A 479,075-nucleotide genomic window follows, 5' to 3' on the forward strand; every position below is an offset into this window, starting at 1 on the left:
CGTTACAAATTGAACATCAAGTTCTTCATCTCAGTTCTGAACATCAACATCAAGTTCTTGGGAATATTGACCTCAGAGTATATATAATATATTCTTTAATCTAAGGTATTAACTAATTTGCTCTTAAAGTCATCATCAAGACTAATTTAAAATGTGCGTTGGTTACCTACGCTTGTGAAACGTGTAAACGTATCATTACGTAAACAGCGAGAACAAACAGAATAAAAAAATGACACTTGTAATTGAAATGACTTTGACAAAGGTTGGCATTTTCACCTAAAGTCAAAAGTGCAAAACACACAAAAATAAACTCGTCATTTCAACTTAAAAAAATAGAATCTATAATTATATTGATAAAAAATGCAGAATTTATAGTTTATAATATTAAAGTATCAAATCATGGCCTTATTGCTCAGACCCTATTATGGTAAACATTTCTTACAAGTTGTAACCGAACCGGCGAAATATTCTCTTGGAAAGATTTGTGCCAATAGGGCTCTAGCCAGTGGAATTTGTTACCAGAATAATCAAGTTTATATTTATAGAGCTTTAACTTATGTTAAACCGATAGATCCAGTGTTGGGTTTAGTTAGACAATACTCTTCAGATTTCAAGAATGGTAACAAGCCATCTGGAGATGAAACTTCAAAACTTAACAAGAATCTGGAAGATAAAGTCCCAAAGCCTGGTCTTTTTCAACGATTTAAGACAATGTACAGGGATTACTGGTATGTCTTAGTACCTGTACATATGGCTACATCAGTCATTTGGTTTGGAGGATTCTACTATGCAGTGAGAAGGTATATTTTAATGATTAAATATTATGCAATTCAATCAATATCATTGTAAATAAGTATTTACTAACTCAGGCTTGCATTTATTTTAGCGGTGTAGATGTCCTGGCAATCTTAGAATGGATGGGAGTAAGTGAGACATTAATGGCACCTCTCAAAGATTCCAGTGCTGGATATGTAGCACTCACATTTGCTCTCTACAAAATCGCTACACCTCTTCGATATGCAGTGACAGTTGGTAATTGTTTTTGCATACTCTGCTCATTATTACTAGCCAGTGAGACAATCTTAATTAGTTTTATTACTTTTTGATTATTATTAATTACTTTTTATTTTCCAGGTGGTACAACAGTTGCTATTAATAAATTAACAGCAATTGGTTGGATAAAACCAGTTCCTTCTACTGAACGTATCAAAGAAATGTTGCAAGAAAAAAAGGATAACCTTCAGGATAAGTTCAATGAAAGCAAAGAACATTATGAACACTATAAGTGCCAAATGACTGAAAAACGCACACAAGTCATGGATGAAATGAGGAGATATAAAACTGAAATGCGCAGCTTAAAAAACAAAGTTAAAAAAATGTAAATGTGTAATTCAGCAACAATATAAAACAAATAATGTATTTTTTGTTATATGTAATGTGGTTTAACCAACTCCTTTTATATCATAGTTATTATCTGCTAAGGATGAAAACACAAAAAATTAACAAATCTATGACATGAATTATATATTATTTCTACTGTTACATGGTTATTTCATTTACAAATATCTATTAGGTATATCATAAATTAAAAAACCATAATTCAACTTTTGAATTCACCATATAGAAAGCAATGGTGGTCCAGCATATAAGGCCGTGAGCCTGTGATGGGAAGTTCCCAGGTTGTAATCCTACTCATGCCACACGAGTTTTTATATCAATCTTAATGACTCATAATACTAGTTTTCATAGACCACCACTTGCTTTCGGTAAAATAGGACACAAATGTTAATGTGTATAATGCAGAATAATAAGCTTATATGAAACCTTGTAACGTAAAAAGATTTTTTCATTGGATCATGTAATGACCTGTATTTTTATATTTTGCACTGGCAGTGCAAAAATTAGCCTATGTCATTCTCCAGCTTTCCAACTATCTCCAAAACAAAATCACGTCAATCGAATCATATGCTCTGATTATAATACAACTATTATTTCTTAATGTGGTACCGCTACAGAGCATTAACTAAAATGCCCTAAACTGCTAATTTAAATTATATTAATAGAATATTAATAATTTAACTAATGCACTTGCATTTTTAAGGCATTCAGGGGGTTAGGTGATTTGTGGACTGTATATATGGAAATCCATAGTTCTAGGGGTGATAGTCGTGCAATAAGTACATAAGAAAAAATTTTGAAATAGTTTATTGTTTAAAAATATTTAAATATAAAAGAAAGTAGCATGTAACTATTCTTAACAAATTTGTTTTTTGTTATATAAAGCATAATCATATGTTCATAATCAAAATGTACAAATATAAAAACAGCCTAATCTTAACATTAAGTACACAACAGGACAGCACATAACTGGAATGTTTAATGTTGCGCCATTCTTATTACCAATTTGTGACTATTATAATAAATAAATCTCGTAAAATCATCACACTACCTGCATCAGGTGTGCTGTCATATGCAGTGTTTAATGAAATAGTAAATGCATATAAAACCTTAATGATACTTCAATAGTATTTTATTGAACAACACATAACATTTGTCTTATTTTTGTACTGTAACACTGAACAATCACATTGGGGTTGGTTGCCATTTATATTAATTGAGCGAAGCCATGTATAGCAACTTGAATATCAAGTAACTAGCTGAAAAAAAATTTTAAAACTTACAATTACGGCAATTAAACAGACTATCGTGTGGAACTCTAAAATATGGTGCGATATCTCCACTGCAAACCTCTAGTGTGAAATTGCGATACAAATTTTATCAATTCCATCAAAAATTAACTTGTTCAGTAAGAATAAACCTAACAAATATCACATAACATCTCAGGGAAATAACAATGCTGACCTCAGCGATTTAATTATAATAATCTACCCTAAAATTACATAGCATATTTACTAGATATAGTAATATTGTAACCACAGAATTTCAGGATCATTTGATAAAAAATTGTTGGTTGTAGCTAATTTCTACTATAATTCATTCCAAGAGCTGTTAACTTGAGATTACATAATGCACATAGTGTCTAATTTGCTAAACAAAATATAGAGTTAACATTTGAATCAATTACAGCAACAATATCAATTCAGCATATCCATAGCAATTCCATAAAAAATTGGATGTTGCTATATTTGCTTCTATGTTTCTATTCTATGTATATAGATATATATATAACAATGAGCTAACAGTGATACCCACTGACATTCACTAGTGTACTTAAAGAACCACACATACAAACTAGAACTATATTATGACATGCAGTCATTATGCATACTTTTAGCTTATATCATAGACATAATATATAAGTACTAACATATAATACATGACTTCCATGCCTTAAATGTATTAAAAAATCGCTAATGCATATGGTATAACATGTACAGATTATATAATACTTCCAGTAAACATGTATAAGTCACAAGGAATTAAACACAATCAGATACTGTTATCAATCTCACAAAGTCCAATTTTTTGTCAGTTGTTATACAGAGAGCAATGTAGTGGCGTGGTGCACGCGTATAAGAGTTACAAAATGCAAATATTATATAAAAGCTTAAAAATGTTTTTATTTTGTCTAGTTGTACAAACATATTCTGTATTATACTATGACATTAAATAATTTCATGCAACTACTTTACTAAGATTTATAATAATTAGAGATCACGACATAATCATGTTAAAATGACAGTTCATTGTACATATTTAAAATGGGGTTCTTACACATTTAGGAAGTTGCTTTTTTGGAAAAATTATAACCTGGCAAAAAATATAGTTAATGAATCACATACAATATACAATACAGCATACTACTTAAATTATAATTACCTGATTAATTGCCTTGTCTTATATGGAGAGTGTAGCTACCAAAGTGCAGCGTCTAGGCCAGGGTCTTCCAGTTCGCTAGTCTCATGGACACTGACCGTCAAAATTTTATATTTTATCACACACTTTTCACAAAACTAAAACGGCACAGAGGGTGGCTTTCCCCTAGTTAATGCCTGATTTCATTGCTCCGTTGTGCTCTATAGGTTTTGACATTGACGTGCGTCGACATACGTCGAAAGTGCATACAATCCAGGGTTGATCCCTTGACGGACGTCAAAACGGAGGACGAAGGAGCAATAAAGAGCAGTAGGGCGTCTAGTGTGGTCCCTAGCCCATATACTGGTAGGAGGCGGGCGAGAGATGTGGCGCGGCGGGCTGGCCCGGCCCGGCCGCGCCGATGGTGGCGAGGTGGCACGCGCGGCACATCAGCCGACCTGGAACATTTGAATTTTTTTTAGCGAATAAATTCCTTTTGGTGTTTAGCATATAGTCTACACCTTCGGATAACTTCCGAAGGTGTAGACTATATGCTAATATAGTGTCTTTTATCTTGAATAAAAACGCGAACGAAGTCACGAAAGGCCTATTCATTGATGAAACAGTATTTAGCTTTCTGAGTGTATTATTTTATTTTTGTTTGATATCCAACTGTCATTTATAAGTGTCCACATCCATTATAAAGCATTGTTATCAAAACTGAAGAAAAAATAACATTTAAACTTTGTAAAACAATTGAAAGATTGTTAAATGAAACTTGCTGATTTGAACTGAGTGAAATACATTTTGGTACGTGTTTTATTTTTCTCAATATATCAATGAAAATAGATCAATAATTACAGGCAAAGTAGAATATTAGAGTTTCCTCCTTAGAATAGGACCACTCCTTTCCTGTTAGGTAACTAAGCCTAGGCAGCTGATATTCTATAATAGCTAGTATTCCCAAAGAGATTTGATATTAGGTAGGCGGTCGATTGTAAATTTGTAGCCAAATCTTCAAAATTTCATGGTTATTTTTTCCCTGACCCCGGGGTATCATAGCGTCCCAGCCCCATACATGTAGAGATGAGAGAAGGACGGGTGATAAGTGAAAAACATTAATAATATTCTCACCTGCCAGAGGATAGCATCTCTTGTCCGGCTCGTCGGTGAGCTGCATGCCGCACACGCAGCACATGTAGCAGTCCACGTGGAAGTCCCGGTCCATCGACACCACGCGCACCGTCTCGTCGGTGCCTTCCACTGGCGTTATACCTGAAAACATGCATTATATAGAGTTTAAAAGAATTTTTTAGCCAACCAAACCATTGCCGAAAACTGACAGGAATAAATAACATTGTAATCAGGCAAAAGCAAAATATTGTAATCTTTCAAAGTGAATGTCTTTGAAAATGTTTCCTCTACATTTCAGTGCTAACATGATCTATATATGGGGCTATTTGGTTAGGAATGTCAACACAACTAATACTCCACTTCGGAACTTGAAACTGATTTGCATTACAAATTCGTAGGTATGGCAAACTTGCAGCAGTAAAAAAACTGATATTTACTTTCAAAACTAAAAGGTTTTGCCCTAACAAAAATTAATCTTCGAAATCTTCTTCTAAGTAATAAAGCATACCTTTTCCACAGCTAGCGCACTTGGGGGCGAACATCCGGTGGTAGTCATTGACGCAGTAGATCTTGTTGTCCATGTCCACCGTGAACGGCACTCCGTCCAGACACTCGTTACACACGCAGCACCGGAAACAGCCCGGATGATACGACTTCCCCATGGCTTGTAATATCTGTAAAAAGAAAACTTTTATAACAGCTGTAGGCATGAGAATTTTTTCAATTTATTTTTGACTAAGCTTCGTAACTATGGATAAAATAAACAAAAGCCTTTACCCAGCAGTGGACACAACATCTAAAGATTAGATAAATAAAACTAGGTAGTTAGGTACATAAAATCATAAAATAATATATGTATATGATGTTACGGCCAATGCAAAGTGAAGATGAGAGTGAATACATATGCAGCATCTATTGTATGGGTTGCGTTGCGTAAGCGTGCAGGCATTGGATAAAATTCAATACAATCTTGCTGTATACATATTAGGTCTGTACCATATCCATACTATTATAAAGAGAAAAGATATGTACCTATGTTTGTAATTAATAAACTCAAAAGCTACAGGGCCGATTTTTATGAAATTTTGCACAGATATAGACATAATCTGCAGAAGTAATATAGGCTATATAGGTGGGACACTAGTATCAGACAATTTAAAGTAAATCTGACACAAGTAGGAAATTAAATATACAAGCATAAAAACTGCTAGCAATGTTTATTCAATAGAGATCCTCTTAAAATATATGTATGATATATACCATTTCCATGATGAGATGTCCACAGATAGCACATTTTTCAGCAGTTTGTTGGAATCCTGAGTACTGTGAACAATAACAATTGTTTGGTATACAATTTCCAATATGTAAAATAATTCCTGTCATCTTATTTGTTTGTCCAATATTATAGCAACATATTCTTACTAAACAGTACAAAAGAGATAGGAAAAATTTTAGACAAACAATTGGATTTGTTGGGAAACTTATAAAACACTGATAATTAAAAAAACAGACACTAACCAGGTAGTCCTCCTCACAGTAAACCTTGCCGTGCACATTGTAGAAGGCCTTGCCTCGCAGGGCTCTGCCGCAGGAGCAACAGATAAAGCAGTTTGTGTGGTACAGGTTACCCATTGCTTGGCACGCCTGCCCCGCGCCCGTCACCCCTGCCCCACAAGTATGGCAAATACCTGAAATAATTATTTGTTAAAATCACACCATCACACAGATTTTGTCTCATAAAGACCTAAGAAATACACATATATGTACATACTAGCTTTTTCCTGTGGCTTAGAACAATATCTAAATCATGTTAACCTGTAATGAATTATAGATGTAGTTGTAAATATTTTTTTTATCACATATTATTCAGAAATTTATTTAATTTGTATTGTCTCCCATTTTCAATTTCCCTTTCCCACTACGATTTCTGCTACTTCTTCGTGTTTCCATCAATTTGCAGGAAATGATACAGGAAATTTCCTGTAACGTCTTCCACTCCCATTTTCCACTTTCTACCATGTTGTCATCAAAAATGATAAAGTACCACAACAATTTAATTCATGTAAGCCTAGATTGTAATCTAAGATGTATGTCAATAAATACTTTGAAGTGAATTTAAATCTAAATTTCACATATCTCTGTTCAAAAATTAAACTCCTATTTCATCCCAATAAGCAGCATGTACCTACAATAATTCTTCTTATATATACTTATAATCTAATATGTACATTGCATAATATGGATCTCACCGAAGTACTCTCCCTCCTCATCTTGTCTTTCCATTTCTTCTTCCAGCTGTCGTGTGAGCTCCTCTATTTTTCTCTGTGCTTCACTGGGCCCTGGTGGCCGGGGTGGTGTGATACTGTATGGCAGCAGACTTTTACCTCGGCCTCCTGAACCCCTTGAACCTCCAGAGAGTTGGGACACAGAGCTTGGAGTGGGACTAGGCGCTGGAGACTGTGCTGGTGAACACAGAGATGTCATCCCAGACACCAGGTTCCAAGAACCAATTGACTCTGTGGCTATTGAAACATTATCTCTGCTGGTTGCTGCTAGCACAGATGGTGCAGCTCCCCCTGTCATACAAACATAATCAGAGCCATTTGTATCATCCACAATCTGCATCCTATTGACACCAGATGGTTTTGAATTGTATCCTCCACCATTACTCATCGGAGATTTTTCTTTTCCAATACTATTAGCAACACTAGGTTTAGGATGAAAGAATTTTGGACTAGCTGTTACTGTTTGCACCTCAGTGGCTATGTTAGCTTTCGGTCTCTGAGCACTGGGGGCTATAGATGCATATATTGCTGTTGAAGGAATAGTTACAACTTTATCATCAAAATTAATACTTGCATTACTTTTTAGAAGAGCACTCACATCTGTGTATTTAGGTGGAGCAGACTTCATAACAGTGTAATCACTGCTTGGGTTATCTTGTACTGCCGTGTAGGGTGGTGGGGGAGGAACCTTATCTGGTTTGCTCTTATCACCAATAACTTGTGGCACACTTCTATTTACACTAGTGATTGGAACCTGTGGCCCAGGAATGGACCCTTGTTGTATGTATCGTTGATCATGGCTTTGAGCAATTTTATATTCACCTTTCTTTTCACTATTGTCATTACAAAGCATATTTTCATAAACTGTTGGATTTAACTTCACTTTAGATGTAACAGGTACTTGTGGCTGAGCTTTGCTGTAACGTGTATCGTAATATCCGTCGGCGACGGCAGGAGTGCCCTGCTGGTACAGCTGGTGGTAGAAAGGCGCCGGGGGGGAGCGCTGTTCGCCGTAGTAGTCTATGTTTTCATATACTGGAGGCTGATATTGAGAGTTGGGGTTCGCCGGAATTTCGTACAAATCCTCGGTTTGATAACTAAGCGACCTTTGAGATATAGAATCAATTGAGCGCGTTGGACTTGAGGGTAATGCCGCAGTGTTTATATCACGTTTGCTGAGAGATGCAATCGTCTCTACGCGTTTAGGAGTAGCAAATTTAGAAGCAGCGATAACATTTGACCTCTCGTAAAAGCTATAATCCTGTCGATTGTTCTGTGAATTATCTAAAACAAAACTCTCTATCGCGCCGACGGGTCGGGGTTTGCCGAGAGAATTCGTATTGGTTGTCCCACCTCCGTGCGCTTGCTCAGTTCCATCCTCATCTTTGTTTGATAATTTCAAATCTTGTAAACCAAGTATACACCGCTGTTCGTCAGAGTTGTTTCTTCTTGAAGAATCCATGTTGTGCCAAAATAAACGTGTGAATTAAATATATATACCTAGGTAACAATTTTGATTTATCCACACCAGTGAATCATTTTTTCCTTCATAAACGCGACGCAAAGAGAAAATCACCAAAATCTTCAATCAAACAAAACATCGCTCTCTAGCTAGTGATGCACCTTTGCGTTCAGTATCCATAGAGTAGGTAGAGAAAGATAGAGAAAAGATCCGTACACACTTTGCAATTTGGCTTGCAATAGACACTTGCTATTGGTTAAAATGTTACATTCTCAGAACAATAAGTTAGGTACATTAGAAAACAATTAACTTCTAAAATTTCCGACATCAGAGATTTTCCTGCTGGTAGCCATGTCTATTGACGTTGACGTTGTTACAAGCTGTTACATGCTGTCAACGTCAAAACTATCAACCTACCACTCCGCGCGACTATCGAGTACCTACCTAGGTATCGTAATCGAGATGCAAGCAAGACGTACGAGCAATCAAGACCGACGCCATTTGTTAGTATTGTCGTGAGAACTTCAGAGCTTACCACGTATTCGTCGGCATTTTATATAATGAAATAAACATATTTCTATTCTATAAAGGTAACTTTATTTATTCATTATGTACGACACAGAAGATGACCAATATGAAGAAGAAGATGTCGAAGAAATTTCTACAGAACTTTGGCAAGAAGCCTGTTGGATAGTGATCAACGCGTACTTTGATGAAAAGGGTCTAGTGCGACAACAATTAGATAGTTTTGACGAGTTTATACAAATGTCTGTTCAACGCATCGTCGAAGATTCACCTCCAATAGAACTTCAAGCAGAAGCGCAACATTCATCAGGTGAAATAGAGACGCCTCCGAGGTATCTATTAAAATTTGATCAGATTTATCTCTCCAAACCTACTCATTGGGAGAAAGATGGTGCCCCTTCCCCTATGATGCCAAACGAAGCTCGACTTCGTAATCTTACCTATTCGGCGCCTTTGTACGTGGATATTACTAAAACTATTGTTAAGGAAAATGAAGATCCTATTGAAACACAACATCAGAAGACATTTATTGGTAAAATTCCCATTATGCTTCGCTCAACATATTGTCTATTGAGCCATCTCACTGACCGAGACTTGACCGAGTTGAATGAATGTCCACTTGATCCAGGCGGTTACTTCATCATCAATGGATCTGAAAAGGTTTTGATTGCCCAAGAAAAGATGGCCACAAATACTGTGTATGTATTTAGTATGAAAGATGGTAAATATGCATATAAAACAGAAATTAGATCTTGTCTGGAACATAGTTCAAGGCCCACTTCTACTCTGTGGGTTAATATGATGGCCAGAGGAGGTCAAAGTATTAAAAAATCAGCTATTGGACAAAGGATAATTGCTATTGTACCTTACATCAAACAAGAAATTCCAATCATGATTGTATTTAGAGCACTTGGATTTGTTGCTGATAGAGATATTCTGGAACATATCATTTATGATTTTGATGATCCTGAAATGATGGAAATGGTGAAACCATCCTTAGATGAAGCTTTTGTATTTCAAGAACAAAATGTTGCTCTCAATTTTATTGGTTCAAGAGGTGCCCGCCCTGGTGTTACTAAAGACAAACGTATTAAGTATGCAAGAGAAATTTTACAAAAAGAAATGTTACCACATGTTGGTGTGTCTGATTTTTGTGAAACCAAAAAGACTTATTTTTTGGGATACATGGTGCATAGATTGTTATTGGCTGCCTTGGGTCGTCGGGAGTTGGATGACAGAGATCACTATGGCAATAAGCGGTTAGATTTGGCAGGTCCCCTATTGGCTTTCTTATTCAGGGGATTATTTAAAAATTTGTTAAAGGAAGTAAGAATGTTTGCTCAGAAATTTATTGATAGAGGTAAAGATTTCAATCTGGAGCTTGCTATTAAAACAAGAATTATTACTGATGGTTTAAGATACTCCCTTGCTACTGGCAATTGGGGAGACCAGAAAAAAGCTCATCAGGCTAGAGCTGGAGTATCACAGGTGTTAAACAGATTGACTTTCGCATCAACATTATCCCACTTACGACGTGTTAACTCTCCAATAGGAAGAGATGGCAAGCTTGCTAAACCTCGCCAGTTGCACAATACCCTATGGGGCATGATTTGTCCTGCCGAAACTCCTGAAGGTGCTGCTGTAGGCCTTGTCAAGAACTTAGCTTTGATGGCTTACATTTCTGTGGGCAGTCAACCATCTCCTATATTGGAATTCTTGGAAGAATGGTCTATGGAGAATTTGGAAGAAATTGCTCCATCAGCTATTGCAGATGCAACAAAAATTTTTGTAAATGGTTGCTGGGTGGGTATTCATAGGGATCCAGAACAACTTATGGCTACCTTGCGAAAGCTAAGACGTCAAATGGACATCATTGTGTCAGAAGTCAGTATGATTCGCGATATAAGAGACAGAGAAATAAGAATTTATACAGATGCTGGCAGAATTTGCCGACCTTTACTCATAGTGGAAAATGGAACATTATTACTGAAGAAAAAACACATAGATAATCTCAAAGAAAGAGATTATAATAATTATGGGTGGCAAAATTTAGTAGCTAGTGGTGTAGTTGAATACATTGATACTTTGGAAGAGGAAACAGTGATGATAGCTATGAGTTCAGAGGATTTGGCTCAAATTAAAGAATATGCTTACTGCAATACTTACACTCACTGTGAAATTCATCCTGCTATGATACTGGGAGTTTGTGCTTCAATTATTCCATTCCCTGACCACAACCAAAGTCCCAGGAATACATATCAAAGTGCTATGGGTAAACAAGCTATGGGTGTGTACATAACAAACTTTCATGTTCGAATGGACACTCTTGCTCATGTTCTTTATTACCCACATAAACCACTGGTGACAACACGATCTATGGAATATCTACGTTTTCGAGAACTACCTGCAGGCATTAATTCAATAGTTGCTATCTTGTGTTACACAGGATATAATCAAGAAGACAGTGTCATCTTAAATGCGTCTGCTGTAGAGAGAGGATTTTTTAGATCTGTGTTCTACCGTTCCTATAAAGATTCAGAATCTAAGAGGATTGGCGACCAAGAGGAACAATTTGAAAAGCCCACTAGGCAGACGTGCCAGGGCATGAGGAATGCTTTATATGACAAATTGGACGATGATGGTATTATAGCCCCAGGAATTCGTGTTTCTGGAGATGATGTTGTTATTGGTAAAACAATTACTTTGCCTGAAAATGATGATGAATTGGAAGGCACTACAAAACGTTTCACAAAACGTGACGCATCCACGTTCTTACGTAACAGTGAAACTGGAATTGTCGATCAAGTCATGTTGACTCTCAACAGTGAAGGTTACAAATTTTGTAAAATTCGTGTAAGATCAGTTCGTATCCCTCAGATTGGCGATAAGTTTGCCTCTCGGCATGGACAGAAAGGAACTTGTGGTATACAATATCGTCAAGAAGACATGCCTTTTACCTGTGAAGGACTTACACCTGACATTATAATTAATCCTCATGCTATCCCATCTCGTATGACCATTGGCCATTTAATTGAATGTATTCAAGGGAAAGTATCATCAAATAAGGGTGAGATTGGTGACGCAACACCCTTCAATGATGCTGTAAATGTGCAAAAAATTTCTTCACTCTTGCAAGAATATGGCTATCATCTTCGTGGAAACGAAGTGATGTATAATGGGCATACAGGTCGAAAGATAAATGCCCAAGTATTTTTAGGTCCTACGTATTACCAACGCCTTAAGCATATGGTGGATGATAAAATTCATTCTAGGGCTAGAGGACCTGTACAAATTTTAGTAAGGCAACCTATGGAAGGAAGAGCTAGAGATGGTGGTTTGCGTTTTGGAGAAATGGAACGAGATTGCCAAATTGCTCATGGAGCAGCGCAATTCTTACGAGAGCGACTTTTCGAAGTATCTGATCCATATCGCATTCATGTCTGTAATTTCTGTGGTTTGATTGCCATAGCAAATCTGAGAAACAATACATTTGAATGTAAAGGATGCAAAAATAAGACACAAATTTCTCAAATTCGTTTACCTTATGCGGCAAAATTACTTTTCCAAGAACTTATGTCTATGAATATTGCACCAAGATTGATGGTGATAAATTGAAATATGATTTCCTCTAGTATGTAAGGAAAACTTACAAACCTATATATTGTAATAGGGATTGTATGAAATAAACATTTCTTAAATATTTACTAGCTTTTTATTATCACAAATTGATGACATTTAAATGCAGCTTATCCAATCACGATATAAAAGTGTACAATTATTCATACTTCATTATTTAAATATATCAAATGCAAAAAGACTGAGGTATAGATATAAAATCCAGTGTATAAATGGAAGTGCTTGATTTTATTCAACATTACATTACGTATTTACAGAAATTGGCGTGATAGCAAAACAAGCATATTATTTGAAAAGATAAATTATATTTTTATGCATTACACATAATTAAAAGACTAGTTCAATGAGTGCGTGGCATAAATTTGGCAATTACATTTGAATTCCGCCACTAATATTTATATTAAATAAATAATAAAATTATAAAACTACAACATTGTAAATATAAATATCTTAAGTATAATGATAAAAAGCTATTAATTACAAACACTGGAATTTAAAGACAATAAGCAAAACATTTTTTTTATGTTGATTCAGAGAGCTAATTTCCTTCTTTTCAGTCTGCATGGAGAATTTTAATATATAATAAACAACAGTAAATTTAAGACACCTGGTAATAAGTCTTCTGAAAATAATGGACAACTCCATTTCTGGCCGGATAGGATTGAGAAGCAAAACTAATAGCATGTACAGTCCAACACAAATGCTACTTTATGTAATACATATACAAAATTATTACAACATAAATCAACTTTGTTTTATTGGATATTAACATTTCAATATATTTTTCCCTTTTTTCATTAAAGTTAAAACAAATCAATACTTTTCAATATTGTTATCTGAATTTAAAGAATGACAATCATATTTCAACTAAAATCCGGCTTGAACAATGGGGTGATCTTTTTTTATGAATAAGGGGACTAATAAGAATACAGGAAGATTTCTACTCATTATTTGAACATTCCAGAACTCTTAATAAATAATAAGTAATTACCTAGTTCTAGAAATTGCTAATGGTAACTATGGTGTGCGTTCCATTACCTATATCCTATAATCTTTTTAACAAATAGAAGATAATTCAAATTTTAAGTAACAATTTCCCAATAGAGTAGGAGACATGCGGTTATTCTTAAATGTATTATATTTTATATTAATATTTTCTGTACAACTTATTACTTTTAAATGCATTCTCAAAATTGAAAAATATATTATGTCCACGTTGGATGTCCGTCCATGTTGTGAAGCAATCAAACAACAAATAAAGATGACCCTGGCCTTCAGTTCAGGTTTCATTCAGTCAATCAGCTCTGATACCAATAAAGTGTAGCTAACTACAGCAGTGTGTAGCATATAGTAGTGTAGCATTCGGGCATGCGTTACGTTCAGTGGGCGCACGCGGCCTAGCCTGTCTGCGTCATAAATCTTACCTGCAAGAGAAGGAACGAACGCGTCAGGGGTCGTCTATTTCTATCACACGCAAGATACTTAACGAACGAGACGGACGACTGAATAGCCGCGTGTGCTCACTTAACGCCTTAGATTTTTCATCCAAAAATATGCTAGTTTCAATCAATGCACAATATAATAATCAGTAATAAATAAATAAATCTGATATACTCTAAAAGCAAAATATATATAATATATAGCTGTAAAGTAGTTAGAATTACTGCTGATATATGGCGAAGGGCCAATTATTCAGAACTAGTAAAGATTTGACGTCACATGTCATTCGGGTAATCACTTAAAGTAAATGTAATATACATTTAATTGACGAGACATTTGTCAAGATTGCGAGTAATGATTAGACTTTTACCATTTGTAATAAACACTAAAACCTTGTTCAACGAGAGGGCGGCAGCGCCCTTTGTTCCTCTGTGTCCTCTTTCGGCCGGCTCCACTTTATCATAGTTTCTGGTGAGCGGTACAGGAACACCAGTTTTGCGAACAAATCTTCTTCTAACGCTAACTCCAGAGCTTCGCGTACCTGAAATTTAACATTGACCAGTTAGAAAGTTGAACATATATGTCATAAATCATATATTGATATATATGTAGTCTTATGTATATATGCTTTGCTATTTATATTTTATATATGTAGTTATTATTGATTTTAGTATGTGGTATTTAGTACTTATTTGTGTTTAAGATATTTTTGCGCCGCACAACTTTTCTCTGTTTCTCCTAATGGTTAGCTGGGAGAGAATGCTTATAGCATTAAGTTCGCCATTTGTTTATAAGTATGTTTTTACTTGGAACAATAGTTTTATAAATAAAATAAATATGTATATGCAATATTCGTATGTTAGAGGATTGTAATCCTTAAGTTTTGCATAACTTTTCTGCACTTCCGCTTTAGCTTCTGCTACGTTTGTGACACAACTCCATCGGTTGACCGGTAGAAAAAGCCATAATAAAAAAAAAATACTAACCAAATAAATGTCGAGGCACAACTGCAGAACTCTGTCAACGTTAGGCAAATCATCAAACATGATCTTAGTGTAGATGCCAGAGAAGAAGCCTCGCAGTATACGCGACGCCAAGAACACGAACGTTGTGTACAATCCTATGATCCTGCAAGTGACCAATAAGAGATATTGAACATTGTCTGCACAAGAATCATGTACTTATTCTAATTCCAGCTCAATTAGAATCTGAAAGTAGATCAAAAACAAAACAGACTTGGTCAGAAATTCCGCGACAAATGTACTAAATAAAAGCTAATAAAACATGCGATTCACATTGAATCACATCCACGCTATTTTATGGTGTGCAAAACAAAGAATAACAATATGTATGTTTTGGTACAGTATCTGTTAACCGTACAGCGGCAAAGGAACGTGCGCAAAAAATGAAACGGGGACAGGTTTCTTTTTCGTTGCAGCATTCACTGCAAAAGGCTGTATGTACGACGCTTTTTTAACTCACCCGCTTCCCGAGATGAAGTTGAGCGTCTCCGGGAACAGCTTGTCGTTGAAGGTGTACATGACCAGCAGGTCGCAGTTGTTCATCGGGACGGACTTCAGCTTGTCCTGCCGGATTACAATATCTCGTTAAAATTGGGACAAAACGTCAAATTCGCACATTAGCGCCACATTTTTATCAATTTATTTTAATAGCGAAATCTAAAAAAATATATACGACAGGATAGGAGATTATGCTACAATATACTTACACATATATGTACAATATTCATTTTACATATAATTGCTACAATATTGATTTTATTACTGTTATAGGTCGCGAAACGATAAGTTATGAGCAGACACACAAATTAACCCTCTCTACGCCACGGATTTTTCTCAAAAACGATCACCAGACGCCACGACCCAAAGATGTCTAATTTAAGTAGTGTTGAGAACATGAACTTATCGATATTTTTATGCATCACACTCGAATTTTTTTTTAAATAAAAGGACATATTAGTTTATTTGTTTTTATTGGTCACATTATTGATCCCTTGAAATATTTAAGACAATAAATTAATCAGTAAACTCGCGATTTTAATAAATCAGTATAACAAAAATAAAGTTACAAGCAAATTAATTTCGCATCACTAGTAGTCGGATATATGTGACTTTGGCGCATATTCATATCATTCGCGTTCAAGTCTATAGTGAAGTGACAATTTCCGGCCTTTAAAATCGACAATTAAAAAAGTTTTTTTATTATTATTATTTTATGTCAAACTACTAATGGAAAAATATGAGAAACAACCTAAATTGTGAATATTATTATTAATTTTGACAAATCAAATAACATTTCTTTTTTATGGTAAATACATATATTTAAAAAGACAAAAAAGACTAAGTGAATTAAATAAGTAACAATATTTCGAAGGTAGACTATTAAAACGGGTATCGATAATCTTTTTCAAACACTTACACAGAATAAGTTGTTCGAGAAATATCCATTGCCTCTGACGTCACTTCCTGTCGTATAAATTGGCGTACGAGATTAATTAATTTTAAGTTTGTAAAGTTACTGTTTTTAATGCACATCGATTTGTGGAAATGAAGGAAGTTATACTAAATTTACGAAATAGAATATAATAAATTGATAATATGCTTTGATGCCGTATACATATACAGCGTTTTGGTTTTGTTTTCATATTGATTTGAATACATAAAATCTTGGTATTGTTATTTTTTGTAAATTTACTGTTGTTCAATTGGCACATCACTAAAGTCTTATATATCTGACTTGGGCGCTCCACATTGAAATTTAATTAAAACTACTTATGAATATGCTGTCATATTACGCTTTTTATTATCTCTGATGTATATGCTATCTGGAGAACCAAAACTTGTATCGTTAATTGCATAAGTTTACATATAAATTCAGAGTTAATTTATCCCAATTTATTTGTCTGATATATATGACTGTGGCGGCCAAGGCACGACTTATTTTTGTCATCTAATATATGTATTAGACTGTGGCGTTGAAAGGGTTAAACGCGGGCAAAAAGCTAGTTGGCAATAAAGCATTCGATAAGAAAGAAATAAGGCTTTTGTTCAGTGTGATACAAAAATGAAAAAAGTTAGGTGACTGACCCTCAAAGAACATGACTCGTGCACGCGCCAGTACATCTTGTTGGTGATATCCTCGCGTTCCAAACGCATCTTCACGTCCCTGTACATTCTCTCAACGACCTCTGTAATTAGAGTTATCCATAACAATACCTACACTTGAATATAAATATGTAAGAGCCTTATGCGGTGCCAAAACATATGATAGATGTAGGACGTAATTTAAAAAGTTAAAAATATTGACATTATATGTATACTAGCTGCGCCCCGATTACAATATGGCGATAAAAATCTATAACCATTGAACTCTAAAAAACAAATATATTGAAGTCTAAAAAACAAATATCATACATTGCTGGTCACTAATTGCCTCTATGCTTCTACACAAATTGGGTGATCAACTGAGCGGACTTATCACAGACAATTTCTTTTGGAAGTTTTTGTATTCCATGTACTTGGTATATTGTAAAGTGAATTAAAAAATTAGTCTAGTATAGATACCAAACCATAATAACTCACCAATATCTGGATCCCACGATATAAGCTGATAGGCGGGTTTGGCTTCTCCCTTGTTGAATACTTTCACGAATTTAGGAAATAGCAATTTCACTGTCAACCTGTCGACAAAAATACCAACTCAATTTTTTTTCGAGGTAAGTAAAGTATCGTCACTTGTTAGAATGAAATGAAAAATACACATGTTCAGTTGTAGTCGCGGGCAGAAGCGCGCGTATGCTAGAGTTATATTTAACTACTAGCTGCGTTCCGGGCCTTCGCTTCTGTGGGAACTTACGCATTTACAGTACGGACATGGGTTTTTCGTCAGGCATCTCCGCATGTTCTCGGTTGCGTTTGGGGCTGTGACGCCGCAAAACATAGGCTCAGTGTACCTTAAAATTTTGAAGATTCGATAGTTATTTTACAACTGGCTCTGTCTGAGATCAAGCCTGATGTATGCGACAACTCACCAAGCGTTGGGGGGCGCAGTGCCCTGCAGCATCTGCACCAGCGTCTCCCGCTCGGGGTTCCGCTTGCCGTCCGGCTCGAGCGCCAGCATCTCGACCTCGCGGTGGTCCTCTATGGTCGGCGGGTTGGGCACCGCGTTCGTCGGGTGCGTTATCACGAATGTGAACTTCACCGTGATCGTTGCGTCTGCAAAATGTTTGTCAATAATGTGACCACTGGCTAATGGCAAACATTACAATATTACGCCCGCTTTATTAGCTTATTATTGTTATATTTATTAGCTTCTGCCCGCAGCTTCGCCCGCGTGAATTTCCACCGGGGAACAGTTATTTTTCCGGGATGAAAGGTATCCTATGTCCTTTACCATACTTCCAAATGTATTTAAAATTTCAAGAAGATTGGTTGAATAGATCATCATCGTGTAGAGGTAACAAACCAAATTACTTTCGCATTCATAATATTAGTTAGGATTACGTCATGTACATGTACAACTAATTTAAGGCAATATTACGAAGTTAGTGACTCACTGGACATAGCTTCGTTCTCGAGCCTGGCCAGCTCAGGCGGGGAGATGTCCCAGGTCATGGTGGAGTTGGGGTTGATGGAGACGACGGCCACGTCGTTGTACATGTAGTTGGAGAGGAACGTCTGCGCGGTGCGGTCGCGCCCGTACAAGTTGCCCAGCTGCGTGTAGTCTTGTTGCGAATAACTGCCAGGTCATTTTATTTGTTAAAATATTGTTAATTGCGAGATACGGGCATTAACCGGACGAGTATTCGCCCGATAAGGAGAAAGACTTACACATCTATATTGTGCGACTGCGCAGACATCTGATAAACAGGCAGGTACGGCCCGATGCGGATTTTTACAGTCACATCCGTTGGAGGATTCGGCTTACCAACCTGATGAACAAAAATATGTTAAACTAGATGTTGCCCGGGGCTTCGCTCACGTGGGATAAAATTTGAGCCTATAGCAATCTTGGATAATGTACCTTTCTAATGGTGAAATAATGTTAGAAATCGGTTCGGTAGTTTCGGAGATTACCCACCCCAAACGTATAAAGTCACAAACGCTTACCTCTTTATAATAATAATATAGATAGTATAGATAAATAGATAGTATAGATAAAAACTAAAAGGGAATTTTTTTATAGATAAGTACTTCAACACTTAGCAGTTCCGTAGGAAATCAAAAGGCTCTTAAAATCTCTCTTAGCGAGAGAGAGAACAAAGGCTTTGCGTTGATTTAAATATCGAATTCTCTGTGTAATTGAAATATATTTATAAATTTCGCTGTTAGTAAATTTTCTTTGGAACTAAATATATTTGATCCTGTAAATTATTATAAGTTTAGGCTTACGGTATTGCCAACGGCGAAGAAAACTAGTGGGAACCAGATGATAGCAATGACGAAGGCCAGTACTCCACCTCCGAGTAAATACTTGACGACGGTCGACTTCTTCTCGCCGCGCGGCTGCGGGAACTCGTCCTCCACGTATCGCGAACACTGGCCGAAAATAACAAAATAAAAAATTACATGTTGCAAACTAACATTTTATAAATAAGAAAATATTTCAAAGATCTTATTTAGAAAGAAAAGCTTAAATGGATCAATAGTCCACGATTGGATGATTATGCTGACATTTTTAATACTGACTGGTAAGAATTCTAAAATCAAATTAGGTTTGTATATTCCCAGTTACGTTATTATAAGTACCTTTTTGTTTCTACTACTTGTCTCTAATAATTTCTTAATAAGGTATATTTTCTATATAAAATGGGAAATTAAGAATTTCTTTAAAAATAATTAGTGTCTGCTCTGTTTAAATAATAAAATAGTAATAAACGAACTTTAAGCAGGAAGACGTTAGCGAATATGTCCTCCATTTTGAGCCAGTCCATGAGAGTCATCGAGGTGTCCGTCCAGATCCAGTCCATCAGAGTGCGCAGCTCGAACACAAACGGCACCGCCATGAACCTATCACGAGACGAGATAATAAAACAGCTTATTAAATAAAATAAACACATTACATTTTCAACTCTGAAAATCGTGAATCTGAAATTGTGCCTCACAAGTGTAGTGTCATAGAGCAACCTGGCAAATAGCATCAGGCAGATTTATCTAGTAGTGAGTTGTCACATTACAATACGATATTTTTTTAGAAAGTAGTGAAACAGGCGCAGTGTACAAACCCTCTGAAGAAGATCATGTTGAGGAAGCGGTAGGACTTGCAGAGGAAGTTGCCGATGATGCGGCGCGGGTACCCGCAGCGGATCTGGTACGCCGACAGCAGCAGGTACACGCACTTCAGCATGTACCAGATCGGCGGCGGCCATAGTGCGTTGAATGTTCTGTCACAATTGACTTTTTTTTTAATTTGGGTTGGCATATAGTATAGATATAGTACTATCGAATCGTCTAAATATATTTTACATGCGATTTGTTGGTATGGCTATGGATACGGTAATATCTGACTAAAAAAACAATTTGCAAACAAACTAAAAAAAATCAACAAACCTCTCTGTAATAAAAGGCAGCACGAAGAACATCCACACATGGACGCCCACAATGAGGGCATACTGGAAGAGTATCTTGCCCATCATGAATTTACGCAAATACAGGGCTCTGTCAATGACGATCAGACCAAATTGGAGTATGAGCATCACTAAGAACGGGATGGGCACTTTGTTCTCCTCTAAGTACGCTTGCACGCCACCATCGCCTTGATGAGTCTGTAATGAGATAATATTTTTTAAGCAAAAAATTCTAAGCACATTTAGTGTTTATTTTTTGTATTTAATGAGACCGCTCGACGTGTGACGACAAAAGGATCGCCTTGATAAAAACATTTGTCTTATGGTCTTTAAATTAAACCAATTAATGGAATTTGACAGTTAAAGCCGAACGGCAGCCTGCGAACTTCCAAAGCAAGGAACAACAATTTTCACAAATTATTAGGTAAATCAAGCCAGCAATTTACAAACTGTGTGTGATACTTTTCCGAGAGAAACACTATAACATTTCGTATTGTAACCTGCCGTCATCTGTTCATTGTATTAATAAATTAATAAGACATACGAACCCCAAACGCAGCGAATCCGAAGATGACGACGAGGAAGTTGAAGAAATCGCAGAGGAACATGTAAGCGTAGACGTCGGCGGTGACACGCGCTCCGGGCGCTAACATCCGCTTGAAAAACATCTTGGTTGGCCGCATGTAGCGCTGAATGCTGTCATACAAACATTACTATAAACATCTCTCAGCGGTTTAGTTACTTCCTCAGTTTCAACATTGGGGCTTTCAAGAAAAGATCGAGTCTATCGCTTTCTCAAAAAGGCAACGCCCGGTGGGTTTCGGGTTGCCGGTATTCATGGGTTGTGTTTGCTCGTTTTCGAGTAAAAAAAATACACCCTTTAGTGTATATTAAACAAAAGATACGGTACGTCTCATCGTTGTGATCAATTTCTTTCAAACAACCTTTTGGAGAGTACTTAGCAATAAAAAAGTAGAAGAAATTCATGAATAAACATTTCTATGGCTGAATTTATTTTCCCTATTGATTGTATACTAGTGTTGTTTCATTTTTATTTCAAGTACGAGTCAGAGTCATCTTGAGAATTATCTCCTAAGGAGATCGAAACTATTGTCTACTTCTCAAACGATAATTACAAGTATTTATTTTAAGTTATATTGCTTATAGCACTTACGATAGCAATATCACTTGCGGGTAGTGGTTATTATTGTTCTCTAATACAGTCGTCACAGCTATTATCGGTTCCTTGTCGTCGTTTACTCTGAAATAATTATTTATAGTTCACAAAAACACAATACAAAAATTCAAGTCACTTATTGCAGTAAAAGTGTCGGAAGCTAGGACCAGCTTTCTTATATATGTATACGTACATCTATCTATACTGAGTAAAAAAAAAGGATTTTACGGACTTTTCTCCATCAGATTGCGTTCCACGCTTAAACTTTTGAATTTGACAACTGACTGAGTAAAATCGTTGACCAATGGCAAGTTGACAGCGTTAGATCTTACGCTGTTGCTGACATATTGTGTATCAGGTGTTTATCATATATTTAATCTTTACGTACTTGTAATGGTCGTCATCAGGAAGCGGTGGTCCTATTGGTGGTTTGGAAGGACCGGCAGTATCTTGTTCATCTCTGGAATGGTCTCTGAATGACTGGCCATGCGCATTAGATATAGCGGGCGAGGATTTTTCTGCTTCAGGAGGACTCCTAAAATTTCATAATGAAATTATTGCTGCAGTTTAATGAGAGATGAACGGAATGTCGTCAGCGACTCAATCGCCCCGCACCTCTTACTTTCCACAAATGGCTCACGAGGAGCGTCTAATAGCTATATGAACAAAGTAGGTCAGTTGCCACAGCCAAGTGTAGGTCAGTAGCCAGCCATATGTCAAAAGTAAAAAGATATAATACTTTCTAAATACTACTACATTCGTTGTTAGACACGAACTACGATACCATGAATCTTTACCGCTTATTAGACTTACGTAATTAAATAATGGCTAACTGAAGGTCTTCGCTAATCTCGGAATTCGCTATTCTTTGAGCTAAATTTAAATTCTAAATGTATAATTACTTGCCAGCTTCTCAAACTGTAATTCTACATACGTTCTGTTAACTAAATTATAAAAATACTGGCCAGTTGGCCGACTACGCCATAAGGTACTACCGGCGGCGGCACCAGCACTGTCGGTAAACAAACCACCCGTTGCCGCGTTGCACTCTATGCCAGTTGTTGCCATAGAACACATCCGTCATTGTCAATGTCAAAATAAGCCGTCTACACCAAATGCTGGTGTTGCTCTCTGGCGATAACATCGCGATAATATTCCCTATTCTAATCTAAATACGCTGTCAACTTAGGTACCGGCCAGATCGGCGACTCATTCGTCGCTCGAGCAGTTTGCGATTGACGAGCGAAGCGACCCGCGGGTCCGATCTGTGAGTGTCCAGCTCACGCATGGCGGCCGCGATCGTCTTCTGCACGTGGTACATCCGGTCCACCAGCCGGTGACGACTGTCTGATGCCCACACCACAGTATAATAAACTATACCCATGTACTGAGTGCATATGATAACTACTCGAGTAATGGGCATATTAATTGCTACCTTCGCCCGCGTGAATTTTTCCCGGTAATTTCTTGGATGTAAGGGACCGTCATATATGTCCTTCGCCATAAACCTGACTAAATTTCAAGAAGATTAGTCGAATAGATAAACCCTGAAGAGGTAATAACCAACGAAAACGACAAATCAGTTTCGCATTTAAAATAAGGATTTAAAAAATCTTATTAAAATGTTCATTATTTCATGTCTGTCATGTCGATGTCAGTTACACTGGAATAAAAATTGTTTTCAATAAGTTTTCAAGTTTCAGAAACAAAAACTTGAAGATAAGTAGTCAGCATTACTCACGGGCCAGCCTGGTTGTGTCGCTGTAAGTACTTCCTGCCGACCTCGTACGTGCGGCCTTCGACCACATTCTGCGTGTCCTCATCCGTCAAGTGGTATATCATGTCTTCACGGAGCTCGATTTCGGGCGTGGACTCCTTCCACAAACCGAGAGATTTTAGCATGAACCTGCAGGATTCATATAGTGAGAATTTACTTATAAGGAAATTAAAAAACTGAAATCACTAAAGTCTCAGTAGTTTTTATGCCTCTTTACGGAAAAGATCGAGGTACACTATTTGTGAGCCCGTGAAGTTAGGGTTCAAATTCTAATACACGAGACTGACCTGTGTAGGAATATGATGAGCAAGAGCAGCAGGTCGTAGATTGCGTAGTTGTACTTGCGCTCGATGCCGATGATCCTCGGCGCTGTGAACGGCATATTGTTAGGGATCACGTTCTGGTTCCACGGCAGGATCTCGAATTGGAACATGCTTTTGATCAGCACGATCACCTGTAATGAGAATGTTACAGATTTTTACGCAATTTTCGTTCAGTTAAAACCGTCGTACCTAGATAATAGAACTCTATTATCTAGGTAGACTACAGCTAGCAGAGTTTACAATCTTACTACGACACGTCTAAAATACTCGTTTAAAACAAGATGAACACACTAAAGTTAACATGACAGCGTATTGTTTGGACAATTGTCAGGAATTTACCTCAGTATAGGCGATAAGTGTGACCCAAAATGTCTTCGTGGGCCGTGGTATCGTCAACGTCCCCCACATAAACACCATGAGCGGTAATGGAATCGATAGAATCGTCGCCGATTGAATCTGGAAGCAGATATGGATAGCATTAATGTTGCCAACTTATAAAATAAGTATGTTCCATTGTTAATCAGACCTAATTAAAATTACTTAAAATGATGATAATCAAGAATTTAATTTAAGAAAGTCTAAAACCAACTTTTTTCACTTCTAAACCATAACGTGATATTACCTGGTTAATAAACACCATAATATAACACACGACGTCCGTATGAGCGACCACAGAGTACCACAATGCGTACATAAGGTACACGAACGGCGTGTGCTCATGTTTGAACACCGAGTCGTCCTGTTCTTCCAGCGTGGTCACGTCCTTACTGCAAAACCGACGTGTGATGTAAATGGGATGAGAAATGTGGGTTATGTTGTTTGATAAATTGCTTGTGCTTCTAGCGGCACATGAACTGGCAACGAGAGGCGTATAAATTGTATTGCTGTATTATTGACTCGTATTCAACCGTTTGCTTCCCGCCAGTTCGTGTTACGATTGCAGTGACCACGACTCCGTGATTTAGAACGTTTTATCACAATAAGTTAAAGTAAATTGGTTGAACTAGCATAGAAATCTGAGTAAGACAGAAATGGCATCTGACAAATTTTACAGTTCCGAATGTAATTTTTTAAAATTATTATAATTGTGGCCAAAATTATAATAATTTTAAAATGTCACTAGGACTAGTATCCTTCTCATTCTGTAAACACATAATATAAGCTATATTAAGGATTTATCAATACGATACACATTTATTAAACGGAGATATTCCGAAGGTACAGAGAGCAGAATCAAATGCCATGAAATCGATCGAATCGATGAAATCGATGAAAATGATGATGAGAATCGATGAAAGTAAAATAAAAAGTCAAATTTAGACAAGGACTGAAAAGTTACGTGGCCAAGGCATTAGTATTATTTGATTGAGTTATTTACAGGATGCATATATAATATTTAATTATATAGATAATATGTACATTCAACCGCACACCAAATTATACAAACTCTATGCCACGGTTATAGCGACGAATTTTCAATAATATTGGGCAGACTGATGTGCTGATGACTTTACTAGATAAAATATAACTATTGATTTAATGAAAGTATCAGCAAAATAAATGATCATGATAAATATAGACAATGGGTAAATTATTCATAATACAAGTTGGTAATACAAAACAACATAGTACTTACCATATAATGTAAATACAAGGGACATATCGAAGCTGCGGTTACATGCGATAACGAGAATAATATGTAGTATACGAAATATAAGAAATTGGTAGATTCCATAAGTACATAGCGAAGCCCATCGCAAACGACGATGTCAGACAAAACTTGCACTGTTTTTTGTATATAAAATGTTGTTACAAAATAAAGAGAAAGTTTTTTATGCAGAACTCGGGCGTCACAGCCGAGAATGAACTGAGAATCAGGAGAGAAATGTGTTAGAAACAGTGCAAGTGATTCACATAAAACCACCTTTCGCTAGACTGAAGGCTAAACGCGCTCTCGTGTTCAGATGTGTCGTCGTCAATTTCTTGGCGCGTGGTCTCCGAGGTGGAATCCTTGCGGTGCGGCGGCGGCGAGGCGTCGAGGCCCCGCTCCATACTCGGCGCCAATATCCGAATCTCCGGCACGCTTATATCGCTTAACTTACGGCTGTAAACACCCACCCCCATGTGTTATGTCCACCACCACTCTAAACTTGAGGTTTGCCATGGATGATATGTCTAGTATAAGTTCAGTGATCAAATGGATATTAATTACACCATACTAATGAACTACAGGACTCAAAGCAATCTAAATTCTAGTTAACGAAAACAAATCTAATTAAATTTAAATTATTGATTTACTTCAAAGTAAAATATTGTTACAAACCCCATTTCCATTGGTACCACCAGAGTATTGTTATCGTTTTCCTCATGAGTACTACGCAGCATGCACAAATAAAATACTACTAACTAATAATCACTACATTCTAAAATGCATTTTATTTAGCATTCCTGAAGTCTTTTGGGCTAAATATATTAATTTGTTAGTTCTAAAATCGATATATTCTAATAATAGAAATTAAATTTATCTATTTACTTCAAAAATTAATACGACATGCAAGCGAGCTGAACTGAAGCGTTACTCGTTTTACTGTATAAAACCACTCAAAAGTTCGCCATTTCAATTAAAAACTACATTGGAACATGCACATTTTCAATTGCCAATACTTACGCTGACACCTGATGAGCAATGGTTTCTGGCAACGGTTCCCATATCATTTGAGAGCCCTCTCTTATTCCTATTCCGAAGCCTTCCTTCTCCTGTGAATCATTTTCATTTTGTTATTTTCTAATACACATGGCCATCACCATATTGTACGTTAACAAGATAAACTAATTTGCTAGATAAATCTGTCTGATGCAATTGGTCAGTTAGCCCTATCCAACAGCAGATTTTCTGCTATCAGAAATCGTACCTAAGAACTGACATTTGACAGATTCAGTTAACAATGCCAGCTTTTAAATTTAACCACGAATAAGGCGAAAAGTACGGTATTAACGCTCGACGACAAATTAAAAATGTGTATTCACCTTGAGAATTTTCTTCTCTACGGAAAGTGTTCGGGATACGTATCTGTAATCCCTAGAGTACTTCATGAGATGTCGTGTCAGCGACACCAGCAGACTGTTGATGAACATCCAGGACATGTTCGCGAGCCGCTTCACTTTCTCGAACCACGTCTCCGGTTCTGAGAAAATACAATGGCTGAATAATAAATTTATATAGAAACAATTGCAGTTTTTTATTTGTTACTTTTATATTTACAATCTTTGTACGTAAATTAATAAATAAGATGACGTTACCATTGCCATGAACATACGAAAAGTAAATGTTCCCGTCGAAAATTAACGCTAGCTAGGCAGCGGACATTAAGCCCTAGTCGCGGGAATCTGATAGATTCAGATCAGATTGCCGCAATAGAATGTTATCTTCATTATTATGTGTGTGTATACTTCTAGTAATGATGTTCTTGATTTTTTGATTTTTTTTAATAGAATAAAAGAAAATGAATTTACCTGGTTCTGGGGCGAATTCGTCGAGTTCGGAGACAGGGCCGGTGCGCTCTCTCTCCAGCCGCTGGCGGTCGTCCATGATAGATTTGTCTTCATCCTGCCTTTGAACCTGCTTACCCTATATATAAAAAGAGTGTAATTTTATTTTTTATTTAAACTTGTAAACGAGCCAAGGCTGTTCAATATAAATGTATTTTATGTATACTATACCGTTCTCATAAAGATTCTGGAGATAATAAAAAACGAATGAAACAATTTTTGTGTTTGATTTATGTACTCACATAAATTAAATTAATTAAGCAATTGGTTTGTGTGTCTATTTAAAATCACATAAACGATTTAAAAGTAATATAAAGACCTTTAAATAAAATCATTGGACTTTGATGCCATTAAACACGCTGGACAATATATACCCTATACAACTTCTATTCAGTTTTATATAGTAGAATCAAGTGTGTAGTTTTTTACAATCTAAATATAATATTGTTTATAATAGCTACAGAACAGATATTCGATAAATATATATACAAGAACAGTTCGTAGTAAATACTCACCACAAATATAATTTAGAAAAATAAAGATGAAGTTAAAATTATAAGCCAAAATTTTTGTTAAAATTTCAATTAAAAATACCCCAGAATTAATAAATACCTTTTAAAACATCCAAAAAGTTAAGGATAAGATTTAATACGTAATAACGGTTAGTAATAAAAAAAAGTGAACACCAAATAAAAATCCATAAAAAGCTAAGCATGCAACGCAACATATATGCAAAAAAGAAAGAGATACCTCTAATATTGAGTACACACCGAGCCATAGAAGCAACCAATGTAATTCTCTTTTCAGCATACCGGAAAGCAAGTAAGTCGCAGAATATCCTTAATTGGCGTTTGTTGTCTCGGTGTATACGCAGCATAAATAACATGCAGAATGCATGACGCCATGAAAATACGTAGTTACTAATAAAATATGAATAAGATTTTTTAATCGAAGAAAGTACCTCTGTTCTGCTTGAAGGCGTCTGTATAAACAAGACGGAATCGTTGATTGCACATTTAACCTAAAAGAAACTACCTAGGAACGATTCTCTAAAAAAAATTGTATAAATATAATAAAAAATTCTCAAAATTTGCAACTACATGAAATTAACGTGTAGAACGTTGGTTTCATTTTCAGACTGAACGTTAGTTTTGTTGATTGCGTTATGAATTAGAAATTGATACTCAATTTAATACCTACGTCGTAGTATTTGATTTATTAGCTAAGAGGTCCTAATATGTGCAATCAAGAATATCGCGGCTTATTACCTGCTCCGGGTAAGAGGACGGGTAGCTGTTGATGGATTGTTGGCGGGCGGAGCGCACGGCGGGGGCCGAGGCCCGCCGCATGTTCACCGCCGTCTTCACGTCGGTCTTGATCACCGTCGACAGCAGCTAACGTCCCAACACGGTCATTGCGACGCCCGACACACGGTACTTGCCCTACCACTTAACCACTGATCTCTTCGATAATGTATATGATATGGCATCCGTGATACTTGATGCACAACTTTGTGAAGTGGCTTTAGTACGATCATAAACGCTGGCCATCTCGATTTTTGTAGATGATAGGAGAAGCAACGTGTGTCTCAATAGCATTGGCTGTGCAATAGTTATCACTAGACATTAGGTTAGTCACCGCAAGCTGCGCTGAGGCGTTGTACGTCAACAGAAGCTTTGTCACTATTGCTGACCTATATATTATACTTAAACTGTTCACAAAATCTAGAATCAAGGGGATGGAACATGCGGGAGTACACCCAGACGGACACAAGGGTAGTTTAATCACCTTCCTACCTACATGCTAATACTAACTTTTAGCCCAAATAAAATAACTATTGCAACTATACTCTTTAACGGTTGCCAAAAAGTATATTTATATAAACATTAATTCCAATAAGAATTTAGATATCGAATAAAAATTCGATAATTTACGTTGCAAGAGTTCTCATTTTTACGACCCATGCTGTCCACGACCAATGACATGATCCCAATCAAATTCAAAAAGTTATCTCAAAATCTAACACGACATATAAATGAAGAAATCTATAAAAAATTCTATTAAAACATAAATTGAACCAAAATATGTTTCCGGAACCAGAACTAAGAGCAGCTTCGCACGAAATTGCTAACTACGAAAAAATATCTGGTGAAAATGCATTAATTGAAACTACAATTCAAAATATATTATGAGTTCATCGAGCGTCAAGTGCTTATGTGGCATCACTTCATAACTCACCTCATGATAGGTCTTAACACTCAAAGTTGCCAAACAAGCATGAATGTGCGTGTGCTGATCTTAATGCTGATTCTGAATTTCTGGATCAATTCCCAAAGGTATTGAGGCGTACCTTGCCGATACCCATTTCCTTAGGTGCGTCTTCGTCTTCACTTGATTCTTCATCTCCTTTCATAGGAACTTCAGTATCATCGAATTCGTCGAACATGTAGTAGTCGCCAGAACGGACCGCTGTTAAAAAGAAATGTTGTAAATGTTGTGGTAAAGTGACTAAGGCATAGCGCAATCATAGAGACAGATCAATGATTTTTTCAATATTTTCTTGTGACTATATAATTGCGCCATTGTAGACAGTAAAAGCGTGAGGAATATGCAAAATGTGAACCTATGAGCACCATTTAATTATATTCAATCATATGTTAACATCCAATATAAATTCATAAATAAAACGTTAAAAAAGTGTTACTAAAAATCCTGATAATATGGTAAACCCATTTTAATTTTGAAATAATAAACAAATAAATTAGAATAATGCATACTAACCAATACTATACTTTGATTTAAAGTTCGTAAATGTAATTACTAATCATATAATTAAAATAAAGTAAAAAAATAATAATGCCACACACACACAAAAACTGAAGTTACAGCTATATTTTTCATCGTAGTACCTTAAAGTGTTTGGTCGATGACAATATAGTTGCACTTTCAGACTACAAGCGACTTGCGATCCATTCACATTCTTAATGCAACAATCACATGCATATAAGCAAGCAGGTTTGCTCGTGCAAAAATTACAAGCAGTGTTTAGGCTGTTGAGGCGTTTTCTGTATCTCGATAACTTATTTATATCTTTTTACAAAATATACAAGTATTCGCCATTAATAAAAAAAAGGATTATCGCCAAAATGGGAGGTACAATCTATAAGCGTTGTTGCGTTTCGTATTTACCTGCGCAACTTCTGCGCTAAAACAAATGAGTACAATACGAAAAGCAGCCGCGCTACATCCGTGTCACCCCAAACGTTTCGCCTATATATACCACAACCGAAGCGTAAAGTTAGTATTGCATGACGTTATAATGAACGATAGGACGTTTCTAAACGTTACCCTTCTGATGGCTGGTCGGTGGCCTATATCGCTGTCTGCCGCCCGCTATAAAGAAATATAGAGCTCAACACCACAGACAGAAAGAAGCACAGAGAATTTATGCAGTTGGAAAATACACAAAGTCCACCCAACGCAGGTTATAAGAAAGTTATTGAAGCGCGCAGTATGGTCGCTTACACAGATTCAATTATTATGTCGTAAGCTAAAATAACTGTCAGTCACAATCATTTCTTGTTCCAACAGCAACATTTTAATCGCCATGTTCAAAATAGAAATAATATGAATTTCAAATGCTATCAAGTAGTTATTTTCATATTTTCCTGCATTTTTAAAAAGGACTGGAGATTAAAATTTGTTGTTTCATATAAACAGGTATATTGAAGAATGATATTCTATCGTAGTGTGGATCGACGAGCATTAGGATTAATGGTGTGAGGACATGGTAATACACATTCACCTCCCACACCAACTATATTTTATTTCTGTACCTTCATGTCTCTTCGTGAACACTCGCCTAGCTGGACCTGATTTACCTCCTAACGGATAAAAAACAATATTTGAATAAAAAATATAACAATAATCACATTATGCTTTACAATATGTACATAGTGAGACACCTAAATGTGCTAAATGTATCATTGGCAGACCAATATCATCGTCTTTGATTTTATTCTACATCTTCATAAAAAAAACACGAAAAAGGTATATATACAAAAAGGCCATATGCGACGCGTATGCACATAATGGAACGTGACAACTAAAATTGTGCGTCGAAATCCGTAATTACATGTATGGTGTGAGTTGGGCTCGGCGCGGCTAGAATGCGAGATGATGGACCGCTGGAGCACGCTGGGGCTGGCCAGCGTGTGGCGGCGGCGGACCGGCGGCGGCGAGAACACCGGGTACGACTCCTCGGGGCTCTGCGCCCGCGGCAGCAGCTCGGACGACGGCGGCGACCCGAACGATATCCGCCGCGGCTCTAGGTACGCTTCCAGCGACACCGTCATCAGGGCCGAGGAGGGCGAGGGCGGCCCGCCCTGGGAGCCGGGCGGGGGCGGCGCGCGCTCGGGCGGCGGGGAGGGCGGCGGGGAGGGCGCGGGCGTGGGCGGGGCGGAGGCTTCCGAGATGGGGGTGTGGAACCCGCGCGGGGAGGCGGCGCTGGGGCTGTCGGGGGTGTGGAACCCGCGCGACGTCTCGGAGTCCCCGCGCACGAGCGGTACGCGCTCCGATTGCTGCGTCTCTTCCTCCTCCTCTTGTTCTTCTTTTTTATGTGATAGCATTGAAATACCCAATAGTACAATCTAAATATGTCCTATATTTTTACACCTTACAATCTTCTTTTTAAAATGGTTTGTGTTATAATATATGAATTGTGTAAATAATACATTTTGTAAATAAACTAACAAACACTTCCATCATTCAAAACTTGGCACAATTTGTAAAGTTGGCATTTATAACTTTCGTGCTCTCTCTTTCTCTCATACACAATCAAACAACAGCTTATTTTTAAAAAAAATATCAATTTTGATTTGACGAGCATACCTCTGTCATGATGTGGTAAGTCCTTTATAAAGGCACCCTGAATCTTCTTCTGATTAGCTTTTATCCTTTCCATTTTCACTTTGATCTTCTCCAATATCTTCACCTCTTGGTCTTCTTGTATCTGCATCTGCTTTTGTCTCAATTCCTCGATCAACTCCGCTCCTCTATAAAAAACACATTTTGGATATTTGAGTAAATAAAGCAACATTTTGATTATGATCAGATCAATGAGAAAATTAATTTTCATTTGCCGATGTCGTTTTAAGAATGTACATTATTATGGGGCGTTTTGGTAAGTCCAAATAACGACCAAAAATGTGAATTGTTTTTTATTAGTCTTGAGAAATACTTTGGTTACTGATATAAATCTTTCGCTGGCGATTCGAAAATTGTGAGGTCCACCAGGGGTGTCATACACGCGTTGCAATAATTATACCACATTGTAATCTCTAGAGAATACCATGGCAAAGAGCTTCATTTCATAACCTACGTGGTGCCTATTACAAATGATAATTTCTGATACCTAGAAGCCAAGACGGTGGTAGCTTTGCTCTCGTCGATCACCCTGAAGAAGTAATAGCTGTTGAACAGCCGCCGCTGCAGTATCAGGAACGCAAAGCAAACGCCGTCCCACGCCAGCCCTATGTCCTCTTGGGGCACTGAACATGTTGCTTCCTGAAATGTTTTATTACTCGTTCCATTGAGATTTCTGAACTTTTGAGAAATCTACACCAATTATATCAATGTGAAAGTTTATGTGTCATGCTTTCACAGCTAAACAGCTCAGCCAATTTTAATGAAATTTTGAATAATATATAGTTAATGGACCAAGGACAAACATATGCTACCGCGGAATCTATTTGAATAAATGCTTTGATCTGGGGGCACGGCAGGGCAGTGCCCGCCCAAGTCGAGCAAAAAAAGTGGCGCGGCCGTTACCATCCTTTTCTCTTTCTCGAAGCAAAATGTCAACGAGACTGTTTGGGTCATCACCGATAGATGTCGTATTATTAATATTTCTATGGCTGTTAATTTAAGATGACATTTGGTTCAGCACTTTGGAAAGCTCTTTTACAGCTGGAGCAAATTGCCAAGTAAATAGTGTGGAGACTTAGACGGATAGCATTTTGATAGCAAATTTTCTAATCTTGTCTGCTTGTTGAGCGTCTGCATCAGCCAGCACACGAAGTACTGTATTCCAGCAGCATTCCGCTGAACATGCAATCCAAGATCTAAAGGCAGACTTACTAGGCGTAAGACGATCACATGTAGGGGCTGCCAATAATGACAAAAATATACAAAAGAAACGAAAGTGTTAAATAAAAAAATATTGAAGGATAATAAAATATGTGAGGATGTGAAGCAGCAGTTACACTATCATCACCTTGCTGTACTGCATCTTGATGAACTGCGCTATGTTCCCGCCCGCGAACTTGTCCACGCAGCCGATGCCGAGCAGCTGCACGAGCCAGCACGCGTGGTCCTGCAGCACGCCGCTGAATATGCAGCCCGGGATCTGCAGCAGCACCTTCACGGACACCACCGCTACGTTGTAGCGCAGCAACCACGACCACCTGCCAACGATAAACATAGTTATACTTTAGGATCTATAGATTCCCGATAACCCGTTGTACGAGCATTCGCATATTAATATTTCCATGTAGGTCAGGAGGGCGCCGATTTTAACGAAACGAGCTAAATAAAATTACAACATGAATAAAAAAGTTCCCTAATTTTCGCTTAAATTGAACTATAACGAAAAAACAGCCAAGGTAAAAAAACAAAACTTACCACAATAATATGACTTCCTTTGGCCTCAAATAGAAGTCGGTGCCTTGCCACAGAAATATGAAAGAACCGATCAGGTAGCCAATAGAGAAGAGATTGACTCTGTTGGTTCCCGTCATGAACATGATGGCTAGAGTCACCCACAGCATGCCTAGAAACACCATACGCTTCAAAACGTCTAGCCATGACCTGGAATAATAAAGGGATCTTATTAGTAATTATTAAGTCATGTCCGATGCCTTTAGGCGACTTGAGGAATTGTTATCAATATACACACAAATCACAACATAAGGTTGATTACACATCAATGAGCCAAATTAGCCATTCCTGGCCATATATTTATTATGTTGGCAATACCAGTATATAAGATACGTAAGAACATTGTTAAATTCGTAAGAACATTATTATAATAAAATACATGATTATATCTAGCAAAGATATATTTTTAATATAAATACCTAAATATAATTAGAATAGGGCTCTCTAGTCATAAGTTACAATATTATAATTTTACCCCACAAATCCGAGGAAATCAGGCACTGGGTTGACGAAATGGGCGGTCTCCCAGTCCTGGCCTATGTTCTCGTCGTTGGAGCCTCCCGGGTAACTGTCACCATATTTTTTCTCCGTCCTAAACACGATTAGCTGTCGCGTCGCGAACAACAGCAGGATGTAGTCGAACACGAGCTTCAATGCGTGCGGTGGCTCTTCGAGGTACGGGAGGAATAGCCATGTTCGAATATGCTTCATTTGCTGAAATTCACCATTATCTATCAATGCAATATAAAAAAATATAACGAAATACCTAATAACGAATAACAGCAGCGATATGGGTAGATGACATTACTAAAAAAGTAGCAAGTCGTACATGGGTTAGATTAGCACGGGATAGAGAAGGCGTTGACGTAAAAAAAGAGAGGTCTATGCTCAGCAGTGGGCAGAAAAGGGCTGAGATGATGATGATAAAAAAAATATTTATACGAAAAAGATGACAATGAAAACAAAAAAGAAAATATCCAAATATAGGGCAAGAATTCGAAGGCTACGATGTGAACGCTACGTTATCCAGAAGTTCGACGTATAAATTTATAGTATTGTGTAGTGACGTATTAATTTAAAGTAACATTATTTTACATGAGAATTGACAGATGTGTTATCCAGCATTTTGTCCCCTTAAATTGCTATAATTCAAAAATATATTATTTAATATAGCGGCCCCGACAAACGTTTTCCAAAATTATGTTTACCGTCTCAGACACTATATTGCTGACTCTCCAAGGGTAATCCACACAGAACTGCGGTAGGAAGCCCACACACAGCGCATATTGGAACGGCACCACTACGGCCACAAACACACAGAAGGCCGGCCAAACACGCGCCTGCTTGGGCCTCTTCAGGGACACCAGTATCGTCAGCCACAAGGAATATATCACGGCGTACACGTCCATTCGTGAGCCGATCACAGCAATCAAAGCCATCAGGGTTACCTAAAATATATTTAAAAAAAAAAACTGAATTTGACTAGATAAAAAACTGACGAAAATTTGATTACGACAATTTCCTTTTTTAAGTAACTATAAATAATGTTATTTTTTTATACTCATTCTACGAACTTAAAACATTTTATTATTTACATCGTCTTTCTTCGGCTTCTTCGATGTCTATAACAAAATTAAAAAGAAAAAGATGTCATAAAAAATTAAAAATAAACGTTACCTCCACACCGAATTTATAAAACCCGTAGTTGACCACGTATTTAAAACAATGTAGTAAGTCTATATCGGCCTCTTTGCGAGTTATCTTTGGGTAAATAAGTTCTCGAACTCGCGTCGAACCAATTTCACTAAAAAAATAAAATAAAGTGCTTGAGTATAGTTAGGTATGCTCGTGTATATAACAGTGATAGTTAAATCATATTGCATGAATTTAATCATGTCTAATTGACAGACAATTTTATGTTGTAATTGGAATGAAATTGGTCGAATTGTTACAATCACTCAAGAAAGTATCTTACGAGCATTCGCTACTATAACTGAAAATTCTTAGAGATTTACACACAAACTTATTATAATTGGAGGATTCTAAAATATAATAAATAGATACCCTTTACTTTGATGGCGGTAAGTGAGGAGCGAGTAGAAGGTGAAGGTACATATGATGCCAATGTACCCCTTGACCAGTGTCACGAGTGGTTTGTGCTTGCTCGTCTTGTGGAATCCGACCCAGTTTGCATTGCTGTATGTCGACGAGACCGCCGTGCCGTTGGCATCAAGCTATATCAAAATAAATTATATCGAGCATTTGTCAATAACAAGTTGTAAAGAAAGGCACAGAATATTTTCAGATCTACCTTTATCGACTTTTAATCCCCTCAAATCCCTATATTAAGAAAAAAGTCTTATTTAATACAGCTAACTAGACAAACGATAATGGAGTGCCGCTGGTATTTGTAGCTACCCGTATCCGATTAATGCCCCAATTTTAAGACCCTGCTTGTAGGTAAGCGTTAGGGAAATGCAAGCGCCGTGAATAAAAATCTTGATAATTTAATTTAATTCTCATATTGCAAACAACTACTGTGCTGCCTGTTCATATTGAAAACAATATATGAATCGATGCAGTAATAGGAAGTAATTCGAATTACAGAAAAAAGTCCACTTTGGACTAATATTACTTGGTCATTTCATGTCAACTCGTATACTGAACAAAATATTAACCATTAAAATACTTACAAAAGTACAGTTGACGTCGAAGAAGGAACTTTGTATGTAGTCTATCTGATAGACCATCAGCGCCATGAGGTAGATGCTGATGAGAGTGGATAAGAAGAGCAAGCAAAATCGCTGCTTTTTAGCGCTCAGCCAAAGGGCCGGAGATATTATAACCATAATGGGCATGTGCATCGCGCATACCTGTTAATGGAATATAGAATTAGTGGGCATTATATCTACAAATCAATTTTAGCGAGACTCTGTGTTGGATTAATAATACAAGGCACCAAATAAAGGCAGTAAGCCCGCGAACCAATCTAAGGATCCTATGACATTTATTACCAGCTGCGCCCCGGGGCTTCGCTCCCGTGGGAATTTCGGGATAAAAGTACCCTACGTGTCATTCCAGGTTATTTTCTACCCGTGTACCAAATTTCATAACAATCTGAAGTAGATAATGCGTGAGAGTAACAAACAAACATACTTTAACTTTACTAAGGATGGTTGACGTCAGTCAGGCGGCTGGTTGTAGAATCACAGACGAATCTCCAAAGGGTTAGGTAAAAAATAATTACGCAGACTTCGGGCCTTGAGGTGTCACAGCCCTGAATGCAACAAACGGTAGAGAGAGATTTTTACGTAACTACCCACAAGTCTATTGTATTGTGAATTCACTTACATTGCAGACACAAAGCAGCATGAGGGCGAAGAATACAATCTTGACGAGGTGTAGATGTAGGTACAGGAACAGCTTGTCCATAAAGGCATATACCTTGTGCCTGATCTGGCGGTAGTTGCTACACAGCCACTTATGGAACGCGGCCGTGCCTCGCATCAAGTCAGAATTTTGATATCCGTGCGACGTATTTCTTTACATGAAAAATAAATAGTATGTAATTTTAGGAAAGTATTCGTAGGAAAGCTAAGGGTTTACATAGATCAAATAAAGGAGAAGGCAAAAGCTGTGTCGTACAAGGAGCTCAAAAAGTTGGCTGAAGAACAATTATTTTTAAATTAAAATGAAATGAAAGAGTCAATGATGCGTTGCGGCTCAGATTGATTTCAAATTTTCGTGAAGTTTATGCATTTACTCTCCAACACAGATGACCGTGCAGATGGGACATAAATATACATTCATGAGAGAGAAATCAACAAATAGTAATGGACATTTATTTGTGACTGTATGAAGCTTGACATTGGATTACGTCAGAAAATATCGAATAATTTATCCTTCTTCGATAATACTCTTGAACAAAACATCGGGTTTACTTTTTTATTGTTACCAAAGACAATATGTACCGAAAAAATACCGAAAACAACATACATACCGATTGGATCTCTGTGTCCTTGAGTATGCCGACGATACGCCTAAAGAATGAGAGTCATCGGTATCCGATGTTTTCACGGCATTAGAGTTATCAGCTGCTCTGATATTGAGGTTTTGAGTGTTCATGGTCTTGGGATCTTGAGCTTTAATTCTGACATTTTGATCTTTATTATCTGTGGTATTCGGACTATTTGAACGTTGCTCAGTTCTAGCATTCGGGTCTGAAGTAGTTGGAACATTGGGATCTGGCGTACTTCTGGCATTGGGATCTTCGTTAATTGCTGCCATAACTGTGGTTTGCTGGTTCCACCTGACGTTGGGTTCACGACTCAGCTGTGGTTCCTCCTCTATAGGCAGAGGTGGAAGCTAAAACAAAACATTTATCAAAAAACATTCATCAAGTTAGCCGCAGGAACTTCACTGCTGGGCATGGGCTGTTCTCAAGAATTTCTAAAATAACTGAATTGAAAAAGGCCTATATTTATATGGCTCTTCCCTGCGTCCTTGGTCAAGTCGGTGACCAAGCCTGAGTTAGCCAGTGCGTGGTTTCCATTCGAGAACCTTCCTTCCTCATCAGCCAACAATTCTTAGCGCTAAGTGTGGCTTGAAAAAAGAAAATAATCTATATTACTTACGTCATCGTCTCTCATAGTAGATCCACCGGGACCTGGACTTTGTCTATTCGATTCTATATCTCTTGCAACGCTATTCGTTTGTCTGTGGGGAGAGAATTAATATTAAATCTAGCATTTTTGTAGAAACATTTCACTGACAAAATTTATAAAAAAATAAAAAAATAGTAATATTTTCCCTGGCACTGCTCATGTCGGAATTCAATATGTAGAGACAATACGAAAATTTACTACTCAGAAAGTTTGACAGTATTTTATAGAAGGTAAATAGCTACTTTCTCGTTACTTTATTGTCTCTTTAATTAGATTCACATCATAAGAGCAGTTTTAAAAGATCGTATAGAGTAGCTTGGCAGTAGTTAGTAAAATTTTTGGTAACCACAAAATGGTCCAACGTATGACAACAACGAGAAACTTCGAGCATACTCAAACTTCTATCGCCAAATTAAGGTTAAGAAATACGTAAGAAAAACTGCTTACGTCTTGGGATCAGAGAGCTCCATAAAGTCTTTGTGGAAGTAGTGGACTTGCATGATGGTGATGATGAGGAAGAGTGTGGGGGTCAGCAACTTGACGAACAAGTCCGCCGGGTCGTACGTGTCCAAGCCCAAGTCGTGTTGTCTAGAAATCACCAAATTGGCTGTTATAACAGCAAGAGGCAATAAATCTCCACACCCCACACCATAGTATGTTGGGTTTGTTTAATATTAAGTACTTACAATTTTTCGTTTATCATCAAATAAGTCTCTATTGTTTTGGAAAAGTTGTCGAACTGGTAGATATATATTAATATGAGATTTAACATCGAGTACATGATGAGTGTTATCCAAAACACATACATCAACCGACGCCAATAATACCAACTAATCTGAAACGAGGAAATGGATCTGTTATAAAATCAATGTGCGCATCTTTATAATAAAACGACGTGAAAAAATGCTATTTTTATAGGTCATCATATTTTATATGTATGTATATACGAGTTCTTATACATTCCATTTTTCCCTACGAGTCCTAAGATGTGAACTATCTTCACAGTACTTATTATTGAAATCCACTGAAAAGAAATTTGTTCAAAGCTATATATTCTAAAAAAAAAAACATTAAAAAGTGTATTTTAAAAGTTTTTTCTGTTCTATTAAGATCTTATTCAAATCGTCTAAAGGCGTTTGAAATAGTGACTACCGCCATTTCGCGGCTGCATTCAATAACACACTCTGATCAATCTATGGCTTTAATATAGGTACTTACTTGGAACATGAGGATGAAGACTAGAAACAGGAACATGTAGATAATGCGGAAGATAGTCATGCGGTCACCGGTGATTCCTATCACGAACAACATTATGACGACGACGTATATCCAATAGCGTGCGCAAAATCGACGGAAAGACACGCCTAGGACGCGCAGGAGTCGAGATTGGTATTCTGTATCGCGTTGCTCTTCTATCGCTGATACAAACAAATCACATTAAAAATGTACGAATAGGCTAATATATATACCTGTAAATTCAAATAAAATAAAATTATTGAAACACATTTGTGTTAAAAACATAACATCGTTATGTTTTTAAAGAAACAAGGAAGGAAATATTAGAGCAGTATTAAATGAGTTTGATCAATTGAGCTATTCCAAGAAAATGCAATCTTAAAAAAAATTCAGAACAAATTGCAGAAGCTAGGGGAAAGCTCCCGAAAAATATATGGTGCCCGTTTATTTAAATATTTATGTAATAGTAAGAACAAAGATAGTGGAGAAGGTTATCTAATGTTGTACGTGATGCGCATGCGTATTTCGTGAGTTTATTTCAGTAATTGAAATATGTTGTTATAGTATTACCAATTTTTGATTCAGCTGTAAGGAAATCTTTGTGTACGATTAAAGTGCAAACGAATAGACGTAATTAATATCCAGTAATTATATATTTACCATTTGCCAGACCTGTAGCAGTCATTCGATATAACATAGCACTCAGATAGTTATTTCGAACGTAATATATCATAAAATTTAATAATCTCGTCGTTACAGAACACATTTTTACACACGCACAAAAAAGTTTAAACCGCGTAACGTAAAATTATGAATTACTTAAAATGATGTAGGAAGGTGATCAAAGAAACTCAAGTAATGCAATATTTGGAATGAATCATATTACTCCTTTAATTATTTATCACTGGAGCATTTGCATATTAGCGGCATTCAAATTATGACACCACCTTGGCCAAGGTGAGAGCGGGACAGCTGCTGAATACATCATTTACATTCCATTCACAAGCAAAGTATGAATCTCCCGTTATTTGTGTTAAAGGTATCCTATATTTTCAGCACCACGTACTAAATATGCAAAATTTCTTACATTTGAATTAATCTTTCAAATAAAGGAAGTCACTTGAAATTTGTACTAAGTGAGACACGTGACAGAAAGAGACAGCTATATTTACCGCTGGCGCCTGTAGAGACAGTGAGCTGTAAAGGTGCGGCCAGATCGGTGGCAACGATAGACTGGCGCTTCTGGCGGATCTCTTGAACCCTTTGTCGCAGCGTTACCCAAAACATACATGTGAACAGCGTCTTAATCAAGATAGGCACGCACGGCTCACCTTCCGGCCGCATAACGCCAATTTGACGAAGATTAACTTCCTAAAAAAGATTTTTCAAAATATAATTGTAAATAATAATTGTAATTATCGGTAGACTCGTTTTTTAACTCGCTTTTTTTACAAGGAAAAATATATTTTTGTTACCTGAAATAAAATATGTAAGTGTCACTAAAAACTGTCCAGTAAATTTTGATTGCCTAATAGCATGTAAAATTTCATCATATAACTCTTATGTTAATTTTAGTAAAATATAACGTTTAAAATAGTATATTGTAAATAGCAAACGAAATGAGAATCTTCTCCTTTTTGAAATCAGTTTAATATACTAACCGGCACAGATGAAGGAAGCTCAAGTTCTGTTAGATTCATGCCATAAACATACTGTAAGATCAGCAACGACATTGCGTAAAGGACGAGTACGGGACTGGTTTTGAGCATGAAGGACCGTTGGTCCTGGCGCAGCCACACGATGTTCGCCCACATGAGGAACACGAACGTGAGCCACGAGTGGAACATGATACTCCACGCCATCATCGTGATCGTCGTAGCTATGTATGACGATCTGAAAAATAAAGTTTTGTTGGTTGTTTGGAATTGTTTTTCCGTAAGATGGCGGGATGACCTCAACAAATTTATTAAAGAATGGCCAGACTTTGCCTGGACTCGAAATAAGTGGAAAAATAAAGATCTCTCCTTGACCCAGCTGTGGGATATGCCATCAAATGGTAAAAAAAAATCGTGCTAGTTGATGGTCAGATCCAAACTACTGTCAGATAGTACAGCACTAAATCGATTTTGACATCTGCCCGCCCGATTCTATTAAATGTTTTTTTAATTTTGTACAGCATCAACCAAAATTATAATTTTGCTGCGAGGCTTGTGATCGAGTCACTTACACTTTTATACACTTACTTACATGGTTACAAAACTTTAAAAAGTTACTTGACTAAATGGACGATAGCGTAGAGAGATACCTTAATAGAGGAACCTCGCGATCTGAATCTGACAACAATGTCATACACATGATGGAGCATTGACATGATTAAACATTGCAAATTATGATTCACTTATGAAATTTGCTAACGAAAAATAAATACCTGACTACAATTTGGAAAAAATCTATAACAGCGGCTATGATTTCATCGACTACACTGGACTCTTCTATATCCGTCATTGTATCTGAAATAAATATTAATTTAATATTAAAACTTTTACGTTCGACGGTTTTTGCAAGCACGTAAAATCAAGACACAATCTGCTACCAGCCATTACGTCAGTTTATACGCATAATTACAGAAATCGGATTTTTTAAATCAGCTATACCAGCACAATATTAACACAGCTGATAGACTTATTTACTTGGTTCCTACAGCCGAATTACGAAAAGTAATCTGGGATGTGCGAAGTAATTTGGGATGATATTGGGAGCAGAATCAAGGGCTAGACTTTTAGAATATAACATTTATTAATACCGATACAGTATCACGTTTTTCATATTTTGTGGCAATCCTGAATGGATTGTCAACATTCAACGCTAGAGCTTCTGTAACGACTGTATTTCAGTGATATTACATTAAATACTCATTTCTAGCGCGGCCCGATCCTATTATTGTTCAATTCTCTCAATATTACTGTTTACATTAAATAAACATACCATCGCCAAGGGTGCCGACGACCACCGACCCGGTGGAGTCCTGCCGGAAGTGACGGGACCGGACACCAGACCAGCGCCGGCCGGTGCCGCTGTGGGCGCGGTTCATCAACTAAACCACCACAATGATACTTTTAATATAAAAAGAAAACGTTCACATCTAAATCAATCCATATTCGAGCAGTTAAAAAAAATAAAAATATCATATTAAAATTACTATTTAAAATTATCAAATTCACTGCAGCAAAAAAATATATTTTTACAGCCCAATCTCATCTAAGCGACTTTACTGATATAAAACGTCATAGCCACGATTTGGTCCTACTTTGTGTCTGGTCATTTCGATCAAGTAATATTAATGTTTTTTATTACAATGTGGCATATAGAAAATATCAAACACATTTTTGGCGTATTCAGCATTGAACGCTTTATTTGTATAATGTTAAATAAAAAAGCTATTGTACTTCAACATTGATCGAATAAGGATATAAGTATTTATAGTAGTTTGTACCATAAAAAATATTTATTAGGGTACAAACTACTATAAATTGTATTGTTAATATGTATTTTATTTATTATTTTTACTAAAATCTCTCCTATACATATAGTTAGGTATAATATAGTTAGGTATCATGTGTTTAGGTAAACTAAAAAAGGTATAAATAAGTGTATATAGGTATCTAATTAAATATAACTACGTAATATAACTATACGTCATACAGCATAAAATCCATGTGATCAGGCCTTACATAGTTACCTGCTTCCTGTGGCACGAAGAACAAATCAACATATAAGTAACATTTACACCAATTGAATGCACCACATCGAAGCTGCAGCATGCAATGCAAACTATGACGACACAAATGAACACGACGACACGCATGCAAAATGCGGACAATGTTTAAAGGACGAGCATGCAAAGACAAGCAGCGTATTAATGTAAATATTTGAAACATACAGCAATTTTTGACTCGATAAAAAACCACTTCACGTTTTAAAATTAATTTCTTTTCTGAACAGAACCGGATTCAATTGAGCTTTTTCTTATAAACGCTCGTCCGGAGTATTTTTCTCATGTGTCCATAAGGTTTCCATCTGAGACGTGCGAAGTAGACAAGCGTAAAGAAAATATTTACGAAAATCAATTATTTTAAACAAAAAATGGTAATCTTTTTAACATATCTTTAAATGAAAGTACAATGAACAAATAAGTGTAAACATTTGAGGCTGTAGTGCAAATTTGATGTATATTATGGCATTATAAGAAGAATGAATTTGGAAGACGACAATAACAACGCAATGAATTACTTTAACATCTATGAACGCAATGTAATTGGTCGCTGCAAAAGCAAAAAGTTTCATCTAAGTCGATATCGAATTACAAACTCGCACTATGGCACTTACTGCTATTAAAAAAGTCGCTTAAGCACTCTGATAGATTTAGAAACTTGTTACTTGTTCTCATGTTAAATCCATTACGATTCTGACTATACCAGATACAAGTGCTCAAGTGTTCTAAGAAAGCGATAAATATCTGATGGCAAACAAGTTTTGTTTGTAGACAATACTTCTTGTTCATTTAATCGAAAGTTTGCAATCAAATATTTTGCGTCCCAAACATTTTTCCATTATCCATCACCAATTAGCAATAAAAACATGAAATACCTACAGGAGTGGTCTCACTGGGGTTCCCGCTGAGTGCTTTTGAATTTATGTACTTAAATGCAACCTATAAAAGAATGAAAGCAGGTTGCAAAAATAATGTATAAAATTTGATGTCAAATGTAAAAGAAACCTAGTAGACGTCAGATTTTAATGAGGTGAAATGAAAATAGAAACTCTTGCTAAAATGCAACAAGATGACAAGAATAGGTATCGAACTATATTACTTTACTACCATGCAGTTAACATCGTCAAATCACAAAGTAAGTCACAACTATGTCTATTTACTAATTTAAACACACTTATAAATAAAATATAGAATTACATACACGGTGCAATATAAAAATAGTTAAGTAAAATAATAGTTTTATAAAACTCATTATACGATAAGTAGTTTATTACTAATTAATAGTTCTTATCTACAGTATCTCCAATCCGGGTCCATGGCCGCATCTAAATAAGAGTGTAAGCCCACTGAAAAATGTCGAAGAACGTCAGAGACTAATAACGAGGAAAGAGACTACATCTTCTGTGTATACAACATACGAATATCTATATACAATAAAGGTGCTGGCTTATAGGGCAGCTTACTCGTATCTTTTTAGTGGCCATCATCCATTTGTCGCGGTTGGCGCGGTAGCCCTCGCCGGAGAACCCGTGCAGGACGGACCCATTCTGCTTGCCCAACTCCAGGCCCGTCATCGTGTGCCTTCTTTTCGTCTAACATCCCCATTTGATAGCATAGGAGATAAAAATGTTCAGTAATTAGGCGTGAGAAATGGTTGACAAAAACAGTTACAAAAGTTTTACCAAGGTTTAAATGAAATATTTATCTCAAAATGGCGCAATCAATCGCCACATAAATAAGTAGTTTTCTCAAATACATTGTCGACCATCACTCACTAAGCATATTTTAAACGCAGATAAAAGTGTCGCAAAGACAGGCAATTGAGCATTAACCAATAAATGCGGCAAACTTCCAATCGAAACTTAGTTCAAGAAGCATTTCGCAAACCTAGGGTTAGTCAAGAGGATATGTCAATCTTATCACAATACAGTAAAGTGTTTTTTAGTTACATACCTTTGGTTTTAAGAGTTCCCGAGTTTCTATAGCAAGGATGCAATATGTAAAGAGTATGACTATAGGGCTTGCAAGTTGCATCCACTTTTGGTCATATTTCACTATGAATGAAAAATTGTGTGGGTCTGTATCGATGATAGCGACCACTTGCGTCAATCCAAAGTATCTGAAAAATAGTGCAAAATAATGAATATTGCGTTGAGTACATCAATCAATATATAAATATACTTTATGCACAGTAGCGCCATTTACTCCATAAAGCGTCATCAGACTTTTTGACCTAATCCTACGGGAATAGCGTACTTTCAGGATACATAGTACCCTATGTGTTAAACCAAGGTATCAGCTACCTCAATACCGAAATTCATAAAAATTGGCCGTTTAGCGTGACGAAGTAACATACTCACAAACTTTCACCTTTATAATATTAGTGGGATAGGTATAAACTCTTGACTACACTAGCTGACATACAATTCACAGCCGAAATTATTAGACGTTAGTAAGCCAGCTAAAAATTTATATCAAAAAGATAGTGTTTTTACACTAGCTACAACTACACTACAACACTAGCACCCATAGAGGCGAATGCACTAGCGTTAGCCCACATTCCCGTTTTTTTTCACTTAGTGATACCCATTGCTATTGATCTTATAATATGGAAATTATCAATGCACTCTCACGCGGTAATGAGTAGCGAAAATAAATATAAAGAGGATGCAGACCTGGCTATCCCCATATTAGGTGGGAACATCTCTATAATCCAATTGCATTGGTACACGAGCAACGTGATGATATTGAGGGCCATGACGAACATGACGAAGCGTCCGGCAATGGCGAACCCGCGATTCAGCGGCTGCCCCAACGACCACGCGGTCGCGGCGCCCATGAACACCAGAAAGTATATCCCTGACACCACATTTGGACGCAATATACCAGAGAACATTATCAGGATGAGACACAGGTACTTCCCTGAAATAATAAACCTTTCTGAATGTATCTTCTATGTTTTCTATGAGCCATGGACTAATTACAGTTACTAGTATATACTAGTAGCTAGTGGTATATTATACTAGTATAATTAGTCTATGCTATGAGTCCTATGCAGTTTAGGAAGTAAACTTTTAAACCGGTATTCGAAGCGTCTACACATTTTAGTTAAATAACAGGTTGCAAAGAGTGATCTTTTTATTAGATTTTACTAGAGAGATACATACTAATTATATTTGAACGAAAATAGATTTATCAAGAGTGATGATTAAGAAAAATTTAACAAGTAACGTGTCATGTGTATTAAAGTTTATACTGACCAGCACTCGTAAGCATGGGATATCGCTGATAATTCATGTCTTTCCTTACTAGTCCTTCCGAAGTTAGTACTGTCACTTTCTGTACTACCATATATACCACCACTGAAGTCACTGTCATTAATAACTGAAAAAATATATAAGTAATTACTATTATATAGAGTATAAAGAAAGTCTCGACTATTTCGAAACCCTGCGACAAGCGACAGCCTATCTACGATGAAAGTCTCCAGGATATCCCAGAATCAAAATCAACTAAAGCGAGTATAATGTATTCTATACATATAAACAGTACCTCTGGCGCCAGATAATGTACAGCCATCCACGGTTTTATGGTGTTGTAGCCGACGAGGCCGAGGTTGTGTCCGATCCGTTGCATTAGCGGATAGGTCTCCAGCAAGGAGCCGTAGGGGGGGAACATAACCAGCACCCCGTGCCATGCTGCGTGGGTCAGCAATAATGTGATCGACACCACTATGTTTAGATGCAGCAAGCGGCGGCAGGCAACTGTGAAGGAGGAATCTTTCATCTATATGCATTTTTTTCATCATTTATAAAACATATCGCTTTTCAAATATCCTTTTCCTTTTTTTATCATAAAGAATTAAACCCCATTTTTTAAACATTTCAAAAAGGTAAACAATATTTACATTAAATATGCGTTACACTTTAGAAATCTTTACACATAAGCGAGGTAGTCATTTTGAGTGTAACATATATCTAGTCTTGATTTTGAGTGTAACATATATCTAGTCTTACTAACAATCTTATTGACATGTAGTGATAAAGCTTCTAACCCCGATTATATTGTATAAACTGCCTGTACAGAATGTGCTTAGTTCAAACTATTTTTTCCTTGTCGTGTGGCGTCCACGTCCACTGCTGGGCAAAAGCCTCTTCCAATTCCTAGCATCCCTTTCTTTGGTGATATTGTATATTTCAATAAAAACATATGCAACGATCATGTGCCAACTTAAGCATCTAAACGCATTTGTTTACTAGGTACTTTGCGTGTAAATATTTTTTCGTAGTAAGAGTAAGGTGGAGCTTCAGAGTAAATTATGTAATTACTGTAAGATAAACAAAGCAAACTTCCTTAATGAATGCAGTTAGAACACCGCAAGCTGAGTATATTTTACTAACCCACATACTGGAATCACACAGACGTAAACAAGCGAACGTGATAAGCTTTACATTCGGCGATCTCAATAGCCCTCACACTATTGCCTTGCAAACATAAGATATTTTAGACTGGTGCAGCATTCACGTTAATTCAACCAAAATAGATTTAAGCGTCGTCGTCGGGTCGGTTATACATAGAATGTGATAGTGGCCAAATAGAATTGATTTGGTAGGATTTTTAATCTAAGCCAAATATTTTATTTTAAAAAATACCAGTTTATCTAATGGCATAAGGATTGAAGATTTGAAGTGATCCCAAAACAAAACTATTACGACCTCATAAAACGGGTAATGAACATAAACAAATAATAATTTTAAACTTAAAGCACAGTCCATAACTTACGTTTGCTATTGTCGTTGTTAAAAACTTGTATAAGAGGCGCTAACAGGTACAGTAGCAAGTATATGAGGGAGAGTCCGAATGGTCGCAATGCTATACCTGCAAAAAAAAAATATACGTAGTCAGGATAGATAGAAATAGGACATGTGCTTTTATTATTGTGTAAAATAAAATTCTGTGGGCAAAAATTAGTTTGTAATATCTATATAAAATTAGTGTAGATTTAGGTAGGGTCAGTAATTGTTTGAAACAATTACTTAACAATTTCGATGTTCCTATAGAAGTCGTTCTCCTTCGATAGGTACCTTCTAGTTTTTGTTAGTACGTGAAAAGTCGACATTGAATAAAAGTCACAGACACAATAAATCACAGGCGTCAAACCCATGAAGAGGGTTTCGTTTCATTGCGGGCGGGCATAGTCCACCACTGATTAACCTTCAACAAGGGTTCAATTAATATATACAATGCTAAACCAATTTCGGGAACTTCAGTATGGACTGAAGTAACTATATGAATGTGAAAAATATTTCCAGGAAATGAATGTAAGAAGTTTGTGTCAGGTATTTATTACAAAAGGTTATTATGTTGCTAGTCTTGAAGTTTACAATAATAGTTCAATAAATATAATAATCGGCCAAGTGCGTGTCGGCCCACGCACAGTGTAGGGTTCCGTAGTTTACTACAACAACCAGTAACATTATTAAAATTTGTTAATATAAATTTAATTTAAACTTTGATAAATTATGGACAAAAAGTAGTAAGTGTAAATATTTTCCATGGACTTGTTCGACTATTGCAGTAAACTTATAAAGCGAACTCAGGTGTGATATTTATGTATCCTTTTAATTTCGTTATATAATAAAATATAAGTGTTAATGTTGTAATGTTTGAATTCATTACAACAACTGTTTCGATGGCAGAGGGGCTTGACTCTAACGAAAATTGGCACATGGAAGCTTAATCATTTACGAGCTGTTTACTAAGTCTAAAAAGGGCCTACACACCTCTAATATTTTTAAAAGACCTATCCAACAACACCCTACACAATAGGAAAGATGAATATCATTTCCATTTTACGTGTAGGGTAGATAAGTTTTATTCAAGATTTTATTTAACCACTTTGTCGGTGTGATTAATGTGAATACCCATACTAAATCATATCAACGGACGGACAGACAGACATGGCGAAACTATATAGGTTCCTTGTTTGTAGGATTACGGAACCCTAAAAAAGAAAACGATGCCAACAAATATTAAAATCACACAGTTATAAACGAAGATTTTTTTTTCAATTATACTAAATGGAAACAACCAAGCTTTGGCCAACCCAAATGTCACAGTAACATTTAGATTTTGTTCCACTTCGTTTTATACCGCGCCCCATTTCTCCCCCTTCCCGCACCACACTCACAAAGACTTTCATACCGAGGTAATATTAAAAATAATTTCATGAAACAAAAGTAATTACTTTGATATTTGAGAAAATGGAAGGCATAAAAATCTTCATTGACGTCCTTCCAAGAAACGGCATGATGCCCAAAGGTCTTACATAAACAACGAGTAAACGACAAAGCATGTCAACATAATTTTATAGCTTGCAGATTCAATTAGACCCATCCATATAGTAAGTTTCATTGAGCGTGCACAAGTCAGTGACTTGTTAGTAAATAAAAAGTCTAGATTCGACAACATATTTTCATGCATTGTTTACATTGAGATCCTAATCCTGGACCTATGACAGTTTTAAAATTTGCTGACATTGAAGCTCGATGAAATCATCACGAGCTCAATGATGCATCGAAGAAAATAAAATAATTGAACAAATCAAGTAAATAATATTTCAAAATAGCAAACACTAGACACATTCTAGACAAAATGGAAATGATTCACATCCTGCGCGAGATGTGATAATGAAGGCACATCTCAAAAACTGTGAGACATGATATCACGTCCAGGTAGCAATGTATTGTTTGTATATCTGTATGTAACACTGTAATATTCCCATTAAAGAAGGTTGCACGTGTAATAATACTAACACAAGTATTGTTCTTACTGTGCATTTGTATGCCCGGTAATTAACATACAACTAAACCCATTATGACTAGCATTCATAATATAACTTAATTATGTGATTATTATCGATAATGTCTAGAGTAATATTAGTGAGCATACAAACATTATCATGATAAGGTAAACAACTGATGTCTATATTAGGTAACTAATCGAAGAGTGGTGTTGTATACCTGTACCTAACCTACTTTAAAAAATAAATATAGCTATATAACAAGTAAATACAAAACTTTCATTTTTGCTTCGTTCCAACTTAGCATTACGATAAATGTTATCCCGAGCAAAAATAATGAAAAATCGTCCAATGCAACAACATACAATCTGAGAAATACGTAAACTAATCCAGAAATCTTTATTTTGTTTACAAAATCTACCATGATCATTTCTAAACATAATAAATACAATGAACTCTCGTGAACATTGCGTAGGTGGCAGAGCCATTAGAAAAACCAAAAACAGCGCAGCGCAGCGGTCTGAAAGAATTTTACGTTGTGAAGTATTTGGTTTTATTGATTTCGTAGTTTAGGTATAACTATTAGAATATTGTTAATTTATGAACATGTGAATAGTCGAACATGAGAAGAGAAATCTTAAAGGTATTCTCTAACTTTGTAATCCTTTCTGGGTTATTCCAGAGCATGAGCATGAAGATGAAAAAATACTACTTTCCCGAAATCCCGACAGTCACAGTCACAGTCAACAAGTCTAAATACTGTGTTAAATAAAACTAAAATAAGCATGTTAAAGCAGAGTTAAAATTATAATTTAAATGTTAATTTTTGTATCATTATAGGTGTATTGCAAGCAAGTGGACGTGAAGGCCAGTAGGCAACAGGCGTCTAAAGCACGGTACTAATGTGTATGAACAATAAGGTAAACGTAAACATGAGTAAAGTATTCGTTTATTATTATGCTCACAGTGAAGCGATCCATAGAACTCGCGATGTTAACTAAGGGCCGAAATAAATATCTATTCTGCTAATAACTGATTCTGCTAACTTTATTTAATTTATATATTTATATAGTTATAATAATTCTACACGCGAAGAAGAAAAGCTTTTGCTTTCGAATTCTTATGCAGGTGAGAAGTTAATATATATCAATTCACACCATCGAATAATAGATTCTCACTAGCAAAAAAAGGAATTCAGTGCAAGCGCGCAAAACGGTACAAAATTGTAAAAATTACTGCGTGTACATATTTACACTGACACAAATACAAGTGAGCTAAAAATGGAACTGAACTTTCGTTCTAAAGACTGGATGGAATAGACTAGACAGAGCTAACAATAAAGTATAATTTATTTACTTAATCAATTTCCAATCAGTGTGTATATAAAATATTGTATTATCCTCAATATTTATAAAATTTTATAGTAGACATTCGTATGTATTATAACTACTTACTTTTGTATGTCTACTTCTATTTTTAGGTCGAGCACACACACCATATTTCAACGCGATACACGGTTTTCATCTCATCATTACTTTCCTTAAATGTGTTTAACATTTACTGAAAGGTATATTGAAGATGAGAAAAGATTGGAAACAAGGGAAGCAATCATAGAAGGAACGAGAAACACGAAGGAAACAAATGTGTTTTAGACTACTAGTATACATTAAATGAGACCGATAAAAAAGAAGAGACAAAATTAGCTGAAGTAAAAATATAATCTTTGCAGCGCCGCCGGTGTCAAGTGTCAAATAAGTTCTAATTGCTTATGTTCGTGAGATAATTTATAATTTAGGTTGGCAGAAGGCAGTTAACCAGTTGAACTGAGTAATGCGACCTTGTGACTCAGGCGACTGATAAGGCAATGCTACTGCCACTCGCATTTATTAGCCGACCTGCCAAATATTGCACTCAAAGACGTATTCAATATTGATATCCATGGGTTGATATGACTGATAAATGTTAACTTTATTTGGTTAATTTCTCGTGCTATATAAAAGCTGAGCACGGAAATTAAATCGAAAATAACTACAATAAGTGAAGTTCGGCGTAACGGTTCGATTAGCTAACCGTGTAAAAATAAGAACCGAAACACGATAACCCGAAAATGACATCATCGGTGATATCGACACCAATTCAAAAACAGAGCATACTACGAAAGTTTCAACGTACTGAATATTGACATGATAGGTACATAGGAACATAGTTAAAATTTTTTACAATCATATTTATATCGCTATACCTATTATAATGAATTTTATTATATAACCCTGCGATTGCGATCTATAATAATATTGCTATAGCATGTGTGAATCAAGGACGGGCTTAGAATAAAACAATATAAAACATTGTAAATTAATTAAATCAGATAACCAAAATTAGAGTAGCCGTAATGAAATAGTCATGATGTGATTAGAGGCAGATTTATACAAATGTCACGAGTGTTTTCCATTTAATTAAAAGAAACCCCCGCCTCTTGTGTCACTATTGTTTCGCGGAATAGATTTGCTTTTAATATACTGAGTGGTATATTTATGTGTAATTAAGCTGGTGGTTGATACGCTCGGCAGGCGGCAGTGTGGCGTGGCGTGCGTGTGATGTGCGATTACATCGCGAACATCTGGGAGTGTTCGCAATATCCTCTTTGGTGGACGATCAAACAAACACAAACCTCAATGGGGAGTATTCTTTCTGGTTTTCTATAATAATAAAAGACGTCCTCAACCTACAGTAAACCTTTCATTTTTCAATTCTGGTTTTCAATAGTTTCACCTAGAGGTAGGGCGTAGAGGAATTTTTAAAAGGTAACGTAATCTTACACAAGCACGTACTCTTCAAAAAAGGGCTCACCATATGATTACTGATGTACCTTGCTTCAAGGCAGTAACAAGCCTAATTCAATCCACCATTATCGGACAAACAGCAGAGTGGTCTACCACGAACTTAGGCGAATTTGGTGAAAAAATAATTTTTGTTAAACGCAACTTGAGGTTTAAGGAATTTAATGGCATTAATTTACCGGAGAATACTCATTTGAATTAAAAAAAAAACAAACTTATATTGGTAGCAGGATCTAGAACAGGTACATTACACAAAGCTCTTCGAAAAATTACTTAGCAGCAATATCGAAATGGCAGGAAATAAAAAAAATGGTACTTAAGATGTTTCGTCGAATCGAAAGGAAGGTTAAATCTTCCCAGACAGAATAAAAAATATTTGACAGAATATACGGGATACTCCGGATGATGCCACCCGGTACCTACAGTGCGACGTTGTTCAAAATAAAAGTACGGATAACCAGGTGTTCAGTGGCAGAGTGGACACGACGGCCAGCTTAATTAATGGCGCTTGTGGGTCGGGTGTGGTCCATTAGTTGGACAAACATCGATGCCTCACGACAATCTGCAATATACTCTTCCGTCTAGTTTGAAGTATCCTGCACTTAGCTGCTCAATATTTTTTTCAGGTGCTTTTATGCGACTCAAGTTTTCCTTTACGTAAGGTCTTTTAGTTGAAACTGCCACATGTTTCCAGATATTTATGATACGGGACGATGAAACGGCAGTGAATAAAATAATTTTGACTGACTTAATAGGTAACAAACATTTTTAATCTACCTAACCTTGAACCGTAAAGCAAGATCACGATAATCAGGTTTTTTTAAGTAACATTTAATTTCGTGCGTTTGGTAGACATTTAGTGATCGAGGACTTATTAATATAATGGTATTTTGTGTAAATTTATCAGCACCGTCTTTATCGCAATGATAATCTCACACTTTATGGGTAGGCTTTTATGGAAGGTAGAAATCAGTTTATAACTCGCTAACTGGTGTAAACAGAGGGATGTTCCGAATTGTCGGATTTATGGGCCGTGCTGAAAACCGGGTCAGAACGTTTGTCCTTTACGAGCATAGGTGAGCTGTGATTTCCGGCCGTGATTAATCATGAAAATTATTTTTTTAAAATATGGTAGTTATCTAACCCCTCCCCTCCCCCAGTTCTTCAATTTTTTAATCAGCTCGGGTATACTAAAACTCAGACAGGATTACCGGATTTTGATGACCTCTATAAATATATAATATCTGGTCATCATGCGAGACTACATCCGTGGTCCCGGGTTCGACATCGGGTCAGGTCAAAATGGATAAAGATCTTATCAAAAGGACCTGAGTCTTGATTGGTTATCTTACAAAATGTAAGTCTAGAATTTATTTTGGTGTTAACTGAATCTGTGTGATTAGTCTCTTATTATTTATACGGTGCATAGCAATAACTAATAAGGACAATATTTTTTCTTTTCAATATAACCTGCTGGAAATAATAATGAAAGAATAGCGGACATAAATAAATGCGAATGAAAACATTCACATTACTTTATACTTACCTACATGACTTCACTCAGGAGGCTAACTAGACGACCAACCATTTATACATAATTCCTTCACTTAACTTGAAACTGGTAGCCACGGTAGTAAACTATTATAGTCGGTGCTGGTAAGTACCTATCTATGTAGCTGTATGTATTTTTATGAATTGCGCCTGCGCTAGCGTCACTATATGTTATCTTTTAGGTCAGTTTCTCCATTACTCCTAAATAAATAAAAAATTAACCTCCTGTGTACAGGCGCAATCCAGACCACTAATCGCGTGTTAAAATGGCATGCAAATTTGGAGGTAACGCAATGAAAGGGCCGTAGGCAAGGCCATGGCAAGTCGGTCAACGGGTCATAGTACGAATCACGTGGACGCACCCACAATCACCGGCGCACCCAACAGGAGGATATATTACTCCTTCCCTGCATTGCGACGATGCGTGGGAGGAAACCACTACCTGTCAAAATGTCTACTCAAAAAGTTCGTCGTCCTGTCCTAATCGGAGCGGTACTGCGTGTGTAATTTATTTTCTGTCTGTATTCCTCATAGAAGCGAGTAATGTTTTATCAGTGATAAATTTGACTTAGTTGCTTTCTAATGATTTGTTTATATAGTTCGTCTTTAGAGACGCGAATTTGATTCCTTGTCCTAAACACGATTATTTCTATGCTTAAACAAGGTAAATCAACATACCATCGACATAGACGCAATTGAATTATTTCGCCTTTTGTAAGCCGAACACGTAGTAACGGCGATTAACACGACCGTTATAAAAAATCTTAGCCGCGTCTTGATTGCCGATGATGACGTAAGCTCTATTTCGGCAGTGTTGATGCAAAAGTGGCAGAAATATAATAAATAATATTATTATTAGGCAGCGCGGTGCGACCTGCAAGACAGCCATGCGGTGTTCCGCGGAGTCGCCGCGCCGGCCGGCTTCGGTCGATTGCGTCACGGAAATAACAAATATGTCGCGCTGCCATTAAACCAGATTCTTTCAACTGAAGTTTTACTATTTTTAAGGTACTTATAAACTGTGGTATAAACAACCTCATTTTCACATTGCAATGATTTGTATATTGTGTATTTGACATGACAATAATGCATTTCAGACGAATTAAACTCTGTGGAAATGAGTCCATATATTTAACTTTGCAGGGAATAGTCTTCACATTTAATTTAAATAGATAAGTACTCCAGTGATAATTTTAACAAACTTATTATGAACCCTACTATAAATATTAAAAAGTAAAACTATGTAGGTACTGATTGCATGTTTAACTTAAAACTTTGGGATAACTTAAATGATAATACTTACTGAGAAGAAGGCCCACTGGCAGCACCACACGGACCATCAATATTGTACAATAATTTGCAGCCATGATGGTATCTGAAAATTGTTGTTTCTATTACAATCAGTAACAATAGTAATACAATAAAAATACTGCACTAAGTAATTTGTATATATATATATATATATATATATATATTCAATGTCCCTTCCTGTCCTAGATTCCCTGTGTACAGGCCTGAGTAAAGTTATACATATGGGCATATTAGGTATATCTAAAATGAATTAGATAAATATTACAATAAGTCTGAAAAAATTTGCATATTAAATTGTAAATAATAAAAAGGCTCTTTAATTAGTTTTTCTATATAAGAAACTTATACAAAAATAATACATCTTTATTGAATACTTAGGTAAGACTAAAATATTTAATAACTAATTTTTAAGTGTATTTTTCTAATTAAGTTTCTTCATAATTTTAAATAAGTTTTAGTTTGATATTTTTTAAGTTATGACAAAGATTTTTAACATTTTTACTCTGGTTTCATGTTAGCAAGGACATAATAAAACATAGAAACACAAATTAAATTTAAAAATATATAAAATGTGTGATCTATGTAAGTAGCCAATACTTATTGCAACAAACTTTCAAATGGCACTAGTACTCGTATAGGTAACACTGTTTCAGAAATTATCTTTCCTTTTAACCTGTTTCGAGTAGGTACCTAGTATGGTTTGGGGTATTACTGTAGGTACTACTTCTTCCCAGATAAACTTTCAGAGATTGAAAGCAGTGCAATAATTTTGTAAGCTAGCAATTTAAATTTTTATTGTTCTTTATACCTTTATCATGATTTCGATCACAAGATCAGATTCCCGAAAAACCGGGTGTCAAAAATATAGCTTTGAATTGTTCAGTAAATATAAGTACCTAAATCTTATTCTTTTTTTCTAGTGTAAGGGTTAAATTAATCGCAAATTGGTGATTTTACTTCTGTTCGTTATGTAAACGCTGTATGTAAACATTTTACCCTACGTTAACATTTTCCACACTACATTTTAATTTTGGTTCAAAACAATCTCATTGCAACAAAATAAAAACTTGGTACTCACCTATATCATAAGTTTTGTCTATTCATTGGCACACAACCACTTCAAACTTATAATCATATTACGAGTACATTTTTATCAAATTATTCACATATTTTACAGTACGATAAAATTGCTTTTTCCACCAGAGAGTAATGGACGACCAACACCATTCCCATCTGAGATGACACTGACAATTTTGACAGCAACAAATCAGGTGACGGCAAAATTAAAATCAGACAGTGACAGCTGATAATGATTGAAATAAAATTTCACAGATTAAAATTAATTCCGATTGGTTTCCAGCTAGTGCTGTTTATTAATTTTACGATTGCAATAGATAATCACTTTATAAAATACGTATTGTTTTTCTAAACCATTATTTTCAAGCTCAATTTTAAATCATCATTTTAGTAAATGAGCTTGGTAAATAGATATAAAATTTGTAAGCAATTTAAAAAAATAAATAAATCAATGACAAGATCACATAGATAGAAAAATCGGAACCTATTCACAACACTCTCAAAATTTTATTTTTATTGCGAATTAATGGCGTAGCCAGGTGAGTTTTCTTGTTTATTTCTTATTTCATAGTGTTCTACGGTTTTCATTTGTTTTGCCCAAATGTTTTCATCTAGCAAATTATTTAATCTGTTATAAGTCAAAATTTTTTCAGCTAATCCGTTTTTATTACACGAGAAACAATTTTACGAGTAATGAACACGTATTGGATTTGTTCCGAATTTATTCGCTAGGATCATTGTCATCACTTTCACTTTTCACACGATTTGTTTTATTAGTGGTTCTAGTGTGCATTCGCTGCATTGAGGCGCAGTCGCCATGGATGAGTGAGTTTCCTGATAGTTTTCTTTGTTGGTTGTTTCGCTGAGAATAATTATGACAAGGTTACTCATATCCGAAATATTGTGCTTATTCACAGCGATTCACAATGTGTATGTTTGCGGCTAATTTAGGGGCGCAGACAGCGCAGAGCACACTATACAGTACTTGCTAACTTTTGTTATCATTTGTGCAGCACCATGTCGACCCTTACGAAAATGACCCGCACGGTAAAAAAATTGGAGGTTCCTAGGCCCCTGAAATCAACTACAAGTTCCGCTCACAACCGCAATTCAGTCTTGGACGTCAAAATAAACTCTGGTAAGAATCTTATTGGAATTTTATTGAATAAACTACAGAGGTAGTCGATTTTTAATAGGGAGTAATTTTGATAATAATAGAATAAAAGGTTTTATAGGTACATAGTAAAATTTTTGGCATAATGGAGTAATCCAAAATAAAAAAGATTTTTGCTAATAATTTTTTAAATGAACTAGTAGTAGGTAATTACAAATTCCTTTAAGTTGAAGAGCGTACAAGGCACAACATGAATAATCAATTAACTAATAAATCAAAGTAGAATATTAAGCATACATACCTATTAGCTGTTTATCTAGGAGAATGAGTCACATGTTTATATTTTCAGTTGATGACCTGATAGTTTTGACTGAGGCGGTAGCTTATCAAATGATGCAGGGAAATTATGACCGTGCGCTTCAAAGCAATGTAGCAACTATGTATTCTAACCTCAAGCTCTATGGCGCTCAGCTCGAAGCTCTTTACAAGGACTTTCTTGACAGGTTGGTGATGTGTTATAAGGTGTATTTACTTTATATTTCAGTCACATTTGCTTTTAGTAATCTAAAGATTTGTTTCCAATTTTACATGAACTTGGTGTCCAATTCTGCATGTAGTTTCAAGAGTTAATTGTTAATTTCAATAAATAATAGATAAAATAAATAAAAAATATTACAGGTATCTAGACCCACTCATAGGTTATACTCCACTCCAGAATAAAATACTACTCTACTGTTTATTATTGCAATTTAATATTAAATATACTTTTCCAATTTGCAGATATTTTGTTGTATTCCGTAACGGTTCTCAAGATGAGCGGCTGGACAAAAAGACGCGCCTTCATCTTCTTGAGTTGATTGAGCTGCGCGCCAAAACTTGGCAAGGCTCCGACTACATGAGTCAGTATTACAGGCACCGTGGCACACATGCAGAGGTAAAGTAATTTTTTTTTTCCCATACTTTTCACATGATCAAAACAATTAACATCAAATACTTAATTGTGAGGTGCATCTATTATATTGTATAATCTCTCTCTTCTGCCTTATTCTAAAGGAGCAACTATGACTGTGTGTCCTTATGTCCTAATATTATAATACAACAGTTTGTTACCTCTTCATATTTACATATTCATACATACATATCATATATACATATGCAGTTTGAAGTACGTACAAGAATACATATCACTTTCATCCTGTAGAAGGATACATATTTATTTTAAAAGTGAAATGAAATGACAAGGCCATCAGCGTCATTTCATTTCAGTTACTTTACCATAAGCTGGTCCGCTATATAAAACATGAACGTCTGCAGCCACTGTTGGTGCCGACGATGGAGGGGTCGGGCACGGGCGGCCCGGCGTCCCCGACGCTGGCTGCGCCCGCCGAGCCGCCGGCGCTGCTCGGCCCCGGCGAGGTCATCAAACCCTCCGGCAAGTTCCCCAAGCCGACCAAGATCCCCGGCAAGAACTACTCTAAGGACGAGGTCGTCATCAGGAACGCTGATTCCGGAAAAGGTAATCTATCCACAGCTGGCTAGGGTGCTTTTTCACAGAGGCTGTGTTTTCTCGGACGATTTATAAACACGTAAGAAGTTGTAAACTGACTGACGGAGTTAGAGCAGGGACTAGAACAAACTATTATGTGACGTCAGTTTTCTATGATTGCCCCGTGTACCGGCGAGGCTTTTGTGGGAAAGCACCCTTTGAAATAATATGCATGACTATTGAGTTTACCAAGGGAGCATGATATGTCAATAGTTCTGCTTATCTGTTCTGTCCTCAGATTTTAAATTCTGTGGTTTATAAAGATGCATGTTGATAAGAAGAGATAACTGTATATTATTTAGGTATATTGTTTATTTAACCAGATATAAATGCGAGGTATGCTTCTGGATCTACTATAATGGATCTATTAATGAATTTGTTGTAATGCTGACTAGTATAATATTGTGTGTAAAATGTAATTGGGATTTAATGTTATTTAGGGGCTAAGTCGACAATGCCTAATTCTAACGAATGCGAAAAGGGACCAATTCTTTCTTATCCCATTTTTCTCAAATTGGGTATTTGCATATTTGGTTCGTTTTCGAAGAAGGCTTTTTTGCGAATTTGTAATTTTGGCATTAACTGATTAGGCACTAATAAGGCATTAAATTGCGTATTGATAAGATAACCCTCGCGGTAGGCCATATGAGGAGTATGTGCGCGAGGCGGCTAGTCTGAAGTTGTCTTGTGGTGTTGCAGTGATGGGTATCAAGGGCAGGAGGGTGCACATGATCGAAGAGCTAAGTGACACGATTATATCGTTTCAGCGAGGTACGAACGCACGGTGCCGGCTAAATGGCGCTTTCGCATGGTGTGGCGGTCTATTTCCATTGTTGTCTCTTGATCTTATTCTATCCTAATATAAAATTACGTTTAACAAAACATCAATCGCAATCATTCATGACAAGTTTGAAAGTATTAAGATATTCTTAAGATTTATAAGAATGTGCTAAAAAAGAATGGGAATCGTGAGCAGTTTCCTTGGAATAATTTTTTTTCTCATAAAAAGTGTAAATAAATAAAACTAGCGTTGCGCTCACGCAGCTCACTCACACTATTAATACCTTCCAGTTCTGTGCTGATAATATAATCAAATCCATAACTTTCGATTGGCTGCTACTAAAATAACGAATCGTATGAATGTCGGAAATGGGTGTTACTTTTTGAATATATAATATCGATATTAACACACACATAAACATACAACTGCATTTAGCTTTGAGCTTCATGAATTTACTAACTTACTAAAACTGTGATTTAATTGGAAGTATTGTTTTTGTTTCAATAAATTTAAACATTCCAGTGAGTCCTGGAGCTAAGGAGAGGCTCGTCCAAATTACTGGACCCAATGAAGAAAATGTGAAGTGAGTATAACTATTTATTCAATTTGTAATAATAATAATTTTTGTTTTAGAAAATAAGTTACCTACACATTTTTTCTACTGTAAATGGGAAATTTCTAGGCTAATTCGGTGGTGTGAAATCTTTGCAAATATTTTTGCTAGTCGACGCTCGACGGGTTATTGCGTTTTCTGTCTCAGTCGCACACCTTACATACCTACGCAAGAAATAGTCGTTCATTTCTGTCAGACTCGAGGCGTATAAGTATGCACAAATTCATATAACGCGGTCGCCTTTGCCACAAAATTTAGCTGCATAATAGACTTAGTGGAAGACATTATCAATCTTAGCCATTTTCTATATCTCTTATTAACCTTTTCAATGTTGCTGATTATTTATTATATATATTCTTAAACAATTACAAGCCATGACATCTCCATTTGATGGAAAATGTGGTTCACCAATGCAATTTCTTTTGTCAAAGATTCCGCTCTAGTGGAGTTGGATTTGGATTAGTCCGAGTTTTGCGGGAAAATAACTATAATTCATAAACAGCTTGGCTCAAACTATTGGCGTCCTCGTAATAAATACTGCAAGACGTAGTCATACGGCATAGACAAGTGGAAAGGCGAATAGGAAATATTCAAAGCTGATGTGGCACCAGCATCTTCGGGAAATAATTCTGTTGCCACAGTTCACATGTTAGACCACTCAGAACTGACATTATCATTGCCAAAATACGCTCTTACATATTTTTTCAGTGTTGAATTCTAGCGTGATAACGCCGGTATCATCATAGTCATATCCTCATGGATGAGGGTCGTAACTAATATATAGGGCCCCTCCGTGCGATACGATCTTGTGCCTGCTTTGAGGGCTGTAATGTTATCTACATTGTAAAACGTAGTGTTGCGCGTTTGTAGCCACGCGAAGCACCTGATCGGCGACACGATCCGGCGCAACGCGTCGCCGGTGCGACTCGAGGGCGCGGACGCGGCGTTGCGGGCCTCGCGCGCCTCGCTCGATTCCAACGGCTCCGACGACGACCGCGCCAACAGGGAGGTGGGTCATCTCTTATAGACAGCACAGTACAGTACAGGCGCCGCGGCCAGACAGAATATAAACTTGTCAATCGCACCTGTCGCAAATCAACCACCCAAAAATCAAGCAAATCAAGCTGTGCGAAAACCACGCACGCAACCAACCTTTAGCTAGTTATTATTATTGGTGACATTGTAAAATGGTTATAGAGTGGAAATTAACGCTAATTTTTTGTTTCTACAGAAGTCCCCACACAACAATAGAGCTCTTCTTCATAGTTTCTCTACAAATGACGCCGCACTTGGAGAATACAAGTACACTGTGACTTTTGGGCAACATTCCATTAAGATCACGGGCAATAATCTGGATCTTGTCAAGGTAAAACCACCTTAAAATTCAATTGCTTGTAGACAGTTATTGTATAATACTCCTATGCTTGTATGTATTTGTGTATATCGCAATATATAGTTTTCTGTCTTCGTTTGTAATGTTTGTTTATTTATATATTTTTATTGTGTGATTTAATCTCTTAATCTCTTTCTTTTTTGTTTAGTACATAACAATATAGTCATGCTTATTTGAAATCGCTAGTTTACTGTACGAGTTCTCTTCATGGGCTAAGTACGCCATTGTACATTTATTTATTTTTATTAAATTATTGTATTATATTAAATTATTGTGCTTATTTTTCGTTCAATAAAGTTACAAATGAGTTCACTATTGTCACCTTATTTGTGATTTTAAATAATTATGTTAAATAGTTTTAGATTGAAGTTTACACTGTCGCATTAGGTGTAAACCTGTAATGATAGGTTGTGAGTAATAAAATAAAAATAAATAAACCGCAATGGTAGGGAGACTTTAAATGTAGGTACATTGTCATAAGCATAATAAGCAGAGGATTGATTGCTTGGATGACCGCCACCGTACACCGAAGATATATGAGCTACTGACCGTTTGTGGCGCAGACGGCCAAGCTGGTGCTGGACGAGTACTTCGAGAGCGCGGGCGCGCTGGAGGCGCTGGGCGCGGGCTCGGGCGACTTCTTCACGCTGTCGCAGCGGCCCGGCGCCGCGCTGCTGCTGCGCGACGACGCCGCGCTCAACGGCGCCGACGACGACGTCTTCAGGCCCACCAACGACGACAACGCTGGTAATTATGTGACACCTTATCCTCACAACACTACTCCTATTGTAACAGTTTCTACATAAAAAAATCCAATTCAACTAATTAATGGCTGTGATGGGAACAAACTGAAATCCTGGTGACGCTGACGATGAAAAATTTCAGTGCTTGAATATTTTTCTGTTCAAAGGAATTTTTCATAATATCTTTTCTATTGAATCTATAATTTAAATTTAAGATCAGCTTACTTTATTTTCAGATTTAGACTTTAGGCAACTAGTTTTTTAAATTCTTCATGACAGTGGTTTTATACCGACAATATTTTTACATTATTTACATAGGTCTAAAGACCTTATCACACACTTATTAATGAAATCCACAATAATATACTAAGGTAAACATTTCTTTCGAAACAATGTTACATATTATGTAAGCCGTGTTAGCAGTCGTATTTCTAGTGTTAAACTGCCCCAAATATATTTGGTAAAAGTAAAGTACCTTTGCTTACACCAAATGATAAGTTGCATGTCAAACCGAAAGAGCTTTTTGCAAGAGTTAACGGTTGAGGGCAGTGACTACTAACAGAATGTTAGTAAACTACTGTAACCAATATAAAGTGACTATGCTTTTAATGGCATGACCAGTAGTTAAGATATAGTGAAGCAAGTCTAAGCATGAAAATAAGCAATGCTAATAATAAAGTGTGCAATATCTTCCAAGGTTTTTGATGTTATCTTTCAACAATTCAATCTCAACGACTGACTGAAGCATGGTAAAGTTTATATTAAAAAAACAGTACATATCCAACATTTTCATGAACATATGTATACATATTCATTAATAAATTTGTGTTGCCAAATCACTAGCGTATATAGTTAAGTCCATCTGGTATTGAACATAACTTATGTATATGTATTTATTTCATTATTTCAATATTTTTTATGCCCGGAAACCACTATGACCACTTCAAACCACGGCAGTGTCATATTTTCCAAATTTTTACATGGTGCATTTCATTATGTAACATCTATTTTTAATTTCATAACTGCCATGACATTATAGATATTCATTACCATAACCATTCAGAAGCAACTCTTCGTTTAAATCGAGTCAATTTCTCATTATCAAGTTCCACTATCTTTAACAACAACCTCTAAATTCGAAGTTCGTATTGAGAATTTAGTAAATTTGAGAAATGCAGCATATTATGTATATTAAGAGAATGTAGTACGAACCTTTTTTTAAATATTGCTGATGATTCAACGACTTTGCTGGATGCGATCTCGGCGACTGGGTCGTTAAAACATGTTAAAACATTCGCAACATGAGCAAAAAAGTTCGTGCTAAGTCCCGTTGATATATATGTAGTTATGTGTTTCAATCGTGAAAGTTTAAAAAACACTCATACTATATTTGATACATATTTGTATTGTCTGGTACAAAAATGAGAGGTTTGTATTAATTATTTTTTAGGTCTGTTGAGTCCAGTTGGATCATTGAATGTCATGTCTTCAAACAGAAACTATAGCTGACAAATGTATACTTAATATTTTTCAAATCCAGGCTATAAAACTGAATACTTTTGTGATTAATATCAACCAAACATGACAGACCATACTTAATTGGAGCCTAGTCCGCATTTCTTGTTAGCCTTGCGTTATTCGTATGTTGCTTCTGTATGGGGTAATGCCGTGGTGTGGGGTGTGGCGTGTGTGGGTCGCGTAACGTGTGGGTGTGTGTGGCAGCGGACGGGGACGCCACGCCGCGCCGACCGCGCTTCTCGCGGGCCACCAGCACAGACAAGAATCAAGGTAAGATATCAGGTTACTATTACACGTCAGTAGTCTGTAGCCATCAACGTTGTGCACAGCAAAGACCTCGTCCGAATGAGCGCTTTTTTAAAGCACGTAAGAATATCTTGTAATTGACACTCATAATCTATTGTTACAAATATTTTTACCTCCCATGCGAATCAAAGGTCATCGCTCAAAGTACGGTGTTGTAAGTAACGGTACTGTACGGCACCAGCTTACATTTCTTAGTGCATACGATTTTTAATCATATTGATGTTATTATTACTTGTATTTTGGTATTTTTCAACGCTGTTCGTAATGTAAGAAAAAAGTTATGTCAATAAGGTTCCAAATCGTATTAACATCTCACATATCGCTTTGCAACCTCGCACGTGCACGAAGTTGACGTGCTTCTAAAATTTACCGGAACTAAAATGTGAACGCAGTATCTTTGCGTTCAGGAATATTTTTGTCATCAATAATATTGTAATATTACAGAATTTGTATAATTCACTCAAAAAAATGCGTTTAAATGAAAAAACAAAGATTGCGTTGTAACGTCGCATTTGAAGTTAAATTCGTTTCAAGTATCAAGTCGTAACCAATAATTCGCACAATAGTGTTCTCGTTTTAGTTCGGGCAAATATTTTACACCATTTACCCGAAGGTCGATTAATGTTTGTTCTATATCGTACGTTGGAAAGATGTATCGTTCTATTTATATTGGTGATATATAATCGTGTCTGTCTAACTTGCAGTTATTAACTTCGTTTTCACTCCAGGCATTAGTTTTAAATATCGTGTTGTAAAATATTACCTAACTGACGTTGTTAACAGACAAATGCTCTGTTGGGAAAATTTGCAAATATTCATCCAAGTTATTGTTGTCATTTAACAAACCATTTATTTCATGGATTAAATAGTTCTAAAAACACCGGCATTTTTTATGTATTTTTAGGTATTCTTTAGTTTACCATTATTTATCAAATATTTACGTACTGATGTTAGGGTATTATGTATGTATTTTATTTCCATATATACTCATAATAATTAGTCCCAAATGCAGAAGTCAGTCCGTATCGACTAAAACATTTTGCTTGTACCTACTGATTTGTCTCTTAACACACAGAATGAAAATTGAATTGAAATAATGTCTTTGCAGTTATTTCAAGTTTCATCTAATTAAATTATTTTCCTAATGCACGTTTCTACCGCTCTAGAGTGATTTTAATCAAGCAAATCAAAGCTATCTCGAACAAGGTTTGCATGGAAAGACCGATATCAGAGTCGGAGATTAACAATATATACAGGACAAAATCGGAGACCGTCGTGGTGACACTCACATCAACACTGCAAAAAGAGTCCCTGATATCGAATTGCAAAAAATACAATAGGGCACAAAGGCAGCAAAATGAGCCTACACTCAACACGGAGCAGCTTAACCTCCCCGGACCACGTCGCACAATATACATCTCGGAGTCCCTAACAGCCAGAAACAGATACCTATACTATCTAGCTAGAGAAGGTGTGAAGAATAAAAAACTAGCAGCGTCCTGGACAGCGTTCGGGACTGTTTACGTTAAAAAAGAAGAGGAAGGAAAACCAACTCCTATCAAGCAGGAATCTGATCTACAAGCTATGCTGTGACTAGTCCTTAATGCCCCTGTATTCCTTTTAATACAATTCTTGATATGTTCGGCGCAGTCAATAGGGCCGCCTCAGTATAACTGTTCGATTATAGAGCTGCATGTTAACTTTTATTATAAATTGCATGATTACCTTCATTATATGTACGCTAAGCATTACTTTTTCTTTAATTTATATAGGAGTATGGTATTACTCGGCTGTCTATCGCATAACACACACTGCTACATAAAATACACTATTTTAACACAAAAAAATCACACTTTACATACACAACACATAACTAAATCGGTTGGTACAAAGGTAACCCGGATCCAAGACTATTTTCACTCATCCATTCACTTCTATTGTTGTCACATGAGTTTCGTGACAACTGTAATAAAACATCATAACTATTACAATAATGGAAAATATTGAATCAATTGGCTTGGATCTGGACTCTTTACAATTAGCAAAAGTGGTCGAATGCAACATTGACGAAATCAAAAACAATATTACACACAACAATAGAACGTTGAATATAATTTCTCAAAATATTCGCAGCAGTAGCTGCAATATGGACGGCTTTACAGCGCTTTTACAAGACTCCCAAATCCCGTGGGACATAATCATCTTATCAGAATGTTGGCTCCCATCTAACAAATATATACACGAACTTGAAAATTACGCATATGCCTCTACTTCTCGAAACAATACACAGAACGAAGGTGTGATAATCTACTACAGAAAATCCCTCAATGTAAAAATAGAAGAACCCCAGATTATAGATGCAAACTGTCTAACACTTAAATTAAGCCAATCAACTTGCATTTTAGGCATATATAGACCACCAGCCGAGAGAGATATCACAAATTTTCTAAACACGCTGGATAATACCCTCTCTAAATTATCAAATTTCCAAAATATTATTCTTTGTGGAGATATTAATATAGATCTAGTCCCAAATAGCTCTAACAATCGCCAAAACGAGTACCTAAACATGCTAGCTAGACACGGAATGCTATCTTGCCATACTGTCCCCACTCATGGGCGCACATGCTACGACCATATGATTACCAAAACGAAATTGGACGCAACTTGTCTCGTTGTGGAGTCAACATTAACCGATCACTATACAGTTTGCTTTAGCTTAAATCTAAAACAAATTCTCCCCCTCCAAAACAAAACTATATTTAAAATTGATTACAGTGTCCTAGACCCATCAATCCAGCAACTTGACTTTAGCCCAGTTCTGGACAGCCCAGACCCGAATACAGCCACCGACGTATTTTTAAAGACAATCAAGGATGTCATTGATAAATGCTCCAAACCTATAAAAAAGTCCAAAAGAAACACTATTTACAAACCTTGGATAACAAAAGGATTACTACGCTGCATCAAAAATAGGGACAACCTACATAAAAAATTCAAGAAGAATCCAGGAAACGACGTTATTACTCTAACATACAAACGATATAGAAATTACTGTACACAAATATTAAAAAATGTTAAAAGAAATTACGAAAAATCACAAATTAATGACTCCAAAAACAATACTAAACATCTCTGGAAAGTAATAAAAGATATAAATGGCATTAAAAGCACTCAGGATCACTCACCAAACCTAGTAAATGAAAAATGCCCAGTTAGCAGTGTCAATAACATAAATACTGTACTAGCAAATGTGGGTAAGAACCTAGCCGACCAGATACCTCCCAGCGACCCTGAGCCTTGCTCATCTAACACAGACATCCCTCTGGCGCCTACGCCACCTCACAGTTTAATGATGGCCCCAGTCTTGGAAGAAGAAGTTCTACAGATCATAACTGGTCTTAAAACTAAATGTGCGGTTGGACTAGATCACATATCAAGTCAGATAGTAAAGAGGTATGCTATTGTACTGGTCAAACCTATAACCCACATTTGTAACCTGGCAATAGAAAAGGGCATCTTTCCAACGGCTTTTAAAAAAGCGCTTATCAAACCGATCCATAAGAATGGTGACAAAAATAATATTGATAACTATAGACCAATCTCTATTCTACCAACTTTGTCTAAGATCCTAGAGCGTATCATGAACAACCGTCTGGTCAAATTTCTAGAGCAAAACGAACTCCTATCCTCACGTCAGTACGGTTTTCGAGCAGGCAGGTCTACCAGCGATGCAGTGCAAGAGCTGATACACTCTATTATTTCCTCGTTAGATAAAAGGAAGAAATGTCTAGTCATATTCCTCGACCTGAAAAAGGCATTTGATACAGTCTCCATCCCTCGACTATTAATTAAACTTGAAAATATAGGAGTCAGAGGAGTGGTTCTTGCACTTTTCAGAGATTTCCTAACCCACAGAACACAGCGTACCAAAATAGGAGAGTGGACGAGTGAGGAAGCAGACATCACATGTGGCGTGCCACAGGGCAGCTGTGTCTCTCCCACCCTATTCTTGGTATACATTGATAGCCTGTGCCGACTTCAAATGGAAAATGGAAGAGCCATTACCTTTGCTGACGATACCGCTCTCTTCTTTAGTAGCGATAGATGGGAGGATACTTTTCGAGCGGCTCAAAAGGGTCTACAACTAACTAGCAAGTGGCTTACCACCAACATACTGACGCTAAATACTAACAAAACTAAATATATAACCTTTGCGCTTAAATCTAACCTAATTCCGATTACCACCCTTTCACTAACTGCACACTTGTGTAACCAAAGTACCAAAAATTGTACCTGCCCACAGCTCGAAAGAGTGGATAAGCTTAAATATCTAGGAGTCGTTATAGACCAAACACTCTCATTTAGACCTCATTTAGATTCCCTCTCTACCCGACTACGCAAACTTATCTACATCTTCAGATCACTTCGACACATCTCGGACAAAAAAGTTTTGAAAATGGTTTATAACGCACTGTGCCAGTCGCTTGTAAACTATTGCATCATTTCTTGGGGCGGGGTCGCCCAAACAAACCTACTAGTAGTTGAAAGAGCTCAAAGAGCCATTCTCAAAGTAGCGGCGGGACTCCCTTTTAGGTACCCGACGGTCGAGTTATATAAACACTGGGACGTACTTACTGTCAGACAGTCTTTCATACTGTACACTTCACTCAGACAACACTCCCAGCTCACATATGACCCGAACAAGTATAGAGGTAGGCGGACTACACCATCAGTTTGCCAAATCCCCCCCCTCAACACCGCTACTGCAAACTCTTTTTTCTGCTACCTAGGGCCATTCATCTATAATAAACTAAATAAATTAATAAACATATACCCCCTTCACAAATATAGTTGTAAAAAAGCTATAGTAGCTTACCTCAAAAAACTGGACTACAATGAGACAGAAACTTTTCTTCATCCAATCAGCTAAATCTAAACTAAAATTTAATTCACTTTGCAACTAACCTACCTCCCCATACCTATATTTTACCGTCTAAATCTACTCACCACTCAAATGCTATCTCCGACCGAAATAATACCTTCTACCATACACAATACCCACAATACACTCACACACCCATAAACACCTCTCACACACTCAACTACAACTTGACAGCCTATATACATTTAAATACTATGTAAATACTCCTAGGAATAAAATAGGATTATTTAGCTTGTTAGTTTATAATAAACAACACGTATTGGAACAATACACGACATCAAGTATGCCGAGGGCGGGGGCCTAGTTACCTGTAGCACAGGTCCTTAGGGACCAATTTCAGGAACTAGGCTCTTCACGAGAATACAATGTCAGTATCATATAAGTATATCCCAATAAGTGTTAATTAGTTTGTAAGGACATTTTTTTGTGAAGAGTAAATAAACGTTTTTATTATTATTATTTATTATTATTATTTTCGCTAGCATGATAACGTTTTGAAAGCGTGCGCCGCTCAACGTGTTCACGTTGAGCGGCTTATAAAGTGAGCTTCCGCTTTGTTGTCTCGTTTCAGCAATTATTTACCAAAGTTACAAATATCGAGTTTACTGCAATAAACTCAATTGAATACGGCGCGTGGGGGACGCTGGTGTAGAGTAAGGAAAGGTTTCAAGAAAAAGTTTGAACATGAGCGCTGGATTTTATGTCAGATATAGTGACAGGATCTCATTCGCCAGTGGCGCAGTGGCGCCAACTAGTGAGCGAAATGATATACCCGAACGCAATAAAACCGATACAGTAATGATCCGTAGCTGTAGTGTTGATCGATGTGGTGTTGTATAGGTGGGAGCGGCACGCGGCAGACGTACACGTACGAGACGCTGGTGCAGTACGCGGACTCGCCGCTGAGCAAGCTGCCGCCGGCCGGGCTGGCCGCCTTCCCGCCGGAGCTGGCGCGCAAGGTAACGTCGGGCGCGCGACGCCGCCCTCCGCCCCCCGCCCCCGCCGCCGCCGCCGCCCCGCTGTGCGCGCCGCGCGTGTTCCGCGTGTGGCCGCCGCTGCACCACCCCAACTACCTGGCGGCGCTGCTCTGCCGCAACTTCTACTGAGGCGGGGGCGGGCGGCGGCGCGCGTCACGGTCCCGCTTTGTTCCGCAGCCGGTGCGCGGGCGCGGCGACGCCGACGCCTAGAGCTGCGACGCGACCTCTCTCCTCTCCCGCTCTCCGCTGTCGCCGGCAGTCCCGACTCCTCCGCTCGCTGCGCGCGCCGGCGAACCTCTCGACCGCCGGCGACAAGTTATCCGGTTCTTGATACAGAATCGAGATTAACTTCCGCACCCCTTTGCGTTCGAGAGTTTCGCCGAAATTGACGCTGAAGCTTTTGCATTTTTACTAACCGGTGTGGTGTTTCTGTTTAGTGCATTTATGGTGTCATTGTAAATATGACTTCAAAATCACTCTGGTCTTTTGGTCACTACTTTTCCACTAATATCTATTTTTAGGAAACCACCGATTTTTTTTGGTTCTGATCTCATATAATGAAAAAAGAACCTTTTATAAGACTGATTACTGATTAGATACTCATAGATGATAGTATACGGTTGGAATTATCAAGACTTGATATAATTTAGAATCTGACATATCTGATGACAGTGAAAGCTTAGTTATTAATATTTCAGTATTATTACTATTAGTATATTCAAATTCTAATGGATCTGAAAGCGATCGTGATATATATAATTCTGATTACTTGAATGACAAAAATTTATGGTTGTTAGGTGAAATATATCCTCAATGTTAACTCGTGAAATATTTTTTTAGGATTGATATATATGTGATGTTGATTATTGATTAAATCTTTTACGCAGCTATTTACAGTTTAGAATTCTATGTTTATGACGTTTTTATTATGGTTATGCAATAATATATAAAATTTATAATGTCTGTTTGTTCATGCTGCTCGGACAGAATGGTTATTCGAGAGGGGTTCGCTACAGGTAGAAAGTGATAGGATGTGTCTCGAACAGATACTCCTAATTTTTATATTGACCTTCGAATGTGTGTTATTGTTTTGTTATATTGTTGTTTTTTGTTTGAGTAGATATAAAATTAACAGTACTGTTTCAATTTATCATTGTCAATTTCTGATTTTCAAATATAAAAATTTTAAAATGTCTCTGCCTTTCACTCATCTACTAACCGCTTACCTATCGCACTCGAACTCTTAGCTTGGACGCATTTAGTAACTAACCGCACATGCACTGGAATCTGCTTGGTTTGATGAACCTAAATTTCATTAGTAAACTAGTCGCAGGAAAATAGTTTCGCCGTGTTAGTGTTAGTTTCGTCAGCAATTTCAAGTGTAAACGTGTCAAGTGATTGTTACGAAATTAACGTTATTGAAACTGTTTCAAGCCATTGGCATCGTGAACCTCTATTCAGCGGGACCTGTCTGCGGATGTTAATGCCATGCAAGGACTGAAGCTTGATATTAGTTCTTATCGTAATGAAAATTCGGCTTTAGCGTTACAAAGTGCATAAAAATGATTGTCGTCGACAGAGCTGCCTGGAGTTCGACAGCGCGTCCTACCTGAAGAAGGTGCGCGCCGCCGCCGGCACCACCATGGCCGCTGACGACGTCCCCGACTCGCCAGAACCTGAATAAACCACACCACACACATATTCGCTCGCAACTCGGTTCGCACAAGTACACTGTTATTCTTTTCAAGGTAGCCTCAGTACTACTGTCATATTATTGCACGCAACGAGCGAACCGATCTAAGCAGCTTTTTAGGCAGCTGCGGACGCCTCCGATGTCTTTATTTGCATCGATAAAGGACCCGAGAGACGCTTCCACAAATTCGATGTCATTGCCGTCCGCCGTGCTTGTATTGCACACTTTCACTCACACTAATTTTAGTGAACTTTGAAAAGTATTAAGCACCAAAATTTTTATTTTTGTAGTGATGGTTTTAGCTTACCTCATTTTGTGAACGAATGTTTTGTAATATTAAACTGGGTAATTTTGGGTTTTTATACTCTAGCTAGCACACTCACATTATACAGCCGGAAAAAATATACTTAACGATTGATCTCCTGATATGGCTTCACTTTTGATCGATGTTTGCTGCGGGTCGCCCGTAGAGACAGATGCGTCCGTTCAGTCTAATACATAGGATTTTTATCCCATATAAGTGTATGCTGAAATCTATTTAATTAAACAACAGAAAACAAAGTGCAAGCAAATTATGCTCCCATTTAGTTTCTTTTGTTGTATATATTGAGGACTCTAGTTCGGATGTCATAGAGTGATTCCATTTATTTTAAGAAGAATGCATGCATTTCTTTGTGTGTTTGTTTACTCATTTTCAGATAGTGTCTAGTCCTGACGAGTAGTGTCGATTCTCATTGTAATCTTAAGCTTTTTAAATACAGGAAGCCTGTAAATCGATCGTTGCAAAATAAAATTAGGTACGAGTTATAATTGGGACTACCCAATAAAATTATGTTATAGATATATTCTACTCTGTTAATTGATTAAAAGCTTTTAATAGTTAAACTTGCTGTGCACTAAACCAAATAATTGTTATTTAAATTTTATATTTTATATGAAGTATAAAAAAAAAACTAACTTGTAGGGCTCTGTGGTAGTTGTGATTGCCAGGCTTCCTTTTGTCTTGATTTCGTAAGTAGTCTTATAAAAGTTTAATGATATTTAATGGATAATATACTGACACGAAAGACTGTTCTTTTCGTAAGAGCAACATTTTTCCTTTTTATACTTTTCTTCTTTTATTCAGGCATTCACACCTTTTTGTACTTATCAAAACGTGCATTATTATTAGTACTGATAAAGCGTTGAAATTTCGGTTTTTTTTCACTTTCACACATTTGGTGCTTTGGTAAAGTATTATCGTTGAATCATGAAAAAGTATTATCGTTGAATATTTAAAGATTTATGTTTACATTACACTTCTTTTGTTTTTATGTCAATTTAAGTATATTGTGAAAGTTGATGATACACTAAATTTTCTAATTGAGACGAGTTTTATTTTTGTCCTTGAGTTAATGCGTTCTTCTGTGTGGATAAACCCTTATGCTAGGTTTTGGAGATTATGTAAGACTATGGTAGAGCCATGTAGCTGAATTGTTTTCAAGCGGAAGAGTCATTCTGATAGAGGCACAGCTAATGGCTGTCCTTCTGTCCGTATAGTTCTATTAGTAGGACGAAACAGGGTTGACTTTGTGGTCCCACCATGCTGTAATTCATAACTCTAGATATGGTTCACCCTGCATGAATAATGTGAATATAAAAATACTGCTGTTAAATCATTAAATATATTTACAAAATAAATACATAATTAGGCTATACAACGATTTATGTAACTATTATTTATTGATCGTATTTAAAATTGAAATTACGGCTATAGTAAAAAAATACATTCTTGTACATATATTAAATCAAAATAGGTACGTACATTACCTATGCGAATTTAAAATGGAATGCAATTGCTTATTGGTTTAAAAATGTTTTCCAAGCATCACGAGTTCTATTTTTACGTACATACATTGGTTTATCGATTGGAATAATATTTCAGCTATCAATGTTTTTGAAATTTTAAATAGGCTTGGTTTTGCTTAATGTAGAACGAATAGAGGGAGACATCTATACTATACATATCGTTAGTTGTTCTAAGGCTTGCCGGGCAAATTGTGTATAGCTAAATACATATGCAATATAATATATAATACATGCAACTTTAATACTATCATAAAAACATACACCATGTTAGATTTCAAAACAATAAATATGCGTTCGGAATGTCTGCTCATTGTAAACGACAGCATTAATGGGTTATAAGTAACAATCATTAATTTTACTTTTTAGGTTGTAAAAGCTATATCTTACTTGGGCTCTGTGCTTCTAGAATCTTTCAGATTCGACACTGCATCAGTTTATTTGCGACGAAGTAAATTTCACTTAAGCTTAAAATAAATATGTTAATTTCTTTCGGCTAGTTTATCTGTTATGTTGGCAGCTCTAGATTTCGCATGTTGCATTATATCTACAGCGAGGTCTTCGACGTTCGTGTAACGGCACTTCTGGAAGCTGAACAGGTCTGTGATGAAGCCTACTATTTCTGCTTGGAAGGCTTGGCACACGTCTCGTAATCTCTCCCTGGGCCCGAGAAAGCCCCACACTAGAACTGGAAGCAAATGCTCCGATATCGAGTAGAAGTGCGCCATAAAACCGTCAGGATATTGGAGATATCTTCTTTTCGCTTTTATGACGGACCACACTGCCGTTGTGAGCGCCTGTTGAAAAATATTGTTTACTTTTAAATATCAGCTAAATTTCGCATAGTGAAATAGACCATGGTGTTGATTACGTTAGTTAAGTTAATACTGCGTACGTACAATCAACCGTAGGTTACCTACATGGAACTATGTGATAGCGATAGTGGCGAATTTGCAATTATTTAGGTAGGTTGATTTGACGTGTTGTTGACTGTACGTACTCTACTGAGTACCTAGTTAACTTCTAATGATTATATACTTGACTAAGTGCACCAATTATACGTCGCGAGGTTCCTCGAATTTGAATCTATAAGATATTTGTTTATGTACAGCACATCAAGTTACCCCGCATGAACATCTATAGTGCGGTAATAGGAACGAGTTTGCAATGAATTTGGGTAGGTTGATGTGCTGTTGATTGTACTAAGCACTACTCTATACTGTTGTTTGACTCCTAACAACTTTGTAGTACAGTAGTAAGATTAGTAAAAATGACAGGTCAAAAATGATAAAGGTGAACTTGAACCTACTGTATCGACTGTGACACAAATCTGAACTAATGGTATAAATGCGAAACTAAGTTTGTTTTTTACCACTTCGTGCTTTATCTATTCAATCTTGTTGAAATTTTACATACGTATAGTTTGAAATATGCAGGACATAGGGTACCTTTCATCACGGAAAAATAACTGCTCCTATGAGAAAATGAGAACCGCGGGTTTATGGCTAATGCTAGTGGTATAGTAAGTAGCATTAATCTATTGTCTGTAAAGATGTGCAATAAACATCTCTCTCTTTCTCATTTGAGCGTGTTCTCGGTTTCTTCCTCAGCCGTTGAGTGTCCGCTTTCCTACTTTGTCGCCTTCACTTCGGACGATCCCGAACCCGGTCATCGGCAACCCTAGTTGCCAGATCATTGTGACAACACACGTACGCTCTCCTTGAAGCCGTCGGAGAGCCAGCGGTTGCGCACGACGGCCAGCACGGAGGAGGGCGGCGCCGCGAGGTCCTCGAACGCGTCCAGCAGGATGTAGTCCAGCACCACGTCGTAGAACGTCAGCGCCTGCGACCACCACCACGACAACGACTGTTCATTTGATTGTTCTTTTTTTAAAAACCATTTTTATAGAATTCAATTGACGCAAGCATGTACTTGCTTTATTTAAAAATTATGAATTATGAATATTTTAATAGATCATTTGTGCAGGGGATAAAACTAACCTTAACACCTTTACTAAAGAGTTCTTTTTCGATTGTAGGCCAATTAGCGCCATCTGTCGTCCACGTTACCATTTCTTCGTAGGCCACTAAGAATTCCTTTGGTTCCTGTAAAAAAACGATAACACAGATTGTGTAAAATATACTTATGTATTGACGTAAAAATGGAGTAGTACATATCATTCTATTCTATTTTCTAATTGTATCCCCTGGGTGGGCAAAAACGACCCAAAACTTCCTCTATGCACCTTTTATCGTAAGAACCTTCTACAGTTTTATAAGACTGTTTTTCAATTTATAGCGACCAATGGAATTTCAGTAATTGTTGAGATAAGATGTCAATTAATTTGAAGCAAATAAGACTTTCATAATATTTTAGAGCGATAGATTGAGGCCTTTTTGTTTTGCAGTCTTCATATTGCCTAATTCCTATAAGTAGTAACAGAGAGTCCGCACCCGCGTAGGTACATTAAACTGTCAGAATGTATGAAGCTGTGAAAGACAGGGTCAGATTAACCTCGAGTAGCCTGAATTAAGAGACCTATTTTCAGCCTTAGTGCAGCTGTCACAGCAGCTGGATACTGTGCTGTATATATACCTTGTCAGCGAACAGGAGCAGGTCAGTGAGCACCTGGCGGCCCGCGTCCACGAACCAGCGCCAGGCGGCCGCGTCGAGGAACACGTGGCGCAGCGCCAGCCGCAGACAGTGCAATTTGCAAAGAAACTCGCTGTCTGACGAACATTGGACCACTTCTGTGCGGAGCGTTCTGTGATGCAATACCACAAAAGAATAAATCATCAATATGAAATACATAAGTATTTGTTTCGGGCAAATTATTATGTATTAGAAGTGGAGCAGAGGCCACGATTAAATCGATATAATCTGACCCAGTGTACTTCTTTGGGATCATTAAAAGGAACTAACGCATAGTGATGAAAATTGTTCCTCTGAAATAACTACCGTGACAGATCAGCGCCAGTTGTTGAAGGAACTACTTACTGTATCTGTGGAAGTCTATTGGAAAAAGGTTATTTCTAGCAGTAGACTTAAATGTTATAAGTATGAAACATTACTTTGACAACAACTATTTAAAGTTATCACCTGCAAGAAATACCGGATTCCAACTGTTTTACTGCCATTTGGTATAATTCTAAATTGTCTAATTCTGGAAGTATTTCTGTGAAGTCATCAAATTCCCTCAAATCTGCAACCTGAAATAAGTAGATAATTATTTATCATAAATATTGATAAGTAATGTTCTTCTCTATTCTAAGTGTCTTGTCTTTGTGTGTTTGAAAGTTTGTAAATTATATTCAGAAAATAGAATCTCGCAGTAAAATGCGATCATGAATCTAACGAATTAAGTAGGCGAGATATTTTATTAAATCTAATCTAATCTAGCCTCCAGTACATCTCCTAAATAATTAAATTTGTTGTGGAAAATAAATTAATTACATGTTAATTCCTAGTTTAAGTCGCCTGAAACAGACGCCTGTGGTTGTGGCGCAACGTTTAACGAAGCGATAAGCAGCTGCACCACTCCCACCCGGTAAGATGACGTTCATTTAAAAGTGAGCTTTAAATCGTCCTCTGTAAAAACACACTTTACATTAACAACTAATTAGAGAACTGCACGTTGTAAGCTCCAGTGAAGTACGTCTATATAGGACGTTTTATGTAGGTATTTATTTTTAGAGGAACCAATAGCTAAGTTTACAAAATATATAGGTAAAACTTTTAAGACAATTATACTTCCCGTCGGAAAGCCCATTAATTACTTATAGGTAGGTATAGGTTTCCACTAACAAAACTCGCTTGCAATGAATATTATTTTGCCGGGTGGGACTTGAGTGTGAGTGATGGCGTAGTATAGCAGTATGCAGTAATAACTTCCTACCTGGTCTTCAGCCGAGGCGAAGGACTCGGCGCTGGAGTGGTGGTCGCGGCGCGTGGGCTCGGAGCCGGTGTGCGTGGAGAGCAGGCGCGAGCGGCGGCCCGGCCTCGGCTCCGCGCCGCCGCTCTCCGACCGGAACAGCACCGACCGTTGGTCGAGGAATAGCAACTCGCAACGCTCCTGACGACATACATCATAAAATAACAAAACTGTCCCACAGTAGACGCCTAATCCTTACCGTGGAATCGAGAGCGGTATAACAGTAATGCCGCGCTTCGATTAGTCGATGGCACGACGCTTACAGACAAGTTATTATTTGATTATATCTCGACGACAGCTTCCTAATGAAAATATACATATTCTCATGCCTGTTTCCCATGGGATAGGCAAAGACTAGGAATTTCCACTTACCACGATCTTGACAAATCTCACTCGATTCCTCTATAACAACAACTATTTCCTGGCAAATATTTGTATTTCGGCATAACAAACACTACATAGGTAAGTATGTGTTTTCTCTCTTAACTGTGCATATTCCCGCTTACTTACTTCTTAACTTCGCACGGTCTTCGACATCCTATAGTCAGCCAGAACACAACATCAGCCCAAGCAGGACCAGTACCTACACTATGTTCTATTCCAAGCTATATGATTATACCTAGTTCGTGCCCAATTTAGTCGAAATCTGTCGATTACATTTTACATGATTAAAAACCTTTATTTCGTCTGAGCATTTTCCCGGTTTCTTCCCAGCTAAAGCATACCCTGGGCTCCGGGCGTAGCCCAGGGTACGCTTTCTTAATTTTTCGTCCTACGGTCGCCGGTATCTAATACAGCAACATCAACAAGCAGTTCAAAGGATGAATTAGTGAGATTTCTTCGTGTAACGTGACGAGAAAGTATGAAAGCGGACCTTGGGCTTTAATGTCCATGGCTGGGAAGGCTCTCAGTTGAGACAGAGGTCAAACATTATTAAATATTCTATAGCCTAATAACAATGATTACCTGTAACAAATACGCGTTTTGCAAGAGGTCCTGTATTTCACGACAGAACTCCGCTTCCTCAGGTGAAGTGAGCGCCAGCGTGCCCGACACGCCGCCGCGTGCGCCCAGCGAGAACGCGGCCAGCGCGTCCTCCCAATAGTTTATACTAGTTTCCAGTGCCTCCATACCTGAAACAGATACTCTACTGTTAGTCTTCTTGGGTGGTATAGTTCTTTGTTGACTTGAGTTCAGTTATAGTTAACCTGACATTTTTTAAAACAAAGCCTTCTGCCACGGCTGTCTATATGCAAGGATTTTCATGCGCTTTCACCTATAGATAGTGTGATTCCGGGGACGGGCTGCTATTTTCTAGTTTTATGTTGAATATGATTTGTCTCTGATATTGCCAAAAGGTATAGGAAATTTTAAAAACTTCCACCATATGGAAATGTGAAACCTATTTCAACAAATGTGAAGTATAATGAAACACCCAAGTATAAAATTATATGTTTATTTATTCAGGTTACATATTTTAGAACGAAATATTTATAAAAGTCTTTGATCTTTTTAAGACATTAACTCTTATTTCACCTATTTTATTACATAGATAGCTTACACATTAAAAATAAATAAGTTTACAGACTTACGAAAAAAGCAATATTGCTAATATTTACAGCATGTTTATCTTAAATTAATTTCATAAAATTCACTGCTACAAAAATTCATCTTTAATGTTCCTATCATTTGTTTTTATTGGATGAACTTGCTGTAAATGATGAACTGCTTCTTGCACACCGCTGTTCAGATCCTGCAGTGTACCAGCTATGGCAGTGAGTGCATCAGTCATCCGTTCTTCGAGAATACTCCTTCTCTCTTCTTGAGCTTTGATCAAGTTTGCTATTGTCTCTAAGGATGTAGCCATGCGTTCCTCAGCTGCTATCCTCCGTTTTTCGAGATCAAGGGCCCATTTTGGAGGTGGTGATGATGACTCACCATTATCTGAAAACAGATAAGATTATAAAGTACCTCAGTATAAGTACTGTCTATAATTATAAATAGTCCATTGCAACAAAAAATAATCAAATTACCTATCATATTTAAATATTGACATTTGTGATCTATCATTGGCATGTTATTTTGTCTGCAGTTGGGCAAAGGTCTCACATAGATTTTTACATTGGAATTTAATGAGAAATTTTAGTACCACTTTTAAAATATTAAATAACCACCTGTAGAAGTTCTGGAGTTCCTTATAGACCGCTTGACTTTCCCATTAGTGGTAGAAAATTGTAGCTTAACATTCTTCAAGGGTTCTGAATCTGAATCTTCGTTGTGCTTAACATTATCCAGGGGTTCTGAATCTGAGTCTTCACCAACAAAACTATCCATGTTTTCAGAAGATCCAGTTGTATTAACAATATAACTCTTCCCACTTAGTTCCAAGGCTCTAATTTCCACTTCATCAAGTGGAATTACTCTGTTTGAAGCTCCACCAGAGGCTGACCTTCGAGTATCAGCACCTTTTTTTCTACATTTATGGCGCCATTCAATCCAGTACTGAAAGTTAAAAAGTTTACTAATTGAACTTTTCTAAACCCAATCAGTCTCGATACATGTTCCATAAAATATAGTTACCCGTCTCCATAAATGAGGAGTTTTCAAAGTTCCAGATGGAACACTGTTCAGTTTCTTTGTCACATCTATCCATTTCTGCTTGATTTCCTCGCGTGTGCATCTGTGCAAATCTTTATTAGCTTCCAGAAAATCAAGGAGAATTTTTTGTTGCTGTCTTAAAATGCGTCGTGGGGGAGCCATATAAACTGAAATAAATAATATAAACTTGTAAGCATATAATTACACTAACCTTAAATTGACACATTTCAACTTTGTCTTTTTATAAGACAATTCGTTCTCAGAACTTAGCATAATTAATGTCCAACCGGCTCCAAACACTTCCCATGTCCCATACGTCAGTGATATAGATCAATGGTATTGATTATAATTTCCTTTCTTGCCATTCTTATATTCATCGGGAAGATATTCATAAATTTGAAATAAATTCACAAAACTAGATTTTACTACTAGGTATAGATAATATCTTTGTTTTGAATACAGAACGGTATACGGTCTGTACCTACTAAGGAGGTACCTACCTATATCCTATCCCATAACTATTTTTATTTGTTTGTCGCATTTGTCAAACAAAATCTGTTTGACGTTTGACAGTTTGACATGACATTTATTACTATGATTAAAAATAAAAACTAAAAAACCAAATAAACTTACCTAAAAATATAGACACAAATTTCAACAATTAAAATTTAAACTATGTATAAATAAATAAAATTGATTTGAATAAAACATTGAGCCTTTAAATAGTTATTATTATCACACTGAATTGTGTATTGTCATACCACGCCCTCTGCCATGGAGTAGCAGCCGTAATTGTCCTGATTAAGTTCACAGATGGCACTATTTTATGCTGGCTGTAGGTACATTATCACAACACAGTTTGCCAAATATTGGGGATTCGGCATATTGTGTAGCCGGAATTAGAAAAAAAGAAACCTATGTCGGCTATACACTATCGCCGAACTCAGACCGATGCCAACGCGAATGCATGAATATAGTTTGTATTCTCATTCAAATTTCATTTATTTGCCGCAATGAAAAACCAGCAATTAATACTGAACCATCAAAGTTATGCAAACTGTATTACGATAACAATCGAGTTCAGTAGGGGACATTAATTTTATTAGATACTAAATTGATTATAGGACAGATAATTTAAAATATAAAAGATAGAAAAAAAAGTACTCAGTTGTAAATAATGAATTATATATAGATGAGTAGGTAGGTTAGTGAGTGCTCAATCGAAACGTTATAAGTACGTAATAACTGTATTTTTAAGACATTAGAATTAAACTACAGACAGAGCAGTAGTTAAATCAAATTTATTAGTAGGAAACTTGCATTAACTCACCATATGTGTTTCAATTGACAGCACATTAAACATTTTTACGTTTGACCTGATGACAAACGGCATCCAAAGCGACCATACCCACCATGGTGTCGGCTTACATGGCAAAGTTAATTAATTTACCCGGAATTTAATATTCGCTTCACGGAACGTCTACGTGACAACTTTAAGCCTACTCAGTGCACGCGATTTGATATAACATCACTGAATTAGTTCTAAAAACTAAACGCAAAAATCAATTAAGTATAAATAAATATATATACACGGGTATAAAAAAAATCTATACACTTTAACCTTCCTCAAGAATCACCCTATATTTTGGTAAAAACTGCATGAAAATCAATGCCGTATTTTTTTAGTTTATCGCGAATAGACAGACGCCGCAGAGGATTTTGTTTTAGAATATGTGAGATAAGGATAAGAATATATTAATCGGCATAACTGGAAAAGAGGAAATTCGAAAAAAGGGCAAGGCCATAGAAAGTAAACATTGCAGTTTGAAGAATCCATTAATACACAGATACACCTTGACTATCTTTCTTAAACACAATTATCAGGTTCAATACAAAGCATTAGATTAGAACAACGCCATTAATTTCAGACACTCCTATCTATTTTCGTCGACCTGACGAAAGCTTTTTGTCATTTAACTATACTGCCACAGAATAGCTTTTTGTTGTAACATTTCGGTAAGTACATACTTTAATTTAAAAACTACTTTCGAATAAGTAACTTAACCCATTAAGTTTAAAGTTGGTTTTAGATCAAATTGTATACTGATTTTAAAAGGTTTTTTGTATGTAAAGGATTTTCCGCGGTCACGAGCGCGACTGTGACTGCGAATTTTAAACTTGCGAACCGGTTTTTGGAGCAACGTCATCTAACTCCACGAATACTTATATACTTAACTCCAAAGGTTCTTGGAAAGATGAATGATCTGGTAAGTGTAGCCAGTGAAGAGTGACTCAAGATACGATGATAAACAAATACTCCAATAATGTATATTCTCCAATCTCCATTACATTTCCCAATGCATCTCAATAATCATGGGTTGTCAGTCTCATAAATGCTAACACTAATTAGTTCCAAACTAAATAGCATTTATACATCTGTCAAAATCAACAGGTAGATAGAAACAGAGAAATTTTCTATAACTTAAACATAGGAAGAAGGAAGAAACCCATGCACCTCTTAACATAAACAATGTTACGAAAATAAAGGCAACGATTAAGAAAAGTCTTGAACTTTTCGGACAGAATATGTCCGCAGGGTCTCCTCACCTCCTCACCAAGCATACGCAAGCAAGACATACGTCGGCCGCCGACATCGTCCGCGGGCACACCACGCGCCGCGCCGACACGCCGCCGCTCCGCCAGTCCTACGGAAACTCCGCACTGCGGCGGTACCCTGTCATCTCATTTCTAACTGCGTCGCATCTACCCGTAGCGTCTCCTCGAGTGAACCACTCATTTGGATGCTAACAGTGATTCTACCAAACAGTTTAGTGTATGTGTAGTTCTAAAAAACATAGGCCTGTGATCTCCCAGGGGCTTTCTTCGATACTTACTGCGATCGTTGAGATTTAGGTAAGAACACCTGAGACTGAATTCCAATAAAACTAATTGCTATCGAGAGTTCTCTCCGGTATGTGAATATTGCAGAGATACAATTATTTAATTCAATAAATTAGAAGTTAATTAATAGCTTGAGAATACGTAGTAGAAATTCCGGTCGAGAATACAAACACCTATCTAATAACAAGAACATCTTTTATATCTGGCTTTGACCTTTGCCACCACTATGGAAGCATCTTCGAGCATGTTATTAAAAAGATCATTGTCAGTATTTCTACTAAGTACAAATATACAATAAGGTTTTTATTCCGATTTTTATTACTATTTTTTTAAAGTAATAGGTTAGAGGTAATATAAAAACTGAAAACGATACATAACAAATTTATCTGTTTTCCAAATGAAGTCCTAATTAAGTACTTAGTTTCTCTTGCACTTCAAATCTGTTTCATTTGAATCGATTTGAAGTGCAAGAGAAACTAAGTACTTTAGAAATAAGGTAAGTCAAAATCTGGTAAGTTTTTTTAATTTATTGTTTAGTCAGATTCAGAGCTTATTAAGTCAGAAGAACACTGCCACATTTTGAACACTAGGAGAGGACCTCCTAACACGTTTCTTTCGAACCGGTTCCTCGCTCGTTTCACCGGCAACTTATGCAACCGGAGGATGCTTAGTGCCTAAATCTTCATCATAATGTCAAATGACATCAATTAAACATATTGTTATGTGGTCCTTCTCTTCAGAAGCAAAGTAAAACGAGTCTAGCATTTAGTTGAACATATCTAGCACAATTCCATGAAGCATAATGCATTTTCTTCTGTTTCTTGTTCATGCAACTGTTTGGTACAGGACTCTTTCAGTTCCTGTCACATTTACGAATTTTGTGCAGTTTATATCATCCTTCCATCGTATTTGTGTCCACTCCAGCAGTCGTCTGCACTATAATTCTACTTTTGTGACTCCACTCAGCCTATTAATTCTTCTTCTTTTTTTTTATCATACAAGTAAGTTATTATTTCCGTCATGTTGCAATGAAGACATGTAAATAAACCAAAGGAATTTCACCGCCCTTGCACAATGAAATTAACAATTTTACCGATAAAACAAAAACTGCAGCCGTTACTAACATTATCGAAATAATTCACTGTTTACATTGGCATACGATTGCATTAAAATTCAATGCGCAACATTCCGTGAAAACATCTGCTTAAAAGTATAAACTAAATGATAGATATCTATGGTTTCACTGCAGACGGCAGCTGCGATTCCACGTGTCCCTGCGACAATTGTATTCATAGATAATCTCCAATAGTTGCGAAATAAGCATTGTGTCCCATACCGACATGAAAGGAAAGGAATGCCAAAACAGCTCTGGATTCTGCTGAATATGATGCTGCAATATTACTTATCGCAATTCTGGTAGTACCTACAATAACTTCTTTTTGTAGTCACGATAAAAAATATATATATTCTTGATATTCGAATCAAAAGTTTTGAGTTTGTTTTGATGGCTCGCGATACTGTTGCATTCGTATTGTCTTAGTTACACGATAAAATATTTTACTCTTGTTGATGATTACTACTGCCCACTGTTTGGCGTCGATGTATCGATCTGCTATGCCTCCTGTTACCTCATTGGGAATTTGTCCATTCATGTTATTGTATTTTAGTTCATGGTCATGATAATGTACTTTTAAATGAATTCGCATCTTTTATTTAATGCAAGTTAAAGTTGCAAGCATACCTAATGAATTGAATGTGACAGGCGACGCGCCGGCCACAATTGAAAAAGCAATTGAAGTAGGTACTAATACCAATTTACTACGATGCAGCGTGTGCTGGGAAGCCAATTAGTATTCAATTTCATAGATTTATCATAGTATTGGAGTAAGTAATTGTAACGGTGCAAACTGAAAAGTTATTAATAGATTAAGTCTAGTTTTATCCAGTTTGATCTTTACGTTTTAATCAAGCAAGAACACTAAAGCAAAGACATTATGTATGATTATGGTGGATTTGAAGATTGGCAACTAACCGATAGGGTCCGGGAGACACGCTGAATTGCCTCCTTCGTAGCATCTCGGTCTCGACTAATTGCTCATCTCCGTTTATAACAATACATGTTGAATATTTCAAGAGTAGCCAAACGTTGTAAATTTATCGGAAAAATTAAAATTTCAGGGAGTTTTGCTTGCATTTGATATTTAATCGAAATTTTAATTAAAATTTAATTAGACCTAGACTAATGCTTGAAATTAGCGCTTTCCGACCCGACCCCTGTTATAAAATTTACGCGCGTATAAATTCCCGAACCCTCAAGCTGGCCTACTTAAGAGCGCGGAGACATTTCGCGAGCAATAAGTAGGCGCGTTGTCGGCTGGAAAATTGCGTCAATTTTTGGAGCGGGCATCACCCTCAACATAATCAGATGAATAGCTTTTACAAGGAAAATTTTGTTCTTACACATACATTAAAAAGTAACCAGATGTATTTAAGTTGAAATATACTTGGAATATAGATAAAATAGAATCATTGTAATCAATATTAATTACTAATGTTTTTATGCTGTTTCAACTCCCAAAGTTTTTAAAAGATAAATTATTATTATCAAAAAATATTTCTAATTTGTTAAATGTATTTGTGTAAATTGTTTAATAATTAACACTAATAAAATCTAAGTACAATAAGCACTCATTACATTACATTACCTACACAAGAAGAGAGCTCGTTTGCTAGTATAATTCCGTGCTCAAACACGAGCACGGAATTATACTAGCAAACGATTTTCCATGGAATCTTGTTAAATTTTTATTGCTGGCCAAGGAGGGTTAACATGGTTCGCGTTTTATGGTCGTAGGTACTCTGAAAAGTTTAGGGGGAAGTAATCCCATAGCTTAGCCGTGAATAAGAATAAGAATAAGAATAAGAATAAGAATAAGAATAAGAATAAGAATAAGAATAAGAATATTTATTTGTGAGACATAGGTAAGTACATTATAAATACAGTTGAAATAAATTAGTGGGTAGTATCACTATGCTCTGTCTTTAAAGACTTACAAATATTATTAAATTGTCATAACGTGCATCACTAAAATGTATCCAAGGTAACAATGTCAACATCAATCATTCAAATTTATTTTAAACATTTTCGTGACCTCATTGGTCTAGGTCTAGGCAAATATACATCGTACTTCCACAGTACCAATCTCTGCTGAACGAGGTCGCATCCCTTGGGGTGCGAAAAAAGGGGAAAGGTTTTCGTAATTTATACTTGTGTTGTCGTCATAACCTCGCGACAGTGATATCATCTTCCCGTTGCGATGCGAAGCGAAGCACTTTGAATTCTAATATTGAAAATTAAATAATCTGACCTAATGATATTCAAATGAAGGTACTTGATGTTGACATAACAATCGGGGAGGTCACGACACTAACGAAGGGCTTAGAACTTAGTCTGGTGGAAGTGGTTGATAAGGGGCTGAACCGAGGGCGATTCTCGTATTCGTATGCAGGCCGCGCGGTTGGCGGCACGATCGATACGCGCCCGCGCGACGGCGACGCCACCCTCACCCGCAACACTTACAAGTCTGCTGCAAATACATTCACTAAATGTTATTTGAAGAGACGTATGTAACTTTAATTGGTATAAATAATAATATTAGTATATTTATCGGTTACGCGGTCTAAGAAAAGGTCGCTATTTGCAAACCGCTGATTTTGTAGTTACAACGAGATCTGGATCTCTGTTGCGAGAAAGCCCCCGTAAGATGTAATTTTCTGGTCATTATCTTATCCAACCGGCGAACCTACGTCCATCAGTTAAACTCGTATACAACAGAGTTAATATCACTATGGATTAGCCTTCCCGGGTGAATGCTTCACGTGTGCGTAGGACAAAGCGTAGTTGGGATCGAAATAATCTGTATTATTCTAATTGATAAAACGTTTTCGTGTACCTACTATATATGCAATACTAATATCGCAAATGGCGCGAACTTGTGAGATAAGACGATGACATCACTACTGGCTCCCGCGGTTACCGAGGAAAAAAAACCGTGACTGCCAACAAGTAGGCATTGAAAATACAAATCGGTGACCGTTTGGCCCTGATCTTGACGAAAAGTTAATGGCCTTCGAGCTCGGGCGAACACGAAGCAAAAGAGAAATAAACACATGGTTGACATGGTGACATTAACCTCGTTAAACCCTCTTGTAACATAATAATGCCACATAAACAAATGATAGCATTCATATTATGATGTCATAAATGTTAAATAGCTATTTATAAGATTCAGATTAATAAGCGTGGGTTGAGAATACCATAAACATAACAGAGTATTCATGAACATAGTTCCTACTCTTGTGTTATTTCGTCCAATATAATGCAACTGCAATCAACCCTAAGTTTCGTTCCGATGTTTACAGAGTGAAACTTACTATCTGTTTACTAATAGCTTAATGCACTACCGATGGCTGTCTGACGGACCTCAGGGGGAGCTACCGCAGACTTGGGGAGGAAACTTTCAATATGCGCAACAATTTATTCATAAATGGTTTATATAAGTATAATTATTATGTGCAAAATAGTTAAACCTAGATAAGCTAAGTATTATTATCGTCGATCGATTATATCATCTTTTACTTTTTCTTGACCACTGCCCGCGCAGGGTCGGCACGTCGGCACAATATGTCTATTTCGTTCCGTCATTCGCTATTGCAACCGATTTGATTTTTTTCCTATAACCTTACTTGATATACTATTTTCACCTCATTTTCTTTCATTGGTCTTCCTTTATTCCTACAGCCGGTCTATTTCCAACAGATAATTCCATAGAAATGCTAAACCAACAAAATCACGTAGCATATTAATAACATGAAAATGTATTCAGCCACGAGCGTCTATTTCATATGCAACCAAAGTACAAAACGAGTTACAAAATAATACGGCGGAACAAATACTATTGTCGAATTATTTATGACGCATTGTACTTGGAATACACATTACACTTTAAGATCGAAATTTAATTTACATAGAGAAGGAGATAATCCGGGATTTTAAGTTGATTAAATTTGGTTCAGCGCTTATGAAAAGATTATTTCACATCCCAATACCTACACCGATACGAATTCATAGGAGACTTAGCATAGGAATGTTCACAATGAATTTAATTCGATCGATTGAATATTGCCTCGACCGCGACCACCAGATATGCATGAATTGATGAATTTCAATTAACAGATATACACAGGAGACCGCGTAACGTACATAACTATAAAGATTGTTGGCAATGCACAAACATTGGATGCATTTGCGAGTCGTTAACAGGGCATTGTCTGCCCATGGACACGATATTGAGGGAAGGTATTCATGAAACCATTTTATGAACGTATTTATGAATTTTATTTTGTAAATAATCAGCAGATTTTAGGTCTAAATTAATGTACATTTAAAAAAATCAAATTATAATAAATAATAAATAAAAAAAACTTTGATGTTATTTCCGGCAGCGTTAGTTAGTATAGATCGATCAGAGGATAAAAATGAAATACAAAGGTTGTTCGTGCGTGGGTACCTGGATGCGTTCCCTTATTATATTTTTTTCTGGTCCGGCCATTGCTCCCCGTCTCGGACGACCCTTTGGACGAACGATGATTAGAGCGAGGGGAACGAGAATACGAGATGCAGCTGCTCTTTTTATTTTGTATTACAAATTCTTGTGATACTTATTCGCTGGAGGAAGTTAGTAGGTCGCGAAATTCAGCCATGGTAAAAATGTACACAGATCTCACGTTAATTTATTGTATTGTTTTATATTCCATATTTCATATAACATGTGTTCTCTTTAGTGTTATGCTCACAAAGCCTAAAGTATATCTACATTAACAATGTATAAGGAAAGTTGAACGAGACATTTCTCATGTGTAAAAAGTAGTAGAGATGTGTCGGTTGACGTGTGTGACGTAACGAGAAACGCAATGTGTTCTCAACTCTTTAAGAGCACAACTTTTTCTTGAGGCGCCAGACTATGGAGATATCTTGCTGTCACCACACCAACACTAGTTTTCTATCTCATGAATAGTGGTAATGTACTCGTTCATGTTACACGCCTTGAAATCTTAAGGAAAAAGTGCCATCGTCACAAAAGTGGAAGTCATTTGTGGTTCATTCTGTGCTTCGTGAGAGGTATAGTATATTGGCGAGAATCATAAAACTTTGTATGGTTCGTGAGATGTGGTTCATGTTGAGTTTAACCCATAGGCACATTTTGATTAAAGAATAGTATCGTATCTCGTGACTGGAAATAAAATATACTTATTAGGTTGTAGTAAGAAACATCCTAGGTAAAGAGAAGTGGGAATTGGATTAGTCTACAAAGTATTAGTTGAGATAGCTCCAGGGAAATTGCTTTGTGGAATTTCGCAGCTGCAGATATAACACTAAACAATAAGAACAAACGGCACTGTCAGAATTGTTTATGTCTCTCATAATTGATAGATAACCTAAAATAAAACTGATCTCAAACAGGATGAATGTATATATGAACGTGTGAATGTATATAATACTCATTCTATTACTAAATATTTTTGTAATTTTATTGAATACTTAGCCGAGAGGAGGTGATATTAAGCTGTCCGGGTTGGATTAACGAAGCTCGGTAAAATTAATTACTTACATTGGACCAACAAGTGGTTATCGCGGTCACTGTGAGGAAATTAAATGAACACGCGCGGACGCTTCTTCGTGGTCGTTTCTTATTAGAACATCGACTTATTCACGACTGCTAAAAGCCCAATGAGAAAAACATACAAGGATATCTTTGGTCAAAGATCGTAGATTAAGACGTCATCTGTTTTATTTATATTCAAATATATAGCATGACCGATTAGAATCAATTTAAAAAACCATTACTACAACGTAGGACAACACCATTAATCGAACGTAAGGGCCTTATTTTCTACTTCCATAAACACAAAATTAATTCGGAAGTACCTATCTCATTTAAATTCTTCGCATGATCGAACGTGCCTGGCAGGTGTTACATGAAAAACAGAGACAATGTCATGCAAGTATCGGCCGAGAGCTTCCGGCGCGAAGGTCGGCGCGTGCGCAACCACGTGCTTACGTTTGTATATTTAATACTCTATCGCTTTATTGCGTTATATTTACCATTACAATGGGAGTTAAAATACTATTTTAATGTAACCATAAACAAACATTACTATTTTATCACTGGCGTTTCCAAACACATTATTATGCCATGCAATGTGAATGTAAGTCCCACAGTTTATATCACGTTAATAGTGATTCATAAGACATATCGTAAAAGTCTATCAACAATAGTGCCCGCACCAGGATTCCGGCTCACACCACCGGCGATAATTTAATATCCGCTTGAAATAATCCTATTTCCTCGGTAATTCTGGCAATGCCCTTGACAATAAGGGCACTTGTATCGTGGTGCTATGCGCAAACGGGCATAACTATTTATACCAGTATAAGGCTATCTAATAGCAATTGCTTAAAATTCTGAGCAAAACTGGAAAATAAACTGTCACTTCTTGGAAGTGAATGAAAACTAAATTCAAAAGTCAGGGAGAGAATTAAGTTTATCTCTATGTTGATAGATCACCTGCTGATTATTAGAAAAAAAATGACCCAACGATATTTGGTAAACATTAAAAAATATATGGGAACCAGAGTGAAGAACTATTAATAACAGAAATCATGGATTAGAGAACCGATAGCCGCGATCAGATGTGTGCTAGATAATTATAGAAAGCACGACAACATGATGCATTTTAACAACAATATCAATATACAGTTTCCAGTCTATTATGAGGTTCACATTAGAAAAGCACTCTTAAACGTTAAAAACTGGCACGCAATGCTAAACTTCAAAAAATTGGTTATGTGAATATAATTGCTTTTTTGCAATAGAAAACTGATACAGAAAACACGTATTGCTACTTTATGTTTTGCAAATTAGAGTTGCGCAGTTTTCTGGCAAATAAAAACTTGCTCATACATACCGTAAATTACTTTTCACGCAATTCACAATGTTACATGAAATCTTGAATCAGGTAGTTAATGTAACATAAAGGCATCAAACCGTACACAATCCAAACTAGACATAGGTTATTTCTCTTCTTATATTCAAAATGGTATCGCAATTGCATTTAATTTTATATTCCAATATTCAGAGAATCCAAACCTTCGCTCCGTGTTCAAGGGCATTCATTTCCTTGTCAAAGGTTTCCGTGAAGGCCTTGGCCGGCCAAAGGGACTACGTCCTTGAAATTCCCTCGCCTGTTCCTATCTTTGCTCCAGATGTTATATTTATATCTGGTCAAAATTTGACGCCGCCGATCGATCAAAGAAAGGTTTCGTGCCAAGTTTTATCACACGGTTGATTTTATTTAATTGCAGGAAGTTTAAAAGGTGCAAAATTGTTGATAATAGTTACACACCACTATGTATTTGAAAAGAGTTTTGTTGTAATAATTCAGGAAGCATTTGCAAATCATGGTGATACACTTCCGGCAGAATACGTCCCTTTTTGAGGTCGCACCACTTTCTAACGGTTCTTCATTGTGTTATGATCTAATAAGTGTAGTGTATGAATGAGTCACTAATGGATATCTATTAAATATTTAATAGTATTTAATGGTGATATAGTTATGTTAATAAAAAAATGCTACAGTGAATTACTTAGGTAAACAAATTATTAACAATATCAATACCAAATATTATTTTACGCCGCTACTACTTATTTTCCTAACCTAAAGATATTGTCTAGTTTAGTCGTAGACGGAAACAATAGTGCAAGTGTAGAACTTGCACAGTCTTACTCAAATCTCAACTCAGACCTAATACATTATGGCAGTCAAAGCTTGATATTGACCGGAGATAAACGCGTTGGTTTCATTTCTCAAGCACCATATTCAAGCACTGTTCTTGTAAAATAATATGTTATCCTCAAGTTGCTTGAACAATACGCAATTCGCTGGTGAGACTGGTGCAACACCGAATGCAAAACAAACAACCTGAGAACCTTATATTACAAATGCACAAAGGAGTATAACTGACGGTGTATTGAAGCGGACAATGCGCCGGTAACGGGACAAGGCACTAATTGTGAACAGTGAACCGAGCTCTTCCGTTACCCGCCACATAGCTAGCGTCTCCCGGGGTTAAAATACCAGACAGAAGTCAGTTTAACACAAGCGAGCAATATAACATAGAGCTAAGGCAGAACGGCAATTTCCAAACACATATGTGTCAGGAAATTGCATTTCAGTGTCATATGACACTGTGAAATGCAGGACGAATGCAGTTCTACGAACTAAATAACACTTAGAAACGCGAGTTTAAAATGAAAGTATTTTTCTTCCTGCTCTCTTGTTTACTCAATACTGACACAGACCTTACAAATTAAAAAAATAAAATAAATTAGTCTGTTTTGTAAAACTTGTTTTAATAATATTTATTATTGATAATGCAAAATTTAGCATGTCTCTTTAGTATTTCAATTAAAAATCTAATGTATTCGAGTAATTAGGGAAGAAGTGATATGGCTGCCTATCGTATATACAAGACAAATTAGTGTAGACGATCGCAAGTGTTAGGCGTGCATTGAATACTAATTTAGCTGGTAGAAGCGATCAGTTTTCAAGTCACGAATTAATAATACTGATGAATGTATGAATACTCATCGATTTATTATCGGCGTTAATAAGGAATAAACAATAGGTCGATAAATCTGCCTAATCGATGATAATACATTTACACTGTTTCAAAAGAAAGCATTTATTGCAATATACGAAGCCTAAAAATTCTACATTAATATATAACTTGTAGTTCAGTTGGCTTTCTTACTGAAGCTAATGACAAAATAGTTTGCACTAATTGATCATCCCGATAAGACTGGCAAAGACGGCAAATTTATATTGAAATCCTGTTAATGAAGGATGTAGAATAAAATCAATTAGACATTGAGGGTAATACGAATAGACAGAGAAAATTATATCTTTAGCACGGCACGCTTTTGCTACGTTGTATTGATAAACGGTGGCTATAAATTTATATTTAAACTGGTTCGAAGCCTTATCTCACGATTCTCAGGGACTACCCATAGATATATGTATATGTAAATAAAGTCAACTCCAATCAATTGGTAGCACTCATTTATCACTAGCGCAATCCAAAGCTCTCTAAAAACTTGTCCAAACGGTGCTTAAGAATGTAAACAATCTGATATTTGTTCTAAACAAACAGAAGAGTGTGAGTTAAGTTATAAGACATCAGGTGTGTGTACTTTGTACATTTTACCAAAAAAATATCTAACATATGGATAGAATTGGATGTGAACTTAATAATTAACAGATATTAAATAAAAATAGTATAATACATTGATGATGATTTCATGAGAAGACAGCAAGCGAATAGAGCAAATTCCTGTCTAAAAAAATTTGATAAGGTTGAAGTCAGTTTTATGTGCAGTGCAAATATGTAGATATTACAAAATTCACTACTTACAAAAAAACATTCACATGATGTGAAATAGACGAAGAGGCATGGCATACGCTAATATTGCAACATCTCCACCGTAGACATGTTGAACAAGCACTCAGGTTTTACTTGACGCCACCGCAACGCACGTACTGTGACTTCAGAGGAGTGTACTCCAACCGGTGTAAACATTTCCTAAAAATGTTTCCAGACAAAGAAAACTATCTTTGAGATGTCGACTTGAGCTTGAGACTCTTCATGCGATTCAGTCGTTTAAACTTCAATGGCAAGTTTTATTAAGGAAGGTGTAATGATTTATTAGCACCATAAAACTGCCCCATTTGAGTTCTTGGGGCAAAGAGAATAAGCCGAGTACCTCGTCCAAAGCCATAAAAACTACAGTTATATTGTTATGTTTGGCAATAATACATGCTTATTATTACGTCAAGCGCTTTAAATTGACACATCTTAATAACTTAAATTGCGTTGAAAGAATAATTTTATTTTTTGTTGCAAAAAAAAAATTCAGTTTACATAGGAAGGTATGAGTATTTATAGTCTGTCGACGACTATCAGATATCCAATCCACTTGTTAATACTACCGTTAGTGCATGGTTCACCAATCATTCATCTCTTATTACATGTCAAAGAGATATCTCAAGTCACTGCAATGTAAACTTATAAAGTATCATATTTATAATATAATTCTTCGCTTCTTTACACGTTGAGAATGAGACAGACAGGTGTCTGAAGATCAAATCCCCGGTTCTAGGTACTTATAAAACTTGTCAGTAGATAGTAAGGAGGCGTGTGGTCACGGAAGCTTTCTCGATGATGTTTCAACTTTTAGATTAAGATCTTTAGATGATACGGAAAATCTATATTTTATCAGAGAACTTTGGACGGAAAAGAAATAAATTTCATCATTGAATTAGTAAACCACCACTAATTGATTCATTTGCAAAATAACCTGTACGTATATGGCTGTTACAAAGTTTGTGGAGCATGCAAGTTATGCATAATAATAGGCAATATCTACCAGACAAACATGTGTGTTACGTAATCTAGGTACTTAATTACAATCAATCATCATATCTATATATATATATATATATATATATATATATATATATATATATATATATATATATATATATATATATATATATATATATATATATATATATATATATATATATATATATATATATATATATATATATTCAACGAGATCAAGATCGAGATCAGACAACCAACGAGATCTTCATTTATTAAGTGTAAATTATGAAAATTGAAGTCGTAAAGAGTGTGGGTTATAGTTATAGTACACGTGAGCATCTACATTACGCTCATTATGTTTCATTTACTACTGCGAGTTATTTCGAGGCCAACATTCCGGTATTTTATCGAGCCCTCACGCCTGACCATTCTATGCGCGTACAACCAACGGTGTTAATAGACCTCACCACAGTATAGTACGCCTTGCCCTTAATCATTATATAGCGGTCAAATGAATATTCAATACCCTTTGTTCCCTTTTGAGCAGCGGAAGGATAAATCAAAATTAAAACTTTTTATGAAGGTCGTCCATCTTTCGGGATTAAATAATTCGGTGATACGGTATTAATAAAATGTGTGATCATAAAATTTTTTTTGTAACATTTTGGGCATACTAATGAGACTATTGCGTGTGAGCCACGTGTTTCTATATTTAATACGTGCCTACACGACGATGTAGTTCCAGCAACTTAATTTGCGCCTCGTCGACTGACTTTAAAAATTTCAAGATCGTGCGCATGTCGGATTGAAGATGCTGCAATGATAAATAATTGAAGCTTGATGACTCAACATAGCGTCCGCGTTCGTCGACCTGCCTTCGACTTGGCGCCGTTATCTCAGATACTGCACTTACGTCTGCATTTTTGCATGAGTTTATATGGATATCATGTGAATCGTGTTATATCTTTCCCTTTTAACACGTACTTTATCAAAACAAAGTTTAATTTTATTTGCCAAGATCCTTCAATAAGAATTAGTCATGATAATTACAAAATGTGATGACTCAAATGAATGAACTTCATTGAAATAAGTATAAATGACTGAGTCACCAAAAGATTGTAGACAGAGTAAACCGATGACGTCACTAGTTGTATTGTGACTAGTTAGATAGCGTTAGACTAGCGAGATATATTTCTTTTATAGAAACATTAATGTGTGCTACACTCAGCACACAGCATCTTTTAATCCACACGCCGCCGCCTTGGTCTACTAATGGCGTTTCATTTCACATGCAGATGGGGAAACTCTGTCCGCAGTCTGTCTGCTAAGCAAAAAACTTTTTTTACTGGGAAAGCAAAAACTTTGCATTCGCAATAGACGAAATCCGTGGTTTGAAAATAAACTTGTACCATTGGCGTATAACTTTTACAGATTTTATATTATCTCTTTCAAAGCAATCATCTCATAGAACGACCAAAGATATGCTTCCACAAAGCAGAATAATTCCCACAAGTTTGTTAACCTACTTACGGAAGTAAACTTGAGAAGGGAATAGGGGAACTTAATTAGTGAGATATTGCACAATGTTTATTGCTCGACAGTTTGTTCAAAGTTGGCGGAGTAGGTATAATTAATGCGCAGTTCGGAAGCCGCCGCCCCGGTCTCCAGGCCCATATAAACGGGAAGTTAGCAGACCCTGCGTATTATCCGTAATATTACCTCTACATCTTTATTCATGAGAATGAATTATTGACATATGCAAGCTTCACAAGCTAATTTCACTCATAATGTGACGACTCATTAGAACGAAAATGTATAAATGGCACCCAATGCGAAATTTAGTCATGTCATGAATGAGAGTGAGAGACCGCCATACTATAAGTAATTAAAATTCATAGAATACAAAGGTTGAGTAAATTTGCATAACCGGTCATATATATTATGTGTGCAAAACATCACTACTATTAATTTGAACCGTGGATACGTTCCACATAAGTACTAATAAATTTAGTAATTTTCACGAAATTTTCGCAATCTTGAAAACGATGAAAATTTCTTGTTTCTTGAAGCTTATAATTTTGTACAACAGTAGATGAACGAATTTACATTTTTCGTGAGTTCTCAGGACCCTATACCAATAAATATGTAATGGAGGTACCGATATCGATTGCATTAGGTAAGAGGGTGGCTTTTACTACTGAACAGATGACATCAGCACAAAATTCTGACGTTAGAACTGTTTTTAGTTTCATCAGATTTCATTTTGCATTAGGGTGTTGTAGTCTGACTAGACTCAGGAAATATGAATAGTTTACTACAAAAAATCCTTCATTGCGTTTTATTACTTGCAAATTCGAGTAACAGGTATCAAAAAGAGAACAAAAATTTTAGGATTTATAAGAAATTCTTAAATGATATTAGTAAGCGCGATACGCTAAAGTTTTTAACAAAATGAATTATATAATGTTTGTATTTGGTTATTTAACAGAGTCAGTGTAGAGTGAGGACTAATGAGCAGCAAGGGAAGTCTCCCCGGGCTTGTTCCGCATCCATCTGAGGGCACTAAAGGTCTTGAATAAATAAAATGCAATTAGACTAGGGCGCCATGCACTTCCCTGCGCCCTACGAGACGCATAAAGTACCTACAGTTATGAAATCTCCCGGTCGATTTGTATACAGCAAGGGGAGGTGTGATTATCAATTTATATGTAATTCATTTCGGTTTTCTATAAATGTAAGTAGTTTAAATTACTAACGCGTGCAAATGGATTGAAATAACCCAAATCGTTCAAGCGATTGGATGGGATGGAACATGAACGGCCGCTAAATGATAACCTATAAATCCCTATTAACATCACTTGCCTCAGTTTGCTAATTTGGAATTGGGAAAAGCATAGCCATGTGCGGGGCGTCGTCATGGCAACCGAGGAAACTACGCCGTCTTCCGTTTTGCACCCCCACCCCAACGGTCCATGTTTTCCGGTGCTTAGTATACAAAAAAGCTTTGCCCCCATATTTTACATCTTAAATTTCATTAATGATTTCAGGACTACAAGATATTGCTAAAAAGGCCTAATGAACACAGCTAGAAATTGTTCATTACTTGATTATGCAAAATGATGGTCAAAGAGAGCATTTTCTATTTACGAAAATATGTACGAGATAAAAAGCCCGGCTATAACATGTGTAATGCTTTGTCCGGGATCCTCATCAAACCAGCGACCCGTAATAATAACTCCATTGCAAAGGGCCACGATTTTGCCAGACAATTTAGGATTGGGACCGTGGGGCGGTGTGCATCAAGAGCCTTATCGCGAGTTAAATGGCATATACGACATATTGTTTGGTTTGGGAGGGACTACGCTTAGATTACGAGGGCCAGTGTCACAACGTTTCTAAAGGAATATAGAGGTATAAACTCTGAAGTGATTGCAAAATTGTTGAAAATCCTGTGTTAACTTTTCCTCGTATAAATAAACAAATACTTAAAGTGTGACGTGCTATCTCATAGAAAAATCTTTAAAAGTCTTAACCTCTTAGAAATGGTAAGCTCTTGCAAATTACTCTGGATACGTCAAACAATACTTGAATGCTGTTTATGTTCCTACGACTTGGAATAAATATATATCTTTAAAACTCACCGTAAACATTTTATTTTTTTCGTTGACGAACAAATTCAGAGTTTGTGACAAAACTTCCCTTTAGCTGTTTGACCCCTGTCTAAATGCAATCGCCCATCCATCGAAACCCTCGACTTTATTGGAATCTCCCTCTACGCACTTGTGGTTAACTGTGCAATTTCATTGAGATGAGATTGTAAACCACAAATCGTGTAGGATATTTTCTTTGGGTCCGACTCGTATATTTGTGATTTACATTTAGAAACATATAGCAAAGTTGCTTAACTGAAGGCGAATATGTATTTAATTGCATAAAAATTATCATCGATTTGAACTACATGATTAAACCAATAAAGCATATGATCTTTGCCGCGTCCGGTTTGAAGTTGACCAATTCCACTCATAAAAGGAGCTGAGCAATCGATTAGAATGTTAGTCGTCCCGCCGCTACTCCTTATTATTCGCTCGATAGTATGTACAGAAACGAACGTACTCTAAGTAAGAATTAGCCGTTTCCTGTGACTGTATAATGAGTCTACTGCACACGAGTTGAAGATGTTGTATCTAGTTTCCAAGTGTTCATTGTAACAGTCGCACACAATAGGACCGTTGCCGTGGCGAAGGCCGACCTACCACTGCATAACGATTGCATTAATGCACACGCTCTCGTATAAAACTGTGGTATCTGGTTCTAGCAAATGCCCGTTTTTGTAGAAATATAAGCTATTAGTATTTGTTATCAAATTTTAATGTTTTAACGAGTTTTAACAAATTCAACCATTAAAATTTGGAACAATAGCTAGGTTCTCAAACCGAGGTTTAAGAACGTAGCTATTGTTACACTTTGTGGTTATGCCATTCGAACAAAGGTTATGGTTACGTGGCATGAATCAAAATTGATTCATTTAGTGGTTTTTATTGCCAAGTTTATTACACTGCGATATGCAAAATCAATTGCTGTATGAGCAATGTGCATAGAAATCAAATCTGCTAAATAATAATAGGTTTACACACACACGGGATCCCTTTCATTGGCATAATGTGTTTTATCCCAAAATGGATTGGCATAATGAAATTGGCATAATATATTTAGCATAATATTAATTAGACCGAATTTGGTTTTAGCATAATATGTGTTTAGACCGAATTTGGTTTTAGCATAATATGTGTAGGTTTAGGTGCGGCGGGGGTGGCCCAGGGCCACCCGTAAGCCGCTTTATAATGACCTTACATGAATATGCTTATTGCATTTATGCTAAAAATTGTATGCTAAAAACTGTTGTGCTTATTAGTATTATGTGAAATTATAATTAGTAGTAATTACAATATGCTAACTTATTTTATGCTTAAAATTTTTATGCTTCTTGACAGTGAACCCATACACACACCTGTTGTTTGAACTCTTATAACAGCAAATTGTTTTATATGACTAACGCTAGATAGCAGCTGCTCGCTTGATATCCGTTGCACACAACACAACAATTAAAAAAAATAAACTTTATGAGACAGCTGCGTTAGGGACTTCACATAAACATTATCTTGCGAATTGTGATTTTATACGTAAGAAACTGTTACAATAAATAGTTAACTATTATTACGTTAGTCGATTTTGTGATAGTTTCACATAAAAGTGCAATAAACAATTGAAACAATGATCCGACAGAAGTTAAGGAACAATACAGTATAATAATCGTATAGGTACCATTTTTTCGCATTATTTGTCCTATTGTTCATTGGTATAAAATATTTTGGCATAATAGGTCTAAGGCATAATTGATTTTTGGCATACGGGTAAATGTAGCATAATTAACTTTTATGTAAGGTTAGGTTAGTTAAGCGTAAGCCCTCATGCGTAAGATCATTATGCTAAAAAATCATTATGCCATATTTTAAATATTTTATGTTAGATTTTATGTTATACGGGTCTCTACCCGATCATATATGATATGACTGTACTAACAGTGTTTTTATTTTTGTTACAGTTTTCAAAACCAAGCCATCCTGGACAGCTTATAGCCATACGCCTCAGGTAAATAAAAAACACAACAATAAAACTAAGATAAGTCCATAAGAACGTTTGGTTTAGACTGGAATTATTTGGTGATGTCGTCAACATTCTAAAAATAGGACGATTTCATAACAGGCACGTTCGAGAGTGTGTGCCCGCTATCATCCAGTTAGGAGTCAGGATGGACTGAACAATTGTCCTGTCATACTATAATAAGAAGTTTTATTCTAGTGCCACAAATACTAGTGCATTTTTCATTAGTTTTAAAGTATCATTCATTTTAGAGTTTGTCTTTTCATGAGCAGGAACAAAAATAAGTCAGCTAGAAAGATCGTTAACTTCTCCGTTCTTGTTATCCACTTTATTAAAAGGCGGGTAGGTAATTGGAAAGCAAATAAAACGAAAAATATAAATAATCCCAATTTAACCTGTACCTTAATCAGAACAAGAGAAACAATCAATGCAAGAATATAATATGCAATAAATATAATGTAAACATAAGAAGATGATAAGAAAAGATATAGGAAGAGACTAAATGGAGAATATGTCGATATAGCCGTAGTACGTATATCAAGTGCAATAAAATTGGGGCAGTATGTCGTCAGAATATGATAAGTGCTATTACCAGCAATCATTTGCGACCTTGTAGCTTGTTGTCTGCGTGTCACAAATCGTGGGGAGACGCTGATTGCCATCATCCTCGGGCATCCGCCTTTGCACTTCATTACATACGCAACAATACGCCGGATTGCAAATTTAAATGCAGGACGTTCTTGTTTTCTGGGGCTGGTTTTTCCGCAGGAATTTTAAATGGAACATCAGTTTAGTCTAGTGCGTTTTCATTTGTATTCTTGTACATATTTAAAATGAACATATTATTCATTTGTCTTAGCTTTTTTAACGATCGTTTTATAGACAGTTTACAGATGACTTTTAACGTATAAATTGCGAGCCTTTCGGCTAGTCCCCCAGTTTAGCCTGCCCGGTCAAGTAGACAAATTACTACAATCAATGTGATTTATGAAACCCAGTTGAGTGTTAGTTACAACAAGAGTTGTTTAACTGGCCTATGTACCAACAAGCTCCACTTATATTTCATGTCGCTTCCACTTAATTTTCAGTATTCTACAATAACCCTGTATTGACTTATTCGGGAGCTTAGCTGTATGAGAAAGAAATGGAACTAATAATATATCTTGTCGACTGTAATTTTAAAATCATTGACACAAAACAACTAAAGTGAAAGCTTAGAGCATTGGAATATGTGGACACAAAAACAACTAGACGAAGCAAAATATGCTAATTATGAATGTGTATTTGGAAAGACAAACGACGAGTTGTGTCGCCAAGAGCCTTTATTTCTAAAACGGCTTCATTTAGAGTTGGAAGAAAAGGTGTTAAAATAAACTTGTCACTCCTCAGTTTATTTAGTCTGGAACTCTAGACACACACCCCGCTTTATTTGGTTTTGCCGTCTACACCGATGACGAATGTTTGCGGTCGTGAGGCAAAATCGATACAGTCAATATTAGCCTCGAGGATGGTATAAGAAATTATGTGTCAAAGACTGCATAAGACGGTTAGGATAACCGTCATTTACTTTACATTTCCATGAAATGTTGTGTGGGACAAATTATACTGTAATCAATTTATTATTTTAAATAAACATATCAACAACTAAGACATAGAGAAACGAAATAGATATAGTATTAGATAAAGCTTATTTGAATTTTGCTGCTAAGAGAAAATCTCTTATCAAAATAGAATAGTTAAACATCGTTAATAACTAGTTTGCTCATAATGCTAGAACGACAGTACTGCCAGGTGCGATGATATCTACTGAACCGGGGATTGGGTTAATTAGACCCTTACTGTTTGATTTATAGCTTAACTTAGTGTGAAAATTTATTGCGCTTATTTATTACGTGAGCTAATCATAGCGCTTCTTGGCATTGATACTGATCATCGCCTTAACCAGACGCTTTTAAAGAAACTGTACAGATACTACGACAAATTCATTGCACATTCTATTTTTACAGAACTTCCACGCCATTTGAATTAAATGAATGAACGTTGCGACCGTGAAATTGTGTTTGTAATAAAATTTGTTATTTCAGAGTCGGAAATGAAATAGTGAGCAGAAACTTGTATAGCTTTTATCCTCGCCGTGACATCTCCCATCGTGTCACGGTACGCGAATATGGTGCTAGTTAATGAATGCGATTAACACACTCGGCCACTCGGAACCATTCATGAATTAGCCGACGGGAAGTTTACCGTTATAATATTAGTAATACAACTGGTAGAAAGAATTGCAATCCGACCATACAAAGATACCTTCGATGACCTCTATTACGTTAATGGAACCACAAGCGTCAATATCTAGGGCACAAGTAAACATTGCGTGACCAGTATAATCTCCAAGGAATACAAATAAATATCTGTTTAGTGCCAATTAAATGACCGTCTTGATACCTATTCATTATGTACATATAACAATAAACAAGAAGCTTCGTAACTTTATTGACAATACATGTATTACAGAAAGATAAGTCCTTTATACGTCTTGCCGCTAGAGATAAGGGAAATTAATGAAAGAAGAGGTCAGATAGCCGCGTGGCCCGCTTTCAATTTAATTAAAGTATTCCGGGAATGATTTGTTTCCTTTCTTCTTTTACTTCACGTAGTAGAAGCCACATTCTGTTGACTTTTATGTTCATCAGAGAGCTTGGAATACACATCGAAAATTTAGAGGAAGGCTGTTAACAATTTCTAATTCGCTAGAATGGTGCTCATTGAACAATGATTACTTAATTGTATTGTCAACGGAGTGTACACGAGCGCGTGCTGGAGTCGACAACAAGTTACAAGCTTCAGCGCGGGCCCGCATCCCATTGTTCTAAGGAGCTTTGAGGGTATGAGACATTCTATTGTGAGAATGACATGATATTGCTAAAGGCTTTGTTGACATCTAAATCATACTCGACAATGGAAACATTCGATATGATTAGAAGTGGAATAAGAATACAATGAGTTAAGAACAAATAAGAATAGGTCATGTTAGGTACAGTCAATAAAATAGTGTGTTTTGGTTGATGGACACCAATGAAAATGAAACAAACATACTCAAAGAAACAAAGAATATTTAAATGTAAAAGGGACGTCAATCCCGAGAAACGTATTGCGCATATTGATAAGATGTATGGCGCATAAAGCACGAGCGTTGCGGTTACGCCGGCATGGGCGGCTTGTTCGGGCTGGTCTTCATGCATGAGGTTATTCCCACGCTATCAGCTGGTTCACGCGTCGCCGCGCACTCGCCGGCCCGCGACTTCGCGCGTCACCAACCAGTCCGTCAGATAAAGCCGGAACAACATCATGAATATTCAGTGCAACTGAAAATTTACGTAAATCACCGATTGTCGAATGTGTAGTTGGGATGATTTTTTACATCCCAATGTTTGAGTTAATATAAGAAACTTAATTTTTAGGAACATATGTATAATTATCGTACACAGATGATGTACTAAACTGAAAGCAGTGGCCTGGACACTGGTAATTACAAGAAACATTACAGTATCAATCAAAAACACAACAAAATACATATCTAATTTTCAGTTGTCGAAGTTCTATAAATAGCTTATTAAACTTCGTCAACAACATTTATTACTAATTCCGAGTGGAACCGTAAAACAAGGCATGAAGAAGAACATCTAAATACATTGATAAGAAGGACAAAAATGCACGACTAAATACCAGAACGAAAACAGCTGCAACCTCGCGACGAGTCCAGTCCATTAAACAATAAATGAAGTGGAGAAAGTCTAGTAACATAGTTTAATTATATCTATCGAGACGGCGTTTGATAACAATACTATTACTTCGATAATCTACCAAAGAGCGCCCGCCCCTTCACGCTCGGCTTATGAAAGGCATCTATAATGATTATAAAATAAAAACCTTTTTTACATTATCATCGATATGATGTTAAAAAGGGTTTCTAGTCTGTTAGTAAGTAGGTAGATTTGTGCATTGGTATGTGCTATAGTTTTGTACAATGACATGCTGTAAAAGAATATAATAACAGAAGAAAGTATGTCAGTAACGGTTTAACTTTGTCGTGAGTTATCGATACTACAGAGAGATAACGAATGATGGAACATGACATTACGAGCGTGACTAAAGCACGTCGTTGTTGGGCGTGAATTTTCCGAATTCTCAGCATCAGGTTCAGGTGGGTACAATCTAACAAATATTAAAATAAAATAAACTAGCAACAATAAATCTGCCGTGAGATTGTGTTAGAACGACAGGTTTAGCGGGGTCAAATCTCAAGTATAATTCTGAGCAGGCACATAATTGTAAGCAACTGTTTTTTTTTTTTTCATTTACTTGATATATTTATCAGGTTAGGTTAGGTTAAAACCAACATCAGTTAGAGACAACTAGAAATCTAAGAATAAAATTATAACAAAAAAAAATCACCATTTTTTCTTAGAAATACCCAAAAATTTTAAATCATAGAAATGCTTTTTATAGTAATGTTTAACTTGGAACACTGTCTACACTAGAGACTCTTTTCCCTGACTTAAATTGAATATTTGCAATGCAAGCAAGTAGCATACAACTGGGTTAAAAGCTTAGCGCTGTTTTGCAAACAGTACAGACCTACAATACCGAATAGAGCTTATGTATTTAGAGCGGACGTATTGCATTTCGTATTTATAGGATTAACGTATAAAAATAGATGCTCAAGTGCTAGATGGCGTCAGTAATTCAGCTCTATATTAAGACAATCGACGAAATTGCTTCCTATTTCTTATTATATTTTGTCATAACTGGACATTGCGCAGTGGTTTTGCCATGTCTTTACGGGTACGAGTTTAGCCCCTTCACCTGCTCCAAGAAAACCGACATTGCGGTATATTATAAACTGTTCGTAGAATTTCACATTGCTAACATGCGCATAAAATAATCGATTATATAATTGAGGGGATTGCTTCGATTGTAAAATGATCAATTTTATGGTCATTATAGTTGAAAACTCGACGAATATGTCTCTAAAATGTATAACTATAGTATGCTTGGTCATTTCAATTTTTGTTAAGTCTAACTAAGCTAATAGGTACTTTGCAACACGACAGACAGTAATCCGGTGTACTTATTGATTGCATCATGAAGGTAATGCGATTATACCCGAAGCAATTGTCTGGGGAAGCTTTGCTGCGACGATCCGCCACATCTATATAAAGTATGTATTTGCCAATATCATGGTGAGATTCTGAATTCTTTAGAATACACACAAAGATGTATAAAAATGGCCTTAAATTAAAAAGTTCTATCGATCGATGCTTTCAATTACATTTTTTCGATTGTGATTGCAGAAACTAACTAAAAAAAGTGATGAAACATCGAATATCGATTGCATGTGACGGGCCTCTTTTCTTAGGTAAACACTGACATGCACATTGGTCTAATACATCATTGTCACATTGTACTTAACGATCCTAAAAAAAAGTCGTTAATCACAAAACGAAATCATTGTTACTGGTATCAAATTGCTGATCATTACAACTATCATCTCGTTCTCACGGGTCAGATGCCCAAAAAGAAATAGACGCGCCTGTGAAAGTATGACATGTTATAACCACTTCAAAACAAGACAAATTGCATTACCACAGACAAATTGATGACAATCATATAAAAGTATACGTTTGTGATTCCATTCACGGATGCGGTACTTTTACGAGTGCCTGCTCCCTTTACAATTTCATAAATCGAATTTTGCCCGCGGCTTCGCCCGCGTGAATTTCATAGCAAAATCTCATCACTATTTTATAGGTTTAAATTATTTCCAAGTCTTCTAAAAATTGAAATAAAAATAATATTCTTTTAGTACACTATTTATGATCCATTTATTCATTGATTAAAATTGACAAATATCGTTCTTGTCTACATGAAGATTGGATTTATGTAGAACCATTCAGACCTCCGAGCATTACAAACTGCATATTATCATAAAACATGACCTCATCGCAGTAGCCACAACATCACACACAACACCGTAAAGTTTTATTGTTGGCTGTCCACAAAATCATTGTTATTGCCAATACATAAAATGGTGAATATCTTACTTTGTTGGTATTTATGATGTCATAGGTTATATCATAATTACTAGGAAAAGTTTCCGTGACAACTTTAACAAGGACATTTTTATTAGTATCTAGATAATTGACCTAGTCTACTCCTGCCAAAAACAAGGTTAATATAATAATGGCGTATTATTTTTGTTCGAACATTTAAAAGCAACGTAAATATTTATTCAAATGCCAGACAGTGTGAGCTCATTACTTAAAATATTACAGAGTATGTTAATTGGAACTGTATTGACGAAGAAGCATGTCAGTTATATTGCAAGTTTTACTGAAAACAGCGTTTTCCCAACTTCAGAAGTCAAATAGACTAGGGTTGATTCGTAGAGTGAGGAAATTCTGACAAGAGATTTCCTCGTTTTGTTTGAAACCTCCCCTCGAGCTGGCATTGAGTGCTAGGAAAGTTAGACAAGAAAGGGGTTGTGTCGGGAGAAAATGTATGGGGCGTTTAAATCGACTCATTAAAGCCCACCGCTGAGTTATTGTTTGCGATATTGTTGCGTTATCACTTCTAATTTCTCCGGGGAGTAGAGAACAACAACACAAATTATCTACATAATTGGCTTTTGGACAAACTAGAGTGTTATTGTTTACAAACAATCGAAACTGACAGCTTGGCAAAAACCCTTGTGGTCAAATCTATCTTTGGGAAAGTTTGACGTGATTTGAATCACCGAAAATACTGCCACTAAAAGTGGTAAATCCACCTACTAATAAGAAAATATATGTAACACTGAAATTCGAATAACTGTTGAATAGTGCAGTCCAGAAAGGTAAATGAAGAGAAATCAGTTAATCGATTGTGTTAGGTGTCGTACATACGTATTGTATTGCACCTTCATGACCACAATCGTTATAGCCGACATGGTACATGCATCCACACAATGCCTGCCCTACATTCAGAACTCTCGAACCAAGGACTTATCGGGGCGTCGGCAATTTCAATATTATAGAACTCGCAGCTTCAACATCAATAAATGTTGTGGCCTTATTTATTAAATAAGTTTACATTATATAAACCGACAGACTGCAGACAAATTCCTACCTAAAACAAGTTAACTACATTGTTATCTATTCAGTTCTATAACTGCGATAAAACATTACAACACGAAATTTTAATCACATATAACGTCTCATCTTCCTATGTCGATTTTTAATTGTGACATAACATTTCAATTGTTAGATTACATGGCTGGATAACGCAAAATCACACCCAAACCATCGTTTAAACTAGTTTCTAATGTATTTTTAAAATAAAAATAATGAAATAAAGAGTCAAAGAGAAGCGATTAAATTAAAAAAATATATTTTTTTGGTAGGTTCGTGCCTTTACTTTTCATGTCTACCATTTGTAACGGTTAATAACACATTATAAACACATACATCTGATCTTAATTAAACAAATGAATATGATGTGCAGTCAAGCCAGATTTATATCGACTAAATGGCCCGTGTCAATCTCCAATTGAACTTATTAAATTAAGGTACTGGATCTGTTGCGGCAGTAATATCATGATTTATTATAATTCAACTACAGTCTACAATACTTGTACCTATTACTAGAGTCGTAAAAATAACGGTAACATATGGCGTATCATAACATAAATACATTTTATGATATCTAAATCCAATTATACGAGCGATATGTTCAGAATGGTTTATTCACACAATCGAATAACCGGATCCAACCGCAGGGATTTAGCCACGGCTAAATGCCTAATATTTATATGAAAATAATTAAAATTATATAAAATAACTTACCACTTTGCTATCATAAACAAATCACCAAAGCTCCAACTTACCTGTAAAAAAATATATATCTTTATAATTATTTTAAAATTTCAATTAGTTATTTTGATACTTCTATATACTAACGAGACTATTTTTGCCGGATCAGATTTATGAGAAAAAATAATCGAGTTAGAATGAAATAGATTAGTGTTTATTACTCAAGATTATAAGAGTCATGTTAGAAAGGTAGAATCGACAAACAAAACGTGCTTTCCGAATTCGTAAACATAAAATCGGTAGACAGACACCTAATCTTGATAAATTCTGCGACCCATCCCATTTTCATGAAATCCGCGCCCCTCCTTACTGGGCGTCTAAGTACAATCGACTGGAAAATTAGACGAAGGTACATTCCCTTCAACCTTTTTATCAGGTTTATCCTATCCTACTACACAGTTTGTTTTTAAACTTTGCCAGAATATTTCAAAATACCTTACTTATTTATCAATTTATGTACACATGAAACTTATAACTGAAATGATATAAGCGTATACTGAACAGATCTTTAAGTTTAACCTCTTTTGGTATTACATAAAGTTGATGATTTAAATTAATAAAAAGCATTTTCCTTTGTTACAGATTACATAATGAAGAAGTACAGAAATAGCGAGAGTAGGTGGTGCGTGATCTTGTTAACGGCTACGTTGGCATCTCAGGTGCTAGCTGAGGCAGGAGTAGGCCTCTACAATGACAGGCTGAAGCAAGTAGTCACCTCCAGCACCCTCAAATGGACTAATATGAACAAAGAATCCAAAGATACCTATATAGTGGGGACTCACTCTTCAAAAGGTAATTTTATTTATATAAGATCAATCATTCCTTTATTTTGCCCATTCAGAAAGTACACGTGATTTTTTATTTTGTCTGCATATAAACTGTCTAATTGTTTTAGTGTGTAAAAGTTTTTATAATTGTAATATGTTTCAGGTCCAATATATTTGTGCAGAGCAAGACATGAAGGAGAAATGCTTTTGGGACAACTAAGACCAGATTACACCACATGTGCAGTTTCAGGAAGTAAAAGCTACGATATATTTGAGGTCCTAGAAAACATAGAAAACGCTTCACTAATACAGTGGCAAAATTGGAAGAAGTTTACTCCCAAGCCACGTGGTGGTGTTTTGGTGGATTCTGCTGTAGATTCCGTTTTTATTGGTCGTACATCATCTGAAGGTGACTTTAAATATCATATAGGAAGGATAGATTTTGAAGGCGATATTGGAAAGTTGTTAACTTTTGATGAAAATAATAAAGATTTAGATCCAATAACAATTGGGGAAATTTTGATCGAAGTCGAACCTGTGAGTTACAAATTAGAGAACGTGGTACTAGATTTAGATACCCAGCATATCCGGCAATCAAATCCTGAAATAATAGCTGAACGCGTTTTAACAAATGATGGTGATGTCGCAGCAACGCGTGCTACAGAAATCGAATATGACTATAATTACAAATTATCTTGGGGCCACGGTCACGGTATTGCAATTGGACTGAACACAAGTATAACAATGGCTGACGGCAGTGAATCTCAAAAAATAGAGTGGGCTAATCCCTTCACAGCTAATGTAACTAAATTGTTTAAATTAGAAAAATGGTTAGAACCAGGTACAGCTTGTAATGTTACATTAAGAGGAAATCGTACAGAACGCGATGTCCAATATATTGGTCAGTTAACAACCTACTATGAAAACGAGTCCCGAATGAGGCAAATGCGAGGAGAAAGAATTGAGAACACATTAGAAGTAGAAGCAATATATGATGAAGTTTATTTTATTGGCAACAATAGTCTCGTTCCTACCACTACTACAACAACAACAACTACTACGACAACGACCACCACTACTACTACCACACCACCGCCTATACCTCCTGTGATAGATGAAGAAAATGACATTGCAAATCCGCTGAAGAAACCCGAACAGATGTCAGATGAGCATAAAATGTTGAATGATGATATTGGAAATGCACCTCCTGCTAATCAATTAAACAAAGCTGCCATAGGTGGGGTACATAGTAGCAATCCAAATAATGCCAATACAAGAGTGGCCTCTATTGGTCTAATTGTTTCATTGTTCTCGCTTTTTCTTTGAAGGTTTTGTAATACATAGTTTGTTCCTGTGTAAATAAACTGATCTTAAAGATTTAATATAGTTGCTTGAACGTTGATATGCTTACATACCTAAGCTTCATTGCTGTTGTTTAGAGACCGGAAGCAGTCTGTAAAAACATAAATTTTCCGGTCCCAGTTTGTTGTAAATAGGATTATTTTTTCTTAACATTCCCGGTATGTGATTAATTCCAATGTATAGAACGGAAAGCAAAACTTTATCACATAACTGTAAATAATTATGTATATAGTTACTGTATGAATATAGACGTCGCAGAGCGACATGTAACCTTGTCGTTACTATTATTTCGGAGATTTGTAACATCGTAGGTAGGGTATATAACAATTGATTGAAAAGCGACGCTGTTACCAATGAAAATTACTTAATGGCTAACCCAATATCCACACGTAACAGACAGCTTAAAGTTTTCAAACTGTAAAGGAGGTATTTAAAACTACATTGTATACAATGAAATAATATTTGTTTACCCAAGCATACTAGTATTATTAAAGTAATTAAAAATATTTCAACAAACGTACGAGTTACCCGGATTTACTGTTTTTACAAATCCTGTAAAATATTTTCTTACAAGCTCAATATATTTGTTTTTTCAGTATATAAAGGAATATAAACGAAATGATGTTACTTTAGGGATTATGCTAAGTATTTTTGTTATTTGTAGTTATAAGTTACAAGAGTTTAAAATCCAGAATTATGAGATATTATTATTTTAAAGCTTTAGTGTTTATAGACTTTAATTTATTTTGTTTTATCTTAATGTAAAAATTGAGTCCGGACGAAGTTGCCCGTCAGTGCCCTTGGAACTTTCTACTTCGAGATTCTCTGATACTCCGAGATTCATGCATGTTACGATTTTGTAAAATAAATAGTATGGTTATGTCGATTTTTATTAGTTGCCAAAGTTACAGGACAAAAATTGTATAATTTTCATATTTCTGATATAATTATACACAACCCATCCCTCCGTATTACTATATCACTAAACTCCACGTTAGAAAAATGTGTTAAGAATTAACTTTGTCGCTGTGCTTAGCGGCTTTGTCAAAGTGTAAAGAAAAAGGATAATATTTTTGTATGGGTAGATATCGAATATAAGTGTTTGCCTTAAGTATGTGAAGCCCCTCCGACCTTTCATCCATAGGTATATGAATATAGTCAAATAAATTTGTGTTTCTTTTACTGTAGTCAATTCTCGCATATTGCAAACACCTTAGTTCTATTAGTTGTAGTATCATTAAAAAATGTTTAATTTATAACATCAATGTCCCACCTAGCGTACCATTTATCGGATAAGTGATTGATATCATTATAGATTACACTTTCCTTTTATTGGCTATTATGGCTTAATGTTGTAAATTGATGTTAGTCCATAAATCTGAAGTTCATTATAATGTTTTAGAATGTTTTAGAGATTTGCTTTGTGTCTCTTGTTAGATAGTGAATCTGTTCGTAATCAATAAGGCATGTTCTATTGCTGTGTATACGCTCTAAAATGCGTGTGAAATCAATGAATCTCTCAACTTAACATCAAAATTGATTTGCGAAGCATAATTGTGATGTTCCATGTAAGGTTTTTTGTTTCAATTCATTAAAGTGTAATTGAGATCCTAGTTGTCTTTATTACTTATTAGCATGTCCTGAACTGATTTATTATTGACAGGAATATGAGAGGGAAAATATTTTTTCTATCCTTAATTGGTTTTTGTTCTTGACAAAATAATCAGAATCATCGAAAGTAGGTACGAATTAAATTAAGTGGTGCATTGAAAATCAATAACAATTTATAAAAAATGCTAGCTGCGTCGAAGGAGAATTACGGGATTAAAAGTACTAGTATAAGCTCAAATTTTAAAGGTTAAATTCATACTAAATGTACTAAAGCTAATGTACTAAATTTCATCCATTTAGTAGATTTTGCGAGATTAATATAGTAGGATTCATTGTGAATTTCCAATTGTATGATCTAATGACTACTTACAAAGACAATGAATTTAGATAAATGATCATGTATCGTTACTTAAGTAGTTAAAATCGTACAACAAAGAGAGGTTTGGGGTTTCAGCGACCCCAAACGTGGAGGCAAAAGGCAAGGCTTTAGGGTCTACTACACTTTGCAATCGAAACCTAATTGTGTCTGCAATTTGATAGACGGAGGGACTAAAACAGCGTGAAATCGTTTTAGAATTGAAACCTGTCTTTAAAAATTAACCTTTAGAGGTATTCAAAATATTTATAAATTATAAATATAAATATATTAGGACAAATCACACAGATTGAGCTAGCCCCAAAGTAAGTTCGAGACTTATGTTATGGGATACTAACTCAACGATACTATATTTTATAACAAATACACATATAGATAAACATCCAAGACCCGGGCCAATCAGAAAAAGATCATTTTCCATCATGACCCGACCGGGGATCGATCCCGGGACCTCTCGGTTCAGAGGCAGAGACTTTACCACTGCGCCACCGAGGTCGTCTCGAGGAATTTTCTGGAGTTTTACAAGAAAAAAATAAACTATTTTTAATAACTTGTTACTAATTAGTCTAGAAACTGCTAATCGCTTAGTCCTTACGAAGCACCATGGTCTCATAAATACAGAACTTAGAACACTATTATATAATAGTCTAGACACCTTTATTGATTTCGTAAATGATAATGACAAAATGAAGTTAGATCGTAGGAGCATATAGGCTGGTGAATCAGGAAGAAACAAAGATTTATTACATGCCATAACTTAGAGGTTGTTACGTCCCACACATGTACTTATACGACAGTAAACAGACATACGTGGATGATGAGTAGTTAATTTACTGTAAATATTGAACAACAGATAGGCTGGTAGGAACTTGGTTGATTTGTTTATACCAATGGAGAGTCATAGATTATAACTTACTAGACTAGCATTGATACTAGTGGCGTAACAATATACCACTGTGTCGCTACAAATAAATCAACTCGGGTTAACCATGAATTACCTATAACTGTATGTAAATAACTGGAACTATTGCAGCCATTCCCAGATCCTTGCTCATCGTCAGAGGCCAACAGTTATTCCACATTTAGTGAATCGTTTTCGTTCGTGAGTATAACTTCAAAGTATAACAATTATCATGTTCGGGTACTGCTAATTTGATTTAAAACTTTCAGATATGGCCAAGATGTTTGTAAGTTTTCCATAATATAACACCAATTTAAATAATGGAAGATGCCAATGTTTAACTAGTTAATGTTGACGATTTACGTAATATTTCAGCGTGGGTGTTTGTCAGCGTGGTCATTAGTTTGAGCCGGGGTGGGGCCCGTCCCGCTTACAATCAAGTTGAGAGACATCTGTATTTTCCCCATATTTTCCCAATCAAATTTTTTATAAACTTCGCTTTAGTTTTCCCTTTATTTTATTGTAAACATTTATATTTAACTGAAATAGTAAATTGTTTATATATAAAGGTATTTTTGACGCGTTGATGTCTTTTGGATTGATTTTCTTGTAGTAATACTATAATATCTACTACATAAATAAAAATCAACAAATATCGTAATAAAAAGTATAAAATACGCTATGTATACAGGAAATTTCAGGCAAAGGAAATATAAAGCAAATTTCAGGAACAAAATCATAGGAATTCTATATACTTACCTTTCATGGAAAAGTATATAAAATAGATACTCTAATTTAATGGAAAAATTTCATAAATCATTATATTACGCCTTAATCCTTATTTACATGAATAAGACCTATTCAACTAATTTGTAACAATGAATTCAGACTAGAAATTTAACAAAATTGCATCATTTTTATGGATTACATATACTCAATAGAATAGAATAAATGTTTGGTCGGATGGTAGGGCCTGGGGAGGTATTAAGCAGCGGGAGGTCGGTGATAATATAATCTATCTGGAAAACATAATTTATTTCGGATGTTATAGCCTTGGCCATGTAAAAATAATTACTAAATAATTGCTGGATGTTGGAATGACGAACTGAAAAAGCTCAACAAAGGATGGCGCGATATAGCACTGGACCGGCGTCGTGGAAGAAAGAGAGAGGCCTTTGTTCAATACTGGGACATAAATCTATACTATTATTATAAAGAGGTAAGCGTTTGTATGTTTGACGCGGGTAATCTCCGAAACTACCCAACCGATTTCAAAAATTCCAATATACCATTAGAATGGTATATTATCCAAGTTTGCTATAGGCTACATTATATCTCAAAATTCCCACGGGAGCGAAGCCCCAAGCAACATCTAGTAATAGTAATAAATTCAGTCAAGCTTTACTACAAGATTTGGTTCATAATTTCGGTATACTATATATATATAACCTATTTATAAATTGGACTAAATAATGAATTTTGAACATTAGCTAATGTTCTAGTATAGATATATATGCATTTCGCTCTTCTTCTCATTATTTTCTTATTTTTAATTAACATGCTGTTTTAATAGATTTAGACTTTTTATATGAGTCCAACTGAGTTGGGCAGTAGAGGAAGGGGGTTCACACTATATATCTTATTTTACAGGACTGGTACACAGCTCAATTTGGAGCAAGTAGGGGCGCACAATTAGTAAAAATAGTACAATAATTATAAATTGTGTTATTACTAAGTAAAGTATAAATGAATGAAGAAAACCCATTAAAACTGAACATATAGGTATAACTTATTCATTATTTTATTTCGTACAATACTTTTATATACTAATCCTTTGAGCACCTGCAAGGTGAGCTTGGACTTAATATCGTTTATTAATTCACAAACGTGCGACTAATTTGAAATCATGACACTGACATGTGTCTGCTCGTAGTTAATCCAGTTTCTGGTATGCAATTTACTGACCGACATGTACTATAGGCCCATTTGATTACACCACACTTTGACAGACACATTTACGTGTGTTAACATTTATCATTCTTAGCTTTTCTTATTCTGATCTCCAGTTTAAAGAATGACTTGGATTAATATACACAAAAAATTATAAAACTAACTATTAACTGCCAGCGGGAGATTTGATCTATTCAGGTATTGAAATGTGAAATGTACAGTCAACAGCATAACCTACACAATATTATATTGAATTCGCCCCTATTATCGTTACATAGAGTTCCATGCCAGTTGACATGTGTTTGAGTTACGTTTCATAACTCGGTAATTCAACAGATACTTGTAAACGTTTCAGAAATGGAAGCCCAGATTCTATAAAAATGACGGTAATTTAATTGACTAAAAAAGTGAAAAAAGTAACAAATGCCATGCAGAAGAATGTTGTGAAAAAGTGAAAAAATGAAATACTCATAACAGATACGTTGAAGGTTAGAAGTACCTCATTTACTTACTCGTGCCTATTCTAACAAGGGAAATAGTGTCACTGTAAAAGTTCACGGCAACATTGACATTTCATAGCTCTGGGGTGCGCCTTGCCTTGAGTCAAGTACACACGAGACGCATAAAAACCGACTGTTCCATAGCCATATAGCTGTTTGAGGAGTGAGAGCCTCGGCATGCGGCTGTAAAAACAAGGAATAGCCTTTAAAGGCCGAATTAAAAGCAGTGGACCATCCCGCTTGTAAATTATGTATTCCGATGTAGATTAAGTAGGTCATGTAGACTCTGTCTCAATTCTAATGTTACTAGCAAAACATATTACTTTGAATACATTTTTTGCATAACATGTAGTAAAATAATTATCACTATCTATGCCAACAGTAAAAATAAATACTTATGTAACTTCCACAAACATAACGCTGGCCTCCCAGCGTTGTTGGGAGTTAGCACGTGAACGTGTCTTATTCCGTCTAATGTAACCGATGCACGTGACAATGGTTCTATTGACCTTTCTTCTCAAGTCCATTACTTCGTCGGTGAATCGTGCTTCTTTAATTTATCGAGAAGTTAGTCGCGGGCCTTCGTCTGGGGCTCAAGAAGAAATTCCTTTTCCTCGAGGTTATTTATTCGATGGCAGATGGCGGCAACGACCGGCGCTATTGTAATATAAAAGTTGGGAGTTCAGGGGAAAGCAAGTACAAGTAACGAGAATAATGGCACATAAATCAGGCAAAGGGTTCAACAATTCGGTTCCACTGGCACAATGCGTTTCTGTAACTCTCGCTGAACCAACACAAAGGCATACGTTGCATTCTCTGATATGGTTGTGCACATGACCAAGTTATGTTTTATTTGCGGAGATTTCATCCGCGGAATATTTTTTATAGAAATTATATATCATTTCTAATAATGATAGGGGTCTTATGAAAACTTTCATGGGTTTTTACTTTTTATATTTGATATTAAAAATATGAATAAGTATTACACTACTTTTTTGTCAAATCGTTATAAATTTGGCAAGATACACTATACTTCTAAATAAGTTTTTTACAAAAATGACAATTTTGCATTCAATGTGTAAAAAAAAAAGTCCGTCAACCTTTGAGGGGTTTCCATGTCTGGAGCTGTTCCTGGGTGCACAATCAGGTCATGCTTAAGTATGATAATAATGTATTGTCATCCAAACTAAACGTGTGTACAAAATTTTAGCTCAATCGGTTTTTATGATATCTGCTTCAATCAAATTGAGTTGCAAGATTCCACTCGAATGTAAAATATAATCAGTAAAACGTAGGTAAGCATCAATATTTCGCTGCTAGGTACGTAAAAACAATACAAGCGCTTGAGGGAAAAATCGCTACATAAATAGTGCGCGTTCCTTTTCACCCGCGGCGCATTCAGGTCCCTTTGTGAAGATATTTCAGGCGACGTGCTCAAAGGTGGGCTGGAGGCACTGTAATTATTCGTGTGAGAACGAGACAACGCGAAAGGGGCATGAAGTCTTCCCCAGGGACACCCGTAGGGGGCTGTTCGAGGACTGGTACAAAGGTTTAGATGGGCGGGAACAACCGACTAAAAACACAAGTCTATAGGAGCTGGGCATAGTTATGTAAGAAATATTTTTTAGTTTCAAAAATAACTACATTACAATAAACATAACGAAAATAGAAAATCATAAGGAAATAATGAACCAATTCGATAAAATTTGGGATTCCCGCTGGGATTAAATTCTGTATATCTACATTGTTAATTTGAATGACGATATTTCGATACAAGAATGAATGTAAATATAAAAATCATATCAATCACATAATATAAAAAATATATCAAGAAAAATAAAAGTTAATTTGGGCTCGTCCGGGATTTGAACCCGGGACCTCTCGCACCCTAAGCGAAAATCATACCCCTAGACCAACGAGCCAACTACAAAACGGATTGAAATTTTGATAGACATTGCGTAATGATATTTTCAATACATTACAAAATTAATTGATTTATTGATCAATATAAACCATAAAAAGATTATTCGGACACACATCTAGTAGTATCTCAATACTAAATTACTATGAAAAAACAAACAATAAGTAACACAAAGCGCCATCTCATATGCAGTAACCAAAACAGTGATGCGTGCTTCATATTGGCTTTAGTGCCGACTATCGGCAAACAATTCGCCAAACGTTGGAAATTTTGACGTACGGTGCTATTTTTTCTTTGTCACTCACATATTGTCGACTCCACCCTGTCACGGAATAAATTAAAATACGAAACTCCTATGACTCCTTATTCCGTAGAGGGATGCTTACTATCGGCAAACTCAGACACATGCCGATGCGATTGCGTTCTTTTATTTACCGCAATTAAAAACCAGCAATGTATATCGAATTCGCCAAAATTAGGCTATTATTAAACTATTTGGCGACAGGGAGCTAGCATTAAATTACAAAAAGTACGTATATTTGCGCCAAAAATATACCTACCTATATTCCTAAATTCGGTCATTACATTTGTACCTAATTACACATCATCAAAAACCAAAAAAAAAAAACAAAGTAGGTATGCACATCTTTCATTCTTTCTTTTCCAGTGTGTTTTGCTAACACTGATGTCAGATTTTATTCAAGTTATAGGTATTACGACTATTTCAATTCGACTATACGTTATAGGTACGGGATTATGCAATAAAGGCAGCTAAAATAGATGTATATGCACGAATATAGGTCATTTTGTATCACGACCTGCTTTATAATCAAGTTGTCATCCCGATGCCCCCCCGCTGCTGCTGCCGTGTCAGTGGGTCGGTGCGTAGTCCGTACGTGCCTGGAACCCTAAACGTAATCCCGTGGGTGCCGGCCTATGCTCAGCTTCCATTGTTTCAAACCTTTGATTAATACAAAAATGTAAGAACCGTTAAACGTTTTGCAATAGCACTTTAGTGCAACTCTAGTGATTACAAGCTATTATAAGAAATTACTTCCTTGAATTTTGTGGGCCTACTGAAATAATAGGTGCCTACCTACCAGACATTGGTCATTGCATTAGACATCGTGAAATCAAATGAGGAAGAGTGAAAACCTATATTGCCTAACCTATTTACCTAATTGGATGCCATTTCAATAATTAAACAATTAGGTATTTTTTTCTACAAAATAAAAGGAAAAAAAAACAGGGCTCGTCCGGGATTTGAACCCGGGACCTCTCGCACCCAAAGCGAGAATCATACCCCTAGACCAACGAGCCGTACCATCAGTTGGCGAATGTAGCCATGGCGCGAGCTATGCATTTCGGCTCTGAAATACTAGAATAGGTAGGTAGGTACGTCACTTTCGCATGCAAAGTTTCATCCATATTTTACGCTTCATTTTGCTAGCCTAACAGAAATCACGGTGGCCATTAGATATGCCTGCAAAACATAAGTAAAACAAAATCAGTTTTACTTACATGTAGGTAGTATCTATCGATCTGATTAATTAAGTACCTACCTATGAGTGTGTTCTTGCTTAGAAATGCATAGAATTGTAGAATGGTCTAAGAAGTAATTACGCATGAAATTTTTCTTTGCGTGTCGACGGCAGATGACTGATGAATAGGTATAATCAAATCATGTTCTTAACTCCTAACGACAGGAAGGAGGGGTAAGGTTAAGTTTAACGTGGCTGTATTATGTATGTAACCTACTTAATAATACTTAGGTACCTAGTTATAGTGAGAGTTCACCAGAGTCAATGAAGCCTAATCAAATAAAGTCGCAAAGATAAGGTACCTAGGTATATACCTAAGTAAGTACATGTAAATATTGAATTAGAAATGAATTCACTCAGTATAGTATCAGGTATTTATTAATTTATAATTGGGGTAATTGTGAATTAAGCAAAAAACGTGCTTTTTTATAAAATAAACAATAAATAAAATAAAAGATAAATAATAATAAAAGTTTACTCAATAAATTAAATTTACTCAATATTCAAAAACCAGTTTACGTTTGCAATTAGGTAAGTACCTACAGATTTGAAACACTTAAATTTCTCATCACTAGAGCTAAACGGAACAAGATTGCGGATAAAAGTATAGGTAGGTCTATCTAAGCATTTGGGTCGAGGTGAGGCAGTTAGGAGTCGGGAGCTGACATCAGCTATCGTGTGGTGCAAGGATACAATCATATTACCTATTATTCAATGACTTCATTTTCATTGTTAAAGTTAGGTACCTATTGTAAGTGTGGTTTTTCAAATAAGTAATCGCAATTTACATCTATGTTCCAATGCTGTCTTGTCGCTGGTGCAATACTTATTTACACAGAAATAAAATAGCGGTAGTTTGTTCAGAGACTCAAAAAAAATGGTTTTCTTCCGTAAATAGGTACCTAAGTACTCAAGAATATTAAGATCACATAGTCTGCTTTGGCATCTGTCAGACATTCTGGTGATAGTGTGTAGACGGCATTAATTACACCATCTATGGTAAAATGATAAAATTAAAAGCTATGTTTTTAAATTAATACATTGTTTGACTACTCGACAATAGATGGCGCTGCAAAAAAAGTGATATAAACTATCCTTTATATATTTTTATTTTGCCCCTGTGACAAGCTTGAGATAAAAAGGCACAAATAATAAATCATACTCACCCCAATATAATCATTTTCTACACAGAGAGTCAGATGTAAACATAGATTAGGTTTAAACCCAAAATATTTCCAGTTTATTCCCAAATTGTGACTGGGGTATCTGGGGATAAAATTAGGAAAATACTAGGCCTAAATCTTTTTGTATGCAACTATCATGAGAATTACCAATCCATTGCAATGAAAAGTGATTTAAATACTTAGGTATTTCCTAAATAGGAAATAATAATTGTGTAAAAGTAACATCTGTGTGGCTATCTGATAATAGATGGCAGTAATGACAATATGATAAAGTATTTAGTCACTTACCCATGACACCAAGCTGCTGTGGTGACAATGGTGCTGCATCTCCTGCTCCAGACCCGAGTGATCCTGATGCTAATGACAGTCTTTCACTAAATCCAAGAGGACTGCTTCGACCTCCACTGCTAGCAACTGACCCCATACCTGAAAATACCATATTACTTCATAAATATTCTTTTCTAAATGAATGTAACATTTAAAGTTAATTTGCCCTAAGCCTATTAGATATTTATGTTTAAGCTACTCAAAAAGGATTCTAGGAAAAACTATCTGTGAGTAATTACTCTCACTTATACTGTACAATACTTTCTTATAGTACAGTTATAAATCTTTATTTTATGAAGTGAGACTAATCTTTAGCACTTTACAAAATAAAGTCTTTCAATAATTATGAACTTTTGTTTAAATTGTACCTAAAATTGTGAAATGACTATGAACCTCTTTTCAATCTCTTATTATTTTCAAAGCATATTATTTCACAGTAAAGTTGTTGTATGAAAACAGCCCAAAATGTATTACATACCTCCATTTGGACTTCTCATACGAGATATTCTTTTGTTGATAGCTCTTTGGATTCTGGGATTCAGCATTGGCTTTGCTCTGCGTCTGGCCAAATACCTCGACAGTACTCCCACCACAACAGCACTTGTACCCACAACTCCAATGCTCCATAACACAACCTGAAAGAGTAATGTGAATATATAAATAAAAATAGGATTTGCATAAAGGCATAATTATGCCAGACAAGTAAATACTAATTCTATTATCACTCTAGCAGTCCACCAATGCCTGGCCATGGGCTATCGTCAGGCTGTGGGTATAGAATGAGAGATCACTAGTTTGTTGTTTATCAGGATTAGTATAGTAATATCAATGTAACATGTGATATAGGATAAACAAACATACCTTTTGAGAAGTTGTCAAGTTAACTTCATTAAATGATATAGCTTGACGCCAATGCTTCAGTTTATCTAACAACGGACTTGCTTGAATTAATAGTTGCATATTCACTTAAAAAACTCGAGATACAATATAAATAATATTTACAGTATTGATGTAATTCTCGTTGTTAGGTTATCTGTCAAGCAATTGGTCACTTTATTTTATATAATGAGTGAGTGGAACAATAAAATAAATGTCTCTTTAAATAACTTATTTTTCATTTAATACATTTGTTATCTTCATAAAACAGTTAAATAATGCTAAAATTAATGCTCACAGAAAAAATAAATTGAAAATTCCCGGTCAAGTGACATGTACTATAGACATAAATTATGACATTTAATATTTTTAATTACAAATCATATAATGCAAATGTATGCAACTATTATAATACTGTAATAGTACAATAATAAAAAGTACGGTTTATATTGCATTATGGTGCTACGCGCGGCGTCAAACGGTTTCATAGTTCATGCATTGTAGCTGCACATGACGATGACGATGGATTTGGGTTGTTGGGTATTTATTTATTAGTAATACATAAAAATAGTTTATTCTAATTTAATATTATTGTTGTGAATAAATAAATTCAAATACCTATTCCATGTCAACTTGTCTGTATGTTGTGTATACGTATGACATAAATCGGAAAGTCGTATAGAAATGTTCATTTGAAAGCTTGATATTATACCCACGGAATAATAAACCTGTGTTTATTTTTCCGTGAATATATCTAACGACACGTTTTTGGCTTAAAATGTGTATTTAAAAACAAATGAATGACAGATGTCAAAAGCAAATCTAGATGTAAAAAATGTCAATTTCTGTTTTGTGTGTGTAGGTAGGTATATCTACTTACTCCTACTATCCGATCCACATTTTCATATCTATAGCACTATGAAAAAGATAGGATTTGATTTATAAAATTTCGGTTCACTAAATTGCTCCTAATATTATACAAATGAAATAAAAATGGAAGTTGTACCTCAGCCCCTGCTTCGGCAAACTTTGCGGAACACTGTTGAAGATCTTCCTGATGAGGTATTGGAGTTCATATTGGGATTTTTACCACCCTATATGGATCTTCAAAATTGTATGACCGTGTGTAGACGATGGTTTAATTGTGCCCAAAGTACGTATTATTTATTATACTGTTTTTCAAAGACAATATGTCTTCCCCCATATAAAATAATATTTTATTTGCTTATTTATATTTACAGATGTCTTGCGGAAAACCTCGATGAAATTGAATAAAGCTGTAGCAGAGTTCAATATATTATGGAAGAATATTGGTCCTGCTGATATGGTTCCAACAATAACAAAAAGATTTTCTCATGCAGCTTGTGTTCTGGAAAATAATATGTATATTTTTGGTGGTTGTACAACAAATGCTACAGCATTCAATGATCTCTGGAGGTTTGATTTGTCCCGGAGGCAGTGGATAAGACCACTAGCAACAGGAACATATCCAGTTCCTAAAGCATACACAACAATGGTTCACTATAAAGATTATTTAATAGTATTTGGTGGTTGGACTTATCCATCCCCTTCTCAATACTACCAGAGTGTTTACATGTTTAATGAAATTCACTTTTACTGCATTAACACTAACAGATGGATACTTATAAACTCAGTTAATAGTCCACCGCCCATGGCAGGTCACTCTGCTTGCATGAAAGGTGATGAAATGGTAATATTTGGAGGTTTGGTTGTGGTTTCTGCTCATAATCATGAAATACAGTGTTCCAATGATGTTTGGGTATTAGATATGCCCTCATTAACATGGAGAAAGCAGCCTACAACAAAACCAAGACCATCTCCGCGTTATGCTCAATCACTCATCCGATTAGATTCAGACAGAATACTAATAATAGGAGGTGTACAAACTTTGCAAAATCGATTTGTGTACAGTGATTGCTGGGTCTTGACTATGAAAGGCCCGACATGGACTTGGAAAGAACTTGCAGTAAAAAATAAAGAGTGGGCTTCATCCAATATATGGTGTAACCCTGCATGTCGTGTTGGAGACAAGGTTGTAAGCTTGAGCCGTAGCAGAAACGGTTGGAACTGTGCCAAACCTTTAGTGACATCAGCTGTCCGCTTGTCAGCCTTAAGCAGGCCTGAAGGGGCACCTGTGGCAGTTAGGGTGGAACAAAGTTTACAAAGGCCGTTAGATAGAGATCAAAATATAAATGGCAGAAGAGGTGTGCTACCTAGACATGCAGCTGCACGGCAAGCTCAAGATGCCTCTAATGAACCTATTGCAGGTCCAAGCAATGAACAAGTAGGAAGTCAAGATTCAATCCCTATGAATGAAAATGCTAGGCCTGATAACAGTCCTGCAGGGCCTAGTTCAGAAAATAAACAAGTGGAAGGATTGGATTTGGGTAAAAATTCTCCAAAAGATCCAGCTTTAAGGAGAAATAAAAATAAAGTAAGATAAATTTTGTCTTGTTATGTCAACATTTTCAAGAATAGTAATAAGTTATTGCTAGCTAAAACTTCATAGAATAGTTTAGAGGACTTTATCCAACTCGTGTCTATAGAAATAATATAAATTTTTAAATTCAGATTAAATGGGAAATGTTAAATGTACTTAATTTTTTTATTATTATTTCCAGAACAGAGGGATCAAGATAGTTCGACAGCTACAGGAAGCTAATAAATACAGAATGGCTGCATTTGCATGTGACTCCTCACCAAATATAACACCACCAGAAAATGATCTCATTAATCAAAGACAAATTGCTCACCTAGAAAACAGAAGAGACCCAGATCCTCCTCAACCAAACCCACAACAAAACAATGAAAGGCAGCCTGCAGCCAAGAAAATTAAAAGGAATACATTGACTATGCATGTAATGGATATCTCAAGTGTTATAGATGGAAATTCATACAATTATGTCACATGGTTATGTCCTCGGCTAGGAGAAATGACTGGAGCACCAGAAGAAATAGTTATGTATTCTTTAGTGAAAGGAAATGGAGAACTAATTATGTTTGGTGGTGTTCGAAACGACATTACTCTTTTTAATTACAGGCAAGACCAACAAAGTATGTATTCAAATTCCATATTCTTTATTACACCTCCAAGGGATGTTATATGAATCTTTTAGTCAACACAATATCTGATTGTGTTCCTTTGAAATATCTTTCTTTTTTCTTATGTTTTGTTACTGTTGATAGATTCTGATTGTATTATATATAATATAGTTAACATGTTACCTACAAAAGCTTTCTCAAAAAATCATGTTATGCAACATTAAAAAAGCAAAGTGTAATTGCTTAAAATATAATTCATTGTACACCTACATAATTAAAATATCTATTACATTATATAACGAAACAAAAATGTGTTCTGTGATTTCTGTTGTAAATAAAAGTCTATTGTGTATAGGGTGTGTAAGTAACTAAGCTTATAAAATAAACAGTTGATTTATTATTGAAAATATTAATACAGAGTTTTTATTTGGTTTCTGGTAGTAAACCACCAAACACAGCAGCTGGAATTTCTTTTTTCTGAACTGGGGCGACTTCCCCATCATCTTCTTCACTATTATCAGAGTCCTCATCAATGTCAATCTCATCAGGATTAACAACTTTTTCAGAGCTTTCTTTAAGACCTTGTGTTTCTCCTCGTACAAACATGATATTGCCTTTACTTTGGACTGCCATTTCTGCAGCTTTTGCTTCCAACATTCTCATACCATCCTTTATTCCTGGAGCAAGATCTGAAACTGTACCAGCAGCTTGGGCAGCAGAGCTCAACATCTGGGCTGACATCATATTGACTTGGGTGTTATATGTAGCTTGTACACTTCTCTTAATCCTAAGCATTTCACGCATTGTGTCTTCATTCCCATGTCTTACTTCAAACTCTTTCCAAGTATTCCAAAAATCTGCAGTAATTCTTGGATCACACATTTGGCTACAATGGGCATAGATAGCACGAGCTCGGTCAATTTCTCCTAGTTTAGTCTCCATCTCAGAAAATCTAATACACATTTCTCTAGCCTTTTCTTCTGGCAATGTTTCAATTGCTTTTTCATAAATTTGGCGAGTTTTCGGAACCCCATAAATTTCAGCAGCTTTTTTGATATAGATATTATACATTTCAAACATCTGCTCTGGCAAAACTGCAGTTGTCGCACGCTCATAAACTGACATAGCATGCCTGGCTAAACCATGATCTTCTTCCAATTTAGCATAAAGTAAAAAAATTGATTTTGCAAATTCAGGTGGACAGTGTTCAAGACATTGTTCAAACAAATCTCTTGCTCTTTCAAGTTTAGTGCCCCCATATCTTTTCAAAAACTTTGAGAGGTATGTATTCCAAATATCATATACATTTGGCCATTTGAATAATGCAATACCTTTCTCATAAGCTCTAAAAGCTTCTTCAAAGTAATTATTTTCTTCTAAAAATAATCCATAATTTATTATTATTTGTGGAGTGGCTATCTTCAAATCAATTATATGATCATAAACAGCTTTGCACGACTTGTATGTGCCAAAACTTTCTTCTAAATCTGCATACATTGACCAAACTTTTAGAGACTTGTATAGGCGCATTTGTACAGTTTCTGTATCATCATGGTAAGCCACTTTTCTGCTTGGTAGAACTGTAGCTTTTTGCATCAGTTTGAGAGCTTCTTCGTAATTTTCATGTCTTATTTCCATTTCAGCCCATTCACACCAAACAGAAGCCAAATCATCAACTTTAGCATACATTACCTGAGTCGCTTTCTCAAAAATGACTCTTGCATCTTCTATCTGTTCATTTTTCTCATAAAATTTAGCAAAACCAACCCATAAAGTATAAAGCTTTCCTACTGCAAGTTTAGGATCTACTGTTTGAACAGCTTCAGTATAAGTATCAATGATTTCATGAGGTTTTCCTTCATACAATTTTACCCTCTTGTGCCATTCAGCTACATTGTGTGGATTTTGTCTCAATAAAACAGAATTTAGGAGTAGGAGTCTCCTCTCCATGAGATATTCAAATCTGGCTAGTCTTAGCTCTAAATCAATATCATCATCTTCAGAAGGATTTGGCTTTTTAGCAACTTCTTCCATTTTCTTGCTTAAACTAAGTTCCTCGAACTGTGCATATGCATCAAATACTTGAGTAAAATCTCGAACAGTTGTTACTGTTTGTATAGCTTCTTCATAAATATCCCTGGCTCTTTCAAAAAGACCACTTCTTACATAATAATCTGCCAGAGAATTCCATAAATGTCCTAGTTGATCAGTGTATCTTCTGAGACCACCTCTTATAATTGCATCTACATTTAGAGAATGTATTTTGTCAGGATTTTTAGATATTAGTTCACATAATTCATTCCATAGCTGATGGTTTGATTTACCATGTTTGGATTGAAAATTTTCATTATTTACAATCTGAGCTAGTTTTAGAGCTGCTTCATCTAATTTGTTGATTGATATCAAATAGTCAATATATTCTTCAGTATCCTCTGGGCAAAGCTTCAAATATCGCCGAAATACTCTTATTGCAGTTTCAGGAATGTCATGTTTTTTCAAAAAAATTAGATATAATGGCCATATTCTGTGATGTTGAGTTATAGGTAATGCACGTAAAGCACTATCAAATGCTTTTCTTGTCACAGTTATTTTGCATTGATCTGTCAAAAAGGTACAGTAATCCATCCAAAGTCGAGGCATTTTGTGCATAAATACTAGAGACCTTTCAAAGCAATTGTTTACATCTTCATAACATGGGTCAGTAATACACCGGCCACGAATTTGACTTCTTCTAAGTTTAAGATAATTATACCATAATTTAAATGATCCCGGTAACTCCTTAAGGGCTCTCTCATATATCATATTGATTTCATTTTTAGGTGCTGCTTTCTTATGTTCTATGTAACGAAGCCAATGTTTGACAGAAAATGGATTCCTCAGTATTTCTTCTTCATAAGGCAAGTCTTCTTCACTCTGAAAATGTTTAATAAGTATATTACACAAATTATGTAAAAACAACCAATAGGTATTAACATACTTGCACTCCCAAGTATGTTATTACCAGACTGAGGTTGACAGGTATTTATCATAATTTAACAAAATATAAGGTACCAGGTAAGGCATCGTGGTGCATTACTTTTGTTAGTTATACTTACAAAAAATATATCAATTTCTTTTCCATCTAAAAGGGGCATTTTTATTGGTTCGCTTTCAAAACTGAAATAACTTAATGAGAAGAAAAAGTATTCCTCGCTAAGCTTCTTAACTTAAAAGTACATGTATTAAAATAATGAAATAATAAACACTGTATGAAACGCCGACACAGAAATAAGCGCGGCGCGTTAGGTTTTTTTGGTCTGGACTGGACTGGACTGGATGAGTCTGTATATTGACTTTGACAGTTACATTACTGAACATTAGTTGTTTTACATGCAAAGAAAGCTGTACTATATAATAATTAATTAAGCAGGCAGGACCAAAGATTTGGAAAGGGATCCGCGCGGGGCAGGACGTCAGGATATGAACACACTATATATTCACAATTGCGGGTTAAGCTTTCGACTAACAAAAAATCGAAATCAGTCATTCGGATATATATTCAGTGTGAGGGTTGCATCGTCAACTAATCGTGCGCAGAAAATCGCAATGAAGTATGCCATTTTGTCTAAACGTTAGTAGCAAACCGGCGCGGCGGTTAAAATCAACATAAAATGAATTGCTATTCTATTGTATTAACTATAAACATGTGAAAATAGAATAATTCATGGAGAGTAAATAAATAAATTTGACAGTGCAACTCACCTTTTTTTAATTTTTGTTTATCTATGCAAGCTATATATATATATATATCTAGTTTATGTAATTTTTTTGTCGAATAAAAATATTTTCTTTCATTCTATATTGTCGTCCGTGAATGCGCCTAATGCCGAATGTCGATAAATTCGATTGCATTGACAGCACAATGCATCGACATTATATCGACAACACTAGGTTTCGTTCATCATCAAATCAAACATTTCATTCATTCAATAAACAATGGCGGACTCAATGCCGGCTCAAATGTATTTTTTCAATCTATTCTAATTCGTACGTGAAACAAATGTATTTCTTTTATAATGTCAAAACAGGGAAAAAGAAAAATAACTGTTGAGCTTCCGAAAACGAAAGATCTATCCAATAGACCAAGTGTTTTTGAGCGTCTCGGTACCAAGAAAAGTTCCTCTGCTGCCAAAAAAACAACTGAACATTGCAGACAGTGGGCGCAGCACGGTAGTTGCGTTTACGGTAAAAGTTGTAAATTTGCATCTACGCATACGTTGATAAGTCCGTCGAAGCAGCGCGCAGCTAACAAGGACACTGAGCAAAAGCGTTTGGTAAAAGAAGATGGAAAAAATAGACTTCATTCAACAGTAGTTGTAAGGTCAGGCCGTAGCCCTGATGGTGAAATTGACAACTGGGACCAAAATGACCTAGAGTATGCGGATACAGACGTACTTGAGAAAAGAAGGCAGCAACTTCAACGTGAATTAGAGTTACAGTTGAAAATGGACTCTGGCAAAGACATGAGGAAGGATAAAAAGAAACCTGTGTCCAGCACTTCATCGTCTAGGAGTTCCAGTTCCTCAAGTGTTTCTTCGTCGTCTTCTGACGGCAGTTCATCATCTTCGTCCTCTGGCAGGTATCTATACTGTTTAATAATATTCAAAGTGACAGCATATTAAATACTCAAAATAGTTATAATTTCACTGATCTTGAAACACAAACTAAAAGTCGGCAAGGTTCAATTTGTGAATTTTGTTATATACAATACTTTTCAAGTGAGATCAGGTCAGGTGTTCCAGTTAACAAGTTTTATTTTCTTATTAAAAAAGCCCATTCGGTTGCATGTAATGTGTGCAATAAAACTGAAGATTTGCTTCATGTTTTGTTGGAATGTGACCAGTACTCAAGCTTAAGAGATAAACTCCTGTGTGATCTCTCTTGGGCAATGGTGAAATCAACATTATGTTGAACAAACTGTTAACTCGGGAGGCCAGATGTATTTATACATTCTGGAGAGGGGGATGACGCAAAGGCAGACTAGAGAATAGCAAATAAAATGGAATTTCCCCATGAGGCTGGCATAGTCGCACCAAGCAACTGAAGCCTCAACAAAAAATAGATTAAAAAAAAACAATACTTTGATTTATTTGTTAATTTTTTTTATAGGGATGCAAGGAGAAAAGTCAAAAAAGGTAAATTGAAGAGAAACTCCAGTTCCTCATCAGATGGAGATGTTCCAAGTAAAAAGAAATTTGTTAAAACAGACCAGCTTAAAAGGGACAAAGCTGATGGTAAAAAAGCTGCTTTGAAAAAAGATGACAGGTTACTTAAGAAACATGATATTGTGAAGAAAAAATCTGTCACCAAAACACCTATGGGAAAGAAGTCTTTGTCTCCAGGCAAGAAATCAGGTGGTACTCCTCCAATCACATCAAAAAGCCTATCAAAAACTGTGACAAAACATGGTAAATCTCCTCAGCGGAGAAATAGGAGTACTTCTCCCCATTCTAAAGATAGGGATAAAGACAGAGACCGCACTAAGGAAAAAGACAGAGAAAAGGACCGTGAAAAGGATAGGGATCGTACTAGAGGCCGCAGCCGGTCTCCGCGAAAAGGTAGGTCTAGATCACCACGGAAGGACCAAAAAAAGAAAGAGAGTTCTGATAGGAGTCGTCCTGTTTCACCTAAAAAGCAAGTAAGGAGAGATGCTAGTTCTGACAGACATAGGAAACGATCAGTAAGCAGGGACAGAGATAGAGGAAGGGATCATAAGGATAGATCTTTGGAAAGGAGAAAAGATAAGCATGAAGACAAGGACAGGCATGACAGGAAAGAGAGACGTGATAGAAATAAAGATAACAAGAGGGATGATAGCAAGCGAAGGGGGCGAGATCGCGGCTTGGGCAACAGGGGTGGTTCTGACAAAGGTTTAGAAAAACCAAATAAACCTATGGAAAGACTGCTTCCTAGGCCTGAAGAACGACTGGCAGCCCTTGCTGCTATCTCAAACAGAAATCTTGAAACTGATAAAAATTCTACTACATCTAAAGAGAGACAAGATACACAGTCTGAGAGGGGTGGCCGAAAACAAGACAGGGTGGAAAGGGACCGTTCCACTAAGAGAGATAGATTGGAAAGCATGGACAGGGAACAAGGTGATTATGAAATGGGTATAGACCGCCAGTATGACAATGATCGTAATATGGAACATTATGATAGGGGAGATGACAGATATGACAATGTAACTAGAGATGATGATAGGTCACCAGGTTATGGCATGCAGGGCAGGGAGAGACACTATGATGCCGGGTATGACATGGCTGGACCTCCTAGAGGATATCCCGAAGATGATGACAGGATGTATGGAGATCATATTGGAGATCATAGAGGAGTAGACATGGGTAGGTAATAAGAATTAATGCTGATAATAGTTGATTCATGTCAATTTGTCTCTTGGGTTATGAAGATTTAGTCATATTTTTTATATGTTTGACAATATTACACACAATTCTAATTTCATGAAATTAATTTTGCAATCTGTTTCTTTTTTATCTTTTATCAAATATGGGCACTTTCTGTTGCTGTCACAATTTGCAAAGGCGTATTGTAAGCGCTTTAGGGTACTTATACTACATATTTTACCCCCACTACCATTGATAAAAAAATTGTATGTTTTTAGGTTACGATGATCGCCATCCACGCCGTGATCGTTCGTGGGAAGGAAGATCTACTTCTATTGATCGCGAACGGGGTTATATGCATCCACATAAAGACTGGGATAACGAAGATTATCGCGCAGCAGATGATTGGGGCAGAGACCGACATTGGCCCATGCATGATCAGGTACTTGAAAGCTGAAAAATTTCACATTTATGCATTTATTCCAATAATTAATTTCATTGGATTACTTTGTTTTTGTCTGTTATTCTCCAAACTCCCTGTATTCCTGTGTGATTTATATTCAGTTTACATAGAGCTTCTATATCTCTCATGTACTATTTTATTATATGATTCGAGGAAAAGATATCAAAGTTTTTCAAAACTATCTGGTCATCTGACTTTATAATTTATTCATTCACTGCTTTTTCAACTTTTGCTCTAGGTGAGTTTGTACTATCAAGCATTGTACGGTTATGAACCAATTGATTACCGTAAAAGAAAATATAAAGACCCCTGTTTCATTCTCTCCCACATATTCCTTGGCTGTCCTTATCATCATTTTGGTATGTACTTTATTTATTAATATTATTTTAATTCTTGTGTCAGTAAAATATAAATGTTTGCTACATAATTATAGTATTTTTCAGATGAACGAGTGGGGTGAAAAGGAAGAAATGGAAGGCTGGCATCATCGAGGTCATCCTGGGCCACATCGAGGTCGGGGCCATGGTAAAAAAAAATCTTGTACTTTTTGTCAATAGTTGAGACAGATAAATACTGATGCAATACTTTCGTGAGACGCTCACTACTTTCGACTTTTAATGAATCAATATATACATATAAAACTTTTTCGTTACTGAGTGACTGACTGACTGACAGACAGATAACATACAGCTGAAACTACTGGGCGTAGAAAGCTGAAATTTGGCATGTAGGTTCCCTAGGGAGTGTAGGTGAGCACTAAGAGAGAATTTTTGGAAATTCCACCACGGGGGTGAAAATCTTTTATATTAAAGTTCTACACCGTTGAAGTTCACTAACTTGAAAATTTGGATTTTAGTTGTTTAAACAAATTAAAGAACACATGTTTCAAGTTTTTCTGAAAATTAACCCTCAACATCTTCAAAAGGGGGGTGAAAGGTTGTATGGGACTTAATACAATTTTCAAGATAAAAAGCTGAAAATTAGTAAAAATACTCTTCATCATTTTTAGGAATGACCAAGATATGAAGTTCAAAAGCTAGCTGTTTAGATAAAATTCTGTACTGATAAAAGTCGCTTAGTATTATAGAGTTGGTTAGTTTAGTTCTTCTCCACGCGATCCACGAAGCCAAACAAAACCCATTGCCAATTTTTGTAATGCGGGCTACAATCGTACTTTAACAGATGCCGACGTCAATGCATGAAAATTGCGTAGTTTATGTGATTTTATATGTGATCTCTGTGCATCTTTCTTTATGACTGCACAATGTCCAATCATTAGTCAATCAAACCAAACCCCCGGGTCCTCTTTTATTTGGTTCATGGGGAGATCAGTGTAAAATAAAAATCAAAGATTTTAAGGGACTCATTATTAGTATTCACATACTTATTTCTTATTTAATTGCATATGACTCTTATGCAGATGACTACAGTAGAATGAGAATGGATATGGGCAGAGGCGACGGTAAAAGAAGAATGGTGAGAAATGAACCAGAGGCTCCGGCGAAAAGCACACCTCCCCCCGCACAAGCGGCCCCCGCCGCCCCTCCCAGGCCGGATACCGAAGTCGAAGATAAACCAATACCAGACGATCTCAGCGAAATAAGCGATGACCCTGATGATATACTTGAAAGAGACGATGTTAGTATTCATGACGTATTATCACACCCTAGATTTTTAGTAAAATGTGTAAAACTAGTTGTTCGCCGCGAACTTACACCTCGCAAACACAATATTTTTTTACAAAATTATGAATATTTCAAAAACGACTAAACCGATTTTGATGACCCACGAACTTAAAAATTCTATTTACAGATCCTCCATACCTTTTAAATTTCATCAAAATCGGACCAACGGTTCGAAAGTTATCGCGTTACAAACATACATACAAAAAATGTATTTTTGCCCCAAGTATTATAGAACGTTAGACCTCAATAGGCCAATTATCTTTAAATACCTATTGGGTTGGATTTTGCCAGTGGATAGGTGAATGATGGGAAGGTTTGGGTATCCAATTCATGCAATACTTAGTAAAAACAAAATTAAAAATCCATTTTTCGAGGTCAGAAGAATTTTTCGTGATATATCACGTTATTCTAATTTTGCTCATCATCTTTTAGATGGGTGATCAGAATATGGACGAAGATAGCCAAACTGCGCAACTAGTGGATGAAAGCACTTCTAAAGTAGAAGGTTCCGAAAAAGAATCTACTCAGGTAAATTAGCAAAAATTAATTTCATTGATTTAGCAGTAATTTTTTCTTGAGCTCGCCTATGTTACAAACAGCTTGCCAAAAGGATATTCTATTGAATTGGATGGTTGATAACTAACTTCCAAATCATCACATTAAAATCACAATTATTTTTCAGGATACTAGTGGTGCTGGTGAAGAGAAGGACATCCAAGAAGTTAAAGATGAAGAAGATGTAACCAACTTAGATTTTGAAGAAATCTCAGATGGTGAATTGGAGGAAGAGAGGACTAGAGGTGATCACTATCACTACATATAGTATATACATACAGTATAAAATAAAGTCGCCTTTCGCCTTAAGGTTTCTTCTTGTTTTGATTCAGGTTTCTTTATTATTTAGACAATTTATTCTCAGGTCACACAAACAAAAACTTGTACAAAGGACTCCATACTCCATATGCGAAGGCGGGCCGGGTCATTAGTATGAGATAGATATAATATAGAGTAGGAATTGTGATAAATTACTTTATTTTATAAAATATCGCTGTTTATTTGAATTTGAAATATATTTCCTCATGAAGCAAATAGACAATGACCTCTGTCATAATATATTTTTCTTGTTTATTTTTGACTTTGATATTAAATAATACAACCCTTTTGTTACAGCTGGCTTGGGTGACGCTTTAGGTGTTGATTGGGCAAGTTTAGTGGCAGATGTGCACCGCCGTGAACATACAGCCCCTACAGGTGGAGCTAGGGATCGCTGGAGGCCTGAACGAGTGTTATCACGGCTTGGCTTGTCTTTTGATATGGCTGGCAAAGATGTTGTTGAGAAAATATTGCAAAAGAACGCAGAAACACTTGAATCCACAAAATCTGAAGATGGAAATACAAACGATACTGCTGAAGGGAATAAAAAGATGGAAAATGGTGAACAAAAAGAGGAAAAGAAAATAGAACCTCCTCCAGATGTCAATTCACTACATCCTGTAGCTGCTATTCAGGTAACATATTTGTTTCTTGAACTTTTTCTTATTTAAATTATATTATCCCACTATTAGGCAAGATTTTCTCCCAATTGTTTTTACTTTCTTCAAATAGACAATGAACCAATGTAATTGAAAGGCATTGCAATTGATAAGCCACAAATTGTAATCTGTGACATGAAAAATACGATGTTTGTGAATGTATTATATAATATGTGAAAAATGATTTATTTTTTCCATAACAATCAATTTGTATTTATTAAGGTATTGTAATTGCAATCTGAACAATGAGTTATAAATTTCTGGCATTCACAATATCGAATGTTAGGTTCACTTATTTCAATTTTGACTTTATAGGTAGCGATTCAAAAGCGAAAGCGGCAACGTGCGTTGTTATTTGGTTCCGGGTGTGAGATCACTCGCGGGTTGAGCGCGAGACGCGACTTGGCGCTGCGCCGGTACCTGTGCCAGCTGCCGGCGGCGGAGCGCTCGGGGCAGACGCGCGCCGCTCCGCAGCCGGCGCTGTTCCACGCCGCACGGGCGCTGCTCTTGCAGGCGCCGGTCACTGGCTGACGAAGATTCCAGGGTCTACCTGGGCCATAAAACAATGTGCAATACCACCATGAACATCCTTTTGGCGGATTCTAGTGTGACTGACTATCCATACAAACATTAAAAGTGGAAAAGGGTTGATTTTCCATGTCACCCACCACCTTGGACTGTATTATCTAAGTGATCTTCAATAGACTTAGCATGTTGATTATTTTTAATGTGACTTTGTTCATGTTCTTCCTTGTGTTATGTGATGTTTCTGCACCATGTTTTTCTATTACCAATTAATTTTTATTGAAAACATAATTTGCATATATTTGGCAATATATCTGCATAATACATTTTGTAAATCAATGGTTACATCGCTTAATTGAAGCAAAAAATATATAAACAATATATAAACTTTGAATCACACTATGTCTTTATCTTCATTTAGTAAAAAAGATACATCAGCTCCAACAGGATAATCAGTCTTCTTCTGGCCTCTGCAACAAGTTCATTATTATTCATGGTTATTAAAACTACAAAAATATGTATCTAAAAAGGGGCTATTTCTTTCAACTGACTTCAGTATAGAATAGGGTGGTTGAATTTTTTGTTTTGATGACTATACAGAGGCCCTAGTATTTATAGAAACACCAGTGAAAAGAATACTGTGATAACAACAATGCTTTTAAAGATATGATAAAAACATACTTTAGGGCTTGTCTTAATGCTCCATACTAAATGACACATAAAAGTGGTGTCACAATGGTAATATGTCCTCCAGCTGGTCACAGTCTATGAATAATCTTAAATACCTATTTATATTTTATCTAGATTATCATATCTTTTTTTAATTCTTTGACCTTTTCATCTACCCTATGTCCACTAAAATCCATCTTGGAGATACATTGATCTTTTTGCACTATGACAATGACTATTGCCCATAAAAGTTGTTTTAAAAATGTATTTATTTATTATATGTACCTACTAAGGAAATAATGAAGTAATAGACATGCTTATTTGACTAGAACCTTGATAACAATTGATTTAGAAAATATATTTCTTATGTGGTCTATACTTACTTCAAAAATAGTGTAGCACCAGCCACACCCTTGACAGCCAAAGTGTCTCCATCAAGCAGCAGCATTGATCCCTCTCTCAAACAGAGAACTGGAGAACAGTGATCCATTTCCATATATTCATAGATTCTTTGATCTCTTGTTTCACCTTTATGTTTGTCACTTTCAACTCTATCTATATAATGTGGATTGATGTTGAAAGGAACGATTTTGATTGCATCAAATGTGGGAGGATAGATTATGGGCATATCATTAGTCGTGTGTATGCTTTTTGTTGCCACATTTGTGCCTGCACTGCTGCCCATGTATGCTAAGTTGCCTTCATTGACTCTAGTTCTAATGAGTTCAACTAAATTATTTTCATACAATCTTTTTAGGAGCAAAAATGTGTTGCCCCCTCCCATGAAAATAGCTTTAGCAGAATTCACAGCATTTGCTGGGTCAGGGTAAGAATGTATACCTGTGACGTTAAAACCCCAAGGGTCGATTACTTCTTTAATTTTTGCTGTATATCCATGAAAGTCGTTTTGAGCATATGGTATAAAAATCAATTCTTTTACGTTGTTTCTGTAAAAATGTTAGTTTACAATATTGCGGTACTTCGCCGAATATAACAAAATGAATTTTTAGATTAATTTTGTAATCAAGATAATTCGCTAGATTATTTATACATGAAAAGCCACTAGGTATTAATAATTTACTACTTACTTTTCCAGAAAGGAGCATATTTCTTGTTTCGCAAATTCCAACATAGAATAACCGTGACAGTTCGAGGAAGACAGTAATAGGGCTTGACGAAGAGATGGCATTTTTATAAGACCAACAGTTATTATAGCGTTAACACCATATATTATTGTACACAATCGGAAAATAATAAAATATACTCGGTCAACTGCTTGATGTTGATAACAAAAAGTTGAAAAAATTACCCCCCGTTCCCCTCATGCCTATTTGCTGGTATGCTGTGATGACATGTGCGTGACATTGACAGTTAGTTTTTTAACATTTGCCTGATGCTGCATAGCCGCAACGCAGTTCGCACTGTGCACGTACATTATAGGTACACATCAACCTACCTAAAACTCGCCGCTATTATCGTTGACAATACTTAGTACTTCCGCCGGATAAAACGTTCGCAAGGATATTCATGGAACTACCGTTAAATCGTACATACAACTTTGTCCGCTTTTTATTTTTTTTACGAATTATAAAATCGTAAAAATACGTGAAATCTAAATAAACTAGCCTATCTTATCCATTGCTTCAAACAAGATTATTTAAAATAATTATAAGTACATTACATGACTGAAACACAAGAATCATCAATCAAGTCTACGTTCAAAGCCATTCTAAGCAAATCACACGAAGAGTTCCACTTGGGCAAATAAACCTATTTTGGTTTACACCATAAAAGCAAATAATTAGGTTCAGTCGCAAGCAGATAAACCTGATTTTTTTTGTATAAGTTATTATCTGCCCCCGTTTATATATTATAGCTTAGCACCCAACAACCTAAGTATAATCTCGTAATTTGAACGGACGGAAGCTCTACGCGCCTAAGGGAAACAGGCGTTAATTATGTCATACTTATATAATATGTACCTACATTGTATAATCAATGAAATTATGTGAAAATAAATGTGTACAAAATACAATTTATTTAATAAACTTTAAAAATACGTACATTCTTACACTCAAAACCTAATTAATAAAACACAATATTTTCGAAAATAGCAAAGTTCTTAAGTCTAAGAGGTGAGGATGAAGAATCTTTCTTCATGAGGTTTATCACAGCCGGGGCCGAGGTACCGACGGCGCAGTTCCAAGTCGGGCGGGGCGGATATGTCGTCCTGAAGGATCGTGTATGCTTGCTCTATTGTACTCTCGATTTCCGATTTTAGCTCCTGAAAAGAAAGTTTATTCTTCGAAGTTACGTACTCCACGCTAATATAATGGGGTTACTTACAGTAGATAGGTATCTAATGGTAATCCACACTGATTACATTTGGATAACCAATTACATACAACATATTCACTGTATGATAGGTATGCACCACGCCTCAATAATGTTCTATTTAGCAGTCAAAGTACACCATCAGGAATAAATCATTGTGCTGTATGGTATGGATGGTACCTACCTAAATATTTAGTGTCACTATACATTCAGAGTCGTCACCTAGGTAACTACATGAATAAAATGAGTGATAAATAGCATAACTTTTTTTTAACTCCTTCGAAAATTTCAGACGGCTTTTATGTTTTATCTAACTACCTACTTACATGAAAAAGAAAGAAAATGGATCTTCAACAGAAAAATCGGGTCATGATCGTTTATAATAGGAACGACCTTTCTATCGAATGTTTTTGCACAAATATATTTATCTTGACAACATCGTATCGTATCTTACGAGTATTACTGCCGTCGGAGTAGAATAAGACATATTTATATAAGTATATTCAGTTTATTTTAGGCCATATGGCGTATTAACATTTACGCAGTTAGGTAGGTATCTATCTTGTTTTGAAATTTTGGTGGGAAATTGTCTAACGACGGAGTGCTAGTGAGCTAGGTTACGAATTAAAGTGTTGCTTTGAAATAAAATTTTCCACACCGCACAATAACAAAAAGTAATCAAAATTTTTCTGGAGACACTGTGAAGACACAGCTTTCATATTTCGAAATCCGATGAAATTCGATGCAGTAGAAGGGGTACTTAAAAGCAGGCCTTACTTCAGGTCCTTCTAATCATACTTAGTCAATTAGATGCAGGTTTGATGTTTAGCATATGGAAATTTCTTGAAAGTACCAGCCTACCACCTCAAAGATCAGTGGAGCGTTGTTCGACTAAGGCGTGCATTTGTCGTGCTGGGGTTAGGATTTCAGGCAGTCCTTCACACAGGTTCGGCGATGGTCGCTCGTCGGGCGGGCGTACTAAGCTAGGTGGCGTTCAGGTGTAGCGGTGCGAACTTGTGTACCGGATCTCTCTTATAACTATGAACTGGCTATGGCCAGTTTGTCAGCTAGCGACTAGCGACTTTCTAGCAAATGACGGCATATGGTACCTTATACTAGTCTGGCGAGAGTAACGATGCCATCCTGTGCAGGGAGCCATCCACAGGATCTGTGTGATGACCAAGCAATGGTCATGGCTCTAAGCACACTAGCAATATGATGGTAGGCAGTACCTCATACAGATCTGGCGAGCGTCGGGCGCGCTCGGCCAAGGCGGCGTGCAGGTGGTACAGCAGCAGGCCGCGCAGGTGCGCGTCGCCCGCGTGCAGCGCCGCCACCGTGCGCAGGGTGCCGCGGCACAGGCTCTCTTTCAGCGCCAGCCGTACTTCCGACAGCTCTGGAAGTGTAGGTAATTTTGTGAAAAATAAGGTAATAACGAAGTTTTTTTTTTTGAGAATATTACAAATGCGAAAGTAAGTTTGATTGTTACTACTTCAAGTTGTATCTACTCAACCTATCTTCTTGAAATGTAGCATACAAGTACAGACTAGGTACATAAAAATGTCTGTTTAAAAATTTTAAGCAAAAATTTTAAGATACCCGTGGATAAGATCTAACTTCAGAGAACTTTTCTATATGCATTAGTTTATTTTTTAAGATCAGATACGAACTTAGGTAGATGCGTTTGCGTGCGTTTTCCGTTGTGCATTAGTGAAATAAAAAAGATGTCTTCTTTTCTTTCTTAATGTCGTTGGAATAATAGGTTTCTTTTCGTGAATCGCGATTCAATTATTATTCAAAACAAGTAGGTAGGTACAGAAAGACACGTGCAACATTATGCAAACTTACGTTATTACGTACCTACTTAAGATATATAAATTAGATCACTTTCATTTATGATTGAATTTCGCTTTACATTTGCCGCTTGTTTAGAAATAATTGGCACCACTGAAAATGTAGACCTTCATTGATCTTCCACGGCAAGAAGCCAAGTCGATCACTCGCGTCGATATGCACTAAATGTTTGTCAACAATTGATATATTTGAATTAGTCACATCACTATCTATATCATTGAATACTTTTATTACAGCTGTAAATTCGATTGAGAATAAATTAATTTTCGAATATAGAATACCGATGACACTGGTTGAAATCGAACGATATACTTAGTGTTGCGAACGTATTTTCAAAGAGATACTAACGGCACTGGGAGGCAGATCCACCTAGTCACAACGTGCGGTCTCGCGTTTCTCGCAGCAGCGCCCATGTCATTCGGCGTTCAATTGACCAACTGACCCTCTCGAAGTAAACGTCCCCGATTTTATTCTATTGCGTAGTAGTTACTCGTCGCATTCCGGGGGACGCTATTCTGAACGACCGATGCAATCCTAACTGCATAATTTAATACACGCCTCATTGTTATATCCATTTGCAACTTTATGGATTGACGCAGTTATTGCAAGACACAATACACAAGTGACTGGAAATTTCGTGAATGATAAAAGTATGAATATGATGGTTTTATTCGTTGTTATAGAAATAACGAAAGTAGTAACGGAGGCTATAAAATTCTTATAACTATAGTTTCGAGATTCTTAGCTCATCGGAAGCTTAATATATTATAGAATAGGTACCATAGGCTAGCCCCTTCCTCCACTCTTAATAATGATTTGGCAAATTTAAAAGTGTAGTATACAATCTGTGTGTACAATAAACAAATAGTCGATGTGTGGGTTGGATGATATAAATGTAGTGTTATCTCGGCCTGAATGTGCATCAACCGTGTCAAGCAAATTCAGTGTGCGTTTCCATTACATTGTGTTAAATACTACAATATAATGCAAAGGCAATATAAAAATATATATGTTCTATTAAAATAAATTAAAAAAATATATTATTTCATTCTTTGTCCGACATGATCCCGTTATAAATGAGGAACTTACTAAAAATCTCCGAGTGAGTATGCATAACACTGCATATAGTAAGTATAGTTACGTAAATATTAATTTTGGAGGAAGTTTATTTACAATACTGCCAAAAATACTGATTTTAGTCAACATCTGCGAGGGTGTTTATTATAGAACATTTACTAACCCTAACAGTGTGTTTTGTAACTATTTGCTAAAACTATTTTAAAGCGCAATAAAGACAATACAACATTTGGTTTAACTTTTTTATGAATAACGGGGCACCTAAGTTATAGCTTCACAATTAAATGTCTGATTTGGCGGTTGTGCCTAGAAGAGTAAAACTGAAATAAATATATTTCTCCTTCTCTCTTAGCCCGAGCTTATCCATTTTCGGGTGAAATTCAATTTGGTAGGCTATTTTATTAATTCCTAGTTTATTAGTAGTATTCTAACATATACATACTTATTAATGTAATGGAAACAGCATCAAAAGTGATGTAACCTGATCAGACATTGCGATGTTTGTATCATCATGTGGACACCTTTGATGCAATATCGAATGCCATTGTTTTCGCAGTGTCCATAAGGCACTTTATTCACTAATGAAACTTATTTGTCTCTCGACTTTATTTATATGAACCACTTTATTCATTAACGAAATTATATTGTCATTTTGATTTTGTTTGAGACAGTATACCTAGGGACAGTATACCTACAGGTGTCCGTCAAATATAACATTTATAAAAAGTAAGTAACGACTTCATAATAATAATTATAAAAATACTTTAACTAACTTGGCAGATACAATTAAGTAGGTAGCATTTACAATTGTCATTTTAGCTTGACTCTGCACTAAACACTGCTTGTATCATAGTATACCTAACTAGCACAGCTTACTAGTTATCAATGCGTGACCTATGTTGGTTTTGACATAAATTATTTTACATTAATTTCATCCCATTGAACCTTGACATGATAGAAACCACAACATGCCCCAGAAACACAACACTGACTTGTATAATTTATGAATATTAGGTACATCTTAACAAGAGGTAACCTAGTATTACCTATTTGATTTAGTGAAATAGGTATTTAGAGGTAGAAAGGATAATGCTGTTTCGATTGCACTCGCACATCCAGACGAGTGCGCGGTATACGATTCTTTCTTTTATATGCCAAGAAGGCAAACAGGCATGCGGCTTAAGCGATGGTAAGTGATAACCACAGCCTGTTAACGCCTGCAACTGCACTGCGGGTGTAACATACGCGTTACCTACTTTGTGGCCTAGGAACTTTTGCCATTTAGTGCCCTATAATTACACTGCTTCTCTCACCCTTTAAACTGGAACACAACAATGCAAGCCCCACTATTTGGCGACAGAAATACCGCACTTGTTTCAGTCCATCTTGTTCAGATTCGTGTCCCTTGGAAGATCTCATGAACGGCACAAATAATGCGCTGGCAGTGGCATATCTTTGCTCATAAAATGTTTAAATGTGTAGGTATCTGCAATTGAAGAGACAGAAGAAGAACTCTAGCTCTAATCAGTCCCGAATGGACTGTCCGTCAGAAATAAAAATCGTCGATGTGTGGAAAGCTTTGAGGAAGTTCCATAATGTCGTCACCGCATGTGCCAGTAACGCCTATTTGCTGATGTATGTAGTGGATTTATATCTTATAGTTTAGTATATATAACGTATACTAGCTTTTGTCCGCGGCTTCGCACGCCTTTATTTCAGTACTTAAAAGGAATCGAAACAAAATTTTAGTTATTCTTTTATCGCGTATTCTAAGACAGGTAAAATGTATTTATTACTATCATTCAAATTCGTACTTTTTGTCATCTTTGGATCAATTCCCCGTTTCTCGTTACGATTTCCGCTACGTGTCTCATTCCGAAACTTGTCCTGTCCGGTTCCTGCAAATTGTCCCATGTCGTTTCCCGCAACGTGACCCATCCCATTTCCCGCTACATGTCCCACTCCCGGTTCCCGTAACGCGTGCCGAACATTTCATGGACCTCTTTTCAAAAATAAAAGTTTCGCATAAATTTCCACCCCTATTACATAATTCCCCAAGAGATGCGATTTTCAAAATCTACTTATTGCATTGTTATATTTTTTTTACTAACCACCAGTTTTTACCTAAAATTTCAAGTTCTATTTACTTTAAAAATGATTCCATACAAACTTGTTCGAACCTATTTCACCCTCTTTGGAATGGAATTTCCAAAAAGTCGTCTACCTTCCTGCTAAATTTCACATTTCTAGGTACAGTCGTTTTTGAGCCGTATCAATGCTACAGGGCTATAGTGGGCCCCCAACCTGTGTAAGCAAAAAATAGAAAATGTTGTCCACTTGATCTTGCTTTAAAAATTAGGAAGTTTCCTTGAGTATGAAATTTTCAAAATCTAATAAATGCATTATATTATATTTTACTACCTATATATAGATTACTAACTACAAATTCCCATCAAAAGTTTCATGTGACTCACTTAAAAAATGACGATGCTTCATACAAACTTGCAACTTCTATTTTAAGTCTATGTAATTTTCTAAATCGAATTTTTTACCAACTACAAATTTAAATAAAAAAAATAATGTGTCTCACTTCAAAGTTTGACGATCTCGGTGGCGCAGTGGTAAGGTTCTTGCCACTGAACAGAGAGGTCCCGGGTTGGATCCCCAGTGGGGTCATGATGGAAAATGATCTTTTTCTGATTGGCCCGGGTCTTGGATGTTTATCTATATATGTATTTGTTATAAAATATAGTATCGTTGAGTTAGTATCCCATAACACAAGTCTCGAACTTACTTTGGGGCTAGCTCAATTTGTGTGATTTGTCCTAATATATTTATTTATTTTAAAAATGACGAAGTTTCATACAAACTGGCAACCCTATTTCACCCCCTTAGGGATGGAATTTCGAAATATCCTTTCTTAGCGGACGTCTCCTAATCACAATCTACCTTCCTGCCAAATTTCATCGTCATGGGGTCAGTAGTTTTCGAGATTTCGTGATACGTGAGTGAGTGTTTTTCTTTTTTATAAATATAGATTTATAAATGCACGCCTTGCCTATATCAATTTCACGTTCCTATGGATAGATTTTGAATTCTAGTAAATACATCTCAAAGTCTATCGCAATGTAATTTTCACGGTTAATATTTTTGGTTCATCATCATAACAAGTTGGTATGGTAAATTGTAACGTTAAAATAACGAAATGACAGCAATTCAGACGGATATGTTGGATTAACACGGATGTATAAATTAACGAAGCATATAGCTTCAAAATTATGCAATTTAAATTACCTTGCATAAGGTGAATCAAGGTCTAAGTTAATAAGTACATGTAGGTATATTTCTATGGGGTTTCAGTATTTATTTAGATTGCACGGCAGCAGGTAGTTGTAAAGTGATGTTATAGGCGATTTAAATAAATTTGGACACCAGTGTCAGAATTTATTCAAGTTATTTTAGTTAGCGATTTGAGGTGTTTGTTATGTATCTGTAAAGCTAAATGGAATTCTTTTTCTTTTTTCAATTTTATGCTAAAGTTATACTATCTAATGACTCTTAATTTTTCTTTTTGAACGGAGCATGATTGATAAGCGTATTGAAGTTTTGCCGATGTATTTTCTTTTGTTAAGAGTTATTATGAATGGTTTAAGGTCATAACTACGTATCTCTTATTTACTAAATCATATACATTCACACATAAGATCTAACCTGAACATATGATCTATGATCTAAGATACATAGTCACACCCAAAACCTCATAAGCATCAGTGTTAAAATTGAAAAGGTGTTAATTTTGAAAACTTCAATAAAATACCAGTCAGCTGCAGCCCTTCAGTAAATCCAATTTTGAAACTCAATCTTAATCGCAAATCAACGAAAATATGGTTCGAATATGGTACGAGCCTCGAGAGTCTTTCCAAAATTAGTGTCTCAAGTCGAAACTGGTTGTCTACATCCAAGGTCCCAACCAAACTTCCTAAAACACTTAGCACAGCTCCTATTTTTTGACACGACACTATTTTATTACAATTATCACAATTCCATGGAGTCTTAGGATCTGTCGGCGTTATTGGTAATAGGACTCCTACACATTCCCTGTTTAAACAATTTAGCGCTGATAATCTCGTCCCCAACTCAGTAGGATCTTTACAGCGCTCACATGAACACCAAAATTGCTTAGTCTTATATAATTGGCAGCGCCTTGCAGGCGTGCACCACAGAATTCCAGTGTAGCAGGTCAAGATCTCTTCTCCGATTTCAATGTCTTTACTCGCGTACACGAGCATTGTGTGATCCGTCTTGAAGACATTCCTTGTATTTGGCACACAGTTATGATTAAGAAACGAAGAAAATGGATATATACCTCGTAATGGTGTCTTTTTTCCGTTTGCATTCCAAGATATTCTGAAAGAGTTTACTATCATAATAGAAGTAATTATTTTGATAAGTTTCATATGTTCCTCGGGGATTATATATTCTGAACATAAAAGGTCCAAGTTTTTGGCACTAAAACTGTTTTTGCTTTTTTGCAATAAAGACAAGAGCTGTTTCTGTTCTTCATTCAACAATAGAAGACGAATATAAATAAGTATTTCAGCTTGCACTTTAGTGTTTATCTCACTATTCCGTTTCAATTTCCAATTCTGCACCACAAATGCGCATTCATTTGCATGTTGTTGGGAATTTGCGCAGTCCTCAGAACAAACGAACATCGCACATTTTTCACACGGGTAGCAGGAGTAGCTCGTGTCATAGCAGATGGAGCAGAAGGTCTTGCCGGCAAAATCTGCACGAGGGCCTACTGCTAGGGGTCTATTGGAGAATATAAGAGAGCCTCGTTTTATTGGCTTGCTTGCAAATATTCCACGACCACCAAGTTCCGATGTTTTGATGATCCAATTCCTGGTTATAGTTTCTTCAGACTTGTCCTCATAAATCTTTGCCTCCATGTTTTTCTAATTGGTGACTGATTGTCCAGGTCTGGTAGAACTGGAAGCGCGCCGCGGCTGACTGAAGCCGACCATCGATATACATGACCCGATATGAAAATAGCTCCTGGAATACTAAATTTCATGTTGTTTATGAATACGGCTTACGTGTCGAAACTGACGTAACATTTCCGTTTTACGATTTGTCGAGTTATTTACTACATACTTTTTCATTCAAAATTTCGTGATACCGACATTATAATTACTGTGCATATACGTAAACAGGTACATTGTACTAGATAATAGGTGTGGAATATAAACAACGATAAATGCTAGACTGGATGGTGATTGTATGTTTGTACTATGTATGTGGCACTCGTTATTATAGCTGGCAATACTCATAGACTTCTACTTGTGAGTTCTAATTCTTCTAAATTATTTAGATAACCTAAAAGTTATAGCACGAGGAACATTCTTAAACGAATACACACTCATGGAAAACGTTCAGACGTAAGGGAACTTCAGAACAGAAATCAAATAGCCATCCAAATCCATTATAGTAAACCATGGACATGCCAGATGGTTACTGCGCCACAAAACCCATTTGAATAAATCTAGAATCCATTAACTAATACCTAGTCTTAGCAAATTTTGTTCAAAAAATATGGAATCTAAGTATCTAGGTAACTAGATAAGGTTCGAACTTGCTGTGGTCGTTGTCGTAGCATCTAGTAAACCGGTGATATTTCGTGATTAAGTACGATACAGGGTAAAAAAGGAACCCACCCTATCAACATGCCTCGCTTCGGATCGGTCGGAAAACATCAAAAAGTTTGTGAGCCCAGAACAAAACAGTTCGCATTGAAAAAGCTCAGTGTCGGCCGAGCACTCGCTACTCTCCAATCTCGACCGTTCAATCTCTCGGTATAATTAATCTCGAATTAATTATATCGAGCGATGCTCTTTGTAGACGACAGAAAAATTTGCGCCGTCGAAGGATTGGTATGACAACAAACCTGCCAAATGTCACCATCCCAAACTCTATTTCGGTCACAACATAAATGTTACGGGCCATTGCTCTATCAAATGCACGGTTTATAGATTGGATTTACAGGAGGTCAAGGTCTATTTCGGTTTCACAGATGGTTGATGATAACTTCACGATACTCTCGGTGATAATTATTAACAAGCTGTTTATTGAAACCTGCGATTGCGCAGGATCGGATTTTAAAGCAGATGAAAGTTTTTCTATGTACAGATCTTTTTGTAGGGTTTTTATTCCTGATTCTTCATTATAACGATATTTTCAGAAAATAGGTATGTTGTTATATTTAATAATGACTGAATGATTTTCGGCACGTAACAAGTAATTGAAATTTAAACGAAAATAGACTACGAGAAAGTTATGTCCAATGTCAATTATAGAAGTTTTGGGAGGCTGTTGAATACGTACAGGGTCACATTGGTGCAAAAAATTTTAAATCTTTTTAAAATCAACCCGGTGGAGGGTTGGGAAGGGAAGGGATAAGTACATGTAAGTTTGAAAGGAAATTATTAATAAGTATTGAACTAATATTTAGAAATCAGATAAGTGCGTTTATTAGTTGGCTATGCAACGTGTACATGTCAACTTGGCAAAGGAATGGGCTTACCATTTGGAATAATTGTGAATGAAGACAATCCCGTGACTAGGTAATTGCAAGGTTGTCACATTCTGTAATAATTTTAGTACCTATTATTACCTATTAATTATAGTAATTAGTTTTAAAGTTTAGTGTAATATATTTTTACATAATTATTTGATTGCAACAAAATTTGTGTTTTGTAATGAAATGTAAATTTTCTTATTTAATATTTAATATGATATGTCAAGCGGGATTAGATAAGGAATTTCAAGATATGACGAGAAAATCAAGATTGTGATCATCTAACCTTATTCATATTATACAGATAATGAAAATACAAGATAGAACACAGTATTTATATAGGATTAGCTAGCTATTGTCCGTAGCTCAGCCCGTGGAAAAATGTATTGGGTGTGTTGTCACAGATATTTTCATACCACATTTCTGGTCTTTGGGGTAGAAACGATGTAGACTTTCTTATTTTAGCGGCCCATTCCGGCTTCGCTCGGAACCTCCTCAGGAACCAAACTAGTTATTGGTGAAAACCGCATGAAAATCCGTGCAGTAGTTTTAGAGTTTATCGCGAACAGACAGACGGATGCGGCAACACAGACAGACACGGCAGAGTTTGTTTTATAATATGTAAGGATAAGGATATTCATACTTCCATATCCATAGGTACTATATACTAATACATATTATAAAGAGAAAAAAAAATTGTTTATAATGAATAAACTAAAAACTATTGGACTGATATTGTTGAAATTTGGCATAGAGACAGACGAAACGTACAAGAGTAATATAGGATACTTCTTCGAAGCCGAGATGGACTCTGGTTATTAATATAGAAGTATAGTTTTTTGAACAAAAACTGATGTAGCTTTGCCAAAATATACAAATAACCTCTATTAATTAATCAGATTAAATAAAGTACTTTTGTATGTAATGATTTCACATCTTCGTTACAAACTTTCACCAATACATTTGAAAGTAGCTTTATTGCAAACATGGCCTAAAGTGTTTTAATATTTTAATAATTAGACATTTATACAAAACTAGTGTGTTGGTAAAGGTTATCGTAGCATAAGACGAACGGACGCTTATAACAATGGCATGTTGTGGCGGACGAGTTTGTTTTTGTTCGTTGATAACTATACCACCGGTTACAAATGTATTACGATTTATTATTTTCTGAGCTTTGAAGTAAACCTTTGTATAAAATTGAACTCTAGACGCTATCTAATTACATAGCATTGATCAAGTACCTCGTACGTAGATAAAATGTAATATATTACATTTGTAATAGGTATATTAGTTGTCATTAGATACGTGATGACTTTTGGCAATGTTTGCATTGCCAAGAAACATGTTAGTGGTTTTGCCATTAGTCTTGTTCATAGAATTAGTAGGTACTCCGTAAGAACTTACTAAATCCATAGTCTTGTTAAGAAACAAAAGGGTAGTATGAAGAAGATATATTATTTAAAAAGGTTGGTAAAATCTGTCATACATTACATAAAGCTAATATAAAATAGGACGCTGGCTGATTGTTAGTTTAGGTAATTATATAGTACATTTGGAAAGTCTTACCATGCCAACGATATCCATCAGTCTCGCCTAGTTCCCAAATCATTCGGCACTGCAGATCCAAGATGATTTGATTAGTTTTCGGAATAAATTTTATGACACGATGACTTAAAAAGAATTCTAGTTCTTTTATGTCCTCGAAATTTAGAGTTCCCATCAAACTTCCAAGAGCACTCTGCACTGCACAAATGTTTTGATATGGCACTCGGAGACCACAATCCAGGCATCGCCAGGCGGATGTCGGTTTCAGCGGTTCCAGAGGCAGAAGAGATCCGGAACATTCGGTCACAAAACACTTGAGAGCAGCCAAGAGCGTACCACGCTCAGTTGGATCTGCACAGCGCTCACACTTGCACCAAAAGTGTTTAGTTTTATAAAGATGAGCTCGGCGAGCAGGCGTTCCCCATAAGATACCAGAATAACAAGTAAATATTTCGGCTCCAGCACGTATAGGTTTTACTGTTTTAACAGTCATTTGTCCATCCCGGTTGAACGTATATCTAGTATTAGACGTGCAGCAGTGATTCATCAGTGACGAGACAGGATACAGCCCTCGCGTGCTCACCTCCTTTTTGCCATAAGGGGTAATTACTTGAAATGCATTAGCGTCCAGTGCGCGTGATGCTTGCACCATTAATTCTTCATCTTTTTTCGGAATTACGAAAAAGTTTTTGAGTACTCTAATTTCAGATCCATGTATTTCTTGCGTATGAGCTTCAAGTGATGCCATGAGCTGTTTTTGGTCTTCATTTAATAACAACGACCGTATCGATGTTAACGCACGCGATAGAAGCGTATGGTCGACCTCGTCAATCGGAACTTTAGTAGACCAACGGGAAATAATTTCACAATCATTGTAATGAATACTTGTATCTTGACACTCTTTTGAACACAATAATAATGCACAATTTGAACATTTAAAAAATGTGTCGGAGTCTAATTTGTCACACACTGAGCATCCTGCCTGCAGCGTGTTTCCTGCTCGGGGTCCACGGATAAGAGGATGATCTACGAAGAGTATTTCCCCTGACATGAGGTCTTCAGTGGCAAATATTCCTCGTCCACCTAATGGCGACTCTCCGATGGTCCATTTGCTGACGTGTTGAACGCCGTCCTCATGGCTATAGAGTCCGAGGTGTTCCTTTACCATTAGTGTCAATTGCTCCAACGACAACATCCTGCCGTGACTCGCTCGGTGACGGCACTGCACTGCGCACTCGATGCGAATATAATACAAATCAGCGGGTTTGATAACACTGACTAGGCTGCGTTCGGATGATATAATAAACACATAGCCAATTTGGTGTGCTTTGGTTAAAATACTATGCCCGATCGACGTTCGCCGGCCGTGTGAGGTAATTGTGGAGCGTAACCTGACGTATTTTTCCTGAGCGTTGCCAAACTAATATTTTAGATTAGGCCTGCTCACCGTCAGTTCCGTATTGGCGAAGATTTATTAGCGGCTCTTGGTCGGTATGAACGTTACCTGCCGTTCGCGGTGTGAAAGACGAGTCGTGACATCTGGGAAAATTAAAACCACGTTATATAACCTAGAGATAGTTTATTTTTAAAACCCTGAAGTAAGAGTATTAATAAATGAGTAGCCAATCTATTCTGGGTTTATTTACTAAAAATCTTAGGATCCCACGTTATTTCTGGAATTACTTTATATCATTACCGACGATTTCTGCAAGCATGTAGGTTATATTCTTTGTATCGGATACATATAAATAGGTAATTAAATACGTACGTCTACCTATAAGAGAACATAGTTTCAATACTTACCGAAATTGATAGGACTAGGTATGTCTAATTACTAAAATTACTTATTGTGATGGGTGGACTAAATTTACTTAATGCTATTTAATTAAATTTTATTGCACAAATTGAAAAAGTGATCAGTGGGTAAAAGCATTCCCTGCAACTCAAACCACATTTGTTTCGACCACATTCGAAATAGTTTCGAAAATAGAATGTTTTATCATTGCTCGAAATAAAGCTTTTTGGAGAATCATTTGTTTATTAAAACTTACCATATTTGAATTTGATACAAATTGAATCAGTTCCTTTTATGTATGTATTGATAGATTTGAAATTGTCATTGCTTCTTATTTTAATTTCTATATTTGTATTAGGTTTCAGTTGATTGGATTATTAATTGAGGTAGGAATTTTAAAAGCTTTCGTCCGGGGGTTCGCCTGCATAATTACCCAAGGGTACTTTTTTCGAAATGAAAAGTACAATAGATACTTAATTATTTGACTGCGTAATTTCAAGAAAGTTATGTAGATAAAACATGAAGAGGTGACAAACAACGAACCTTGTTCAATTTCGCTGTATTTGGAATTTATAATATGATCAAACAGTGAAAACTAATCCATTAATGGATTTATTCAATGGATTTGAGTAAATTCAGCTCCTTGGAGTTATTAATTTTTTTTTGGAAAATTTGTCGACGTTATTTTGGTTCTGTACAGTACTTAGACCACAAAACGAGAACGAATTACTAACTGCTTATGACTAAGTAGTATAAAAATATCCGGTCATATCAGCAACCATAACTTCACGCCCCCAATGCTCTGTACAAAGTGGTGTCAGTCCTGTAACCCGACACCTTCCTTTTGTAAGGGACCTGGCCCTGGTGGACAAGTTGTCCAGTCTCCACAATACCTTCACTAATGTGGACGTCACTATACAGCTAAATGCGCAAATTTCGGTAGCAAGTGTGGTGCACGGCGATTAGTCATTGGACGCTTGTGGTGACCATGCAATCTTTGTACGATTTTATGGAAGATGAGTGTCCTTGGTATTACTTCGATAGCTCTTACAAGATTCTGCTGGGCGTCTGTCTCTTTCTTTTTGGTGAGTTGTTCAAAGTCTAAGTGATTTGTTATCAAGATTTGAGATTTGAATTAGTGAATAGGTTGGTTTGTTTAGCGGTTTCAAATTCGAAGTACCTAACTTGGCACATGGATTTCAATTCAATTTCAATAAATCGTTGATGACTACGCTTTATGTCGGTTTACTTTATAACAGGTGTATTCGGGGTGCTGATAAACGGCTGGCTTTTTGCCACGTTCATCCACAGCCACCTACTCATTTTCAAGAGCCACATTCTAGTTCTCAATCTTTGCTCCGCTTCACTCGGCAGGAATCTATTAGGGTTCCCATTTTCTGGGGCCTCTGCTATAGCAAAGAGGTAAATCTATTTTACAATAATGAATTAGTAAATAATATAATTATGTATATCTAATCTGAAAATCGAATTTTACATGCTAGTTCTTATGCTGTATTTATTCTATTTGTATTGTGTTGACAAATTTTATCTACAACATTAACATGTAGGTATATAAAAAATCTTAAATATAATTAAATGTGAAATATTTGACTGTGTTCTAGATGGTTATTCGGAACTGCGTGCTGTCAGCTCTTTGGTTTTCTCAATCAATTCTTTGGTGTCTTTCAAATGATCGCAATCCTCGCTTTAGTATTGGAAAGATATATTCAAGCAAAGTTCTACAGACATGGTAAGATACTGATTTAACTCCTATACAATCATCATCACATTAAAGTATACAAAATCATGAATATTATATACCAATGAATAAACTAGAAAAATACTGAGCGCAAACTCATAAGGTAACTTCACTACCCGTTGACTGAAAATCTATATCCTTTTGATTTTATGATTATAAGTACATAATGCATTAATTTATGTTTCATAACACAATACATTGTTTTAGAAACATTGCTCTATCTACGGGTCTATTGGATTTTGACTGGAGCATGTTGGATAATTTCATTAGTTTTTGCTATTCCACCCCTTTTCGGATATGGGGTGTATTCTTGTGACGCTACAGGAACGATTTGCTCCCTACAGTGGCCTTCTTTATATTCAGGACCAAAACAAATTGGTTTCTGCTTACCTTATGTCGTTATCTGTGGAGTAGTACCAGTTGTAGCAATGTAAGTTCTTTTAAATATGCAATATTCTGATAAATATAGAAATGTATGGTTAAGGTCTTCATAATTTGCAGATTCTATTATATGGGCAAGGCACTAAGACTAGAACAGATATTTTATCGAAATGAAGTACAAAGAGAGCAGAAACGTCTTACAAGGGTACGATATTTTGATTTACTTATCTACTCCTACGGTTTTTTTCAAAATAATCTAAAGGAATCCTCTGATGTGTTTTTAATTGATCGTTATGTTGTTATTTTACAGAGCACCCACGCATTGACTGTGACTACTTTAGCTTTTTGGATTCCGTCGGCAGTTCTCACTGGCTGGCAGTGGGTTTCTCTGTTGATTTATGGATATCGACCTCATGTACCACCGGTTCTTGCTTTAATCGCACCTATTGCTTCAGAGGTAAAAATTATGCATGACATCTAAAGAATCGATGTCGCTGTATTTTCTTTCTACACATGTCATTCAATAAACCAAGTTCATAATAAATTTGGTCATCATAATTTCACGAATATGTTGATCATGCAGAATATTATATCAGGTATTTGATTTAAGTTTCTCGACTTGATCACTTCTATATTTATAATCTTGTAAAGTACAAAACGAAGAGAGATTATTTATTTTTATTTCTAAGTAGATTAGGTAGTTTCGTATCGTTATCTTTCTTTTATATTATTTTGAATGAATAAAACTTATTCTTCAACATTTTCAGGCAGCAACAAGCATACCAGTTCTCTGTTACTTGGTATCCGACGAGAGGCTCCGGGCCGCGTTGCTGGGTCGGATGCGCAAGAATTACTCACTTCTTCCTCCGAAGACAGCCTTGCGGTATAACAGAGCTTAGCACAATAGGAATAGCTTCAGTGGTTCATTATTATGAGGGTCGGCAGCATGTCGCTGCTTTAAGAAGAGCATGCAAAAGATCCTGGCGCAACGAGGTCTGACGAAGATGTAGACGGTGTTTTTGAAATGTGTCCTAAATAAAAATAAAATTTTAAGATTTTAACTTGTTTCAATTATTCATAAGTCATAGAATTATCATAATTCTTAATTAAAAAGTTAAATAAAGCTAGGTATAAAATGAAAACCTACATGAAAACCTGAAAACGACCGTTTTCGATTATAAGATCGTCATTGACTCCTAAAAGAATGATTCAACAATAAATTGCAATAAGCAATACTGCCCGAGGAGCTAAAGCTATGCATTTTCACGTATTATACTTTTAGTATGATTCAAAAAGGATTGATTTTAAAAAGAGAAATAAATTGATCTTATACTTTTATTAATTCAATAAATGGTAATATCTTTCTATTTTAGCGATGTTCATCCTTTTGTAATGAATTGTGTACTGCGCAATTGCAATTGCAGCGATCGTTATTGCAGGGTCCTGGAAGTGGGAGGGCATCACCTAGGTAGCTATAAACATCGTATACATTGTTAGTGTCTGAGTCGATAGAGCTAGGCCCAGCCCGGAAATAGCCCAGACTTTATTGATCGACGTCACATCCTCTACATATAATTTCAAAAGTTTGTTCCCGTGTTGTAAATTCACAACGTATGCTCATCAGCCCTTAAAACCCGTGTTCATTTGTTACTTTTCTTTCAGACGTGTTGGCATTGTTTAGAATAATAGAAAGTACTAGAGCGTGAAGGAGATGGTTAGGTCTATTCAGACTGCAATCTGAGATGTTTAACAGCGAACGAAGCTGAGTGACTAGGGCGAGTGCATCCAGGCAGGTGCGCGGTACGCAGGCGCGTGCATCTGCAACCGGGACCTCCGTTGTATTTCATTCCCAAGGCAATTCCAGTTCAAACACCATTCCTGCCTCTTTGTGGACATGGCTAGTTTTCTTATCACGCCCTTTCTGAGCCCCGACACAGTTAATATTGCAAACTGCTCTTGGATAAAAGTTTTTGATAACGATGAACGTAATTATTATCATCAAGGGCTTGTGGTCACAGGTAAGATTTTATTTTTAATTTTTGATACGTTTAAAAATATGCGTAAAGCTTTTTGCTCTTATCTTATTGAACATCAACAATAACATATATTTCATACTTATCTGATCATACTTGAATGTGGAATATGCGAATTATTAATGTAGGTAATTTTGCGAATTTGATATACTTGATTCGTCGATTAACTTAAATGTTTTATGTCCCCGATTGGATTATTTTAATATATATCTATTATATATATCTATTATGTATTTCAGGTGTCTTATCAGAAATCTTTCTACTTTGGTTGAATTTGACTCTAATGTGTACTCTGCTGTGGAAAGATGTGAACTACAGACATTTCGCACTTTTTACCGGCACGGCGTGTTTGCGCAGGTTGTCATGGGGGTTGATTAGTCTACCCACATTCCGGCATTTAGACAGGTGATTATGCATATTTAATTTATTTGTATAGATACTTACTTACGATTTTTAACAACACGACAAAAAATATTCAATATCTTTGTGAAAATTTTTGAGAATTTTGTTTTCTACATTAACACTAGGTGCTGCAAGATCGAACTAGCTTCTGATGGGTGATATCGTTTTGTTATGTGTTACACACTTCTGCCTTCAGATTGCAGAAAGCAAAAGGAAACATTAAATATGGATTAAATATCTTCTTACAATGACACAATCTCCATATCCCTTTTCTACTAATAAATACTTAGATACTGTCCTACTAATACATATAAATGTTTGTCAAGCTTTTACGCAAAACCTACTGAGCGGATTTGGATGACATTTGAAAAAAGGGTTGAATATAATCTAGATAAGCTTACATTTTGTCTCGATATTCTCACGGAAGCGAAGTTAATAATGACATGATTATAAAATAGCGTGTTCCGTTTCAGAATTACGAAGTCAAACCTGTTGCCCTGTGTTACGTTCGCGCAGCATGATTGCTTTTTCTCAGTTCTGGAGCTCGAAGGACTAACCCACGTGTGCATTGATAGATATGTGATGGCTCGCTACGCCGCTAACAGTAATTAACACCACTAATTAGTATTCATAATACTTACTTAAACTTTCTTCCTTAATTCGATAGAAGCTGATGATCTATGAACAAAATAAAAACCTTGAAATAAAGAACATACATAATCAAATCACAAAAATATTGTACAGGCGACGCCATGTAAAATTTACAATTTTTAACGCTCTTGAATTTTCGTTATCTTTGCTACTCGACTGGCGTAATGGTAATAATGAGTCTAATCGTATCAAAGGCGGCAATTAGTTATAGTCATAATTATTACAAATTATTTGTTGTTTTCAGAATGGCGTATGGATAAGCCATTTAGTTATTTATACATGGTCAGTACTTTGATGTTCGCTTTGGTCTACACATTCATACCGAGTTTCCGCTACGGCGGTTCCTTCAACTACGACTTATCATGCACCACCTGTGGCGTCAATATGTTACTGCCCAATAACTACCAGCGATTCATCGTTTTAACGCTGTTCTTCATGAGAAGCGTCAAGCCGGTGTTGGTGATGTAAGTAACTATTTACGTAAAGAGCAAAGAATTGTTACACTGTTTGTTCTTATATGTATTTCTTTGAGATATACTCGTAACTTCAGCTAGCACTGGCCGGGACAGTGTTGACTTATGATTGATCCAATAGTCTCTTCTTCCTCTTATACTTATATAACAAATGATTAGACATCACGAGTGGAATGAAAAGAAATAATCCTTCGATCAATCAGTGATCTAGAATAATGAATTAAAAAGCTATTAATGGTAAATAGTCCAACGATTTCAGATTCATATAATTACTTTCAGGACGAGTTCTCTAGCCAGGGCTTACTACTTGGACAGTAATGTATGCACTGACCCTGAAGCTGAACAACGAAAGAGATTCACTCGGGTAGGTGTTATAAATATGAGTAATTTACTTAAATTCTATACTACCTTAACTCTGCTAAACTACATTTTCATCACGCATACGCTTTTTCGACGAGTACGAGTCTTATGAGGCGAATTTAATAATTTTTTGTAATACCCGATTCGTCACCAACATAAAATAATGTTCTATTTATTGGTATTTCAGAACTTGATAATATTAACAGCCGTTACTCTGCTAAGTTGGCTACCGCTCGGCGTCATTAGGGGATACGTTATTTTTGGACAGCTGTTTTATGATAAACGATACATTATCGACTCAATGGCAGGGTTCGGCGAGACAATAAATTCTGCAATGTTCCTTTATTGGGTAAGGAAGTGCTTACTTATCAAACCCATGGTAGCTTGAGAACTTGGTAAAAAAGAAATGTTTTTTAATAATTTAATTAACATTTACAGGCCTCACCTGTTTTTATGGCTATCACGGCAATGTTGGTTGACAAAAACATTCGTTACAATATGATCAATCTCTTCGCATCTGCTAAATTGGCTGCTGAAATTGCCAACCAAGAGGACGAAAAAACAGAAAAGGAAAGGACAAATGAAATTGAAAAACCGAAGGAAAAGAAATCGCAGTAAATCAACATTTATTGAATACTTGTAAACTCAAGTTTATTTATCGCGCTCACGCTCTGTAGGAGCAAATATTAACAATATGAATGTAAAATTGTGTTTTATGTAGAAAGCTGACATAATTATTATTGCAGAATAAACATTTGGTAATGAGAAACCAAAGTTCCATTTGTCATCAACGAATATAATGTAACATTCGTAGAATGGAACATTTGAAGAACTGGAAGCGTCTTTGTGACATACTTAATTTATAGTGTTTAGATGATCTCAAAAATGAGACAAATAGAGATTTTTGGGTTTTTGTGCCACTTATATCCAAATTGTTTGTAGTGGTAAAAATGTGGTAGTTTATATGGAGGAGATTTTTTTAGAAAATCTTGACTAGTTTCCTTCCTCTGATAATTTTGCAATTCTGTAATATTCTGAGAGTACTTATCGTTTGTAATATCAAAACAGATTAATAGGTAAGTATAGAATAAAAGGATGAAGAAACATATGTAGACTTGCAAAATGAGTGTACGCGACAAGTTAACATTTTGTACCTAGTTGGGTGTAATTCTCAACTTACATAAAAATACATGATAAGCTATACATTGTAATTCTCTCCTCTATACAAAATATCCTACAAAACCAGGAAAGTGCTGTCGATTGTATATTATGTTAGCAAATAGATTAACTATGACACATTGATTTGCTTATTGCTTCTGTATTTTAGGGTATTTTTGTTTGACGTTTCCTTCTATTTGAGCATATTTTATGCTTCTAAAGGTAAACAGCAAGTCCCGCAGCCCTTGTATGCCTACAACTTGGCCCTGAATGGATCTTTTTTCCCTTTTCGAAGAGCACTAGGTAGTAGTGTCTAGCATAGCATGTTGATTTACTGTAATAAAATCCACCACGTAGGAGGTTGTGTCCGCAATATCGTAGACAATTATCACACATCTTCCTCTTGACAGGGTATTTTATAAACCCAAACAAATTTTGAAATTAGATTTTAAGGTACAAAGTCTGAACGCTGGATAAATCAGATATTTTTGATAATACTGGAGTTTGGCTAAATTTTAGACGCTTGAAGGTATACGGTAGTGGGACAGTTGCAACAAACCCTGAAGGAAAAACATCGACTTTCTAATTTTCATCACGTTCTTGTAGTCGTGTCATATCAATGTTACCTATCTATTTATATGTAAATTGGTGTTGTATGAATGTGAATAAACCTCGAAAATATAATTTCTTGTTTTAATGTAATTGCGCTTTAGTAATACTGCTGTCAGTAGTTCATCTGCTCACCCTGCATTCATGGTATATCGAGCCCACATAGGACCGAAGACGTGTGACCAGCCAAGATCATAGATTTAAAATATAGGTAGGTACTACTGTTGTTTAGATCGTCGGATTGTTTATTAGAACAAGTAGGATAGAAACGAGGTATATCACGGAAAGGTTCATCAAAGCAATCATGAGTTTCAGTGTAACTTTCATTCCGGATTAGGTACTGTTGTCCTATTATGATAGAAGACCGAGGCTAACATTTTAAATAAATACACGAAAGGTGTAGTTTCAATTCCAATATTTTTAATATTTAGTATACGCGTAATAACATCAATGTACAGCCGCATCAGATGCGTAAGAGTTCAACAATATAATAAAAGAGACATAGATTTGTACGAAGATATTAGCGATTCAGCACAGTCATTGTATAATGATATAGTATATACAATGTTTATCTACATCAGTCCAAGTATTTACATAATTAGATTAGATATAATCTACAGTTTTAATATAATCCCAGCAAAAAAAACATGTAAAAAATATACTACTGAACACAACGTGGAATATATTTACATCTAATTAACTGTAAAATTAAAGAGGATGTTTAATATGAAATGAAAAATATGTACTAATTATTATTCCTACAAAATCACATAGCATTAGATTATACTTTAGATAGATAGTTACGTTTGGACACTTTGGACCTCAAACGATCTACCTTTGATTGGTCCACATTAAGGCCATTAATAGAAAACCATACATTAATACAATACGCGCAATTTAATTATCAAGAAGTATTTTTATACACGATTGGTGTTGCAGTCGTAATAATATAAATATGGCACTTCATGAAAACAGTGTACAAAACTAGATTAGTGCGGCAAATGTAAATCACACAAATACCAAAATCACTTTAAATAACTTAGTTACCTATATGTTACAATAGAAATATCTTCATGTACAATAATTTAGCCCGACGAAATACTGCTCAAGAAGTGCGACAATATTCAAAGTCCGGTAGAGATAGTTCAATCTATAAATGCACACTCTTCCAATAGATTTCCTATATTTCTTCGTAAATGCAATGGAGGGACGTGCATTTTTACATTAAACAAAACAAGTCACAATAGGTTTGCATAGTATTTTATATAGATCAATATTTATAATATACTTACCTTAACTTATAAATATCTTATTTTTGAATATTTTTTGTAGTTCTTAGGGTAAAGTAGGACCATCGGCACTTTCCTTTAAAACTAGCCAATTGCACCATTTATCACTAACAATTGTATCTATATGCAACCTCACTTTCTTTGGAATGAGTTTGATGAATATCATCACAGAGTTCGCATTCACACTCCACATGATTATTTACAAGACCGCAACTATTATTTTCATTAATATAAAAATTATCTTCATCTATTATTGTTATATTTTTTACCCTGTTACTATATGTGTCCGACTCAAGGGAGAGACTCGGCGATGTTGAGGGACTGTTGAGTATAATGACCGGGTACTCTGCAGTCCCTCGGAATTCCTTTTGCTAAATTTGTTCCAAGGTTGTGTCGTCGGCCCATCTGTTATTCCGCCGTTCAATGCAGGGGACGAAGAACAGGATAATCCCGCTCAATGCGATAGTGCCCCCAGCTAGGTAGAATCCTGGAGCGTATGACTGAGTGGTATCGAACAGCCAACCTGAAATTCTTATGATTCTTAAAAATCCGTTACGTAACCACGTTTTTTAAACTTAAAAGAAAGCTTCCAAGCAGACAGGTGCGGATGGGACTTTCTTTTATATAATGTATTGATAATTTTTATTATTTTTTAGACTATTTCAAATAATAAATTTCAAGTTTCAAGTAATAAAAATGATATGATTATTATGTGAAGTCTTAATCTTAAAAATAATCTAAACTTTCATTCTTAACGCGGTAAAGGAATTTTATTTTCTATGAATAATTTATTTTTGATATTTTATCATAAGCAACTAATATACAAACGGAATAAAAATACCTGCAAGTGGTGGACCAATAAGTGATGATATGCCTTGGAACAGTAATAAAAGGCCGAATGCGTTGGTGAGTTTCTCCAAACCAAGCAGATCGACCAATACCACGGAAGTGAGACCGACGTATGCACCAATAGTGAATCCAAAAACTGTCGAGTATATTGCCAAGCCCCAGAACTCCCAGCACGCCATTGATAAAGCAGTGCCTACAACAAAGATTTCCAGTTAGGTCATATATTTCACATAGGATAAGATAATGGAAGTACTATAAAAATAATACTTACTTATGCCAGCTATGGCTAGGCATGAATTATATGCTGTTAATCTATTGACCCATGGCTTATCACTTATATATCCTAGAAAAATTCGTCCAATTAAATTTGCTGCTCCAATTATTGAAATCAAGTAAGCGGAATTTGACACACCCAGTTTCTCACTCATGGGTACTATGTAGACGAATGGAATATAAAAACCAATGCTGGTTAAGAAATTCGATAATGAGAAAAGAATAAAAATAGGATCTACAAGCAGTGAAAAATCAAGCATTTTAGACAATGCTTTCTTGAATTCAGCAGAACATGGTAACCAATCGCAGTGGCAGACGATTTTCTCTTGTTCAATATTTGGCAAAGAAGTGTATATCTGCCTTTCAGGAGATGCAGCCCTGTATTTTGTTAAACTGCTCATACTTCCTTGGTATAATACATCAGGTCTCTCCATGATGCCGCTACCGTATTTTCTAGGTTTATGTTCCGGTGGTTTATTAAGGGCTGGTTGGGAAAGTGTTAGTCTCGCTGTGTCAGTGTCTTTGCTATTACCGTTACTTCTTTTTATATTTTCAGAACTTTGGGATCTTATCAACGGCGTATTGTTTGATTGTGGAAGCATAGGGTCGGTTGCTGGGGTTGGGCGTCGTTCAGGTACAGGCCGAAACATCATGCCTAGTGGAACACAGTTTAGAATGAAGGCGCCAATGATTCCCATAGCTCCTCTCCATCCGTATGTTTCGATAAGAGCTTCAGTGATTGGGGGAAAAAGAAAAGTCCCTAGGCCAGATCCGCAAACCGCTATACCTGGAAGGGAATTTTTTAAAATTAATGTAATCTAGTTATAATCGAGTCGAGACCTCTAATAAGCAATGGGGCTCAAAAGTGTTTAATTGATATTGTTTTAATAGAATGACTACATACCAGTAGCGAGACTTCTTTTCTTATCGAACCAGACTGTAACGCTGACGATTGCGGGCAGATAGATGAGGCCGAAGCCGAAGCCGGTGAAGATTCCGATGGTGATGATGAGGGTGACCACGTTGCTAGCAAAGGCAGAGATGGCCACGAACGAAGCTGCCAGTATCGCCCCGGAGATCGTTACCACACGGCAACCCCAACGATTTACGAAGGAGCTTGAAATGGGCCCTGAAATGTTTTTGAATAAAATGATCAGCTGATCATCATCATAACATCTGTAGAATGTGAAGGTAAGTGAAATTTATTAGACAATTAAGTACTCAATAACATAAAATTAACATTCTGTTAACATTTTTCAGGTTCTATGGTAATTAATTGATAATTTTGATGTAATTTAACTAATGAATATGTGATATAGTTTAGTTAACTATAAATCCACAAATTAAACTGTTTTAAGCAATGTTGATACAACTCAGAGATGCTGTAATCCGAACTGTCTCAAACAATATAAATTATGCACACATGCGAGATGTTCCTTCCCAACAACGGAATTATAACTTGACAATTCAATAATAAGTTACCTGAACAGAGAGTCATCCCTACAAGGACGGAGACAATCCACGCGGTCTTGCCCTTTCCTTCTCCGAAGTAGGTCAGGAACTCTTTGTAGAATATGCCGAACGAATAGGTCATGCCATCGGCTGCAAAGAATGAAAAATATCGTTAATAACATAGGTTAATTGTGTTGATTACGAAATATAAGTAGGCACAGTCCTTTTTTGTTTATCTATGGTACGCATGTATTTGGATAATGTTTCCGTTTTGATCGACTGAAGCGACATTATTTTTAAAAAAGTTTTAGTACTTTAAATAAAGAAATAAGGCCCACAAAGATCTACCTTTCTATTTTATTATCTAGGTTGCGTTTGATAGGTGTTCTAGATTCATGTGACATCAATGTGCGGGAACATGTAAGAACAAAAGCTGTGGACGACAATAGCCCACACTCACTGTGTCAAAGACGTTTCCTATCATATTCAGCGATGGATGGTTATTTCCAATACATTGTTTTTTTTTTTCTAACAGTCTATGTTTTTGTATCAATTTAACTTCACAGTATAAAACTACGAATCGCAATTTTTATGCAGTTTTCACTGTTATTTAGACAATTTAATCTTGAAGGTTTATAGACTTCGTGAGAAGCCGGCCCAGGACGGTAGTATCAAATAAAAGAATCGTACATCATCAACATCGTGAAGATACTCTATTGAGTAGCATTGTATCCAATAAAGTGTATAGTAAAACAATGATAAAGAAGTTTGCTAGTCGATAAATTGAATGTGAATTGGCGAACTCACCATGACCTGGTTAAAATATTAATTATTCTCAAAATCAAATCATTTATTCAGAAATTAGGCCTTCACAGGCACTTTTTAACGTCATATTCTAAATTAAATGATGTTTACCAAAGCTACAAACTACTAGCATTTCGGAACGACCACTGCTGAGAAGAAATGCCGAAAGAAACTCATTCAAACTGTGTTGGTCCCTATTATACCAGAAGGGCTTATCATTTTTTAAATATAAATTTATGTATAATTTTTTATCAGTAATATAACAATGTAAGTACACAATAAAGTACATGGTCAAAAGGTATACTGAAACATATTATGATTGTGATCAAGTGCTGATGAAAGAAAAATATATATACTCTCAAGAATGCTCTTGCCATTTCGTCTCAATATGAAACGAGCAACATAAATTTTATCATTCCATTGAAGAAAATAGTACTTTGCTGGTTAGAAATTGTTCGAACACGATTATAAATGAAAAAAATTGGTTTATACATTTTCTAGTAGCAAAAGTTTTCTATTAGTGATGATGACCTGAGAAATGGTGTAATTAATTGTAAACGAGTTAACATTTCCAAGGAAGTCATTATAGTTAATGTGTTTTTATATCTCGCATTTAACTCAACAATAATGAGAATATAAGGGTTTACCTATCTATTAGGTAGTTATCTAAATTTTTCATAGATATAACTAGTGAGCAAATGGAAGTAGGATTTTATTTCTGATGAAATAATACTATTGCACCGATTTATTAGCTAACGAATGTATTATAGTGAACTCAATTTCTCTCATTTATCTTTTCACGTAAAAAGCTTTTCAGCGTCGAGGTTGTAGCAAGATTTAACGGTTGATTACATTACTTTCTTTGACTCGTTTTCCACTCGTTACTGACATAAGCCGATCAGTCTCTGGTCGTAAGGATGTGTTTCCTGTGTAGTTAATACGCGATAAGAAGTACGTAAGTAATTATGCTATTTCATGTCATATTATTCTACCAGTGTTAGGTACGAGTATAGCAAACAGCAAAAATCTTTAAGTAGATTTTGCGTGTGAGTAATGTAGGTACATACCTACTAATGTACATTTCGTGTATGTATGTATATGTTTTATAGATAAATGAATGAATATGAAATTTTTCTGTTTTTGTATAAAGCCATTTATAGCCTAGAAAGTAAGTAGATTTTTCAAACAATGTAAAAAAAGCTTGATTGAAACTATTTCATCTTGTTAATGAGTGTTCGCAACTACTATAAAGACATGATCGTTAAAAGAGCACGAGTGGCATTAATAGTTCGCGATTATATACACTCGTAAAGTATTCGGATAATTATAGAAAGCTAGGCGGCACGTGGCCGATTTTAAATATGAACTCGATGAGAATTGCGAGTCATCGCGTGGGTGAATCTTGTTATTTTAATCATATTTTTTTCGTATCGTGTAGTTTTAATTTCGTTAAAATTCATTAACAAAAAAAAATATATTTAATCTGTGCAAAAATAAACTATACCTACCCTAATGTATACTAAGTGGGTGCTCAGTAACCGAAGTAAATCAAATTCACGAAGCTGCGATATAACTGAGCGCGAGAGAACTTCTCTGATATAACTTATGATTGTGAAAGTTCTGGGGATAATCTGGATTTCCAAAAGTTACTAAATAAATCTACCTGTTTCTTGCCATGTGTAATCCTCTCGGGGCCTTTCCCACACAAGGGAAAATAGACGAAAAACGAAATACTTTGCCGGCATCGACTTCAATATCATCAATATACTGATGGGTTTTCCCAAATGATGTATTACCCGAGATTACTGGTAGCTATTTTTGTCTCATCAATTTTGCGAGATAAGTTTCCATGGTGGCTAGTTGGTTTTCTTTGTCCAATTTGGTTTAAAAAAATTTTCTTTGTCCAATTTGGCTCCTTTGGCTTGACTTTGAGAAATCTTGATTTTTAATCACCTAATTGCAACATCTGGCGCCCATTGCGTCGAACTGTTTATTTTCGCTTGTCAACACTTACTCTCCACAGACATTGCTGATACATTTAAAACCGATCTCTGTAGTTACTTATTTACTTGTGGCTTTAATTTTATATTGTTGTTTATTTATTAAACTCACCTGATTAATTTAGTTTCCAACATTTTAAGTAGTTTCGATTTTAGGGCGTTTGACCGTTTAATATGATCATCCGTGGAATACTTATTAGGTTAATCGTTATAGCTTTTATTTTTTCTTTCTTTGAAGAATATATTTACTATAGGATAGTACAAGGATCGTTGAATAGGTATATTTAAATGCCCGGATTACTATTTACTGTTAAATTAGATACATTGTATTAAACTGGAGATGGCATGATATAATGTCGCCCGGGACTTAAACAATTTATACTTGGCAAAAAATTATGGCTGTGTAGCTAACAGTTTTTATCGAGTATATTTTGTATGAGATAGGCCGGAAAGTTGTATGGAAATTTTATATCTCATTTGGCTACGCTAGCTCCATGAGCAGATTTCTTCGACTTTCAATCCAACTAACTAAAAACTAGTAGTTAAAAACATTTTTTACTTATTTAGTTAAGCTTTTTTTCACAAAAATACAAATCGTAAAAGAACAATAGCAGATTTAGGTACCTAGTGCTGATCAAGAAGCTTTTTTAACGGATCGTCAAAGTACAAATTAATAAAATATCGAGAGAGATTTCTATGGGAAACTAGTGTTAAAATATCTACTTGGTGTATGTCCGCAGTGTATGTCATTCATCCATAATATATATGTGCTACATGCGATTCTAATCTGTATATTTTATTTCGGGACGGCCGCGGAGTCATTTATCACGAAGGGTTCAGTCGTGCCGTGCCTCGTAGGTCTACCCCCACCCCACCCCTAATGACATGTCTGTCGTTAATTGACGGGTAGGATTTTTAAGGTATTTTAGGAATTTAATTCGCTTGTACCTTTGTTAATTTAAATTTCTACGAATAAAAGTTAATACTAGACGTCTGTTATGTCAGATGTCGTTAGGCGACTTGAATAGGATAAAAATATGATATCTTGTCCTAGGGTAAATAAAATTACCCGTGGGCTGTTCAATTGAACGGAACCACGAGCAATTATTATAGTTTCATATTTATATCTAAGTATATTTAAGTTTAAATTATACGTAATACTTAGCTGGTCGAATGTTTATGACATAAGTTTCAAAACAGTCCATGTAGATATTATTTGCATGAAACCAACAACAATATAACTTCATAGCTTTGCCCGGAAATCCGGTCCTGGGAGAATTTTGTATAATGGCCTTAATCACTATATGCGGATGTTAGCTTTGTGATTCAACATGACCACACATATTTCGTCGAATATACAGGGAGCAGCATGCATATCATACATACTTAATATATTGGTTGTTAGAAATTACCTTTGTTAATTTAAATTAATTTGACAACTTTACAAATACTAATTCATTGCAAATTGACTGATTTGCCATCAATTGTGGACTATGTGAGATGACTTCACTATACATGTACATGTTACTGCGGCCAAAAAGTATCAATCATAGAACTCCGCCATATTTTAAATCCATAATTCATATAAGTACTACAGATATTTGTCGATAGTTTGTCTTTCTGTCTGTATCGATTTCACTAAACAGCTGGAATTGTTATATAAAAATACAATATAATATATAGTTTAAAGTTAGAGGTTCTAAAATTTTCACGGTGGTTATGAATGTTGTTATGGTGTTATTGTTAGTACCTAAGTAATCTACCTAAATCACGAAAATTTACATTTCTAGTCATGAAATTCTGATTAGATTTTAGTCCATTGAAGTTTCTATTACCTATATATTACGACAAACAAGGGATAAGAGAATGGAGCACAGGGCTACGATCGGAGAAACGTGCCTGTTACAGCTTGGCCACGTGACGGGGCCCTCAATCCCTATCTTGTTTCTTACACAAACATTCCTATAATTTTATAATTATTTGAAATATAATTCAAGACTCCTACATACGAGTAGGAGGATGATGAGAGAGAAAATAACGAGTCAACAATTATCTTTTAAAATATCTAAAACTTTTTAAATATCTTTGTATGTATTTAAAAAGTTTATATAGCATTGGCAGTATCATAAAAATGATTGAAACGCTTCATCAACCCTTCAGACCAATAGCATCCCCATTGCTCCGTTGCGCTACGTCGCACTGCGTACCATCACTGGATCAACGCAGTATCGTAAGGCATAACTCCATTACGTCGATGTACCTTCGTCAATGTCAAGCTCTGCGTCGACGCCACGGAGTAATGTGGCCGCGCTAGTATTAGAAAACTGTAAATATGTATAATAAAAAATGTAGTCGGATTATAATATGGATAAGGATTTTGAAACTCACGGAAATGAAATCGCGGGCAGCAGCTAAATTAACATAAAAGAACAAGCCTCCAATCCATCAATCAGAAGATAATCAGATAATTTCGTCATTGATAATAATACCGGAAAAAATAGTGATGTACTTGTCAGTTTTATCAAATCACAGATATATAGTATTTTGATTTAAACCGATTGTGATACCGAAAGATAAACGTGAGTATTGATTTTATAATGTAAGATATGGTGTAATTAGTTTGATAAAACACCAGCTGCGCAACTAGTTGTTTTCTTGAATAAATGGTGAACGTTCATAGTCATTGTGGTAACTCAAACCAGCTCTTTTACAAAATCATTTTAAAAGAAGCATTTTTTTTTTCAAAGACTTTTTACGGTATCTACATCAGGTGCGCCGCATACCTGTTTGATTGCTCAGTAGAATGAAAAAAAAAACTTTATATTTGTATTTTCAAAGTCGCAACAGTAGTAGAATTATTGTTATTAAAAGGTGACTTTGAAATCATCAGACAGTATACAGGATAACCTCTGTATATTTTAATAAATTCAATTGAAATATCACAAATTTTAATCAAATTTAACGTCTATTAATTACGATGGCTGAATTTATTAATACGTTAAATAAACACGACAGTATTGTTAATTTTGTTACTAATGCATGATTTAATAAGTATCTACATGAATAATAAAATATTTTTTTTGACAATTTTTTTTTAGTCCAGAAATTACAGTAAAAAAATATTCCATTATACCATTGGAAGTTAGGAAGGTACTAACTGCCTAACTTTATATGTTAAATACTTTCTCGTTTGCGAAGGTTTAGATAGGAATTCTAATATGTCAAAGTTTTTATCTAAATATTTCATCAATCATCTAATCCTGTTCAGCCGTCAAAGCGGCGGCAAATATCAATCTTTTTGATTTATAATAGAAGTGGATATTGGCCATGGCCAGGCCAGTTCTCGATGTTTATGTTAAAGGCAATCGTTAGTCGATGTCGGTGATTGATAAGTTGTTTACATGTATATAACTGTGGATATTTATCTGTCAATACCAGATTCTTTAACGACCTAGATTGATGTCACTTTTACCTACGTAAAGAAATAAACTATCGTTAAAAACTTTCTAGGCGTTAATTATTATAGAAGCTACTAAAAGTTGCTCAACACGTGATGTAAGACAAGGACTATACCTACTCACTAGACAAAAACATGACACATACACTAATAAAACAGTTTAACCTAAGTATAAAAAATTACGTTTTATTTAATGATGACCTATCTATTTTATTTCTTTCAATATGTTTGTGAACCCTATAGTTTCTTTTAAGAATCGGATATACGTCAGACGTTAGTTTTCAATAGGACGATAAGAAATGGATAAAGTTCAATCTGCTAAAAGCATTACTGGGACCATTCGTCTACTTACGTTCGTCGGATACAGGTGGAGTTTTGTTTTACAAATGGTGTAATTTCCTCCACGGATGTTCCACGACACGCGAACGCAGCTTCAATCATTTCTGGGAAACTGTGTCAATTCCTGTGACAGAACTACTATCAGAGGAAGCAATTATCTCGAACGTAAGACCGCGAACGTTCTGACATATTAAACGACGTAATATCGCATCTCTGCTTAGATTTCTATTGAATATTGACATTGCTGTCCTCAATCTTCATATGAAGAGATATCTTGTTTATAATCGAAATATACCTACGTTCTTATTTATGAATGATGTGTTGTTTGAGTTGGTTGTAAATTGACGAATTATTAGAATTGTCTGCTTTACCTTGGAGATGGCGCAAAATATCTGTTCTTTCCAAAATCCCCTGCCACTACTCGTACTCTCATTTCTCTCATTTAATTCATATTCTCTTATCTAAAGCTTAGTTTTTCTTCCGCGAAAGTGGTAATAAATTTTAGTACTACATTTAAATACTAAATAAAACCGGGAATAATGTTGTCAGAAGTTGATACTTACGATTGTACTGCTGTACATTATAAAGAAAACACGAAGTTTCTTTAAAAACGTACCGCACGTTTTAAAAGAAACTTACTTGGAGAGGCATTGCTGCTTTTATATAACTTCTCTATTTTCAAGATCCTCTCCATTACTAGAGGTTGTCCTTCAGCTTCGCAAACTTCTTTGTCCATCGCCAAGCGAAACAGATCTTCAACTCCGTTGATTCTTGTATACTCTCTTATGTTTTTCATAATCATTTACGTCTGATAATCTTTTTGCTTTCTATTTTTCCTTGCATAGCTGTTGAGGCAGCTGATATCTGTCAGTTAATATAACTAATGACCTCTAATCGAATCCATCTCAATAGATATATATCTCAATATAATAAAGTACTAGGTATAGGTTCTCGATCGTAATTTAGTCGCATGACTTAATTACACTATCATTAATTGATAAAAGATGGTGCAAAGTTCATCGGTCAATGCCTGGCTCAAGTGCACACAGATAAGGCTATTATCAATACAACTCAGATTTTATGCAGCTTCGATGTTTGTTATTATTTCTTCTTAGTCCACATAATTTATATCCATAAGCTTTCATGTCATGGACATTCATTATTTTGTTATCTAGTTCTATGTTTTAGCAATTGTATTTGCTTTCAGGAAAGGAATACGTAACAAACATTTTTGAATACCTACACTTCAAAAATACCATTTTTATGTGCTTAAAGTATGCCTCATCAATCAATCATCACGTAAAATAGTGTAAGCTATCTGAAATACTTTTTCTGAAGCCGTCTCAAAGTTTTCTAACTTGTGACGTTTTCCGGGATCTGTGCAACAAAGAAAGTCACCTTATTTTGAGCCCCCGGGCTTCTGTAGCCGCCATGTTTTCTCAGGACTTATTGGACCCTTTACAGACTATTTTCAGGGAAATTCTAAATGAGAAGTCTCAAATGTATTAAATGTTAGTAAATGTTTATGTATTGAAATATTTTTATGTTACAAGTAGCTTCAATGTTACGATGATATTTACGTGGTAGACATCTATAGATCTTAGGTATTACCAACATGATACCTTATTTTAGAAAACAATAAATATATGTCTAGTCTTTTAGATGATGTAGTATTTTTTATTTGCATCATAAATAAGCAGTTCAAGGAGTGCTCTATACGACCGCTTAGCAGTCTTTATCTCCAGCACTAAAAGCAAGCGGAGAATGATAAAATGCCTGGATATAAGCTTCCGGGTCAGGTTACTTCCTACGATTGTACTTGAGTGGGTTGCACCGTCAACTTTGACGTTAACTTTAACCCACGCAGTTAAACACATTGTATGCCTTTTAGTGTAAACGACAGCGGCACCCAGGTTAAAGTCAACGTCACTGTTGACGATGCAACTCACCCTTATTTAACGAATTTAATTTAATGAGCATATTTTCTAAGCGTTATTGAACAGAGTTAAATTAAATAAGTGTAATTTATATTTCTGTAAATGTCAGGATTGTGTCTCTCAGGATTCCAATTGATAAAGTAGACTGAAAGATTCGAATGATCATTGTGTTGGCCTACTGCTCTATTGAGACATTTCACTTTCACGAAAACGAAAATAGAAGGGTATTTTTGTATTTGTTATGATTAATATTTGAAATATTACGGGACCTTACAAAGCTTATTTTGCAAATAAAGTGGTTAAAATTAGATGCGTCATATTGTAGATAACTTTGTACGATTGATGAAATATTTTATAGATGCTTAGTTTAATTTCCAACACATTACAAACAGTTACAATCACATTACAATCTATTTTTAACCCCGACGCAAAAAGAGGGGTGTTATAAGTTCAATGTGTCTATCTGTGGCATCGTAGCTCCCAAACGGATGAACCGATATTCGTTTAGTTTTTTTTTTGATTCATAGAAAATTTTATGCCGAGTATTCTTAGCCATGTTTCATGACAATCGGTTCAGCCGTTCAAAAGTTGTAGGGAAATGAATATTGAAAGTCGGGGTTTTTTTTAATTTGTCTAACAAATAATTATATTGTAAATGATGAAGAGATGTGGGAAAGTAAAAATAATTCTTAATATAATATAAATAATCAAAAGCGTGCGGCTTGATGTAGCAAAGATATAAATGTTCCGTTTTATAAGAAGACTAAATCCGGGTAGGTGTGAAATGACACCAATTGGCCCGTGTAAAAGTAACCTAGACGGTGGCTACCGGCTCGGTTGATGAAGAGATCACTGAAGCAGCAGACTGGATTCACTTGGCACGGTCAGATGAGTTGCTGTGTTATGATAGATTTATTTATAGTGTGATATTCCACTTATAGTGATTTAGTAAATGTTAAATTAGTAGTCTTAGCTTTCGTTTTCAACTATTTGCACTGAGTTCAGGCTGGTTAAAATAATTCTTATGGAATGATCAAAAACAGCTTTGTCAATAGCCAGCACTTAGTAAAATCAAAATAATAAGCATATCTAAAAAAAAGTTTGTGCCTTTGACAGATTATTACAATTTGACGCAAAAAGTGCCATTGAAGATCATGTTTCTTAAGACATACATACTTATTTTGACTTTATTACTTGACGTAGGTATAACTACTACTATCAGCTTTGTGTAGATTCGTCCTTCAGAGAGCGTCCTTTTAAATGTACAATATTAGTAGAAATTGTATAACCAAAGTCCCTGTTGTAAGTTAAATCTCAAACAAAGAGGCGCAAGACGACCCCAAAGTCATTTAAACACGTAACAGATAACTCTACTCTACTATGAATGAAACGATCTTATGTTGAACATACCGTGTCGTTTTCCAAACGGTTTTGTTTGTAAAAATATATAAACGAATCAAGGTTTATAAATTGATTCAAACTTTATTTACTAAAATGGTAGAAAGGGACAAATTCTTTACCGTTAGGAAAAACTGCTAATTAGGTACAAGTTCCTAACAATTTTGAAAAAATGATATTTATGCACATTTACAGAAAATAGATCTTGCTTATGTACGATGTGACCGTGCGGAGACGAAAAAGAAGGAAATCTGAGAAACTGCTCAGTTGAGATAGATCTTGCTATTACGTGTGTAGGGTGTAGACTCATATCAATCAATATCTATAATATATACGAGTACGAGAGTTTTATAATTGGCAGCAATTGATGATAAAACATGGATGAAAATGCAAAGTACAATGTTAGTAGATTATTATTATTATTATTGACTTGAAATGGTAATAGACTAATTGCTGATTAGATTAGAAAATCAAAATTGACGCTCGAGCTGGATCGTGGATCGCACGAGTGTAATGAAGATAAGCCACCGTACTATAATAAACCATTTTACACTTCGATACTGGCGGCTGGCCAGCAAAATGACAGTTTATTTACGCTTGCCATCGCCATGTAAATTATCTTTAAAGTTATATTAATGACACTGCAATTTGTGGTGAGTATGGTTTAACTACTGCATTAAAATTTCCACATGTTATTGAAAACAAAGAAAATGGTGACGGGCGGGCCAATATACAGAACATAAATTAAAATTTGATTACAAATCACCAGTGTGGCAATACTCAGGACAGCCATTGTAATAACCCTGCCATTCATAAATGGTCATAAACAAATATTTTCTAGATAATATATTTTTATCAACAATGGATAATTCCGAATATCGCGCAATCAACCCAACAGTGTTTGTTTTTATTTTACGATCGTTTTATCACATCTGATTTTAAATTATAAGATAGAGTAAGCTCGTGTAAATACTCTGCAATAAAGGATGGTAACATGTGTTAAGTAGAAATAGGCAAAATTAGTCATCAAAAGTCTTGCGTGGTTTATCAACTATATTGATAAACCACGCAACACTTTTGATGAACTGGATGGTGTAACATATGGATACATTTCAAAGATGTAGATATCAATTAGAGTCTGGTCTGGGTTTAGTTTTTTTTGGGTAACTTTACGATAAAGCAAACCGAGAAAATATTGAGCCTGTTCAGATTTCTTATATATATAGTATAATTTATTTCGGATACAACCGAGAAAAATATTGAGCCTGTTAAGATAATTACTACTCTTAAAACATTTAAAATTCACCAATATTTTGGTTTGAACACAGAATACAATAATTCTTTTATTGTATTTTTTTCCAATGTATGCATCTGATGTTGTTGATTTTAATAGCCTTTGTTTCAATGAAATCAAGTTGCTTATACAACCAAATGCTTCTACATAATAGGTAGTATTTCTAATAGCTGAGGGCCGTGACCATAATGCGATTATAACACAACGCCTTCTTGGGTAATAACAATAGAGTGATTTGTCATTGCCTTCATTTCACGAACTAGCTGTTAGATCCCAGAGAGAGTGCAAGCCTCTCATGATGTATTCTTTCACCGTAGTCAAATGGTAAAAAGTTATAAAATCATTGCTTATTTATTGTTCGCGACAAATATTCTGTTTTTGCAATGACAATCTACAGTTCCGAATCCGGTTCATTCCTCATTTTGATGATAACCACCGGGTTATTGGAGTCACGCAGATGACTGCCTGTCCAAAACATGTCAAGCTGACGTAATGACTTCAGTCACGATTAGTTTGTCGTCCGTCGATGATAATAATCGTATTATATCTAACTTGTTCCAGAAAAGTGGTACAAAACTAGGACATACTTACAAACATTTGTTAAATATTTTATATCATTTTGTAATACCAACGCAGAATTATCTTTTTAGTTCTTACTTAGTTTGTGAGCTAAACCGATAAGATATTTACACAAAGACATATTTTCGAATTCTTATAGAAGTAAAACGTAATTAACTTTATTGAATATTGTTGTTGACTGTATTTGCAGAATTTATTAATGATTTGGTTGGGAAGCGGATGGCACTGCTTGATACCATTATATCGATTGCTTGATGATTTGCAGTAGCGTAACCCTTGGAGCCCATGAACCAACAATTTGGTGGGCGCTCTCTGATCGGGCAACACAGCGTTCTAACTCGAGCTTTCTTCTCGGATTCAGTGCCAGATCACATCTTTCTTTTCTTACGCCGAAAAAGTCAAGAATAACAAATCTCGAAGGTCACGTAGATAGCGGGTTTATTTGTTGTTTTTCTTATTAAAATACTGAAATGCTGACAAGTTATATATAACAACATATATATAAGTGCACGGGGTAAGCAACTGGCGCTTCCTATATTTTTATAGTTAAAATTATTTATATTTGAAATCTCTTTAAAGGTGCATCTATTTGTGCTAACAAGGAAATTGACCTTTGTAAATCACATTTTAGGAAAATAAAACAATCTATATCCTCAAAGTAGATATGATGCAGTTCGATACGATTCAGATAGGATAAAACATGTAAGACATCCATGGTTCAACCAGATCTCAATTTTTGAAAATATAAATATAAAAGTAGAATATCGCCCGCTACATTTAACCTGTCACTCTCTGACAGATGATAAGAATATTTTCTTCTCGAAGACACCTTATCTCTTGGATTTCTTACGGATGGAATATTTCTGAGTTTACAATTGATACACATATAGATCATAATTGTGTGTGTTTTCTTAATTATTTTAGATTTTATTAACATTTAAACTTTTTAATTTTATTAACATTTTTGTATCTTCTTCAGTATCCATGAAAAAGGTTAACATTTTCTTATTGATTTTTTAACTAAGAAAGTAGCTCAGTGTCTCTTTGCCTTAATAGGTATCTGTTGTTCCTACAGAGATCCTCGAAAGGGTCGGGTTCGACTCGAAGGTTGTAAAAATGAAAAATAAAAACAAAACATAGAAATCAGAGTTATGTGATTTGAGAGATTTGTGTTAAGATAGACAAGAAAAGACAAGGCAACTGACATATCTCACGCAAATATCTTGTTTGCTTTCATCTTTTTGGGTTAGTTCCACCGTGATACACCATTGTTATCATATGATAACAATGTAAATAAGTCCCGAATTTTGTAAATACAAGAAGTAGTTTGATAGTTTGCTAATCAAATAAAACGATAACGTATCCATACAAACTCATGTTGACTTTGGTGCAGACGCAACGTGTCAAACTAAAGACTACTAAGTAAATCTTTTATTTAATCACGTCTCATAAATCGTGGTCACCTTTGACTTCATTAAAATGCATTCCGAAAAAGGTTAAAGTTGAAGGTGTTTAGCTACAATAAGGTATGCTTTTATCAATAAAAACAATTTGAAAAATATGAAAAAAATCCAATCGAACAATAATAATTATATAACCAGCTAAGTTACGAGTATATACTTACAGCGACCGCATCGTCACATCTCATTGCCATGACGTAAACCAGCCCATTAATGAATTTACCATGACGAGGGAGACTGTTGAACAGAGGACTTTGTAGCTTAGATTACTGTATGCTGAAAGTGGATTGTATTTCACAGTAGTAGAGTAGGTGGGTAGTATATATTTAAGTATACCTATATATTTATTTGTTTTAGGAAATAAATAAAACATATTATGTAACTAAAATTGTTTGAAACGTCACATGAGTATAGAGGACAGCCTCTTCAACTTTTGATTTTTATTTAACTAACTTTTGCCCGCGGCTTCGCTCGCGTTTATTTCGTGCTCATAAATTATTTTTGTCGTAGGTTTCTATTAGTCCCTTAAAGACTCCCCTAGAATTATTGTTCTGTATCTCCTATATACAGACATAATCCACTTACAGGTTTATTATATTTATAGATATAGATGAACGAAGAAAAGGGTACAATGGGTATTATAGTAAAATAGTAAGATTTACTGTTTACTCTACCACTGTGCTGACTAAGACGAGAATAGACTAAGCGTACTATGCAAGCGTATACATTACACACGGAGCAGAAAGATATCTCAGATGATGTTGAATGTGGTCACATTCACGAAACTGTCGTTTTTATTCATCCATACAAATATTACAAATGCGAAAGTCTATCTGTCCCGCTTTCACGGCTGAATCGCTAGACCGAGTTTGATGAAATTAGCTGGTAGTTAAATACCTTAGTTCAAACATAGGCTATTTTTTTCAAAAATCAACCCCCAAAATGGGGATGTAATGAGGGGTGATAGTTTGTATGAAAATTATGTTGACAAAGAGGCCTTGTTTGGCTATCACGCAAAAATGTTGGTCCTAGAAATTAGGAATCTGTCATGGGTAAACACATTAATCACAAATTAAATAACTATGCTGTCAGAAGTAACTTTTACGCTGACAAAGTCGCGGTAAAAACAGCTAGTATAATGTACGCTAACGCCAATGTTTTCAAAAATGTTTTTACCCAAGCAAAGCCGGGATGGGCCGCTAGTTGACAATAAAGCATTTTATACTCGCGTGTGTTGCATGAAGGGTTTGGTTCCTGAAAATTTGTGATTTACGCCAGAGGGCGCTTTGGCCGGCACTCCCTTTTTGCATGTTGCGGGCACACTTTGCACAGTCATTGCCGTCGGTTTGACGTTGGTAAATATGTCTTCAATGGCGCACAAAGCTTTATTTGACGAATATCTGATTACTCCTTGGAGAATAAACTTTGCTTATAACATGAGGGACGTGAGCGGAATAACAAGTTGTATTCGCAAAATAAAAAGGTTAATTCATATTTCTAGTTATTCAATGTGTCTTTCAATTTATTCAACAAAGAAATGTACTCGTAAAGTCTACCTAAAATCATTTCAGTGCTAGTAGTATTTATTCTCAAATTAGTAGCTTCGGTATAATGATCATGATCATAGAATTATTATTTTTGACAAATCACACAGATTGAGCTAGCCCCAAAGTAAGTTCGAGACTTGTATTATGGGATACTAACTCAACGATACTATATTTTATAATAAATACATATATAGATAAACATCCAAGACCCGGGCCAATCAGAAAAAGATCATTTTCCATCATGACCCGACCGGGGATCGAACCCGGGACCTCTCGGTTCAGAGGCAAGCACTTTACCACTGCGCCACCGAGGTTGTCAATATATTATATTATATTTGTTTTATTATACGTGAAATAATAGATAATAATAATATCTATACTAAGTATCCCTTGCGACTTATAAAAACTGCAATCATGGTAATATTAGATTGGAGCAAGTAAATAATGAATTGCATAATGCATGGTATGCATAATTTTAATTTTAGCTCAGTTTCTTATTACAACATTTTTAATTTGTAAATACATATATAACTTGCACGTGTCACCACGTTACCGTCCATCACAGTGCATATTGACACGAGTATTTGAAATCAAATTTTATTGTGTAGGTAGGTACTAAGATTGTAAAGTGACTTTTATATTATTTACATTTTAATGCCAAATGTATGCAGATAAAAAAATGCATTTGATAAAGCAACTTTTAGTAACAAATAACTTCTTTCAAAAGCATTTGATAATTTAGACGTTATTATTTGAAAAATAATAGTTTGGAATTTAATTATGCCCAGAAGGGGGACACATAAAACTGGCTATAAAAAGTTTTATAATGGCCACATAGGTAGTAGGTAACTAACTATAATGAGTCTAATGTTATGAAACATGTATCGGATGGAAAACAGTTTAATAAGGAATCGAATTCTCATGTTATCGATATATTGAAACGCATTTATCAATAAATGAATACGATACAAGAATAAATTTAAAGTTAGTCTACTTAATTTCGCATTTGCAATGATTCGGAATAAATAAAGTAAAAATTATTGGTTTTTTCTAATCTAAGGATTTTAGATAAATTAATCATGCTTGAATTCTTGTTACACGATTTACAGAACATTAAGATTGCCAGTGCTAATATTTAGGCTACCATAATCAACAACTTTATCTTAAGTGAATGTAGATAGACGTAATAGAAAATTAACAAGGATGTTCGTCTGTTTGCTGTTGTTTTAAGTTTTGATGTCTAGACGTTAATATAATATCGATAATGTTGAAGGAAGCGTTATATCCCGAGGCGATTTCAGGAAATTAAACCCTGAAGCACCTTTATTTGAAATATGTTATGCAAAACAAATACGGGTAGTTCCAATTTTGTTATATGTGAAGTGTATCTTAGGGATGCAATTATTTTTGTTTTATAAGTATTGCCAGCTTTCTTTTGAGGACACGTCAACAAAAGGTTGAAAATTAATTAAGTAGTAGGTATTAACTGTATCTATAAAGTTTTAACATCATGTTGCTGCATTAAAACTGTCTCTTCTCGCGGGTCCCACGTTACATTAGGGACTGTGAGGCCGTGAAGTATGGGGTCGGTGTAAAGTTTCAATTTTTAAAATTTGGCTATTATTTTGCAACCGGTCGCCTGATAACCCTCTTTGGGAATGTTATTGTTGCCTATCAGCTGTCAGGGAAGGATGGGGTGATGAGGCAATGAGTGGAGTGGTCTTAGGGCCGGACCACACTCTAAATATTGCTGATTACCTAACCCAAATCAGTGCAAGCATGGCGATAGTTATATTGTAGTGGTTAATAGAAAAGTTAGAAAAATAAATAGTACTCACTGATGATGTGGACCATAAAGGAGGCGAAGACCACCATCCAGCCCCAACCACCGTCGGGCGGCGCCGGCGTCTCCGAGCGCGGCGGGGTCTGCGCCTGCGCACCATTCCCGTTCTTCGAATTCTTCGCCACCACTCCGTGCGACATCTCTACTTAATATTATATCCTCTCTTTGGCACTAAGTTTAAAAATTTGTCACTTATAAGGCAGATCAATAGTTGATATGGCTTCTGAAGCGTTTTATATTACTAACTCTGTACTACTTTGTACAAATTTCCTGTTTTATATTGTCGATATGGTTCCTACTAATATGACGTTATAATTATTTTGTAAATATATTTTAATTGCACTAATGGTATTGCTATGGAAGGTCAAGCGGAAGAGCAACTTAGAGTAGAAGAAGATTTTGGAAACGACTCAATAAAAAGAGGAATAGCAGTAGCCTATCTATTGTTGCAGACCATTATTTTCACACCTATCTGCGGTTGAGTACAACTTTAGTTCTCGTAATGTGGCTTTTGGATCTGATTGCCGGCATTTTGTGTACCCGAATTTCAGTTCTGGAACAAACAGAATTATATTTAATCTGTAAATTTGGGAAGAAAATTAATGGGGCACATTTTCTAAGAAATCGCTTTCAGAATAAGAACTTTGTCACAACAAAGTTCTTGTATTCATTCTGGGCTAGAGGGAAAAGGTCGATTGCCAATTCTGGTTACTGTATATTTATGATGGCGGTAGAATTCAGTTGTTTAATAAACCCTCAATGCACTCTAGATGATAGCATCTAGGTACTGATCAAATATAGCACGTAATTATAGAATTACTTGCTATATTTGATGAGTCACTTTAGTACGATGTCTAAGTTGCGGAGCTATAAGTTGTTAAGACAGAGTTCGGGTGTAGTTTAAGGGTTAATGACCCTGATAACCCATTTATGAAGAAAGAATTAATAGAATTTGCATTACATACAATTAATTCAAATTGGTGGTCGTCGTATTTCGACGAAAATCACATAGTTAAAAAGCCCATGGTTTTCGATTTCACACACAACTCTTAATTTTAAGTAGGTATTGATTGATCTTATTATATGATATAACGATATATTTTCTTGTAATCATTACCTTAAAATACCGTTAGTAACAGTTCAAGTATCAAGTCCTTTAGGGCAGATATACTCACAATATATAGCCAAATATTCATGATATAGAGTGATGGATCGATATCGAAACATGTCAATAACTGCGATAAGCCACTCATAGAGACAAGTGATTTCTCGATAAGCCGATATATGATTTTTTGGGTTATCAATTGTTCAGATACGATTCTATAAATGTAGATTCTAACTTTACTACTCGATATTATATTGATAAGATAGAATATTTATTTAAGCATCTGATGATGACCTGAAGATGACAAGATATGTCATTGTCAATTTCTTTCACAATCGAGAAGGGAAATTAATTCACCACAGAGGATAAGATTGTTATAAACCGGAACTTTAACTACACCATTACCATAGTATATTATATACTATAAATTAACATATGTGCAAATCGCGCGCGGGGCCCTTTCTACATCTACAGCGTAAACAATAGAAAAAAATGTGCAATGTAAGGGACATTGCACATTTTTTTCTTTTTTGTTGATATATACAAACAATAACAATACAATAACAAACAAATAAACTACCTAATAAATAAAGCTAACATTTATTCATGTTCATCATATTCATGTTACATTGCAAAGAATATTGAGTTTACCACTTCGCAAAAACATGTAAATATTAATTGTCTTTATTTATTATTTTAGCTTTATTGTTTTGTTATCACTAGCTATTATCATATTGTACATTGTATTGTTAGAGGTTCACACTTTATTTTGTTGTTTTTTCGAATCAGTTTCTATCGCGTCATAATCCTTATAATTATTTAGAAAGACCTTCGTTTTTTAGTTTTTTTTTAACCGCAGAGAAAAGGGGTGAAAGATTGTATGACAAGACAAATATACTTGATACATTTTGCTGTATATCAATAAATCATCCTTTATTTAGGATTCGCCAGAGTATATACCGATTATCCCACAGTCTGTAGGAGTAACTAATATTAGTTACTTGTACTAGTGACCGTGGGTGAAATGTGTGAAAAGTATCTTGCATTCTTTGTACCACATGATCTAAGTACGATCGTGCTTATCGGAATGACGAAACAACACAAAAAGGTGTGTTTTGAGAGCAACAGGATTGCTATCAGCAACATTTTGTTGGCATAATTTTGCAAATGGGTAAACGTTTTAATGTTGATCAATGAATACATGGCCATACCTCATCTCTCTACCTACGGATGACTTGTTATTGCCTGTCGCGAGATAAGGGGTCAACTGTAATAGATGCCTTTTGCTTCGAATTACATCATAAAAAATTCCAATCGAATATCACTGTGTGGCAATATAAATACATATTGTCTATATATAATGTTACATGGAGTTATGTCATTTGTTCGTCGCGCTATCGTAAGTTTTGTTGATATCTCCTAATAACAGCTTTGCCCGTAACTTTACCCGTAATTACACTAGAACTTAGGAAAATTAAATTACTCCGGATATGTTTTGGTTACTATTCGGCCCCAGAGGTAGACCTCTGGGTTCGGTACTCGAAGGTGTTTATTTTTTTATATATTTCCCTAGACAAATAATTATAAAATACATTTACGAAAATTGCAAGATCTGCTTCGTTCACATACTAAAAAGTTAATAATTATAAAATAAGTTTATAAGTAATCATAAACTTTTGTTACTCTGTAATGAAATCTTGTAAGTAAAATTTCACCTACTTTCGCTTGTCCTACAGAGTCGAAATTTTCTACGTCACTTCAGTTTCCATAATTATATGACAAGCATGATCTGATCCATCCAAAATCGTCTCCCAAAAAGGGAACTTCTCTAAGGTTTACTGCCTGGACATAATATTTCTGTCACGCGTTGAATGCGCACTTTGCTGACAATAATAAAAGCTTGTGGCAAAAAGAATAATATTTTTGTGTAATGACTTGTTAATGTGTTATTTATTATCTTGTGGTGTTATTAACTTCTTATTAGTCATATAGAATTATGATTCTATATTTTTAGTGATCGATTTCACTAAAGTAATATACAAAGTGTAACAAAAATAAAGATTGATCCACAAAAGGCGTGTGTAATGCGTGAAAACTTGCTTTTGTGAACAATGCAAACGTCATAAACAATGCCCCCATTGTATCTGATTATGACGCTGATGTATGCAATTAAATGTGGAATTTTTCGTCAAATTTGTACTAGAAATTTTCCATTCTTGGCTTGATATTTAGAGTAAACAGTTTTCATAGATTTAACATCAAAGTTAATTAACTCGTGCATGCAGGTGACGGTAAGATTATGGTTACTAATTACACCAAATAAAAAATCGATGTCGAAGTGCCAATACATCAAGAAAATTTCGAGAACGTCGAGAGGATTATAATGTACGTTTCTTGAAAAATGCCACAGAATTTGTTAACGTTATCCGCCGCATCGAATTTATACTTTATTGTTAGTGTCTTTTTGACTAAATCAGTTTCTAAAACAAAGGAGCAAAAACCAAAATAAACGCAAACAAAAGTAAACTTCTTGAAAGTAAGTAAGATATTTTAATAGTACTAGTAACCTTTAAAACTATTGGAGATCACGAACATAATTTTGTTTATACAAACTCAAACGTTCATTGTCGCTGAGCTCTATTTTTGCAGGGGGTTAAAAATGCGCCTTTGTTTAAAAATGCAAGTCAAAGATCTTGCGCCAAAAATATCCATGTCTTTGCCTCGACCAGAAAGAGCGTTCGTAAATAAATAATATCACTATTTTCCGTTTATTAAGTTAATTTTTATATATTTTTTCGTATAATAAGTTCACTTACTACATGCCAAAGGTAATATTTACCTTATTTCACTAGTAAACAACAGTCAAATGGATATGTTATTTAGTTTTCACAATGCGCGTGTAAAAGGAACAAAACTCGAGAAAACGCGTCGACGGGCGTCCGTCCGCGCGCTGTGTCGCTTCGTCACTGGCTACGAAAATAGTTGATATCGGAAACACGCGCGATATGACCAGCCAGCTGAGAAACTAAAAACATCATTAAGTAATCTTGACAGAGGCATTTGCATGACAAAATTCGTCTTGTATCCATCAGCTCAATCTACGGCGGGAAATCATCATTTTTGCGGACGAAAAAGATCAAAAAATGTTTAAATGTTTTCCATTTTACAGCCTAAATATGTATAACAAACATATTATTTCTTAGAGCCTATAGGATAAGGGAAGGAGGAGACAGAATAAGAACGTGATAAGATTACATAGGTTTATGTGAAAATGTGTTGGGTGTTTTAATTTCTGTGTGTAATGTTTTAAAATTCAAGTACTCATCTACTTTTATAACTAGACCAGGAAGACCAAGATAGAGTTACATGAAGAAAATAAAATCAAAAGTGCGCGTCGCTCGTCGTGTGGTGTCGTATCAAGAAATGAAGCAATAGGTAGCTATTGAATTGAAACAGAGCAATGGAAGGTAATCTCCCCTTAAAACCTCGCTCGATGATAATACGATGAAAAATACTGCATTCGAACAACCATTTGCGTTGCGCTGACATCCAAAATGTCTATTACCTACTGGGTTTCAATTTAACAACCGCTATTAATTTCTTTTCCAGTTGTGATTGCGATGGATCGAATGCCCTTGCCCTATATATATATAGGGTGTATTCACACAAACTTGGAAAGCTGACGACGTGACATCGATGTGTCACGGCGACTTAACTGGTTTATAGTTAAGTAGAAACCTATGTGTTTTTTCTGTGAATGTTGGACGTGTCACCGACCGCCAAAGCTTTTCGAGTCGCCGCGAAAAATCTTACTGGTTTACTGTTAAGCATATATATTTAAAATTGAAACGGCAAAACTATCGCGTGATTGTGCACACAATACAGATTGCGCATAATTTTAAAACACAAACGTTGTTTGACTTTGCGCGCCAAGTTAATTTCAGTATTTGAGCAAATATATCACTGGTTGACGTTAGGCAAATTTATTAAACACTGCAAATTAGATTACACTGCTGGTGCGTAAACATGTGCTTTATGCGGCTGTTTTGATATAATGTCACTGATTAGGACCAATATAACACCTACCATACTGTTATAAATGTGATATAGATGTCTAAATATGGATACAATATACTTTTACGTTCCGTTGTAATATTGGAGTGCGCGATTATAAGCGAGCAAGGTAACAAGTTATCGGCGTTGGTCTCCGTCGTGACGCTTCTCGGCCGTAAAAAACAAATATCATTAAATGACATTATTAGGTGAATTGTAAAGTGATCCTTTTTATGTGAATATGAAATCGAGTTTGTTACATTTACAGCGGCCATATGGGCGACATGTTATTTCAATGCTGCTAGGTCAACTAGTCACACTGTGTTCGGAGGTTAACAGATTTGTAGAACTACATTCCATATATTTTTATATTTCTTTTCAATTGCTTTAAAGTAGGTACCTTAAATATGTAACATAAAATACCAATGTTTATTTACTGTGTCATGGAGATGTATATATTTGTTCCAGTTGATCTGATCCTTCACCACTAGTCCCTTATAGTGAAAAATCAGACGAATATATTCTGCTTAGAATTTCTGTGTTTTTATTTTTATTATATTCCTGAACACGAACAATTTCGTTTACGAGTGTATTTGGTGTCATTGCGGGTTTTATGCATCGTTCGCCGTTTGTAGGAAACGTTTTCTATTTATTGATATTACAGATCAGATTACCCATGTAATTTCAAGCATTGTTTTATTTTTTTTAATAAACCTAAAATATAATTTTATGAATTAACACTATTTTCGTTTTTCAGACTTTGGAGGAGTTGATGTGAGGAAATATTATTACAAGGTTTTCTGTTCATCTCATATTTTTGTTAGTTATGTGCTCAATGTGTGAGGGTCACAATAAAAATATACATTACATAGATTAAATCACTAAATTAAACTAAAAGCATGTAATATGGTCCGATTGTGAAGCATGAATAGGAAGCAGGTACTTATAAAAGGAATATTTCAAATATTATTCAGTGATTTACATGTGCCTAGTTTTATAATAATACGAGAATGTCATCTTAATAAACCTAATAGACAATTAGTTAGCACGGAACGAGCTGATTAAATAATATCAATATGCGCATACGCATTACCAGCTGGTCTCTGAATCACGCGGACTTTGTATCTGATTGTGCCATAATTATAGTATAGTCACAGAATTTAGAAACTACATAGAGGTCCACTGCGGCGATGACAACGGCGATTTTAAACTATATTTGGATACCCAAATATAGTTTAAAATCGATCGAAACTATATTTGGGTATTGTAATAAGATTGTACTCATATGGCATACCTAGTTGTCATACGGTTAAGATGAAATATAATAAAGTTGAAGAGGTTTGGAATAACCAAGCTCGGAAGTACTGATAATATTGGGGTTGAGAAAACCCAGTTTTCAGAATTTAGGTTAAACCACAGTAGGAGTAGTAGTAGGTACTTTAATTAGAACAAGAGATGTAGTAAACGACAGAGAGATCTTTGGCCTAATAAGGCCAAAATTATCCCTGTCATATCAACACTTTCCCGGTTGTTTCTATTTCTTCTTATAGTGTCGGAGCCCAAAATCCGCTCTGATACTTTGATCAATCTTGATCTCAACTATGTACTTAGTGAGGCAAATCACCTTCACCTTTTAGGTTTTCCGATGGTCTACCACAAAGTTGTTCGCACTGATGTCGGCCTTGGCGAGTGGAGATGATGGTCTACGATCAGTTTAGAGTTAATTTTATATGCGTGAGAAAAACAAAATCCGTTCTTCTCATGGCCAATAAGGATGTCGTTGCAAGCTTTGACAGTACATTAACTTATTCACAGTGAATGCGTTAATTGACCTTTGTGATGGTCAGTTAGAAGAAGAAAAAAGGTTACAACGAGTAAGGCCCTATAGTAATGGGTCTTTTATTCGTATACAAACAAAGCAATTGAATTGTTCCGACAATAGACGGGAGAAAGCCTGATGTTCATCGAAACCAATTTTGAACCAATTGAGCGCATTAACTAACGCATCTTCATTTAAACGGGTGTCATACTTCTTTATTTTGTAGGGTTGCCACAGTCGCAGCTGAGCTGTTCATAGTATAGACGTACAGCATGTCAAGCTACCCTAGATAGACCTCTATTCAGTGATAATAATGGCGAATTTGAAATTAATTTGGGTAAGTTAATGTAATGTCGACTGTACTACAAAAGTGTCGTAAATATTTTATTATCTTTGGCTTCGTTTTCTTCAATTCATAAAATAACTCTTAACAATTGTCTTAATTTTGCCAACAGGAGACAACGGGCAGCTATCGTGCAATTACTTATTTATTTTAATGTGTTTTCATTTTATTTTACTACACAAGTATCATGATCATATTCTAGATGAGTCAGAATTTGGCGCCAACTCATTTCCGGCTGATAAAATGATACTTCTACTTCAGTCAGACATTCCTTTATGAAAAGTTATATGCGTAAATAGATAAAACTTTATTCAAATACTCAATAAACACATTTACATAACAACGTCGATATATCGATACGGTACATATCTTTTACAGTAGAATATATCTAATCTAAAAAATATATTTGCAATTTGAATCTTAATTTTTGGTCAAAAAACATATAGTACATATAGTAACTTATAAAGTATGTTTTTACAAGGAACAATAAATAAATGGCGATCTTCTTTTGGAGAAATGAAGTCCTGCACACATTAATATATAATTTCATTCACCAGCCTACCTCCTATAACAGATAGAACATTAATATTGAACATAAAAACTTCGTTGAATGAAAAGTAAATTTTGAAAAAAGTTTTTGTTGTTGTAAATTCGGGTGCTGTAATTTTACAATACTTTTAACTTGATGTTTCAACTTCATTCGCGTTCATCCCTAACTTGCTAGGGGTGGATAGGCATGAAACAGGATTACTAGCGGGTGGCTGGTCACATTTCGTGTGGCAACAGCGGGCGAGGTAGGCGCGATGTTATATCAATTCAGTGACAAACGGCTATTTGAGTTATCTTTACTTTGACACTGATTTTTTTTATTTTTTATTTATGTTTTGACATTGTTTAATGCCTTCGCTTGAGTAAAACACCTACACATTCGGCAGGAATCACACGATCTTTTAAAAAACCCCGCGTCAAAATCCGTTGAGTAGTTTATCTAAAAGCCGGGTGAATTTCACGAGCGTGTATTATCAGTAGTGTTTATTAAATTGTACCATACACAATAACCAATTTAATTATCCTATTTTATAAATAAGTAACGTACTGGTATAATGTTAATTTTATAAATGTTTAATTTAATAAATCGATTCTTTATAAATAAAAAAAATATGCGACACTAATGAAAGGCTACACGCCGCATTCAAACAGTCGTGAAATTCACCCAGCGACAGACAGACAACGGGAAGCGAGATAATGATGTAGTTTATAATTTGTTTTCCAATTTTAATCTTTTCATCGGAAATTGAAACTAACATTTTCATACACACAAGTTTTAAATGTAATTCAAGGATTTCCATAACGAACCGTATCGTTGCCGTATCAAATTAATTAATTACAAGGCAAAGGCCACTTTGTAAAAAAGAGGCGGTAAAACACTTCCACAAACAAAGCCTATTTTAAAGGCGAAGAGACTGAGAATACTGAGCCACTGTGAAAAATAATACGCACTCTGAGTCCAAAGAAAGAAGCTTTACAAGTGATGCATATTGCAGACACAAAGGTGCATAATTTATATGACGCATTGCAAGTAGCGCAACACTACTCACTGCAGTCGATGTTTTATTTGAGAAATGGGTAAGGATCTTTTGTTGGTAATAAATATAAACATTACCAACAAAAGATCCTTACCCATTTCTTATTCATAATAAAATTAGTTTAGTTCGTACTCGTTCGTTATGTTTGTTAACACAAATAACGAATTGGTTTCGTTTTTCTTTTCCAATTACCATTTATTTAAATCATAAATAACCTACAACTACATCGTTATTAAAAAGGCAAACCGTTTCATTTCCCGTGTGCGTTCCATGGTTTTAGCCATCACTGGCACAAATTGGCGGTTAGCTATTTTTATTTCACTCGAAGGTCGCCTTTATTTTCTATCTCATCAATCACCGGATCGGGGTGGAGAATAAATTATTTCATGGAATATTTGGAATAAAGGAAAATCAAACAACTTATTGTAGTTTAGTCATATTTAGTTGTAAGATTATTAATTTCACATTAAAATTTCGGGTCGATGAGTTGGACACGTTATATATAATATGATCATTATATATAACGTGTCCTCACTTTTCAATATACAATCCATTATAAAAACAACACGTAGATAACTATCACAAGACATTTTCTATACAAAAGTTCCGCTCCATCCCACATCCTGACAAGAACCTTTGAATAGCGGGGGAGTGAAGCTGTAAGCAGTCTACGCGTCTAGACAGGGTTTACTATTTATTTATTGTTCAGAATATAATTTGTTATTGCGTAGGAGATTCTTTATCTTATTTCAATGATATAACAAAGTTACTTCATTTCTTTCTTTTTCTACTCTAAAGGTTGGCTGGAAGAAATTGCATTTGCGATACGTCCGCTTTTGTGCTCATTTATGTTTGAATACCTTGTTACTTTCGCCTTTGTAATATTTGTAGAAAGTACGTTGAGTCTTCAGTAAATGATGCAATAAAGAGTTCATCTATCTATCTAAGAAATCCTTAATTGAAGTTAGGGAGTTAATTTTAGTAAGTGTTAATAGAGAACAACGTAATTTAAATAGTTGGCCTATTAGTTGGATATATTTAAGTGGTTTAGCCCTTAAGTATGGTGTGGGCGTAATGATGCCTATATTCCTTGACCCTAAATTGTGAGGCTTTAGCGCTAGGTCAAGTCAGGACGGAAAATAATAGTTTTGTTTGAGAATAAATTAGATAATGCAACGAGGTTTGAATGTGTGATCTTCTAACAGTTAAATTATTCATATACATCCATGAAAAGCCAAGGTGGAAGTTGTTCCTCTCGCTTGCTCGTTCATTACCTATGCCAGATATGTTTTCCGATGTGGAGTGACTTAAAATAGAAAACATGTGGAGTGAATTAATGAGACTTCCGACTTCATATTCCTGTACATGTACATGTTTCCGGTAGTAAATTTTGTAAGTATTCTTGTTTTTTTTAGGCAAAAGTAAAAAATAAAAATAACTTCAAAGGCTAACTATTAAGTTAAACATTTTTATAATCACCATCATCATATCGGATGGTGTGTTATTGCTTACACTGGTGTCAGATGTTATATATTTTTTTTATAATACTTATTATAAAAAAATATAAGGTAAGTTTTTTTTATAATAGGCGGTTTTTTATGGAATAGGATGGCAAACTAGCAAGCGGATCACTTGTTGGTAAGTGATCACCACTGCTCATCAGTTACAACCGAAATACTAGAGGCATACTCTAAGAATTCGTAGTTTCGTTTCTTGAAGGTTCCAGTGTCGTAGGTATCGGATATTTAAAAAATTTATTTTACCAATAAAATTTTACCTACTGTGCCTATATGCTGAAAAAAAAAACTAAGTTCGTAACAAGAAAAAAAATATTTTTCTTATTTTTATAAGCGTACGTACTCAATCAAATATATTAATTCGACTTAATTTGAAACTATTTTCCGGTTTTCCTTATTATTTGGAGTGGTTGTTGTTTCCTTCATGTTTTCATATAACAAAGGAATTTATGTTTTGACTTTGAGGATATTTTGGTAACAAAAATATTCAAGCATTTTAATCTTATACGTAAATTCTTATAGAATGTAGGTCTATTTTAAAATGTAATCCGTGTGTCTTCCTAATGTTGAGTTTGCCACCGGGCCAAGGTGCTTCTAAAATTAAAGACGAGCAGCATCTTGGACGTCGGATCCGCTCGACTTGATTTTCTTTTCTTTCTTATTAACAAAAATATAATATACCCTAATATTGCGATTTCTTATTATCAGTAATACTTACCTTGTATCGGTGTCATTAAAGTACATACCTTGTATTCCTGATGTTTCAAAACCCTTGATTGCTATTAAACATCCAACCCGGAATCAATAAACACCTTTGTTTTGGTAACATTTGATTTACCTTTTCACGGCATTATTCTGTAGTTATTAGAATTGTGTGTTACGTAGGAGTTGCAGGTTTCACTGTCGTTTAAATGTTCATAAGGGGTCAGGGGGGTTTATTTTGTTTAGGTTCTGGATGAAGCTATAAAGGTTATGTTTAGTTGCGCGTGGCGGCCACGCGCGGCGCTCCCTTCGGCCGGCAGCGGGTGACTGAAGCCGGGTTTCAGTCCATTCAAAAGTGTACCCTAACAACATTCCCAAAATTTCCTTTTCACTCTCGCATGAAGAAATCTGTAAGAGCAAATGAGACGGCAACATCATGTCGATTCAGCCGAGATAGCTGCTTGCATTCACAGGTTATAGTTCTTGCGGATGTAATATTTCTTTATTTTATGTAGGTCATTGATCAGTTTGATGAAAGTGAAGGGTATAATTATGATAATTATGCAACGCAAAAAGTACAAAGTAGAGTTTGGTAGCCGCTTCTTAAATTACACTGCAAACATGACTGTTATGATGCATGAAAAAAGTCATAAAGTTATTCGTACTTAGAATTTTCTAATATTCTCCTCATATGTGGCTATTCTCCTCATAACATCTATGATGTTAACGACTCAAAACACATCAAGGCTGTTAAAAAAATAAAGACGTTTTCGTTTTCTCAAATAAAATCACCTTCTTCAAATATCAAACTCAGAAAGATAAGTATTTCTCGTATACTTTCATTGTATGTATAGCAGTTGTATGATATTTCCAATGGGTTTTTTGTTTTGGTTTATTGAATTCACACTAATAATCATAACTTTGTTAGTTGTTATTAAACTTATTAAAAATATTGTATAATAAAAATACGGTTCACACATGCTCATCGTCAGTCAGTTTCAAAATTGCATAAATTCTTATCCTCTTTGTTGTCTTGCTTTTGCAAATGACTGAAATGCTTTCTTTATCTTATGTGTTATTATATGAGATTTTGTTTAAATCGCCGAAAGGCGTCTGACTTATATATATAGTAGCAAGAAGCCGCACACACTATACCGAATACATAACAAGCATATATATACGAGTATAATATATCAAAATACTCTGACAAAACAACTATGTTATGAACCCAATTAAGTTTTTAGAGCAACATTTCTGATTTTCTCATTTTATAATGTTTCCTCTCGTGGTATATATTAGTGATTTTAAACTCGATTTCTATTTCCATTTTTATATCCATTCCAAACCTGCTTTATTCATTTCTTCTTCTTTCCTTAAGTCTTTCTTCTTTTCAAATGTTCTACTTACTTCTCTTGGAGACATTATCCTCAATAAAGCAATAATATAGTTATTTAATAATCCAGTGATATAATACTTAAAGGTATATATGGAATTCTGATAATTATATTATTACGTCGTGAGATCTTGGCTGTTGGTAGATATTATACAACATAAACCAATTTCAATAGGCATTCCGACATGAACGAGTACTTCAGTTGTAATTGCACAGCCAATCGCAGTTTCAAATTAATCGGAAAAAATGATCGTAGTTTTCACATTAATAATGGTTTTAAAATTGGAATTTGCGTACGCTCATTTAAAAAATTTGGGTCCGGTATATACAAACTGGACATCTGAAGAAGTTATGGTGTTTTCTATGGTTGCTGGCGGTAGTCGCACCAAGTTGTCTAAATATCCATTCAATGTGAAAGTCCTAAATTTCGGCAGTTTGTGTGGAGGTTCTATAATAACGGTCAAACATGTACTCACTGCGGCCCACTGCTTTGAGTACAATGATCACATCGGTGACATGCAGGTGATATCTAGTAAGTGTACTAATGTTAATTGATATTCTTATATTGACTTCGCTTTTAAACTTTCTAAAGCTTCAAAGCGAAGTCAATATATGGAAGACAATAATCTCCTAAAGTTTAGGAGATTATTGTCTTTCACCAAATACCGGCAAATTTACTTGGATCAATCCAACTTGAAATTGTATTAAGGCTAAAATTTGCCATGTTCCTCAATTTGTAGTTTACTTTAGTTTTTGTAATTAATTAAGATTGGTTGCACGTTCATGTCCTGCACTATGGAGGACTTGAACGAGGTCAACGCCAGAGCGATCAGCATGGGCATATACTGGTCGAACTATGTTTGTATAGTCGTTCAGGATCGACAAGATGAACATAATCATTCATTCCAAAAGTTGCTTCATTACAACTTACTGGGGACACAAACCATTTTCATCAAAAATATAATTATCATTATCATCTCAAGCCCACAGCTGATCACGTTGCATTACTTATTCTAATTAGTGTAGTACGTTTTACTTATTATGGAAAATTCAATAATGTCAAAAAACTGTTTTAAAATATCTGTATATATTTTTTTTAGATTCAGAAGGTGTATTTAGCGTTGGTGCAATTTTTCATGATATCTGGGATTTTAAGATCCACGAAGGATATGGTGTTGGGTCAACTTTCGCCAATGATGTTGCAGTGTTAATAATTCACGGGCAATTCACATATGGGCCAAAGGTCAAGAAAGCAATTTTGGTTCATCATCCTCACTGGATGACTGAAAATGAAACGACATTTATAGTGACTGGTTGGGGTGAAACTGAGGTAAGGCAAACCTAACTAATGAAATAGACGTTATTTCTCTTAATTATTACGTATAATTGCAATGATACTAACTTGAGGTTCATCGCGATAAATATGACTATATGTACATATATAATTTGACTATATGTATCATTGCTAGTATATCAAGGCTATGAGTATAATACGTGTGTGCTACACATCGCCCTTCCATGTAGTGAATTTTTAATGGTACTAGCGACATTAGCTACAGTTAAGACTATTCAATGGTTAGTACCATTGACATCTAGGTCTAGCTTAAGATTATTGTTTCTAAATATAGAAGAAGATGGGTACGGACTTTGGATGTGTAATCTTTGGATCTATTCTCAAAGATCTCTGTTTCAGGGTGGGTACCTCCCTGTCAACGATAAAGATGTAAAACTTTGTAAAAAAAAAACTACGTTGTGTGTGTTACTTGTGTAATAACCGATGATTAATACCGAAGGTTAATACACATATTTTTTTTATTGAAATGTTTTATAGAATGCAGGTGAAAATAACTACCAAATCATGAGGGAGGCTGAGCTGAGGTACATTTCCCGAGAGAACTGCGTCAAGATGATACATACGGAGCTGACGCCCGACATGTTCTGCTTGTTTGGCGACGGGATCAAGGACACGGGACGAGGCGATTCGGGGGGAGGCGTGCTTTGGAACGAGTATGACAATTTATATTCCTGTGTTCTTATTTTTTAATACAATAAAAATATTGAAGATAAGAAGTACGTTAGCGTTGACCTCGAGGGACGTAGCGCAATTGGACTTTGAATCTTTTTAAAAAAGGAAGATATTAGGAGAAGTAAACGGCGCATATGAAGAGAGTGATGTATGTAGAGGAAGCGATAGAAATAATACCTATATGGAATAAAAAGATAGCTCTGAACTAGAAGTTAACTTTGTGTTGAGTGAGAGTCAAATTCCCATAGCCCAAAAGTACAGTGAGAAAGTCGTCAACATATTGAGGAATGAGTATATTCAACGCATATTCGCTTCCTCTATATACATCACTCTCTTTCCACACAAGCCATTGTTGTGGTATGACTTTTGAACTTGCATTCGAAAAAAATATATTCATGGAGGTATTGGACAAAGTGTCATTTAATAAGTTAAACATTTTAATTCTTGCTTCATTAACGAAAATTATATTAATTTCAGCCAAATTGTCGGGATTACTTCTCATGGTAAGAACATTAACGTTCCGGGGGTATACGCCAATGTATTTTATTTATTACCGTGGATAAAGAATGCCACAATAGCCCTGCAGAACGCCTACTGTCGTTTCCATATCTACGACGACTATTCCCGTGGTCATGATAACCATCTAAATACTTCTTTCACTCATGTATTCCTTGTTGATAATACAACTAAGGCAACAAGAAGAAGACTAATTAAGAATAAGAATCGCCACACAAATAAGTAGATGATATCTTCGAATAATTTGTGCCATTACACGATAATATTCTGTTGTGATCTGCATTTTTCTATATTTATACTTTATGTATAAAATATATGTAAATAAACAAAATGTGAAAAGCAAGTGGAGTATTTGTTTTATTGTGTGGTTCTTAGTCATATACTATTTTCATCCAAATGGTTAAAAAACGAATCGAGGGAGGTTCAAGTGCGATCCAGTGAGAATTATCAGCGCTATTGGGGTGCGAGTTGAAAAAGATTATTTTTTACCATTATTTTACAACATAACTTGTGTAGTTGTACCAGAACTATACCTACATAACATTACAATAGAAGCTAGGATCATGTTTTAGTACATCAACCAGTGTGCTGCGGTTTCATCACGATGTATTCCTTTACCGGAAGCAAGTGGAGGTCGATGAAAATTACTATACATTAGTTAGATTGATATACAAACTCATCTGGCACCAGCAAGATTCGAACCTGGGACTTTTCGATCCACAGATCTTAACCATTATACCACCACAACTTCGAACGATTTGACTACTATTTTTGCTTCAATATCTTAGTTAGTAAAAGAACAAAAATGATTAAGTAGTTATGACTGAAGTTAATGGTTTAGAAAAGTCATAATTTCCTGCTATGTGGAATGATTACAGCTATTCATTTGCCGAAGTATAGGAACTATAGGCATGCCGTCGACTAATCACTTTTATACTTTCGGTCGAATAGAATTAATTTTCGAATTATGGAAAGACTTATACTCTATAATTGTATAATAGTAAATTTTTTTGGATATGCGGCAACTAACTTTCGCCACAGAGATCAAGCAAAGGTTGTCGGAGGACACCCGGTAGATTTGAAGAGATTTCCTCACACAGCCAGGTTCTACAACGACGCGGCTATGTGTGCAGGCGCCATCCTTAGCAGCTATAGTGTGCTGACTTCCGCTCACTGCCTGGATCACAATGATGACATTAATTTAATGGCAGTCGTCGTCGGTAAGTGCGAACTTTTATATACCTTTTTCAATATCTACAGGGTTCAAGCCGGTTATTCTTTTTCTAGCGATGGATAGTGTGGCGATGAAATGGTTTTTTTGTCAATTTTTTTTGGTTTAAATGCCGACGGTCTTTTATTGAGATTTCCTATAGAGCTATTTTATAGGGTCGCAGTCTCTGACGGACTATAGAGGTCAATGGGCCGGGATCGTAAAGTCCGTGGTTCACGAAGAATACAACATATCCGTTCAGTTTTCTTGTGACGTAGCAGTTCTGTTCTTGAGCCAGAAGTTGGAGTTCAGTAAGACCGTCCAGAGGGTCGTTATAGCTCACAACAACGACTGGATGAAGCATCAGCAAGATGACTTTCTTGTTTCTGGATGGGGCCGCACATCAGTTAGTATTTATGTATACCAATTTTCTTCAAATTGCAGTTTTATTAATATAACTATAAATCATAATTTGTGAAGATAGGGATATTGAAATTGATCAAATGTTTATATTGTAACATTAATTGAAAATACACAAATTATAGGCCATGTGAAATGAGAGGGACCAACACTGTTAAAATAAATATGGCAGTGTTTGTAGCTTTTTACAACTGACTACGTACTTAATATAATATTTCACATGGTATAATACACAAAGTATTAATTGAAAATACACAAATTATAGGTAGCATGGAGTATGCCCCTTGTTATAATTTATTGTTACAGTACTGTAGGACCATTTACAAGTAACTATTTAAAATTAAAATTTGATTTTCAGTATAACGGTGACGTGTCCCCGGTACTGCTTATGACCAAATTGCATTATATTGATCGCGAAAAGTGTGAAAGACTGAATGGAATCAAACTTTCTCCAGACATATTCTGTTTATATGGTTCTGGCAAGAGTGACGCATGCAAAGGAGATTCCGGGGGCGGCGTCATGTGGAAAGGGTGAGTTTTATGTTCATTTCATATAACAAAAAAATATTAAAGAAAGAACTTGGACAAGTTAGTATATACATAGGTCCTTACTTTTTATAGATGACTCTTCATTCAATAGAGAAAATATGCTTCAATCCATTGAAATAAACTTTTAAATGATTGCGCTTATAGTTAATTCATGCAAAATTTCAAAGTTAATTTTTATTTAATTATTATTAAAAACCCGGATACGACATTTTTCAATCTTTTTGTGATTCCCTTGTTGGAATAGGTCCATTCTAGTCGTTGTATTATAAGGGGAGTAAGTGAGAAACGGCCTTAATATGCAACTACAGTATTCCCAAAGAACGTTGACATCAGGCAGGCGGCCGGTTATTATTATTAGAGATACAGTTAAGTTTTGTGATTATGTAGTTGATTTTTCCAGGATGTTGGTTGGCCTAACATCTCATGGCAATGGTGGGTGCTCAGTAATAGATAAACCAACTATGTTTGCCAATATTTGGTATCTCAGAAATTGGATTGAAAAACAAGTTAATGAATTCGTACGAAGTGATTGTGTCAATACGTCCTCGGAAAAGCATATGAAATTAAAAATTAAAAAGTTGATAAGAATAAAAGGATTTTAGAATTAAAGAAATGAGCAAGTAACTTTTTATTTTAATTCTCTTTTTTTTCTCTTTTTTATTCGTGTGTTGTGTTCTATGACTATTTATTTATCAGCACTCTATCACAATCATATGATGTTTTTGTATACTTGTTGACCATGTATTTTATACACTTTGTTATATATTATTCGAAAAAAAATAAATAAAAATGATAAGCCCATGTGGAATGATAGGGACCAACACTGTTAAAATAAACTTCTTTTTGCATTACATATAACAACGGTCGTTCCGATATGGCAGTAAGTAGTTTGTAGCTTTTTACAACTGACTATGTACGTATTTCACATGATAATATTCGTACATAAGAACATAACGAATTTTGTTATGTGTGCATCGCATACGCAAGTGATTTATAACTATTCGTCACCTGTTATTTACCTAGATTAAAGGGCCTGATAGAAAATGAACATCCCATACAATAGTAATACTAAAATAATAATAGAACCTTGAACATTTCAGCATATACAATGCTGTTAATTGGATATTGGAATTAATCCCGCGTAGCCTCGTCTATACGTGCATACAGTAAAAATAATTTGGCCTTAAAATTGGACCAATATTTCATTGACACATATTTATTAACATTCATGCAGTTACTATATAGACATAGCTACAGTATACGATCAAATTGATAGTTATCATCATGTTCGGATATAGGTTACTAAAACTAAAGGTAAATATAAAAAAAACATTTATCAAACAAAGTTAGATTAAAACTCAATGAGGCCAATAATAAGACATTAAAACTGCAAAAGAAATATAAAGTCTATGTAGCTTTTTCTTGACTTTAAGCAAATGTAAGGTATCTATTGTTAAACATATTGTCGAACTTCATATTCATAGGAATCCATTTCGCTATCATTGTATTCGTAGGAGGAATACATTGTGTTTTCATCAATACAGTGCTTCATCAAAAGGCGTTGGCTGTTGAAGATGATCCACCTAAAATATAATAAAACAAATTGAAATCTTAGGGTGGGTTGCATTGTCAACTTTGACGTAATTTTAACTTGCGCCATGGATTTAGTAATTACTTCGTACAACCGGAGTACCTACTAATTCCATGATTTGAGCAGAAAAACGCAAGGTAGGTACGCCATTTTATCAAAACGTCAGCGGCGTTAAAAATTTACATGAAATTTGATGTTGAGTGTTTTCCGTTGTGTTCGATTTTCGATTCTCGGTAAACTCTTTACAGTGACAAAAATCTCAGCTGCAACTATCATTGGAGTAAATCTTTTGAAACTATAACAATGATAAAAATATTCATTGCTTCTGTGTTTTAATATTTGTATTTTGTACGATATATAGATAAAAATACTTGCCTGTGAAAGTAAGAGATATTCGTGAATAAAGCTAAACATTCATGTTCTTCAGTGAAGGAGCCTCCAAATGACAGCATACCAACCAATAAATCTATGTCATGGTCTTTGTACAGTGCTGAACCTCCGTTATCGCTTAGTCGTCGTTCCTGTATAGTTAATAATTAGTGTTTACTATAAACACTAATTATTTCAGCTTCATAGGAAAAAAATTCTAATGAAAAATTGAGATTTAGGGCGATAAAATTAATTTTTTCATTAAAAAATACGGAAAACCAAAATAAAACTATTAACATCTTACCGGTTGATATCTGGCACAAAAATTGGAATGTGTTTTCAGCTTTCCATACTTCTGTTCACATTCTTCATCAGTTGCTATTTTCATTTCGGATAACAACAGGCGGTGCACGTACTTCATGGGCAAATTCTGGAAACATTGCATTATGTGGCTGCTAGACATGTCGGCGAAGTTAGATGCACACAGCTCTGAATTGTTTCTAGATAGTGTTTTATAGTGACCTTTTCCGGTTTCGGATTCAGTATACATTGCTGATTTTTCATTGCGGTACATAAAAGCACTCATACAAACTACGCAATGTTCAAGCATTCGCGTCGGCATCTGTCTGAGTTCGGCGATAGTGTGCAGCCTACACTACACGCTATCGTCAGACTTAGATGCCGACATAAATGCATGAACATTGCATAGTTTGTAAGTTGTTTATTACCGCAAGGAAAAACCAACCATTTATGTAGTAACCGCCAAGTTCGGCGAAATGTTTGCCGATAGCACAGAATCTACATTCTGTGTTTTATTAGCGCCACCTACTGAGAAGCGGATATACTATTTATATAGCGGTAAGGTTTCGAGTCAGAATATTCTGAATGTCTTATTATTTTCACTGATATTAATAATACGCTAATTGGCTCACAGATGAATCTTTTTTGAAACTACAAAATTTTGTTTATTTTATTTTTCATGAGGTTTATTTTTATACTTACTGATCCACCCCATCCAGTCACATCTATTGTGGTACCCGTACGAATGATAATTTCAGGTTCAACTATGATAACTTTTCTAACGTTTAATCCGAAAACAACATTACGCTGAAAACAATTTTAAAATTTGAATTTATTTTGCAAATCTGCTGACGAAAACATCATAAAAATCTTAGTGCGTTTGACCTCTATCTAGCCTGATTGAAAGCAGAGATGAGGTCTAAGATGTTACACGCACATTCGCCTCTCACATTGGCCTTGAAGATTCCTAAATTGTAGGATTCGGAAAATATCGATTGCTCAGAGACCAACCAAAAAGAAAATAATACATTACCTCAAGTACCAACAAGGCAATATCGTTGTTTAGAGGCACTTCATGTTTATAATATTCATGAATTTTTTTTTCAATAACCGGAATTATTTGCCTAAAAAACAAAAAAAAATGTACTATCCAGAAAACTTTTTTATGGTACAAGACGACGAACGAGTAAGCAGGTGAGTGATCAGCATACTACAACATGATACAACATATTGGCATCACCGAAATGTTGATTTAAACATTATTGTTAAACATTCTGCCTCGTTCTGTCAATTAATATGGACTAAAATATATTTAAGAACAATAGGTTACAACTTTGTTAATAGTTTACCCAACACCAGTGACAGTGTTCGCGCCGAGTTTGACCGAGCACTTGATATCCACGTCCGCCTGCACGAAGCAGCTGGCTACCGTCAGCACTATCCTGCTGAAGATGAGACTCCCTGAGCAGTATTCGTTGTCGTAAACCACCAGCGCTTGATGGGGTACGTCCGTTATCTTCACTGGGTGTTTGTTCCGCGCGTTTACGTATGAGAACCGCTCTTCCGAGTGTGGGAGATACCGATAGCAGTTTGTCGATGTGGTGTAGAGGAGTAGAAGTAACCTGAAAATAAATATGTCGTTTTAGGAAAATTTCCATATCATAATATACTCGCGTACGACCCCATAGGTTACCTGCTGTTTATCTGCTATCGGGGATCATTCGAGATATAACGTACTAGAGGTACCATGGATAGAAAACATAGGCAATATAAAAATCCATATTACCTCTAGTTACAAATTGCTGAAAAGCTTGTTACTCTGTGAAGAGTTCTTTTATTAGTCTTTAGTATTGTTTCAATCTGTATGTCAATTTCAGCAGCTGGAACTGAAACTAAGAGGAGATGTATGTACCTTAGTCTAGTTTGGCGCGGTCGTCGGCATTTTCATAAAATACTTTTTCATTTATATTTATAAACACTCAAACTTACACAGACATCTTGAAAATGAATTTTGATTTGAGAGTTAATTCGCTTCCGACTGTGCATCAGAAACACAAGAGCGAAGGTTGTTGGTCTCAGACTGCGGCGGAGTAATAAAGTCGAGCACGATAAACAGCCCGTCAAACGATAAAAAGATCGTATTTTGTGAGCACAAAACAATTCACAAGTGCTCCTCCGGCTGCGCCACCGATATAAATTATTAAAATTTTCGAAGAGGCTTGTGCAACGGTCTACGATTCTCGTCAGAGAAATCGATTTTCGTGGGTTGTATGATACTTACTTACCTACCCGTCTAGTTTAACAGACTATTATTTACCTATAATGGTCTAAGAGGAATTTCTATATAGGCATTCTTACTTTTTTATTTTTCTGGTTCCGGTAAGTCAACAGGTTAAACGGAATCATTATAGGATGACTTCGTTGTCTGTCAAGACAGATACACGGAGACACTTTATTGCATTACACACATATTATTTATTTGTCATATTGGTTTTTAAAATACCCAATGAGGAACGTTCAATGATTGATGAAGCAAGTAGAAATACAGGTAGTTATAAAAGAAAACTGTATTAAGTCTGTGGGAACTACTTACGACCCTTGTGGCTTATGACAATGGCGCGGATTAATCTAAAGAGCATCAGCGTAGAATGGAACGCATGTCACGTATCTGCTCCACTTGTCACGCGCCGCTGTTGCGTTTTGTTTCCTTGAGAACCTCTTTTGCTGACTGTATTGGCGAACAGTACGGTTACTCCTTGTACCCCCATATAAAACTTACTGACTGTGCAACGCGCGTTTCCATTCCCACACACCGCATCATACGTTCCTTTTGGGAACTGCGATTTATTCGCATCTCACTTATTTTATAGGTTTCTACGAGTTCACCGCCGCTGTTATTATTCTATCATTACCATCGGTGAATTTTCATGAGGAATTAAACATAAAAAAATTACATTATAAATTAATTACTTTTTAATTTTTTTGGGTGACAGATAGATCATATGACATCATTATGAAAACAATACGGACTATGTAAAATAGTGTATAAATTCCCCTTAACAAAGAAAAATAATAATAGTATAGCAAACTATTATCTCTGTAATATAAAATAAGAGAAAAAAAAAATTTTATAATTTATTAATAAAACAGATGAGTACAAATAGATTAGACTCTAGATTCGACTTCATTATCAAGGTATTGTAACTTCATAAACTAGATTATGACGCCTAATCAGTGGCAGTGTTGAGTATTACGTTAGTAATAGCCGCCCTTTACTTAGCCTTAGAATGATTTACATAAATTAAAAATTCAATTTTGCCCTGAACTCTTAAAAACTTTTGTGGGCTCGTTAATTTTGATCCCAAGTGCTGGAGGGTTTCATTCTTATCTTTACTCCTCGGGCCCTCGCACAAGATATAAATTCCTCCACATTTTAAAACTTTTATTATATCCGTGAGAACGAAGTCTTTTCTATCTTTCAACAGTTTGTCAATGACAACGGTTGGTTCGTAAAATATATTGAAGATCGCAAAATAAATAAATTTATTTTTGATCTTATATCTTAACTATAACATAGAAGACGTAACGTATTTTTTAATAATGTAAGTACTTAAATTCTCAAATGAATTTATTTATTATTTTTAAAAAGACTTGCCGCTGTTTTCAAAAATTCATTTTAATTTCATTAATAAAAAATTTAGAGGTAAGTTTCGTGATAAAGCAGGATAAGTATTAAGGGCTATTCTCAAATAATGAGTCCCTAATAAATACCATAAGAAAGCTTGTACAGAAGTGGTTCCCTGAAGACCTTTCCTGAAATATCTGGTATCGTTGAACGTATTACACTTGTTAGCAAATCCCTCAAAATGAGGCCCTTTTTCACCGACAGGGTGAATACTAAACATTTGATTGTACAGCTATATAACTATTTGCTAGTGGAAACGTATTGGTTTATGTTTAGTGTACTTACTCTAAAATAAGCATTGAAGCGGTGGTGGTGTATAGTGAACCGAAAGTTCCCAGGTTCGAATCCTACTCGTGCCTCAAGAGTTTGTATACCAATCTGAAGCAAGTAGTTTTCGTCGACCAACACTTGCTTCCGGTGAAGGAAACATATTGTGAGGAACCTGCATTCTGGTTTATTATGTGTAATAGAAAAGGCAATGGCAAACCACTCCATTAACAGTGCCAAGAAAGTCGTCGTGTATCTTTCATTCCACAAAACGACAACAACCCCCAGGAATGAAGAAAACGACTATGAAGAAGAAGAAGAAAATAAGCATAAACAATGTGGTTATACTAATAAAATTAAATGGATTGCCTTTTCCTTTAAGAGCTTAGGCTTTTAGAGAGGTCTTTTATTTTTTATAATCATGACGGAAATAGTAGGGTTGCAATCTTCGAACTTTAATTTTCAAAGATTTTTCAAGAACTATTATTTATTTTTTTACCAGTGTGTTATTGCTAAAGCAGTAGTAAGATTTTATTCAAGTCACCTAAAAGCATCTGACATGATTTTTACGACTATCCACATAAATTGTCAACCAGCGTGCAGGTTTCTTCACGATGAACTCAAAAACAAATAAATTAAGTACCTATTAGTTATTGAATAAATGATATTATTTTAATGTGCACCCGTCTCATTGAAAACTGCATATGAATGGGAGGGACTGTGACTTAAAAATATTTTATTAATTTCAATGGCCATAATCATTAACGATGTCATTTATATTTATGAACGCAGCAAACTCACAAATATTTTGTGGACATATCGCATGAAATATTCTGTTTATTCAGAATAAACAGAAGAATTTGTTTCGCAGAACTTCTAGATTTCATGTTGACCGCTCTATAACGATGGTGTCAACTAGTCGGACGTGAACAAATTGCTTGCCATCAGCGATACGAATACGATATCATACGCATCTTGACGAGTCATTGTATATTTTCAAATATAAACATTGAAAATATACAACACTGTAGAGCATTTTTGTGTCTATATAAACTATTAACTTTTGTCCGCGGCTTCGCCAGTAATTTTCCTTTCAGTGAAATATTTAGTCTCTTTAACTAATCTGGTTTTCCCATACCAACTTTGAACCACAATTTTACTCATATTTTTATGAGGATGAATTTTGAAAAATCCTTTTTTTGTGCACCCCTAGACCTCAAAATTCATCTTACGTGCTAAATTTGAAGTTCCTGGATATTTGGGCTGTGCGTTGATATGTCAGCCATTCAATGTCTTCTTTTATACGTATATATATATAGATTTATTTTTAGTTCGTTTATTTTAATTACGATCATGATTTATTTGTTTGCAATATGTAAGATCACACATTGAATATAATAAGCATATTATAATAATATCTCCCTGATAACAATAAAAGTTTGAGTTAAAAATTACATTTTTGTAAAACCTTATTGTTAGTTTATGTATTAAGTATGTACACAGTCTGATGGATATGAAAACATGTTGATATAAACTTTACTATGCTTTGCAAATTTTTATTAACACAAATAAGTGATCATAATATGATCATAACAAACTGTTACGAATTTTATTTTTCCAACATACATAACATAACAACTCACCAAAAGAAGATATAAATATTTATTACTTTGAACATTTCATGCGCAATGAGGTATTCAACCAATTGTTAAATGTTTTTCAATGTACAGGGTAATCCTATTGGGTAATAAACAAAATATCGGCGGAACCCGCGGTAAACATCGCGTTCATGCGTCATTTAACTTGAATTTCTATGCCAGTGTGTTTCCAGTTCAATAGCCTCATTTATTTATATCTATTTGTTTGCCTGAATGTCTACTCTCATGAATCATTCCTTCCTTCAGTAGAATGATTTTTTTAGAATTGCTTAGATCTATTGTATTGTTAATATAGGTAATATATTTTATTTAAAAATAATAAAAGTATCTTTGATTTTTTTCTCTCATTGTCCCGGCCGGGTCCTGTTGTTGCCTATGTGTTGTCAAAGTTTTTTATCCTAGGTACGACATCCATGCGACGACATGGATTACTTTTATTCTAGGGTGGAACCACTCAACAACAGTCTTTTTGTACGCGAAACAAAAAATAAATTACATATGTTTCGATTCATAAACGTCACAGCTATAAATCCTTGCTGCTGCTCACCTACAAATCCTACAATAGTTATGGATTTATAAACCCTACGAGTTACAAGAGTTTTTTTTTTCGCAATTTCAAGGTTGCTTCCTTACGAAAAGTTGTTCAGTACCATCGAGCATGTAGATAAAATAACGCCAATGTGTAAGAAATGAACCTGTATATTCGAAAGCAAAAATTAAATTTGATAAATTATTATGCTTTTGCTTTATTTATACAGCAGATATAAATAAAAATAATGTTTCATAGAATACAAAGGTATTTTTCAATTTTAAATTCCTGGGAATTTAAAATTTAATTCAATCTGAAATGTCCGTTGGTAGAGCAAACAAGCCAGTGAGTTTGCATTATTGTATTTTTGTCTCTTTACTTTCATCCCCGCCAGGGACACGAAAGTGTGAATTCTCACTAGGGAAGTCGCTTTGTCCATATTTGAACTATATTCATTAATATCTTTCGAATCCGATTTAGATATGTAAAAACATTTTAACACATTTTAATTAATTTGTTTTTAAAAATTATGTTTGATTTCTTCCGGGGAAGAAATTGCGACTTAGATTAAATTTATTTTCTTTAGACAAAAATCTAACTATTATTACTGTCTTTTTATGGTTACTGAGACATATCGGAGTTTGAAATTTAAATTTATATCCACTGGAAATTAATAATAATCACATTACGTAATAGCTTAAGCATAGGTATATTCAAAAGTGGGTAATATACACGATATATGTGGGAACATTATTACAAGCTGAATATTCATGAGCAATATAGAGACATTTATTCTGTTCCACGCGATGACGTTAAAATTTTCGTGGCCTGAAGTTTCACAAGAGTTCCACCGCTCTCGATCGCCAAATAAATTTATTAGATACGGCGGCGACGCCCGGCATAATAGCCTCCCGTGATATATGGGGCGAAGCGTCTATCATCGTTCTCAGCTATCCTTGTGACCCCAAATTTCTCTCTAGAAGAATTTATTAGCCCAAAGCCCGAAACAAAAGTGGACCGTCTGGCCGTTACTTGAAATTGCATTCAAATAACCTTCTATATCCGCAGTAACGACCACAAATACCCATTAAACCTAGTTTAGGCTTAGTTTTCTCGACATAACTAAGTATAGACGAGCAGTCGTGAAACTTGGAAAGTTCCAAATTCAACTATTCCCAGAAAGACAATTGACCCTCGTAAAAGTCGGTCAACTGAGTATCATATAAAGCTCTTTCGTAAAGTTTCAATTTGACGAACTGTAATTATCAATAAATTTATAATTACTCCAAGTAATTAATACGATACGAATAATTTTAGAATAATTTAAAGGGACAAGACGAAGCCGGAGTGAGGTCGCCAGTTCGCCTTGACCTCTAATAACTAAATAGAAACAAAAAGGTCGATCGTTATTTTCATGTTATTGTCAAATACTTTGTTTACATAATGTGGACCACCGAGCGAGGGTAGGAGGCGATGGCGCGCGGCATGCGACCGCTCGCGCGGCAGTCACGCTATCGCGGCGAGTGAGCACAGCCGCTACGACCGCTACGTGTGCTACGACACGCGCTACGACGGCTAGGTTGGCTACGACGTCGTAATGTGGCCCACTCTAGTGCTTTTCGCACTTTTCGCCTCGGTCCAAGGACGAGCGGTAAGATGACTTTAGTTTTCAGTTTCTATTTATTGCGTCTCTGTCATGTTAAGACTTTCAAAGTTTGGTGTAGCTCAGACTACCGCATGCAGTATTTATGTCACTGACTTCGGCATAACTTTATGGAAGAAATATTTGGTCCAATATTTTAGTGAAGATTTACTTTATATTTTTTTTGCCAATGATATGATACCAAAGTTAGTTATAACTTTGTAAAAATTAGTACTTGAATGAATATCAAGTTACTATTATGACGGTGAACAATTTTTTTCTGTAATAGGTTTTGAAAACTTTTTTAATTTTTTCAAGGCGAACAAAATTCGTTTGATAAATGAAGCTATTGTTAAGTATCAAATAATTATAAGTTAAATTAAAAAAATATATATATAATATTAAATATATATATTTAAATTACCATTTCTTAGTAACTTCAGCTTACATTTACCAGGATATTAAATAAGCACACCAAAATTAATGTATATACGCGTATCAAAATCATTGAAGATTCCTAACATTTACATATGCAAATGCCCAAATGTACATCTATTAGTATTTGTACTCTACCACGTTTCAAATTAAACATTTACTAAATGGAGCACAATTTAAACATGCTATGTCATTAAAGTTTTATTTATTTGATTCGAAATTCAATCATTTTTAAATAGTGATGCGAGTACTAAAAAAGATTTTTTGGTTTCTTTTAATTACGTAAATAACATTGTTATTTATATACAAAGTCAATCACGTAGTTTTGACGATACAAATTACACTTATTTAGTTTCTAATTACAATTATAAATACTTAATTATATAGGGGTTTCTTTTATGAAAATATAAAAGAAAAAAAGATTTTTTTATAGTGACACGAGTAGTAAGTATGGTAGTAAATTGATAATGAAATTCTCCCAGTATGAAACTTTCGCAAATATTTTAAAACAAATTAAATCATAGAAAAAATACAACGTAGTACAAGGACTTGTTCTTATAGACACAGAGTTCTTGCTGTTGCGCCCGTCGGGAGTCGAGTGCCTGACTACTGATTGAACAAAAATCAAATTGCACTTGTATTTGCGTCTTCTTCTTCTTTTTCATGAAACATACAAAAACTTCCTTGGCACTATCCATGGAGTGGTTTGCCATTGTCTTTTCCATTTCACACACAATAATCAACCAGTGTGCAAGTTTCCTTATGATGTTTTCCTTCACCGGAAGCAAGTGGTTGTCGCGGGAGTCTTAACCATTACATTACACTACTGCTTCGCCGTATTTTCGTAATGATCTTCAACACATTTTAATTTGATTGTTTTAAACAAAGAGTAAATATAATTTCGATAAACTTAATCCCAGAAGATTTTCACGTCAGCGGCTTCAAAATCAAATAAATACTTTTTTTTACTTAGTGGTAATTTTAGATAGTTTAGGAAATTGCTTTTAAAATGAAGCACGAATAAAATCTACTCGTAAAGTAAACATGTGAAGCGGGAAATAAAATTCGGTCGGGCTTGAAAGTACTGTAAGCTCTCAATAGCTCGGGTGAAAGGAATTCTTACCAAAGGGATTGTATTGTATGTAGTGCGCGATTGCTCTCATAATACACTTTTAAAGAATATTAATAAAATAAGAGATACGCAAGTAATAAACTTAAAGTGATAACTGTATATTTGACGCAGCATTCTCGTCGTCCTACGAAACTTCCGCTAATATGTAAAAGGTTTGTGGTAAGTCCTCTCAATAAGTATGTATGTACTTATTTCGCTTAAACAAAAATGATTTAAGAAAAAACAATAGAAACACAAAAATTTGTCAATTCAGATCTCAGTTCGCTGAATCGAAAGAACTGAAATCGGAAATAAATCAAAAGTAAAACAGCTTTGAAATAAATCGGGCTAATTAAGATTACATCTCTCGGGAAGCTGGATTGATTTCATTGTTTATACTGGATCCCGTGATGAGGGCCGGGATAAGATGGTATTGTTTTTGTAAGACTTCTCCTTAAGGTTGATGTTTAGCGATAAATTAACTATATTAAATTAATACGATATGATTAAAGTGCGATTATGTTTGTACTTGTTGTTGAATACTCTTATAATTATGACGAAAACGTAAATTAAATGGAGGAGCTATAAGGTTACACTTCAATAGAACATTTGTTAATTTTTTTATGTAGCTATGAGGTCCCAGTGCTGGGCAATAATTTTCTGGTCGGGTTATCGAATCGCTCAACAGTATCTACTATCGGCTTGTTGAAGTACATTATTTAGTTTTAATGTGAGTTTTGTATCAAGATAAAGAAAATCTGGACAATGTATGCTAATTGGCCGCAATGATGTCTCGTAATGGAGAGTGGGTTTAAATTCCCGTCTATGGAGGTGCTGAAAAAGAATTTTATTCATAGAATTCTTACTATTTTTGTTAATTTGGTTTACTTTTTTGTGTCTATTACTTAGAATGTTATTAAATAAAGTTTTGGTATAAAATTAAACAAATTATAGTGTATTCATAGGCTCATAGCCTTAGGCGGAATGAAATCAGCTGTTTCGATCAAACCGAGCCGTAGTTACCAGCTGTTGCGGAAATTACTTTTAACCCTTCAAACGTTTGTAGTATGATCTGACAAACTATAGATATGTTTGGTGGCAACAGATATATAGAAACCATAGCTTTGATATTATATACGTGGAAACTATAATAAATACTAGCGACACACGCAGTGTTACCCGCGTAATTATTCATAAAACAAAATGTTTTACAGCACAGTAGTTGCATCTATTTTATAAGACGCCATTGACTATAAGGTTTTCTGATAAATTCTACTGGAATCGCGAACTTTCGAGATAAAAAGTATCCTAATCGTTAAGTTATCTTTTTCATAAAAATTGGCACAGCCATTTGAGTGTGAAGAAATAACAAACTTTCGCCCTTATAAGATTATTGGGTTTTAGCAGAGACACGATAAATTCCCTACTTATATCACATACTCATTTTTTGGATCTTTTATCGTAAAACTTCAAAAATAGTCAAATTCTTCAACAAAGTACATATATAAAAAAGCACCAGAAATCCGCACTTGAAAAATTAAATAGACAAATTGAAAGACATTGTTTCTTAAGTCTTTCAAATTTATGCATGCAATTTCAGATAGAAATGGTGAAGGGTCTCTTGTTTCGTCGACTTTTAAAAGTCTTTGTGGAGTTAGCTGCGAGTGTTCTGACGTCTCTCTAATGATAAACAAAGAGGAGCTTCTAAGAACTTCGTTTTGTATGGATTTATTGTTTACACTTCAAGAGGGCTTGGATTTTATATTATTTTACAGTTACATTCAGCTACAGCATAAACCATTAACTAATTATTAAGATAGCTTATTTATTATCCAAGTGGAAGCCGAAAACCAAATGAAAGAGGAGGGATGGATGGAGAGAGGCCATTGAACAGTAATTGGTCACTTCATAGCTTAAAATAATATAATAATAAAACTTGTTAATCGATGAAATAAAAAAAAATTACAGTGTTGACACGGATGTCACATATCAAAATCTGATAAAGTCACCACATTTGTGTTAGAAAGCGGGATACTAAAGATTCATTGTGTGATGGCAGGTGAATATCAGCAACACATGGGTCCTGCCCGAGGAAGGGTTCCCGGTATTCTATCGCTACTTCAGGGACCGCATCTCATGGTACGAGGCGGACGCTGTGTGCCAGTTCCACCACGCTAACCTGGTCACAGGTAAGATAGATTCTCTTTTAATCAGTAAAACATAGTGCTATTGGGGAAGGTTTACTTGGTACTTTAGAGGCTACATCTCGTGGTACGAGGTGGTCGTTGTTTGCCAGTTCCATCACGCTGACATGGTCACGGGTAAAATATACTCTACTCTTCACTAGCAACACATAGTGCTGCTAAGGAAGGTTCCCGTTTTCTACCGCTACCTTTGAGGTGGACGCTTCTTCGCTTCGTCTTTCTGGAACCAGAAACACTATTTTTTTAAAATATTTATTAATCTCAATCACTAATCAAGTAAGTGAACTAGATTATTCTACAAATTGCATTGGTTGCATGGTCTGCTACGAGCGCGGCGCGCTGTAGGTTAAGACGTAAGTTCTTTATTTTATTCTTGCAACAGTATTTGACATTATCTGAAAAATGAAACATTATAATTCGCAACATGCTTCGTCATAATATACTTATATTAAACTAAGAGTATTACACATTCATACCTCTAGAAAAAAATAAAAAGTACGAACATTTTGAACAAATTTCTTACAAAATATTGTCAGCCGAGATATCTTAAAGCACGATAGCGTTAATATAAGTACCCACTGAAAAGTTTAGAGACTCTCTTCATTGTGGGGAATTACGGGAGTATCTTAAGCTCTACTTTTTACTTAAAAGTTTATTTATCATAAACAATTCCGTAACGCCCCGCCTGGACTGTGATTACAAGAAGTTTAAATGGCTTTTTCAACTTAGTTATCTAAATAAGCCCCTGATAATGTTTCGTCTACTCAAGATAATTTTAGGCAAAGCAAAAGCCGTGGCAGGTGAATTAATATCAAGTTATATCAAAGTTAATCAACGTATTGATGAATATTACTTTGAAATTATCTACATTCCGTTCATTCTTTAGTGAAGATTGAGAAAGGAGTTTCAAGAGAAACACGTTGACCGTGAGCCGTGAGACCGTTCAATGGACCACTGCCATAGAACGGTCTCACGGCTCACAACTAAAAGTTCCTATTTTCTATAACTTCGATGTACTATGTGTATAACGTTGATGGTTATATTTAAGTTAATATATTGTTAACCTCACAAATTTTAAGATATTTAACCCAAATAAATAAATAAGACAACTTATTTCGCTGGATCAGCGACCCATGGAGGATTTTGGCTTTTTATAGCTCTAGTTGGCTCTTTGGATCAGGTACCGATGGAATGATGAAGTACTAGATACCTGGATGTTCCCCAAAGAAAACGAGTATTGCTGAAACGTGTGATAATTTTTTGAATTCAGGTCTCAGCAAAATATGAAATATAAGTGGAGAATTGTAATTTTTCCCTTTTATTTTCCACCAATTTCCCAAACGAGAGTGTGAGCACTGTACCGAAAAATTAAGGGGACGTCGCGTCAGAAAGTTAGCGGAAGTAGACGGATATGGAGAGATTTCAGAGGTACATGACATTGTTTGGACAAAAAGCCATCTGACTTGGAGCATGGAAAAGGAAAATGGTAATGGAGAGCTGTATGCAAAACGCCGGGCGTTTCGTGGATGAAATATATATTTTTGTCTTCAAAATGAGATAACTTGAATATGATTTTGATATTTTTGCACCAAATATAGTCATCTCACTCTTATTCTCATCAAATTAAAAAATGGCGCAGTTCAATCAAAATTATATTTTAACATCTTTACGTACCGACTGGACGGTATAAATACTAAAATTTTACGTTTGAAGTATAACATTAAGTTAATATGTATATTGTTGCGTTATCTGTTTAGTCGATAGTTTTCGAAACAAATAAAATAAAATTGCAATTCAACTATAATTTTATCCACGTGAAATTCTCCAGCGTGCTATATTTGCGCATCTGATCTTCTGGGCTCTCAGGCCTAGGCACATTTCAATATTCCCCGGGGCAGTTCGGTCTAATCGACAGCAATCCGCACAAGACCCCCATTACCCTTGATGGCGCTCCGCCCCGCCAGATAGCGCTATCACAAATAAAATGTACTTGCTGATAACGGAACGAAAATATGTATTTGATGCTACAAATGTATTTTAGATTGTTATGGTAAATGTTATGCGCAAGGTTCTTAAAAAACATAATAATGTAATTTGTTTACTTACTGAGAAAAGTCACTGTTTCATTAAATATATTCGACCAGAAACATGGAAGGCTTAGTTGTATAGGTATTTAAAAGTCATAGTAAATTAAAGAAGAACGGCCGACTTATACATTATATATATTAGTAGTTTTTGGTAAGTTACCAAAAACTACTAATATATATAACATATATAATTTTATATATTTACTATATAACATATTATACCTATAAGTTCTTGTATTTAGATAGACACAACCTTTAAATACCCATCATAAAGTATAGATATCATATCTATGAATTTAAGCGGTCCATCAGTCATTATGTGGCCGTAACCCGTAACCATAAGCAAAGGGCCCATTTGACCCATAACGACAACCCTTGGTATCGCAGCCCTGATTCCAACATCGATTATGTTCGGACCCTTCAATATGAGACCCTCGATTTTCACAACAAATATTTGATAATAAAATTTAAATAAGGAAATACCTATTTAAGTTTGTAATATCAATTCTATTTTATATAGATAGATAATGAACCCAGGATTCGTGGATGTGATTATATCCCTAGGGATATAACTATATTACAGCTTTACTGCGTCATATACGTATATAGACAAAGTTGGTGTCATATACGTATATAGATGCGTATTGCCGCTGTAGCAATTAAACACTTAAAGTATTTTCGCAAAAAGATTCAGAAAATATTTATTGATCATTTTGCAATTTATCATTCAATAGAAAACTGCAAACTTATTAACATCGGCTTGTTTTCTCTGCAGCATTCAAGAATCCATTTGCACAAAACATTGAACAAACCCTTTGTAACAGGAGGCACTCCTTACCTGATAATGAAAACTTAAATTAGTAGGGAATGTCGAAAGAATCCGACTCCGTTGGAATTTTCATCTAAAGATTTTACTTTATTGGGCATGTTCTCAGAATTTTATTGTAGATTTATCGTTTTTTTTTATTTGAAGTATACAAAAATTTCTAATTTCTATAAATGAATAAATAAATCGGATCTTTTTACAATTGACAATGTCTATAAATTTAATATACGCAATAAAATTCTCATAATAAGATGTATGAGAAAAATATTAACTCACGAAATTTAAATTCGAAACAATGGCAATAATATACCAAAAAATGTTTTTTAGTTTCTTCTTCTTCCTTGTCGTATTCCTCCTCATGGCTGAGGGTCGTGGTCATTACGTGAAATGAAACACACGCAACAAATTTCTTTGGAGTGGTTTGCCATTGTCTTCTCCATTTAACACAAGTTAATAATCAACCAGTGTGCAAGTTTTCTCACGATGTTTTTCTTCAGTCGGTATACAAACTCATGTAGCACGAGTAGGATTCGAACCTGGGACCTTTCGACCACAGGCGAACATCGTTGTAATCTGTTTAGTTTCAGATTTTCTTAAATGTACGAAAAGAAACGTAATAATATCATCCGTGATCCTGTGTTATACTGAGTAATAAAAACACCGTTCAGAATTCCGCATTGAAATAATATCCTCCGGCTCGCGTCAACTCAATTATCATAAAATACAGCATTGCGAGGAAAAACCCGTCGGAAATGTACATGGCTACTAACAAGTGACGGGTTTTGTAATTCCACTGCACAACTAGTAGGAACAACATGTTTCACTGAAAAATAATGAATGGCCAGCGTTCAACTATTATCACTTACACACTCTTAATATCACTTTTTAGGCTGAAATTTCGGAATGGCTTTCACGGTAGCGCTGTAAACAAAGTTTCCGTTGGACATTGACATGCCGTCTGTCATTTTGTGCCACCATACAACTTTGACGTTAACTTTAATCACCACCACTGTACTTTGCATTTTCATGCGCACAAGTATCGTGATTAGAGTAATATAAAATCATCCATCATGATGGTGGAACACAAATTTTCAATTATATTTATTTATATATTAGGACAAATCACACAGATTGAGCTAGCCTCAAAGTAAGTTCTAGACTTGTATATGGGATGCTAACCCAACGATACTATATTTTATAACAAATACATGTATAGATAAACATCCTCTTGGATGTTGATGTCCGGGCCAATAAGAAAAAGATCATTTTCCATCATGACCCAACCGGGGATCGAACCCGGGACCTCTTGATTCAGAGGCAAGCACTTTACCACTGCGCCACCGAGGTCGTATTTCAATTATATCAAGTTTAAAATAACGATATTATTTATATCTCGCATTTGTTGCAACGAGAAGGATCGTTATTAAAATGCAATACGATATTTATGTTGAAGCAATATTTTAATTATAGCGCTTTATAATAATGAAATACAGTAACAAACATTTTAAACCTAAAATACTTTCAATAGCTTCATTGCATCACAAACTAACTGCGCTTTGTCCGCATTCAAGTGGAAAACAAAAACAAAACATCAAATCCAACTTTTGCAATTCAAAAAATAGTATTTACATTTTTCTTTGCCCCGTCGTTAATGAAAGCGAGAGCTTGCAATCAATGAAACAGCATGCAATAATGATACTTACCGCCGATACCTATTTACAGTCTTTGAAACTCTTTGAATAGCATTTTCCTTACATTATTCAGGCGTCTACTTAGCAGTTCGCCTCAGATGGAATTCCAGTGTAAATTGCCACTCCAACTTGGAATATTAACTTTAAAAATCAACTCGACGATGAGGTTCCTCAAACTTTCGCCAATTCTTTTGGTTGCGGAAACCTTTTATGGAACAGAGCAGAACTCGGAGTTGGAAACGCGATTTTCCCGTTCTGTCTTGTGAACCCGTTGAAATAGTTCTGAAAATGAGTTAAGTCTTAATTGGCGGTACAAATATAGTAAAATATATGTAGTTACTTAACGTTTTAGATTGGATAAATTAAACCGTGGTTATCTTACGAGGCCGAATTAGATTTATTTTTTACGCGCAGCCTGAGCATTAGAGAGTCACAGCTGAGAATGAAACCGGGAACAAGCGTGGATAAAAGAGATTAAAAAAATCCTATCAGGTTTGTAATGCCAGCGTTTACAGTGGCGTGCGGTAGCGCCCTCTGATAGGAAACAATAGCATTCCATTAGTAGGGTTAACATTAGGCAGGTGGCCGACTTTAAAATAACAATTGAATTTTCCAAATTTTAAGTTTATATGCTGACCTCGGGCTTCGCAGTGTCACAGCCCCGAACGCAGTTGATAACATGCATATATAAGAGAAAGAGATAGTATTTACAGTTCTATGAAAGCGTTTCCAATAGACTAGTCTACAAATAGGCGTAGTATATCTGTGTCTAGACTGGCAACACTATATAATTCGTTGTACCGGCGCTCCACTGTGCCGTCTCTAACAACATTAGCGTGTTATAACGGTCCATTGCTGACCAAGGGACTCTTTGAAGTCCCAGATATAAATATTTTTGCTTAGTTATCGAGTTAGTACGCGTATATAGCAATCTCTGTCATAAATTTAAATTACTAATATGATGTCGCATTTTAAGTCAAAGAATTTGTGAAGATCCCAGATACTTATTACGTTTAAAGGTTCATCATTAATGAGCTATCAATATGCATTATCGTACTAATATTATAAATGCGAAAGATTGTGAAGATGTATGTGTGTATGTTTGTTACTCTTTCACGGAAAATATACTTGACGGATTGTTATGAAATTTCGTACATGGGTAGAGTATAACCTGGAATAACACAACTTTTTATCCCGAAATTCCCAGGGGAGCAAAGTCTCGGGGTGCAGCTAGTCATGACTAATTATTTTCGAAGTACACAGATAGTAAGAATATTAAAAGAAACTTGCAAATTAAAAAAATATTATTAAATTAATATAACGAAAATCGATTTACTAAATTCGAATATTCATCGAATCACTGGTTCTTTTTATTCACTTCGCTCACCTTATTCATTGGCAGTTCATATCACATCCACTACCATTTTCACTGAATTATTATTATTATTAATTTCAGTTTCCATAAATTCTATAGTTTGATATCCAACCAATAAAAATAAATGAAATAAAAATAATATCTGAACAAATTGCAACCATTTAAAATCGCGTGGAAGTGGAGCGTACTTCGTAGTATGTGAAATTGGAGCAACAGACAATGTCGTAGCGGGTGCTACGACTAGGCCACGCTACGAGCTACGAATTGCTACGAGGCGGGCTACGACAAAAGTAATAGTGTGGCTCTACCTGGATGATGAAATATTTTTGACCTTTGACTGGAAATCTGGAATAGAATGTTTTGGTAAATACCATTTTTAAATAGACAAATGAAATAATAATAACAAATATCAATTTATTCATTAAATCACTCAACAATCAGAGCGGATTGCACTTGTAAACTTTGACGCTAAATGTAACCTGCGCGCTGCTGTCGTTTGGATAAGATGGCGTTCTTTACGTTTTTCCGCGCGGGTTAAAGTTAACTTCATAGTTTACTTGTGCAACCCACCCCAAACTATCAATTGATTTAATTGATAAATTGATAGTTTTAGTTGCACTCTCGTTGATTAATTGAAATAACTTCTCCAATGAATGTATAAACTACTTGAATGAAATTGCCAAGAAAGTGTTGTAGCTATGGATTTAATTTGACAAAACGACCATGACCCTCCGCAATAAAAAAAAAACTAGCAATAAACACTAAATAACATCAGTATTTCATATTGTATTACGAAATAAATTCTAAAGAAAATGTGAGCAAGTTTTTTCTAAGCCAAAATAAAAAGAGCTATATTTTTTAGTGTTGAGTAGAATCATTAGATCTCGACGAGGGACATCTGACCCGACCATATATCACCGAATATCGGGCTCGGGCAGATTTTGGCCCTTGACGCCCTTCGTTTTTCTAATTCCGGCGTGTTATGAAAGGTTATCGAGAGGGTTCACCCAGTAATTCTCAATAAAAATATTAAAAAAATATTCTGATCATATAGAAGAGTTTGTTATGAGCAGTTTTTTCTCGGTTTTAATTTAAGATTATTAATTTAAAAGACTGCATTAGAGATACATAGTTTGCAATTTCTACTCCCTCACTCTCCCTCCCATCAACCTGGTTTTTCATATTTATTAGATAACATTTTTAAGATTAAAAATTATAGGTATATATTACCGCCCCTTCCACATATTTTGCTACGTAGCAAAATGAGTACAAAATAATCGATTTCTCTCACATTAAACAAATTTAATACTCGACATACAGCAAAAACGAATAATAAACAACACTTTTACTTTCATCGTGCTACAATATAAATAATGTTAATACGTGCCTTGACACTGTTTTCCAATATCGCCATAAATGTTTTACTAGTCCACGCGCGTTTAAAAATGTATATTAACATACTATAAACTCTCTGGCGTTTGGAATAAAGTTGATAAGTTTTTACAAAGAAAATATTAAGGAAACACATGTGTAAAATTATGAGTTGTGCGCCGCGTCACGTGCAACGGCAACGTTACGTTATATTTGAGGAAATTGCTGCTGCTGAGTTACAGGAGTCAATCACTATACACACAGGGTGTTATAAAATACCTATATCCATACGAAGTGTAGGTCCTTTATTAGACAAATATGTCGACTCAAAAATAAGCAAAACAAATAAGATTTTTATTGTAGAAATAGTCATATTTTATAAAAACTAGGTAAGCGAAGATGAGTACCATTGGATCTAAATGCGACGTCCAGTAAGATCTAAGTCTGTTTTAATCTGTGTTCAGAGACACCTCCTGTAACTTACAGGTATATCTCGAATCACATGTTATCTAGAACCCTGTGCTTCGCTGTGATACCGCTCTTACCGCTAATAGAGCTCGTTTTAAGCCAAGCCAGCCTGATACCGCGAAGGCTGCTTGAAGTCTTATCTAAACACGTGGAAATTCTATATACTATATACACACGTATATATGGAAAGCATTCATTATAGACCACACATGAACAAATATTTAAAAAAATATGATATTTCAAAACAAGGTAAGTTGATAACTAGAAAACTGATCAAAATTTATAAACAATATAGTTTGATCGAAGAATTTTGTTAAGTAGAACGAAAAAAAGCGCTAGGGGGCGCTTTTCCAACATCCGCATTCTTTGCACGCAACTTTTAACTATAAAATGAAAAAAACTTTTATTATACTTGTATGGAAGAAAAATCCAATGAATTATCAAAACTCGTGCAACAATCGTTGTAGTTTACGATTTCGGATATCTAGTCGTACTATTTTTGTATATGTTTTACGAGTACGTATAACGTATAATATAACACATGACCTATGATTGTAAATGAATTTGTAGCGATATATACATTTACTAAATGATTGATTTAATATTACAAGTCTTTTTATCTTGAGGGAAAATGAAATTACTTTTTCTTCGGAAAATTTCCAATTCTAATCGATTGCAAAATAAATGTAAGCCAAATTGGAACCATTCGAGTTTGTCGAACTGTTACGAGTATATTTTTATCTGTCTTTCAAGACAATTGGTCCTCTGTTTAGGATTACTGAGAAAATCCAATCCTAGAATGAACTAAAGGGTCGTACTGATTTTTATATTAAATTGATCTCTTTTAGCACAAATTATATAATACTTCTATTACTTTTAGTAAATAAATAAGTTTCTAATAACTACTCTTGCTTGCAAGTGATACAATTTAGATTACTTGCCACTAAACACTGTAGGTATAGTAGCTAAAGTCATGTCAAATGCCTTTAGGCGACTTTTATAAAATTTAACACTCTTGCTTGATTTTCGTCTCATATTGAAGGATTCATGGAAACAATATTTAATTTAACTAATTTTAAGCATCGATGCGTGGGTAAAATAAGGACGCAAAAAGTTATAGCAGTTGTTAAAAATACTTGGCAAACATCTCTATTAAATCGAAAGAAAAATTAGCCAAGGTATACGCCTCAAAATACACAGTCATGGTACGCGCTGTTTGAAGTCTTCGACCATTAATCATATTTTTTCCCAGCTTTCCATACAACTTTATCTTACGCCTTGTTACTTTACAGAGTATGTAATTTGAATCAAAATTCATCATATATTAAAGTGACATTTTGATACCAATAGTAAATCCGAGTGAGTGCACCAGTCAAATTTGGCGTTAACTTTAACCTGCGTACCGCCATCTTTTATTAAAAATAATAGTAATCCTCTAACTAAATCTCTTATACAGACCTCACTAAATCTTATAGATCCATCTGTAGGTAATTTCTCCTGAGATTCCTCTTCATTATTCCCTGAGTTTGGCCAGTTCCGAATAATAAAGCTTATTAGCTGCCAATCTCCTTAGGTTTGGAACAAATAACTTGATGAATCGACTTCGTTTGTTTCAATTAGGCCAATCTTCGCAATATTGTTACCACTCGACAAACAAATATAATTAGGAAAGGAAGAAATTACGTTTCTGTTTCATTAGATTTACTGTTTGTGAATACAGGTAAGAAGTACTAGCTATATAATATCAATTATATAGCTATATAATATCAATTATATAGCTCTTACCAGTATTCACAAACACTTCTTATTTTACGAGCTTACTTTACATGTTGTTTTAATAAATGAATATTAGGACAAATCACACAGATTGAGCTAGCCCCAAAGTAAGTTCGAGACTTGTGTTATGGGATACTAACTCAACGATACCATATTTTATAACAAATATAAAAAATAATAATAAATAAAAAGTCTCGAACTTACTATATATATATATATATAGATAAACACCCAAGACCTGGACCAATCAGAAAAAGATCATGCTCCATCATGACCCGACCGGGGCTCGAACCCGGGACCTTTCAGTTCAGGGGTAAGCACTTTACCACTGCGCCACCGAAGTCGTCTTTTGTTCCTATTCCAAGCTCCAATTTCACATACTTTGAAATTCTGCACGATCAAATCATGTTGGAGTGAAAATCTTGATTTTAATGAACAAAAAGAAACATTAACCGCATGTTAAGTTTGGTATAATTTATCACTGTTATCATCAAAAACATAAAGTCCGGAATCATATTGTCTGCTGAATTATCTGTTCATCTTGGTTGTTCTGATACTATTTGCTTTCTGTGTTTGATTGGGGTCATAATCTATTAATCTCGACGTAAAAGGCTCTCTAGGGCAAGTTGGATGTTAATAAATGGTGTCCCCGCGAGTCCTTTGTACAAACTTCAAAACTCGCCAAGTTGGAATCGCAACCATTCATTATTTAAATCTGGCTGGACTTAGACCGGGATCCGTTTATGTAAATTGATGCTAATACGGTCTGTATAGTGGAGGGGTTCACCTCTAGTGGTTGGCTTTACTTAGCCAGTTGTTGCAGTTATAATTTTAATTGAAACTGGAAACGAACGCCTGAATATAGTTCGTTAGTGTGAATCTCTACAGTGTAATATAGTTAGGGGTAAGGATTTATGGCACCCTTAATCCCGGAAAAAAGTTCTATTCCTGCTGGATTTTTTTATGGTCGAGTACCTACTTATGTTTCATTTATCTATTACTATAACGACATTAGGGTCACTATTTCGCTATTTAAACAAAATAAATAAAATAAATGTGTATGAAAACGTTACAATTGGTATCAGTTTGTGATGACAAACATAAGTTCTTACCAACTTTGAATTAGGTCGAGAGCGTTACATTGTGAGGTATTTAAGTGGGCCAAGGCACGTCCCAACATGACCGTAACGTATTATATGTTCAAGTTTCTTCGCATTATATTTCCGTAGAAATTGGCTTTCTACCAGCCCATTAATTCAGAACATCTATCAAAATCCTTAACATTACGTAATGCACTAAATTTGGCAGAAAAATCAAGGTCACCCTAACCTTGAATGAAAACCAGGCAATAAGCTTAGTAGCAGAAATACTAGCTTTTGCCTGTGACTTTGTTCGTCTGGATTTATGTGTGAAAACTATTAAAGAACCTCCTACGTGATGAAATGAATATTTTGCCAAAAATAGAAATCAGATTCACAAATTATCGCAGTTACATTATAAAGCTATAATCAGATATAAAATAATTTTTTATTCAAATCTAATTATGACTTTCTTAATCTGGTTTTACTATAATATTTTATTTTGGCTTTATTTATTTGTCATCATCTCACGTAAATTAACCATCCGACCAGAATAACGTGAAAGCACTTAGCAAATTCGGCAAACGGTTCGGTTCTTTACGACCTAATAAAATAATGTTTCCCTGCTTGCCCTCGTCAACAAATTTTACTTACCTTTAAATATTTGAAAAGGGTTTTACTCCTTGTTACATGCTTTGGAATAATTGGACATGGCATCTTTCACAATTTTAAAAACAACAAAAAAACTGTATATATTTTTGACATTTTGTTTGATAAAAAGCCGTATTAATATAAATTTTGAACAAATATCGAAAAATGAAAAAAATGCATTTAGAACAATAAAAAATAAAATTGAAATTCACAAATAAAAGTATAAAGTCTATCAAGCCATTTTCCCATTCGCACACTTGCCGAGCCGGAAGTGTACTCGAAAGAATATTTGCACAGGCTGCAAAATCGCAAAATCATTTCATTGATCTGTCTGTATGTATACTCGACTATATATCAAGTTAAACTACGAACATCTATGCGGTAGTAATAGCGGCGAATTTCCCATGAATTTGGTTAGGTGGATAGGCTGTTGTCAGTACGAACGTTACATATGTCGAGTATAGGCCTCGATAGGATTTCCAAAGGCTTTTTCAATTTAGCCCCGAGGCCGCGCTCTGATGTTTTGACAGATTCCGGCCCTGTCCATTGACAATGGGACTTTGAAATCTGTAACGTGAAAGAAATTACCGCTTATTGTGTCCATTGAAGAGTCTAAGGAAAGACAAATTGAATCAGCATTTTATTATTTTTATACTTACTTATTCTTATTATGTTGATGTAGAATGTGCTAATTTCTCGTCTTTGTTTTTTATTTAACATGGAACATCATAAGGCCTGAAATGTTACTTTTGTACCTAACTAATAAATTAACCGAAATCCTTTGAAAAAAACCTGAATTCCTAATTCAGTTAATCATTTATGTAATTATATCGAAAGAGATACTAGCTGCCTAATGCCTATATATATCGCACAAGAAAGAAGAAATGTTAATTTGGAACATTACAACTAAGTTAAAAATCAAATATGTACCATCTTGGTACTACATAATATATAAGTTGTAATATTAATCTCATCTCTCAAAAATACCTTGAGATTGTCTCAAGACAATATTACCAATATTAAAGTGAGTAATAAATTGCTAGTTACAGAGTTGTTACAGTCTTATTCAAGGTTTTATTCTAGCGCTAGCAAAACTATCCATGACCAAACCGTTAAACTTTCTTGGCAAAGTTTTATGACGTGAAGTTTTATCGATCCGATCCGAGCTCGGCTTAATATCTTTTACAGTTATTGTAATATCGCTGAAAGTTTTCATGAAGAAAGAATGTTGCATTACCTAAGGGATTCTTTTTAAAATTAGATTGTCCCTCCCATCTCTCCGCTTGCTTTCTGTTTCTACATGCTGTTTATTGCTACGGATATGGAGGATTTTTAATGTTATTATCGCTTCTACTTCTGATGATTCTTAAAATAATTTATTATCCTATCCTTATAGCTAGAAAACACCAGTAAGCGCTTAAGCCGTCTTATTGTTTTCTGTACCTAAATATTACTACATAATTATATTTGCATAATATAGGTAAAGTTATGTACCTGAATGCTATTTTAGTAATACATCATACAGATGTAGTACAGTTATACACTCGAAATCCCTTGTCACAATGTTTCCAACGTCTTGACGCCAAAAATTAGGGGAGCCGAACCCACTGAATATTGGAAAGGACAAAGAACAAGAAGGTAAAGTCCCATAGTTATTTCCTTCTTGTGTTCTAAAAACGATGTTATTTACGGATTTGTCCATACGTTGGCCGAATGCCTTCCGTTTGGTAATTTGGCCGGCAATAATCTAGTTTATTATGGTCGAGGTGTGGTTTTATTAGCATTATGTACTGACCGCTCCGCTCTGAGGTGTGGCGGTATCGATCCTCATCTATTTTGGTGCCCTTCTTTCATTTGCCGCTTCACATTATGTTGGCTTTTAAATAGAATTAATTGCACTACTTTGTGAAGAAATTAAAAAGTAATATTTTATTCCATTTTCTTGGAAACAATATTTCTTTTATAATATGTGAATTAAAAACCATTGATAGTAGGAACATGGAAATAAAAACTTGAAAATATTGTTTACGATTCCAAAAATTTGTTAAAATTATATTTTATTTTAACGAGAATATTTTAAGGTTTCGTTTGAGAAGCCTTTAAGGCTTAAAATATCATATATTCAGGACTATCAAGTTGATAGCTGTCCATTTATTGGACAATTTTAAAATAACTATAATTGCGTCCAAAAACAAAATACACTTAGGTACAGTAATGTTCCAAAGTATCAGGCCTTTACACGCAAAACCGCCTGATCTTACAATTAAACTAAGTTTTCAAAGGCCAAGTTTGGAGATGAACCCCATTTAACTACTGTTTGACTTTCGGAGAAATCTGATACAACAATAACGCTGATAAAGTACTGAAATATATTACTTACTATGTAGCTTTAAACTTGAATATAGTTAATATAAACCGATCAAATGTGTTACGATATGATTTAGATTACAAGTAACGTAATAACTTAAAACTATGTGAGTCAAATGGCTGTTTAAACGCAATATTACTTCGCAATATGAGATATGTACTATACGTACTCTCACTATTTAGTATTATTAGAAATGTTATGTTGTAAGTTTATGTTGTCAGTGAATCCATAAGAATATGAACAAATATTAGTGAGAAATGCATGGCTATGTAGGTAGGTCTTTGATCTTTATTATATTTTTTGATTGAATGAATTTCTTATTTTCTTTAGTGTAAGCCCAGTTTTCCTAATGTTGGTATTAAATATGTGTGAAGTGAAAAGGGATATCATGCTTAGGTACATACAGTGGTAACTATTGCATGTACCTCAGCATTATATATCTATATAAAAAGTATTCCTAAGTTCTACTTCATTTGGGCGTGTTCATCAGAGCAGTTTGAAGCACCTCACCATAAGGCTTATTACACCTCATTAATTCACAGGCATGGTTCGAGGAAAGCCCGGGCTCTTTTAACGACGGCACATAATGGAAGGCAATTTATAATCAAATGGAGTTTAAAAATCGCTAAAATATAGACCGTCTAATTGAACAACCAAATTAAAAGTATTAAGACCATTGGACCGTCAACGTTGACGTTGTTTACATTAAACTTGCGCAGAAAAAATGCAAAGTACACCAGTTTTTCTAAATATCAGCGGCACGCTGGTTAAAGTCAATGTTAAAGTTATATACTTATATTAAACGACGGGTATCTGTCCTGTCGTTCAATATATAATTATGCAACGAGACAGTTTAATAGTAGTTTAGACCAATTAAATTTTATAATATCCTAATAATTCCTAATAGTTGTCGCTAGCAATAATATTGTACGAAATTATAAGTAAATTAAAATCTCTTTATTTGCTATTTCTTCGAAGTAGTAGTACACGGTCATGATTATTTATGATTTTTGAATTATAAACACGTATATATATTTTTACGTTATTATATTTTTTTGCAATTGGTTGCGAAACTAATCGCCATATAACGGCCGTAAAGATGAATATATAGATACCTTTTATTAAAACATAAAGATAAATTAACTGAAACATACATAATAAAGATAAAATATGAAAGTTTTTTGCTGCTGAACCTTTCTCTACTGATCTCTAAACTTATCACACATTTTCGTAAGACCACAAGATTTTTATAAGCCATAATCCATCATGGCTGGCATTGTTACCGTGTTAGGGTTCATTTTATAGATAACACGAGCCGAAACAGCATAAACAGAACCATCAATCATAGGAGAATACGTTCGGCGTATAAAAAGTGGTATGTTTGGAAGGCACGGCTCTCTTTGATTAATATGAATTGCGGTTTCAGTACATACGAGTTGTTAGGACATGTTTCTATTATTAATAATAAATAATCGTTCCCTTTTTTCTGTTTTAATTGGACGTAGGGACATCACGTAACATCCGGAAAATGTTCACTTTAAAATTATCTGACGGACGGATTAATGACAATTTATTTAAAAAAAAATAAACTTCAAATTGAAAATATAAAGCAATTTATTTTCACAGCGCCCACAAAGGCTTTGATAAAAATAGGCTAGGCCACGCCATGCCATAATTGCCTGCCGACCCGACTGATCGCTAGTGTGAAATGAGCCGCTAAGCGCATCGAGATGCATGTCCGCTCTAGTGCGAAGTGAACACATCCTTCGAATCGTACAAAGTAAGTTCGAAACTTGTGTTATTCTTCGTATTTGACGATTTTAGAATTAGATTTTCCCGGACAAGTGTTACACTTTTCCTAAACTTGTGTTATGGGTAACATGTGCATTATGTATGTATATGGATAAAGATCTAGGTCAATCCAAATTAAAATATTGCAATATTGAATTGAATAAATTATAACAAAGCAGTGATAGTGGGATAAAATTCAATTATTCGAATTTGGTTGAAAAAGGAAAATATTGACAATCTACGACTTAGAAAAAAAAACATAAATTCGAATTTTGATTAAAAGTAAATAATTTCTAAATGTTGACTAAGCCATGGACTAAACCCAGCGCAGCCTTTGAGACGTTATGTAAATTGGTCGGATTACCTTTATCGTGTCGCCTTAAGTAAGATCACCTGGAGGCGATACCTTCAAAGAGTTTCTCCTTACGCATAGAATGCCGTATGTAGGGCATAAATAGCAATTTGATCACAGCTATATTCCAAAGAAATAAAAAAAACTTCGAGATTCTTCGATCCCCTTCTTTAAAACTGGCAAATAGGTTAAGTTTTTGTACACCTAGATAGTCATAACATGGACAACACTGATACTCGTACTTTAGTGACTGGATTCAATTTTCGCAAGTGTTCCGTTGACAACATGGCAATTAAGGAGGCATGTTGTATTCATCCGGCATTCCGAGTCAAGTGTCAGGCAACCGGACGCCGTACCGACACCGGGCCGTGTTGCACGCCCCGCCCCGGCTTTATTGCCGATCCCTAACGACATTTTTAACTGGCCTGAAAAATAAATGAATCGGACGCATGCAAATATTGGACGTCGAAATTGGACGATATTTTTTTACTTTTTTATTATGGCAAATAACAAGTATGTTTGTTTTTTTTATACCAGGCTAGACTAATCTGCTGGATTCTCGGTTGTTTTTATATTGGACGTAGTTTTGGCATTGTATTCTAGATAGTACGAGTACTTATTTTCGTAGTGGTTACAGGATTATTAATTTTACCTTATACATAATGAAGGGTGATATTGAATGAATATCTTAAGCAACTATATTGTAATTTAAATGATCCATTTAATCAAGTACCAATCTTAGACTTCCAGAATCAGTGTCTTCTAACCAATATTGAATCAACGCTGCAGCCTTTTGAACCGTTCGTGTGACGTTTTCTCACCACTGTTGTTTACTTTCAATCTTGCAGACTGTGAAACCAATAGCATATCCTACCCGTGTTGTTTGAGCTGAAATTGATTTTACCTTGCATAAAACTTGTTTTAGGTGGCAATTTTGATATTTATTATGAAAAACTATTAGGATGATAATGATATCGCATTTGAGGAGAGTATTCTTTGTCATATGATATATACGGTATATGATAGATAAAGCTAATATAAACTATAGAACCATTGGAGTCCTAATTGTCTTCTACGAAGGTCTCTTACATGTAATCTTCTTTTTGAGTATTTTTTCACTCATGTAGGGTCGGGACAATGTGTTCTACTACTTCCATTTAACTCTTACATAACTTACTTGTAATAAGTGTTAATTATACTCTTCTAAGACAAATTAATAAACATCCTGTAAAATATTGTATAATAAAAAAAAGACAACTATAAACTGATTTCTTTATAAACTCAGAAACTCATAAATTTTCAATGCATAATAATCTGCAAGTATCGTGCAGTTAATAGATTGGCACTAAAATTGAAAGCTTTGTAGGGATCTCTCTGTCATAGATCGACTATGTCGCCCCGAGTAATTGGAAGTCCAGATTGAGTTTTAATGGTTGAATTCATTTTGAATTTTATAAAAATGTGCTTATGGTTTTCTACAATATTTTCTCAACGACTTATAAAATGAATTATGTAATTTTAGCCTTTATCTAGGCCTCTCTTCTCTGTGATAAGATATTAACTATATGACTAGCATTATATTTCTTTTGTACACGGAAAATATATCTTTCTAATATATCTTTTTTTTATATTAGCCGGTAGTATTCCACCGCTGGGTAAAACCTCCTCTCTGATTCACCATTTATGCCTGGCCGTCGCGTACTCCCTCCAATTTTTACTTGTAGCATCTAGATCACTTATAAACAGAATGGTTAGTTTTACAAACATATTATTCTCGACACGAAATTGTATTATACTCATGTATTGTGCAAGCCAATCGTGTAGGTATATAAAATTTCGTCTCATCAGCTGAAGATGTCCAATCTGCAAGTATCGTGCAGTGTAATCTACTTCAAAAGTGAGTTGCATGACCCGCTTTATCAAACTTAAGTACATACATTGCTAATTAAATAAAAGCTCGTGAAATAAATCTTCTTCTTCATAGTCGTATTGCTCATGGCTGAGGGTCGTGGTTATTACGTGGAATGAAACACACACAACTTTCTTGGCATTATTAATGGAGTGGTTTGCCATTGCCTTCTCCATTTCACACACAAGTTAATAATAATCAACCAGTGTTCAGGTTTCCTCACGATGTTTTCCTTCACCGGAAGTGCAATAAATAAAGGTATTTTAAATGAGTAAAATCTATATAAGTGAAATATATAAATTAAAAGAGAGTTCACATAATCATTATACCTACTAGCTGCGCCCCGGGGCTTCGCTCCGTGGGAAATTCGAGATACAAATAGCCTATGTGTAGAAAAACACATAGGCTACTTTTTATCTCGCTAAATTTCATAACAATCGGTCCAGTAGATTTTGCGTGAAAGACATAGATACATACAACTTTGGCATTTATAATATTAGAAGGATAGGATTTTTAAAATTTTGTTTTTCTAAAATTCATCATAGGTAATGTTTTTATTTTACTCAATGTTTTCCATTCTCAGTTCGGCTATTTCCAGATAAACATGTATATATTTTTTACATTTATAATATTAGTATAGATGAAAGAATTCCTTTGAATTATTAACCAGGGTTTAAACGTAGTATAAGAAATAAATGGGGCAATCAAGGTATTAACAGGCCTCGAGAATAAAAAACGATCCAGCAACGAATTTCGTAAGAAAAGTTTATTTCGGATCTCCTTTAACCTGTCACTGTGATCAAACCAATATCGGTCTTACGACTTCAACTTAAACAACAAAATAGTCCGAGGACATATATATTTACGTTCACAGCGACATATTACTTCAAAGAAATATGCTAATAAAAATCATTTCAATGCTAGAATATGTGTTTAAGCTCCACTTAAATAATGTTTTTTTTTACTTCTTTATGTTTATTGTATCAAATGTACTGATAATGTAATGATAATTGTTTCTAGGACGTTGTGATTGACTGTCAAGGAAGTCAATTAAATTTTTTTGGAAAGGATGTACTTTTGTGTTTCATTGAGTACTGAAAGAAAGAAAAATTTTATTTGAATTTTAAAATAAACATTTTTATTTTTTTAAAGACTTTTAATAACATAGTGCCAAAACACGTACTGAAACATAGAGCGAAATGGATGTGCCATATGATTAAGAAACCCATGGCGCTGATTTTCAGCGTGTACCACAGAACATGAAAAACAAATTTGTAGTATGGTGAGTCTAGTTACGTCATCAATTTAAGAAAAACTTGTCTCAAGTCTATAAAGTTTCGAATTAGATTTATTCGGTTATTCAAACTAGTACCTTCTGAAAGTTAAATTACTAAACTAATGGTGATGAAGCTATCAACTGGCTAGTACAAAGTTACATTGAAGCTTTCAGGTTTTTCTCTATAGGACCACGAGTCCAACTTGGACATACTTGTGGTCATATGGTTAAAATGACATAATATGTTTCTTACAACAGTATTAAATAAATAAACATTTCTGAGTCATGATATAAATTTTATAGATACGTCATGTCAATTACGCAATTATATTATTAAAGTCTCGTGGGGAATGAAAAACTTTTAACCATTTGACCAAACGTATATCAGCTCCGTGTGGTCCTATAATGAACACACCAAGATGGGCGCCCATGGAAATTAAAATCTTACTAATGTTATAAATGCGAAATTTTGTACACTTTCATGCAAAATCTTCTGGACGGATTGTTATAAAATCAGATACACGGGTAGAATATAAACTGGAGTAATACATAGGATTTATCCCGAAATTCCCACGGGAGAGAAGTATCGGGCGCAGCTAGTAATAGTATATTTTCAGGTCTATTTTAAACTACGAGTAACATATCACTTGGCCTGCTCCGGATGGGTAAAGTGTACTAATAAACGTAATGGCGGCGCTACAATCTTTCAGATGAAAGGCTCAGTGAGGCGCTCTTAAGAAACAAGCCTTGATATATAGGGCCTACTTTTCAGGGCGGAACCTGTTGTCCTAGTTGAAAGACGAACGCAATAATGCGAAGAGAAAAAGTCAAATGCTTGTTGTTATTTGTGGCTTGTTGTATGACTATGACACAATGTTAGAAAGTGTTTGTGGCTTTCTGGCGCGTCGGTTTCTATCGCTGAAGTATCACAAAATGCCACTTTTGATTTGTAACATTTTTCTCAGTAATAGGTAAAGACAGACAGATCGTAAAATATCCAATCAATGTACGACACGACAACGTGTCTGATGAAACACAAAACATGAACACTGCTTCAGAAATTTCATCTTTGTGATGATTGCAGAAAGAATTATTTTTGGAGTACTGGGTTCAGAGTGAGGTTGATCTGGATTCGAAGCGATGCATCGATTTGCTTCGAGCTACGTGTCTCGATAGCTGCTGGAGTACTCCAAGTGGTACTAGAGTATTGATCGAGATGTGGTCTGAATCTTAAATTCATCATTATTGTCTGTGCGATTTTCGTCGTATTCAGTTTGGCTAACTGGCTTGATTCATCATTATAATCAGCTCGGCTCTTCACATTCCTCCTACAAAGTATGACGAAATTTTGAGAACCTATTGAATAAGGTAATTTTTCCTGTTGTACCGTTTGACCATCTGTACCAGAAAAGGTGCAATGAGACTAATTAGTTTCATTGGCACCATTTTGTAATAGAAAAGGGGAAATTACTTTCATTCAGAAATGTTTCCGAATGAAGGACATAGAAAATTGAATGCAAAGTAAAGGTGTATGTAGTAAAATAAATCTTTATTGAGTTGGCTATCCCTTCTCATAAGATATCACAAATTGATCTTCGATTACTTTTATTACCATTTTATAGCGCAGTTAGAAATCGAATTTATATTGAGGTGATTTAGACCGAATGAACGAGGGCTATATGTGGGTAATTTGGTTTAAGTAGGTATTTCATTATTTTCTAAAAATATTTTAAAAGATGCCACATCTTCTCTCTTGCAACTAATTTTTCAACTCCATTAGGTAATTTATAGTTACTGATCGAAATTCATATACAAAGCAAACCAAATATTTCACAGCCATACGTTTACATACGATTTTATACACCAAAATAACTGAGTAGCTCAATACAACACTATCCTTTAATAACATTGTGCAGTTACCACAGAGCTCCATAACTGTAGTTTAGTGTTGATAGTGCTACTAAAGCTAGCATAACGACTGTACACGGTAATATCGCTGGCTGGTGTCGGTGTGCCTACAAATGACACGAAATGTAGTCAGAGCCTGCGGCAAAATTGCGGCAGGTCCATTCCCGCCTATATCTAATATGAGTATCCTGATTGCGTATGTACCGCAATCTAGAACGTCGCCTGCGGAATTAGATACAATTTAACGGATTCTTGATGTCATGCTCACATTTATGACTTTGCAGATGTAGAAATAATTGTAATTATATTATATAGAGTTCGAGACTTAGTAAAAGATTAAGATTTATCAAGATTTTAATAAGAAAATTCAATGCAGTTTTTCACTTCAAACTATTTTCACCAATATTTGAGGTGTACCGAAAGCAGCAAAGTTAATGTCGAAGAGTGCAGCTATGACAAACGGAAAGCTGGTGTTTCAACACTTTAAAATATTTCTGTGGCAATTCCTATCACCTGTCACTTGTCACGTGTGTCACAGACATCTTTAATAATATTAATTACTTTTGAAAATGGGAGCGAGTAATTTAATGACGTAACGGGGACGTGGTAATTACTTAATTAACGTTAATATCTGAAGTGACTTTCATGTACAGAGGTAAACTCAGTAGTTTATAATAATTTAAAGAACGATATATTGATAGGAATGAAACCCGATATCCATTCATCAAATCCCCCAATCCCGCAGATTCTCGCACAACCGTCGTGATATATCTATCTCTAGGCAGTAAATGTAGTGTAATATGCGGAGAAACGAATGACAGAGCCACAATGGCACGAGTTGTAGTTATGGGGTCGCTCGGGCTAAACGAGGATTATGAATTTCCTTATTTACCTTAATATTAAGATGGCTTGGAACTCCTGGAAGTTGGTATTTCGGTATTGTAATACTAAATACACCAATATTCGAGGCTTACTTTAGATTATTTTCTACTTTAATATTATAAACGTGAAATTCTATGAAGATGTTTTGATAATTTGCATTACTAGACAAGCGATTGGATGATGGATCTATCTCTCATCAATATCTTTATTATGTTACTCGTAATGTTGAATAACAAGCGTGTGTCTGAGGGCCCACTTCTTGAAATTACATGATTATATGCTTAGGATTCAATGAACATTCCAAAAAAAGTGAGAAACTTAGAATTAGAATACGTTTACGCCAATGTCATTTTTAATCACAAGAATGTACCTATGTATGTATATGTATAGATAAAAAAGTCAATATGTGTAAAATGATTCAATAAATATTATTGTTTCATTCTAGAATCATAAACAAAAACAAAGGTTCGTACGAGTATGAAATCCTCTAGTTTACTGTAAACGAATCTGTTGTTTCGCGATATCTCATTACTGGAATCCCGGCAATTACCGGGGATCCCGCGGGAATGACACACGGCCCGCCCAATTACTGTATAATTAACGATCTCCTATCAGATTTGCTGGATGCTTTGCTAATTTAAATAAACCAGTTACATTTTAATTTTAAATAACTAAATTTCAATTTTATTTTAATTAAGTAAACCTAATTTTCAGTATGAAATTAGTGGTACGAAAATAGGTTTCTAATTTGAAACAAACTATATTATTACACTTTCATATACCCTATTCCCTCGAAACTTGAAGAGCCAGCAAAGCTCAATATAAAGGCGAAAGTCACGACGTAATTTCTTACAGCGAAAATAACCCATCTTTAAATATTTGATTTTCGTTAAAAATTTATCCTTATATTAAGCTCATTGTATACCTTTTCGTGATTGTATCTTCTTTGGCGAAGGAGATTCTACAATATCAGATAAGTCAAGTTAGATATAAGCAAGCAATAAAACAAGCGAGGGTGGGACAGTTAAATGGCATCACAAATATTGACTTGGCGGTTCTCTAGAAATTTCCCAAGCTCCGTGTGGTGCTTGGCTTGAAGCCAACGTTACTATCTGAGACGAAATATTTTTATAATTTTCATCTAGAACTTACCGAGTGAGCTGTTAACACAAAGCGCAATTGTTTTTGGCAAGTTTGGTAACTTTTGTTCGTGGGTGGTAACTTTATCGGCGTGTTGTGTTATAATTTACTATGCCGATGGTTAGATTTTCTTGACTACGCCACTTCACTAAATTTTGATTCACAAGAGAAAATGATAAAAATTGTATTTCGTCGTTCATTTGTTCGTATATGAGTATAAAGGACAACGTCGGGTTTCCTTCATTTTCTACACACCGCAACACAATGCGTTATTACAGACTCTGTTAATCCTTCTTTGTTATGAGTTCTAAAAGGATTTGTGTCTTATTCTCGCTCTCAATAGACTCCGGCCAATCAATACTGCTGGATATAATCTTGAGACATTTCCGGTAATGAAATTGAACCTGATCATTTTGAAAGCCAAATACCTTATACTACTTAGTTGATAACTTCGGAAATTAGGTACCTATTACTTTCTTAGGTTTACATTACAGCATTAAATAAATTGCATATTGTTATTTGGTTCGAGATTATAGGTGTTGTAGTTAAAGTAAATTTAAGTAGTTAAAGAATAACATTTTTTTTAAATTTAGATAATCTTTTACTACTTGACATCTGTAAGGTGACCAATTTGTATGTTGTCAGATAATTAAATATGACAATAAACATCATTTTCTTCTTCATCTCTTAATCCCTTTCACTTGAGATTGAGTCTCCATGTATGTACAGCTGTGCCAGAGAATTTCCTCCGAGTTGTCATTGGAGTTTATATTTTGCCTCTGATTATCTTTTTTTATATTTATATTTGCTGATAACGTTGTCCTGTTTCATTTATTTTATACCTGAATGAAATTAATTCTTATAAAAAGCACGTGCAACCTAAATTTCCACTCAACTATTCATTGTACTTTCGGAGTTGCGTGTATTATCAATCGTACGTGTATGTAGTCCCTAATCAAAGCTTCAGCCCCAGGGTTATACGTCAAAGTTTCACACGACTAGAAGTAAATAGGTGGGTATGTACCTACTCAAGGGCGTTCTTGCGGCGCAGCGTGCGCCTGACTTAATGACGTCAATTTGAATACGACCGACTTGTCGCCTTCCCGCCTCGCCGCGGTAACGCAAATTTCCCTCTTGTGCCAACCCTGAAAGCGTAGTTCTTGGTATTATTTGACACCTGAAAGGGGCTGTCAATCAGCCGCGATTGTAGCATGCCCGTTTGAATGGGAAATTTAGCGATTAGTGAACGTTAGCGGTAATAATTTATTGACAGTGTAGTTATGTGGGATCACGGGGTGGGATTGAACACGCCGAATTGCTTTATTATGTTTAAGTAACGATGGGAGAGAAGTAAAACGAATGAAAACTTAATCAAAACTAAATCGGTTTATATTATAAGTTTGCTCGTCCAACTAGATGTTTTAGTTTGTGAAACTTAATAGCCGTTAGGTTGCTATATTTATCGATATAATTATTGCATTTAATGTTGTTAAGTAGCAATGGTTTTGTTAGATCGTATTAAGAATAATAAATTAATATAGGAAATATAAACTAAGATTATAAATGACTTTCACCGAAGAACCCGCAAATATAATCTGTCATGAGCAAGCATATCCCGCGCTCCCATCATAAGCCACATGACGTAAACAGAAATATGTGATCGACCCACAACGGAAACTCTTTGTAGAATAATCGACAAAATTTAGCGAGTGTAAATATATATTTCACAAGTTTAAGGGCTGTGGAAGTAGGGGATGAAGATATATAGTAGGGAAAGACCTAAAAAGATGCTCGGTTGTAACGATAAATTGATTATGAAAGATTGTCGAATGAAATAGCAAGCATAAGATCAATATGAAAAGGATCAACATACTGTGCCAAATTCCACATGAAAGAAAGATGAAGAAGAAAAACATATGTATATGCAAGGTTTTCAGTCTGTGGATCTAAGTAAGTCTACAGCGTCCAACGGGTATGCTTTATCTAGTGTCTCTTTGTTAGATAGGATAACCACTATTCCACTCTTACATACTCTCTCCCTTTCTTCTACTCTATACAATAGATTCAACATGATCATTATTTTTTCTGATGCTGCATTTAAACGAACACTTTTCTCACATTATTTGCCGATCGATGCAGTACGGTTACGTAAGTAATTAAACACTTCCATGTTCATGATTTAATTGTCCTTCTTTATGTCAATGTAAGTCATAAAAGTACGTACATTGCGAAATGTTTACTGTTTATTTATATTTATGGTTCCGTAATACTACGTGAGCATTCACCGGACATGAATTGCGATTTTCCATTTACTCTGTTTATTTCGAAGCTGTATCGAGAAAACTGCAAAGAATTTCCACCATTTTTCTTTGAACCGTTATGGTCGATATCAAATAAATCTGCCGGAGATACATTTTATTCGACGCTTGAACGTAAAAGTATATTTGTATTATCGCAAGCTGTAGCACGTTCATACTTCAAGAAAATATTTTTCAGAATAGTATTAGGTAAGATTTTATTGTTGTTTTCTTATTCTTTGCCTCACATATTTTCGATATCAATGGGGCTTAGTAGCAGTTAAGCTTGCTATTGATATAAGAAATTTTAAAAAAGTATTAGTATTTTATTTTATATATGTTACGATAACTGATGGAGAAATGGATGTTTGTAAAAATTTTGCAAGAAAATAAAGATATGAAGTACTGAGCGATGTCAACTAAGTATCGATGCATACCTTATTGCATAGGTAACGACTTCCGATTATACACTTGGTATTGATATTGATAACTACTTTTTAATTCTGAACCGTTCTTTTAATTTGTGACTTCGACGTCGTATCATAGTTTTATGATACTCTCCGCGTTTCACAATAGAAGGAACTTTCATAACACAACATAAGAGCTGACGTATTGAGTTTGCTCTCTTTAAATATTAATTCGTTTGTTTCAGTGGACACGACAGCGCAGTACGACGCAGTCCGGGCGTACCTCAAGGAATTGGACATCTCTAGTGCGGTGTGGGTCGGTCTCATCCGTAGTAATCCCGACGGGGACTTCACTTGGACGTACGTACAGTACAGTCTGTTAATACATGAGCCAGGGCCAGATTTAGGAGATCTCCGCCTTGAGACAACAGAGGCCTTAAAAAACTTTACGAATAAAATTATCAGGAAGATCTCAACTTATTAGTATTATTATGTATTAAAAGTGACAGATTTCTATTTAAAAAATACTGTATTACTACGTCAAGACACTTCTGTGATGCCCCTCTATTGCAGATCACTTACTGTCAGCTGACCTGTTTTCTCGTTTGCGGCCTTTGCCATAAAAACAACTATGTGAGCTTTTTTTGGCGAAATGCGAAAAATACTCTTAGGAAAAACGAAAAAGATGTTGTGCATTATGTGCAGGCCCCAGGGCAGTATTTATAACTAAATCCATCCCTGTACAGCCTATGGTGTATATTACAGGCCCAACGCTATTGCGGTTAGTCTTGTCTTTCGTGATGCAGCTGGGGAATAGTTATGTAAATCTCATAATGACTGGGCTTGTGGTTCATACATATGCTACGATGGACTAGTTCTAGTATGTTTAATGTAGTTTTGCTAATAACATCCATATTTGGACGTCGCCATGATGGTGTTTTAGTTACTAAGACAAATCGCACATCCATTCATAATGTCGGTAATATGAAATAGGAATCAGAAACATTATTTCTTGATTGTATGTGGTTTGTTGTTAAACTTTTAGTTATCTATATGACACCTTGGTGTCATAGAACACCAATGACCTTATGGTTGTTTTTGGTTACCAGGGATTACCGAGGTCTAAGCGGGGATGGCTACTGGAGCTCTGCCCCAGACTCACGTGCTGCCCCTCTTTGTGCCGCTGCTGATCCTGCCGCAGACTACCGCTGGGAAGCCAGGGCCTGTGGAGGACCCATGGTCGCCTCCTTTATCTGTGAACTACCAGGTAACTCATGAGCCTTGTCGATGGGAATACATTAATGTCTGGATGTATTTATTATGTTTGTTAAGCTGTTCTGTTCAATACTTCCTACCTGTCCGTTCTGGTGGGACGAATGACCCTTTTTATTAAATCTTCTGCACCGACTTTGATGAAATTTGGTAACGCCAGTAGAATTTTTATCTCGATATACCTACGAGAGCGAAGCCCCGACACATCTAGTATTAAAACAAATTATCAATTGGTTCTTTCGCTTTTGACTACTCATAAAAATAAATATGGTGATCTTTCAATTGAAGGTTTATTTCAGTTCCTCAATGGGCACTTGGCAATGAAGGTTGCATGATTCGAGCGCTTCCGGCACTCACGGTACTATATTTGCCGGAGAGCGCAGCCGTTCAACTCACCGCAGACTGTGGACTGGCTGGTGTGAAGCGGGTGCAATGCACTGGAAATATGGTAAGATGACAATATATTACGAATAAACCAAAATATATTTTTTACTACCAGGCTAATCCTAATTATTTCCACAGAAACGCGTAAATCTACTAAAAGAACTGTCTTGTGCAGAAGAAGAAGAAGTTTCAAGCATCTCAAATATAATTTCTACAAGCGTCACATATTCAGCAGCTACTACAGATGCTCCAGCTATACAAGATACAACTAGTGACATGACTACCGATGATAATATTACAACAGAAAATGATGATAATATTAATCTATCACCTAAAGATCAAAATTTCATATCGACATCTTTGCCAAATATATTGAAAACGTTAACTCAAGACAATTCACTTTTACGTCCTATATTTAAAATACCAAATAAAAGCATAATGAATAAAAACATAAACTTAAATGTTATTCATAATAATAATTTGCAAAGCAATGAAATTCCTAAAATAGTAAACACTGACAATTTATTGAATAAGGAGCATTTAGATAAACTAGAAGATGAAAAGAATATGCAGCACAAGATGTTGCATGATGAGTTAGCAAGGCTTGGTAACTTTGAAACAATATTCACCCAACCAACTGACCATTTTGTGCCACCTTTGGTGATGGCTAGGTCTAAATTAAGTGATGATATGACCGTATTATCATTGGAAGAAAAACATGCACAACAGGTAGCTGAACAAGTACATCTAAAGGAGCATCTTGAGGATGTCTCTATTTCGCATGAAACAAACAATACACATATTGATACCACTACTGACAATTTAAGCTCTTCCGCACCTACCACTACTAATAAACCAGCAGTTACAAAAATACAAGCCATTGAAAATAAAGATATACTTAAAAAAGATAAACCAAAATCTAGCGTACCCAAAAAGTATAATGAAAAACAATTTGATCCAAAGAATAAGATTTCAAAATCGGAAATCAAAATTGTTAAAACTGATAAAGTGACTATTAGCAATATTACAGCAACTGATAAAATTACTACTGAATCAAGTTCAGACACAGAGACTGCCATAAAAAATAGGACTTATATTGATAATTATCAAAATAAATCAGAAGAAGAGCCATCAATTGATTTGACTGTAATTATTAAAAGCATGGAGACAAATAAAAATGAAAATATTTTTAAAGGAGATGTGCCTAAAATTGAGATTATAGAAAATGATACTACAATTACAGATCCTGAAATAAAACTAGTAAATACACAAAACAATGGTACTTTAGAATCACAACAAGAGATATCAGTAAAAATACCAGCCCAAATTCAGAATTTCACTATGACTCATGAAGTCATAAAAATAACTATCATAAACGAAGAAAATTTTAACGCCACTCCCACTGTTTTCGAAGTTACAACTAGAATGCCAGTTTTTAATACCGAATCAAAAGCTAGTAGTCCCATCACGATAGAAAAGGAATCGGATCAAACTACCGACTTACCTAATTTCAAAAGTACATTGCCACCCGATGTACTAACAACTACCACAGAAGTACCTACAAATTATACTGAACAGATAAATGATTTAAAATTAACTCCCATAACCCATGCAAACATTGAATCAAAACTATCTGACATTACAACAATATCGACTACTGAAAAAGATGTGGTGGTGACAGAATCAATATACACGACAACAACTGAAAGTGAAAAAATAACAAACTTTATGAATAATAGCACTGAAGTCGAAAGTAATGCAACTGCACCAAATATAACAACAAAGTTATCTGAAGAAATCACTATTATTGATGGTGATGAATTTGACAAAAACAGCACAGATATATCGGAAACTATTGACGATTCCAATTCACCTCTGTTATCCGGCGCTAACGAACCGATACATCGACCTAACCGGTCAAGGAGACCACAACAGATACCAAGTAGGAATAAATTTAATCCATTTCGTATTTTAGGTTAACCAGTTACCACAAGAAAACAATTAATGTAAATATATGGATGCCGTGGATTAAATTGATGGCAAGGGACTGAAAATTTAATTATCATCAAAAAAGTTATTGCCAATGGTGTCAAAGATTTAAAACATCGAGACGAGTGTAATATGAAGGGACATAATGTTTTAAGATTAAACTGTATCACAATATCGAATGTAATTGTGATGGCACGGTGCACTTAGAAAAGTATCCATAATTGATTTGTCATTTTTAAAATTAACACTCATTTATTTCAAGCACTAATACATATGGTTGAAATACATAAGCGTGTAGATTAATTTACGCAATAAGCTGTAGGAAGTATTTTAATTTGCAGTTACAATTTTCGTAGGATGAAATTATTTTATAAGAATTTGTATTCGCAAATTTGAATAGGTTAAGATAAATATATGTATTATGTAGCTAGCTGTTGATTTATATTATGCAAATTTTATATGCTTGTTTTAATTTCAAATAATTTCTTAGTAACAGAATAGAAAACATTGTAGTTATCAAGAGGAACTTAGTCAATTCGTACATCATCATAGCTTAGCTATACATTATTTTAGCTAAATTTAGATTTAATCAAAATTTAAGAATGATGTACCTACCCATCAAAGTCATTTACTATACTTGCCAAATCCATTATTATCGGGTATTAGATTAACTTAATACACATAATAATTGTAGTGAATATAATTAACGTTTCATCAACCATATCATTCTTTAATAAGTCTTATCCAAATGAAATTATTTTTATCTAATTTAATATATGAGTATGAAGAACATGCACAAGTGAATTAAATATTTAACACACTATCTAAGAGGAAGAAACATCAATAGAGAATAAGATAAATGTAGACGATATTATTTGTATTGATATTTTTAATGATTTGTCATTAATGTAGTGTTAGACACTAAGGATTTTATAAATAAAAAAAAACATAAAATGAAATCATGGTTAATTTTATTTTTGGAGGCAGTAACAATTTGCCTAGTAATCTCGCTTGGTAAGGGTTGGTTATTCCTATACTGGTACAATTTTTCAATAATGGCGTCAAGACTACGCACACAATATGAAACACGCCACTGGCCGTAATTTCGAATTTAAATTAAAAAACAACATAATCGAATAGATAATTAAATAAAAATGTACTCATTTGACGGAATCAAAATTTTAAACATTAGAAGGAAGGCTTAATCTCCATAGAATACCTCCATAAAACCTATATTTAATTGCTCGTGTTCCCGGCTATACGAGTATATCAGAGTATACGCGAAATTCATTGAATAAATCACGCCTTCATTGGGACTTTACACACTTATACACATTAAGTTGATTGAATACACCACGAGAATGTACGTTACCCAATACATTTTTTATAATTTAATTATCGTGTCATTTAAAATATATATATATATTCTATTAAAATTTTAAACTTATGGATTTATTGAAAACTAACTCATCATAGTAAAAATCATCACCACAAAAAATTGAAATCGCGTAACAGACAAAATTTCGTTGGTATCTTTTTATTTATCCAGTTAACAAATTAGTGGTGTTTGAGTAGACCCCTGTGGGGAAAACTTCAAGTTTCAAGACACTTAGCCGCAGTCAATATTGGTGGAGCTCTTCCCAGTCGCCTCTCAAGTTCTCTAACCGCCCAACTTCAACATAATTTATTTCTTGAGTGTTTATCAATATTCTGTAAGTCATTAAAATTTACTGCTATTAATAGATTACCATGTATTGAGGCGTTTGGTTCAGGAACCACAGTAACCACACAGGACCTACAATAGGACAACTCCTTATTCTCCCGTCATGACAGCTGGTAGGTAATAACAACATTACCAAAGAGGATTGATTGCAGGCAGGCGGTTGTAAAATCACAATCAAATCTTCAAAGTGTTTAGTTTTACAAGTACTCTTTGGGAACGGAACATCACATCCGAAAGTTGAATAGGAAACACTAGGATGAGAGAGATAGACTTAGAAGTCCATACAAGATAACTTAAAATTCTTCACGTTATATATACTACAATAATCAAGTAGAAGTAAGACGTCAAGCAAGTTATTTAGAGGTAGTTAGGACAATAGTACATTGTTCATCGAGAATAGAAAGTTTTTTTTGACGAATTTGTGACCCGAAACGTTTAGTCGAGGGTTGCAGAAACACGAGTTGTGAATCGTACTTTCTTTCGAGTGATACATATTGCTTTGACATACGACACCTGCCTATGAAGATAATAAAAATAGTAGAATAAGATACAATTTCTAATACATAAATAATTACAACAACATCCATCAAATATTTACATTAGTTCGTTTTTTTTTAATAGAACTATATTTTTTGTCAGTCTGCCCTTATACTTCTTTTAAAAAAAATACTCATTGCTGTCAATATTTATGAAACACGACGGAATTGTGTTTGGACCTGTCTAAATAACCTTTGTATAATGTTCACATTTATTTTGACCGGGTTATAAATAATTCCCAAGAGAAACAAAGGATTTTCATACAATTTTTCAGGTCGGTTTTTATTCGACTTCAATTACGTACTTTCACTTATAAGTTCAAACATGGAATTTGATTCGTTCAGATCAGGTGTCGTATAATTTTTACTACATAGAAAAAATAATTTTACATAATTCAGAGCGCATGGATACCGGAAAAGAGGAAGACAAGATGGTCAGATTACTTATCGGCATTTGACAAGACATGGAGTGAAAATGCCAAAGACAGGAGAATATGTGAAAGAAATTAGGGAAGCCTTTTATTCTGTAGTCTAAATTGAACAACTAAAAAATAAATACTACTATAACCCGTGGAAATATAAATAGCTGTGCCAGCAGCAATTCCACTTTCAGGAAATTCATACGGCCAGGAAATGAATGAAACAAAAACATGATCTGACATAATCTCGATATTATTGAGGCATGTTTCCATTGGTCGTGTTTGAACCGAAGTTGAGTTACCTATATGAATTATTTATTTATTTAAAAACATTATTGCACAATATTACACAAAATGGCGAACTTTGCAACGTAATTTTGCAACTTTATCGCTACATAAATCGTAATCACACTAGAAACAATTCAGGCGAATGTAGATTGAAAATGAATCAATTAGTAAAACTTGAAAGGATAAAAATAGTATTTTACATATCTCAGAACTTGTAGCCACACAGGCAAATTCTATTTTTCAATAACTTATTTGATAAGATGTAATGGAAACGCAGCGTAATAAATAATACATAAGTACAGGAATAATATTATATGTACATACGAGATCCTCTTGAACATAAATGATAAACAGAAGTCGTTCATCTACTTTACTCATAGATTAACAAAAAAGAAAAAATCCAGCAGTACTTCATGACTTTACTGCCTCTCATTTATTTATATTATGTAATTCAAATTGAGTAAAAAGTAATTTGATTATATTTAACAAACTATGGTTATACGTATGATGTAGGTATCCTTTGATAACCTTTTAGATCTCTTAGGGTGTGAATTTCACGAGCGTTTTGAACTCCGCAGTGGGCTATCATTAGTGTTTATTAAATTGTACCATACACAGTAATCAATTTAATTATCCTATTTTATAAATAAGTAAAGTACTGGTATAATGTAAATTTTATAAATGTTTAATTTAAAAAAATGATTCTTTATTGATAAAAAATATGCGACACTAATGAAACGCTCCACGTCGTATTCAAACAGTCGTGAAATTCACCCTAGGACGTTTTGTTTGTCCGGTTGTTTGCGACTGTCTGACTTTGTTCTGAGATGTACGAAACATTTCAAAACGTTAATCGATTTAGGCACTCGACTTTAGGGTGAGTTACACCGTCAAATTTGACTTTGCATTTAACCAGCGCGTCTCTGACATTTATACAATATGGCGTACGTTTTTCTGTGAACGTCAGAGTGAACGTCAACGTTGACGGGACAACCCACTCTTAGTCGTTAACCTATAATTATGATGGTTTGCCAACCATCATAATCAGATCAGACTTGTACGACTTCAGTACAACGTAATTTAGATCACCATACGTGTAATAAATGTACGTAGGTACTTATGTCTTTATAAACATCTACGATTTTTTTTATCCTGATAGTACCTATTCAATAAATTAGCAATGCGATATCAGTCAAAAGAAAGTACCTAATAAAATGAAAGTGCTTTTTTGCCGTCCGTCAAAATGAATATTGTCATCATAAAGTGAGGCCCATGTCAGTCCATTATCGTAAAATCTACAATAACAGAAGGATGGAATGGAAGACGCCGTTAATTTCCGATGGATCAAGCCTTATTCACACACGCCACATTTTATTTCATCTGCGAAAATCGTTGAATGACTGTACTTAGTTAGAAAGACAGTTGGGAATTATTGTTGTAGTTTTTAAAATCTAAGAATACGTACTTTTGTTTTTATACCATGTAATGATATCAATATCATGAATTATCATAAGAGATATGTTACTAGTATCAATATAAATAAATAAACCCCCTTTTTTTCCGATTTCGTCCCAAGTCGAAGGTAGCAAGTGACCTGAATAAGCTCTTAAAAGGAGGATTGTACACAACGATGGTTTAATGATAACGACCGGTGGACACACTGTCCGACCTACATTGAAGCAATCAACATTAATTGCTAATATTTCCTGACATTTCCACGATTCCAATTACTCTCCGAAACATAGTTTTGCCACTATCTAACAAAATCATTATTTCAGTTATTACTGAAAGTTATTTTGCCACTTTTATTATAATTATTCCTGTACATCCGATTTTGTTTTTATTAGTGTCTTGCAACTTGGATACAGTTTGGTTTGGTTGGTTTTGTCTGAATGTGTAATAAATTCAATGAATGATTAAAGGATTTTTGTGTATTTTTTTTATAAATAATATTTTACTAATAATTCGGTCTACACGATCAATAAAGAAATTTCTTGAAACGGTTCGTTTGTTTACAAAAAATACTTACAGAAATTAAAATTAATACCATATTATACAGATGTACATTTGTGACGAAGGTATAATTTACGCGGGTAATCTATGATTATTATACAGCCCTCAGACGAGAGTTTGTAAATAAAGCAAACAACTTTCAACGCTTCGAGCACTAACTAGTTTATATTTTTAAAGTTATGTTTTGAATAATATTATTAAGCATTGTTATTCATTTCGATATAGTCAACAGGGGAAGATTACCTATTAACCTATATAACCTGCAATAGGAACCTACTTTATATGCAAAATCTGATACAAGTTCGCTGTTAGCGCATACTAATTTTTCCCGTTCCCGTTGGCGTGTTCCCGTCTACATCCTTAGCTGTGATACCCCTGAGCACGGAATCCACGTAGCGTAGCTGCCCGTCAGATCGGCGGCAACTACATGTTAACAATCGGTATAGAAGAAAACGATTTGTCTAACAAATAAGGTTAATATTATTAATGTGTAGGAAATACGCAAGTCATAGTTTAATCTATCTATATATAGGTAACTATAACATTTTCAGGGTTTACTAAGCCTTCTCAGGTGTATACACCTACACGCTACCTTGACCCGATACTAAAATGTCCACAAACACAAGCGGGTAGACGTCGCCCATGTCATCCATTATTCAGAATTTTCGGCCCGATGTCCTCCTCAATTTCGTCGTGAGAAAGCGCCAGTAACTAACATTGACGTCAATTTGGTATGTAAAAGTTATTTAAAGACAAAATTGGTTGGAATATTTTTGGATGCGATTTTGTTACATTTTTTCATCATGTGTGACTTCACATTTTTATACCTCGTACATTAAACATCAGCTCAGTCTGCTGTTTTAATTCAATATCATTTTACGTTTTATTGACGAAATTTTATTCACATAATAATTCATAAAAAAATTGCTATACGATACGAATATTTCGTTAACAATCATTTCAATTGAAAAATTGTGCAACTAGATTGAATAAAAACATGTCAAACTACCGTTTTTATTTTGCATGGCAAATAAATTCAAATCGTTATTACAAGCGAGTTTCTTGTATGTAAAGAAATCTGAGCGGTTAAAATTATTATGTAAGTACCTATAAAAAATGGGCAAGCTATCGCGATTCCGATGTTCTCAAACACAGAACGTGCACAACACGGAACACACCCAGAACCGCAGAAAAATATTTCCTCCTCCACGTAACGGGCGGGAGTGTGACCACTACAACACCACTATGATACAATCATAAAGATACTAACGACACGAAAACAGTTTCAAGGCGTGATTTTCATTTTTAAAAAACATTTCCAAACGTCAAACTTCATCGTGCTGTTTAGAATTAGGCTTAAAAGACTCTTTAATCACGGGTCTCCGAACTGCGTAGTTTGATAACTATCTGTCCTCTATATTAGGATGGATGGCTGAGGGCTGCGGTGATCACTCTAATAGGCAGTTAATGAAAAGTTACTGTTTCCAACTTGCCGTGTTCCAAGTTTCCGAAGGGGCTCGTTAAGACATCTGATTTAGAACACATTAGATCAATATTGGGATGTACACTACCTACCTGTTATATATTTGAACTTTCTGGAAGGTAAATACGGTATAGTGTTTCTAATTGGTTTACAATAAATCTCAATAAACAAAAAATAGAAGAGAAAGAAAGTCTTGAAATTTTTTTAGAACATCCAATATAGCCTTAGTATACGTATGGTCTAATGGTTGACTGGTAAATAATGGCATATGGCGTTAGGTCTTTTTTGTACATAATTTTTATAATTTTGTGTAATAAACTTTTTAAATGAAATAAATAAATAAATAGCCAACTAAATAGAAAGATCCTAAATGAATATTGATTTAATTTTATAAACGGACATGAGCTCTCTAGATGTTCTTTTAAAATGTCTGAATTTAAAGGTATAGTCTACAAAATTTATGCCTTTGCATTAGTAGATTAAAAAAAAAACAAATCGACACATGAGTGTAATTAACTTTTGTTTCTGCTTATGCTGGCTATACATTATCGCAAAACAGTTCGCCGGACTTCGGCGGATTTGGCCTACATTGCTGGTTTTTCACTGCGGTAAATAAAAGCTCTCATACAAAATACGCAATGCTACTTCATTCGCGGCGGCATAGCTACTCGTATCTGAGTTCGGCGATGTGTGTAGCCGGCATTACATGTTTAGGGTCGGATGGCGGGCTGTAATCTGGCACAGCGGTAATCCCTGAGCTAACGCACTGTGATTTACGTCGGACATGGCCTGAGGTGCCCAGGTAATGGCTGACATTTACATAATGTGCTTTGCCGACAACAGTCACAAGTCACTGTCTTCTTAACAGGTCTGGGATGAACAAACTTTAAATATGTCTCTCTCTTGCTCATCTTAATGTTTTCCCAGGTGTTTCCCCGGCATCGAGCTTAGGAGCCCAAAGTCCGCTTTCCTACTTTTTCTCCTCTTCGCACGATCTTAGGCATTAAACTTAATATGTACGGTCAGCTGCATAGAGCATAGGAATAGCTAAATAGGAATAAGGATCAATAGTATGGCTGAATTTTTGCAGACGACCATACCTACCTGGGTCTTGTTCCTATCGTCCCGGGATCACTCATTATTGACCCACATCTACCCCTATGTAGTCTGAGAATAACTACTTTATTAATCAAGTTTATTTTGTATTTATCTAAGTATGCTTATGGTTGTTATACATCCCGTGAATACGGAACCCGTACCATATTTCATGTTTATGCCGTATTTTAACAGTGCAAACTAAAAATAAAATCTTACACAAAAACTAAACAGCACGGTTCTGCTGTGTGTCCTAAAATCAAAAGAAATTCCGCGGTCTTTGAAATATCCCGTATCAGCTATAATAAGTATGGCAACCCTAACGATCATTCCAGTGCAACGATGAGTGGCCAATAATTGGGTTGCCGTGCTTGATCACGCGTAGGTACTTACATTGTTAGAATTCTACGGCCAATAAATCGGAGCGGAGAAGAGATCGAATACAATTCAATCAATTTCTCAAAGCCTTGAGTGTTCAAGCCCTTCAATGAATTTTTTTGATGGATTTAGAGTATACAGTGAATGTATACCTCAATTTTTTCCTTTTATTGTCATAAACTGTGTATAAGTCAAATAGGCTAAAATTTAAAAATTAAAAACTCTTATTGCAATTTTCCTGACGCTTTGAATTATGGATCTCAGAATCATCGTATCACAATAACTAAGAGACTTCGAATGTATGTTATTGATTCCAACTAACAAGAATAACGAAAGAACTTATATAATTAATAACACAGCTCTTACATTTTAAGTAAGATGAATCAAATAATATTTAATAATATAAAATCTCAAGCGCCTGCTATTTATCAAGTGGAAGGTAATGAGCGAACTTGCGCAATTAGTATATATTGTTCACTTCGCAATCATTGCAATAACATTAGCACCCGCGCTGAACCACACAGCGATATAGGACAAACTTTGTTGCTGTTTTGCGGTTTTTACAGCTTGCAAAATTTCAAGATATTATTCTACGATTTCGTCATATATTATTTAAAAATTCCATTCTTTGGTAGACATTACTGACAATACTATTATATCGTGAATATAAACAAAGATAAGTAAATTAAAGTCTCAAATACTTATGTAGTGCATTTTTTAATAACTTAATAAAAAAATAATTACTCCCATATACATTTATTTCCCACGTTAACCTAATATTTAATAGATAGATAAAGTCAAAACTACAAGTTAGAAATGTTCACAATTCAGTTTTAACATGAAATTTCATTTGAATTACACTAAAGAACGTTTTTAAAATTAAAATGTTTCGCTCTGAATGGAATAAAGTGCAGTTTCCTGTAATCATGCCGGCTCGACGAGCCGCACAGTTTAAAAAGATGAACATTTTATACCGCCAGTCTTCTTTGAATAACTTATGAGAAATTCCTTGTTATCATTAAATATGCTTCCCCAAATAAAATGAAAATACAACGCGGTACATGAAAAGGGAAATTTTATTTCATAAAAATGCCTGTCTTCGCTTTGGATTGTGGCTTTGTTGGTAAAACTATTTATTATTCATACAAACATCGAAATTGAATGACTCTGGCGGTGACAGCCGTTACATTGGGCAAACGTTTTCTTTTTCTTCATCCTATAGTTAGTTTCTTCGTGTTTTTCAAATTTTCGTTTCGAATAGATCGAAAATTTAGATTATATAGTAATTTACAAAATAATTTTACTTTTATGGTACTATTCACCATATATATTCACCAATAGCTAATTCATAAACAAGAATTAAACATGGACATGGCAATTAGGTAATAGGTACGATATTACCTATTTTAGTAGGTTAATTTATTTTAATATTGATTTTAGTCCACTCAAATATAGACGAAAAAATAAACATCTAATAAAAACGAATGTCTTTCTCGAGAACTCTCCCGAAATTGAAACGAAATTGAAATTCTAATAAAATACGAAGTCAGCCACTGGAAGTAAAATTAAAGAAAAGTAGGAAGTTTAATTAGAAACGACGATCAAAAACAAAACAAGTAGGTATCGAGCAAAAACTCGAATAAATTATGTTCAGTTATTTAGCGAAAACAACAACAACAAAACTAAATAACGTTGTTGAAGAAAGTTATTTGTTTATAACGTGAGGGAAGCTGCAAAAAATCCAATAAAGCAGAACCGCCGTTACAACAATACAAGACGAAAAACTGAAAGAGACAAATTGAACGATTGTAAATGAGGCATGGCAATAAATATTTGAAACGTATTACAAATTTCCTTTGTCATTCTTTCACTTTAAATGTAAATGATTTCGTTTTTTCTTTTCTTCAGTTAAGTCTTTACACGAAATGCCTCTGTTATTGCATTCCATTTGTTTGCAGTATTTGAACATTGTTTGAATTACACATCAAAATGTTTGCCCTATTCATTATTTGGCTTCTATTTTATGAAGGTATCTTCAAAGTTCTTAAGAGTTAAGATTTTTGAATAATGAAAAGAAATTCTAATGAAGCTTAATAATTAATATATGAAATGAATAACATCCAACTTAACATGTGTACTTATCATAGTGGCACTTCATATACAGCGGCTTTTCCATTTTTCTTCCGTGGAAATTTCTGCCTAGATCTGTCTTCCTGATGTGCAATTTTGAATTACTATAGTTCGGTCTTATATATGGCTAAAATATATATGTACATATAGCTAAAAAAGAAGTATCAGATCGGTTAACATCAGACAGGAAGAAATGGAGGAGACTGGCATTCTGCCGACCCCACATAAAGAGAGATACCTAAAGGCAGTCTATACCCTCTATCTTATATGATGAGTTTGGTCTTACCTATAAAGATATGAGAAATGCAAAGTGATATCATTTCGGTTGAATTATATTTTGGGTTACCATCGAAGCAAACCGCACCCGTTAGGTATTACCCTAATCTAGGTATATCAAATTTCGTATATAAAGCAACGGTTTACAAAATATATCTCTCAGTTGATTCCATAAAGTCGAAGTTCGTTTGTTAAATTACGTTTTAAATCCGGCTGAAGAGGACCCTTGTCAGATCTTCCTGTCGGGGCTCAGAGGTGGTCTTTGAACTAGATACCGCCTCAAGGTAATTTATTTATGGAGCCGGTTAAGCAACGCAGGTTGTACGATAGCTGAATAATAATACACTTCCATAAATCATATTTGAGTAGTTGCGGCTATCTTAGACAAGTATGCTAGACCGGGATTATGTTGAGCTCTGACGTAATCTAGAATGCTAAGGTTTATTAATAACAATGAGAATTTTCCCCTAATTCACCTTCGGTGAAAAGTGTACGTGTGAGTAGGTTTTCAAAATTCATTCCGTAATGTTTTGTCACGATGTTTTGTATACTCGCTATTGTTACTCATATTATTTGTGTTATTATTGTATTTTCAATAAATATACAATATTTTCGTTATTAACTAATTATCCTCCATTTGATAATTTAATTTACGTGAGTGCCTCGTAAATTATATAGATAATAATCTATAGCCAGCAATTAAAATAATATTAACAAATATTGGGTATTAGTAAGGGTATTAGCAATTTATAAAGGGTTGTTTATTACAATCGAAATAACTACTTTGTATGTCCTACTCATTTCGATTTAGTAATTAGATTTCATGTGGTTTTCGTAGGTACTACTAAAACCATGTGAAAACTAAATAAATAAAGGTGATAAGACGAAGAACCATATAAAAAAACGAACCTTCTTATCGAAGGAACAAAAGTGTAACAGTGTGAGTTCCTTGAGCCGAAAAATATTAGGTACAAACTTAACCATGGACTTGCTCATTAAAAGTTGTATTCATACTGTCCGAAAAATTAACGTACAGAGACACCTACTAAGCCAGCTTTTTGCAGAAAGGCCGATTAGAACTTTTAGATTGATGAACTGCTTTAATGTGTTTTTCCGACAAAAAATAGAAAGTTTTTAAATTCCCGACTAAACGATCATTTGTCTGGCGAAGGGAAATGCTTTATCGTTAATTTTCAGTTTTAATTCCACACTGATTACGCATTTATTTCTCAAGATCGGTGATTCGTTTGTTTCATTGAATTTTGGCGGAAATTGTCGAGAAATATCTAATTTCTTTAGATTCCACAAAACGTTTTTATTTCTCTATTATAGCTATCATCACATCATTATTTCTTATTAATTCATTATTGATATAAGTATCAAACTATGATTGATAAATTAAGTATATATTAAGAAAAAAATAGCAGTAAGGAAAAAAATAACCAGCGAATATTTTTCGTCGTTTAAACTTCATAGTTGAATTAAAATTTAATCTCTTATCAATGGTTTATATGTTAACGACTGTACAATAATTTTATGCAGTTATGATGGAACACTAATTAGCAATGTACGCAGCGGTAATCGTGTAATGCTATGCAGATTTGATTACATTGTCAGTGGCAATGCGACACGTCCCAACCTATTGCTGAGAGTATACAGACAGACTTAATATTCAATAATAGACAGACTTAATATTAGGCTTGAATACAGTCCATTCCTTTATCGTAATTAATAAATGAAGGTAACTAATCAGATAGATATCTGTAGCTGTCAGGCAGGTAACAGTAGTCGGAATTTATCAATACCCAAGAACGTTACATACCGGTACGTTATAGAACGGTATGTAAGTATGAAAGATAATAATAAATTATTATTTTTACAAAGATTTGCAGCCTTTCTATATTTTTTTATGACATTATATACTTAATTGCTTACATACATATATAGTTACTTAATTTGGTCAACTAATCCAGTCTTGCAATAATACCCATGCATACATAGCTGAAGACACACTCGTTTTCAAAATCCAGCTCAAAAGTAGTAATGTTGTCGTTTAATCGTAAAAGAGCCATATTAGCGAGAGCCACAATATAAAAGAACAATATGACCTTATAAACAAAGGTATAAACCTCACAATATTTCTGTGTATATTAGGGCAATTCTGGAATTTCGAGAAAAGGTTTTTCTTACGCTTATGGTATTTTTATGGCACACGAGATGCAGCAAAAATATACCAAGGCGTACAATGTACACGGACAGGGCCAGCAAGGAACGGGCTATTTTGGAATCACAGAATACAGAAACTTACTCTAATTTTTAAAAGTTATAAAACATAGTTATAGTTATAAAATTTCTCTATTCAAAGTTTGGAACACAAGATCCGTGAGCACATGTCCCTTTCATCGACGCCTACTTGCAGAAGTTCTGAATGGTTCTTGGGCATGGTATGAAGTATATTAAGAATAAGAAGTTGCCTGCTCGTTTACCAAAAATGCGGACTTGTTACAAATAATGAATACTTATAACGATAATCCAAAAAGGCTCAGATATTTTGTGACAATTGATTTTAAGTTCTGACCAACGCTTACTATATAAATTGTAAACTCATATGCGAAAAATTGACAAATCTACAAATCTGTTGCGCGCTACAGGCTGCTACGGGTCCAAAATATCGTTACAATATTTCCCATTCAGAGCAGAATACAAATCGTGTATATATATAATAGAGTCATGCAGTAGTAGGTACCTACGATTTTAATACACATCGTAACACGTTTCCATACGAGCGTCTGTAATGTTATTTATTCCACAAAGGAGAAGTAATTGGCCAGAATATCCACTCCAGCAGCAGTCGTAGTACGCAGTAATCGTATTTTCATTCCACTACTATATGATACTCGAACACAAAGAGCGCTTTGTATGAAAATGTTTAGGACAAAGGCAACGTCGATACAGTTTTATGTGTTGCGGCAATTTACTTTATACCTTCAGAATGTTAGCGTACCGTACCGTATATATTTTTTTATTATCTGGTCGGGTCCATGTACCCTTGGACTCTGGATTAAGATATTGTGAGATTCGTGCTAAGTTCCGTTAGTGTATATAAATAGTTATAAGCCTAAACAAATTAGCAATCGAATAAATTACATGCAATTTTTCAAAGAAATTAATCGCAATTTTCGGGAAAAAATGTAGCTTAGTAGAAAAGTCACACTTTGGATTTTTCATTATACTGTCATACAAGTTACACGTTAGAGGTGAGTTGGCCTCTAACAAACTTGACAAGAGAGAGATAAAAATTACCGTTATCTACTTATATAAGAGTATAACATTGTACAAATCATAATTTTTTACAACACACAAACAACTCATTAATCTAAAGGGGCCGGCAGCCAACATGCAGCTTGGCTTCGCACATAGGTTTCACAGCTACACCGGCTTTCCGACTTGATCACATAACGATATGCCTTTCCACTTAATTTAATTAGCTGCGTATGGCTGATTAGTACTTCCAGTTACCTACTAACTGTACAACAGCAAGTTGGGAAAAGGTCTTACCAAAATAGACAATGGGTATCTTTTAGTCCAAGTTACACATATGATGAACTGGTTATATGTACATATATCGCGCTAAATGGCAGTAATTCACATAGCATATATTTTTTGACCTGTAAACAATTAGTTTTATACAGATACGTTTTTATCCCTTATACATAGGGTAGACAGAGAAGAGTTGAAAAATACGAAGACCACTTTTTTCGAATAGTTTAACATCTTTATTTTATCTTAAACGCAGTAAAGAGTAATAATTTTACGTTATATTTCTGTCACGTTATACTTTGACGTTAACTTTTATATGCGCAGAAAAACGCAAATAGTACGACATTATGTCTAAACGTCAGCGGTGCGCCGATGGAAATCAACGTCAAATTTGACGGTGCAACTCACTCTAATGCACTTGCCTGGCTTCCCGACTCACCTGTCACTCCGACAGCAATTAGAATTATAACCTCCACTCGAGATTGAATTAGTCTTGTAATTAATTAATCCTGATTGCTTAGTACCTGCTTAGGAAGCCAGTCAGTATGAACTACTACTAATGGTTTCTGTTTGCTTGGTAGTGCATAATATATGCATTTAGGCATGCAAAAACAAAAGTTCTTATTATAAAATTTAAAAAAATGTAGCACAATTGTGATATAGTTTTAATATTGTAAACTAAATATTTACAATATTAAATCTCTATATAAGTTATATCACTCCTTCCGTTTGTATGAAATACCAATTATCCCGAGTGGCTTATCTAATGTATTTGATATTCATATTCACGGTACAAGAACCATGTGCTAACGTGCCGTGACTTTGCTAAATTGCTCAAGTTTAAACTATCAAGTAAGTACCAAACCAACTAAACGAAAGCCAAATATTTCTAAAACTTTTAAGACAACTGAAACAACTTGAAGTTATATCATTTCTGAAATATCATTGTCTACTCTTCCAATATATAGATCACTTGTTTTTTTTTTACCCCAGTATTTTTTTTATATCAGCCGAGTATGGCTTTTGGCTTTGGTCTTTATCCTAATATTAAATGCGAAAGTAAGTTTGTTAGTTACCTCTTCAAGCTCTATCTATTCGACCAATTTTCTTGAAATTTGTATTTGTATGTACAGTCTGAAATATGAAGAAGGACATAGGGTACTTTTCATCCCAGATAAATAACTGTTTCCGTGGGAATTTATGCGGGCGAAGCCGCAGGCAAAAGCTAGTTCCTGATAATTGTTATTTTTTCCTAGCTATATGCATATACGTATTTATTTATTTCCTGGAATAATGTTGATTACTACCTCAATAGAAATACTACTAAAACGAAATACACGGAGCTAGGCGCATCAAGCGCGGCGCGCGGCGCGCGGCTTGATGACTGGAGTTAAGTGCTTTGCTAAATTACTCGCTACATTTGTACGTTCTATCTCCGTGCATCTCGAATTGTAGTTTTCTGAACCGGAAACTTTTAGTTCGAGACTACAAGATTTCCCATGTCTGGTACTAATAGTTGTAACATTTCTGTTCAATTGGAAATAATTAAATGGGTCTAAACCTGATATTAGAGGGATATTTTTCTTATTTTGTGACGATAGACCATAATGTTAGTTGATCAGTTGTTTAGGCTACAAACAAAGTACCTGACAATATTCTACTCATGTGTATCAAATACCCAATATATAGAATGTGTACAGTACAATGGCCTTTACTGTATGATCTCCGAGGCAGCATTCACGTTAGCAATTTAAAGATGCTCTCAGCTCGCACTCATCACGCGCGACAAGTCACGTCACGTGCTGCGCACTCTACCGTGGATATGAAACTTATACTTCGACGCGAATGCGCGGGAAAATATATGGTATTTAACTGAGAAAACCAGGGATTATGTTTCAATTGTATTTCGTATGTAAATGACATTATACCTCTCTCGTAGCTTCAAAAAGGCGAAGGTTGTTTGTGTGAGATTCTTAAATTTGAATTGCTAAATGAAATACTCGTTAACTACTATATACATATCGACTATATGTAACCATTATTTTATTTAAATTATATTGAGCGTTTTATTCAAATAAACATAAGTCCAGAAAAATAAACGAATTAAATTAATTAAATAATAAAGGAGTAAATATTTATTCCTGGATAAATTAGTTATTAATAATTTCATGAAATTCTCTAGGAAATAAATTAATTCCCAAAAGGAGAAATCAAGCACATTCGCAATCGTCACAGTCGTTGGAACTAGTGTCACGTTTCCGCACGAGCGAACCCCAAGGTGTTGCCGACACTAGCTATTGCTTGCCTATGTTTAATTTTGAGTCATTCGAAATTATAATTATGTGTTATTGAAAGTTTCTAATTGATGGATGGATGGATGAGGCGATGCATGTTTTTGAACAAAGAACGAGATAAAGATAGGTAGCCATATAATAGATTACATTAATGAGTGTCACATTAACAAGTGTAAGGCCTTTATTTGCCCCATATCTTACATTTAATCACATTTATGCTAATTTACATCTTTTCCGTTGGGTTTTGAAAATACTAAGCATAACGAAAATACGATCCGTTCCTTCCTCCAAGAAAACTGTAGAATTTTAGAATGATGAAAAGAATTGTCAAATAACTTGAGTTTACGAGTTTGTACCGTAAATGGCAAACGAAATTTTCCAGTCCATAGCAGTCGTAGGTTGGAGACGTCATCTGCAAAATCAGGTTTGTTTGCTTGATTGCGTTGTCTCTGCATTTATACATCTGATTTTTACTGTTTTCTTATTTCTTGTACATGTATGTAGTTAGATTTAATAAAAGGGAAGCCGTCTGGTCGTAACCTAATTGTGTTCGGAAGCGGGTGTTTGCCAGGCTGCCTGTTTGCCGTGGGCTGAGCACAAATATTGACTCGAGTGACTTGGTGACAACGAGCTATGTGCCACCAAACAAACTCCTTCAAAAGCCTAGACAGAGTTTTCCCTTTGCTTCAAACCTCAGTTTGAAAGTTGGAAAACCTCGTAAATTATATTTTCAGATATTAGGATAATTTTGTAGACAAAATTAGCTAGACTAATTTACATTAGAATATTTTTTGTTCTTTCTATCCACTTTCTATCCATTATTTCTTTCTTGATTTACACCAAGTAGGTCTTGAAGTAGATTGAAAGGCAACCAGAAAATTTGTTACCAGAAAATTATGTTTGTAGTAGTTAAGTACAAATTCCTTTTTTTTTTTCAAAGAAAAAGTATATTTCGAGTTTGTACTCGCTATATACTTTTTCTTCTAGTAAACATTAAATCATTGCAATGTAATTTCACTGAACTTCATGCGAAAACTTGGTTAGTCGAGCAAAAGTTGAACTCAAACTTTTTGAATGCAACCATGTTTTCTCTATCAACCAAATTGAGACGTTACTTTGTAACATTTCTTGATGAATTTTACCTGTTATAAAATAAGATATATGCTACTTGTATAAAATAAGATATAATATTATCTGTATAAAAGGTATCTACATTCCAAAATGGCCCCTTTTAGATTAAAATTATACATTGTAGGAAAGCATGCGTAATGAAGTCATTTTTACATTATCTCTATATACATTTAGGGTGGGTTGCGCCATTCAATTTTGACGTTAACTTCAACTGCGCAGAGAAACGCAAAATTAGAGATGTAACGGATAGCAGTTTGGCCGGATACCGGATACCGGATATTCGGCCTACCACCTGGCCGGATAGCCGGATATCTGGCCGCCGAATATCCGGCGGAACTTAGCCGTTTGGTGCAGCGCACACACACTTGGCGTAGGCGACGCGCGAACGATCGGGTGGCCTCGGTTTGATTCGGGTCTTTTCGTTGATGAGCGAAGTTAGCAATTCTTTTATTCATAAAGCTCATGACACGTTTTGGGATTGTTTTGATGAGGTAGCAAATGAAAACAATACTGGCCAGGTTCAACGCGAAGAAAGAAACGCGATAACCTGTGAGCTGGATTTTTATCTCAAGTCAGTGCGAATTGATCGCAATCGTGACCCTTATTCTTGGTGGGCAGCTAATGCCAAACAATACCCAAATTTATCAAAGTTTGCCAAAATCTATCTTTCAGCACCTTGCAGTAGTGTGTATAGCGAAAGACTTTTTTCTGAAGCTGGCCTTATTTATGAAAAGAAGCGAAACCGCCTGCTGCCTCTCAATGCAGAAAAATTGGTTTTTATTCACCATAATTTGCCCTTAGTACAGTATGAGTACTAATTAATTAATTTTCTACTTTAAACAATACCTAATTATGTTTCTTAAGTCTTACTAAATAAAGTAAATAATTACTAAACAATTTTTTTTTATCCAGATCTTTTTTTATTTCGGCCGGATGTCTATCCGGCCGAATAGTAGTTATCCGGTATTCGGCCGGATAGCATTAAGGCCGCCGGATAGGCCGGATACCGGATTGTTACCGGATATCCGTTTCATCTCTACGCAAAATACACCGTTTTGTCTAAACGACGGCGACGCGCAGGTTAAAGTTAACGTCAAAGTTGACTGCCACAAACTCTAAGTAATATACTTTCAACTTGGCTTATTACAAAAACATTTTCAGAAGAAAATGCCAGAGTCAGGTATAGTATCCATAATATGAAATTTCATCTCCACTAAGTCATAATGGATATTAAGTTCGCAAAGTGCCCGGCTGAGGCGCAGTTAGGTATATAAAACAGTAATGATATTTTAAAGTTACATAAAACTTCGTAAACGATTCAGTTTTTATGTATTATACGATATAATCCTATCCTACTAACATTTTCAATGTGAAAGTTTGTGCGGATGTATGTGTGCATGTTTGTTTTTTTTTTCTATCACGTAAAGTCTACAGGACTACTTACTAGTACATTTTATCGCGAAATTTGTAAAGCTTTGAATAAAACTTAATTGAAGTCCCTTCCAATACGGTTTCTAAATTATGTAGGTACTTATAAGAAATATAAATAACTATTACAAATTAAATTGTAAAGGTTATAAGATACAAAGCATTTGTTTAAAATATATAATAATATTATTCATGCGAAAATGCATTTTTTTCAATCCCCAAGACCAAATTACTCTAACACAAACATACATTATTTTCAAATAATGTATGATTATGTATTTTTAAATAATGTATGATTATGCTTTCACAGAGAAATTAACGCGGACGACGCCGCGGGCAAAAGCTAGTATATAAATATGTTTCTGGAACAAAGCACGTACAATTTAGAACTAGACTTTATTAAAAATAGTTTTTTTTTACAGAAATTAAATCTATATATCTGGAAAAAGGCACGTAATCAAATTTAGAACAAGGCATAACGTTCGATATTTTACATCATAATTTTATTTAAGTTCACAAGACCTCGCTCGGCGACGAGGCGGCACGAACATTGAGCGTCAAGACGGAAAAATTCCCCCACTTGACGCGCTCTGAATGCATCCTATTTTCTCATCTGTAAAACGAATGAAACTATTTTCTTTTCCTTTTCTGGTGAATTTTTAACAAACAAACAAGCCGAGGAAAATGTTGATGAAAAATATGCAGACGTTGCAATGTGATAATTTGTGTACGTTGAATTCCTTGTTGCTAAAAGTTTGAAATACCCATCGGAAATACCAAGCAAAGATTTGTGTAGAATAAAGTAATAAAGTATATTTTATATTGTACCTTAGTTTCTGTTTTCTTTATACAAATGCCATTAAAAAATAGTCGTTCCTGGAAAGTTGCTAGTTTAAATTTTATGTGACAGATTTTTAAATTAATTATTTTTGTATGTTACAAAAAATGACCATAACTTTTCCGTTATTTTATCATGTGATAGAAAATACTCACATTCTTTGGCATGCTCACATAATTAGCTATGCGTGAAATTAAAACGAGTACCTATCCCTTTTAACAGCTCCCAGATCGGTGAGGATGTGCCTGATGAGACACTCAAGTTCCCATTATAGCATTAATGAGATTAAAATTCGATTACAAGGCTTACAAAATTGTATCATCGGACCTGATGTTTTTACGTTGTGCGTGCTAAAACTAGATCTTGAGTTGTCTCTTACGTTATTATCATCATATATATTAAATAATAAAAAGAAAGTACCGACTTTAAAAATAAATAATTTCGTCTTGCCGTCGAAGTATCACGTATTTAACCCTTACAGGGTTGACAGAGCCAGGAATTGCATAAGTAACTCGTAATGTTTAGCTGTATGACGGACTTGTTCGTGTTAGGTTGCTGCCTATCGCCTATGAGTAGAATCAACAGTTTATTTTATAACCTTTTTCCTTGATTGATTTTGCTCTCTGCGCGGAAGGAAAAGCAGCTGGCACATTAATGTTTTAGTTCGCTTCCAGACCAGCATGGTAAAGTTTAAATAAAAATATAGTAACAAATTTCCAAATAGGTACCGATGCCCAAATATTTACTACGTTCGAATGATTTCCAAATAGGTACTAGCTACCTGTTTAAGATCGTCATTTATACATTTGTGAATCATTTTGTCACATAATAATATTCGTAAACAAATGAATTAATGACAATTTTGCCGACAATTGAATTACAATCTCTTTTGAATGATCGAGATTTAAATTCTAATCGTCTAAATACGAATACTTCCAACAAGGCGAGCTTTTCGTGAAAATCTCGTACTTACACCTATTTGGAGTCTCATAATTTGCAATTATACTCAGCAGTTTTAAAGTTGTACCCGTTATCAATTTTGATAAGAAATATTTTATTCAATTTTTGTTAGTTTTAACTTTATGTATGTATTGTGTATCATGGTAATTTTTTTTAAATTTATTGTAAAATAATTTCCATGGATATTGAAATTTTATATTTAGAAATTATAAACGAATTTTTATATCGTATATTTAGTTTGACTACAGCCTTCATATTAGTAGTTAGAAAATTAAATTTACCTGGTTATAAGAATACCGGTAATGAATGGGAGCGAAACCTTAGCGAGCTATTCAAAGTACTCAAGCCTCACATTGTCCCTGTTACAATGAGCATTATTATTCGTTAATAATTTTGAGCCATTTGTTACCAAAGTTGAACAATCAAACGTTAATCAAAATTAAATTCGCTTTTACCTAGCTGGGCTATTCATTTGTCAATTAATTATTCTGAACGTTTCGTGTGTTTTAATTAGTGTTTACCCAATTCATTATGTCATTTAAACGTAGCGTATGTAGTCTATAAAAATGTATTACAGCAAAATGATTACTAAAAGTTGCAGTAGTTTGCACTAAGGTACCTATTAGGTACTAAGGTATTCTTATTACTAAGGTATTTTGCATCCAAGCATGCAACCTAATTAATTTACTGCCATCGAAATAGTAGTAAGTATATGAAGAACTTACTGATCATATATTGTGATATTTACAATTATTATACCAACCGCATTTACAAAGATTGTAAGACTACTCGACCCTAAACTAAATCTGATATCCAAGTTCGGAAACTACTAAGTATTATAATACTCCCAAACCGCGAAGCCGAAGTTTCTGATACTAATGCTAATGTCAGATGTATTTCGATTTTAGCCGACCTTTGCAAAGCCACTTGCAGAACAATCAGTTCGGTGTTTGCCGCAATGCATCTGTTTCCAAATTATCTCAAAGTCTCGCTTTAGTACCTGTACCTGGACTGGAAAAAATGCACCTACTTAGGTAAATATTTTTATGAATCAGAAAATTGCAAGAAAAATTTGGCATCTTTACTTAATCAGAATATTATTGTGAGTGTGAAATCGTTGTAGTGTAAATAAATCTCAGTGTTGTGTGTCCAAATTATAATATTTAAGGCGAATTCAAGTGGAAATAATATTCGTATCCATTATCGAAACAAATGGATTTCAACAATTTTGTCTTCAAATTTGAGGACGATTACATTTTCGGAAATTGTTCTTTTTATTATATGTTTTTTAGTAAAAGAAATGGTATTCCAGCATTACTTCGGATGATCATCGTGTTTTGCTTGTGAGTTACTCTAAAATTGTTTCCTTGACCGAGAAACTATTCTATAATAAAACTTACATTGTAGAAAATTATGACTTTCTGTTAAACCTATCATGTTACGATACCAACACAAACGGCAATTTTTTCAGTACATACAATGTACATATTTGTATTTATAGGCTAAAAACTTGATACTCTGCCGTAGTGAAGCAGTCGCCCGTAAGCACTCGGCCACCGCGCTAACGATGCCCGTTGACCTTCATATGTCACTTTACTGCTCCGTGTAATCACGTATTTTACTTTGCTACGCCACCAGCACCAGGACTGTCACACGACGTCTATTTAGCTTAACGATTTTAGCATTGCTTTAAGGTTACTCTACTATTTTTGTTGCAATGTTAATTCATTTACTCAAATGATGATTATTCGTTCACAATTTGGAAATCTAATATAGCACACTTTACAAAGCAAGTTAATTACTTATCACAAGTCATACCTTTCCATAACTGTGTATTTTCTGAAACCTAACCCACCTAAAAAATGTATCTAGCGGAAAAGGATTTCAGCGATTTACAGAAGAAAAAGAAAATATTGTAATATCATTATAGGTAATGCTCCGAATATGCGAATGTTTAAAAACAATTGTTAATTCCAAGAATATCAAGCAAACCGGACGGTGTTACTAAAAGAACATGTTTGCTCTGGCTTTAAGAACATTACGTCCGCAATGGTCTGAGTGGCTACAAATGGACTTCATAAAGTACCTAACGTCTCTACTAGAATGCTCGTTTTGGACTAGACGTTCTATTTGAACTAGACGCTCAAATCCATATAAATTTATGAATTTTGTTCACCACTCAAAAACTAAATACTTTTGGCACGATATTCTTCGGTCACATGAAATTTTATCGATAATTTCCTATTACCTTTCGTATTGGTAATAGACAACTGTCATTTGTCTCGGATTTACGACGACGTAACTTTTATACGTTTCGGTATTAGCTGAGAAATGGATTGGCGGCTTGTAACTCTACACCAGAAATAAGTAACAATATATAAGAGTTGCTACCTACAAGACCTACATATTTACCTATATGGAACAAAATAGTTAAGTGCACAAATGTGTTAGAAATATTTTAGACGCAACGGAAGACGCCATAAGTTTTTAGTTGGTGTGGTGACGCAACTAATTTAATGGTTTCTTTCGTTAACTTGAACTTCGACCGGAATATCACATGTTGAATTCATTAGGACGGTAACCCTATTGACAAAAATCTATCTTGCATTTGGCCTCTGGAAATTCAAAAAGCAAATAAGCAGCACACCTCTTTTTGTAGAAGGTTAATAGTAACTGCGATAAAACTAAAAGGACCAACTCGGATGTGCATCGATTAGTTACTGTCGTGAATCCGTGAAGACGTGGTGTCATGAAGTAAATGAAAAGGAGCTATAAATTCACTCACTTCGTCAGTCTTGATTGTAATAAAGTAAAACTTAACCTCTTACCTTATTATTATTATTTGCAAATAGTTTATGCAACAAACAAAATTAATTATATTATTCATGGAAACGACATAATCTCAAATAATGCTTCGAAAGTTAAAAGCAAGCAATAACTTTATTTTTCTCATATGACTTCTTACAGGTTGAATATTCAGCGTAGCCAATTTTCAATCTGTTGTTCCCACTTTTAAAGGTATAATTTTGTTTTTACCTCAAAATGTAATATCGACAGCGCACGAAAGTATGTCATTTCATTTTCCCCATTTCAATACGGAATTCGTAAAAGCTATCCCATTTCAATCAAGAGCCAAATCAAACATCAATTTATTTCGTCTTTCTGTATCGGTATCGGGAAGTTAATTAATGTAACACCTCTAAATGTGATGTATTTTGAACATTTTCCTTAATAAGCGTCCTTTTTATTTTGACTGCTTTTTCAGCTCTCAATGTGAATTCGACAATTAATCTCTACAGACCCTTTTTCTTTCTCACAGCCCTGACGTTTACACACCGGAGAAGAAAAAGTTGAAGGTTTACCAACATATCTTATTAAAAGATAAAAACGTAATTTTTCAGCGTGTCGTACCTTTCTATTTTGAGGATTAAAGTGTGACCTTTGTCGGTCTGTGATTTTAATCAAATAGATTGCGAAGATTAATTTAGAGTTTCTGGTATGCATCACTTTTCCAAAATCCTAAACTAAAGAAACTCAATAGGTACGTGATTCAAATTGCACTTGTCCAGATTTGTTATTCCATTTGATATAAAGGTATTGGTAATCCAGCGCGGCGTGTTACACGTGCGACGTACGTGATGCGAATGCTAGTTTTAAGAAAAAAATACATAAATGAGTCCTGCGTCCGCCAGTCAAAGAAAAATGTAACCCACGAAATGGCCATACCCGGGAAAATTACAGCTAAGAAATGAGCAGATATAGTTTAAACTAGAGGCCAGTCACGGGTTCTTCGCTCAGAAATAACCATATTTCGACTTTATTTATTTTTATTACAATAAAACTTTTAGTAAAGACTGCAAATAGTTGCTAATTCATTATGTTATGATATGCTTTTAGACTGATCCATCCAATTCCATCCAATCAGGTTCATTTATGAAAGGGTCCAATCATCCACGTACCCTTTCGTTTGATTCATCTCGAATGGACCCGGGACCTTCTCTGATCAAAAAATTGATTAACTCAAATGAGATAATAAATTATTTATAAGCATGTTCATTATACAAGTTCAATGTGCGTGTCTCTATTTTCTATGGTATTTTCAGGATTCCGTACAAAAAAATAAAATACGGATCCCTTATAGGATCACTCGTGCGTATCGTCTGTCCGTCCGTCCTATGACCCAAACACATACATGCAGAGTCAATAAATAATAAAGGTGATGTTCGGGGGGTAAATTGAAAAAAAAAGTTCTACAAACTCTGTTATATCAGACATCAAATAAAAAAGAGCTCTTTATGAAGATCTCTTCATAAAATATAGTTTTGTTATCATTGTAAAATAAGAACTTTCGATATTATTCATGAAAAAAGAAGAAAATTGACCATTAAATATTAATTAATTCGAAAATACGAACGAAAGACGGCGCTAGTTTGAAAAATTTACAAATTATAGTTTATTTCTTGTGGATTACAGGAAAGTCTATAAGAAATTTAAAAATTGTACGTAACCCTCTTACCGCGAGTTGAACTTGCACTTAACTGATTTTATTTATTCGAGTATCGTTCAGGATATTCCACCTATGTACCTTACAATATTTTTAAAATCCATAGATAGTCCATAGTAGTAATCTAAGCTTTCTTACCTATTTATAATAACATAGAATTTTCCTAGATGATTTTATAATATAGAATAACCTAGCCGTTACTTTTTCAGAGCTACAGCACTGTTGGTTTGTGATGTATGAGTTTTTATGTTAATCTGGCGCATTTATATGAGAATCTACCACATGATTTAGATCTCATAGAAACCTGTTACTGTCGGCAAACATCAGTTGGTTTAATCCATATTTGCTCGACACTGTACATTCCCAAATATCCCACTTACTGCCAACAGACGAGGCAGGTTAAATTAACGTTACCTGAAGGCTTTCCACAAAACATACAAACACTTAACACGTTCTCATCCACATGCTGATACTTTTCCCATCTTCTTCATAGTCGTATTCCTCATAACTGAGAGTCGTGGTCATTACGTGGAATGAAACACACATAACAACTTTCTTGGCATTATTAATGGAGTGGTTTGCCATTGCCTTCTCCATTTCACACACAGGTTAATAATAAATCAACCAGTGTGCAGGTTTCTTCACGATGAATACTACCATATATGAGTCAGATTTGAATACAAACTCATATGGCACGAGTAGGATTCGAACCTGGACCTTTCGATCTACAGGCGGGCGTCTTAACAATTACACCACCACTTTTCCCACATCATCGTGTAAAAAAAGAGAACGTTTGGCCGCGATGACGTGCTACGTGTTTTATGTTTTATGGTAGCCCTCCTGTGGCTGAAGAAATTCGATATATTCGTTTATAAACACTGGTGGGGTTCACAAGCACTTGGCGTTAATGAAAAATAAATAAATATGTGCGTACTTAGTAGTGCTTAGACTCGCTTTGGCCTGTGTTAATCAGACATCGAACATACATTAAATACCTAATTTTCGTTAGTCATTTTCTGAACAAATTTAACAAAGTCAGCCTAACCCTAAGAGGAGGGACGTGATATTGTATCTATGTATTTATAATACATAGATACAATAACTAAACTAGCGACCCGCCCTGACTTCGCATGGGTGCAATATTATGCATGTTATATAGGTTCATCTAAACCTTCCTCTTGAATCACTCTTATATATTTAAAAAAACCCATATCAAAATCCGTTGCGTAGTTTTAAAAATATAACCATATATAGAGACAGACAGATAGCGGGAAGCGACTTTGTTTTATATACTATGTAATAACTATGTTATAATGATAATGATGGCGTTGAAAAGTAATAGATATTTAATCAACTAAGTGCAATAAATTAACGTTAACGGTACTTCACCTAATAACTTTCTACGCTACCTACCCCTAACATTATAGCCATATAACTTGTAAGCTCGTGAGTAGCAGCTCTGATCATAGATTTATTTATAAATATAGACTGGTTTATTTATTTATATCAGATATAAGTGGCTTTTATTACAGACTTATACTTATTAATGAACATGAATTGCCAGTAATTGGCCGTATATATTTTTTTCTTTTTGCTCGACATAATTTTATTAGCTGTAAGATTTCCAAAAAATACCTACTAAAATATAAAATTCACTGTAAAAATTAAAATATAACATGTTGCAAGTTGGTGTCGCTAAAGTAGGAGCGCTCTCACATAATTGTAAAACCAGCCAGAAAATTTATTTTGCCTCCACGCCACGTTCTGAATTTGTATGCATCTTTTCTTTTTTCATACATGTAATGTTAGAGGCCTTATGCATATTTTGCTTTTAAATGAATGTGAAAGCTGTCTAGACAGCGAAAAAGAGAAAAACTTTGAACATATCCTCGAAAGACACACGTAGATTAGTTTTTACATGTAAAATAAGCAATTAATTAGGTAAATGAAAACCGATCTCAAGTATAGTTTATGTAAGAACAATGTTCAAAATTAAGAATAACAATTTTTAATATGGAATCAAGACGAATAGAATAACTATTACACAAAAAAAATAATTTTCACATAAGATTTCACGATTTCATTATTTTCTTTGTCGTCTGGGAAATAAATCCTCTTGCATTCAACGCGTGACGAAAAATCTTGTCCGTGCAGTAAACCGTTGACAAGTTCCTTTATTAGAAGCTGTTTGCTTTTGGCTGTACCGTTAGATCATGATTTTCATAATATTGTTGCATTATTGCATTGTCACGAGAACTCAAACGAGGCGAAAAATGTCAACTTACAGAGACTATCGGAAGTGGGTCAAATTTAACTTGCAAAATTTGAACCACATTATAATAAACTAACAAACTACAGGGCAAGTTGAATAAAACCTTGTAATTATGCAACTTCGATTTTTATGAATCCAAGTACCGCCATCCTTCACCTGATATTATGCATAAAGATCGTATAAATCAAGTTAGGCAAACATTTGAGCCTTCCTAGGCAAAACCGAAGGGAAAAGTTATGATTTTGGCAGTCTATGTATTTGACAGGTCACAATTTTATGACCGCCCTTTGTTCGCCTGGAAGGGCCCAAAAAGAAAGAAAAAGGTCTTAGTAAATAGCTTAGACTAGGTATTATATTGGCATTTACGAAGTTTAGGTGATCTAAATAAAATTTCATACAAATTATGTGCAATTTTGATTGCATTCCGTTTACAATAAAATATTTAAACAGAATATAATTATCTTTAAGAAACCATAAAACAACATTTTTCTCTAAACCTGTGTTTAGTATAGACCACATTGAGTTCACCAAACTAATAGTGAATTATAGATTCTACTTTCAGTTATGATATGGACGTAGGTCGGAATACAAACAAAGCTGCGGTGGACGGCGACATTGATTTATTTTTCAAAGTGGATTTGGATTCACTGTTGTCGATGTTCTCTACAGTCTACACAAAATGCATGGTATTTCAGTTATAAAGTGGTTGCTTTGAGAAAGAATGTTCAATTAGAAATTAAAATTTTATACAACTTACAAAATGTGTATAAATAGACTTACTAGTTTGTTTACCATCACGAATAAATACATTATATATCTATGAAAGTGTACTAACTACGCCCCGGCCCAAAGGAATTTCGGCATGATAAGGTATCCTATGTGGTGTATATGTATATTATTCTATTTATGTACCAAAGTTTTAACAAAATCTATTCATTTTTGCATGATTGAGTTATAAATATCCACATCTTAGCTTTTTTTGTACTACATACTTAGTTACTACCACACGTTATATACTTAGTATAGAAATTCACCGCAAACTCGACTCGAACTTGCCCGGATTTTTATTGTGTAGTTGGCCGTGCATCTCTTGAATTTACCGATATTTCTTTCAAAGAAAAATTTCATAGACATTTTTATGCGACTTCCAAACGCATACAACCTCGTATGTACTTCAGGAATCTGCACGTGCTCTATGAGATTTTTGTTTGAAAACGCTTCTAATCCTCCCGGGGAATTTTGTCGTATCTTTTCCAAAGTAGGTACATATCGACACAATGGAATAGGTTTGTCGAGTCGGAGTGGGTAGGACATGTCAATTTGTCCACGTCAGTACAGGGCTGGCGCGAATTGATGCGGGGTGCTCTCGCGCCCCACATAACAAACACAATTATACAAACGAGACAAGGCCTGACCGACACCTGATGGCTCTGATGTGACATTATTGTGTCAAAGGGTAAAATAAAAATGCATGGAAATTCGATATTTCTTCGATCTATACATCCATCCATTCCATTTTTGCATTCGGATTTAATTATTGGATAAACACAGAAATAGCTCGTTTTCAAATTGCAACATTCTATAAAATCTAAGCAATAATTTTAATAAAAGCGATCTTTATAATACACATTTAAATGTATTATTTGATATCCATTGAATTTAAATTGAATGTCTTTTTTCCTTGTTAAGTAAGTTTAATACTTTGATTGCACTACTGCAATAATAATTAGATGGTTTCAGGGCAAGCAAGCCACACAGTTCAGCGGTGTACAATATCATTTGGTAATACGAAACACGCTGTGAATAATAATAGACCTCACGAAAAAATACGCGTACAACGGCTTTAATATTTGATAGCTCTTGAGTAAGTAAGGACATCGGGATGTGCGACTTTTGTGACGTCACATAGAACGTTATTCCCTGTGGTAGAGTAATAAATACGAATAATGAAGGAATTTTATAAAATACTAGCGACCCGTCCTGGCTTCGCTCGGGTAAAAACATAACAAATTATACCCCTAAAAACTGTCACAGGCCACGCGAAGTGGAGATCTGAAAGTAGGAAAGCGGACACTGGGCTCCGACGCGTTAAGACTGACACGGGGATAAGCGCAGATGTGCGATGTTGTTATTATTACTTTATAATTGAATGCAACGATCTAATAATAGGCATAGTGCTTATCATTTGACAGTACGGCTCCCAGGAAGTAAACAACTTCGAAAACTATCTTATTTTCGCGAAACCGTGGGACTTCGGCTCAAAGTGAATAATACATCGGCGCAGATGAAATACTGACTTATCTCGGCGGGCAGCCGTCGTAAAAGTCGACGAAAGCTCCCGACTACAGACTATAAAGATTCCATAGTATCTACCGAGACTGTACTTACAGTATATATAGTACTACATCTGGTTCCCTCTAAGGAATTAACCTGTTTCTCTGAAATTATGCTCGGAACCCTCAAAACACCTAGAATAATTTTACATTTCAGATTTTACTGTAAATATAAGCATACCGTTGAATACCGATCAAAATCCACCCAGGACCAAGTGTTTTCATGAACAATTTTCAGACGTTTGTGATCCAGATCCACGGATAAACAAAATTTTCTATTAATTTATTAAATTACCTATTATAACATAATAAATTATTTACTTTTTTACTAGATGTTTTTCAAAATGGCAGTTATATATATAATATTATATCTATCTAGAATTATTATATATAATATTATATCATAAATATAATGTATATGGGGACAAATCACACAGATTGAGTTTACCCAAAGTAAGTTCGAGACTTATGTTATGGGATACTAACTCAATGGTACTATAATTTATAATATATATACGTATGTAAATAAACTACCAAGACTTCCAAGCTTCCAAGACATCCAATAATAAAATAACACATTAACAATTAGCACTAAAAAGAAATCGGGCTCGTCCGGGATTTGAACCCGGGACCTCTCGCACCCTAAGCGAAAATCATACCCCTAGACCAACGAGCCAACTGATGCACCAGTTAAAAAAATAATTTATAACACGTATAAGTTGATGACGAAGTGAAAGTAGTTTGTCTCAATCCCCACCTACCTCATACCAAGTGTACCATAGACGTCACCAAATTGTGCAATGAACTAGTTAAGTGACGTGACGTAAAGTGAAATATCATTAAATATTAAATAAAAAATTGAGTTTGTATATTGTCGGAATCGAAAATATGATGGACTACTAAACCTGTCCAAAAGCTGTGCGTAATTACTGTCTGATTAAATTCGGAATAGTTTCTCATAAAATAGAAGCCTCAGCCTCAAATAGAAACATTGAATACTTGAATAGTACGACTTTTAAAACGATGTTTTCATAAAACAAAAATATTGGTTTTAAAAATTTTGGGCTCGTCCGGGATTTGAACCCGGGACCTCTCGCACCCAAAGCGAGAATCATACCCCTAGACCAACGAGCCGCCTGCCGGAAACGTCGAAACGTTGCATCCGCATAAAATTTTATGCACTTGCAGTTGCAAGAGAACTGTGAAATCGATTGGATAAGCTAGTGATTATGATAGTTGTAGTCGATTTGAAGCGTTAAAATCCTAAATATGGCGCGTCACTATTTCAATAATGTAGTTATCTGACGTTTATCAATCTATTATATAAATTAGCAATATACCATGTCATAGCCAAGTTTTGCATACAGTTGCTTGAATCACACGAGTGCAAAAAAATTATATATACAGCAAGACTTAGAAATGTACCTACTTATCTCTTAGTGATAACGAACTTTTGAATGTTTTATATAGTCGTATAACCATAAAACGCTTTTCATAAAAAATAAACTACCTACTTTTCCTTTACAAAATTTGACTCATTCTCGCGTAGCGGTAGAAAATTTTTATACATTGAACTACGGAAAATTTTAAATTTCTGATAACTTAATCCAGTACCGCGCCGCGCCGTCAAACGTCGACGTTGCCAATAAAACTTCCATTGCGGAGGTTATTCTAAAAACAAGTTTTTCTTACATTAAAAAAACTGCAACAATATATGTCTCAAATATATGCATTACTCTATGGGATCGCAATGTTTTTATTATTAAATCAGATTCCTATTAAAGTTACAGTTTTTAATTTTAAAAATTAATTAACCTTAATATTACCTGATAACATTTTTGTAATCTAAATTTCTGAATGAATACTGGAATTTCTTAGCCCTTACGAAGACTGTATCGAAATAATAACACTATCGACTAAAATTTTCATTGATTTAATATAATACTTAAATCATATCGGATGCGTAAATAAAGAAAACTACCTGCTACCTGTACGCCTGTCGGCATACTTCAGTGAACGCAATAAATGTTTTTCGCCATGTATATTTTTATTGAGTGATTTGAGAATATCGAGCACTCGTAAACTCTGTAAGATAGCGGGCATTCCCGCCAGAGCCGGTAATAAATGTATCGCGGCCCGATTTATACCGCAGCGTCCAACCACAACAAATCTCCGAGACGTATGTAGTCAGGAATCAACCTTTAGAAGTATATGGACAATAACATGGGGACACACGGCAATAAAATTTATTAATTCAAGGTTATACAGAACCTCCTTGAAAAAGCTGTACTGTTACTTACTTCTTGTTTTATTCATGGAAGATCTGTTAGTTCACTTTAGATTAGTTTAGTGCATAAATAATAATTATGTATATCGAGTGTTTTCGGTTAAAATCCATAGAATTTCACTAGAATTCAAAATTCCTGAAAATCTTATCTCACATACTTCAGTGATTATGGAGGAGTGCCTATCAAGGGTATTAGTTATGTAAATTATTTAAAGTATTTCTGATGCGAGACGTCCCTAACTTCGGTATTCGGTTATAATTTAATATCTAGGAGTCCGGAGGGGAATTATTCATATATATTTTGAATAATCATAGTTTTACTTACAAATCTTACTACGTGTGGTGTCGTAGCTAGTTATTCTTTAGACATCATACTCTTTCGGAATCTCTTTATTATTATGTTTATGAAATAAAACAATGCCGTAATACATCATGACATTTATGAAATACGCGACACCCCAGGAAAAGTGTCCATTACTTTGTTACTCCGCTATAAATCATCTGAAAATCTTGGCCATTACGCATTTTCCGCCCTAAGGCAAAAACAGCCAAATTTATTGTTGTCACAAGCCGCTAATAGGACTATCAAACGTTAAAATGGAGTAGTCATTACTCACGCCATCTGTTACAGAGTCATCGTCTAATGGTGGAACAGACAATATAATAAAAACTTATCTTACCAAGCCTTAATATCATTGCAATAGATACTGAATTACTTTAACTCGGTTGTCTTGCTTGTTTCGCTGTTTATGTAACAATGAATGCCTTCAACTATTGATTCTTATGATTATGGAGAAAGAATCCAACGAAAATGCTTTGCTTTTTTCCGAAAAATATATTTTTTGGAAAAAAAAATTCCATTGACCGTGTAAATATGAGTTTGAAATGAACTTACATATATGTATACTTATCTAGGTTGAAGCCTGTTGCAGCTCTAGACATGATATTAATATTATACCAATATTATATTATTACCCTATAACGCTTTACAATTCCGCAGAACCGAAAGGTAAAACTAGTAAGCAGGTAAGTATTTAAAAATAAAACAGGCTAACTACGAAATATTATATGATTTTATAAACAGTAGTCCATCATCCGTAGGTACTTTTATAGGTCCGCGCCATATAATTTTATTCCTTTAATTGTCCGCGTAAAAATCTCAATTCCATGATGAGTCGTCTTTTTATTGAGTTTCGAAGTGAAGTTATTTGAATAAATGCTTAACTGGTCGTTAAAATTCCGCCATCATTAATTTTTTATTCTTTGCAATTGCAGCAAGGATTCTTTAATAAATAACAGTATATTTTCTGGAGCTCTTCCAAAAGCAATCAACTCAACTTATATAGTACCTATATCTATTAATATTTTTTAGTATTTTTTTTCTTATAAAAACATTACACGTTTCTGAGTTTTAGTTAACACTTTCAAGGTAATCACAGAAAAAACTCTAGTGTTTTTTGTCTCATTTAACGAAAGAACGTACTCAAATAGGATTAGGCGCGTGCGCTTACAAGTGACTGAATTAAAACTTTTAATTACAATCCTTAGCCTACTTAAAAACTGAACCCTAAAAAGTTTTTATTAAATAAAAAGTTGGTAAAGAAAAGTCATAATGACGGGTAATTATTTCAAATCATATTTTAGGCGATGACACCGATGCTTCGTTCAACTCAAGAAATTCAAATCGTGTTGACGGAAACACGAAGATTCGATCAAAACTTTTAATTGGTTTCTGGGTATACATTTATTTTTGTAAGTTATGTTATGTATTGCAACTGCAATGATTGATTATAATTCACAAAAATATATCTTAATACATATACAGTTTATATGCTTTAGGATTGGTCTATATTATAAATATATTATAAAATAAAAAAAATTGTTTATTTCAGACAAACAGTCCATGTATCATTTATTAAATCCTCTTAAAAATAAACTTAAATTAATGATATTATCATATTATCTGTGAGCCCTAATTGAAATATTATTTGACTACTATTTTGTGTTTTATTATGTACAATGTGTGCATTCAATTTTTTTCTAACAAAAACATCAATATGTAATTCATTTGATGGGAATTATTGTAATCAAATTTGATATGTCGCATTCTCTGAACCCAAATACAAGAATGTTCATTCGAAAAACTTTACAATTCAGCAGAAACAAGTGAAAGCAATCCTATATATTCGAAACCAGTACTATAAAACCTTGCGAACTCAAATATTCCAACCACAATTTAATAGTGAAGTAGGCACCCGAGCAGCGCGGCCTCTCCGCTCCAAATGGACCAAAGGTCCGCCAGGATTGAAACTTTCAGCTATTGCTTCAGTTTTAAAAATAAATTAATAAATGCACTACGCTCAGCAATTTTATGAAAACCAACCAGTCTCTAAAATAAACTTGCTAATTCATTTCATGACAATGCAACCATAGTAATTTAATATTTATTATACCATTCCATAAAATTATTATTACCTTTTAGTACAACATTTTAATTTTCTTCTTAAGAATTTGAAAGGTTGCTTTTATAACTTCTGAACCTACTATCCCTTCACCGGATGAATCACTTCCATTTCCTTTACTAAGGCATAAATATGAAGATTATTGCATGGGTCCGAAGGGCTTTAAGGATTTGGTGTACCTTTGCCCGACCTCTGTATCATAATTTATTAGACTCGCTTATATTACAGTCTTCCTGTCTCTTGGGCATTTTAGGAATTCTGAACTATTTTTGTAAATTGTCCTTTTCAATTACTTACTAGTAAATTGTACTTACCATATCACACTTTAAATGGAGTCGGCGCATGATGTCATTTCCCTCCAAAAGTATGATTTAACAAGTCATGTGAGAATGGAAGATCTTTATTAATATTAAGATAATTTGTGCAATAAACGTTGGTCGAGTATCTGCTTACCATCAGGCGATTGGCATGCTCGTTTGTCCACTTCACCATAAAAAAAACAGACCGTATCCCTTTACGTATTGTGTGTGTTATATACCTACGTATTGTGTCTTTCAAATTGTCATTCATAATTTTTTATTCAACTTAGGAGGATATAAGTACATACAAACCATAGACTTATATATTAATCTCAGTACAAACTCATATGGCACGGGTAGTTTTCTGGCTTGGAACCTTTCAATCTCAGGTAAGCATTTAACCATTGAACCATTTCATAGCATTCGTTATAAGAATAAAAATCGGAAACAGACCATTAGCCAACAACTCTTCAGTAAACATTTAAAGGGCTGCATTTCTCGCTCAGTATTCATAAGCAATAAATTGCAGTGTTACTCCACTTTTAAAATAAACCGGTTTGCATTGCGGCGGGTAAACAGCAAATGATCCGGATCCGGATCGATTCGGATTCCACTTTCCGACCGGATTCGCTGGAGTGCCACTACGTTATTTATTGCCACCAGCAATATTTATGCGATTTCCTCTAGATCAGAACTGAATTATAGTTTCAATAATTATTTCTATTTCATTAGCTACTGAAAAACACCCCTAATAAGTGTTAATAATAATGACGGTATTTGAAATTAGTTATATTTTACAAATATTCGCAGATTCGATCGTAAATAATACAAAACACAGGTAGTACCTATGTATTTCAAAAAATCCCGCTTTAAGGACCAAAATGATGTGCGTTAACCGGAATAAAACTACCAAAATAACATTCCTCAAATACATCCGAATACAATAGGACCAGATATCGGTAAGATTAGATATCGGTAAAATAATTCATATTGATATAATATACCTAACACAGTCATCACGAACCCGAAAATAACTTCACGCCTACATTACCGAAATAGCAATTTATAAGCAACGACGACGATTCGAATTTCTGAATAACTGAGGCGTATTTTCTAAATGCAAAACTCGCATGATGTAATCCACGGCAAGCCATTATATCAGTCAGGAAATCTCATTTCCGGACGGAGAAAAACGGACCCAGGGAGATATAGGGCGCGAAGAAACGCGCGACTAAAATTTTCGCAAAATAAATACAGGACAGAGAGGCACCTTGTCCTATACCTTTTTACTAACTCCAAACTTATTATGACGCAAGCTACGTAATGTTCGTTAATTGCGTAGTAGTACCACAAAGGAAAATCTAATAATGCAGGTACGTCGAAACTGTTTGCTGTCGGGTAACAGTTTGCCGAACTTTGGTATTATATAACTGGCATAAGGGTATTAAAGTATTTGCAGTTGTGTTTGTCATTTTATATTTTATGGTTTATTTTATTCTCCACGTATAGAAATACGTGCTGCTAGAAAGCAGCATCGTCATATTATATAGCGTCTAGCGTTAACAGCTAACTATATCACTACCTAATGTCAAATATTTATGAAAATCTAGTAGGTCAGAGATCCATCATTATACGCATACTATCTTATAAAGGATATGCTAAGATATTATATATTTTTTATGCCAGAGTCCATTATTGTTGTCAAATATTTTTGTTCTTGCTTCTACTTATTTAGTTTTTATCTCTTCAACTGGCTTTGAGAAAATATCGTGTTCTACTATCATTTATAAGATACTTTTATATTATACTCATCTTATGTCGCATACCTGTTATCTTTTTAATTTGTGAATAAGAGGGAAGGCAATGTGAATATTTATTTACCCCACTTTAAAAGTTAAGTCCCGAAATTGATACCGTTTCATATAAACTATATTTTGCCAGTGAGTATAATTTTATTTAAATAAGGTCTAAGAAAATATTATGATGATGTCAATTATGTACACACTGGTGTGCTCACATGTGGCTTGTGTAGCCAATCTATTGGTGTAAGATGTAGGTAGGTTATTAATATAGGAAATAACTTTATTGTTTATAATAGTAATGTATCATATTATTGTGTATGTTCCTACACACACCAGGCTCATTCCAAGTCTGGGGTTGTATTTACCCGGCGAGGCATAGAATTAACAAATCACGTTATAATTAATTAAAGCAATTTATTACAGTGAGCCAATAAAAGCAAAATAATTATATAGGTAATGAAGTTTTATTCCAAAGGTAGATAACCAGCTCAGTCGGCCGAGTATCCTCTTGGGGACGCTCGTCAGCTCGCCGCTGCTCCAATTTATTCCTCGTCGAGTTTACTCGTTCTTTGGTTTATCCGGGCATATTTATTATTTAATTAATCTAACAACCCACCCCTGGATTCGCTCGGAGAAATCAAAACTCGTCGTTCATCTTACTTCCATAACCTAATCATAAATTCTGAGCTCTGATTTATATATGAAAACTTAAAATTTATTAGTTACTGTTATTTTGTTCGCTCGCTCTACAACCATAACGCCGTACTAAAATTTTCCACTCTTTCCTACTTTACGCCACTTCTTCCAGTCGGCTCTTTTCAGGATAGGGATATTTTAATATTAACTAGAACTTAACAATTTACGTTTTTAGATATACTTTTACTTCACCAAGTATCTATGTAGCTTGGACCTTTTTACGCAATGATAATTAAGAATTTAATTAACTTAATTAAATTTGCATGACATTAAAATCTTATTAACTATCTATTCATGGTAACTGAAAAGCAATTTTATTTCGTTAATGTCAACATAATGACTGACTGAGGATGACTTTAATGAAACAATACTTTTTATTTTAATAAATAGGTACTTAATTCTTATTCTTGACTGAAATCGGAAACCTTAGAAATTTGTAAAGCTAAAATATAGATAACTTTAAGGAACCCGAAATTCTCATAACTTTCGAATATACAAGCGGAAGTAGAAATGTTTCTTTGAAATTAATTTTGTTTGCGACTGGGAGATAGCATCAATCCAAAAAAAAGAATTACGATAATGAATGGAATCCTCGGGAATCGTTGGATTTCAAATAAGTTGATATTAATGTTGAGATGAAAGACTTAGCTGGAGCAAATAAGAAGTATAAAGTCTCCATGGAAGTTCATCGGACCGTGCCTACATCCAGAGTATCGGAGCTTTTCTGTTTTTTCTCCTCCATTTCTCACGTCATATCAGTCATACCTGTATGAGTATTCAAAGTTCTGTTACACTTATACTAAAACTATTGTAATAATACACTAATTATTCTTCATTATGTCTAATCTTTACAAAATTCACTGAAACCAAACAATGATTCGGCGCAAGTTAAATATATTCTTTGTAACAACGGGTCATGAAGCTAATTATGTCAGACTGCTTTATGTAAATGCTGGCTGAGCCGCTTATCTGGCTGTAACCCCCCGGGTCCAGTAATTATGGCGTAGACACAGATAATTGCCTGAAACTCGGCCTGCTTTCCACAATTTTTGCAACGATTTTCCTTGTTTCCTCTGCTTACATTTGCAATCATTAAAATACCCCGCCCTGAGGAGGCGATTATTATTATAGCAACTCAAGCTTGCTTTAATATTGCTTTCGAAGGAACATATATATTTTGGTAATTTTATTACCAAAATATATATGTTCCTTGATGATCTACTTTTATATTGAACTGTGTACCGTATCAAGTGATAAACAATCAAGCATATTTTTTATGTAAATCGGTGCTATTATTGTTATAATGACACGTTTTAATCAGAAAGCTAACAAATCACTTAAAAATAGAAAACTATTCATTGTGTAATCGACATGTATCTAAATATGAATTCGTTTTTGTTTGCTGCAGTTGACAGAAAATGTTTTTTTCCAAATTGATGTGTTATTTCAATGGCTTCAACGAAGCTTCAATGATAATGAAATATACAACTCGATATGACCATACTTCAAACTTAGATCGTGGCCTTGAACTAAATTAAATACCCTCATTGATATACCTACCTACCTATACTACACCAGTATTTTAACCATAGATCTTCCGTGCCTTATCCCTTTATTTGAGGTCGGCGAGTTGTCTGCGTGTCCAGTCGAGCCCGTTCGATCTCAATCGCAAATCTTTGGTGACGGCCGTCATACACGTCGCTGGCGGTCGTCCTCTGCCCCTTTTTGCGTCAAGAATGGCCGAGGCTATTTTAACCATAGATATTAAATATAAATAAAAAATTTAAAATTTAAAGTATAAATATAAATCGAACAGCTACAGACAATCGTAAGAGGCACTAGAACGTGCGGAACTGCCGATATTATGAGAACTTAAACGATAAATTCGAGTAACCAACATGCCTGTGAGAAGCTGAGAGGGCACGTGTTCAATTCATCGATTCAATAGAATCGAGTCAGCAGGAGTCGTTCGATATTTTCCGATGACGAACACTTTCCCGGCTGGCTCGGAGATGCTGACTCAGCGACGGGTATTACTCGCTTCAACATCTCCAACTGACTAGTACTTTTTGTATTTATTTTTCTCACAGATTTTTTGTTTCAAATATTTAGTATAGTAAAAGTATAGAATTGCATAGCAGAAACTTGTTCGATCAACCATATTGAAACTCCAATATAAAAAATATGTATTTGAATTATTTTTGTTGTTGCATCAGTTAATTTTGACCTGTGCAGAAAAATGAAAAGTGTGACATTTTATCTAAACACAGGGCGCAGGTTTTAGTTAACGCCAAGATCGGACTAAGGGTCAACTGGTAGGACTACATAAGGGTACAGATAACGCTAAAAAAACCCACCCACCATGTTATAATAAATATAATGAGACTATGGATCTCATAATCTATGAAGTCTTTATTATTTGTTCAATTTATTTAGTTCGTAATTGTAGTTTTTTTAAGTTATTTGTCATTGCGTTTGAAGTTTACATTGGAATGTCAAAATAAAATTTCATAAGGAATTCGTCGATTTTATTCAAGTCGATTGAGCAGGTTATATTTGATAGGATAAGAAGCATACGAGTACAATGCATACCATACATCCAACGCAAAGTCGTCTTTGCATTGGACGCTTAGAGGTCAATCAGCGTTTATGTGCGATATAAATTGTGTAGATAGAACTCACATATTTTGTGATTTATTATGTGTGTGTGATTGTGTTATTAATGGACATCATTATTATGCATTCATTTCAGCTGCCTGCCTCCGAAAGGCGTTAATTGAAATATTCCGGTTTATCACAGAAATATATTTATAGTAAAATAATTAATTCAACTTAGTAAATTAAGTTACAGAATCTCTTTTAAGTAGAGGGAGTTGCCGGAGTACCGGATTTTGGAATCTTAAACTACGGCAGCGGTGCGCAGGTTAAACTCCACTTTGACGATAACTTTAACCTGCGCGCTGATGCTGCTGATCAGATAAAATAGCATTACGTTGGTCTACGCAGGTTAAAATTAACGTCAAAGTTAACTGGTGTAACGCACTTAGTAATTTTTGAGTTCAATTTAAAGCCGCTCATTACTTTCAATCTTAAGCATGTCATAGCACTAGCTGGTTATAAGTGTTTACATTGCCACAATAATGGCAACCCACCACTGTAGCATATTGAATCAAAAATAACTCATCTGTCATAAGTGCTGTCAGAAGAGCAGATGCTACTCAGACTGACGAGATGGCAACTCCTGATGTAATCATTGAAGTGGTTCAGTTGTCCGGGCTCAGAACAAAAATAAACCAGTATTCGATTTGCCACCAGCACTCATAGGAGTAAATAATACAAATCTTGAAGGTCAAAATATCAGTCCTCAGATATTTTGACTGAGATCTGTATGAAATATGTATCAGAGATCTGTATGAAATTTTATATGTTCATCTCTAAATTAATTCGATCAGATGAATCTAAAGCCCATGTTACACTGTTGCATAAATAACAAACAAATAAAATCTATGTTTTCATAGTTAGATTTTCCTCGCTAAAAATTTTGTCTGTATTTTACTCAGACTTGTTAATTATTGAAATTTGTTACCTGAGGCTAAGATTTCTAATTAAGTTGCGCAATTATAATTATCGATCCTAAAATTAATTGCGTATGTTGTCGAGTCAAAATCTTTGGAAGCCATGGCGTGTATTCATTACATAGGTAACATGGCTTTGAAGCTTGCAGGAGACGACATGGATTTGAATTTTCTGTAATGGTTTTAAGTGTATATAAACGTAATAATAATATTTGTTTTTGTGTCTAGTTATATCCTCGTTATTCATATGTGGAAATGATTCACGCAAGCACGAAAAATAGAGAGGATAATATATTTTACTAAGGTAGGTTTTTTATAGGTAAGTTACTATCGTTTCGTTGCTTATAACGATGCACTTGTTACGCACGCAACCTCAAAAATTAGCAGAATGTTATCTGCTATTTCTCACCATAAGTATGTGTTGCTGATTTTGAAGTTGTCATAATTAATGTTAAGCTGCGCGTGAGCAACCTTAGCGAGTTTCAAAATGAAACAGCGCCATCTACATGTTCCTGTGAATTAATGTTCAATTATCAAATTGATTGTATTTTATTTGTGATTAATTTATTTCGTGATATCGTTTTAAGTCAAAGTTATGATTTTTTTACAAGCTTTCGTTTATTTTGACCAACATCTGTCTGTTTCATCTACCTGGGTGGATCTACCTACCGTTTCGAGCGCTGTGGCCGCTGTCATTACGATCTGTAAATTTTCTTGAGAAAGGAATAATTTGAAAAAAAAATAATGGCAGCGCGACCTTGGCGGTCAAAACGCTCTGAGGAACACCTTATGTCCACTGGTTCTACAGAGTTGAAAATTTCCTCACCGCTCCAGTGTCCACGACAATGCGTTATGATACGCATAGTGAACACTGAATCGCCTCCCAATCAAATCCCAATCAAAACAATCTCACTGAAGACAATAAAAACATGTGTCGAAAATCAAACTTTTGTACAAACTTATATACTTTAAAATTATTAATATTACTATCTAAGTAAGTGTCGGATAAAATCAGAAATGATCTGTACACAAGTAAGTGCAGTAAAGTAATGAAAAAACATTGTATTGATAAGTTAGATGTAGGGCTCAACACTAATCTATTTAAATGGCGGTCCGACTCATATAAATCCTGCTTAAATAACCGTAAAACTGTCCATGTGCGGATCCTTTTAATCCCTCTGATGTAGATCGGGACACGATCGAATTTCAGCGATGCTGTTTACTTATAAAATGAACTCTTAATTATGTAAAGGGCAAGGGTCTGATCCGATGTATTAACTTTTATGTAAATACGTTAAGTGGGAAATAAAATCAGATTATATCGTCCTAAATCAATCTATTTTTGGCATGGACGAAAGCACCTAATGCAAAAGAACGGCTCCAGGCGTGGGAATTCCTCCTGATTTTTTGTCACACATTGAATGCAGTACTATAATTATTGCTGTAAAAATATAACTTAGATGAAACATATACATTCTAAAGCAAACCACGAAAGTAATTTCCTAAAAAACTATTTTTATTATAATGCTGCAACATCTTATAAATACATTAGTAAGATTGTTTATAACCAATATGATTTGTAACAAAAAACGGAGTTTTATCTTCGTGTTCTAATTTTTCAACGATGTTATTAAAAAATAAAAGTGCCTGGAGAGATACAACACAAAAGGTTATCAAAGGTAATGGCGATAAAGTATTCACTGCTAAACTTTGCATCGCATCGTGCACATTTATGTAATAACAACGAGCATTTATAAGAGATAGTGTATTTCCCACCCTCTTGTCTCATTGTACGAACAAAGTTGAAATTCAGTTGAATGCACTGGAGGAACTAAGTTGGCATTAGATAGCAAGGGACGCCTCGAATGAATGAATGGAAACTTTCTGTTCAATACAATCTAAGTACCTGGTTACTACTTTCTTGGATGTGTGAATTTTGAGTAAAATATTATCCTAATGGGTATATATCAATCTTATTAAGGATGCATAAGAGGTATCTTATTTATATCTATCTTTATTGTTTGAAATTGTACGGTAAATATGGAGAGCAATATCAAACTACCTCACATAGAAATGGTAAAGTACTAACTAACTATCTAGTCGCTTACAAACTCACAATCACTAATTTTAAAACTATACTGTTTCAATTAACTTGGACCACACTCAACATACAGATAAACAACAAAATATTGCAGTAACTTTGCCCTGACATCGGAACCCAGCAAAGTGGCTTTTAGACTACATTGCAGCTCACAAAACTTCTGCTCTCAAATGCAACATCCTTAGTTACTTGGCAAGTTTCACATCATAATTTTAACCGTAAGTAACGTGCTTTGGTGTTATTATTATTCCACTGTAAGGAATGTTATTTAAATTTGCTAATCACAACCTAGTTACTTTTAAAAAAGAATTATCGGAAACACGCTATGCTGTGCCTATTCACACAGGTTATACAATACTTCCAGTACTATTCATTACCGAAAATTGGCCATCAGCTGTTTTTTTATTTTTTATTGCGAACTACACTAACACAAGTGTTCCAAAAAAATATTAGACTGTTTTGACTACAACCACGGTGAAACTTATTTTTGAGCCACGACAACACCTGTCCTCTCAACGCTTTTAGGCAATCTCTTTCCCAAGCCCATGTTCATGATAGCTAGCTAAAAATACCCCGAGCCTCCGCTCAGTTCCAATCTTGGATAAGTATATAACAAAGATATCTTAAAACAATATTAGGTACCTACACAACAAAAGTGTCTATTGATATTATGTGAGTTATAAACTCGTTAACTCATAGATTTAGAATATATCTAATATATATACGAAAAGAGGTCGTCATAAGTCTTCTGTCGTTGATAAGTACATACAATGCCGATAAGAATGGCTTTTATGCGATGTACTCGTGCTTGTATCGCTATTGACAGCTATAAATGAAGTATCAAATACGTCACACATGAGTGGAACCTGGAACATTGTGGAGAATATATTGCTATGTCGAGAAAGAGTGAACTCATAAATTCAGATCTTTTATATATTCGTGATACTTCAATGCAATACATATACAAGCATGATCGATCGATTTTTTTTTTAGCGCTACATCATACTCCCAAGTTAGGACAAGACGCAGGGCAGACCAAACAATATCCACACCTTATATAGAAGTAGGTAGGATATTTTAGATAAAGCTAATTGTATTACCAGCGGGGACCTATAATTGGCTTCTTGTAACCCATTGATTTATATCTAGTTTTTAAGAATGCAAGCTGTTGGTTCTCCTTGAATATGTTAAAATGAAAATGAAAAATGAAAACTTTTCCAACAATTTTATGCTCAAACGTTTATTTAACACGATTACATCTTACACAGTTTATTTTGTCATATTTATAATAATATAAAATAAATAATCTTTGACCGAGCGCAGTTGATTGGAAAACTAATTGTGTTGTAAGCACATACGGTGTTATGATACACTCATTAACAAAATGAGGTCGATAGGCCATGAGAGTGCGTCACCTCTTTACTCGACGTGACGGAGTGGAGAGGCTGCCTACATGCAGAGATGGTTTACACCCGGGCGTAAAGATTTTGCCCGACGTAAACCCATGCTTCGTGTAAATGGGATGTCGTTTGTGCATGATACTATTGTTGGCTTTAATAATCAAGGTCGATCTACAGTCATTTATGCAGGTAACATTACGGTGTATTGTAGGTAAAATTCGAGATTGTTTTCACGCATTTTTTATATATATTCTAATTCGCTAATACGTACTTCGAACAAAATTTTCATAAAGTTACCTAAGCATACAATATACAATACATGTATTATTACCAATAGAGTGACGCTAATACCTAGCGCCCACCAAACTTTTCGAAACGTAGAAAATATACATTTAAATATTGAAATTCTCACAGCTGAACATAAAAAGAGGGAAACAGGCAATTCATTAGAGTACCGATGGAAACATTGAAAAAGTTGTTCTCTTTACGAGCAAACCTACCTAATAAATTCACTTCCCCAAAGTTAAGGGCTGTTTAAATAGGGTCCTGCGGCAGTAGGTACGTAACGTAGTAGCATTGCTAATTAGTAAAATAAAACCCGAAAATCTCTTCCTCGGGGTAATTTATTTTTATTTAGATTTATTATTATTGTTCCAAACGGGTTTAACAATTTGAAAAGTAAACAATATAAAAAGTAAGTTATTTATTATGTCTTTTATCACTCTGTAGATCAGTCGTAACAACAAAATGGTGTAGCGGTTATATTTGATGAAGTAACTTTCAATGTTGTATACATGACAGACTGAATTTGGAAAGTTTCTCAGAATTAAATATGATTTGGGAGATTATTATAATAAGCACAAATTTTGTTTTCGATTTTTGATTAAACATAAGTTGTTTTTATTTCTCTACGGCGTACTATACTAATAGAGTATAGTACTCTAGTAGTAATATACTAATAGAGTACCTATTTTATACATACATACTCAAAAACGCCCTCACAACATCACTTCTAAATTAAAATACGGACTCGTAAATAAAGCCCAGGATAACAAAGCCTTTGTCATTGTTCATAATAGGTGCACTAAGCTCTAGCTAAGAGCATTAGCGAATATGAACTCTATTGCCGTGGACTTAATGGTCACCTACACATGGTGCAAACACTATAATGGATAAGTCGTCTTTGCATAGAGGTGCTAACACTGGTAACATTCTGCAATGAAATTACAATAATACAATAATTTAAATAAAATATTTTAAATTATTGATGTTCATTAGTATTGAGTATTAACGTGCTCATTAGTCCTATAGCAATCGTTTAGCATCCGGATTTTTTTTATTAATTCACTAGCTTTGCTCACGGCACAACCTGCGTGATTTTCCCTACGAGCACAATTGTTGTTTTTTTTTGGGATGAATGGCACTATATGTTCTTCTCCGTACTCGTAATTATTATGTATATATCATTTTCATTATTATGTATATATATTATGACGACCTCGGTGGCGCATTGGTAAAGTTCTTGCCACTGAACCGAGAGGTCCCGGGTTCGATCCCCAGTCGGATCATGATGGAAAATGATCTTTTTCTGATTGGCCCGGGTCTTGGATGTTTATCTATATATGTACTTGTTATAAAATATAGTATCGTTGAGTTAGTATCCCATAACACAATTCTCGAACTTACTTTGGGGCTAGCTCAATCTGTGTGATTTGTCCTAGTCGTCTTTGCATAGAGGTGCTAACACTGGTAACATTCTGCAATGAAATTACAATAATACAATAATTTAAATAAAATATTTTAAATTATTGATGTTCATTAGTATTGAGTATTAACGTGCTCATTAGTCCTATAGCAATCGTTTAGCATCCGGATTTTTTTTATTAATTCACTAGCTTTGCTCACGGCACAACCTGCGTGATTTTCCCTACGAGCACAATTGTTGTTTTTTTTTGGGATGAATGGCACTATATGTTCTTCTCCGTACTCGTAATTATTATGTATATATCATTTTCATTATTATGTATATATATTATGACGACCTCGGTGGCGCATTGGTAAAGTTCTTGCCACTGAACCGAGAGGTCCCGGGTTCGATCCCCAGTCGGATCATGATGGAAAATGATCTTTTTCTGATTGGCCCGGGTCTTGGATGTTTATCTATATATGTACTTGTTATAAAATATAGTATCGTTGAGTTAGTATCCCATAACACAATTCTCGAACTTACTTTGGGGCTAGCTCAATCTGTGTGATTTGTCCTAATATATATATATATATACAGGGTGTTACTTTGCATTCTTGCCATATTCACAGAGGTTGTTATATTACTGATTCTGAACACAAATCAATTAAAAAAACATGATCAAAAGTTAGGTATTTTTTTTAAGAATATTTTATTTAATCGACATTATGTTATGAACAACACTTATTATCGAAACATATGCACATCACTAGTCCGTCGGCAAACTTGAGTACATAAGTCGGCAAAAAAAGCTCCGCCCCTTTTCTTTGTGCGGCGTAAACGCCGACCGACGGCCAGCCATCCCCGCAACCCCGCAACGCACCACCACCCCGCCCCAGTCTATTCGCGACGCCGACGCACGGCGGATGTCAAGATTTCGCTCGCTCCGCTCGCTCTGCTCGGTCCGTGTTGTTTAAGTTGCGTATCACAATCAAATCAAGAAAATGACTGAAGCGTATACCAACCACGAGTTGGTGGAAATGGTGCGCTTGTATGCCATATGTGGTGACAGTTTGCGGCAAGCCGTGAATATGTTTGCGGAAATGTTTCCACATCAAAGGAGGCCGTCCCGCCAGGTTATGCTTGCGGCCACACAGCGATTGAGAGACTTTCGTCAGTTTGACGTCCCAAGACACGCGCAAGCTCGAGGCAGTGTAGGGCTTACTGTAGAGTTGCAGGAATTAATTCTAGACTACTTCGAAGTAGAGCCCCGTGCCAGTACCCGTGAGGCAGGACGACACTTCCATGTGAGCCACGTGACAGTGTGGAGACTATTGAAAAGTGAACAGAAACACCCGTTTCACTTTAGAAAAGTACAAGATCTGCTCCCACAGGATAATAATGCACGAATCACATTTTGTCGCTGGCTGCTAGACAACCGAAACGCCAACATTTTGTGGACAGACGAAAGTTTGTTCACAAGAGTTGGTGTATTCAATATCCATAATGAGCACTGGTGGAGTTATCGGGATGAAAACCCCAGAAAAATAAAAAGACACTCTTTTCAACACCGATTTGGTTTAAATGTCTGGGCTGGCATAATAGACGGACATTTACTCGGACCTTATTTTATTGAGGGCCGTCTTACCGGCTCAACGTACCTGGAGTTGCTGGATCACGTTATAAACGAGATGCTAGATGACGTTCCTCTCGCTTCCCTGCAAAACTTTTATTACCAACAGGATGGTGCTCCTCCACATTTTGCAATCCAAGTGCGTGAATACCTGACCCGCAAGTTCGGTAATAACTGGATCGGGCGTGAAGGTCCAGTAAACTGGCCAGCACGGTCCCCAGACCTAACTCCATTAGATTATTATTTGTGGGGTGATGTTAAACGTTTGGTGTACACTGAAGAAATCAACAGTGTTGAAGTGTTACGCGAACGAATCGTTTCAGCATTCGATAAACTGAAACAGGATTTGTACGTTTTACGAAAACTAAAACGAAATTCTTTACGCCGTGCAAGACTGTGCATTCGTGAAAATGGTGAGCACTTCGAACAATTACTTAGAAAGACTTAGATTTTTTTTACTTAGATTAATTTAGTGTTGTAAATAGACGAATCAATTGTAAATAGGATGATTTCAGCTTTTTAACTACGCCAAAAATACCTAATTTATAAAAACAAAAATAAGTTTTAACTTTTTGATCTCTGAAGAAATGAGGGATAATGTAATAAAAAAATAAAACTAATTAATTAAAAATAGGTATTTCTGTCGGTCCTAAGCCCGTAAAGTAGGAAGGGAAATCTGAAATTATTCATTTACATGCGCTGTTTCGGGTGATTTCGGCCGTGCCAGACGGCCACGCCCACTAGATTTATTCCTATTGCGACTTATGAATGCACTCGAAAAAATTGGTTTATTCCTCAGTGTCCTGTAAATTTAAGTTTATTGATTACTCAGCCTGCGTTATTCTAGGATGTCTCAAATTAAACTAAACTGATTGGTATTGGTTAGTACTATTAGCTGTGTGAATATGGCAAGAATGCAAATTAACACCCTGTATATATATATATATATATATATATATATATATATATATATATATATATATATATATATATATATATATACATATATATATATATATATATATATATTCGGAAGATTGGTTGTATGGATAAAGCGTGAAGAGGTACAAATAAACAAAACATACTTATAACTTTAGTAGTGTTAGAATTTCCATAAAAAACTTGGTATAAAAATCATTAAATTTGGTCAACTAGTTAGGTCGGAATGGCTATTTCAATTATTTATATGCCAGTACTCTGGCAGATTATTAATATAATTTGAATAACCTTGGAATCTCGCTGCAGATTATTAATATAATTTGAATAACCTTGGAAAATCCACTACTTAATTATCGGGCCACTATTACGTCATTGCTTGTACAAAGCAGCTACGAAGTACATCATTTTATATACTTAGGTTTTTATTTCGAAAAGTAGTATTTTCAGCACAATTGGAATAACTCCAATTGTGCTGATAATACTACTTATATATGCGTACCTAGTTATAGTTTTACAAAAATGCCAATCCCGCGAGAACGTTGTCTTGGTATAACGTACCCACCTTAGCTATAGAGCCATAATTTATAGGAATGCTGATTTTTGTCACAGGACACCATAATAATGATCACATTTATGAGTACCTCAATATAACAAATTTAAGGAAGTCCTGATATCTCCCCTAAGGGAGCCCAGAGACATGAAGCCGAAAGCCCTCAATCAGCTTCCCGGACATGGCTTCACAATTATAATTTAAGTATGATCCGAAAATAGGGTTCTCTATTTCTGCAGCTGGTCTATGATGCGCTATAATTACAGCTATTTGCACGCCTCATTGTTATTCACTGCACCCTGCAGAAAACTCAGCCATTTTCTCGCACATGGAGTTCTCAACTCTCATTATACTCGCGAGAAAATGTTTTCTGTACAAATATCGCTGATATCATTCTTGCAACAACATTTTTTTTACGTTTAAATAATTTAAAATTGGGAAAATATTTACTTTGGTGCTTACCTTTTCCTACTAGCGGTTAACGATTTTTTTTCCTACAGAGCTGAAGATTACGATGGCGCGTAGGCGTTGTGATAATTGTGATGCTTCAGAATTCCGCAGTTCAAATTGTAGTGCATAATAAATATTTTCCATTAACTTATGTACAGAAATAACGTTTAGTTTGCCTCTTAGCATAAATTACTTACATAGTAAATATTTTTCTCACAGTTTTTTGTCATAAGATTTAATCATTCCTATTATATAATTGAACAATTATAAACTATATAATCTAAGAATACATTGCGAGAATGCCTGCAGCCTTTAACACGGGTAACAAGAACTGTGTTCTTTTTATTCTTACTCCAGTCACGACAGTTAATAAGTACAAGAGCTAATCCAGATGGTGTCTTGCCGCTTCTTAGGAGACTGTCTCTTACAGAAAAACAACGCAGTATTTGCAACGATTTAAAAGTAAAAAATAAACACATCCAACAGAAATGATCACATCTTCTTAAATTTAAGAAATAATTGTAAATAAATTAATCCGTATGAGAAACCTTTTAACATCACATTTTTTTTAAATCACGTTGATTTAGAAGTTCAGTTATACATAAAGCATTTGTAGCAATTTTATTGAGAGTCTGAACAATTTGCCTGATCCGAGGCAGTGCGCAATATTGAATTGGCGGACTTTGTGTTCCAAAACAATGAACAAAATTTTTTTTAATGGAACGAACTACGGCTTGATGAAACAACTTGTTTGCCTGTTCTCTTTTTTGCTGTTTATGAATATAAAAAAAAAATAAAAGTATTTAGGTATTTCAGTACGGATTACATAATTTTCATTGTGGTGATCCTGTAAATTTATTAGTAGTGAGGACATTATACCATCCGCCCATAAGTCTTCTTAAATAAATGAAAACCAATAACAACTTGTCCTAGTAAACAATACATATAGGTACATTAAGGATAATTATACGTAAATAGGATTACGATTTTTAAACTAGTTTTGGAAAACCAGTTATGTAGAAACACAATAAAATGTAACTTAGATATTACAAACTAATCAAGTTTCCACTAATTATCTACTTTCTTCTTACTTCATCATTAACAGTTATACCGTTTCAATGTACCCGTGGTACAAATAATAATTATTTAATCTCCATTCAACATGTATCTTATATAATAACTGTTATAATTCATTTATGAAATATTTCTAGATTCGCATTCATCATCAACCTAGGACAGCCCCTCTGGGGATGGTCGGATGGCCCACTAAATAATTCAAGTAGTATATCTTATAAGTACGCTGCAAAAATGTAATAAAAATGGCATGGTGCTATAAAGTAACGAAAATGTGTAAAGACCAGTCACTTCAAAACTTCTGATCTCATGTTTTATTGAAAAAAATAGTAGATTCAAATTTTCCACATTTTATTTCCATTTTAATAAGAACAGCATCAACAACGGAAGTCCAAGCAATTTTTATTGAATTTTCTTCAAAAAGGGATTCTGGTGAACTGAGTTTATGGGATCCCCTGGTGTATGACAGGAGTAAATTAATCAATTGCGGTTTGACTATGCTTAACGCGACACGTGTTTGAGTTGAACTTTACGCGGATTGCACGTCGTGTCATGTCAGACGTTATTACGTTTAACAAAAGCTAGATGCCTATATCATGTTAATTCGTTCCGACAAAATTGTAAGGCCAAATATTAAAAATTCTTCCTCTTTAAAAGGCGTTTGCAAACAGCGAAAGTTAGCTATTCCAGTCCACTGTAGTATGTTCTGTAGCAAAGATTTTTCTTTCTAATCATTATTTATTAGTTAAAAACTGGTAAAAAAATAAGGCGTCATATCTTTCTACGCCAGTTTTTGTGCGGCGCGATGTGCGTGTGAAGCCAAAGCTATAAATTGCGCCCCGACCGTGATTCATGGAGCCCAGAAATACTAGGATTAATACAGCGCTGCGCTCGACTGCCCACTACTGGTCAGAGTTAACAGTTTTATACTGAGATATTATATTAAATTTTTTGTATACCACTACTGGCAAAGAATAAATAACTCAACATGCAGTTGATACATACATCCTTCTAGTTTATGTCAACAATACACTTTGATTTATTATACTAAATTATTTCCTTACTTAACGTAAATTAAATGACTAATCAATTATTATTAGTAGTACTCCGGTAGTACCAATGTCGGTTTATATTTTTTAGTAGGTATTTTAATAATATAACTTCGTTAATAAGTTTGTTACTGTTGTTTTGCTATTCACCTAATTCCAAAACTATATACCTATATAATCTTACCCTAAATACAATATTCCTTTTTTAATTTAAAAAACATTGAGCTTTTCTTTCTTATTAAAAATATATGTTGTTAGGATTAATTAGATTTCATAAATTAATTCTCTGTAGTTTTCTTATCAATCAATAAATCACCAATAAATGAGGCGTTACTGAATACAACGAATTAACGTCAGAAAATATCTTGATTAAATTCCGGTGAAATAAAACAAATATGTGTATGGACTTCACAAACATCTACATAAATATCCCCGACGGAAGTACAGAGGCACACTACGCAGTATCAGTTAACAAGCGGTCAAGCTTGTGTCATATTCGATTCAAGTAGTAAATGACTCGGTTGTGCGAATTGTGGAACGTAATCATGCACAGTGCTATCATTCCAATATTGTGTTTACTCGCTACAAAACAGTCAGTTAGTGCGCGATCGATAAACGATGATCTCCTCACAAGTGACTTCAAAGAAAAACTAATCGCAGAAGAATTACAACATTATACAGGCGTCAATCTAGAACTTAGTAATGAAGAACAAAAAGTTAACGATATCCTAATGAAGTACAAATTCAAAGAAATAGATGAAACGTTCATCCATCATTCGCCGTTGGACTTTTCCAAACATTATTTCACATATAAACACTATATCGAGAAATCTCCAGTGTTCCAAATCATAAAGAAGATGCCCAAAGGCGCGGCATTGCATATTCATAGTTCCACAATGCTTCGACCAAAAGATTTGCTTAAATTGACCTATGAAGACCACTTGTACGCCTGTTTTTCATATGACAAATATGTAGATCTTCAATTTTCTGAGAATATCCCAACGAGGCCTTGTGATATGCAGTGGGCGCTCCTCAGTGATCTTCGTAAAAACTCACCTGATAATGGCAAAGACATAGATCAAAAATTAAAATCATTCTTCACACTTTACACTAAAGAAGAAGAGCTTTTAAACTTAAATATAAATCAAATATGGGATAATTTTAATTACGTGCATAAATCTATCAAATCTCTAATAACATACAGGCCTGTGCGTGAAAAATATGTTTACATGACTATGGAGAGATTTTATGAGGACAACATCATGTATGTGGAGATCAGGACCGGGCTACATTCATTATATGAACTCAACGGAACGGAGCACCATGGAATGTACTTAGCCGAGTTGTACAAGCGAGTTTCAGACGAATTTATTAAAGAATATCCAGATTTCCTTGGTCTTAAGATAATTTTGGCTCGAGGAAGAATGTCAGACATAGATCGAATCCAAGAAGGTTTAATATTTGCTGAAAAACTTAAGAATGACATTCCAGAAATATTTGTTGGTTTTGATTTAGTCGGACAGGAAGACTTAGGAAGACCATTATCTGACTTTAAGCAAATTTTGTTTGAAGCAAAAGGCCTAGATTATTTTTTCCATGCTGGGGAAACAAAGTGGCTCGGTACAACGTCTGACGAAAATTTATTTGATGCATTCGAGTTAGGTTCGAAACGTATAGGACACGGATACGCCTTGATTAAACACCCTTCTTTGGTCGATCATGTTCTTAAAAATGACATTCCCATTGAAGTGAATGTGATATCAAACGTTGTGTTAAAATTAGTTAGTGATGTAAGGAATCATCCTTTAGCTACGTACCTAGCTATGGGTGTGCCTGTGGTGTTATCCAGTGATAATCCTGGTGCGTGGGAGTCTGATCCGTTGTCACATGATTTCTATGTGACTTTCATGGGTGTGGCCAGTAAAAAAGCGGATTTAAGATTACTTAAAACATTAGCTTTAAATTCCATAAAATATAGTGCTCTGAATAAAATAAAGAAACAACAATTATATGACATATTTGATAAGAAATGGAAAACATTTTTGTCAGACGTGATTAGAGCTAATTGTTCATCTTCATAGGTATGTATGTAATGTAAGTACTACCTTATTCATCAGCCTACCTTTATCCCACTTTATGTGGTAAGTAAGTAATAACTTATTATATCTAAATATAAGTAATTCAATTCAGTAATTAAATAAAAATTAATAATACGATCATTTATATATTTACTATATCTATTACTAGTTAATTTAGTTCCTGAAGAAATAAATAATAATAGAAGCTGATTGCTCTTATAGTATAATTAAAGCTGTATCTATATTAATGTCATCAATAAACCTATCAAACGACATGAATAGACTGCATGGTAGACACAATAAACTTTTTACATAGGTATCTCTTGCATCATTTAGTCTAAAAATATTAATGTACTCAGACTATTTTAAAAGGCTGTGACGCAATCAATTCAATATAAATTTATTTTTATATCATTATGTTTTATTTAATGGATTCAATATTTTAGACACCATGACAAAATAAAAGGTTTGTCGTTATTATCTAAATTCAATCTAAAAATGGATAGAAATGTCATACGTCAAATTATAATATTAGATATTTTCTTCAAGAGCTTCATGTTCTTATTTAATTTTATCTATTAATAATAATTGTCGTCAACACACAAAATTTATTTTGGGTGTTTACTTACTATCAGGTTTACTAACGGCTGTTTTAAATTATAATGATTAGACAAATCAAACGCCAAATTATACCTATATCAATACATATTCAATATTTTCCACGAAAAATCAACATAAAAGCTGGCGCCTGTCCTTTCCATCTCTTTATGACCTCTTTTGATCTCACCTGCGAAGTAGGTACATGCCTTTCACAAAAATCTATAGAACAGAAGTTTTGTTGTCTAGTCATAGTATTTTTCATATAAGTAGACTAATTGCAGCCAGCCCTCTCATTTTAGTATGTTCCTTGTCTCATTCGAAGTTATGAAATCCGACACCTCCTTAGAAATGCTGTCTATCAGTTGCCATGCTCTGTCATCTCGTACGACATCCATATAAAGATATGGAGTGGTCCATATATAATAAATAAGTGGTTTATATAATTAGTGGTTTATGTAACAAACAATCAAGCTACTTCCCGTCCGTCCGCTCCCGTGGGAAATTAGAATAAAAAGTTTTATTTCATCCAGGAATAATTTAGCAACCTATTTGCGAAATAATTTTTCAAATCGGTTTAGTAGTTCCAAAAATAACTTATTTTGTAAACACTTTCTCTTTGTATTATTGTAGATAGATTAGAAGTTACACTATCTATGAATTTTATATTTTAGCCCCATACGCTTATTCCGAATACGTTTTACCTTTGACCAATCATTTCTTTGTGTTAGGACTGCTATTATTGATGTTTCAAAGCGCGAATTCGAGACGATTTCTGAAGATTTGTTGTAAATATTTTTGGCAAAAAATGATCGTGGTGATTGATTGGTTAGGTATTTTATATTGGAACTGAATAAAGTAAATACCTGCAGTAGTATACTACAAACTAGTTGGTCGATGAATCATGGAGTACTCTGCATAATGCCATAATCTCCCATAGATCTTGTTCGAGGTATGCTTGCCAGCTCATAGGCATCAATAGCATTCCTGAGAAATGTTGAGCTTAGGCGTAAAGTCGATTGTAAAAGTAGAGCTGAATCTTTATAACTTTGAGGTTTACTTTTTGCGGTGTCACAGCACCAAATGTAACTGAGAACCCGTGACGATGACAGATTTGGTTCTATTTAAAATACAAAACCTATATTTTGTTTGGGTTGTATAATTTTATTTGTCTACATAACTATATAACTGCCACTCTCACACCCTCGCGATTCTTATCTATTGCAAGAACGTTACGGAGTTTTTCTAATTAATTACACATTAATTATTAAAAAGGACATTTTTCAAAATGAGATGTAAACCTGAGAACTTAAATAGTGCGGTCACGTGCTGCAAGCGTCCTCCAGCGGCGTGACTCTCTGACTTGGCCAATAACCATTTTGCACGCCGCCCGCCTCACCACGTACCGCCCGCCCAAGCCCATAAGTTTCTTGCTTAGTATAATGGATGCTAGCTTTTGGATCCCGTAGAGGTATAAGTATAACTGAAAAACTCTCACAATTTATTTCTTTCATTTTGACATTCGTGACTCTGTATTTTATGTAATTAGTAGATTTTTTTCTCGCTTAGTTTAACGTGTAAGGAAGCTACAAATATGTACTAAAACATTCGAGTTGTACTGGATACTATTTGTAAATGCGAAAATTTTGATTTTTTTATCTATTTAGACTAACTTAGCGATACAAAATATAAATATCTGTCTTTTCGGTCAAACCTATTGGAAAGCAAAAAGATATTTCAAAAAGCGGTAAAATCTAAGCGGTAATTTTCCTACATCGATATCAGGAAAATAATAGATATATTTTTTCTTTGATTAACCTCTTCATGGCTGGCTTTATTCTGGGCTGTGACACTCCGATCCTCCGAGCTTGGAATCCACAAATTTTCCATTAGGTACATAAAAAATCTTATTCCAACCTACGCTTGGCAGCGTTTTATTAAACTTTTTCTACAAAAACCTAAATAGTGTTATTAACTTAATGTGCTGCTTATGAAAATGGCGTCCTTGCGACTGACTTCTAAATGGATTTTTGAATTAATGGAAGAATTTATATAATCTGTCGTTGAATTTAACGTCTGAATTCTGTTACATTATTAAGCATCATGCGATTGTTAAAACTGAATATTGCAACCCGAGTACTTGCCATAATGGATAATGAGCTACCTGACAATGTATGTTCGCACCTGTTTCCGACATAAATCGGTATAAATGAAAACGTGAGTAAATTAATTTCACATTTATAATATTCATTATAGGGTTCTCTCCGTGTGTCACAACTAATTGGAGTTAATTTTCAGAGTATATAGGTATATACCGACATACATCACGATAGGTAGGTACCTATCGTGATGTATGTCGGCCGTAATGCATACCATATACCGTAATGCATATACCGACATACATCACGATAGGTAGGTACCTATCGTGATGTATGTCGGCCGTAATGCATATTAATTAGCCATAGAAATCCAATTTGATAGCAATACCACTTTCACAGATTATGCGTAGCTCTTTTGAGAGCTCTGGCTCAATTTACACCACTATACTTAATTATATATACATATCCATAGCCTACATGCCATAGCATAGCATAGTTATTGCAACTTATATTATCTGTAATCATAACCCTGGATTGTTCTTAACCATGGAAACAAAAAAAAAACTTTATTCCCTGTTAAAATCAAAATCAAAAATTGGTACATGTACAAAATGTAAACTTAAAATTAAAGATTAAAAAATAAATCCATAGGAAAAATGGGAAAGCCTTTGTTATTATATTATAAGGGCCTGTCATTGACAAAATGTTTTTTTATAATTGAGACAAATAAATGATATAATAAAAGTAGGGAAAGATAGCACGGTGAACAATTATAATTTTGAGGAAGATCAGATGCCCAGCTCACGCATATATTTAACTGCATGAAAAGGAATTAATATTGGGGAATATAACATCAAGCTATTCATTTCAACATGAAAAAATTTAACTGAACGACGGACGCCTGCCGCCCTCCCCGTATGAAAACAATACACGGCCTGTGAATAAAATTAAAAATATTACAATTTTCCTAATTTCACATAAAGGGTCGCCTCGGTCTCCGAAGGGCAAACCTTTGTTGAAACCCTTTTAAAATTATCTAAAAATACAAGACTACGCGAATGAAAGGCGCAATTATGTGGAGTATAATTTGAGCTATAGATTGTTACTTTTTACGTCTTTACGTTACTCAATTTTTTACTCCCATACATCCACTTAATCGAAGAACATTTTGGTCGTCTGTCTGTTATTGTACCTATTAAACGAATCTTCTTGTTTTCTTACGAACGATCAGTTTACCCCTTTAGATTTAAAAAAAAATCTGTTCTACTAAACAGTATGTTTCATCCCTTATCCCATTTCACTTAGAATCGAACATCTTGTCTGTGATGTCGTCGTACCTATGCCACAGAACTACACAACGAGTAAGTACATGAGTACTCCTCGTGCTCAGTAAAGTATTTGTAGGAAAAAATAACATTGCATTGTTTATGAAATTAAAGGTATCGGAGGTGAACGTACTCGTACTGTAAACGTAGATGAAAATCGCAATATCCGAGTACGCTGAATTTGAAACAAATGCTATTCGTATCTGGAACTGTCAGTAGAACATCAACATTTTTTCACTTCATTTACTCGTAAAGTTCATAATTAAGCGTGGAGGTGACATAAAATATAATATAATATAATAGGTTTCATGCTAAAAGAGTAAAATCTACGTCTTACACTACAATAAAAAATAAATAAAATGACATGAAGACAGGAAGTTTTTATGTTTTTATTATTAATTTATTTGTTACAATTGCCTTCTTTCTAACTAGTCAAATCAGATACGTTTTTCTAATGTCAAAACAAAATTTAATATGGAACTTGTATGTATAACAGTAATTTAAAGTGACGTCACGAATTTTAAATTGCCATGTGGCACGAGTAATCGAGTCATGTGGCACGAATAATATGAATCTGGGACCTTTCGATCTACTGGCGTCCGCTGTCTTTACGCCGTTTACGCCACCACCTCTTCAATGAGTGATAGTTGATATAATCATAACGAAAATATATAAGCAGGCTGAATAAATGACGGCTTTATAAATAGTTTGACAAAATTAGTCATTACGTTAGTTAAGTAAATCTAGAAGTACACCTTACCAGTTTTCGTTAAATTATCTCTGTGACATCACACCAATATATATATATGGAATAACGTTTTCTTTTAGCCAAATTACATAGCAAAATAAACATGGACATATCCAGTGTCAGTGAGGATAGCGATGAACTGGGAGATTGGATTGGACTGCCTGGCTAGCCTAACTTTATTAGCCGGATCTAGATAATGGGTGACAGGCTATTTTTGTTTGGGCTATAAATTCGTTTGGAGGTAAACAGATTTGTTGCAAATACGTTAGTATGTATCAAAATATTGCAGAACATTTTAAATCTTATTTTCAAATACAATGGATTAAGTCCGCCCTTGTACATCTACTATCTTTTTCTTGTATTCATTTTAATTGATATACTCATTTTCGTACAATAAAGTTATTACAAACAATCAAACTTTTATCTGAGTTACAAAATAATAAATAATATCAGGTAATGTTGCAGAAAGTAATGATTTAAAATAAGATATAAAAAATGTTTATTCTCTGACCCCAAGAAGTAGATTACACGGTCAACGTCCGATCTTATTTTGTCTTGATAAACTGGTATTAATTATCGCTAAGTATGTCTCCATGCAAAAACAAAGAAAATTATAGCAAGCTAACAAATCAAATCAATTTATCAATTGAAATAGAACATCCGGCCTATCTTGCCATTTTGTATTAAGTATTATAACAAATGGTAATATAGACGTAATAAAAATCAAACAAACGTTGAGAGAAAAGCTCTCTGTCCCATTTCTTTTCGATAAAGATACATCTAAAGATATTATCTTTAGACGTATTAGAAATACACGAATGTATATATCCCTATAGAATAAACTATAGACATTGTTATAATATAATTTTAAACTTTATACAATGTTTCAATGGTCAGTTTTGTATAAACAATATAAAAATATCAGCAACACAACTGTAAGTTATTCTCCCAAATCGATGCATTGTGTAAAATTTATCACCTGAACTGGATATTTTCTTCCCTCCTTTTATGGTATTCCCTTGGGATCCCTATAAAACTTATAAAGTTTTTAAATATTGTTAAATCTACTTAGTGGATACCCCTTTGCCACATGCCACAGAGACATGTGACTCCTCCATTACTTTTTAAGCAAGGTGTCATATCCGAGCGTCATCACCACTCACTACGATCCTTAGTGCGTATTTACTTAATTATGCATTTTAAACTATAACGAATACCATTATGCTTATTACATTTCTAGCAAAGAAAATATAGCAATAATAAATGTTAAAATAGCATATACCATTGTTTAATGTCAAAGCCTTGTAATGTTAAAATGTAAAGACTGCTATTGTATGTGACCTTGTATGGACTATCTGCACTGCGAAATTTCATTCTATTATAACACATGGATACATTAGGTACAGCAGCAAATTCTATTAATTAAAAATTCGCGCGGTATGAAAATCAGTGTTTTGCTTCGAATTGGCCACGGGATCATACAACTACGAATGACTCCATATAAAAAAATAATGCAATTTGCGGATTTATTTTTGGGATATATTCCACCGTACGGATATGTCCTTAATCATAAGCTTCAAAGATATCAGGAGGCATCCTGACCCGAGCCACCCTGCAGCAGACTTGGTCTTTCTCATGGTAATTGCATGTCTCCGACGAATCATCAATGATCTTTTTCCATTGGCATGCGTCCGATTCTATACAAATCCCTTTTCCTTTTCCGCAAGTGTGTACTATCAGCTCTGAAAAAAAAATGCCAAAAGTATTAAATCACGTAGTCGAAATGCAAACTCCGTAGGTATTAATATTATAAATGCGAAAGTCTTACACGGTAAATAGCTGGGAAGCGATTTGGATGAAATTTTTGGCAGATCGATGTTAAAAATAGGCTAACGCCGGCAGAGTTGCAGGCAATAGCTAGTGTAAAAATATTATTGTAAAACACTTAGGTAAATGATATAATTTAGACTTGAAATATTTTTCGGTATCTTTGTCTAAAGAAAACATAATTGACACATGTAATTATGTCAAACGATAAGATATATATATTAATTCAGTTCTATCAGTCTACCTACATATATTCCGAAGTTAAAATATAACCTTCGAATCTTTTAGCAGGGTCTAGTACATACTCGTACTGCATACCTAAAAATAACATAATTATAATTTAGAATTACAGAGTCCAATCGTGAATCGTAAGTTTCGACAACTATTTAAGTCATTCTAAGTTAGGATTGCGGAGCTGCGGTCGGGGCAGTTCTACTCCAACTGCAGTCCGGTTCAAATCCGACAACTATCTGATTCAGCGTAAGCGGGGCCTTTAACTTACAAAGAGAATTTCCAACATGACTTACGATACTAACCACATAGTTCTTTTGAAAATTTCTCACATTATTACATTGAAAGAGGGAGAGGCTTTGCCTAGTACTGAAATTTAAATTGCTATTAAATAAAATTATTACAGTGATAATATCACTAACTAGATTTTAGTCATACACATCTACGTGTCTACATAATTTAGATCAATTGGAAAAAATAATTTTGAACCTGCAAAATTATATCTGAATATAAAGTCGATGTATTTTAGGTAACTGTTCTAAATGCAAATAAAAATAAATGTTTCTTATTTATTTATAAATGTTACTTATTCAATAATAAAACATGAAAGTTACAACTGTGTTCTAATCGTATTGTTTGCTAGTTAGCATACTAGCTACTCAAGGCGGCATTAATAACACAATCTTATTTTTAAATTCACTTAGGTTGTTATATGAAATTTGTGCTATGCTGATAAGCATGCTATGCTGATGAGTATGTGCACCTGCCAAGCTAACATTAAATGGGTCGTTCTTCTTTTTAACCTACAATTTGAAAAAAAAATTGCATAGTTTTGAAAAAAAATATATATTGCATACACGTCTTCATATACATATATTTTATTAGACGACTTTCTACTCTATCAGAAAAAGTTATTGGCCGCGAAGATTACAGATTTTTGTAGGATTTTCATGACTTTTAAGAAAGAATCGACTCAAAAAGTTACACTTCCGTCACGAAATCTTTTATTTTATTCTATTAACTGCTCTTCGTTAAATAACTTTTACTTTTGTAAAACATAAATTAACCAAAATGAACTTTTAAAAAAGCATATTAATATTATATATTTGTATTTATAAATATATTTTATTGATTTTCAAATACCACTCTGTCACATTTACTGCTGATATAAAGTAAGTTTTTGTTGTAAATAAAATTTTAGTATTATTTACAAATAAATACGTATTGCACAGATGGCAATTTCATAAAATATTGTAAATAAAAAAACTCCAATGTTGCACTAGTTATAACTAAATATATATACGACCAAAACAATTTTCCTAACAGGAGACAACATTGTGACAGAGTAGTAACTTATGTGACGGAGTTGTTATTCTAGGGGATACCAAACTCTCTTTTGCAATAGTTTGCAATAAAATACATTTATTTTTATAGAATCATTTATTTTTATAAATCTTAATCAGTCTTCAACATTATCATATAATATAATAAGGTGAGATCAAACTTAAACAATTAATGAAATCACATTTGAGATGAGAGCTTCTTAGAGTCGTGAGAGCCTCTCAAAAGTAATTAGTAATTTGGTAAATTAAATGACTATCCACTCTAAACTAAATAAAAAATCCAGTCTAACTTGACAACAAATTTAAATTCGCAAAAAATAAAACATTCATCATAACAATAGCTTAATAATTAATCAGTCATTTTTCGAATACTGACAGTGGCTCTTCGAATTGGAAAAATTGTCTCTTCCCCTTTTTAATGATATTTGGAGCCGGTAAGACTTTAATCAAATCATCAAAAGGAACATCCGATATGTCATTCTCCACTAATTTAAACAGCCTTCCACTGTCATCAACTGATTTTAGGAACATTACCATGACTTCGCCTTCTTCATCGACAACACTTTTTGCTACTCCAGCGTAAGTGTACTGAATGTTCCGCGAGCTACGTACTTTAACCAATACATAAACTCCGTCTTTTATATTCATTGGATGAATATCTTCAGGCTGGAGCGTTTGATAAGAAGTACCACAGACGGCAGTTTGATCAGCTAGATCTTTTTTCGTTTTAAGCGTGGCTAAAGGTTGATCTTCATCGGATGATTCATCTGGGCCATATACAGTATCGAAAATACTTTTACGGGACATCCTAATTGTATTTGTAATATCTGCCAGCATCAAACCTTCCTTATAGTGAATTACAGCATCTTCTTTTTCATTAGATAAAAACTTGTCCACAGTATTTTGTTGTTCTTGGATTTCAGGCAGAGGTCGATAAGTTTTAGGAGCATGGCAAGAACAGAATTGATCACAAAAGCAGCTTAATACCCTATGATTTAAGATTCCACGATTTTCTGTGAACATTTGGTGGACCTGCATTGTTCCTTTTAGGGGCACAATGTTACTAGGAATCGTTGCTGCTACCTTTTCGATGTCTTCGCCTGTCACCATGAACAGTGTAATTTTGTTGGCATCTTTGAGCGCGGAAAAGAATTGGAACACATCTGCAATATCGTTTCCTCTAGCAACTATGGCATCAGCTTGCCGTTTGATTGTCCCTCCAATACCATCAGCAGCTCCTTTCCCATGCCCTGATTCAAAAAAGTTCCAGGATATTTTACGAAATCCGTATTCTTCGAAAAACCTATGTATCTCTTCCATCTACAGTAGGTGGCTTCACATAAAATGGCCTATGTTTAGTGAAGTAGCTGTAGTGGCATTTGAGGCCACTATTTTCTTTCAAGAACGTTTTATACAGGTTTTTCATGGAGTCCAATAAAAATCTTTTCTGTGCTTTCTTTTTTTTGTAAGTAACAGTTTCCTTCTTGCCAGCTGTAGCCCTCGTTACATCATCCCGCAAAAAGAACCGATGAATCTTTCGTACAAGATCAGTATGCTTTGGTAGAACGCTCTTGTATGTTAAAGGTCGGTCTACGCCTATTGCATCTCTTACTAATTCGATCTGCACTCGAGACTCTTTTACGATACGGGTTTGGAAAACCGATTGAATGAGGCGTTTTTCTCTTCGACTTTTGACAGTCTTGTATCGTTGTTTAATGGCATTAGATAGAACGTTGTACTTCTTTGTGTTCTGACTATTATTTTCCTCTTTTTTGCTGCTGTCTTTTTTTGATTTTCTCTGCAATCTTTTCTTATATTTTCGAATTTTTTTTCTGTAACTGTTTTATTTTTTCTTGAAACTTAACATTATCTCTGTATAACTTTGTTCTATCTCTTTTCATTTTTTTTCTTCCACTGGAACTGCGCATTGATACTTCAGAAAGAGTCGGTGTTGCACATGGAGTTACTCTTGGACATTCTGGTATTGGTGATGGAGCCGGTGTGTTCAAAAGTACCTCTTCAAGTATCTTTTTCTTCTCCCTTCTTTTTTTATTAGCTTCTTGCCATCTTCGCTTTTGAATTCGATGTTCTCGCTCGCTCGTATCAGCCACTAACTTTTTTCGAGCATGGTATCTTTCTAAATCTTTGCGCTTTACTTCAGCTACTTTCTCAGGGTCATTATTTCGTTTCGCGCGACAAATCCGTTGTCTTTCTGCTGCTGTTAATGGCTTTTGTTTCTTCATGATGTTATCTGGTAATAGAAAATAAGTAATTAGTATCTAAATGATAACAGAAGATTCCGTGGGAATAATTATTCTAATAACTACCAAAACGAATGAATCTTTTTTAGTATTTCTTGAATTAAGCATAAATATAACAAAAACAAAATTTATATTACCCCACCGTCACGTACTTACCACTCGGTCACAATAAATATGTGACAGAATTGTCGTGTGACGGAAGGGTAAATTTTTGTTAAAAAGTTGATAATATTTAAAAGTTAACATAGAATTTGATAATTTACATGTCGGGCATAAAATATTTTTTATTACGTAAGAGTAAACAACAAAAAGTAACAATGATCATTAGAATTTGAATCAATTACTTACGTAACGAAGCGGTAGCCGAATAAACACACGCGCGTCCTGACACTGCGTTTGGGCGACTGAGGCGCTGCCTTCTGTTTGCAGAGGGGAACACATACGGAGGAGGGGAAGGGGTAATATCCTTGGTTCGCATGCCACAAGGACGAGCGGCAACAGCGCGTATTTCGTTTGACAACCCACGTGACAGAATTTACCACGCAAAACATTAGGTAGAGGGAGACGAGTATTTGAAATTTTTTAATAATTTTATTGATAGTATTAAAAAATAACTATTACTGTTACACGATAGGTAATATATTAAAGAGATATAGGATATTTTTACATTTTGTGTCATAATATATTTTTTTCGTAATATTATAGATAACACGCACGCTCATGTAGCGGGAGACATAATGATTTTGTATGAATACATCTCAGTCACGCGGATTCACAACTCTGTAACTTACTTTTTACGGTGAAATTATTTAATTAATATGTTATTTAAATATGTGCGATCATTATATGTATAGTACAGTGTATGTCAAAATATAATTTTAAAAGAATATTGATAATTTACTTGTTTTTTTTTTTACTGTCTGGCGAAGACGCCTTTTTGTAGGTTAAAAAGAAGAACGACCCAAATATCTACCTAGCTAAAACTACTACTGATTCCAGATGGATAAAAACATGCATGACTATGGTCTGACAATCAGGGATGATGACGACTGTGCGAAGTGGTACGAAAAGGTAAGAAAGCCGGCTGAGAAGATATCGTGAAAACGCTCAGATGAGAGGGAAATATACTGGATAAAAACAAATGGATTAAGTTAATTACAATCGCTCTAGTGTGTGCATTAGCGTTTCGTAATTAGTAAAGTTAAAAACACGTCCTGGGAACTAGACTAGCTTTGTGTAATTAGCCAGCAGGCCAGCGCACGTCGGCTTTATGACCGATGTCAGTGTTTGCACGTTTAGCACACGGGAGCGAAATGAGAAATAAGTGACGCACTCTAGTTACTTTAGAATACAAACTTGCCATTATTATAGTACACTAGCAACTGGTCCCGGCTTCGCTCGGATGGACCAAAAATCGATAACAACCCATTCTCATATACATAACGATTTCATCTTAATCGGTCAAGTTTCGGAGGATTAATCATAACTATTAACATTACAAAACAAGATTAATCACGCACTATGCTGTCGGTCACATGTAAATAACCTGTGGTGTTAGCGATCCATTTGCAATAAATTGGTTAATGTGCTATAGACTTTATATGCATACAAATTTTATGTAGGTAAATGTAAAAGTACCTACCTACCTAAGTAACTATGTATGAATTAAATTAGGTAAATTAATGTCTTGCATTCACATTTTTGTTTTCATAAATTGGTTTTAATTTCTATTGCACAGTAAAACGTGGTATTACGAGAAGATTTTTTTTGATGGTTTTAAAAAACAAGGAAAAATACTTATTTTTCTAAGAATGATTTCCTGATCGATGACGGTAGGTAACAAATGTCGTGTTGTTGTTTAACAAATATACAACCACTTACTTCCTTGTTCGTCACTATTTTCTATTTCATGAAATATAGTCTGTAATCTTGAACACTGTATAGAAAATATTGCTAAACAAATGAACACAACTTCTAACCGGAACATGGCATCGTTATCAACAACAGGCACAATGGATTTCACGACACATAACAATCAAAATGGTAGAATAGGCTCTGAGTAAGACAAAAAGAAAACCACTTTTTCTTTTTATTGATCTCTATCAACATGCTTTTATTCACCGAAGAAAATATTCCATTCAATACATTCTGTTGTTTTATCTTATATGAACCTAGGGTATATTATGATATCTAAACTAAAATATTGTTTTCGCTCGTAAACTCGGCAGGTTTCAATTCAACCGCGTATCGGGTGAAAAATTCTGATTCCCGTCCTGGGTTGGAAAAGAGAGACAGTAAGTAATTAACTTCCTCTCTCTAGGGTTGAAATGAGTAAAATTTTCTAAATTTAAAAAATATATAATCTAATTAATCTTCGCAATTGTTAGGCTAAGATGACCATGATATAATTTAAAAATAAAATGTTGTGTTTTTATGTTCAAAAAATTGATATGTGTACGCAGACGATATTTCAGATCATGTGTAGGTACTGAGCTATTAAATTTTAATTGATGTCCGGGTTCGATTATCGCGCAACTCTAATTATTGTCTCTGATTAATATTGGAATTCCGTTTAATTCTGTAGCGTCGCATCCAACAATCCATTCCCGATACAAATTAATTACTAAATCATTCTGAACCTGAACGCGAAATTCGAAATATTTCTCGTTTTCATTTAGTGGATTTAAGCCCATTCGGCAAGTATTTTCGCCAATGTGTCAAAGAGATATATTATTTGTAATTATTGTACATTTGTCTGACTAACATATAAATATAATAATCTTGCCTTGGCCCGCGGCTCTGCCCGCAGGATTTTCCCACGGGAGCAGTTATTTTTATTTCAAGAAGATTGGTTGAGTAGATAAAGCGTGAAGAGGTCACAAACAAATTTAATTTCGCATTTATTATATTAGTTGGCATTTGGCATAGTTGAAATAAAAAAATCCAGTCCACTAACATCTGGCATTTCGTAAATCATGACTTTACTCTGTACTTTTTTTACTTCAAAATTTACTTACAGTGAAATTATTTATTTCGTTTAGGTATAGCACAGATTATTGTACACAATACTTCCCGTAGGTATAGTCAGTAGCACATAACCAACTACCATCTACCCAAAATCATTGTGAATTTCGCCGCTGTTACCGCAGTATGAAGGTTTTTGCAGGATAACTTGAAGTGCGGTCGACTGTATATTCACCTAACTTATTTCTGTTCCGTTCAACGCTTTACCACAAAAACAACACATCCTTTTTTTGCCACCCGAAACTTTGCCGTATAAAAATGTCATCGAATGGTCGACCGGATGCCATACAACGATATAAAATGTCCGACCCTGTTTCGAGCAAAGTTGGAATACAATTAAATTGGTGTTAGGTGAAATAAATATAGTGGAATTTGTTGTACCAAAAACAGGTTTTTCTCGGCCAACAACTATATCAGTTGGTTTTATATATATATATATAGTTACCAAAGCTAGTCAATATGTAAATAGCGAGCTTAATCCGCTTTTAGATTATCCTCAGCTTTAGATAATATGTACCTATGGTCTAAAACTTAGGTATGTGAAATTGTTGCTCTATTTTATTTTCCTACCAGAATTTTCTCTAATATTTAAAATAACAAAGTTCTTCAAGGATTAATTTTAGATCATCTAAAATGAGTTCAATAAATTTTAATTTTAAATGTGTCAGTAAAAATTAAAAAGTTTAATTATTCCGTACATACTTATTTTTAAAAAAACTTGAACTTTTAAAACGCTGCAGCTTTCTAAATTACGGTCTTGCATGACTTTTTAAGAGGCGTTCCAAGTAAAACCTGCGGCTGTAGAAGTAAGAGGGGGCAACGAACCGTTTCTCTGGAGCCGAGGACGTCGAGTTGGCGAAGCGGGTTAAACTGCGGGAAATTGCGCTATATTTTTTATATACTTACCTCCACATATAGGGCGATATGTAGGTACAAAGGTTTATAAATACCATGTTATTGGCTGCGCCCAGATGATATGCTTTTATGGAAGTTTTGTTAAACATAGCTTGGTTTTTATGTTTGTCGTGTGTACAACACTTTATGCCTAATACTACCTTTGGAGCCCTGATGAACATTTGTATAGAAGTATTAGGAATATACCTATACTGGGAACGGCATGTTATACTGTCATCCAGGGCTTAAACGAAGAAACAATGTCAATTCAGGTATACATTTTAGAAGTAAATAAAAACAAATACACAGAGTAAACGCAGTTCCATGCTCGCAAACAGTAAATTTTAAACGTATATATTTAATCTGATAAAATGTATAGCAAGGTAAAAATTTCATTAAAGTGGCATTGATTTTAAAATTCAGCCTGCGCTGCGCCATGAAACAAAATCAACCGTGAACTTTGTATTCCGGGCAGCTTCAAATTTGCATTTCACATAGCTACCATGTTTTCCATTGTTGAAAATAATTTTGAATACTTTTCATGAAACCGTCGACGTGGTGGAGCAAGGGAAATATCGAATGATTGCCCTGTCAATTTTTTCTGTCTTCTGTCGAAGTATCAATTTATTGGGACCAAAATCGCCTGATTGACCTTATGAAAGCATTGACTTTAAATGTAATTATTTCCAAATTTCCATACAAATCACGGCGAAGGTAGAAGGTAGGTATACACGTCATAAACATGTGAAGGTGGTGGTGGTGAACAAGGTGATATTTGTGTGTTCTTAAATGCAAAATTTGCTTGTAGCTTGATTTATACATACAGTCATGCTCTGACACCCTATAGTGCCAGCAAAACCGTGAAAAATTCACTTGAGTGGGCAGTCATGTATTATTTAAGACGTGCGCAGTGCGGTCTGCTCAAATATTTACTAACGACCATTGAGACTGTTACCTTTGCAGATAGGTACGGGCGACAGTCCCACCAGGGGCTATTTCCGACGCGGACACCCATAAGTTTCTTCCAAAGTTGTTATTTTTTTTTATATTGTTTATATTGTTATAATTAGCTTGTTCAAGACTTACATATGTTGTAATTTTAGATCTATTCAGGTATTTGTAAGATTAAATAAATAAGAAAATTTCGTTATAAAAATTTGCCTATTTGTATTCCAGGTTATAATTTAGCATTCTTAAGTACATAGACGAGATTAACAAATTTGAATTTGTTTTAAAAATATTCAAATAAACTAATAAACGAGTATCTCAATTAAATAACTCAATGATTGCGCAAGGAAATCACGCAGCGAGTACTTTGTAGACTAATGAATAAAACGTACCCACCCAATATGATTTTATAAGAATCGTCATTTAAAGCCATTTGCGTAGCGAGTAAAGGGTGTAAAGCGAATAATAAAACAACGTATTTTGTGGTCGCCGTTTGACTTTTATGGCAGTGGTATAAAACGCCAATGACAGAAACAAATGTGCCGTAAATCGAAATAATATTATTCTGTCACTCTCTTTAGGATGTAAACTAGTGTAGTGTACTGTAGACTAGACCATGTCAACTATAATGATGATAGACTGACAATCAACATAACTATATCAGCAAATACAAAATTAGGCATTGATGTAAAACCTTAATTATATAATACCGTACTACATCGTAGCGAGCTCATAGCACTACGGCAGTGTTGTAGCAATAAAATCTTAGAACCATAAAACATAACACTCCTTTATAGTACAGTCTTGTAACATTCATAAGTAAATAATATATAAGTAAATACCACATACTTAAACAAACAAAATATTACTTATATCGTTAAATGTTTCAGAAGTGATTAATCACGCCTCGTCCGCATCTGTCGAGTTAGGAACTTCGTGCCTGTTTGTAGGATTTGTCAAAACCCCAACTTGTTAAAGTCGTCCCGGAATTTCTATAAGCAGCTGCACTACTTACTTTGTCGTATTTGCTAACTTTTTATTTTCAGCCATCTGCAGTGTACCTGCCAGTTGAAATTTTAAATGTAATTTCAATTTCTATCGATGTTCTTGTCGATGGAGTATTTTCCATTCCACTCTGTTATCTGTCATCGATTTTACCTCCAAATACGACGTGACTTTACGAAACATTATGATAGAAGGTAAAGTTGAAGCTAGAAGAGGAAAAAAAGCCAAGAATAGATGAAATAAAAGACCCTTTGGAAACGGATCCCTAAATATGACCTTTTAATTTGATTTAATTTATAATGGGGTAAACTACTCAAATTTAAATTTTTTTTCAATCCAACATGAAAGTTTCGCTTAATAGATTCAACTATAATGTAAACAAAACTCAAAGTTTCCGTTCGGAAAGTTCTGGAAAGTTAGGCGGCGCGATTTTGTTTATTCTTTTGAGAGGCGAAAGTTGTTTCGGCTCGCGACCCGTAAGCTGCTTTGTGATACTTTACTTCCAAACCCGGGCTAACAAGACCACAATTCCATTGCGTAATAAAAAACAATTTAAATAATAAACTATATTTTAAGACGGTTTCTTAGCTTGGCTAATATGTAGTCAGTGGTGTATATACAGGGTTACTCTGTAGTTACTCTGTAATGTCACCCTATTTGTAGTGTAATAAAATAATTATATTAGTAATTTATATTACATAACTGTTAATTTTAAGACTCGCTAGTCTTGCTTGACACATACCTACATTTATAGTTGAGAGTACGGAGGACATGGAGAGATTCACGAGGGCGAAGCCGCGGGCGGACAAATAATATGTTCATTACTCTTTTAATTCCCTCTACCTATAACAAACAAATTTTGTGTTCGCCTGTATGTATAAATAGCAGTCAATGGATTTGCACCGTATTGCGGCCTATGCCAACTTGACCCGGGCTGATTTCAAATTCAGATTTTAAAATCCCCTCTGTTTAAAATATTGACGGTCGAACTATTTTAGAAATCGGTGCTGGCTAAATTCTGAAGTTTTCAAAGGAAGCATGTTAAACTAAGCCAGAATTTAATTTGAACATTCAGTAATTTTAGTTTTGTAGGTAGGTACCTATTTTATTTTTTGTACCTCTAGATATATACCTAAGTTGGTTTTGAAATTCTCGTTCTCATAACAGACCAAGTTGGTCTGTTCACATTGGTCTGCGACATTACCATCGAATCTGAGTAGGTAGGTAAGTATGTAATGAACAATCTGATCCTAAAAGAGCAAGAGGACAAAAAGCTTTGCTATTATTTTATAATGACATATTTTATTCACACTGTGCTATTCTATTAACTTCGTTACAGAAATCAAATAGATTAAGACCGCCCACTAAATTGATATGATTTCCTGCTAATACTATAAATGCGAAAGTTTATGAGGATGGAACTATGTGTGTACCTCTACAAACTACAACACTACAAAATCTACTGGAGAGATTGTGATGAAATTTGGTACACGGGTAGAATATAACCTGGAAAAACATATAGGGTAGGGTTAGGTACTTTTTGTTTATTTCGAAATTCCCACGGGAGAGCGATGACCTGCTACATACCTACGATGCGACACTACCGTCACAGGGCTAGGGAATCGACTACAGTAGAATGAAAATGGTATTACATAAGATCATATCATATCGATTCGATGCTATTTCTGTTAGTCTAAGAACGATTCATATCGGAAGACTAGCGGAACGTAGGTACCCATCTAAATTCGGAAACGTAAACATGTTGGAACGTTAGAGGGATCCAATCCAGTTATGGCTAACGTTAAACAAAGTTAGTTGAAGCTAGTCAATCGATCGATGAATTAGAACGGTTAAGTGGGCTTGCAGTTCGAAATTCCCGGTCGCGCTAAAATGCAATAAGCCGTGCAGGCAGCCGGCAGTACCGGATGCGGCGCCGGCAGCGACGGATTACCTGTACAGTTAGTAAGCCGGTGGACAGGGCAGCCTATGAGGATTTCTTAAAATTTACCTTTTAGACTGTTGTTGCCCTCGAAGATTCCCAAGGGAACCAATAGGAGATTTAAATGTACCTACCGATGGACCACGGGGGAGCTAAGAAACTTAGTCTAAGAAATATATGATTAAGTGGGTACCTAATTTATCCCGCCTGGTATCGCCGCGGATAAAATTTATGTACTAAGACTAGGTATGTATGTATAAGAATATGCTGATCAGTTTTCACCTAGGTTAATCATTCGGTCAAAAGAGAATGTAGGTAGATTTTTCAAAATGTCGGCAGGGGCGTCAACATTGGAAAGCCCTATAGTGGAAAACGTGAAAACCTGCCACGGCGCGCTGCCGCCGGCGCCTGAGGTCATCACAGCCCGAGCTGTTATTTAATCAAGGGATCGCACACGCTACGCTGCAGGCTCCATTCGGCCGGCAAATTTGAGAGACAACTAGAAATATGGGGACGAGCCGTCGCTCGTTGCGGTTAAAGTAAACTGAAAAGTACCTATAATTAAATAATATTATTAAAATAATTGTGTAATTAACGAGACAAAACATACTTTAGATCAATGCTTTATCTTATGAATAACAGGGGCTAAAAAATAAAGCAAATTTAAATAATGCTGACTCGATTACTATGTTGTCACGCTGGAAGACGAAATAGGTAGGTAGAGGAAGGTAATCGTGTAATAGTCGATTTTATTTCGGCCCACGATTTTATCGTGTAAGCAGTTTTTTAGGAGTAACCATTTATTTTCGAAACATACAAGGCTTGCGTAGGTACGATACATCACGTACGCATATTATGTAATTATAACTACTTCGTATTTTGTTGAATTTATTTTAATTTATCTTGTTAGTAGGAGACTATGGAAATCCCGGGCTGGGATAGTACCCTACTCTTAAAATAAAAAAATAATAATTATCCCCCGACTCCGAAGTTGTTGGCATCCTCACATTTGCTAGAAAAGAACTGACGATTTCCAAAGTAGGTCAAAATCGGTTCAGCTGTTTGGCTTGCTTGCTTCCCTCCTTCTGTCGTCGAAGGCGCGGCCACACACATTAGGTTTCGGAAACAGGACTCCGAATCAGAAACCCCGATTTAGCAAACCTCTGTGATTAATTAATATGTGGTTAAAAATGAAAAAATAAAAACATCACGTGATTAATGGACTATATACATTATAGGTACATTATTGTGGAATATATACATTATAGGTTCGTACTGTTTATATCTAAATACGGTGCAAGCGAGACTTAGGTCTGTGTCGAACATATTGTGTCGAACGTAAACGGCCGCTTTGTGACTTTGACAGTGTCACTAAGAAAAATGTCATATCTTTGTGAGCAGTTTATTTGTAGGTTATGTTGTTGTTTTCTTTTTACTTTTGTTAGTATTTTTTTTTAAATATTGGATTAATAAACTAAAATATTACCATTATGACCTATATTTAATTAAGGTATTTGAATTATACGAAAAAAAATAAAAACAATTTACTATGTTGTTATCTTGGGTAAGTTTGTGACCATCCGTGTGTGCTAGTTATCTCTGAATTTTATCAATAACATTTCACATATAAATCTAAATACCCTAAGCACGAGATTATGTCAGTTTATAGAATCCCTATTTGGACTGAAAAATATTTAACTTTTGCTTACAGGGTGCTAACTCTCATGGCCAACTTGGTCAGGGGATAGTTAATGAACAAGTTGAAAAACCAACCGAAATTGAAATAGACCCACTACATTGTGACAAAATTAGACAGATAGCATGTGGCGGAGGTCACACTTTACTGCTTGATGCTGAAGGGAAGTTGTACACTTGTGGCTGGAATAACAAAAGACAACTGGGCAAGGATGATGAAACATACAAGTTTGAAAGAGTATGGCAACTGAGTGGCATATCTTTTACAAACATTGCATGTGGTTGGGATTTCAGCTGTGGTGTAACAGACAGTAACTTCCTATTTGTTTGGGGCTCAAACAGCAATGGGCAACTAGGTTTACCTAAAGACCATTTTCCTGAATTTGTAAAACCTGTAAGATTGCAAGTCAACGCATGTGATGTTTCCATGGGCCTTAGGCATACAGCCATTGTCAACTCAAGAGGTGAAGTGTGGGTGACAGGGTGTGGGAAACATGGCCAGCTAGGTTTAGGAAATGAAAGGTTGTCTTCCGACAGATTCAAACAAGTACTGAAAGTTGGTAAAGTGTCACATTTAGCTTGTGGACAAAACCATACAGTGACATGGTCCTCAGAAGAGAAAGCTCTGTATGTGTGGGGTGACAACAAGCATGGACAATTGTTATTAAGCACAGAGAAGTACAAAAAAATATTCACTCCTCAAAAGATTGATATAGATGTTAAAAAAGAAGTTAATAAGTTGCTGAGTGGATGGACCAATGTACTTTTATGGTTAAAAAATGGTACCTTGTACACTTGGGGTCGGAATAACTATGGACAGCTTGGTACTGAAGATGCTTTTACAGGAAAAATAATACAGATAAGGCTTCCTGGTAAGGCTGCCACATACAATAATCATTTGAATAAAACTCATGATATAGGTACTTACAAACACAAAATTTAATTGTACAATCTTGTTTTCCAGATGGTAGACAAGTCAAGGATATTGCTCTGGGATCGGAACATACGGTGTGTATAGCAACAGATAATACTCTATGGGCGTGGGGGTGGAATGAGCATGCTAACACTGGGACTGGTGGTGGGGACAGTGTGAATATACCCACACTAGTGCCATTAGATTTAGGAACAAATAAAATATCAAAAGTTTATGCAGGAGGAGCTCAGAACTTTGTTGCTGTAGAATTCTACTCTATTGAACCTGAAATTGAACAAAGTAATGTTAAAGAAAATATAGAATGTGTAGAATGATAACATAATAATGCCGCCCAAATTTGGTGATGGTTTGGACTTTGCTGATTTTAATAGATCCATTTTGTAAAAAAAAATTGTAATTTTATCTCAAATAAGTATATCAAAATTAATAACTGAATTTTAATTTTTAAAGTTGTATTAATCTAGTCTTCATTGTGATACAGAATTATCTTATAAAAAAAACAATGAAAGCATTGGTACTCCTACTAACCTACTTAAGGTACTTCAAAAGGAAAAACAGAGTCTTTATAAAATCCAAAAACTTGTGTGTCTATCTGCTAAACCAATTGAGTTGAAATGTAGTACAGTATTTTGTTGTAATAATATACTCTGTATTTATACGTCCATGACTCAGTAATAAAACTGTTGAATATCTTTTTGTTTTTAATAATTATTGCTGAAGTTGTTGATTTATTTATTATGTGATTTAATTGTTACACATTACAATAAAACCAATTTACACATTTTAAAAATTGTTTTATTACATTATTAATACTAGTAAATAACTGATATTGACTGACATAGAAATCTGCATAGATAATATTTTGTCACATTTCTTTAATTTACATACATCTAAATATAGGTACCAGTTTATATCCAACTTTTATTTACTTGTGCTCCTGCTCATCCTGTTTATGATTTCATGAATAATGAGTTAAGTCTAGGATACGAACAAAATCGGTTACAGCTCCCAGCAGTTCCAGTCCTGTAGTGCCCTTGTGCAAAAAATACCCTCGGGCGCCTTTTTGTCTCAAAATGAAACAGCTACGACACCATCAGCTTAAAATCTACCCACATCAGATCTCTCTGAAAACCTGTGTCATGACTAAGGTAGACCTTTTTGTTTGCATACAATTTTGTGAAGGGTATTATACTATGTTTTATGCTCATATCATGGTCATTTCTATAAAAGAAATAACCATGCGAGCATGTCTCAGCGCCTGTGTGCATCGCACCCCATGCACTAATAAAGGAAACATAGGTGAAACTGATGTGGTTGGAACCTATAAACAGGATGAAATCTACAGCTGCTGCAACATACATATCTGCTATTTTGCTACTTACTTCATATCTATTGCCCAATTCACAATCCTGATTGACAGTTCCCCACTTTTAACTTGTTAAAATCTCAAGTTTAAAGACTTAACCAATATTATAACTACGCTAATAAAAGATTCTAAAACAAGTCGTAAAATTAGTAATTGAGTTCTGTCAATCAAGGTGGTGATAGAAATAATATACTCTGTACATTTTTACTGACAGCTTTGTATCAATACATAGCATCTTAAATTGAAAAACGAATCAACTTTTGGTAGTAATTTTTAAAATCCACCAAACAGATATGACTTAAAAAACAATAATACAATGTTAATAATTGCTTAAAAACTCAACAGCTACTTATTTTGATTTTATTTGAAATGTGAATAAAACAATTTAATAATTTTCTCTAACATCTACAAGTACAAAATTTCTCCAATTTGTAATTACCTCTCATCACATTTTAGAATCCCAAGTTTTTATTAATTTATATACTCTATAATTTTGGTCTTGCAGTAAGTTAGAAGCTGTGTTATATGGGTGAATATTTCATTCCTTGATTATTCATTCAAATTTATATGTACAGTCAACAGCAAATTAACCTATGTTGAATCTTTCACAATAAATGTATTAATGTTAATTTGTGCATTTCAAAAATAAATTGTATTAAAAGTATACTTTATTAACATCAACCATTTTCTCAGAATGAAATATAACATCACCCATATAAAATTATATTATATATAATACCAATTTCAAAATATTCATATAATTGCCCTTGAATAAAATATGTCACTGGTATGTAGCAAACAAAAATAATCGTAAATCTAAATATACTATTACTTTTTACTTTTGGTTTGCTACCTTTTGCGTTCACCCTTTTGTGTCTTTCGCTTTTCTTTCTTCTCTTCTTTCAGTTGTTTTTGTTTCTCTCTGAAAATCGAAGTAAATATTATTAGTAATAATGTAATGGTTAGGAAAATAAATGATATGCATAAGGCTTTCTTTAGATTTGTAAATTCTTCATTCTTTTCTCAATTTTTTTTACAAGTTTTATGAATTCTATAATAGGTTTTCATAGCAGGAAAGCCATAATTACCTGTCTTCCTTATCTTTTTCTTTCTTCCGCTGAGCTTCTTGACGAGCTTGCTCCCGACGCTCACGGGCTGCTGCGGCTACATCTGCAGCATTTGTATTTTTTACTAAATCTGAACTATCAGCTTCCTCATCTTGGGCATTATCTTCCTGTAATATTAGTGACACAATATTAAGATGTTAACAAAAAAAAATGTGCAGATTTGCTGATTAAAATTTTCTTTTATTTTCAACATTGCTTATTATAAGATTGGTACAATTCAAATTCTAGAAATAGTTTGAATTTTTACCAAATATTATGATATATCTTTAGTCGACCAAAAGATGTTGAAGTTATACTTTATAAAGTTGTACTTACCTCATTGTCAGAAAGTTGACTATACTGTGATAATATTGCTTCTCGTATTTTCTTTTCCTCGTCTGTATATTCTCGCCGAGTCGTGGTAGCAAGTGATTGAGATTCTAATAATTTTGCTAGTTGTATATCAACATCTGTAGCTGGTTTCGGATTATCTTCTTTAGGACGACATGTTTCCCATTTGTCTATTATCTCATTTACATGAAAAGCGATATCGGTTTCCTGAAATTATAGTAAATTATTAAAGTTATAGTGTGGCGCACGAAACTCATAAATCTGACAGGCAAAGAGTAACTCACCACGATCCCAGAAAGTATATCTTCCAAAGCATCTTTTTTATCATCAATAGAATCTTCGCTATCTAAAATACCAGTAATATATGACCCAAATACTCCTTCGTCGGTTTTTAAACATTTTAATTTATCAATGAGCCACGGCTCAAACTCATTTACCGCAGCCGCCATATTTGCCGCTTTGACAATGTGACAGTGACATTCAATTTCATAGAGGAGGAAAAAGAAACTAATGACGGAATAGAAAACACTAAACATAATTTGTGGTACCTACATACAAACACGCGCATATATGGGGCATATTACGCAAAGCTCAGCGCAGATGGCGCTACTGGTACAACTAGGGATGTCAAACATTGCCAATTGATTTGTCCTAATATATAATGGTGGGAAAAAGCGCCAATTTTCAATACTTTTAAAGATTTCCAACTAAAATAACTTCTTCGCAATCGTGGTGCGAGTTTAAAAGAAAAAAGAAGGATTTAATGGATTATTGAATAGGCTTCAGAACACAATGTGTCATATACAACACGAATTTGGTAAATGATTCAAGTCCATTGTAAAACACAATAACTTTACTATAAATTATTGAACACTATTGATATCACATTGCACTACTTATTTGTAGGATTGGGATATGTAGGTATACTATTTTCGACCACCACTTCTTCAACATAATCAATTAACCACTTCCACCCAAAAACTTTATATTGTGCATTATTTGGTCAACTGTGGTGATAACTGATAAAGTTGATTTTGACTGAAAGCCTTACCTGTATGAAGTCCATATTTTCATAAGTATATTTTTCCGAGTATATTTTTGACCAATTACTCGCTCGAAAATTGTGCAGCGTGTGGCGGTTTTTTATTTTTGTAAAATTTTGGTTTTTGGAAAACGAAGTTTCCCGATATTTCTATGATATGCGGATATTTCTATGATGGCGATGATAGGCGGCAATGCTTTTGTTTACCAACCATACAGTGCTACACTTTGGCGCGATAAATGTGCAGTAATACTCCCTATTAGTATTAGTAGGTACTCCGTCGAAGTACTTACTAAATCCATGCAAAATGTACCTATGAATTACGTTTGCCTGTTTGCATCATTGCCAGCGCAATAGCAAATCGTCTACGGCGCAGGTAATGGTAAGGCCACATGAGCCACATCTTAGCTTCGCGTGGCCATTTACGATGCATACCACGAACTGTCGTACCCTTTTGTTTTTATAGAAAGCGAAAGAGATACCTAGCAATAAATCAGCCTAGTATAAAGTATTTATTTACACAAAATCAAAACACTCCGCAAGTCGCAACGCAACTTCTCGTTACTATCATGGCATTGTAAATTAGGGCACCCAACAGAAAAGATATGAATTATTTTATTTACATTGTCTGAATCAAAAAATCGGAGACGCAATATAACTTATTTGATATGGTACAACACTATTGTAATTGTCAATGTCAAATAAAAAAAAAGTTAAAGTGAAGGAGGTGAACAAGCGGTTTTGAGTTAATTCTATTTTGTTAGATTTTGTCGAACTATATCAAAAAATAAGAAATGTCGGCTCGTTACGATAGAGCTATTACTGTATTTTCTCCAGATGGACATTTACTACAAGTAGAATATGCCCAAGAAGCCGTTCGCAAGGGATCTACAGCAGTAAGTAGTATCTCACATATATGATCATTTTGGTTAGAATACCTGTAATCATAGTATATTTTCGTTGTGTTTTTATTACAGGTTGGTGTAAGAGGTGCCGATGTCGTTGTTTTGGGTGTTGAAAAAAAGTCTGTTGCAAAATTGCAAGAAGAGAGAACTGTCCGAAAAATATGTCTACTTGACGATCATGTCGTGATGGCATTCGCCGGTTTAACAGCCGACGCTCGTATCTTGATAAACAGGGCCCAGATTGAGTGCCAGTCTCATAAGCTGACGGTAGAAGATCCTGTTACTTTAGAGTACATAACAAGATATATTGCCAGTCTCAAACAAAAGTACACTCAAAGTAATGGTCGACGTCCCTTTGGCATCTCATGTCTTATTGGAGGGTTTGATTATGATGGTTTGCCACACTTGTTCCAAACTGAACCATCTGGCATTTATTATGAGTGGAAAGCCAATGCTACTGGTAGATCTGCCAAGACGGTCCGTGAATTTTTGGAGAAGAATTACACTGCTGAAGAGGTTGCCAATGAAAAGGGTGCTGTAAAGGTAACATAATAAGATTGTATTCTACCAACACTTAACTAATTGTTGACCTTAAAAATTACTGTAGCCAGCCCCTAACAATGCCATATCTTATTTTGCATCTTGGAACCAGTCTTTAGATACAAACCAAACTTTAAATCAATACTGGGTATGCAGCATTGTTTAGGTGGGCCGTCACAATCAACATGTTAACACATTTACGGAATTGCAATTATAACAAAATTCTTTTGTCTCGTCGAACATCCAGGTAAGTGTTAAGCAGAAGAGGGTGTGTTCTCTTTCTTTGCAAGTCAATCAAGTGTTTTCTCTGCAAAACTTTTATTCCTCACAAAATGGTCTCCTGCTATGTTACAATGTACCTTACATAAGGATTTTTTTTTTAAATTACAGCTTGCTATTCGTGCCCTGCTAGAAGTAGTCCAATCAGGACAGAAGAACCTTGAGATTGCAGTAATGCGACGTGGGCAGCCCATGCAAATGCTTGATGCTGACACAATCAACTCTTATGTCTCTGTAATTGAGAAGGAAAAAGAAGAGGAGGCTGAGAAGAAGAAACAGAAAAAATAATAGTATTGTGTATTATATTTTATTTCTACACTTAAATAACATGGCATAAGGAATACATTTTTTTAAATAATATCAATTTCATTTTATTTAACATAACTAAGAATTGAGTAGGTCTATGGTTCTTGATATCTGAGAATAAAGTTCTTTCAAGTCTGACCCACATTCTTGATTAGGTTCCTTGTTAGTCATAAAGTCATTAAACATTTGATCCCATTCACCATGGTAGTGATCAGAATCATCATTCATCCTCTGAAAACAATAAGTCATGAAATAATGTTTTATTATACATTGTTAAGTTGAATGAATTCAATAGTTTTATATACAATATGACTTCTCCATAGACTGGACAGTGTCTTACCTCGTTAGTAGCAACATCATCATTTGGATCATTGCTTATAGAGGGAAGAACACAGTTCAAAGAGATGTGTTCATTCTGTTTCCCAGCTGCCTTTCTTACAATACCTTCATCCACATCATGGTCAATATCAAACTCTGCCAGCAATTCAACCCCAGGTTTGGTTTCTGGGGGCTCAGCATCTAATTCAGGCATGCTCAAAAACTGAATAGGAAAATTATCATTCTCCTGGCTTTGTTGACACGGCTCATCATTGAAGTTCATCATGGTTTCCTGTGCCGGATTCCTATATGGCAAAATTTAAAAGTTAATTATTGTCACCAAAGGAAAAGTTCATGTTTTTGAGACTCATACTTACTCATAGCTTTCATTGTTTACCATAGTGTTAGCAGTATATTCTTGAGAAGAGTCTTCATTGGCTGTACGGAGGAAAAGGAGAGTGAATAAATGAATTGGGAAATTAGAGGGATAATATTGAGAAGGAATTGGGGTGAACCTGTTTGTGGGAGAGGTTGATCAGGGTGTTTATTGGAATTGTTAGTACCAAACCAATCAAATTCAATTGTCTCTTCATCTTCACAGTAATCTTCTTGCCCGTCTGTAACATTGAAATTAATTGTATAAAGTAACTACTATAAAGGGTACTACAAAAAAGGTACTAAAACCATATTTGGTTATTAGCCAATCAGGCAACAACCTTCGGATTCCAGATTACAAAGTTGTTTTGAAGAGCTTTGCATGAACAAATCTTGAGTTGCTTTTTTCAGAGCTTCATGGAAAGCGCGTCGAGCTTTTTGAAGAGGTGTCAAAAACAGCATTTGATCTGCATTGCCCTAGGAAATATAATATTAGTATAAGTATGGTAATGAGTTGTATATTGGATTCGAACAATGATTAATTATAATGAACTACTTAAACCTGCCTTTGTTTTGTAAGTCTTTCTGATAGCCAAGGCTTTTCTAGTAATTTTATTCAACATTTCTGGTCTACCATACTGAAAATAATCATGTACATATTCGTGCATGTAAGGATTACTAGAGTTACAAAGAGGATCTTGAAGATGAGATGTTACTTTTCGAAATCCGTATAAATTCAATTGTCTCACGAAACTAGATATATTGGTAGTTTTGAATATAGAATGGTCACATTGCAGATAGTAATGAAGAATACGATAGTTCAATAAGATTGTGCGTCCGGTGCCTCCCCAGAGAATCGCTTCCGTATGCATGTTCAGCAAATACCATAACTTTTGAGGAAAACGCATCTGAAATATAGCGTTTTTATCGTCTTGCATTTTTATCGTAATAAAGTATTCGTGCAGATTTCTATTCACGAGGGAAATCAAATAATATTTGTTATAAACTGGAACACAGCGTAATTTTTAACGAAAATAGCGTTGAATAGCATAGAATAACAGATCATGCAGTCAAACAAATCAAAAACTGCGCCATTTCATTTCATGTACGCACGCAAGTGACGTTGACGCAAGCCTCTAGACCAGAAGGCAGCAGGCTGCTTTTTCATTCAATAAATCAAGCAAAGAAATAAAAAAACCTTAACTTCCATTATATACGCAAGCCAGCACGGTGTGGCTGCGGACTGCACTGCTATGCGTCCTGTGAATACAATTATTTATTTTCCTTCAATGTGATACCTATTGACAGTGAAAGTTGTCAACCAGTTCAATTGACAGGTGATTGTTTTGTTTACCGTTTGGTTTGTTTATTTTCTTGTTTATTTAGTAAAAATAAAAAGTTCTATTTATCCTAGGTTAGGTTATCATTTCATATTCTGTTTGTTCGATCGAACTCGATTATTCATGTTATTTCATTGTGGCTATGGAGCGACGAAAGGCAAGCCCAGAACAACTAAACATGCTTTTACATTTTCTGGAAGAAGACAAGGAACTAGCAATTGGTAAATTCACTGGTTTGGAAGGGCGAATTCGACAAACCAATGCTTGGATAAAAATTACAGAGAAGTTAAATGCAAATTCAGGATTTGGATCTGGTGCAATAAAGACTCCAATTAAATGGCAGCAGGTTATTACATCTCTAATTATTACACTGTTAGAATAAAAGGAACCAGCCCAAACGCGTATGGCGTCACAGTCGAGATGTCAAGCTTACTATGTGAATATTAAAGCCAAAACCCTACCCTAAGTTATATTTTGTTACACCAGTAATAAATACATTTTAATATGCCAAAAACTCTAGTCTTTAAAGTATTAAAGATTGTATATAACCTATATTAAAGATTATATACAATACAATTTAGTTAATTTCATTGTATAACTGGGTACTTTATGAAATAATTTCCAGACATGGAGAGATTGGAAATCAAATGTCAGAAAGAAAGCATTCAAAATTCGCAAGAACAGGTTTACACCTGGCTGTAATGGCAACACTCAGCTAACAGAAGCCGAGGAGAAGATTCTGAGACTAATTTGTACAAATACTTCAGTGTATGGTCTTGCAGGCGTACCAGAAACCTCTGCAGTTTCATCCAATTCAATGGTAGCTAGATATTTTTATATAGGAAATTATTAAACTACAAATAAAATTGTCATTGAAATTTTAAATCTCAAATCATATGATTAGAGGATGATAAGATAGCTAAGATTCTTTTTATCCTTGAATTCAGTACTATAGTGCTGAATTTTTTTATTTATTTAAAACTTTATTGCACAAATTACAAAAAACAATTAGTTACAAATTGTGGACTTTCAGCCATATGAAATTCTCGACCAGTCTACCATAAGACACATAAGATAGCACTGTGGTGCACTAAAGTATAATATATAAGTGTACATACTGCAATGACATTTATAAAAATTCTATGTTTTATAGGCTGCAGCAGTACAGAGCAGTGGCATCACTGAAGATTTATGTAATCCTGATCCAACCAGCAGTACTATGGTATTATTTATTAATATTACCAATAAATAGCTCTAAGGGAGAAGAAGGGAAATGTTTGTTGAAAAGTTGAAAGAAGATGAAGAACACAGCTGAGAGTGAGTGTTTCTAACAAATATTTATTATTATTTACAGAAGTGGCCAACAGATCCCTCCCAATACACCCAAGCTGATATTAGTATTAGTCTGCAGGACGGTATGGGTTCAGAAGGAGACATTGGAATGGGATCCAATGAAGTTTCTTCTGCACCTATACAAGGAAAGCCATTTTGGAAAAGGGGACGGCCAGTCAGTAAGTGCAAACATTTTATTCAAAGAATTACATGTCTAATACCTAAAATTAGTATTTTTTTTTTTTTTTAAAGGCTCCATCTTTATGATTTGAATACAGCTGGCATACCACATGCATACCTATAAATGTATTATGCATAAACAAAAGCAAGATACAAGCTTAAGTGAAATAAATTGGCAGCTGTTATTCTGAGGTTGTCTTGTGTGTGGTCGATTTTCGATTTGTATGTATCTGTGCATGCCAGAGGGCGTATGTGTGTTAACCCCACAAAATTTTCTGTCTCTCAATGTGGAATCTCGAGCGAATTGTGCGAAATCTGCATTGATCTATAAGCATTTGGTATTTTTTCCAGGACTAGTTCATGACAGGCTTCTTAACTTAGAAGAAGAAAAAATAAGAATTGAAAAGCAAAAGCTTCTGGAGAAAAAGAGATGCAATAACATACGTTTAAAAATAGAGAGAGACAGACTGGATATTGAAAGACAGAGGAATCAACTACTAGAAAAGTAAGTTTATAAGCATGTCGACTTTTCAATATGATAAGTTGTTGTTACTTCTGATGCTAAATTAATTTATCAAACCCTTATTTACGTTGTCAATTAGTTTTATTAGGGTTTTATTTTCCTATGATATGTGGAAACATATCATAGGAAAATAAAAATTGGAAATATTTATATCAAATCACTGTCTGTCTTTCCTTCACACCTAGTTTTATCCGAAACGACATACATAATGTATATACTTTCTACTAAAACTATGTACTGTGGCATAATCTGTTAAAATATTTTTAAATTTTCGCTAAAAAAAACGCTAGTGTGCGAAGAATAATCGCCTTGAGCTAAACATGTTTTGCCACTATCAACACTTTACAAACAACATTTGCCATTGACACAAGAGAAAAGCTTAAATGTTTTAACTTTTATATATATAACAGGACTAAGCTGTATCTTTGTATCTTTATTGTATTGAAATAAATATACTTTTTTATCATAGGTTGTTAGTTGCCGTGGAAGCAGTGGCCAATCGATAGCACGAAAGTCTGTTCCGTCTTGCCATAAAATAGTCACAAGTTGTCGTTAGTAAGTATGAAATGCCATATCATGTATTTGGAATAGAATATAAGTTTGTGATAATAACGATTCTACTATTTGTAACCACGGCCATACCGCCTCAATAAATCGATTTGTTAAAAATATACTGTTTTTATTTACTCTAACAACATAAGGAATAAAGACCAAATCCTGCATTTTTAAACTGTTTATATTACAGCCTGAAAAAAACGAATTTTAGTCGAACTCCTTTTTTTGTCATTGCAATACTAAATAGAACGTTCAAGATTGGTTGAAGTGTTGACAGGAAACAGGACACTCATTTATTTTCATCACTTTCTTGACAGATTGTACTGCCTTTGCCCTTGAGATAGCGTCTTATTACACTTGGTACACCTGGATGAATTCATATAATTAATTTTTCTGTTTTTAATTTTAAGGCTCCATCGTTCGCCAACGTCAAGGTTGAGATTGACATGGAATATAATATGTTATAATGATATATGAAATACGGATCAGTGTGTAACCGAAAATATAAAAGTATATATTATACATACAATCTAGCCGTCTGTAATCTCGACGGCACGTCACAATCACTATTTTCATGAATTCTTTTGCGTCTATAAACGACAGAAAAGTGTGGCAGCCGTCACTGTCTAATCGGCTGATTCGAAGATTTGGCTTGTATTCTGTCATTGTTCGTTCTGTCTCTCTGTTATTGTTTTAGGTTATGTTATATTATATGTTATAGGTTTATTACCGTAGCCTCGTAGCTACAATGTTTTGGTGTTGTTTTTTAATAGTCTTATATATTTGTTTCGTGTAATATCCAGTTTTTAAATCCTAGAAACAATTATGCAATCAAATCGACCTCTAGTGTGTGTTAAATTTCCAGGAGTAGTTAAAAATGAAGAAAAAGCAATACAGTGTTTAGGTGGAATCAGGAATATTTCAGAGGTACCTAAGTAAATATCAAAAATAGGACTTTCCGTAGCCTGACACCCTCGAGAAGAGGAGTTGTTATATACCACTTTCTGGAATTTAATGTGTTAATTAGAATATTTGTTACAAATGAGTTGAAAATAGAAACATTTTTTTTGCCTTTTCATCACCAGATTTATCATACAAATTTTTATCATTTTCAGGTCTATTCTGAAACCACCAAAAAGCGTTTAGAAATATCATTTCAACCGAAGAACCCATACATGAAAAAGATGTATGCAGATGCATTTAAGACTGCAGGAATCCTTATAAAAGTCAAAGTAAAGAGAACAAAAGTAAATAATGAGGAGAAGAGAGAAGTTATTTTTACATCTGTTATGGGGCGTGTGAGCCAGATGTACCAATTTGACTGTGAGTGAATATTTATTTATTTATTGAATAATAGATAAACAGCCTTTTCTGCTTTCATGCATCAGACAGTGTTGAGAATTCTATGTTAAGTAGTCAATTTTCACATTATTTAGTCACTTCACTGATATTAATTGATAACCATATTTTAATTTAATTTTTAAACAGTAATGAAATGGATGGCACATTGTTCATTATTTACATTAAAATAATATCCCCAATCACAAGCATTACAAGCAGCAGAGTAACATTTATTTTAACATAAAGTAATATATATAGCTATTCTATTGTATTATTCCCATTTGAGTGGGTATATTCAATTAGGTGGCTGACATTTGTGGCTATCTGTCTGTTTGTAACCTTTCTTCTTTCTTTTCATTCTAAAATTTCAGTGCAGTTTTCATTGTTATTAAGACAGGCTATTCCTTAAGTTTTATAGAAGATACAGTTGGTATCACTAACTGACCAAAACCAATTAAATTAGGTACCTTCTACTGATTTAAGGTTGCTGCAAATTTATTGTACTTTGTGGAAGATGTATGAATAATTAATATAATATATTTATTTACAGCCATGTGTGACTTCCAGTATTTGCCATTTGAAAATACAGGTGATTCAAACAGACAATGCATATTAGAAAAACTATTGCCCTCAGGATTGGAGCCGCATAGTTTTCTAAAGTAAGCATTTAACTATAGTGTTTTATAGTGATTTAATTATATTATATGGACTATAAATATTTATTCTATAATAATAAAATATTTACAGAATAAAATATTTACAAAAAGTTTGTCCCACTTTCTGTGTAAAATTTGACAATGAGACTTTATTTATCCCTTGATTAGGTAAGGTATATTTTCTCAAACAGCTAGTTCATTTTCAGTGAACCGGGTCCACTTTTCATCCTACCTCCAAACTTCACTCGGTCAGACAAGCCGATGCCCTATCTGTATACATTTAAGAAATATACAGGACGTAAGGATGACCAGGATCCTGACGATGTCCACCATCGCAAGCGAGGCAACCGTGGCTTACCCGAGAAATTGTTTAATTTCAACCTAGTGGATGAACTGGATACAGAGCCACACCCCTATTATGTAAAACAAAAAGAAGAGCGCCAGAGAGTTTATCCAACTCTAGAAAATGAGTATGCTGTTGTTGAAAAGGCAGGTTATAATTACCTGTATATCTTTTTTTATACTTAAATTGTTTTTAGTTAAGGGTACTGAATTTAAATTTGCTTAATGGACTCAGAGAATAGTTTGCACAGGGCAAAACTATTTATGCCTTTACGCCCATTATTCAACTCACCTCAGCCCGAATCTGATCTTGGACTTCAATATTTATAGTGATAGAAAAAAAAAACAAATGATAAAATGACAATTAAAAAAAAAAACATTTTTTTTAACTGTTTAAGCGTAATGTGAGCTGTGATATATTATTTGTTATTAATTTACAGCTTTTCAAAGAAAAACCAATTTGGACAATTGGCCTATTAAGATACGAAACAAAGATACGTAAGCCGTCATTGAGGATAATATTGCCATGCCTGGCGATACAGATGAAAGACGGCCCTTGGAAGATGTGCTGGGTGAGGTATGGGTATGACCCGCGGAAGAATCCGGAGGCTCGCATCTATCAAACACTGGACTTCAGGCTGCGGAATACACGTAGGTTTTCGCGCTGAACCGATATTTAAAAATAAATAAATTATAATTTGTCAGATAAATTAACTGCTAAATAAATCTGTCTGAAGTTACTTGTCAGATATAGCCCTATCCAGCACTTGTGAAAGAATATTGAACGCGATCTATTCGATATGTTACGACAAGCTATTACTAAATACTTTATCAGCAATTAGTGAGAGGCCCCAACAATATTATAAATACGATTGTCTGTCTGTCATGCTTTTACAGCTAAACCGCGGAGGCGACTTTGATGAAATTTGGTATGCATATTGTTAGGTACAGACTCGAGTTGAATATAAACTACTTTTTTTTCTCAAATTTCGACTTACAGGGACCAAAAGAGGGGTGAAAGAATGGCAAACGCACCTGATACATTTTATTGCGGCGGAGGCAAGCAGCATAGCATATAACACTTAGGATACATGATACATGACATAAAATATTGTATTAGTGTGTTAAAGTTTATGATTTAAAAAATGAAATGACATAAAGTTCACATTTCAGCTGGTATTCGCTCGTTGGTACTGACCCGGGACAGAGCGGTGCACAAGCTGAAGAAGGCAGAGAGGGCGCGGCCGCTGAAGAGGCGTGACAACCAAGACGAGCCCGCGCCGGACGATTTAGTGGTCGAAGGAGCCGTGTACTTCCGTCCGGGGATTGTCCCTTCGCAGCGGCAGATATATTATCAGGTATATTATTATTTACTACATTAGTTCGGGTAAAGCCATAATAACACACACATAAACCTTCATCAGGAATCACACTGATAAAAAAAAACCGTATCAAAATCTGTTGCGTAGTTTTAAAGATCTCAGCATATATGGTCTTCGATTTCTTTAGAGCGAGATGGCAATTTTAAAATGTGTTTTTGCGTATGTAGCCACCGTTTGCAGTAACTACATAAGTACCTACACAAAAATACTTTAAAAAATACCGTACCTAAATATAGCTACCGTGTATAGCTAGACATAGTAGACATTTTGTCATCGACTATTACGTATAACCACATGGTTCTGCGACAGAGTAAAGTCCTTTTTTTAGATACGTTGATTTTACTTACTGGAATGGTTAAAAGTATTTACGTAATTTAAGCCGCTTTGTGTCGCAAACTAGAGCCACTTCACCTTTTTATAAGCTGCAATGTATGTATATGTATGTCGCTATGTCTCGGGTGCAAAGCGTCTTAAAAGCTCACATTCCTACTGTCCCGATGTTTGCCTACTTCCGCTTGTCCTACAGAGTTGCATTATTATCGTAAACTATGCTATGACCTGATGGTGAAACCAGGATCGTCTGTAAATGAGGGAACTCTTCAACGGTTTACTGCACGGACATCATTTTTTGGATGCAACTTTTATGCAATGCAACTGTAAAAACTTTAAAAAAATAATCAACAGTACTGCAACATCAAACTGCCGGAAGTACAAGAGCTGCTGGCTGCGGAGCCCCCGCCCGGGTACCTATGCCACCCGAAGCGCGGCTGGCTGCCCCCGAACACTGACGAAGTTGTTCGCGATCATCTGTACAAATACGTGCAGGAGACATTGAAGTCGACCTACAATTCCGAGTTGAAGTTTGAGGTTCGTGTTGCATATTCTTTAATTGATACTTTATACTGATGTAATAAATTTGAAAGTCTAACGCTTTCACGGCTAAAACGCTGGACCGATTCTAATGAAATGTATACACAGTATACACAGTTAAAATGACCCAACGTCAATAAGCTAACGCGCGTGAAGCTGCGGATAACAGCTAGTAAATAATATATTTCGGCTATTTATTATTTTTTGATATTGCCGAGAGTTGACCACAGATAAGTAAGCTCGAGAGCAGTGTGTCGTGTGTGGTACTAATTCAACAATGCTATATTTTATTATATCATATACATGTATAGGTACATATAGATGAAATTAACTTGGAATCGAAAAAAAGTTAATTTTCCATATTGGTCTCGTCCCTGGTCAATCAATATGGGAAATTATCTTTTCCAGATTCAAACTAGCATGGAATTTTGAAAATATAAACGTGTTTTCATAATCTCCAATGTAGCAGTCTCATGACAACCATAAGGCTACACACGTTGTCAAACTTTTTTGTAATTTACAAAAGACAATTTGATGCTCCATCCGTTTCCATGCGCACGCACATATGTGACTCGGGTGACATTATCATTAAAACACGACTAACAAAAATGACTTGTATGTTTACAGCAAGAGAGCAGCGATGACGACAATTCTGATGACGACGCGAGCGCAGCAGCAGCGGACTACGCCGACGAAGCTGGCCGAAGTCAAACAAACTAACATGCCATTAACAACCTTATAATATTAAGAATTAAATGTGCGTTTCCGCTAATGAAACTGTTGTTGTGTTTATATAATAAAATATATAAAAAAATTTTTTTTTTCGTCATTTTGCTATTTTCAGAATCCATGGCGATGTTGTTCACGATAACGTTAAAAGGGCAAAATAAATATGTGTGAGTAAAGTCAAATACTTGTATACAATATAAGCAGGAAATTGGTTTTTGAGCAAATATTGTATTCTCGTCGTAGAGTCAAAATAAAAATACTAAATGTTACATTATGGACTGGAAGTGCTAAAGTAACAATATTAGGTATTTATTTTTTCTCTTAACAAGTGACGATCACAATGTAGATTTCACTTTTAACTTAAGATTTTGAAAGCACTTCACACACACACACGGGTATAAATCGGTCAAAAGATAATTAGGTGAGCATCCAAGGAAGTCAAGAAACAAAAAGAAACAACATTACTACACTATTTGTATAATATTTATTAGATTATGACGAAGGATCATGATTCACATTGATACAAATTAGAAAATGAAATTATTGTTAGTTTTGCTATTATCTAATCACCAAGCTACCTAAAACAGTCCGAGATAAGTTATTACATATTGACAATTGTGTATCAGCAGTCATTATTATTAGCTTTCTGATAGACTGAATGTCCACTGCATTGATAGTATGTTAGCACTTAGGTTGAAAGTAGTTAGTATATCATCGCGTTGGATGCAAGTTTATATTGACGACCGTTGCAGTCTAACAGTCACCATCTCGAACTACTGAACTGGAGGTCCCGGGTTTGATTCCAAGTCAAGACAAGATGGAAAATATATTGTTCAGATTGATCTCTGAGTCTTGTCATAGATGTTGATCATCATCATTCATTGGCGCTTTCCGACATTTACTTATAGCTATTTATATATGCTTTAATCAATGAGATAATTTTTTAAAACTACGCAACGGATTTTTATATTTTAATAGAGTGATTCAAAAGGAAGTTGTAGGTATGTTATAAACACAGGTTATAAAGTATGGTTGAGTTAGTATCCCACAACACAAGTCTCGAACTTTTGGGGATAACTCATATTACTAGTATAAATTCCTATCGCACACACACTAAACTTATGTAATTAATGAATAAACTTGCAGTAATATTAAACATTGGTCATTTAATTGCAAACGAACTTTGTCATTACTTAAGTATAGTACAGAGGTCAGATTTCTTAGTGCATTGTGCGTCATTTCTGTTAGACATGTCCATCTTACCTATAATCTCTGTGTGTAGTCCCTATCACACCACAACAAAGGCATGACTAATATAAAGAAATAAGTAAGTAGATATAAGTTATAAGCTTTGTGTACGATTTTGGAAACAATGGCATGTTTGGCTAGTGCTCGTGTTGAAACATAAAAATGCTAACATCCGAAAATATAAGTATATTTAATGGTGTTTAATGGTAAGATCTCTGTCTCGTTAGGTAAATTGTTAAAACAGCGTGAAAAAATATTGGTGTATTCAGAGCAGGAACAGTATAATAGGCAGTCTTGATCACTTCTATGGCCTATCTACGTCAACCCTCCACCACTAAAAAAAGTACCCTATGTGTTCCAAGTTATTTTCTACCCGTTTAGACCAGTATTAGACTAGGCTTGAAAATTAGGTACCTCAAATCAAAGTCATTTTTAGAATCTGTACTTATAGCGTTTATAGAATTCAATTTTCAGAATCTGGCATGCGGGGAATCTAGTTTTTTGAACTCGTCCGTTATGTATGTAGGTACGTGGTTATTTCCAGAATTTGTCTCTGATTACGTGGAATGAAACAGACAATCATCTAATACATATATTGCATGTAATATACTTATATAGATGTATAAAAATATTATATAAGTATTTATTTATATATTTTTCTATTATTTTTCCAATGGCTACGTGATAAGAAAAATGGACGCACATGATGATGAGCTATTGACTACTCACTAAATGCCTACTAAATGGAACTGTTCTTATCTCCGGGTGTCCATGTTCTTGTAAAAAAGCGAGCGCCTTTGTGTCAACACCACTTATCTGTGTTCGGTAATCATTGAGTGAGCGTAGTAAAAAGTTCCGTCACGTCAAGTTAAAATTCCATTTATCTATTTTATTTCAGTATTTTGTAAAAAAAATAATTTAAATTTTTGTAAATGTAACTATCGGCAATACTATACCTATATAATACTTATAATACCTAATTATTGGGCAATAATGGGCATCACTAGCGTTACACACTACCTCCTACATTACACGAAGTCTTTGTTTAACTGAACGGATTTAAATACGTTTTCTTACCTATTGTCTTATGTATAATTTAACACGTAGGTTCTTACTCTTCATGTAGAGACGAACCTATAGACTATGAAAATAAGGCACATACGTTTGGGTCTCGGGGACAACCCAGTGCAAGACGTTTATAATAAATATCTCACCGTCTGAAAACCAAGCTGGTGGCAAGAGGTTGCTTTTTCGCTCAATGTCCGCTATCCAATGCAGTAATGCAGCCAGGTTGTTTATATTTTTGATTAAAGGTACTTTATTGTAATTAAAAATAGTTCCTTATTAACTTGTGCATCTTTTTTTATAAATGTAGTTTTAAGCACTTTTAAACATTTTATCGCAAACCGTTCGTAATACCTAATAATAATATTTAATTTAATGTTAACGATATTTCGAATATTGATTCACAATTTTCAGTTCACGCATTTCCACCCTCCATAATTTCAGCAATCAACAATGACAGATGCAGTACTCGGAAAATCTGAACGGAACAAAGTGTGCGTGTTATCGTCTGTATAAAAACAGCTGTCGAGCTGCGCGCGCGCACACTCGCCCGCTCTCACTCGCCGTCACGCGCACGAATTTTCCCGCCCTTTATATTTCACCGACGCGTTGCGCGGGCTATGCGGGTGAAAAAATTTCAGTTTTCGCAAACTCTTTGTTAGTGGACGAATTGGAGCGACTCCGCTCGCGGATGTGACGTGTCTTAGTGCAAATATTTTTGTGTATCAACATCAGCTGTTTATCGATTTTTTTTAAGCAAACATTGAGGGTAGGTAAGAATCTTTATCTATTTATTATTTTCGGATGTGTTTAATTTACGCAAAAAATAAACTAATTTAGTATATCAAAAACAATGATGAAAATGCCTACTTATTTATTATACTTATTGGGCAATAAAAATAACAATTTCGCATTTTAAATTTAGACTGTGTAATATGATCGCTTGCATTTATAGAGTTGAGTGAACCATAGATAACTCTATAAAACAATGCAATGAGATGTGCAATCAAATAATTGCAATTGATTGCATTTCAATACTTCATAGACAACTAATTGCCGCAGTCGCCTTGGTTAATATCAGGAATGTAAACCGGTATGCAACAAGATCAAGATTCTATTAAATCAAACCTGTTATTTACTTACCTAGTACTATTTTAAAGTAAGTATGATTTTTAATTTTTAATCTAGTCCACAAATCTGATCTTAGTTTTTATATTCTTGAACTTTATCGCGAAAAGCTAGGTTTATTCAGAAATTACCTTCACATGCCCTTTTTACGTCAAATTTTATATTAAGTGGATACTAAATTTCTCAAAATGTTACAAACTACTGGAACGACCGCTGCTGAGAAAAAATAACGAAAGAAACGCATTTAAACAGTGTTTATTTTTATTAAACAAAGCGATATCTCGCGTGTAGTTTTAAGAAATGAATGAATTATAAAGTCAGATAAACAAATGGTTTGTCTATAGCGATAAGATAAAGCTTGAAGTAATAAATAAATAATAAAGAAAACGGGCCACTGGACCACCATCTATCTGCTCGAGAATTAGGAAGGTTATCTTACTCTGACCCGCGTATATATTTCTGGAAGAAAAAAGAGCGTTGGATAGACGCGCGTTATTTAAAAAGTTATTTAAAAGAGACAACACTACAATATCTGTTTGACATAATGTGATCGAACGATACGATATCAAAACATTATTCCGCGAAAAAACAAAATCAAAGTTTGCTTTTGATTGAGTATCGTAGAGATAGTGTTAGTCATAAAAATATAATTTCCTATGCACGTCCATTTTATAAATAAATAAGAGATGCAATTTAAAAAAAATCTTTTGCAGAGTAAAGAGTCAAGCCTAGGTACTTTCTTGGAATCTAAAATTTGAAGCGGTATGGTCCTGTGGTTAATACCATCCGCCTGTAATCAAAATATTCGGGTTTGAATCCTACTCGTGCCTCCTGAGTTTGTATACCAATATGACTCATGTACCTATAGTAGTTTTCATAAGCTACCACTTGCTTCCGATGGAAAACTCGTGGGAAATCTGCACACTGGTTGACAGTTTAATTCACTAATGTAAATGCGACTACTTGCCGGTCGAAGTCTGTAGATAGTTACAAAGTCATGTCAGATGCCTTCAGGCGACTTGAATAAAATATGACAGTTACGGTACGGAGTTAGCATTCGATAAGAAAGAAGAAATCTAAAATAGAAACGTGTAAAATATAGAATATTTAATGAATATTGTTGTTAACTAGTTACATTAGGAACATTGATAATCTACATAAAATAGAATATAAATCTCCACGAGAAGTCTGAGGGCACTTGACCCATGGACACGTGTTGTGGACGACCATAGAATTCACAATCAGTCCTCGCCTTGTAGGCACCCGGTCACCAGTGTCACTTCTGTAGTGTACTTTGCCGTGCACGTGTGGACTTATTAAGTATAATAGAAATGATCTGTGCTCGCAACTTGGGAAATAAAAAGAAATTTGAATACTTTCGTCTCATTTATTTTAATGGTTAGGTAAAGAAATAGAAGCATAAAACATAGTACAACAAAATACAATAATTTGATATTTTTTTTATCTAGCCTATGGTTGTGTCCCAGTGCTTTTGTCCCACTTTTTCTTTCATGCGTCCCTCTCTATTGCAAACTTTGACCGTTTTGTAGGAATTTGTAGATGTCGTCCCGTCATGTCCTTTTCGGTTTTTTCTTTTTCAAATAATTTTATACAACCAAGAAGTCCTCAAATAAACTCACGCTGCTCTATTTGTGAAGTTTAATTAATTAATCTACTAATTTTCATCGTTCACAACACCCTTCTGTTGAAGTACAATCTTGAAGAAATCTAAGTACGTATGTCATCTTTATGAACAAACATCTTTAAGAAATCTAGTATGTATCTACTTAATTTGGTCCAATGTTCACTATTTTAGTTAAAAGTGTAGTCTCGTAAAATAAACTGCTCATTTTTAAACAATCAATATATATGTAATTTAATGATCTTTAAAGTCAATATTATTGAAATTCTTACGGTAATTAGTAATCATTACTGTATTAACTACCTACCTGAGTAGGTATATAATGAGATACATTTTGTATTATTTATTTATTTTAATTTCGGTGTTCTTACAGCGAATTATAATGTAAAGTATACGTGTTTCAATAAAAGATTATGCTATTAACAAGACTCCGCCTATATATTTAAACTGTTGAAGAACAATATCTATACCTAACCTACACATCATACACATGATAATAATAATACTAGATTTAACACACAAAAAAAAACGACTAAATTCAGAACAAATACAGTTGGTGAAGCCATTCGCGAAACGTGTCATAATACATGCAATACTGGTACAGAACAGGTCGAAGTCAACTGAAAGATTATTAATTAAATTCATAGTTCATTTATTTATTTTATTTGCATACAATTTAAATCCTTGCCTTAACCGAGGGCTGCTGACTAGCAGGCTGATTTTAGATAGTAATTCACTGTATAATATACAGTCGAATGATGTGGTTTCACTCAATGGTTATTAATAGTCATATATACATAATTATACATATAATAAAACTGTAAGTGGGCTATGTTTTTTTCGACTGGATGGAATTCGATGCGGTTTTCTCAGTTGTATAGTGGATGATCTATCTTAAAATCTTATAGAAGTTTCATCGCGATATATTGCTTAGAACTCGAGATGCGCGAGCGAAGCCGCGGACAAAAGCTAGTTGGAAATAAAGATAAATATTATTGCACGGTGGTGGTATTACAGTAAATACTTAGTAGATACATTTGCCTAAACATCTATTGCTCTGAGCATAAAAAACAGAACATAAGATTCTCAAGAATGAAACGTAGGTACTTATCGAGATTTGATGACTTTTGATAAAATTGCGACTAAAATAAAACCACTCTTGACAATAGCGTTTCCAAACAAACGCTCACTAGTAATTAATGGTTTGTTTATTGAATGAATTACTCAATGAGAAATGATAAGGGTATGTATCTCATTACATACAAAATGACCCATGTTGTGCACTTTAGTGACTCATTAAACTTATCTAGTGATTTGCCTGTAACAATACAATTTTCAAAAGTAGGTAGGTAGGTACCTATTCAGTTGTATAGCAAATTGAGTTTCCTATTTGATGTCAACATCAATCATCTTATAATTTAAAAGGAAGTCCACTTCACATGATTTGATGGTTGTGTGACCGCGCTGTATATTGACAATACACAGCGCGAATCTGAAAAATATTTTGGAATAGTAAAGAGTTTCTTAAAGATACTATCTAATAATATCAGTCCGAAAAATTACAAAATTATGTAGGTACTTGCGTATATAAGTATTCAGATTTAAATTATAAAAACAATAAAGGAAAAATGTTATTATCCAGTCTTCGGCCAATGTCAGGTTTCTTTTGTGCTTTTTAGCTCGGCGTTTCATAACTTTTATAAAATTTATGCTAACACTGTGACATTACAAGGTATATATATAAAGTTTACCTCTTTTAATAATAAAGTTCTAACTTAAATATTTTATCTTCAGACAGAACGAGCGAAACATGAGTACCAAAGACTTCAAAATAGAGCGCGGAGCGGAACTGTCACCAGAGACGAAGGAGATAGCAGAGAGGGAGCTGAGGGAAACCCCCGAACGCGTCAGGGAGGCCTTGGAGCGCCTCCGGGAACTCCTCAAGGAGAACGACGACCTCTACTTCGCCGACGACGATGAAATACTCACAATATTCCTACGCCCCTGTAAGTGGTACCCCGAGAGCGCCATCGCACTGGTAAGCCATTATCTCTGCTGCTATAATTAATTAATTGATGTATTTAATATTTATTATATAATTTTTTACACAAACGGTAATTATTATTAATAAATGTATACTATAAATACACCTAATTAGTATCTACTAATGTACTAGCCATCCGAACAATTTAGCTGTACCACAGATTACATAATACCCCAGTAGCTGTACTAAGTAGAGTATAAATGTATTTATTCAATTTCTTACATTTGTTTTGGTCCTACACCCCTTAATGGTACTTAGTCGTAAGCAGATAGTCTATGTAGTTGTTGCAACAATTAAATTTTTTTGTGACTGCGATTACAGATTAAAAATATTAAACATTTTTTAAATATATTAAACATGTGTAGTTAAAATTATAGTTCCAGCTTTTTTATCTGTTGTTAAAATAATAATTAAGTTCTCGCTTACACACTAAGTACCATAGCAATCACGTACTAGATGTAGTTATACAAAATTATTCAGCCATTAAGTTAGTTACTACCTTTATTTGAGTTTCTGTGTCAACAAACCAACAAAAAATTTTAGGTCGTTTAAATAAAGTATACGTTTATCGTGCAGTAAGTTGCTATAATGCAGCATAATTATTTTAAAATTAAGTATTTATTAAGTACCAGACAATGCAGATGTAAAGATTAACGATGGTAAAGGGATTTCGTAAGAACACGGGTCATAGAGCGGAGGTAACCATGACACAATGTGATGTTACGAGTTACGAGCATCGTAAGACAGCGATGTGCTTTACATTATGCACACGTAATTTTTGTGGGAAAATATCGTTGCTTGCAATCTTTACGCATGTTTACGCATGAGATTTTTCCCATAAATTAATTTTGCAATTATTTCTTTATGCTTTTTATAAAAATATATTGAAACTTATGGGAGTTATAAAAATATATTTTTAAAAATAAAAGGTTACCTATGAAAGTTTTAATGAATTAAAAGTTTAATGCTTGACTAAGGTGTGCTTTGCCAATTGCTTTGTGATTTTATTATTAATAATAATAATAATCATGTTATTTCAGTTAACAACATAAGTATAGTAGATTTTGATCTTTTGATCGTAGGAACCAGATTAATACATATTTAGATTTCATTACACGGAGTTAAGTAACATTTTATTAAAGTCCAATGCACGGCAATTTAAGTGCAGTCTCGCGCTATTTCTGTTATGTTAAAATTTATTTTTAGAAGTCGTCAATAGAGGTGAAAGTTACGTGAGCTGATTGACATTTCGTTTCGTAAGGTGACCGATGTAACTATTTTGTAAACTACGAATAAGTTCTAGCTTGCTTCCGTCTGCGAATTTTCTTATTTGACTATTCCCTATATATCTCGATAGTAGCACAGATAATACAGGGGTTATATTAAAATAAACAGATATACATATGTTTATTTACCTTGTGGATTCTCATAACTTGCTTGTTTGTGTTTATCACATGAAAAAAAATATTATTACGCTTTTTACCTAAAAATTATAAAACACTAAGCTTAATTAATTGTACCTACAACATTTTTAAACCACAATTTTTAATCGTTTGATATTATTGCGACGCCAAAGCACTTATTTGTGATATTATGTTTTCACCCAAATGAGTTTAATGATGATCATAGGTTTTTTGCGTAAGTTATACAACGCGTATAAAAGAAATCAAGAGTTGCTTAGTAACCTTTCAAAGTGCAACCTAACAATATATAATTGTACATATATTTATGAAGTATCTTCAAATACGTTATCAATTATTTAGTTAGGTAATATAGTTGATCTTATCAAGATATTTATTATGTAAAGATTTTCGAATTATGTAGGTATGTTTTTGTTTGTTTCAAATCGACCTGTATGTCAAATAACGAGTTGATTGATTTTTTCCTAAGAAAACTGATGGGAAATTATGGGGATAAAAAGTGTGTGTGTAGGTACGTGTGCTTGTCCGATTTCCGCTTGCAAAAACTGTGATATATTAAAGCGTGATGCTGTGTGTGCATAATTTTGCGTAACTCGCTAATGACTTTATGTTTGTGCAACATGTCCAGAATGTATGATGGTTGTATGGCGACCTAGGCCTCGGTCTGTGGTTTCAATGCCGATATCCGATGCTTGGGGTCTTAGACACGAGAATTTGGTTGCGTAAATCCTTTTAATGGATTAAATGATTGAGCCATTTGTATTAATAGCTCAATTACATTAAAACGACTTAATCACATTACACCTGGAGAACTTAGTTTTATTGCTTGTTTCTTTTCTATTTTCCATAATAATAATTGACAATAAAAATGAAGACTATATATTCCAGGCCTAATCAAAAAACAGAATATTTTTAAGAACACGGGAACTCTACGGGTACAGACCCGTATAAATGATTAATTTGTTCACATTTTTAAGTATACAATTTATAGACGATTCTTGCTAAGTACTTATATGATTTGGATAAACTTAACCCGGATCTATAGGAGCATTAATGGAAATTACCATGTTAGCTTTTACTGTCACGATATGACTCACATTATTTAAATAAATAGCTACATGCCAGTGCATGTATTGTTTAAATGTTTTATGTTAATTACTAAAGACGTAATAACTACATCCATCGATAAAGAACTCGTGGAGTTTTCAAATAACATAAAAAAAATTGAATGAGATTTACAAATTTTAGTAATACAAATGTTCAAATGAAGGATTTTATGAAGTTAACCAAAATAAATTTGTATTTAAATTTTCTGCCTTAACCTCGGGCTAGTGTTTACAACAAGCTATTTACAAGAAATATAATAATATTTACAAGAAACCAATCATCTAGTCAATGAGAGAGAGCTAGAGCGAATGAAGAGTTTTAAAAATTACGTTAAATCTTTTGCGTCCATTTATATTGATTGAAATAATAAATATGGTACATGCTTTAAAACCAAATTTAAAATTTAATGAGTCAAGAAAATAGATCAGATATTTAATGTTCTAATTGAGTGCTATTTGGGGCCAGGTGAAGAAATCAGCTATTTACTTTTTCCAAAGAATTCTCTCCCAGACAAATAGGAAGAGTACTAAGCGTTTAATTATTATTTAGTAGATGATAATAAATCAAACGTATTGCATGAATATCTGCATAATATTTAGTAAGACATTATAAACAACTCTTTTAGTATTGCTAGCTGTAGTGATAGTAAATAACACGAATATTCATATCGTTAGATTAGATGTCGTATGTGCCCAATTCACAAGCCTTCTGGTGTCTCGTAAGCCATTGTTCCCCTTTGGATTAACACTTGGTTGAAAAGACCGAAACAGTAAATCAGAAACCAATTGATTTATACAAATAAATTCAAAATTAATTCATCTGATTCTTCTGATCGGTCTACTTTCCGTTTGTTATACCTATTTTAAATAAGATCCGACCGAGTAATAATATTCTTCTGCAACAATATTTAAGAAAATTGTATATATAATTACGTTGCGCTACCAGCTGCTTATAAATTTCGCTTTCTGTTTGAATTCTTACGCAATATAGATACTATTTCATATTTAACAACGAAAGGTAGTCACTTTTAAAACATTTTGTTCTAAATGTAACAGTGCGTTTGTAATTCCGATATGCACAGTTTGTTATCACTATCAATGCTACAATCACCGCCAACGAAACGCAGCAGACCATCCGGATACAGGATCGGCGTCATCCCATCCGCCTGTCATGATAATAAGAAATATTTTTTTCTAAATCGTAAAGCAAATTGTAGGATAAAATTGAATAACATGAAACATATGTGTTTTTGTTGTGATATTTTTTATAAAATGATATTAAAAGTAACTAATGTTTTTCCAAAACGTAAACCCAGAATAATCTTAATATGACATAGAACATTATAATATATTTATAAATAAATTCGTAAAATATACCGCACATGGTTTATGGCACCGCACATGGTCGATTTTATAAATAAAGAATGTCACTGCGCAATATTAGCTTTATTATATTGTTCATTACCGGCTATTTGTATAATATATTCATTGTGTATTGGCCATTGCACGTGTAGTGTAGTGACCTGACCACTGGCAGCGTTGGCAATCAGTCGTTAACTCGAGCCGGCGCTTGCGCATGTCGAAATCTTAACTGGGTCTTCGTACTCTTCATTCTCACTGCAGCAAAGGTGTAGTGAGACAGGTCAAGATCAACATAACGTAGTAGATACGATTTACAGAGAGATACATTTAATTCATCCCCAGGCGCTTATCGGAGCAATATCACAGTTTCTTTCTCCTGTCTCTCTCTTACTTCAGAATAATAGAGATGAATAACTCATCTCATTCGTCATTTTTTGGAATCAATATCTACTAGATTCCAACACAAATTTCAACAACAAATTGCGTATAACTATTGCTCGCGTCTTGGCCCACGTGATTTTCCCGCGGGAATAGTTATTTTTGATGAATAATATTTTTTGTCCTTCTCCGTATGAAATTTCAAGAAGATTTATTTAGCAGATAAAGTGTGAAGAATTAACAAACAAATAAACTTACTTTCGCATTTATAATATTAGTTAGGATTATGATGATATCCTGGAATAGCAAGCAATATAGCGGGAGTGAAGCCCCGGGGCGCAGCTTGTATAATAATATACACGTAAATACGTGCGTCACTTGATTTGATGAAGTGCTTAAAGGAAGTCTAAAGATCATACACCATTAAAATATTACTTAGAAGATTTTATCTACCGGTCTTACACCTCTTTACGTCATCAAAAATATATCTACCTATTCACTTTAAAACTCAACAAGTCTCACAAGAGACTCCTATTGTTCAGAGTTCATTACATGTCAACACATTTATTTGACCCTAGGTTTATTGACAAGACAAAAATGTTTGTCATAAACACATAAATGTGTCATGACTAACAAATATATATTTTATTGTACGTTGGGAAAAAATGTACGTCTTTCTTTTTGTATCATCTGATATTATCTGATATTATAATCATCTGATTAGCTAAATAAAGAAAAACTAAATTATCATATACTTAATGAAAAATTGCGTGTAAAATATAAAGTTGGTTTTGTAATTTGCAAGTGGCGCCACAGGGTTTCGCCCCCTTAGGAATTTCGGGATGTCCTATTACAATTTCGTTATTACAGTTTCGATACAATTATCGTGATTAAATAAAACATCGTGACTCACATCCAAATTTTCGCATTTATATGTTGTTTTAGTGGGATATCTTTCTAAAAAAGTCTGTATGAATGTGATAAACAAAAAAACTACCGGACAGAATTTTGTACGGTTTTCACTAATATATAGGTAGAGTGATTTCTAAGAAGATGAAGGTGTATAATTTATTAAGTTTTTACTCGAGTGAAGCCGGAACTTAAACAAATAAAAGATACTTTGCCTAACATACCTCTTTGTGATAGCGAAGAACACACTATTTGATGTGCTGTTGACTGTACGTGCAACATGATTGTGAAATGCGACTATTTACTCTCTCTCATGAAATTGTATAATCAAATCATGCATCACATGCCTCGTAATGTTGGTAATATTCCTTATTATTGAAAGCAGTGAGGAAGCAGAGGCCATTGTTTGTCAGATAATGTAAACTGTTCGATTATTATGATAACAACTTATGATTGCAAGTGCATACTGAATCGACGATATTTTTTACGTGGTCTGTCACATCTAAATGCGCAACAGGGAAGAAAATAAAGCTGTGTTTTTTTTTAATTTTTATGTATAGTAACAAAATAAACTCAGTCCTTTTTTACCTGGTAAACCTGTAGAAATTACTTAGTTTGAAATTAATAAATGACTATTTTGTAAAACTAGTTATTTCGTGCAACCAAGTATGGTACTTTCTAGGGAAATCGTTATCAATAATCTCCTTTAGGTCGTTAGGCTGTAAATCGAATTAGCTATAATAACATACATCAGACTTAGCGTCTGAACCTGTCTTTCCTTGCGAAAGTAGTTGAAAAACGTGTATCAAACTGCCCCTTATGGTGTTTTTAAATAGGCAGTAGGATCTGTAAATACTAGAGGTAGTCGAATTAATATGAAAGTTTTGCACCATATGCTCTTCATCATCATGGCAATGAAATAATTTAAATTATATTTCTTCAGACACGAAATTAACTTATAAATATGTTTTTTTTTTGTAATTTGTGAATATATTTGTTGAGAGGACTCCGATTCTTCATTATCTCGAAGGAACTTAATTTTTGACAACGACATCTAAATAAATTGTTAAATTAGTATCCTGTAGTTTGTAAAAGACTAGTAAATTAACCACTCTCCTTACTTTTCTCCAGATGCGACGTGTAGCACAATTCAAAAGAGAACACGCTCAACTATTAGATGGATTGATGCCGGAGCACGAAAAGGACACGTTCCTAAACCACAAAATTGCTAATGTATTAAAAACGCGCGACCACAAAGGCAGGAGAGTGCTTATCGTTAGTACCGGAAGTAAGTATCCATTATTAATATTATTATTTTTTCTGTGAATTTAAATGGCAGTCATAATTAGGTATATAGTTGTTGACGAATAAGTGGCGACTGCACCCGTCTTGCCATTGACTTCGTTGAGATCTTCTACTGTGCAGAATTTCGGACACGACATAAAAGTCCAGAGTTAAGTAAATGCAGTACATAAATGCTAAAAACGTATTAAAACTCGTTAAACAGAAGATACTTTAGCTGAGCAGCAATAGCTGAGCCGTATACCCACAATGTACCTATACTTACATACATTACAGACACTTGAACACCAGCCAAATTTTCGCGGTAATTTTATATGATGAAATTGAGCAACTTTCAAGAAATCTATACCTACTTAGAAATCGTGACGTACTCGTACTTCAGGAATGGTTTTTTGGATCTATTTAAAGACAAATGATTTTTCTGACAATTTCATTGGTGTTGTTTTACAGGTGCATGGGACCCTAAGCAAGTGACCATGGACCGTGTGTTCAGACTATTCTACCTTATACATCTGTGTGCGTTGTTGGAGCCCGAAACTCAGGTACGAGGCAGCGTCGTCATCATGGACTTCAACAATATGGGCTGGGCGCAGGTGAGATTTTCATATATCATTTTCTACAAACTGCAACTAGAAGATATTTTTCTGAGATAAGTCCGCCATTCTACGCGTCTTTGTATGTATGTATTTTTTGCAATAAAGAGTTTACAAACTAATAAATTACAATGCTGCAAGAAAAAGCATTGAATGTATTACGTTAGTACCTACATTGTACTCGTCCGAGCTGGTCTGGAAGTTAAAGAAAAACAGAAAGTACCAGCACTTCTCCTCTAACCAGTTTGTAAAATTTTATCCAGAAAGAAATTAGATTATTCTCATAGGCTAGCAAACTTTCAGGTTATCGATTCCACCAATAACTCCGATATACAACTAAAAGGTGATCCCGTATTTTTAATGTAGGTCTCAATCCAACGCATTCATAATGCCTCTTATTCATCAATCGCTTTTTCTGTCTTTCTATTTAGGAATGTTCTGTGTAAGGTACACTCCTATTTTTCGATCGATACTATGATCATAAAAAGTTAAATAAATTGATAACCGCATACTTAGTCTGCCAATAAAGGTGCCTTCGTGATAAACGTAATCGTAAAGATGTGTTGAGTAGATCTTATCGGTTATGTTTTTGTTAGATAAAATAGAGATTATAATTATATTTATCAGTATTATTGTTTGCATGCTCCTTTTGCCATGCCTTTTCAGTAAATAGAGTAAGGTTTTAAAGTAATCCAATGAATTCGATTTAAATAATTTTAAAATTCATTGAATTCAAATTGATTGGATCGATTAACTTAAAAATTCAGCGGAGTGCAAACAAAGTTCGACGGCAAGGTGACGGATTGTGATAAAATGTAGGTACCTATTTATATTCATGGTCAATTTGAAACAAGTGCTAATTACCGAGACAACATGTTTGCTAAATTCCATGATCATCGGTTAAGTATTAATGCCTTTTCAAACAAATAAAATACGAACTATGTGTATTTGCCTTCCCGTAATTCAATTGTGTCTTTCTTATCTCCGACGGGTTAAATATATAACAGATCATGCTGGTAGATAGATAAAGGAGATAATATTTTCGTAAGTACGATAAATTTCATGTTTTTGGCAAATTTTATCTTTAGTAGCCGCGTCTTTTTACACAAGTAGGTCACACTTAACAATTAAATTTATAAAAATGTTTGATACTATCATTTACGTAATTGCTAGTTGACACTTCCTTCAGTCGCATACTGACCACGATAATGCTAATTGTGACATAAATGTGTGTTGTGTATATACATGATTAAACTAGTTCCATCCTTATTACTTACTAGAATGTAAGGTAAGGGTTGTGATGATGGACAATAATTATATTTGCTGAGATATCGTGCGCAAAGATACGTGTAACATTTGGAAGTATAAATAAATAAATAATCTTCTATAATAAAATATATACCTATATCTATTAAAGATATTCCAAAGTGTTCCTAAAACCCCCAATCTAACAATTATCCTCCCATGGATGTCGTATGAGGCGACTAAGGGACACAGCCTAGGCAACAATAGCATTCTCATGGAGAATTGACGTGAAACAGGTGGCCGATTCACACACATATCACAATCACAGCCGAACCTTCAAAATTGTAAGGTTATTTATTTTTTGATAGAGAGTGAAGTATGGAGAATGAGTATCGTCCAGTTTGGAAAAACAACTGTATCCGTGGGAAATTCCCGCGGGTGAAGTCGCGGGCAAAAATATCGATTAGTAAAATAACATTTTGGATGAAACAGCTTGAATAAATAATTTAAAATGAAGATAATGTAACAATTATGGAATGATACATATAGAATGAAGTACGGAGCAGTTGAAAAATATTAATATCAGAAATGAATTCGAACCTCAAGAAATATGTACGATTGAAAAGAGTTATGCATGCGTGTGTAGTAGTTCTACTTGCACAAGCATTTTTTGCACGCATCACCTGATTTCAAGTGCTGTCCGCGTGTAGTGTTAAACAAAAGATGCGTCATTGACCCCTACGCCTTGTAACACAATTTATCGAACAATGGTTAAATCGTATTTCAGGAAGTCGAGCGTATTTCAGGTTATGTACCTACCCTAAACAGTGTCAAACAGCTTTTTTAAATGAATACAATACTTTGTTTTTGTGGTAATATCAACACACTTATTATTACCGTACATAGTGTTGCATTATATTTTACTTTTTTAAATAGGTACTAGTGTTCGTCCACGGTAAATAAAAATCAAAGTTAGCCTATACTAGGCACCCCGGAAATGCTCCAATATTAGGCACACTTTAATTGCTCCTAGTCTGTCTCTGTGCTAAAGTTGATCAAAATTTCTCCAATAATTTTACAAACAAAAATACAAATACAAATAAATGTATGTTTTCATTTTAATACTAATTATTTTAAAAAGTCCATTAACAAGCAACCTAAGCAGTTATCCTAATCTGACTATTAGAAAAAGATTGAAACTGCTAAATGGTAGTGTTTTTATTGTATGTAAAGTACTTAGCTACTTATTTGTTATAACAAATAAGTAGCTAAGTACTTTACATCACCTATAGGCGATTTGCCTATTTTTCAAACACTTTTCCAGCGCGTGTTGATTGGACACGTGTGCTAAATTGGTGCCTACGATATCGCAAGATTCGCAGTCTACGATGATCATGTCACCGTGTCACAGATTTTGTCTTTATGCAGAAATTGATACTTGTATTATTGATTACGCGTTGATATTATGACCAACTATAAGTTTATTAAGTTTTGTTGGCCGCTTCGACAAAACTTAATAAATTTATAGTTACATCTAAACAATAACAGAATTTTTTGAGTTTAACGCAGACGGATGCGGCAGAGGACTTTGTTTTATAATACATATGTATATGTATATAAGGTACATATGCATATAAGGATTGATTTTTTATCATACACAATCAATTTTTTGATAACTATGTTTTATCAACAACGATAAAATTAAATAATTAATTCTATACTTACTCATCAAAATACAACTCGCGTTAGCTGAATCATAAAGGGTAAAGTATCTAACAAAGTTAACCAAAGTACGGAGTCGTATACATGCATTCGTTGACAAAGCATGTGCATTTGTTGACAAAGAATTAAAGGAACAAAGTCTGTCGAGTTCCCTCCATTGTTCCTTTATCTGTGTTTTTACTTGCATAGTAAGTATGTAATGCCAAATAAATTAGTCATCTCTATCACATGTAAAGAATTAAAATAAAATATAACCGGGTTTTGGTTTGTAGACGAGAAAATTATTGTTGTTTTAATAAATTACCGAAAGTGATTCAAAGGTACAAATAAATATACATTTTAGATACAATAAAGGCTTTGCCCCGTGCATCATCATCAAAATATATTTGCCATGAGGTTTTTCTCAGTGTCATCATGTAGAAAAATCCTTGGAGAGTGGTGCAAAATCACTTCCGTGGTACCACATCCTTATCGGAAGGTACACGTACACCGTACCTTTATTTACCTTTTTAAAATCCAATCACGTTGAATTGGTTGAATCACACCAAAGAAAGGTCAAGTGCGCGACGGAAGTTTAATATGAGAAAAATTGACATTTTTGTAAAACTGTCACGTACCTAAATAGCCGTGACAGAAGTTACAACGAGTTCTTAACTAAAATTTTAGTTAAGATGGCTTTCAAATGTTCAGATATCAAGCATGTATCCCATCAGTTCATTAGTGTAATGAACTTTAATGTATTGTACTAAATTTGTACATTACAGTTTTACATATATTTATTATGGAAATACAAAATTTTAATCAAAATAGTTCCAAAAGAGGGAAAGAAATATCGAACTGGCATTGAGAAAATATGATCAAACTAAGTGGTTTATTTCGCATTGTTGTAAATACATTGAGCAGATGGAAATGAATACATAATCTAATAGCTGTGAGGAAAACTGGAGAGGCAGCGCGTTTTGATTCAAGGGACCTCACGTCCGGAGTTCCAAGGCTTGTGGTTTAACCGTCTGGTATATGTTATACAAGAAAGAGATTAATTTGAATGGCGACCTTCAATGACTGAAGCTTTGCAATAAACATTGTTAGGAAGTTCGTTTTTCGAAAAAAAGGCAACTTTTCGATTTGAGACTTATTAGAGATCCTTAATCAGGTCTTTCGAAAAAGTAGTGTAATTATTATGTATAAGCATGGTATTGATATTCAGTAGACCATCTCTTTCTGGTATTTCTTTTTTGCTATCTTCTTGAGTTAGGTATTTAAACCTTGCCCTCAGCTATGAATACTTGAACGTTTGTCATTGTGGTTCAGTCTTACATTTCCTGTTCAAAATATTTTTTGTGTACTTGTTGTTATTTTCTAAGCTTGGAAACAATTTTGCTCACTTCTTCTCTGAATTATCAAATACATAAATAACATCTTCCGCGTTTATGTAGTGTATTTATTATTTTATAGTAGTTCAATATTTGTTTTATCCTTTTGCTCGTGTGAAAGGAAGTGAGGCTTGACTCTTAAGGACTCTGAGACCATGGCAATATAAACAATGTTAGGTCTATATCTTGTTGAGATGACATGGGTGTGATCTTCAATATTGACCTACGCGATCGGCTTGAGTGGTCTACCGCAACTAGGTCATGTTATACCTTACTAACTGGATTATCAATGTTACATCTTGTCTAATAAATAATAGGTCACCCATATAAAAAAAATACACCTATAAAAAATCAATATGAAAATGATATAATTAATATAATTTATATAATTAGGTGTTCAAAGCGCGAAAGTTTAAAAAACACTATTGAAAATGATTTCTTTGGAAAACCCGATGTTTTGAATAAATTATTTGTATCTTTTACAATGCTTTTGTTTTAAACACTTCTGCAGTTTTTGGCATCTTGCCAATGCATACGCCAATAAAGATACCTATTTACTTTGTAAGTGGTCTCAAAACAAACATGTTTTAGCTGTTAAAAATAATTCCCGATATGTATTCATATCACCGGTATCTATATAAGTAGCATATCCCTTACGAAGTAAACGGACCCAAGAATCGCCAAAATCCAAGGCCAGGATTAGTTGAATATTAGACTTATTGGTGGAAATAAAGAAAATAGCACCAGATGTTTGTCAAAGACGATAATTTTAAATTCTTATTTTGTAAGTGTAAAACATTAAAATATTATTGTAAGAAATTTGAAAGAAAGATTGTATATTTTACAATGATTTCAGGTGATGGCACAATCACCAGCCGCCGCCAAACGAATGCTGACGTTCATTCAAGACGCGATGCCGTCCAGACTGAAGGAGGTCCACGTCGTCAAGCAGCCTATGATCTTCAACGTCGTCTGGAACATGTTCAAGCCCTTCGTTGGGGAGAAGCTGAAGAAGAGGGTGAGTTGTGTTTAAGTCTCAAAGATGTGTGGGAGGTAGACGATTGTACGAGATACGAGGTAGATTGGATTTACTGGCTCGTTTTCTGATGTCTGTAATGTTATATAACTAGTTTTGCTAAATGATCATTAGCTATTTTTTAATATATTTATTTGCGAATGATTTTTTCCCCATACAACACAAACTGGGACTAAAAATCGAGAGGCAAGCCATCAATCCATTTTTGAACAACATTGTCGGCTTCGTGGATCCTGACAAGGCCGCCTTCAATAGAGTATAGATATTTAGATACCCGCTTACGACAGAAACAATAATCTATAACAAAATAGAACTATCATTTCCAGATGTACTTCCACGGGTCAAAGATGTCGTCCCTCCAAAAGCATATCCCCGCCAGCCACCTGCCGGCGGACTACGGAGGCGACCTCCCCGCGATCGACTACGGCGGCGCGGATTGGTACCCGGCCATCGACGATGCGTTACCTCATCTCAAGAACTGGGACACATTCGGGTTCGTCAAGAAGTAGATAGCATTTGTTTCACTGCCGTCATACTGAAAAAAGCAACTGATATTTCTTGCGAACTTGAGCAATATTGACATTCTATCTGGGTCTCCAGTTAGCGTTAGCGTTCATCCCAATCGAGACACACTACAGAGCTATAGGAGAAGATGTCGTCCAGTAGAAAAGTGGATGGAAGATATTAAGAACGAACGACATCTTTACGTCGTAACTTGATGAGAAAGGCTAGAGACAAGGAGTAATGGACGAAGATGGATGAGGCCAAAATTCTAATAGGGGTGAAGCAAGGGCTGTACCTAATGATACTTTTTTCGTATGACAGCAGCTTAGCTGTAGCTGTATGTAGTGTAGTTAAATAATGCTGAGACCTGAGCTGAAAAGATGTCAGCAGATTTGTTTGTATAGAGTATTCAATACGACAAATGAGGATTATACATAGTTTAGTGAAACTCCAACAGAGAATGCACAACTGTGATGAATTAATTATGAAACGGCAGCAAAATATAAGCAACTGAATGTAAATATTGTCTTTTGTGTGGATAAATGTTATTTAATTGCCATGAAACGAGCACCAGTAGTATAATATGGAATAGCTTAGGTATAGAATAGGCTATAGCATAAAAATGAGCTGAACTGCCAAAAATGTTGAGTGGATTAATAAGTCAACGACTTTAACAAAAGTTTCTGTCATGAAAAGTTTTTTAACCACAAATTCCAATGTGCGTACATTGGAATTTTTCGGTTAATTTATTTTGATTGTGGCCAAAAAGTTATTTTAACTTTTCAGTCACAATAAGACATTAAAATGCAATGGATATTATGGTAATTACAGATGAATAATATGAATCAATTTGTATCTGGAGTATTTTGTTGTGAAAATGTACTAACATTAGGTATAATCTTTAATTTCCTATTTATCATTTTCTCCTACGCTAAAAGTTAGTTAATTCTGTTTGTCATCTTAAGTGAACCTGGTAATACACAGCTCATGTATAATTTTCAAATAGGTATATTGTATACAATGGCAAAGCCTGTTTGATTTGAGTTGATCCTTGTTGATAAGGTATCTGATAGCCTATATACGTCTGATAGTCTTTATGTAATATATATTTTACAAGTGTTGGATAAGGCTTACTAGCCAATCACTTCAGTCAGATTTGTCTAGCGATTCGTTTATCTGTCAGATAACAACATTATGGTATTTTATCAGAAAGTGGTGAAACGTGGGTGAAACAGACCCATCCTATATTTGGTAAGTAACAACAAGAAAACATAAATAGTTAATTCATTTCCATAGACAAAGTAGTGTAAGCACACATTTATTTTGTACTGAAATACTATAGATATTGTAAAGCTTTTTAATCTATCGATCGATGTTGTATTTTTACGTTTGTAATTGCGTAGTTATAGTTATATTGATAACGCATTATATTTTAGTGAGCTCAATAGTATAATCATCTTTGTGTTTGGTCCTAAATCGCGACTTTCGTACATTTTTAGATTTATTTAGTGGAATATAGAAACCCACAATACAATAATTTTTGTTACAATAAAAAAAAACACAACATTGAGTTGTCACACTTTTTGGTTTATTATCTACAGTTACTATTCCAACATATAGATATTTAAGTATTTTTATATTTCTATTTCTATTTTATATTTTAAAGATCTTTATATAGTTTTAGTAAATAGACTACATTTAAATTCAATAAGGCTGTGAATGTGTGTGTAAACCTAATGCACTTATTCAGCACTAAGACATCTTCGCTCTCATTATTTTTTTATTATTATTTATTATCTGATTTAGAAGCTGTGGCGTTTTCTTATGAGGGTTTTACCTGTTATTTGACGTAAAAAATTTGTTAAATGCTGTGGGATATTTATCATAAAATTAAATAGGGCAGGGAATAGCAATTTTTAGAAGTATTAATTAAGTATGTTATTTTTTAAGTTAAAATAAGTGCAGAAAATCAACGTGCCTTATATTTTACTCGCTGTGACTATTTTACAAAAATAGCTGTTAACATTTTGGAGGTATGTATGTTAAATGCGTCGGAATAAGCGACCCTTAGGTAGGTACAAATCTATTTTTGTAATAATTTAAGATAAACATTCCAAAAATATTTAAGTTTTTGTGATGTTACTTATATGCCTGGATTGCTCAATTAATTAAATTGTATCTATTAAAGGTCTCCGGTAATAAATTACTTATAAAAATATTTTAACGCATTTTTTTTTTATTATCGTTATTTTATCTAGTTGTAAGCATCACTTTTTTTCTATATTTTTAAATATCACAGTAGTCAGCTATAAAAGCAGAAGTTGTATTTATGCGGGATTCTAATAACATCTTTATGCACAGTCAACGATGTCTTTATGCACAATCATGATAATTGTAGATTTTTCAAATTAGCCATTTAGTACTGTTATTGGGAAAATGCTTAATTACTAATTGTACGCATATCATGTAAGGTACGTTAATCACAAAATAAATCAAACTCGCCTGCAATCAAAATCCAAGCAAAGGGTTTGGTGAATACATTCATAAAGTGCCAACTTTATCGGCATTTTAACAGGCGCTAATGGCCGAGTTAAATGTGAACATTATTTTTATTTTGTTTCATTTGATATTATAAAGTTGGTGGGACATAATACTGGTTACCAACATTCAAAAGTGGATTTTTTTTTACCAATATCAACAGCGATACAGCGATCGATAACACGTCGACGTTGCCCATTTTCTTTAATCGCCTTGTACGACGTTCTGAACGGATTGATTCATTTCATGAACAGCACATGGTTGGAGTAGAGCCAAAAATATAGAAAAGTAACTAGCGTCTTCATGTGACTTTGTTCTCGTTACTTGTATACACAAAACCATTCTAATGAATATGTCTATTGACCGATCGGTACTTTTTAATTTAACGCCAACAGACATGCGGTCTATGATTATGTGTAGTGATGTGATAGTGACGAAGATAGTGATAGCGTAATTGATTAATTTTGGCTTGGATTTGCTGACGTCAATGAAAGCTACAAAGTATAGTATAGTTAGATAAATAAACATATAAATTAGGCAGATACCTACTTAAAATAGGTATTTCTTTTGCCTAATTAACGATTAGATATAAATTGCAACTTATCTGGTATGTAAGTATAATTATTATTTTAATGTAAATTACAATGTTTTTGATAAAAGATATAAGTTGAATATAAATGTGTAGTGCAAGTGACTACTTGATGAAAGAAAATAAGTGTAGTTGTCAAGGGATTATAATGTCCGCCGGTGTCAGAGGTGGGATACCGTTAAGATGCGCGGGCGCAGAAAGCCGGTCAGTCTAATGCATTGCGTGGTCCGAACACGCTGCGTTTTGTTGTTGCCACAATACGCATAAACAACCTTTAAAAGCTTTCCATACGAACGTTGTCTAAACTAAGGCCAGTGCGGTTCTCGCACGGCTGCAGATCTCGTGTCTTCATTATCTGTGCCGTTTCGAAATAAAAATGCGAGTGAAGGGTTAAGATTGTCGAAATAGTAAAGTTGCAGAGTTGGTCTCGCCGCCTATTGCGATAGACGCAATAGGAACTTATGATAGGACTGTGAGGAAACATTTTATTGTGAGAAAAATTAAATAAATACCTAAAAATGGAGCTGCAGTTCAACCCAGATGGTGTCCCTTATGTGATGTGGGGTGGTAATAAGATCCAACTGGAAAACGGTCCGGTCACAGATAAAGTGTACTTGGAAAAGGCTGAAAAGGAATTGAGAGAAACACCCGAAAACGTCAAAGCAGCTCTCGAAGAATTGAGAAAACTATTGAAAGGTAACTAGACTGGGATTTCTAGTATTCAAATGAGATTTGCGAAATTCACAAGATATTTCTATGTTAACATTTGAAATCAAACAGCTAAATCCTGTATTTCTACTGTAAATAAGAGGAATTATAGATTTTATAAGAATTCAGACATAGACAAATATTATTTTGTATTTATCAAAATTGATTTCCACTTAAAATAAGAGCGTCGCACATTTTAATATAGTAGGTACACAAACCTTTATGTATGAATTTTTAAACGTATATTTGTGTCAATAATTACAAACTTTTGCAATATTAGTCATTCAGATGTTTACCTACATAAAACAGGGAATATATACATTTGAACATACAATGAAGTTATTGATTAATCAAGGAAAATATTTATCGTTAATTAGATAAATTTGTCTGATTAAGTTATCTGTTAGCAAATAAGCTAATAGGATATGTCACGGATATGGTATTTGTTAAACGTTATTTAGGTAGTAAAAAAATCTATTAATAATAATGAAAATTTTACTAAAAATCAATAACACTAGAAGCAAATCTAATGAAAGCTCTATAAAGTATAATTATGAAGCTTTCAAAACAGAAGGATGACCAGACCATGGTTTTTATCTACATAACAAAACCTTTTTAACAATGCAATAAGTAGTTACATGCTGGCTTATTAGCTGGACTATTCAGCAAGACGGCGCGGGGTCAGTGTTCCATAAATTGTTACTCGTTGTCTCGACTCCATTGGGTTAATTACAATCATCAATCAACATGCGCCGTTTTGATTCAAATCGTATCTTCTATTATCTGAATTTAATAGAAGGTTTAGTAAATTTAATTTTGGCAAAAGAATTACAAACTTAGTTAGCTTATTCATTTAAGTTATTATCTGTACATGCTTTAAGGATTGGGATATATTTTGCACTATGTGTAAGTATAAGAGTAGAGAAATGTGCAGATGCCTATACTATATTTATTTGGAAATATTCTAAGAGTATTACAAGAGAATTTCATAGAATTCGAATAAAACTGGAGATTCATTGGACATCGCAGATACTGCATTTTATTTTTCCCATTTGAATCTTGCTCTCTCGTCTCAGTTCGAAAGCTTTTAGTTAAGACACAGTATACAATCGGATTTGCTTAGGTTTCTCGTATTTTTAAAGCTTCTATTTTGTTCAAAATTGTGTATTATAATTTTATTATGTCATAATATAATGATGAGTTAACCTCTGCCGTGCAAAAACTGCTAAAGTAAGTATTTCATAGCGCGCCATAACACGTATCTTGAACTATCTTGTAATCAAATATTAGATTATTGCGCTTAAACATCTACATTGAGATGATGACATAGCACAATTTTTATTTTTGTACTACATTCAGAGCATAACGTGCGTTCCGTACACTGCCCGCAGTCATTGCTTATGCTAAGTGACCGGCAGTGTCATACAATCTGAGATTATGTATGTACATACTTCTCATAAAATGATAACGTTTTGAAAATATAATTGCCTAAAACTTTTGAAATAAGACTATGTAACTAGTTAATTTATGCTATTTGTCGTATTCCGGTGTAAAATTGCTTAAAACTGTAAAGGGAGGGTCGCCATGTCGCGTGATGGGCGGTTGTTAAAGCAGTTAGATATTGAATTTAATATTAAATTACGCGTGTTCTATTCTATGAGATATTATTTTATTGGTAGTTCTAAATAGCTGTTATTTACTGTTTTGAACCTTGAAAGCCGGTGAGATTCTGAACTTGTTGACTCATACCATATTCATGTAACAGACCACGTTTTTTCAAGGCAAAGGATTCCAACATCGACACAACAAGGGTCGAATGCTGCGGCCTTGAAGTAAATCAAGAAATGGACAGCCCAAAAGAGCTTCGTCCTCTATTTATAGATATTCCTGTTTTATCTATGCATTTTTTATACATTTATTTTTATATTTATTCATTTTTTATACATTTGGTAGATCATGCTTGTTTTGTATCAGTAGGTCAGTGTAAGCGGTTGACCTTTTCCATAATATTACTAAATCAATCGACAAATTAGAGAAGTTTGTTAGATATAATGTTTTTTCTGCTCGATTCCAGAATTATTTCCATCTTATTATTATTTTCAAAATTAGGTTAATAAAGCATTTGTGACATGTGTTACAAATCCATAGAAATAGGAATATTTGTAATACATGATTATTAAATCAATTCAAGCTTTAGTTACTTCTAAAATACCATGATCTTATTAGAAAAAAAAATTAATTAATAACACATCTCTCTTCTAAAATAACTGAATTAAGCAATATTCCAATGAATTCTGCTTGATTCAGTTATTTTGTATTTCTGGAGTTAGATAGGCACGGAAATTTTATTTTATCTGGACCTGCCGCTTGCTTACCTGCAGGGATTGCGATTCGATTCTGTAATTAATGCACATTGTGTACGGAAGTAGATTACTGCCAATAATACAATTTAACCTCCGACTCGTCGATTGTTTCTGTCACTGAGTTGAGCTAATTTGCTGGAATAATGCGTGATAATTACACTTAATCTTTATTGAAATGAAGCATACACATTATTTTATGAGAGTCATATTTATGGTATAATTTAAATATTTATATACATACCTAAACCTTTTAGGCTTTGGTCAGTGAGAGGTCAATTTAAAAATTAAAAGCACGATAACTTATCACCTACCTATATGTTATAAGAAATTGAAATATTGTAGAGTTATTTCTAGGGTAATTAATACATAAAATTATAATCTTTGAGGGCGACTGTGCAGATCCCAGCATTTGTGGTCTTTGGAAATCCTGTACCTGCGCTTCGTGTTTGGCTGTGTCCACATGTTTACTATGACTAGCCGTAAAAAATCTTGGTAATCTCGATATGACTGAGAGTGTACATATAAGTAAGCTTACTTACGAAAGATGAACTTTTTTCAGGGGAGCCCGCACTCGCGATACCAATCGACAAAGATGAATTTCTCATGAAGTTTCTGAGACCTTGCAAGTTCTACCCAGAAAGTGCCTTCAAGCGGGTACGTAGCCTTTTTAATTAAATTCCATCAGCATTCATCATGGACACCAACCCTTACTTCTGTGTAGTTACCTATGAAAATGTTTGAAATTAGTTATTTCATCGAGGATGGAGATAACATTAACCAATTAATTTGCTCTTGTTGGGTATTTGCCAGATGGGTTATTAAGAAAGCCATGTATAGATTACCTTTTTTCCGCTAGAACCTCCGTCTTATTGCGCAATCATGTGTCTTACAGACTTAAAATGTTTTCAACATATCCTACATGCAGTTAACATGTTTAAAGACGGTGACAAAATATAATTTTGACGATGTTTTTCATCAGATCCAAGCGTATTACAAGTTTCGAAGGTCGCACGCCGAGCACTGCCGTGACCTGATGCCGTCGGCTGTGCGACCAGCCTTCGACGAGTCCATTGTGTCCATACTGTCTCCGCGAGATCAACACGGACGCCGCATCATGGTGGTCGAGTCAGGTGGTCAGTTGTGGCTAACGCCTGGGCTGTACGCACTTACGTTTCTGGCGGCCAAGAGACAATGATTGTTTTTATACGACTTTAAGATAAAATTTAACTAATAATCCTTTCTTCTATAAACATAAGTACATTTATTCCTCATCAATTAAAAATTAATGGGTGATACCGGTCCTTTTTTTACTTTATTCTGGCTATCAGATTAAACGTGAGTGCGAGTGTGGTAGCTTCTCTCATTCAGGGTCACGAATAAATTATAATTATTTTTTTCAATATCTGGATTGTGGATGCTGTACAGGATTATACAAGTGAAAATAGTAATACCTACCTACTTTCAATCTTATCTAAATATCTTCAGAACAAAGTTGCCTTTAGTTCATTACTTCGCGAGGATTTCTTTTTGACGTCATTGTGATATTGAACCAGTCTTCAAATCCTGTACAGCAATTGTTGTCATAATATCGTAGTCACAAGTTGTATAACTCAGGTCATATCATTTCACATTCATCTGTTTTGTCTGGTGATGTTCCATTTTTTTTATTAAATTTATCGTGTTTGTATATTAGTATTTATGTTTCAGGTGCACCATCTTTTTGTATCATTATTTCTCCATCAAAAAGCTTTGCTTTACATACTTTTATTATTTGAGTAATCTGTATCGGAATAAGTATTTGGCTGTGGATATTTTTGGGTAGTGAGACTAATTCAAAACTATTTGAAAGTTTATGGTAAATGAATTATTTTTTGTACCATGTGCAGAACCTTTAACTAATTTGATATTTATTAGAATCATGGATTTAGTACGTACTTCGTATAACAGAGTACCTACTAATTCCATGATTAGAATATTAACTTTTGTCTATGGGTTTGTATGGTGGAATAATTTAAAATTTCATGCCACTGTTCGAGAAAAGCCTCATTATGTTTAGAATAAATTTTCCCACACAATTTTAGTGGACTTGGGAGTCTTTAGTAATGTTTATAGACGGAAGTAGGTACATAGGTAAATTTATTACAGAAAGTTCATGCAATTGGGTTATTTACCCGCCATTTTGCATCAATGTATATTTTACATTGTATTAATAAATCATTTTACTGGTCTTGTATGTAGCAATAAACTCAACAGTCTCCAATCTAAGATGTGTTTAGCAATCAAGGCAATGTTGCGCCATTTACCTTTGATCAATTAGCGAATGATAAAATTATTGTTTTGTAACTTTTCGTACATAGACACTAATTACTCGTCTTTGACTTGCATGCAGTTTATCTATAAAATAAATATTTTTCATATTGTTTGAAAAATACATAACATTTAAGAAATATATATGGTAGGTATAGATAAATCTATTATAGTCCAAAAGATCTTAAAATCAAAACTGATAAATAGATAAGTATTGATATAGGAACTATAATATGACAATTGTGGAGAGTTGAGAGGGGGCAGGAAATTTGGCGAGAATATAGTGAATGAACGAAGATCATCACAAGATGTATGTATGATGATCTAATGATTAGGTAATGATGAAGTCAAGTTGGAGTCAGAATTTTTTGGTTTATAAATTATAGTAGAAAACGCTATGGCAAGTGTATGGCGATAGTATTAATGTAGGCCGCGTAGACTTGTACTAACTTTCTACGTTGCTCCTAATGTCCAACGGTTGACACGTATTGGCACCAAGCAGCTCCGTGGTTCTGTTATAAGTATGTAGGTATGTATCTAATGACCTAGTGTCCCTATATTTAAAGTTACTAGAATTTACTAATAAGACAGTAAATGGAAAATAATTTGCGGGAGAAGGCATTTTGTTTGTCATTGACTCTCAGCTAATCCCACGTTTTAGGTCAAATATTTTACAATTTCATCCGCGGTAATAGCTGTGAGCATGCTGTAAGTAGTATGTAGTTGCAACGTCTCGTTGGCTGCTAAACAGGTGTTTAGACGGAAACCGTTCTTAGGAAAAAACGTGTCGCTGACATTGGTACTAGTAATTGTATGAGTAACTGTATAGCTATTGAATTCGAAACGTTTTTCTTTTCTCGTACAGAAAAAGTACAAAAATTTACAACAAGAAAATAAATGGCGGTCCTATCATCACAAATTTTCAAATAAGCAAAAAAACTGCTTATAAAAGGTTAATAAAATTACCTATGTCTTCTACCTTATTGTTATTAGAAATTTAACTTTAGAAATATGTAAGAAATTCTTCAGAACATATTTAAATGCTGTTTTTAACAACCAGAAACCATAATAAAGAGTAAGAAAGCTAATGTTTTTATTAATATATGAAATTAGAATCTGAAAATAAACTTTGAAATAAACGTGTCGAGTCGAAATCAAGTTTAAAATTTCCAGAGCGGTGGAATCCCCGTAAAGTGTCGCTGACAGAGGTGTTCCGAGGCGTACAGCTGGGCCTGGAGGCTGCCATGGACGAGCCCTTGACGCAGGTCAACGGAGTGGTCTCCATCCTCGACATGAAGGGCCTCTCCTTGACGCAAGTCATGCAGTTCACACCGTCCTTCGCCAAGATGGTCATAGATTGGATACAGGTGCGGTTTCTCTTATTTCGAATTATTATCGAAGTCAGTATTTAAGTATGCATTTCCCTAGCACTTTGTATTACTATGATAAATCGTATACTAGAACAGTAAACTGTTGATACATACGTTGTTGTTTTATGGTAGGAACTTAATAAGATTATGCGAAAATGTGATATTAGATGGAGTACTTATTTATTTTGGTATCAATATTGATTCCAGGACTGCGTCCCGATCCGTCTAAAGGCGGTGCACGTTGTGAACCAGCCTTACATCTTCAACATGCTGTTCGCCATATTTAAGCCGTTTATGAGGGAGAAGTTGCGGTCCCGCATCCACTTCCATGGGACTAACTTCGAGTCCCTCCTCTCACACATAGACGCGAAGGCCACGAGGAAACGACACGGTGGAGCGCTTCCAGAGCCTGAGATACCAGGAGACGTCTTATGGAAGATGTTGCAGCATTATGAGGAAGACTTTAAGGGTGAGATATCCTACTTATTTAGAAATGCGATCTTTAGATTATGTTTGTTGCTATTAGACAAAGTCAAATGAATGCATTTCGATGAAATATGCATTGTCAAATTACTTAAAAAATATATTTAAATTAGTTCACCTTAAATCAGGGTAAAATCCTACTTATTGAAGAATGTGAAAGTTTTGGATTATATTGTTGCTAAGTCAGAAAAAACAAAATGTTTGAATTTCGATGAAATTTCCATCGTCTAATTGAAAATAGAATTACCTACATTTATTCAGGTAAGATATTTTTCAGTAGGCACTGGCTTTGTTTGAGTCTACAGTAATTGTGGATTGAACGGAATATAACATTTTATCTATATATAATATCTAAACTTTTTTAAAATGTCTACTGTTATTTTTCTGTTTCAGTCGCAAATTCTTACGGATACACCAGCAACAATAATAACAAAAAGTAAGCAACGAAATGAAGATACTCAAATTTGTGATATAATATAAAATAATAGATTTTACTAGTGGTGATTGAAATGACAAGTTACATGTAGATTTAGTATAAAATATAGTACAAAAGCAAAATCGTTCATGATCATGATAAATAAACAAGATGAGGTAAATTGTTATTATATTTTGAGATTGTGAATATTTGGCTTGATGCGTGACATATGTGCCTAGGGAATTAATATTTTTTCCTAGATATTATTATTTGCAATAATGCAACCGTAGTGGAATAGGTACTTCGTAAAATCTTAAAAACATATGCGTATTCATAAAACATTATTTACAACAATATGTCTTGCCATAATAATAATAAAAAATCTATATACTTGTTACTTATAAATAAGCATACTTTTACTAATTGTTTTTCTTTTTTTATTCCATGATTTATGAAAAAATGTAAATACTCATATAGGTATTATTTTGGGGTAATTAATAAATAAAAGTATTTTTTTATAAACATTTGTTTTTATTTATAAAAATATATGTATATTTTAATATCAACATGAAAATGTCTTACGCACAATCTTGAATAAATTTCATTTATTACACTTACTTTTATAATACATCATTTATGAGTATATTTTCCAAGAATTTGAATTCCAAAATGTGATGTTTTCAAACTTAAGTAAGTAATCCTGTTGTACAGGTAAAACTGCTTTAATAATATTGTACTAAAATATCCACTGATAGCAATTAATAATTTATATTTTGGTCCGCATTTATGTCTAACGATTTACAAAACTTGTTTTTATTAATATGGCATTTGATAAATAAAATAAAGAAATAGACAATATCACAGCCTTAACCATCGAATCCACAGTAAGAGAAATGCATTTCTATATAAGTATTTTGAATAAAACAAAAAACCTTTATAATTTTTTTACATATAATATCTGTAAGCATGTAGATAAAAATATACATCGTTGTGTCCAACTTCCCAGGAATTTTTTTTAAACCGATCATTTATATTTATCAGATCTAATATTTGGGCAATTACTTTATACACTTTAAAAATTATAAGACAATACTCCAACAACAAGTCTGTTTTGTCACTCAAGACCGCTTGTTATCAAAATTGTACCATTTTAAACTAAAACTATTTGTTGATATAAATTCTAAACTTCTACATTACTTTAAAAATATTGAGTCCCCAGCTACGAATTATTTTCAATTACTCTAAAAGATTTACAAATTTCTAAAACTAATTTAAAAAATAAAAGATATATTTCTTAAAAATATACAATTTTGCTCTATTTACGAGTGCATATGTACAATGCAATAGTGACTATTTCAAGATACATACTAGATTCACGTACAAAAAAAATGTCAATACTTTGGAATGTTTGAGAGATTATTACATTTTTACACAGGCATTGGCAACACAGGCCTACTTTATCTAAAAATTAAAATAACTGTAAAATTTTGATATTTTTTTGACCTAGATTGGTATTATATACGCAGCTTGTAAGTTTTAAATTAAGATATCCAAAACGCTAAACGAACAAAATTTTAATGTTATAAAGGTACATTCGTTTTGCCTAATATTGTATTTTTACCAAAAATAATATGTTAAAAAACTATTTTTGACATTTCAATATTCTTAATCTATCAGTGTATCACGATATGCTTCAACAAATATCACACATGCACTAATTCCTCCAGGTTGTTTACTTCTTCTTGTAACCATACGAATTAATTGCTGAAACAAAAAGTAGATGAACATAAAAAATCGAAATTATCTGTTTATTCTAAATTCTCGATGATAGACTGTGGCTACTTACATAATAATCACATATACGATCATAATTATACAAGACTGACTTTTGATGTGAGAATTTTAGAAATATACCGATGCTAGTGAGAAGTTTTGGAAGAGATTGCTCGTATTATATGTAAGCTTACCACTAAATTCCTGGTCGCACATTAGCAAGAGCTCCAACCACTGTGCGCCAGTAACCCTGGGCAAGCTGAGGGTGCCTCCGTAGCAGTCAGGCAGGCACTTGGGCGTCACGTACGAGTGCAGGAGGTCGCGGTCGTTGCCGATGAAGATGATACGGGACCGCAGCTTCTCCTGAATGAACGGCTTGAACAGTTGGAACACCATGTTGAAGATGTATGGCTGGTTCACTATGTATAGCCCCTTAACTCGGAGGGGTATGCTTTCCTGGAAACATTGACGTGATTTGTTTAGTATTGTGCAACATGCGATAAAAACAGAATTTCAATATACAATCAACAATAGCTATTCGATTTTACGTTTGTGGTTGATTGGAAATGTTGAAATCGACAATTTAAATTTAAAAAAACTGGTGAGGTTTTTCAATGTATACAAACAAGTATTGTAATTCTAATAAATAATTAAAATTAGATATTTTATGAAACTTTAAAGACTAAAATAATAATATTTATTTCTTGCATTGTATTCCATCAGCTACTTTATATAATTTACAAATATTTACACTCGAGTTCAGACAGCATGTGTTACATCACTATCTAATAAAAGGTGTGCTGTTAGCATACACTAACCACCTCTGTTTTAGAGAAATTAGTAGCTATTGCGGACTTTGTATTATTAATTATCACGCATTCATCATTAATTATCCTTAATATATTCTACAAATACATTGAGTGTTGATAACTCGTAATAAGCAAATATTTTCATCGACTTTAAAATATCAGAACCGATATTTACCAAGCATTTACTTTACCCGGAACTTTTCAAACAAAAGCCGATTATTTTGTTTGAAAAAGTTTTGGAATAGATCTATATAAAATTGAAAACTAGATTTTTTAATTGACTGGGTAGATCATGAGTATTATATTAATAGCAAGGCAGATCGAGTCTCGGATTACAGTATAGCGGCAAATATCGATAATGACAACATTATTATTACCTGCAGCCAGTCGACAATTCTCTTAGCGAAGGGTGGTGTAAACTGCCAGACCTGCTGCAGTGAGAGACCATCCATATCGAACACGACCACAGCGCCGCAAATCTGAGTCTCGGGCTCCAACATGGCCGCCTCCAGGAACAGCACGCAGCCCTTGAAGACCTCGTCCAGCGAGCATTTGTTGTGTTTCCATTTTTCTGAAACACGTTCAGGCTTTGCTGGTTTAGGCCGCTTTGAAATTGTAATGATAACTCTCAAAATTTTTTTTTATCAGACTTTGTTTCTCTATTCCTTGCTTGTCTACAATCATCAAAAATGTCAAGTTCTGAGTTTTTAAACTGATTTCTTCTTCACGTAGAAAAAAAATCTGAATTATTTTCAAGTATCAAAAGGTAACAAAAGAGTAAACACCTGCTATTCCTTATTATTAACGTTAATAAGATTTTTACAAAAAAAAATATATTTTTTGACATAATTTTTTATTGTTGTCAGAGAGATCTTATTGCATTCAATCCGTAACAAAAAAAAAACATGTCCGTGCAGTAAACCGTTGAGGAGTTCCCTCGTCCAGAGCCGTTACTGGGTGCACCATTAAATGGTGCAAACTAAACGTGTGTACAATATTTCAGCTCAATCGATTAAAGATATCTGCTTCAAAATTTAAACATACATAGTTAGGTACATGCATTTTGCAAGTTAAAAAAATCTTACAATATATTATTTTAAGTTAATAAACTAATAAATAACAGGCGCAGCTTACAATAGTAAAAAAGTACATATTGTTCGCTAACAAGTTTTCGAATATAATATAGTTACTTATCAATAAGAAATCAACACGCCTACATAAAGCATTGACCGTGACCATGAGACGGGCTGTAGCTACAGGTATCAACGTTAAAATTAATATAAAAAGCATCTTTAAATAAGAGGATGATGTCAGAAGATATCCGTCGATAGATTTTTGTAAGTATTCAAAATGATTAAGTAAGTTATGTATTTTTTTAAATTGACTAATCAACCAAATTTAGTAAGTTTATACCAACCACTACCTCCTAATATAATAAATGCAGTATGATGTTTTTGATAGTGTGCTGAGATGGTGAGACGGAAAATATAGACTCGTTGTTACCTCTCGGTCATTTTAGCATTTTGGTACTAACGCTCCGGAAGGCCTAAGTCCTAATCCAATCAAGAAGTTACTTACTTATGTACCTTAAAAGAAGAATATAATTTTTATTGTTTAACTATGACGTCAGAATCAACAGAAGACATTAATGATATATTATTTAGGTTTATACAACACCATAAACAGTAATTTTGTAGTGGTATTGGTAACTAACTACGTAGACAATATAGAATGTCATCGTTTTTGATAAATATTCCAGTGACAGAGTGGATTTTTTTTTAATAAACCACATTGCCGGAGTTTCACCAACATCGTGTCATATATGTTTACTGTAACTAGTAACAAAGATAGGTAGGTAGACATCAGATAATATCGCATAGGTATAAACTTGTACTTAATAAGGTTTTATAATGGTTTATACGATGACTCTTATATCAGATTGTTAGGTAAGTAAAAGAGAGAACATTAATAAAAAGAACAAGTACATGCAATGTGACGTATATCATGCGTGTATTTTATGTACAGCCATTATATTATAATCTGTTGTACTTATGTTAGTAAGTATATTATGAAAATCGAATTGAATTAAGTACTTTAGGTTTATTACAATAAATTAGAATATGACGTATATAGAATATATGTAAACAGGAAAGTTGAGGTATATGTAGCAAATTTTCAAATTACTTAATCTATAACTATCTATCTATCACCAATTCTGCCCTGGTATAACTAAAACGCCGTTATTTGCCAAAAGCTTGTTTCGAGTAAAACGATGAAAAGCGCGGTAAAAATTTAAATCGATGTCATTCATAAATGACAACACTTATTTAAAACTTGAAGGTACCAAAACATAGATCAAGTAAAATACTATCTAATGACTAACCTATTATTTTAGAAACACATTTTTTTTATAACAATAAAACGTTTTTTGCGTTTTAGTATATTATCTATGATACCAAAATCTTATAAGTCATCGACTAAAATGCCGCTTCGTAAAGAGTAACGGCTTTTTAGCGTTACTATTTTATTTAAAAAACATATTTATTAAAATCCTAAAAAAATCATGACTTTATGGTAACTTTAAATGTCGTTATATCCCATAACGTTGTTTTAGTTACATAAAACTATACTTATGATACTAATTCATGTTAGGCTTTTGTGTGATTAACGGCATTTAACTGCTTTCAAGTCTGCTAAACTATGAATATATTTTAATTTGAAGATTAAATTCGGTTCATTGTTACGCTTAAACGCAGTTAAACTAAATACCTTCTAAATTAACGGCATTTAAGTGCAACAGTATAAAAAATATTGGAAGATAGTATTGATCAAATTGAATTTAAAGTTATCAAAATACAGGTTTGAAAACCATTGTTTTATCAATCCAAATTCCGCTGTTGTAAAGCTTAGCTTAGCTTCGACCGCTGCGGCTGTGCGGTCATTACAATCCATATTTTTTTTGAGGAAGGAATCATTTCCAAAATCAATCATTCATCAGTGCTTGTAGATTTCCCAGACATCATGCGCTTAATGATAATTCACAGGGTTATGGTAAGTGCAAATATTCCTTGCGTTCTGGAACCACCTGGACTAAGTCGCACGGATGGCAAGCGTCACGATGGCTTGACTTTGGTTCTCTGGCAAAAGGGACGATGTTTGCTTTGGGACGCAACGTGTGTAAGTACGTTTGCCGCTTCTCATATCAGAGATTTCGTTCGTGAGGCGGGGTCAGCAGCGGACAATGCGGCTAAACAGAAACATGCTAAGTACCAATTACTAAAACCATACAACAACCATATTTTTTATTATATTTTTCTTGTTAGATTAATAAAATATTTGACGAAGCATGTGGCGCATATTTTAAATTGTATTTTGCAAAATAAATCATTATTATTAATTAATCATTCATAACTACAGTACAGAGTAAATAATGTAAAGTCATATAGTAAAACTCATTCTTGTCTTTTTAAAATTTGAAAGATTGTTATGACAGTGCGATCGTAGCGGTCGAAACGCTCTGCGTATCACACTTGGGTGTAGCTGGGAAATCTCAGGTAGGTACTTCGGAACAGTATTTTTACGCTTGCGGAGGCCTTATAGCTCGGGTGTAGTCTTTTTACAGCTCCAGGTATCGGTGAGACTCTACGTTGTTGGTTAATATTAAATTCTTCGTGAGATCATTTGATAATTTGGCTTACTAATTCTTACTCGACTTGAGTTTGACATAACCTCACTCATTGGGCGGGTCTAAAGCGTTGATTGGTCGGACTAATGCGTTGTTCGGACACGCTCGACGCGCCGCGCAACGCCCCGTGAATCTTCCTCATAGTCCGGCCCTTGATCGAACATCACTCTGAACTGATGAAAGCTAATTTTACTTTTTTATTCAAAAAAAATATTAATTATAACGGATGGCCATATTGAAACTTACGAAGGATATTACATACTGACATCAAAATATGCGTTTGATTGTAAAAAGTACCATTTGACCGCCATCAGTCCCAATATGTTGACAGTCTATATTATGCGATGTAGTGTATATAAGTTCCTTAAGATCAACATGCCAAACATTATGCGATGCTAAAATATACTTATATACTAGACCCTTTTTTAGCGTCATCAGTCACATCTTCTATTAACAAGTTTACGTCAAAAAGATATTCCGCGGTGACTATCGATCGAACATCTATCAAGAATATAATATTTTAATCGTGTTTGACTACAAGAGGAACGCTTTACGGCAGCCTACATGTCGCTAACACTAATCACACAAGGTCACAAGCTCCCAGAGTATAGCAAACTAATGTTATTGTCATTTGACAGGATAAGTTTATTGTGCAATCTTCAAAACTGCTTAATTCACGAAACCGAATAGCTACAAATGCCATTTTTAATTTTCTATATAATGTTTAGATTCCATGTGAACTGAAGGAAGCAAATTTATCCAGCCCGAGAGGGCGTCGCTGCTGTTGAATAAATTTGAAATCTTCAAAATAACTTCAGAAAGTTTCTATTTTTGGTCATCAGATCAAATATCTTTGTTATTCCTCGAGCTGACAGTTCGTTATTGTATCTTAAATGGTCGTGGTTAGCAAATTTAATGGCGATTTGATTGGATGTTAGTTTGAGGTATGTTATTGCAAAATGGAGTGGAGGAATGAGTTAAGGACTGAGAATACGGGGTAAGTTTTGAAGTGATGAAAGCTCATTACAAGTAATCTCAATTTTTTTCTTTGCCATCTCTAAAATAAATTTACTTCTCATGGCCGCCGAAATTCTGTAACAATAAAATAAATACTGTATATATATGTAAATAAATATATGTATGTGTATTATTAAACACAAAAATAATATTTATTACTAGTTGTCCTATGTCACGTGTAGACCTCGAGAGTATTTTTTAGTCTTTTCCATCATAGCCTCTCCGTAACATCATAATAGAACGATATGAATTAAAAGTACATGCATGGCAGGTATTTTATGAATATATAATATTATTAAACACCTAGCTAAAAAACTACTCACCTAAAGCGTCATCGTTGCGAAATTGGCGGGAACAGACCCGGAGCAAGCGCTTGCGACTCACTAATTCGACCTCCGACCTCTCCGATGGTACCGCGCGCGAGAGACGTTAACGACATTTTAGTGTATTACTGTGAGATAACGACACTGCAGTCTAACAGTGGCGGACAACACATTGTTTGAATATTTTCGAGAAGCCGCTATTGGCTTGTAACATACGAAAAGTCAAAACATTAGTAGTAAGCTATAAAGCCGTTATACGACGTTAATCACATTTAAGTCTAGCTTTTTCAATTAACGACGTTTTAACTTAACAATATAATACTGCTCTATTAGAAATAAAATAACAATAACACAGTTAAAGTATTTTTACCCCTTTATAGTGCAAAAAATGCAGTTAACGGCAATATTGACAAGCAACCTTATGATATTTTTTTAACAAAAGTATGAGTTATCCAACCTTAGCGGCTGTATAGACTCGCAAAGTTACTTAAAGGCTTTTTAGCCTATTTGACAAGCAAAATATGTGTACATAACGGCAATATTACAATTGTTATTTCCAAAACTAATCAAGCTAGCGAAAAATCGCAAATACAGATCGAAAGAGTTTTTTTTTCTCATTTTCTTGCAAACCAAAATTAAAAATCGCCCTGATGTCAGATAACGGCATTTTAGTTATACCACGGCAGAATTTGACTGCGATCCTATTGTTGTTCAATTGTTTTTATTATCTCCAGGATCGAAGGGTTGTTTAAAAATGCAAATGTTATGGAAATGATTAAATTAAGTATTGTCATTGTACGGGAAGAGAGGGCACTAATTAAACGAATTAAATTGATAACCAACAACTGATTTCCCAAGGAGGACTGACGTCAGTCAGACTGCCGCTTGTGAAATAACAGCTGAATCTTTGAAATTTTCAGGTTTGTTTTTTGAGCTTGCTGCTTTTCACAACCGCTTCACAGCCCAGAATGCAAGTGGCAACACGTGAAGATAAGAGACAGGGCTTATGGTCACGAATCTACAATGGGAAGTAAAACTTACTTCCCAACTCCAGGACAAGCACCCTACGGCCAAGCTGGTCCCTAGTGGGCAGGACTGTGAGGATGTTCTGGTTGAAGATGTTGGTCTCCTTGCTGGGCACCAGGCCGTCATACTGCTTGTGATGCTTCAGCTTGAAGGCGTAATAACGTTTTATCTGAAATATTGTTATGGTAACAATACAAAGGTAGACTCAATTTAATATTCAGCAACCAATAAATATAATTATTGTTCATAATATTATTACGTTAATTTTTACAGTCTATAAAAATGGTGAATCCATAAATTTAAAATCAAATTGTAACCTATTTGTTTTTTTCATTTTTGGTTCCCTGTAAGCAGTTTCAAAAGGAAGAAGTTAATGGAGAATTAGAAGTAACTGGGAAATGGTAAGTAAATAATAAATTCAAACCAAATCATGAGCACTGTCGGGATAGAACTTGCATGGCCTCAGGAACCGAATCAACCACGCGTCGTTGTCTAGTGGCACGTATAAATCTTTGTCCTCTGAAAAAAAAAAAAGTTTAATTAAACAACCAACTAAAATTACGTGATATTTTTTGATAGCACTGATAGGAAATAGTTTTGTTATTCCATTTAATTCTAATACAGTTTATAGTAGTAAATATTAATATTTGAAGTACAGATTTTAAACAACAAAAATACGAACATTACAATTCAAAGTTAGTTTAGTAAACGCAGGGAGAAACTATTCGAAACAGTAACAGTTTAACAAGAAATAATATTCAAGATGACAAGAGTCAAGGAAAAACCATCATTTAGGTGAGGTTGATTAATCTTGATGTTCAACTTGAATATGATAACAAACAACAATGTCATTAATAACCGTAATTATCTTAAGATTTAATGGCTACTATATTCATAGTTTTAATATATTCAGGGTGAGTTGCATCGTCAAATTTGACGTTGTATTTGACCGGCGCGCTGCCGACGTTTAGACTAGATCGCGTACTTTGAGTTTTTCTACACACGTTAAAGTTAACGTCAAAGTTGACGGTGCAACCCACCCTTACTTATTTAATAATAGACAGGCAGCTTTTCGCAGCAGGTCTATTTGAGGCAGCGTCGAAAGTTCTCAATTAAAAGTTGTTAATACAAAATTCACTTCGCAGATTTTTTTTGTTGGTCTATCCTTCACTGATATTAATTGACACTAACTATAATTACATCGTCGTTTCTCGTTGTTTGTATGTATACTTAGGTCTTTAAAACTACGCAACTGATTTTAATGTGGGTTTTTTAATAGATCCCTGAGCATTCATTGAAGGAGTGATTCCGGAGGTAGGTTTAAGTATAATAATTTATTATGGTTTTACCCGATCGAATCAATGACGGGCCGCTCATATGTATATAAAATACTAACTTCAATCAATCATAAGTTCAATCAACGATATAAAATTCCATCAAATAGGTCCCTACGCTTATTTCGTATTATACTTATACATTCGAGTTTGAAGATGTTACCTATCTTTGGGTATGGTCTCTGAAAGTGGTTTAAAAAAAGAAACATGTTGTAGAACCACAGTCATTGGATTCTTTAGAAGATATAATGTATCATAATTGACGTCATCCAATAGAAACTTAAAGAGGAAAATTGTTATATGTTTTCTATAAAATAAATAAGTCCGACATTTTGTATAAGGTTTAAGTAACTTTAGGACGTGATCTCGACCGTAGTACGCAATAATAACTGAAACACTAATTTAGTTACTGCCTTCGAAATCGAATACTAATAATCATACAAAAATCCATCCAGTCGTTTTTGAGTTTTCCGCATTCATACAGACGTGACAGGGTCTTCTTTTTATAATATTATATTTATTAAGGATATTTATTCACCTGCACCCACTCTTCATACATTTCACTTTTTTTTATCTTATAATAAAATTCAGTTTATACTGAAAATTTTGATCAATTAGTCTCTCATCTCTGCATGTTTCCGGTTACGTTCAGGGTTGACCTCAGCCAGGTCAGCGTAAAAAAAGTATTAAAATTTTGAAGATTCCGTATTTTTTTACAACAGGCCTGACGTCAACCCTCCTTGGGAATGCTATTGTTGCCCATGTATTATATTATATAGATTTTTCCCACTGTAGCACGGGTTGAAGTCAACTATTAAAAGTATGTACAAGGGTTAAGAGTAATTAAGACAAAGCCTTTGTATAATGCAATTGTTATTACAGAGTTAAGGTGAGCCCTGTGACCTGCATAATGTTTAATGCAAAAAGACATTAATATCTGTTACCATTATCTTCTTAACTTTGCCATTTAACTGTGCAACGAGTACAATAACCAAATATAATTTTATGTTATGGTTCATTTTCTGCTGCAATGGATGCACCGCACGCAAAAAATGTTTGTTTTTCTTGACCGTTTATTCTTTCCCGGGCTATATTTGTTTTTATTTCTAAAATTCTCCAAAAATGCAACGGTTCCGTATTTACTTGTATATGGTTCTTGAAGTCTGGCTGGAATATTTCCCTTCGTATTTATTTATATTTCATGACGTCAATAACTATTATATACTAAACACATAAAACTCAAGGATAGTTTTGTAAAATTGAATATGATTAAATTAAACAAACTGGCGATATCCTACTAATATCCTATCCTAACTAATATTATAAATGCGAAAGTTTGTGATGATGTACGTGTGTACGTTTGTTACTTTTTCACGGAAAATCTACTGGACGGATTGTTATGAAACTTGGTACACGGGTAGAATATAATTTGGAATAACACATATGGCACTTTTATCCCGAAATTCCCACGGGAGAGAAGCCCCGGGGCGTAGCTTATCAATGCAATTTGTAAATAAGAACCAAACAAATGTAATAATGATAACATTATGTCCAAATCAGAAAATCTTGGTGGGTACCTTTCAGCAGCCGCCTCAACTCGTCAACGGCTGGCTTCACGACCTCTGGCGTCTCCCTCAGCTCCTTCCTGGCGATCTCTCGGACAGACTCTCTGGGCTCATCTAGCTCAATTTGAAGCAGAAAGTCCCCCAGTTGCACGCCCGGCAACTTCTCGATGTCCGATAGCATGTGCTGAGATACTACAATAAAAGTAAAACGTCTAAATGAAGTCTAAATGTGTATATTTGAGCGAGAACATGGAGAAAGGTCATTAATGATTGACAAAAAATAATATGCGTAACATATTTGGAAAAGTATTTTATTATCACAAACGAGCGTTTTACACTTCAATCAAATTCTAAATCCTCAAGAATGAGGTAGGTATTCAAAATAAATTTTAAATGCCCTCCGGAACCATTAGTCTACTTTCCCGATTGGTCTTTGAACCTTGTACAGTTTGAGAAAATAGACCAAATGTATGTTTACTCAAACTGTTTAAGTATTTTTTCCCAATCCGTCGAAATAATGTTGTTTACATTTGTTGAAAGATAATTAATTCAAATATATGACCATTGACCACCTATTGTCAGGTAGATCTAAGGAAAAAAGCAAGCGCTATATTTGCGCTGAATACATTAACAATAATTTAGTTGTGACCAAACGCATCTACTAGAAGGTTACGTCTCGGGGTGAACTGCCTAATAATCTTCATTTGGTGCTAGAAGTATGTAAATAGGTCTCGATCAAGGCAAGTGAGAATATAAATTTTGATAAAAATTAAAATTAATTTGCCTTTGAGTGTATTGTGTACGAGACCTATTTCTCTATATACTCACTTGCCTTATGTAAGGGTACTTGTCAGAAAAGCATTCAGTACTGGTAAGTACTAGCTTGTATCAGTGGTATGGGAAATTGCAGAAAATACAAATTTCTTGTCAAGGGACGACAATGTCAGCAAACCCCGGCACATACCATAAGTATAGGTTTCTAATACATACAATGCTAATGAAAAGATTGTCTTAGAATTTTTCGTTCCCCTCTTTTAGAAATAATATACTTATCCCACCAAAACATTCTGTAAAAACTAGCCAAGGATCGATGAAGTTGTTTCTTTGTTTCTTTTTAAAGAACAATGAAATCTCTAGGTAAAGCGAGGTCGTGTCTAAGGTTCCTTATTGCGATTTATAGATTTTATGTAGTTTTTGTTAGTGCATTCGGCTATATAGATTGACAGATAACATTGAACTATATATATATATAGTAGTGCATAATATGTTAATAGTAGCAGCGCCCTGTGGGATAAAAATAACCCTATGTGTTATTCCAGGCTACGTTTCACCAAATTTCATAACAATCCGTCCAGTAGATTTTGCGTGAAAGAGTAACAAAACTTTCGAATTTATAATATTAGTGGAATGGCGAATTATTCATGACATTACTACTTTAATAATGCTAAAGAACTTGGTTCTACATAGCAGTTACTATAAGTAAATTCATAAAATTATACTATCAATACATATAATATTATTTTATAGTTATAGTTTCTAATATATCTTATACCTATATAATATTTCCTATATTATATATCATTATGTATGCCAGAGCTCCTTTATGTGTACGGACATAGACATAAAGGCAGTGTTAGATACTTAACATTACCAGTCTCGTCTGACACCTCTCACACAATAATATTATTACTATATGCCACTGAGGCCGGGTAGCACCTGAATATTTTTGTTCTAAATGTTATATTGAGTAAATAAATAATTTAAATCGTAATATATGTTATCAAGGAAAAATCTCATAAAAATATATTCTATTTTAGAGTCACGATTTGTCGAATTTTATAACGATAGTGTTGGTAATGTAGGTACTTAGCGTCGGATTTGAAAATCTCACTTGATAAATTTATATTTTTTAATTAGGTACACACTTTACTTCATATATTTTTGTACATTAATGTAAGTTAATTTTAGCTGTTTCTGTCGTCTGTCGACTATAGTTTACGTAATCATGCGCAGAAGATTTCTGTACAGGCTAGGTACATTTTATAAGAAATTGCGATAGAAATAAATTCATATTTCTTTTGCCTTTTGTCAAAGAACGAATGAACGAAGAATATCAAAGCCCTCGACGACGCCACTAGACCGTAGACTAAGTACAATATTACCTAGTAACGAACATTAACGAAGTTTATCGATCTAACCATTGTAATACCACAGGCATAGGTAATTTTGTTTTAATGACTTAATTAAATACCTATTTTCTCACACATTGTTTAGTATTTAAATTCATGAAAGAAGTAACTAACACACGTGTTAGGCCATCAAACCTCAATTAAAATTAAAAGTGGATCAATGTGTTATAATTAAAAAACCGTTAAGACTAGACGTAAAAATCTTCTAGAATCTATATAATAATAAGTGGATAAACAATAAACGGAAATTTAGTTTGCTTTATTTTTGTGCTACAACTTTTAGTCTTTTCACTAACCAAGTTAAAATGAACATAAATATCGGCCTTTCCATTACAATAATTAATTGACAGCCTTTATTATGTCCTTATAATTAATCAATTTATATAATAATTTACATGGCTGTTGACCTAGATAAATTTGGCAAGAAACAAGGTCTGAACAGACATAACAAGTATAAGTAGAGGAAAATTTTCAATTTTTCATTTGTACTTATGCGTAATTGCGTATAATTGCCAAATTTATAATTATTGTTGCGCAAATGACCGTCACGTATATGACTATATTAAGGAAATATTTTTCATTTCAAGTTTATTTTCGTAATTGTACCTACTTTTACCTATCCGCGCCCTTTAACAATAACCAGTACCTAAAGAAATCAAGTTGATCATGCTACTTACTTTCTAAAGTTTTTGGCTCTTTATATAAATTTTCATGTGTACCTAAATAATTTCACAGTCTGAGACATTTCTATTGCATTTATGTAACTGATATTGTAGGTATGGTTTTATAGCATTTTTATTGTTTTGCCAAATTTACGCCATAAATATGACGTGGAGAATAGTTTTTGGATCTCCTCTTCCATACTTTTAATTTTTAGTTTTATATAAAATGAGTTTGTAAAACCTGAAACTGAAACTTTGTCTACATTTATTTATTGGTTCTACTGGTGCAAGGAGATCATTGATTCGCGTAACAAGTGCAGTCATGCAATAAGACATTAATAAATACATATTTATTATAACGCCTTATCCCATGGGTATAGGTAAGCTATAACTAAGAATATTTATCATACTTATTGCTATATGCACAAAACACATATAACGAAGTGTTAAATCCAATTTGCCTAATTAATCAAAAATTGAATCTAAATAAATGGTGCATTCGATAAATCTCTGTTTTTTCCTTGTTTCTTGTATTCTTTTTTGCTTTTATTTGTTAACCTGTTTATGCACGAAAGTAAGTAAGATGTAGTAAGTAACCTGTTTTCCAACCAATAAACGTTCAAGAAAAAATATTAAAAGACCTAGAAAAGGTGATTTGACAAGGAATATGAGTAAATAATGCAAGGAAGGTTTTGTCCAGCAGTGGGCGCACACATATCTGAGAAACAAAACCGTGTGTTGTGCTACTTTTACTATAAGTAGGTACTTATTTAAGGATGTCCCTAGCGCCCTCCCATACTCAATGACTACTCTGGTAACAAAATGATCGGTGTCGCAATTTAACTGTGTATTGAGAAAGGGTCGACCGGTTTATTTGTTGGTCATTTATATCCTACCTTTTCTCAATAACTTAATATTCGTAAATATAACATGAATTAATTCAAAGGTTTTTAACATTCATAATTTATACGAAGGTAGTTTGATATCCACGTGAGGACAAATTTTGGAAATATTATTTTTTTTACATTGCAATACGAAAATGTCTTCCGTTTTCGGTAGTTTGTTCCATTAATAAAAGAAAATAACATAACATAATATGTACATTGCTGTGATTAAATCGTTATTAGTTATTTTTATGGTAACCTAAGTATTCACATAACAAGTAAATTTTGCACTAAAGCTAAAAAATCTCGTATTCTTTGTACAATGAAAATAAAATATTAATTTGACTTGACCGTTATTCGAAGCTTATTTAATTTGAGATAGGCATTTCCCTTCCCGCCTTATATTTCTATTTCTTTCTACCCCATATTGCCCCCTCTTTCCACCCCCACCACCTGGCAGTGGGGATTGTCCGTTGTTGGACAGTTCCCCATTTCAATAGTCATTGGCGTCTTGTTTCCCGCCGTGTGCAGACGTGCTTCAAAAACCTTTTCACGTCGAGAAACCATAGTGAATATTGTGTAAGGTTACAACACGAACGTGAGTTACAATTTTTCTATTATTCTCGTTCACCATTGATGAATTTTATAATTTGATGATGACAATTTAATGACAGGAGACAATAAAATATGAATTGGCTGTAGTATCGGTCATAATATTCAATTTAGTTAAAAGCTAAAAATAGATTACCTGTCAATAATTGTTTACTTATGTGAATGAATAAACTTTTAACGAATTTTCGTTCGATTATCTAATGATTTAAATTTATATTTAAACAATTTATACTTTTCCTACCCTCAAAAATATTTTGTTTTTATTAAGTTTTCGACATTTATAGCATGAATGTTAATGAAGAAATAATAGAACCAGTGGCAGGACCATCTGGTGTAAATAAAGAGAAGCAGCGTTCTCGTAATAGAAGCAGTTCATCTTCATCTAGTAGCAGCTCATCCTCTTCATCAACGAGTTCATCGGAATGTGACCGTAAGCGCCTCAAAAAAAGAGGAGGGCGCAGAAGGAAATCTCATCGTAAAGTGCATAAACTCTCAAAAGAAATACGAAACCTTCGCAAGCAATTAATGAGAAGAGATGAACAAACCGTGAGTTTGCCACTTAATAATTATTCCGATAATGATGCTATTTCTATTCTGTCTGGCGTTAGCCAAAATTTGTATAATGATTTTACAGAATTGCCTCCCGATAATGTTAAAGATAATGAAAAACCATTTTCGTTTAATATTGAAACTAAACTTAAGGAGCCAATCATGCCGAAAACCTCTTCTGAGCATTTGAACTTGCTTAATCATTTTCAACATTTAGATAATTCTGAATGGAATGCAATAAGATATTTAGAAACTCAAAAATTATATAACCATACTCCTGGTTATACAGATATTGAATTAAATGAGGAAGTAAAACAATATGACGCCCCCCGTCATTTGATACATGCTGACCGAGCATTCGCTGCCCTGACAATGTGTGCTGTCAAGCAGAGGGATTCATTGCAAACAGTCTTGCAGGAGTTGTTATGCTGGGCTAAGGACTCTGATAACCTTTCTTATGATTCCCTACACGGAAAAATTAATGAGCTTTTTTCCACAGGGGAGTTTCTTAAAACATCTACAGATTTATTGCAGATCATTTGTGGCCACAGAGCTGAAATTTTTCAGATGCGTAGAGATTGTGTTACAAAGCAAGTTAAGGACCCATTAGTTAAAACACATTTAAAAAAGATACCACCGACAGCTACATATTTATTCAATCCTGAGAAATTCTCAAATGCGATTGAAAAGGCCGGTGGAGTCCGTAAGTGTTTTTGGCCAGTTAAAAAGAATAATAGCTCTACCTCGCAGGCTGAGCCTAAACCTAGCACCTCCTCGCAGGGGGCTGCGCGCAAAAAACCTACGCAAGGTTGTTTCAATGGGTCATGTAGTAACATGCACTACTCGCATGCCACACATTGCCATAACCCAACTCCGCAAGGTGGTTGCAATACCCATTATCCTTCGCAAGGATATAATCATCGTTCGACAGCACCGAACAATCGAAATTCCTTTCGAAACCATTCCTCTCGTACCAATACAAGAGGTCAAAGTCAAAACAAATCTGGTCAAAAAAGGTCAGCATCGCAGTCAGGAAATAATAATGATAATAAGCGAAAAAAATTTTGACTCGAAGCAGTTTCGAGCGGGCCGTCTGAAAGAATTCATTCGCGAATGGGAACAATTAAATGCTCCAAATTATGTATTAAAGATTCTAAAAGGGTATCGCATACCCTTTTATCGCAAGCCACCTTTGGTTCACATAGATGCTTTGAGGAACCATCCAAGTGTGCCACCATCAAACGAAATGTCTGCAATAATAGACCAAATGATAGACCAAAAAGTCCTAGCAAAAGCAGTGCCAGGACCGAGCTTTCTATCCTCAATTTTTCTTGTTCCCAAGAGCGACGGGACATCTCGCCCGATATTCAATTTAAAGGCACTAAATGCATTTATAATGACAGAAAAATTCCGGCTGCTCAACATGTCCCGAATTCCAGACTTTTTGCAACCGAGAGATTGGCTCTGCAAAGTAGATCTATCACAGGCCTACTTCCATCTTCCTGTCGCCCGCAGCCACAGGAGGTTCCTTCGGCTAATGTATCAAGGCCAGTTATTGGAGATGACTTGTTTACCCTTTGGCCTGAGTACGGCACCCAAAACTTTCGCCAGTTTAACCAACTGGATTGCCCAAGTACTCAGGCAGCAGGATGTCCGGATAGTGGTGTTCTTGGACGATTTTTTGCTCGCTCATCAAGACAGGACCACACTTCAACATCACGTTCGATTGGCAATACAAACTTTAGAGACATTAGGATGGATTATAAATTACAACAAGTCGATCCTAGTGCCGTCAAAATCACTAACATACTTGGGCATCAATTGGGACCCATGGATCAATCAGAGACAACTACCCGAGGAAAAGCTTCCTTCATTGACGTCCAAACTGACATCGATGCTAGAAAGAGGCAGCACAAATCTCGCGGACTTGCAAAGTCTAGTGGGGCTCCTGAATTTTGCCAGCTTCACTGTACCACTGGGTCGCCTGAATTATCGCGCTCTATTGAATCTTCTCAATATTTTAGTGAAAAGAAATCCCAAGTATCAACACAAGATCCCTCTGGACGCCAGAGAGAATCTGAGGTGGTGGTTGCTGAACTGCAGGCGCCCATCGCTCATTCATGTGTCTCCACCCTCACACTACCTTACCACGGATGCATCGGATTTGGCATGGGGAGCTCGATTAGACAACCTAGCGCTATCGGGGTTTTGGACACATTTCGAACAAAACCTTCATTGCAATTAAAAAGAAATGCTCGCAATCTTAAAAGTTTTACAAGATCATTGTCAACGCCTGAGTCACAGCACTCTTTTAGTGCAGTGCGACAACAGAACCGTAATAGCATATCTCCGTCACGAAGGAGGTACCAGATCGACTCCTCTGTTAAATCTGACTTACCGGATATATCAGATTCTCAAAGAATATCAAATACACCTAAAAATACATCACATCCCAGGGATGTACAATGGACATGCCGATCATCTGTCGAGGTTGAGACAAACTCCAGAATGGCATCTCCTTCCCAACAGTACTCAGAAAATATTCAAGAAATGGGGAATTCCCCTAATCGATCTATTTGCGTCCAGTCGCGCACATGTAGTAATCAATTATGTCTCCCTAGACATGAACGATCGTCAAGCATTGTTTCACGACGCATTCTCACAGCTTTGGAATTATCCTCTGGCGTGGGTATTCCCCCCACCTTTTCTCATTCCCAGGGTATTAAGTCATTTGAACCAGTGCCAGGGGATTTACCTACTAGTGGTTCCCCGATGGGAACGAGTTTTCTGGAGAGCAGATGTGAAAGCACGAGCTTTAGCCCCTCCGTTTACACTTCTGAATCTAGAAGAAGCCCTAATAGACGTAACGACAGGCCTCCCACCTCCGAATGTGCACCATATGACACTGGAAGTGTGGAAATGTGGGGGTGGGTAAATAATTTAAAAGATTGGAGTAATGAACAAATCAGTCTTCTCCAAAAATCTTGGAGACCATCAACTCGAAAAATATATGATTGCGCCTGGAAAAAATGGTTAGTGTGGGCCAGAGACCAGGGAATTGACCAGTATAGCCCTAATGGCAATGACCTTGCTAAATACTTAGCTGAGTTACATTTGCAACATAAATTATCATACAACACTATTTTAGTACATAAATCTGCAATTTCCACTCTATGCAATGTAGAATGTTCAGGGACTTTGAGTTCACATCCTGTGGTTAAACAAGTTTTGAAATCTATATCATTACAAAAACCGTGCCATCAAAAACCACCAATTTGGAACATAGATGTTTTAGCCTCTTATATAGAAAATTATAACATAGATGTAACTAACATTTTTCAGACCCAACGTCATACCGCTGTCCTTTTGTTGTTATGTTCAGGCAGAAGGGTTCATGATTTAACCTTACTTAGCGTAGATCCAAATCATTGTAACCTCTTTGAAGATTCAGTTGTTTTTTGGCCAATATTCGGATCTAAGACAGATTCCGTAGATTATAGGCAATCAGGCTGGAGGTTAAGTACAAATCCAGGAAGTCGTAACCTGGATCCTGTTTTTTGGATAAAACATACAATTGATTTACTGAACGACATTAGAAACTCCAGCAAATGTAATACATTGTTTGTAAATACTAAAGGCAAGCCAAAACCAGCTTCTCGAACTATCATAGGGGGTTGGGTTAAAACCATAATGAAAGATTCAGGCATAACAGCTACTCCAGGAAGCATACGATCAGCTGTAGCTTCGAAAAATTGGTTGGACAATTACCCGTTACAAGATGTATTGTCAAGAGGAAATTGGCGATCAAGTAACACTTTTTGTAAATTTTATAGACGAGAAGTTATGCCTGCATCAGTCACCCCTTCTGTAACTGCACTTTTTAGTGTAGCTGATTAGAAAATGTATTTAATGTGGGTATATTCATAAGCAATGGATATATTATTATTTGATTTATTGTTATAGATGGCTATTTGCTTAATATAATTTCAAGTTGGTTATGAAATTATTATTTATTTTTTCATAATATAAATACCCATGTATCATTACATCAGAACGTTTTATTTTAGCCTCACTTAAAATGAATACTCATTTCCATACATAATCACATTAGGCGTCTTTTATTATTCACCACCACCAGGCGATAACAAACAGGTCTCAAATTAAATAAGCTTCGAATAACGGTCAAGTCAAATTAATAGCAGCGTTTTACCTACCAATAAAACGCTTATTAATTTACTTACCTTATTCGAAGCTTATGATGAAACTCTGCCTGGTATATTTTCGACTCAATGACTATTGAAATGGGGAACTGTCCAACAACGGACAATCCCCACTGCCAGGTGGTGGGGGTGGAAAGAGGGGGCAATATGGGGTAGAAAGAAATAGAAATATAAGGCGGGAAGGGAAATGCCTATCTCAAATTAAATAAGCTTCGAATAAGGTAAGTAAATTAATAAGCGTTTTATTGGTAGGTAAAACGCTGCTATTATGTGATATAAACAACTTACATTTCCCCATTTTTCTTCAGTTAGGACGCAATTCTAAATACGAATATTGACTGAACCAAGCAACGGTTAGCTTGTCGACGCGTGAGATCTCTCGAGACTGCGCGCGCGCCGCTACACACTGGAGTTTTATTAGACCTTTTGACGCGACAATATCGAGCAAAAATTTCCAACAAGTTTTGCGGTTTTCATTGAAAAAAATTGTTTTCGAAAAGGATATTGAAGGAAAATCATTAAGTATTTATGATTCTTGAATGTTATATGTATTAACGTTGTCTTTTTTGTTTCCAATCTAAAAACATTTACAAAAGTAGATTTTCTGTGAAGTATCAAACTATAAAATACATAAACCGTAAAGAAGAGATGTGCTTCAGTGCTTGATTGGCATGTACTGATTAAAACAATAAAACGAGCGTAAGTAAATATATTGCGTATATTTTCAGAAAAACTGGTCTATTGATTGGAATCGAAACCAGCTCCAGATCGGAATCGAAATGTCTTGATTGATATCTAACTTTCAAAAATAGGAAGATATTGTTCCTTACGGAAACCTACATCTATATGAATAATGAGATGGGAATGTGTTATTAAGCATAAAAATAATCGAATCGACTAGGCATTATTATAATACTCAGCACGTTTTGTGCCGGCTCCACCCGCCATCTACCCACGTGGGCCTGGAGGGGTGAAGCAGCTCGGCCGATGTTGCGAAGACCATGTGCGACGATAAGCTCGTGAGAAACCACCAGCAAATATCTAGTTATGGAACAAATGATTAATTGGACGCTATCAAATGATTAAACTCGCGTGGGACAGTCGAGACTCGAGAGCCCCGCAGCGCCGGAGACGTGACAGAAGCTTTGTCAATGACATCTTCTTCATTACTATAAAATAAAAATATATTTCCGTAATCAATACAAACCTCGAAAAACCAAATAAACGTAGGTGATTCTTATTATAACAAATATGCCGCAGTATAAATAATGTTATGATAAATGATTAAATACATAGTTTCTGGGTATTAAATTTCATCGAAATGTGTCCGGCCAGAGAAAATTTTGCGTGATTAAGTACCTACCTCACCAGTCGGCTACACATTATCGCCGAACTCGAACAGACGACATGCCGACGCGAATGGCGAACTGTTTGGCAAGCGACCACAGACTGTCGTCATAATTAAACAGATCCCGACGTGAATGCGTGAACGTAGTATTTATATGCAATGGAAAATCAGCAATGTATGCCAAATCCGCCAAAGTTCGGCAAACTGTATCGCGATAATGTATAGCCGGCATTGTAAGAAAAAAATGCGATTCTGTATTCTGAGTATGTAGAATTTCTACTTGATGGTAGATGGCACACCTGAAGAAGTACCTATGTACCAATTTCTTTCGACTGAATCCACGCCATTACAGAAAGGGCACTTAATTTCCTTAATTACTTAACTTCCTAAATATTAAAGAATTGTATTAATTTGTTGTATTTGATTTAAACGTCAAATACAAGAAATAATATTTGTACTTTATATCGTGAATATTACCTTAGAATATGGCGCCATCTATTGCCGAGTAGCCGTAAACATCCTTAAATTTATCAAATACTTTTTCTGTATAAATTATGAAGTGCGACCATAGCCTTTTTTTAATAGCCACGAAAGATTTTTAACCACAGTTTTAGAAGGACAGCTATTGTTCATAGGTACCTACCTAGCTACGATTGTTATGTGAGACGCAGTTTGAGACACCTGTGCCATGCCCAGCAGTGGAACTGTATCATTAATTAGTATTTGAGTACTATTTCACGTTGATTCAACTGTAGATTATAATATCTTAATTCCCATATAGAATCTTCAAAACTAGCTTGATACGTGATTTTAGATGGATAGATACTATACTGACCCACTAACTCAAAATTTAATCATCTGATAATATTTAAATCATTGTCATTATACATATTATGTATGTACAATGTTTATTCCTATTTATTATTCCTTATAATATAGATCTTGAACGTAAAATGCAGTACCTAAAACAAATGTATCAATAAACATTAGGCAACCTTGATTACCCAACTCCTTGACCTAGAACTGCGCCAGGAAAGTGAGGGCAATGAGCTCGGTCGAGCGCAGCGTCGTCGCGGTGCCCGCCTTCTCGATATTGGCTGCAGAAGATTTCATCCAGCAGCAATCCTTCATCGCTTTTATTTTTTTAGTGGCCAGTGTTAGAATTTTCAAATATCCGAATAACCTAAAGACAACAATTTGTAGGTACTGATAGTAGCTAGTTTGAGCTGGGTCTAACCATGGAATTAGCAGGTACTTCGTTGAAGTACTTACTAAAAAAATCCATGGGTCTAACTTAACGGCTTGGCTTCATTTTTACCTTACAAAGCCTTGATCATGATCTAGTAGGTGTATCGTTATCTCTTATTTGATTTGATGATATTTAAGATGAGATGAAAGTAGTCATGACAAATGTTCATTAATAAAACAACCATAAAAATATGAAGCGAATGTTATTCAAGAGAAAAAACCAAAAGTAATTTATAGATGCCAATAATACTCGTACATGCCAACTTTTTGTTTTTTTTTATTTTCATTGTGGAGAAAGCGTATCGGTTCGGTTGTATCGTAAAATGACCACTGAATCAGTACATCTATTTTATTTATAAAAAAATCTGAACAACAAATTGTGGGCCAAAGATCATCGCATGACGAGGCATATAACGCAATTAGTTTCCCCTTGAGTTATGCTATTGATGCATTTTTATACGCACGTGTTAATGACCTACGTATTGCATACGTCAATTTTGAGCATCGTCGATCGTTCAACATATTTGTTTTAATACGTCGAGTATAATAAGGATCTTATTTTTTTTAAATCTAAACTGCAATTTAACAATCACAAGCAGTTTCGAAATACGACCTCACATCCTATGGGTTCTCATGGGGGGTCGTCGTCACACCTACAACGTGTCACGTACTGGCAATTCGACGCCGAGTGTGATAACTCGATATTTTTAGCGCGACCTAGCGACGCGTACAATACTTATTGCATTGCAATGACCAGACCACGTGCAATCGTACACTAACCTCTAGTTGGCCGACCACCAAACATGTGTCGGAGATGCAGCGACCAATACGGACGTATATTTGAGTTTCATAGCAAAGAAAGAAGGAAAGAAATATTTATATACACAAAACATGAGTAATACAATGCAAATTGGTGTTAAAAGAAAAAGCTAAGCCTACATGTGTGCATGTGTTGTAGCGAGTTGTTATTTTGTGTTAGTCAGTATAATAATGATGATGAATTTGCATACATTTTACAATTGTGACTGTACCTACTATTTTGAAATAAGTAAATAGTTAGGATTATTAAATTTATTAATTAATATTCTGGCTTCGGTGCGTGTAATATTGATTTACAAATCCTAGTGTACAGAATCACTCGTAGGTACACTTATTATTTATTATTATTGTTACGCTTCGTTTATGCTACAGCGATATCACCGCTGGAGTTGGTTTATGTTAATAAGTACCGAATAATTGTTTACGTTAAAAATACACATTATTATTGTTTGACCTATTTATTTGTAGTTAAGAGTTAACCTCAATAATTTATCATTTAAAAACATTGGAAATTAGGCTACTGAAGTCTGATTAAATGAATATATATAATATGAGATTTGAAATATTTAATAACGTCAATGTTTAAAAAAATGGGATCGCATTTTAATTCTAATGCGAAACTATGAATTTGAATGCGTCAAGTTTTTGCAACATTATTATTTTACATCATAAGTATATTATGTAAGTTACACAATGACATTTGTTAAAAAATTCTATTGCATTTTACAAACAACATATTGTACGTACTTATTCCTAGCTTGCCTAAAATATTGATATTCTGAACAACACGAGGCTTTTGTGCTTTTAAAAAATATTATAGGGATCCTCGTTTAAAAATACATCAATTATATTCTGGACTCATCAATATCATTTGTATATTCCCAAAAATGTCGTAAAATCTATCTACACACTATACATATTAAACCAGAAGAACAAATAAATGCCTTGATTATTTCTAAATAATTCCCAGTTCTATCCTACTAAATATTAGTAGGTAAGTTAACCTTTTTTGGAAAGGTTGATTATAATATAACATATTTCTTTTCACTTTAGATAGGACTGAAGCATTTTTTAAAAACGTGAGTACGTGCCTCGAATCCAGCAATCGGCCATATCAGAAGCAGATACTAGGATCTTTCTCCCAAGTTTTATCCGTTATCGGTACGTGACTTCGACGAAATTCGCGTATCTTCGGAATTACGATAATAGACCCCCAGATCGAGATTGAGACATTTTGAGAAACGATTATAATCACTGTAATGTTTACAATTAAAAATAAATCCTCATCGTGTAATATTTGTTTTGTATATGATGTCGATGATGTAATTTTATCACAAAGAGTTTTAAACAAAGGGATTGCAAAATAATAATAAAATATTGTGTTTATGAATAAGAATAAATTAAAGCGATCACACGTCTCATTGAAACAATCGTATCATATTGTAAATACAAGGCATGTTAGAGGAAAACTGCATGTTACTTTTCCTAACTAAAAAAACAATACTTATCGTAACGAATATTTTTTATTTACGATACCTAGGTACTTTGCTAGAGATTGTCGAGCGGCGAATTATTTGAAAGTGTTTATTTGTTTGTCTCTCATATGACTTCTTTTTTGTGTGGAGATAGTTGAAATGGTCGAGTGATATGTCACTCAACCGAGGCTATCGAGGCCTTTGAGACTTTTGCCGCGCTGTATACAGATTTTTTATGTTATTATGTCTTATTATTTTATAATTTCTATCATGAATAATAAATACCTACATAATTATTCAAAATTTATAGACGCATGTTCAGAATTAATTATTGTGAACCTAAAGTATATTAAACGCAGAGAAAAAATAATGTAATTAGTCTATTTACCTATTCATTTAATTATAATATTATATTGTCTAGTTTTAATTTAATAATAATTATGTTATTATGTGAAATAAACCTTTTTCTATAAATAAATATTATAAATATCACAATGAATTTGTTGTAATTAATGACATTATTGATTTTTTGTTCACTGATTTTATATTTTAGTTAACTAGTAAAGAACAATTATTTTTACGTTTACTTACAATCACAGCCTGCAATGTCTACTAAGTTATTTGCATTCAACAATCACATGTAAGTGGTATTTTCGAAATGTGTTTAAAACGCGTGACCAAAAAAACAAAATGTTGTAAACTAAACGTTCTGGTGGTGAACTTGTGAAACGATGAACTATTATTAATTCACCATTACACAAGTGAGAGCGCGGTGAAATTATTATTTGATTAGCCTCGGAACGGAACCTCACAGATTCCTTTACGGGGCAGACAAAGCCATGAGTTTCAAAACAAAAAGGCAACTTTCAGGCGGAGAGCGGACAAAAATAGTAAATATTGGATGTTATAAAATATAGTATCGTTGAATTAGTATCCCTTAACACAAGCCTCCAACTTACTTTGAGTTAACTCAATCTGTGTGATTTGTCGTAAAAGAAGATGTTTTCCTATTCCATATATTGCTCCTTGGTGATGACATCGTGATATTATAACGTGCATTTCAGAGTATATTTGAAGGTATCACATTACGATTACGATATGACATTACGATGAAGCGTGTGAGAAGAATCCCCAATTTCGAGCCTTGGATAATTCTATGTTTATTTTTCTATCCCAGACCGGCGTGAATGCGGCACTTCACTTCCCTGGGAATCCTGTAAATACATGATAATACGGACAGACCGGGATAATTTGTTTGCGTAAAGAAGTACTTTTAAATAAAACACTATTGTTATTTTTATATCATACCTAAGTAGCTTTACATACTCGTACATGCAAAGTGCAAAAGTATAATAATAAAATTTACTTGCACATTCAATATAATGTAGTATAATACTTATAAAATTATCCATACAATACAATAACAAACATTAGGTATTATCAACTGAACCTATCAAGTTGATGAAACATACATCCTTCTGGTTGTGTTTGAACTTTGGCCTCACATATGATAGTGTGACCTATATATTACCAAATGATTAGTTTGTCACATTGAGTATGTCGCAACAACCAAGTGTGGGCGTATGTACTATTTACTCATCCATCCGTATAATATATTTATTTACATGCTTTGCACTGCAGTCAATTCCCTGTGCAAATAAATTCCTAAGAATGAATAAACGCAGCGTGAGATTTTTCAAATGGTCTTTTTAAATATACATTTTGTTAAAAAAAATCAGTACTCGACCAGATATCAAACCCACGAGCCTTCCTACCGGGGCAGTGTTATTTTTATGTCGATAAAAAGTGGAAAGATAATAAGAAAAAACAGAGAATATTGAGGGAGTCTTTTATCTACTTGTGGAAAGTAATTATGAGTATTATAGTAAATAAGATGGCTAACAAAATTATTTTTAATCTATGTTATTAAAAATACTACACAATTATAATTGCTTAGGCATTCGTTTTGTTTAAATAGCATTAAGTAACTAAGTAAGTATATGTTAATTGTTCCCGAAGATCATTAGTTTCCTATAACTTACACTTAGTGCAGCAAATATATGTTTTCCCTAAAGCAAATATAAGTTCAGAGAGCTATAAAACATAGTAACAAACAAACAAGTTATTATTGGAATAGCATACAAGAACAATACACAATAATGTAAAATAAAAATATCTGGTACCTAGGTGTCCTGTATTTCTTTAGTTAACATATGCTGACCTTTGTACAAGGCGAGCGGGTGATGGCTGAATTTAAATGAAGGAAAAAGCTATATATCACTTGTTTAAATTGTTATGTCAATTTTATTGGCAGACATTGTTATTCTTGATTGTGAGTGAAATCAGAAAGAGTTTGAGCTTAGTAACAATAGATTGTATTAAATACCAAAATTTAGGACAGTAAGTAATACAAATGACACTAGGCACCTATTTATTATACTGTGGTAATGACAAGCCAGTTGAATGAAATGAATGAAATTTGTGGAAATATTTATTTTATAAGTTTAAGAATGAAAATTTCAAAAACAATAAAATAAAGATATCTAATGCTTGTGACCTTTTTTAGTATTTGAATTTCTGAGAAAAAATCATTGTGTATATTTCTAGAACGATTTCCTTAATTTACTTAAATATTCCTTAAAATAATATTGTGATCCCCCTTTGTACAAAATCCATGCGGTACTACAATTCTGACGGACATAACTATTTAATAAGTCACAATAAACTTAGTCCCATTAAAAATGTTGAAAGGAATGTTTCCTCTACTTTCTTCTATCACATCCGTTTGCCCTCGTCTAACATGTGCATTCAAAAGTAACTGTAAACGTTGCTATTGTATCCTATAAACATATAATAATAAATGTCGCTAGTCTTTATTCACTTTTATTATTTGATATATAAATTACAGATTGTTCGGTAATACTTCTTATTTAACAAGAAAAATAAAAAGTTAGCTATTAGCGACTAAATTTGTGTCATGAGGATCAAAAAAGTATATTGAAGTGGTTAAGTTATCTGCGCTAAATATGAAGATAAAACTTTCCTTTAAATGCTGGTGGATACTTTGTTGTCAACCATCAGTCAATTTAGGATGCTCGGTTGTGGTTTGACAATAAAATCTATGAGCTCAGGTTTCTAAGTAAAACCACAAGATCATACAAACTTTTATCGTAAATAAGCTTTTTTAGATATGAAAGTAAGTATTTTAATTTTCTTGTTTTTTCTGTCCGTAAACAATGTTAAAATCTAGGGACAAACTCTTAAAACAGAAGAAAAAATAATGCATAACTAAGCCTATCTACGCAGACGAAGCGACGAGCTAAAACTAGTTGTACTATAAATTAAAAGTAAGAACAGACAATCGAATAGTGATCAATGAAACAGAACTAGACCACGCTATAGCCCTGAGTGGGTTGCTGCTATCGATTGAATTTCATTGCCGCTTTACAAATAGCTACTTAAATAATAAATGTTTATTCCATTTCGCGTGTTATTTTTACAAAAACCTAGGTTTGAATCGAGGCTGCGCCCTCATCAATCGGAAAACTATTTACATGATAACGAAAAAACTTTACGAATACTTAGGTGTATAAAGAAAATGGAGAAAGAGTTTAACTGGCGACTACATTGGTTACATGAACTACTATTTATAGATAACTAGAATAACATTAATTCTAACATGGTATGTTTAATGACCGTCTGATACCAAGCCTGTCTATTATTAAACATTTCGATAGGTTATTGCTTTGATGGTCTATACACTCTCATGCGAACTGAGGACAAAGAGTAGCAACAATCATGACTCATACAAGTCATTGGCATTGGCCTGTTCTGCTCGAAGTTTGAGCTTCAATAATAAATTAAGAGATGCTAAGAAATGATAAAAAATAAAATAATAAGTAATGCATTATTTTATAATAATTGAGTCTTGTCTGTAGAATCTATGGATGTGATAATTAAAAGTAAATAAAATTGCCGGTAGAAATATTAAACCATTTTTTAATTCCTAGTGTAGTTAGCTATTTACCCCAGAATCTATATTTTCATAATATAATAATAAAAGTGAAAGTGTGTTTGTATTTCACGTCAAAACGGAAACATTGTATTGAGCAGATTTTTGATGTGGATATACCTAGTTGGAGAGATGGCGAGTGACAAATCATACTATTTGGTATTATAGTGTAGCAGTGTATTTCACTAAATAGATAATGGTGAATAGGTGGCGATATTGTCTTCATTAATATGATTCGCCGAATCGACGCTCTAAGAAAAAAAATGTGGTTGTTGTATCTATGTATACTTACTAGATTTAATGAAATGTCAGTAAATATGTTAATCCCAACAGCGAAGGCTGAGTCCCGAATGTGTCATGAATGCAAATGTTATTTTAATGCATTTGCATAAGCAGGGATTTTTCCGTATATTGAACATCAATTTACTGACATTATCGTAAAAGCTATTGTGAAAACGAAAAAAAAAATCCTAGTTAAATTGTTATTGGTTATTGAATATTGCTTGACATCAACTACGCAGCCTTTGTAAAAGGAAATATTGTAAGTAATACTTGCATATATCTTTTACTTGTTTAAACTTTACTGCACAAAGTACAAAAGGTGTTACAAGAACTTGTGGGTGCAAAAAAAAAATATAGCAATACATAATTCTGTCCTTACATAAATACATTACAATTATTCTTGTATTAATTTTAATTCACGTAGGTAGGGATAATCCTAACGTATAATAAAGCTACTCCAAATAAACAAACTTGCTTGGAAAAAACGAAAATAAAATGTTGATTTATTTGAGACGATCCGATTATTGCAAATACGAGTAGGCCAGCTAATGAGTTCCAGACGATATAAAAAATCTTCAGTATCGGCGGCGAATGAAACTGCAAAGAACAAACTAGCACAGCCTCTAACATTCCTCCATAATTGGGCTATGAAAAATATTTTATCTAACTGTTAATTTTAGCAAATCCATCAAAGGTGTGTTATTAATTTGTTTTGATCTAGAATATCTATTTTTATTATTTCATGGTCAATTTCAGTCGGGTTTTTCATACCATAGCATTTAAATAAGATGCTTGAGCCGCGTGCACATGATAATATATTACGGTTCTGATTCGTTATTCGAAGTACTAAAGATTATTTGATTAGGTCACTAGACTTCAAACGTCAAAGTTGACGTTAATTTTAACTTAGCAGAAACACGCAATGTACGCAAATTACGAGGTTAAAGTTAATGTCAAAGTTGACCGATGCAACCCACTCATAAATTTAAATAGATACTTCAAAGTGAAAACAATGCAGAATTTGGCAACAAAGGCACGTGTAACTAGGGAAAAGTGGACGAATCAATCTATTAAGTTATCGGGGCGGAAGCATGAGCAAACACTGGTTTTGCGAGTTGCACACTTGTCTTTCAATATCACAGTTACCAATAAAGTCACATGTATGCTGACCCAAGACCCGGCAATGCTTAAATATGTGTTATATCAATACTTTGCATTGCTCTCAAATTTATTAGTTGTGTAATATGAATGAGAAGACGATATAATCGCCCTTTGTTGCCCCAAGCATAACGGTGTCGCACAGTCATACACATTAGAAGCGTTAGTAGGACAAGATAAACGGTGAATTTTGGCACACAAAGTAAATTTTTACTTAAAACTTTTATCTCTCTTTCTTACTTTCATGCGTTCCCGGTAGTATTCACGACTGCGATAGGTGTGACCGAAGTCCGGTATCCACTTAAAAATAATCCTTTAAATTTCAAAGATTTGACTCAGATTTTATGACCGGCCACTTGCCTGACGCCAACCCTATTTAGGAGTGCGGTTATTGCCTATTAGCTGCTAAGGTTATATGTCCCTTAGTCGTTTCGTACGACATCTATAGGAGGCTATCTAGTGGTCCTATTCTATATATTATTATCTAGTAGTCCTATTATATTATATATTTTGACGAGAAATTATGTAACAACTTAAGACCAAAAAAATCTCGGCCTAGAAATGTATATAATAATAACTCTAATAAAATGAAATCAATCGTTCTGTCTAATGTCTAATGTGTCTGCACGTAAGGAAACCCAATACAATTGATCTATAAATCAATCCCAGCCTTCCGCCCACAACGCAACGACACCCAACCAGTTATTGTTACACATACTCGTACACACAGATTATATATTATTATTATTCAAGAGTTTGTTGAGAGAATAATTCAATTACATGGTTACCAAAACCGTCAAAATTTAGAGATTAAATTAGAAATTAATTCGAAAATATCGATAAAAAATTATTTTCTAAAATCATTTGTCTAGTCCACTGCAGTAAGGATTTTCAAAAATATACATATTTGACTCTACTTGGGTTGTATTATATTTATTTACTAGCTTTTTCCCGCGGCTTTGCCCGCGTTTTATGGCTTTTTCCGCTCATAACTTGTTATTGTTGATATTCTTCCGCTCTTCTTCATAACTTGTTATTGTTTATATCTCGAGTTCTAAGTAATGTATCGATGAAACCTATAGGTACCAGTTTTAAGTTAGATCATCCGCTATACTGTGACAACCGCATCAAATTCCATATAGTGTAAGTTTTTGCGTGATGCGCGAACAAACATATAAAAAACAGACAAATAGAAAGACTGACAGACAAAAAATCTAAAAATATGTTTTTCGGCTTTCATTAGTCCCATAAAGATGTTTAAATAGAATTGAAAGATCTTTGACACGATTTTTATTCATGAATTAAATGCGATCAAAACTAAACTGGGCCGCGTCACTGTCACTGATAGGTATTAAATTACTTGCATAGACGCCAAATTGCATTTTATTAACATTACAAAATTAACAGCACGACAATCTATAATAAAATAAATTATGATAGTTGTTTACACAAAAAGTTAGTTATTGAAATATTCAAAATACATATATACATTTTAATTTATTTATATACACTTACATTCCGGCGTTATTTTACGATGTATCACAACTGTTTTGATTTCCGCTGGCATCGTGTCCGCACTTGACCGCTAAAGCACAAAACACGATTGACCACTCAACTGCTACTCTATACAATTATATATATAATATAATTACAAGTTTATGCAAAAATATGCTTTATTTGAAACTGTTTATGTCATGATCCGATCAGCTGGTGTGAGACGAGAAGAGACGCGAGTGTTGCCCTGTAGGGACCGGTAGAGACTGCGCGGAACATCGCCTCTTTGTATGAGCTCTACTCAACACTATAGCTGCTCTACAGTGGTGTACAATCACTGTTGCTCTACAGTTGTACAGTTACTGTGATGATCTCGGTCAGCTGCATGATTGCTTGTGACTCTATTTACTAATACTATCTGCTGCTCTATATAGAGCCGATTACAAACAGGTTTTCTATTTCTAGTGCTCTGATATCGTGATATCTATTACCGTTAGGTAATTTTATGTAAAAACCGGATAATTGCCTTTCAGACTCGTGAGAACAAATAAATTGTGTAAGTTTATTAAAGACTGTGAAATTGTGAAAAGGCTTTTACCAAAGAAACCTGAAAGTCGGTGAAGAAATTTAGCTTTGTATGTCTACTAGCTCTTAAACAGCGTCTTCGCCCGCTTAAATGTTCTTGGAAACAGTTTTTTTTTGTATTTAAATGGGATTGGGGTAGTTAAAATAAAATATCCATACCGTATTTAAAATACACACAGCGCCATCTAGTGTTTTTATTACATAGCGCCGCCTATAATAGAATATAGGTTTTGCGCAAATCCTGCAGGAACAATAGATTTTTCCGGGATGAAAGGTAACTTATATCCTTCTCCATAATTATATATATGCGAAAATTCAAGAAGATTGGTTGAGTAGATAACGCTATAACTGACGATAAAAAATATTATTTAGATTTTTTTTCTATAAAATCTTCCTAGAGCACACCGACAGCGGCCGTGAACTTGGAGGTCGAGAGAAAGTGGAGTGTTGAAGAAGGCCCTTCACCGTCACCGCACAATGCTTTGGTGACCTAAATACTCTAAAAACTCAGCTATAAAGAAACACAAAAAGTAATTTTCATCAGTACTAACGTAACACAGGATTATGACACGTAAATAAAGTTTTAAGAATAAAGGTCGTATTTTATTACTGCCAAACAGCGTCCTTCTTCTTGTCTCAGGTTTGGCACATAAGGTCAAATCAGGTCTCTAAAAATGAGCCACCTCAATGCGTTCCTTTGTGGCTGCGTTGTTCACTATGAAATTATATTTGTTACGTATATAGTTAGTACAAAATAAACTAGAAGTCCAAAATATTTATACAGAAACACAAAATGTACTAATAGTACACTTATTTTGAATTATTTCCCTCTCATTCATAACAGATAAAGTATACTTTAAGGTAAAGTTAGTGGTTTAAGTTTAAGCGGTTGGGCCTTGTTCTGTCTATATGCTTTTACTTTTTTTATGAATAACATTAATATTTAGAGTATGGGTTAAAATAAATCAGTGTTAGTAATGCGCTAAAAGTTGGTGTAGCCGTGACCGTATTGACTACCGCAATTACAAGAAAATCTTCGTGATTGAAGGCTGGTAGCCGTAACTGACCAGTTAACTAGAGTAGAAGTAATTTTCCTCTTAGCTCTCCTAATTGAGTATAAAATTTATAGCCAGATGATATAATATTTACGTACAGTACGTACATACATTCTCAAGTAAGTAAATAAAATAATTAATAATAATTACAATTATATTAATAGTTCCTTTTCAATTTGCAAATAGTTATTGCAAAAAAAATGAATATTCTTAGGCGTAGATAGTATCTACTTTCAGTTAGGTATTTATTTATTTTAAAGTATGACGGAAATATATACACATATAAAAACGTATTTAAGTAGGACCACATATAGGTAGATATTATGAATTATACCAAGTTGGATAATTGTGTTGTTTTAAAGACAAATGTATGCGCAAAATGAAAAGTTTACGGTATCATGGAAAACATAAGAGTATACACAATTTGTATTCCAGATAAAAAGAGAAGTAATTGAATAAATAGCTGCCATGCATCGCCCTGTGTTTATATGAGAGGAAAGAACCACACAATTAATACGTACGTAACTTAGTAATACATTAAGAATTTTTAAAATTCACGTTTGTTTACGTTGCCATTTGTTGTTTTCATTCTGGCTCAGAATACATATTTTTTTTTCAAAACTAGGGATTCGAATAGAAAAGTGTCTTCACTTTATACACACACTTCTTCACCTTATACTACACTATAAACCGACTTCGACTTCTTAGTCGGTTTATATTTTTAATTCGATCGTTACATTTTAAACGAAATTAAAATGCAAACCAAATTAGGTATGTACGACCCTTTGGCAATTGGACAGTATCAATGGGTTTTGAGAATTCAAAGAAAGCTGAAAATTTTAAAGAGCTCATTCTCGCATCACTATAAAGAAGTATTTTCCCATGGTTAAACAAAACTTACACCGAAAGCACTTGATCTACTTTTAATGCAATCGATTTCAGAAACGGTTTTTAACAAATATTGCTATTAATATACATAATAACATTAAGTGGCAACTATTAATATGAAGTTGCCTAACAGCTCGTAACCATTTCGCTATTTTGTCTGTTTGTACGTTAAGAATGGTGTCTCAACCTGCTCGCGTCTGCGCACCACCGTTACATAAAACACAATGTGATGAAATTCGTGTGGTCAAACCAGTATGTGTTGTCGATGGTCTAAATAAATTTAATGTTTAGTTAGCCTTGACCAGTGAGGGTAACCTATAGCTAAAAACAATCTCTTTATTAATAAAAAATATCTCGAAATTACTTAATCTTTTGTGGCAGGGAACAAAACTAGGTGAACTAATAGGTTATGTTGTGGGCTGTAGTCCAACTGATTGGAAAAAACTGTTCTTTTAATTAAGCAGATAAATAATAAGCAGATTAATAACATTTACATAAAGTTTAGAGTTTACATAAAGAGACACTTAAAGTCACCTAATTAGAAATTGTATTAAAACCAAAAACATACTCTTAATGCATACCTTTGTTCTAAATATAGATTTTCATTTTGTATATTGCAGTTGCAAGTTATATGTTCAAATCAGCTACACCTAAATACTTTGAATTAATTATATAGGATAATACAAGTTATCTAGATCTATTAGTAATTATTATACCCAATAATTTAATGGAAGTAATTTTTGCAATGAAAATATAATAGTCAAAATAATAAGTTAATTATGATTGGGATAAAAGTTTTTTTGGCTTGAGTTTGATGTGTAATGTGTCCTGTGGTCCAAACCCATGCCATTTCAAGAATTTTTAGTCTCCTGAAAAACGGGTTATGCCTCATTCACGGTTTCATCGAATTTCTCTATAACAAACTCAAATAAATAAACTCCATACAATTTCCACGTTGTCCTGCGATGATCCGTCAACGGACGTCAACGTGATGGAGGACGACAGAGCAATGCGGCATGGCTCTTCGGTGGATATAATGTTTAATAAAAAAATATGTTTCAACAATATTTTTTTCGAAAGAAACACTTTCGAAAAAAATATTGTTGAAATTAAATTATTCATATGGACGACGGTGTATGTCACCACTTACTAGGTGACATCTACCGGCGAGTAGCAGTACAAATACAGCGCTGCGGAAGCGGACGCAGTAAACATTCGGAAAAGCAGAACAAACAAAGTGGAAATTAATACACCATAATAATAAAAGAGGCCAGTGTTGAATTTTCATGTATTTTATTTCATTTTGGCTAAATAGTACAAATACACTTATCCAATTCTATGATTATAACTTGAATCTCAACAAAAACTGTAAGACATATGCCCAGTACGTTATAGCTCAGTCATCGTGCTCCCCATTGTTTTCTACATAGATTTAGAAAGGGACCCCGCGCACGGTGAGTTCAGTATTTGACAATGACGTAAGTACCTACGTTGAAACTTTATACAATTTTGCGTTGTTCTTCGTTGATCCGTCCGATGACATGACGGAGCGCAACGGAGCAATGGGGCATGCCTCTACGAGTACCTAACGACGTACAAAGTTTTTTAAAGTCTTAAACTTAACCATGAAATCGTTGACTTTGATTTTCTTTTGCCTTGTTTTTGTTATGGAATACGTGAAGTAGTACATATAAGTACGACGAAATTATTATTAATTGACTGCCGGTAGATGTCTAGTATCTCGCAGCCGCATATAACAAAAAGAATAACTATATATAGGTAGGTTGCTATAGCAATACTAATTGCTATTCGAATATCATAAGCAAGAACCAAGTGAATGAAATTGAAAATTATTTCTCTGAGTCTAGTTATGTCTCGGAATCTGAATTTGAATAAAAATTGACACCAGTGTTATTTAGATAGATAGAAGTAAATAAAAAGCAACACACACAAAAAGAAATTTATAAATATATATTTACATTCAACTTACCTATAATTTAATATTAAGTACGAGTGCTCGCATTGTTCTGTAGCTGACGAGTTTTAATTATATTTCCCTATTTTTAGGCTAAAAACTTATTTTTAAGGTCATCTAAATCTCACATTACGATACGCCTACGTGCTCAGGTAAAAATTACTTTTTTTTACACAAAACAAGAACAAAGAAAAGTACTTAGTGCGACAAGAATGAATCATCAAAGTCGGTATCGCTCGTGTTCCGTGACATAACGGGGATGCATTTACCGGATAGTGTTTTAAGAGACTAAAAGACTCAATTCTGATAATCTAAGCCAATACATTTTGAGACTAAAAAGGATTCTTAAATATTTTCATTTTTATATTTCGAACCTCTGTGTTTTTTTAACTCTTTGTTCTTTGTTTTGCAGATTTCTTTACTTACGTATTAGTATAGCTAATCATTTTTCAATTATATATAAGAAATCAATAACAAGGTGGATTTTTTTATGAATGTTGGTATGGCCAATTTTCGACGAACATGACGAGCGAAGGCTTTCAGCATGCTTAGATATTTATCAGACCATTAGAAAACATGTTGGAGAGATCGAGCTACAAATTCTTGGTCTTACTCCTTCTAGCACCAGGCAGAAATAACATAACCTGACATTTGTTCCCTATTTCCTATACTTATTTACTCTAGACTTAAACGTCATGGAGAAGTTTCTATAATCTAAATTAGTTTTCAGTTTAGATTAATAACAATAACATTGGATGTGATGCGGTCTGGCTAGGGTATTGATTGATAATTAAAATGGCTTTTAAGGCTTTTAAGGCTATCGGCCGAGGGACAACCCTATTACGTATAACCCTATTATATATATATAATATTATATATATATAAACTTCAATTAGTGTTTGTGCTATTTTTGCCATAAAATTAATGACCTCTTTTTGGGTAGGTACTAGTTGTAAAACCAATCTAATCTACACATGTAGCGGGTCATGAAAGAAAAACGCGTCCTACCAGTGTTACAAGATAAATACTTAGCTAAAATGTTATTAAAAAAAATTATCTGTCAATACCAAACCACGAACAAGATTTTCAAACACGAGAAAAATTATGTAATAAGGCATTTCATTCGTACTTTTTTGTATATTTTTGTCTACTAGCTAATATAAAAGATGTCTCACATAGGACGTTCTCTATTAGAAAACCTTTTATTACCATAAATCAATAATAAAAGCTATTATTACTAAGCCAAGGTACCAGCTCATCAGGCTCTTGTCGACAAATAGTAAAAGTAAAAAATAGACCCCCCCCCCACAACATTTGTTGCAGCTCCAAATAGCCTTCTAGAGGTCATTGTCCACTCATAACAACTATGCTGTTCTTTCTTAGAGAGGTACCAAAGTAATCTGTGATGCTTACATAAGTTCTATTAATACATTAGGTACAATTACATACTTACTACAATTTACTTGTAGGTACTTACTTGTTATAGTTGTGTGAGTAACGTGTATTTGATCCCAATATTGACTACCATTGAAGCTGGTCTCTTGAAATTATATAAATACAATTAAATTTCCAATTTTCTCGCAGTTTTACTTTCCCTAAGAACCTTAGTTTTAGAATAGCAAAAGATAAAAAAATCAGTAAAGGCTTTCTCGAATTATGGTATGGATAAACCTATAACAATTTCAAATATAGAAGGTTTAGAATATTGTTATTATAATAGAATATTGATCTTGATCGATACCTATTGGTATTATAATAGAATATTGATCTTGATCGATACCTTCTATCAAATGAAGTATAATTCATAGCTTCTAGAAATGTAGCCGTACTTATAAGGCTTTTAGTAGTTTTATTGCGAACAATCGATTCTGTTTGACTCCTTCGCCTTTTCCTTATTTTTCTGTTGCTGCTTTAATAGTGGTCAATTGAAAGTATAGTTTTGTTTCTCTTTTTATTCAAAAGTTATTATTGTTGACAGTCAGAGCCGCGACTGGCTTCGTATGGCGGATTATCTGCGCACGCGCAGCGCAGTCCGCGGTTCGACGCTGCATCGCACACCCGCGTACGCACAGGAAAATTAGATCGCTGCGTTGTCTTGTTTCTTGCTGGTAAGTTTGAATAAAAAAAAATTCTTTATTAATGTTTTTACTTGTAAAATTTTATTGGAAGTTATTATGACATTACGGAGAATTATTGATTCAACAAAGGTGTAAAGAATAACAAAAGAAAATATGATCATGCTAATTAAAATGTTTATGTGAGTAGCATGATAAAGGTCTAATGTATTTCATTATTAATATTCTTTATATTTTAAATATTTCTAATTACATTCACAGAATGTGTTGTGAATAATAATGATAAAAAACAAAAAATCTAATAACATACTATATTTGACACAACGGAACAACAATCACTATTTATAACACAAGATAACAGTGCAAATTAGATAACACAGAATTACTACAATTTCATTAACCGGCGCTATTATCAAGCAATGAGTGTAGTAGGTACCTTGTGGACAATATGTCGAGGTTAACGTGTTACTAAGTACCAACCAATCATCCTATTTTCCGCCCTAGATAAGTTCGCATAGTTTTATAATTTCAGACCTAATAATGTCGTGATACAACTTCAATTTACGCAGATAATTATTTGCGCACACTTGCGATTTTGCTTTTTTTTATCTTGGTGTCAACTGTGGTGCTTGTAATGTTTGCAATAAATCAGGCGCAAGTACACATTTTAGATTATTTTAACTTTAGGCATAAACAAAACAGCTATGTTATCCTTATCAATATTATTTCTCTCTCTCTCTCTATTTAATAATAATTTACATAAAATAAATATATGTCTAAATTAGCATTTTTTTCAGCTAGTATACAATGTTGTTCTATATTTATTGAATAATTTTCTAGCTAAATAAGAGGCAGAAAGATAATTTTATGTTTTTGAATTACTTTCGTAGCTTACAAAAATTATTAATACGACCTAAACTCAATAGCCGTTACGATTTAAAAACTCAAATTTTCATAACTTCAGAGTTGTTTGCCGCAAAAAGAGAAAAAAGATACCCATATAAAATCACTGTCCAAATCCAACTGTTTATTATATTTGAAAATATCATTTGACTCGAGCGCTTAATGGTTTTTTTATAGCTTCAAAGACCACTGAATATTTTTCAATATACGCTTCTATTTATATTGTATTCATCTAACGCACATACTTTTTATTATAAAAATAAATGCAGTATATAGTGTGTGCTCCTTTGGCGAGCATCACCACTGACCTTCGTCGTATAAAGCGTTTGCACTCACACGTGGTCGAGTCACATCACTGTCGTGTGTGCTATCTAAGTCGACATTATCTTTAAATGGTTAAACACAACTATGTAGTAATAGACAATGCGCTACTATTTATAAATATACCCCAATGTAGACCAAGCGTACATATCTGTCAATAACTTGAATGAAATTTACCATCTACCTAATTTATAAAAAAATATATCTGAATATTGCGACACTGGTTTTGCGCGGGTTAAATTGAAAATAAATAGATATCATTCTTTCTAATCGTAATATAAATAAAGTATTGCAAACACTAGTGTCAGATTTTATAATATAGGTATACTTTATTTTTTATTTCTATTAAGTATAATTTAAAATACAAAATTAACCTTTGCGTTTGCCAGTAAATGTATTCTTATGGCGGTAATAAACATTACAATACAAATATGTGAATAAAGTATGAATTAGTTTTGACGCGACACCTAGGCTTGCAGTAAGTATTGATGTTCAACACGGGGTCAAACGTCATGCACAAAAGCTGTATAAATTATATAAACAATGTAACTACTAACTTCAGAATAGTTTGACCTTATGTGAATCATTTAAAATTTGCAAATAGGAATAGGTCTGCACTTTCATTTGCAAATTTATTTGGCATTTCCGCTAGCTCTGCTCTGCTTTATAGTTCAAATTGTATTTATTGTCTTGGTTATCCTAATCCTTTATTTAAAAAAAAAAATAGTAGGTGAATGTGAAGTGCTCTTTCTTAGTATTAAGTATTATCCCTTAGTAGTAAGAGCTAGCGAGTGGACAAGATCATGATACCCATTTAGGTATTTAACCATTGATTTCCTAAGATATTCCCATATATTTTGAGTCGATCACATACAAAAAAATTGTATCTGGTCCCCCGGTACAGTTTGTATTTAAATCGTTGCTCAAAAATAAAAGCATAATAATCTACATGGCATGAGCTAGACCAATGGACAGGAGTGCGTCACTGCATCTTCATGTCCACTATTCATACTATATCTAATCTACATAGATTCTGTATAGCTGTGTATCTGTGTCGGTGTACCTAAATCAACCTTGAATGTTGAAAAGGATTTGTATTTATATCGAGTTATACCAGTATTTCCAGTGAATATTTATAGTCATTAACATTGGCTTTGCTATTTTGGCAATTCCTTCCTATTCCTACATTGTTTACCAACTAATTAAATACTTGCCGCAAAATTATTTTAAGTATATATTTTTAGCGGTTAGTTAAATCACATATAAATTTGCGTCTGTTATCAATCTAATGGATACTATGTACTTATTAGATTTCTACTCGTCCTATTGAAATTGTTGTGTTGTTATAAGTCAGTTATATATATGGTGGAAAATTACTTAACAACTCAGTGGGAGGAATTCAAACGCTCTGATTTATCCATAATGTTTATTTAATACATACATAAGTCTCTTTGTTGTATTTTTTTTTATTTTTGCGTATCGCAAAAAGTTAATGTTTATTATCTCTATACATTTTCTAATTCCAGTCATTTAAATATAATGTATAAATACAGAATTATTACAAAAATATTAAGTACCAAATTTCGAACTTCGAAATATCTTCAGAGATCATCAATATAGGAATCATCAATTAGGGGGTTAATTTCTATACGTCCCATTTTATACCACCGCATTACTACTATAGAAAAACATAAATCCAACACCGAAAGGAGAGAATACTGGTTCCTGGCAATCCTTTTCCCAAGCCTCGTAGTGCGCAAACCAAAATAAAGCTCTAAAACAGGATATGCAACCCGTTTGTCGAGTGCAGTTTTTTTGCGAGGAACCTGTCGTTTTTCTCCTGCCGTTTGTGTTGCTACCAAAAGCTGGTTGACCTTGGCTGGAGCTGAGGTTATCAAAATGCATCATGTTGCTGGATTTTAGTGGAACGCTTTTATTCTTTGCAAAATTTGTATTCAGGTTTATTGACGTCATGTTAGTTTATCCGCTATTTTCCTTATTCTTTATTGATATGGTAAGCATTCCTATTAATCTGATTCTAAGTTATTTATAAACTGCTGGGTGTTCTTAAATTTGTTTTTTTTTATTTATTTATTGTCTGAAAGGAAACTAAAAAGGAAGGAAAGCACTTAAATCTAAAATATATTCGCTACGAAAATATCGAGAGCATCCATAAAATCATGATATAGGTTAATTAACATGCGCGATATCAAATCAACTAAAACAAGACCAACTTGATCAAGCTTTGTCTAGGCTAGAATAATAAATCATCGACATCAATATGCAAATAAAACAGGTAATATAAATATTAATACTTGCATGTACATTTGTAAAGAAATGTCTTCAATCAGACCTCTTCATCCATACATATCATCCTTCATCGTGATAGTCTCCAGATCCGGTCTGTATATTATCATCATTCACTATGTCTTTCCAGAATATAATTTTAGATCAAAATTAATATTCTTAAAATATACAATTATAATAGTAGTTTCAGGAACTTAAATACAAGGCTTTTCAAGTTCCTGACAGAGATAATAAAAGAAGCAATTTTTAATGACTGTTTGGAATTCACTTGTTCAAGTATGCCAACTTTTTATGATTGTAATATTATTAAAATAGAGGAAAACATCGCGATTTGTCCATGAAATTCCTTATCAAAATCCACGAAAAAAAACTAACAAAACAACAAAAATTCATAAACAAATCATATCGTTAACAAATCAAATCAAACAAGACTTCTACGAGTATCGTCTGTATGTATTGAATTCGTATTTCATTTTTTACACATACTACGTAGATGTTAAAAATAAATGCTACATGATCAAGCCATGACCTTCTGGCGGATCCGCAAAATACAATGAGCAGGTACCTAATCATAAAAACAATACCTACTTAATATAATTCTTAACATGTTCTGTTTGTTAAACTATTGAAAAAATAATTTTGAAATGTATATACTTAAATAAAGTAAATTTATATTTTAACATGATGTAATTTCCGGTGATGTTTAAACAAAATTTATAATATTAAATATCTAGTACGCTTTGTTTGAATTAAATTTAATTTTTCATAAATCCTGTTAAATTAGTTAGGTATTTTTTCGTTCTATCTTAAAACAATTAATCTAGAAGTATTAATTAAATATATTTACATATATACCTATATGTTTTTAGAACTAATTATATAATATTAACGTAACTAGAATAAAAACGAAACCTGATCTTAAAATATTGATATACTCTAATCTAAACCTGTAAATAAAATAAATTAAATTAAAAAAATAAGATGAATTTTATTAACAGATCCAAAATTAGTATAAACTGTGCGAAAATTACAACGCACTTTGACCCTAACTGTGAAGTATGGAAATTATCTGGAAATACGAAAATGTACTAAAAGGGGTGTTGAAGTTTCCAAGGCCGTTCATCACAGAATAACTAACTTAGTCTGTAACTAAAAAATGCGAGATCGACCAAAAAGAAGGTTGAAATGTAATCTCTATATAATAAATTAATAATTTTGTCCCACAACTTAAGCAACAACTTACGTAATATATTATCGAAACAACGATTATATCATTTTATTAAGCGTGCTATCGAATGTAAACATACTTCTAATTGCACACTCTTTCTGGGACAGTTGGCCAAAAAAAGAAACTGTTATACAACGCTTCCGAAACGCATCCACCGCTTGATCTCAATAAAGTCAAGATTACGCAATGTAGCTGCGTGGACCGGATCGTAACTTTGGCGCTGAGAACATTTTTATTTATTAAAGTAGGTGCTTGTTCGTTAACTCATTATTAATAATTCGAAATTCGATAAAAAAAACACGCCGACAATAATCTTAGAAAGGATTTCTTCTATCTATCCTATGCCTAGTAAAACAAGAATTGTAATGAGAAAATAATAATTTAATAACCAAGTAAAATACGAACAAACAATAGGTACCCATGTCGTTATTCTATTATCCATAACTTACACGCATCACTTTATTACAACAAGTAACATAACGTGTGATTACAGCAGTTACCTAAAATAGCTTAGGTTTACAAACCCCTAAAGGGAATTATTGCGGTATGAAAACGTAATTAAGTTTTGAAATAATAGAATATAATATTGGTTTGGCACCCACGTTTTATTTCGATTGTTTAATTCATTGTCTGCGGTGGGGCAATTTTATGCATATGATATTACATAACGACTTCTAAGTTAAGAACAAGGAAGTCACTTTCTATATTTTTTCTGTTTACTACAGGATATTTAGGTGAACTGGTTTCTGTTGCTCTTTGCACCTTTCAAAAAGTGCATTACGTTGTGTTACGTGTCGGCAGTGGAACCAGTTAGGCACGTTGGTAAAAAAAGTGACACCTATTATCACCGATATTACTATTCATATTTCCACTTTGATAAGTTATAAAGTAATTTACATTTCAAATTTTTTGAGTAAGTACTATTTATAAATGAATTATATAAGTAGGTGTGTAAGTGCAAATCGAGTCGTTCAATTGTAGAATCACACAATTTCAATATGTAATAAATAAACATTTTAAAAAAGATGTTATATAGGACTTCATATTCGTATTTTTTTACATCTGCTTATGTCGAAATTATTGTCTATTATATAAATTTGATGGTGCAATCCAAATTTGAAATTGACTTTAATAGGCGCGCCGCTGGCGTTTAGAGAAAATGGCGTACTTTGCGTTTTTCTGCGCACGCTAAAGTTAACGTCATAGTTGATGGTGCCACCCACCTTAACAGACAATAAATTAGACATTAGTGGATGTAAAAAAATACGAAGAAGTTATGTCCTACAACGGTTTACAACATTAATGAAGAGGATCATTATTTATCTAGGGAAGTTTACATAATTCTGGACCGTTTCATCCCACTTAAAATCATGATTTGAATAATAAAAACCATTTTGCTTTTATAAAATGTGTGTGTAGTGGCAATTTATTTTTGCAGATAAAGTCAACCTACGTAGAGAAAAAAAAAACATAAGTCACATTTCTCTTCGTGATTATTTCACTTATGTATTTTATCATTCAAGTATTCTACGCCTATTTCTTTTAACACCACATTGTAAAAAAGGAAACTCATATTTTTTCAAACTATATATATTTCTATATTTTTTATTCCAACTTATGTAAAAGGAAATGCAATAAGTACATCTATGTTAAGTGTAAGTTAACGAACCATTGCAGAACTTCCTCAAGAGAAAAACTTGTGGTATAACAAGTGACATTGTTGTGATGAGTAGTTTACATACATTGCTTAGTGATCGTTGCACAATAGCATCTCCCTTTAGCAATATTGCAATGAATAATATACCTTTGAAGTCAGTATATATTTCGATACTTCTAAAAGCTTTTAGGGCTTTTTTCCGTAGCCAAATGGCAAAAACGGAAATTATAAGAGTTCCGTCATGTCCGTCTGTCCGTATATGTCACAGTCATTTTATTTTATTGAGGTTGTGATATTATGTTAAAGTTGAATTTTAATTTGTAGGTAAAGTGGGTAACATGATATTTCGATTTTACTTACCTACGTCTTAATTAATGCAAGTATAATGCAATGCAGTATAATACATGTCAATTATTTAAATTAAATTGTTTTGATAAAGAAATTGGATATGAATAGAATAACACGAAATTATTTCAAATGTCACACAAATAAACGCTGAAAAAGACTTTATTAGTCATAGCCATTTTCAAATAGATGCATTTACTTATGTAATAATTTAATTCCTTCGGCGTAAACGAGCTAGGAAAGTTTCCTAGCATATCGTGACTAGTCTACCAACAGGTTGCTAGACTGGTGGCATTTCACAGGCTTTCTCTCACTTTTACCCCGGCCAAGGACCCACCCTAAAGCTATTAAGTGCATCTATATTGCACGCTAGCGCACTTGAGAATTATTGCCGCAATATACTTTCCATTGAGGTGCATAAAACATTGTAAGTTCTACTCTGTCAATAGAGACCTATTTAAGTTTAAATACTTTATATTTTCATTTTATTTTTATTATTATCTTTTTATTGGAGAGCTAAATACGGCATCAATATATGTAATCACTACATAGTATAAAACCAAGTCCCCAGCCGCGTCTGTCTGTTTCTAAGCTTTCTTTACTTAACTTTTTACGACGAATTATTATAGAGGCAAATATAGCAATATTAGGTTTCATCGCGATAAGTTGCTTGGAGCCCGAGATATTGACAATGATAAGTTATGAGCGGACGCACGCTGGTGAAGCCACGAGTAAAAACTAGTACATAATAAGTATAGTTATTCAATTTACCTATTCAATATTTTCTTAATTATAATGAAACGTCATAACAAAAGTTATAACTCACTTTGAAATACTTTAATGGCAATTATTTAGATAAAACTACCAGACTATAAACAATAGGTAATTGTTTGAATAATATTTTGACGTCTTAACTAAGCGATTGCATTCATAACCACGCACCTGTCGGCGCAAAGCATAGCATTTGTTCCCGTGTTTAACTGCACACCCGTAGCAGTAAATAAATAACACACTAGTGTCGCCAAAAAATCGATAGACTATCTGATATATTATCGATAGCAGTATATTAATTGAAATACAAAATAGATTATGGTACTGTCGAAACGAGTTACTATCGATAGCTAATCAAATTTACAAGCGAAAGCTACTACCGGTAGTATGGATATAAGATATATTATGTGTATTGTAAGAAAACATACTAAAATGTCCCAAAATGTCCCAAAATGTTATATTTTCCCGCATCGCGCTGCGCCGCTTTGTCTTCATGTGGACTGGACAACTTGATCTATCCTATCGACCTTTATCACTTATACACCCAACATGTCATAGAATATTGTGTATGTGTGTTTATGCTGCTGCGTCCCTACATAAAATAAATATTAATTACCGCAGCACTTTATACCCATGTTCAGGAAAACCGCTTTCTAAGAGAATGTGTTTATGGTCAATAACTAGCTGCATTCATATTTATGATATGCATGTATTTATGGTGCATGCATATACGATACGGTGCATAGGTAGGATATGAGTCGTTGAGTCACACCAAGAAATTTTTGATCTAATAATATGAGAAAACTGCAAATGACTACAACATTTAAAAAATACATAATAGATTTTCCACAAAAATCTAAACTAATCATTATGAAATTACAATTCATTGTGTGTACTTTAAATAATGCTAGATACCCCAAATAATAGAGGTGAAAGCGGTAATTTATCTATATAAATTATATAACTATATATAAATTCTACACTACTAACCAAACTTAAATGAATCCTAAAATCTAAAGGCTAAATAGCTATTAATTTCGCGGAGGAAAATTTATTCAAAACGGGCCGTTATCAGAAAGAGCAACATTGTTCATCCCCATTAACTTTCAGTTCACACCAACGCAGCTGCTCCCACGCTTTAATCGTGAAACTGAAACTTAGCCTGACGTCACACGACGTCCTAGTTGACCTACAAATTCGACTAGGCAGACGGAGGCAACACGATACGACAATATTAATTGTATGACCTATGTTGTCGCCGCAGTTTTAGTCGCAGCGCGTTCAACAGCATCGCACGCTCAGTAAGGACGCCGCCGCCGGTCACGGAGGCTCGTCTCGAATTCATTTAGATATATACAATCGTTACGTCAGAAACACCAAACTTATTCGTGGATAGACCGACGTCGCAAAAAATACACTTTCTTATTACTAACTTGTGGTCACCGTGTATTTTATTATGACGGAATTTTCCGTATCTCAAAGTAAATGCTAAGTCAAATATATTATTACCTTTAGAATACCGGGTTGTAACAGCAAAAAAGTGTAAATATTGTGATTCTGAACGAAAATATTCTTGAAAATAACCAAATAAATATATAGGATCTTATTCTAGGATGAATCCTCATGCCACCGATGGGTATTTTTACTTATTCAATTCAATATATTAAGTAGATCTTTATTACAATTCGTATAGTATCACCATGTTTTATCCTATAGAGAATATGCAATATTTTTATATATTATTATTATACATTGTTTATATTATTGGCATGCATCAAAATATAAGATTTATTAAAATTAAATGAATTATTAATATATTATTAAATAAAGTAGTAAGTAATAATATAAATACGTATGTATTGTACTGTATGTATATACAGTATCACGTATTTATACGGGGTAGATAGATCTTAGAGTTTCGAAACTACAAGGCCAATACTTTGCTATACCGCCGCCGCCGTACAGCAAAATAATAAAATAATTCATTTTATTTTATTCAAGTCAATAATACAAATTAAATATACGTCCCTTAATGACGTCATATATAGCCTTGAATCGTTTTTATTAATTTATTGGAGTTTGTTCTATTTCCAGGGAAAGATGCCGACTCCGGACTACAGTGTGGAGTTAGAGCTTGGAGAGCCTCCCCCGGAGCTGATGGAGTACGCTCGACAGCACTGCGGGGAAGACCCAAACACACGTCTGCGAGCCATAGACGAGCTGCGCGATATGATCTATGGTCAGTTTTATGTCGGCTCCACACTATCCGCAAACTGTTCATGTATGATCAGTCAGTATAATCAGTATGATCTACTTACTTACTACTCTTATTAAGTAGTATACCATATGAATAATAAATCACATGTCGATCTATGACCTACATATAGGGATTTGTAATAAATCTGTTTTTGTTGTTTTATGATTAACGTCGTTAGCATCATAAAATATGGTGAAAATGTAATATTCTCAGGCCATCAAGGCCTTATTTTAGAAAAGTAATTTCTGAGTAGATTTGAAATAATGTAAACATTTGAATACAAATAAGTATATTTAATATGTAAACTACTTAATCCAACAAAATATTCGACTAACATTAAATTTTCGTTCATTGTTGCAAGTTTAGTTTGTATTTGTAAAAATTTTTACCAGCATTTTTATCTGTAAACGTCGTCCTAATTACTTAAATGGATAATCCGTCCAGTACCTAGTTATTGACTCATTTTATACACTTAGATATAAAATTTGTTGAAAATTATTTTTTTCTCTGATAAATATCTAGCATTAGCTGATCAGCCGACCGGTCTTCGTAAAGTGAAATTTTCATGATCCCCTTAATTTTTTTTAGGATTTTCCCTGTATCTACTGCGCATGAGCATAGTAATAAGACAATACAGTGTTTCAGAAAACACCCTGTATATCGCAACATAAAATTATAAAGATGCGACGAGAATAATTAATATGGAGTGATTTAGCATAGATCAACAAAAAGAAAAATAAATACAGTGATAGTCACTAAATCTGTGGTGATCATATTGAAATACTTATAAATGTTATATAATATTAGTCTTCTATTACATTATTTGAATGGGCCGTGGGCATGATTCACGCTCGCGAGCATTAAACGCAGAGGAAGATGAATAAACATTTGTGTGTACTAATTATTGACGGTTACGTGGGTCCATAATTTGTACGATTTTATTTGTGATTTTATTGTCTATTTGTTTATTTTTGTCATTACTTCGTGATATAATAACTTTCATCAATTCGTGATTTTGGTAAATATTTATTAATAATAGTAGACAAGACATTGTATCTCGTTATTAGTGTACTTTAAGTAACAACAATATGTTTACTGAAATCACCCCAAAATATTTATTTCATGTGTGAATATGTTTAACGTATGGTATGGACGCCAAGGACCGTTTTGTATCCTTTCTTGACGGTCAGAGACCCCTGGGTCGTCGCAATCTGAGATTGTATGCACACAGGAGGTCATCGGACTTGTAATCTTATGAATCCACCACTAAAATAATACTTTTTTTAAATTCCGTACAACACGTGATTATTATACATTTCATATGTGTGTGATTGTAGCGACTTAACGTAAACGTAAATATTAGTAATTGTGTTCGTAACTATAGTTATGAAAGTAGCGATGCCACACGGTATTGTTTCCTTGCGAATTGTGACTGCCTTCTTCATGAATTATCTTTTACATACGTACAGATATTTTTTTCTGGACATATATTCAGAGGTGTAACTGAGTTTTTTTCTTTGTTAAATGTTTTTTATTCTTCAAGATGATGTTTGCTATGATTTAAACTTTTAGTCATAAAAAAGTTAAAACTTTATTATTTAACAATAACCTATTTACAATAGTTTTGGTCCCATTCTGTCAATGTCAAATATTTCACAGTGAGATAAAAAATGGCCATGAAATTAATAAATATGTATGGTGTATACTTTCTAATTCCATGGAAATAGCATTAATAGGTACCTACTCCGTACAACGGAGTTCCAAACCCATAGATTTAGAAAGATGCCCCGCGCGTCACGGCTGTTTTAATCTATAATAGGTGTTACTTTTTATGAATAAATAGTATGTAAAGCTAGAAAGTCTGGTTTTGTCTGTCACAGACATATACTTATTTTGCTATTCGTATAGTGGACCATGAGTGGACCAGTGATATGTGATAAATTATACATAATTCACACGAACCTTCAAATGCAATGCGGCAATGTCTTTGTTTATATCAAGTTTTTCCCATAGTTACAGACGGCCGTCTCGTTGGATAAAAGCAGATATTTTGCCAGCAGATTTGCGATGGGTTTCAATTTTTTATTTCCTTAATTGACAGTGGTAGGTTAAATTTGTTTTTTACAATCATTCTAAACGATACAAACTACTATGTATAACTCTAAAAAATGAGAAACCAGCAATGGTTAGTTTGTATGACAACGCGCGCGGGAACACTGTGGGGAAACAGCTAGTAAGTTGAAAAAAACAAATAAATACAAGATGAATAATATTTATGTGTATGACAACTACACCAATAAAGCTTTTTATGTTCTTCATTAATTCTCTGTCAGAGAAAATTAAAATATATTAGCCATACTGACTCAGCTGATGTGTTATTATTCCAGAGCGCGGAGAGTGCACGCCTCATCGCATGGACGATGAATTTCTGCTAAGATTCCTGCGCGCACGCAACTTTATACCACAAAGGGCACATCGTCTGGTAAATATTAGTAGCCTACTTCCTTGATTCATTACACAAACTTAGATTATTATATTTTTCAAAACCGTCGCTCCAATTCACTGTATAAAGTCCGTGAAGCTTAAAATGTCAGGCACTGTAATTAAATAGTTATATATTTATAAATGTATGTATACAAAAAACCTATAAAAAAGAGTACATTATAAAAATGACTACAAGGGTGCTACTGTTGATATTATTTCAAACGTTATCTCTTCCAATAGACCCGTGAGAAGAGAGGTGTTACATGTTTGTAACTATATTTGGTTTTAACAAATATACTTGCATGTAAAAAGGCTGTAAGCGAGTGGTAGCAAACACTGACGTATATGAAGTGGAAGACATAATACAAAAAGTGGAACATAGTCTTGACGAGCTTAAGAATTTTCGGGAGATACGGCAAGTGTTGAGAATGACGTCTTCTTTTATTATTATATTATTTAATGACACGAAGTACCTATTGAACCACATTATTGTATCTACTTACCTAATTGTATATTTCCCGCTCACCTTCCGCACCATATGTCGCAAATACTTACATTTGTTATTGTTCACCGATCAATTTGAATAGGGTGTCCATGAATACGACATGACGAGGTCGGCAAAAACATTGTCAAATAATATCGAGAGTGTGGGTTGGGTCACCTTTGAAATATATGTTGTGAAAAAGGTTTGACAAAATACGATGGTTTGACAATAAACGTGGTTGCGTAAATTAAGTATTTTTTATTCAATTAGTACATACCCTTTTTTATTTTAATTGAGTAGAAAAAAATTATAGTAATTCATTGCAAATTATTAAAGGAATCCTATAATAAAACATTAGTTGTACAAAATAACTTCCAAAAGTTCAGATAATCTATGTTCTAATATTATATACAAATCTAATAATCGACTGTTAAGTTATTTAAGTTGATGAGTTTGCCCTTGCATCGTTCAGTTAAGAGGTAAAATTGAACTGCATTATATGCCGACTATATATTATCAGCAAATAGTTCGCAGATAAGTACAGATCACGCATGAACGATCATTCGCGTCATCTGTCCTTAGTTCGTCGATAGTTTGTAGCCGGCCTTAAAAACAGAAATTTATCAAATATGTGTGTTGCTTTGAAATCTACAGCTAATTAAATCCACAACTTCTAGATGGTGAACTACTATCAGTTTAAGGAAGACAACCCGGATCTGTTCGAGAACGTGTTCCCCCTGGACTTGCGCTGCATTGGCGACGCCAACGTGATAGCTGTGCCCCCGTATCGAGACCAGAACGGAAGACGGCTGATACACTTCAGGATTGGTATGTTTTTTTTTACGTAGTCTAGGGAACAAGTCGATAGCCAACTGGATAAAAGACTTCGACATGGTTAATGAAAATACAGCTATCACTCTCGTGTTATCGACGGAAAAATCTACTAGTATAGTTTCAGTTTTATAGACAGACAATTTAATGAAAGAGATTTTTCAAGAAAATGGTTTTATTTTCTTTCATAATTATCGGCCATTTTAGTGTCCTCAGTGCTAGAGAACTGGCTGGAGTTAACTTAGCGGACCCTGGAGTAAGACACTCTGGTTGAGGAAAAGCCGGGAAAAACGAGAGATATCTAATGTTAGGAAACTGGCATTTTTAGGAGGATGGTCCATTGTCTTCCCCGTGAACCCAATATACATTAAAGGAATTTAACGTCTGCATTTTCTCATGACGATTCAAACAAATTTAGTTGTACCTAAGTTATATTTAGGAGGTAAAATTGTTATCGTATTTATACATTTCGTGTCACCTTGTTCATGAATTCCAATTTGAGCTATTAACTTACTTAATAATTATATAGTCAATACTCATTACAAAGTCGTGATGAAACATTGCTTATTAGTTACTGCAAAGTTTAATTACGTTTAACTATATAAATCTCAAACGTATACGAGATTAATTGAGGACTAATATATTTGATACGAACACTACAAGGACTTTTAACTTATTTAACCTTCTTTTTTATCAAATCAGACATTCGTAATATCAGACTCAATGTAAATCTAATTATTAATCAGTCACCCTTACCAATATCGTAAAATAACATATCATACGAGCATGGCATACGAGCTGCTGTAATGAGTGGCTGTCCAACTCTGTGGAGTTACACTTCCTCTCCACACCAAAAATCACTTCAATCTATTGCTCCATTTTCACGTGAAACAACAACACAACAAACACACTTTCCCATTTACAATATTAGTATGGATTGACAGGATGCTGGGACCCCAAGTCAGTGCCAGTGGAGGATATATTCAAAGCCACCATTATGGCACTAGAGCTCGGTATGTTGGAGCAAAGGACGCAGATTCTTGGAGGAGTCGCCATCTTCGACTTGGAGGACATCGGCACTCAGCACGCCTGGCAGATCACCCCATCCGTCGCTGCGAAGATTGTCAAGCTCTTGGTTGTAAGTAATATTTAGCCATGCCTGCCTGTCTAGTCCATGAAATGGAGTAAACGTACTATTTATTATGTAGTAAACAGTTCCCGGTTACATTCGAAGCTGTGACGCCCCTTTTGAAGATTTAGCTATGCTTTTACAACCGGCTGCCTGCTTGACGTCAACCCTCTTTTGGGACGCTATTGTTGTTTTAGTCACCTCGTTCGTCATTTACGGGATAATTTGGAATGATATTCTGGGCTACTACTCATACGCAAATAGGCTTATGGCTTATTTGGAGTTAAATAGAATTGTTATAAACAATTCTGCTTACGCTTAGAGGCGTCGGCGTTTATGCAGAACTATTGTTGTGTTGTAGAACTCCGACTAAGGAGAGGCGACCACAGAATTAGGTTTTTTTACTACGACGATGATTATATCCTTGAGTACTGGACGTTTTATATAAAACTGTGCCTTGGGTAGGTAACCGCCAATACCTATGGTGTAGGTTTCATACACCTAAATATTTAAATATAATACATTCACATGTTGCCTCTCTTTTCAGTCCAGCTTCCCGGCAATCACCCACGCGATCCACATTATCAACCACTCCTGGCTTTTCGACAAGATCTACAGCATGTTCAAGCCATTCCTCACCGAGAGTATGCGTTCAAAAATAATTTTCCATGGATATGACGTCACTTCTCTGCACAAACACATCCATCCGGATCATCTCCCGGAGAGATACGGTGGTATCTGGCCTGATTACTCTTACATAATTTGGTTGGAATCGCTTAAGAAAAACTTCGTTGTTGCCAAGGAGGTGATTTCTAGCGGGTATAAATTACGTGAAAAGGAAATTTGCCCCGAAGTTGTGAGAAAACTGAAAGACGAAGGGATAAAGTTATCTTAAAAGTAGGGCACGAGCTCTCACAAATAACGTTCGCTTAATTTCGCCAGATTTGGTTTATTTGGCTTTATGCGTGTATGTAACCCACAAGTTTCTAATTTCTCCCTAATTTAGTGGTTACAAACATTTTGTACATCTATTCATATTACTCGTACTTATTGGGATGGCTTAGCAGCGTAGCTTGCCGATTTTGTAATTTAAAAATGTCACCGTCCCACCTTTAGTTGATAAGAAAATATCTTTAGTCGCAAAATATTAGAATCCGAATAAGTCAAATTTATTTTATCAAAATAGCTGCAGGAAACTGACACAAATTAGTTTTTAAACACATCGATTACATTTGCCAGTAACTACTTATTAAGCATAGTTTATAAGTAGCTGTAAGTACTAATTTTATTCTTACTAATAAATAAAATTCGTCAAAAACCTGTGATAATAAATCAAGTTCAATGGAACAGAGTAATCCCATTTTTCTTCGATTGCTTCACCATACATTATGCTAGCTCGATGTAATTAGATTAAAATATATATTTAAATTTAAACATGACAGATATTTATTTTAAAGTTTACTTATAACACCAAACTGCCTTAGATTTTACAAAATATGGTCTCGAAAATGCAAGATGCACTATAATTACTGCACTATAATATATATAATAGGTTGTCTGTTAATAAATTTAGAAAATATATTACGTACTTGCCTTATTAGTAATTTTTTAGATATATTTTGATAATTAGAATATATTATAGAACGTTTTCGAGTTTGCTTTGTGAGTTACTTCACTTTTTCGAATAAATAAACTCAATTGTTTTCAAACCTGGACTTTTCTTCTGTAGTTATCATGAAATGAGTAGGTACTCCCCTACTAATTCCATGGTAGTTATGTATTCCATTTACTTTTTCATGCTATCTTTGGAATTTTATGGATTTTGGCTAGTTTTATATAATATTTTAATATGATCAAATAATATGTGCGAAGATGATGGGTGATAGGGGCAGATCTATTGATGGAATTTTTTTACAAATTCAATAAATAAGAAATCTTGAATAAAATATAAACCGACTGGAAATTTCAAAATAACCAATAAATACATTTGACAAACGCTGTAGTCTGCCTCAACCAATCAAGACAAATTCCTAAAATATATCTTCCAAATAAATTTTCTGTAGGCGTATACACGGCCCAGTCCCTAGACCCCAGACAAACCTTTGTAATTTTCAAATCAGTGAAATACAATATAAATCCTGAGGTCATTCACACTTGCGTTAGTTTTCACATAATAATAATTTAAGCTACTCAGTACATTAATTAAAGAGATTGACTTTAGTACCTATACGTAATTATTCCCACAATAGAGTAACCAGGATAAATGACATTTTACCACGTATAATAATATATCCACGTGTAAAAATGTGATGTATTGCATTCATTTACACCCATTTCCAATACCTGCTATATACGAGATTTTTAACAGCAGTCAAATTATCACAATACGTTCAATGTTAATGCAACAACCTCCAAAAAAAAGGGATATATAATTTCAACGTATACAGAATCCGATCGATGCCAGTCGAGCACACAAATTTGTTATTTTTTGCTACAGATTTCTTAGTATACTTTGAGATACTGCATTATTTTGTCATGTAGTGTGGCTAGTATGTAAAAACAATTATAGAATAAGTATTTGTATTACGCCGTTTAGCACATAAATACTAGTTTTCATACTAGTATGACAACTAAGTATGGCACAAAGCTACTAACTAGTGTACAAGTTCACTAAAACGTAATTTAAATTTTATTTCCCGTTAGTCAGAACCCACAAATCGCCTCTATCCGTTTGTAACAAGACCAAAATCCTTTGAATCATTCAACAGCAAAATTAAAGCTGAATCGGAACAGAAATGTATTTCTCCAGTGGATTAATACAACTGCGAGACCCCCTTTCTCATTGAGTTGTCCTCTAGACTGCTACTGGAACAATCACATAAGGTACAAGAATAGTGAAATTAAACAACAATCAACATACACGATCGACGACGTACTTGTAAGGAATCCCATAAACGCTTATAAACTTTTATTTTCCCTTAAGAAATAGCTATATACCGCCGGGCTGTAGTCCCATATCCTTATCCTTCCATCAGCTTCCATCCATACATATTATAAAAATAAATCCCCTGTTGCATCTGTCTGTAATATATTATTTTATTGTTAACTTAGCAAAACCGGGCCGGGCTGCTAGCATTTTATATGACTAGCTGAAGGTATGTAACAATGCTACACAACACTGCACTGTACTGCACTGCAGTTGGATATTTACGACAAAACCTTTGCAGGTTTTATTCATAGATATTATGCACTAAAGTAGCATAATATTTATCTGGGGTTTAGAAATTGTAACACCGTGATTTTCGAACATATTTAACTTGGAACAATACATGATAATTTAATAATAAACTCACTAGTTTAGTTGCTTGGAACTATGATTCCAATAAATACAAGAAAAAGAATTAATAATAATTCTTTGTTATTAATTTTATCGACAAAAGTTATGATCTACAATATAATTCAAGATTTGTACCAACCACATACATTATTAACTAATACAACAAAACGTTAGCTTCTCAATAAATTTCAATAACACCTAAAATTACCTAGCGATATTCATATCAGTTCTGCACATACTCTTTTCAGATGTTATTTTGACACATTCCTTTGCCACTTCTTCAGTTATGCCTATTAGAGGCGATGTTTGACGCAGAGGCTTATTTATACGTCCAGTTAAAGGGAATTTGAAGTCAGACGTAGCTTTTTTATTATCCAATGCGTCCACTTTTGATTCCATGTCATAATATGATCTATATTTTTTGAAGGTATTTTTGAGACGAGCAAAGAAACCGTACTTGCTTGATTTAGGAAATGGTAGTACTTGTAGCATAGACAGAGACTTTCCTATAGGTATCGGTGGTTCAATATCTACTGCGAGGGATCCTTCCACTGTCTTCGATGCATCCGGCCGCAAGAGATCGCCGTGTAAGCAAGCACAACTCTGCGATGTAGCTTGCGCATTCAAATCGACTCGGCACTTCTTTTCATGTAGCCTTTTTCTTAGAAAATGAACGCTCGCAGCGAAAAATTCTTCATCAGATTTGTGCAGAGCGTCTTGTATCGGCAGATCACTTTGTTTTCCCGTTACATGTTGACTGCACCCACTTTCACTTTGGCCTTGCATACCTCAGATGTATAATTTAACATATAATTGTTTGTATACATTTTCATTCATTGAACATAAATAAATTCATAAATAATAACATACACAATTTACAATTTATTTTCTCATTGATTTAGAAAAGTGAAATAAGTCAATACTGTCAATGTAACGTCAACAATTTCTCTTTCGGTATATTTATTGATTTTTATAGTGCAAAAAATATTTTTTTATCTATGGTAAACCCTTAAACTTCCGTCGAAACTATCTTTCATAACAAGATGTTCTCGCAGACTATCAATCCCAACCGAACTCATAAACATGCCCCAGCTAGACCTAGCTTAGCCCAGGGCTTTCTTACTATATCTTCTCCACTTCGCACGGCCCTTTTTACCGGGACTATTTATTTTACATAAAACAACATTACTCAAAATTTAATAACTCATTCAATGGACAAAACGAGAAGGTTGCGGTCGGTAGAGTGCAAATTTTGTAAATCCCTTTATCCCGAACGTACGCGCCATAAAATAGGGATAACCCGCAAACGTTCACTAAGGGATGACGAGTTCTATATTGTCAGTCAACGACCCGGCTTCCTGAAACATGAATATTGGAATTCCTATATAATATTTGAAGCGCTATCTGAATTTCCTTACAAACGTAGGTCAGCGATAGAAAATCGATTTCACATTGTAGTTCTTTATTCCTGCGAGTGAAAAATTTGTAACTTTTTTTTTATATATACGCTAATTAATAGCAATCCTTTTAAAATATCGGAAATGAAAAACAAACTGACCACGACTGTAAACTCTTAGACTCGTATATTCACAGGGCAAGGAATTAAATGATCTTCCAAGATCTAGTTACATAGGCGGTACTTTATCCTTGCAAATAATATAAAAATACGTCTGGGCACTTCTTTTGACTTTTGACGCGACAGGGGTGTCACGTCTGTGTCTTGTCTGTAGAAACGCAATAAACTTCAAAATCACTGGATGGTTTTTTGTACGGTTTTCCTAAGAAAGGTTTAGGAGTATAATTTATTTTAGTTTTGCCCGGGCGAAGACAGTACGGGCTGTTAGTTTAGAATAAAGGAGACTATTTTGATAAAGTTTTAAAGCAGATGCCGATGATTGAGGAAGGAACGGGGAAAGCATTGAAGCGCGAAAATATCAGAATAAGATAAAATAATACTGAAAACATATAATAAAGAAAACATATACAAATTATTCTGTATCTTTTCTAATATGAACATGTTTAACCTAACAGAGAGTAAATAAACTTCCGATATCAAGCTCTTACACAGTGTACTTCGTGTCGAGAATGAAACGATATTAGTAGTGTAGATGGTCGCAACTAGATAGATTAATGGCTGAAGTGCAGACCGATAAAAAAGAAAATTCGCTTTACTACGGAAATGGGAATATATATATATATATATAAATAATAGATTCGTTGGAATGTGTCCCTAATATTCCAACGGACCCTTAGCTGCGACACTCAACGGCTAAGGAAAACTTAGATGAGAGTGAGACTCGCTTGTAAGCTTGCAAAAATGTAAACGCATATATCCAGTCGATGTTTTTTGCTGGTGAAAAAATATTTCCTACTCTAATATTACGCAGGATAATCATACACGAGTAATAAAGTCTGTGGTGGTCCTAATATTAAATTGTTTGCGATATCGCGCTGAGATAACTCGCTACCACGTGTAAACCTGAATGAGGATGTCATTATAAGAATATTAAACTTAGTAATTCTTCATAAATTACTAATTTTTGGATTATGATTGAAAAATTAAATAAAGAATTAAGTAAGGTACATTTCAATATATTATCCAAAGTCATCCAATTATACCTCTAATTACGATAGCCAATTTTAAAAGGTATAGGAAATCTCGTATTAAAATAAATGACATTCGTTAATGAAAGGCCTTAAAAGTAATCGTTCACAGTTCCAGAGCTTTCGAATCTTCAAGTAGGTTGTTGGCAATAAACCTTTGAACAACAATGTGTCCTAGGTGATTGACTGAATGCTGCATTACGCTACGAGTGATTGCAATTAATGTTAGAATACAAATAAATTTGTTGTTATAGTTGTCCTCAGCTGCGCGTGCAGCAAAAAGTATCTTAGGTGTTCTTCATACACTTTCACCTTACCGGTAGGCCTTGTTTTTAAAAATAACTAGCCTGTTTGGCATCGTCATTTTACTTATATCGGGACAAAATTTCATCAAAATTGGTTCAACGGTTTAGATATGAAAGGATGACAGATGGACAGACTGCATTATTTATAATACTGAGCAAGCAAACATTGAAGCAATTCCGAATTTCAATTCCGAAAAATTGCAGTACAGCGGGGCGTAGCGCTACCTTGTATTCACGCAGGACTCCGAGTGAGGTACTGTCACCCGGTCATTGCCCGCCTCATCCGATATTACGAATTCCGTCTTCCCTGAAACAATGTAAACTCAACCGGCTAAGAAATATGTCACGTGCACAATTCGGAACATTGACTTGAGCAGAATTTACTCGACTCGGATCAAAGGTGCCCGCGACCCCTAGCGAAGGTTTGAACTTTATCACAATATTTACTACGTAAATCGCATTAGCGAAGTAATGTCGATTTAATATTATAATTCTGTTTTATGTAAAAATACGATTATTTTAGAATAATAAGAAATAAATGTTCTCGTAAAGTCTAGAGTCGTAGATCTTCAAGTTCTAATACTATTTTTTAGCTGTCAAGATAGAATATTTCATAGGTAGGGAAAGATTTTATTATACTGTCAGTCTGAGATTAAGTCAGGCATCATCAACGAAATCTATTTCTTGAATAAGCTCCGAGCCACAATAGCTTGACCGCAATCCTTGAGGAACTCGTGTCCTGAAAAAGTTATTACAACTTCGATAGTTCACATTGGTTGATTCACTATTATCCCAGAGGTGAATTTTGTGTGAATGGAGAAAAATCAAGTGAGATGTAGTGAATCATGATTTTATTTGCACATATGAAAATTTAAATGAAGGAATATGTTGTAGGAATACAATTGTTATTTTTTTCTTCATATATTTTTCACGTTTTTCATACATAAAAATGTTTATACTTACGATCCGTCTTCTGCAGTCAGCTTTGGGAAATACGAGTATAGTTTAATTAATAATATAGTATATAATTAATTATACATGGATAGTAAACTTCTGTATTTTATTCCAGTAAACAGTTTTGTTGTTTTTTTATGTTTCTAACTGACCTTAAATACCACACTTGTCGAATGTGAGCCAAACTGTCCAGGAAACGTTAACGGTGACGGGATAGATCTTTGGTGGATAGGTAGCCTAATGCCTTGTAATGAAAGCAATGAATGAAGAGGGCGTCGATCGGCCCCATTGGGGGTCTTTGACCCGTGTCACAGTGCATAACACAACGTTACCTTAATCCGAGACTTCGATGTCTGTGTTTACGTTCCATAGACGGCTGTAGAGGATGCTACTTTACAAGTTATAGCCGCGGAAATAAAAAAGACAATTAAGTTGGGATCAATTAATTGATTGTTATAGGACAGTAAACAAGAAACAAAATAAATTTACGATATTATGGCACGAGAGTTATTAATTAACATTTTTAGCTGGACTTCGACGACCTCGGTGGCGCAGTGGTAAAGTTCTTGCCCCTGAACCGAGAGGTCCCGGGTTCGAGCCCCGGTCGGGTCATGATGGAAAACGATCTTTTTCTGATTGGCCCAGGTCTAGGATGTTTATCTATATATGTATTTGTTATAATATAGTATCGTTGAGTTAGTATCCCATAACACAAGTCTCGAACTTACTTTGGGGCTAGCTCAATATGTGTGGTTTGTCCTCATTTATTTACTTTGACCCAACAAAAAATTTGGTATGTAAATTATTACCTTAAATGTGCTTCTCTTGATTTTGGTATTTTCTTAAATATGTATTATTCATACGAAATAATACATCGTTGTGCAATTATCTGGTCAATTTCCTGTGTGCTTCTTAGCACTTTCCTACATTTTCTTCTCCATAACACACCATGGGCACGCCTATCCTCCTTGACGACATTGGCCCAGCACTACTGCCACTACTGTCAAAACTATGCATACAATACAAGCATAGAAAGCAAAGAAACAGTTTAGATTTAATTTTTGTCAGTACCAAAAAGCAATGTAATAAAAAGGATACAATCGTCGCCGTCAGGAATTATTTTACTTTTAAACAACGTTTTCATTAAGCTAGGTATTAAATTAATTTGATTACATTTAATTACAAGCTCGACTCGCGACCTGTTTTGTACAAAATGAGATGAAAAACAGGCTGCGTTTAATTAAAATAGAGCGAGGTTGATGACCGACACGTTGAAACTTTCTTAAAAGCAAATGCAAATTTTGTTTTATTATTAGACTGTAAAAAAAAATGCAGAAGTGGTGATTGCTGGTTTGTAGAATAAAGTATATGAATTTCCACATATAATTTTTACAACATGTAAAAAATTCAGATTTCTAAAATATATACGTCTATTATCTTATTGAAAGGAATTTAATTGATTAATGCAGTGAGTGGTATAATAATATTTTCGGTTGGAAATGAGTTCCACGAGATACATTTCTATGACAAATATAACCCCATTTCCTTATCGTCCTATCTTTTTGATATTATAACTTTTACTTTGATCAATCATATTCTAATACACTAATTTCCATACAAGAATATATATATGATGAATATAACAGTAAAAAAATATTTTATGAATTGAACCGCATAACTAAATTTAGAACTTCACTGGATGTCGAAAAGCGTAGCACCATCGTAGCAAAGTCTACGACGTAGCAGTTTTCGTAGCAAAGTAATCGAGTCTTATGTGCTTGTTTATTTATTAGATTTTCTAACGTCTAATTGGTAGGTTTATCGATTTTAAAAAATATTTTAATTAATATTTTTTTCTGTTTTTGTGTCCTTGGATGATTTAAACAAATTTGAGAAAATTTGAGAAATTTAGAAAGGTTTATTGTAGCATCGTATTTGTTTATAAAGCAATGTCACTGATAATTTTGTCACGGACGAAGGTTACTCTGAAACTAGCTCGAACTCGAGTTACGGAAGTCATTGACTTCACCTCTGTCTCAACAAATCAGTTAATTAGATAATTTAAAAGCAACACCGGAATCTCTCTACTTAAACTTCGTACAACTGTTGGCACTTAAATGAAATCTTCAGTTCAATTTAAATTACAGTACTAACTCACGAAGTACGACTAGATAGGATTTCATTTCATTAAAAGGAGGGCTTTTTTCACTTTCTGTTGAAGAAATATGTTCTTACTTAGTTCATCCAATAATCTTGATATGATGACACCACGATGGACAAGTGAGGTAAACCACGAGTTGAGTGGTCTCTTATCCATATTATTACTCAAAATGAAATACACGAGTTTCTATTCGACTTCAATTATCTTTCGCGTTGAGGAAAAATAATGATAAATCAGTTGGGCAAACAATAAGCCCTGTTACGCAATTGTCAACTCAATGGGATGATAAGTAATTGCTGTTTCGTTGAGGAAAATTCCGTCCCCGCGCACGAGGAGCAGAGGAAAATCCTGCCAATTCAAAATCTTGCAGCTGTAGATGCAAGATGCTGTAACTTCATAATTGTCTATTTCCACTCCCATGAGTATATTGCAGGACCTATCAGTATATTAAGACGACGCTGAACACTGAATTGTTTTATATTTCTTATCTATATATATATATATATATATATATATATATATATATATATATATATATATATATGTGTATTATTACATATATAGTTCCAACAACTTCCATTTATATATATCTTGATGGCGTTATATATCTTGTCGTAGTCCTTAGTTATGTAAATCTGGAAGTAAATACAAACATTTGTTTAGCAATGTTATGTATTATTGCTCTTTGGCCGACTCTCACTTGACCAATTATAAACTACGATATGAATCGTATTGTGCTATATGGGAGTTACACAATGAGAATAATAATTAAAACTAAGCACAGTTTTGCAATTAAGTTTTACGCAATAGGATCTGTTTCTAACGTGGATAGAAAACTTACGCATGTTAGTTGACAGTTTAGGATCTCGGGATGTAACAAGTGGTATATAGTTACGATAATAATGTGGTCAACTAAGCTTTAAAAATAAAAGCTACATTATTTTTTTACGTAACGATTCGAGATCTGAGATTTTTAGACAACTATACAGATAAACATCCAAGACCCGGGCCAAACAGAAAAAGATCATTTTCCATCATGACCCGACCGGGGATCGAATACGGGACCTCTCGGTTCAGTGGCAAGAACTTTACTATTGCGCCACCGAGGTCGTCAAAAAATAGAGAAATTACTATGAAAATTCTGTGCGCCCCTCTCTGATTCTCTCTCTCATCTGAGCGTTTTCCTCAACCTGAAATCAAGTCCAGGGACCACTTTTATATATTTTCATCTTCACCTCACAAGGTTGTCGGTATCTCCTAGTTTTCGACCAGTGGCACGCATATCTCTAACTCTCCACTATAAATCTAATTTTGTACACTATGTATCAGGAAAATTGAGTCGCGTATTTCATCCATAAATCAATAAACGCTTCGTCATCGTTTTGCCCATTTCGTTTGTTATAAAAATGTGACAAAATAACTATTTCTTAAATGGAAGTTCATTGACCTGGCCGTCCATGTCCAACGGGAAACTCCGTTGATGTGTTTTGCCGGGTTTTGCCATCGCGATGTAGCGCTGACAGTGACAAATAGTCTTATGACAAATTAGTGTGCTCGGAATAATATTATACTTATTATCACATTATTTTTATCATAAAAATCATGAATTACGGTTAAATTAAGTGTTATATCTATTGAAATTGTCGTTCAGTATAATAAATAAATATACATTTACCACATCTACCTGCTAAATAACAAAGTAATGACACGATGTTTGAAATTGGATATTTTAAATCACTATAATTATTGTTGTATAGCGTTTAATAATTTTAAGAAAAAATAATGCGTTGTGTGTATATAAGTTTAAAGCACATTAATGTCCAACGAGAATATTTTAGATTATAATTAACGTTATAAGTTGCCACTGCTAATACTACTGCTGTCAATCACAGAGTTCAATAAACCTGAGCCTTGTCTGAACAAACTGATCGATGTTCACGACTATTAGGTTTGGGAAGTTCAACAATTAACACGGCAAGTGTCAGGTGATAAATAACATTCTCGTTTTCCAACATTTTCAAATAATTGTATTAAACAATAAATAGTATACTTATATGAAATAGGTAGTAATAAATATTTATCCCATTTTTAACATTAATTATTAATTTGTAAGGATGAATATATATATATATATATATATATATATATAGATGTTACAGTCAACAGGATATCAAGTTAGCTAATAGTCAAGTCTAACTCAATCTGTGTGATTTGTCCCTATTTATTATTTATTTATTATCATACATTATCGTCGCATTGAGATTCATACAGAACATCTTGACGTTGCGGTTGGCTGAACATTTAAATACATACATACATACTTTCCATTATATCTCGTGTTTTGGTGGTGGCAGACAAGCGATATACCTATCGCTACTACATAGGAGCTTACTTACCGACTTGTTATGTTAATCAAAATACTTTCTCCTTCCTTAAACCTCTATTTCCAGTGAGACCTACATCTGAAACCAATTCAGTGCAATAACATAAATATTATTTAGTTATTAAAAGCACATGAGGCTGATTCAAAGTTCACGAGCATTCATGAATATAGGCAATTAGAGCGGGACAATCGACCGTCAATTATAGCCGGGGAGTCGGAAATTTTCCGATACACTGACTCCGGTGCGCATGAGTATGCATAGTACAGGGTGTTGCAAATACCTATACAATATACTTCAAGTCGTACCTTGGTAGACCTACATGCAAAAGTATGTATCCTCTGCAAAAGTAAGTGTTAATATTAACTTAAAAGTTTGCATGAACTTTTAAGTTCATATTAACACTTCTAAAGAGAGTGCTCGTAAGGAGATTTCATTACAATGGAAATGACAGAAGACTTTTCAGAAGTGAATCTTCGTATAAAAGATCTTCCCGAGATACAATATGTTACCGCCTCGTATGTATTATGAATACTTCGTTACAACCTGTATATGTTATTTTCCATGTTTATGTCGATTTTGTGGCACGATGCCTACTATTGCCCCTCGTCCACTTTAAAATAATTTCAAGCAATTGGTAACATCATCAACCGCTTCACGTGGCCACGTCATCGCCGCGGGGCGCATTTCATTATGGTTGATTTTTTTCATAAACTTTTTTTCGTAACGTCATAAATAAAATGCGTGATGTAGCAATAAAACTAACTATAATAATCGCTATATTGTTATCTCAAGATAAGATCGTATTGCGAGCCTTGATCATTGATATTTAAATTAATATTTACACTTTCAACTTTAAGTTGGTATTTTAGTATATTTATTAAAATATATGAAAACATATATAATACATAATTAGATATTTCTAATTATGTATTTTGCACCCGCATCGAATCATCTCTAAAACCCAAAGGTTACCTGTTAGATTCTTGTAATGGTTTTAGTATTCGCGTATTGTTCTTTTAATAGAAAATAAAAGAAATATTTGCACCGTCAGTGCAAACATCAAATAATCAACCTTGAAAATCTCAAAATAAAAAATATAATACGGGAATTGAGATGAGTTGAGACGATTGAGTGATGAGCAGTAAATTCCGTTGCCTTGAGGTAAGACTCACGGCTTTCACGCGCAGGAAAAGTGATCAAACCATAACTTTGTTTATTTGCTCTCATTGGATCAAATAACATATCATTTGCAGCAGAAAATATATCTTTACACAACCTCAAAGCACTAATAAATGGAGTTCAAACGCGTCCGCGGTCAAAATAAAATTATGGATCGACGAATTATATTTAGTGGCGCCAAATATATACCAATCGATATTTTTAGCTAAGAGTCTATCGGAGCAATGTTTATTAGGGCCAATCTATTCATCCGATGTCCCAATTTATTCTAAAATAAATTATTATTTCGATAGATTTCTATTTTTTTAATATCCCGACTTTATATTTTATAAAACAAAATCACCAATTCAAATAATACCATCGCGATAAAAAGTATTATATAATCCGTGGCAGAAACGATACATCGATTCAGTTTCTAAAATTTTGATGTTTCAATAGAAACTGAAATGAATACTATCTTAATCCACATAACATCATATGCCTATATATTGATATATTCGTATTTTTAATATTATGTTTAAATGATATTCATCTATTATCTGTCGGCCTCTTAATGCCTCATCATGAAGTCATCACGATGTAACTACATAGCTCAAAGTGCTCAAATCAATCAATTTTCAATTGTTTTTTTAATAGCACCCGAAAAATATTGACCGGTGATCTAAACAGAACCGAGATGCTGTTCGAACCGGTCCATTTGAATTGCTTCTCAGAACGTCATAACTAAGTTAACTGGATCAACGGTCAAAGTTGTTCTTTTCCTTTGTACTTCCTATATAATTTTGTTGTACCTTCTAATAAGTTGAAGTACAATGACCTTATGACCTTTTATATCATTAAAATTGTAATTAACTTGTAAGGTGACATTCAAATTAAGTGACTTGAGCATAACCGCCGCCGCTGGTGTCTCGATATTTTTGTGGTATTTACATTTTTCGGGTTCTATAGCCAAATGGCCAAAACGGAACCCTTAGATTCATCATGTCCGTCTATCCGTCCGTCTGTCCGTATGTATGTCACAGTCATTTTATTCGGTAACTATGCTTACTATAACTTGAAATTTGGTAGGTAGGTGTATTCAATAAACCTCTACAATATCGTGCAGTATGATTTTGAAAAATAAAAATATGAAGGATAGCTACTAGATACTCCAAACGATAACGGATAGCATACGAAACCCTTCGTGTGCGAGTAAGACTCACACTTGCCCGGTTATTTTTATTAATCACATTGGTGTCGATGAAATTATGATTGAATTATAACATTTTAATATGATATTCATGCAAAGGAAGCCTTCAAAGTATTTGATTATTTTACTAACAAATTACAGTAACAGACGATCACATGTTTGGAAATTGTTAAGTTAATGAAAATAGGTTCAAAGTCCTCTCACGTGTAACTGTTCCGATAACTCATGAGATTAAAAGATCAGTGAACCCTCACAAGTTTCGTATGTAGTTATAGGTGATGTGACTTTAGAGGACTTTGCACACGTTCCATCATGGGCGTAGCCAGCCATAGGCTTAGAGTGGGGCAGCAGTCTAAAATTATATGTAACTAGCAAACAATACCCGTGGTAATACCCCGATATTTTTTTTCATACGAAGATTATACCCATACCCTATATGGTATAGTGTAATTCCAATTATCCAAAACATTTTTTTATTGCTCACTTACCTACACCACGAAATCTTCCATCCAAAAATGTGTGTCTAACTTCAGACATTTGGACTCTGGCCGTATGCCAATTTGTTTTATTAGTCAATTTAGAGGTTTTATTTATATTTGTAGATAGTATTTCAGGTACAGTAAGTAAATAATTACACACAGGTATTATAAGTTGTTTTTTTTACCTCTATCTCTAGGTATCAACTAACTTCATAATAACATTTTAAGAAAAGTCGATGTGGGTTCTAGCAGAACCTCCTTAGTACTTCGGCTTCCTATTTATTTTTCGGTTCGGCGATTCTTATCCTGTGTTAGTTTCAAGGTGCTTAGGTCAGAGCCATATGGTCGTAGCCAGGGTGGGGCGCTTGCCCCACCCTGGCTACGACCATGCGTTTCATAACGAATATCTTTGACATAAACCCTTAATTAATTTTCATCTTATAAAGGAGAAAAATCATAACCGCTATAAAAACATAAGCACGTCGCCGCTAATATCTGATATAAAAATAAAATGGCATTTGTGTTTATATTTTCCGTTTCTGTCGCCAAGTGCCCAAAAGTAATAACTATAACTGAGCATTTTCATTTTTCAGTAGTCATACAAAAAAAATGTCGATAAATAATCAATCAATCCTCACAATCACTAACTTCCTATTATTATTTATGGATGCACTGAAATAATCTGCCGGGGGCCTTTTGTACTGACCTAGAGACGTCTATTTGTACTAAGACGATGTGATTTCAAATCAATATCATTATCTATATGCCTGTAAAGATCAATGTAAGTTGTGAATAAATAAAATAAAAAAATAATAATAAATAAAATATATATAAAACTCTTGCATTTCTGAGTGACTGACAGACAACCCACAGTCGAAACTTCTGGGCGTAGAAAGTTGAAATTTGGTGTGTAGGTTCCTAGGACAGTTTAGGGGAGCACTAAGAAGGGATTTCCTGAAATTCCTACGGAAAATGGATTTTTACTCACATACGAAGTTGTGGGCAAAAGCTAGTTATTCATAAAGTAAATAAGGATGACCTTAAAATTAAAGCAGATTCTTCACTGGCTAATCTAATTGAGCCCCAGATGCACACGTTGTGAGTTAATCTAGAAGTTTTAATGTTTTGATCGATGATAAATCTATTCTATGAAATAAATTTGGTACTAGAGTTTAATGATCCAAAAACATAATTGCAATGGATATTTTCGGGACATCGGTTTGGGCTAATAAAAACGCTTGGCACATAAGTTTAGCACATGCAAATGTGCAATAAATATAAATATACAACGCATTTCCTTATGCTCTCCAGATTTTCGTATATTTTATTACTGAAATAGAACTTTATAGATCAGAGTGTTTATGGGAAGTGTGGCGAACTTATTCACGTTACCACATGAAAGAAATTCAACATGGAGCGAAATATATTTATATACAAAAAGTCTAATTTATTACTATTCATAGTGAAAAAAAAACCTGTAATATATTTTTTGAGAGCGAAATCTCGTGATCCATTTTGCCTAATTGTGCTCATTCTTACCAAATAAAGAAAATAAAAAGCAAATTTTAGTAATACAATATCTACTTTATTCGTTTACGATTGTTTAACATTTGACACGGCCTGCTTCCGTGTAAGTTTAATGTATCTAGAGATTCATGGCCCTTTCATAGCTTTCTTTTACATTTTAATAATCAATGATGTCCAAACAGAAATTTATTTAGAAAATATTCGTGCTTAAACTAAAATCTGATTTCCTAAACCTTTTATTATTTTATTTGTATAAGTAGGTTTAAGCTAGAATAATAATAAAAACTTTAAAACTATTATTACATAATTTGCAAATAAATTGCTAATCTTTTGAAAATTTTAATTTATTTTACCTATCTATAAGCACAACGTTGCCAATTTGGTATGTTTATTGAATGATTCCGTTAACTAAAGATATCAATTCTAACTGAGGCCTTGGAATCTTGGCAGTACGTAATATAAATATTTGACCTAGAACATAACGTATCTATTATTGAAAATTGATTTTGCAATTACGCTTCGCATACAATTTCATTACCGGGTACAAACTGATATTTTTAATAGTTCTAGAAATTCTTTAAGTACTAATGTGTCGTTGTCATCTCAAATGGATAAATTCACGGATTTGATTCATTCTAGTTCTCTTTGACAATATTTAGTGCGGTATCTACTTCTCATTCATTTTATATTCTTACAAAATACTTTCAGATGTTTTACAAATCAAAAATTCGCATGTCGTTATATATATATATATATACACTAATATAGGATTATATATATATATAATCCTATATGAGTGCTACCAGAAAGTGCTCTAGCAATAAAAACAAACATATATGTAAGTACACGTTCTACTACAGATGTGATACATTTCAATGGTATTCTTATTAACTACAATATTACAAGGTCAATCGACCCGCAAACCTTGCTTTCGCATTTACCGTTTAACGCCCTTGCTTGTTATATTTGTAACCGGAACTGCGAATCATTTTTCATGAACTACTAATCTCCATTGTATGTAAACAATTTTTCTAATGTTCTCAGAAATAATGTCGTACTGTCATGTTGCGTTCATTCACGACCTTAGCCAATAAAAACGTACAAGCGTACAACTGTTTCTTTTTGTTCCACACGTGTCGGAAGGAAAATGAACATTCTCTTATGCGGCCGTTCGTGACTCACTTCGTGATTAATCGCAAAAGATTTAAATTCCCAACATTTCCCATAAAACAATTTTACAAGTGACTGTAAAATATTACAAATAACATCAAATTATTATGCTATAAATCTGGACAATTAACACTCGCATATTTTGGATTTTTAACCCCCTTTAGAAGTGCGTTGACTCCGCCAATGTGTCGATGCCCGAAGCGGGAATATTTCTGTAATTGTATATTAGCACAGGTGTTATTCACACCCAAATTGGAATAATATGAGTTTCACGTCGTGTTATAAATCCACTGTGTATCGTTTTACAACGAATAAATCCGTAAATTATCATAATAGAGGATACATTAAGATAAACGAAGGAAAATATTATATGTTTTAACACGTGTTATTTTACGAAACCATAAACAGTTTATTAGTTATATCTACAATAATATTGTTAGAAATAATAACATTATTTCTATTTTACTTTTCTTTCCCTCTATTGACATAAAGAGTATTATGTATTAAGATTAGTCTAAACGTGTTGCTTTCACTATTATATGGAATTATTACAAAAAAAAGATAACGTACGTCAATAGAACAAAATTTAAAGGAAATTATAGTAAGTACGAAATCAGTGCGTCTTCTAATTTATTGAAAGGGCAAGTCTTACCGTCATTTGCTCTTAGGTCGTGGAAAGGATGCTCGTGATTGCATTCCGATCTAAATCTGCATTCTATCTCGATGGCGCTAATTATAGTGCAACAATACAACAGACGTCTCGTGCAGGAAATCGATTGGCAAGTGCGAAGTTAAATCATTTAACGTCTTAACGGTATGTACACGTGGAATCCGGAACTTTTCCAATTGTGCAACGGGCTATATATTTGTCTAGGATATTTCCTACATCGACATTTATAAATAAAGAATATCAACAGCATTTGTAAGCGAACATTTTTATGATTAGGCTTTTTACCTTAGATAAGACTTCGGCGGTAAACAATAATATTGCGCAAAGAATTTGATTAGTGGAATGCTGGTCTAAATTAAATAATGTGATGTATTAAAATTAGATAAGTAGTGGAATCTTTATTTTGAAATGAGATTTTTTTGTGGTGCAAAAATTGTTAGTATTTTTTATACAATCCAGGAAGTGCGAAACTCATGGTTAACATCAAACATGATGCTTTATCAAGATCACGAAACAAACTAATTAGTAAACGTAACGTATATCACAACATAGGCGCTAGCGGTGCGGACATTCAATGGAGGACAAGGTCTCTTTTGCAAAATAAATAAACAAATATATTAGGACGAATCACACAGATTGAGCCAGCCCCAAAGTAAGTTCGAGACTTGTGTTATGGGATACTAACTCAAAGATACTATATTTTATAACAAATAATATATATAAACATCCAAGACCCGGGCCAATCAGAAAAAGATCATTTTCCATCATAACCCGACCGGGGATCGAACCCGGGACCTCTCGGTTCAGTGGCAAGAACTTTACCACTGCGCCACCGAGGTCGTAATCTACATTTGTTTTGTCTGATATTCTGAAAAAAATAATCATATATCAGAGAACGTGCTTGTTTGAATGTCCATGAAAAATAAAAAGACAAAAAAAATATATATTAACTTTCAGTCTGCGATCCATGTAGTTCGTTAGTTACCTGGTATTTCTATAATTGTTTCTAAAATTAAATTAGTACCTATTGTCGGTCATATCTTTTTAAAGTTTAATAAGTTCAAATTAATCACACAGATTGAGTTAGCCCCAAAGTAAGTTCGACACTTGTGTTATGGGATACCAACTCAACGATGATACGATATTTTATAACATATACATAAATACCCAGACCCATGTCAATATGAAAAAGATCATTTTCCATCTTGATATAACATTGGATTGAACCTGGGACTTCAGTGAACGGCATGATGACCACTAGCCCACTGAGATCGTTAGTCCTTCACATGTATTTTTTGATGTAAAATTAGATTGTGTATAATAATTCTAAAAGCTGCAGATTTTCTGATATCTGTGTATATATCATTATGTAATCGCGCAATTTTCTAACCTTAAATATAAATACGTTTAGTTTAACTTTTTATTTCAAAACAATGAATACGCAGCTGTTGGTGAACTACAAAGAAAGAAGCCCAATATACTTTGAAAGCAGCGTTTGAAATTGAATTCAAATGAACCTCTCGATTGCATAACATTTTTAACAGAATGAATTCTGATGCGCAATTCAACAGAGGATCTGTTTTCTTGGGAAGAGAAACTTATATTGCGTTTATCTTCATCTACGCCTAATACACAAAATTATAGAAGATGCTATTTTTAATGCCTTTCCAGGATAATATTAAGTAAAGCTTGTCAACATTAGATACTTTTAAATTACTCATGATAAATTAAATAAGTACACGTGAAATAATATTAAATATAATAAGGTACTTAAATGATAATTGAAACAATAAATTATATAATTCAAAAATACAGTTCGTGGTATCATCTTGGCTCTCGAACTACAATTCAGAGAGATGGTTTTTACTGATTTCTACATCCAATGCATTAATTTTAATAAATGAATGAACTGTTGTGCAACACAATGGGCTGGTTGCCATGCCCGTTCATCGTAAATTCGGTAGCCCATAAACATTGTGGTTCGGTTTCTACGACAAAACGACGGTGCAACAGAATGAATTACCTACTTGATGAAAGCCACAGTCAAAGACTAACAAAAAAAAATACAACTGAGAAATCGTCACATACTTATTTAGCTACACGCCTACCCGCTGGAAATGTTGACACATTTTTTTAAATAAATTACTTTCTTATATGTATTTTTCATAACCTGTAATTTTACGTAATCGTAAACTATTTATTCAAAATCTAAACTTTTTTTGAAATTACATATTTCTATTACGGGATTTTCAAATTACGGGCCATTTGGACAAAAATTTCACATGACATAAAAATCAATCGGTTTAACATTTGTAGAGTACGCACGCATTGGTAACTGGTAAATAAACAAACGCTTCATTGAAAACATATGTGCGTACGCTGCTGACCACTTCAATAGAAATTACATGTAAAACTTGTGTTATTTTATGAAAGTTTGTGGAATTTTGCTATTCCACAAACTTCCTAGATAAGCAAAGTTTTGATTTTCCTGTTCCAAACGTTCCAAAATTCTCTGTCATCAGTTGCGTTATAACATAAAAATTTATTTATTTCAATAAAATTGGCGAAGTTATTGAAATCTTTGATTTTACCGAAATATATTTTTATTACGAGAAAATGGACACATAAGTTTTCTGTTTCATACTATTCTGTTACATACTATACTATACATCAATCAGCACTTACATCTGCGGTAATAAAATCTATTGCTAATTATGATATAAACCTTATTTCCAGATCTTGAACATTCCAGGTCATTCTGTTTACTATTTAATCTACTATACAGCTGTAACCCCATTCGCATAATTTGATTACATAACGTTGGTGAACTTTTTGTGAATGGAATCTAGTCTGACATTTGTTTTCCTTTGCACAATTTTTATTTTATTTTATTAAAGACCTAGTTACATCCGTCTGATTTATTTTCTTTGAGATATTTCTGCTAATAGTATGGAAAGTAGAACAACATGTAGATAGAAACGACAGAGCGCAGAAGGATCACTGGAGTTAAATTATTTTAGAATACCAGTCGAGGTGGGAACTTGAAATGCTACTTATTTTCCTTCACAGAATATTTAAGCACGTAAATTATATATTTTTTTTCCTAATTTCCTAAATGAAGGTTATTTTTAAAAAATATTTTAGTTCTTAAATCTGCAAATAAGTATCATTTATATCTAAGACAAATACTAAACCCATTGTGTAAGTGCTTTTTGAAGTAAGTATACAATTCTAGGATGATAACAAATAGGTTACGTATTTTGTTGATTTTCTTTTGGTCGGAGTGGAGATTCTGCTATCTACATACGTATTATATACTTATGAAGTCTATTCTCTCCATATTTTTTAAGAAAGTAGTAAAAATAAATTGATAGTAAGTGTAAATTAACGTAGAAGTATCGATACTGAACATGTGTAGGTTAATTTGTAATCAGTATGTCGTGAAGTTACTCGAAAGTTTACTATTCGCTGACATTTTCTTGACGGACAACGAGAATGTCTTTAAATTTTAATAAGGTCAAAATCATAGCGAGTATTTTCACAATATTATATGTCGAAGCTTGTTGCAGTTATTGAATAGAAAATTAAGCATTTTGCGGAATATAATTTTTATTTTATTTTTTATTAATAACATTTTGTACAGTAGTGGTCTGTTATATTTAAACCTTATATCTATTAATGAGACCTTATATCTCTTAAGAACATAGTTCCACAATCGATACATCAAGAATATATAAAGAAGTGGAATATGACAGGAAGGTCATGACTCATAATATTCAATATCGACCATGGCAAGTCGTCACCTTATCAATATCGATCGTTCCGTAGCCTCCACGGAGCTGACCGGGCGCCAGAGGAGCCCTGACTGTCCCCACTTGCATCCACCCGGAAGTGTTGAAGGACTTGTATAGAATACAAGAATATAGAATATTTTTAGACGAATAGCTAGTAGGTGTAGTAAAATATGATTCTATAGTAGAAATATATTTCTAAATCATAGTGTTTATAAAAGACAAAGGTATATTAGCGGTTTTAGAAAACACGAGCTACAATAAATATCTCTCTGATTGTTATTATTAAAACAAATTTTCATTGAAAGTTTTAATTGAAATGTGTAGCATTCATTTTAGATACTGTTTTTGCTGCGGTGACAACTCTTTGCTTGTTCAGTAGTATAAAAATCTAGACACCACTTGTGTTATCAAATAAAATTACGATAACGACATATTGAAATGAGTCAAGCATGTTTCGTAGAACCAACCCATTAATTAGCTCTTAACATGATAATTTTTATAGACCGCTGCTTGCAGACGCCGTCTATATGTGTGAAATAAATCATATCTATTTCTTTGTTACAGTTATAGATAAAGTAACCTAAATATTTCCGGAAGCCTCGGGTTCGTCTGTGATTGTGAAACGGGCCGACGTTTCGACATCCGAGCTCCATGAATGAACAGCCATTATGACCTGCAGTTTGTTGCCAAACAAACTCGCGCCACTCGACGACAGAATAAATATAGAAATGGTATTGGTAGGTGGTGAAATTTTTGTACCTGTTGTGTTTGGTATTATGATTCTGATGATGATATCTGCAGGATCTCGGTCACTTCTGACCCGCATGTTATGCATGCATATGTCTGGATTAAATCTGGTATTATTCGTAAAAATATGCATTAATCAATAGTTTTCAGCTGAAGCGGTAGTGAAACTGTCCGCCTGTAACAGAAAAGGGTGTAGGTTCGAATCCTACTCGTGCTACATGAGTTTGTATACCAATCTATCTATAGAAATATCTTCTTAAATTCGACACAATACGTTTATTATATAAATGTAGGATGGTTTTAACAGGGAAGTAACAAAATACCAAGGATTTGGGGCAGTTTCAAAACTTTGAATCCCGCGCGGGTGTTCAGTATGGCAGTTTTCTTGTAATAAGGAAATGCGTTCCAAAGTCTCACAATCAAAATGGCGAAAGAATCGCGTAAACATCTGCGATGAGAAATCAGGGAAAGTGTCCATTTGTTATAAGGCAATCTTCCTTGTATACAAAATAAAAGTTTGGAAAGGTAAACCTAGTGGGTAGGATTTTCAGAAAATGGCTTTTAATTGATATTTTTTGGCTCTTCAACCAAAAGTATGTAGGTGTTTCAAATTTCGTTTTACTGCTGGAAATGTAACAACTTTTTTAGAAGGAGCAAACAAATATTTACATACGGCGAAACTTCGTGACACAATCCGGAACAAAAACATGATTACTCAGGCGCTTTTTAAAACGGAACACCACAAAATTATTTTAATGACTTCGTGGAAGATAGATCTGCACGATATCTAGTCATTGCAAATATGTTTACTGTGGCAATGACATTCTTTGAATCCCAATGTCAAACAAACTCTAGGACAATAATAAAATAATTTCAGGATTATGCTATATGTATAAATACTATGTATAAAACAAATCAAATATTTACTTTAATTTTATTTTAAATTTAAAAAATATATTTTCTTTAATTCAAACTCAAGTTTCTTTAAAATTTCTGGTATTTTTTATATTTCCTTTACATTATAAAAAAGTGATGCTGGAGATCGGGAGATTCCACAGTCGTTAGCTGCGCATGCGCATATTTGGCGTGTTGCCAAGTGCACTCCCGGACGCGGAATGATAAACCAAATAGATATTTCTACTAGTAGAAATAACCTAAACAGTATACTTATTCGTAGATACTTACTGTATTCCATAATCATAAAAATATACGTAAATAATACCTGAAGATAATCATCATACAGTAATTAAAACAAAATCATTACTTTGCGCGCGTTTGTAAATCAAAATAGCACGCTTCCTTTTACACACTTCAGTCAATTCCCTGGTGCCTGTTATACACAGTGCCTGTATTTTCAATATGCACAGACATCACAGACAAAAAACGCAACAACTACAGGCAAGGTAAAAAGTCTAAAACTTCTCAGCTCCAAGTCATCAGCGGAAGCCACCTTCGAGCATGCGCCGTTTTACAATACCGGATCATCTTTCAGTATCAGTGCTCTCTTTTTTTGTCGCTCTCTCCATGTTCCACCTTGTTGTTGTGTTAAACCTGGGGCTCGCAATTTTTTGGGAATCCTCAAAATTTTAAGCTGTGGCGCAAGCAACGACAACCACGTGATATAATTGTGATTGTAATTATAAACTGAACAAGTGATATTAATTATGATCTCAATAATAAGTGTCCAATTGACTAAAAGAAATAAGCCCAATATACATTTATTTTTTTTCACCAACAATTAAAAAGCAATTATTGATACAACGTCGAGAAATCAAACTTTACTCTGTAAATGCTCCCTTTACTTTCGATATTATTCTGAACTGTCTCGTATTATGAACTCGAATATCCAATAAATATTGTTAAAGGAAAACTAAATTGAGTCAAAAACATTAAAGTTTATTATGGTGAAGAGTGAGTCAAACTCAAGCTGGCCCGCTAACATTGATAGAACATGTTCAAATGTTCATACATTTCAGACAAGGTGAGATGACTGCAATGACAGACACGTCGCCGAGCACAGCCATCCGCGCACTCAGATACACATTCACACTATTAAATAAGGCCCGTACATACTACGGACAATATAATGGGGCAATAGGTGACATGAACTCACGATTAACTGTTTAGTATTCACGGAACATGAGTGTAGATTTCAGACTAGGTGCCATGCGCAGCCGTCCTTGTATGTAGGTTCCTAATTAAAATATTTTTATGCATCTCCTTTCACGGACACTTAATTGTAGGCGTTAGTGCCCTGCAAAGGGTTATTATGTCTAATATACAAAAGTAGGATAAATTTATTTATTGGAATATGCACCAAACAATTTTATAGCATTACATGTCAATATTACAATCGGTAGAATGGTACTGAACAATGGCTGCAAACTACAAGTCCTACAAAAAATTAAATATCCTCTCGAAGTGCCCAATCCTACCCTACATCCTAGCAAACAATAATATGAATGCGAATTTCCATTTTACGTTTGAACAGCAAAGATTTAGGCGAACTTTTAAAGAAACTGGATAAGCACATGTATATAACCTAAAATTAACGACATCGGGGCTTCCTTGGGGCATAGCTCATCATAACAAATAGTGAGTACCCAGCCTAAAGTGCATGTCTTTAGCACGCCCCTACATGTGTTATCCGGAGCTCGTGCATGGAAACCTTGTGGGCCAAGGTCACGAGTGATGGACAAAGAGGCTCTCTGATACTTTGATGCATGGTCGTATTGAACTTCCGGAATCTCTGGTGTCGGTGAAGGTCTAAACTTAGCATGGCCATTTGCGGTGAATAATCGTCAAGATATTTCATGTATTGACTCAAGAAGAACCGTTTAAGGAATTCGGAAATTTTGGAATTTATTGTCTTTGTCCATAGATGGGCGAATTATTTGGATTTGTCCATAGAGACTATCTATAATTATAATGTTTTTCCAATTTATTCCCAAAATGCCACAAAACTTATTTCATTTGAGTTTTCCTGGACCATAGATTACTAAAAGGTTTACTTTGCACAGTTTCTTTCTAAAAATTCGGGGACCTAACGATGGTTTTACCCCCGACGTAAAGTAACTAAACCCATCTCTGCCCCGGACTTGTTGGAATATTTTTTCTGTGTTATGCCACTGCTGGTCAAAAGCCTCCTCTTTACATCACCACCCATCCCTGTTCGTTGGGAATAAATTGGAAATATATTAGGCGAAATTGGAAATATAATATGACTACAAATCTGATAACCAAAACCTCTCCTGCAAAGTTGTTGTTGCTTTACAAGTTAACCTGTATAATACATCGTATCAGACGTAAATCACAAAGAAGCCTTACAAGTATGAGATTAAAAGATTTCCAAACCCTTGAATAGCTAATTCAAATATTAAGAACCTACAAATTATATCATCTCAATAAGAATTCCACGTAATGTTGTAGTGTCATTGACTCTTGTCTACATGATTTTTTCAGCTAATTAAATTAGGTTTAGAGGTCATACAGTGGCAGATCACATCTGTTTATGTTATTCTACAGACAATTAGCATCAGTAGTATATGAGACATCTGCCTTCTAGTCTAAGTAGCCAAGACCGCACCGCCATTGCCATCCATTAAAAAGCAAATGTTATGTTTGTCTTTCTCAATGAAACAGTACGATACGCGGAAATAAGGTGTACATTTACTTTTTGGCATCGACATTATCTATGTTTATTGTTTAAGATAAACATCGTAGTAGTTCTAAGGTCACTATAATGTCGGAAAATTTTGAAATACAAAACATCCTATTAGCCAGCAAAAATTTATTTATTAAAATTGGTGAGTGATGTTTTCTGTTTTACAAAATTACCCATGATAAGTTAAGATCAGCTAAACTTATAACGTATATTTCGTAAACATCGTACCATCCACATACACAACAACACTTTGCAAACAACAATAGTAATTAGGTAAAAGTACACAAGAATTTTATAACAAGACTGTCATCTAACATGGTCCCAATAAATGTATCGATGAAGGTCCACATAGCTATGGTTATTACAAGCGTAGTGTACCTGCCGAAGCGCAGAATAGAAACTAAGTTATTTTATACGAGTAGAGACAACTCTACTCGTATAAAATTACTTAGCTAAAATATAACTAAAATGACAATAACAATATTGTAACTCTCTTATCAAGAAAATGACACGGTATTTCTACATAATTTGACAAATCAAGGTTCTATTAGTAACGATGTTGAAGTGATAGAAAACGTTTTTTCGGCCACGTGTCGGCCACGAGCTAAGCATTCAAGCGCCAACATAGGTATTTCAAGAAGTTAAGTCGCCTAGGTTAGTAATGTTTCAAAATGACTTGGTTTTAGCTGGAATAGTGTACAACATTGTTCTGTTCTGTCTAAATGTCAAGGCTTTACATAAATCAGTGAGTAGGTCTGTTTACTGATTTCATATTCATTTTATTTGCCAACTAAGTGTACAAACAACTAAATGGTCTCTTCTCTACTAACATATAAATTTATATCTTTTATATTTGTCATGTTCCTATTGCTAATTTATTAAAGAACTACAATTGAAACACAATTTTGGTTTAGCGGTAGCAAAATCAACACCCTGCTCCAAGCAATCATTGCTGGTTAGCAATGGATTTAGTTCCAATCCGCCTTAGTTTCATTGTCTAGTTCCATGGCACTGCGGAAGCTGCACTTTGCGTGGCGCGGATCCGATTTGGGATTCTAATCACGCAAATCTTAAAATCTCTAATAGAAATTCAGACTCAAAAATAATTAATGTGTAATCGTCATTTGTTGTTGAGTGTACTAGAGTTCGTAAATACAGTGCTGGCTGCAGGCGGCCTTTCTCGAGGCCGTGCCTGACCTGGTTGGAGCGCACGGGTGGAGCGGACGGCGTGACTCATTGTTTTGGTGCGCCACACTACGCGCACCAGACGCTCTCAATTTGACACTCACTTTGTTTATTATCTCATTGTTTTTCTTTTTAAGTAAATATCCATTGAATAATAACAAAAATATATCTAATTATTACTGAAAATTAATAACTTGTATATTCATAACTAAAGTAAAATATTTTTAGTTTAAAATCCAAATCAACTTGTGGAGTTGCGTAATCATATGATGTTCATGCTCAGAGTTTTAAAGTAATGGTGAATAGGATATTTCGACATTTACGTCGAAATGAAATCACGATTTTTATTAATTAAAACCACAAATCAAAACAAAAATGTCCCAAATAACACACAATAATATTTTTGTATAGAAAGTCTACATATTATTGTATCAAAATTTTCTTAAAATTCATGTACTGAAACACACTTAAGCTACCTAATTTTATTTATTGGTGTGTGTCTGCATACCAGTATATATTATCTTCACTTCCACTGATAATTAAAGTATGACAATTCTACGTAATTTTATGAACTTGATAATCACAGTCAGTATTGGATACGCATGATTATTATGTGATTTGTGCTCCTTCAGCCTGAACGCAATTAGGAATCGTCGTGTTTTTTGTTTTTCATTCAGTCAACGACTCTCGGCAAAATAAGCGAAAAGCCGCCACGTTTTTCCGATGCCATCGGTTATTCCACTTGATATGGTTGACAAATAAACTTCGTTATGTCCGACTCGAGGGTGTTACGTAACGCACTTTTATTAGGAAGCCATTGCTCTGTTACTACTCTTATGTATTCGAAATAAAATATTTAATGCTTTTTAGTTACAAATAATCTACTTTTACTAACTACTAAACATCGGTCTAGTCATTACTATTTTTGTAATTAAAAACTGCTGTTGACTTCTGAAATTTAAACATGAAAACAGGCAAAATAAATTTTATTTATATAAGCCTATATAGGTCGTTAGTACGACATGTGACGTAACAAACCCATACACAAGCTCATTATTCTAACTGCACCAATTAATTTCCTACCTACGTCGTAGTTAACTTCAGTTCAACTGTATTAACACGTGTCGACACAAATATGTTGCATGGCTAATATTTACATTTAATATTCTATTCTAATTTAAACCTGAAAAAGAGTTGAATTTGCCGTATTAATAAATTTATTATTATTTAATTTGGTCCGTGTCTGTGTCCGGTAATGTTAAAGGATACCGAAATTAATTCTCATATATTCGTAAAGCCGACCTGCTTGCCATAGCAAGTAGATCAACCCTACAAATAGTTACCCATTTTATATCAGTATAATGCGGTAGTGATCCAGGGTTTAAGACCGTCTGCCTGTGATCTAAAGGTCCCAGTTTCAAATCCTACTCATGTCACATGAGTTTTTATACCAATCTGACTCATAGTTTTCTGAATGTGCTTCTGTTTTTAATAAAAACAGTAAATACTCTCATGGCTTTTGTTTATTTATCCCGCGTACAAACGTTGAAGTAGCTTTCAAAGTCAATGAATAAAATTGTATTTTCTATAGTATACAAATAAAAATCGCACGTTTTCAGGTATCTATTGAAGAAAATCCATAATGCGAAGTGCGATAAAACATGACACGAACAGTTATGAGACATAAAACAGAAGTACAAATTTGAGTATTATCGATGAATTTCGAATGCACATTAAATTTGCTTTCAAGTGGGAATTGTGTGGTCACGTTTTCCGTATTCTTGGATCAATCGTATACTGGCTTGCCAAAGTTTCCCAAGAAACTTATTCAATATTCCTGTAGGAATTTAGGTATATAAAAAATCGTCGTAACAATCGTCAACACTCACATACATCGATTCTTCCGCATGAGGTAACGGCGGAACTTCCTATTGATATGGACCGAATGACATGGCAAAAGTTTGGATGTATATGTGAGAATGCTTTTTATCCAATCAAGCAAAATCCACTGAATAGATTCAAATTTGAGGTTTATTTCATCAGACACGCCGCTAACGTTAAGTTAAAGTCATAGTTGACGGTACAACTCACCCTAAGCTTTATATATAAAAATTTACGTCAACAAAACATGACATGTACATATTGCAGACTGTTTTGAAAGTAAAAATAGTCTAATTTGAGCAATATACAAAAATCTAAAGACAATGCAGTATGTTGCCATAAAAACTTAAGCTTTTACAGCTCGTTAAAATTTAAGTACAAGTGAAGTGGTCATAAAAGAATTAGGTCGACGGAGACAGAACTGCGAGAATCCAGGTGAGGTGTTTGACCGCAGTTCAGAGGCGGGAAGATGTTGAGATGACGGCCTACAAACGAGGATGTTTGTCTGTCAATTTGTTGTCCGAGGTATGACCGGGTGGCGCCAGCGTCTCTCTGCTGCCTACAGCATTATTTGAAAAGGATTAATAAATCCTTTTTCAGGAACTGTAATTCACTGAATATTTGACCATAAACCTGATTAATTTAAGTATAAGTATTTAAGTAAGTTTATTATTTTAAACAGTGCTCAATCAGTGTCATCCTTATTGCTTAGTATTAAATACATTTTTCACGTCATCCTAAGTTGAAAAGAATTTTGAATTTGAATGTAACCCTGTGTGTGGATAACATATTGCGTCAATACAATTCCTGTATTCTTATACAAGACCCTTTACGTAGCATAAAACGGAGTCAGTTAGCCGGACATAAATTATGTAACGGTTATCATCGGCTGTTCCTATTGCCGTAAGGATTTTTCCGAAGTCTAAATGGTTACGTAAGGCATCTAACAAGTACTGAATAGTTACAGAATTTTTATATTGTAATATAATAACGTCTCTCTTTACTGTAATATATTAACATATTCTTCTGTTAGTAATAAAAAACAATTTCTCGTCCGTCTGTATTTCGAACATCACACAACATGTTGGATTAGTTTACTTTAGCACCGTTGTCCGTGAAATAAACATCATTTGTTGATTAATGTGCAATAAAATGTCTTTAATGAGATCCTTTTTATATAGTTAGTTGTTGTACTGGTGAAGGAATGCTGTGCCCACGCCCGGGTGGGAACTTCATAAATCTTCGTTCGAGGACTGATCGTCTGGCCTCGCTTCTCACTATGTTTATGATGATATTTGATTTCTGTTCTATTTTTTGTGGATTAAAGGTACTGACTTTCTCAACTGACCGTTTTCCCATTTGCTTCCTAAGAGTCGGAGCTTGGAGTAAGCATTATATAAACTGGAACCCCGCAAGAATTGTATAAATATTTCACCAGAAGCCCTGAAAAATTGGTATCAACGGACATTAACGATAGCCCAAGCAAGTGTCGGTTCGTAGGAACTTTAAGTGTGTGTTACCAACTCAAATTGGCTGGTTTATTTTTCTTATACACCCACATCATATTTTTAATGGAAAGTCCGTTTATTGTAAGGAAACTCCCGGTATGTGGAAGAATGATCAATCATCTCAATCACACGGTGTCCGTATGATTCACCGGCGCTGATCCGTGGGCGAGAACGTCCGCCGCCATTTTATTTTTAAATCCAACAGTCCCGAAACAAAACGCTCGCATTAGTGAATTATTTGAAGCTCTAAATCTTGTATCTTTTTGACGTTTTTGATGCATACAGGCCTGGAACTTTAGCCCATTTGCCCATAATGTAGGCAGGTACATACTATTTAATGATATCTTGCGCGAACTCTAACTTGTGAATTTGTCATTATGTATAATGACTTGAGAAGTTCGTATGTACATATAAGTATTATTAGGTTTCAACTTTTTCTAGTAAAATAAAGTAAGTTAAAGTAAACCTACCTAACAAATCCTATATTTATTGTTGTATGAGTTGTTTACGCCTGCACTATCACCGACAGACTCGTCTCCAATATTGGACACTTACCTTGACCTTTGTGACACGTGCTTTCACCCCATATAATGCTTAAAGAGAAAATAAATAAAATGCACTACTGTCAATCGGATCACACTAACAAACCTAGTGCTTAGTGTGATCCGATTGACAGTTGTGCGTTTTATTTATCCGCAAACAAACATGGGTCACAGATACAAATAAATATTCGAACACAGGACCACTACATAGCGGGTAGGCGTGGTGTCCACTACGCTACAGAGTATATGGATCGTGATCCATCCAATCGGAGATGATACATTAAAAATACTAGTACATTCGAATTTACTTCATTCAAACTAAATGGTAGTCTCCTCGATTAATCACAATAATGTGTACAACGAGTGATTAATTACGCACATATTTCACAGAGATGCCATTAGTCTCGTGATATTTTCCCAATAAAATTATTTGACAACTATTTGAATACTGTTGGAAGGGCACCAAATCCATGCCACGTGTATAAATATAATTTTATCTAAAATCGCTTCCCATGTTTATTTTGGCCCAAAAATAAACCAATAGTAATAATACATTTTTGTTTCTTTTTTCAAGAATAATAATAACAAAAGAATATTTCGATCCGTTAAGTCGAGTCCCCATATAAAATTCCTCTAGTTATGACAGACAATCTTAGGTAATCTCGTAGTTGGCCTACTTCTCAAGGAACATTTTTGTGAAACAACATTTCTTATCTATACGACATATCAAAGACAAGAAATATGAATGTATTTTTACACATAATAATTGTGAAATTAGTATGCTCAATATCTTGTCATAATATAGTTTTAAGTAACATTTCAGCAAAATATAACTGTAATTTGGCTCGGATTTGAGGTATTATCATAGCCGATGCTGAAAGCTGTATCATTAGCACAGTTGGCGACAATCGGGGCTTTTCTTCTGTATAGTCATCACTTCTGAATATGTGTGAGTTACACGCAAAGTATTCTGAAGTGCTCAAATGAAGCATCATCCAACAACATTCAATTCCTGTTTTAAATATTTACAGTGGCGCCGTGCAACATTCGTATAGTAATCGTAATACATTTTTAATGTTGACATCAAGAATACTTTTTTTAAGACAGTGTAATTAAGTACATTCTTTATGAAAACAGGGCCATAACTTTATTTTATTTAAACAAATTTGTCATTTTATATACACGAATACACGAAGTGTAGCCATTGCATGCTCGTGATATTATACCCACATCTTCAACAGCATTTGCTCCACCAATAATAGATACAAATGGTCACTGTATAGTATACTATACAACCATTGTGAACTAGTTCACAATGGGTTCTAGATGTATAGTCAGCAGCAAGTTGCATTCATTACAAAATCGGCGTTATGTACCATGAAGGATAGCTTTGTATACAGTACATAACTGGGTAAATCTCATCTATGTCACGATCTAAATGGCCAACGTAAGTCGGGAACGAAATAGGTTTCTGCGTTATATGCGGCTCTCTATCTAGGCTACAACCCTTACTTTTATGGATAGAGTAATGAGATTAGATATTTATGTAGTTTTTTTTAGATTGATTAATCACTTCTCGCGTTATTAAAAGAGCAGATGTATTAAGAGCTAGTAGGCGGACAAATCACTTTACATTTTAAGAAAAATGTTTGGTTTTTATTTTCACTTTAATGAATGAAGATTTTTTTCCATTTCACACACTAAATAGTAATAAATCAAGCATCCAGTTTATCTTGGTGTTTTCTTTCACCGGTAAGGAGGTCTAAAAAACTTATACTATATTAGTATAAAAACTCATGACATAGGTAAGTCAGATCAAGCAGCGCTTCCTGAGCTACTTAGACCAAACATATACATATCAAATACTTGACGAAAACCGAAGACCACATTATTTTCCTGAAAATAACCCGTCCATCCTGTGGTTGGCACAAAGTCTTTGTATACAAGCGGTGACTTTGATGAGTATTACAAATTGGTAGCCAATAATATTAATGCTTCCACTTGGTGAAATTATTGTCAGCTTCTTATAACCAATTATACGGAAATTATTAGATTTCTTCATAAATCAAGAAAATTTTTGTAACATTTTTATGTCGAGGAATTAATTTACATTATCGTGGTGCGCTGACAATGTTGTCAAAACATAACTAGTGTACGGTAGCAATATTCATTGTTTACGGAATGTATACTGGAATTAATTATGTAATTAACCTATAAAGTGTATATGTTATATATTATTTAGGTTGAAAAATAAGCCACATAAGTTTTACCTTATGCCGTGTCTGTGTCTGTGTTGACATTAAAGAAAATATAATACGCCCTGTATTTAAATAACAGTCCCTAGAAAAATAGTAATTTCCCCCGAGAACCAACACAGATACCTGTATTCATTATCGTAGGATTTTCCGCAGTTTGATTACATGCCACTGTGCGATAACCTATCCCAGGAGATCGTGTTGTGAAATTCTAAGCAATTGCGATGTAACATGGGTAACACGCTTTAGTTTCCAATGTTTTTATTTTTTCAATATTTACATGTAGTTTGGTAAGATTGAGAATTAAATGATATCGTTAAATCGGCTCGAAGATGGCAAATGCATAAACGCATAATAGAATCACGATTCGATCACGAATCATAAGTGCTTCTGGTTGAAATATATCATGGGCGGATAGATATACTACAGGCTAATAGGTATTTTGTTTGGCAGTTACCTTTACTCTGGTATAAAAGTTAAGAGATTATCAATGTTGATTAAAATAATTTGCAAAATCTACTTTCGTAAAAATATATAATACCTAACTTAATTTTTATTTATTTATACAATTTTTTAATTTTATATTATTTTGTTGTTGAAATTACATACTTATCGGTTAAACTTATTAAACATATTTTGGTTTTAGTTTTTATTTCATATTATAATGTATATCTATTAAGTAAAGCTGAAGAACAGTTTCATGATATTCCATATTATAAACGGAATCATTCTACCCACAATGATGTTCTTTATATCATCGTATCATATAAGTTTTCACGGTTTTGTAAAAATATTCAAGGTCAAGAGAATAAAAACGCGAATCAAAAGACGAAGTGTCATTCAAGATCGGCCTCAACTTTACCGCCATTGTGGTAGAATATTCATAATGGCAACTAAAAATACTCCGCCAAGTGCCCATCGACATCGGCTGCAATCGCGATGGCGGGCGTTCGAAAATCCTAAAATTATACTGAACATATTGACTCCAGGTGAAAATATAAAAGATTTAGAAGTAATAATATTATGTGCCAGCTGCTTCTTCTTATCATGAACCATTTAAACATCCTCACTGCTGAGGCACAGGCCTTCCTTATGTTTGGACCCACTGGGGATTCTGCAAATGAGCCCAATGGCTTAACGTACTTTCCGAAGCACGGAGGTGGATAATGAATTTTAGATATCCATCCAATTTCTGACTATTGTATTAGTGACTTAACCACTGCGCAATTGGGCTCCTCTATTTTCCTCCTCCCATTTTCAGTAAATTAGTCTGACAGCAAGAAATAGTAATTTACCAAAAGACAGTCATGAAAAATGTCACTAAATTCGTTAACAGCAAATATCGTCCAACAACGGTGGAGCTTCCCTAAATTAGAAAAACACGGTCAAACACAAACTTTATTAGTCCACTAACCGTGAGTGTACAATAAATAACCGGGGCTGTCCCGGCCTCCAGCCGCCGTCTCCGGGGACGCACGCAATCCTGCTCATCACAGAAAAGGTGTCAAACTTACACAAATTACGTGGCCCAGTCACGTCGCTGATAAACTAGATGATAGACAATATAATGTCATGAATCTAACGTGAATAGTAAATGCGTCCTGTGTTTGATTCCAGCGCTGGCAAATATTTGTACCCACAAATCTTTGTCTGCGGTTCTGGGTGTGTTTTACCTGTTTATATGTTTGTGTCTATTGGATCCACGATTCAAGCATTGCTTAGTGTGAGCCGTTGAGTATTTTCCATTGAATCTTTTGACTTAACCGTCTCGCATGCATAAAGTCTCGTACAGTTATCAACCTATCCAAATTCATGTCAAATTCGCCCTAATTATTACGACATAAAGATTTATGTAGAGTCACCACATACAACTGCCGATTGTACCATTGCACTATTTAGACTGTACTAAGATTTAACTGAATATTGGAATTGGAAAACATTCCCTATGAGCGTTTACATCAGAAATAATGTCGTAAAATCACACCCAAATCTGTAAAACTTAAAAGTTTTATTACCATGTCGACCTTGGGCGTCGGAGCACCATAGCCAAAAATACCATACACTCGAAGTATGACACGAGAACAATATAGAAATGTGATGTGAAAACTGACTTTGTGTAATAGTTATACGTCTATGGATCTGGTATTAACCTGGTTTGTGATAAGATGATAGACCAATTTGTCTGTTAATTAGAGCCAGTCCCATTATGAGTATCAAAATTGTTTTTGTTTCTAAAAGAATCAGTTCCAGAATTTGGCTCTTAGTCAAAATCAGGGTAGCCGTCATAAGAGCTACCCTGATTTTGACTAAGAGCCCCGTTGCTCAGTCTTGCTTCGGTGAGACGACGCAGCACGTTGCAACGCTGTGGTGCTCCGTTGTTTTCTATACGTTTCGACATTGATATACGTCAAAATTTCATAGAATATCTACGTTGTTCTGCGTCGATTCGTCAATATGACAAAGGACGACAGAGCGCAACTGAGCCTTCAAATAAATTCAAAAATGGTAACCTTTTAATATTTTGTCCACATCCCAAAGAAAAGTTCCTGCAACTGAATAAATTATTTTCATTTATTAACAAGCTTTAGGTCAAATAAAGTAGGTTAGATTACATTATCTGTAACTTTTATGAAAGTCAAGAAAGGTGAATTGCTAATGTGTCAAAAAAATACGTAACTTCCAGTATTTCTTTTCTTTGTGTTTTGGCTTTTGAACGGTTTCCTTTGTGAATAGAAATACGTCTGTACTTGTTAATACTGTGATTCCTTGGTGAACGACAAATACGGGCAAACTGCGCTACGCAGCGCGAAGTACTCTCTTTTCCTTCAATAGAAATTTTTGAAGCCTGTTTTGAGAAAAAATCATAACATGTTGAAAATTCAGTTGTGATATAGATGTGATACATGATGCCTCCCTGACGTCCAACTCTTTGACACCTTTGACTCTGTCGCATCGCGTCATGCAGCGTTCCGTCATTCACTTGGTTACCTGATTTAATTCAAAACTCGGATTGCAGACTTCTTGCGGCTTCGTTTTGAGAACGTACCGTTAACATGTTATAAGAAGCATTTCCGACTATTCCAAGTATTCATGCAACAGCGAGAAGTCCCTACTACTTAATTTCATTATAGGTGTTAATCGCAAAATTTCTAAGTGATTTTTTAATTTGTATGAGTCATCAAAACAACAAATTTCTTGGAAAATAAAAAAATATTTAAAAAAATAATGATCTGAAAATTAATGGAATCTATGTGCCGGAAGAGTCGTCGTCTCCTGCGCATTAGCCTGGATCTTTCAAACTAACGTTTATTGGACGGCGATGGTTACAGATGAGGTGATGACCAAAATATATAACTAAAGCTCCATCGACGCTAATATCCTCATGTGTTAAACTAATATTTTTTGTTTAGATTTATTTATCTAATTAGATATGATATTTTTTGGTGATAAATAAATCTAAACAAAAAATATTAAGTAATTACTTACTATTGTAATAATTATTTTAAGGGGCATTTTTGCATCATACAATTCGAAGCAATTTTTTCTATTGAATTGCCACATTTTTGTGTTGTTTCAAAATTAAATCAATATTTAAAATAATTTCTAAAATATTTAACGTATGTACATTTGAAGTATATTTGAAAAACTTCTAAACTAAAGCAACTCGTGGCCTACGAGAAAATAATACTTGCCACTGCTACGACGTTCTTGCTACGCGAGGGTCTACGAGCTACGACTCGTAGGCGTCACTCGTAGACTGCTACGATAACGTAGAAAGAAAGGTTTTTGGTTATTCCAGAAGAACAAAAGAGGACAGGAAACCCCTAACTATTATTTACAGGAGTAATTTGGTAGTCGACTTAGTACACAATAGTTATACAATGTACAATACAGTACAATGATCTGCGGTTACTTTACACAACTTCGTGTAATAATGTGAAATTGACGTAAAAAGTTCACTTTTTATGTCGATTCACATAAATTGTAACAAAGTTTTTGACAGTATTCTGCAATAGATCAAAAGTAAAAAATATATACGATACGAATTCACAAGATAAATTAAGGGCGGCTCGCGGTTAAAGGAATATCAAATTATACCCTGATCTCTGGAATCCTACGAACAAAAATGAATACCTGTTTTATATTAAAAATTTGGTCGAGCCCAGCAACAAAGGTCAATGGCCGCTAGCCGCGGAATGAGGCTCGTTTGACTCTTAAATTGCATTTTGTTGTAATGTATTTTATAACGTTCATCACGGAGTTAGCAACGTGCAATGGCGAGGAGCCACGTAAAAGTTATTTCTGCCGTAAAATTATTTGCACTTAATAGCTAACACAAAATAATAGCCCTCTTATTCCTATATAGTTAAATCATACTAAGCTAATATATGTTTTCATATCACTTGATATTGACAGAAAGAGACAAAACATACTTATTTTAAAATATGATTTAACTTTTTAGACGACCTCGGTGGCGCAGTGGTAAGATTCTTACCACTGAACCGAGAGGTCCCGGGTTCGATCCCCGGTCGGGTCATGATGGAAAATGATCTTTTTCTGATTGGCCCGGGTCTTGGATGTTTATCTATATATGTATTTGTTATAAAATATAGTATCGTTGAGTCAGTATCCCATAACACAAGTCTCGAACTTACTTTGGGGCTAGCTCAATCTGTGTGATTTGTCCTAATATATTTATTTATTTTTTATGAATAAGAAAGTAAAAATCCATGTTCTTAGTCTTATATTATGTACGAAAATATGAGGGGACTTTTGAACGATCCGATAGATAAATAAGCTAGTGTTATATAAATAACAATATAGAAATCAAGTATGTGAATCAACAGACGGAAAATAAATTATATTATATAAGTCAAATTATGGGCATCAAGAGTAACTGCATTCGTCATTGATCTGTGACCATTTTTTTATCATAGCTGCAAGTAAATTGCCTTCCTACACGCACTTTTTTTTGTCTCATCATACCATATTGATAAATAAATTATTGATCAAAAATGTCCGTAATTTTAATTAAAACAGACTGAAACTGACAATTTCTCTGGCCGTACGTATGGTCACCGTAGCCGCATTACATTGATGCAATAGATTATAATGATATTATGCAACGTGTATTTCCGAGTCATTGGCCCACTCCCAAGGGATTCTCCGCCTTAGGAACACATTTGATGTAATATTGTGATATAACTTCTGCACATGCATAAATTTCTCCAAAATAGAATCAGTAATAAGATCCCAGATGCTCCAAAGTAATTTTAATTACGTTAACAACTACAAAAATATGTACGTAATATGCATTAAATATATACTAAGGATACATAAAATATACTGAATAGGTTGATATTATGAAATATAAGTACGTAAACTAATGCATTTATCACATAATGTAAAGGTGAAATATATACGAATCAGGTCGTAAACTGGTCCTGCCATAACTCCTGTAATCGACACTTACCATCACTGGACCAATAACAATAAAATGCTTTCGGCAAATCCGAAGTGCTTACGAGAAATGCTTACACTATCCTTGGACTATTTTTTGGTAAACAAGTTTGATTCGATCAACATTATAGCTCCTCTACACTATCGTCAATAATAGACGAATACATGCTTCGTGGTAAACTTATCCATCATCGCCGATACCCGACAATCATCTCCAACACACGATTTGTCAGATTTGCATGTATCATAGACAGTCCAGTAAATCATCGAAACGTGGATGATTGTCCCGATTATAGACGATTACACATATACCGAAAAATAGCCGATAGTGTAGAACAGGCGTTCTGTGTGAACTCGTCAGCCGGTGAACGATCATTTTATTTCCAATCAAACAGCCACTACGGTATCAATTCAAAATTTCATTACCCCGTTTGTAAAGCCATCAAAAAACATTTTTTTAATTGAGCGATTATTGAAATCTTTTTGTTGTGTTATTTATCATAACACAAGTAAGGTTATTGTTATTTTTATTAGCTATTTCATAGACTTCGTTTGCGATCTGAAATATAAATGACCTTTGGCATAGAAGATCAATAAAACAGTTATTTTAACCTACTTTCATATTCTATTCCTTGTACTATCATTCTTTATATGGAACTCGCTACATTTCTACTTGACTTACTTTTAGATATTTCCTTGAACAGAAAGTAGAGCGTTTATCCTTATATGGGAGAGTAATTCAAAACTTCAGAATTCAGTTAGGGCTTATGGCTGATGAAGCAGCAGTGGTCAGCTGTCGCGGGATGCAGATGATTGGGGATCAATGCTCCCATTGTGTGACAGCGAGAATTGGGCTCTGGATTCCTTCGGTATTTTTGCATATAACCCGAGGAACAGGCGAAGCGAAAACAGCCACGTCGTATATATAGGATGGAACGATGGCGCGGGGATCAGTCTCCCGCAGACGCTCCACGCTGAAACACGTCTCGAGCTTCTGAAAACTATTTCTCAATTACTCCTTTGATAAATAATATTTTAAACACAGTGCAGGACTAGTGAGGTGACATTATACTGACTTTCAAGTGATTGTTGTTCGTGGGAAGCCGCTGAAGCTCATTATTATAAAGCACCGGCATTTTTTGTTAAACAGGTGAGTCGCATTCCCAAATTTTGTATATACGTCTTCTTCTTATCAAATTTGTTCCAAATATCTCTGTTAAAAATTGAAGTTGTGTAAAGTGAACCTTCAGAAATAGAATTCCTATTAAATACAGACTAATTCCGAATAAATTTTAGCAGAATCACTGCAATTCTAAGAATGTCGGATCGATGAAATCGCTATAATAGAAATGTCTGTCGCAGCTTCAGTTATGAATGAAAACTGAGATTCTAAATATGCATGTTTTGTAAATTTCGTAGTAAAGAATAGTTACAAGTTGATTAGTAGTTTGACGAAGTCTACATTCGGTAAGTGTCGATTAATAAGGATCTCATATTTATACTATTTAGTGCCATATTGGATCTCTAACAATTCTGCTTTTTCATTTATCCTTCTTTTTATGTTTGAAGTTTTATTATAAGCATTTTTTGAATATTTTATTAATGTCGTATATGCCTTATGTTCTTTTAAGAAATATTGATATTTAAAGAAATGGAAATTACTGTATCAAACAGCACTAGTGATCATGAAGGGTTTTTTTCATTTGGGAGTTTAAGTATCTTAACTGTACTCTCTCCATATCAACTGTTTTATCCTAAATTAACCTTCAATTTCGAAAAGATCGATTTTTCGCCCCCGGATAATTTGTAATATTCGCGCAGAATCTGTCACATATTTTGCATCTATGTTTCAAAGCAAATATTAGGAACCTAAATTTATAATCCATTATAGATGTATAGTTTATCAAATATTCATGTTTTATTTGAAAGTTGGCAATTCCCGCCCACACCCTCTTGTAAACTGAGGCTTTCACAACACGGGTTTATAACCATAATATTTTTATTGCAAAGAACAATTTATGGATATCGTACACTACTACTACCACCAGATACATAATACCAAGTAACTAATAGTTAGTAAGGAGAAGCGCAGGACCCATGCAAGCAGAATTGCACAATGAAAAGTGATAATAATTTTTACTGACAATTGTCTAAACAACCGCATCAAAACCGGTTGATCCATACGGAATCTTACTGAGGGACAAGAAAATATATAAGACATAAACTCATAACACCCCTCTTACAACACGTCAATACTCGTTTAGAGTAGAGGTAAAATTATATTATACTTATATTTATCAGATGCGTAGCATAATCTTAACTGGTTAGTGTTAGTGCGTCAGATTTGATAGACTAACTAATGATGTGCTTGAACGTCTTGATGCCGGTTTGAGATCTCCCAGATTTTTAATTTTAGCTTAAAATTTAATTGTGTACAAAAATTCTTGTGTCTTGAACACGTCAAAGACGTTTATTTACAAATCAATATTTTCGGTTACATTTGGTTTATTTTAGCAAAAACTAAAATATAATTGAAACAATGGTGGAAGTTATTTTCAACTAATTTTTTTCTATTATCCTTATCTTTAGTTTTGTGATTTCCGCATTCTATTTTCCGCATTTCTTTCGGTCTTTTCCTCTTTTAGAATTTCAAATCTGTTTTTTAATTACAAAAATACTGACAAATTAAATAAAGAAAGAAAAAGGAAAAGGAAAATACCTAATCTTTTCCTTTTTCTGGATTTCAATCTTTTAATTACAAAAATACTGAAAAATTAAATAAAGAAAGAAATAAACAGGAAAAGACCTAATCTTCTGATCTCCTTTTTCTGAATTTCAAATCTGTCTTTTTATTACAAAAATACTGACAAATTAAATAAAGGAAAACTAAATGCCATCTCTATAATTCAAAATTCAAGAATTATTATTTCAAATGAATATAAATAAACACTATAAACACTTTGCGTAAAACGCCAATCTAATAATGGTTAATGGTTAGTTCTGACTTTTCCGCTTAGCGACGGAAAATGGTCATGTTTATTGTCGCGGTATCCTTCAGGAGCATTACGGAATTACCGACGACATTATCCACTCGACTCATAATTACAATTTACATACCTAATTGGTCTCTATGAAAAACAACCTCACAATCGAATGTTACATCTTCCAACCAATTATTCAGTTAAAACGAAGTCGGCAATAATAACGAACATCGATTACATCGGTACCTTCAGATTAAACTTGAAGTATACCAATGTTATTTTTTAATAAATAAAAGATTTCTTTTTGCTCCTTTTTTTCTAAGTATTAATAAATCTAATCTATTTTTTTATAAAGGACATATAACTTTTTGTAAAAATTCTTGCAATATATATATATATATACATGTGCTATACATTCACAACAATCTTCTACTTCTTATTTAAGAACTATGCTTTTGTCGATGGACTATTCGTCATGCCTAACACCAGTCTATTCACCGCTTTACTTTGTTAGGTCTTGATACTGTGTCTGGATACGACACTACGGATATCTGCCTTTCAGTTGGCGCACAAAATTTATTCTCGATTTAGGACCAATTCTTCCCTGCACCTATTAATACTAAAAAGTATAAAAAATTCCTAATACTTCCTAATGAACTAATCATAATATACAAAGACATACCGACTGTCTAATCATATTGAGATGTAGTCCTAAAGCTTCTAACCCAAAATGATAAAGTAACAACACGGCATATAACGGCACGGCACCCGGGACAAACCTGATTTTATAGTTCCTCGCGAGTGTGATAGTCGCGGGCTGATTGCTGGGCAGATTGCCAACGCACGCCTATCGCCCGTGGAGGTTTTCTAAATACGATGTTTTTCATTCATAAACAAAGAAACATAGAGTAGTATTGATATATCCGAAATCTCTTAGTTCGATCAAATAGAACAGAATCATCTAGCAACAGCCACAATAGATTATGTGGGTGTACCATCGATTCTGTTTAAATGTAATCACAGTAAATACATCGGGTCCACCGCAAATAGAGTTGTTAATTAACTGACTTACAGGCTTAGACTGCGGGGACAATGTGCAAATCCGGGATAATACATGGCATTTATTTTCATCACAATCAACGTGAATGTGACCACCGGCCATTTTCGTAAATAAAACTGGAGGCAATTTTCCATTCTCTTTGTAATTGTCCATTCGTAAAGTGGTGCGTAGTTGGGACTTGGGCATGGATTGTTTACGAAAATTTTATTTATAGCCTCTTTGTGAGAGTAAACTTTTCTACTGGAAATTAAAACATTATAATAGCAGCCTTCAGAAAGACAAAGTTCGCCTATATAAAACTCTCATCTCAGCTTTCTCAATTTAAAACGTGAACATGTTCTGATTGGGTTATTACCCTAATTTACAATTAGGATTCACGGCTCATTTCATGTGGTAATTAGAGTGTCTTGTATAAGTTTGGTAAGTTCTCCAAGACAAAAATAACATAAACCACTTCTGAAATAGTATAGACACTGAAAAGAAAAACATAATTCGGTAAAACGCGAGTGTGTTCAATTCAGACGGCCACGGTCACCAGCGCCGCAGTCCATTGCTCCTCGTGCCAACTATGCCGAACATGCTGACCTGTGCTGACGTCTACATTACATACACCACTAAATTACTCTAATGCGGAATCTCTAAATTATTTGCCACTCCGTGTCACCACCAAAACCATTTGTCTTCTACATCGAGATTTATTTTTAAAAATGTATATTTACTTAGTTATAAATAGCGCCCGCCACTGCTGTCGTTTCACCTTTACGGTAAGCCAATGATATTGAGACAGCAACATGTAGAAACAAAAGCTATTAGGTAATACCATAGATAAAAGAAATATAGTAATACTATATTCTGTTTAAAATAAATGGGTCGAAAACATAGCTTACCTAATACTTTTAACCTTTAACAAAGTCCTACTAATATTTTAAATTCGAAAGTTTATGAGGATGTATGTGTGTATATTTGTTGCTCTTTCGCGCAAAATCTACGGGAGCGAAGCCCCGGAGCGCAGCTAGTCATATATATGCTTTTGAACTACACTCGTGAATTATTTATTTATGTAATCTCCATAATTGCAGTATGAATCAAGGTTTACCATAAAAGCTTTCTCCGCTTGGAACTTAACATAATTTGCTACTAAGTAATGTGACCGATCGATCTACTTATGACATGTTAAGGAGGTGAAATACCGCAAGTCTGAGAACCGAATGGAATTTACACTTGCACTTTGAGCAAGACATTAAAGCAACGTCGCCGGGAACTTTGTATGAACAAATTATTATTTTTATATTAATTGATTTATTAGAATCGAGTAGAATTATCATAGATTTTAATATAAAAATCGATGCCATTAGCCTTTAAATTTAAATTCCAAACCTCATTAAAGAAAACCGAATTGAGATAGGAATGGGTTGAATAAAATATATCATCCCATCGCAATATGTTGATCATTTAATTGATTGTGTTACATTAAAGGTAAATTATAAACTGTAATAAAAAAAGCCTATTTTTTATTACAGTTTATAATTTACCTTTAATGTAACACTGAATCTATAATTAGATCGAATCGATTAGAAATACGATTGTAATCGAAAGACGTCTCCAACAGACTTCTCAAACAACTTTAATGCACTGGGAAACTCTAGTTATCCTAATTTTAGGCTCCACAACATCTCGTATGAGTCAGCCGAAGTTGAGCAATTCACAACCGGGTTAAAGTTTATTGTTAGGTGTAAATGGGTCAAGTTTACAACAAATACATTGGCTGAAGGGTATCGAGCGGCTGTAAAAAAACTATTTAACATTCCTGACATTCTATTGACGAATATTACACGCTGCTGAGCGCGCCGACAGGATGTCAACTTTAAAGTGTATTTCAGTATTTTTTTTGTACAGTTATTTTAAAGACGCTTAAGAAATATTACATGGAGAAGGCAACGGCAATTAATAGTGAAAAGAAAGTCGTTATGTGTATTTCATTCTACATAATTACCACGACCCTCAACCATGAGGAATGCATACACGACTATGAAGAGAAGAAATTTTACAATCTTACAAGACAAAATAAATCATATAATGACGACACTTTAAAGACTATAAATTACACCACTAATTTCAAAGACTGTTTGAATTATACATTATCTAGTTATTTCTGGTTCGGAATTGAATGAATCAGTGGTAGATTGGACGGTAGATGCCGGTGTTTCGTAACACTAACATAAACTACGAGCTACGAGGTAAGCACCCGGCCGTGCATTTAGCATCAACATCCTCTGTTTGCTAAGGTCGCACGGTACGGAGATATTTGTAAACGATCAAAATAACACGAACCTTCAAATTTCATTCATGCGAGGTTTTGGCTCGGAGTCTTTGCTAGTATCCTCAAGAATTTTATTCACTCTACTCTTTTTTTGTATTGTAATCAATCTAATAGGTTAAAAACCTAAATTTAAAATCCAACCTAATATTTTTCTTTTGTTTTTTAGCTTTATGTTTTCATCCTTCCACTCCTTGTCAAACGATCTCAAATCATTTGACCGTATGCCTGCCTCTTTTCTTGTAAACACTTCACTACATTTTGGTAAACTGAATTATGTGTATTTCTTCGTGTTGAGCAGATTTATACATGCATATTTACAATACATTTATCTTGTACAAAATACGTTCATTTCCCGTTAACATTCTCTCTTTATATAGATTTTTAGCTTTTGGACTTCAATTTGAAGCAGCCCTTCAACTTTTGAAGAAAAGGTCTCTATGATTATAGTTAACTTTAACTATGTATTATATTTAGACAAAAAATTACACCAAATTGTTACTTTAATTAGAAGTGCCGATTTGGACCATAGTAACTAAGCATAGTAACAATTTCCTCAATTAAAGAAGGTACAATCAAATAGCAATTAGTTGTTGGAAACCTTTGCTTATCCAAGATCGATGACTCCGGGAGGATCGCTCTCGACAAACAAACTGAAACAAGCAGCATTATTCAGTAATACTTAATATTACAACGTCTCTCCGTCTTTAAAATAATAATTTGAGGTTGTATTTGGCGTATTCGGGATAAATCCTGAACATGATTAATGCTCACGAAATTTAAGTAAAACAATGTCAATATCGTCAACACTCGCTATTCTAGATCGCAGAAGCTCTTTCATCCAGTCCATCATAACAAGCTAAGCTAGAAATAAAAATTAAAAAAACACAAAACTTTTCCTCGGGCCACAGATGCGCGCGTCTGTTTAATGAGACAAACAATTCAAATTTGAAACACGTAACAATTCGTCTGACAGTTATTACTAGCCTTTTATCTCATTCTTACCGTAATTATGAAAATTGAGCACAGTTTTTCCACGAGAGAACGAGGTATCTAAACATGTGTAAGTAGGTTTATTATCGCTTGCTTGTTATTCTTAAAAGATGAGCGTTTAGTCGAACAATTCTCGGTAACACGTAACAAAAGGCGTATTTTAACTTTATTCTTTGTGTAACACTTTGTGGCAATTAGGAAATAAATTATGCGTGGTCAGTTCTATGGAATTAGCCCTGATCTTGTTTCGTGGGGGAGACGGAAGGCCAAATATATGTAAAATGCATTCGGGCCTTTCTCCAGTGGCAGTGTCGTGACGTCAGCCAAGGCTCAGGACCTTAGCTGTTAACCTTCGAGCCTCCAGCCGAGATTATTATGCGTGACTCGCCAAATTACATCAAGGCCCTGCCCTCTAGCCGAGCCTTAGAGAGTAAGGAAGACCTTGAAGGATATCGCTAAATTGTGTACGTACCTACGTTTATATATACGTTCTAAATTTTCGAGAATAAGATGATAAATTAATCGTATCGGAAGTTGCAAACATCACTCATGTTCGTATACGACGTCTACATCAACTAAAATGTTTACTCTCACAAGCGCTTAATTTTTATTTGGAACAGTAATTTTTAATTTTTATACATTTAGAATAAAATTAGTTTTGAAATTAATGTTATTAACAATTAGTGATTTATACGAAGTAAATTATTCTATTATTAGCTAATAATGAATTACTGCATCTTAATATAGATTTTAGAAAACTAAACTACTTTATTTACTGAACATCCTATCTAAGTATCCAAAAAATATACAATATTTTCTTATAGCAATTTGCAACTGCAGTTTAACCAAAATTAAATGTATTATGATAGCTGACCAATTTCCCGATCCCCAGTCCGCCCCCGCGTCGGCCAGCCCCCGACGTGCACCGCCACTCGACTCGCCCACGCCTCTAACCTTTCACCAGTCACTAACGAATTGCCTAATTTGTCTCACTGCTTATGTGCTTTTATAGCTCTAGTAATTATATTACATGTTGTAGTATGTAATTGCCTCATAGGTTTCTAGTTGAAACTGTCCTGAAGTGAAATTCTGTTTGGTAAGAATATCTAAATTCATGAGTTAGTTTATTTATTTATTACTTACACCACCCTTAATGCATTCTATAAGTTTTGAATAAACTCTACCATGAAACAGGATCAGCTTAGCGACTTGTTACAATGATTATTGAATCATCTACTTCATTAAATACTGAAAAAGGTGTTCTAATCTAGAATTACCAGTAACGTAATTTTATTTTCACATCATAAACGACCAGTACTTACCTAAAGCAGCACATAAGTGTGGCACTTAAAGTATCCAGAAGTTCACAAAGCACGTGTCGTATTTTACTACGCGACGTCCTCATTCCAAAAGATATCCCGAAAATCTGTAAATAAGTAGAACCAAACTGGGTCAGGCTGGAATTTATCTGGCGGTCACAAAGTTTGCTGGAAGCTGGAGGTCTAGGGAACTTTGACATTTATGCGATCATTACGTGGGTGGCTGGATTACGTGGCCAGGCGTTTGCATTACACTACGATATTTCCTTCTCGTTTTTAAAAAAATCCACCCTTAATTAGAAATGTCCCACAAAATTTAAACTGTTACGTTGTGACACTTACATTACTTATATTTTATGTAACACATAAAGGGCTGGAGTGCCTGAACTATAAAGAAATACAATTTATTTTGCGAATCCCTAGAAGAGTACAAAATACGTAAACAAAATTATTTTGAGGGCAACACAGAGAAAATCAAAACGGGACTTATGTGTGTGTTTGACATTACATTGTCTGGAACATTAACCAATACGTTTACACGATGTCACATATAAATAATTGTAGAAGCATCATAATACTATTCAGTTCGATCAAGTTTTATAAACATTGCCGAGTATATTCATAAACCTAAAGGATAACTTTTAGTTTAACTACTCGCCTTTTCTACCTATATAAAATTGTTATAACATATAAAATGTTGTATACAATATAAAATGTTATTAACAATTAGTGATTTACACGAAGTAAATTATTCTATTATTAGCTAATAATGAATTACTGCATCTTAATATAGATTTTAGAAAAATACCGAAAAGATTTTAGTGCAAATTTTTATGACAGGTACTACGTTGACACTTGATAATATCTCAAGCATGATTTTGCAGTTTTCTACTATGTAATAGTGTTAGGAAATGGTTAGAATCATAACGTATCCTTCTGTGATAATGCTTATCTATCGTGGATACAACATGAGGAGCGGGAGACACGCATTGCGCTCAAAATTGATTTCTCTTTACGCTCCACTCATTACATACACAATGAGACATTCCTATTTATTCCCAACGTAAACAACGCGCTCAATCCAAAACATATTGTCGTCGTGACGTCACAACTATAGCTGAGGCGTAAATTTATTGAAATCGTGAGTTACGTACCAGAGTTGTATTTTACATGGGGAGGTGTCCAATTAGGTGATAATAAAGCGAAATTGAAAAGCGATGTTACTGCCCAGACGTGGTGACCGATACCAGATCTAGTCTGAAATTTATTGTGAAGGTTTTGTTGTCTCGACATCAGCTCAATACATTGTACGTATTTACTTTTCATTTTATTCATTTTACGAGTTTTATACGTTTGTCACCAGGTATAAATTAATTTACTTATCACGTTCGATCCAAACAGGAAGTGAGTTATAGAAATCATGGAATACGAACGTCATATGAAAAAGTTTTCTCCGGATATTTCTGGTTCGTCGCGAGTCGCGCCGGCCGGTATTATTGCTGGCGCCAAACATAAATAAAGTCGATCGCGCTTGTCACCGACTCAGACGCACTTTTTCAAACAAGCACGCGAAGACCGCTAAAATTCATAAAATTTATTTTAATAGGGATGTCACTTTGTGACGATAAAGTGACGTTAGGGACGTCATTTTTACGTTAAAATAATTACCGTATAAAAAAAATAATACGTGAAATGATAAAGCTAAATCTGGAACATTGAAATAAAGAATAATAGCATCCGCATTTACAATTTTAAGTTCTGAAACGTGTGAAATTTTGATTCTTTGGATCACACAATATCAAGACCATCTTTACCAAATAATTTGTGTAAGATATTTTCCATTAACTAATATCAAATCTACATGCAAAAGTAACATTAATAATCTCCAGGTTTTAATAAGCCCACAAGTAGATAACAATTTATTAAAGGCTGTATACAATATCAGGTTATGAAAATATGATATCAATAAAACTCATATAAGCCTTCTGTTACCATGCTTAAATTAATATTATCTCGTAATATTCAACTGTTGATAAACATATAATATTGTAAAAAAGTAGCATTTTCTCCTACATTTTCATGATACGTGTCGTTCACAAATCGCAACTGTTTGCGAGAATTTGCGTCATGAATTTTATTATTTAATATAAATTGCTACTCGAATCATTGGATGAAACGCATTTAACTGCGTTAACGTGTCACGAAGTTATGACATAAATGTCCATAGCAGCAATATTTTTTATAAAATTGCCAACTTTTGTGTAGATGATAATGGGATTTTTTACATTGAAATACGAGACATATAAACTCATTCAAACCAATTAACGTAATGAAATAATGGCATTACTTTTAGATATTTCTATAAAATCAGACTGACACAGCTAGGTTCAAAATCTTCCAAAGTAATGTTGAAGGGTCAAAGGGTTGCGAACTCTGTGATTGCGTCGCAGTTATGAGAACTTGTTTACTTGTAGGGACACCTGCCATGTGTCCACGGGCTTAACTCGCTGAAGTATAGGTTTGTATGTAATGGGAATACCGATGTAAACAATCGTATTTCAATACACAATACGCATCGGCCTGGAAACTAATCCCCAAATTCAATAACATTCAAACGAGAGCAAAACAAGTACAAAGCACCGTACGTATCTTGTTTGTAACATTTTGGATATTACAGATAAGTCATTTAAAATTTTATTTTCAAAGGATGAGATCGTATTTTAGAAAAAAGCTTTTAAAAAGACGAGTGAAATTATGGTAGGTATAAGAGGAAACTTAAAATTACTTTGGGAGTACTTGAGACTGATCCATTATTGAAAAATCAAATTTGTATTAACCTTATCAAAACGTATGATATTGTCAGGACGGTACGTTGTCAGTTTTCTCCATAGGGTATTCAACCAGTGTTGGCTGACGCAGCTACTAAAAATAAAATACCCCGCATGGCTCACCGAGCTCCTGTCATACGAACATCGAGCAACACAGCGTTTGCTCAGCAAATTAAAAATAAAACTATCCATAAACAAAGGTACCCCAATTATTTTCGGCTCACTCTGCATTTGATTAATGGCCCGATCGAACCCGTCGTTATTTTTAATTTTCATTGAACATTCTGTGTCATATATGATTTTCCATGGAAAAGTTTTCAGTACTACAAATATTTATGGAACATTTAATGGTCGTAACCTGAACCTATTTTTAAAAGTAAACAAAGAAGATTAATGACTGGTAAATAAGTTTATCAAAATAACAGTCAAAAGTGATTAAAATGTAAATAAAGTCACATGTGAAAAGAGGGAGATGCTTTCAAGTGATGATACAGATAACCCTAGAAGTACACTTCACCTAAGCAAGCGTCTAAATACATGATAGGAATTTATAACTTAGGTACCTATAATTAAGCAAACAATCACTAAAACAGATTTTCCTGAAAATCTAATAAGATTCCTAGTAAGATAAGATCCGACTAAGTAATAGACTCTTAAATTCGTTAAATTTTACCTGTAAAAAATGTAATCTTTCTTAATTGCTGTCTCAATGACGCGTAAGGCAGCATTGCGGCTTGACGTCATCGGCTAATGAATGGGCAGAAACAAAACGCCGCTTATCTCACCAAGATTTTCGGTCTGGAACCACACGTCAGCGTGTGTAGCTAATGAGCTCCTAATCTCTTCAAAAATAGCCCCAAAGGCGTCAATAGATGCGATTAAGTTAATAAGCAGACGTGATTTGTACAGGTGGACTAGAGTGAACGCGCTCAGAATTCTGTGTTTTGTTAACCACATTGGAGTCAACCACAACCGCATTGGAGCCTAGAATTCATATTCCTACTTTTTCGTTTGTACGGTCTGAGGCCGTAGTAGTACATGATTGTCAGAAGATTGGCACGACATTCTAATCATATTCTACTTACTTAACTATGACATATCTAATTATACGGATCCCTTTTTAAATTTCAATTTTGAATTTGTCCTTAACTTAACATAACTTCTACTAAAACAGCTTTGTGTGTTAACAATCATTTGATATAGCTCTACAATGATTAATGCGTGTAAAGTTATTAAAGATACATAGTTTAAGATTTTATAACGATCATAACGGAAAAATTCATTGATTCGAAGCTCTGTTTTTGATATTATAAATAGTTAAACCGTCTTCCTGTGTATCGATCATAACATTTTATAATATATCGCAAAATCATGGTTTGGGTGATTTTGACCAAAATAACAACACAATCCGACACGCAATGTGTGTTTACGAAATAAACTAGGATTCATGTGTTTACATAAAGGAAATCTGTTGAAGACGTTACATAGTATCAGTGACGTATTGTTTCTGAGTAGCATATGATGCGATACAAGTTCGAATGACGTTCGGTCAATCCGTGAAGGAATCATCTATAGCGTTTTGAATGATTCTCTCACTCTGCATTGGTTTTGTTCACTAAGACACAGTGTCGGTGATGATTCTCAATAAATTTTTTGCAATGGTAATGAATTGTTTGGCCGTTTTCTTTCTCAATTTATACACTAGATGACAATGTCATCGACGAGAGTACAGGTTTCCTCACGTTTTTTTCCTTTTAAGCAAAATCATTCCAATAATTACACCATAACATAAGCCTCGGAATTACTTTGAGGTTCTGAAAACAATTTATGTGATTTGTCTCTATACATTTATCTTATTCATTTGTTTTTTCTTTGTTTCAGATATAATAAACTAGTTCGCAATGAGGGACGAGCGCGCAAATTTGCCACGAGTGAGGATTGCCGTCATTGGCAGCTCCCGCGTTGGCAAGTCTGGTAAGAACATTCAGCAAAAAACAACCCACGTAACTCATCGTTTATAAATAGAGCAAATTACTTACATAAAAACAACTCTGTTGTACATTTCTAATATAAAATTTTCGCAAATCTCACATCTCTGACGCGACCCAAATTCCAGAGAGTTGTCTTAATCTAATTGATTTCATTCGTCATAACGAAGTTTCTACTCCCTTGATATATTTTATTGCACGCTAAAAACAACTCTTCTATTTTATTTTTTTCTGAAATTTTTGATATAGAAAGTTAGTTACATGTCGACCCGACTACCGATATGATTCCAACTGTGCCCTGAAATCTTACTTTAACAATAATCAACAATTATTTCCATTATAGAGAATTATGTAACCAGAAAAATTACCGAGAAATTAGAATAGGCTATAGCACTAGATAGTGTTATGTTGATTCAACAGTCAATCCTTTTATAAATATCACGATATGACGTTAAAATCAATAAACATTGTAACGGAAAGTCTTTCAGCCACAGCTAGCATTTGACGGACAACTATTTTTAAATACGTAAATTTTACGGACAAATTCTGACAGCCAACATATAGGTTCTGTAGACTTTTGCTCATTCTTCTTTATAATTAGATCATTTATGCGTTTTAACGAAGTTCAAACAAACTCAAATGCCCTCTCTTAGGTCTGGAAAACTTTGAAGTGCTTCTATTATAAATTATTTTTATTGTTACAGCACTTATTGTCCGCTATCTGACTAGGAGATACATCGGAGAATACCATTCCAACACAGGTAAATATCTAATTTTGATTATCCTTAATTTATATGAACAAAATATGAATGGCATTGGAACTAACATATTCCATATTTTTCTACAGATCTGCTGTACAGACAGACAGTGCCTATAAATGGCACGCCAGTCGAGCTGGAAGTGATCGATGTGTCTGGATCCAACTCCGACAAATTTCCAGCTGAACAGGTAATATGATCATCCTTCAGCAAAAATAAATAATAATACTGTAATACTGTATTATCTCGTACATCACAGACATTGAATGCATTTTCACTTTGATTATGACAGAGCTTCCATAGGACTTGTGCACCATAGCAACAACGGGCGGTTTATTTACCAAAGGCGCTGGTGCCGCCAGCTGTGTTGAGTTTTGCGTAAATCCCCTTCTCAACAATAATTGTAACGACGCGAAGTTTATCTTGAGTGGTCTTGAAAATGATAGGTACTTTTGGTGCGATTAAACGTTTTTATTTACTCGTTAACTGTTACCTTCGCTTTGACTTCGGTTTCAAAGGATCTACTGAATTAGAATGTAGGTTAATGCAATTCTATCACTAACCTTGTCAGAGAAATCCTCCATCCTCACCTTCGCTGGCTCGCTTTAAACAAATGTAAGTCGACCTCTGCGGGCTAAACAATAATATGCGTAGTAAATCTCCGAGAGATTAAGGATGTCTGTGATATCATAAAAATAACAACAAGGTTAATATTTTGTGAGTTTATTTCGAACAATTATAGAACTTCAAACAAGAGTTCAAACATCTTCCGTTTGCGTTGGTGGACCGCTGGATATAATTGCTATTAAGATGTTTTGTCACGTTATTCGAAAATGTATGTAGGTAGTGCTTAGGTAGAATATCTGTAACTCGTGTAACATCGCAAATCCTGGAATAAGTAGGATTCGTTGTAACATTCCATATCTGATTTAATGGTTTATAAAACGGTTTTATTCATCTGTTGTAAAATAGTAAATATTTATTATTAACCGTAAACTGAAAGACATCAAATGGCATTAATAATGCAGCGTTATGTTGTTCTATGTAGTAAACACAGCCGAGTTTTACTGACCTACTACAATTTAAACAATCCGCGGTCTCATTTGAAACAGGAACGAGTTCAGTATAATAACTTCTTACATATTTGTTACATGTTATGATAACACGCGGTATCGAAGCGCATACAAATCAATGTTACGAGCGCGGTGTGCCTTCCGCAAACAAGCGTTTAATAAAACCAAGACTGAACTCACTTTATGATCTTGCAAGTAGGTTAATCGTCGAGAACTCGGCATATAGTGATGTTAGAGGCAGCAATCTGTCGAACGGAACCCGCTCCGGTGACCTGCTCGAGTGAACTGCCGCTGGTGACTCATAATGTTTACAGTTGTTTAAAAATATAGGTATGGATAACTAACGTTCCTAAGCGAGACGAAGATTCAAACAAGAGTTGATGCTAATTTAGTGCAATTTTTTATTTATTTTGACCGTAGTACTTCAATATACCTACATTTAAACTTAATATAGATAAATTCAAATAATCATAATAAATATATGGTAGGGATCAAAGTAGAATGGAAAATACACCACCGACAAAAACCTCGTTCTAAAATTTATTGATGATGATGATAATTGATGTTACTTGGAAGGTAGGCACTATATTTTGTTATGTGTTTACTACAAGCAGTTGCTAAGTGCGACAGGATCGTCTAGAGTCAGATATTGATCTTTCGCAGCAAGATCTGTCGCCAAGTGGTCATCTCGTTGGCGTGGCGACAGGGAATATGAGAACAGGGTCGGCAGACCATTACCTACACCTCATTGAGGAGCCAATATCGAAGTACTCAAATAATAAATATCAGATTTCAGAGGATAAATGACAATATAATAATGGTCAGATAAAATAATAAGTCTCTATCGTAATTAAAAGGAAAAGAAAACTAACAACATGTGTTGCGTTTGTAGTAAATGAAATACGCCAAATAAACACCATTAAAACATAAAATGCAGAGATATCATTATAAGTCACACTATCAGTATCTAATACATGCTTAATATATGCTATATATATTGTGTAATATATATATATATATATATATGGTTTGTAATTTTCTTGTCTTATGATAACACTGGCCACCGTTGCCACAGGTTACGTGGGCGGCCCGTGAATCCGCGCGACCAATTTTAAAGCGAATTCTTGGCTCAAACACAGTAATTAATCTCGCACATTGTCTAGCCTTAAGTCGACTAATAATTTTATGATTTAAATAATTATTTATACAAAATCACAACATTAACCTATCAAGAAATCTGAAACGTGTTTAGAATAGTTCCAGTTGCAAATAACTCTAAGGAACTCATAGTAACAGCCTATTTGAGTTCCAGACAGGAATCCGAGACAGTCCTAATGGAGCGCCAAGAGGCGAATGTTTTACTTAAAATTAAACAAACTGAAATCTTAAGATGGTTTAGATGTAGCCGGTTTGTTTGCACAATTGTGAACTGTCTGAAAGCATAGGCCTACCTCATGGGGAAGTCCAACAGTAGTAGTAGTGTCTGAAATTTGTATCAACTCTTACAATTGTTATATTTATATTTGTTGCGCGAGTGCGGTTTCACCTTAACTAAATCACATGTTACTTATTTGGTTTCAAAGTCTACAGTTCAATTATATTTTCTTGACGAAAGATGAGACCGTAAAACACATTAAACATTTGGCAATATTCCTCGGTCAAAATATCAATAAATGTCAAAATATTTACATCACCAATGTCAGATTTCTTTACATATTTGAATGCTTTGTTCTACTATACTTACCAATATTATAAAGCGAATTTGGGTGATCATTCGATCACCCAAATTCGCTTTATAATATTATATGTTAATCACGCAATATCTACGGGTAACCTGATTCCATATGCTATAAGCAAAAATATAATTGTTTGTCGTAGATCCAATGGGCGGACGCGTGTCTGCTGGTCTACGCGGTGACAGACCGGAGCAGCTTTGAGTACGCCACCGAAGTCCTGGAGGCGCTAAAGAGGTCCCCGCAGCCCGGCAGCCCCGCGCACGGGCCCGCAGGCTCACCTGCCGCCATGCCCATAGCCCTGCTCGGCAACAAGACAGATCTGGATCATTTGCGACAGGTATAACGGCAAACGTCATTATATAAAATATTATTATTTATCAACATAGTTACAATACATTCATGGCTAAGGATCGTGGTTACGAATGAAAGACGACTTTCTTGGTAATATTTCTAGACTGGTTTGCCGTAGCCTTCAATATAATTCTTTCATTTGCCTCTTGTTATTCGTACAACAGTACTCAATGTAGGTACCTACTTACATGTCTTTTCAAAAGCATGAATATAGTTTATGTATGTGTATGCACGTTGTTTATAATCTATCAACACCCCAGTAGCTTAAAAAATACATGTAGTCCTTTTTAGCATAAAATTCACAGAATGTGATGTTCGGAGCGTGGGAGACATAAAAGTAATTCAAAATCAATACCTATCAGAAATTTAGAAATTGTGTTAACAAGGAAGATTACAGCGCGAGACAAAGTTTGCTCACTGCTTAGGAAACAGAATTGTGGAACAAATAATGAATTCAAGTCTACTGAAACTTAAAATAGATTTATAACACTTCAATGCTTCGTTGATAAAACATCTATTATTTGTCAAATTTCCTTATCAGATAATACGGAAATCTCTAGACTTCCGTAATAATGAATGAATACTAAGTAGTTTCATAAATTATAATAAGTACTTATAATTTAGGCATTTCGTATTTAGATTTAAAATTACTTTAACTATATTTAACAATCAATTAAGATTTATCTAACATTTACTGACAGTTGATATACACCTGTTTACATCTAAACACCTCCTATCATTGCGATGATGCTAAAGTTTAAACAATGGTCTGAAGGAAACAATAGACGTCCGCGTTGGGGCTCACGTTCAAACACAAACGTGTCTAGATGTCTACTGCTAACAGACAGCTTCCACATCGCACAATAGCTGAAGCCCTTCAAATACAAACTACGTGTTTGAGAGTGTCCCATTGAAAACCTGCCAGTCTCATAATGTATGTGTGAAACTTGGAGAACATTTGCCTTCGTTTGTATTTCACGGACATTGTCATCGTTACAGGTGTCAACAAAAGAAGGTCAGTCCATAAGCGCAGCGCACGGAGCCTCCTTCAGCGAAGCAAGTGTAGCCGATAACTCCGGAGACCTGTACCGTTGCGTAGACCGTCTGCTCACGGAGGTGCGCGCGCCGCAGCGCACGCGCAAGTTCTCCGTCACCAAGATGCTTGGCTCCCTCATAGGTTCGTTCTTACCAACATCTGAGTTATTTCATAAAAATGTTTTGTTCATATTTCATATAACTATTGGGACCCCTAGCAAGAAAACAGTACTTATTATAGCTTTTTCTAAAATGAAAACCAGCTAAAATCAGTTGTGGATTTATTCCAGGTGGCGCAAATAATACCAGCCCGACGAGCCGAAGCGGGTCGATGGTGGCCTGCCCTCGGGTGCCCACGCCAACGCGCGCGCCGCTGGCGGCAGCAGCCCCCTGACCGGCGCCGGCGCCCGCGCACCGCGCGCGCTGATGCTTGGCCGGCGCCGGCGCCGTGTGGCTCGCGTGCCTTCCCGTGCCCGCCCGACTCATGTCGCCCGCCCCTCTCTCTGCTGCCATCTGAAATGGACCTAAGTTATGCCTGGTGCTATCCCAAGATATCTGAAGAATCTCAAAACCTTTTAAGGTGAAAGATCTCCGTAATCCTCAAAAACATCATTAGTGCTTCTAATTTTTCACATTTATGTGAAATTCAGTGGACTAATCGGAGATAGAGCGAGAAAAAAAGGACATTTTTGTGTTGGCTATGACGCCGTAAGCCTCATCGATTGGTGCTTAGCATTAAATGAGTCTTCTATTCCATTAATTTTATTACGTACCCACAGCACTCGGAGCAACATGTTTGATTCTTGATCAGATAGTTTCATTCTCGCCAAAGATAGGATCTAGTCTAAGTTAGTATGAATACTTATGTACCTTTTGAAATCTCTGTTTAAAATGGGTTCAACTGTTTTGTTCAAAGTTATTCAAAATTTCTTGTAACATTTTGCTACTGGAATCAGTATCTGGATCCTAGAGAAATATATTGCTAGATCGATTTTGCCCCCAAATACGTCCACACAGCAGCCTTTAAATATATCTATGTATATATATTTACCATTAGAACCCTTTATATTGCTCGTTATATTATAATGCATAAACATAATATTATCTAACGATACTATTAACTTAAATAAATTTTGACAATAATGGATGTATCTTCTAATATACGATAACAAGCAGAGTTTATTATTATCATTTGTCATGTCTCAGTACTAAGAGTATATCATATGTGCCAAATATATACATATAGAAATGAAAATCATATTAAATTAACTATATATTGTAAAAAATGCCGAAGGCAACCTCTCTACAAACAGTGTACATAAAGTTAATGGTATAATAAACTTGTGATGGGTACTTTATGTAATTAGTTCTAGTTACGAGTAGGAAAGGCATTTTATTGAGAATGGCACTCACTCCTCACTCCTCACTGCATTGCTACAATGGGAAGGAGTTCTCATGGTATGCTAAGGTGCTGAATATAATAGTTACGAATATGTATTCTAAATACATAATTCGTTATGTACTTCAATATGGCCTATAAACTTTTCTATAAACAATTTTCTACTTTTACAAAGTAGTGTATGAAGATTTGTAAGCAGTGTTATTATGAGGAAAAGCTTATACTGTAATCTTTGCATTATACAAGCCTATGTATGAATTACATGTTACATTAACATTGTAAGTAATTTAATGCTTGGAAATGACAGGGATCAGGCCAAAGGTCTTATTCGAATAAAAGGACAAAATGCTATCCGGGAAAAATTGGATTAGAAATGCTACTCTGAAATTATTTTCAAAAATTATAACAATTAGGAAAATAACTTAATAAACATGATTTTACAAAGAGTTATTAACATTTTATCCAAGATTTTTTCGGATACGTTATACCACGAGAAATGCGTTCTTTTGTAGTTTAAATTGAGACGGTGCATGTGCATTACGGTGCACCTTAATATACCAAAGATGTTTTTGTGCGAAAAGTAATGCAATGAAAACTTTATATATGTATATATTTATAACGATATTAAAATTTTGGTATAAATTGTTAATTCATAAATACTTACTTATATACAATTGTATTACATTATTAAACGATTGTTGTAACCATACGATTTGTTGCCTATTCTTTAATATGAAACATTGTAAAAACGAACATTATATGTGAAGCATTGCTGTTTAAGATATTTTTCGTCTAGTCATGTAGCATAAGGGCTGTGAAAAAATGAATGTAAATGAAACCGCTGGAGGACCGTGCAGAAAGTAAAACCGATACATACATCCCTGCCCATCAAGCCTTTTCATAAAATGAGCTATGATATTTATATCGACCATGACATGATGTCTAGTCTTTTGTTATGTTTGAGATTTGTTAGAGAAAATTGTGCATTTTTTATTTATGTTCTCGTATTTATGGCCGCATACTTTAAATGAACTTCATAAAGTTATCTAGACGCTTTGTAAGACAGTAGTTTTTCAATAATTAAAAAAGCCGACGCCCGTGTGATATTTTGTAATGGAGTTGATTCAATTATCAATTTTAGTCCAAATTAAAACTTTTCATTGGCATTGAATCAACTCCGCCCGGTTTTGTTGTTTCGATGCCTAACATAAATGCTAACGCTCATGTCAAAATATGATACGATCTTCTTTTGAATAGGTATGCGACCTAACCACAGACAGATAAAAAAAATATTTTTATTTTATTGTGGCCTGCTTCACCGCTTGCTTATAACTTTATCTGGTACTTACCAGATATCCTAAATGTAACATATCAAACAAATAGCGTTAAAATTGTGTTTAACAAGTGTTGAATAGGGCTAAATGACCAATGACATTGGGCAGACTTATCTAGCATTTAGTTTGTCTGCCAGATCACAATGAAATATTTATCAGAAAGTGGTAAAACAGGCTCTAAAATCATATCAATCATAAATGCCCATAACTACATAAGTTCTGGGCATTTATGATTGCGATGATCGAAAATGATAATAGTTAGTATTAATTGTTAAGCAGACTAAAACGAGTCGGAACTGATTGGATAAGTTGTAAATATTTGATTGACTAGCTTTAATAATACCAATAAACGTTTCATAATATGAATATTTTTGTGTTTCATTTTATTAAACCCCTTTTTTGATAATCTATGATATGAGATAGATATGACTCTACTTTAGAAGCAGGTATAACTACCTGCCTAGTTTAAGTAGAAATGATGAGAAAATATTTTTCAAAAATAACGTGATTTTTTATTTACACACACATTTTCAACTTATACATATGATAGCAAGCAGTAAGTATTGATTCTCGTAGCCTTTGGAAAAATGAATTAAAACAAGATTGCTTTTTGTATGTAAATCAACATGCTCACGTATGAACTCATGTACGAAAATAAAAAAAAACACTTAAAATTATACTACACATTAAAAGGATAATTTTATACATTAATTTATTACATTAGGTTAGACATAGTAGCCAAATCTTCTATATATATAACAAGAGTTTTTACCTAATCAACGCCCAGCCTAAACCATAGAGGCTATAAAAGCGAAATTTGGGCAGTAGCTTTAGGATAATACGTAGTGCTCAGATAAGAAACGAATTTTCAAAATTTTACCCCTAAAGGGATAAAATTGGGGGTAAATTTTGTATGAAAAATAACAAAAATCTTTACTAGTTAGTAGACCACTACTTGAAACCTTGCACAAATGCTTTGCAATAAAAATAATAAAATCCGTGTTTCAGGATTTTTTAAATTTGACCTTTAGGGTAGTTAAAATGAGGATGAAAAGAAATATCGAATTCAAAATTCAAAACCATTCAAAATTTCATCAACTAAAGAGACAGCTCAGCGGTAAACACTTTCTGAATTTTAGTTACTGTTGATGGTTCGAAAAACTTCAATTATTTTGAATTAATTCTGATATCTATAGGGCGAAGCTGGGACGAGCTGCTAGTTTACTACATAACCGAAAACGGCGGTCAGCATCTTCCCTTCGTTTAATAAATTGACTATAATATCTACAAAACAACAACAAATACGGAAATTAGAGACATAATTATAATTTTATACTGCGTAAAAGTACCCAATTACGAAAGAAATTTCCAGGATTTTTATTAATAACCAAAGTCGTTGTACACATAATGATGTAAACAAACAACAACCTTTCTAAATAACACTACATTGTATCGTTATCCTGACCTGATCACAAAAATCGATTTAGGTGTACGACCTTTAGGACAAATAAAATGTCTGTACACAGGACTTCCCACGCCTCGCTATCTATATACCATCTTGAACACTAAATAAAGTGTATTGTGATTGTGAAAATCTAAAAATAAGGTTTATTCTGTCTACATAGCCTATATTTCCTCTTTGAAGCGTTATAATTCAAGCAAACAGAACTGACGTGAAATAAGATCAAAGAAAATCTTACTCAAAAATACTTAAAGAATGAAGAGCTCGAATAGTTTGATTTTAGGTTACAGGAAGACTTCGTATTTTATTTAAGAAAATATTATTCTTCTCAAAAAAAGGCATTTATTAGAGTTTACTGCTTTGTGAGAATACGTTTTCCTGAGTGCATCACGCACTTCGTGCACATTATACCTAGCAATTTTTAAAATCGCTCTGTTTAATGCAATGAGTACTTACATACGAATTATATCTAAGAAATAAAGGTAAATATTTTCCTAAAATAATAAACTTGGAATTCCCATTACAGCTCTGGAAATCAATATCATTAATCCATTCATAGCTAAGAAGCATAAAACCGTAAGTGCCATGATACGTGCGGTACAACATCGCTGCTACGGCTGTTGATTTCAGTGGCGCTTACTGCGTTTTCTCTCAGCTATCTTCTACAGCCTGTAAATCAGCCGCAAAATGATGAACGCCGATATTTATGCCGCCATTCAGTTAACCCACTTGCTGAATTACCGAATAAATTTATCATTGAGATGCTCTGGTATAAATGGATAGTAAAGTTCTTTACAATATGAAATTAAGAATTTAAGGTATGCTTAAGTTCATATTGCAGATTTTCATGTAGAAAAACAAGATTATTACTAGTTGTTTCGATGGGTAAATTCCCATACGAGTTAGAATTGATGACTTTGACCGAAAAAATATTTTTCTGATAAAGTAAACAGAAAAGATGCTTCAGAGGCCATCGGATATAACAGAATACCTCATTTCTAAGAAAATATAGTAGTTATTATAAAAAATAAACCTCATTAATATATACATATCATAGTCTAATATTTTTGTTGTATTTTTATTATTTATCTATTCAATAGTGTCAATGATTATACTTTTTGATTGCGAATTCAGATCAAGAGTCAGTGGCCGCGCTCCATTTATGGCCACCTAGAGCTGGGCCCGGAATTTAATGTGTTACTGAATGGTTTACTAGTGGCCGTCATCCGAAAT

General features: G+C 34.6%; 33 protein-coding genes, 4 long non-coding RNA genes and 4 other non-coding genes across 75 annotated transcripts; 20 read left to right on the forward strand and 21 right to left on the reverse strand.

The window, feature by feature from the left end:
- The first annotated feature begins 258 nt into the window (after positions 1–258).
- Positions 259–1,542, forward strand: LOC128671793 (uncharacterized protein). Its single transcript, XM_053748557.2, has 3 exons — positions 259–800; positions 887–1,032; positions 1,135–1,542. Exons 1-3 carry the CDS (start codon positions 400–402, stop codon positions 1,380–1,382), a joined length of 795 nt encoding a protein of 264 aa, XP_053604532.1. The 5' UTR covers positions 259–399; the 3' UTR covers positions 1,383–1,542.
- Positions 1,543–2,189: 647 nt separating this feature from the next.
- jub (Ajuba LIM protein) lies at positions 2,190–8,964 on the reverse strand. Of its 2 annotated transcripts, XR_008404865.2 has the most exons (7): positions 7,200–8,964; positions 6,469–6,638; positions 6,211–6,273; positions 5,459–5,624; positions 4,951–5,091; positions 4,087–4,274; positions 2,190–3,974 (listed from the first exon to the last, which is right to left on the reverse strand). XR_008404865.2 is itself a non-coding variant. In XM_053748285.2 (6 exons), exons 1-6 carry the CDS (start codon positions 8,695–8,697, stop codon positions 4,168–4,170), a joined length of 2,145 nt encoding a protein of 714 aa, XP_053604260.1. In that variant the 5' UTR covers positions 8,698–8,964; the 3' UTR covers positions 2,190–4,167. The 2 variants fall into 2 exon arrangements, 1 of the variants encoding a protein (XP_053604260.1); XM_053748285.2 differs by having other exon boundaries at positions 2,190–4,274.
- A 163-nt stretch (positions 8,965–9,127) lies between these two features.
- Polr2B (RNA polymerase II subunit B) lies at positions 9,128–12,924 on the forward strand. Its single transcript, XM_053748252.2, has one exon. The coding sequence runs from the start codon at positions 9,307–9,309 to the stop codon at positions 12,835–12,837; it is 3,531 nt and encodes a 1,176-aa protein (XP_053604227.1). The 5' UTR covers positions 9,128–9,306; the 3' UTR covers positions 12,838–12,924.
- Piezo (piezo) lies at positions 12,921–57,848 on the reverse strand. 10 transcript variants are annotated; one of them, XM_053748175.2, is made up of 55 exons: positions 57,682–57,848; positions 56,596–56,667; positions 48,882–48,977; positions 47,652–47,863; positions 47,360–47,483; positions 46,775–47,021; positions 46,053–46,218; positions 45,563–45,691; positions 43,313–43,421; positions 42,756–42,837; positions 41,989–42,220; positions 41,500–41,698; positions 40,310–40,509; positions 39,778–39,926; positions 39,539–39,679; positions 39,062–39,143; positions 38,428–38,792; positions 37,779–37,968; positions 37,121–37,300; positions 36,492–36,661; positions 36,105–36,231; positions 35,636–35,875; positions 34,903–35,141; positions 34,392–34,577; positions 33,985–34,174; positions 33,124–33,275; positions 32,601–32,764; positions 31,547–31,594; positions 31,059–31,103; positions 30,061–30,179; positions 28,979–29,104; positions 27,675–27,789; positions 27,189–27,346; positions 26,830–26,918; positions 26,086–26,265; positions 24,784–24,928; positions 24,501–24,617; positions 24,126–24,292; positions 23,803–23,967; positions 22,450–22,596; positions 22,059–22,145; positions 21,433–21,580; positions 20,868–21,082; positions 20,543–20,701; positions 20,201–20,327; positions 19,710–19,856; positions 19,149–19,249; positions 18,875–19,056; positions 18,350–18,533; positions 17,901–17,998; positions 17,406–17,506; positions 15,781–15,884; positions 15,285–15,426; positions 14,691–14,839; positions 12,921–14,282 (listed from the first exon to the last, which is right to left on the reverse strand). In XM_053748175.2, the coding sequence occupies exons 2-54, from the start codon at positions 56,657–56,659 to the stop codon at positions 14,696–14,698; spliced, it is 7,995 nt and encodes a 2,664-aa protein (XP_053604150.1). In that variant the 5' UTR covers positions 56,660–56,667; positions 57,682–57,848; the 3' UTR covers positions 12,921–14,282; positions 14,691–14,695. The 10 variants fall into 10 exon arrangements, with proteins under 10 accessions (XP_053604150.1, XP_053604146.1, XP_053604176.1 ...); XM_053748171.2 differs by having other exon boundaries at positions 14,669–14,839; XM_053748201.2 differs by lacking the exon at positions 45,563–45,691 and adding an exon at positions 44,979–45,038 and having other exon boundaries at positions 12,921–14,839.
- Positions 57,849–58,072: 224 nt separating this feature from the next.
- Positions 58,073–74,673, forward strand: mxt (mextli). Of its 10 annotated transcripts, none has more exons than XM_053748365.2 (13): positions 58,073–58,219; positions 58,694–58,818; positions 59,144–59,297; positions 59,575–59,728; positions 60,109–60,310; positions 61,040–61,111; positions 61,644–61,704; positions 62,605–62,743; positions 62,966–63,100; positions 63,691–63,874; positions 65,593–65,658; positions 71,480–71,598; positions 73,196–74,673. In XM_053748365.2, exons 2-13 carry the CDS (start codon positions 58,698–58,700, stop codon positions 73,298–73,300), a joined length of 1,512 nt encoding a protein of 503 aa, XP_053604340.1. In that variant the 5' UTR covers positions 58,073–58,219; positions 58,694–58,697; the 3' UTR covers positions 73,301–74,673. The 10 variants fall into 10 exon arrangements, with proteins under 10 accessions (XP_053604340.1, XP_053604330.1, XP_053604358.1 ...); XM_053748355.2 differs by lacking the exon at positions 58,073–58,219 and adding an exon at positions 58,247–58,505; XM_053748383.2 differs by lacking the exons at positions 58,073–58,219; positions 73,196–74,673 and adding exons at positions 58,247–58,505; positions 71,794–72,809.
- A 286-nt stretch (positions 74,674–74,959) lies between these two features.
- Miga (Mitoguardin) lies at positions 74,960–123,330 on the reverse strand. The gene is made up of 10 exons (XM_053748341.2): positions 122,960–123,330; positions 122,577–122,733; positions 122,060–122,197; positions 80,052–80,218; positions 79,050–79,226; positions 78,254–78,363; positions 77,750–77,918; positions 77,155–77,259; positions 76,868–76,996; positions 74,960–75,951 (listed from the first exon to the last, which is right to left on the reverse strand). Exons 1-10 carry the CDS (start codon positions 123,056–123,058, stop codon positions 75,637–75,639), a joined length of 1,566 nt encoding a protein of 521 aa, XP_053604316.1. The 5' UTR covers positions 123,059–123,330; the 3' UTR covers positions 74,960–75,636.
- LOC128671773 (uncharacterized) lies at positions 80,526–82,224 on the reverse strand. 3 transcript variants are annotated; one of them, XM_053748546.1, is made up of 4 exons: positions 82,184–82,224; positions 81,666–81,850; positions 81,260–81,587; positions 80,526–81,029 (listed from the first exon to the last, which is right to left on the reverse strand). In XM_053748546.1, exons 2-4 carry the CDS (start codon positions 81,843–81,845, stop codon positions 80,743–80,745), a joined length of 795 nt encoding a protein of 264 aa, XP_053604521.1. In that variant the 5' UTR covers positions 81,846–81,850; positions 82,184–82,224; the 3' UTR covers positions 80,526–80,742. The 3 variants fall into 3 exon arrangements, with proteins under 3 accessions (XP_053604521.1, XP_053604513.1, XP_053604505.1); XM_053748538.1 differs by lacking the exon at positions 82,184–82,224 and adding an exon at positions 81,971–82,177; XM_053748530.1 differs by lacking the exon at positions 82,184–82,224 and adding an exon at positions 81,950–82,177.
- Positions 84,362–113,400, forward strand: uzip (unzipped). Its single transcript, XM_053748469.2, has 4 exons — positions 84,362–84,596; positions 101,693–101,739; positions 110,241–110,450; positions 110,589–113,400. The coding sequence occupies exons 3-4, from the start codon at positions 110,249–110,251 to the stop codon at positions 111,749–111,751; spliced, it is 1,365 nt and encodes a 454-aa protein (XP_053604444.1). The 5' UTR covers positions 84,362–84,596; positions 101,693–101,739; positions 110,241–110,248; the 3' UTR covers positions 111,752–113,400.
- On the reverse strand, positions 118,976–119,047 carry TRNAP-AGG (transfer RNA proline (anticodon AGG)). Its single transcript has one exon. It is a non-coding gene; the product is annotated as a tRNA-Pro (tRNA).
- Positions 120,295–120,366, reverse strand: TRNAP-UGG (transfer RNA proline (anticodon UGG)). Its single transcript has one exon. It is a non-coding gene; the product is annotated as a tRNA-Pro (tRNA).
- Positions 123,331–123,665: 335 nt separating the features above from the next.
- Positions 123,666–126,450, forward strand: Fbxo42 (F-box protein 42). The gene is made up of 3 exons (XM_053748301.2): positions 123,666–124,127; positions 124,216–125,429; positions 125,617–126,450. The coding sequence occupies exons 1-3, from the start codon at positions 123,968–123,970 to the stop codon at positions 126,100–126,102; spliced, it is 1,860 nt and encodes a 619-aa protein (XP_053604276.1). The 5' UTR covers positions 123,666–123,967; the 3' UTR covers positions 126,103–126,450.
- On the reverse strand, positions 126,412–129,406 carry fand (fandango). Its single transcript, XM_053748278.2, has 2 exons — positions 129,133–129,406; positions 126,412–128,950 (listed from the first exon to the last, which is right to left on the reverse strand). The coding sequence occupies exons 1-2, from the start codon at positions 129,169–129,171 to the stop codon at positions 126,461–126,463; spliced, it is 2,529 nt and encodes an 842-aa protein (XP_053604253.1). The 5' UTR covers positions 129,172–129,406; the 3' UTR covers positions 126,412–126,460.
- Positions 129,407–129,986: 580 nt separating this feature from the next.
- Positions 129,987–137,024, forward strand: LOC128671610 (fl(2)d-associated complex component-like). Its single transcript, XM_053748266.1, has 9 exons — positions 129,987–130,655; positions 131,186–132,420; positions 132,699–132,862; positions 133,327–133,408; positions 134,304–134,521; positions 135,001–135,096; positions 135,251–135,368; positions 135,739–136,076; positions 136,416–137,024. The coding sequence occupies exons 1-9, from the start codon at positions 130,093–130,095 to the stop codon at positions 136,629–136,631; spliced, it is 3,030 nt and encodes a 1,009-aa protein (XP_053604241.1). The 5' UTR covers positions 129,987–130,092; the 3' UTR covers positions 136,632–137,024.
- On the reverse strand, positions 136,251–138,515 carry LOC128671801 (uncharacterized protein). The gene is made up of 3 exons (XM_053748570.2): positions 138,383–138,515; positions 137,678–138,241; positions 136,251–137,095 (listed from the first exon to the last, which is right to left on the reverse strand). Exons 1-3 carry the CDS (start codon positions 138,481–138,483, stop codon positions 137,020–137,022), a joined length of 741 nt encoding a protein of 246 aa, XP_053604545.1. The 5' UTR covers positions 138,484–138,515; the 3' UTR covers positions 136,251–137,019.
- On the reverse strand, positions 138,383–152,137 carry LOC128671717 (SET domain-containing protein SmydA-8-like). The gene is made up of 3 exons (XM_053748446.2): positions 150,706–152,137; positions 140,861–141,024; positions 138,383–139,578 (listed from the first exon to the last, which is right to left on the reverse strand). The coding sequence occupies exons 1-3, from the start codon at positions 151,877–151,879 to the stop codon at positions 139,423–139,425; spliced, it is 1,494 nt and encodes a 497-aa protein (XP_053604421.1). The 5' UTR covers positions 151,880–152,137; the 3' UTR covers positions 138,383–139,422.
- LOC128671742 (SET domain-containing protein SmydA-8-like) lies at positions 145,991–148,805 on the reverse strand. The gene has a single exon (XM_053748479.1). It carries the CDS (start codon positions 147,509–147,511, stop codon positions 146,333–146,335), a length of 1,179 nt encoding a protein of 392 aa, XP_053604454.1. The 5' UTR covers positions 147,512–148,805; the 3' UTR covers positions 145,991–146,332.
- A 1,212-nt stretch (positions 152,138–153,349) lies between the features above and the next one.
- Positions 153,350–155,695, forward strand: LOC128671758 (visual pigment-like receptor peropsin). The gene is made up of 7 exons (XM_053748504.2): positions 153,350–153,564; positions 153,739–153,901; positions 154,102–154,229; positions 154,446–154,668; positions 154,740–154,824; positions 154,930–155,076; positions 155,387–155,695. Exons 1-7 carry the CDS (start codon positions 153,468–153,470, stop codon positions 155,516–155,518), a joined length of 975 nt encoding a protein of 324 aa, XP_053604479.1. The 5' UTR covers positions 153,350–153,467; the 3' UTR covers positions 155,519–155,695.
- Positions 155,696–156,175: 480 nt separating this feature from the next.
- Positions 156,176–160,362, forward strand: LOC128671751 (uncharacterized). The gene is made up of 7 exons (XM_053748491.2): positions 156,176–156,637; positions 156,892–157,057; positions 157,528–157,658; positions 157,950–158,169; positions 158,458–158,542; positions 158,726–158,887; positions 158,977–160,362. The coding sequence occupies exons 1-7, from the start codon at positions 156,514–156,516 to the stop codon at positions 159,154–159,156; spliced, it is 1,068 nt and encodes a 355-aa protein (XP_053604466.1). The 5' UTR covers positions 156,176–156,513; the 3' UTR covers positions 159,157–160,362.
- Positions 160,363–160,705: 343 nt separating this feature from the next.
- On the reverse strand, positions 160,706–192,269 carry Mct1 (Monocarboxylate transporter 1). Of its 4 annotated transcripts, none has more exons than XM_053748321.2 (7): positions 191,996–192,269; positions 180,822–181,379; positions 164,199–164,318; positions 163,621–163,845; positions 162,715–163,503; positions 162,436–162,636; positions 160,706–162,117 (listed from the first exon to the last, which is right to left on the reverse strand). In XM_053748321.2, the coding sequence occupies exons 2-7, from the start codon at positions 180,964–180,966 to the stop codon at positions 161,966–161,968; spliced, it is 1,632 nt and encodes a 543-aa protein (XP_053604296.1). In that variant the 5' UTR covers positions 180,967–181,379; positions 191,996–192,269; the 3' UTR covers positions 160,706–161,965. The 4 variants fall into 4 exon arrangements, with proteins under 4 accessions (XP_053604296.1, XP_064292428.1, XP_053604289.1 ...); XM_064436358.1 differs by lacking the exon at positions 191,996–192,269 and adding an exon at positions 191,968–191,989; XM_053748314.1 differs by lacking the exon at positions 191,996–192,269 and adding an exon at positions 184,771–184,922.
- LOC128671724 (trypsin-5-like) lies at positions 187,981–198,692 on the forward strand. Its single transcript, XM_053748458.2, has 10 exons — positions 187,981–188,140; positions 188,259–188,301; positions 193,520–193,876; positions 194,445–194,674; positions 195,176–195,351; positions 195,848–195,873; positions 196,987–197,106; positions 197,273–197,502; positions 197,875–198,047; positions 198,466–198,692. The coding sequence occupies exons 3-10, from the start codon at positions 193,591–193,593 to the stop codon at positions 198,665–198,667; spliced, it is 1,443 nt and encodes a 480-aa protein (XP_053604433.1). The 5' UTR covers positions 187,981–188,140; positions 188,259–188,301; positions 193,520–193,590; the 3' UTR covers positions 198,668–198,692.
- A 690-nt stretch (positions 198,693–199,382) lies between these two features.
- LOC128671766 (trypsin 5G1-like) lies at positions 199,383–202,503 on the reverse strand. Its single transcript, XM_053748517.1, has 7 exons — positions 202,315–202,503; positions 201,675–201,947; positions 201,359–201,449; positions 201,028–201,132; positions 200,330–200,455; positions 200,032–200,177; positions 199,383–199,648 (listed from the first exon to the last, which is right to left on the reverse strand). The coding sequence occupies exons 1-7, from the start codon at positions 202,320–202,322 to the stop codon at positions 199,519–199,521; spliced, it is 879 nt and encodes a 292-aa protein (XP_053604492.1). The 5' UTR covers positions 202,323–202,503; the 3' UTR covers positions 199,383–199,518.
- A 5,453-nt stretch (positions 202,504–207,956) lies between these two features.
- LOC128672292 (uncharacterized) lies at positions 207,957–242,107 on the forward strand. The gene is made up of 6 exons (XM_053749343.2): positions 207,957–208,115; positions 211,712–211,841; positions 237,756–237,870; positions 238,620–238,777; positions 239,082–239,230; positions 239,305–242,107. The coding sequence occupies exons 1-6, from the start codon at positions 208,062–208,064 to the stop codon at positions 241,144–241,146; spliced, it is 2,448 nt and encodes an 815-aa protein (XP_053605318.1). The 5' UTR covers positions 207,957–208,061; the 3' UTR covers positions 241,147–242,107.
- LOC128672300 (uncharacterized) lies at positions 211,835–219,232 on the reverse strand. 3 transcript variants are annotated; one of them, XR_008404942.1, is made up of 4 exons: positions 219,066–219,232; positions 217,848–218,180; positions 216,473–216,742; positions 211,835–212,076 (listed from the first exon to the last, which is right to left on the reverse strand). It is a non-coding gene; the product is annotated as an uncharacterized LOC128672300 (long non-coding RNA). The 3 variants fall into 3 exon arrangements; XR_008404941.2 differs by having other exon boundaries at positions 218,144–218,180; positions 219,066–219,228; XR_010369985.1 differs by lacking the exon at positions 211,835–212,076 and having other exon boundaries at positions 216,315–216,742; positions 218,144–218,180.
- Positions 242,108–271,400: 29,293 nt separating the features above from the next.
- Positions 271,401–271,472, reverse strand: TRNAP-AGG (transfer RNA proline (anticodon AGG)). The gene has a single exon. It is a non-coding gene; the product is annotated as a tRNA-Pro (tRNA).
- Positions 271,473–271,858: 386 nt separating this feature from the next.
- TRNAP-UGG (transfer RNA proline (anticodon UGG)) lies at positions 271,859–271,930 on the reverse strand. The gene has a single exon. It is a non-coding gene; the product is annotated as a tRNA-Pro (tRNA).
- Positions 271,931–293,236: 21,306 nt separating this feature from the next.
- Positions 293,237–295,286, forward strand: LOC128669275 (adenosine deaminase 2-like). Its single transcript, XM_053744008.2, has one exon. The coding sequence runs from the start codon at positions 293,310–293,312 to the stop codon at positions 294,876–294,878; it is 1,569 nt and encodes a 522-aa protein (XP_053599983.1). The 5' UTR covers positions 293,237–293,309; the 3' UTR covers positions 294,879–295,286.
- A 3,979-nt stretch (positions 295,287–299,265) lies between these two features.
- On the reverse strand, positions 299,266–308,314 carry LOC128669290 (uncharacterized). Its single transcript, XR_008404627.2, has 2 exons — positions 307,188–308,314; positions 299,266–301,386 (listed from the first exon to the last, which is right to left on the reverse strand). It is a non-coding gene; the product is annotated as an uncharacterized LOC128669290 (long non-coding RNA).
- Positions 303,124–306,272, reverse strand: LOC128669281 (uncharacterized). Its single transcript, XM_053744018.2, has 2 exons — positions 305,655–306,272; positions 303,124–305,296 (listed from the first exon to the last, which is right to left on the reverse strand). Exon 2 carries the CDS (start codon positions 304,363–304,365, stop codon positions 303,403–303,405), a length of 963 nt encoding a protein of 320 aa, XP_053599993.1. The 5' UTR covers positions 304,366–305,296; positions 305,655–306,272; the 3' UTR covers positions 303,124–303,402.
- A 6,167-nt stretch (positions 308,315–314,481) lies between the features above and the next one.
- On the forward strand, positions 314,482–316,535 carry LOC128671366 (uncharacterized protein). Of its 2 annotated transcripts, none has more exons than XM_053747798.1 (3): positions 314,482–314,556; positions 314,828–315,683; positions 315,776–316,535. In XM_053747798.1, exons 1-3 carry the CDS (start codon positions 314,497–314,499, stop codon positions 316,057–316,059), a joined length of 1,200 nt encoding a protein of 399 aa, XP_053603773.1. In that variant the 5' UTR covers positions 314,482–314,496; the 3' UTR covers positions 316,060–316,535. The 2 variants fall into 2 exon arrangements, with proteins under 2 accessions (XP_053603773.1, XP_053603780.1); XM_053747805.2 differs by having other exon boundaries at positions 314,487–314,680.
- LOC128671381 (uncharacterized protein) lies at positions 316,519–319,043 on the reverse strand. Its single transcript, XM_053747817.2, has 4 exons — positions 318,853–319,043; positions 318,554–318,775; positions 318,200–318,345; positions 316,519–318,033 (listed from the first exon to the last, which is right to left on the reverse strand). Exons 1-4 carry the CDS (start codon positions 319,015–319,017, stop codon positions 317,961–317,963), a joined length of 606 nt encoding a protein of 201 aa, XP_053603792.1. The 5' UTR covers positions 319,018–319,043; the 3' UTR covers positions 316,519–317,960.
- Positions 319,044–320,300: 1,257 nt separating this feature from the next.
- Positions 320,301–321,694, forward strand: Prosalpha4 (Proteasome alpha4 subunit). Its single transcript, XM_053746596.1, has 3 exons — positions 320,301–320,506; positions 320,588–321,058; positions 321,446–321,694. Exons 1-3 carry the CDS (start codon positions 320,405–320,407, stop codon positions 321,620–321,622), a joined length of 750 nt encoding a protein of 249 aa, XP_053602571.1. The 5' UTR covers positions 320,301–320,404; the 3' UTR covers positions 321,623–321,694.
- On the reverse strand, positions 321,622–323,679 carry LOC128670689 (uncharacterized). Of its 2 annotated transcripts, XM_053746565.1 has the most exons (6): positions 322,900–323,679; positions 322,675–322,810; positions 322,474–322,575; positions 322,336–322,396; positions 321,981–322,263; positions 321,622–321,871 (listed from the first exon to the last, which is right to left on the reverse strand). In XM_053746565.1, the coding sequence occupies exons 1-6, from the start codon at positions 323,269–323,271 to the stop codon at positions 321,719–321,721; spliced, it is 1,107 nt and encodes a 368-aa protein (XP_053602540.1). In that variant the 5' UTR covers positions 323,272–323,679; the 3' UTR covers positions 321,622–321,718. The 2 variants fall into 2 exon arrangements, with proteins under 2 accessions (XP_053602540.1, XP_053602533.1); XM_053746558.1 differs by having other exon boundaries at positions 322,356–322,575.
- On the forward strand, positions 323,679–326,377 carry LOC128670701 (uncharacterized). Its single transcript, XM_053746581.2, has 6 exons — positions 323,679–324,019; positions 324,299–324,493; positions 324,827–324,895; positions 325,028–325,184; positions 325,537–325,690; positions 326,178–326,377. Exons 1-6 carry the CDS (start codon positions 323,816–323,818, stop codon positions 326,212–326,214), a joined length of 816 nt encoding a protein of 271 aa, XP_053602556.1. The 5' UTR covers positions 323,679–323,815; the 3' UTR covers positions 326,215–326,377.
- A 612-nt stretch (positions 326,378–326,989) lies between these two features.
- On the forward strand, positions 326,990–331,674 carry l(2)37Cd (lethal (2) 37Cd). Of its 2 annotated transcripts, none has more exons than XM_053746611.1 (8): positions 326,990–327,190; positions 327,379–327,586; positions 328,155–328,263; positions 328,467–328,749; positions 329,043–329,253; positions 329,776–329,960; positions 330,669–330,851; positions 331,482–331,674. In XM_053746611.1, exons 1-8 carry the CDS (start codon positions 327,089–327,091, stop codon positions 331,572–331,574), a joined length of 1,374 nt encoding a protein of 457 aa, XP_053602586.1. In that variant the 5' UTR covers positions 326,990–327,088; the 3' UTR covers positions 331,575–331,674. The 2 variants fall into 2 exon arrangements, with proteins under 2 accessions (XP_053602586.1, XP_053602596.1); XM_053746621.2 differs by having other exon boundaries at positions 326,996–327,198.
- Positions 331,675–334,423: 2,749 nt separating this feature from the next.
- On the forward strand, positions 334,424–353,881 carry LOC128673381 (uncharacterized protein). Of its 2 annotated transcripts, none has more exons than XM_053751184.2 (6): positions 334,424–334,669; positions 338,461–338,704; positions 345,018–345,174; positions 345,639–345,781; positions 350,978–351,139; positions 351,484–353,881. In XM_053751184.2, exons 2-6 carry the CDS (start codon positions 338,477–338,479, stop codon positions 351,664–351,666), a joined length of 873 nt encoding a protein of 290 aa, XP_053607159.1. In that variant the 5' UTR covers positions 334,424–334,669; positions 338,461–338,476; the 3' UTR covers positions 351,667–353,881. The 2 variants fall into 2 exon arrangements, with proteins under 2 accessions (XP_053607159.1, XP_053607151.1); XM_053751176.2 differs by having other exon boundaries at positions 334,424–334,665.
- Positions 353,882–354,865: 984 nt separating this feature from the next.
- Positions 354,866–362,916, forward strand: LOC128673372 (alpha-tocopherol transfer protein-like). 2 transcript variants are annotated; one of them, XM_053751155.2, is made up of 6 exons: positions 354,866–355,484; positions 358,419–358,513; positions 358,839–358,992; positions 361,340–361,533; positions 361,744–362,005; positions 362,413–362,916. In XM_053751155.2, exons 1-6 carry the CDS (start codon positions 355,307–355,309, stop codon positions 362,457–362,459), a joined length of 930 nt encoding a protein of 309 aa, XP_053607130.1. In that variant the 5' UTR covers positions 354,866–355,306; the 3' UTR covers positions 362,460–362,916. The 2 variants fall into 2 exon arrangements, with proteins under 2 accessions (XP_053607130.1, XP_053607138.1); XM_053751163.2 differs by having other exon boundaries at positions 358,839–358,989.
- Positions 362,917–362,944: 28 nt separating this feature from the next.
- Positions 362,945–395,190, reverse strand: LOC128673359 (uncharacterized protein). Of its 2 annotated transcripts, none has more exons than XM_053751134.2 (7): positions 394,940–395,190; positions 373,979–374,158; positions 371,492–371,586; positions 371,083–371,236; positions 365,394–365,587; positions 364,402–364,663; positions 362,945–364,198 (listed from the first exon to the last, which is right to left on the reverse strand). In XM_053751134.2, exons 1-7 carry the CDS (start codon positions 394,989–394,991, stop codon positions 364,167–364,169), a joined length of 969 nt encoding a protein of 322 aa, XP_053607109.1. In that variant the 5' UTR covers positions 394,992–395,190; the 3' UTR covers positions 362,945–364,166. The 2 variants fall into 2 exon arrangements, with proteins under 2 accessions (XP_053607109.1, XP_053607118.1); XM_053751143.1 differs by lacking the exon at positions 394,940–395,190 and adding an exon at positions 383,371–383,518.
- On the forward strand, positions 383,507–384,307 carry LOC128673392 (uncharacterized). The gene is made up of 2 exons (XR_008405074.1): positions 383,507–383,604; positions 383,811–384,307. It is a non-coding gene; the product is annotated as an uncharacterized LOC128673392 (long non-coding RNA).
- Positions 395,191–398,743: 3,553 nt separating the features above from the next.
- LOC128669382 (uncharacterized protein) lies at positions 398,744–417,922 on the forward strand. Of its 3 annotated transcripts, XM_053744198.2 has the most exons (7): positions 398,744–398,900; positions 401,400–401,529; positions 411,123–411,267; positions 413,673–413,767; positions 414,931–415,081; positions 416,029–416,222; positions 416,761–417,922. In XM_053744198.2, the coding sequence occupies exons 3-7, from the start codon at positions 411,129–411,131 to the stop codon at positions 417,106–417,108; spliced, it is 927 nt and encodes a 308-aa protein (XP_053600173.1). In that variant the 5' UTR covers positions 398,744–398,900; positions 401,400–401,529; positions 411,123–411,128; the 3' UTR covers positions 417,109–417,922. The 3 variants fall into 3 exon arrangements, with proteins under 3 accessions (XP_053600173.1, XP_053600181.1, XP_053600164.1); XM_053744206.1 differs by lacking the exon at positions 398,744–398,900 and having other exon boundaries at positions 401,381–401,529; positions 414,949–415,081; XM_053744189.1 differs by lacking the exon at positions 398,744–398,900 and having other exon boundaries at positions 401,382–401,529.
- A 38,226-nt stretch (positions 417,923–456,148) lies between these two features.
- Positions 456,149–476,748, forward strand: LOC128672042 (ras-related and estrogen-regulated growth inhibitor-like protein). Its single transcript, XM_053748936.1, has 7 exons — positions 456,149–456,358; positions 468,588–468,680; positions 469,399–469,455; positions 469,542–469,642; positions 472,404–472,598; positions 473,612–473,789; positions 473,938–476,748. The coding sequence occupies exons 2-7, from the start codon at positions 468,608–468,610 to the stop codon at positions 474,039–474,041; spliced, it is 708 nt and encodes a 235-aa protein (XP_053604911.1). The 5' UTR covers positions 456,149–456,358; positions 468,588–468,607; the 3' UTR covers positions 474,042–476,748.
- Positions 470,174–472,163, reverse strand: LOC128672051 (uncharacterized). The gene is made up of 3 exons (XR_008404903.1): positions 471,977–472,163; positions 470,706–470,823; positions 470,174–470,341 (listed from the first exon to the last, which is right to left on the reverse strand). It is a non-coding gene; the product is annotated as an uncharacterized LOC128672051 (long non-coding RNA).
- Positions 476,749–479,075: the final 2,327 nt, after the last annotated feature.

This window comes from Plodia interpunctella, chromosome 1, assembly GCF_027563975.2.
Source record: "Plodia interpunctella isolate USDA-ARS_2022_Savannah chromosome 1, ilPloInte3.2, whole genome shotgun sequence".
NCBI lineage: Eukaryota > Metazoa > Arthropoda > Insecta > Lepidoptera > Pyralidae > Plodia > Plodia interpunctella.

Excerpts from the sequence above, each read along its gene's own strand:
- LOC128673381 (XM_053751184.2), top strand. The coding sequence starts at position 338,477 with ATGAGTACCAAAGACTTCAAAATAGAGCGCGGAGCGGAACTGTCACCA. Across the intron at positions 338,705-345,017 it reads CCGAGAGCGCCATCGCACTG|ATGCGACGTGTAGCACAATT; the intron begins GTAAGCCATTAT and ends ACTTTTCTCCAG. Across the intron at positions 351,140-351,483 it reads GGGAGAAGCTGAAGAAGAGG|ATGTACTTCCACGGGTCAAA; the intron begins GTGAGTTGTGTT and ends TATCATTTCCAG.
- fand (XM_053748278.2), bottom strand. The coding sequence starts at position 129,171 with ATGCCCCTTTTAGATGGAAAAGAAATTGATATATTTTTT. Across the intron at positions 128,951-129,132 it reads AAGAAATTGATATATTTTTT|AGTGAAGAAGACTTGCCTTA; the intron begins GTAAGTATAACT and ends AAACATTTTCAG.
- LOC128671717 (XM_053748446.2), bottom strand. The coding sequence starts at position 151,879 with ATGTTGTCGTTGGAGCAATTGACACTAATGGTAAAGGAACACCTCGGA. Across the intron at positions 141,025-150,705 it reads TGATGGATATCGTTGGCATG|AGCTGTCGGAAGTACGGCTG; the intron begins GTAAGACTTTCC and ends CTACACTTCCAG. Across the intron at positions 139,579-140,860 it reads GCTCGCCAGATCTGTATGAG|GAGCTAAAATCGGAAATCGA; the intron begins GTACTGCCTACC and ends CTTTCTTTTCAG.
- LOC128669275 (XM_053744008.2), top strand. The coding sequence starts at position 293,310 with ATGACTCGGTTGTGCGAATTGTGGAACGTAATCATGCACAGTGCTATC.
- LOC128671366 (XM_053747798.1), top strand. The coding sequence starts at position 314,497 with ATGTCATATCTTTGTGAGCAGTTTATTTGTAGGTTATGTTGTTGTTTT. Across the intron at positions 314,557-314,827 it reads GTTGTTTTCTTTTTACTTTT|GGTGCTAACTCTCATGGCCA; the intron begins GTTAGTATTTTT and ends TTTTGCTTACAG. Across the intron at positions 315,684-315,775 it reads AATACAGATAAGGCTTCCTG|ATGGTAGACAAGTCAAGGAT; the intron begins GTAAGGCTGCCA and ends CTTGTTTTCCAG.
- LOC128671381 (XM_053747817.2), bottom strand. The coding sequence starts at position 319,017 with ATGGCGGCTGCGGTAAATGAGTTTGAGCCGTGGCTCATTGATAAATTA. Across the intron at positions 318,776-318,852 it reads ATATACTTTCTGGGATCGTG|GAAACCGATATCGCTTTTCA; the intron begins GTGAGTTACTCT and ends CTATAATTTCAG. Across the intron at positions 318,346-318,553 it reads GTCAACTTTCTGACAATGAG|GAAGATAATGCCCAAGATGA; the intron begins GTAAGTACAACT and ends CTAATATTACAG.
- LOC128669281 (XM_053744018.2), bottom strand. The coding sequence starts at position 304,365 with ATGGAAGAGATACATAGGTTTTTCGAAGAATACGGATTTCGTAAAATA.
- LOC128671751 (XM_053748491.2), top strand. The coding sequence starts at position 156,514 with ATGGCTAGTTTTCTTATCACGCCCTTTCTGAGCCCCGACACAGTTAAT. Across the intron at positions 157,058-157,527 it reads ACATTCCGGCATTTAGACAG|AATTACGAAGTCAAACCTGT; the intron begins GTGATTATGCAT and ends GTTCCGTTTCAG. Across the intron at positions 158,170-158,457 it reads GTCAAGCCGGTGTTGGTGAT|GACGAGTTCTCTAGCCAGGG; the intron begins GTAAGTAACTAT and ends AATTACTTTCAG.
- Piezo (XM_053748175.2), bottom strand. The coding sequence starts at position 56,659 with ATGGCTGCAAATTATTGTACAATATTGATGGTCCGTGTGGTGCTGCCA. Across the intron at positions 32,765-33,123 it reads ACCACCGTCTTGGCTTCTAG|AGGAGCGGAGTTGATCGAGG; the intron begins GTATCAGAAATT and ends TGTTTTTTATAG. Across the intron at positions 24,618-24,783 it reads TTATGGTGTTTATTAACCAG|ATTCAATCGGCGACGATTCT; the intron begins GTAATATCACGT and ends ATCTGCTTCCAG.
- LOC128671758 (XM_053748504.2), top strand. The coding sequence starts at position 153,468 with ATGCAATCTTTGTACGATTTTATGGAAGATGAGTGTCCTTGGTATTAC. Across the intron at positions 154,230-154,445 it reads AGCAAAGTTCTACAGACATG|AAACATTGCTCTATCTACGG; the intron begins GTAAGATACTGA and ends ACATTGTTTTAG. Across the intron at positions 154,825-154,929 it reads AGCAGAAACGTCTTACAAGG|AGCACCCACGCATTGACTGT; the intron begins GTACGATATTTT and ends GTTATTTTACAG.
- jub (XM_053748285.2), bottom strand. The coding sequence starts at position 8,697 with ATGGATTCTTCAAGAAGAAACAACTCTGACGAACAGCGGTGTATACTT. Across the intron at positions 6,274-6,468 it reads ACTGTGAGGAGGACTACCTG|TACTCAGGATTCCAACAAAC; the intron begins GTTAGTGTCTGT and ends TATTGTTCACAG. Across the intron at positions 4,275-4,950 it reads GAGATGCTATCCTCTGGCAG|GTCGGCTGATGTGCCGCGCG; the intron begins GTGAGAATATTA and ends CAAATGTTCCAG.
- Mct1 (XM_053748321.2), bottom strand. The coding sequence starts at position 180,966 with ATGTCGCACGGAGTGGTGGCGAAGAATTCGAAGAACGGGAATGGTGCG. Across the intron at positions 162,637-162,714 it reads CCTAGCCATAGCTGGCATAA|GCACTGCTTTATCAATGGCG; the intron begins GTAAGTATTATT and ends TCTTTGTTGTAG. Across the intron at positions 162,118-162,435 it reads TATTGGTCCACCACTTGCAG|GTTGGCTGTTCGATACCACT; the intron begins GTATTTTTATTC and ends TAAGAATTTCAG.
- Miga (XM_053748341.2), bottom strand. The coding sequence starts at position 123,058 with ATGCAACTATTAATTCAAGCAAGTCCGTTGTTAGATAAACTGAAGCAT. Across the intron at positions 122,198-122,576 it reads TATGAGAAGTCCAAATGGAG|GTATGGGGTCAGTTGCTAGC; the intron begins GTATGTAATACA and ends TGGTATTTTCAG. Across the intron at positions 76,997-77,154 it reads TCTTTAGTAAAGGTGTTAAG|GCGCTGACGTTCTACGACGT; the intron begins GTTAGTTTTATC and ends TGGTGGTCGCAG.
- LOC128672292 (XM_053749343.2), top strand. The coding sequence starts at position 208,062 with ATGTGGCCCACTCTAGTGCTTTTCGCACTTTTCGCCTCGGTCCAAGGA. Across the intron at positions 211,842-237,755 it reads CCACGCTAACCTGGTCACAG|TGGACACGACAGCGCAGTAC; the intron begins GTAAGATAGATT and ends CGTTTGTTTCAG. Across the intron at positions 239,231-239,304 it reads TGCAATGCACTGGAAATATG|AAACGCGTAAATCTACTAAA; the intron begins GTAAGATGACAA and ends TTATTTCCACAG.
- LOC128671610 (XM_053748266.1), top strand. The coding sequence starts at position 130,093 with ATGTCAAAACAGGGAAAAAGAAAAATAACTGTTGAGCTTCCGAAAACG. Across the intron at positions 132,421-132,698 it reads TCATAGAGGAGTAGACATGG|GTTACGATGATCGCCATCCA; the intron begins GTAGGTAATAAG and ends GTATGTTTTTAG. Across the intron at positions 135,097-135,250 it reads CCGAAAAAGAATCTACTCAG|GATACTAGTGGTGCTGGTGA; the intron begins GTAAATTAGCAA and ends ATTATTTTTCAG.
- LOC128673372 (XM_053751155.2), top strand. The coding sequence starts at position 355,307 with ATGGAGCTGCAGTTCAACCCAGATGGTGTCCCTTATGTGATGTGGGGT. Across the intron at positions 355,485-358,418 it reads ATTGAGAAAACTATTGAAAG|GGGAGCCCGCACTCGCGATA; the intron begins GTAACTAGACTG and ends AACTTTTTTCAG. Across the intron at positions 358,514-358,838 it reads CAGAAAGTGCCTTCAAGCGG|ATCCAAGCGTATTACAAGTT; the intron begins GTACGTAGCCTT and ends GTTTTTCATCAG.
- mxt (XM_053748355.2), top strand. Across the intron at positions 62,744-62,965 it reads ACGACCGCGCCAACAGGGAG|AAGTCCCCACACAACAATAG; the intron begins GTGGGTCATCTC and ends TTGTTTCTACAG. Across the intron at positions 63,101-63,690 it reads ATAATCTGGATCTTGTCAAG|ACGGCCAAGCTGGTGCTGGA; the intron begins GTAAAACCACCT and ends TTTGTGGCGCAG.
- LOC128671793 (XM_053748557.2), top strand. The coding sequence starts at position 400 with ATGGCCTTATTGCTCAGACCCTATTATGGTAAACATTTCTTACAAGTT. Across the intron at positions 801-886 it reads TTCTACTATGCAGTGAGAAG|CGGTGTAGATGTCCTGGCAA; the intron begins GTATATTTTAAT and ends CATTTATTTTAG. Across the intron at positions 1,033-1,134 it reads TCGATATGCAGTGACAGTTG|GTGGTACAACAGTTGCTATT; the intron begins GTAATTGTTTTT and ends TTTATTTTCCAG.
- LOC128671766 (XM_053748517.1), bottom strand. Across the intron at positions 200,456-201,027 it reads TGACTGGATGGGGTGGATCA|AATTTGCCCATGAAGTACGT; the intron begins GTAAGTATAAAA and ends CAATGTTTCCAG. Across the intron at positions 200,178-200,329 it reads TTTGTGCCAGATATCAACCG|GAACGACGACTAAGCGATAA; the intron begins GTAAGATGTTAA and ends TTAACTATACAG.
- LOC128669382 (XM_053744198.2), top strand. The coding sequence starts at position 411,129 with ATGCCGACTCCGGACTACAGTGTGGAGTTAGAGCTTGGAGAGCCTCCC. Across the intron at positions 413,768-414,930 it reads CACAAAGGGCACATCGTCTG|ATGGTGAACTACTATCAGTT; the intron begins GTAAATATTAGT and ends CACAACTTCTAG. Across the intron at positions 416,223-416,760 it reads AGATTGTCAAGCTCTTGGTT|TCCAGCTTCCCGGCAATCAC; the intron begins GTAAGTAATATT and ends CTCTCTTTTCAG.
- LOC128670689 (XM_053746558.1), bottom strand. The coding sequence starts at position 323,271 with ATGCAAGACGATAAAAACGCTATATTTCAGATGCGTTTTCCTCAAAAG. Across the intron at positions 322,576-322,674 it reads TTGTAATCTGGAATCCGAAG|ACGGGCAAGAAGATTACTGT; the intron begins GTTGTTGCCTGA and ends TCAATGTTACAG. Across the intron at positions 322,264-322,355 it reads AATATACTGCTAACACTATG|GAATCCGGCACAGGAAACCA; the intron begins GTAAACAATGAA and ends TTTGCCATATAG.
- LOC128671742 (XM_053748479.1), bottom strand. The coding sequence starts at position 147,511 with ATGGAGGCAAAGATTTATGAGGACAAGTCTGAAGAAACTATAACCAGG.
- uzip (XM_053748469.2), top strand. The coding sequence starts at position 110,249 with ATGAAGAAGTACAGAAATAGCGAGAGTAGGTGGTGCGTGATCTTGTTA. Across the intron at positions 110,451-110,588 it reads GGGGACTCACTCTTCAAAAG|GTCCAATATATTTGTGCAGA; the intron begins GTAATTTTATTT and ends AATATGTTTCAG.
- LOC128670701 (XM_053746581.2), top strand. The coding sequence starts at position 323,816 with ATGGAGCGACGAAAGGCAAGCCCAGAACAACTAAACATGCTTTTACAT. Across the intron at positions 324,020-324,298 it reads CTCCAATTAAATGGCAGCAG|ACATGGAGAGATTGGAAATC; the intron begins GTTATTACATCT and ends AATAATTTCCAG. Across the intron at positions 324,896-325,027 it reads ATCCAACCAGCAGTACTATG|AAGTGGCCAACAGATCCCTC; the intron begins GTATTATTTATT and ends TATTATTTACAG.
- LOC128672042 (XM_053748936.1), top strand. The coding sequence starts at position 468,608 with ATGAGGGACGAGCGCGCAAATTTGCCACGAGTGAGGATTGCCGTCATT. Across the intron at positions 468,681-469,398 it reads CTCCCGCGTTGGCAAGTCTG|CACTTATTGTCCGCTATCTG; the intron begins GTAAGAACATTC and ends TTATTGTTACAG. Across the intron at positions 469,456-469,541 it reads AGAATACCATTCCAACACAG|ATCTGCTGTACAGACAGACA; the intron begins GTAAATATCTAA and ends ATTTTTCTACAG.
- Fbxo42 (XM_053748301.2), top strand. The coding sequence starts at position 123,968 with ATGGAAGTTGTACCTCAGCCCCTGCTTCGGCAAACTTTGCGGAACACT. Across the intron at positions 124,128-124,215 it reads ATGGTTTAATTGTGCCCAAA|ATGTCTTGCGGAAAACCTCG; the intron begins GTACGTATTATT and ends TTATATTTACAG. Across the intron at positions 125,430-125,616 it reads TAAGGAGAAATAAAAATAAA|AACAGAGGGATCAAGATAGT; the intron begins GTAAGATAAATT and ends TATTATTTCCAG.
- Polr2B (XM_053748252.2), top strand. The coding sequence starts at position 9,307 with ATGTACGACACAGAAGATGACCAATATGAAGAAGAAGATGTCGAAGAA.
- Prosalpha4 (XM_053746596.1), top strand. The coding sequence starts at position 320,405 with ATGTCGGCTCGTTACGATAGAGCTATTACTGTATTTTCTCCAGATGGA. Across the intron at positions 320,507-320,587 it reads TTCGCAAGGGATCTACAGCA|GTTGGTGTAAGAGGTGCCGA; the intron begins GTAAGTAGTATC and ends TTTTTATTACAG. Across the intron at positions 321,059-321,445 it reads ATGAAAAGGGTGCTGTAAAG|CTTGCTATTCGTGCCCTGCT; the intron begins GTAACATAATAA and ends TTTAAATTACAG.
- LOC128671773 (XM_053748530.1), bottom strand. Across the intron at positions 81,588-81,665 it reads CTCCTCATTTATGGAGACGG|TACTGGATTGAATGGCGCCA; the intron begins GTAACTATATTT and ends TTTAACTTTCAG. Across the intron at positions 81,030-81,259 it reads GAACTCCAGAACTTCTACAG|ATAATGGTGAGTCATCATCA; the intron begins GTGGTTATTTAA and ends ATCTGTTTTCAG.
- LOC128671724 (XM_053748458.2), top strand. The coding sequence starts at position 193,591 with ATGATCGTAGTTTTCACATTAATAATGGTTTTAAAATTGGAATTTGCG. Across the intron at positions 195,352-195,847 it reads GGAGGCGTGCTTTGGAACGA|CCAAATTGTCGGGATTACTT; the intron begins GTATGACAATTT and ends TATTAATTTCAG. Across the intron at positions 195,874-196,986 it reads TGTCGGGATTACTTCTCATG|CCAGGTTCTACAACGACGCG; the intron begins GTAAGAACATTA and ends TTCCTCACACAG.
- LOC128673359 (XM_053751134.2), bottom strand. The coding sequence starts at position 394,991 with ATGCCAGCGGAAATCAAAACAGTTGTGATACATCGTAAAATAACGCCG. Across the intron at positions 374,159-394,939 it reads TCGTAAAATAACGCCGGAAT|TATCTCAGCACATGCTATCG; the intron begins GTAAGTGTATAT and ends CTTTTATTGTAG. Across the intron at positions 371,587-373,978 it reads GTTGAGGCGGCTGCTGAAAG|AGGACAAAGATTTATACGTG; the intron begins GTACCCACCAAG and ends TTTTTTTTTCAG.
- LOC128671801 (XM_053748570.2), bottom strand. The coding sequence starts at position 138,483 with ATGCCATCTCTTCGTCAAGCCCTATTACTGTCTTCCTCGAACTGTCAC. Across the intron at positions 138,242-138,382 it reads ATATGCTCCTTTCTGGAAAA|AAACAACGTAAAAGAATTGA; the intron begins GTAAGTAGTAAA and ends ACATTTTTACAG. Across the intron at positions 137,096-137,677 it reads GGTGCTACACTATTTTTGAA|AGGCCAGAAGAAGACTGATT; the intron begins GTAAGTATAGAC and ends AACTTGTTGCAG.